The 492,708-nt window shown below is 41.1% G+C and overlaps 1 protein-coding gene across 1 annotated transcript; it reads right to left on the bottom strand.

Moving 5' to 3' along the window:
* Window positions 1-69,110: 69,110 nt before the first annotated feature.
* Window positions 69,111-395,683, bottom strand: ABCA12 (ATP binding cassette subfamily A member 12). The gene is made up of 54 exons (XM_070956774.1): window positions 395,615-395,683; window positions 377,918-378,011; window positions 350,776-350,920; window positions 346,502-346,590; window positions 314,209-314,315; window positions 312,413-312,592; window positions 284,041-284,219; window positions 282,030-282,112; window positions 276,128-276,221; window positions 270,353-274,216; window positions 268,890-269,005; window positions 266,713-266,810; window positions 265,409-265,662; window positions 265,216-265,328; window positions 260,842-260,966; window positions 250,153-250,326; window positions 248,409-248,573; window positions 247,182-247,386; window positions 244,117-244,256; window positions 242,360-242,479; window positions 242,062-242,152; window positions 237,381-237,560; window positions 236,598-236,910; window positions 234,753-234,867; window positions 219,900-220,229; window positions 218,422-218,491; window positions 218,173-218,307; window positions 214,940-215,095; window positions 208,844-209,030; window positions 192,554-192,772; window positions 189,964-190,160; window positions 189,006-189,166; window positions 173,500-173,736; window positions 163,750-163,882; window positions 162,269-162,521; window positions 157,658-157,744; window positions 155,904-155,997; window positions 145,961-146,088; window positions 140,296-140,383; window positions 139,013-139,118; window positions 133,951-134,005; window positions 128,672-128,849; window positions 121,970-122,085; window positions 118,651-118,810; window positions 117,854-118,122; window positions 112,877-113,093; window positions 112,174-112,283; window positions 111,284-111,428; window positions 109,373-109,507; window positions 99,513-99,616; window positions 79,142-79,234; window positions 74,528-74,633; window positions 73,588-73,725; window positions 69,111-69,188 (listed from the first exon to the last, which is right to left on the bottom strand). The coding sequence occupies exons 1-54, from the start codon at window positions 395,681-395,683 to the stop codon at window positions 69,111-69,113; spliced, it is 11,598 nt and encodes a 3,865-aa protein (XP_070812875.1).
* Window positions 395,684-492,708: the final 97,025 nt, after the last annotated feature.

Here is a 492,708-nt window from a genome sequence, read left to right as displayed (position 1 = left end):
ATGTCCGTTTCTTTTCAGCTATTCTTAGCCAACCTAGGTATCCACCATGCCCAGGTTGCCCCATTTCATCCGGCCAGTAATGGCCTGGCTGAATGGGCAGTGAGGTCAGCCAAAGAAGCACTGGCCAGGTTAGGGCCCGAGGGGTGGCAAGAGAGATTGTCCACTCATCTTCTTTCGCAGCATACGATCCCTTGCTCGACCACTAACCAAAGCCCCGCGGAATTGGTGATGGGCTGTTGTCTGCAGACTACTCTAGACCGGCTGCACCCTACTTATGTGCCAAAAAGCCATAGAGATGATGGTGGGGCCCCCAGGACGTTTAATAAGGGAGATCTGGTTTTTGCTTGAAATTACAGGGGGAACCACGTTGGCTACCAGGGGGAGTGACCCAAGTAACGGTCTCTGCTCTTACAGGGTCCGACTTGACAATGGAAGAATCTTGCAGCGCCATGTGAACCAATTACGGGGACGACCTCCAACCACACCGCAGTTTATTGTAAGGGAACAATAAACCGCAAACGCATCAAGAGGTTCCCCCACTGAGCCCGACTCCAGTTAACTATCCTCTGACCACCCTTGGAACAAATAAACCACCGCTAGACTTACCGGTTGTAGCTGCACCTGTTGAACCCCTGGAAAAGCTGCCAGCAGACCCGCCGGTAGACTAGGGACCCGCTCCGTCGGCCGCCATTCCTGAACTGCAGCGATCGGGACAAGTGCGCAAGCGCCTGGCATACCTACAGGATTACGCATGCTCCATCCGGGAAGAGAGGGGTGTAGCGTCTGCACGCTGTCCTGACAACACAGACGCTGCTTCCTGATTGGCCAATACGTAGCTATTGTTTGCGCAGGAGTCTCCGCGCCTCCTGGTTGGTTAGAGGCGTCTGACAACCATGATAAATAGAGCTGTCAGACGCTATTGCCATGCCGGCACTGAGAGTGAGTGAGTGAGTTCTTGTTAATAAAGAGTTAATAAAATTAATAAAGAGTTAATAAAGAGTTGCCTTGCAGTCCGTGTCACCTCAGTCATTGCCTCCACTCGCAATATAATACTTTTAATTACATTTGGGGTTGCTCTTCTACCCTCTCTTTTCCCTCTTTTCACAACAAGCCGCCTTCTCCTTTCTTTCCCCTCCCTCTCCTCTTCTACTTTCTTCCTCCTCCTCTCCTCTCCTCTTCCCTACTTCTCCTTCCTCTCCCCTACTCCCCTACTCCTCCCCTCTTTTCCCCCTTCTAGCCTTCTCCCCTGCTCTTGTCCCCTATCCTTTCTTCCTCTCCTTCCCCTTTCTTCCATTCCTCTCTCTCCTTCTCCTCCTCTATCCCTTTCCTCCTCTCTCCTTTCTCCTTTTTTGTGCAATATTTCCCTTAGTTGGTATCCAAGCACTCCGATTTTCTAATAATATATACTTTCTTTTCAATTTCTTTCCCATTTTACCCAATCTATCATTTCATAATTGAACATTTATATTTATAATCTTCTTTCTTCCCCACCCCATCCCCCTTTCCATCTACTCTGGTGTCATCTGAGTTTCTATTTCTTTTTTGTCTTATCCCTCATTTAACTTTCTATTATCTATTTCATTTTTCTATCAACTTTTATTCATATTTCTTTTCTATCCATACATAGAATCTTTCCCATGTCTTGAAATACACCGATTCCTCTTTATCTTTTATTCTTAGCGTTAATCTGTTCATTTCCGCACAGTCTAAAATCTTTTTTATTACTTCACCTTCTGATGGGATTTTCTCGTGTCTTCCAATTTTGTGCAAATACAATTCTTGCTGCTGTCATTATATGTATAATTAAGTACACTACTTCTTTGCTATATCTTTCTGGGAAAATACCCAATAGAAAAATCATCTTGTATTTCTCAGTAGAATCCATTCTTTAACCCAAGTTAACATCGCCACTTGGTGATAAAGTTCCCAATTTGGTAGACCAAAACCTCCTCTAGTCCTAGCATCTTGAAGCAGTTTAATATTAATTCTTGCTTTCTTTCCTTGCCATATATATTTCCACATCATTTTATTCAAACTTTATCAGAATTGTTTGAAAAAAGAACAAAATTCTTGATAGTACATTAATTTTGATTAGTGCTATTCTTCCCATTAATGATAGTTGTAGATTTTTCCATTTTTCCAAGTCTATTTCATTTTTTTTTTTTTAATTTGATTTATATGCCGCCCTTCTCCGGAGACTCAGGGCGGCTTACAATGTGTTAAGCAATAGCCTTCATACTTTTGTACATTTTTTACAAAGTCAGCTTATTGCCCCCACAACTGGGTCCTCATTTCACCTACCTTAGAAAGGATGGAAGGCTGAGTCAACCTTGAGCCTTGGAGAGATTCGAACCAGCAGAAATTGCAGGCAGCTGGTGTTAATAACAGGGTGCGTAGACCACTGTACTATCAAGGCTCCTAAATTTGATTTCTCAGTTTATAGTAGTTATCTTCCTTCACTGTGATACATCTTGAGGTTAATTGGATGCCCAAGCATTTCACTTTCTTCACTATTTGAATATCTAACTTCTCTGTTAATTGCTTTTTTTGTTTTTCTCTCATATTTTTAACTATAATTTTTGTTTTATCTTTATTTATTTTCAATCCATCTACTTCTCCATACTCCTCTATTTGCTTCATTAGCTTTGGACCCGTTTCTATTGGTTCCTCCATAATAAATACTAAGTCATCTGCAAATGCTTGTAGCTTGTATTTTCCTCTTTTAATTTTCATTCTTTTTATTTCTTTATCTTGCCTGATTGTTCTGTTTAAAATTTCTAGCATCAAGATAAATAACAAGGGAGATAACAGACATCCTTGTCTAGTTCCTTTTCTGATATCTACTTTTTTTGTCATTTCATCATTTATTATTACCTTTGCCAATTGGTCTTTATATATAGTCTTAACCATATTAATGAATCTATCACCAAAGTCCATCTTTTGTAATTGTATAGTCATGAATTGCCAATTCACATTATCAAATGCTTTCTGCGCATCTAAAAATAACAATGCCATTTGTTTCTCTGAATGTACCTCATAATATTCCAATGTATCCAATATAATTTGTATATTGTCTCTAATTTGTCTTTTAGGCAAAAAACCATTTTGGTCTGAATGTATGAGTTCATTTAGTAACCTTTTCAATCTTTCTGCCATAGTTGATGCAAAAATTTTGTAATCTGCATTTAATAGTGAAATTAGTCTATAATTCTTTATTTGTTGTAAATCTGTTCCTTCTTTTGGTATAAGAGTTATATATACCTCCATCCATGAGTTCGGTGCCTTGGCTTCTATTAATAAATCATTAAATACTTGTAACATTGTATCACTTAGTACATCTTGCAATTTTTTATATAGCTCTGCTGGTAGTCCATATGGTCCTGGGGGTTTTCCATTCTTCTGCCTTTTTTTTTTTAAAAAAATTTGATTTATATGCCGCCCTTCTCCAGAGACTCAGGGCGGCTTACAATGCGCTAAGCAATAGCCTTCATTCTTTTGTATATTTATACAAAGTCAGCTTATTGCCCCCACAACTGGGTCCTCAATTTACCTACCTTAGAAAGGATGGAAGGCTGAGTCAACCTTGAGCCTTGGCAAGATTCGAACCTGCAGTAATTGCAGGCAGCTGGTCTTAATAACCAGCTTAATAACAGGGTGCCTTAGACCACTGTACCACCAAGACTCTTTTAATTCCCTCCTCCAATTCCATCATTCTAGTGCTTTTTAAAAGTTTTCTGGTATTTTGTCATTGCTTTTTCCAAATATTGTTCTATTTTCTCTTCTGATATCTGTTCTTGTTGATATAATTTCTTATATCTGATCCAGATAGCAGCTGACACAGGCAACAGCAAGGGGATGTATGATGGCATCAAGCAGGCCTTAGGTCCAACACAGAAGAAATCTGCCCCTCTGAAATCTGCTACAGGTGAGTTATCCAGGACTGAGCACAGCAGATGGCACGCTGGGTGCAGCACTACTCTGAGTTATATTCCAGAGAAAATGTGGTAACTGAAGAAGCATTAAATAACATTGAGTGCCTGCCTGTCTTGAAAGAGCTTGACAGTGAACCAACTTTAGAAGAACTAAGAGAAGACGAAGATAATGACCAAAAATATGTTAAAAAAACAAAAAGAACTGAGGGAGATCTCTAAGATGCAGGTCACAAATAAGGTAAAATACTTGGGGATTCAATTAACAGCAAGATGTAGTTCTCTTAAAGAAAATAATTATAATAAACTCAAGCAACAGATAGGACAGGATTTGGTGAAATGGGGAAACTTGCAGTTATCTTTGATTGGTAGAATTGCAACTATTAAGATGAATATTTTACCTAGAATCTTGTATCTTTTTCAGACAATTCCTGTAAAGCTGGGTAAGGAATTTTTTGCAGACTTAAATAAAATGGTTTTGAAATATGTTTGGCAGGGAAAGAAGGCAAGGATAAAACTCAAACTGTTACAAGATGCTAAAATGAGGGGTGGTTTTGGATTACCGAATTTTGAATTATACTATCAAGCGGTTTGTTTAATGTGGATTAAAGAATGGGTAACATTGAAAAACACTAGATTATTAAATTTGGAGGGACATGATTTGCTGATGGGATGGCATGCTTTCTTATGGTATAAAGGAACTAAAATTCAGGGGTATTTTAGAAGACATCAGATACGTGAAGCTTTGGTTTTGACACGGGAGAAGATCAAAAAATACCATTATTTGAAGATTCCAGTCTGGGTATCTACAATTGAAGCTTTTTCTTATCCAGTGGTATTTAGAGGGGAGCAAATTGCTAGATATAATGAATTATTGGATGAAAAGGGTGAACTTAAATTGAAACAAAACTTAGAAGATCAGGGAATTAAGATAGATTGGTTTTTATACATGCAAATACTTTCCAGATATCGAGAAGACTTTAAACAAGAAGGTATTTATAGTGTTTCGACTGGTTTAGACAAGATATTAATGGGTTTGGATGACCATGTAATTATAAAGTTATATGGATATTTACTTGAAGTAAAATTGGAAGAAGAACAAGTCAAAGAATCAATGATAGCATGGGGAAAAATTTTGGTTATAGTATTGATTTAGAGAAATGGCAAAAATTGTGGTCACATAATTATAAAATGACAATGTCGATAGCATATAAAGAGAATTTGTATAAGATGTTTTACAGGTGGCATTTACCCCCGATGAGGATAGCCAGAATGTTTAAGAATAAATCGGAGAAATGTTGGAAGTGTCATCAAACTCCAGGATCGTACTACCATATGTGGTGGACATGCGTGTAAGCAAGGAGATTTTGGACTAAAATACATACGTGGTTAGAAAAAATGACAAAGAGACATATTGACTTTAAACCAGAAATATTTTTATTAGGAATTTTACTAGAGACATTTAATAAAGAATTACAATACTTCATTGTGAACATTTTAACAGCGGCCAGAATTGTATTTGCCAAAAACTGGAAAGGAGAGAAGATAATTACTGATGAAGAAATTATTATGAAAATGTTGGACTGTGCTGAAATGAGTAGATTGACATTTGAAATAAAAGAACAGGAAGATAAACAATATTATTTGATATGGGAGATATTTTATCAATGGTTTGACAAAAAAGTATGGAGATGAGATAGCATATATGAAATGTTTAAATATTTATCTTCAGTTTAAGTAAAGAATAATTGTTATATGATGAGATCTGGGAAATTGTAAGCACGAAATGATTTTAACCGATTGAAATGCTGTCTATAATTGTTTGTAAGGATGATATTTTTATGTTGTTGTTGTTTTATTTGTGTTGTTTTTATATTTTAATCTAAAATAAAACTTTTTTTCAAAAAAAAAAAAAAAAAGCAGGCCTTAGGTCCAACACAGAAGAAATCTGCCCCTCTGAAATCTGCTACAGGTGAGGTTATCCAGGACTGAGCACAGCAGATGGCACGCTGGGTGCAGCACTACTCTGAGTTATATTCCAGAGAAAATGTGGTAACTGAAGAAGCATTAAATAACATTGAGTGCCTGCCTGTCTTGGAGGAGCTTGACAGTGAACCAACTTTAGAAGAACTAAATGCGACCCTGGATTCCCTTGCCTCTGGCAAGGCACCCTGGAAAGATTCCCTTGCCTCTGGCAGAACACCCTGCCAAAGTTCTGAAGTGCTGCAAAGAGAACATCCCCACTGAACTGCATGAAATCTTCTGTCTTTGTTGGAGGGAAGGTGGAGTACCACAGGACATGAAGGATGCAAGTATCATCACACTATACAAGAACAAAGGTGACAGGGGTGACTGTAACAACTACCGCGGCATCTCTCTTCTTGGTGTTGTAGGGAATCTGCTTGCCCGTGTCATACTGAAGAGGCTCCAAGTGCTTGCAGAGAGAGTCTATCCAGAATCACAGTGTGGATTTCGAGCCAACAGGTCCACTACTGATATGGTATTTTCCTTTAGAGAGCTGCAGGAGAAATGCGGGAAAGAAAGACAGCCACTTTTCGTAGCCTTCATAGATCTTACGAAGGCTTTTGACTTGGCTAGCAAGGACGGCCTTTATAAAATTCTCCCCAAGATTGGATGTCCACCTCAGCTCCTCAACATCATCAGGTCCTTTCATGAGGAAATGAAGGGCACTGTAGTTTTTGATGGCTTAACATCAGATTCCTTTGATATTCGAAGTGGAGTGAAGCAGGATTGTGACCTCGTGCCAACTTTATTCGGGATCTTTTTTGCTGTCATGCTGAAACATGCTTTTGGAACTGCAACAGATGGTATTTACCTCCAGAGCAGATCAGACGGAAAACTCTTTAATCTCTCTAGATTGAGAGCAATCTAGAGCAATCTAGAATCCAGCTGAAATGCTTACAGGATTTCCTGTTCGCTGATGATGCTGCCATCACTGCTCACTCTGCTGAAGACCTTCAACAACTTATGGACAGTTTTAGAAAGGCCTGCCAAGACTTTGCACTAACAATCAACCTGAAAAAAACACAAGTCATGGGTCAGGACGTGGATTCACCTCTCTGTATTACAATCTCTGCACAAGAACTGGAGGTCGTCCATGACTTTGTGTACCTCGGCTCAACAATCTCTGACACTCTCTCTTTAGATACTGAGCTGAATAAATGTATTGGTAAAGCAGCCACTACATTTTCCAGACTTACAAAGAGAGTATGGCTTAATAAGAAGCTGACGGAACATACAAAGATCCAGGTCTATAGAGCCTGCGTCCTGAACACACTCTTGTACTGCAGTGAGTCTTGGATCCTTTATGCATGGCAGGAGAGAAAGTTGAATACCTTTTATATGTGCTGTCTCCGACATATTCTTGGCATCACCTGGCAGGACAAAGTTCCAAATAGCGCAGTCTTGGAACGTGCTGGAATTTCTAGTATGCATACACTATTGAAACAGTGACGTCTACACTGGCTTGGGCATGTCATGAGAATGGCTGATGGTCAGATTCCGAAAGATCTCCTGTATGGAGAATTAGTGCAGGGAAAGCGCCTCAGAGGGAGACCACAGCTTGCGATATAAGGATATCTGCAAGAGGGACCTAAAGGCCCTGGGAATGGACATTAAGAACTGGGAAACCTTGACCTCCGATCGTTCAGCTTGGAGGCTAAAGATGCAGCATGGCATTCTCCAATTCAAAGAGACACTTGTTCAACAGGCTGAGGCAAAGAGGCAGTCCCGGAACCAGCGAAATCTGGGGGCTGGGCATGGGACAGAATGTATCTGCCCTCAATGTGGAAGGGATTGCCACTCTCAAATTGGCCTTTTTAGTCACACTAGATGTTGTTTTAGGACCTCTTTCCAGAGCACGATACCATAGTTTTTTGAGACTGAAGGATGCCAGTGATGCAATGAATTTCTTATAATATTCCTCAATTATTATTTTTCTTTTCCTCATTTCGATAACATACCTTCCCATCTTGATCTAGTAATTGAGTTATCAGTTTCCTTTCTTTTTCCTTTTTCCTTTTATATGCCAGCCAACTTCCTGGTTTATTTGCATTTTCAAAAATAAATTGTTTAGTTGATTTTATTTTCCTTGCCAAGTCTTCATTCTCAATTAAGTTCAGTTTATGTTTTTAGATTTTAGATTTAGTTTAAGTCCATTAGATTTTTTCTCCAAGCATCTTGTAGACTTAGTTCATCTACCATTGTATAAAATGCTTTCGGAAGTGTCTTCCTTGGTTTTTTATTCATTTTTGTAGAGTTATAGTTTAACTCATTAACAACAATAGCATTAAAGTCTCCTATTATGCAGATATCCTCATATTCATATTCTAGTATTTTCCTGTGTAGTTTCACATAAAATTCTTCTTGATTTTCATTCAGAGTGTATATACACACAAGTAATATTTTTTTGTAGTTCATTACAATTTCTACCATTAATACTCTTCCTTCCTCACCCTCAAATATTTGTTTGGATTGGATTGTCTGTTTGATGTAAAATACTACTCCTCTTTTGCTTTGAGACGCAAATGTTGTGTACAATGTCCCCAATTTTATTCGCTCCAAAAGCTTTTTATGTTGATTATTATTATTATTATTATTATTATTATTATTATTATTATTATTATTTTATTTCTATACCGCCCTTCTCCCGAAGGACTCAGGGCGGTGTACAGCCAATTTAAAAACACAAGACACAACAATGATTAAAAAGTAAAATAATTAAATAGATTTGGCCGGTTTAAAACCCCAAAAATTTAAAATACCCCAATTTAAAATTATTATGTTGATAGCCCGGCCTGGCAGAACAACAGGGTCTTCAAAGCGCAATGAAACACCTAGAGGTCGGAGATCTTACGTATTTCCGGGGGCAGTTCATTCCATAGGTCTGGGGCTCCCACAGAGAAGGCCCTCCCCCTGGGTGTCGCCAGCCGACATAACTTGGCCGATGGCACCCTGAGGAGACCCTCTCTGTGGAAGCGGACTGGCCGGTGGGAGGCTACTGGTGGCAGAAGTCGGTCTCGAAGGTACCCGGGTCCTCTGCCATGGAGCGCTTTAAAGGTGGTAACCAGCACCTTGAATCGCACCCGGAAGACCACTGGGAGCCAGTGCAGCTCGCACAGGAGGGGTGTCACACGGGCACAATGAGTTGCGCCCATAACCACCCGCGCGGCCGCATTCTGGATCAGTTGGAGCCTCCGAGTGCTCTTCAAGGGGAGCCCCATGTAGAGAGCATTACAATAGTCCAGCCGGGAGGTGACAAGGGCATGAGTGACCATGCGCAAGGCGTCCCGGTCCAGAAAGGGCTGCAACTGGCGGATCAGGCAAACCTGATAAAAGGCCCCCCCTGGCCACGGCCGTCATATGCTCTTCTAAAGACAGCTGTGCATCCAGGAGGACACCCAGATTGCGAGCCCTCTCTGTGGGGGGCAAAGATTCACCCCCAATAGTCAGCGATGGCACCTGCTGACTATATCGGGACGCCGGCAGCCACAGCCACTCGGTCTTGGACGGGTTGAGTCTGAGCCTGTTCCTCCCCATCCAGACCCCCACGGCCTCCAGGCAGCGAGACATCACATCAAGGGCATCATTAGGGTGGTCTGGGGTGGAGATGTACAGATGACACTTCACCCCAAAACCATAGATGATCTCACCCAGTGGCTTCACATAAATGTTGAACAGAAGGGGCAAGAGGACCGACCCTTGTGGCACTCCCCATGCGAGATGCCTCGAGGTCGACCTCTGCCCCCCTGCCAACACAAATTGCGAGCGGTCGGAAAGGAAGGAGGAGAACCACCGCAGAACGGTGCCCCCTATTCCTAACCCTCTCAACCGCTGCAGCATGATACCATGTTCGATGGTATCAAAAGCCGCTGAGAGATCTAATAGGACCAGGACAGAGGAGCAACCCCTGTCCCGAGCCCTCCAGAGATCATCCACCAATGCGACCAATGCCATTTCTGTGCTGTGCCCTGCCTGAAGCCCGACTGGAACGGGTCTAGATAGATAGCTTCATCCAGGTGCCTGGGCAGTTGTCGTGCCACCACACTCTCAACAACCTTCGCCACAAAACGAAGGTTGGAGACCGGACGGTAGTTAGCTAATTCAGCTGGGTCCAGGGAAGGCTTCTTGAGGAGGGGCCTCACCACCGCCTCTTTCAAGGCGGCGGAAAAGGCACCCTCACTCAGAGAAGCAGTTATAATCCCCTGGAGCCAGCCTCGTGTAACCTCCCGGGAGGCCAGTACCAACCAGGAGGGACAAGGGCCCAATCAACATGTAGCAGCACTAATCCTACCCAGAACCCTGTCCACATCCTCGGGAGCCACAGGATCAAACTCCTCCCAGATAATATTCTCAAGACCTGCCCTTGTCTCCTCCCCTGGACTCATCCAATTGGAGTCCAAGCCATCCCGAATCCGAGCGACTTTATCATGCAGGAATTGCACAAAATCCTCAGCGCGGCCCTGCAAGGGATCTTCCCGCACTCCCCCCTGAAGAAGGGAGTGGGTCACCCTAAACAGGGCGGCTGGGCGGTTCTCTGCAGATGCGATAAGAGCGGAAAAATGGTTAGATTTCGCCGCTTTTATCGCCACTAGGTAGGTCTTGATATAAGACCTCACCTGTGTCTGGTCGGAATCGGATTGACTAGTCCTCCAAATGCTCTCTAGGCGTCTTTTCCGATGCTTCATCTCTCTCAGCTCCTCAGAGAACCAAGGAGCCAATTGAGATCGGCATCGGGTCAGAGGCCGCAAAGGCACGACGCGGTCCAAAGCTCCGGCGGCCGCACTCTCCCAGGCGGCCACCAGCTCTTCAGTCGAGTCGTGTGCCAGGGTCTCAGGAAATGGCCCAAGCTCTGTCAGGAACCTTTCGGGGTCTATCAGGTGCCTGGGACGGAACCATTTGATCGGTTCCGTCTCCCTGCGGCGGGGGAAAGTGGTAGGAAAGTCTAAGTGAAGGAGCGAATGATCTGTCCATGACAAAGGTTTGATGTCTAGGTCCCCTCTACCAAGATCATTCAACCACTGACCAGAGACAAAAATCAGGTCCAGAGTGTGTCCCCCTATGTGAGTTGGGCCTTGAACTAACTGGGTCAGGTCCATGGCCGTCATGGAAGCCATGAACTCCCGAGCCACCTCTGACGCCTCACCCGCAGACGGAAGGTTGAAATCCCCCATGACAATAAGACTGGGGGTGTCAACCGCCACCCCGGCAATGATGTCGAGTAGCTCGGGCAGGGTCGCTGCCACGTGGCAGGGAGCCAGGTACGTAGTCAGCAAACCCATCTGCACCCCAAGGCCCCACTTCACAAAGAGGGACTCACATCCGGCTATCTGAGGAACAGTGGTCTCCCTCGGACAAAGACTCTCCCTAATAATCACCACCACTCCCCTGGGCCCTTGGCTGATGAAATGCACGGAAACCTGGTGGGCACATTTCAACGAGGGGAAGTTGTACTTCTTGTAAGCATATAATTTAGTTTATTGAATATTTTTCTTCTTTTTATTGCCGGATTTAGTCCATTTATATTCAAATATATTATTTTAATTTCTTCTTCCATTTGTTATTTATTTACTTGTTTTGACGATCTAGTCGTTCTTATCTCCCTTTGTTCTTTAACTTCTTTCGCTCTTGCTCTTTCTCTTATCACTCTTTCTTCTTGTTCTTTAGTCATCTCCCTTGGTTGCTCTTTCTTCTCCTGTTGTCCATCTCCTTTTTAATCTTTCAGTCTTTCTTCCTCTTGAAAACCTATGTGTTGTTCATAAAATAGTTCTGCTTTTTCTATTGAATCTAATTATATCTTTGCTCTTGCCAAATCACCAATATTTCTTCTGGAATCTAAATTTTATTCCTCTTTTTTAATAAACATTTTGTGAGAAATTGATATTCTTTTCTCAGGTCTCTCACTCTTCTTGGAATTTGTTTCAGTGCCACTACTTCTCTCCTTTTGTGCTTTATCGTCGCGTTTCTCATCATTTGCAATATCTCTGTTCTCAATGTTTTCTTGGTAAATCTGACGTGAATTTCTCTAGGCAAATTATTTCTCATCCCATATCTTGTGTGCACTCTATATATCTCGTCGATCCCATTTAATATCTTTTCCTTACTTTCTTCCATTGTATCTGCTAATATCTCTGCAATTTTCTCTGCTAGATTTTCTCCCTTTTCTTCGATATTTTGGAATCTTAAATAATAACCAGTTTTATCTATTTCCAGGGTTATAATTGTTTTTTCCTGATTTTTATCAGTAATTGTAAATCTATAATCCATTTCGTCAACATTTTTCTCTGTTGCTTCTGCAATTTCTTCCATTTGCTGTAATCGTTGTTCATTTTTCCCTATCATCTCTTTGACTTCTTTCAATTCTCCTTCTATTTTTTCCATGTTTCCTTCCATTTTTTCTATTCTCCCATCTACCTTGTCTAATCTTGTTTTAAGATCTTCATATATAGTCTGTAGCATATTTTTTAATTCCGTGTTGATTTTCTCTTGCTATGATGCAGTTTCTGTTGTCTTTTGCCCTGTGGCCCCTGACACTGTTGATATTGATGGCGATGATAAATGTTGTGTTGTTTTCTTCATCTTGTCTCTTCAAATAATACCACCCAATTTATAATCCAGATAATCCAATTCTTAGGTTCCAGCTGTTCCTTTATTTAAATTCCAAATTCAAATTCCAGATCTGCTCCCAAATTAATCAGCTTCTTCAGGTTCTTGATACCCTAATCCACATAAGTTTTATCCATATAAAAAGTAAAGGTAGAAAGGCTATGAAAAACCATCCAAAAAGCCAAAAATGAAGAGAGGGGGGGAGGAGAAGCCAAGTCAGAACCAAAAATAAAAAAATCTACCAATAAAAAATTCCAAAACCAAGATATTCACTCAAAATGTCCAACCAAACAATAAAAAAATAGAAAAAGTATAAAATATAATCTCGCAAAAAGAATTTAAATCCAGGAAGCAAAGACTTCTACAAAAAAAAAAAAAAAAAGGTAAACAGCAAAAGAATAGGAAAAAAAGGGCAAATCGGAGAAGGAAAAATAATATTCCAAATATTCCAAATAACACTATTGCAAAGTCTTCCAAAATTTATAAATCCAGCAGGCAAGAGGGGGAGGGGGGAAAGAACAGACAGCTCAGCTTTTCCTTCTTCTGTTACAAAATCACAAGACCACTTCTTATCAAAAACTTCTTGCCAATTTCCAAAACATTTTCCAAGGTCATTCCACTCTCATCTTCTCCTTTTTCAATACATCTATTTAGTTTTCTCTGTCACCACTAGATGGCACTGCAATACACTTAAAATAGTCTTTAAAATCTTAAAAATATCAATTTACTTTCCTTCTTTCTGTTTTGGACTCCCAGTCACAAAACTCAAATTTTCAAAGTACAGTTCATTCACCTCTTTGTCCAATTCGCTTTCAATTCATTTAATTTAGTTTTTCAGCTTTCATTTATCAGTCTTTCTTAATGGCTTCCGCTCCTTCGCCGCTATTCCAGAAGTGGGAAAGTAGCCTTATTCCGCTCCCTCCCCTCTCCTCTTTGCCAATTCTCTCAAGTAAAATGGTTTTAAAAGTTCAGGAGTTAAATATATAAAGGAATCTTGTTTCCAAGACCACAGTTTCTCACCCAGATGATCATCTCACTCTTTTTTCTTTCTCTTCTTGCGTGTGGCCGCCCTGGCTTTTGACAGCTCTTAATGATTGTCTTCCCTTGGCTGAGTCAGAGGCTAATGCCGGCACTTCAGGGAACTTGCAACTTCCCTGTTCATACCAGCCTGTGCCTCCGTTCTTCACTGTCTTGTGGAGGTTTTGTGGCTCCCAGTGTTTTTTTCCCGTGGGAAACGGGTCCAAATGGCTCTTTGAATGTTTAAGGTTGTAGACCCCTGTTCTAGCTTACCAAGATGTAGGTTTTGGTCTACTTTGTTGTATGCCTTGCTGAAGTCTAAGTATATTATGTCCCCAGTATTTCGCTGGTCTACTAAGTTAGTTACTATGTTGAAGAATGAATTTTTTTTTGTATATTAAGTTTTTTATTTTTTCCAATATAAACATACATGTTTTGTGGATTGTACATTGATTGGGTCAGGTCTTTTTTATACAACATTAACAATAATAATACAAATAGTATGTAGAATTCTAATCTTCCAACTTCAAACAATACTAGTCTCATTTCATATTCATTTTACATTTTCCCTTTAATTCATTTAAGCATAAATAACATTTCTTCACGCCCTGTGTTTATTATCCCTTAGTAAATGTTGTCATTTAATATTTTTAAAAATCACTCATTATTCTACCATAACATCAATATTCCAAATGTATAGGATTACAAATAACACCAATTATTAACAATATTAAATCCATCACGGGAGTATATCTCAAAGTCCCCACCATTTCTAATCCTTAATATTTTAAAATCACAATATCTTTTAACACACTGTTAATATTAGTACTTCTCTTAAATTGTCTAGTCTTAAATTACCATCTACTAACCTAAAACATATTGGGGTTTGGGGGTTTTCCCATTTTATTAATATATTTTCTCATTATCCATCATCCCTTAGTCGTTCTAAAATTCCATCATTTATTGATTTTTTTGGTCAGTCTTTCATCTCTATCTCTTGGAATCTTATATCTGTCTTTAATTCTTTTGTATCTACTAAACTTTCTCTTCTGAGTGCCTTTTGCTTCTTTTTGCTGCGTTTTTTTGAACACCCATCCACAAAACTTTCTTTTGTTTTTTTTTAAAGGGGTTTTTCTCTCTTCTCTCTGTACCCTTATAAATTATGACGTTATATATTTGTCTTCCACTTATTAGTCTCTTCTCCTCTTTGTTCCTAACTTCTTGCTTCTCATTTTTATTCTCCCCTTCCCCTGCTTTTTCTAGTTTTTCATCTACTTCTTGAATATCGTATTCCCCTTTTCCCCCCAATTGTTGAGTAGTTTCTACATTCATTTCTGTATCTTTAAACAATTCCTTTGTCTCTTTGTCATTTCTTAAGAATTCACACACTTTTTAACATGCACAATATTTCTTCATACATCTCTAGATCCATTTTATAGTGATTTAATACAGCTTATAAAAAGTATATTTCTATTATTCCAATATTTCAATATTTAAGAAACTTCTATTTAATCAAGTTACATCAGTCCCATAGTTATACCTCCAAATCCCCACATTTTATTTCATAATAGTTTACAGCCTTATAGTTCCCCAATTGTCCAAATTTTTATTTTCTTCTTCTCTCTTTTCTTCTGACCTTTTCTTCTTTTGCCTCTTAGAATATTCTAACATTAATAGTCCAAGTCCAAATTTGTCCAGGTTAGTCCACTAAATTCTTCCAGTCTTTTCAATCCATAATCCAATAGTCAATTTTAGTAAGATTTAGTTATTTGCAAATTAGTTCCTTTTAGTTCCTTTTGGAAAGAAAAAACCCCCACTGTTGAATGTTCTTGAATTTTCACAATTGTCTTCTAACAACAGAGTCAAGGTCAGGCCATTCACCAGATGTTGTGTATTAGACTTTGTGTGTATTAGATTAGCTTTCATTAAATATACTGCAACTATAGTGTTGTAGTACTTGTCTTTCTCCAATAGATGGCTCTCTTATGCCCTGATCCAAAATAAGCAATCTGTCAAAAACAGTTGATTGTCGGATAAATCCAAGAGGTTTAGAAATTCAAATAAACAAATAATTTCTCCCTAAAGTCACTTTCAGATTATTTGGACTTTTTTCCATGCTATCTATGTTTTATAGCTTTTTTTGGGCTATAGCTATAATTTTATAGCTTCTCTTCGGCTTTTTTTCGCCTTTTCATTTCCGGTTGTTGTTTTTTTTTTCTCCATGTGTCAATTCACCACTATTTTAAGCTTAGGAGTTTTCTTTTCATAATCTTTTTGTTATTGCAAGTCATTAAAGTAAAAATTGGTAAATATCTCACCCAATTTCAGTGTTCTGTCCATACACCACTCCTCCACAATCTTGGTTCCTGATTGTCACGGCTTCATGGCTGTCAGCAATAGCGGCTGTGCCTGCTGCCATTCGGGGAGAGCTTGCTTTGGACCTAACGAGGAATTTGCAAATACCTCGTGATTAGTGAAGCGCCTCTCCTTTCTTCACCATCCCAGCGGTTACCAGCTGGATTTTCACAGGACTCAGCAGAGCCCGCTATTTTCCAGCTGTTCTCGCCAGGGTTGCAACTGGAAGTTTCTGGGTTTTTTCCCTTTTTTGAAGATGGGAACCACATCAGCTCTTTTCCAGTCCTCTGGTAGTTCCCTGGTGCTCCAGGATTTTTGAAAGATGTGGTACAGTGGTTCTGAAATGACAACTGCCAGCTCCTTTAGAACTCGGGGATGTAATCCATCAGGTCCCAGTGATTTGTATTCATCAAGATCAGACAGGTGTTCTCTTACTATTTTTTGCTTATTTTAATTTTTATTTCTAGTCTGTCGCTTACCTTTGGGATCAACTTCTGCCTGACACCCCTTCAAACACCACCCCCTCCCTGGTCAAAGTGAGGGCCTGGAGCTCGTCTCCTCTCCCCTGGCCCTTTTGGACTGGAACATCCCAATGCCAGCGCTACCCCCCTTGGCAACGGGGCAGGATGTTGCACCTGGCAGGATGGCTTTCTGGGAGGGCAAGGGGAAAGGAGGACCTTGCCCCTCTCATCCCCAAAGCTCCCCAGTGACAGACCACCCCTTCCTCTGCCCCCCAGCACACCTGAAGTCCAGAAAAGTTCCTGGCTGGGGCGATGGGGCCAGAGCCGCACATGCTCCTCTGCTCACCAGCTCTCCAGGGGAACCCAATGAAGCCAAAGTGCCAGTGGCCAAGGCAGATCTGCACCAGCCTGGGAGGGGGCAACACCTCCCCACATCATCCTCCCCCCAGGTAGGGCTGTTTCCCCTGGCTTGAAAAAGCTTCTCCCCCAGCTTGGAAAGTTGCTTTTGGTGGTGCACAATCCTTTAAAAGAGGAGGGGGACAAGGGGGAGGCCAGGCTGCTTGGAGGAGAACCTGGTCCCTCCTCTTTTAAAGAAGAAGCTTCCTCCCCACCAGAGGCCTGGGGCTGTGCAAGAAGCCCACTCAAGCAGGGAGACAGGGAAGCCCAGTCCCACTTGTCCTTGCCACTGCCACCTTGCCTTGCTGTAAACCTTGGGGTTTGCTTTACGGGGGAGGGGGGGAGAAAGGTCTTGGGCGGGGGGAACATCCATGGTGCCATCAACTGCAGCCATGCTCTGGAGAAGCCCTGTTGGAGTGCCGATCAGCTGTGTGCATGGTGGCAGCCAGTGCATGAGAAACAGGATGCCAGACGCTCAGCTCTGCAGTCCCGTGGAGCTGGTCAGGCGATTTCCAGCATGGCCTGCGCCAGCGGGGCACGGAGCTTGCCTACATAACTTTGCTGGCACCACTGCCTCTGCAAAGGCAGGTTTACAACGAGACTGGCAGGAGGAGGAGGAGCCGTTGCTGCCTCAAAGAGGTAGCAGTGCAGGCAAAGAGACAGTGCTGCTTTGCCGGCGCAAACGGCCTCCAATGTGGATCCCAGGCAGCAGGTGTCAATGGTATGGTTGGTGTGCATGCGTGCAAGAGGAGCTGCCCAGTGGGTATGCATGCTCCGGGAAATAAACTTCCAGTTTCTGGCATAGCCGTATGCATGAAGGCCTGCTGATCGTCGTGTGCGCATGCGCGCCAGTAACCAGAAGACTAGCTGGCCGGTGTACATGCGTGTGCCAGAAACCCAGAAGAGAAATGGGCACCACTGCACATGCCAGGCAACATGACTCATGGCGACATGACTATGGCGGCATGCGTGCCATAGGTTCATCACCACGGGTATAGAGTGTGTATAGTGTTCTGTCCCCGTCTCACACACGCACCCCCACAGACAGTCAATAGTGAAATAAACCAGCCAACAAAGGTTTCTCTAAGAGCAGAATTGGCAGCAACCCAGTGGCTGGCTGCCAAGAGTCTTTTACTTACAAAGGTAGTGTTTTTCAAAGCCAACACACAACAGATAAGAGAATATTCAAAAAGTCCAGCAATGCAGAGAGGTTTGTTCAATATCAGTTTTTGCTCGTCACAGAGCTTGAACAGCCACCACACCCCCTTTTATACCCTGTGGGGTGTGGTCCAGTGACTCAGCCTAATCCCTGGCATGCCTCTTCCTCTGCTGCACGCGCTTATCTCTGCGACGCTGTCGAGGGTCCAGCCAAGACTCATCATCATCATCATTACTGTCCACCTGCGGCTGCGTGGAAGTGCTTGGCCCCAGGCCTATCCCTTGGCCTTCGGAGGACACCGGAGGCATTGCCAGAGAGGAGGGTCCTGGAGAGGGAGGCCTTGCCAACTCCTCTCCTTCACTCTCGGAGTCCTCTCCTGCTGATAACACAGGCTCGGTGATCGGAGCCACAACATATAGGCACACAAAAAGATACATTATCTACTATATATACTATATATTCTGTAGATGTATGTACACATGCACACGTGCACACACACACACACAGAGCTCTTCTAAAACTATACACATTCAACCTCACTTACTGAATTTGGAAAAATACACCCAGAATCCACTTTCTGCACACATTTAACTATAACTTCTGTACATTAGAACATTACACATGCCTTCAGATGTTCTTCCCTAGCCTGTACAGAACTGTTAGAGCCCTGAGATGTCATGGATTGGGTAAAATGTGGTAAAACTCATTTAACAATGCTCTTGCTTAGCAACCAAAATTTTGGGCTCAATTGTGGTCATAAGTCAAGGACTATCTCCATCTTCCTCTGCATGGCAGCCTTGTCCTAATAAACTACTTCTCCTTTCTGGCAATTTTCCTTTCTGTTAGAGGCACCAAAATAATCCAGATGATATAAGGTTTCCTGCTGGAGCAGGGAGTTGGACTAGATGGTCTCCAAGGTCCCTTCTAATTCTGCTATTCTGTGATTCTGTAAGGATGTCCTGCTTTCCCTCCCTCCCTCCCTCCCTCTTTCTCTTTCTTTCTTTCTTTCTTTCTTTCTTTCTTTCTTTCTTTTCTTTTCTTTTTTTTTTCTTTTCTTTTCTTTTCTTTCTTTTTCTTTCTTTGTCTTTTATTTATTTATTTATTTATTTATTTATTTATTTATTTATTTATTTATTTATTTATTTTTAGTTTCTCCAAAATCAGTTTTAAGTCCAGTTATAAAATTTCCTTTCTTGGGCTTTAATATTTTAACTTCCTCTTTATTCTTCCTTCAAGTGTCAAAACTGTCAAAAATATTTCAAATCCACATAAAAAATACTTTCCCTTGGGTTTCTTTTTCTTGTGTTAATTTTAATTTCTCCAAATCCAATTTTAAATCCAGTTCTAAAGTTTTCTTTCTTGGGCTTTAGTACTTTAACCTCCTCTTTGTTCTTCTCCCTCCATTAAAATTCCAAAGTGCCAATTAGCTACTCATTTCTGCTCTGGGACACCTTTAAAGTTTTTTTCTTTTTTTCCCGAGGGCGGAGCTGGCATCGCAATGGTACGACGGGCGATCTTGAAGCTCCAAGATCACCATCGATATCTTCGTCACTGGACGGTCCATTTTCGGACCTCACCATCCCGTAGAGACGGTGATAGTGGAGGGCACATTCTGTTAATCCCAGGGACAATGCAAAGTCCCTGGTTGAAAGGAGAAGCCCCTTTTTCCGGCGACGAAGAAGCAGCCATAGATGCTGCTGAAGTTGGGACAGCTCCGGAATGGAAGAGATTGAGTGAAAGTGTGTCGGCTTGGTGAGAGAACTTTTAAATAGATTATTTGAGAGAACACCCTGAGGTTTTAAGGAAGTTAAAATTGAAGACAGAAGAAGAGGAAGTGGCGGAATTAAGCTTGAGTCAAAGGTAGTTTTTCTTATTTTTCGATTTATTTCTACTTGTGGATGCTTAAGGACAATTTTACTTTGTAACTCGGACTGGATTGGATTGGAGATTTCTGCTCTATCTATTTAAGTACTAATTTTTTAGTGCCTTTTTAGTATAAATCTTTTATTTGTTTTCTTTTTATCTATTTTTTCTTTCTCTCCATTTTTATTTTATGGTGTATTAAATAACAAGAAGGCAGGGAAGGTGGAGAAAATAAGTAGCACTGCCATCTAGTGGATTGGAAACATTGCTTTTTTTTGGCTTAAGAAAGTAACAACTGTGTTATTTTTCAAGGTCTCTGAGCCTAGTCATAGATAAGATAGTGGGAAGAGCATCAAAGACTGTCTGCAGGATTGTTTACTCAGGTGCTCTTCTGGGAAACTGTCAGCGGCAGGAGTCTGAGATTGAAAAGAAGATTACAGTGACTCTGGAAAGAGAGCTGTAAATATATATTTGAGATTTAACAAAAGAATTTGTGGTTATTATACAGTGGTGGATTTTCCCTTCAGACAGAAATACTATATTTTTTTTCCTTTTCTTTTCTCATTTTTTTTCTTTTTCTGGTGCTACTTCTCCACTCTCCCTTTATTAAATTACTTTTAACTGGACTGTGATTTTTTTTTTGAAGGACTTCTAATTTTTCACATACACATAGATTTTTTCCTAATGTTTTTGATCTTTTCTTTTTTGGCGTTTTTGTGTTCTTGTTTAATTGGATTAAGGCATACAAGAGCTTGAAGACTTCTTTTACTTCCTTCCCCCCCTTTTTTAATGTTTTTTTTTGGGGGGGTTGGTTTTGTTTTGTTTTCCTTTTGCTTACTGGTACCTGGGATAGTATTTGTCCTATATATAAGTGGATTAAGGTATAGAAGAACCTGAAGATTTTCTATTTGTTTGAACTCTTCACAAGCATCTTACAGAAATGAGTAGAAAGGCAACAGCTATTGGTTCATCTACATCGACTCCTTCCTCTTCACCGTCTGGAGGACAATGATCAATACAGATGATGTTACAACAGGAGAAGGAGAAAGAACGAGAGAAGGAAAAGGAAGTGACACTGCAGATGATTTGGCAAGGAATTCAAAAAATACATATAAGAGTAGAGAATATTGAACAGAGAACAGAAAAAACAGATGAAAAGGTGGAGAACATACAGCAAATGATGAAGAAATATGAGGATAGACTCCAAAAAATTGAGGAAAAAGAAGAACAAAGAGATAAAAAAATTAGTGACATTGATCGTAGATTGGACAAGGTTGAACGAGATAAAAGTGGAATATTGGGATGGGAGATATATAGAGCAGAATTTTATCTCAGATTTCAAAATATAGAAGAAGAAAAGGGTGAAAATTTGGCAGAAATAATGATAGAAATTCTAGCAGAAGCATTAGAAATTACTAAAGAAAAGATGATGGATGGTATAGATGAGATATTTCGAGTCTATACAAGATATGCAATGAGAAACAGATTGGGAGTGGGCAGGGTAAGCGAACGGCGATCCAACAGAGGCAGAGGGTGAGGGTGAGTGAAGGCATGGGGGGGGCGAGAGAGGGCTTTGGCGACCCCTGTGAAATGGGCGTTCGACCCCCAAAGGGGTCGCGACCCCAGGTTGAGAACTGCTGATGTAGAGTGACATAGAGCTGTATTACAACTGCCGTGGTGGCACAGTGGTTAGAATGCAGTACTGCAGGCTGCTTCTGCAGACTGCCAACTGCCAGAAGTTCCGCACTTCGATTCTCACCAGCTCTAGATTGATTCAACCTTCCATCCTTCTGAGGCCGATAAAATAAGGACTCAGATAGTTGGGGCCAATATGCTGACTTAGAGAGGGCTGTAAAGCACTGTGAAGAGGTATATAAGTCTAAGTGCTATTGCTATTGCTATAAATTTCAAAAAAGCTGTTATTTCAGCAGTTGTTGGGATCTAATTAATGGCTTGATGATCTTAATGCCTATCCTACTGGTGGACAATTCTGAAAAGTTCAATCTCTTTTTTAAAATTTATTTATATGCCGCCCTTCTCCGGAGACTCAGGGCGGCTTACAATGCATTAAGCAATAGCCTTCATACTTTTGTATATTTATACAAAGTCAGCTTATTGCCCCCACAAACTGGGTCCTCATTTCACCTACCTTAGAAAGGATGGAAGGCTGAGTCAACCTTGAGCCTTGGAGAGATTCGAACTAGCAGTAAATTGCAGGCAGCTGTGTTAATAACAGGGTGCTTAGACCACTGTACTATCAAGGCAATTAACTGATTGAATGAACTATTTTTTTAAAAAAAACTTTTTCTACTTTTCCCATGTGAAAATAAACTGCAGTGCCATCTAGAGGCACTAGTGAAACGACAATGAACTGAATATATTAAATGAACAAGAACAAGAATGACCTTGATAATGTTTGCTGGACTGATAAGAAATTGTTTTGTCTATTAGACAAAAAGAGTGTGGTACACTGAGAGCATTGTTTTTAATACAAGCTAGAAGAGTGTACTTTTTGAAGTTGGTAAAAAAAAAATAGGAAAGATTATTGACATCTTCCATCTAGTTTTTTCTTTTGGGATATTTCTCTTTTTTGCTTCTTTTGGATAACAGAGTTTAGATTTTACTTGTTAAATTTTAGTTATTTGTCTTTTTTCTTCACTTTTTTTGTATATCATCTTTTTCTTTGTGTTCTCTCCCCCCCCCCCATATATAGACACCTTTTCTCATTTCTAATCACCCCAATGGGGTGGATTAAATATTTGGATTACAAATAGTATTTGGATTATAAACCTGGTAGATTACAATATCAAGACATCACAAGATGAAGAAAACAACAACACATCTGCCTACAACAGCTTCCTCTACAACTTCTAGTCCTGCAGCTCAGAGAACATTGGACACTATGGCCATGCAATTGGAATTAAAAAATATGATACAGGCATTTCATGAAGACTTCAAAGAAAGAATAGGCAAATGAAATGAGAGAATGGAAAAAGTAGAAGGGGAGTTAAAAGATGTTAAGGGGATGATTGAAAAAAATGAACAACGAATACAAAAGGTAGAAGAAAAAGCAGAATTGACAGAAAAAAGAGTGGGAAAACTGGATGACAGACTTACAACAACCGATAAAAACCAGGAAAAAACAATTATTTCTTTAGAAATGGATCGTGCCGATTTTTATCTAAGATTCCAAAACAGAAGAAGAGAAGGGGGAAAACCTAGCTGAAATAATGGCAGAGTTGTTGGTGGAAGCAATGGAAGATACTAAAGAAAATATATTAAATGAGATTGATGAGCTATTTAGAGTACACACTGGATATACATTGAGAAACAAATTACCTAGAAAGGTGCATGTAAGATTCACCAAAAAAGCAATAAAAACAGAGATATTACAGACAGCAAGGAATAACCCAATAAAATATAAAGTAGAGAGATAGTGGTGTTGAAACAAATACCTAGAAGAGTCAGAGATTTGAGAAAAGAGTATCAATTTCTGACAAAATGCTTAATTAAAAACAGAGTGAGCTTTAGGTGGTTAATACCAGAAGGAATATTGGTGAATTGGCAGGAACAAAGACACAGATTAGATTTGTTAGAGAAAGCGGAATTATTTTATGATCAATACTTGGGGTTACAAGAGGAGGAAAAACTGAGAGAGGAAAGAAAAATTAGATATCAGGAAGAAACTGTGAAAGAAAAAGAAGAACAAACAAGAGAGATGGCAAAGGAACGAGAAGAAAGAGCAATAAGAGAAGGGGTAAGGTTAAAGATCAAAGAGAGACAAGAATGACAAGATCAGCAAAAGCTATTAACAAGTAAACTTAAAAAGTAAAAAGTAAAAGTAAAGAAGAAATAAAAGCAATATTGATAAATATAAATGGACTAAATTCGGCAATAAAAAGGAAAATAACTCTTAATAAATTGGACAAATTAAAAATGGATATAATATGTTTACAAGAAGTGCATTTGGAAAACAACATAAAAATCTTTTGGAATACCCAAAATTGGGAGAATTATTTACTGCACTGATGCATCAAAGTAAAAGAGGTGTAGTATTATATATTAAAAAGACATTAGAACCTAAACAAATATTTGCTGACGAAGAAAGGAGGATTCTTATGGTGGAAGTAACAATAAACAAATACTTTTAGTGGCAATATACGCCCCAAATGATAATCAAGAAGACTTTTATGGAAAATTACACAGGAAAATAATAGAATTTGAGTATGAAAATATCTGCATGATGGGTGATTTTAATGCAATAGTAGATGTTGATTTGGATTACAAAACTAGAAAGATAAATAAGAAGCCCAAGAAAACTCTTCCAAAAACCTCCTTTACAATGGTGGAGGAATTAAGTATTCAAGATGCTTGGAGAGGAAGATATCCGAAGGGAAAACAATATACTTTTTACTCAAACAGGCACATGTCATGGTCTAGAATAGATATGATGTGAATGTCAATCGATTTATTACCTAATGTACAAGATATAAATATTGAAGCAAGCACATGGGCAAATCATAACCCAATTACAATTATATGGAAGGGATAAATTATATGGAAGAGATCAAGATGGACATTAAATCAAACAATATTAAATGAAAAAGAGTTTTGACAATTTATGGAGAAAGAACTGGTTTTCTTTTTCAGAGAAAATGAAAAAGAAGATACGTCATTACAAAGTGTGTGGGATACAGCGAAAGCATGCATTCGAGGATTGGCAATCACTTATTTGGGAAAAAGGAACAAAAAGAAAAGACAAACTCAAAAAAAGTTGGAAGAGGAGTATAAGAAATTAGAGATGGAACTGTAGAAAGATACACAAAATAGGAGGATTACAAATCAAATGGACTTGAAAAAACATGAATTGGATTTCATTGAAAAAGAGGACCTGGCACTTAAAATAAAGGCTTCTAAACAAAATTTCTTTGAAAATGCAAACAAGCCAAGAAGATGGTTGGCATATAAAATGAAAAAGGAGAGAGAGAAAAAAGTTAATTAATCAGCTAATGGATGAGGAAAGAACTGTATGTTATCGAAATGCGGAAAAGAAAAAATAGTACAGAACTATTATGAGAAACTCTATAAACAAGAGACAATATCAGGAGAAAAGATAAAGCAATACCTCGAAAAATCTGAATTACCAAAATACCAGAAAAATACAAAAAGGCATTAGAAGAAAGGATAACGATGATGGAACTAACAGAGGGGATTAAAAAACAAAAGAATGGTAAAACGTCGGGCCCAGATGGATTGCCTGCAGGGCTATATAAAACATTACAGGATGTAATAAGCAATACAAAGCAAAGGTTATCAAAGAGTATCAAAATTGTAAGTTATTCTTTATTACTCAGCCTCTGATCTTCTCCAAGCTTCTTTTTTCACCAAGTTCATTTAATCAAAGTCAGCACTCTATAGTATTTCTCGCTGCTAGACTGTCCGTGAGTCAGCCATTTCAATTGTTCCTCGATCAAGTCTCTATAATGGCTGCACTTCCTGCTTCCTGGAACAATCAAGATCCATCTAGCTTCATCCTCCAATAGTTCTATTGCTATAGTCAACAAAAGGAAAAGAAATTTTTTCTGAGTTCTTATTTCTTCTCGCCGATCTTCTCTTTGCACAGGTAATTTCGACACATCAGCTCTTTTATTTTCCTCACTGGCTTGTCGGGCTCTATATCTTTCCAATCTGCTCTCTGCTTACAGTCGCCGCTCTTTTCCTCTCCGAGCCTTTCACTCCCGACTCCACCGACCCCTCCTTCTGATGTCAAATTTTACATAGGCAGGGAAGGTGTGTTAGTCCGATTTCAACACTGCAGCCTCCGATCTTCCTTGCTTCCTATCTGGTTGCTGGTTACCGCAGCTTCAGGTCCACCATTTATTGGCTGACTCACACGTGTTGGTTTGACAGAGCCGCCCGGTCTTGCGATCAGCGTTTGCGCTCCGCTTTCACGCTCACCTGGCTCACTCTCTTGTCCGCGAGGCTCTCCAGGCTCCATGCCCCCAAAAGGTTCCCCAAAACACGGTGACTAGCGGTGTTGAGGAGCAGCAGTCACTCACTCAACGCCATGTCGCCACAGATCGCCAACCGGAAGTCCTCGCCAACAGGAATGAATGATCTAAAATTAATATCAGTAAATGTCAATGGACTAAACAATTATAAAAAGAGGAAACTAACACTTACAAAATTAGCTAGACAAAATGTAGATATAATCTGTCTACAGGAGGTGCACATAAAAAAGGATGAGGGTAAATGTTTAGAATACAAAAAATATGGCAAAACATTCACTTCACTAGCAGAAAAAAAGAAGAGGGGGTGGTAATCTACATTAAGAAAGGAATTGAAACAGAGCTAAAGTTTAATGATACAAAGGGAAGAACTCTTATGATTGAGATTAGGAGAGGGAACAAAATATTGTTAGTGGGCATATATGTACCAAATAAAAAGCAGGGAGAATATTTCAAGAAACTTCACGAGCAATTAGGAAAAATGGAATACAATGAAATTTGCATAATAGGTGATTTTAATGGTATTGTAGATTTAGATAAAGATTATAAAAGCAATAAAACTAAGATCTACCAAATCTACCGAGAGCTTTCTTTGATTTAGCGGACGAACTGAATTTAATTGATATATGGCGAACTCTACACCCAAATGACAGACAATATACGTTTTATTCAAACCCACAAAAGTTGTGGTCTAGAATAGATATGGCATGGGTCAACAGGAAGCTTGGATTAGAAATAGGAATGGCAGAAATCAACCCAAACACCTGGGCAGATCATAACCCCTTAGAAATAAGGTGGAAGAGTGTAAAGAGAAAGAAACAACAGAGATGGAGGTTTAATGCCAAATTATTGAGTGATAAAGAATATGTAAAAAAACTTAAAGAAGAAGTAAAGTCCTTTTTCAAGGAAAATGAAAATCAAGGAACACCTCATGCAATAGTATGGGATGCAATGAAGGCCTACTTAAGAGGGGTTGTGATATCATGCAGCGCATATAAAAGTAAAGAAAAAAGAAAGTCCCTGGAAGATTATTTAAACCACTTAGGAAAAGCGGAAAGAAAACTCCAAGAAAACCTGGGAGATGAAACAGCAAAAGAAAGTTGGCTGATGTGGAGACACAAACTGAACATCATGGATCAAGAGGATTTAGCACAAAAAATAAAAAGAACGAAACAATATTATTTTGAGAATGCCAACAAGTCGGGCAGGTGGCTAGCCTATAAATTAAAAAAGGAAAACGAAAAAGGGACAATTCATATATTAGAAGACTCCAAGGGCAAGTTGTTGAACAAAGAAGAGGACAAACTAGAAAGAGCTAGGGAGTTTTATGAGACTCTATATAAAGAAGAGGAGGTCCAAGAAGGAAAAATAGAGCAATATTTGGCAAACGCAGAGCTTCCGCGAATAACAGAGGAAGAGAGAGAAATGCTTAATGGAAAGATAACAGCTGAAGAACTAAAAACAGCTCTCTCTAAACTTAAAAACAACAAATTGCCAGGCCCGGACGGATTCCCAGGGGAAATATATAAAAAATTAGAAGAAATATTACAACCAAAATTAGTGGAAATTTTCAACGATGCATTGACGGGTTCTAAAATCCCAGAATCGTGGAAGGAAGCGCATGTCACACTAGTGCCGAAAGAAGGTGCCAACCTAAAACAAATTCAGAATTATAGACTAATTTCCCTTCTAAACACTGATTATAAGCTATTTATTTATGAGCATAATGGCGGAAAGAACCAAAAAAATACTAAACACTTGGATACACAAAGATCAAAATGGATTCCTCCTGGGGAGGCAAATTAGAGACAATTTGAGAACTGTGTTGGATATCCTAGAATATTATGAAGAACACCCTGAAAAACAGATGGCCTTAGTTTTTGTAGATGCCCAAAAGGCATTCGATAATTTAAATTAGAAATTTATGATTAAACAAATTGAGGTAATGGAATTCGGAACAAATTTTGAAAAGATGATAAAAACTATCTATGATAATCAAAAGGCAAGTATTTTAGTAAACGGAGACAGGACAAAAACATTCCAGATTAGAAAGGGGATAAGGCAAGGATGCCCCCTGTCACCATTATTGTTTATTTTGGCCCTAGAAGTCTTGCTACAGAAAATCAGAAATAACGAAGAAATAAAAGCTTTAAAGATTAGGAAAGAGGTTTACAAAACGCAAGCATTTGCGGACGATGTAGCCTTAATCCTAGAAGACCCTATAGAATCGGGACAAAAAGTGCTAGAGGAATTGGGCAAATATGGAGAGGTGGCAGGCTTTAAATTGAACAAAACTAAAACCAAAATATTGACCAAGAATGTAACCGAGGTACGGAAGAAAGAGATAGAAGAATTGTTGGGATTACAGGTTGTTAAAAAAATAAAATATCTAGGAATTTGGATAACCACAAGGTGTTCGTCCTTAAAAGATGATAATTATACCCCTTTAATTAGGAAAATGAAACAAGACCTGGATAGATGGAAGAAAATAAAATTGTCACTTTTGGGTAAAATAGCTGCGATTAAGATGAACATCCTCCCCAAAGTACTATTTCTATATCAAAATATACCGGTGAACCTAGATAAAAATTTTTTTTTAGAACTAAACAAAATTATTAGGAAATTTGTATGGGAGGGGAAAAAGCCGAGGTTCTCTCTTAAAATTTTAAAGGGTAAAAGAGTTATAGGAGGATTTGGACTTCCCGATTGAGAAACATATTATAGGGCAGCTAAACTAATTTGGATAAGAGACTGGGCCACCCTGGAAAATAAGAGGATTTTAATCCTAGAAGGCCACGATCTGCAAAGAGGGTGGCACACATATCTATGGGACACAGAGAAGAATAAGAAAACATATTTCCATAGACATAAAATTAGAGATTCATTGATACAAACATGGACTGGAATTAGGCAGAGATATTATAAAAAAAGTCCCAACATGGCTCTCCACGATGGAGGCCCTGATCTATCCCAATAGATGGGGAATGGAGAAAATGTGTAGGTATAAAGACATTTTAGATGAAGGAGGAAATCTTAAATCTAACGATGCCTTGAGAGGGCAAGGAATAAATTTAGATTGGTGGACCTATCTACAAATAAAATCCAGGTATCAGAAAGACAAAGAACAATGCGGCTTAGACCTAGGATATAATGGGCTGGATAAAGTCCTGATGGGAACAGGTAAAAAGATTCTGGCTAAATTATACAATTATTTATTAGATGAAGATAGAGCTGAGGATATAACAAAGAACCAAATGAGTGCATGGGAGAAAAATATTGGACATGACATAAATTTTAATGAATGGGAAGAGGCATGGAATAAGAACTTTAAATTGACCAGAGCCGTGACATATAAGGAAAACCATTATAAAATGCTCCACAGGTGGTATTTAGCCCCGGCTAGGCTAGCAAAGATGTATCCTAACATACACCCAAACTGCTGGAAATGTGGCTATGGTCAAGGCACCTTCTTTCACACGTGGTGGACATGCCCTGAAGCGAAAGGATATTGGAGTAAGATTAGGGGATGGCTACAAGAAATAATTGGGAAGACATTGAATTGACACCGGAAATATTTCTCCTGGGAATAGTAAAGAAGCCATATGGAAAGGAAAAGAATCATTTAACAATACATATAATTACAGCTGCTAGATTGGCCTACGCACAATATTGGAAAGAGAAAACCCAGCCACCAGAAGAGCTTATAATTAGGAAAATACTGGAGTGCGCAGAGATGACCAAACTAACCCATGAAATAAACGATGATGAGAATTCAGAATACTATACCATGTGGGGAAGGTGGTATGAATGGATGAATGATAAAATGAAAGGAAGAGAAAAAGGTGTGTTAAATAAAAGCAAAAAGTAGCCTAAATGACACCAGGTATATATTTTGTACATATGTATAAACACTGCACATCCGATATTAATGGAAATGTTAATCTATATGTTATAAATTCAATAAAATTTTGAAAAAAAAATTGTATAGTTACTTGCTTTCTTTAAATTAGAAGAAGAACAAGTAAAAGAAACAATGATAGCATGGGCAAAAAAGTTTGAATACGCCGCAATAGTTAGATAAATGGCAGCAACTATGGGAAAGAAACTATAAGTTAACAATGGCAACAGCATATAAAGAGAATTTGTATAAAATGTTTTATAGATGGCATATGTCACTGGAAAGATTGGCAAAAAATGTTTAAAGATAAATCAACTAAATGTTGGAAATGCCATCAGACACCGGAATCGTATTATCATATGTGGTGGACATGTGCAGAAGCGAGAAACTATTGGGCAAAAATTTGATTATGGTTAGAGAAGATGATGCAACAACATATTCATTTAAAACCAGAGCTGTTTTTGTTGGGTATTTTCATTCACTTTCCCTCCCTCCCTCCCTCCCTCCCTCCCTCTTTCTTTTTCTTTCTTTCTTTCTTCTTTCTTTCTCTTTCTCTCTCTCTCTCTCTCTCTCTCTCTTTCTCTCTTTCCCTCCCTCTCATCTCTCTCTCTCTATCTGCCTGACTACAGCAGGAATTGGTGGCTGGCCACTTCTGGCTTTGTTGGTGCTGGATGTGCGACCTGCCCTCTGCCCCAAGAGAGAGAGTTGCCAGGGGTAAGTGAGGCAGGGAATGGGCTCAAGTCTCCCCCATTGTGAAGCGCGCTAGCTTTCACTGTGCTGCGCAAGGTGCTGTGAGACCAGTGGGCAGGCCATGGAGGGGATATTGGGTCTTTCCCAGGGGTGGGTTCTAAATTTTTTTACTACCGGTTCTGTGGGTGTGGCTTATTTTGTGGGTGTGGCTTGGAGGTCATGTGACTGGGTCCTTGCACTTTTGACTAGTCCTCACACTTATGACCATCCTCACATTTATGCCCGTGCAGCATTCTTAACAACCATGTCACTCATTTCACAACTGCTTCTCTTCACCATGGTGACAAGATAGGGCAAAAAACGTAAAATGTGAGGACAGTCATAAGTTTGAGGACTAGTCAAAAGTGGGAGGACCAGTCAAAAATAATTTTTTCAGCCCTCTGAGTAGTCCATATGCACAAAAGGACTACCCAGAGGGCTGAAAAAAATGATTTCTGACAGGTCTTTGCACTTTTGACCGGTCCTCGCACTTATGACTGGTCATCATATATGCCCATTGTAGCATTCTTAACAACCGTGTCACTCATTTCACAACTGCTTCTCTTCACCATGGTGACAAGATAGGGTGAAAAACGTAAAATGTGAGGACAGTCGTAAGTTCGAGGACTGGTCAAAAGTGCAAGGACCAGTCAAAAATAACTTTTTCAGCCCTCTGAGTAATCCATATGCACAAAAGGATACAGCAATAAAGAGGGATGAAGGAAGGAGAAGAGAGGGAAGGAAGAGAAGGGAGGAAGGAAGGGAAGGGAACTTAGAGTAGGAGTGAGGGTAAGAGAGGGAAGAAGAGAGGAGGAGAAGGAGAAAGGAAGAGGAAGTAGGGAGGAGAAGAAGGGGGGGAAGAGAAAGTAAGAAGGAAAGAAAAGAGATGGTAGGTTTGAGGAGAAAGATTGCTGTACAATAAAAAAGATGAAAGGGAAGAAAGCCAACCCCAAACAAATATAAAGATAAAGAATGAATTGTTAAACTTTAAAGAATAAAAGAGAACAAATATGAATAAATAGCAATAATTAGAAACACACATACAAACATACAATGTATTTTCTTTGAACAGAGTATTTGGCTGGTTCACAAATTTAAACAGTGTTTAGTCATTCTCCCTTGAGGGTGGAGACAGCAGCCAGATGTGGGTTGTGCTCATTGGTCAGAGGATGGACTGAGCCTGGAATTCTTTTAAAATCCGCCCCCTGTTGCTAGGGCTCCCAGCTTTTTGCTCAGTCATCAGACTGGACAGTTGTGTGGATTGTGGCTCTAGTGACCTTTGGTTTTTAGAGCTATTCCTTTCTATTTGATTCTCAGGTTTGACTATTGGACTGATTTGACTATTCTAGGCATTCTGATTCGGATCTGATACTCCAGGCCTCTCAGAGGTTTTTCCTCAAATTCTGAGGTTTCTTTCCTCTCTCCTCTTATTTCATTCCATCTCCAACATTTATACGGTCAGTAATTATTTTTCCTTATTTGGTGGAGCTTAACACTCCCGTGGGTGGGGGTGTTACCTGCCCTTCAGCCGTCCGGTTTGGCCTTTCGTTTAAAATTAAAACAGTGGAGCTTCGCGCCCCCTCCATTTGCTGTCTGGCGGTCATTTTGTCTCCCATTGAGTGTGAGCCTATTTCTGTCCCTAAGAGAGTCTTGTACTCACCAATATAGCCGCTTGTCGGCTCTGTGGCTTCTCCGGCTGCTGATTATCCCAATCAGACCGGAGCAAGGTTTGGAGGTCTCTGTCAGCTCTATATATTATCAAGAGCCTCGCCACGCTAGCCTCGCCATGCTAACAAGCCTTATAATTAAGACTGACAGGGCAGAGGAGCCTCGCGCTTCCTTGCTGTTCTCAGCGCCCAGCGTTAATTGGTTTCAGCTGCTGGGCGCTTCCCTCCGGTGCTTTTCGCCAACGCGTGGCTTCAGCTGCTCACCCCATTTCCTCTTCCAGCTGGGGGTTTTATTTACGAGGCTCTCGGGCGCTGCAAAATTTTAACAGGGAAGAGCTACAACAGGCACAGAGGAGTGTTGTTTCTCTTATTGCTCCCTTCGCGCCCTCATCTATTGAGGCGCCAAAAATTGCCTGCGCTTCCTCAGGGCCTCCAGTCTGACCAACTGTGCCCTTCCTCCCCTTACAGCCATTTTGCCAGCCAAGACAAAATATCTGATACCCCTGAGCTATCTGCCTTAAATAATTACCTTGTAATCTAATCAGACTCATTATGCCCAAATCTTTGGCCAAATCTAGACATGGCCGTAGGGCCACAGTGCAGGCGCAATCTATGGCCACGACTAAAGAAGGCCACGCACCGGCTCACAAGGCGCTTGCCCCGGCCACGGGCTCTAGGGGTTCAACCAAGACTCCCACTAAAGGGGTTGGGCAGGACAAGCCCCCTACCAACCAACGTAGGGAAGCTTCGGCATTAGACCTGGCGCACCCCAAGGGGCCCATGTCTACTTCTAGCGGACCCAAACGGGTGTCCTCTGCCACTTCTGATCAGGTGTCTCTCCAGGATTTCCAATTGTCTGCTGAATCCACTGATATTTGGGGTTCTTTTTCAACCAAAGTCATGGTTCCTCCTGTGGAGTCTTACGCTCCCTCTACTTTGGGGCTTCAGGCTCCTCCAATTTCTGTTCCGGTCCGTACCTCTACAGAGGTCGGGCTGGCTGGCGACCAAGCCCAGGCTTCTTGGCACCCTGAGGACATTCAGTGCATGATTTCTGTGGCTGTGCAACAATCCTTGGCAGAGCAGGGGTTTCCCACTCCTAATCCTCCCCCCACCCAGTCCGTCCTTGAGGCCGATGAGGAGCCTGAGGACGATTTTAATATGGAGGATGCAATTTCTCTAACGGGATCAGATTCCCCTGCCATTTCCTGTGTCAGCGACCACTCCCTTCAGGTTGGTGCGGCAGGCCTAGAACCAGACTTATCGGAGGATGAGGATTTACCTCCAGATCAACCCGCCTTTACAGGCTTGTTCCCTCAGAATTTATTTAAGTCTCTATTGTTCAAGGCGGTGAATGCGGCCCAATTGGGCCCCTCTAACCCCCCGGAACCTACCTCCTTGGCAGGCTCCTTGAACCCGTTGTTTGCTGAGCAACCTAAACCGATAACAGCAATCCCTACGCCTCCTCTCTTTTTGGAGGTCATACATAAACAATGGTCTGCGCCATCTTCAACTCCTATGCCATCCTCCACAGACAAGAAAAATTTCATTGTATCCCCCGACCTTGAGTCCCTGTGGCAGATACCTTCTATTGACGCCCCTGTGGCAGCTTTGCTTACAGCGTCTTCTCTGCCAGGGGATCCGGAGGAAGGTCTAAGGCCGGAAGAACGCAGAGCTGAACAGGTCCTGCAGAGGGCCCACCTAGGGGGAGCATGGGCCATTAAATCGGCAGCCACGGCCTCTTTCTTCAATCGCACCACGCTCCTCTGGCTTCGCCAACTGCAAGAAAAGATGGCCTCTGAGGACTCGAGATTGAAACAGGACCTCAACAAGATTGTTGCTGCGGTGCAATTTTCCGCGGATGCCACTTTAAACGCTACGAGGTTTGCGGCTAAATCCATGGCCTCTGCTGTTGCCGCTCATCGCCTGGTCTGGCTTCGCCACTGGCAGGTGGATGCCAGACACAAGTGGCGCCTAGCCTCTGTTCCCTTTTCGGGCACGAAGTTGTTCGGTGATGCCTTGGACAAGTTTCTTGTTGAAACCAAGGACAAACGAAAGATCTTGCCTGCTGTTTTTCGGAGAGGGGAACCCCGCTTCTCTCCATATGGTCCTCGCCTCCCGATGAGGTCTTCGGAGGGTGGTTTGGGCTCCTCCCATTCCATGGGTAACTTCCAGATGGGGTATTTAGGCCCTAGACAGAGGAATTTTCAGGACAGACCTTCCAGGGGGAGGGCTTTTGGTGCCCGGCGGACCTTTCGAGGGTGAGGAGGTCGTTCCATCTATTGCCGTCGTTAGTAGTGCCTGCAATCCTCCCATTGGCGGAAGATTGGGCCTCTTCACCAACATTTGGGAGAGTACTACTTCGGATTGCTGGGTCCTGGCCTCCATTTCATCGGGCTTGGCCATTGAATTTGTTTCCACCCCACCCCTTTGTCTTTTACTCGCTGTCCCCTGTCCCAGATAGCCGAGCGTAGATCCCTCATGGAGGGGGCTATCAACCATCTACTGACCATCAGGGCCATTCAACGGGTGCCTTGTGATCAGGCGGGACAGGGGTTTTACTCTCGGGTCTTCTTAGTCCCTAAGTCATCGGGTGGGTGGAGACCTATTCTGAACCTTAAACGTTTGAACTAGTTTGTAATCTATAGAAGGTTCAAAATGCAATCCTTACGTTCTATCCTAGATGGTGTTCGGAGGGGCGATCTCCTCTGCTCAATAGATCTCACGGAGGCTTACCTCCATGTCCCCATTCGCCCTTCCCATAGGAAGTTCCTCTGTTTTTGTTATGCTGGGGTTCACTACCAGTACATGGCCTTACCTTTTGGCCTTTCTTCTGCTCCCCGTAGCTTCACCAAGATTTTGGCGGCCTTGGCGGCTCACCTCCGGCTTCAAGCCGTTCGTCTCCAGTGTTACCTGGATGACATCCTCCTTATGTCATCTTCCTATCAGCAGGCCATGTCTGATCTCCGCCTTACAATTCAAACTCTAGCAGCGCACGGCTTCTCTGTTAATGTAGAGAAAAGCCACCTAAATCCCTCGACTAGGATACTTCATTTGGGAGCTATTATTGATTCGGAGCAAGGGAGAGTTTTTCTCTCCCCGGATTGGCAGGCCGCGTTGAGATCCATGGTAGCTAAGGTCCTGAAGGATAAGAGGGCTTCCCCTTTATTTCTTTCCAAACTCCTAGGCAAGATGGTCTCGGCCATCTCGATTGTTCCCTGGGCCAGGTTACACCTTAGAGACCTCCAATGGTTTCTCTTGCCTTTTCAGAGAATGGGCAGGGGATCCTCTCTTGCCAAGGTGGCAGTTCCAAGGGAGGTGCTCTCCTCCCTTCGCTGGTGGCTCTCTCCAACGCTCTCCAAGGGCTGCCTGTTCCTGGACCCTCAGTGGGTAACAGTGACCACCGATGCCAGCACATTCGGATGGGGAGCCCATTGTGGAACTCAGATCGCGCAAGGTACGTGGTCCAACGTGGAAACTACCCGCAGCATCAATTGGCTGGAGCTGCGAGCAATTTACCTGGTGCTTCGAGCATTCCAACTTCTGGTTGCCGGTGAGCACATGTTGATCCTCACCGACAACACCTCTGCCAAGGCGCACGTCAATTGCCAGGGGGGCACCAGGTCCCTTTCACTGATGCGGGAAGCAAAAAGACTAGGCCTTTGGGTGGAGAAACATCTGGCCTCCTTGAAGGCGGACCATATCTCGGGGGTCTCGAACGTGACAGCAGACTGGTTGAGCTGCCAACAGGTAGACCATGGAGAATGGAGCCTGCATCCTCTCCTTTTCCAGAGGATAACTGCTCGCTTCGGGAGTCCGCAGGTAGATCTGTTTGCATCCCACCAGAACAACAAGTTACCTTGCTTCTTTTCCCGCTTTCCCTCCAATCAAGCGGAAGCGGTGGATGCTCTGCGCTCTCCTTGGCCACAGGGCCTACTTTACGCCTTTACGCCTTTTCCCCTCATCCCGAGGGTAATTTGGAAACTACTGTTGGAACAGGCAGAGATCATCCTGGTGGCTCCACACTGGCCAAGGAGGTCGTGGTTTGCGGACCTCATGCATCTCTCTGTGTCCCCTCCTTGGAGGATTCCTTGTACTCCAGATTGCCTCAGCCAAGGGGCGATTCTACATCCGGACCCTCAGTGGCTTCAGATGACCGCCTGGCAGTTGAGTGGGAAGCTCTACAGCGGGACCTCATCCCTTCTGACATAATTCATACCATCCAGGCATCTCGGAGGTCATCTACCCAACGGATTTATTCCGCTACTTGGCGTTCTTTTGCTTCTTGGTGTAAGACTCAGGGGTTTTCCCCTCTCCAGGCTTCCATCTTACAGGTCCTTCGTTTTCTACAGTCGGGTTTGGACAAAGGGCTGTCTCCAAACACTCTCCGGAGACATGTGGCTGCTATTTCTTCTATTTTGACATATAATTCGGTTCATTCGTTGTCCCAGCAGCCTCTGATCCGACAATTTCTCCGTGGAGCAACCAACCTCTGTCCTCCTGTACTACATCAATATCCTTCCTGGGATCTCGCCCTGGTGCTGGATTCCCTTATGGAATCATCATACGAACCTCTTACTTCTGTCAGCTTACGTCTGTTATCCGGCAAAGTAGCCTTTTTGGTGGCTATCACTTCAGCGCGCAGAATTTCCAAACTAGCAGCGCTCTCCACTAGGGAGGATTTATGTGTTTTCCATGGGGATCGTGTGGTCCTCAGATTGGATCCTACATTTGTGACTAAGATTAACTCTCCTTTTCATCGTTTGCAGGAACTGGTTCTTCCAGATTTCTATCCATGTCCTTCCAATCCATTGGAGAGCCGGTTACACACCCTGGATGTCCGCCGGGCGCTCGAACTCTACATCCAGAGGACTGCGGCTATTCGACGAACAGAATCACTGTTTGTTTCATTTCTACCATCTTCTTTAGGTCAACGGGTTACTTCTTCCACGGTGGGGCGTTGGATCAGAACAACGATTGCGACTGTATACGAACTTCAGTCTTTGCCTCTTCCTTCCAAGGTCACAGCCCATTCTACCAGGAGTGCGGCGACCACGGCGGCTTGGTCTTCGAACGCCTCTTTGGACGAGATCTGCAGGGCGGCGACTTGGACATCTCCTTCCCCGTTTATCAGACACTATAAACTGGATAGGTTCGCCACTGCGGAGGCTGATTTTGGGAGAAGGGTGTTACACCGTGTTGATGCCCGGGAGGGGTGTTCTGCCCAGACTGTTCCCGCCCGTGATATGGGACAGTGATCTTTGGTATGTCCCACGTCTGGCTGCTGTCTCCACCCTCAAGGGAGAAGGGGCGTTGGTCCTACCTGATACGCCCCTTCTCGTTGAGTGGAGACAGCAGCCAGCCCCACCCTGAATTCAGTCTGGTCATCTATGTTTTTTTGTATTATTGATTTGTTGTTACTGTTTTTCTTTCCACACACCGAGTCTGGATTTTCCTTCGACAAAAGCTGGGAGCCCTAGCAACAGGGGGCGGATTTTAAAAGAATTCCAGGCTCAGTCCATCCTCTGACCAATGAGCACAACCCACGTCTGGCTGCTGTCTCCACTCAACAAGAAGGGGCGTATCAGGTAGGACCAACGCCCCTTTCAATTAAATTTACAATTTCTATATTTCCTTTTTGCCATATTTATTCCTCATCTATTTTTTAAAAAAAACCAATATTACCCTTCATCCTCATCTCTAATCTTAATCAAATTCAATTTTTCCCTTCTATTCTATATTATACCCCTTCCCATTGTCATCTATTTTTATATCCATCCTCACATTGGTTAATTATGTAATATTATAGTTGTTTAATACAAATTCAACATTTTAATATAAATCAATTAGTTATATAACTATCTGTTTTGTATATTAATCAATATGAACATGAATATTCCAATTATTTCCATGCAATCCAATTTCTTACAAATCAATTAATTATATTTGCCAATAATAATAAACCAAATAAATTCCCCCATATATTCCTCCAAACCACAACTTAACCATTTCTGCTTTCAACACAATATACAATTAATAGTATCTCAATTATTACAGTTCCCTAGTTAAATAGAGCTTTTTTTCTTTTGTGTTTTAAAATCTTGAACTCTCCTCTTTTGCCCTAAATTTCCCATTGTTTGCACCTACCTTTTTTGGTGAGCAAAAAGAAAAAGAAATCTCTCCCTGCCTCATTTTGTCACATTGCAGCAGAGCCTGCTTTACTGTCAGTTTCGTTTTTTCCCTAGCATAGCTACTCATTTGTTTTCTGATCAGCTGTAGGGTGGCCCTTTGAAGCCCCGCGGCAAGAGTTTAAACAGTTTTTTTCCCTCTAGCCATCAGCTGGGACTCAGGAGGCAGCAATAGATTGGGAGTGGGGCCAAATAAAAGGTAAGAATAACATGGGGGTGTGTGTGGAGGGGCGGGGGGGGGAAGAACCGGTTCAGTGATGTCATATCGTCACCGCTACCGGCTCATGGGAACCGGTGCAAACCGGGAACAACCCACCACTGGTCTTCCCCCCACCCCATATCAAAAGGAAAGCCAGCCGGCTTCTCCTCTAGAATCAGTTCCAGAGATGTTAGCAAAAAAGTAGGCAAAACTGGCTTGGGCATCCTTGCTTTTGAGGGCCTTCTATGCATGCAAAAAGTCCAGCTGTCAGGGGTTGCGATCTATCTCCGGGAATCCTGGCAACCATTCACGCACATGCCACGGATGGAAGAAAAAACACAGCAAGGATGGGAGGCAGGGGTGGTGGATGGAAGAGGAAAAGCTGTGACCATGGAACTTCCCCAACACACGTGTTCAGCCACTGCTTCTCCTTTGGTGTCACGCCTGGGCATAGGAAGCCTCCCTACCTTCCCCCTGCTCTCTGCTCCCTTCCCCCTACTTAATCCCACTTCAGGACAGAGTAGCACGGGCTGGAAATGCGTGTTGGGAGGATGTGAGAGTGTGCCTCCTGACCCTCTGGCACTTGGCTTCACAACTCTCCATCCTCCTCCAAGCCCAGCTTGCTGAGGAGGGTGTGGAGCAGCCCTGATGCCTCTGCTGTCCCCAGCCATCGCCCCAGCCATTGCTGCCTGGCTTCCTCAAAGATGCACAGCATTTCACTTTGAGAGCTGGGCCAGGGCTCTCCATTGTCTGACTTGCCAATGCAGGCACTTCTGTCAGGCAAGCCTCCCCCCGGCTGGGTTTTGGTGCTCAGTGCTCAGCCAGGAGAAGGGAGCGCTTCCCCATGCTGCCCCCTTCTTTCTCTTGGCCTCACCGATGAGGGAGGAGGAAGGCCAGGCTTGGAGATGGCCCCCAACCCACAAGATCCGCCCCCGCTGTTCTCTCTCAGCCCTCTTTGCTGGCAGCAACAGCAAATGTACCACAACGAAGGCAGAATCCTGTTGCCACGCAAAGGCAAGTACAGGGATGCTTCGCTCCCACACTAAAGCTCCACCCTTTCATCCCGACAGCTCTTTCATCCCTCTTCCGTGACAGGGAGCCGCAGCAGAGGGGTGAAAGAGTCGCATGTGGCTCTGGAGCCACAGGTTGCTGACACCTGGGCTAAACCAACCTGCTAAATCCTGGATGGGAAGAACAAGACTTCTTTCTTCATGGCTTTCCATGCCAAGTGGGCCCAAATTGTTTTATGATCCAGATTTCCATCTCTCTAGCTCTTCTCTCCAGCTCATTTACTCCGCTCATTAGAATATCAATTAGTTTTATGACTTAGAAGATTTATCTCTCTTCAAGTCAACTAATGAATTTTCTTTCTCTTGCTCACTAGAAACTGAAAGAAAAGTAAATAAATCAACACTCACCAAATTTCTTTTGAATAAACTTCATCTGGATGAACACCTTCATCTGGATGATCTTTCTTTTAGTGCCCCTTTATAATGATCTTCCTTAAAAAGGTCTTTTGCATCTCCCACAGCAGTCTCCTGAACTTCAGATAAAAATCAATGTCAAAAGAAATTCTTTTGAAGCACACTTATGTAGCCCGAGAAAGAACTGGCTGAGATAGAGACCTGGTTGCTCGCCATTTGATAGCCAAATCTGTCCCTAAATTCTGCATCTGTTTATCTTCCCAATAAGCAACTGGGTCAGAAAATAATTTAAAAGCAGTTTATTGAGGTACCCTAATAAAGTGGGATCTCCCTATGAAAAGGGAGAACCTCGAGACCCATCTTACATTCCTTTTATACCTAACACAACAAAGAAAATGCAAGTGGAAAGTTGATTGGACAGGATAAAAATAACCTCCCCTTTGCATAGGAACTCAGTTACATGTAGTCAAATGTGTTACATATTTACATCCCATAAAATCACACATGTTCGTTATAATGAGATCTGACATCAGAAGGCATGTAAATTATAAGTCAAAAGATTGTTTAGAGTTCATGAAAGAGATAAACCAGACCCCAATTTGTACTAACAAACTTTTTCTTATCTGGAGCTAGTCTCCAGCCATTTTATCTTTTCAGTTTAGGAATGTTAAAAGACATTCCAGTCTGTAATGAGCCTGACTATTATTTTAAAAGAGAGAAAATAAGTCAAATTAAAATACAAAGTAACTGTGTCAGTTGACAAATTACAAATTCCATATCATGTGCCCCTCAGGACCCCTGATTTAAGAACCAAACTAAGAACTCATATCTAGGGACCAGGCCAGCAGTTGTGGTAATGTGTTCAACTAAAGCAGTGTGTTTTATATATGAAAACATTTATTATTGATGGGGGCAGATGGTAATTGAAGATACCGAATATACTGTTGGAATTAGGATGTGATGTTACCCTAACATGGGTAATGGAATTCACAATCCAGTTGAGAGACATTACAGAAGATATCATATGGATTACAAATTTAAAGCCAATTGAGGATTTTATATCTATATGTAAATAATTTTTTTTAGTGGAATGGGCAGAAGAATAAAGATATTGAAAATATTATGTATGTAGACCTGTAGGAAAGTGGGTCGAGATAGGTTAGCTTACTGATTGTTTAGCTTAGGAAAAGGGATGTTATGTTATATCAATATACGTAAAAGATTTGAATTAAGAGATATATGTATGGGGGAGGAGGAAATGGATAGATTATGAGCTGAAATTGCTAAATTAGGATTTATTATATAGTCTTCCAGCTGAATGTTGCTTTGAATGTTGCTTTGAAATGTATAGTATAAGGGGGACATAATGATATTGTTAGAAGGGTGGAGATAGGTTAGCTTAAGAGACATATGCATGGGGGAGGTGGTAATGGACAGATTATGAGTTGAATAGATGAAATTGCTAAATTAGAATTTATTATATAATTTTACAGTTGAATGTTGCTTTGAAATGTATAGTATAAGGGGGATATAATAATATTGTTAGAAAGAAAGGGTCAGTATATGGGGGTGGAATAAAAGGATGGTAAAGTATTATATAATCTGTTATTAACTTGGGTTTTATTTTGGAGAAGCCACAGGGGGAGGGGAGGGGGAGGGGGGGTTAGGGAGGAGGGGGGGAAAGGGGGAAAAATTTGTATTTGAAAAACTTTTTCAATAATAATAATAAAAAAAAACTAAAGCAGTGTGTCAGCAACTTGCCTGTACAATGCCATGGAGGATTTGCAAGAATTTTTCTATGAGATATGTGATTTAATCAAGGGAAAAAGCACCCTGTTCAGTTATAAATATTTATGCAAGCATAAAAGTGCCCACACAAAACAAAGAAAAATACATTTCTACTGCTTCTAAGATTGATTTGCATTTTCAGACATATGCAATTATGTCCTCAATGACTCTTTTATCAGAAATGGAAACAGATTCAAAATCTGTTTCAGCCGCACAGAATAGCTATTAACATGCAATTTTCATTCTGAACTAAACCGGGTACCCTATTCTTGTTCTGCTACAGCTGTCATGATGCAGATACAATGAGTTTCTTCCATCTTTGACCTTGCACTTCAAATGCAAAGTGGCTTATTTCACTACTGGCACAATGTATTGATAAATTCTTACTGGTTTAGATGAATCAGTTTCAAAGAGGGGGACAGGTCTCAATGACAGAATGTAAAATATTTGGGAATGATGGGTTCTGAGATGAAATGGAGACTGGGTTTTTCTCCTGAGGAGCAGATCTTTACAGGCTCTCACAATACCAAGGTAGCCCAAGGGAATGATGGAGGCTACAGCTGCCCCAGGAGTTGCTTCTGGCATCCTTTCACTGCTTTCGTTGGCTAGTTAGCTTCTGGACATCCTCTTGTGTCCCAGTTCTTCAAATTTTTTATCTGTACAATATGAATTTAGAGCTCTATCTTTATGGATATTTTTCTCAGATAGATAATCTACAGCAGATAGATTAGTATGCCAGCACATCTGTCACACTGTCCCCAGCTTTACTCCTACGAAAGAACGACCCTTGACTCCATAGATCAGGAGTCTGCAACCTTAAACAAAGAGCCATTTGGACCCATTTCCCACAGAAAACAAAACACCGGGAGCCACAAAATCTGGGTGGGCAAGGCCAACTCGACATCACTCACTTCTACCCAGTCACATGACACACCCCCAGCCATGCCTACCCAGGTTTTGTGGCTCCAGGGGTGTTCTTTTCTATGGGAAACAGGTATATCTCTCTCCCCCCTCCTATCTCTCCCTCTCCCATCTCTCTTTCTCCCTCCTTCTTTCTCTCTCTTTCTCTATCTCCCTCTCCCTCCTCCCATCTCTTTCTCTCTCGCTCCCTCTCTTCCATCTCTCAGGGACAGATGGAATTCCAGTGGAAGTATATAAAAAATTTCAGGAAGTTTTGGAAGAAATTATGTTGGATATATATAACGAGGTATTAGAGAAAGCCAAAATGCCAAATTCATGGATGGAGGCATATATAGCATTAATTCCAAAGGAAAGTACAGACAATCAATTCATTCCAAACTATAGGCCAATCTCGCTGTAAAATGCCGACTATAAAATCCTGGCAACAATAATAGCAGAAAGACTAAAAAAGATATTAAATAAAATAATTCATTCGGACCAAAATGGGTTTTTACCTAAACAACAAATTAAGAACAATAATTAAGGATTATCACAGGGGTGAAATGCTCCTGGTTCGGACCGGATTGCCTGATCCGGTAGTGATAGAGGCGGGTGGTTCGGAGATCCCTGCCCCCTTCCCCCATGCCCAGCTGAGCCACGCGATCATCCGAGGCTTTTTTTCTTTTAAATGCCTCTGATGATCCAACTGAGTTGCCTGATTGTCAGAGGCTTTTTTTTTTAAAAAAAGAAAGGCTTTTTAAAAGAAAAAAAATCCTTTTTTCTTTTAAATGCCTCTGACGATCCAAGCTGAGTTCCCTGATCAGCAGAGGCTTTTTTTCTTTTAAATGCCTCTGATGATCCAAGCTGGGATCGTCAGAGCCTTTTGAAAGCATTTTTTACAACCTCTTCACCGAAGAGGTTGTGAAAAAAATGGTTTTAAAAGTAAAAAAAAAAATGGCCACACCCACCCAGTCACATTACCACCACCACCAAGTCATGCCCACAGAACCGGTAGTAATAAATTTTAGATTTCACCACTGGATTATCATGAATATTGGTTTTCCTATCTGCAAATACATTCTAGATACGATAAAGATTTTAAGACAGAAGTTTTTATGATAATTTGACTAATTTAGATAAAATTTTAACAGGTACTGATGAAAATGTAATTAAAAAACTATATGGATATTTATTGGAGGTTAAATTGGAAGAAGAACAAGTTAAAGAAACAATGATTGCTTGGGGGGAAAATTTTGGACACGGGATTGATTTAGAGAAATGGCAAAAATTGTGGTTGCAAAATTATAAAATGACAATGTCAACTGCATATAAAGAAAATTTGTATAAGATGTTTTATAGGTGGCATTTACCCCCGACGAGAATAGCCAGAATGTTCAAGAATAAATCTGAAAAATGTTGGAAATGTTATCAGATATCGGGTTCATATTACCATATGTGGTGGACGTGTGCAGAAGCCAAAAGATACTGGACTAAAATCCACACATGGTTGGAAAAATGATTAAAAAAACACATAAATTTTAAACCAGAGATCTTTTTATTGGGGATTGTACCTGAAATATATAATAGAGAATTGAGATATCTGATTGTGAATGTATTAACAGTGGCTAGAATTGTGTTTGCTAAAAATTGGAAAAATTAGAAAATACCAACGCAAAATGAAGTTATTAAGAAAATAATGGAATGTGCTGAAATGAGTAAATTGACATTTGAAATTAGAGAACAAGAAGATAAACAATATTATAAGATATGGGATTTATTTTATCAATGGTTAGATAAAAAAATATGGAAATGAAATATGATAGAGATTTTTATAATACAAGAATTGTAGAACTATATAAAATATAACATAAAGGCGTATTATTATTATTGGATCGATTTAGGATGATGAAATAAATGTTATATTAATGGTTTAAATGCTCCTAATAAACGTAGTAGGATTTTGAATAAATTAAGAAAGGCTAAGTATGATATTGTCTGCATGCAGGAGACTCATATAAAAAAAGATCAAAACCATTTGTTAGAATGCCGGGCATTGGGTAAAACTTATACCTCATTAGCAGGTCAAAAAAAAAGAGGGATAGTGGTATATGTACGACATCATTTGAAATCCCAACAGGTTTTTGCTGACCAGGAAGGCCGGGTTCTCATGCTCGAAATAGAAATTGCCCAGTGGAAGTCTTTATTGGTTTGTATTTATGCCCCTAATGATAATCAGAGGACTTTTTATCAAAACTTATATGTTAAATTGGGGGAACTGGAATATGAACATGTCTGTCTAGTGGGGGATTTCAATGCTGTAATGGGTAGAATGCAGGATTATGTCCCGGGAAACATACAAGGACGGTTAAAGGATATTAAGAGAACATTACCAAAAATATGTAATGATTTAAGGGAGGAATTTGGATTACAGGATATATGGAGGTTGAGAAATCCCAATAAAAATCAATATACTTATTTCTCTCCCAGACACCACTCATGGACCCGAATAGATATGATATGGATGTCTCTTGAGTTGAGGGGGCTGGTCTCGGAAGTGGAAATAGGGCCCAATCAGTGGGCGGATCATAACCCGCTAATGGTAACTTGGAAGATCCCACATTGTAGGAAGAGTAGATGGAGAATGAATATAGGTATCCTGAAAGATGAAGAATTCATGAGTAAATTTAAGAAGGAGTTATATCTTTTTTTCAAGGAAAATAAGAAAGAGGATACTTCAATATACAATACATGGGATACGGTTAAGGCAGTGATGAGGGGATGGTTAATCAAATATATGATTGACAAACGTAGGGCGGGTAAGAAACACCGAGACAACCTCTTGAATAAATTACAACGGGTGGAAGAAAGGATGCAAAATGGATTAACCCAGACAACATTGATAGAGGAAAGGGAGTACTGGCAACACCAGATTAAATTATTAGATCAAGAGGAATTAGCAAATAAACTAAAGTGGACTAAACAAAATTTTTTTGAAAGGGCGAATAAAACAGGAAAATGGTTGGCTTACCGGCTTAGAAAGGAGCAGGAACAACGGAGAATAGACGGGCTGAAAGATGTAATTGGGAATTTCCATTGTACTAAGGAAGGCAAGAGAATGGTAGCTCAGGATTTTTTCACACAGCTTTATCAGAAAGGAGAGGAAAATATCTGTGAAATTCGGAAATATTTGGAAAAGACAGACTTGCCTAAAGTCTCGGAAACAATGAAGGAAATTCTTAATGCGGAATTTACGATGGAGGAAGTAGAAACAGTTATGAAAGCACAGGCAAATGGCAAAACCCCGGGTAGAGATGGCCTTCCAGTTGAATTATACAAAATAGTGTTTGACGTGATAGGAAGACACATGACGGATTTATTCAATGCGGTTATGAAAGAGGCTCAGGTTCCAGTATCTTGGACTGAGGCTTATATTTCTATTATCCCAAAAGAAGGAACTGATCTATCTCTTATTAAGAACTATAGACCAATATCATTACTAAACTCCGATTATAAGATATTTGCGGGGGTTCTTGCAGCTAGGCTTAGCTGCTTCCTTAACCAATTCATTCACTCAGATCAAAACGGCTTCCTTCCTAATAGATATCTACGAGATAATCTTAGAATTATCATGAATACATTAGAATTTTTCGAAAATCACCCGGATAAACAATTAGCTTTAATTTTTGTTGACGCCCAAAAGGAGTTTGACAGAATCAGTTGGGAATTTATGATTTCTCAATTGGAATATATGGAGTTTGGTGGGAATTTTATTTGGGCAATTCGAGCTATCTACCGGGAGCAGACTGCAAGAGTTCTCATAGATGGAGAGGAGACGGAGAGAATTCAAATTCGTAGAGGTACAAGACAGGGATGTCCCCTTTCCCCATTGCTATTTGTATTAACTTTAGAGCCCCTGCTTAGAGCAGTGAGAGGAAACACGGAAGTAAGAGGAATGAAGATTAGGCAGGAGGAAGTTAAAGTTCAGGCTTATGCAGACGATCTTGTATTTATCTTGGATCAACCACTGGACTCGGGCCTGAAATTATTATGCTTGATTAGAGAGTATGGGAAGGTAGCGGGGTTAAAGATGAATGAAGAAAAAATTAAAATCCTAGTGAAAAATATGACTCAGATGCAAAGGCAACAGCTGGAGCAGTTAATGGGCTTAAGAATAACAAATAAAATTAAGTATCTGGGTATATGGTTGACCGCCAGATGTTCCTCCATAAAGGAGGATAACTATCTTCCTCTTTACAGCCAGATGCTCAGAGACTTAGAAAGATGGAAAAATCTCCAGCTATCAATTTTGGGAAGGGTGGCAACCATTAAGATGTGCGTGTTACCCAAATGGTTATTTCTATTCCAAACAGCCCCGGTAAGGTTGAATAAAGAGTTTTTTACAAATTTGGATAGGAGTATATCTAAATTTATCTGGCAGGGAAAGAGGCCGCGGATTAGACTTAAAATGTTACAAGAACCCAAAAATAGAGGAGGATTTGGACTCCCAAATTGGGAGCTCTATCACCAAGCAGCGAACTTGATTTGGGTGAAAGAATGGATGGTCCTACAAAAGAGACGATTTTTGACATTTGAGGGAGCCGGTCTTCAACATGGCTGGCACTATTTTCTATGGCCAGGAGCATCCGGCCGTCCTAGACACTTTGATGATCACTATTTACGTAGGACGCTTGGGTACACTTGGGAAAAGGTTAGAAGAAGAGTATATACAAAAGTTCCATGTTGGATTTCGGCGCAGGAAGCTCAGGTTTACCCGACATTGTATAAAGGGGAGAAAACCTTGACGTATGAAGGTTTCTTGGATGTTCAGGGTAATCCGAAATCACGAGAATTATTAACTCTTCAAGGATATAAGATAGACTGGTGGTCTTATTCGCAAGTGCACTCCAGGTATAAAAAAGATTTACATAGTGAAGGAATCTACCGTAAAAGACAAGAATTGGATAAGATCTTATTAGAAGGAGGGAAAGGGATATTATCTAAATGTTATGCATATTTATTGTCTCTGCAGATAGGACAGGATGTAGTGAAGGATTGTATGATACCATGGGGGCGAAATTTTGGATATCCCCTTGACTTCCAGCAATGGGAACAGATTTGGTTGAAAAATATGAAATTAACCATGGCCTCCTCATATAAAGAAAACATATATAAAATGATCTACCGGTGGCATCTACCCCCGGTGAGATAAGCTAAAATGTTTCCCGGCACATCTGCCTGCTGTTGGAAGTGTGGTTACAGCAATGGAACCTATTTTCACCAATGGTGGACCTGCCCGCAGGTGGTTAAATATTGGAAAAAAAATACGGCAATGGATTTTGGAAATTACACAGATTAATTTGGAATTAAGACCTGAGATTTTCCTATTGGGGGCAAAACCTTTAAATGTTAAATCAGATATATGGTTCTGGTTGATTCACATTATCACTGCAGCAAGATTAGCGTATGCGCAGGAGTGGAAAAATCAATACTTACCGATAGATTTGAAAATAATATATAAAATTAATGAGTGTGCGGAATCAGATAGACTAACTAGATTGATCAATGGTAAAAAAGATTCAGAATTTTATAACAGTTGGAAAGTATGGTACGATTGGGTCCAGAAAAGGTGGGATAGAATAGATATATGATGATGTATATATATGATGGCAAATATGTATGTATAAAGGAATGATTTTATACTTATGGACAATGTAATCATATTATACCATGGTGGCAGGATTGTATATTTTATTTGTGTAAAAAAAAAAAGAAAAAAGAAATAAATGTTATAATATAAATTAACTTAAATCCTAGAATATTTTGTACAAAATGAGGGAAGAATAGCTATAGTGTCAGCCTCTGCTTTTTCCTGCTTTGGCTGCCATGGTAATGGGGGAGGGGGGAGCTGGCAATGAGTTATAAGCATGCTGGACAGAGAAACGAAAGTGAATCCTAAGATATAGTGTTGCATCTTTGAAGCTGCTATCGTGTCAACGGCCACAGCATTCCTGATTGATGACCCTGCCAGATGTGTGCTTCCACCTAACCTCTGGGAGACCTTTGGGTTGGATGATTTACGTTGGACAGTGGGAGGGGATGCTTTCTATTTGTAATTTTCACACTCTTGCCTCAGATTCTGCTTTTCTTTGGTTGCGATCACTTCATTTTCCAGTAAAAGTATCTGCTTCTATAAACAATGGAGTTTGGGTTATTCTTTCTTGGACTTTGAAGGAAGCATACCTGACATTAAGCAGAATCTCTTTCTCAGCCATCCCGGATAACTACCGAGGGGGCTGAAGCCCACAGGATGTCTGATCAAGAAAGTAATTTAGATCAGATGGGAGTTCTGGCTCTATGATGACTTCACTTCAAGCAGAAAAAGAAGCCGCAGAGTGGATGGAAAAAATTCGGCTGAGAGAGGAGCCAGAGGAAGCCAGATGGTCGTGGGGAGTAGGGAGATTGCCGGACCTGGCGAGGACCCCCCAAGGAGTAACCAGCTCCAGACCCCGTAAGGGAGAGGCAGTGTGGTTGCAAGAGCAAAAGGAGAGCCTTATGATTGCTCAGGCTATGCAACTCCTCCGCGATGCCGAAGAAAGCCGGAAAAACCGTGCGTCTTATATATTCCCTGTGGGGAAGGGAGAAGACTACCCCAGAGTGGATCCAGAGGAGACTGCTTGTGGGGGAGAGGAAGAGGAAGCTAGGGAAGAAACATCTCAGGCTTCTGGTGCCCAAGCGAGGGATGCAGCAGCCCAGGGACCCCCAGCCTTGCAGGCCCCACCCCGCAGATGCAAAAAACCAAAAATTCCCCCCCTAACCGAAAAGTATGGAGGGAATCCAAAGACCTTGGGGCTTTTCTTGACCCAAGTGTGGAACCACATGCAGGACTGGGGGGAGGACTACTTATCAGATGCAGCACAAGTGGGATGCGTCACGAATGCTCTAGAAGGAGTGGCAGCTGAATGGATGGTGGTCTTCCACAATAACAACTCCCCCTTGCTGAGAAACTACAACCTGTTCATGGGGGCTCTTAGGAGACAGTTTGAAGACCACTTAGCTGAGTGGAAGGCGAGACTCTGAATGAAGGGAATCCAGCAGGGCCGGAGTTTGGTGGCAGAATACACCCAAGAGTTTCGCGAGCTGGCACCTTTTATGACAGGGTGGTCAGAAGCGGCCCTACTGGAGAGCTTTAAGGATGGGTTGAATGAAGATGTCTTCAAAGATTGTAGAGCATGGGGGGGTTCCTGAAGATTTGCAGAGTTGGTACATAGTAGCTGAGGACATGGAGATCGATCCAGCCCGAAGCTGACTCCAAGGGGGCTGTACAAGGGACCTGTCATCCTCCTACTACCGCAAAGGAGCACCAAAGACGGCCTGGGGGAGAGCGGAGTTCAAACCCAAGTTGAAGCCCTTCACGTGCTTCAAGTGTGGCAAGGAAGGTCACCGGGCCGCTGAGTGTTTCTCCAAGCCAGTGCCAAAATCTACCGGCTCGGGGCCAAAGAAGGCTGACAAAGCACCACAAAAGCCCGCGAAATTGCCCTGAAAGGGGAAGTTGTTGAGTTTGCTCCCCGAAACCAGGGTGAGTTGGGAACTCCGACCACCGTGAGACGGACTCCGACTCCAACTCCGATGATCTGGTGAGTCACACTGAGGGCCCCATGCTCATTCCTGTAGAAATAAGGATGCCGTCCACAGGGGCACATGCACAGATGCTAGCCCTATTAGACTCTGGGTGCACCAGGTGCATAATCAGCCTGAAAGTGGTGGAGAAAATGGGCCTTGAGGCTAAAAACGTTAAGAAGGCACATTGCATTCTATCAGCTGGACAGATTGATAGCAGGAGGGGGCCCAGCCAGTTTTGTGACTGAACCCATTGAAATGCAATTGGGGGATCACATAGAGATTCTCAGTTTTATTGTGGCCCCTGGCATGGAACGACCCCTCATACTTGGACTGCCCTGGCTCCGTAGATGGAACCCGCGTGTTAACTGGAAGATGGGAGTTTTGTGCATCTGCACCAGAAACCCAAGACTAGAAAGGGAAGAACCCCCCCTTGAGGACAGAGTAGAACACGAAGGGGTGGAGGTGGCAATAGGTCATATTGAAGGGGAGGAGAAGATTCCAAAGGAGTATTGGGATCTCCGAGAAGTTTTTAGTGAAAGGGCCTTGGATGTGCTGCCCCCCCACAGAGCTACGGACTGTACCATTGAAATACTCCCTGGGGTAAAGCTCCCTAAGCCAAAGACCCTATGACCCCTCGAGAACTGGGGGAGTTATGAAAGTTCATTGACAAAAACCTAGAACGGGGTTTTATCCAACCAGCCAGACCAAGGGTGGCGGCGCTGGTACTGTTCCAGGAAAAGAAAGATGGCTCTTTTCATCTGGTAGTTGATTATAGGAACCTGAACACCATTTGCGTGGAAAATGTCTACCCCCTGCCGCTCATGAAGGACATGCTAGCCCACCTAGGAAAGGGGAAGATTTTCACCAAACTCGACTTACGAGAGGCATACTACAGAGTGTGAATTAAGGAAGGGGATGAATGGAAAACAGCATTTAACTGCCCACTGGGATGTTTCCAGTTTCGAGTGCTCCCTTTTGGACTACAAGGAGCCCCTGCTGTGTTCATGCAATGCACGAGCACCTGTATAAGGGGGTGCTGGTCTATTTGGATGACATTCTTATCTACTCTGAGAACATGGACGACCATGTGAAATTGGTGTGGACTGTCCTGAAAAAACTCAGGGCTGCTGAACTGTATGCCAAGCTCTCCAAGTGCAAATTCCACCAAAGCAAAATTGACTATCTTGGATATCGCATATCGCATGAAGGAATAGAGATGGATCCTGGAAAAGTCCGGGCTGTATTAGAATGGGCCGCGCCACGCACCCGCAAACAACTACAGAGTTTCTTGGGATTTGCTAACTTCTATAGACAGTTCATCCCCTCATTCGCAAAATCGTGCTACCAATAACAAATCTCCTGAAAACAAAAGGTGAAGTAAAACCAAAGCCCTCCCGGGCCCTTGAGTAGACTATGGACTGTTTGGCGGCATTCAAAAAGCTAAAACGTTTGTTTGCTGCTGAACCAGTCCTCAAACATCAAGACATGGAAGAGCTTTTTGTAGTACAGGCTGATGCGAGCGACATGGCAGTAGAAGCAGTACTTCTGCAAAAGAATGCAGAAGAGAAATTACAACCCTGTGCCTATACATCCTGTAAATTGTCGGAGACTGAAAGGAGATGGGCCATATGGGAGAAGGAAGCTTTTGCAGTACGCTGGGCATTGTTAATGTGGAGACAATTTCTTGAAGGAGCTAAACGTCTTTTTGAAGTTTGGACTGACCCATAAAAACCTGGAGGCGTTGAAAACACTGCTTAAGCTGTCACCAAAGCAAGTTTGCTGGGCTTAGCACTTCAACCGTTTTAATTTCACTCTACGCTACCTTCCTGGTGGAAAGAACTTCATGGCTGATGCACTTTCCAGATTGCCTCAATACAACAGTACCAAGGAGGAAGTGGTTCGCCTGATCATCCCTTCGACCTAACTGGTGGCACCAGTGACTACCAGAGCGCAAGCGAGGGGCGATCCAGCCCTCTCGGGCAATTTGTGTCAGAAACTACAAGAAGCTCTGAAAACTGATGAGTGGTTTCAAACCCACTCGAATGAATGTACACTTCGTGATGGAGTAGCTTGGGTTGGAGCCAAATTGTGTGTTCCTGCCAGTTTGAGAGTAACAGTATTGTAGCACGCTCATGATGCCAAGGTGGTGGGACACTTTGGGTTTGTTAAAACTCTCCATCTCATTAAAAGACAATTCTGGTGGCCCGCACTCAAAAAGGACATAGAGGCATATGTAGCTAGTTGCCCAGTGTGTGCCTCAGCTAAGAGACCTCCGGGGAAGCCACCTGGTCTACTTCAGAGTGTGGCAAGGCCAAATGCTCCTTGGAAAGAGATATCAATGGATTTTATTGTACACCTGCTGGATAGTGGGGGGTGCACAGTCATATGGGCAGTAACTGATTTGTTTTCCAAACAAGTGCATTTCATCCCATGTCCTAAGATCCCTTCAGCTAAAACCCTTGCCAAAATGTTTATTCAACATGTTTATAGGTTACATGGTGCTCTGAAATGTATAATCTCCGACAGGGGTGTGCAATTTACATCCAACTTTTGGAAGGAATTTCCAAAAGTGATAGGCTCCGCCCAGGGGTTAAGCTCCGCCCATCACCCCCAGACAAATGGGGCTTGTGAGAGAACCAATTCCGTGTTAGAACAGTATCTGAGATGTTACATAAATTATCAGCAAGATAACTGGGTGGACTTATTGCCATTTGCGGAGGTGGCGTATAATAACTCCATACATAGCAGCACAGGATTCACTCCGTTCAAGGTGGCTTCTGGCCAAGAGTTTGTACCAATCCCAGAGCTACCTCAAAATGACCCACAGAACCTCTCTTTGATTGATTGGATCGACCAGTTATGAGGGACTTGGGCAGTAACTCGAAAAGCTCTAGATGAAGCGCATTGAGCACATAAAGCCCAAGCCGATAAAAAGAGGTGCCCGGCACATGCTTATAAAGTGGGGGACATGGTTTACCTCTCTACCAAGTATCTCTACCAAGTCTAAGAAGCTTGGACCAAGTATGTGGGCTCTTTTCCAATTACTCGAGTCATTAATCCAGTCGCGGTTGAATTGGAATTGCCAAAAAAATTGCAATGAATTCACCCCATGTTTCATGTTAGCTTGCTGAAACCGGAACATTCGTCCCCTTTATGTCCGGACCAACAACCTCCTCCTGTCCCCATACTGATTGAAGGGGAACAACATTTGGATCTTGGATTCCAGGAAGCATCATGGTAAAGTGCAACATCTGGTGGCCTGGAAATATTTCCCATTGTCTAAAGCTGAATGGGTGAACAAACGTGATGTCGGGGCACCGAAGAAAGTACAGTTTTTTCACACCAAATATCCTGATAAACCCTGATTTCTATATATGTATATTGTATTGTGTTGTTACCTCCTTTCCCCTCTCTTTCAGGCATGAGGGTTTCCTTTCTTCTGAAGGGGGGGTGAATGTCAGCCTCCACTTTTTCCTGCTTTGGCTGCCATTGTAATGGGGGAGGGGGGAGCTGGCAATGAGTTATAAGCATGCTGGACAGAGAAACAAAAGTGAATCCTAGGATATAGTGTTGCATCTTTGAAGCTGCTATCGGATCAATGGCCACGGCATTCCTGATTGATGACACCGCCAGACGTGTGCTTCCACCTGACAGACTTTTGGATTGGATGATTTACGTTGGACAGTGGGAGGGGATGCTTTCTATCTGTAATTTTCACGCTCTTGCCTCAGATTCTGCTTTTCTTTGGTTGTGATCACTTCATTTTCCACTAAAAGTACCTGCTTCTATAAACAATGGAGTTTGGGTCATTCTTTCTTGGACTTTGAAGGAAGCATACCTGACATATAGTCAAATAAATGATTAATGATTACATAGAGATATATTAGATCGATAATATAAGAATTTAGGTAAATTGTAAGCTATGAATATGGTGAAGACGCACAAAAGACTTGTAACCAACCAACACACTGTGTGTAATTGAAGATGTTTTTATGTTTTTATGTATGTTTGTTTAAAAATAAAAATAAAATTTTTCAAAAAAAAAAAAAGAAGAAGAAGAAGCAATGGATAGAAAATAACCAAGGAGAGAAACATCCTAAAACTACGGACAAATTTCCTGACAGTGAAAACAATCAAACAGTGGAATGGCTTGCCTTCAGGGGTTATGGATGCTCCATTACTGGAGGCTTTTAAAAAGAGACTGGACAGCCATTTGCCTGACATGGTTCAAGTTCCCCTGCTTGAACAGGGAATTGGACTAGAAGACTTCAAGCTCCCTTCCAATTCTGTTATTCTGTTATTCTGAACAGTTAAGGGAACTAGATATGTAATTGTCCAGCCTAACAAAGAAAAAAACATGATTGCTATCTTCTGGTTCTTGGGAGCTGTCAAAGAGAGATGAAGGTCAACTTATTCTCCAAAACTCCTGAGGATAGGACAAGAATCTCTTATAAAGAGAGATTCAACATTGAACTAAGAAGAAATTTCCTGACAGTGAGAATAATTAACCAATGGAACACCTTGCCTCCTGGAGTTGTGGGTACAGTATTGCTGGAAATTTTCAAAAAAAAGATTGGACAACTATTTGTTTGGGATAATATAATATAGTCCAACCCCCTTGGGCAGGGGATTGGACTAGAAGATTTCAAAGGTCTCTTCTAGCCCTTTGTTCTTTGACTTTCTAAGGATTTCTTTAAATACTGTATGTCAAGAATCAGAGTAGGACAAGGTGGGTTAATTGCTCACTTCAAATGGAGAAATCTGAACAGATGATTAAGAGGAAACATAGGAATCCAATTCTTATTTTGCTTCTGTTTTTACTTCAAAAGGAAATGATGATTTAAGTGACATGGAATGGAAGAGCTTACAGGTCAGAATAGATGTAGCAAAAAATCCTCTTTTGAATGCCTTTAAGTCCATAGGCCTTGATGAAATTCACCTTAGAATACTGAAGGTATTCTGAAAGCAGTCAGGATTTTTGTCAACTACCTTTGAGGAATCCTGCAAACTTGGGGAGTCCCAGAGAACTGGAGAACGGGAGGGAGAAAAAAGGATCCCAGTAAGTATCAACCAGTAATAACATCTGTTCCTGAAACCATGTTAAACAGATAATAAAGTAGGCTGTGGTGTTGTTGGATTGCTGCTATGAAACGGTTTTACGACTGGCTAGCTAACCACTCTCAGAGAGTCAGCAATTAATGGTTCTATATTGAACTGAACAGCAGTAATCAGTAAGGTCCTTCAGGGATCTGTCTTGGAGCCAGTATTATTCAATATTTTATTAATTATCTAGGTAACAGGGTAGATGGATTGTTGAACAAATATATGGATAATTCAATACCCAGGAGGATAAAATGAAACTGCAATTTAATTCAGATAGTGTGGAAGGCTGGACTAAGAGCAAGATGATGTTAAAAATGAAAAATCCCATTTTGGCAGGAAAATAGAACACATTCAAGATGGGGTATTCATAGCTTGGAGCAGAGGTGGGATTCTACCAGTTTGCACCTATTCACTAGAACCGGTAGTTGATTTTCTAAGCAGTTTGGAGAACCGGTTGTTAAGAAGAAATCTCCTTTTGTTTTTTTCCACTTTACACGGTTAATTTGTAAAGAATTACAACATTCTGGTATTGTTTCTAGCCTAATCTTTACGCACGGTCACTCAGGCCCTCGTCACTTCCCGCCTGGACTACTGCAACACTCTCTACATGGGGCTCCCCTTGAGGAGCACCCGGAGGCTCCAACTGGCGCAGAGTGTGGCCGCGTGGGTGGTTATGGGAGCGACATGGCGACCTCTCCTGCGCGAGCTGCACTGGCTCCCGGTGGTCTTCCATGTGCGCTTCAAGGTCCTGGTTACCACCTTTAGAGCGCTCCATGGCTTAGGATCTGGTTATCTACGGGGCCGCCTGCTGCCACCAGTAGCCTCCCACCAGCCGGTACGCTCTCATAGAGAGCGGCTCCTCCGGGTGCCGTCGGCCAAACAATGTCGACTGGCGGCTCCCAGGGGGAGAGCCTTCTCTGTGGGGGCACCTACTGTCTGGAACGAGCTCCCCCCGGAGATACAGAGGATCCCGGATCTACGTACCTTCCGCCGCGCTCTCAAGACCTTTTTATTCCATCAGGCTGGCCTGGCCTAATTTTTCCCTTTTTCCCTTTTTAAAATGCAAATTTTAATTCGTTTTTAATTTATTGGGGTGTTTTAAATCTGTCTTCAGCCAAATTGTTTAATTTGGTTTTATTCTGTTTTTAAATTTTGTATTTATGTGTTTTTATCTTGTGGCTGTTCACCGCCCTGAGTACTTCGGGAGTAGGGCAGTATATCAATCAAATAAACTAAACTAAACTAAACTAAACTAAACTAAACTAAACTAAACTAAACTAAACTAAACTAAACTAAACTAAACTAAACTAAACTATTGCCCTGCCTCTTCATTAACCCTTATTACATTCTTGGCAGTACACCTAGATTTACTGTTGCCTGAGCTTCTCCAGAGTTTTTTTCTTTTCTTTGCTGGTACTTTTTTTTTCTTTGCTGGTACTTTGCTTGACTTTCTTAAAGTGGAAGGGTTGTTTTAAGCTTTGTACACTGCTGTTGGGAGGAAATACTCCCCTGTTGGAGTTCTTCCAACTGGGATGCAACAATCAGCACTTTGAAGAAATAATTGAATAATGAAGCAGAAGCTTTTAATGACAAGGAACCAAGATGAGTGACATTCACAAGGCTTCTTGGCTAGCTAGAAAGATTGACATTCAAACATGAGTTTACATACCCTGACTTTTGGTCTAAAACTGGTTTTTGGTGAAGTTTAATTCTGTGCTTGGTGATGTTTAATCCTGTATTTATTGATGGGATAATTTTCCCTATTCAGCTTTGTTTGGAAGGGAAAATGTTAATCTCTGTTCCTGAAAAGAAGCAGCTTCAGAAATCCGGCTAGTTCCTGTGTCTATTTGTTCTGGTAATTGGTTTAACAAGCAACAGCTATTGTGTTTGCTCCTTTGTCCCTTCATTCTAGTGTTAATTGCTTTCTTTGTAGTTAGGCTTATCTCAAGTGCTTTTTCTATCTGGGGAGGAGTTCTTCCTTCACTGCTTTAGACCACTAAAGAACCATCTTGGCACTGTCCTTTTGGGGTATACTTCCAAGAGGCAGGATGCAAGCTTGGCACTGATTTTTTTACTGCCTTTCTGGGGGGCATGTGATTTTTCCTTAAATCTGAATGATTTTCTTAGGATATTTTATGAGGTGAGTGAGACCAGCTGGTATTTTTAAGTGGTGCAAATGGATCTAAGGATTGCTTCTCCTGGGTGTGCTCTTTCTGGAGAGCTAAAATGACCTCTCTGCTAAACGGTTTCACTTTATGAGTAAGAGTTGGCTGTTGATAGTTATCATTGCATTTTAACTATTTTAATTCCTCAAGGTGCTCTGGCACCCTACCTGATTTGTAACTCCAGGTATTTCTAATCTAATGATTGGTATTTAGGGCATCTTTTTGCAAGCAAAGAAGCTTTTTGTATTTTTGTACAGGTAATCTTTGATTTACAACAGTTCATTTAGTGACCATTCAAAGTTACAATGGCACTGAAAAAAGTGACTTACGTTTTTCACACTTACAACCATTGTAGCATCTCCATGGACATGAGAGGCCAGGCGAGGTGAAGGGCTCCTCAACATGAGTGATATCAAGTTGGCCACACCCACCCACGCCCACCAAGCCACGCCCACAGAACCGGTAGTAAAAAAAATTTGAATCCCACCACTGGCTTGGAGGCACTACACTGGAGTAGGGCTTGAGAGGAGTCATTAATGAACAAGCATAATATGACATATAAGTGTGTTACAATTGCTAGAATACCTAACAGACCTCTGAGCTGCATTAGAAAAAGTGTATAATCTGTAATTTTCCTCTGTTTTACATTGGCGGGATCATACCTGGAGACTCTAGGATTCTGGATATCACATTTCAAGAACATTTTGAAACATTATTAATCCATTAGGTATTTTATTCAAAAAGGTTTTTAAAAATGCATTTATGCTTTGAAGTCCTGAAATTTAATACAGATGAAAAGCAGAGGGCAAAAGCAAATTGCTGGAGGAAAAAAAGGACATCTAATTACAATTGTTTTGATTGGTGTTATCTAGGATGAATTCTCCTTCTGTGAATGCTAAATTTGAATGCCAATTTTAGATATTTCTTAAATAACTTTGATAAGCAGCAATTATAAATAGATTTTTACATGTTATCTTTAAGGGAGCCATATTACATTGATTTTATTTATTTTACATTTTAAAGAGGAAAGAATGAAAAGAACCCAAAAAATGCAGGAGAAAGAATATTAAGGTTAAAGAAATAAATAAAATTTAAGCCATTTAAGTCACTAAGTGCTATCCTTTGCTCAATGTAAAATAAAGCATCCATGACAAATTGTGGAGAGGAGCCAAATAATTGATTCAGTCAAGAATTTCTCTAGGTGGTAAGAAATTTTTCTAACATTCTAACATTTTTAACATTCCAGCTGATGTTGTGGCAATATTGGATGTGAGGAGCAAGTCTCCATGCTCCCACGCAGAGTTCTCCATGTTAGACGGCTCCGAAAGAAGCTAAAGCCACCCTGGAGGAATGGTGAAGAAAAGAAGGATGCCTTGCAGGTCACGGAGAGCCTCAATCTCTCCTGCTTGACCCAGGGTTCTTTTCCCTCTCTGTCATGATGAGGAGATGGCTGCCGTGAAGCCGGGAAAGCCGAGGCAACAAAGAAAGCATAGGAGCAGTATAAAGGAACAGTGACTGGAACTGGGTGAGATAATTTCTTTTTACTCAAAACCTAACCTTAAAAAGAAAAGAGGGGAAAAATCTGAAAGAGACTCTTAACTATTTATTAAAGTGGCGAATAAAAACATAGAGAAAACCACAGACCCGAAAGAAAAGAACTAAGAGAGGAAAGTTTAAAACTTCAAAGCACAGAAAATTGGATGGCTAAATTGGGCAGGCATTATTTTGGAAAGGCATTTCATAATGTTGGATTTATCTACTTTAATAATTGATTTTGCTCTTATAAATCAAATTTAAATTGGATTTAATAGTTGTTAGAACTGAAACAATGAACCTAAGCTGAGAGCACCCTTTACTGATGAAGGAAAATATACCATACTTTACAACCCTGGGAACATTTTTGATTAGAAAAATAAACAACATTTATTTGGAGAACTGTGGTGATATTTACTGTTCTATACTTATCTACCTTATGACTATGGGAGGTTCAACGGTGAGAACAAGGAAAATACCTAAGTAAAGCAATTTTTGAATGCTATTAAACTTATAGAGGGGACATAAGGAGATATTTGGAGAGTTTCCTGGACTACTTGAATGTCTGATTGAATAACCCTGAAAGAACTGTGACTATAGTATTCTTTGAGGAGCTACATTAGGCCTGAACTCATTAGGTTGTTGAACTACTGAGTAAAAATAAGACAAGATGCTCCATATTGGGGAAATGAAGTTGAAAGGAAATGTTGTTGATGTTCAAAAGCATTAAGGACTCTATGACAAAGAACGTTAGGGAGATAAAAAATTTAATGCAAAGTGTTAACTGTTATTATCCACAATCATTCTCAGTCACTTTCATGCGTAAACTCAAAGGGTACTCTGCTCAAAAACCCATAATTTAATAATTGTTAAAACGCTATAATATGGAACTATGTAAGCCAGTGAAAACTCCTATGAGTCAGGATTTCAAACATGGAGATAAACAAAGTCCTGTATTCAGCAAGGAGATTTATCAGTCCTTGATTGGTAGTCTATTTTATATTAGTAATTGGACTAGGCCAGATATTTCCTATTGTGTTAATCAACTAGCTAGGTATAATGCAGAACCAACTGAGATGCATTGGCAAGCTGCAAAGTGAATATTAAGATATTTAAAACAAACAATGCATTATGCGTTATATTTAGAACCTAACTATTATCTTGTACTAACTGCATATGCTGATGCTAGCTTTGCTACTGATTTATCTACAAGAAAATCGACATCAGGTATTGCAATAATGTTAGGAAATTCATTAATTGGATGGAAATCAATCAGGCAAAAACACATAAGTTTATCAACGATGGAGGCTGAATTTTCCTGTCTGTCTTTAATGTGTACAGAACTAATATATTATAAACAGCTGATGATAGATATTGGTTTAACTGTAAATGATCCAATTGTAGTATTTGAGGATAACCAAGCTGCTATTAAAATGGCAACAAATTTGGCTGTGAAAACAAGATCTAAACATACTGATATTAGGTACTTAAATGTAAGGCAAAGTATACAGAGTAAGATAATACAATTGGAATATTGTATGTTGGAGAATAATATTGCTGATAATTTTACTAAATCTCAGGGTGCTATTAAACATAGAACATGTTGTGAAAGTTATGGACTAAGATTGTAAGCCATTATACAGTATAGTGTCCTGTCCAAAGGGGAGTATGTTAGGAAATTGTTATTACCCAACTGGTGGGTCAGGAAATATATAAACCAACATTGTGTGTTTGTAGCTAAAAGTATTATGTAGCTTTAAAAACTGTGTTGCATCATCATACATCCTGATTATACATCCTGACATCATACAATGATCATTGCTTGATCATGCAGAGAGATCAAATATAGAGTTACAGCATATCAGCAGGTGTAGTGTCCACACAAACCATAATTCAGCTTTCCTTAAATACATTGGCTACAGAGCTTAGCCAATCACGATGTATGATGATGAAACACAGTTTTTAAAGCTACATAATACTTTTAGCTACAAACACACAATGTTGGTTTATATATTTCCTGGTCAACCAGTTGAGTAATAACAATTTCCTAACACAAAGCATAGATGGGAAAATAGAAAATATTCTACAAGGGACAATGAATAAAGACCAAAATGCTCAGGAGAGGGAGGAGACAATGGAAAGAATGGAGGAAAAGACAGATAAATCAACAAGCAAAACAAGAAGATAAGATAATAAAGACTATAATGATTAATGAAACAAATCAGGGAAAAAGTATCTTAAAGAGATTTAAAAATGGAATGGGAAGATACCATTGAAAAAGAGATATGGGTTTGGGCAGATACCCTAAGGCTTGGTAGTATAAGAGGATAGAGATGGGAAGAATACTTATACTAAACAGTAAAAATGCTGGGTTAGATAGAGACAAAGATCCAAGAGAGGAGTATGGGAGGTATGCCAAAAAACAAATAGGAATTGAAATATTAAAACGGACAAGAGATGATGGATAGAAAGGAAATGTTATTTCTTATGTTTTTTCCTTCTTTCTTTAATATAATGGGTGCCTGATTAAAAGTTAGAATAGAATTAGAAATAAAGATACACGTATTATAAAAGTAATAAACAGATGGAAGATTAGAGGGTGAAAGATGGATTTAATATGTATGTTTAAATAATATGATGATTGTTGTCAGGATGGAGTAAGGGGATTAGATTTTAATACAATATGTGTACTATACTAGGATTAGTAAGGATGGCCTGATTAAATAGAATAAATTAAAGAATTAAATGGAAAGATTAGAGGTTGAAAGATAGCATTATTATGCATGCTTAAACAATGCTGTAATTGGCATTAGAATGATACATTGAAATATTGAATAATTAAATAATGAAGGTTTATAGCTTAATACAAATAGGCGTATTAATACTAATATATAAGCTTAATTAATGTAACAAATATTATAGATATTAGTATTGTTATTTGTATCAAAATGAATGATACCCAGATGCCGCACTATTCATGTATTGATGTTGATGTACATATAAAAAAATAAAAAACATATAACAAAAAAAAAGTCAGATAGAATAAGTTTTTGTATAAAAACACTAATTTGACACCTCCATTGTAGAACAATAGAAAAAGGGTTGTGATATTCTTCTTGTGACATCCATTCAAGTATTTCAAGAGTGCAGTAGTGCCAAAGTCTTCTCTTCTAAAAGATGAACATGGTCAAACTCCTTCGGTCTCTTTGTATAGGATTTTCTTTCTAATCCTTAGATCATCCTTGTAACCTTCACTGAACTAGTTCCAATTTCTCTAAATACTTCTTGAAGTGCTGAGCCTAGAATTATACTTAGCACTTGAGTTGGGTTCTGACAAATATAGAGTAAGGGAAAGACTTAGACTTAGAATAATTGATGAACGTATCTTTTCTTTTATGTCCACTGAGAGCATATGCATCAAGACAAATTCCTTGTGAGTCCAATCACACTTGGCCAATTTAAAAAAGTCTATTTTATTGACACTTTGAATGTACACTAATCAGCATACATTAAAATGAAATTTCTTTGCATACAGCTCTCAAAGGGCCTCCACCTCCAATATATACTACATAAACACGACTACTGTAAATACAAAATTAGGCATATTCGGTGTTAAGCACCGAACTATTCCATCCCTGGTTTAGATTAATTTAAACAACATGAAATTGAGGGAGCACTAATTTTAGTTTTATTCTCCATTCAGGATATAAGATCTGGAACTGAATCAAAAAATCTTATTCTCAAGGGGTGATCTTGACAGATCCAGAAATCTTATATAGCAATGGCACTTAGACTTATATACCGCTTCACAGTGCTTTACAGCCCTCTCTAAGCAGTTTACAGAGTCAGCATATTGCCCCCAACAATCTGGGTCCTTATTTTACCCACCTTGGAAGAATGGAAGGCTGAGTTAACCTTGAGCATGGTGAGATTTGATCTGCCAAACTGCTGGCAGCAAGTGATCAGCAGAAGTAGCCTGCACTCTAACCACTGCGCCACTGCAGCTCTTATATGGTACCTTCTGCTTATTTCCAGGCTGCCACCCAATGCATATGTAAATTTTAAAAACAGTTACTAAAGTTAGAAATGGTAACAAATGTAATAATGCCACCCCATATTCCAGGGTCTTAATGTAATGAAATTTACAGTATCCTGGGATAGAAAGATGGAATCATAGGGCTGGAAGGGACCTTGGAGGTCTTCTAGTCCAACCCCCTGCCAAGCCAGGAGACCTTATACTATAAATGGACTTGATTTCATGTAAGTGATAACGTAATGCTAAAGTTTGTTAAACTGTATCAATAGATTATTTTGTCAAAGGATGGCTTTCTCATTTCACCTCTCTCAATCAAACATAAAATAGCACAGGATAAATCAGAATGAAGAAGAGTCCTCTTCTACCCAGCATTATGCCACTGGCATCATAAAGAGAAGTGCTGCCTAGAATTAGATAGTTGTTTTAAAGCATTAGCATTCAATCCCTAAATTCTTTGTAGCTACAGCAATTTTATCATTAAAGAAACGGGTAATTTGATGCTGTGTGTCATGCAGTCAAATGCAAGATGGGAACAGCAATAATATTGAAAAGCAGAAAAAGAGCTAGGAAGCACTTGGAAATGCATTATGTTCTTTTCCGTAAGTAGCTTGTTGTAATTCTGGTCACATTATTTATAGTTTTAGGGCTATAATAATTCAGTCCTCTGCAGAATTTGAGGAACTGAATATAGCTTTATAATGTTTTTGTTTGGCGTTTGGTTTCAGCATAACAAAATAATAAGATTTAAGAATAAAATAGCATTTGGGAGAAACAACATGAGCATAAACAATTTTTTAAAAGAAAATATTTTGGATAAAAAAATTGAAGCACCAAAATAATTTAGAAAATACAGTTCTTTATAAGAAAGAACTTGAGGGCAACATGTAAGCAGTTTTGGAATCTAAATGAATGAAAATAAAATATTTCATTGGTTGTTAGGTTGATGATTCTCCAGCAGCAGCTAAAATCTCAGGAGTATTGTGCTTTCTCATGATGTAGCCCCTTCTAAAAGAGATGGGAGGAAAACTTGCATTGAAAGGAAAAAGGAAGAGCAAAGGCGGGTAGTTCTATAATTGTAAAACATTTGTAAAACTTTTTAGAATTTCTAAAGATAACTCTCTAAAAGATTTCTAATTTTTAAAAGATATTTTTCTGAGTTTCAAAACATCAAAAAGTAATAACACTTTTATTGTGCTTAGAGTTTGTTGACTCCTGGTGACTGTCTGCAGTGTTGTGGTCCGCCGGCAGCCTGCGGAGCTGGCAGGAGAGTCCGACAGTGAGGAGGCTGGGAAAGAACATGGGCCAGTCCTGGAGTCTGGGGAAGGCTCGGATGAGGGCTCTGCGTCGGAGGCAGAGATGGGGCCAGGGCCATCTGGGAGTTATGTGCTGACTCCAGACCCTCCAGAGTCTGATGTCAGCAAGGCAGAGGAACAGGGGGAGCCTGTTCCCAGTGCGCACATGCACAGAGCTGCCAGAAGGCAAGAACAGTTAAGACAAAAGGGGTGACTCGGGAGTAAGGCTTGGAGATGATTGGCCCCTCCCATAAGACATAAAGGAGGAGCAAAAGCACGTGAGCCTTTGCAGGAAGCAACTTTGTTCATGCTGGTCGATTTAAATTCTGAAGCTCCATTTTGACTCTGTGCTCCATGTGGCCTTGCAAAGCTAATTGCCAATTAGGTCTTTGGCAGCGTGTCAAGGGAGATAAAGGTGGGTGCTTATCAGCCTTATCCCAAAGGACTGTGGCAGACTTCTGTCAGACTCTTTACCAACTATTTGTGACTCATTACGAGCTGTGAATGAGCAGAATTCACAGCCGTTGAAATAAAAAGAGGGTTTTTGGGACTAATTGTGTGCTTTTTACTGTCTCAGGAAGCTTAGGTCAGAACATGCAGAGAGTTTCTTCAGTTTTTTACATGTTCCAAAAACCATGGTATTATTTCTTCTGTCTCCCGAAGCTATGCAGGGAGGGAGTAGAAAGAGGTCTTCCAAGCTACAAAAGGCAGGCAGAAATGGGCTACCAAGGCAGTATCATACTATAACTAAGTCAAAACATGGAAAGGCATAAACCTAGGCAAAATCAGGTAGAAGCCACAACATCACTCCAAAGATTCAGGGCAGGATTGCTAGTTGTTCTTAACGCTGGGTCACCTCTAAGTATTTTTTTTTTAATTTGATTTATATGCCGCCCTTCTCCGGAGACTCAGGGCGGCTTACAATGCGCTAAGTAATAGCCTTCATTCTTTTGTATATTTGTACAAAGTCAGCTTATTGCCCCCACAACTGGGTCCTCAATTTACCTACCTTAAAAAGGATGGAAGGCTGAGTCAACCTTGAGCCTTGGCGAGATTCGAACCTGCAGTAATTGCAGGCAGCTGGTCTTAATAACCAGCTTAATAACAGGGTGCCTTAGACCACTGTACTACCAAGGCTCTTAAGATCCTAGTACAGTGAATCTTAATCTATTAAGATTCATAGTGCAGTTTCCAAGCATCCATCCACCCAGTCTTTGTAGTTATACTGTATTTGCCGAACAGACTATTTGCTTTATTTAGGAGCATTGAATTTCCCCCCACAGCCTTGGGCTTTTCTTCCTCTCAGCCTTCAGATTCTCAACCCAATGTCACCATGGATTTGGGGTCGTGCTTTGAGGAGTCCAGACTAGATTCTCGGGGCATCCTATTGTAGGAAGTTAGCACCCAACCTTCTCCTAGAATGAAATATTCTAGGAAATATTAAAAAGGAAGAATGGATGAGAAAAAGAGGTACATGCTCTTGGAAAGCAGCCCTGACCTTTCTTAATAGCCCCAGAAAGACTGGGCCATCCTATCTACAAGACAAAAGACTGGGCCAGCTTATCTACAACACAAAAGACCTTCACCCTCAGGACATAATAGGATTAGCCCTCTACCCATCTCACCACATGGCACCTGGGAAGATTACATCACCCAGCAAGATTCAACCAAGCCTGAGACTCAAGACAACCTACAAAGTTACCCCTGCATGGCCCCATGGGAGTCTGACAACCAATCAGGATACCTGTCCTTACACAGGAACAGGAAGCTCTAAGGTTGGGCCTAAGAGAGGGTATAAATAGATCTCACTCTCCACTCCATGTGGTCAGCTACCCAGGACTTCAAACCATGTGGCCCTGTCCACCATTAAACCATCTTTCCAAACAGCTTCCATGTTTCCAGTGTCTTTCTCTCCACTTGGAACTGAACCCAGATGGACATTTCTTCCAATACTATTAAGAGATGCCACTCCTGCTGAATCAGAATTCATGACAGTAAATAGCTACCTGTTCTGCTTCCTCCTTCTCCTCTTCCTTGGTGACTGAGATAATATATTATGCTAGCAAAGTGCTAGCTCTTTGCTATTATGCTCTTTTTCTTCTTTTCTTTTTTTCTTTTGGAGAGACGAATTAGAAAACACATACACTTGACACAAACACACACACGCACACACTCCTCCTATTGCTATTCTTGTCTATCAATCGCCTATATCACTGCAAGTGATTTTAAGATGCATTAAAGAATGATGTGAAATATATGGCATATTTATATGTGTACTATATCTATATCTACAATGTTGTTCAATAGATTGTAACCCAGTTGGTATTGTCTGGACTCAGAAGCTCAACATCAACACACCTAGTTTTAGAAGTCGAAAACATCCCAGAAGACAATCACTAACTTGTTTTATTTTCTTAGCAAGATAATCACATGAACATGATTTTGAAGTCATTAGGAAACAAGCACGAAGGAAGTTTGACTAAATGCAACTGTAACTTTTAGGGCAATTCCACTCTACATTTCCTCTCCATTGCTGATTGATTTATTTTATTGGCTGCCCATCTTACCACAGGGTAACTCTAAATTTAACAGTGATTTCTGACTGCTTTCCCTTCCATTGATCTTGAAATATGCAAAACAGGCAAAGACCATTTTGAGCAAATCACTACCCTCTCTCCAGCTCACCAATAGAATGTGCAATGTAATTCACAGTTCCCTGTTCTTTGTCAAACTTCTTGCAAATCCTGTTGCAATAAAAGTCCTCTTATTCTCCAGTGATGCACAGGAAATAAAACAATTTGTTAGTACTCATGAATGTTTACCGAGTATAATGTATGATTTTGTTTATTTCCAAAGAAAAAAACTACTTACTACAAAGAAACATATATGAAATAGTGAGGCCATAATTAATATAATACAACATTGCCCAAACTTCCAAGTAGAATATATTATAGGTGGCCAAATTTTGGGCATTGTGATGGAAATATCTTTTGCCACACTTTCATACATCCCTAACCGTCATCTTGCTATTCCTTTTTAGTAGAGTAGAGTAGAGTAGAGTAGCGTAGCGTAGCGTAGCATAGCATAGAATAGAATAGAATAGAATAGAATAGAATAGAATAGAATAGAATAGAATAGAATAGAATAGAATAGAATAGTTGGAAGAGGCCTTGGAGGTCTTCTAGTCCAACCCCCTGCTTAGGCAGGAAACTCTACACCACTTCAGACAAAATGGTTATCCAGCATCTTCTTAAAAATTTCCAGTGTTGGGGCATTCACAACTTCTGCAGGCAAATTGTTCCGCTGATTAATTGTTCTAACTGTCAAGAAATTTCTCCTTAGTTTTAAGTTGCTTCTCTCCTTGATTAGTTTCTACCCTCAGGTGCTTTGGAGAATAGTTTGACTCCCTCTTCTTTGTGGCAACCCCTGAGATATTGGAACACTGCTATCATGTCTCCCCTACTCCTTCTTTTCATTAAACTAGACATACCCAGTTCCTGCAACCATTCTTCATATGTTTTAGCCTCCAGTTCCCTAATCATCTTTGTTGCTCTTCTCTGCACTCTTTCTAGAGTCTCAACATCTTTTTTACATCGTGGCGACCAAAAGTGTGGCCTTACCAAGTGGTAAAAAAGTGGTATTAACACTTCAAGTGATCTTGATTCTATCCCTCTGTTTATGCAGCCTAGAACTGTGTTGGCTTTTTTGGCAGCTGCTGCAAACTGCTAGTTCATATCTAAATGGTTGTCCACTAGGACTCCAAGATCCCTCTCACAGTTACTACTATTGAGCAAGGTACCACATATACTGTACCTGTGCATTTTGTTTTTCTTGCCTAAATGTAGAACTTATTTTTTTCACTGTTGAATTTCATTTTGTTAGATAGTGCTCAATGTTCAAGTCTGTCAAGATCCTTCTGTATCTTGAGCCTATCTTCTGGAATGTTGGCTATTCCTGCCAGCTTGGTGTCATCTGCAAATTTGATGAGTTCCCCATCTATCCCCTCGTCCAAGTCATTGATGAAGATGTTGAAGAATACCTTGGGGTACTCCACTGCATACTTCCCTCCATGTAGATGCAGTTCCATTGAGGACTACATATTGAGTACAGTTGGTCAGCCAGTTACGAATCCATCTGGTGGTGATGCTGTCTAACCCACATTTTTCTACTTTATCTAGTAGTTGGTTATGATCTACTTTATCAAATGCAACATTTGTAAGCAACATTGTGCAAAGATAAGGAGCAACGAAAAGACATTTAAAACGTTTAAAGAAAAGGAAAGAAAATATTCCTAAAACTAGTTTTTATCCACACTATTTGCTATATATCTCCATACATTTCTATCCTTACAAACATTTCCTTTTGCCAAGGGCTAAACAAAGATTAGAAATTAACAGATTATACAGTCATTTAAAATATTTTTACTTAACATTGTCATAATCTCTCTATATATCAATCTTTTGGTTTATATTCCTTAACACAAAGCAGCTCTTCTTTTTCACTCAATACATTTCTTGGGAACTGGATCATGGAAAGAATTTTATAAATACATGATGAGAAATATATTTGTATCTGCTATGTATACTTAGGTATGAAAAAAAACTTGAGAAAGAAGTAAAAGACCAATCTGATATAAAGGGAAGTGCCTAGGTTCATGGTCTAGAATACAATATGCATAAAATAACTTGCAATGAAAAGCTTTAATACAGTAGTCAAGAAGTTTTGGCATAAAGCTTAGTATAGCAGTTAAGCGTTCCCTTAAGCTTCTGAACTTGTATAAGTGATTGCATTTGAAATATCAGGGCTAGCCTGCGCTTTAGCAAAGTTGATGAAAACCTAAAATGAAACAAAAACATATTACATGAAATTAAATATATTCTGTTTTCAGAGATTTTCTAAATAGACTTATTACACCTAATTTAAGTATGAAATTAAAGCATTCATGTTGTAGTTACTAAACTAAAACAGATGCTTATCAAAAATGAAGAAATCAGCAGGTACGGCTAAGACATCTTTTATCTGACAGCTCTTACTTTACCAAATTTGTTACATTCAGCCTAAATGAATTTTAGACAAAGCCAATTACTGGACCTCATTTGTCTCTTGTTGGTATTAATAGCTGATTCCCCTCTTCTTTGGGGCAGCTTCTCAAATATTGGACTATTGCTATTATGGCACCCCTAGTTCTTTTCTCTAGGCTAGCCAAACCCAAATCCTGCACCCGTTCTTCATATATTTTAGTCTCCAGGCCATTGATCATCTTAGTTGCTCTTCTCTTACATTTTTCCAAAGTCTCAACACTTTGTCATGTGATGACTAAAATTGGTTGCGGTATTCCAGGTGTGGCCTTACTAAGGCTTTATAAAGTGGTACTAATACTTCACATGATTTTGATTCTATACCTCTTTTTATACAACCAAGGATTGTATTCGTTTTTTTGGCTGCTGCCGCATACTGCTGGCTCATGTTCAATGATCATCTACTTTGACTCCAAGGTCCCTCTCACAGTTACTGTTTTTGAGCCAGGTCTTGCCTAATCTGTACTTATACCCTTGATTTTTTCCTCCCTAAATATCTGTGGAGATTCTCAGTCATCCAGGTCATGGTTGTCCCAAAGGTGCTTTTTTCAAGAGGCAACTGGACTTTTTGGTTTTTCATTGAAGATGTTTTGCTTCTCATCCAAGAAGCTTCTTCAGCTCTGACTGGATGGTGGGAAATGGAAGGATTTATACTCCTTGCAGACAGCTGGTCATTTGCATTCTTTTAGTGAGTTGCTAAGACCACCTGGAGGTTTATCTGTGTTGTCAGGGTCACCTGAGTGTTGCAAATGGGTGTGTAGATAGATGATGTCGTATCCTCCCCCTCTGTTGAGAGAGGTCTGTTCAATTTGACATAGATGGCCTCTTTAACCCCTCTCTCAAAGCAGCGATCCTCTCTGCCCAAAATATGGACTTTATTGTCTTCAAAAGAGTAGCCTGTGTCTTTTAAATGCAGATGGATTGCTGAATCTAGTCCTGATGTGTTTGTTCTATATTGTGCCATGCGTTTATGAAGTGGTTGTTTTGTTTCCCCATTGTACAGATCTGCACATGGCATTGTACTGCATATATGACGTTGCTCAGCTTGTCTCTGGGTATTTTATCCTTGGGATGGACAAGCTTCTGCCTTAGTGTATTCTTGGGTTTGAAGTGTGTACATAAGTTAATGTTGGCTGAAGATCCTCCAGAGCTTTTCCAATATGTCTGCAACGTACAGAATGACAACGTTGCTTCGTTTATTGTTCTTGTCATTGTCTGTTACAGAGGAGCTCCTGTAGGGTCTTTTTTGAGATTTGATGAAGGCCCACTTGGGATAGCCACACATTCTCAGGGCTTCCTTGATGTGTTTACATTCTTTTTCTTTCCCATCTTTACTGGTAGGCAGGCCTTCAGCTTGGTGATGTAAGGTTCTGATGATTCCCATTTTGTGCTCCAGTGGGTGGTGGGAATCAAAATGTAAATATTGATCTGTGTGAGTGGGTTTTCTGTAAACTACAATGTTAAGGCTTCTGCTTTCCTTAATGTGTACTGCACAGTCCAGGAAGGCTAGACTATTTTCCTTAACATCTTCCTGTGTGAATTTGATGTATCTGTATCTGTGGACAGACCCTACAGGAGCTCCTCTGTAACAGGCAATGACGAGAACAATAAAGGAAGCAATGTTGTCATTCTGTACATTGCAGCCATATCAGAAAAGCTCAGGAGGCTCTTCAGCCAACATAATATACATGCACACTTCAAACCCAAGAATACACTAAGGCAGAAGCTTTTCCACCCCAAGGATAAAACACCCAGACACAAACCGAGCAATGTTATATATACAGTAGAATGCAGTGAGCCATGTGCAGATCTGTAAATTGGGGAAATGAAACAACCACTTCATAAATGCATGGCACAACATAGGAGAACAAACACATCAGGACTAGATTCAGCAGTCCATCTACATTTAAAAGACACAGGCCACTCTTTTGAAGACAATGAAATCCGTATTTTGGGCAGAGAAGATTGCTGCTTTGAGAGAGGGGTTAAAGGGGCCATCTATGTCAAAATTGAACAGCTCTCTCTCAACAGAAGAGGAGGGATATGACATCATCTATCTCCAATCTATATCACAGTCCTTTCAACAGTTCCAAGAAGGCTCCACACCAATTTGCACCACTCAGCTGACCTTGATGACACAGATAAACCTCCAGGTGACCTTAATGACCCGCTAAAAGAATGCAAATGACCAACTGTCTGCAAGGAGTATAAATCCTTCTATTTCCATTTAGAGCTGAAGAAGCTTCTTGGATGAGAAGTGAAAACTAGAAAGTCCAGTTGCCTCTTGAAAAAAGCACCTTTGGGACATCCTCCCTAAATGTAAAACTTTGCTTTCTCAACATTAAAATTCATTTTGTTGGATAGAGCCCATTGTCCAAGTTTGTAGAGATTTTTTTGGAATCTGAGTTTGTCTTCTGGGGTGTTGACTATTCCTGCCAGCTTAGTCTCATCTGCAGATTTGATGAGTTCCCCTTATATTCCCTCATCTAAGCCATTTATGAAGATATTGAAAAGTACTGGGCCTAAGACGGAACCTTGTGGTATCCCACTGCTTATTTCCCTCCATGTACATGTAGTACCATTAAGGACTACTCATTGAGTAGTTTGTCAACCAGCTACTAATCCATCTGGTGGTGATATTGTTTATTCCATATTTTTCTAGGTTACCAAGAAGTAGGCTGTGGTCTACTTTGTCAAATGCCTTACTGAAATCTAAGTATAGTATGTCCACAGATTTCCCTGGTCTACTAATTTAGTCACTTTATCAAAGAATGAAATAAGATTGGTTTGGCATGATCTGTTTTTAACAAACCTGTACTGGCTACTAGTTATAACGTTACTTGTTTTTAGATGTTCGCAGATCTGTTTTTTTATTATCTTTTCCAGGATTTTTCCAGGTATTAATGTTAGACTGGTTGGTCTATACTTTCCTAGGACAGTATTTTTTTTTCTTTCTTGAGGATGGGAACCACATCAGATCTTTTCCAATCCTTAGGTACTTTCCCAGTGCTCCAGGACTTTTGAAAGATATTGTACAATGGTTCTGAGATAACATTTGCCAGCTGCTTCAGAGATGTACTGTAATCTATCAGGTCCCAGTGATATATATTCATCAAGATCAGATAGGTGTCTCTTACCATTTTCTTTCTTATTTTAATTTTTATTTCTAGTCTGTTTTTTACAGCAGGGTGGGTTTTTTTTGTATGTTGGGCTATAGTTTCTTTTTGCGTGAAGACTGATGCAAAGAATGAGTTAAGCAGCTCTGCTTTCTCCCTACTGCCTGTTACTTCCTTGCCATCTTCTCTCTTTAGTGGACCAACTGTTTCCTTGACTTTTTTCTTGTTATTAATACATTGAAAGAAACTTTTAAAATTATCTTTGACTTTTGTTGCAAGTCTTTGTTCATTCTGAGCCTTTGCTTTCCTGACTTCATCTTTGTAAGTTCTGGCTATCTGTTGATATTTTGCCTTAATTATATGTCCCTCTTTCCATTTTTTTGTACTTGTCCTTTTTATCTTTCAGTTTATCAGAGAGATCTTTGTGCAGCCATGCTGGTTTCTTCTTGAAATCCTTGTTTTTCTTTTTCAGTCGTATTGTGCTGAACTGGGCTTTTATAATCACATTTTTCAAAGTTTCCCACACTTCTTGAGTTGTTTTCCCGTTTAGGATTTTCATCTATGGAATCTTTCCTAGGCTTTTCCTGAGATTTTTGGTTCCTTTTTTTTTCAGTAAGAAAGTTTTCTACTTCATTTTGCATTTCTTCTTTCATTTTCATATACGTGTTTTCAATAAAGAGTTAGGGTTAGGCTAATTCCTAACCCTGACCCTTTTCATGAGTCTTTTTTCATATTTTACCTAAATAATTCTTAATATTCTGCATAATGCCTAAGCGTTATATATAATGGAGGGAAAGTATATAACATATTAAAATAACACAGACATTTCATACTTTGCCTAACAATATCACACATTCTATAGATTCCTAAGCATTCTATGCAAGGCTTGTTTTTCACATATTGCTGATAACAGTTATAAGTTATCTTGACTCAACCTGGGAAAAGAGGTCCAATGTCCCAGGAGCGGCAATCCAGAAGTCTGTGTTTCTTACAGTTTAATTCTATTATGTCAACAAAAAATGAGACAAGTTTATTGCTTACCTCTTCCAGTGTTGTTTGACTCACAGAGAAGTGTTTAATTTCAAAAACTGCTTTGTTCATTTCTAGAAGTTGAAATATGTTTGCCACTCCTCCTGCAGACACTGGGATATGATATTCCACCATGTTCAGTTGATGGTCCTGTATGAATAAGATTTAATGCAGACAAATGCAGATTTTTTAAATCAAATACCATCTGACAACATATTTCCAATCTTGATTCATTTGTAGCTGGCATTTTTATAGGATTGTGCCAGTTCTTTCATTACATTCCGTGAAGTTATTCTTACAGGGCCTTCTCTATTATCCTGGATGATTTTTACAAACTACTCTACAAGGAGCTTGAGAATCAACTATGAGAGTCATTATGTGCTTATAAATTTGATAAATAAAAAATCTCCAGTGTTAGTAGGTCCTATTAATCAGGAACTACTTTGGCCTTTGCTTCTTTTATGCTGCCAGGATCTTAGAACCAGGCGCAACCAAATTTCCAAAAATTTCTGAAAGTGTTATTTTTCTGTACAAGAATGTGGTGACATCCTTAAAAGTGAATGAGGAAAAAACCTGTAAAACACACCGTGTACTCTAATTTTATAGAACAAATGTGATAACTTTTGGCTGGTAATATTTGTGAATGCTACAGTTAATTCAGGATGCTACAATTTCTATCAGAGCATTAATCAAGAATAATTTGCCTCTTTTTAGTTTGTGGCTGGACTGAACAACAGGCACTCACATTATTACATTCTCTTCTATGAAAAAATTCATTGCACTTTTTTTGCACTTTAGCTTAGCCTTATTGATATTCTGCTTATTTAAGTGCATGAAAGAATATTCCATCATGTTAGAAATCTCCCTGAAGCCTAAAGAAATGTAACCAGATTTCTAAATTGTTAATGTGACATCCAGGCATTTCACAGTATAGATATGTAAAAATATGTACCCTTAAATATGTATTTGGAAAGTTTGTTTGTAAAAATAGAGTCAGCTTCTCAGTGCTGTCCGCACTGTTATTCAAATGCATCTTCACAGTGAATCCTTTTCCAAATCTAGAGGAAAATATGAAAAGTATAATTTATTAAATTCAAAATGCAATAAAAATTCTAATAATCCCAAGCAGTACTTCTAGAAAACCAAATGGTCTCTTGTGTCTTGATGGCTTTTGCCTGCATTTTGATCCTTGACGCCTTTGTTTGGGACCCGTGCTACGCCTTGGATTGATAGCCGCATGCCCAATTTCCATCGTTGGGGATGAGGTGGTCTAATAGACCAGTAAGAACTTGGCCGGATCACCTGTACCCCACAGGTTTTGGGAGCTCTTACCCCACTTGGATCATCCTGGGGATTGTGCCTGAAGACCATTGTGCCTGGACCTCAATGACCTGGAGGTTGTGGATCTCCCTTTTTCCTCCTTGGACTGGCCTATCTCCTGGGGCGATGACTCCCGCCACCATGAGAAGGTGGTTGGGGTTTTTTCCAGCTGAACCCGGCCGGGCTGCGGTGAGAGGGCAGCAATGACCAAGAGTTTCACCCCAAGAGATTTCCCAGCGAATACGGGGACTTCGCCGCAGTGAGAGGGCGGCGATGTTTGTCATCTCATGTCCCTCCCTGGTGCTGTGAGGGGGCATCAGGGGGAGGGGATATTCCTGATTGCTGAGGAAACTTGGGCCTGTTCTGTTGTTCCATCGTTCCTGATTCACCATTGTCGTACCCATACCCATGGCTGATGATGGCTGTACAGACTTATGCAAGAACGGACTTGTATGCTCTGAGGAATGCCCCCCATTCCTGGAGGTGGCCCACCGGCTTAGCCAAGAAGTACCTTAATGACCGATCTTGGGATCCCGAGAGGTGGCATAAGGGTTTTGGGGTTTTTAAAAGGAGTGTCTTACACTCTTTTTTAATTAGGTTTTTAAGGAGAATAGGGAGGGGGAGGGGTTATGATACCCAGAGGGTGGCTGGGGGGGCTCCCCCGGGTTGTTGTCAGTCCAGGTCAGGGGAGGGTCGCGGTGAGGTTGGAGCGGGTTTGGGGTCCCCTGAGACTCCGGGGGAGGGGGGAGGGGCACAGATCCCTGTTGTGATGGGGAATGGCCGCAGATGGAGGAACGGAGGGCCGTATCGGAGGTTGGGAGCGCGCTCCCGCTATTTTCGAGCAGTGGCCCACTCCGGCCTTCCTGGTTCTGCCTGCCTTCCTGGGGGTTTGAGAGATAGGGCCTCTGGGCTCAAGCTGGTTTATTTTAACGCCAGGTCCATGGTTAACAAAGCTCCCCTCATCAGTGAGCTGATCGAGGAGGAAAATGCGGACCTGGCTTGCATTACGGAGACCTGGCTAGGCTTGGAGGGAGGTGCCCACCTGACTGAACTTTGCCCACCAGGTTTTCGGGTGCTACACCAGCTGAGGACCCAGGGGAGGGGTGGGGAAGTGGTGATTGTTATTAGGGAGACCCATAGTCCGCGGGAGGTCACTGCTCCCCAGATGGATGGGTGTGAGTCCCTACTCATGAGATGGGGTCCTCGAGGGCAGTGGGGCCTGTTGATTACGTACCTATCTCCCAGCTGCGTACCAACGGCCCTGCCCGGGCTGCTGGACGCCCTATCGGGGCTGGTGGTTGAGTTTCCCAGACTCATTGTTCTGGGGGACTTTAACCTGCCTTCCCTGGGTGAGGCGTTGGTGGCGGCCCGGGAGTCCATGGCTTCCATGGCAACCATGGACCTGACTCAGTAATTCAGGGCCTGACTCATGTGGGGGGACATACGCATGATCTCGTTTTTATCTCGGAGCAGTGGCGTAGTGAGTTCGGTGGGGGTATACCAATCATGGACCGATCATTATCTCCTTCAGCTGGACTTCCATTATCCACCCCCTGCCGCTGGGATGTGGGACCGACCACCTGGTTTCACCCCAGGCGCCTGATGGACCCTGAGCGGTTCCAGACAGAGCTTGGGACTATACCTGTCTCTCTTTCCCATGCTCCAGTCGAGACTCTGGTGGATGCCTGGGAAAAGGTGACCGCTGGGGCTCTCGACCAGGTCATGCCTTTGCGGCCTCTGACCTGACGCAGATCCTGGCTGGCCCCTTGGTTTACTGAGGAGCTCTGGGAGATGAAGCGGCAGAGGAGAGGCCTAGAGAGTTGTTGGAGATCCAGCCGTTCCGAGTCTGACCGAGCACAGTTAAGATCCTTTACGCGATCTTATCTAGTGGAGATGGAGGCGGTGAAGCGTCTTTACTTCTCTGCCCTCATCGCGTCCGCAGATAATCGCCCGGCCGCCTGTTTAGGGTGTCCTGCTCCCTTTTGAATCAGATAGTGGGGGATGACCCTATGTGGGGGAGGGCCGAGGAGTATAGCCAACATCTGCTGGACAAGATCGCTCAGATTCGGGACGGGCTGGACTCTGACTGGGCAGGGTCAGTTGAGGGGGGTGACGACGGGTCTGGTTATCTGGGACGAGTTCGATCCTGTTACTCCCGAGAAAGTGGACAGGATCATGGAGAAGCTGAGTACCACCATGTGTTTGTTGGACCCGTGTCCCTCCTGGCTTGTTTATTCGGCTTGGGAGGTTACACGTGACTGGATCCAGGCAGTGATTACTGCTTCCTTGGGTGAGAGGAGCTTCCCTGCTGCTTTGAAGGAGGCGGTGGTGAGACCCCTCCTCAAGAAACCTGCCTTGGATCAGGCTATATTGAACAACTTTCGTCCTGTCTCCAACCTTTGCTTTATTACGAAGGTTGTTGAGAGCGTGGTGGCACATCATCTCCCGTTGGCCCTGGAGGAAGCAATATACCTGGACCCGTACCAGTCGGGTTTCAGGCCCAGGTACAGCACGGAGACAGCATTGGTCGCGCCTGTTGATGATCTCTGGAGGGTTCGGGACAGGGGACATTCCTCTGTCCTGGTCCTGTTAGATCTCTTGGCGGCTTTTGATACCATCGACCATGGTATCCTACTGCAACGCCTCAAGGGGTTAGGGGTGGGAGGCACTGTTTTACGGTGGTTCTCATCCTACCTCACGGGGCGTTCACAAGCGGTGTTGGCAGGGGGACAGAGGTCGGCCCCGAGGCCCCTTACGTGCAGGGTGCCCCAGGGGTCGGTCCTCTCTCCCCTTTTGTTCAACATCTATATGAAGCCGCTGGGGGAGATCATCCGTGGTTTTGGGGTGGGGTGTCATCAGTATGCTGATGATACCCAACTTTTTTTATCCACCCCAAATCAGCCCAGCGATGCCCTCGATGTGATGTCCCGGTGCCTGGAAGTGGTGTGGCTCTGGATGGGGAGGAACAGGCTTCGGCTCAACCCTGCCAAGATGGAGTGGCTGTGGGTACCAGCATCTCGGTTCCATGGGGATGCTCCACCACTGGTTATAGGGGGTGAGGTGTCGCCCCCTGTTGACAGGGCGCGCAACTTAGGCGTCCTCCTGGATTCACAGTTGTCTCTGGAAGATCATGTTACGACCGTGATCAGGGGGGCATTTGCCCAGATTCATCTGGTGCGCCAGTTGCGCCCCTACCTGGACCGAGATGGTCACTCATGCGCTGGTCACCTCCCGGATTGACTACTGCAATGCTCTCTACATGGGCCTGCCCCTGAAGACCACTCGGAGGCTTCAGCTGGTGCAGAATGCAGCCGCACGGGTAGTGATGGGAGTGTCCCAATGCTCTCATGTTACACCCCTCCTGCACGACCTGCATTGGTTACCGGTTGCCCTCCGGGTGAGATTCAAGGTGCTGATGATTACCTATAAAGCCCTACATGGCTTAGGACCGGGGTATTTGGCGGACCTTCTGCGGCCAGCAACAGCTCCCCATTGCCCGGTGCGTTCCCACAGAGAGGGCCTACTTGGGGTGCTGTCGGCCAAACAGTGTCGGCTGGTGACCCCTAGGGAGCGGGCCTTCTCTGTGGGCACACCTACCCTCTGGAATCAGCTCCCCCTGGAGCTCCGGATGGCCCTGACCTTTGCTCTTTCCACCACGAACTAAAAACGTGGCTATTTTGCCTGGCCGGCCTGGACTGATGGGGGTTTTAAAATGGATTTTAATTGATTTTAGGGATTTTATGTGTAACTTTTAACCCGGAGTTTTTGTTTTATTTTTCTGTTTTATTGTTGTGAGCCGCCCTGAGTCCTCTCAGTGAAAGGGCGGCATATAAATCTAAACAAACAAACAAACAAACAAACAAATAAATAAATGAAGCATATTTCCTAGTACAACCACAAGCACATTAAGGATCTGGGTCAGCTTGAAATTTCAGAAGGTTAGAATGATCTAAGTGCTGCAGCATCAGTGGTTTGTGTAGGTAGAGTTCCTATCTATGCTGTGTCTTATGTTTATCCTTTGATACTTGAATGTGACAAATCTTGCTCTGAATATCTAAGTTATGATACAAAGATGTGATAGAATGCAATAACTTTATTATATCATCTTGGTTCACTTATCCACAAAGCTTGTTTGGTAATTTTGTACCATTTCCCCCCTTAGAGCAAAAATTGCTCTTATACACTTTACTTCTTGCTCAATTGGACAGCAAAGTAAGAGTTGTCACAAAAGAAATATTTTACCAACCTGCTTTTTATATGCTGTAATGAACCCAAGCACTGGAAATGTCCATTTACCATGATAGCCAGGCGTGTGCAGAGAGCCTCACATTCTTCCATGCTGAAAACCAAAAGGTATTGCATTTTCAATTCAATTTCAACTAGAATGCCTGAACACATCTTGTTCTTTGCAATTTTTTCAAAAAATACCCAATTTATATATCAATAAATAACCAGCAAGATGGGACTGAAAAGTATGCAGGATAGGTGTACAATTCAGTTATAATCAGAAACATTATTTTCTCCTGGAGAAGAAAGTAGAAATTATATTCCACAAGATTTGGAAGAAGTATTGGAATTGCTTGATAGGCTAATCAAATATTAAGAGGAAAATTCTCTCAGGATGAAAATATCAGAAATAGGTAGATGTTTACCTATAGGAGTTTTCTATTAATTTAATAGCAATTACTCAAAATTAGTGCTCTTTCTACTCAATAATGGAACCTATTGTCAACCATCCCACTGCATTAAACAGCAAAAGAAACTCCCAGGACATTTTTTTCTCCAACAGTATAAAAGCCATTATGGGTACAGAAGTAGAAAAGCCAGGTGTGACATTTTCACATGCAAACAGCATAGGAATTTTTTTTCTTTCCCCTGCCCCCTGGACCTCCCTTTGTCCATTGTCCACCAATTGGTTGCACTTGCTTTATTTTGGAAACAGCTTGTCTATCTTGGACGTTCCCAGGCAATGACCTTGGGGTTTGCGTCTGTCTCACGCTTCCAGGCGGCACACTTGCATTCCAGAGGTCCCTCCCAAACCTCACTTACATTTCAATGCCTTCCCTCCCCCATCACATTACTGTTGTCTGTTTGCGAGTAGGGATGTGTAGCGAGTCAATCATGACACCTATTTTTCAAGGTAAGTTCCCCTGCCAGATGTGTTTAAGTACAGCCTAAGTAGCTCTCTGTCTGGGATCAATTTGGATTCTTGCATAAATCGGGAGTTTGACTCAATTAAATGGTCCATTCTCTCTGATTCTAATCTCATGCTCCAACTGTTTTTTTCAACTTGTCACATTTGGTTTATCCCACTCCTGCAGGGTAGATTCCACTAAGGGCAAGGGTCCTATACATCTATATTGCACTTGGCCAAACAATGAATCTGCTGTGCACCAGTTGTATGGACCTAAGAATGGAGTTGAACTTATAGATTTTAAAGAAAAGAACAGTCTTCCCATCTTCTATTGTGATGAAGATCAATTAGCTAGATCAGATAATGAATTATTTCTGTCCAAAGGCATCAAATAACTAAAAATATGCAACTTCACGATAAAGTTCATTTAAAGACAATAGGGGCTATTCATTAATTAATCTACCACATATGTTCAATCATGGTTTTTTCTTGCCTTTTTTTTAACATGCAATTTTATAAAGACTGTTTCTTTGTGTCTTCTGAAGATCCATAGGATTCATTGGATTTCAAAGTTGGAAGGGGACATTAAAGTTGCTGAGTTCAATTTATTTAGTAGAGACATTCACTCAGAAGAACTGCAGAGTGGGGCAGTCAAGTCTTCCTCCACTCCAGCCTAGCCTTTTGCTTATCCCAGAGAGAAACCTCTTTAAAGCATTTGAGGTCAAGGACTCGAGCCGATTCAATGTTCCATGATCCCAAGTGGGCAGAGGCCTATCAAAGTTCTCTGAGTTAGACTTGCCATTACAGTTGTAAGGCGATTGCTAGATTTTAAAGAAGCTGAACTAAATTCCTCAAACACATTGCCTTCTTTGAACTTTTGCATGATAATCTTGCTTGATTTCCACTTGGAAATGAAGACAGCTGAAGACATTCCTTTCCAGATTTTATTACTTTCTCCACTTTGGCTGCAGTACTCAATGAGTAGTTCTTAATGGTACTACATCTGTACGGAGGGAAGTAAGCAGTTGGGTACCACAAGAATCCATCTTAGGCCCAGTACTCTTCAATATCTTCATAAATGACTTCAATAAGGGAATAGAAGGGGAACTCATCAAATCTGAGATGACACTAAGCTGGTAGAAATAGCCAATATCCCAAAAGACAAGCTCAGGATCCAAAAAGATCTTGACAAACTTGAATAATGGGCCAACAACATCCATAAAATCCAAGATGGCGGCAACCAGGTAGAGTGTTGAGGCTCTTGCTCTGATGTCCACCACACACTACCAACCCACTGCATCCCTACCTTTGTGATCTGAATCTGAAACCGAATTGCTTGAAAATTGACAGTGATCGACACTGGCTCCATGATTTGCTTCCCCAAATCACCAAGAAAGCTCCATGAGGATCCCCTGAAGCACAGTGAAGGCTCTGTGAGGTTTCCCCGAAGCACTTTGAATGCTCCGCATCGAGAAGGCTCTGTTAGAGGGATTCCTCAAAGCACCAGGAGAGGGATTCCCTGAAGCACAGTGAGAGGAATCTCCCAAAGCGCCGAGAAGGCTCAGTGAGAGAGATTCCCCGAAGTGCCTAGAAGGCTCTGTGAGGATTCCTCTCAGAGAAGGCTGATTTCCTGAAATGCAGCAAAGGCTCCGTGAGAGGGATTCCCTGTGAGAGAGATTCTCCGTGAGAGGGATTCCACAAAGCACCGAGAAAGCTCCGTGAGGATTCCCCCCAGAGAAGACTACGTGAGGATTCCCCCAAGAGAAGGCTATGTGAGGATTCAAAACGCCGTGATAGGGATTCCCTGAACAGCCTGCTCATTTAAGAATGTGATCCTCCTTGATTCTCCTTAGCTCTGACTCCGTGAGGATTTTGATTACCTTAAAACGCTCCTCCAAACTTCCACATAAATTTAAACTACCATCGAAATTTCCTCCACCATTTTAAACTTGATTTGATTTGAATCTACCACCATTTTAAAAATCTTCCCACCGGAAGACTATAACACAACACAAAGGACAGCAACAAAAAATCACTCCACAAGGGACATTAGTGTTAATGTTTAGTTGATTAGGGTGACATTGTTTACTGACCTTTTATTAACTGATTGAATAGAGCATATATTACATCTATTAATTAGTTTTATTGATCATTGATTAGTTAGTTTTATTGATCAGTCACAAATCTACCATGCCAAGAAAAAACAACCAAACAACCAAACAAACAACCAAACAAAAAGATAGATATCTCTACTAATGGCTCAATTAAAAATAAAGACATCTCTACCAATGTCACAAATGACTCATACAAATGCTTTCTATGTACAGATCCCTCCAAGGAGAATGAGATTACCATAAAATGCTACATGTGCAATACATACGCCCATCAATCATGCTTGGGATATACCAAAGACAATCCAATTTCTACAAAAATCCACAAATTTCATGTCCGATAAGATCAACACCATGGAAACACAACTATCATCCTTTAACAAGATAGAAACACATTTATTATCATCCCTTACCAACATTACCAACATAGAATCATGCTTAGTATCTCTTGAAAACAAAAATACAACACAGAAAAACGAACATCCAGTAAATCAAAATTCTATCCCAATTCAACAACCTCAACCACAACAGCAACAACAACCACAACAACAACTTCTACCACAACCAGCCACCTACCCAACAAATGACATTTCTTTACTCATCAAAGATGCCATTGAACGAGAACAAAAACATCACAATGCCATTTTATTTGGTCTTGATGGCACCAATAACTCTAATGATATTACAAAAATATGCGACTTCATCAGCAATTGTAAGACACCATCCATCTCCCCAGAAGAAATCATTGATGTTTCCCGAGATAGCCCTGAGTTTAAATACGGTGATGGCTCAGTGGCCCCATGTTTCTGCAGAGTAATTTGCAAAAATGAGACCAGCAAAAGGAAATTCATTCATATCATCAACTCAATTGCAAGAAACAACTCAAACTATAACAAACTTCGCTCAAGGCCAGACCTATCTACACTTCAAAGAATCCGCTCCCGTTAACTACGTGCTGAACTCAAAATACGCCAAAACTGGGGAGAAACGGACTTATATATTGATTACCGTGCCGACTGTATTAAAAGTAAGAACAACGGTTGGCACCCCAATAACCACCACCCCAACAACCAACACTAGGTATGTACACCCCTAACTTCCTCAAAATCCACCGCCACAGACCTTAAATGCAAATTACTTAATTCACGAAGCCTCTTAAACAAAATACCAGAATTCTTCCTCCTACTAAATATGACTATTTTCGACATTATATTTGTATGTGAGACATCGCTGAATTCATCATTACCAGACTCACAGTAAGAGACCACAGTAAGAGACTATCACGTGTACAGGTCTGACCGTGAAATCCGCAGAAGGGGTGGTGTTGCTGTCTTCTATAAATAATTCCTAAATCTAAAAAATATTCAAGTTCCCCAGGAGTTAGCTCTTCCTGAGACCATCATATGCGACCTTTCCTTAAACACCACAATTCGCTTCATACTCTGTTACAGAGCCCCTGATTAAGACCTTGTACATGCGAACAAACTAACATCACTACTAACATGGGCAGCCTCCTGCCCACACCCTCTTATCTTTCTTGGTGACCTAAATCTACCTCTTATTAATTGGACCCTAAACGAATGTACAACTGAACCCATACATGCAACCTTGTACAATGCTATAACTAATCTGGGACTAGATCAACTAGTAACTAATAGCACTAGACTTAACAACTGCCTTGATCTCATCTTCTGCAACAGTTTAAATTCAACTTATGGACTACAAATAAAAGAACCCTTTTCCAACAGTGACCATAGCATGATAGACTTTTATCTTAACTTACGTCCTCACATAGACAATCAAAATGACGGAATCCCAAAGTATAACTTTAGAAAAGCCAACTATGATCTCATAACTGATGACCTTTCATCTCTTGATTGTCAAACTCTATTCCTTGGTTGCATCACTGCTGAAGACCATTATAACATTTTTTTTTGCAAGAAGTCAAAAGAATCATCAAACTATACGTACCACTAATAAACCCCAAAACCAGGAAAAATAAATTACCCATAACAATAAGGAAGCTTCAGACCAAAAAACCCTCTTTGGCACAAAAACAAAACTGGCTACGTAGTTAACTTCAAAAGTTGCTACAAAACCGTATGCCAACAGATAAAGGCAGAATGCATCAGTTACCACAGCAAACAAGAGGAAAACCTAATACGCACTAAATCCACCCAGGCCTTCTACAATTTCATAAACAACAAACTTAAAGACTCAAGATCCATCCCACCACTAAAAGGACCAAACGAGAAAGACTGTAATGATGAAACTGTTAAGGGCAACTTCTTCAACACATTCTTCAGTTCAGTCTTTGTAAACAGCAATGGCTCATACCCCTCATTTCCCAATCGTACCACAACTACTCACAACGATCTACTACATGTCGATTTCACAGAAGATGCTGTTGAAAAGCCACTACGCAACCTAAAACCATCTCTATCGATTGCCCCTGATGGATTATGTGCCTACTTCCTAAAGAAGCTCTCAACCACCATAGCAGAATCACTTAGCATAATCTACGAAATATCTTTCAGAACCAGCTCCTTAACTAACTTATGGTCACGAGCCACGGTCATCCCCATCTTCAAAAAGAGTGATCCCAGCCTAGTTGATAATTACAGACCAATCTCATTATGTTGTGTCACCTGCAAAGTCATGGAATCAATCATAAACCAATCCATTACCTTCTACTTAGAGACTAACAACCTACTCTTTAACAAGCAATTTGGCTTTAGAAAAAAATTGTCCTGCAATCTGCAACTATTACACTGCATAATCAAATGGACTTCAAAACTTGACCAGGGTAAATCAATAGATGCAATTTATATAGACTTCTATAAAGCCTTCATTTCAGTGGTACATGACAAGCTACTTCTAAAACTAAAATCTTATGGCATTTCCGGATTCTTGCATAAGTGCACAGCTGCATTCCTATCAAACAGGCAGCAAGTAGTCAAAATAGGGAACGCCTTATCTAACCCTGCACCTGTTAACAGCGGTGTCCCCCAAGGCAGAGTTTTAGGACCCAGACTCTTTATACTTTATATAAATGACCTTTGCAATTATATTATAAGCAACTGCGTTCTCTTTGCGGATGATGTAAAACTATTCAACACCACTGACAATGCTGCTACTCTACAAAAAGACCTTGACTATGTGTCAGAATGGTCAAACAATTGGCAACTCCAAATCTCAACCAACAAATGCTCTGTCTTACACATTAGCAAAGAAAATCAGAACACAAAATACAAGCTGGACAGATATGACCTAACAGACAACCCTTACACTGTCAAAAACCTTGGAGTAGTCATCTCAAATGATTTAACTGCCAGAGCTCACTGTAACAGCATTGCTAAAAAAGCATTAAGAGTTGTTAACCTAATCTTGCATAGTTTCTTCTCTGGTAATATTGTACTGCAAACTAGGGCATACAAAACTTTTGCCAGACTAATTCTTGAATACAGCTCATCTATCTGGAACCCGCACTGCATATCGGACATTAATACAATTGAACGAGTCCAGAGATATTTCACAAGAAGAGTCCTCCGCTCCTCGGCTTGCAACAAAATACCTTATGCCACCAGGCTCGAAATTTTGGGCTTAGACAACTTAGAACTTTGCTGTCTTCAGTCTGACCTAAGCATATTACATAAAATCATCTGCTACAATGTCCTACCAGCCAATGAATACTTAACCAAAACAATACAAGAATACACAATAGATACAAACTCATGGTAAACCGATCCAAACTAGACTGCAGAAAAAACGACTTCAATGCCTGGAACGCACTACCTGACTCTGGTTTCTTCCCCAAATCCCCAAAACTTTAACCTTAGACTCTCTACTGTAGACCTCACCCCATTCCTAAGAGGTCTGTAAGGGGCGTGCATAAGCCCACCAGTGTGCCTACCATCCCTGTCCTAATGTTTTCTTTTATTCATATCCTTTTCATGTATTTATAATTATGTTTACACTTGTATCTGTCATAAAACACATGCTTGACAAAATAAATAAATAAAAATAAAATTCAGCTTAGGTGAAACCTGGCTCAAAAACAATAACTGTGAGAGGGACTGTGGAGTCATAGTGGACAATCACTTAAACATGAGTCAGCAATGCGTTGTAGCAGCCAAAAAAGCTAATACAATCCTTGGTTGTATAAACAGCGGCATAGAATCAAAGTCATGTGATATATTAGTACTGCTTTATAAATCCTTAGTAAGACCACACCTGAAATACTACATCCAGTTTTGGCTACCACATTACAAAAAAGATACTGAGACTTTGGGAAAAGTGCAAAGAAGAGCAACTAAGATTATTAAGGGCCTGGAGACAAAAACGTATGAAGAACGGTTGCAGGAATTGGGTATGGCCAGTTTAGAGAAAAGGACTAGGGGGACATGATAGCAGTATTCCAGTATTTGAGGGACTGCCACAAAGAAAGGGTCAACTTATTTTCCAAAGCACCAGAAGGCAAGACAAGAAACAATGGAAGGAAACTAATCAAGGAGAGAAGCAATCTGGAATTAAGGAGAAACTTCCTAACAGTGAGAACAATTAATCAGTGAAACAGTTTGCCTTCAGAAGTTATAGTGCTTCATTGCTGGAGGTTTTTAAGAAATGACTACACAGCCACCTATCTGAAATGGTACAGGGTCTCCTGTTTGAGCAGGGGGTTGGACTAGAAGATCTCCAAGGTTCCTTCCAGCTCTATTCTGATTGATTGATTGTTGGCTTAGTGTTCTTGCCATACTATACTTACAACAACACCTGGTGGATCCCCCCATTTCTTTACCTTTAGACTTGGAAGGACAATCATGCTGGGTCCCTGAATTAGTCATATAAATTTGGGTTCCACAGTCTGGAAGAACTGACTTAATCTGTTAGAGATTCAAAATCAGACAAGGGGGCAAGTCCTTAGAACTGTTCCCAAATCTAGGAGAACCATGGCTTCAGATGATCATTGAACAGACTTAGTTAGAGAACACTGGCAAGCAGCTATTGATGGGAATCCATTATCTAGTTCAGGGGTGTCAAACTGGCGGTCCATGGGCCAGATGTGTCATGTGCAGGTCATGGCTACCCCAGCTCCGCGAAGGGAAAAAATGTCATGAAATATCACATGATGGCAACATGACACAGCGAGTTTGACACTTGTGATCTAGTTGTTTAAACTGTGCAATATGTTGGATTACCCCAGGAAGTGGTGCATTGGAGTTTTTGCAACACAAATGCAGAACCAATCTGTGATTTATTAAATCAGCTGCTTCTGTTTCCACAATCACACAGCTGTTTTAGTGAGTCACAGATAGCTGCTGCATTCAGGCTGAACATTCCAAAGCTTGAAAAATTGTTGTAGACTTTGCATTTAAACTCCCCCATTGAGCTATCTCTTAATTGAACTTGTTCACTTCTCTTACTGCCTGAAAACTGGTTACCTAAATTCCTCTGCAACAGCAGAAAGCAGGAAGACTCATTCAGTTATCCCAAATGGGAAATCATCAGCAACACTTATGAGGATTGAGAAGGCACAATCAGAATATTAGTCATCTTCTGGCAAATTCAACTTTTGGAAGCTCACTTTTCTTACGACATAGCTTGTTAAAATGGTTTAGAAACATATTTATGTTGGCTTGGTTAATTTGATTAGATATGCTTTCATAATTGGGGTTTGGTTTTGCACGTTGTGAAATACTTATTACTGTTTTACTGTTATTATGTACTTCAATGGTGGAGAATGTAGTATGGAAACATTATATACAGGTGGCAGCAATTTAAAAAGCTAAGGCTAAAGGTTTCCCCTGTCCAGTTGTGTCATCTCTGGGGGCAGTGTTCATCTCTGTTTCCTAGCTGAGGGAGCCAATGTTATCATAGAACACTTCTGTGGTCATGTGGCCAGCATGACTATACCCGAGGCTCACAGAATGTTTTTACCTTCCCACCAAAATAGTACCTACTACTCATATTTGCATGCTTTTAAACTGCTAGGTTGGCAGGAGCTGGGGCAAGAACATGAGCTCACCCTGTCATGCTTGGGTCTTGAATCCAGGCTATCAGTTTTCCAGCTGACAAATCTGTCTTTAACCGCTGAGCATTGTGCCCCTTAACAGCAATATAGGTTTGGATTAACTTTGGAATCTGTCTAAGGAGTTGCTGTCTGAAAGGCTCCTCTATTTAGACAGTTACCAAAGGAATATTATCAAAGAAAATGTGACTTTTGGAGTTCACCTAACAAATCTTGGCTCTAAAAGATTTGCTGAACTGGTGAAAGCAAGAAAAGTAAAATCCAGTGGATAATTAAAACTTATTAAAAAATGGCGACCCAACAATCTTTAGAAATGCAACAAGTTGCTGTGGCCTTAACTAAAATTAGTGAAAAGATATCAGGACTGTCAGATAGTATGGATAATATGACATTGGAAATTAAAAGAATGAAGCAAGAAATGAATGAACATTTTGCAAAGCAAACAGCAGAAATGACAATAATTAAAGATGAAATTGAGCAGATTCATACACATGATGCAAAGATAGATTGGCAAATTGGAGAAATCTTTTTTAAAAATGAACAAGATAAAAAAATTTGTCTTTTGGAAGAAGAAGCGAGGAAATATAATCTGATTATTCGAGGAATTCAAGAAGAAAAAGTGGACAATTTGAAACAACGAGTTTTAAAATGGCTCAATGATCTGGATACACAAATCACATTTACAGCAACAAATCTGGCAAGTGTTTTTAGAATTGGGTTTAAAAGACAAAACGGCTTAAATAGAAATGTACTTGTCAGATTTGCAAATCTTAGTGACAAATTGGAAGTGATGGTGAAAGTGAGAGAGATGGGTGAAGCTTTGAAATTTGAGGAGAAAATTATTCAAGTCTTTCCGGATATATCAAGAGAAGAAAGGGCGTGGAGATTTTTTTTGAAGCCAATTACAAAGGTTCTGAGAGACAATGGAATTAAATATAACTGGAGACCGCCACAGCAACTAAAATTTTTTTATAAAGGAAGAATGCAAATAATTACTTTGGAAACAGATGCAGTGTTATACTTACATGAACTTGGATTGATTGTAAAGTATGAGGACGTAACAGAGATAAAAGATCAAATGCTCAAGATGGGTGGAACATATGTAAAAACATCAACACCAGAAGAAAAAGGGGCTGCTGGAGGACAAGATCCTAAAGGATTAAAGCGGAAGGAAATCTCACCTGCGATGGTTGAACAAAAGAAAAGTCGTGATGATATAATGGGAGATGGAGCGGAAAAGAAATTCAAGGATCTTGAAAAAGAATTGCAGGAAGCTGAGTGCGGGGAGAAGTTACCACTCTTTTCTTTGAGAGATGAATTTAAGTAGATTACCCGAAAGAAGTGACCCGACCATTAGCACGTCCCCTCTCCCCCACTCTCTTTATAGAGGCGGAAACCAATTGAGGATGTGGGGGAGGAAGAATGTTTGTTATTCAATGTTTGATGTGTCTTTTGTCCTTTTTTATTTTTTTTTATTTTTTTTCTTCTATGTTGAATGTTGTTTGGAATGTGGGAGATTGGTGCGTGGATTTGGGCACAGAAAGGAAGAGGAGGGGAAAGGATTAAAAAAGTTACAGTTTAAATGGGTTTAATAAAAATAATGACATGGAATGTGAAGGGTACAGGGAATCAGATCAAGAGAAGACGATTGGAACTTAAAATTAAAAGAGATCTACCAGATATATTATTTTTGCAAGAAACCCATCAGAAATAAAATGTATATAAAAGGTATGCAAATTTATGAAAAATCTTTTGGAACTTCAAAAGCTAGAGGAGTTGCTACACTGATATCAGATAGGGTATATTTTGAAAAAGAACAAGTAACTGTGGATGAAGAAGGAAGATATGTAATAATTGTGGGAAATATTAATGAGGAAAAAGTGACACTGGTTAATTTATATTTACCAAATGGGAAGCAAAAAGAATTTCTTGAAAAAATAACTAAAATTTTGGAAATTGAAAGTGTAGGGAAAGTAATTGTGGCTGGGGATTTTAATTTAATTAGAGATAAAATAGATAGTACTAACCCCACTCGTTGTGGAGGAGCAAATAAAATGGGGACCTTAAATAAATGGATGTTTCAAAACGGCATGGTGGATGTCTGGAGAGAAGTGAAAGGAACTGAAAGAGTGTACACTTTTTACTCTAAGATACATAATACATATTCAAGAATTGACTATATCTTAGTTTCTAAAGATTTGTTGAATAGTGTGGATAAGATAGATGTGGGAATTTTTAAGGATTCTGATCATGCAGAAGTTACGATGGAAATAGATTTTAATTTTGAGAAAAAAGGAAGTTGTTGGAGATATGATGAAAAACTGTATAAAAATGAGGAGGATAAAAAATGGATATTTAAAAAATGGGAAGAATGTTGGAGATTGAATGATAATGGAGAGGTTAAATTTGAAATTGTTTGGGATGCGATGAAAGCAGTGTTTAGAGGGGAAAGTATCAAGTTATCAAGCAGAAAATATAAAAATTATAAAAACAAAATTGAAAAAGATAAAAGCCAGATTAAGGAATTGGAAAATCAATTTTTGCTTACTAAAGAAAATTTTTTTTTGGAGGAATTAAATTTGCTAAAAAATAAATTGATAGAAGAAGATATAGAATTGGTAAAAAAGAATATGAGATATTTAAATAGGATTTTTTTTGAATTTAGCAATAAAAACTCTAAGTTATTGGCAAGGATGGCGAAAAATAAAAGAGAGAAGAGAGAAATTGGAGCCTTGATAGATGATAAGGGTATAAGATGATATAAAAAATTAGAAAAATGTGAAGTGGTCAGGAACTTTTTTCAAAATTTATATTCGAAAAAATTAATTGATCGGGGAAAATTGAGAAGTTATTTAGAAAAACATGTTGTGAAAATTGACCAAACATATAAAGATTTAATGGAAGAAGATATAACACAAGATGAGATTAATGGAGTAATACAAAAAATAAAATTAGGGAAAGCTCCAGGTGAAGATGGATTACCTGCTGAGTTTTATAAAGAATTTAAGGAAATAATAATACCAAAATTGCAAAAACTATTTAATGGAATTTTACATGGTGGAGAAGTTCCGTTGTCATGGAACAGAACGGTGATATCTATAATCCCTAAACCAGATAAAGACTTAGAAAGGATTGAGTCCTATCGGCCCATCTCCTTAATTAATCAAGATGCAAAGATATTTACTGCCATTATAAGTAATAGATTAAGTAGATTTATAGATAGATATATAAGTTATAACCAAGTAGGTTTTGTGAAGGATAGATACATGAGTGATATTGCCAGAAGAGTATTAAATATTATAGATGTTGCTGAATATAATGCTGATAAAATAGGTATAATATCATTAGATATTTTTAAAGCTTTTGACTCTGTACAATGGGAAACTATTAAAACAATTGTTGAGGTACTAGGTTTTGGTAATAAGTTTATACATGTTATTTCAAAACTGTATCAAAAAAGTAGTGCAAGAGTGAAGGTGAACGGAAGGCTGACAAAAGAGATAAGATTGGAAGCGGGTACGAGACAAGGATGTCCCCTGTCTCCAACATTATTTTTATTAGTTATGGAAATTTTGACTAAAATGATAGAAAAAGATGAAGAATTGGAAGGGTATAAGGGATATAAGATAAATCTGTATGCGGATGATACTTTGATTATTTTGAAAGATATAGAGAAAGATTTGAAAAAGATACATAAGCATTTGGAAGAATTTGAGGAAATGACAGGTTTGAAAATAAATTGGTCAAAATCTGAACTATTAATGAATAATAATGGTAAGGAGTGGAAGAATATGCAAGAACAACTTGGGATAAGGATTAAAAAAACATTGAAATATTTGGGCATAACACTTTCACTCAAAGTTAAAGAAATGAAAAAACTAAATTATGATGTGGTGATGAATGAAATTGAGAAAAAGATAGATAAATATAAAATGATAAAGTTGTCTTGGTTTGGTAGAATTGCAATGTGTAAGATGATGTTGTTGCCAAAGTTTAATTTTTTATTTGAGATGTTACCGTTAAACTTGACAGAGAAAGATATTGAAGGATATCAGAAGAAATTGGATAAATTTTGCAATGGTGGGAAAAGACCTAGATTAGTGAAGAAAATGTGGTATCAAAATCAAAAGGAAGGTGGATTAGGAATCCCCAAACTACTCAATTATTATTGGGCTTATGCTATTCGGACTGTGGTAAAAATATTTAAAGGTGAAGATAGTCATTGGAGAGATTTAGAATTAAAGGACATCAAGAGATTTGGCTCAACATGGTTTTTAGATAAAGCAAAATCAAAATGTGTAATTAATAGCTATTGGTTACTGAGTAAAATTTGGAACAAATTTGTTAAAATTTTAATTCCAGATATAATTTTCTTAGGGAAGACAACTGAAAATTGGCCGATTAAAACTAATATAAGTCGTGATAGGGTAATGGAAGATGAAAATATACAAACTATAATAGATTGGTTAAAAACTTCAGAAAATGAAAGGAGGAAAAAAGAAATCATTGAAAAATTGGGTTTAGGCTGGTTTGAAAAAATACAGATAGAAAAATGGACTAAGAAGGTAAGGGACAATTGTTCGATAAGTAGAAGTAAAACTGAATTTGAATATTTAGTATTCCAAATTATGAAAGATGAAATTGGGCTAAAGGGACTCGTTAGTAAGATATATAAGATTATAAATTTTGATGGAAAACCACAAAGGGTGATGAAGATGAATTGGGAAAAAGAACAATATTAAAATATCAGATTTAGATCGGAATGTGAATTGGAAGAGTAGAATTATGAAGACTTTATCTGTAAGGATTAAAGAGCATAATTATAAGGTTGTTTGGAAATGGTATTTGACTCCATTAAGATTGTCATTGATGGATAAAAAAATTAGTAAACAATGTTGGAGATGTGATATGGAATTAGGGACTTATGAACATATGTGGTACAAATGTGATAAAGTTAAAAAGTTTTGGCAACAATTGGAGGAAATGATATTTGAAATGATGGGGAAAGCAATAATAATGAGACCAGAAACTATATTACTGTTGATAATTAAGGAAATAGAACCAACAAATATGAGAAAGAATTGATTAGAATTATGATTATAATGGGTAGAATTATAATAGCCAGATATTGGAAATTAGATGTGAATTTTAAAATAGAAGAATGGTATTGTGAAATGTGGAAATTAGCTTTAAACGATAAAATGACATGTGATATTAAATTTAGAAATGGTGACTATAAAGAAGATATTTTCTGGAAAATTTGGAAACCATTTGTGGACTATGCGCTGGGAAAATTGGATGCTTCGGTACCTGTACCCCGAGAACGTGGATTTTGGCGATCATTTTTTATTTATTTATTTATTTATTCGATTTGTATACCGCCCTACTCCCGAAGGACTCAGGGCGGTGAACAGCCAAACAATAAAATAACATAGACATAAAAAATTTAAAAACCAGATAAAATCAAATTAAATTATTTTGGCCCAGACAGATTAAAACACCCCAATAATTTAAAAACAGATTAAAATTTACATATTTAAAAGGGAAGAGATTAGGCCAAGCCCGCCTGCTGGAATAAAAAGGTCTTCACAGCGCGGCGGAAGGTGCGCAGATCCGGGATCCTCCGTATCTCCGGGGGGAGCTCATTCCAGACGGTAGGTGCCCCCACAGAGAAGGCTCTCCCCCTAGGGGTCGCCAGCCGACATTGTTTGGCTGACGGCACCCGGAGGAGTCCCTCTCTATGAGAGCGAACTGGCCGGTGGGAGGCTATTGGTGGTAGTAGGCGGTCCCGTAGATAACCAGGTCCTAAGCCATGGAGCGCTTTAAAGGTGGTAACCAAAACCTTGAAGCGCACCCGGAAGACCACCGGGAGCCAGTGCAGCTCGCGCAGGAGAGGTGTCACATGGGAGCGCCACGTCGCTCCCATTACCACCCGCGCGGCCGCACTCTGCGCCAGTTGGAGCCTCCGGGTGCTCCTCAAGGGGAGCCCCATGTAGAGAGCATTGCAATAGTCCAGGCGGGAGGTGACGAGGGCATGAGTGACCGTGCGTAACGAGTCCCGATCCAGAAAGGGACGCAACTGGCGAATCAGGCGAACCTGATGAAAAATCCTCCCAGTCACGGCCGTCAAGTGCTCTTCTAAAGACAGCCGTGAATCCAGGAGGACGCCCAAGTTGCGAGCCCTCTCCGTGGGGGCCAATGATTCGCCCCCAATAGTCAGTGATGGCGTCAACTGCCTATATCGGGACGTCGGAAACCACAGCCACTCGGTCTTGGATGGGTTGAGCCTGAGCCTGTTCCTCCCCATCCAGATCCGTACGGCCTCCAGGCACCGGGACATCACTTCAAGGGCATCGTTGGGGTGATCCGGGGTGGAGATGTACAGCTGGGTGTCGTCAGCGTACTGATGGTACTCCACCCCGAAACCACGGATGATCTCGCCCAGCGGCTTCACATAAATGTTGAACAGGAGAGGCGAGAGGACCGACCCTTGCGGCACCCCACATATGAGGGGCCTCGGGGTCGACCTCTGTCCCCCTGTCAACACAGACTGCGACCGGTCAGAGAGAAAGGAGGAGAACCACCGCAACACAGTGCCTCCCACCCCCAACTCTTCCAACCGGTGCAGCATGATACCATGGTCGATGGTATCAAAAGCCGCTGAGAGATCTAACAGGACCAGGACAGAGGAGCACCCCCTGCCCCGAGCCCTCCAGAGATCATCAACCAACGTGACCAATGCCGTTTCCGTGCTGTACCCGGGCCTGAAGCCCGACTGGAACGGATCCAGATACGTCGTTTCATCCAGGTGCTGGGGGAGCTGTTGCGCAACCACACTCTCAACAACCTTCGCCACAAAACGAAGGTTGGAGACCGGACGATAATTTACCAACATTGCCGGGTCCAGGGAAGGCTTCTTGAGGAGAGGCCTCACCACCGCCTCTTTCAAGGCGGCAGGAAAGACACCCTCACCCAATGAAGCATTTATAATCCCCTGGAACCAGCCTCGTGTCACCTCCCGAGAAGCCAGCACTAACCAGGAGGGACACGGGTCCAATAAACAGGTGGTCGCGTTCAGTCTACCCAGAATCCTGTCCACGTCCTCAGGGGTCACAGGATCAAACTCATCCCAGATAACATTCTCAAGACCTGCCCCAGTCCCTCCCCCTGAGACTACCCAGTCGGAGTCCAGATCTTCCCGAATCTGAGTTATTTTGTCATACAGATACTGAACAAAGTCCTCGGCTCTACCCTCCAAGGGGTCCTCCCGCGCTTCCTGGTGGAGCAGGGAGCGGGTCACCCTAAACAGGGCGGCCGGGCGATTATCTGATGACGCAATAAGAGCAGCAAAATAGTTACATTTCGCTGCTTTTATTGCCACTAGGTAATTCCTAATATGAGATCTTACCAGTGTCCGGTCAGATTCAGAAAGACTGGCCCTCCAACTGCTCTCTAGGCATCTTTTCCGGCGCTTCAACTCCCTCAGCTCCTCAGTGAACCAAGGAGCTAAATGAGATCGGCGCCGGGTCAGAGGCCGCAAAGGCACGACTCGGTCCAGAGCTCCAGCGGCCGCCCTATCCCAGGCGGCCACTAGGTCTCCAGTCGAGGCATGTGCCAGAGCCTCAGGGAATGGCCCAAGCTCCATCTGGAACCTATCAGGTTCCATCAGGCGCCTGGGGCGGAACCATCTTACCGGCTCCGCCTCCCTGCGGCGGGGTGTAGCGGTTCGAAGGTCGAGACAAAGGAGAGAGTGATCAGACCATGACAAGGGCTTGATGACTATATCCCCTATCTCGAGATCACTCAACCACTGTCCAGAGACAAAAACCAGATCCAGCGTGTTTCCCCCCGTGTGGGTAGGGTCATGAATTAACTGGGTCAGGTCCATGGCTGTCATGGAAGCCATGAACTCCTGAGCCACCTCTGACGCCTCACCCACGGACGGCAGGTTGAAATCCCCCATGACCATAAGCCTAGGGGTATCAACCGCCACCGCGGCGATGACGTTGAGTAGCTCAGGCAGGGCTGCTGCCACGTGGCAGGGAGCCAGGTACGTGATCAGCAAACCCCTCTGAACCCCGTGACCCCATTTCACAAGGAGGGATTCACAGCCGGCCGTCTGAGGAACAGTGGCCTCCCTCGGTCTCAGACCTTCTTTAATGATAACCGCTACCCCCCCGCCCCTCCCCTGTGACCTTGGCTGATGGAATGCGTGGAAACCTGGTGGGCACATTTCAACGAGGGGAACCCCCCCCTCCTGGCCCAACCAGGTCTCCGTAATACCTGCCAGGTCCGCACCCCCCTCCTGAATAAGATCACAAATGAGGGGGGCTTTATTTACTACGGACCTGGCATTGCACAGCATCAGCCGAAGGCCTGGGCCCTGAGGGTCTATGCAACCTGGAGAACGGGTGGAGCCTAGGGGGCCGGAGCATGCCACCGCTCGTAGACAGCGGGTGCGCGCTCCCCTAACATGATATGGCCCCCTGCTCCCGCCATATCTACCCCTCCCACTCACAGTACTGATGTTTGAAACACTATCCGGATGAGCTCTAACACCCCCCTCGACCCCAGGTCCCCCACCCCCCCCGCCGCACTTCGAGGCCAGACCGAACCCTCCCCCTTGTGGGTTTTCCCCCAAACCCACAACCCGAGTTCTAATTCGACCCTCCCCCTCCCTGGGACCCCTTAAAAGTTTAATTAAAAAATTTGATAAAAAACCCCACAACCCCCTGGTTTTCACATGCCACCTCTCTGGGTCCCAAAACCCATCCTTGAGGTAGGCTCTTGATAATGTGGAGGGCCAGATCTGCGAGAGGGGGGAATCTCGCAGCGCAAGAAGTTCATAGGTAGTATACATCTTAGGTTACAGCGAGGGAGGCGGAGATCATAATCAGGGGTCCATTTGGTAATCCCAAAATCAGATGTAACACACAGCCATGCGGCTCCACCGGTAAATACACTGTCCTCTCACGACAGTTTGAGGGGTCTTTCACAGTTTCAGCCAACGGAGAATGACATCCAGCCCGCCCTCTCACGGCGGGAGGCCCTTAAATAGCCCAAGAGATAGAAATGCTCCATCCATCCGGTGGTGAATTCATCATGAGGATATATCCGAAAAACCAAATCTTCCTTTCTTATGTATAGCACAGGATGAAATATTATATATGTTGTTTGTAATGTTAGTAATTTAAACTATAAAATGTTTAAAAAAATAAAAATTAAAAAAAAAAGAAAAGTCAAATCCAGATCTTCTCAATATTTGTTTTTCTATTTTCTATTGTTGTGACTTTCCTTAGATATTAGTTTCCATAGTAGAGATACATAATAAAAGTTAAAGTAAGTAGCAATTATTCTAAATATAAGCCATAATATTTATATTGAACTGGTAATCAGGCATCAAGAAGAGAAAGTTATGATAGCTATTTCATAGGCTATTTATCAAAAGTATACATTTTAAATCTGTTTTCTTGTTAGTCATAGCTTTAAATCTCAGCCCTCCAGTGCCATAATCACTAACAGTTAATAACATAGTTGTGTCCCAGACTTGGCACAAATATGTAAACTGAAATTGTACAGAAGTCATATTTACTGCAGAATACAGGAGTCAAATTCTAAATATGTTATTCCCAGTTTTTAAATCCTAGGCTTTCCTCCTGCCTTTTCAAGTCAATAGCTCTTTGTCCATTGTTTTCCCAGCCTTGAGAGTTGGAGATGTCTCACTAAGAAATCCTTGAGGTTGAGAAATCCTTGAGAAAAAGAGAAGCTTATAATTACTTGACAAACATTCCAGAGAAAATAAAGACTTTACTTCATGAAGACAAGCTGGAATAGGGATGGATTTTTATCAATTTGATATCTGTAATTGAAAGAAAGTCTTAATCTAAAGTTTTAAACTGTATTTTTCCTTTATACTGCATATACTGCTTAAGTAATTCCTTAAGTTTGCAAAGTATTATTGAAAGTGTTAAGAGAAAGTTAAAAAAAAGATGTATTAGTTTAAAGAAACATTTGGAGTTTTAAAAAGGATGTATACAAGAAGAAAAACTTATTCTATGAGCCCAGTGATGCCCTCGATGTGATGTCCCGGTGCCTGGAAGCGGTACGGACCTGGATGGGGAGAAACAGGCTGCGGCTCAACCCTGCCAAGACCGAGTGGCTGTGGGTACCGGCATCTCGGCTCAAACAAGATATTCCATCTCTGACTATAGTGGGTGAAGTGTTATCCCCTGTAGATAGGGCGCCTAACCTGGGCGTCCTCCTGGATTCACGGTTAAACTTGGAAGATCATGTTATTTAATGGGGTTTTATTGGATTTCTTTGTCAATTTTATTATGGACTTTGTTTTTAACGGTTTGTTTGTTTTTGTTTATTGTTGTGAGCCGCCCTGAGTCCTGTGGAGATAGGGCGGCATATAAGTCCAAATAAATAAATAAATAAATAAATAAATAAATTTGGAGAAAGTAATCTAAATTTAGTAGTGAACTTTATGCAATGTTAAGAGGAAGTTAAAAAACATGTATTAGAAAGTTTTGATTGAAATGTTTTAAAGAAAGGTTTAGTGCTTTAAAATGAATGAAAAAAAGTATTTTTCCCTTTAAGGTTAAAGAATCTGAAAGAATACAGTGAATTTTGTTAATATAAATGGTAATAGTTTACAAAGATTATTAAGTACAAATAGAAATACATATTATTTCCCCAGCAAGGAAGATAAAGCAGAAATGGTTAAATTGATTGTTTTACTCAAAGAGAATATATTTAATTATGTTATTTATTTGGATATCATTTCCAGATTTTTTGCTTATGATGAAAAAAATGATATGTTGTCCTTGGTTTTGCCAATTAGATACATTTGTTGTTATGGTTAGTTATGTACTAATGTGTAAAAGTAAAAAGTTAAGGCTGGAATGGTGTTATCTTGTACCGTCAAAAAAGTGTCGGTAGTCAATGCTTTTTTTCTTTCTTTCCTTGTAACTCATATTTTCTCCCCCCCCCTTCTTTTTCCTTTCCTTAATTTCCTACTTTAAATTTTAGTTGTATTTTATATATTGATAAAAGAGTAAAAGTCATTAAATGAGAGAGTTGGAGATGTCTCACTTTATATGACTCTGCCTGGTCAGAGACTCATTGTTTCCTATGTAGTTGGCCTCATATTCTATTCTGCTAGTTTAACTTGAATAAATATAACAAAGCCAAAACACCTAATAAGCAAGCAGAAAGAAATGATTATATACTGTATGTTATTATTTAACATATTTATTATTTAAATATTTTTATAACTATTATATACAATACTGTATGTAGGTCTGAACATTTTCATTATGCCTCAGATAATATATTATACCTGTGTGAAGTAAGTATCACTGAACACTGGTTCTGTACTTCCTCGGTGATGATTTTCCATAAGTGCCTCTTTGCATTAGGATCCATACCAGAACTTGGCTCATCCTAAATTTAAAACATTTGACAACGAATATAACAAGTTAAGAAAAACATTTTTTAACATTTTTAAAAGCACTACTAGCCTTCCTTTTAGTTCATCCTGCATTTTTACTAAACATTATTTCAAAAGTTTACAACATAATTGCCACTATATTATGGTAAACAGTGAAATTCTTCACTTGCTTGTGAATAAGGCCATCTTAGGAGGGCTTCCTATCGAGTAAAAAGTCACAGGATTTCATTGTTAAGCAACAAAAATGTCTAGATATTGCACAAAAGGAAGAAATAAAAAACAGTTCTTAGCTAGGAAAGCTGAGCTTCTGATTTAATTATGGATGAACTGAATTTATTACATCTGAAATATAACTGGTTATTTTTATCTTTTTCTTTTATTGATTGAAAACAAAGAAAATAAGAATGAAGTTTCCTCTTTTTCTGAATTCTCCTCAAAAACTCAGGAGAGACCGTATTGCGCTATTGTAATTTCAAATACAGATATAGTGCTGTGAGGCTAGAGATCATATCGTATAGACAAGCACTTGTTTTTTATGGGAATATGTGATAGATATTGTAGTATAACATAAACATAAAATGTAGCAACCAATATTGAGCAAATACCTTTTATACTAATCCCTCTGAATATGCTTTGAAGGTTCTCCCCACATACAAAAACAGATATGGGAAATGGAGAGCATACCAAAGAGAGAAGGAATTCATAATGCCAACAAGCTTATCCACTGCCTAATAAGTAATATTATGTCACGTGCATATTTATCTTTTATCACTCAGTGTGACTTGTTCCCTATTTAAATATACAGACTGAAAGGAAACAACTTATACTATTAAGATGCAGAATTATTGGATAAAAAATGTTTGCGAATGTGTGATTTCTGTGTTGCTGCAGGCATAGAATAACTGTGAGTAAGGGGAGTAATATAGAAAGCCATTTCAACATATAGATCTTGAGAGGAAATGGGATGTTTTGTTATATTTTTGCACTTAGTTTACGTTGCCTATCTGTTGTTAATGCACCAATGTTTGCTAATTTAAATACTATGGTTCTCCATAGCTTTGATGTGCTCAGGAGAGGAATTGAAACAACCTGGATGAATGTAGGAGTTTCTAGGAAGGGGTGTGATCCACAATTTCATCTAAATAGGAGCGATCCCTGGAGATTTAACATAGACCTTTGTATTAATCCTGGATAGTATAGAAGATTCAGGGTTTATATCAAAACCAGCAGTAAAATAATGATGTCAAAAAACCTCAACGGCTAACCATGTGAAATTAATGTTGGGTAAAAGCACTTAATATTATAAATGAAATCAGGTTTGAAAGTAAATGTAGTAGTACAAATACATAAAAATGGAAACTTGTGATACAGATAAAAATATTTGCTGATAGTTTCCAAATAGAGAAATTATGGTTTGATAGCCAGAAAGTAGACTAAATGCTGTTGCCCTAGGAAGGCAATTGTTCCCTAATTCATTACAGAAACTTTCCTCATTGACGCTTGGGTCAGGTTCTTTTCTAATCACTGTTCTGCTATTTATATGGCACCCACTTCTCAGGAATTTATTTGCAATATAATCTTTTTGACTAGGGTAAGTGCTCATTTCCACATTGCTGTCCTCTATGCCAACATAAAACATTGAGTTGCTTTGTGAGATGAGCAGTCTCTAAATTTGATAAATAAATAAAAATAAAAAGAATAGCATAATTTTGTTTTTTCAGCTCAAACTGTAGAATGGGTAGCATATACATTTGATAAATAAAACTATGCCACTCCCATTACCAATCTGTATCCTGTCTGTTTTGCCCTCTTATAATCCTATTGAATCATGTCCTGATCGGTGAGCATGCCCTTCATTATAAGTAATGTGATTGGTTTTATTCTCTGGCTTTGCTCCCATTTTACTATTGGGGATAATAAATTAATATGAACTCAAGAAACAGATAGGAACAAAACAGGACAGAAATAGCATCAGAGTACAGAGAGGTCCTATTCTCTCCTTGTGGAACTACCTAGATCAGTGATGGCTAATCTTTTTGCCATCGTGTGCCAAAAGTGGGGGAAGCACGGGGGGAGGGGGTTTTGCACAGTGGTGAAATTAAAAAATTTCCCCTACCGATTCTGTGGGCGTGGCTTGTTGGGGGGAGGTCATGTGACTGAGTGGGCGTGGCCAACTTGACATCATTCACATTGAGGGGCTCCTCACTGGCCCCTCCCCTCCCAGCCACTCCTTGTTATGAATGGCAGAAAAATGGGGAGGGGAATATTCCTGCCTACCATCCTGTCTGTGCTGAGATTGAGGAATGGATGACAGGCAGGAAAATCCCCTTCCCCATTTCCCTGCCTTTCACAAAAACGGCTCCATTCCAGCTGCTCCTCCCCGTCTCTCTCCCTCCTGAGGACTACCTTAAAAGGGGCAGGCTGCAGCAGCTCCATTCTGAATGGAGGGAGAAAAGTTAGCATTCTGTCTGCTGCATTTAACATTGAATTCTGTGGCAAAGAGAATGCTAACTTTTCTCCCTCCATTCAGAATGGAGCTGCTGCTCCCTTTATGGTTCCTTCCCATCCCATTCATTTAACACTGAATTCTGTGGAATATCAAGTGGCCAGAAGACGTGAGCGGAGACCGGCCGGGCATGGGTGGGGCCAATGAGGGGTGATTACTACCGGTTCAGTGAACTGATGCCAGTAATCCCTAGCGGTTCACCCGAACCGGTCTGAACTAGTCAGATTTCACCCCTGGGTTGCGCACGCACATGCCAACACCCATAATTCAATGTCCCCCTATGCCCCACACCCCTGCACATGCGCACATCATCCTCTGCGGTCCCTCGCGCATGCGTGCATAACCCCCCTGCGCCCCATTTTGGGCCTAACAGGCCTCCCTGAAACCTCCGAAGGCTGGAAACAGCCCATTCCCAGACTTCCAGTAGGCCTGGAAGGCCTGTTTTTCACCCTCCCCGGGCTCCAGAGGCTTTCTTGGAGCCTGAGGAGGGTGAAAACGGCCTCCCCCACCCTGTGGAGGCCCTCGGGAGGCTGAAAACGCCCTCCCAGAGCCTCCACATGAGCCCTGTACTTACCTGGCATCCAAAACAGGCCGTGTGGAGACTCCTGGGAGGGGAGGCGCAGGGCTATCTGAAGATCAGCTGGCCGGCACGTGCATGCGTGCTGGAGCTGAACTAGGACAACAGCTCACATGCCCGCAGATATGGCTCCCCGTGCCACCTGTGGCACGTGTGCCATAGGTTCACCATCACGGACCTAGATTCAATATACTAGAATAACTGTATAAGTAGTTCAGTAGCTAATGGGTCACCACATGATCTGGCTTTGAGAGAATGGGAGAAGTGACTGAAACCAATAAACAAACAAAAGGCTTCTTCCACTTGGAGGTCTTCCATTATTATCCAGACCTTGCAATGAGAAAAAGTGAGGCAGCTTGTTTGAAGGTTGAAGAGAAAGCAGTTTCAAAAATGCTGAGGGAAGAAGTGAAGGTGATAGTTATGGGAAAAACTCAGAAACAGTGGTAATAGATGAAATGCTGGCAAGTGTCCAAAATGGAGGGAGCAAAGTAACTCACCACAAGTAGGTTCACAATCTACTTGCCTCCAAAATCATGGGTAGCAAATTGTTACAGATTATACACACCTTGCAGTTGTGGTGGAGTATAGGCTTAATAGTTTATTCTGTAAAACTGGTAAGCAAGTGTGGCAACATAATTTTTATTCAAAATTGTGCAACCAAAAGGAAAAGGTGGCATTGTCAGATTGTATGGACTAGATCCATATCTCTCTCAAGTATCTCTACTAACATTAAGTATCCGCACATGCTGAGCACAATGTCTGGCTTTAACAAATAGTTTTCTCAGAAGGGGGGGAGGCATGGCCAGCATTGTGGCGACATGACAAACTTCGGGGCTCCGGAGAAGCGTTGATATTCCAGCCATTTTGGGGGTCCACAGAGGATCATAGCCATCTCATAGGGACGGTGTAGAATGGAGGCACGGGCTGGTGTGAACAGGGAAACCATAAATTCCCTGAAGCGCTGGCGAATAGCCTCCAACCCAGCAATTGGAAGGACAGCCATTGGGAGCTGTCTCAAAGCTGGGGTGGCCACACAGAAAGAGAGAAGAAAAAAGTGAGGTGGATTGTCTGGGTGAGATTGAATGTATTATCTTGAAAACAAGATTCCTATTTTTACTTTACTCCCTGGTTTTTAAAAGTTATAACTGAAGAAGAATGGCAAAAGTGGAAAGGGGAGGGAGCAGATGTAAGGCTGCCTCCCCACTTCCGGCAACAGCAGCGAAAAAGCAGTGGCCATAAAATAAAGACAATTTTAAAGAAGTTTGAAAATGGATTTGAAAAATAGAAAGCAGATTGGGCAGAGTGGCTTTTTGCCAAAACTAAAATACGTATGAACTATAAAATCTTGAGATTTATATTGGAAAGGTCTTGTGGATTAATTATACTTCTGATTAGGGGGAGTAAACTGCAGTGCCATCTAGTGGTGTAAAAGGAATTATTGGAAAATTAACTGAAAGAAGAATAAAGAAATTATGAAATGGAATGACCTTGGACAATGTTTTTAAACTTGGCAACAGAGTTCTGACAATAATTGTCCTGTGACTTGGGGGGGGGAGAAAGAAAAAGAAAAAGAACCACTGTATAATAGACTAAATATCCAATTGCTTTCCCTCTATTTTCTGGATCTATAATTTTGGATTTTTGGATTTCTTTTGACATTTGGAAATTTTGGAATTAAATTTTTGGATATTTTTTTTTTTTAAAAATTCCCTTTCTCTGTTTTTTGCTTTTCCTTTTTTATCCTGGGCAGACATTCTTTCTCTTTTTGTTTTTGTGGGATATAATTTTTTTGCTCCTTTTCTATTTCTTTCAAATTTATGTGGATTAAGGTAACAAGAACCTGAAGATTTTGGATTGAATTTTAATTTTGATCTTAAATTTGGATTTAATTTGAAAGCAGAATTTGATTGCTTGGTGGTGGAACAGAGTGGAAGTTGATCGATTTCAAGCTAACAAATGTGGATTACAATTAAATTTGATATTTGGATTATAAATTTTGTAGTTTGAAAACAAAAAACAAGATGAAGAAAATAACAGCATATTTATCATCACCATCAATAACAACAGTGTCCAGCTCCATGGTACAAAAGGTAGTAGATGCTACAACAAAACAAAAGAAAGCTAATATGGAATTAAAAAATATGTTACAGGCAACACATGAAGATCTTAAAGAATGAATAAGCAAAGTAGAAGAAGAAGTAAAAGAAGTCAAAGAGATGATGGGGAAAAATGAACAACGACTGAAGATAGTGGAAGAGAAAGCAGGATCAACAGAGAAAAAAGTGGAAGAGATGGATTTATAGACTTATAACAACAGACAAAAATCAGGAAAAGACAATTATATCATTGGAAATAGACAAGGCTGATTATTATCTACAATTCCAAAATATTGAAGAAGAAAAGGAGAGAATCTACCTGAAAAAATTGCGGAGATATTAGTGGAAGCAATGGAAGAGAATACAGAAAAGATATTAAATGGGATTGATGAGATTTTCAGAGTACATACAAGATATGCAATGAGAAATAATTTGCCTAGAGAGATACACGTCAGATTTACCAAGAAAACATTGAGAACAGAGATTTTGCAGATTATGAGAAATACAACGATAAAACACAAGGGTAGAGAGATAGTGGCATTGAAACAAATTCCAAGAAGGGTTAGAGACTAAAGAAAAGAATACCAGTTCCTGACAAAATGTTTGATTAAAAGAGGAGTGAGTTTTAGAAGTTTGGTTCCAGAAGGAATCTTGGTGAACTGGCAGGAACAAAGACATTGATTGGATACAATAGAGAAGGCGGAACTATTTTATGAACAATATATAGGATTCCAAGAAGAAGAGAGCCCCTCAAAGAAAGAGGGGCTGGGTAGGAAGAGAAAAAGGAACAACCAACAGAGATAGCTAAAGAACAAGAAGAGCGAGCAATAAGAGAAGGAGCAGGAGTGAAAGAAGCAAAAGAATAGAGGGAGATAAGAATGATTAGATCTACTAAGCAAGTAAATGTAACATATGGAAGAAGAAATAAAAAGGATATCAATAAACATAAATGGACTAAATTCAGCAATAAAAAGAAGAAGAATATTTAATAAATCAGAGAAGTTAAAATTAGAGATAATATGCTTACAAGAAGTCCATATTCGAAAACAACATAAATTTTTGGAGCAGATTAAATTGGGGACATTATATACAACACTTGCTTGTCAGAGTAAAAGAGGAGTAGCACTATATATTAAAAGGACAATTCAATCCAAACAAATTTTTGAGGATGAGGAAGGAAGAGTATTAATGGTAGAAATAGTAATGAACCATAAAAAAATATTGTTAGTAGCGATATATGCTCCAAATGAAAATCAAGAAGAATTTTATGCGAAATTACATAGAAACATAATAGAAGATGAAGATGAAGATATATGTATAATAGGAGATTTTAATGCGATTGTAAATAATGAATTGCATCACAAATCCACAAAAATGAATAAGAAGTTAAGAAAGACTTCCTAGAGCATTTTTTACAATGACAGATCAATTGAGCTTGCAGGATGCTTGGAGAAGAAGATATCCGAAAGGAAAGCAGTACACATTTTACTCAAACAGACACATGTCGTGGTCAAGAATAGATATGATGTGGATGTCAACAGAATTAATATCTAAAATACACAAGATTGATATAGAAACAAAGTACATGGGTAGACCACAACCCAATAATAATGACATGAAAAGAATAAGATGGACATTGAATCAAAAACTATTAAATGAAAAGAATTTTCAGCAGTATATGGAAAAAGAATTGACCTATTTCTTTAAAGAAAATAAAAGAGGATACGTCATTACAAAATGTGTGGGATACTAGCAAAGTGTATATTAGAGGACTGACAATGACTTATTTAGGAAAACAGAACAAACAGAATAGACAAACAGAAAAGAAACTGGAGGAAGAGTATAAGAAGTTAGAGATGGAACTACAGAAAAATCCACATGATAAAAAGATTAAGAATTTGATGGACTTGCAAAAACATAAAATGAATTTAATGGAAAACGAAGATTTGGTGAATAAAATAAAATCAACAAAGCAAAACTTTTTTGAAAATGCAAATAAACCAGGATGATGGTTGGCATATAAAATGAAAAAAGAGTAAAAAAGAAGTTAATAAACCAACTAGTAGATCAAGATGGGAATATATGCTACCAAAATGAGGAAAAGAAAAAAGTAATTGAGAAATATTACAAATGACTATACCAGCAAGAGACAGTTGCAGAGGGAAAGATAGTACAATATCTAGAAAAAGCTGGAATACCCAAGATTCCAGAAAAATTTAAAAAGTTATTTGAAGAAAGAATATCAATGATGGAATTAAGAGACAAATGAATGGTAAAACACCAGGACCGAATGGATTACCAGCAGAGTTATGCAAAATGTTGCAAGATGTATTAAGTAATGTAATGTTGCACGTTTTTAAAACTTATTACTAGAAGCTAAGATCCTGGACTTGTGAGTGGAGGCATACATAACTCTTATACCAAAAGAAGAATCAGATCTTCAAGAAATAAAGAATTATAGACCAATTTCCCTATTATATGCGGATTACAAAATTTTTGCATCAATCATGGCTGAAAAACTGAAGAGAATGCTAAATGAAATTATACACACAGATCAGAATGGGTTTTTTACCTAAAAGGCAGATTAGAGACAATATGTGAATTATATTGAATACATTGGAATACTATGAAGCGCATCCAGAGAAGCAAATGGCATTGTTATTTTTGGATGCACAGAAAGTGTTTGACAATGTGAATTGGCAATTTATGATAACACAATTGCAAATGATGGACTTTGGGGATAGGTTTATAAATATGGTCAAAACTATATACAAAGGACAATCGGCAAAGGTAATTGTAAATGGCGAAATGACAGAAAAAGTGGATATTAAAAAAGGAACCAGACAAGGATGTCTGTTATCTCCATTATTATTTATATTGACATTAGAGATTTTAAACAGAAGGGTAAGACAAGATAAAGAAATAAAAAGAATGAAATTTTTTTAAAAATAAAATAAATTGCAAGCATTTGCAGATGATTTAGTGTTTATTATGAAAGATCCTATAGAAACAAGCCCAAAGTCACTGGAACAAATAAAGGAATATGGAGCAGTAGCGGGACTGAAAATTAATAAAGATAAGACAAAAATTTTAGTTAAAAATATGATAGAAAAACAAAAAAAAAGGAAATAATGGAGAAACTAAACATTCAAATAGTGAAGAAAGTGAAATATTTGGACATTCAGGTAACATCAAGATGTGTAACCATCAAAGAAGATAGTTACTATAAATTGAGAAATCAAATTGAATAAGACTTGGAGAAATGGAGAAATTTGCAATTATCATTAATGGGAAGGATAGCATTAATTAAGATGAACATATTACCAAGAATTCTATTTCTTTTCCAAATGATACCAATAAAGATTGAGGAAAAGTACTTTGAGAATTTGAATAGGACAATATGGAAATATATATGGCAAGGGAAAAAAGCAAGAATTAATATAAAAATATTACAAGATTTAGAGGCGGGTTTGGACTTCCAAATTGGGAACTGTATTACCAAGTGGCAGTGGTAACGTGGATTAAAGAATGGATCTTATTGAGAAATACAAGACTATTGACTTTTGGAGGGACATGATTTGCAACTAGATTGGCACGCTTATGGTATAGGAAAAACAGGATACATGGATACTTCCAGAGACATTATGTAAGAAATGGTTTATTAATAGTGTGGGAGAGAGTGAAAGAAAAACATTACATGGAAATATCAATGTGGCTTTTGACAATGGAAGCTTTGATACATCCAAATATTATTAATATGAAAAATATTATTAGATATAAGGATATTTTAACAGAAAGGAGAGAACTAAAACAAAAACAAGAGTTGGAAAAGCAAGGGATTGAGACAGATTGGTATACGCGATTGCAAATACAATCAGGATATGAAAAAGATCTTAAACAGTATGGTTTTAATATCGGAAAATCAGAATTGGATGAGATATTGATGGGAACAGATGAAAAAATGATTAAGAAATTATATAATTATCTACTGCAAATTAGATTAGAAGATGAAGAAGTAAAAGAAACAATGATAGCATGGGCAAAAAATTTTGGCTATACGATTGAATTAGAGAAATGTCAACAACTATGGGAAAGGAATTATAAATTAACAATGGTAACAGTATATAAAGAAAAGTTATATAAAATGTTTTATAGATGGCATATGCCACCAGAAAGGTTAGAAAAAATGCGTAAAGACAAATCAGCTAAATGTTGGAAATGTCATCAGTCGCCGGGATCATATTATCATATGTGGTGCGCGGCCCAGTTGCAAACTGGTAGTAAAGGTGAGTAGAACCCACACCTGTATGGAATGGTAGAAGAGCAACTCCGAATGTATTTTTAAGTTTTAGGATGAAGAATGAACCAATATGGAAACCAAAAGATAATATGTGTGATAAGAATGGTTAAAGAGATTGCACATTTATATATGTTTTATGAGAACTAAAAATAAAAACTTTAAAAAAAATAGTTTTCTCTCATCTTGTTGTAGCTATTACTTTACAAGACTATGAGACAGAATATGGAAAATCATAATAATACCCCACAAAATAAAGTTTGTATTTCATACCAATAGTAAAACTGATGGTTTCCCCAGAAGGGCTAGAGCAGTCGATAACTTTCTGTTGGTGCCATAGCTGCACATAGAGGCAATTCTACATCGGTAAAGCATGAGATTAAGTCGATAAAGAAGGTGAAATACAATCTGTGGGGAAAAGAGATTCAGAAAAATGATCATTCTTCAACAATTATGGCATGACAATGTAATTAGTATCTGAATTTTAGGAAGAAATATTATTTTGACAGTTTTATAATTAACAATTTTTAAACTTCCTGTTCAGCATTAATTTACCAGCAGTTTTAAGCAAACATATTAAAATGAAGAATAGATAATAAATCTATAGCAAGCATTTTGGAGTTAGAAAAGAAGTTATAGTTGTGTGCACAAGACTCTCCTGCTAATTTTGTTTTGTAAGGCTATATTTTTGCAGATCTGTTCCTGTGCCACTTGAACTCTAAATCCTTTGTAAAATGTGATACCTAGAACTGAACATAATATCCTGAGTCAGTATTTTTTAAAGCATGGTTCTAGGAACCTGGTGATGACCTATAAAGCCCTACATGGCTTAGGCCCAGGATATCTGTTAGACCATCTGCAACCAGCAACAGCTTCCCATCGCCCGGTGCGTTCTCACAGGGAGGGCCTACTCAGGGCACTGTCGGCTAGACAATGTTGGCTGGCAACCCCCAGAGGTAGAGCTTTCTTTGTGGGCGTACCTACCCTTTGGAATCAACTCCCCCTGGGGCTCTGGTTGGCCCCTGACCTTCGCACTTTCCGCTGTGAACTAAAAACATGGTTGTTTAAATTGCCCAGCTTGGACTGATGGGGTTTTGATTATTTTTAATGTGTTTTAATATGCGTTTAATATGTATTTTTAATATGTTTTTATTTGGATTGAGATTGTATTTCTTAATTGTTGTGAGCCGCCCTGAGTCCTATGGAGATAGGGTGGCATACAAATCAAATTAAATAAATAAATAAAATAAACCTGAAGATCTGTGAAATCAAAATTATTTGAGCATATTGATAGTATTTGCCAAAACTATGTCACTTTTCTCATTTTTTGGTAAAAATATGGGTTTTATTTATACTAATATTTAATGGATTTAGTATTTTTTTACATGATTCTTTAAATATTCTATAAATGTGTATAAACCATGTAAACAAAAGCTCTTTTGGATTTCTCCATAATTATAAAAGTGGGAAGGGGTCCTGAAAGAAAAAAAAACTTTAAGAAACACTTTGATTGATTCGTCTTTGATTAATGCCAAATTAAATGGAACAATTCCTTCCTGTGGTTTAGTAGAAGAGTAGTGTTAGTCTATCAGAAATCAGAAGGAGTTTGGTAAACTGATGGATAGAGTGGCTATCTGATGAAGTGAGCTATAGCATAGGGCACACTAGGTATATTATTTGCTGCTTAAGAAGGATTTGATTTTCACATAGTCTAGAATAAATTACATAGTCTAGAATAAGTTACAAGTGGTGAAGAGAGCCCTAATGTTAATTTTGTCAACACTGATCATTTCCATGAAAAATGAAGATGGTGGGAAAAAATCATGATGGGAACAGGTCCTTTGGAAAAAAATGATAATCAAATATTAAATATATACAGCCAAATTCTGGCCTCTTTTTCCATCAAACCAGCTTCCAAATGCAGACTAGCATTTGAAATACACCTGAAACCTGATATGTTCTTGAAAATTCAGCCTAGACAAACCCCAAAAATCAAAACGAAGAAAGAGACAAATTGAACCCATTGAGAAGTTGCACCAAGTAGTCAGAGGGCTTTCAATCCAAAATATGTATTTAGCTACATTCAGTTTTAAACTACTGGTATGTTAAAAGCAAAACTCCAGCATTACTTGGTAGTTTTCCAGAAAACCTCTGATATTTCTACTTAATCTTAATTTTACATACCCCTTTAATATCTTCCTCTGGGATGCCATGTAATCGTGCATAGTAATACATATGTTCTTCAACAGTCAACAAATCATCTAGAGCATCTTCTTGAGGACAGTATCCAAATTGTGAACGGTGTGCATCATCAATTTCACTCAAGGATCTGAGTTGCAAAAATTCTTTGTTAAGTCTGGAAAGATTCTTAAAAGTGCTTAAAAGAAGGAAGCCATGTGAAACACTTGTACAAACATATCTATAAACATATAGAAAGAGAAACATAGTCCCTGACATTGCTGTCTCATTGTTCTATACATCTGAGATTGCATTTGGATAAAGCCACATTTATGGATAATCTTCTATTGACAGATTTACAAAGCATGATTTTATGTTGGCTTCAGTCAATTTATTGCATGAGTTTCATCATTTTAATCATTTAACACATCCAGTCTGTATGTAAAATGCCAGTCTTCTTACTGGGTTTTATTGGGGCATGGTCCAAGGCCACATTTTGATGTCCATTTTGCATTTCCGTTTTAAGGCCTCATTTTCAAGAGTGGCATAAGAACACTAGGGAAGTCACTTGTGGCTAAGCATTTCTCACATAATTATTCAGATGAGGTGGGAGACAGGCAACTGTGATTTGCAGTTCTTGTGAATTTATTAAAAACAATATTGTTGAATGAATTACTCTGAAATGCTATAATTTAACAAAACTTTGATTTAAGCTTCACATGGCCTCAATCTCTATACTACGGATAAAAATGCATTACAGAAATTAGTATCACTAAAGTATTGAAAAATTCTATTTGGATTTCTTTTTAACATAAATTATTTTGTTCCATATCGGATTTATTTTCTCAGCTAAGTTACTCCACTTTCATTGTGGAGAATAAATCCATCCTCCATACCCAGTTTCATCTTGCATCAGTAGCCTTCCATCAGTTGGACTAATGTCACCTGTCAGCATTTTAAAAATGGTGGTTTTCCCAGCACCATTCACACCAAGCAAGCCAAAGCACTGGAGGAAAAAGATCACATTATTTTTAAGGTATTTGTAGTTTCCTTGACTTACAATAGATTTGAAAAACAAATATTCTTTCATATTATCCATAATATTTGCAATTTTAATAAAAGATGTTTAAAACAAACAAAATAGAAAGCCCAAGAGATATAGAAAACAGCATGTTTATATGCATTCATAATTTAAATAACTAGTAAAATATCAGTTTCAAAGGAGTGGGCAGCAGAAACATTCAGATGAATGCTTCATCTTTTTTGCAGTCCTCCCATCTAATCTCTGAAATGATTGAGTTCTGTGCAGGATCAACCTCCCTGATACAGAGTAAGATATATGCCTTATGCAGCAGATTTTGATTCACATGAAACATGTGCAAAATATTATTTAAATGGTTATGTTTATATATTTTTGCTACTGCTGAACCTAAGTAGGGCAAAGAGAGAAATGAGCAGGCGGTGTATGCCTGATATGTCCAGGTGAATGCCTGAAGATGCCTCTTAAGCTGTGCACAATTTTTTGTGACTAGCTATACACATAATAAGAGTGTTTACTTCTCATAATTTTCATTTTGTACTTTTGGTTTAATGACTTACCTCTCCTGCTGGGATTCCAATGTTGACATTTCTTACTGCTACAATCCTTCGGTAGGGAAGATGATAGATTTTGGAAAGATTTTGGAGCTGCAACACATCACAGTCTGACAAGCCCAGTGTCACTCGCTCTCTTTCTGCTCGGACATCCTTGTCTTCCTCCTCAACAATGCCTTCAAGGTAGAGTGGAGACTTACCATGCAGTTTATTAAATAAGAATCTACCAAAAATTAAAATCAAGTATATTAGTATCACCTTATTTTTAAATGTTGTTTTATGAAATATTTTGTTGATATGAGTTTTTTGCAGAAGCTTTTTAAAAATTAAATTATTTATTACCAATCAATATACAGAATGGAAATGGAAATGGAAATGGAAATGGAAATGGAAATGGAAAGGAATGGAATGGAATGGAATGGAATGGAATAGAATAGAATAGAATAGAATAGAATAGAATAGAATAGAATAGAATAGAATAGAATAGAATAGAATAGAATAGAATAGAATATTGGCCAAGGGTGATTGGACACACAAGGAATTTATCTCTGGTGTTTGCATAAACTCTCAGAATAGATAGAAGCCACAAAGCGATAAAGCATGCATCATAAGATACAATCATAAATATAAGGTACAACCAACAAAGTGATAGTCATAAGATACCAATAGGAGTAGATAATAGGAAAGATGAGAAGGATAATAGTAATACAGTCCTACTACATGCTTAATTATCCTTAGGCATAAGACAGTGCTGTGGGAATTATATGTTTAGCAGAGTGATGACAATGGGGGAAACAACTATCTTTGTGTCTAGTTGTTTTCGCATGCAATGCCCTATAGCGACGTTCTGAAGGGAGAAGTTGAAACAGTTTATGTCCAAGATGTGAGGGGTCTGTAGATATTTTCTCAGCCCTCTTTCTAGCTCGTGAAGTATACAATGGAACTTGGAAAGCAAGCTGGTTGCAATTGTTTTTTATGCAGTCCTAACTATCTGTTGAAGTCTGTACCTGTCTTGTTTAGTTGCTGTACCAAACCAAAAACTTATAGAAAGTACAGAATACAGACTCTATCATTCCTCTGAGGAACTGTATCAGCAGCTCCTTGAGCAATCTGAATCAGCACAGAAAAAACATTCCTTTTTAATGACGGTTCTAATGTTAGGTGTCCATTTCAACTCCTGGGAGATTATAGAATCCAGAAACCTGAAGGTCTCTAATTGTTCTGGCTGTACCACAGGGCCAGTTGTTCAACCTCCTGTCTCTATGCAGATTCATCACCATCTCAAATGAGACCAATGATTATTGTATCATCTGTAAATTTCAATACTTTAACAGAGGGATCCTTTGAGTAAGGTGACCAGATTTTAACATTGGTAAAGAGGGACACCATTGACTGGGGGGGGGGTGTTCTAAATTTTTTTACTAGCGGTTCTGTGGGCGTGGCTTATTTTGTGGGCGTGGCTTGGAGGTCATGTGACTGGGTGGGCGTGGCTAGTTGGTCATGTGACCAGGTGGCCATGGCTATGTGTATACTATAGGGACTACTCAGAGGGCTGAAAAAAGGAATTTCTGACAGGTCCTCACACTTTTGACTGGTCCTCACACTTATGACCATCCTCACATTTATGCCCGTGCAGCATTCTTAACAACCATGTCACTCATTTCACAACTGCTTCTCTTCACCATGGTGATAAGATAGGGCAAAAAACGTAAAATGTGAGGACAGTCGTAAATTCGAGGACTGGTCAAAAGTGCGAGGACCAGTCAAAAATAACTTTTTCAGCCCTCTGAGTAGTCCACATGCATAAAAGCAATAGAGAGGGATGAAGGAAGGGAAGGGAACTTAGAGTAGGAGTGAGGGTAAGAGAGGGAGGAAAAGAGGAGGAGAAGGAGAAAGGAAGAGGAAGTAGGGAGGAGAAGAAGAGGGGAGGAAGAGAAAGTAAGAAGGAAAGAAAAGAGAGAGGTGGTAGGTTTGAGGAGAAAGATTGCTGTACAATAAAAAAGATGAAAGGGAAGAAAACCAACCCCAAACAAATATAAAGATATTAAGAGCCTTGGTAGTACAGTGGTCTAAGGCACCCTGTTATTAAGCTGGTTATTAAGACCAGCTGCCTGCAATTACTGCAGGTTCGAATCTCGCCAAGGCTCAAGGTTGACTCAGCCTTCCATCCTTTCTAAGGTAGGTAAATTGAGGACCCAGTTGTGGGGGCAATAAGCTGACTTTGTATAAATATACAAAAGGATGAAGGCTATTGCTGAGCACATTGTAAGCCGCCCTGAGTCTCCGGAGAAGGGCGGCATATAAATCAAATTAAAAAAAAAAGATAAAGAATGAATTGTTAAACTTTAAAGAATAAAAGAGAACAAATATGAATAAATAGCAATAATTAGAAACACACATACAAACATACAATGTATTTTCTTTGAACAGAGTATTTAGCCAGTTCACAAATTTAAACAGTGTTTAGTCATTTCAATTAAATTTACAATTTCTATATTTCCTTTTTGCCATATTTATTCCTCATCTATTTTTTTAAAAAACCAATATTACCCTTCATCCTCATCTCTAATCTTAATCAAATTCAATTTTTTCCTTCTATTCTATATTATACCCCTTCCCATTGTCATCTATTCTTATATCCATTCTCACATTGGTTAATTATGTAATTATGTAATACAGTTGTTTAATACAAATTCAACATTTTAATATAAATCAATTAGTTATATAACTATCTTTTTTGTATATTAATCAATATGAACATGAATATTCCAATTATTTTCATGCCATCCAATTTCTTACAAATCAATTAATTATATTTACCAATAATAATAAACCAAATAATTTCCTCCATATATTCCTCCAAACTACAACTTAACCATTTCTGCTTTCAATACAATATACAATTAGGAGTATCTCAATTATTACAATTCCCTAGTTAAATAGAGCTTTTTTTCTTTTGTGTTTTAAAATCTTGAACCTCCTCTTTTGCCCTAAATTTCCCATTGTTTGCAGTTTTGCACCTACCTTTTTTTGGTGAGGAAAAAGAAAAAGAAATCTCTCTCTGCCTCATTTTGTCACGTTGCAGCAAAGACCCTGCTTTATTTTCAGTTTCGCTTTTTCAGCATAGCTAGGGGGGGGAAAAAAACTGCTCCAGCTCTCTTTGCAGCTACAGAGGTCTGAGCAAAACAGCTGAGAGCAAATCAGCTGAGAGTCGGGAGGCTGATCCAATCAACTTATGGTAATTAACCTATGCTGAAGCTGAAAGGGGCTGTTTTTTCTATTTTTGCAGGCACCAGTCTACTCTTTTGTTTCCTTTTAACACTGATCAGCTGTAGGGCGGCCCTTTGAAGCCCCGCAGCAAGAATTTAAATAGTTTTTTTCCCTCTAGCCATCAGCTGGGACTCAGCAATAGATTGGGAGTGGGTGGGGTAAGCGAACGGGGACCAGCGATCCAACAGAGACAGAGGGTGAGGGTGAGGGTGAGTGAAAACCATATATTCCCTTCCCGTTCTCCCGCCGTTCCCTAGCTTGTCCTGCATTCTTTCCAAAAATCGGGACTTTTTTAAAATGCCGCGGGACGCAGGACAAATTGCTAAAAATCGGGACTGTCCCGCCAAAAGCGGGACTTCTGGTCACCATACCTTTGAGATGCAGTCTTTGGTACAGAGACAAAAGAGAAAGCACACAGCCCTGGGAGATGGCTATGCTAATTGAACAGGTATTCGACATGATTTACCTAGCTTCACCTGCTGCTTCCTATCTGTTAGAAAGCTTATACTCCATAAATATTATGTATTTTATTATTAAGTATTCTAGGAAGTATCTCAATTGAGAGGCAGTTTGGTGTAGCAGTTAAAGTATCATGTAGAAACCAGGACACCGTGAGAGTTCTAATCCTACCCTAAGCACAAAGTTAGTTGGGTGACCCCGTATCACTTTCTCCTAATCCTAGGAAGGAAACAAGGGCAAACCATGTCTGAAAATAATCTTGCCAAGAAAATTGCAGGGACTTGTCCAGGCAGTCTCATAGAATTGGACACATGTAAATAGAAGACAAAAAGACTATTGCAAAGACTATAGACACAGTTCAATCAAAATAATTCTGTGGATTTAAGTGGGAAACCCATGCTTCTCTTTTGAAAATTATGAGAGCCAGTTTGGTCAAATGATTAAGGCACCAGGCTAGAAATTGAATTGAAGACTTGAATTCAAGTTCTGCCTTAGCCATGAAAGCCAGCAGGGTGATATTAGGCCAGTCACTTTCTTGCAGCCCTACCCACCTCTCAGGATTGTTACTGTGAGGAAAATGAGGAGGAGGAAGGTGTGTTGAATTTATTTGCCCCCTTGAGTTATTTGTAAAAATAATAAAGGTGAGGTACAAGCAAAGAAACAAACAAACATATTGCTACATTTTGTTTAACTTCAGCTGAAGGTATGATCTAAGATCATTTAGCCTATGGCCTATAATTTTCCATCCTAACAATCTGACCATTTATAGTATCAGGTGAAAGAAATTAGTTCAAGTGAAAGAAATCAGATGCTTCCATCTATTGCTGAAACTTGGTAGGGCCTATGCTTAGACTGAATAGATATGAGGATTATTCTAATCTGAAGCCTAGATGAGATTAAACCAAATACAACAACTATTTAGTTAAACTGCTTTGTAGATCAAGAGCTGATTAATTTCCCTGTTCTTTCTGGCATTTTGGCACTGTAATAAAGCAACTCCTTAATCATATTTATTTGATGCAAAAAAGAGAGATTATAACCCCTGCAAAATAGACCAACATATACTTGACAGTTCCTGTTACTACATAATCTTAATTTAATAATAAACCTAACCAGTTTAATTTAACAAAGCATTTTATAAAAGCCTGTTAAAGCAATAAATTACAGCAAGTTTATATTCTGCAACTTACTTTTTATCAATCCCTCATTTTATTTGCAATTTTGGAATTTCCACATATATTTATGGTTACTTACTGTAATATTTTATGCCATATTTTCTGAATTGTTCCATCATCGAGCAAGAGGCGGACTGTAAAAAACAGAGTTCCTTGAATGAACATCCCAAGCAGTTTGGATGTTGTCCTGTCCAATTCAAATGTTTTATCAGGGTAAACCACTCCATAGGCTTTCAAAAAACCCATTAGGGCATGATACTGAGATAATTCGATTAACCCATAACCAAAACAGAATTGTGGGAATATCAGGAAAATATGTCTCAATGTTTCAGCAAGATCATGCAGGTCCTGAAAGAAATAAAAATTATTTCGTCATTGTACTTTTGTAGTTACAAAATTACCTTATCATTTAAAAAAAACACCTTTATAACAGATTGTGTTATAGCACATTGCTGACTCATATTTATATGTGATGCTACATTTATCCTTTTCATGCAAATCATTAGCAAGCCACATATGGGGTATACCTGGTCATCTCTGTCAGTTCCATTTAGTCTGAATGTTTCTTAAAGATTGAAACAAAACACATATTTGAGAAGGAATCTGACCAAGATAGAACTTTTGGCTCCTTGGATTTTAAAACTTTATTTTTCTTGATACTACTTCAAATATAATTTATCTTTACTGCATATCACATTGTGATACATATTCATATATGAAGCTATATTTATCTAAAATCCTTTTTGTGCAAATCATTATCAAGCCACATAATTGTTTCTGTCCTCTGGATATTACTATTGGTATTCTATCCTATTTTATAAAATCTGGAACATTAATGAAAAAGTTGTGCCAATTACATGTTTTCAAGCTTATTACCTTATCAGTAGCTTTTTCTTGGGAAAGTAAAAAAACAACTGAATGGGTGATGATTGTGTTGACGCCAAAGAATAAATTGATACAGACATAAACAATAAAGGCCATCCCAGTTTCCTTGAAGATTCCAGCCAGTAAGTACATCCATGAAAATGTTGAATATCTGCAGATCATTAAAAATCACAAGCAGAATAAAGCGAGCAATCCAGAATAGCAAAATACTTAATTGACTTCTAGTCCAATTTGTCTGTGAACTATTCTGTACAGCTAGAAATAAAAGGGGTCTGTTTTATTCATCTTGACAATATTTTAAGATTTATAAATTGTTTCCTGATGTCATGAATTTTAATGTAGTTAGAAAAGATAAATAATTTTATTTTGGATCTAATTTAATTGCCAAGGATCTACATTAATTCTGACAACCATAATTTATTATTTTATTCATATATTTGTACCTTCCTACCCCTTCCTACTCAGATAAGCATGCAAGGCAATATATACTTATTATTCAAGACAAAAACAAAACATTTGCTTCTCTCTATTTTTCCTTTAAGCTGAGGTCAACAACTTGTGACTTCTTTGGTATTCCTATACTTTTTCTTGACCACAATATTAAATAAATAAATAATTTTATTTCTATACTGCCCTTCTCCCGAAGGACTCAGGGCAGTGTACAGCCTATTAAAAGCACAAAACAAACATCAATTAAAATAATTTAAAATTATTAAATAATTCGGCTCAATTTAAAACCCCAGAAATTAAAACACCCAATTTAAAATTATTATGTTGATAGCCCAGCCTGGCGGAACAACAGGGTCTTGAGTGCACAGCGAAATACTCGGAGGTCGGAGATCTTATGCATTTCCGGGGGCAGTTCATTCCACAGGGCTGGGGCTCCCACAGAGAAGGCCCTCCCCCTGGGTGTCGCCAGCCGACATAACTTGGCCAATGGCACCCTGAGGAGACCCTCTCTGTGAGAGCGAACTGGCCGGTGGGAGGCTATTGGTGGCAGAAGTCGGTCTCGAAGGTACCCGGGTCCTATGCCATGGAGCACTTTAAAGGTGGTGACCAACACCTTGAATCGCACTCGGAAGACCACTGGGAGCCAGTGCAGCTCGCGCAGGAGGGGTGTCACATGGGCACAACGAGTTGCGCCCATAACCACCCGTGTGGCCGCATTCTGGACCAGTTGGAGCCTCCGAGTGCTCTTCAAGGGGAGCCCCATGTAGAGAGCATTACAATAGTCCAGCCGGGAGGTGACAAGGGCATGAGTGACCGTGCGCAAGGCGTCCCGGTCCAGAAAGGGCTGCAACTGGCGAATCAGGCGAACCTGATAAAAGGCCCCCCTGGCCACGGCCGTCATATGCTCTTCTAAAAACAGCCGTGCGTCCAGGAGGACACCCAGATTGCGAGCCCTCTCTGTGGGGGGCAAAGAATCACCCCCAATAGTCAGCGATGGCACCTGCTGACTATATCGGGACGCCAGAAGCCACAGCCACTCGGTCTTGGAAGGGTTGAGTCTGAGCCTGTTCCTCCCCATCCAGACCCACACGGCCTCCAGGCAGCGAGACATCACATCAAGGGCATCGTTGGGGTGGTCTGGGGTGGAGATGTATCATCAGCGTACAGATGACACTTCACCCCAAAACCACGGATGATCTCACCATTAACAAGGTTTATCAGCATATTTTTTCAATAGTTTATCTTTCAGCTGTTATATTTCTCAGTGATCTCCCATCCAGTAATACCCAGTTCTGAATCAATCAGAATAGAGCTGGAAGGGACCTTGGAGGTCTTCTAGTCCAACACTCCCCCCACCCATTCAAGCAAGAGACACTATACCATTTCAGATAGGTGGCTGTCCAGTCTTATCTTAAAAACCTCCAGCAATGAAGCACCTACAACTTCTGAAGGCAAGCTGTTCCACAGGTTAATTGTTCTCACTGTTAGGAAGTTTCTCCTTAATTCCAGGTTGTCTCTCTCCTTGATTAGTTTCCATTCATTATTTCTTGTTCTGCCATTGTAGCAGCCCCTCAAATACTGGAATACTGCTATCATGTCACTCCTAGTCCTTCTTTTCTCTAGACTAGCCATACCCAAATCCTGCAACTGTTCCTCATATGTTTTTGTCTCCAGGTCCTTAATCATCTTAGTTGCTCGTCTTTGCACTTTCTCCAAAGTCTCAACATCTTTTTTGTAACATGGTGACCAAAAATGGACACAGTATTCCAGGTGTAGTCTTACTAAGGATTTATAAAGCGATATTAATACTTCACATGATTTTGATTCTATGCCTGTATTTACACAACCAAGGATTGTATTAGCTTTTTTGGGTGCTGCCGTACACTACTGAGTGTTTTGAAATCCATGAAGCTCATCCAGGTACTGTTTCCTTGCTAGGTATAGTCATGCATTTAGGTAGATAAAGAATGTTAATAGCTAGAATAGGCACACATGAAGAAAAAAAAGAAAAGCAAGAAAAACACTCCATTAATTATAACTTTCTACCTTAAAATTAAAAACAAAATAAAGAAAAGAAAAAGAAAATGCAGATCAACATGAGAACAAAATTTACTTCTCAGAGCCTAATGGGGCCACATTTTGCCTAGCAATTTCATAGTTTGTAATTTTTAATTATTTTTTAGTTATGCATCCATTTTATCATGAAACTTTTTATTTGTTCTATTTCTATGTTATATCAGAGCAACAGTGTATATGGGTGCCTTAGTATACCATCTTGATTCTGTACAAGCATTTCAAATCCTGACATTTTTCTTAGAGGCCCTCCATTATTTCTGAGGTCAGTTTTTATTCTTCTAGCAATAGTTGTTGGTACATCAACTATTGTATGTTCTGGCCTTTTGAAGTAGTTGTTGCTGTATTTAATCTATTTATGAGGTGTAAATTGATCATATCTGCATATGTAATTATACTTTTCCTATATAGTTATCTCTTGACATGAAAAGCATTTAAAGAAGTGCTAGTGGTGAGATTGTTGAATTTATTTTTCTCATAGACTTCCATATTTTATCAAGTTTTGTCTTGTAATACAGCTTTTCATTTTTTGTGCTCTTTCATAATCCTATATCATTAAGTATTTATGAAACCCATTAGGTAGATTAGCTTCTTTTTAATGTACATACCTTATTTCTAGAGTTGGTTGATTTATTTTTATATACCCTCTTTATGCTTTGTTTATGACTAGTTACTTAAAAAACTGACTTTTTAAAATTACTTTTCAAAATAAGTAATTTAAATAGCTCTGTTCAAAACTATAATTGGAGATTCCATTCAAATTTAATCAAGCTATCCAAATCCTTACCCAAATAAAAGAAGAAGCAGGAATACAGCCAACAGGTTATTGTCATTGAAGAAAGCTGGTATCTGAAAAGCTGAAATAACGCCCACTGAGAGTATAACAGGCACCAGAAAATAAACCTGTAGAATGTTCATAAATACAACTGATTAACAGAGACCAAATACTAAGCTTAAACTGGATTTTCTTCTAACTATGGAAAAATTGCTAACAAAGGAAGCAAGCATTATTTACAGAGGTCCTAAAAAGAAATGGCTATAGAAAGCTTTAATCTGGAGACAAACATTTCTAACATAGCTCAAAGCAATTTGAAAGAAGTAGTGTATTTCAGAAGGATGAAGGCTATTTGTGACTGCTAGTTGAACTTATTTTGAAATAATACAAAAATCTGCCAACCAGAAAAAAATATATATTAATTAATATAAACCATAGTCCCTTCTCAAATGTTTTTTTAATTACTCATACATTATTGGTGTGTCAGCTCTTCCAAGTTTTGTTATTAATTATTTTTACATGTCCAGTCTAGAAAAAAGCATAATAATATAAAGTACATTTTAAATTGTAGAGCTGTAAGTCAGTTAGGTGTGAAATGGTAGCAATAACAGGAAGAGAGAAAAGGTGTGAGAAGATTATTATAAACAATTAAGTTTACATTTAAAAATAATGACATTGTGAAAAGCTAAAGTCTGTAAAGCCTTTGAATTTATTAGGGTTGCCAGGTCTGCTTCCAAAAAATAGCGGACAAGTGGGGGGAGGGGGGGTTAAGTAGTAAAAAAAAAAATTACAATTAAATTATATATTTTCTTACAAACATTTTAACACGTATTAAAATAATCACTTCAAAACTTTACTTAAAATTCAAAACATCAAATATATAATAATAATATGTAAAATATTAAATTACATTTTACTTTGTTGTCATGTGTATTTTTTATTTGACTGCGCAGCTTTGATCAATTCTTTGTGTTTAAGGAATAATTCTTTAATTTCAGTACAACATTGAGAAATATTAAAAAATATACAAAGTTTACTTCGAACTGATGGTACAAGCAGTCGGTTACATTCGTCAGTCCACAAATTTCCCATGACACTGAAAATTCGTTCAACGTTTGCATTTGATACCGGAATTGATGCACAATACTGGAACAGTTTCAGTAAACTCGGAGCTGGCTCTTTCTTGAAAAAGTACGTCCACTTATCAAGGGATGAATTGCCCTGCAGATGAACATAAGCTTCTTCTAAGGCAGAAATTTCATCGAAGAGAGTGTTGGGTGGAAGTTCTTCTCGCCATGGTGATAATAACCAGATGTTCGTCATTTCTTCTAAAGTTGGAGGATTATTGCGATCAATTAGATTGAAACAATTTAGCGTCTCATATACTGAATCAGTGAAATTATACCACTTTTCTAGGTACGCAATGGCTCTTTGATACACGTTGATGGCTTCTTTCTTGAACTTTTCCACGGCATTCTCAGGCAAATGTTTTTTATGTAAGGCAAATAAAACTTTCATTCCAAAAACCTGCTCATCGTATTGTTTTTGCAAAGAATCACACAGCTTACACATGATAATGTGAAGATCACATGCAAGAATTTTCTTGCTTTCCAGCTTCAGTAGGGTGTCTTGCATTATTAACATGAAGAAGTGCGTGAAATATAAATACAATTCTGAAATTGTTGGTTCCTCGTCCTTTGCGAGTTCATTTTCCTGATCCGAAATAAGGTTCCAGATAACCTTATGGCACTCATCAGATACAAGAGAAATAAAATACGATTTTAGAGGTATCCAGTTTAAAAGAAGTCTTTCGACCGCTTTAAACAAACTTAACCAACGTGTTGGAACATGGCGCAAAACTTCATGGAATTCTGGCTCGCAAAACTCAAAAAATGATTTCAACTCTTCTCGTTTCTTCGCAGAATTCGAAAATTCGGCAAAAACCTTCAGCACTACATTTTCGATATCAAAAGATAACTGCTTTAACGCATTTTTTGCGCTGTTGTGTAAAATGTGATTATTGCAATGAGCAGCTACAATATTGTCATTTTCCAGCAATAATTTTTGGTAAACAGATTTGTTCACTCCATAATTGACCGATGCATTATCTGCTGAGTAAGCTGAAACATTATTTATTTCCAATTCATTATCACTAAGAACTCGACACAGCTGATTTTTTATTGATGTAGAATCTTCGAAAGAATCCTCATAAAAGTCTAAAATTTTCACACAATCCTTCTTCACAAGTAAAATATTGTGCAACAACGGGATACATTTTGCGATTTCCCTTGTTTTTTTTTTATTGAAAAAGTTTTTCAAATACAAATTTTCCCCCTTTTTCCCCCCCTCCTCCCTAACCCCCCTCCCCTCCCCTCCCCCTGTAACTTCTTCATAATAAAACCCAAATTCATAACAGATTATATAATACTTTACCATCCCCTTACTCCATCCCCATATACTGACCCTTTATTTCTAATAAAATTATCATATCCCCCTTATACTATACATTTCAAAATGACATTCTACTATAACATTATATAATAACTCCTAATTTAGCATAATAATAAATCAAATCTTTTATGTATATTAATCTAACATTTCAAAACAACCTTCCGCTATAAAACTATATAATAAATCCTAATTTAACATTTATTCAGTTCATAGTCTATCCATTTCCTTCACCCTCATCGTTATATCTCTTAACTCAAATCTTTTACATATATTCATATCTAAACATAATATCCCTTTTCTTAAACTAAACAATCAATAAACTAACCTGTCTCCACCCACTTTCCTACAAGACTACCATACTTAATAAATCTTAATATCTTTATTCTTCTGCCCACTCCCCTAAAAAATATTCCCTTATGTAAATAAAATCCTCTTAAAAAGACTTTAGGCTTGTAATCCATATAATATCTTCTGTAATGTCTTTCAGATGGATTATAAACTCCATCACCCATGTTAGGGTAACATCACATCCTAATTCCAACAGTATGTTCGTTATCTTCAATTACTATCTGCCCCCATCAATAGCAAATATCTTCATATTAAAAAAAACAACAACAACCACCCGAGTGACTTTATATTTGTATTCCATATAGTATCTGTAGAGGTGTCTTTTATCCAAATTATTAATTCCAACCACCGTAATAGGGTAACAACCAGATCTTCTGTGTGCCCCAATCCCATAACTCTCTTGCCTTGTAACTCAGCATAAACGTAATATATTTATCAAAGAATCCGAAAAAAAAAAGATAGTTCCAATCCAATCAATTTAAGGCCCTTTTCACATCCCAAAAGTACAGCACTGCAGAGGTCTGTCACTCTCCTCAGGATAAAATAAACCAATACTTTGCCAATTATCTTTTCATATATTCAATCATCTCTTAAATAACTGGCATTACACTGTTGTTTAGTTTAAAAGTTTTTGTTTTTGTGAGACCTGCTTCTTCTTTTCTTGACTTTTTGTGGGTTGGATCTCCATCCTGAATTCCTTTCTGTAAATTGTATATCGACTATTTGGTTTTCATGCTGATCTATAACTTGATCTTGTTGGTTTTGCTTTTGTGGCTTAAATCTTTCTGGTTCTATAAATTGTATATCAACTGATTGATTTCCATGCTGGTTTGTGACTTGATAAGTCGTTACATTAGAATCCAGAACCGCCTCTCTTGTATTAAATAGTCCAGCTGAGACCTCTGAAAGAGAATCCAAAAGCGGCTCATCTGTAGAGACCTCTGTAACTTGTTTTTTCTTCATTACTTCCATCTCCTTTTGCTTTTCTTGAATTTCTATCTCTTGTTGATTTTGCTTTTTAAGGACCTTGTAGTAAAATTCTTCCGCTTTTTCAACAGTATTTAACTGATATCTTTCTCCTTGATATCTCAATATTATACCCACTGGAACATCCCACCTGAATAAAATATTTTGTTTTTTTAGCTCAGTCACCAAAAGTCCAAATTTCTTTCTATCTTTTAACATCTTAGGCGGCAATTCTTTATATATCCAGATTTTTCTCCCATACAGTTGTGGAGTAGAATTAAAGGATTTTTGCACAATATCATTTCTTATTTCTTTATCTGTGAAATAAATCACCAGATCTCTAGGCAGTTGCCTTTGCTTTGTAATCCAAGAATTTACTCTATAGGCCTTGTCAATTTTACAAGATACCTCCTCAGGATGAACCTTTAAAATCCCAGCCAGAATTTGAGCAGATATTTTTCTTAGATCATCTCTGTTATTTTCCTGTAACCCTCTCATTCTGACCGCAAATTCTGTGAGCCTGTATTGCATCATTACAACTTCTCTTTCAATCCCTTGCTTTATATCTTCTGCATTGTAAATCTCGTGACCAGCTTCCTTTTTAGACTTTACTTCTAAACTATTGTCTTGAATATTTATCAAATCATTTTCAATTCTTTGTATTTTATTGTCCAAATTATAAATCTTATCATCAACTTCCTCCATTTTAGACTCTAATAATTTGATATTTGTATCCATCTTTATAACAACTTCTGAAAAAGCATTAGTCACTGTTACAATCTTTCGTTGCAGATTATCATACTTTAGTTGTATCATTTCTTTAATTTCCTGCCTTAATTTTTCAAATTTCTGGTTCACAGTCTCATGATATTTTGCCATTTCCTCCTGAAGAAATTATTTTAAATTAAAACCATTCTGCAAAGTCTGTAGGCTCAGAGCTTGTTCATATAATTGTGGAGGGGGAGCACCCCCCCCCCACTGCTTGTCTGTCAGGCTTCATTAACTTTAACGCCATCCTACCAGACAAAAAAGCTCTTTTTTTAAAAAGAAAACTTTTCCCCAAACAAGATCAAATACAGATCTCCAAGAAAAAAGAAACTTAAAATGGATATTTTCCTTCTAGTCTAGCCGGCACTGTATATTTCGCTACTGTGTAGCTTATTACGGAAGGACTTTCACTTTCGGCTTTCTTCTCAAGCCTCAGCAGTCGCCATTTTAAACTTATTTTTTCCGTTCAAATAGAAACACTTGTAAAATCATTAAAAATACTTGTGATTAGGGTCCCAGGTACAAATCTCGCTCTCTTCTATTAATCCATCTGTTATTTTATTAATTGATCCAGTCCCGGTGCCTAGCTCTGCAAAAAAAAGCAGAGTCCTCCCGAAGCCCGGAGCATCGGCGAGGGAAAATAGGGAGCCCCGCTCTGCTCGTCCCCAAGAGCAAAAAAAAAACTCTGGGGACTTCGCAGAGGGCTCTACCTACCCTCGCCTGCTCTGACTCACATTTCCACCAGGAAATGGAGTTTTTCGAGCCGCCTTTCAGATGTAAAGGCGGCTCTTTACAGGCAACGGGGCTGGCGGTCACAGAGGACCGTCTGGCGGCGACGGAAGCCAGACAGGAAGTCGCGATTTCCCTTGTTTGATGCGTCAGTGGAGAGAGAAAATGGAATTCCAGTTTTAAGATCATTGAGAACCAACTCAATAGAAAAAGGATACAAAACCTCATTGACAATAGCTGATGATTTGGTTCTTCCACAAGACATCTATTTTACAATTTCTGAATCATCAAAAATTTGCTTCATTAACTTAATACCGCAATCTTGAGACAGGAAAGAAATATGGTGTTTGATCCCATGGTAAGTTTCAGCCATTTGAGCTACAGTCACTTTCTCACTGAAAGAGGAGTCTTTAACAATGAAAAACGAATTGATTCGCTTGTTGCTGGAAGCTATTTTCTCCTTATCTAAATGATTTTTTGTGCTTGCATGCTGTGTGACAGCTTTTATACCATTATATTCAATTGTGAACGATTTCTGACACAATTTACAGTAGGCCGTTGTATTTGTTCTGTCAGTTTCGTTGTTGGTAATCCATGTAAAAGTAGCTTCCCAGTCTTTGGTGTATTTGCACACTCCTCTCTTTTGTTTTAAAGAATTCGAAATCTCACCGCTATCACTCTCATCACTCGAAGCCATTTTAGGTCAGTCGACACAAGCTACAATACATTTTAAAAATGTGAACCGTACATAATTTTATAATATATTTTTATTTTAATCTCATCATTAATTTTTTCGGAGAATCGAGTTCAATGGATATTCGATCTTTGTCTCATTCTAACTTATGAAAAAAAAGACAAAACGCGATTCTCCTATCCTTATTCTCTTAGACTGTACAGCTTTAGATTACATACCATTTCATCATAAAGCTTTTGAATAAAAAAAATGTCCACTATTTTGTGAAAAAAAATAGTGAACATAATGTGAAAAAAGTGGACTGTCCACTCAAATAGTGGACATCTGGCAACCCTAGAATTTATGTTGATATTTATTTGAAAATATTTATAAATTACCCCATATACAAGATGGAATAGAATCAATCAAAATAATGAAATAGCTAAACTACTAAGAATATTTTGTGTGTGACACGTTTTACAACCTTCTTTCTTTGAATTCTAAAAATTTGATTTCCTGAAATAAACTGCCTCCTAGGTGTTCCTAGGTTAGAAGTCCTAAATTTTAATTATAGCATGGAGTTTTATGAGTCAGAATATAGCATGGAGTTTTATGAGTCAGAATAAGTAAGTGACTCCTGCATTTTTAATATAGCAATAGCACTTAGCACTTAGGCAGTACATTCTAACCACTGCACCACCAAATATAGTTATTATTTTTTTTGCTTCATTTCATCATGTGGTATTTTCCATATTATATTTAAGAGATAAGCTACTCACCATGTCATAAATGAAGTTAGTCACCCAGTAGCTGGTCACACCAAGGCCAGAGATATGCTGTAGCTGTTTTGCCTTTGTTTGATGTTCCTTGACCACGTAAAGCACAAAGCTAGCTGTTGTGATGGAGTATCCAATCAAGACTGACATGGACACAATGATATCTAGTAAACTACTAAGCCTGAGGAGACGAAAAAGAAATGAAAACATTTTTTTAAAAGATGAACAGACCAGCCATGGCCAGCTCCAGCTTTTAAGATGTTCTATACAAAGAATCTTCTAATGGGTCTGACTATGGCTGGAGTTCTCTGGAGAACTGGCTTAATTTTCTGCATTGTCCAGAGTAAAGTTAGGCTGGAAGCATTGTAAGAAATTCAAAATTGTCTGAGTTAAGTTATTGTTCCTAGGAAAGTTGATCAGGAAATAAAAAAGAAAGTGTACAATGTTAGCGCCCACCCCTTTCCTAGAAGAATGAAATATTTTGAGAAATATTAAAAAAGGCAGAATATTATATTTCCCTAAAGGAGAAACATGCTCTTGGAAAGCAGCCCCCACTTTTCTTAATAGCCCCAGCAGGACTGGGCAAGCCTATCTACAAGACAAAAGACCTTCAGCTCCAGGGTGATGGGATTAAGACATGACCCTCCAGGACATAATAGGATTATCTACTGTGTTTCCCCAAAAATATGATCTACTCCAAAAGTAAGTAAGTCCTAGCTTGATTTTTACAGATACGCCCAATATAAGCCCTACCCCCAAAATAAGCCGTAATTAAGACCCTGCCCACTCCAGGGTGCACGGGTAAAAATTAAGCTAGGGTGGGGATCAGTGGTGGGTTGCCTCCGGTTCCCACCGATTCTATAGAACCAGTAGTAACCGGCGGGAGGCCCCACCCACTGACTCTGACATCATGAAAACACTTCTGTGCATGCGCAGAAGCTTCTGCGCTTACGCAGAAGAGTGCATGCACACGCAAAGCGCACACACACGCACGGCCCCATTGCGAACCGGTAGTAAAGGTAAGTAGAACCAACCCCTGGTGGGGATGGGAGAGAGCTGCCCTACAATTTACCTTTGGACAGCTCAGCCCATTTCTTCTGCAGCCCATAAGGCTTTCCTGAAGGCCTCTGTAGCCGATAACAGAGCTCCAGATCTGGAGCTATAGTATCGGCTATAGAGGCCCTCAGGAAAGCCTTGCTGGCCTTGCCAGCCGAAGAAGTTCCTGAAGGCCACAGGCAAGTGAGGTGAGTCAGTGGATGACATCTCCCTCCCCCCCCCCAAAAAAAGACCTGGTATTAGACAGGGTCTTATTTTGGGGGAAACATGGTAGCAGCAGAGCTCACCACATTGCAAAATCACCTGGGGACATTGCATCACCCTCCAGGATTCAACCAAACTTCTCAGTCATAGCTACAGGGTTAGCTATGACCCCTACAACAGCCAATAGAATACATGTTCCTGCACAGGAACAGGACGTTCAAATGCAAAGCCCAAGAGAAGGTATAAAAGCCACCCTCTCTCAACTCCATGTGGTCAGCTGCCCAGAACCTTGCACCACCATATGGTTCTGCTTCATCAATAAATGGACACTCTTTCCAATCAGCCTCCAGCCTCCATTTTGTCTCCAGTGTCTTTCTCCAAGCTTGGAACTGAACCAGATGGATATTTCTTCCAACAAAAGGAAGAAAGTTAAGCACTGACTATGAGCCCCAAATGTTAATGACCAGCATGCAGATATGTTTTATTTCAGAGATGTAAAATAATAAAATATAAACCTTTATTTTTATTCCATAATCTTTTTTCAAAACTGAACTGACACTTGCTATCAAAAATAATTCAGGATCAATTAATATGTCAGAACAATTATAGTTAAATATGACAACTACTAAGATTAGTAAGCCTGAAAGAGTTTATGTCATATGAAGAGCCTTGGTAGTACAGTGGTCTACGCACCCTGTTATTAACACAGCTGCCTGCAATTTACTGCTGGTTCGAATCTCTCCAAGGCTCAAGGTTGACTCAGCCTTCCATCCTTTCTAAGGTAGGTGAAATGAGGACCCAGTTTGTGGGGGCAATAAGCTGACTTTGTATAAATATACAAAAGTATGAAGGCTATTGCTTAACGCATTGTAAGCCGCCCTGAGTCTCCGGAGAAGGGTGGCATATAAATCAAATTTTTAAAAAAAATTGATTTGGTGCCAAAACATTCCTTCCACATTCCTAAATATCACAGAGAAGTGTTCTCTTTGTAATGGAGAACCTGCAACATGAAGGGTTACTGCCCAAAAATAAATTGGAAAGCTAGGCACACAAGGGTTTTTACACATGGTACTACTTCCACTCCTAGTCCTTCCAACAGATTTTGATGGCAGCTGTGTAATCCTTTTCACTCCCAGAAACTTTGGCATGCAGGGAAAGGGATTTCATCAGTGCTTTCTCTAGCTGACCAGTAAATGGGTATTAAAAATCAGTGCTTTACCCCCAAGTGTTGCAGGCCCTGAAGAAACAAAAATCCTCTTGTTTCTCCACTCATTGCAAAAGGAAATAAAATCATTTGCTATCCTTCTCCTATTTATGTTTCCAAAACTTGTGCATGCCAACCTGCCCCAAAACACTAAGCTACTGCTATAAAAGTGCAGCTGTGAATCTGTGAATGTGGAGAGTAAGATATTAGAATAACAAAGTTCTGTTACCCCTCACACTCCACACAAAAGGCAAAGAAAAAAAGATTCAATCACCACCCCCCACCATCCACCACCCCCACTTTGTAAAGTACCTAAGAGAAGAAAAACAGAATTCTGGTTCAGTTTTAATCCTGTTTGCTTTGCTAGTGATAGTAAATATCACAATATGGTAGTGATGGCGAGTGGTGGTTCGGAGAACCGGTAGCAAAAATCCCTGCCCCCCCAACATGCCCAGCTGAGCCGCACGATCATCAAAGGCTTTTTTTTTTTTACTTTTAAAAGCATTTTTTCTACAACCTCTTTGCCCGAAAAAATGCTTTTAAAAGTAAAAAAAAAAAGCCTTTGATGATCGCACGGCTCAGCTGGGATTGTCAGAGGCTTTTAAAAGCATTTTTTTCTCCACCCTCTTAAGGTTGTAGAAAAAATGCTTTTAAAAGTAAAAAAAAAAAAAAGTTGGCCACGTCCACCCAATCACATTACCACCACCACCAAGCCACACCCACAGAACTGGTAGTAACAAATTTTACATTTCACCACTGATTCCTACCCAAATATTACTTAGAAAACATATTATAGTCACAGGCTAGAAATACGCTTGCTATATATGTAACCATTAGTAGTGATGATGTTTAAACCTTTACATAGTTGGAGATATACTGTATTTTTCAGACTATAAGACACACTTTCCTCCCCCCCAAAAAAGAGGGTGAAAATCTGGGTGTGTTTTATAATCTGAATGTAGCCCCACCCACCCACCGGCCTCCACCCTTTGGCCTCTGCCTCCCAGCAATTTACCTCCTTGCAGCAAGCAGCAAACAGCTCATTTCAGCTTCAGCACAGCCTAATTAGCAGAAGCAGTTGATTGTCCATTGGATCGGCCTCCTGACCCTCAGCTGTTTCAGGCTGCAGGGATTGCTATTGCCTATTGCCACCCGGGCCTCCTGCAAACAGGCAAATTGCTGGGAGGCAGATTTTTTTTTTCTTGTGCTAATCAGGCTGAAAACGAAACTAAAGCAGGCTGTTTGCGTGTTTGCTGTTTGCTGCAAGGCAAATTGCTGGAAGGCAGAGTTATTTTGAGTGTTTTATGAGTCTTATTTTCTTCTTTGTGTCCTTTTGTTGTAAAATTTCTGTCTAGAATTAACAATTAGCTGGAATTTAAAAAGCATTTCACTAACTTAATTAAAATGTTAACTGAAGGAAAATAAAGAGAGGGGGAAAAAGCTTTACATCTAACAGATTGCGTGCTGAATAACTTACTGATTCTGATTACAATACCAATCTATGCAAAGAAAAAAACTTAAAACAGTTCCAAACTGGTAAAATTTCTTATTATTTCCCATATCCATGCACTGGCATATATCTTGTTTTCCTCCCCAAAAAAGGTAGGTGCGTCTTATAGTCCGGAACATTTTATACTCCGAAAAATATGGTAGATTATTTGAGGGAGCATCTCTCTTGGATACCACGCTTGATAAACCTCTGCCCACCCAGGTACTAAGGTCTGCTGATAGGGATGTCTTTTAACAATATTCCATCAATTCTCATTGTTTGTGGATTCTATATTTGTGAATTTACCTATTCATTCAAATTTATTTGTAACCACCAAATCAGTCCTCATGGTCATTCATGGATATGTAGAGCAAAAAAAAAAAAAATTGAGTTACCTGGTGCACAGGTTTCCAGCTGAAATATCAGTATTGCTAATTCAGTGTTTGTGAAATGTAGCTGCTGCTACATTCATGTTGAAAGCATCTACCAAGATGCTTCCGGGTTGAAAGGATTAGCCAGTGACATCACCGTTGCCCAGGGCACACCCACAGGGACTCTTTTTATGTCCCTATTATTAGCCCATTGAATAGGGGTACCTATTTATCTACTTGAATTTGCATGCTTTCAAACTGCTAGGTGGGCAGGATTTAGGATAAATTGATGGGAGCTAATTCTGTCATGCAGCTCGCTCTCGGGTTTTGAACTGCTGAGCTGTTGATCTCTCATTGGTCTTCTGACTCTCAATGGTTTTGAGAGTCTCTCAATGGTTTTCTGATTCAGCATCCTAACTACATGAGACACTATGTGTTCAGTGTTTGTGGTGTCTTTACAGAATGTAACATAAAGTTGGCTATATGTGGATATGCAATAATGGGCTTTCATGGCTATGACATTTTGGTTATAGAATTTCTTCCTCCCTAGAGGCCAGGCTACTAACTAAAGTCAGGTTAACAAACTATGCTTTTGGTTGCAGCTATAATAACTCAGTTCCTATTCTATTTTTAATCAAATAATTTTACTTACTTTTTGTTGAATTGTTTATCTTGATTTTAATGAATAGATGGATAGATAATAAAATTACAGAAGTTCATAAATATTTAAATATATACATATTCTCCAGCGCTATGCAATTTCTTGTTCTACTATTTGGGATAATATTTATGATAAATTCAAAACATACTGTATAAAACATAAACAGTCCCTATTCACAATGACTGACATGCATATAATATAATCTAGATTATACTTCAAAGTAAATGTAATGCAAAAGATCAGGCTATTTTTCTTACAATTATATTAAGGAGAAAAATGATAAAATTAACATCTTACATGGCTTGCTCTTGACTCTCTCCACCAGGATAAGGATGAGCAATAACAGAAATGCCTACAATAGTAATGAAACACATTTAGGGACTTTATTTCATTATTGAATATAGGTGCTAGTTTAAAAACTGAAAGATTTAACAGTTTTATATTTCTGCTATTAAGGTAAAAGGCAATTTAAATGATCTATAGCAAAGGTGTCAAACTCAAGTCCCGGGGGCCAGATCCAGCCCACAGGGTGCTTAGATCTGGCCCATGGGGCTGCCCTGGAAACAGTAAAGGACCGGCCCATAGTGCCTCTGCCAGTGAAAATGGAGCTCTGTTTTCAGAGGGTTGCAGGAGGCCATCACAGTTGAAAATGGAGCTCGGGAGCCTGTTTTCACTAGCAGAGTGCTTGGGCCATCACAGGTGCCCCTGACATGAGTGACATTGAGCTGGCCATGCCCACTCTGACTCCCCCAAGGTCAAACACAACCCTGATGAGGCCCTCAATGAAATAGAGTTTGACACCCCTGATCTATAGCTTTACTGCGAGAAAAATATTTGAGAACTAGTTTAGAAAAAAAAGATGAATGAGTGGGATCAAGATGTATAAAATAATCTTGATTGTGAAAGTGGAAAGAGGAATTATCAGGGTTATCCAATTCAGTTGATTGGAGAAAGATTTAGAATAGAATAAAGAAAGTTATTCATATATTGCATAATTAATCCATGCAAAATGTTCCTCCTATCCTTTTGAATCAAAGGGCATTCTTTCTCAGTTTTGAGAGCTGACGTCTGTTTTATGTTTACACAGTGACTACTGTGTAGCTTGAGAACTGTTGATTTCCACCTCATTAACCTGAGTGGTGGAGCAGCATTCCTCCAAACATCAGTTACAAGGGAACAACAGTGGCAAAGTATGTCTCCATCTAGGCATATACTCATAATGCCACAATTATGTGTAAACTATTTCTGAATTTTATTTTGTCTAATGAAAATTCACTGGCAATTTTACATAAATCAATCTGAACTTCCAAAAGCATGGGTAAATTGGGTATTAAACATATTTATTTATTTATTCATTTGTCAGATAAATGCCTCCAGAAGTTGTGAATGCTCCATCGCTAGAGGTTTTTAAGAAGAAATTGGACAGTCATTTGTCTGCAATGATATATGTATAGGATTGAGCAGCGGGTTGGACTAGAAGACCTCTAAAGTCCCTTTCTACTCTGTTACTGTTATTCTGTAAATTTTGAAATCACCTCTCTCTCTCTCAGAGAATAACTAGGAGTCACTTTGTAAACATAAAAGACCATGAAAATGTGGCAGTATTGTGCTAAACAACTATGGCTGATATTTTAAAAAAATATTTAGTGATTAAAATTAAAGGGAAACATAAGAATGATATTAATAAAAATGTGCACATTGGTGCCAGAACTTGTAGAACTGAAGAAGATGGTATGTGTAGATGCTGAAGGAGGCAATATATGGAAAATCAAAGATACAAAAAATAATAAAAATCAGTCAGGTATTATCTACAGTGGCAGCAAATAATATTTTTATAAGAAAAAAATTATATGGGGTTAAATTTAAATAAAAAAAATAAATTTAAATTTGATAAATGGGATGTATAACAAAATTCATTTTGAGTGGAGCCAGGATACCATTATTATACATATGGGATTTTTTAGAATTTGTTGGTTTATGTTGCTAGGAGTTGTGGTGGCGCAATGGTTAGAATGCAGCATTGCAAGCTAACTCTGCCCACAGCCTGGAGTGCGATCCTGACAGTGTCATGGGTGCTGTTCCCCAAGCCAAGGTTCGCAAAGTCAACAGCCTGACATTAGCAAAGGGGGAAGAGTATTGGAATGCAGGGAGGAGATGGGGAAGGGGAAGGGAAACCAAAGTATGCCAGCCCAGGAATGCCAATACCAATAGCACTTAGACTTATATACCTTTTCACAGTGCTTTATTGCCCTCTCTAAGTGGTTTACAGAGTCAGCATATTGCCCCTGAATGAGGAACATCTGCTATCGAAGGTCACCCATCCAAGTGCAAAGGAGAAAAGCCCATGAAACTGAAGGCTCATTACCTGAACAATATACCAGCACCTAGTTGGACATTTGTTGATAACCATGGAGATGGCGTGGCCAGGGAAAAGGGAAAGTTAATTACTTTGTCTGCATGTGGAAAATGTCAGAACCAGCTTTACCATTCTTCTGTAACCATTTACGCTCCAATAAAGTATACTCTTGGCAAAACAATAGCCCAGGAGTCTTTCTTCATTGGGCAAATGAATGAGATGGTTAACAGATGGGCTCAAGGCTGACTCAACTTTCCATCCTTCTGAGGTTGGTAAAAGGAGGAGCCAGATTGTTGGAAGCAATATGCTGACACTGTGAACCACTCAGAAAGTGCTATAAAGCATTCACAACTTCTGGAGGCACTACAGTATATAAGCCCAAATCAGTGGTGGGATTCTACCGGTTCTACCCGGTTCGGGCGAACTGGCAGCAGTGGCAGGATGCTCTGCCCACCCACTTGATTATTATTTGGTGCATATATTGTGGTAAGAAGCATTTGTTTTTGCTCTGTTTCTATCTCTATCATTAGAATTCTTCCCTCCTCATCTGCATATATTTGTTTTGATTTTAGTCTTTCCTTGATATATATTGCAATTCCTCTTTTTTCCCCGTTGTGCTAGTGTGACATAGAGTTTCACTATCTTTGGGTTTTCCAGTAGTTTACTATACTGTTTCTTGATGTGTACTTCCTGCAAACATATAATGTCTTCATTATTTCTTTTTGTCTCTCGATTTGCTATCACTTCCTGTGTTTTTGTCATTGCTTCTTGTATCATTAATAATGTTGTTTGCATGCTCTGGATGTTCAGTGTTGAGCTTGCTGTCTCTATTCCAAACATACTCTCTATTAAGCATTGGTTTGAAGGCATTGAAGTTATAGATGCAGGATTTGAAGCTGCTTTCTTGCTTATCTTGGTAATAGTTGTTGTGCTCATCATTTTCCCCGGTCGAAAGAGATTTTTCCAAAATAACATGCAATAGTTTAGCTATTCAAGTTCCCTCTTTAAAGCCTCCACACTCATATATTTGTTAAACAGTGGTCCTATAATAATAGTAGTAATACCTACAATATGCCTTTAAATATATAAATATAAATATGTAAATATATATAAGTATATAATTTGTTATAAATATAGAATCCTTATACTTTAAGACCGATTTATGTAGATATGTATAAGTATGCAAGTCTATAAAGATTATATACTACTATTAGCTAAGTATAAGATATAAGATATAAGAATTAATGTGATTATTCTAATTATAATATCCCAAATTTTTGACAGTTTAGGACAAATTTATGTAAGTTTATAAATATAAATAAGTATATATAAAAATGTATACAGACTATGTAGATATATTAATTTGAAAGTCCACCAGTCCTAGCTTAGATACTTAAGTTTTAAACAGTTGTTTCACGTATTTCAGTTAATTCTATTTCCTATATTTCTTGTAAAAGTTTATATATATATATATATATATATATATATATATATATATATATACCCCCTTTTTATTTTATTGTCCTCCCATGTCCTTCAGCAAAGTTTCTCTTTTTCTCTTCCTCTTCTTGTATTGCTTCCCCAAAACAGTTCAATATCACCTCAATCTTGCATCATTTCTTTATGGGACCTACTTTGTTGGTTCTATCATTCCTCTGGCCCCCAGATGGCACTCTCATTCTCCTTGCACAGTACAATTTTTTCTCGTTGTTAAGGTCCAGAATTATACAGTTCTAAAGTCTCTGCAGTTTATAGAATTATAAAGGTTATAGAGTTATCCGATTGTAAGTTTTATAGTCACCAAAGTTCTATTGAATTCCACTTCTAATCAGTAGTGAACTATGTATGGCCAGTCTGTCACTGTTTAATATACACAATCCACTATTCCAGTCTCTTACTCATCAAAACTGTAACAAATTATCAAGTAGTAGAATTTATAGTCACCAATCCTGTAGAGTTCTGCTTCTAATCTGTCTCAAAATATATTGGTCCAGAGTTTCTTCCTCTTCTCGTCTGTGTTCGCCTCTTTGTCATTGTTTAAAGTTTGCTGTCAACTACTCCGCTCTCCTGATTGCCGCTGCTTTTGGAACGGAAATCCTGCCCAACACTTCGAAGTCTCGATATTACAGCTCCACCATTTGACAATCCAGCTTTACCACCTTTTAGGGATCTCTTCTCATACCGATCATGTTATGCTGTATTTCAATTTTCTCTTCCTGCTCTGCAGCTGTCATGGTTCTGAACCGGCCAAGATGGCCGATTTCTTTCCTGCTGGAGAAAGGGGTTTCTCCTCTCCGTTCAAGGCAATTGCCCTTCACCCAGAAGTCATCGGAATTTCCCCTTTATCTTGTCAGTCTATCCGGGATTGACTGTGCCCTTTTTAGGGCCTCCCGCCAGAAAATTTCGGGCTTCGGGAATAGAGCCCCATTCCCTCGCTCCACTCACCCTGTCGTCACCGCCAGAAGTCCTAAATCTTGGTTTCTATCCTAATTCTAATCTTAAAATTGCACTGGGGATTAAAATTAGGAAATGCAATGATAGGGTCTTGATTGTTACTACCTATTTTAAAAACAATAACATAATCATAGTTAACTTTTATCTGGACATTTCAAGATTTTCTGAGCAGTCTTTTTGTCAAAGCACATATATGCTATTGGCTACTTTAAATGGCTGATGGAAAAACAATCCCTTCAGAGAACCTTTCTGTTTCATATTTATTATATTCAGCATTCTTTATTAGTTGAGTATATTTAAGATTTTTTAAAAAAACAAAAATGCTCCATTGTAGGATTTTCATTTTAATGCAATGCCAACCAATTTGTATTTTATTCAATAACCTATACAGTAGCAGAATTCAGAAAGGAATAAATTATACCCTGGAAAGCCTAAAACTTGGAGGAACTATTCTGCAATTTTGCAGGTTCATTTTTAGAAGAGATGAACAGGTGGAAAACAAAAGCTTTCATCTTGAAATAGAAAACTATGTGGCAAGTGGATACCTACCATATCCAGAGGTGTTTCCATGTGGTAAGTAAGCATGGAGAATGAAGTTATTCAAGCTGTTAAGATAAGCTGGGAGGCTATGATATCCTTCTGGATTATACCAGACCTATATTTAAATTTCAGACACAAAAATAACAGGCAATATATATGTATTTGTAATTTTGTGAATAACTTTGTAACCAGTGAAGGTTAGAACTCAAGTGAACAATGAGACAGAATATACCTGCAAGCCCACTCCATAAAACAACATTAAGAATAATAAAGTAAAGTATTTGTTTGTTTGTTTGTTTGTTTATTCATGTCAAAGGGGATTTTGAAAAATTTCAGGCCTCTAGATTGTGAATCCTTGGAGAACTAATGTAAGAGAAGAGTAACTTTTCTAAGCTCAGTTAGTTAACTTCATGAGTTGTGTGATAATAGTTCCAATCCACAGTTCCATTGTTAGGATCTGTTTGTTTGTTTTTGTAGAAGCAAAATAAAATTTATATTGGCCAAAAAATATTTGCAAAATCAAAACAGTTTTTCTCAAAACTCAAAGAAGCAAGAAAGCAGGTCCTCAAAGTGCTAATCCAGTTTTAGTAGAACTAGAGCTTTTATCCATAGAACCTGAGGACAGAAAATGTATTTAAAAATAACTCTGCTGAGAAAGCTCAGATAAGAGTCACTGTCCAGTTCCACTAGAAGCAATTACTGTCAGATGAATTTTCTAGCCTTGACAGGCTTTCTCAGCACATTAGGAACTGACAAACAAAAGTTCCTTTACTAAATAAATGCTGATATGACCCAAAATTAGATATTCCTGCTACAGCAGCATATATGTTTCTTGAAAATTATGAGAACAATACTGTAGAAAGAAACAAAAACTGCAGTTGACACATTTGCTAGAATGGTCCCTCCCAATATGGACCATTATCTCCTAGACCACAGAGTTAAGGGAAACATTTTATGCATATGCTATACAGATGTAAAATATAATCTATTAATACAAAATTACAGGAGAGTTGATAAAATATAGTGACTGTGAATCTGAGTATGAATCATGAAATTGTTTGCATCTCATGCCTTTCAAGAACTTGACAAGTTGCCTTAAAAGAGCCCATTTCTCCAAGTCCCAATTTTTCTGTCTACAACACTTAAATAGTAATACTAATCTACCTGAGAAATCTACAATAAGATACATGTAAAATAGTGAATTTTAACAAGATATATTACATGTATACTAAATTTAAGAAATCAGTTATTGGTTTGATATATTTCATGACAACTAAATGCTTGTAGTTTACCTTTGTTACTGTTCTGTTAGCAGGTACTGGGCTTATATCAAATTGGAGATTACTAGTCAAAGGCAGCCCAAAACTCCAGCCACCATATCTAGATGTGGGAGGGGAAAAAAGAACATCTTAGAAAATAAAGTTCTTATGTTTTAGACATCTTAGATCTCACGTAATTAAATTCCATGGAAGTTATATAAGCCATAAAGTGTACATCACTTCTGACAGCTTGACATATTTGGGCAATGATTGATGGCACCATCACGTTTTCTTTCTTTAAGCATGATTTCTACATTCTTGGACTATCTGGATATGCTAATCTCATACATTCCATCCCCGTCCTATTCATATTGGAGGCACTTCTGGGTTGAAAGGATTAGCCCATGACATCACCATTGTCCAGTGGATGCCCATGGGGGTTTCTTCCATGACCTGTCAAAGAGGCTGGGGTGAGTGATGGGAGCTCACTCCACCACACAGCAGCACTTGGGTCTCAAACATAGGCTTGCTAACCTCCAACCCAGCATCCTAACCATGTGAGTCACCATGCTCCTAATACGCCCCATTAAGGACTTCTTGTACAGAGAAGAGAAAGAAAAGAAGTTGACAAGGGAGCTGCAGGCTCAGGATTCAAATATAAAAAAATCCAGGCAATTCTCAGGTCCTATGGAAATAAGTGTTCGGCTGTACCAACATGTTCTTTTCTCCATACTGAAAAAGCTACCAAGAACTGTATAATCTTAAGAGTTTAATTAAAATTAATGTATGTTTTCATTATTATCTTTCAAGATTTATGGACTAGAATTTAAAAAAAATAAAAAAATAATAATTTTAGAATCCTAATTTCTAATTGGTGCCTCCTGACTTTTAAAAATCAAAATTAAAGATTATGGCGACAAGAATAATCTAAGCAATCTAAATCCCTTTTGTTCAGTGAATTGGTGACTAAGAAATTATGAAAAAGTGTTAACCACCATAGGTAGGACCTGCTATCTCTTTCTCTCCCTTAACTGGTACCACAGAGGTGGTGATAACTAGAGGCATCAGGAGAGGTGGTGGGGATCTCAAAGGGACCACAATGAAATTAGTGTTACATTGTTGCAATACATGTTCTGCCCTTCTGCAGAGTCATCATGATATTGTATGTATGTGGGTTCTAAATTTTTTTACTACCGGTTCTGTGGGCGTGGCTTATTTTGTGGACGTGGCTTGATGGTCATGTGACAATTCTTTAGGATTTAGCAGAGGCACTGGACTACCAGGCTTTTAACTGCTTGCAGAGCTGTACCCGTGTACTCATTTGTTTTTGGAGTCACCGGTATACTCATTTGTTTTTGGAGGCACTGGTCTACCCATTTGTTTTTGCAGACACCGGTCTAGTCATTTGTTTTTGCAGGCACCGGTCTACCACCACACTACCTTTTAACACTGATCAGCTGTAGGGTGGCCCTTTGAAGCCCCGTGGCAAGAGATTGGGGGTGGGGCCAAATAAAACGTACCTGCCTCCCAGCTACGTTATAACATCCCTACCTGGGCTACTAGAGGCAGTAGCCGGGTTGGCGGTGGAGTTTCCCAGGCTCATGGTGCTGGGGAACTTTAACCTGCCGTCACTTGGCGAACCCTCAGATGTGGCTCAGGAGGTTTTTTGTTTTTTTTTTTAAATTTGATTTATATGCCGCCCTTCTCCGGAGACTCAGGGCAGCTTACAATGCACTTCCATGACAACCATGGACCTGACCCCCCAATAGGGGAGGGACACACGCTCAACTTGGTGTTTCTCTCGGGGCAGTGGAGACGTGATCTGGAATTAAGGGATATAGATGTTCCTCCTTTGTCGTGGTCAGATCATTTCCTGCTGAGGTTGGACTTTAGGACGCCACTCGCCCATCGCAGGGAGGCGGAGCCGATTAAGTGGTCCCGCCCCAGGTGCCTAATGGACCCTGCAGGGTTCCAGAAGGAGCTTGGGGAGATACCTGACTCCCTTGTCCACAGCCCGGCAGAGACCCTGGTTGTTGCCTGGAATAAGGCAGCGTCTGGGGCACTGGACCGGACTGTGCCTTTGCGACCTCTCAAGAGCAGTGGATCCAGGAAAGCTCCCTGGTTTACCAAGGAGCTCCGGGAGATGAAGCGCCAGAAGAGACATCTAAAGGACCAGTAAATTTGAATCTGATCGAACACTTTTAAGAGCCTTTATTAGGACTTATTTAGTGGCGATACGGTCAGCAAAATGTTCACATTTTTCCACACTTATTGCACCCGCTGATTCTCGCCCAGCCGCATTGTTTAGGGTGACTCGCTCTCTCCTTAATGTAGGGGGAGCGGAGGAGCCCTCACAGGGTAGAGCTGAGGAATTTGTGCAGTTTCTCTCGGATCAAGTCGCTCAGTTTCGGATGGACCTGGACTCTGATTGGGCAATTCCGACCAAGATGACCAGGGCAGGTCTTAGTCATATTGTGTGGGATGAGTTTGAGCCTGTGACTCCTGAGGAAGTGGACAAGGCTGTGGGTGCGATGAGTTCCTCCACTTGTTTGTTGGACCCGTGCCTCTCCTGGCTGGTTTTGGCCAGCAGGGAGGTGACACAAGGCTGGCTCCTGACTTTAGTTAACACATCCTTAAGGGAGGGGTCTTTTCCGCAACCATTAAAGGAAGCGGTTGTAAGGCCCCTCCTCAAGAAGCCTTCCTTGGACCCAGCAGAATTAAAGAACTTTCGTCCAGTCTCCAATTTACCCTTTGTGGGGAAGGTTGTAAAGAAAGTGGTGGAACTTCAGCTCCTATGGACATTGGATGAAACGGATTATCTGGACCCTTTTCAATCTGGCTTTAGACCTGGCTACAGCACGGAAACTGCTTTGGTCGCGCTGATGGACGATCTCTGGCGTGCCCGTTATGGGGGTCATTCCTCTATCGTGGTGTTACTTGACCTCTCAGCAGCTTTCGACACCATCGACCATGGTATCCTACTAGGCCGACTAAGGGAGTTGGGAGTGGGAGGCACCGTGTTACAGTGGTTCTCTTCTTATCTCTCTGGTTGGTCTCAGTCGGTGTTGATAGGAGGACAGAAGTTGACCCCTAGGCTCCTCGTTTGTGGGGTGCCTCAGGGCTTGGTCCTCTCTCCCCTTCTATTCAACATCTACATGAAACCGCTGGGGGAGATCATTCGACGATACAGGGTGGGATATCAGCAGTATGCCGATGATACCCAGCTGTATATCTCCACCCCGCATCATTTCAGTGAAGCAGTGGATGTGATGTGCCAGTTGTCAAGTGGTCATCCCAAGGCCTCAGCTCAGCGTTTCACCCGAGCACCAATGGGGGGGGCAGAGAGACTGAACGCCATGGTAGAGCAGTACCTGAGGTGCTACGTGAACTATCAGCGGACCTCCTGTCTTTCGCTGAGGTTGCGTATAATAATGCTGTTCACAGTAGCACGGGGCTAACCCTGTTTAAGGTAGTGAGCAGCATGGACTTTGTCCCAATGCCTGAGTACCCAAGGGAGCCTCCCTCCTCAGTCAGCTTGACTGATTAGATGGCGACACTGAAAGCAACCTAGGAGAATGTCAAGAAAGCGCTAGCTAAAGCAGCACAAACCTATAAGAAACAGGCAGACAAACACCGAGCTCCCCAAAGGCCATTTCAATTGGGGGAGAAAGTTTACCTCTCCACAAAATATTTGAGGTTAAAACTTCCTAGCAAGAAATTGGGACCAAAATTTATAGGACCATTCCCCATAGTAAAGATAATCAACCCAGTCACAGTGCAATTGAAGTTGCCCCGATTGCTAGGGAAGATACACCCGGTATTCCATAGTAGCCTCTTAAAACCCATGGTCGGATCGACCCTGAGGCCACTACCCCGTGAGCCCCCAGACCCTGTGGTCATAGGGGGCCAGACCCATTATGAGGTGCAGCAAATCCTCAATTCGAGGTGGCACAGGAGGCAACTCCAATATTTAATCAAGTGGAAGGGTTACCCCTTATCAGAGGCATCTTGGGTAAAGAGTCGAAACATCCAGGCTGATCGCCTTATAGCCAAATTTCATGCAGAAAATCCAAACAAGCCTGGTGGGGGGGTCACACCCCTAAACTCTGCATCTGTACTCAAATTGTTTTGCTTTGTGCAGGTCGCCCTTGGGAAGTAAGGGGAGCCGAATGTCAACTTGCAAAGCTTTCAAGTTGCCATGAGCAGGAGGGAGGGAGAACTGAAGTGAATTTCATACATTCTTTCTGACCGCAATCAGAAGGAGGGTGTTAGGTTTCACAGCCAGCCAAAGTGGTTAATTGGAGAATGTGATTTATGACATGGCCAGAGAGGAGGGGAGAGACAGGGTCATAGGGGAACGTAAATCTACATAGGATCAGTCCTAACTGCATCTGAGTATTGCCGGAATGTTGCTCCTAATAAATGAATATATTTCCTTTGAAGTTTGGATCATGGCTCATGAATTAATTAGGGCATCTTTCGGAAACTTGACACCAGTGCCTAGAGGCTATGAGAGTCTGGATGGGAATCAACAGGCTCAGACTTAACCCAGACAAGATCGAGTGGCTGTGGGTATTGCCTCCCAAGGACCATGTTGATTGTCCATCCTTAGCCCTGTGGGGGGGGGGGGAAGCTGTCCCCCTCAGAATGGGTTCACAATTTTGGTGTCCTCTTTGATCCACAGCTGAGATTAGAGCAACACCTGGCAGCTGTGGCTAAGGGGACCTTTGTACAGGTTCTCCTTGTTCACCAATTGCAACCCTACCTGGATCGGGAGGCTCTTCTCACAGTCACTCATGCCCTTGTCACCTCACGGTTGGATTATTGCAATGCACTCTACATGGGGCTACCCCTGAAAAGTGTTCGGAGACTACAGTTGGTCCAGAATGCAGCCGCTCGAGTGGTTGTGGGTGCACCTAGGTACTCCCACATTACCCCAATCCTCCGTGAGCTGCACTGGCTTCTTATCGATCTTCAGTCACAATTCAAGGTGTTGGTTATTACCTTTAAAGCCCTATATGGCTTAGGGCCAGGCTATCTTCGAGACCGTCTTCTACCGCATAGTTCCCAGCGACCGGTAAGATCCCACAGGGTTGGCCTCCTCCAGGTCTTGTCAGCTAAACAATGTCAGCTGGCAGGTCCGCGGAGGAGGGCCTTCTCTGTGGCTGCCCCGGCTCTCTGGAATTAGCTACCTCCTGAGGCCCAGACCGCTCCCACCCTACTGGCCTTCCGGAAAATGGTGAAAACCTGGCTTTTCTGGCAGGCTTGGGGCCGTTGATCTCGCCGCTGCGATCTTGCGAGATCCGGCCATGAGCGGTGTGTATGGGTTTTCTAATGTCTCTTATTATATATTGTTCATTTTGTCTTTGTTGTAAGCCACCCAGAGTCCTCGGAGAGTTGGGCAGCATAGAAATACGAATAATAAATAAATAAATACATACATAAAAAAGGTAAGAATAATGCGGGGGGGTGGGGGGCGGGGGGGCAGAACCGGTTCGGTGACATCATATCGTCACCGCAACCGGCTCGGCAGAACCGGGAGGAACCAGGAGGAACCCACCACTGATGTGTATGTGTGTGTTTGTGTATATATAAAACAGGATTTACATATCAGTGGTACAATGCTGCTTTGGCAATAACACTTTCTGTTAAAGTTAAATAGAGCTAGCAAGGGACAGCAATAAGATAAATAGAATACCTCTTTTGAATAAAATCTCTGGCAGTAACTAGAAGATAAGTTTCAACATCATGCCCAGTAAGGTTATATATTGTTCGGGAAGAGAATGTTCTCTTGTGAGGCGGTGAAAAGTTTAGCTTTGGACAAGTCTAGAAAGAAAAGGAATTTATGAACACAAAAGATTTTTACACTGGAAATTATATTATTTTGACAAACAATAAATATTAATATAAAATATTCTTTATGCAATATTATTTTAACAAATAAAATTTGAAGCAAATAAAAAAGGGAAAGGTTTTTAAATTAGAATTTTTAAAAAATAAAAAAAATAAAACCATGTATACAAACTAATTTTCAGGTGGGCAGATATACTTTCTATACTGTAAAGCAATTATTAACTACATTTATTTGTTAATCTACTAGTTCACCTTTGAAACAAATCTAAAATTTTAAAAAACCCTATAAGTACTATCTATATACATAATCTCAAGAACCATGGTGTTTCAAGCAAATAATTCTTTTTACTTTTCTGCACATTTGTTTTCCTTCCATGTGCAGTATGGCTAAAACTAACTTTAACTGTGCAACTGCAATCAAATGCACATAAAAGGCATCTCTGATCAAGATTAATGGCTCTGGCCATGTAGTTGTCTTAGCAGCAGCAGAGAAGTAAAAGCAGTTTGCTAGAATATTTTTTCAGCTTCTCAGTCTTGTCTATGACCCTGGGTTTTCTGATCCAGCTCTGCTTGAGATCAATCAAAGTCAGTGAGGAGCTAACACATTATAGTTAAAGCGGAAAGGCAATTCCACATTGCAACCTAAGATGATTGCTTGCCTCTCTACATGTTGTTTCCAATTCTTTTTAAAGTAAATGCCAGAACTTCCAGGCCAGATTGTATTGCAAGACTAGATTGGCCACTCTTTTGCTTCCTGCTCTTTTCAGAAGGGCAGAGAAGACAAAGCTCACTGATTGGCTCCTGCATGGACTGATCTATCCATGCCTGCTTTTTCTTCTTTTAGGGATTGTTTCCTCCTTCTTAGTCCCCAACTCCACCCTCAGAGGAGAATGACACTGTTTTAGTGTCAAACAGACTTCTCTTGGTTATTATTTTTCCCTTTATGGTTCCATTGTTGTGATGCTACAATGTAACAGTAATCAAACAATTAAGAACAGCTTGTTCTTTTATTCATATGTTCCTCTGTAGCTCAAAGAAAAATTGTAGAAAGGAAGAACTGATAATTTGCTTCTCTGAGCTTGATTATTTTCTTGCAGATATTTCATTACCCAACTAGGTAATATCATCATTCATATTTTCATTCATCTTTTCTTTTAACTTTCATTTTTCATTTTTACTTTTTCGGGACTGCTCTTTTAACCTTTACCTTTACTCCAACCTTTCTTCTTCTCCTCCCCTTCTCTTCCTTCCTCTTTCTCCTCCTACTTCCTTCGTTCTTCCTCTCCTTCTCTTTCCTACTTCCCTTTCTCTTCCCCCACTCCTTCCCTCCTTCTAACCTTCTCCTCTGTTCCTCTTTCCCCTCCCTTTTCTTCCTTTCCTTTTCCTTTTCCTTTTCCTTTTCCCCTCTCCTCTCCTCTCCTCTCCTCTCCTCTCCTCTCCCTTCCCCTCTTTCTACTCCTTCCCCTCTCTCCTGTTGTTTCCCTTTTCAGTTCAATCTAAAGTGGTATTTGAGCAGCCCCGATTTTCTAATTATCTTTATTCTCATTTCAATTTCTTATTCAATTATTATTTATTTTTATTTCATCATTTGCGTACATTTTTATAATATCTCACTTTTTTCCCTTTTACCCCCCCTCCCCTTTCTCCTTTTACATGATATCATCTGGGTATCTATTTTTCTAATTGTTTCCTCCCATCTATTCTCTATCTATTTTATCTCTATATCCTTATTCATATTTCTTTTCTAACCAATCATAAAATTTATCCCATGTCTTAAAATACATTGACTCCTCTTTATCTTCTATTCTCAGTGATAATCTATTCATTTCTGCACATTCTAAAGTTTTCTTTATAATTTCTCCTTCCAACGGGATTTTATCTGCTTTCCAGTGTTGTGCAAATACAATTCTAGCCGCTGTTATTATATAAATAATCAAATATGTATCTTCTTTACTATAATTCTCTGGTAAAATTCCCAATAAGAATATCTCTGGTTTTAACTCTATATGTTGCTGCAACATTCCCCCTAACCATGTTTGTATTTTCACCCAATATTGTTTTGCTTCTTTACACAACCACCACATATGAGTATGATCCCGGCAACTGGTGACATTTCCAACACTTAGCTGATTTATCTTTAAACATCTTAGCTAATCTTTCTGGTGGCATATGCCATCTATAAAACATCTTATACAAGTTTTCTTTATAGGTTGTTGCCATTGTTAATTTATAGTTTCTTTCCCAAAGTTGTTGCCATTTCTCCAATTCTATGGTGTATCCAAAATTCCTTGCCCATGCTACCATTGTTTCTTTTACTACTTCATCCTCTAGTCTAATATAATATAAATAATTATATAATTTCTTAATCATTTTCTCATCTGTTCCTGTCAATATTTCATCCAGTTTTGATTTCCCCAAGTTAAAGCCATATTATCTACGATCTGCTTCATATCTTGATTGTATTTGCAGTCTTGTATACCAATCTATCTCAATCCCTTGACTCTCTAGTTCTTGTTTTTGTTTCAGTTCTCCCCAATCTGTCAAAATGTCTTTATATCTAACAATATTCCCCATGTTCACAATATTTGGGTATGTCACCGCTTCTATTGTAGAAAGCCACATTAGAATATTCAAATAATGTTTTTCTTTCACTCTCTCCCACACTGATAACAAACCATTTCTTACATAATGTCTTTGGAAATATTCATGTAACCTTTGTTTCCCGTACCATAAAAAGGCATGCCAACCCAGTTGTAAATCATGACCCTCCAATGTCAATAGTCTTGTATTTCTTAATAAAACCCATTCTTTAATCCATGTTAACGCTGCCACTTGATAATACAATTCCCAATTCGGAAGGCCAAATCCACTTCTAATTCTTGCATCTTGTAGCATTTTTATGTTGATCCTTGCTCTCTTTCCTTGCCACACATATTTCCACGTTATTTTCTTCAACTCTTCAAAATATTTTTTCTCCAGTTTTATTGGTATAGTTTGAAATAAAAATAATATTTTTGGTAATACATTCAGTTTTATTAATGCTATTCTTCCCATTAGTGATAATTGCAAGTTTCTCCATTTCTCCAGGTCTGTTTCAATTTGTTTTTTTCGTTTATGATAATTGTCTTCCTTGAGCATTGCACATCTTGATGTCAGATAAATGCCCAAATATTTCACTTTCTTCACAATTTGGATGTCCAGTTTCTCCATCATCTCCTTCTTTTGCTTTTCTCTCATATTTTTAACTAGTATTTTTGTCTTATCTTTATTGATTTTCAGACCTACTACTTTCCCATATTTTTCTATTTGCTCTAATAGTTTTGGTGCTGTATCCATTGGGTCTTCCATGATAAACACCAAATCATCCACAAATGCTTGTAGTTTATATTCTTCTTTTTTGATTCTCATTCCTTTTATTTCCTTTTCCTGTCTCACTTTTCTATTTAAAATCTTTAATGTCAATATAAATAATAATGGAGATAAAAGGGCATCTTTGTCTTGTTCCTTTTCTAATATCTATTTTCTTTGTCATTTCATCATTTACCATCACCTTTGCCGCTTGGTCTCTATATATAGTTTGGATCATATTTATAAATCTGTCTCCAAAATCCATCATTTTCAACTGTTTTATCATAAATTGCCAATTCACATTGTCAAACGCCTTTTGTGCATCTAAAAATAACAACGCTATTTGTTTCTCTGAGTGTAATTCATAATATTCTAATGTGTTTAATATAGTTTGCATATTATCTCTAATTTGTCTTTTTGGTAAGAAGCCATTTTGGTCCAAATGTATAAACTCATTTAATAATTTTTTAAATCCTTCAGCCATGATTGATGCAAAAATCTTACAATCCGCATTTAATAAAGATATCAGTCTATAATTCTTTATCTGTTGCAGATCTGCCTCTTCTTTTGGTATTAAAGTTATATATGCCTCCATCCATGAGTCAGGAATTTTAGCTTTAAGTAATAGTTCATTGAATACTTGCAGCATCACATTGCTTAGTACATCTTGTAGGGTTTTATATACCTCTATTGGTAGCCTTGGTAGTACAGTGGTCTTGGTAGTACAGTGGTCTAAGGCACCCTGTTATTAAGCTGGTTATTAAGACCAGCTGCCTGCAATTACTGCAGGTTCGAATCTCGCCAAGGCTCAAGGTTGACTCAGCCTTCCATCCTTTCTAAGGTAGGTAAATTGAGGACCCAGTTGTGGGAGCAATAAGCTGACTTTGTATAAATATACAAAAAGGATGAAGGCTATTGCTGAGCACATTGTAAGCCGCCCTGAGTCTCCGGAGAAGGGCGGCATATAAATCAAATTAAAAAAAAAATCCATCTGGGCCTGTTGTCTTCCCATTTTTCTGTCTTTTAATTCCCTCCATTAATTCCATCATAGATATTCTTTCTTCTAATAATTTTTTGAACTTTTCCAGGATTCTAGGCAGTTCCATTTTCTTCAAATATTGTTCTATCTCATCTTCTTCTATTATTTCTTGTTGATACAATCCCTTGTAGTATTTCTCAGTTATCCTCTTCTTTTCCTCACTTCTATAACGTATCTTTCCATCTTGATCTATTAATTGACTTATTAATTTCTTTTCTTTCTCTTTTTTCATTTTATATCCTAACCATCATCCTGGTTTATTTGCATTTTCAAATTCGCCAATTCTTCATTTTCCATTAAATTCATCTTATGTTTTTTCAAATCCAACAAGTTTTTAATCTTTTTGTTATGCGGTTTTTTTTCTAGTTCCATCTCTAATCTCTCATATTCTTCCTCTAAGTTCTTTTGCATTTGTCTGTTTTGTTTATTTCATTTTCCTAACTGTGAGAGGGATGTTAGGACTCCAAGATCCCTCTCACAGTTACTACTATTGAGCAAGGTACCACATATACTGTACCTGTGCATTTTGTTTTTCTTCCCTAAATGTAGAACCTTGCTTTTTTCACTGTTAAATTTCATTTTGTTAGATAGCGCCCAATGTTAAAGTCTGTCAAGATCCTTCTGTATCTGGAGCCTATCTTCTGGAGTGTTGGCTATTCCTGCCAGCTTGGTGTCATCTGCAAATTTGATGAGTTCCCCATCTATCCCCTCGTCCAAGTCATTGATGAAGATGTTGAAGATCACTGGGCCTAAAACAGAGCCCTGGGGTACTCCACTGCATACTTCCCTCCATGTAGATGCAGTTCCATTGAGGACTACACTTTGAGTGCGGTTAGTCAGCCAGTTACGAATCCCTCTGGTGGTGATGCTGTCCACATTTTTCTACTTTATCTAGTAGTAGGTTATGGTCTACTTTATCAAATGCTTTACTGAAGTCCAAGTAAATTATATTGACAGCATTCCTCTGGTCCACTAATTTTGTCACTTTGTCAAAGAATGCAATAAGATTAGTCTGGCATGATCTGTTTTTGACAAACCCATGTTGGCTTTTGGTTATTACTTGGTTTTCTTCTAGGTGTTCAGTGATTCATTGTTTGATTATCTTTTCCAGAATCTTCCCTTGTATTGAGGTCAGGCTGATAGGTCTGTAGTTTCCTGGATCTATTTTTTTTTCTTTTTTTGAAGATGGGAACTACATCAGCTCTTTTCCAATCCTCTGGCAGTTCCCCTGTGCTCCAGGATCTTTGAAAGATATAGTTCAGTGGTTCTGAGATCTCATCTGCCAGTTCCTTCAGAACCTTGGGGTGTAATCCATCTGGTCCTGGTGATTTGAACTCGTCTAGGGTAGACAGGTGTTCACTTACCATTTTCTTCCCTATTTTAACTTATGTTCCTAATCTGTTTTTTGTGGTGCTGTTTTTGATAAGTTGGACTGTTTTTTCCCTTTGTGTAAAGACAGATGCAAAAAATGAGTTAAGTAGTTCTGCTTTCTCCCTGTTGCTTGTCACCTTCTTGCCACTTTCTCCCAGCAATGGGCCAATTGTTTCCTTGACTTTTTTCTTGTTTTTAATATGTTGGAAGAAGTTTTTTTTTTGTTATTTTTTACTTTTGTCACAAGCCTTTGTTCACTGTGAGCCTTAGCTTTCCTCACTTCATCTTTACAGGCTCAGGCTATTTGCTGATATTCTGCCTTAGTTAGTTGGCCCTCTTTCCACTTTTTATACTTGACCTTTTTGTCTTTCAATTTGTTAGAGAGTTCTTTATGCAGCCATGCTGGTTTCTTTTGAGATCTATTATTTTTCTTCTTCATTGGTATTGTGCTAGACTGGGCTTTTATAATCTCACTTTTCAAAATTTCCCAAGCTTCTTGAGTTGTTTTCCCCTTGAGGATTCTCATCCATGGAATCCTTCTCAAGTTCTATCTAAGTTTATTGAAATTAGCTCTCTTAAAGTCCAAGACTCTAGTTTGACTTTGTTCTACTACTTGTGTTTGCATAATGTTGAATTCCAATATTGTGTGATCACTTGTCATCCCCCCCCTTTAATATTGACCCAAATGCATTCAAGATAATTTTCATCATTGTTGTGCTCTGTTTCTGTAGATATGTCATTATTTCTTATATATAGTGCAACTCCACCTCCTCTTTTATTTGGTCTATTTCTTTTAAATAATTTATATCCCTCTAGCTGTATGTTTCATTTGTGGGTTTCATCTCACCAAGTTTACATAATGGCAACAATATCATATCTGCCCTCATTTACTTAAATTTCTAATTCACCCTGTTTATTCCTCATACTCTGTGCATTGGTGTAAAGAGATTTGAGTCCATTTTGATTGACCTGTCTACAGGTCAATTGACCTATTGACCTATGTTTACTGTCTACATAACCTGTGTTGTGCCTGACTGCCCCTGCTTTCTTGCCACCTGTTTGAGTAATGCACTCACTATTAAATGCTTTTGGTTGACAGCAGGGGTGATAATCTTACTCGCACAGACATCTATGTTACATAGATTTAGTCACTCTTGTTTCTCTTTGTTCTTTTATCTCTTTCGCTCTTGCCCCTCCTCTCAATGCTCTTTCCTCTTGTTCCTTGGTTGTCTCTATTAGTTGTTCTGTTTTCTCTTCCTGGCAGCTTGCCCCTTCTTCTTCTCTCACTTTAGCTTCTTCTTGTTGTTCTATATATTGCTGATAAAATAGCTCTGCCTTTTCTATTGTATCCAATCAGTGCCTTTGTTCTTGTAAGTTCACCAAGATTCCTTCTGGTATCAACCATCTAAAACTCACTCCTTTTTTAATCAAATGTTTCATCAAAAATTGGTATTCTTTTCTTAGATCTCTCACTCTTCTTAGAACTTGTTTCAATGCCACTATATCTTTACCTTTATATTATATCATTGTGTTCCTCATAAATTGCAAGATCTCTGTTCTCAACATTTTTTTGGTAAATCTAACATGTTTATCTCTAGGTAGATTATTCCTCATTGCGTATCTTGTATATATTCTGTAAATTTCATCTATCTCATTAATTATCTTTTCTGGACTTTCTTTCATAACTTCCGCTAATATTTCAGCACTTTTTTCTGGTAAATTCCCTCCTTTTTCTTCCTCTATGTTTTGGAATCTTAACTAGAAGTCTGCCTTGTCCATCTCAAGCTGTATAATTGTCTTTTCCTGGCTTTTATCTGTAGTTGTGAGCCTAAAGTCCATCTCCTCCACCTTTTTCTCTGTTGCTTCTGCTTTCTCTTCCACTGTTATCAATCTTTGTTCATTTCTTCCCATCATCTCTTTCATTTCCTTAAGATCGTCATGCATTGCCTGTATCATGCTTTTTAATTCCATGTTGGTTTTGCCTTGTTGTTTCTGCTGCTTTTTGTGCTGTGGAGCTTGGTGCTGCTGTTATTGATGGTGATGATAAATGTTGTGGTAGCTTCTTCATTTTAATCTTTACTTTCAAATCGCCCAATTTATAATCCAAATATTGTAAATCAATATTTATAAACCACATTTATCATCCTGGTCACCACAGATCTTCAGGTTCTTGATACCCTAATCCATACGTTTAAAAAATGATATTATTTTATTTATTTATTTATTTATTTATTTATTTATTTATTTATTTATCTTATTTTATTTTATTTTATTTTATTTATATACTGCCCTTCTCCCAAAGGACTCAGGGCAGTGAACAGCCATAATAAAAACAATGTACAAAAATAGAATTTAAGAGCAGATTAAAATAATTAAATCATAGGCCGAATTTAAAACTCTCATTTTAAACCCAATTTTAAAACCCCATTAAAACCAAATTAAAATCATTTATCCCATCAGAGCGGCTTGCTGGAATAACAGAACCAAAACCAAACACTAATGTTCCCCATAAAGGGAAACTAAAGTGAGAAAAAAGAAGAAAAAGAAAAGAAAAAGAAAATCCAGTCAGTGGAAGAAAAAAGAAAAAAAACACCAACTGCTAAAAAATTTTAATAATCAAGAAACAAAAGCAAGAAGTCCAAAGGTCAGCCAAAAAATATAAAAAACCCAACTATAAAAAAGAGAGTAAAGAAAAAAATATAGGCGAATAAAAAATAAAAATCTGGTTATTGAAATGCAATAAAAAAACAATAAATAGAAGAAAAAAGAGTAATTAAATGTCAAGAAATGCAAAATCCAAGAAAAAAAAGAAAGAAAGAAAAATACAATATCCACATTTTAGCTTTTCCATATTTCAGGTTTTAAATAGAAAAAAATATAGGAAAGGAAGAGAAAAGATCCAAAAATTTGCACTCGAGATAGTCAGCAAAAATAATATACCAGCAGATAATGTATAGACAGAAAAAAACAATTCCAACAAAGTAGTCTTTGAACTATTATTCAGTTGTTAATCTTTTTTCTTCTTCCCCTTCTCCTCTTTTACTCCCACTAAATCATAAAACAGTTTATCTCAAACATTACTCAAGGTCATTCTTTGTTCATTCCACACTTCCCCCCAAAAAAGAGAATTTTTTTCACCACTAGATGGCACTGTATACCTTCACAATTTATTTTCACTGATCTAAAGTCTATTCATTCCGACTTAGACCTTTCCGGTTTCTAATTTAAAGTCCAAAATTCACCCGTATTTCAATCTAAATTCACTTTGCCCAATCTGCTTTCCATTTATTATTCAAAATCAGTTCAGTTCATATTCTTTGAGAAAAGAATAATCGCTGCTAATCCGGAAAAGGGGAGGTAGCCAAATATCCACTTCCTCCCCTTTCGCTCTTGCAGTTCCTTTTTGTTCTAATTAATTTTTTTTTACAGTTCAGGTTATCTCTTAAAAAGTAGAAGTCTTATTTCCAAGACAGCAATTCCTTTCTCACCCAAATGTTATGTCTTGTTTCCTCTTTCTTCCCTTCACTCGTAACTGCTCCAGCTTTGTGACAGCTTTCAATGGCTGTCTTCCCAGCTGTAAAGAGCCCAGTTGAAGGCTCTTTGCTGGTGCTATAGGGAATTTGCAGATTCCCTGTCCACACCAGCCTGTGCCCCCTTTCTTCACTGACCCTATGGGTCGGCTATGGTCCCCCATGGACCCCCCAAACAGCTGAGATATCGGCACTCACTCCAGAGCCCCAGAGTTTGCGTCATTCCGCCAGTCGCAAGCCACGCCCTCTCCATAACCATAAATTACTATGCCATTCATATTGTTAAGTATTATTATTAAATGAAATATGGTCAAATTGGCAGCTTGGGAAATTAGCTTTTATAAATATAGATGTTAAAGATATTTCTTTTTCTTAAACTTGGGGTTTAGTCTTGGGGAAAAAAATCCACTTATTTAGTCTTTATTGGAACCCTTCAGTCATTTAAAAAAAAATTCTATCTTATAGTGACTTTATCGCATGAGATTCTAATTTGAATTTACCTCTCCACTGAGTCTGCAATTGCAGGCAGTATACTGATCACTCTGATTTCCACTGAATATCCACTTTTCAGCCACATCTTCCTTGAAACAGGTTCTGAAAGTAAGCAGATTTAATACTGACATTTCCTATAAATTTGTATACAGCATTGTGGGATTTTCCTAGGTAATGCAGAACACTAGGGAGGAATACCTCATTAATTTCCTAAAGCTTTTCCAAGGAAAGCTAAATTTGATCATCTTTGCTTGGTTCTTACTGGTTTAGCTATTTTTCTGCTCATCTATTTTTATTCAAAACTAAATTTGAGTAGAAAAATTTTAATAAGTCCATTTTAATAAGCAAACATTATCTACAGTAACATTAAATTAAAAAATTATATTTAAAGGGAATCTTGTGCCTGAGAGATTGTGATGCTTACCCATAAAATCCTGTTATACTGTATACTGTATGTATAGCCCATGCCACAATTATTTTAATGAAAAATAGACAAAAATAGTTACAGTATACCAGTATGTACAAATTAATAATAAAAGGGCCAATGTATCATTTTTTTGTAGTTTTTGTGAGCCCTGTCCAACAACTGCTGAAAATCAGAGCCCTAATTCTTGCCATTTTGTGTGGTGGAAAACAGACAAAAACTAGAGTGTGTGCTTTTAAAATAAATTTAGCAGAGTTTGAAAAAGATAAACAAAGCCTGACTCAATCCATTTTGCATCCTTGCCTTCACTCTTCCCCAAATGTCAAGAGCTACAGAGGCACACAAAAGTTGTCCATTCATGCTCTATTCAAAAACTCCCTGAAACAGCAAGGGTGACAACTTTTTAAGGCACTGGATGCCATTATGCGGTGTAAAATAATGAAGAAGACACTGAGAACCTATGTGTAAAAATGAACAAATATACCTGACATCCATTTCACCACTGAGATTTCATGCAAGAACATCAAAATTGCAATTTTCTTTTTGCACAAAACTCTTATAAGAGCTAATGAGAATGCCACAAATATCTCTTATTGTGTTGAAGAGAAGCTTTCAATCTTCTTTTTAATTAATAAGTAATTTAAATTTGGTAATGCATAGACACCATTAAAAACTTACTGACAAGAATCGTCACACCTCCCTATTTCAACCCTCCTCTTTCATCAGTGACTATAAATTGATAAAGCTGCACTCCTGTACGCCTATAAAGCCTCCTCTGTCAATCAAGCATAATTCAATGGGTTTTACTTCTGACTAGACTCTATAATAAGACTACATCTATGCTTACTTAACACCATAATGAGTTCAATTCGTTGGAAATAAATAAATATTTAAACATGCTTATTATGCATGTTAATTTAGGTATCAGCCTGTTTGAAGTTCTTGGGTTTACTTTTGAATTATTCTAGTTAATAATAATTTATATTGCATTACTGTTGAACCACAATGTTTAACAACAACAACAAATCTAAAATATCTTAATTTTGATAACACTTAACATCAGTGAGACCTATAAATCTAGATTTGGTATTTTAGTGAAGAATATTGCACATTTACTACTGGATATTTAATTGCATCAAATTTTGATAGAAATCACTATCTGATTGTTGCTAGAATATTTTCCAATGATTATAATGGGTACAATAGTGCTGCAGATTACTCTGATGACTCATAATTTTCAGTCATTTCTCTTGTTAGATGAGGAGTTGTTAAAAGTAGGAAGGAGGTTATTATTCTGTTATTCTGAGAGTTACTTACAAATGGAGAAGAGCTACTTACAAATTACTTCTGTTTAGGCAGGTATTATCTATTCCAGGAAAAGAAAACATTGAAGCAACCAAAGCATCTGTTGTTTGATTGTAATTCCTAAACACACAAACAAACCAAATGGTTAACTGTAATTTCAAGGCAACCATAAGTAATGAACAGGATAGTCAACGTTCTTTTGAATCCCTATATCTCATGTTAAAACTGAATGACAATGGAAACGGAAGAAAACTATCAAGTGTCAGAATACTAATACCTACACACACACTATTTAAATATTTTAACTTAATGTGATTTCTTTTGTTTTTTTATTTTGATGTTCCTCATTTTTGAAGGGAGTATGTATGTATGTATGTATGTATGTATTATGTATGTTTGTATTTATTTATTTATTTATTTATTTATTTATTTATTTATTTATTTATTTATTTATTTATTTATTTTGCCACCTATAGGGTAACTCTGGGTGGCTTACAGTTACATATACAATTAAAACATAAAAATTTAAAATCAAACATTAAAACCAAGGACACATGAGGAGGGTGGGGGCAGAATGGGAGGAGGTGAAATCTGTTATGGTACTAGTCAATCAACCACCTCCATTGCGCTGTTCCCCTACTGGACCTCCAGGCTGACTAGCAGAGCCTCGTCTTTAGGCCTTTATGAAAGAATAGGAGGACTGGTGCCAACCTCACACTGGGGGGCAAGATTTTCCAGAGGGCAGGAGCAACAGCAACAGCAACAGCAGAGAAGGCTCTCATCCTGGACCTCGCCAGCCAAAATACAGGCTGATGGGACCTGTAATATGCCTTCTCTGTTGGCATGAGTAGTATGGGCCAATCTCATACTATTCAAGTAACTGAACCCATGCCATGAAGGCAGGGGTGAAATCCAGCAGGTTCTGATAGGTTCTGGAGAACCGGTAGCAGAAATTTTGAATAGTTCGAAGAACTGGTAGCGGAAATTTTGAGTAGTTTGGCAAATACCACCTCTGGCTGGTCCCAGAGTGGGGTGGGAATGGAGATTTTGCAGTATCCTTCCCCTGAGTGGGGTGGAAATGGAGATTTTGCAGTATCCTTCCCCTGCCACACCCACCAAGCCATGCCCACAGAACTGATAGTAAAAAAATATTCAATTTCACCACTGCATGAAGGCAGGGGTAAAATCTAAATTTTTTTGCCACTGGTTCTGTGGGCATGGCTTGGTGGGCGTGGCTTGGTGGTTGTATGACTGGGTGGGTGGGGCCAACATGACATCACTCACATCACTCTTTCTTTCTTCTCTCTCTCTCCCTTCCTTTCTTTCTCTTTCTTTCTTTCTTCTCTCTGTTGCACCGAGGCTGTCATTCCAGCGGGGACGGCAGCCGATGGAGCCAACCGCCCCATATTCCAGCCGCCCAGGAAGCCTCACCCTGCCTCCACTTGGTAGCCCTGCGGCCTGTCGCTTGCTGGTGGCTTCCTCTCCTGCTCGCTGCTTCTGGGACTGCTGCCACAACCTCAGATCTCCTAGTCGCCGCCGGCCTGCTACTGCCTCTCAGCTGAAAGGCGGACAGGAAACAGCAGGCACTCAGGTCGGCACCGGCCGCTTCCATGCCTGCGCAGAGGCCCCAAGCCTGATCGGCAGCAACATCACCACCCAGGCTGCCCAGGATTAATTAAGGCTTGCTAGCCTGGACGAGGTGCAGCTGGAGCTGTGTGCCAGTTGCATGACTGGGAGTTGGAGTCAGGGGGGGACTAGCAGGGTGGGGCACGCTGGGCGCATCCGCCATTATTGGCTGTATGCAGGTGGTGGGACCCGAGGTGGAGGGGAAGGCAAGCGGGTGGCAGTCGCCCAAAGGCCCCATGGAAACTGAGCGCGCCAGGTCCAAAAGGCGAGCGAGCCTCGCCATGTTCCCCCAAGGCGGCTCTTCTTCAGCCGAGCGCAGCGGGTCCCCCTTCCCGACTCCCAGTGTTGGCCTTACATCTGCCCGCCCTCCCGAGACTGCCCATGCACACCCCAGCAGAGCGGCTCTCCCCACTGGCTGCTTCTGCGCCTCTCACATCGCTTCTTCACCGGCGGACCTTCTGCACATGCGCAAAAGGTAAAAAACCCCACATTACTTCCTGGTTAAAACCAGGAAGTAACGAAACCCGGACAGGTGGGCGGAGCTTTGCTCCGCCATTGCTACCAGATTGCCCCGGTTCAGCCAAACCAGTAGCAGTGGTAGTGGGAGGCTCCGCTCACCTGCCCAGACATCATCACGGACCTCTGTGCATGTGCAAAAGTGCTATGCGCGAGCAAAGCGAGCACACAGGCATGCTCACAGTTCCAAACCAGTAGCGAAGGTAAGTGAAACCCACTACTGGTATTTAGGGGTGCAGATAACTATTTGATTTGATCTCTTCATATGTTATCTTTAGTGAAGCATGCAAACAGTGTTTTTACTTCCTGTGTCGGATGAGGAGAGTAGATCTTTCTCCTTCTGTCCTGGTCACTTTTTATAGTGGTACAATTGAGAGCATTTTAACAAATAGCATCAGTTTATTTTGGTGGCAGCAGTGCCTCAGATAGGAGGTCTATACAGAGAGTGGTAAGGACAACTGAGAAGATTATAGGAAGCTCACTTCCCGTTATTGAGGATACTGCTTATAAGTGCTATGTGCTTAGAGCTTAAAGCATTGTTAGAGACCCCACACACCCATTTCCATGTCTGTTTCTGTTGCTCCTCTCTGGGAGGAGGTTTCGAAGTATTTATACCAGAACTACTAGATTTTGTAACAGCTTTGTTCCTTATGCCATCTGTCTTGTAAATTCGCAGGATTCTCTTTTTTTTTCCCATGTATATGTATACATTCTAACTAGACTGTGATGTTTTCTTGTGTTATATATGTTGTGTATATGCGTATATGCATAATGGTTATCTTTTGAGAGCTGAATGCAATAACATTTCATTTTAATGTATGCTGATTAGTGTACATTTAAAGTGACAATGAAGTTCTATTTTATTTCTATTCTATTTCTATTCTATTTCTATTCTGTTCTATTTTATTCTATTCTATTCTATTAAGATAACAAAATTTTAAAGAGGTTAAGAAATATTCATTGAAATGTTTCTAATAATGAATGCAACTTTTTTTAAAAAATACAAGGGCCTTAGAAATATTTATAACTTGAAATAAAATTTCAAATTTTAGATAATTATAAGATATTTAAAATACTCAAAATTCTTAGTAAAACCCCAATTCATAAATGGTTCCATGAACTTATAAGAAGTAGTAGTTCCTTTGTGATCTGAGGATCAGCATTTCAGAGGTATTTCTTACCAAACAATCATGCATCCCTTTGCATTCCTGTGCACCCTTCCTGATCCATGCCACACCCTGCATACACACACCCCAACCCAGGTGGCATCCCACACATCATCCCTGAATTGTGCAGCACTTCTTCTGCACTTCCAGGGAAGTTGTGTGAGGCTTGTGGTGTAGATCAGGAAGGTGTGCAGGATGTGTGAGAGGTTTTGTGCAGGTCAGAAAGGGCACAGAGTGGGTTGGGAAGGGTTTGCAATATGCATGAGAGGCACAACATAGGTCAGGGAGACTACCTGGGGATAAGGTAGAGGTTGGGAAAGGTGCACAGAGCTGTGCAAGTGGCTGATGTGGTATAAGCGCACAAGACTAGAGAAGTTGCACGGTTGGGGGAGGCTCATCTGGGCACCTTGCAACCTTCCCTGCTGGCTTCCTCATTGTTGACACTCCCTTCCAGTTTGCTTGTGGAAAGCTGGCAAGGAGCCTCAACAGTCACAATAAAATGTATGCTTCCTCCTGGCTTCCCCACTGACTTGTGGGAAGCAATCAGGGAGTGTTTGAAATGATAGTCATATGATAAATTTCTCGTATTTCATTCCCATAGGAATAATGTGATCTGGCATTCTGTAAATTAGATTGGAAATGTAATGTTTGGTTCAAAACTGGTTGCCCTATGACACACTATTTCACCCAACAAAAGGTTTTAACTGAAGGTTAAAAATGAATAAACACTAGAATTTTAGCAGCACACAGTGGCAAATATGAGATTTGCTCAAATTAATTGAATACCCTGATAGTTTACTGAATTGTTGGACTATACTGATAAATCTTATAAAAATGCAATAGAATGTGTGAATGACATTGAGGAACAAGAGGAAAAGATGCTGCCTAGGAAACAATTAGTCAAGACAGGCAGGAAACCCCAGTGGCATAACAGTCAGAGAAAGAATTTCAGGAAGTTCTCACCCTAATGGATCAAACAGTTAAACATGGCACTGGGAACTTTGTACTTTTACACTTGCAATATTCTAATAAAGTAGCCTTACAGGGAAAAAAAAGAATTAATTCATCTATCATGTTTCTTATCTGGTTTATCTGGGACATCTGACGTAAATTTATAATTTGCTTTATTCTCAAAACTCTAGAAAGTATAATACTGCTGAATTTAACAAAAAAGTATTTTTTCTGTCTCTTATCCTTCTTTTTCTTAGCATACAGTACCTCATACTACCATACAAAGAACTATAATGATTCTAGTCACACTGGTGACAATTTGGTCAGCCCTCTTACACTTGGTAACTGAAGCTAACTGAATAACTGAATAAAAATGAATAGTCACCCAAAGAAGTCTGACTGGCTGGAAGAACCATACAAGGCTGGTGAGAGATGAAGAGCTGGGTATTCTGCCACCTTTGTTCTCAAGGTGCCAAGGCCCATAGCAGCTGTCACAAAGAGCACAGGAAGGATAACTTGAGCAATAAAACCTTTCACATCCCGTCGAGTGTGATGGAAACGTTTAATGAACAATGCTGTCGCCTTCCTCAGCAGGAGAGAAAGATTGCTTGGCTTTCCCATGTTAATCAGGACTTGATCTATTCATCAAAAAGAAAGAGAAAAGAAATATGCATTTCTTTTACGCATAAATACTCAGTTTTGTTTCCTTATTATATTTAGTTTTACCTAATTCATCCCACCAGTACACGTAAACCAATTCGAAAAACATTATTTCTCTTTTTAAAATCCTAGACAATCCTAAATGCTGGCTGCTGCCTTATTAGTAGTGATTGATGTTAGGACTCACACTAACTTTCTTCTTTTCCAAATGCACTTCCGGAAGCGGCTGTGTTTTGCTTTTGGTAAGCCAACCTATCCAACCTCCTCATCCTAGGTCATCAACATTCTCCCCTCAGGCCTACATTGTGCTTATAATGGAAAGAATGAAAAGCTACATGATCAGCAGTTTAAACAGTCTGAGAGATCATGGTGTTTCAATAAGGCTGTTCCTAAAATTATGATGAGGTGAGGTGCTACTGCCAGATATACAGGTAATTGAATATCTTCTCCACAGCCAGGGAGCTTTAGCATTAGAGGTCTGGTTTCCTGAATCATTTATGGTTGTTTGCATCACAAGGTATACTTATGAGGATGGGACAATTTTTGACAAAAACAAGACGTATGAAGTTAGTGATAGTCCAAGTCATTCATTGTTCTTGTTTCATATGATAAATAGGGGAAAAAGGTGATTTTAGAGTTTGTGAATTGCTGCTGAGTAGCAGCCCTGAACGTAATGAAAACTCAGCCTATGTCTCAATAACTGAACAATCTTTAAGGAGCTATGGCAATTTTTAAAATAATTATATGAAATTTAAGTAGCGAATTATCCCTTAGCCTAGGCATAGGGTCCTATTAGTTTACGTCACCATTTCCTACCTTCTCACCAAAATCTAAGATGGAATTAGCTTTTCTTGGTAAGCTAATTTCTGAAGGACAAAACAGATCTAGGATGAAATGGCATGGAATAACTGCCCATTATATTTCTAGTCATAACAATGCCTGATTTCAGGTTTCAGAGTTACTGGAGTTCCCATAAACCTGTCTTATCTCTAATTGTAACCTGGAATTGCTTCATCACCAGCCATACTTGGTGATTTGTCCTGTCCCCCTAATTTATGATCAATCCAGTTTACATTTTTGTGAAGTTAACCTGATATTTCACAACCTTGCTAAAAAATGCCATCTTCACTGTACACTCTTCTAGACACTACAGGCTTTTCCTTTGGTAAAAGCTTCAGCCAGTGAAAAATTACACTATTTTAATACCATCTGGTTCAAAGAGATTGTTAGAGTTCATGGACAAGCCATCATTATCCACAGCAAAACTGGGCCCTTCTTGAGATAACTCTGCATTGGTTTGTTCATCTTTTGCAAAATCTTTGGTCAAATTAAGAAACACCTGCAAAACAGTAATATTAAAAATATTTTAATTTCAGTTCTCACAATTCCTAAAGCAAAATTTTTGATCTTGCTATTAAAAGTTTCTACTTGGATACAAGACTGAAAACACATGCAACTTCACCTATGCTCTATGTTTAAGTTAGACTGATTGCTTCCAGTTTGTGTGCAGAATCTTATGCCAGTTCATAGTTCTGTAAATAACTTTTATCCATACTGTTTCCACTTTGTAAATAGCCATCCTTGTAAGAAGCCATTGCATAGATATAACACACAGACATAATAGGAAGAGAATATTAATTTCCTCTATATCAACAGACAAGAATGTACTACTAGACAAAGAACCCCCTACAATTAGAGAAGGTATCATTGTTGTTTCCCTTCTTAAGTTTATTTTTTCATTTCCTGATCCAGATCAGTTTGCAACTTTAAAAAATGTTCATATGAACTTGAGTTTGCATTTGGTGCAATTCTAAATATTTATATTTTTTTTAAATGGGTTTGCATATAATCTTAATATATTACTGAATCCTGTAATGCAAACTAAGTGCAATTTTAAGTATCTATTTTAGTATACAAATTATATAGGAGCTCCCATATACATTTGAGACACATTAAAATGAAGTCTCAACAAATTTTCCTATCTTTATATGTAATTAAATATTCAGTGAATAATAATAACTGAAGTTGAATCACCAATGCAATAACTAAAAGCATAATTCTATGAGATGGCATCCTCCTGAATCAGCTCATTCTGTCCTTTCCCTCTGGATGAAAGAGGTAGAAATTAATGGAATGACTAAATTCTAGAGGCCCCTGGCCATGTCTCTAAGCATGGCAACTTTTTTATTTGTCATCTTCAGATTCTAGCTGCCACTCTGTTTCATATTTCCTAGTTTCAGGTTCTTCTCCTCATACTATGTCATGAATTATACAATATCAAAAAAGGCTGTCCTGTGTGCTTCTATGTATTCCTACCATAATTTTACATGGATGCCAATGGACTGATAAATCAACTCAATATATACTCATATTTAATTTTCTTCATTGTGATCATAACCTTTTCATTCTGAGAAGATTTGTTTCATAATGTCCTTTCATTCAAACATTCATCTGCCACCCTTTAGGCCACTTACAAAATTTAAAGCATAAAATAAAAAATAAAAAATTGAAATGAAATAATAAAACAAAAAATCAAATAAAACTAATAGCAACACTGGTGCATTGGAATAGCTGCAAGAAATGCCATTTGCCTGCAAGCATGAGCTGGTGGACCACCAATTACACAGAGTAATACAGATAGTCCTCAACTTACGACTACAATTGAGCCCAAAATTTACATTGCTAAACAAAATAGTTGTTAAATGAGTTTTGTCCCATTTTATAACCTTTCTTGCCACAATTGTTAAGTGAAGGACTGTCAAGGACTACCTGAATGAAAAAGCTAAAGTACTCTGGGACTTTACAATTCAAACTAATGAGCACCTGCCACATAATACCCCAGCCTTAACCATTGTCAAAAAGAAGACAAAAAAGGCTGTAGAATCTGGAGACCAGTAGAAAAGAAGGGAAATATCTGAAAAAAATCCATAAAATACAAAGATCTGCAAATAAAAGTAGAACAACTGTGGCAAAAGATAGCAAAGATAGTACCAAGAGTAATAAGACCCTAGGCCGGGGGTCGGCAACTCTTTGGGCCCTCTCCTGCAGCTCCCTCTCGGATGATCCCACCACTGGGTGGCCCCTCCCCTCCCCTCCCCCTCACTCCTCACCTGCCCTGAGAAGAGAAGGGTGATTGTGGCGGATGGAGACTCGCTCCGTATTCCAGAGCGGGAGCGAAGCACCCCTCTACTTGCCTCTTTTTCCGGCCCTTGTTGGGAAAAGGTGTGCTGTGCGCACCTCGCCCACTGGGGGAGACAGGTGACTTTGCTCTGCGCCGAGACATTGGCTGGGCCGACTGGCTGCAGCCAATGCTCCACGTCGTAATGAGCTCCAGGAGGAGGAGGAGGCCATCTCCCCCATTGTACAGCATGCTAAGTTTAAGTGCAAGAGCAGTAAGCAGCCATGGAGACGGCAAGAGGAATATGGGGAGACATGCCCCAGCCGATGTCTCAGTGCTGAGAAAGTTGCGCGTCTCCCTACATTCCTCTCGCTGCCTCCATGGCTGCTTGCTGCTCTTGCATTTAAACTTAGCACACTGCACAATGGGGGAGATGGCGTTCCATCCTCCTCCTCCTCCTGGAGCCCATTACGAAAAGGCGCATCGGCTGGGACAGCCCAGTTGGTATCTCAGGGTGGAAAAAGTTGCATGTCTCCAGTGGTGGGATTCAATTTTTTAACAACCGGTTCTATGGGTGTGGCTTAGTTGGGGGTGTGGCTTGGTGGTCATGTGACCGGGTGGGCGTGGCTAGCTGGTCATGTGACCGGTGGGCGTGGCTATCTGCATAGGGTCTACAGAGGGCTGAAAAAAGTCATTTCTGACTGGTCCTCGCACTTTTGACCGGTCCTCGCACTTATGACCATCCTCACATTTATGCCCGTTGCGGCATTCTTGTATATTCCCCCCCTTTCCCCCTCCCACCTTCCCCCCAACCCCACTCCCTAGACTTCCCAGAACAGGCACAGGGTATAGCATTCACAAACATAAAGCTAAAATATGCTAACAAATTATTGCATTCATATTCTCCCTAGGTCTTTAACTCCTTATAGCTCAAAAACTATAAACATAAACTACTTAAAAATATTTCATTCATAAGCTATATGAATCTTCTTGTTCAGGTACTATTTTTGCATATAGTCAATCCATCTTCTCCATTCTGATATGTATCTTTTATTTGAATGATCTTTAAGATATGATGAAATTTTTGCCATCTCAGCCAGATGCACAACTTTTAATGTCCATTCCTCAATGGTAGGTGGATCTTCCTTCTTCCAGTACTGTGCCACCAGTAACCTGGCAGCTGTTATTAAATTCAAAACCAACTTAGTCTCTATTACAGTACAATCCGTGACTATTCCCAACAAAAAAAACCTGTGGTGTAAATTTAATTTTTTTCCTTAAAATATTTTGAATAATCCACCATATTTTAATCCAAAAGGCCTTAATTTTTTTACATGTCCACCATATATGAAAATATGTAGCATTTTCACACTCTCATCGCCAACACTTGGGTTGTAAATTTGGATACATGCAAGCTAGTTTTTTTGGGTCTAAATGCCATCTATAAAACATTTTGTAAAAGTTCTCTCTTAAGTTTTGAGCTTGTGTGAATCTTACATTTCTAACCCATATCTTTTCCCATGTATCCAACATTATTGGTTCACCTATGTTTTGTGCCCATTTTATCATACAATCCTTGACCAGCTCTGTTTCCGAATCTATTTCCACTAATACATTATACAACCTTTTAATATGCATTTGACCTTAATCTCTTATTTGCTTTATCAAATTCTCATCCTGCTGCATAATACCAATTTTTTTGATCCTCTCTCCATCTGGCCTGCAGCTGACCATACTGAAACCAAATCCTAATAATTCCTTCTTCTCTTAATTGCTCCATACATTTTAATTGTAATCTAACTCCTTCCTTATAAAGGAGTTCCTTATATGTAAACTTATCTTGCTTTTGCTCCAAATTTATATTCTCTATCGCGTGTCTGGGTACTGTCCATATTGGTAACCTATCCTTTAGTTTATATTTATACTTTTTCCAGACACGCAGTAGAGCATTTCTTAATATATGACTTTTAAAAGTCTTATCTACTTTCTTGTCATACAATAGGTAAGCATGCCAGCCGTAGACCAGACCATATCCTTCAATATTCAGTATCTCTTTCTCCCTTAAATTTATCCAATCTGTAATTGCTGAGAGGGTAGCAGCTTCATAATACAGTCTTAAATTGGGCATTTTAAGACCACGTCTTTCTTGGGTGTCTTGCATTATCTTTTGATTAACTCGTGGTTTCTTCCCTGCCCACACAAACTTGTTTATGCCCTTCTGCCATTCCTTCAAATTTTCATCTTTTTTAAGTATAGGTATCATTTGAAAAAGAAATAAGAATCTTGGTAAGATATTCATTTTTACAGCAGCTATCCTACCCAGCAAAGACAGTTGCAATTTCTTCCAATTTTCCATCTCTTTCTGTATTTTTTGCCATAACGGTTCATAATTATGTTGATATAATTTCATATTTGCAGTCATAATATAAACCCCTAAATATTTAACCTTCTTAACTATTTCAAATCCTGTTAGCCTTTCTATCTCTTCTTTCTGGCTTCTGTCCATGTTTTTAGCTATTATCTTTGTTTTAGCTGTATTTATTTTAAAACCAGATACTTGTCCATATGAGCAGATTATATCCATCAAGGCTGTAATTGATTGTACCGGTTGGGCTAAGGTAACCACCAGGTCATCCGCAAATGCTCGTAACTTATATTCATGCCGTCTAATTCTGATTCCCTTTATTATATCAGTCCCACGTATTTTATTTAATAAAATTTCCAGCGTCAAAATAAACAATAACGGAGACAAGGGACAGCCTTGCCTTGTTCCTTTTTCTATATTAAAATAATCATCATTGATTATTATTTGTGCTGTTTGTTTTTGATATATTGCCTTAATAGATTGTATAAAATGTTCTCCAAATTGCATCCTTTCTATTAGTTTTAATAAGAATTGCCAGTTCAATCTGTCAAAAGCTTTTTCAGCATCCAGAAAAACTAGCACTGCGGGGACCTGGTTGTTCCTTCCCAAATACTCTAATAAGTTAACAATTTGTCTTACATTACTTTTCATTTGTCTTCCATTTATAAAACCAGTTTGATCATGATGAATCATTTGCTGCATAACTGTCATTAATCTGTTTGCTAAAATTTTAGCAAAAATCTTATAGTCTATATTTAAAACTATAGTTTTTAGGGTCTGTATAGTCTTGCCCATCTTTTGGGATCAGCGATATAAATGCTGTCTTCCAAGTTGGAGTTACCTCTCCTCCCTGTCGTATATTATTGAATAATTCCTTCAGTGGTTCCACCATTTCCTCCTGTAAACTTTTATAATAAATAGCTGTCAAACCATCCGTTCCAGGAGCTTTACCCACTTTCAACTGCTTAATTGCAAACATAATTTCCTCGGAAGTTATCAATTGATTTAAGCTATCCCTCTGCTCTTTTGAAGTTATACAAATATTCTCTTTTTGCAGATATCTATCTATATCTATATCTTGAATTTTATCACCAGTATACAGCCTTGAATAAAACTCTAAAAAGGCTTTTTTAATCAATTCTTGCTCATAAACCTCCTTACCCTTGTATTTTATTTTCTCTATTGTCCTTGCTTTCTGCTTTTTCCTTAGCAAATATCCAACCACCTACCTGGTTTATTGGCATTACAAAAAGTATTATTATGTTTTGCATATTGTAAGTTGGTTGCCACTTGATCTACTATTAACATATTAAACTGACCCTTCAGTAAATTAATTGCCTCTTTAATTTTCTTATCTGTTGGGTTGGCTATTAAAGCCTGTTCCTGTTTATTAATCTCCTCTTCTAATTCTTTTCTTTTTGCCCCCTGTTTCTTTCTATGTTTATTATTCAAATATATCAAAATTCCTCGCATGTAGGCTTTACTTGCGTCCCATACCATTTCCATAGATGTACCCTTTTGCATATTCATAACAAAAAACTCTTTCATAAATTTTTTACACTCTTTTACATTTTCTTCGTATCTAAACAGATTATCATTTAACCCCCAGGACCTCCTAGGCCCTTTCCCATACTCCAATTCCATCCAGACTGGACTATGGTCTGTCAATGTTCTTGAACAGATCTTCCTGTTCTTCACCCTAGATAATAAATCATTAATTGCGTTGCGGCATTCTTAACAACCGTGTCACTCATTTCACAACTGCTTCTCTTCACCATGGTGACAAGATAGGGCAAAAACGTAAATTGTGAGGACAGTCGTAAGTTTGAGGACTGGTCAAAAGTGCGAGGACCAGTCAAAAATAACTTTTTCAGCCCTCTGAGTAGTCCATATGCACAAAAGGACCACCCAGAGGGCTGAAAAAAGTGATTTCTGACAGGTCCTCGCACTTTTGACTGGTCCTCGCACTTATGACTGGTCATCATTTATGCCCATTGTAGCATTCTTAACAACCATGTCACTCATTTCACAACTGCTTCTCTTCACCATGGTGACAAGATAGGGCAAAAACGTAAAATGTGAGGACAGTCTAAGTTCGAGGACTGGTCAAAAGTGCGAGGACCAGTCAGAAATAACTTTTTCAGCCCTCTGAGTAGTCCATATGCATAAAAGGATACAGCAATAGAGAGGAATGAAGGAAGGGAAGGGAAATTAGAGTAGGAGTGAGGGTAAGAGAGGGAGGAAGAGAGGAGGAGAAGGAGAAAGGAAGAGGAAGTAGGGAGGAGGAGAAGAGGGGGAGGAAGAGAAAATAAGAAGGAAAGAAAGGAGAGAGGTGGTAGGTTTGAGGAGAAAGATTGCTGTACAATAGAAAAGATGAAGGGAAGAAAGCCAACCCCAAACAAATATAAAGATAATAAGATAAAGAATGAATTGTTAAACTTTAAAGAATAAAAGAGAACAAATATGAATAAATAACAATAATTAGAAACACACATACAAACATACAATGTATTTTCTTTGAACAGAGTATTTGGCCGGTTCACAAATTTAAACAGTGTTTAGTCATTTCAATTAAATTTATAATTTCTATATTTCCTTTTTGCCATATTTATTCCTCATCTATTTTTGTAAAAAACCAATATTACCCTTTATCCTCATCTCTAATCTTAATCAAATTCAATTTTTCCCTTCTATTCTATATTATACCCCTTCCCATTGTCATCTATTTTTATATCCATCCTCACATTGGTTAATTATGTAATATTACAGTTGTTTAATATAAATTCAACATTTTAATATAAATCAATTAGTTATATAACTACCTTTGTTGTATATTAATCAATATGAACATGAATATTCCAATTATTTCCATGCCATCCAATTTCTTACAAATCAATTAATTATATTTACCAATAATAATAAACCAAATAATTTCCCCATATATTCCTTCAAACCACAATTTAACCATATCCTCTTTTTCCCTAAATTTCCCATTGTTTGCACCTACCTTTTTTGGTGAGGAAAAAGAAAAGAAATCTGCCTGCCTAATTTTCCAACGTTGCAGCAACAGCAAAGCCAACAGCCTGCTTTACTTTCAGTTTTGTTTTTCAGCATAGCTAGGGGAAAAAAAATCTGCTCCAGCAAGCAGCAGAGCCCTGAGCAAAACAGCTGAGAGCAAATCAGCTGAGAGTCAGGAGCCGATCTAATCAAGGGCTAATTAGCCTATGCTGAAGCTCCGCGGGCCAATAAAATTACAAAAAAACACTGAACCGTTTGTTAAATTGCTGGCTCGCCCGCCCCTCGCCCACCACTATTTATTGGCAATAAATAGTGGTGCGGAGGGGCGGGGCAAGGGGCGAGGCGAGCCAGCAATTTAACAAACGGTTCTGCCGAACCCTCTAGAACTGGCAGAATCCCACCACTGCATGTCTCCCAATAAGGGCCAGAAAAAGAGGCAAGTAGAGGGGCACTTCGCTTCCACCCTGAAATATGCAGCGAGTCTCCATCCCCCTTCTCTTCTCAGGGCAGGCGAGGAGTGAGGAGGAGGGGAGGGCAAATGGCAGGGAGGGGCAGCCAGCTGACAAGGAGCCACAGCAGGGGGACAACGAGTTTCATTAATCTGGGAACCTGAAATGACTCTTGATTTAAAATTAAATCATATGATAAAAAGCACCCAAAGAAGAAAGAACAACATCAGGGAAAAAAATCTCAACCCTTGCCTGTTTTTGGAAATGGTTCAAGAGGGAACCCATGCGCACGTACACAGACACACACACACACAAGAGGGAGAGAGGGAGAGGGAGAAAGAGAGATAGAGAGATGAGAGACAGAGAGATGAGAAAGAGAGAGGGAAAAAAGAAAAAGAGATGAGAGGGAGGGAGGGAGGAAGATGCAAAGAGAGGGAGAGGGATGAGAAAGAGAGGGAGAGGAAGAAAGATGAGAGAGAGAAAGAGGGAAAGGGAGAAAGATGAGAGAGAGAGATGAGGTAGAAAAATGAGAAAGAGAGAGAGAGAGAAACAGAAAGAGAGATGAGGGAGAAAGATGAGAGGGAGGGAGAAAGAGAGAGAGATGGACCTGTTTAAAAGAAAATACCTGGAACCACAAAACCTGGGTAGGCATGGCTGGGGGTGTCGTGTGACTGGGTGGGAGTGAGTGATGTTGCGTTGGCCATGCCCACCCAGGTTTTGTGGCTCCTGGTGTTTGGTTTTCTGTGGGAAATAGGCCCAAGTGGCTCTTTGAGTGTTTAAGGTTGCAGACCCCTGCCCTAGACCCTAGAGCAGTGATGGCTAACCTTTTTGCCATCACATGCCAGGAAGGGGGGTGAGGGAGTTGTGCGTGCACCTGCCCACACCCGTAATTCTATGCGCCCTGCCCCCGCACATGCGTGTGCAACACCCCCCCCCGCTCCCCCCGCTCCTGGCACACAATGGTGCAGGTGCAATGCAAACCAGTAGTAAAGGTAAGTAGAACTCACCCCTGCTCCAGACCCTCTCTAGGAGTCTGGGGAGGGTGAAAACTGCCTCCCCCCCCCGGAGGCCCTCCAGAGGCCAGAAACAACCCGTTTGCCAACTTCCAGTGGGACTGGAAGTTGGCAAACGGGCTGTTTTCAGCCTCCTGAGGACCTCCGGGGGCGTGGGGAAGGCTGTTTTTTGCCCTTCCCAGACTCCTAGAGAGGCTCTGGAGGCTGGGGACAGCAAAAAACGGGCCTTCCAGTCCCACCGGAAGTTGGCAAATGGGCTGTTTCTGGCCTCTGAAGGGCCTCCACGGGGGTGGGGAAGGCCATTTTCACCCTCCCCAGACTCCTAGAAAGGCTCTGGAGCCAAGTGAGAGAGAAAAATGGGCCTCCCCCCGAGGCCCTCCAGAGGCAGGAAACAATCTGTTTCCCTACTTCTGGTGGACCCAGAAGGCCCAAAAATCAGCTGAGCTCGCGTGCCCATTAATATGGCTACGCATGCCACCTGTGGCATGCATGCCATAGGTTCGCCACCACGGTCCTAGGGTATAGTCCCAAAACAATTAAAGCATCACTTGAATATCATCAGCATTCATAAAATCACCACCAGTCAATTGCAAAGGGCAGCTTTACTTGGAACAATTTACATCCTGTGATAATAATTTAACACCATAAAACAATCTGCCTATCCCAGGTCCTTGGGGAGGATCTCAATAGATGGATAAAAATCAGTGGTGGGTTGCTCCCAGTACTATCCAGTTCTTGCGAACAGGTAGTAAAAGCGGCGGGAGGCTCTGCCCACCTGCCCGGATGTCATAATGGATGATTTGCACATGCGTAAAAGCTTTTGCGTGCACGCTTCTGTTACGAACCAGTAGTAAAGATAAGTAGAACCCACCCCTGATAAAAATGCCAAATCCAGTTTAAACATCTGGCTCACAGCACAGCACAACAAAATAAAATAATAAAACTAAATAAAATATTAACAAATCTGATTGTTTAAAACTGCTAGGTGCTTACTTCTTCTACAGTGCTGTCTGAAATTCCGTAGCAGCCAATATGGAGATCACTTAAATTACTATCCAGGTTTCTCAGAAGAGACTGATAGGATGAAGAAACTTTATTGTTAAATGGAGGAAGTACATAGATAAGTTCTCCACCAATATCTTCTTTGAGATAAGCTTCTGGAAGATGAGCCTGTATTGTGGCTGTCACAGTAGAGGTATTGCATTCCTCTGATACATTCAGAATTGAGCTCTAAGGAAACATAAGGGGATAATAAAACACCACACAGCGAAATTTTAATTTTCACAATATATCATAAAACATGATATATGAGAAGGAAATTAAGTTTGAAACAACTGAATAAAACTATATTCAGGTATCCTGAGTACATCAGTAAACAATATCTACTAGTTGGTGGATATAGGCAACAGTAAATTGGCTTGCAATTTAAGTCTTTAGATTTGATATCCTAATTTGCATAGGCTTTGGCCCAAAACATTCAAATGTTTTGGGAAATAAGTGAGCTTCTTTATGGAGGACATTTGGTTATGGAGCATAACAGCAAAGAAGCAGATAGTCTTGAATGATATTTTCTCATAACGAGCCTTTCAAAAAGAGTCTTGGTAAAAGATTTGAGCAGTTTGCTTTGGGCAACATTGGACTTTAAATATTAGTATTCAACAAAGTCCAAAATTAAATAGGTCTCAAATGAAATTCTTTTAAAATATGCAAAATATGTACAAACCTGGTCATGCCAAATCTGATATATTTAATAATTTTGATAATATTTTCCATTAATTCTCTGTTTTAAAAGGCCATACAATGCACATATTTAAATATATGCAGTGGTGGGATTCAGCCAGTTCGCACCACTTCGGGAGAACCGGTTGTTAACTTTCTGAGCAGTTTGGTGAACTGGTTGTTGGAAGGAATCATTAGGGCAGAGAATCAGTTGTTAAATTACTTGAATCCCATCACTGAACATATGTACTTCATTTTAAATACATATTTAAAAGATACTCTGGTAAGTTTAAATTGCACCACAAAATTTGGAAAAGCGAAAACTTTGGTGAATATTTAAATTCCCATCCACAGAGCCGAAGTGAACAGAGAACAGCCAGAGACAGCAGACCTTGCAGAAGCACCGCTCTCCTGAATAATCTAATTAAAAGCCTTTAAAAAATCCTGCAACCACAAGAAAAAACAGTGAATGGAGGAAAAGACTGGATTGGGAGAGAAGAGAAATCTTGGAAATCAAACATTTCTTTGGATACAATGTTTATTCTGGTGAGTTCTGCTGTGTGCGTGGTCTGTCTGCATTTTCCTTTGTTCTACTATGACAAAACACAGCACAGCATCCCATTGAGAAAATATTCTTTATATAAAGTGAACCGTTTTTCTTCAATATGTACTGCCATTTTACCATTAACAGAACATACTTATATAGACATAATTGCAAAATGAATTAGGTATTGTTAGGTACTGTTTGCATGAGTGATCTTTCCCCCCCTCTGTCTAATGAATTAAGTGCAGTTGTCTCTTACTCTGTTATTCTAGAAGACTAACTTTTAAGAATAGAAACTTCAGCTTAAATTTTCTTTTTTAAAAAAATATTATAAATTTTGGGAATTTTGAAAATAAACTTGTAGAATTTTTTAAATTTTTAAAATCCTTTTAACAAGGTGGCCCAATGGCCCAATTAAGAGGCAACCCAGAAACCCAACTGAGAGGCCAGCGGAGAGGTGGCTCAGCTGAGAGATGAAGAGCAGCCCAGCTGAGAGGCAAAGAGGCGACACAGCTGAGAGGCAGAGAGGCAGTCCAGTGACCAAGCCTGGCAGGTAGGCAGAGGTGAGCAGCAGTGAAACAGCAGTGAAATGGCAGCAGACCAGCAACTGGGAGCACACAGCAGATCTTGAGCAGCAGCGGTGCAGAACTATGTAAGTGGCAGAAGAGTGGAGTGTCCACAGCAGCAGCTGAGAGCATCATGGCAGACCAGCAACAGCTGAGAGCAGCACAGTGGACCAACTGAGCAGTGGCTAAGTGGAGCAGAGCACCCAGATCAACACATCGTATCTGAAACCCCAGCAGTGACCAGGCAATTGAAGGGCGAAAAGGCAGGGAAGAAAATAATAAGTACAAAATCATTGTGGACAGAGAGGAAAAGGATAAACTTTCAAGGCAGGGAGTAGAGGGTTAAGAGCAAAGTTCCTCCTTGAAAACAGCCTGAGAATTCTAACAAAAAGAAGTGTTTATTACTTCATAAAGGACCAAGAACTTTTGTAAATTCTTAAATATTTAAATCTCTGAATTTTTAATTTTTTTAAAAAAATCAGTTTCTTTTTTCAATTTTTAATTCCCCTCGATTTTTTATCTTTCAACTCTTAAATATCATTTTTAATTTTAAATTCTTTTTTCAATTTTTAAATCTTTTTCAATTTTATAAAAAAAATCTGTTTTCAATTTTTTCAATTTGTTTCAATTTTCAATTTCATTTTCAATTAATTTTTTTAAAAAACAGTTTACTTATTTTAATTCTTTAGAAATTTTTAAATCCTTAACAATCTAAGAGGGGAAAAATAATAAATTAAGGAAAAAGAGACAGACACTTCAAAACAGGGAAGATACTGATGAATTTTTTAACACAGAACAAAAGGCCAAAACTATTGTAAACTGACACTTCTCAACAGAGAAAATATTTAATTTTTACAAATGTTTAATTTTTTAACAAACAAACAAACAAGTCTTGGAAATAGAGACTGACACAATAGTGATTTGCAAAATGTGTCGCATCTTTAAGCTTATGCCCACAGAAGACCCAAACTATGTATCTATCAAATGTAAACTATATGAATTACTAGAAAAAAAAATAAAAGGTCTAGAGTCAACTCTAGCCATTTTGAAACGTAATGAACAAACAAGAAATCCTAACCTAAACAAGAAGACTACACCAAACTAAAACCCAATAGGGAGCAAACAGCTTTTTTTAAAAATGACTCCATATATGAACACAAAGAAGAAAACCGATTCACCCAAATTGAACACACTAGGGAACAAACAGCTTCTGTAAAAAACAACCCTATGAACCTAAAGAGGAAGATTGATGGAAACATGTCACTTTTTGAAGAAAACAACCACGAACAAAGCCCTTACTATCTACCGTAGCCCACTCCAATGAAGCTCCTCTGGAACTGAACAATCACTTTCATAGCCTCCCCCTGGAAGAAAATACACAGACACCCACAGCAGAATATTCATTAATAGTTTCTAAAAAAGAGGCACAACCCAGCATTCCTGCAACAGGAAGAAAAGTATCCCAGACTTCCCTAAGGAAAGAAAGGCGAATATTGGTGTTAGGAGATTCAATTCTTAGGGGAACAGAAATGATAGTCTGTAGACCAGGCAGTCAATCTAGGGAGGTATATAGTCTCCCTAGAGCAAAAATCAAAGATATAACTGAATACCTTACTAATCCCATATAGTAGTAACCCCACAGATTACTATCCCTTTCTTCTCTTACATGTGGTGACCAATGACACAACAATGAATCTAAAAACAATAACGAGATTACAAACAGCTAGGGGAAAAGTTAACGAATTGGATGCACAAGTGGGGTTTTCCTCTATACTTCCAACAAAAAGCCAGCACCCAATGAGTGCACAAAGGATTTTAAAAATGAACCACTGGCTTAAAAATTAGTGTTGTCAACAGAACTTCAGCTTCATAGACCATGGTCTGCATTACCTACATGAAAGGCTACTGGCAAGGGATGGACTGGACCAGTATTCACTTACCTTCTCTACCGGTTCGCAAATAGAAGTGCACGCTCCCTTCTGCACATTTGCAGACCATAAAAAACCGGGACATGATGACATCTGGGCAGGTGGGCAGAGCCTCCCGCAGCTGCTGCTACCAGTTCACCCAAACCGGATAGAACCGGCTGAATAGCACCACTGGACTGACCCCACAGGAACTGGAAAGAATATATTTGCAAAACAACTGGCTCATCTTATCAAAAGGGCTTGAAACTAAAATTGAGGGGGGAGGGGGCAATTCTCACAACCTTTAGAACCTAATTCCAAGCAAAAACCACTGGATAACCAATCATATAAAGAGGTAGGGAGTAAAGAGAAAGAAGAAAGAAAAAACCATAATGAAGTAGCGAGTGACGGGAAGTTACAAAGGAGGAGATATAAGAAACATACCCAAGACCAGGGGTGAAATGCTACCGGTTTGGAGCAGTTTAGCCAAACTGGTAGCGACGGCAGTGCGAGGCTCTGCCCATCCACCCGGTCGTTGTTACTTCTTGGTTTTTTACCCTCTGTGCATGCGCAGAAGGGTTTGCACATGCGCAGAGGGTCTGCACATGCACGTGACGTGCACACGTGCATGAGGCACGTGCACTTCCAAACTGGTAGGGAAGGTAAGTAGATTTCACCCCTGCCCAAGACCCATAAAGGACTTAGATGCCTATACACTAACGCTCAAAGTTTAGGAAACAAACAGGGTGAACTTGAAGTATTAGTACATGAAGGCAGATATGATATAGTTGCCATTACTGAAACTTGGTGGAATGAAACTCATGACTGGAGTGTATTGATGCAATGATACAAACTATTCAAAAGAAACAGATCTAACACCAAACTTCTTAGGGAAGTTTTTGAGAAAAGGTTTTCTATGTTACATGACACAATAAAAAAGATGAATGAAAAATCCGATAACATTTTTGAATTATTAGTATCAGAGTTAAAATAAACTAAAGGAGATGTTAAAAACTATACAGATTATATAAATACAAGGTTATATCTTCTTAACCAAAATTTATTATTATTGGATTTAAAACAGAAGGAAATTTTTTGAGAATTTCTGAACAAATTTGCAACTTAAATGATGTAATTGTAATAGAAATGACTAAATGGTTTAATGTTGAGAAAGTAGACTTCTCTAAAGAAATAGACAAAATTTACAGAATAAATTCATATGCAGCCAGAATTTATAAGAAAATCTATTAAAGAGCAAGTAATTCAGAAACATTACCATCAGAGATTTAACATTTCTGGAAAAGAGGTGCAAATATTCAGAGAAACTTCAATTACAATATTAAGGAAGCACAAAGAATATTTTCTCTGACAGATTTTCTGAAACAAAATAATATTCCCTTTCTCTGAGATAAGGTGGAAGAGATTATCTTTACCTTTAGAAATGGTATAGACTAAACTCAGCACAAGACTTTTTGGAAAAATATGGATCAGAACTACACTATTTTTCAAAAGATAAAGATTGGAAACAAAAAGATAAAAAAAAGTCTGGTGCTTATCAAGGACAGGCTGTGGAGATGGGAACCTCAGCTGGAATCCCTGGAACTTCCTCTTCATAACAGATGGATTGCAAGATTCTGACATGGAATGTTAATGGGGTAGATTCCCCATAAAAGAGAAAAATAAGTTATTTCATTATTTGAAAAAAGTGAACCATGATATAATATGTTTTCAAGAAACTCATATTAAAGAGACTGACAAAAAGTATTTAACAAATAACACTGTGGGTCTGGGATTTATTTTTGTTAGTTCAAAGAAAAAAAACTACCGTATTTTCCGGCGTATAAGACGACTTTTTAACCCAGGAAAATCATCTCAAAAGTCGGGGGTCGTCTTATACGCCGGGTACCCGAATCTGAGTTGCTGGCGCTGACCGATGACACTTTGGGAGCGCCGGCAACATTGAGGGGAAGCTGTACTCCGAATTAGTTCCAACCTACAAGAGGTGCCAGGCAGTGCGGGGCCCACGAGAAAGGAACGCGTCCCCACTCTACCCCGGAATTCGGATCACCTTCCTTCCTTTCCCAGCAGTCCACGGTGAAAGCGGCGCCGCGGTCGACCTGGGCCAGCGCCTTGCACACCTGGCTCTGCGTCTCCATTATGAGAAGCCCCATGCGACTTCGCATGTCTCCGCCCCAGTCGCGCAGCTCTCGCAATCCGCTCACCGGAGGAGCCATGAAGTGCTCGCACCGCCTTGCCAGATCTTCCTCGTCCTCCTTTCCCCACAGCTTTTCCCGTTGTAATTGCTGCTGCTGCTACCGCCGAGGCTGCTCCTTCATCTCCGCCCACCGCACCAGACCCAGCCCGGCCAGCACCGCCGTGGCTCCCGCAGTCCAAGCGGATCGGCGCCCGGGCTCGCAGGCGAAGGGAGGGAGTGCGCAGCGCACTTTCCTGGCTTGGCGCCGATCCGGACGGCTGCAGAAAGAACTGGGCACCGGCTGTCATGTCTTTTCTGCTGTGCAGGGTTCGGCACCTGGGCTCCTGGGGTTTAAGCCTTTGGGCCGGGCCCGTGCTGCTCCAGGATGTTCGCTTCGGGCTCCTTGGAATTGCTGCTGGGCGCTTCTTCCCGTTGGGGCGATGGTGAGTGGACTGCGGGAGCCACGGCGGACTCCTTCCCCACGAGGTATTGCTCTGCATTTCACCACCTCTTCCAGGCTCGCAGCCACCCACCATCGCCCCAACGGGAAGAAGCGCCCAGCAGCAATTCCAAGGAGCCCGAAGCGAACATCCTGGAGCAGCACGGGCTGGCCCAGAGGCTTAAACCCCGGGAGCCCAGGTGCCGAACCCCGCACAGCAGAAAAGACATGACAGCCAGTGCCCAGTTCGTTCTGCAGCCGTCCGGATCAGCGTCCGGGCTCGCAGGCAAAGGGTGGGAGTGCGCAGCGCATTTTCCTGGCTTGCTTACCTTAGCTCAGTGGTTGGGGGGTCAAACAACCCTTTCACAGGGGTTTTGATGGTGGTGCAATACAGAAAAACGAGCGCAGCCCTCGCCATCCGGAATGAATGGTGCTGTTGTGGCGGTGGGGGAGGGGGCGGCAGAAGCGGGAAGAAGTGGTGTTTGCGATGGCTGGAAGCTGTGGGAGTGAAGCACTACTTTCATTTGTACGGCAGCAGCATTCCGCCTTGGTATATTTGTGTCAGGAGTGGCGCAAGGCAGCCTTTGTTTCCTGCTGCCTGGGACTCAGAGTGGTAAATGGCGTCTGATCCGGAGAGTTGCTGGATTTTGCTCTCTAATCCGGCTGCCAAATCGGCCCCCTGCAAACTCTCGTCTCTCAAGGAGCGCTCCCTGAAGCGGGGCTGGAAACTTTGGTTGGACTGCTTGAGAGAGGAGAGCTTGCAGGGGGGCGATCTGGTGTCTGCAATGGAGAGCGGCATCCAGCTTTTTCTCTCCGCTATAAGAGCGCTGTAAGAGCGGCAGCCCTCATCTCCTAATGTTTGGGACTCGGAGCGGTAAATGGTGACTGGTCCGGGGAGCAGCTGGATTTTGCAGTCCCAAGCATTAGGAGATGAGGGCTGCCGCTCTTACAGCGCTCTTACAGCGGAGAGAAAAAGCCGGATGCCGCTCTCCGTTGCAGACACCAGATCGCCCCCCTGCAAGCTCTCCTCTCTCAAGCAGTCCAACCAAAGTTTCCAGCCCCGCTTCAGGGAGCGCTCCTCGAGAGACGAGAGTTTGCAGGGGGCCGATCTGGCATCCAGATTAGAGAGCAAAATCCAGCTGCTCTCCGGATCAGACGCTATTTACCGCTCTGAGTCCCAAGCAGCAGGAAACAAAGGCTGCCTTGCGCCGCAAATATAGCAAGGCAGAATCCTGATGCTGCACTTTCAGCAGACAGATGAGGGCTGCCTTGGCCATCAGCTGGCGCAAATATACCAAGGCGAATGCTCATGCCGCACAAGTTCAAGTAGTGCTTCGCTCCCACACTTCTTCCGGCCCTCAGTCTCTCAGGGAGATGCTTGACTTCCTCTCAGCCCCAAGACACTGGCTGGCCCATGAGATGAGAGAGAGAGAGAATGAGAGAGAAAGAGAGAATCAGAATGAGACAGAGAGAGAAAGAGACAAAGAATGAAAGAGAGAGAAAGACAGAATGAAAGAGAATGAGAGAAAGAGACAGAGAGAATCAGAGAGAGAGAGTGAGAGAGAGAGAATGAGAGACAGAGAAAGAGACAGAATCAAAGAGAACCAAAGAATCAGAGAGAGAATGAGAGAGAGGGAGAGAAAATGAAAGAGAATCAGAATGAGAGAATCAGAATGAGAGGGAGAGAGTGGGGAGAGAGAGAAAGAGGGGGAGAGAGAGAAAGAGAAAGAGCGGGAGGGAGAAAGAGAAAGTGGGGGGGAGAGAAAGGGGGACAGAGAGAAAGAGAGAATGAGAGAGAGTGGGGGGAGAGAAAGAGAGTGGGAGAAAGAGAGAGAAAGGGGGGAGAAAGAGAATGAGAGAGAAAGAGTGGGAGAGAGAGAAAGAATGAGAAAGAGGGGAGAGAAAGGGAAAGAGTGGGGGAAAGAAAGAATGAGAAAGAGAGGGGGAGAGAGAAAGAGAATGAGAGAGGGGGAGAGAGAAAGAGAGAATGAGAAAGAGTGGGAGAGAAAGAAAGAGAGGGAGAGAGAGAGAAAGCGAAAATGAGAGAGAGAGAAAGAGAGAATGAGAGAGAAAGAGTGGGAGACAGAGAGAGAGAGAGACAGAGAGGATGGAGAGTGCCTGAAGGACCCCATCCCGTACTGGGAGTCCAGGTGCTTCAGCAAGCGGGGCACTGGATTCGTATTAGTGGTCTGCGAAATTTAAAAATATGAAGTTGGTGGTCCCTGAGGTCCAAAAGGTTGGGGACCCCTGGCCTAAGACCATCGGAAAACACATATTTTTGATGGTTTTAGGAATAACTTTATCGTTGGGGGTCACCACAACATGAGGAACTGTATTAAAGGGTCGCGGCATTAGGAAGGTTGAGAACCACTGCCTTAGCTGCTTGCCTTGCTTCGCTTGCCTGAATCCATTCCATCAGCAAGCAATTAAGCAGGCAGGGAGTTGTGGACTTCAACTCCCAGAATTCCTCAGCCAGCAAAACAAAGCTGGCTGAGGAATTGTGGGAGTTGAAGTCTACAAGTCTTAAAGTTGCCAAGGTTGGAGACCCCTGTTCTATTGGGTACGTAAGTTTTTTTCCCCTTTGGGATCTTTAAAAAAAAATAGTTAATTGGGGTTTTTTTTAGTTCTTTTTTAGACCTAGCCATTTAAAGTTTAGGAAGTTTTAAATTTAGCTTTCATATAAAAATAAAAATAAAATAAAATAAAATAATATTTGTGTAGCTTTCTGAGATTTAGTGTGTTTCTGTAGTGTTTCACTCTAACTACACAAACACACAAAATCTCACAAAGCTGTATGTGGAATTTTGTGTGTGTGAAGTGTGAAAGTTGGGTTTTTGGGCTTTTTGTGGCTGTGTGAAGTTCCTGCTTGTTGCAGGGGCCATTTTGGGTCTAGCACAGCTACTTTTACATTGTGGATGAGCCAGTTGTGTTGTGTTGTGTTGTGTTGTGTTGTGTTGTGTTGTGTTGTGTGTGTGTAAAGCGTGAAAGTTGTTTTTTGGGGCTTTTTGGGGCTGTGTGAGGTTCCTGCTTGTTTCAGGGGCCATTTTGGGTCTAGCACAGCTGCTTTTACATTGTGGGTGAGCCAGTTGATGTTTTTTTAATTTTTATTTGGTGTGCGTTGGAAGAGGGGTAGTCTTATACGGCGAGTATAGCCCAAACCCTATATTTTAACAGGAAAAGTAGGGGGTCGTCTTATACGCCCAGTCGTCTTATACGCCGGAAAATACGGTAATTGGGTAGTTTTGTGTGTAATTGGAGATTACAATGGGGTAGGTAACCCCACAGTTGGACATATCAGCTGATAAAGGAATTAAAGAAACACAAGGAAAACTGCTCCAAACATTTTTCAAGCTAACCAATAAGTTTGATCGATATTTGGAGGTATAAAAATAGACTAACAAAAGACATTATTTTCTTTTCAGAGAGAGACAAATCCTTTCTAGAATTGATATGATTTGGATTACAAAAAATCTATTTCACAAAGCAACTAAAATAATTATTATTATTATTATTATTATTATTATTATTATTATTATTATTATTCCAAAAACTTCTTCTGACCATAATCTAGTGACTTTACATCTTAAATTTGGCCCTCAGGCTTTTAAATTGAGATTAAATGCATCTATTTTGCAGAGACCACAGATTGTTAAAGAATGTAAACAGGTACTTTAAGACTATTTTAACAATAATTTACGTAAGGGAATCAATTCGACAACAGTTTGGGATGCTTGAAAGGCTGTGATATGAGGACATTTTCTTACAGACCAATTTATAGATTAACAGAGTTGGAAGGGACCTTGTAGGTTGTTAAGGATATTGGTGTTGTGTTACCAACCAGCAGAGTAAATGCACAAGGAAACGTTGCTGAGAGCAATGAATAAGAGATATGCAAACTGGTTTATCAAAAGCTTACTTTATAGTAGAAAAACAGTCTCATAGTCTTTAAACAAAGTCCAAGTCTTTGCCAGTAAATCAGTCCAGTAGTTACAGATTCTTCTTACCAAACAAACTTTAGTTGGTTAGAATAACAAACTCACTCTGGTTCACAAGCCACGATGGTTGCAGATCCATCCATCCAACGATGATTAGCAGATAACAACTCCTCTCAATGGTAGCTTATCATAGCAGCTTCATCATCTCATCATCTTCATACACAATGGCAGCATAGCATAGCAGCAACTGAACATGTTACAATACCTTGCTTAAATACTCTCACAACCAGTCATTATCTAATTACAGCATGACTCAGCATTAAAGTCACATAATACATTTTCAGATTAAAGTTACAGTACACATATATTGCCTGGACAACTAGTATGTAACTAGTATAAACTAGCCAGTATGCGGGACCATGGTGTCTTAGGGCTTTCCCAATCGTGTGTGGCTGCTGTATGTGGTGTTGGGCAAGATTCTTGGCAGGGTGTGCATGTCGCTACCCATTTCTCTATTTCCAAATCCATTCCTGGCCACCAGACATAACTTCTTGCTAACTCCTTCATTTTAACTATCCCTGGGTGTCCCTCGTGTAACTTTTCCAGAATATCATTTCTTAATATTTTTGGAATGATTACTCTATTCCCCCCACAACAAACACCCTCTCAGTCCCGATAGTTCAGTCTGTCGTGTCTTGAACGGTTTGAATTCCTCGTCCACTCCCATCTCTGCCCACCCTTTCCATACCCAATTCAAAACCCGCACCAAGGTCCTGTCTTTTCCTGTTGTTCTTGCGATGTCTGCGCCTGTGATCTGTGTGTTTGTGAGAGTCTCTATCAGCAACGTGATTCTGGATAGCGCTGGGTCTTCCACCGGTTCCGGCAGCAGGCATCTGCTGAGGGCATCTGTGTGGTCAATTATCTTTCCCAGTCTGTATAGCAGCTGTTAATTATAAGCAGCGAGGAATTCTGTCCATATCATAGCATTCATAGAGATAACACGTGGGGTGTAGGTCTATCTCCCATGATGATTCCGAGGAGTGGTTTATGGTCTGTTATCAGCTGAAACTTCCTCCTGTAGAGGTATTCGTGGAATCTTTTGATTCCAGCCATGGCAGCTAGTGCTTCTTTGTCAAGCTGACTGTAGTTTCTTTCCAGTTTGGACAGGGTCCAAGAGTAGAAAGCAATGGGGGCTTCTCTTCCATTGGGCATGCAATGGTTTAAGTTTGCCCCTATTCCAAACAGCGATGTGTCACAGGTCAGTCTCAGTGGTAATGTTTCACTATACTGTACTAGGATGCTGTCTGATGTTAGCAGTCTTTTTATTTGTTCGAAGGCATTCGCTTCCTTATTCCCCATGTCCAGTCTGTCTTTTTGTCCAGTAGATGGTGTAAAGGTTCAGCAATCGTGGCTTTCTGCGGCAGGAAAATGTTGTAGAAATTTAGTAACCCCAGGAATGCCTGCAGTTCTGTTCTATTGGTTGGGGTTGGGGCTTCTCGAATTGCTTTTAGCTTGCCCATGGTGGGTTGTATTCCGGAATCATCAATCAGGTATCCCAAAAATCCAACCTTTTCCACTGCTAACTGGCATTTGTCCCTTTTTACTTTCAACCTCACTTCTTGGAATCGGGTCAATACTGCCCTTAGTCGTTTCTGCAGTTGTTCCTGGCTAATGGCTGATATTAAGACATCATCAAAATAGGGTACAACTTCTTCAATTCCCAGCGCTCCATGAGGCTCTGGAACAGTCCTGGGGCCATGCTTACCCCAAACTGTAATCGCCTGCATTTGAATGCTCCCCTATGTGTAACTATCGTTTGGGCTTCTGCTGTGGCATCATCAACTGGCAGCTGTTGGTACACCTGAGCCAAATTGAGTTTTGCGAATATTTTCCCACTACCCAGGGAATGCAACAGATGTTGCACGACTGGCACGGGATATGCGCTTTGCTGTAAAGCCTTATTCAGGGTACTTTTATAGTCATCACACAAACGCAATGACCTATATGGCTTCGTGTGTCTCCCACTTGGCATGGTCTGTCAGCTCTAGAATCCTTTGGGCAACAAATTTATCCAGTTGCTCATCAATCTTGAGCCGTAGAGCAAAAGGAACCCTTCTAGGCTTTATTCAGAAAGGGGTGACTTGGGGATCTAGGTTAAATGAGATGGGGGTCCCCGTGTACTTGCCTAGCTTCCCGTCAAAGACGTCTGCAAAATCCCTTAGGAGTTCTTCTTCCCAGCTGTTGTCTTTGACTTGGTTGATCCCCGTCATTGCCAGCCCCAGAGACTCGAACCATTCCAGCCCCAGTAGGCTAGGCCTGTCCCAGTCTACTATGGTTAAGGGTTGTTGTCCTCTGAAGTCTTTGAACTCTATATTGAAATAACTGATTCCCATTATTGGAATTCGGTTTCCTTGGTAGTCCTTAAGCGTGAGTCTCTGCGGCTTGAGTGCGGCTGTGATTCTGGGTATTAGTTGTTTGATGGTTGTCCAGGAGACCATGGAAAGGTAGGATCCTGAGTCGACCTCCATCTTGCATAGTCTCCCTTTGATGTAAACGGTTGCTGCCATCTTTTTTGCTTTTCCTGCGCTCGACTATTATGGTCTGGTGGGTTTCACCTCTCTCTGAACTGTGGTCCTCATTTCAGTGGTTTCTTCCAAGCGGTTGTTTCCTGTTGCTTGTTTGGAAGTTTCTGGCTCATGACGGAGGGCTGGATTGTCTGGTTCTGCAGGAAACTGGTTGTGATGCTCTGCAGGCTCTTGCAATGTGTCCTTTCTGGTTGCAGCGCTGGCAGATCACATCTCGGAATCTGCACTCCGTCCATGGGTGGTTTCTGTCATATCCAGCACACCAAAATTCCTTTTTTCCTTGGTGTCTCCCTTTCCGTTCCGAACGGAGATGCTGTACTTCATCTTTGTCTCCGTCCTTGGATTCGGTCTCCACATCCTCATAGTGGACGGAGGACTCTTCCTTTGCTTGCGGCCTCTTATTCATCTTTTTCATCGCGGCTGTGAACTTTTGTGATGCTTCGGTCAAAGTCGCTTCCTCTATGGCTTCTTGGAAGGTTATTCTTGGCTTTGCAAGCAATCGGCTTTGTAGGGTGAGGTCTCTCAGTCCCAATACCAACTGGTCTCTCATTGCTTCATCCAGGTTGGAAAATTCGCAGGTGGTGGCTGTCTCGCACAGGGTCACAACAAACTCGCTAATGGACTCTCCCTCCTTTTGGTCTCTCCTGTAGAATTCGTGTTGTTTCATGAAGGATGAGGCTTGGGGAGCATAGTGTGCCCTCAGGATTCCTTGTAGTACCAGCCAGGTCATAGTTCTCAATTCTGCCAGGGATGCTAGGGCTTTTGCCATTTTAAAAATGGCAACCCCGCAGTGCATGAGGAACAATGCTCTTTTCCTTTGCTCGGAGAGACTCAAAAGGTTCCTGGCTTCCAGGAACGTTCCATATAGGACTCCCAGTCTTCTCCCGCCGGGTTAAATGGCGTGGGTGGAATTATTGAAGACATCTTGTCTTGGTCGGTTGTAGTTTCGATGGCTGTTGATTGCCACGTGGAGGATCTGTGCAGCCTAGTCCTATTGTCCTTTTGTGTATCCCACCTTCGTCGCCAGTGTTGAATAGTGGACGCAGACAGAGGATACAGGACACGTTCGGCAGTTCAACAGCTTTATTCAGCTCCTGTACAGCAATGGCAATGCGAGCCGTGGCAGCCCTTTTTAAACCGGAGCTGTCCACAGCTTCAGCCACTGATGCACACTTAATTTTCCCGCTCTAGCTACTGGCTCCTGATTTGTCCCTGTGCCCGTCTATTCAATACATAACACCAGGTGTGGTCTTACTAAGGCTTTATTGAATGGTATTAGTACCTCATTTGATCTTGATTGTATCCCTCTGTTAATGCAATTTAGGATTGCATTGGCTTTTTTGGCTGCTGCTGCACACTGCTGGCTCATATTTACCTGGTTGTCCAGTAAGACTCCAAGATCCCTCTCACAGTTACTGCTATTAAGCTTGGTTTCACCCAGTCTATATGTATACTTTTGGTTTTTCTTGCCTAAGTATAGGACTTTACTTTTCTCTACATTGAATTTCATTTTGTTAGATAGGCCCCGTGTTCAAGTCTGTCAAGATCCATCTGGATCTTGAGCCTATTTTCTAGGGTGTTAGCTATTCCTGCCAGCTTAGTATCATCTGCAAATTTGGTAAGTTCCCCTTCTATACCCTCATCTAAGTCATTTATGAAGATATTGAAGAGTAGTGGGCCTAAGACGGAACCTTGTGGTACCCCGCTGCTTACTTCCCTCCATTTTATACAATACAATACAGCAATTAAGAGGAAGATTGATGAAAAAAATCCAATATGTGTTACAAGAAATTAAACGGAAGGAAAGGGAACTCCAGAATTCACGAGAAGATTGTAACATACTTAATCAACTAAAATTATTGCAACAACAAATATCTTTGTTGACTGTTTCAAATATTGAAAAGAAACCTAAATATATGAAACAACACTTTTTTGAACAGGCAAATAACCAGGGAGGTGGTTGGCATACAAACTAAGAAAACAGACAGAAAAGAAGATGATAACCAAGCTTCAAGAGAGAGTAAAATTGACATGAATAATAAAAACATTCAAAGACTTTTTTGGAATTATTATACCAATTTATACAAAGAACAAGAAATCTCTTTAGATACTATGGAGGAGTATATAATGATTAAAAATCTTCCTAAACTATCTGGAAATTACAAGCAAATTTTGAAAAGACCAATAACAACTTTTGAAATAATAGAAGTAATTAAAATAAGTAATTAAATTGTCATCAACTGACAATATTTATCATTACTGTACTATATCTATAGTCTTGTATTTAAAATAATATTAGCCAAGTTCAGTCCTGTCTTAAATTATTAAATCAATATCTACTGATGGCTAGGAGAATGTCAGAACATTCTACATGCTCCTCAATACTGGAATATTTGTTCAAAAATTTACAGAATATCATGAAAAGCAATGATTATACTCTCTGTCTCCAGATTTTATCATGTCTGTCATTAAAACCTATAAATTGATTAAAGCCATTTTCAGTATCATTTTCATTAAGATACTTTTTTCACCAGCGGTTACTTTGGTTTTGAGATTACTATTAGAATTTCCTACTTTATTAAATCTTGAGAGTAATTTACTGCTCCAAACCTTTTCTTTAGTAAGTGTCAGGTGGTATCCACTACCATAAGTTTCCTTGAGGTAGAATGGGGACCCACAGCATTTGAGACCTCCATGTTCCAAGAATGCAATCCTGTCACTTAAGACCTCTGCTTCATCCAAGTGATGTGTAGAAAGGATGATGGTTCTGCCTGAAAACATATAAAAGAGGCAATTACACTACAATTTCCATACAGATTCTTGTGGCAGCAGAAAAATTGCCAAGTGAAAAATGAATCAGCTCAGCTCAGAATCAGAATCAGCTCAGACTCAAGAGCTCATTGGGTGCAGAGGCCAGAAAAGGATTGTACCTCTCCTTCAAACCAATGGGAGGAATGAAATAACCACTGGCAGTTTTCTTTCTTCTCTCATGGAAAAGAGCCACTCAGCATATAACAAAAGCTGTTTAATCCAATTTTCTTTCTTTTCTTAGTAATGCTGGAGATCGTTTATCAGAAATCCCATTTTGAGATCTCCACACATTTTACCATATATCTACAAGTCTATTTATCAGCTTCAACTGCCATCCAATCTTATAGTCATTGAGAGCCATGAGCTGCTGGTTCTCCATCTATGGCGGTAGGTGGTCTTTTCCCCCATAATAAAGAGCCCTGATGCTTGGCTAAAGCTAGCCTTTTCTGTTATGATGCCTCTCCTGCTAGAGCCCAGCCAGCCATCTGCATCTCATGGAGCAAGAAAAGGTAAAGCCTGCAGGTGCTCTTGGCTTTTCCGACTGCCCTTCTGCAGGAGGGCAGCTCCACAGATCTCTCTTCATATCAAAGAGAAAGCTTAAAGTTTGAAAGCTTCTCTTAAATGTATGTTTGTGGTTCCATAATTGTGATTATATTTGTAATAGTCATTCATGCTTAATCTGTTATTCTGTTAATATTACAGTAATAGTTGTTGTTGCCCTGAAAAGCTAGAATAACAATATACCTGCCCATATTACCTTTTCTGTTCTTTGATATGATTTCCCAAATGCCTCTCCTAGAACAGGGATCAACTCCAGTGGTTGGTTCGTCCAAAATTACAACTTTTGAACCTCCCAGTAGAGCAATTGAAATAGATAGCTTCCTCTTCATCCCTCCTGATAAAGAGCCTGTCAATTTATGACGATGGTTGTATAATCCAGTTTCCTTCAAAATCCTTCAAAACAGCACCCGGAAAGAACATTATTTTGTAAATAAATAGAAAAAAGAATGATAAATTTTTAGTTTAAAAAAATTAGAAAAAAAAACAATTAGTTTAAATTACAAGGACATGGATTTTGGTAGCACACCAGGAAATAGTAGAGTTCAGTGATTCAACGAAGGTATTACATTCATAGTTTACTTGTTCACAGTGGGATTTTAACTCTCCTTCCCTGGAGATGTTTGAACAAAAGTTGGAAAGCCACTTGTCAGGATGCTGTAGGACTGTGCAGGAGGTTGAACTAGAGGATCTTCAATATTTTTTCCATCCTGAACATTCTATGATTCTTTAAAATCAGAGGGGGGGGCTTGCATGAGGCACCACATGATTCAGTCATAACAGAGTAGCATAACATGGAGAAATAAGGAGTTTTAAAGCAAAACAGAGCTCCTGAAATAAAACTTAAACTACAAGCACTTTCCTTTGTTTAGTACAACCTTTTTTAAATCTTAATTTCAGCATAAAACTTCCTAGTTACAGAAGAAGTGGAAAATATTATGCATGGAAGTGGAAAATATCACCCTGCTGGTTTTGAGTGAGAATCAGCCAAGTACTATCAAGTATTTCATTAAGACACATTACTAAAAATTGGCAGCAATAAAGGACTTCAATGCCCACCTGTGCAGTGGACAAATGCTAACAAACTCATCATGATATAAGAACATTGTAAAGCTTCCATCAAGTGTTTCCCAACTAACAATAAGCTAGATCTTGGTCAACAGAGCAAGAATTTTAGTGGCTTGAAATTATATTCCTTGTTTTTAAAAAAAGGCTGTTCTACTTCTGTTGTCACTTCTTAGAATATGATATGTGATTGTAGGTGAATAAAGATAAAGGGGGGTTGCAAACATTCACAATCACTTTCCTATATTAATTATTGACTTGAATATGGAGGTGAAGGCATTGCTTATCAAATCTGCAGAGTGAAAAATAGAAAAAAATATGAAAGCAATCTTGAAGAATTTCCATGCCTTGGGAACTTTCAGATGTATGGACCTCTTGGATTATCAGCAATGGCCATGCTAATGAGGAAATTCTGAGACTGAAGACCAGAATTTGTTAAGGCTGGGTTAGACAAATGGGCAGCAAGAAATGAAGATAATTAAATGCATTGTAAGCCGCCTTGAGTCTTTGGAGAAAGGTGGCATACAAGTTGAATAAATAAATAAATAAATAAATAAATAAATAAATAAATAAATAAATAAATAAATAAATAAATTAAGAAAAAGATATTGTATAATATGTAGAAAAAGTAAACAAATAAATGGGATTTGAAGGAAAAAAAGAACATATCTGTACAGAAGGTATATGTTGATTTTGGTCATACAGAAAGACTGAATGAGATCTGAACAGCAAAACAAATATATGAAGGAATAGTGAATATGTTGAAAGGAAACAAAGAATGTGATACTTGTGAGAAAGTTGTGAGACAATAGAATTGATGAGTCCTTAAAAACAGAAAGATTAGATTAAAAGATAAAAAAGGAATGTATGTGTCAGATCCCTAAGAGCCCCTTCGGGAGGCTGTCATTCTGGCAGGGAGGGGCCCCTGGATGCTCATTTACAACCTCTTTCCTGTTTCTTTTCGTCTTTGATGTACCTGCTTGGGAAAAGGAGGGGGAGGAAACTGCCTGGGACATGTGTTTTGTCTCAGCTCTGAAGGAATGGGCAAAGTGGCGCCTGAGAGCAGCTTCTTATCACCTTCTCAGCTTGAGCTCACAACAGCTTTGCACCTGTGGACTGGCTCACATCAGACTGGACATAGGGGAGGGGTTTTCTGCAACATTTAATCTAACGGCTCTGAGTGGGAACTTCAGATCCTGTCTTGCTTTCCTTGCTATCACTTTCTCTCAATAAAAGTTTCTTTTTCAAATAATGCCTATTTCAAGAGTTCTGCTTTCTTGAGGAGAGAGGAGAACAAGTCCTTACAGTATGAAGTTGTGCCTGGAGATAGTAAAAATAAGAATGGTTTGCAAAAATGAAAACTGTGGAGAGATATTGCATAGTGAATGGGGCTAGTGTAGACTAGATTTACTTTTATTTTATTTTATTCGTATGCCTTTGGTTTCTTTTCTTTATGGATTCTTAAAAAATAAGAAGTCTTATATAATAAGTCTTTGCTTCCTTTCAACACATCCACTATTCCTTCATCTAAATAAATAAATATAACTGAGGACTGAATTTTGGGGTATATAAGCATTCTCCCCAAATTTATTTTCCACATGAGAGTGATGTTAATGCTACTAAATAATTGCACTATTACATAATTTTTGCAAAAAGAAAAGGAGAAATATCTAACAAACATAAAAGGAAGACTCTTTTATACTGTTAAAAATACTATGACATACCTGTCTATTTCTTCCTGTAACTCTTCTTTGCTCCAGTGAGGCACCTTGATATAGCCATACAAAAGCAGGTGCTCCTTTGTGGTGAGGTAATCAAATAACACATTGTGCTGCATGCAAATTCCCATATTTTTCCTGATGAAATCTTGGTCAGTTCTGATATCTTTGCCATAAACAAATATAGTGCCAGATGAAGCAGGAAACAAACCTGTCAGTATAGATCTATATGGGGGAAAGAAAAGTTGAGAAAAATTATCAATAGAAGTTAGTATTAAAACTGAAGGGGAAAAAGAAGACTAATTCTAAGTTGGATGAGGGTAAAGCTGAGATTCCCATTAACTCTTTGTAATCACAAATCACTCACTGCTGACTTCCGGTTGACGTCACGGCGAGATCAGACAGAGAAAGTGGCTCTCCGCATCTCCGTGCCGAGTTCTCTCCATTGGTGGGCTCAGAAAGGAGCCAAAGCTGCCTTGGAGGAGCAGTGAAGCAAAGAGGGATGCTCTGCGAGGTCTCAGAAAGTTGCAGCTCTCCTGCCTGACCAGGGGCTTACTTTCCCTCTCAGCCACATTGAGGAGAAGAGACAGCTTAAGAGACAACCTAAGATGACCATCTAAGCTTTGAGCTGGAGCAGACTTTGGTGAACAGTGTGTTTGTTTTGTTTATGTTTTATTAAATTTGTATACCGCCCTACTCCTGAAGGACTCAGGGTGGTGAACAGGCACAGGATAAAATACAGAAATACAAAAGTTAGAAACAATTTAAAACCAAGTTAAATAATTTAGCCCACGACAATTAAAATCTCAATAATTTAAAACAAATTAAAATTTCAGTTTAAAAAATTTAAAAGATTTAAAAGAAAGGGGAGAAAAATTAGGCCAGGCCGGCTTGCTGGAATAAGAGGGTCTTAAGAGCACGGCGGAAAGTGCGCAGATCCGGGATCCTCTGTATCTCCGGGGGGAGCTCGTTCCAGATAGTGGGTGCCCCCACAGAGAAGGCCCTCCCCCTGGGGGCTGCCAGTTGACACTGCTTGGCTGACAGCACCCGGAGGAGCCCCTCTCTATGACAGCGTACCGGCCGGTGGGAGGCTGTTTGTGGTAGTAGGCGGTCCCATAAATAACCAGGTCCTAAGCAATGGAGCGCTCTAAAGGTGGTAACCAAAACCTTGAAGCGCACACGGAAGACCACTGGGAGCCAGTGCAGCTCGCGCAGGAGAGGTGTCATACGGGAGTGCCATGTTGCTCCCATAACCACCTGCGCGGCCGCACTCTGTGCGAGTTGGAGCCTCCGGGTGCTCCTCAAGGGGAGCCCCATGTAGAGAGCATTACAATAGTCCAGGCGGGAGATGACAAGGGCATGAGTGACTGTGTGTAGGGAGTCCCGATCCAGAAAGGGATGCAACTGGCGAATCAGGTGAACCTGATGAAAAATCCTCCCGGTCACGGCCATCAAGTGCTCTTCTAAAGACAGCTGTGAATCCAGGAGGACGCCCACGTTGCGAGCCCTCTCCGTGGGGGCCAGTGATTCACCCCCAATAGTCAGCGATGGTGTCAACTGACTATATCAGGACGTCGGAAACCACAGCCACTCGGTCTTGGATGGGTTGAGCCTGAGCCTGTTCCTCCCCATCCAGATCCTCACGGCCTCCAGACACCAGGACATCACTTCAAGGGCATCGTTGGGGTGGTCTGGGGTGGAGATGTACAACTGAGTATCATCAGTGTACTGGTGGTACTTCACCCCAAGACCACGGATGATCTCGCCCAGCGGCTTTACATAAATGTTGAATAAAAGGGGCGAGAGGACCGACCCTTGTGGCACCCCACATATGAAGGGCCTCGGGTCGAGCTCTGCCCCCCTGCCAACACAGACTGCAACCGATCAGAGAGAAAGGAGGAGAACCACCGTAGTACAGTGCCCCCCACCCCTAACTCTTCCAACTGGTGCAGCATGATACCATGGTCGATGGTATCAAAAGCAGCTGAGAGATCTAATAGGACCAGGACAGAGGAGCAACCCCTGTCCCGAGCCCTCCAGAGATCATCAACCAACGCGACCAATGCCGTTTCCGTGCTGTACCCAGGCCCGAAGCCTGACTGGAATGGATCCAGATATGTCGTTATATCTGTCGTTATATGTCGATATATCGCGCAACCACACTCTCAACAACCTTCGCCACAAAACGAAGGTTGGAGACCGGACGATAATTAGCCAACACTGCTGGGTCCAGGGAAGGCTTCTTGAGGAGAGGCCTCACCACTGCCTCTTTCAAGGCGGCGGGGAAGTCACCCTCACCCAATGAAGCATTTATAATCCCCTGGAGCCAGCTTTACGTCACCTCCCAGGAAGCCAGCACTAACCAGGAGGGGCACGGGTCCAATAAACAAGTGGTCGCGTTCAGTCTACCCAGAATCCTGTCCACGTCCTCAGGGGTCACAGGTTCAAACTCATCCCAGATAACATTCTCAAGACCTGCCCCAGTCCCTCCCCCTGAGACTACCCAGTCAGAGTCCAAATCTTCCCAAATCTGAGTGATTTTGTCATACAGATACTGAACAAAATCCTCGGCTCTACCCTCCAAGGGGTCCTCCCGCGCTTCCTGGTGGAGCAGGGAGCGGGTCACCCTAAACAGGGCGGCCGGGCGGTTATCTGATGATGCAATAAGAGCTGCAAAATAGCTACATTTCGCTGCTTTTATCGCCACTAGGTAATTCCTAATACGAGATCTTACCAGTGTCCGGTCCGATTCTGAAAGACTGACCCTCCAACTACTCTCTAGGCGACTTTTCCGGCTCTTCAACTCCCTCAGCTCCTCAGTGAACCAAGGAGCCAAATGAGATCGGCGCCAGGTCAGAGGCTGCAAAGGCACGACCCGATCCAGAGCTCCAGCGGCCACCCTATCCCAGGCGGCCACTAGGTCTCCAGCCGAGGCATGTGCCAGAGCCTCAGGAAATGGCCCAAGCTCCATCTGGAACCTATCGGGTTCCATCAGGCGCCTGGGGCGGAACCATCTTACCGGCTCCGCCTCCCTGCGGCGGGGTGCAGCGGTTCGAAGGTTGAGACGAAGGAGAGCGTGATCTGACCATGACAAGGGCTCGGTAACAATATCCCCTATCTCAAGATCACTCAACCACTGTCCAGAGACAAAAACCAGATCCAGCGTGTTTCCCCCCATGTGGGTAGGGCCATGAATTAACTGGGTCAGGTCCATGGCTGTCATGGAAGCCATGAACTCCCGAGTCACCTCAGACGCCTCACCCACGGACGGCAAGTTGAAATCCCCCATGACCATAAGCCTAGGAGTCTCAACCGCCACCGCGGCGATGACGTTGAGTAGCTCGGGCAGGACTGCTGCCACATGGCAGGGAGCCAGGTACGTGATCAGCAAACCCATCTGAACCCCATGACCCCATTTCACAAGGAGGGATTCATAGCCGGCCGTCTGAGGAACAGTGGCCTCCCTCGGTCTCAGACCTTCTTTAATAATAACCGCTACCCCCCCCGCCCCTACCCTGCAACCTTGGCCGATGGAATGCGCAGAAACCTGGTGGGCACATTTCAACAAGAGGGACCCCCCCTCTTGGCCCAACCAGGTTTCCGTAATACCTGCCAGGTCCGCTCCCCCTCCTGAACAAGATCACAAATGAGGGGGGCTTTATTTACTACAGACCTGGCATTGCATAACATCAGATGAAGGCCAGGGCCCTGAGGAACTGCGCAACCTGGAGAACCAGTGGAGCTTTGGGGGCCGGAGCGCGCCACCACTCGAAGACAGCGAGCGCGCACTCCCACAACATGATATGGCCCCCTACTCCCACCATATCTACCCCTCCCACCCACAGTACTGATGGTAAAAACTTTATCTGGATGAACTTTAGCCCCCCCCCCCTCACCCCAGTGTGGAACTGGGTGACAGGATATTTTTTTTTACCCAAAAGTTAACCCCAAAAGGATTTACTCAGAACTATCTGTTAAAGCGGCGATCAAACACTTTGAGAAAACTACCAGACTGGAAGGAAAGGATTAAAGAGAGAGAAAAATTCTTCAAAAACATAGGAAATTGGACTCTCAAATTGGGAAGACGTGACATTGGGAAGGCAATTTAAAATGCTGGAATTACGGATTTAAAAAATTAACACTGCTTCTATCATTGAATTACAATTTAAAATAATTAAAACCAGATGTTTAGTAACAATATTGAAAATTAACCTGAGAGTGCCACCTGCTGGTGAAAGGAAAATATACAAGCCTGGGAATACCCATTTAAAGGACTGTGAAAATATTTACTGGACTATATACATCTACCCTATGACCACTGGAGATTTAAATGTGAGAACAAGGAAGACACTTAATTAAAGTGATCCCTGAATGTTAAATTATATTTTCATTTCATTTTTCATTTATTAGATTTGTATACCGCCCTACTTCCGAAGGACTCAGGGTGGTGAACAGGCACAGAATAAAACACATAAATACAAAAGTTAAAAAACATAATTAAAATCAAATTAAATAATTTTGCCCGAGACAATTAAAATTCCCAATAATTTAAAAACAAATTAAAATTTCAGTTTAAAAAATTTAAAAGAAAGGGGAGAAAATTAGGCCAGGCTGGCCTGCTGGAATAGGAGGGTCTTAAGAGCACAGCGGAAAGTGCGCAGATCTGGGATCCTCCATATCTCCGGGGGGAGCTCGTTCCAGATAGTAGGTGCCCCCACAGAGAAGGCTCTCCCCCTGGGGGCCGCCAGTTGACATTGTTCGGCTGATGGCACCTGGAGGAGCCCCTCTCTATGAGAGTGTACCGGCCGGTGGGACGCTGTTTGTGGTAGTAGGCGGTCCCGTAAATAACCAGGTCCTAAGCCATGGAGCGCTCTAAAGGTGGTAACCAAAACCTTGAAGCGCACCCGGAAGACCACCAGGAGCCAGTGCAGCTCGCGCAGGAGAGGTGTCACACGGGAGCACCATGTTGCTCCCATAACCACCCGCGCGGCCACATTCTGTGCCAGTTGGAGCCTCTGGGTGCTCCTCAAGGGGAGCCCCATGTAGAGAGCATTACAATAGTCCAGGCGGAAGGTGACGAGGGCATGAGTGACTGTGTGTAGGGAGTCCCGATCCAGAAAGGGACGCAACTGGCGAATCAGGCGAACCTGATGAAAGATCCTCCCGGTCACGGCCGTCAAGTGCTCTTCTAAAGACAGCCGTGAATCCAGGTGGACGCCCAAGTTGCGAGCCCTCTCCGTGGGGACCAGAGATTCGCCCCCAATAGTCAGCGAAGCATCAACTGACTATATCGGGACGTCAGAAACTACAGCCACTTGGTCTTGGATGGGTTGAGCCTGAGCCTGTTCCTCCCATCCAGATCCGCATGGCCTCCAGACACCGGGACATCACTTCAAGGGCATCGTTGGGGTGGTCCGGGGTGGAGATGTACAGCTGGGTGTCATCAGCGTACTGGTGGTACTTCACCCCGAAACCACGAATGATCTCGCCCAGCGGCTTTACATAAATGTTGAACAAAAGGGGCGAGAGGACCGACCCTTGTGGCACCCCACATATGAGGGGCCTTGGGGTCGAGCTCTGCCCCCCTGCCAACACAGACTGCAACCGGTCAGAGAGAAAGGAGGAGAACCACCGTAGTACAGTGCCCCCCACCCCTAACTCTTCCAACCGGTGCAGCTGTTGTGGCCCCGCCCTCTGAGCCTGTCCCATCGGAGGAAGAAAGCTCCGAGCATGAAGAAGAGGAGTCAGCCAGGCCTCCCTCTCCAGGCCCCTCCCCTCTGGCATTGTCTCAAGTGCCGGTCGAGGGAGAGGAGACAGCTGATTCGAATCAAAGTGATAATGAAACATCATTCCTGGACGCACGCCTCCGAAGGCGTGATAAACGTTTGCAGCAGCTTAGGAGGCGTGCTAGGGATTAGAACTGAGTCACTGGACCACACCCCAGAGACTATATAATAGAGGGTAGTGGTCAAAGGATCCTTGTGACGAACAAAGTAAACCTTGGACAGTCACTAAAGCCTCGTCCGGAACTGCTGGGAGGAATATTATTTCTGTTTGGACTTTCTTGAACGTTCGTATCTTATCTGTCTGTTTGTGAAAATAAAGTCCCTTGGCAGACGGTGTGTCTATCGCTGCCAAGAGGGAGATAAGAACTGGGTGCGTTCCAAAGTGTTTCCTTAACCCTCGGCTGGCTGTGTTGTGTGTGTGTGGGGACGGGGACAGATCAGCAGCATGATACCATGATGTTGATGGTATCAAAAGCCGCTGAGAGGTCTAACAGGACCAGGACAGAGGAGCACCCCCTGTCCTGAGCCCTCCAGAGATCATCTACCAACGTGACCAATGCCGTTTCCGTGCTGTACCCGGGCCTGAAGCCCAACTGGAACGGATCCAGATACATCATTTCATATATGACTGAATCTATAAAGTGACTTAAAGAGGCTTGGATAACTATGTAAATATAACTGACTACTTATGGAATATAAAGAGCTGTGATTAGTGTATACTTTGAAGAGTAACCTCAGGTCCCTTTCTGGATCAGGACTCGTTAAATACGGTCACTCATGCCCTCGTCACTTCCCGCCTGGACTACTGCAATGCTCTCTACATGGGGCTCCCCTTGAGGAGCACCCGGAGGCTCCAGCTGGTCCAGAATGCGGCCATGTGGGTGGTTATGGAATGACGGGGCACTCCCATGTGACCCCCTTCCTGCGCAAGCTGGACTGGCTCCCGGTGGTCTTCCGTGTGCACTTCAAGGTTTTGGTTACCACCTTTAGAGCGCTCCATGACCAGGGTATCTACGAGACCGCCTTCTGCCACCAGTAGCCTCTCACCGACCAGTATGCTTCCACAGAGAGGGGCTCCTCAGAGTGCCGTTGGCCAAACAGTGTTGACTGGTGGTCCCAAGGGGGAGAGCCTTCTTTGTGGGGGCACCCGCCATCTGGAATGAGCTCCCCCCCAGAGATACCGAGGATCCCGGACCTGCGCGCTTTCCGCCATGCCATCAAAACATTTCTTTTCCAGCAAGCCAGCCTGGCCTAACCTCTCTTTTAAACTGTTTTTTAAAATTTTTAAAATTTAAAATTTAAAATTTGTCTTATGAATTTGGGGTGTTTTAAATTTCATTTTCTGGGCCAATTACTTAATTGTATTTTAATGGTTTTTTAACATTTGTATTATATGTATTTTATTTGGCTGTTCACCACCCTGAGTCCTTCGGGAGTAGGGCGGTATACAAATTCAATAAATAATCATAATCAATCATAATCATAATCATAATCATAATCATAATCATAATCATAATCATAATCATATGGTAGTATGAACCCGGAGTCTGATGACACTTCCATCACTTCTCCGATTTGTTCTTGTACATTCTGGCTATTCTCGCCGGGGGTAGATGTAAAACATCTTATACAAATTCTCCTTATATGCTGTTGACATTGTCATTTTATAATTCTGCAACCACAATTTCTGCCATTTCTCTAAATCAATCCCATGACCAAAATTTTTCTCCCATGCAATCATTGTTTCTTTAACTTGTTCTTCTTCCAGTTTAACTTCTAATAGATAACCATATAATTTTTTGATAACATAGTCATCAGAACCTGTTAAAATTTTATCTAAATTTGTCAAATTACTGTAAAAACCCTCATTCTTAGAATCTTCATCATATCTAGACTGTATTTGCATATATGAAAACCAATCCATTTCTATCACTTGTTCTTCTAATTCCTACTTCGATTTAAGTTCACCCTTTTCATTCAATAATTCACCATATCTAACAATTTGTTCCTTTCTAAATGTTATTGAGGGTGAGAATGCTTCAATAGAAGATAACCAGACTGAAATTTTTAAGTAATGGTATTTTTTGATCTTCTCCCAATTTAATAACAAAGATTCTCTTATAATATGTCTTCTGAAATAACCCTGTATTTTTATACTTTTATACCATAAAAAGCGTGCCAGCCCAACAACAAGTCATGACCTTCTAAAGTCAACAATCTAATATTTCTTAACATTAGCCATTCTTTAATCCACATCAAATTACATGCTTGGTAATATAGTTCCCAATCCAGCAGGCCAAAGCCTCCTCTTGATCTAACATCTTGCAACAATTTTAATTTAATCCTCGCCTTTTTACCCTGCCAAATATATTTTAACACAATTTTATTTAGATCTTCAAAATATTCTTTCCCCAACTTAATTGGAATTGTCTGGAACAAATATAAAATTCTAGGCAATATATTCATTTTTATAGTTGATATCCTCCCTATCAATGATAGTTGCAAATTCTCCCATTTTGCCAAATCTGTCACTATCTGTTGTTTAAGCTTATTATAATTATTCTCCTTAAGTGTACTGCATCTTGCTGTCAAATGTATCCCCAAGTACTTAACCTTGTTCGTGACCTGCATCCTTGATACTTCCGTCAACTCTTCTTTTTGTTTTTTTAACATATTTTTAGTCAAAATCTTGGTTTTATCTTTATTTATTTTCAGGCCTGCCACCTTACCAAATTCTCCTATTTTATCTATCAGTTTATTTATTGATTCAAGTGGATCTTCCAAAATAAACACCAGGTCATCCACAAATGCTTGCAATTTATATTCTTGGTTTTGAATTTTCATTCCTTTTATTTCTTTTTCTTCTCTAATATTTCTATTTAGTACTTCTAGTGTTAACACAAACAACAGTGGTGACAGTGGGCAACCTTGTCTCATTCCTTTTTGTATTTCAATAAATTCTGTCAATTCTCCGTTTATCATTACTTTTGCTATTTGTTTATGATATATAGCTTCTATGGCTTGAGTAAATTTCTCCCCAAAGCCCATCTGTTTCAATTGTAATATCATAAATCACCAGTTCACATTGTCAAATGTGAAACATCAAAGCCATTTGCTTTTCCGGGTGTGCCTCATAGTATTCCAAAGTGTCCAGTATTATCCTCAAATTGTCTCTAATCTGTCTTTTTGGCAGAAATCCATTTTGATCCAAATGGATAAAGTTATTTAAATATCTTTTAAGTCTTTCTGCTAATATTGTAGCAAAGATTTTATAGTCTGAATTTAGCAGGGATATAGGCCTATAATTCTTGACTTGTTGTGGGTCAGTATCCTTCTTTGGAATAAGTGTAATATATGCTTCTAACCAGTGGTGGGATTCAAGTAATTTAACAACCAGTTCTCTGCCCTAATGATTTCTTCCAACAATCAGTTTGCCAAACTGCTCAGAAAGTCAACAACCGGTTCTCCCAAATTGGTGCAAACTGGCTGAATCCCACCACTGCTTCTAACCATGATTTGGGTATTTCCTTCTTTAACATTACTTCATTCATAACTTCTAACAGTGGGAGACTCAGTGATTCCTGTAAAGTCTTATAGTATTCTGCTGGCAGTCCGTCTGGGCCTGGCACCTTCCCAATCTTTTGTTTTTTAAGAGCTTCAGTCAATTCCATCATCATTATGTTTCCTTCTAGCATCATCTCAGTATTTTTTGAAATCTGAGGTAAATTCACCTTGTGTAGATATTGTTTAACTCTTTCCTCTTCTATATTTTTTCATATAGTTTTTTTTATAGTAATCTTGTATAATGTTTTTCTTCTCCTCATTTCCAAATCTAATTTGTCCTTGCTCATCTAGTAATTGTGTTATTTTCTTTGATTCTGTCTCTTTTTTCAGTTTATATGCTAGCCATCTGCCTGGTTTATTAGCATCTTCAAAGTAGTTCTGTTTAGCATTCCTAATTTTTTGTGCTAAATCTTCTTTTTCTATTAATCCCATTTTATGTTTAATTGTATCCATTTTCATTTTAATATCCTTTTTTTGTGGGAACTTCTGTAGTTCTTTTTCAAATTTCTTATAATCATCCTCTAAGTTTTATATGCTTGCCTTTTCTTAATATTCCTCTTTCTCGTATAGTCAATAATCAGGCCTCTGGCATAAGCTTTCATAGTATTTTTTTTAAAATTTGATTTATATGCCGCCCTTCTCCGGAGACTCAGGGCGGTTTACAATGTGTTAAGCAATAGCCTTCATACTTTTGTATATTTATACAAAGTCAGCTTATTGCCCCCACAAACTGGGTCCTCAATTTACCTACCTTAGAAAGGATGGAAGGCTGAGTCAACCTTGAGCCTGGTGAGATTCGAACTTACAGTAATTGCAGACAGCTGGTGTTAATCACAATGCTATCAGTCTGCTGAGCCACCAGGCCCTTTTCACACAGATTCTACATTGATGTATCTTCTTTTCTATTTTCTTTGAAAAAGAAAGCCAATTCTTTCTCCATTTTCTGTACAAAGTCCTTTTCTTTTAATACTGTAGTATTTAAAGTCCATCTAGACCTTCTCCTTTGTCCTTTCCATCTCACCGTCATTGGGTTGTGGTCTGCCCAAGTATTAGCTTCTATGGCAATTTCTTCTATATTCGAGGTCAATTCCTGCCTGCAATTACTGCGAGTTCAATTCTCACCAGGCTCAAGGTCGACTCAAGGCCTTCCATCCTTTCTAAGGCCTTCCATCCTTTCTAAGGTGGGTAAATTGAGGACCCAGTTTGTGGGGGCAATAAGCTGACTTTGTATAAACATACAAAAGTATGAAGGCTATTGCTTAACACATTGTAAGCCGCCCTGAGTCTCCGGAGAAGGGCGGCATATAAATCAAATTCAAAAAAAAAAAAAATTCCATTGTCATCCATATCATATCTATTCTAGACCATGATAAATGTCTATTAGAATAAAACGTATATTGCCTATTTTTTCCATTTCTTTCTCTCCATGCATCTTTTAAGTTTATTTCCTCTATCATCTTAAAGAAAGATTTCGGCAGAATTCTTCTACTTTGTTTTATTGTCTTTTCTGTGTTATAGTCCATTTTCCCATCCACTATTCCATTAAAGTCTCCCATCATACAAATATTGTCATAATCCAACTCAATTAATTTCATGTGTAGTTTTTTATGAAAATCATCTTGGTTGTCACTTGGAACATATATCACTATTTGTCAGCCTCCGCTTTTGCTGCTTTGGCTGCCATAGGAACCAGGAGGGGGGAGAGCTAGAGAGTTTGGGAGGGAAGCGTGCTGGAGGAGGGGCGTGGCTTCGGAAGAAACGAAACTGAATCCTTGGAGTGGCTATCGGGTAACCGTCGTGGCATTTCTGATTGATGACGCTGCCAGACATGCTTCCACCTGACCCTGGGAGACCTTTGGATTGGATGATTTACGATGGACAGTGGGAGGGGATGCTTTCTATATGCACTTTTCATGCCTATTGCTTTAATTTCAGCTTAGCCATGGTTGCGTTCACTTCATTTCTAGTAAAAGTACCTGTCTCTACAAATCAAGGAGTTTGGGTCATTCTTTCCTGGATTTTGAAGAAAGCACACCTGACACTATTAACAATATTTTCCTGTTCCTATCTGTAATTTCCACTATCAAAATTCTTCCCTCGTCATCTGCGTAAATTTTTTCTGCTGGTATTGTATCTTTAATATACAAAGCCACTCCTCTTTTCTTACATTGTGGCAGTGAGGCAAATAATTTCCTTAGTTTAGGCTGTACCAAAAGTAGTTCATGTTGTTTTTTAATATGTACTTCTTGTAAACAAATTATGTCCAATTTTAATTTCTCCAATTTATGAAATACTTTCCTTCTTTTAGTTGCTATGTTAAGTCCATTTATATTCATTGTAATCAATTTTTTATCTTCTATATTTATACTTTACTAGCTGTACCCGGCCACATGTTGCCGTGGCTCAGTCTTGTGGGTATACAATATTTTTTGACCGAGTGCCAATAATTTCCCTCTGTACCTCAGGTCATGCCTACTTTGCCTCCGTCCCACCAGTCTTTTCACTCGGTCGATTGGATTCAGACCTGAGTTGCCTTTCTCTACGTTTCTTTTTGGACTTTAACGTCACTTAATCAATTGCTTTCTTGGACTTTTACCTATTTGGTGCTTTTATTGGGAGAGCTGCGCATCATGGGAGTGGCGGAGGGTTCCAGCCGGGCTTCGCGGTGGTTGACATTTCCCGCCATTTTGCTTGTGGGTTTGGCAGCAGTGGCGCTGAGGGGAAAAGACCCAGTTCGCGCCTGCCATTGTGATGCTGCGACGTTAAAGTCCAAAAAGAAACGTAGAGAAAGGCAACTGAGGTCTGAATCCAATCGACCAAGTGAAAAGACTGGTGGGCTCTGCGTATAGCATGTGTTGCTTTTACATCCAACAGATGGCACTGTTTTTCAAAAAACCATGTTTTTACCTGTCACAGGTGTGACATCTATATAATATAGGTATATAAAAACACGCACGTATTCGAATGCAACGTTGTGTCAAAATTTCACAGCAATCGGTGAAGAACTTTCAGAGATTTAAGATTTTGAACAAACGAACATTTACATTTTTATTTATATAGATAGATATATAGGCTTTGCTGCTCAAGTGGATCTCAATTCACGCTGTTCTTTGTGTTCTACAATAACTCCTACTGCACCTTTTAGTGCGCCCTCCGCCTTTTCAATCATCACTAAATCCTCTTCTTGTAGTTGAAGCAATGCCTCTTTCCTTCTTGATTCTACATCCTTTTCTTTTAAATATTCTGCATAAAATGCTTTGGCTTTATCAATTGAATCTATTTTAAATCTTTGCAATTGCCATGTGAACACCAAACCTTCTGGTATCAGCCATCTGTAATTCACTCTTTTCTGGAGCAATATTTTTGTCAAAAATTGATATTCTCTTCTTATCTCTCTCACACTTCTGGGTATTTGCTTCAGCACCACAATTTCCTTGCTCTTGTATTGCAATGTTTTCTCTTTTGTAGTCTGCAATATTTGTGTTTTAATTGATTTCTTAATAAACCTTATATGGACTTCTCTTGGTAATTTGTTTCTCATTGCATATCTAGTATATACTCAATACATCTCATCAACGCCCTCCAACATTTTTTCTTTAGTAATTTCCAGTGCTGCTGCAAGAATTTCTATCATTTTTTTCTGGCAAATTTTCTCCTTTTTCTTCTTCCACATTCTGGAATCTTAAATAGAATTCTGATGTATCCATCTCCCATCCTAAACCACTTTTGTTGCGTTCAACTTCTTCTAATCTACTATCCATATCACTAATTTTTTATCTCTTTGTTTCTCCTTTTCTTCAATTTTTTCAAGTCTGTCCTCATATTTCTTCATCATCTGTTGTATATTCTCTACTTTTTCATCTGTTGTCTCTATTTTTAATTTTATGTCTTGTATTCCTTGTAGAATCATCTGCATTGTCAAGTCTTTTTCTTTCTCCCATTCTCTATCTTTCTCCTGCTGTAACATTGCCTGTATTGATCGTTGTCCTCCCACTGGTGATGAAGAAGGGGTCAATCCAGCAGAGCTAACAACTGCCCCTTTTTTACTCATTTCTATAGAAAATCCAAATCAAAACAGAAAATAAAATATCTTCAGGTTCTTCTCAACCCTAATCCGTTTTTATGAATGGCAAAAAGAAAAACAATTTTCAGGCTCTTGTGTGCCCTAATCCAATCAAATAACAAGGTAAAAAAACAAATTTAAATAACAGCCTCCAATCAGTAGGGGAAAAAGAAAAAGGAATATAAAAAGAAAAAATTAAAGAGAAAAAAAAGAATGATAAATAAAAAAGGAAGAAAAAAAAGTCCAAAATATAGTTTTTTCAGGCTCTTGTAAGCCTTAATCCAACTGAAGAGTCACTTGTTGTGGAAGAGTAGAAGGAGAAAACAAAAAGAAAAAAGAAAAAGAAAAAAAAGAAAAAGAATTTCTGTTCCAAAAATTTAAAAATAAAAATAATTAAATCATGAAGAAGTGGAAATAGAAAAAGGAAAACTTTCTATCCTACTTAAAAGTCCACAACTGTGTCGCATTCAATGGCTCTTTCATATACCTCTCTCAATTTTACAGCTCTATTTCCAGAGTCGCTGTTTTCTTCTTCTTTCAAGTTTTAGCCGCCTATCAGCAATATTTTCTCCAAAGAGCACCTGTATAAACAACTGCAAAAACTCTTTGATGCTCTTCTAAATTTTATCTATAGACATGCATCTTGATCTTGAAAAAAGGGACACAGTTGCTACTTTTTTAATCAGTGAAAAAAAAGAGAAAAAAAATACAATGTTTCAATCCACTAGGTGGCAATATTTCTTGTTTATTCCACTTCTTCTATCTCTGATTTACAATAAAGCCAATGTAAAAGGAAATTAAAATGTAAAAATCAACCAAAAAGAGGGAATAACAAAGCCAATCCAAAAACTTATAAACTCAAGAAGCACCAAAAATTTAATATTTAAACAAGTAAAAAAAGAAAATCTCCTTTCCAATCCAGTCCAGTCAGATTTAAAAATAAAACTTTCCACAAGCATCCACAGATGAAAATAGTTTATGTTTTAGGAAAATTAATTCAGGCTCAATTCTGCCGCTAAATTATTTCTAGCTTCAATTCTAATTGTATTTGCACTTCAGAATGTTCTTAAAGTCCAAATAAAAAGCCTCTCACCAGATCGTAACACTTTCACTCATTCTCTTCCATTCGGGGCTGTCCCAACTTCAGCAGCTTAAAGGCTGCCTTTTCAGCGCCGGAAAAAAAAACTTCTCCTGGATTAACCAGGGACTTTGTGGTGTCCCTGGGATCAGCAGGATGTGCCCTCCTCTATCACTGTCTCTACAGGACAGTGAGGTCCAATTTGGACCATCTAGCAGTGAAGATATAGGCGGTGGTTTCGGAGCTCCGAAACTTCCCATCGTCTTGTCAGCAACGTCAGCCCCGCCTCCCTCATGTTTAAATAATATTGTGATTGGTATTAGATTTAAATACATTTAAATATTGAACAATAAAATAATGAAGGATATTTTTGTAATACAAAGGGAACGTCTTTTAATATAATGGTGACATCAATAAAAGTTAGAATGAAGACAGAAATAAGAGAAAGGGGGAATATTAGTAGACACATTTTTATAAAATAAGACAAGTGCAATGATAAGAGGGAGATTTGGAAACTGAACGGCGGTAGTATTATGTATGTTTAAACAATATGAAATAATGAAAGATTATAATTTGATATAAATGTGTATTACTACTAGAAATATATAAGGTGGATGAATGTGATAACTATGATCAATAATATTATTTTATCTGTACTGAAATGTATGGCGCCCAGGTGTCACACTGCTCACGCATTGATATGTATATGTCAGTGATGGCTAACCTTTTCCGGACCAAGTGCCCAAAGCACGTGCCCAAAGCAAATGTGTGCACGTGCATGCCCGAACACTCAAAGTGTAATGCTTGCGCACACCCTGCACATGCCCATGCACACATGGGCCCCCCCACGTGCCCCCCCACACATGCATGCACAGCCCCCCGAACACGCTCTGCCTCCCACACATGCACGGCAGAGACCCAATGTCCAGGTGGCTGGCGGAAGGCGCACACACATGCGCGGCAGAGCTGAACTGGGGCAATGGCTCGTGTGCCCACAGAGAGGGAGCTGCGTGCCACCTGTAGCACACATGCCATAGGTTCACCATCACGAGTATATGCAATATAAAATAAAAAACTTGATAAAAAAAAAACAAATCACTCACTGCCAATGACAGCATAAGAGCCGAATCCTGGGACTGGGATATATAATCTGTCTACCTGGAATAACCATCTAGTGCAGGGGTGTCAAACTCACGTCATCACAGCGATGTCACGTGATGTTTCGGGATTTTTTTCCCCCTTTGCTAAACCGGGCATGGGCGTGGCCAGTGCGTGACACATTTTGCCTACGGGCTGCGAGTTTGACAACCCTGATCTAGTGGAATAAGGCATTTTTGTCCCTAGCAAATTGGAAAGCAGTTCTACCCAGCCTTTGGAGTCAGAAAAGACTGAAATACAATCAATACCAAAACATTCATCCAAAATGGCACTTCTGAGTTCTCTAGAACTCATTTCCTAGAATGGGGAAAGAAATGGGGAAAGTCCAGAAATAAAATCAAACGCTTCAATTAGTTTTCAACTCTCATCATGGAGATTGTAGACTGGAACCATTAGGTTACAGAATTCAGAAATAAAGGGGGAAAACAATTGTTTCCCACCATTCTCAACCCAGCTCTGAAAACAAAAAGATACTCTGATCCAGGAAATGTACTGGTTCCCAACCTGGCAGATAACAGAACTCAAGAAACATTACATTAGTAATGTAATGTAATGTAATGTAATGTAATGTAATGTAATGTAATGTAATGTTATTAATCAATAAACTTTGTTAGTCATTCTCAGGCATTTTTTTTCTAAGAACTTACATTGTGGTAGTTTTTCCAGCTCCATTATGACCCAGCAATGAGGTGATATTTCCTTCATAAAAATTCAGATTGAGATTCTTAACAGCAGCTTTGGATTCATAAATCTTTGTTATGCCTTGGAGAGAAACTCCCACTTTGAGATGAGTGGGTTCAGGTTCAATGTTAGAGGATAAAGCACTGTGAACATCTGGAAAAAAAAAGAAGATGCCAAATTTATAAAGACCCCTATATAGCATCTTCCCTCTGTCCACATCTCTTTCTGCTACTCAATTCATTCAGGGATTCTAGATGAAATGTCTTGTCAGATTTTATAGAGATTTTGAAAACGCAAGAAGCTGTGTATATACTGTGCATGTTTCTTAATATCTGATTTAATTGAACTGAAATAGTTTATGTTGATTTACAAGCTTTCCTGCAGTTAAATCAATATGTCCAAATGAGACCCATGGCTCTATTGACAACATTTTAACTCTCCTTTCCCTACTTGTTGTCATTTCCTCTCCCCTTTAACTCATTTTTTATAAAATGTGTGTAGATTGAGCAGCAAGGAGGGAGAAAGCTACTTTTGAACCATGTTTGACGTTTGAATCATGTCTAGCTTTTGATTCCAGCCTTTCTCTGATAAATTCAAGTTGAAAGGATCATGGTCTTGTTTTGCATCTGCTGTACCTTTTTCCTTCCTTCCTTCCTTCCTTCTTTCTTTCTTTCCTTCCTGCCTGCCTGCCTGCTTGCCTTACTGTTAGAATTTGCTGCACTGTGCAAGAACTGTTCAGAAAAGAGATTCTGAATAAGGAAAAATCTGTTTAGCAAACTCAAAACAAAAGAAGAGTTACCCTCACAGATTGCTGAATTTTTAATTTTTGTCCGGTCACCTGTTCTTCTCTCTTTCTTTCCTTTCGAATAAAAATATATATTCACCTAAATCTTTTTTCTTGGTCATTTACTAAATGTGAGTGCACAAAAGCATGGTTACATAGTCAACAGGCTGTATGTAGATGTTTTAAATAAATTAATATGAATACTAGGATAACTCTGGCTTTAATAAGCACTACATTTAACAGCAAATTCAAGCATTATTTTAACTATAAAAATATATAGGTACATATAAAAGTTAAAATGTAAACAATTGCTTTTCCAAATGTCTGTGAGAATGTCTTCCCCCACAACCAGAGTTCAGATTTAAATTGACTTTTACATTTCCTGATGAGATTAGTAGATTTATTTGTGAAGTAGAATAATGTACAAATGTAAGCAATCTTATGTTAAATACAAACTGTTTTAGAATAGAATAGAATACCAGAGTTGGAAGGGACCTTGGAGGTCTTCTAGTCCAATCCCCTGCTTAGGCAGGAAACCCTATACCATTTCAGACAAATGGTTGTCCAATCTCTTCCTAAAAACTTCCAGTTTTGGAGCATTCACAATTTCTGGAGACAAGTTGTTCCACTGATTAATTGTTCTAACTGTCAGGAAATTTCTTCTTAGTTCTAGGTTGCTTCTCCCCTAGATTAGTTTCCATCCATTGCTTCTTGTCCTGCCCTCAGGTGGTTTGAAGAATAAGTTGATTCCCTCTTCTTTGTGGCAACCCCTGAGATATCAGAATACTGCTATCATGTCACCCTAGTCATTCTTATCATTAAACTAGACATACCCAATTTTTGTAGAATAAGAATTACAATTTGCTCTTAAAGTTTATTCTTCCATATCCTCATGCTTTAAATATTTTGAGTTGTAACTAATTATCTTTCTTTTTTTTAAAGCAAGGTTGCTAACCCCATCATCCAAAAAATCATGCATTGTAAAAGAAGGCTGTTCTATAGTAAATTAATCAGCTCTCCTACATCGTCTCATCAAAGTAATTACTATTATTAGGTTGAGATAGGGCACAAGAAGTAACCAAACTGGATCTGGCATACAGAGTCACAAAATAACAAGTTGAATGTCAAAGGCTGGCAGATACACTGGGGAATCCAATAGCCTATTTATTTCCACTCATCTCTCACAAGAGAGCTAGTTTGATGTTGTGGTTAACACACACCGGATTAAAAAAATGGAAGACTGTGAGCTCTAGTCCTGCTTTAGGCACAAAGCCAGCTGGGTGATTTTAGGCCAATCACTCTCTCTCAGCCCTAGGAAAGAGGCAATGGCAAACTACTAAAATCTTGCCAAAACTGCAGGAACTCAACCAATCAAAAAAGTCACTCAAAGGCACATACGCATACACATGATCTATCTCAAGTATCAATGGTTATTTTCTAGAGTTCCTCTCAATGTTATTTTCTAAAGTTCCTCCTAATGTCTCCTTTCTCGCATGAGTGCTCTCGGCCCCACTTGTGTGAGCATTGCAGGTGCTCTCAGTCCCATTCGCGCAAGCAGCAGGTGCTTGTCTGCCATGCTCCTAACCCTTGCACAAAACTATCCCCTTTCCCCCCTCCCCTTTAGGATACCAACTCGGAAATGTTGGGGAATTCTGCTTTAGAGAGTATATACTAGACATCCAGGAAAAGGAGGACGAAAAGATGTTCATGACTTTCATCTGGCAGGCATAGCAGGGGTGGGTTCTAATTTCTTTTACTACCACTTCTGTGGGCGTGGCTTATTTTGTGGGCATGGCTTGATGGTCATGTGACAATTCTTTAGGATTTAGCAGAGGTACTGGTCTACCACGCTTTTAACTGCTTGCAGAGCTGGTCTTCTCATTTGTTTTTGGAGGCACTGGTCTACACATTTGTTTTTGGAGGCACCGGTCTACTCATTTGTTTTTGGAGGCACTGGTCTACCCATTTATTTTTGCAGGCACTGGTCTACTCATTTATTTTTGCAGGCACTGGTCTACCCATTTATTTTTGCAGGCACCAGTCTACTCATTTGTTTTCTTTTAACACTGATCAGCTGTAGGGCAGCCCTTTGAAGCCCCACGGCAAGAGTTTAAACAGTTTTTTTTCCTCTAGCCGATCAGCTGGGACTCAGGAGGCAACAATAGATTGGGGGTGGGGCCAAATAAAAGGTAAGAATAATGCAGGGGGGGAAGAACCGGTTTGATGACGTCATATTGTACCGCTACCGGCTTGGCAGAACCGGGCTGAACCGGGAGGAACCCACCACTGAGGCATAGCCTTAAAATCAAATACTGTATGGCTTTTTGAATGTTTTGTTTTGTTTTTAAAAAATGTTTGACTGTTTCCACAATAGTAGTCATTAAAGCTTTTCTGTAGTATGATCTTGTAAATTGTCTGCTTCTTTCTTTCCCTTATCTGTCAATATGCTGAGTACCCTAGATTAATTTAACATTTTTAATTTCATCTTTGGTTTTAATTTATTTTTTATGATTGTAAGCTTCCCAGAGAACCTTATTGGTAAGATGGGTGGCCAATAAATAAATAAATAATTTATTCCTTTTTTCCAGCAATTAGATTCAATCCAGCTCCTTCAAATCTATGATCACTATAGTCTGTAGATCACAAAATTTGAAAAGCATGTTGTCAATTCTATATGATCACTAGCATAAGTTCTTGAAAATAAAGTTTTTGGGGACATTGTGAATGAAAAAACACAATACTGGAAAAGGTAATTTCATGTGCATATAGTCCTAAGTACATTTTTGCAGCTTTTCACCGTGATTTTTATAGTGGATGTCAAGTAGTTAAACAGTAGTTAAACTCCTTTTCTCCCCATTTGACCTCCTTTCCAATTGTCTGTGTCCTCCTTTGCCTGTTCAGATATCTGATAATTATAGACTATAGATACCCTATAGACTCTATCTGTGTAAATCAAAGGAGACTGAGATAATTGCACAGACTCCTCACTGTGAAAATTTTTATCCTGACCCTTGGCAAAGGCGAAACAACCATTGTTAAATAAATTTTCCAGACCACCCAGATAAATTTTACATTCAATATCTATTCAGAGACAAAGAGGTCAAAAGTTACATATTCATTTGCAAAATGTTGACATATAGCTACAAGGCCTTGTAACCTCGGGGCTGAAATAATTTTGTAAATAATTTAGGACAAAATTATAGATTTCTTATTATTTTCTACTGGTTCCAGTGGTGGGATTCTGCTGGTTCTAGGCAGTTCGGCTGAATCGTTTGTTAAATTGCTGGCTCGCCCCGCCCCTTGCCCCATCCCTCTGCACCACTATTTATTGCCAATAAATAGTGGTGGGAGGGGCGGGGCGAGGGGCAGGTGAGCCAGCAATTTAACAAACGGTTCAGTGTTTTTCTGTAATTTATTGGCCTCGCGGCACACCGAACCGTTTGTTAAATTGCTGGCTCGCCCGCCCCTCGCCCCACCCCGCCTCCCACCTGTGCGGTGCCAGCCTACCCTAGCCAGGGGTGGGCAATTGTGGCTCTTTTACAACCTGTGGACTTCAACTCCACAGTTGAAGTCCACAGGTTGTAAAAGAGCCACAATTGCCCACCCTTTCCCTAGCCCATCCAGTTGCTGGGGGAGATGTGCGACTTTTCTCCGCCCTGGAACACTGGCTGCCCAGGCTGCAGCCGAAGCTCCACATCATAATGGGCTTCAGGAGGAGGAGGGGCGCCGTCTGCCCCATTGCGAAGCTCAGTAAGAGCAACAAGAGCTGGCTGCAGTGGAGTGCAGGCTTAAGGTGCTGCCTCCAAGCCGAGGGGCGACCTGATGGTGCGGTAGGTTCGCTGCCACCACTGCTCAGACAGGAGAGGAGAAAGAGATGGAGAGAAAGAGAAATGAAGGAGAGAAATGGGGGGAGAAAGAGATGAAGGAGAGAACGGGGGAAAGAGATATGAAGAAGAGAAAGGGGGAGGGAGAAAAAGATGGAGAGAAAAAGAAATGAAGGAGAGAAAGGGGGGAGAAAGAGAGATGAAGGAGAGAAGGGGGGAAAGAGATGAAGGGGAGAAAGGGGGAGGGAGAAAGAGATGGAGAGAAAGAGAGATGAAGGAGAGAAAGGGGGAGAAAGAGAGATGAAGAAGGGGGAAAGAGATGAAGGGAAGAAAGGGGGAGGGAGAAAGAGATGGAGAGAAAGAGAAATGAAGGAGAGAAAGGGGGAAGAAAGAGAGATGAAGGAGAGAAATGGGGGAGAAAGAGAGATGAAGGGGAGAAAGAAAGATGAGAGAGATGAAAGAGACACCCAGCAATACCTGTTTAAAAGAAAATACTGGGAGCCACAAAACCTGGGTGGGAGTAAGTGATATGGAGTTGGCAATGCCCACCCACGTTTAAGGTTGTGTTTAAGTGTTTACATGTATTTAAGGTTGAGTGTTTAAAGTTGCAGACCCCTGACCTACCCCATCCGATCGCTTCACCCTGCAGCCAGCCCTGTAGGCCTTCACATGCCTCCCACCTGGGCAGCAGCAGCCTACCTACCCCGGTTGTATCACCTTGCCCTGCAGCCGGCCCAAACACCCGCCTCGGACTGTCTCCGACTGCTCCAGCAGGTCATTTTTATTTAATTAATTTAATTAAGAATGCTGCAATGGGCATAAATGATGACCAGTCAAAAGTGTGAGGACCTGTCAGAAATCACTTTTTTCAGCCCTCTGGGTAGTCCCTAAGTGCATATGGACTACTCAGAGGGCTGAAAAAGTTATTTTTGACCAGTCCTCGCACTTTTGACCAGTCCTTGAACTTACGACTGTCCTCACATTTTACATTTTGCGCCCTATCTTGTCACCGTGGTGAAGAGAAGTAATGGTGAAATGACTGACACGGTTGTTAAGAATGCCACAACGGGCATAAATGTGAGGCTGGTCATAAGTGCAAGAACCGGTCAAAAATGCAAGGACCAGTCAGAAATAACATTTTTCAGCCCTCTGAGTAGTCCCTATGCACATAGCCACACCCACCCGGTCACATGACCAGCTAGCCACGTCTACCCAGTCGCATGACCAGCTAGACACACCCATCCAGTCACATGACCACCAAGTCACACCCCCAACTAAGCCACGCCCACAAAACCGGTTGTTTAAAAAATTGAATCCTACCACTGACTGGTTCTACCTATTAATTTGTGGTTTATACTTATTTCACTTTAGCTGCTGTCTCATCTTAGACAGTAATAAAATTTTCATTATCCAATCTATCAAAAGATTTTCTTTATACTTAAAAGAAAACATACAAATCTTTTCAGGGAAAGTAGGTTGTTTTCTCAAGAAGAAATTGGTGAAAAGATAGCCTGTTAACTTCTCACTCAACAAAGGAAAATAACCATAGCGCTCAGTCCAGTAAGATGGAAGGAGTGGAAAATACCATGGAGCTGCCATCCCATATTTCCCTGTAACGAGAATAGTAACAAAAATAGGAGAGAGATTGAAAGGTTCTGTAGTAACATTTTGATATTATCTCAACAATATCAGGCCTAAAGAAAGTAATAGATTAGCTTTGTGTGATTTCATCATTTCAAAGTATGAGAATACTGTTCTCTTCCCAAACAATAAACATCTACATTATTTCAACTGAACATTTGACTGCTAAATATTCATGTGAGGCAGGCATTTCTGAATTTATCTGAAATGAAATCTATGAAAATAGAGCAGGAAACAGTATGCTGCAGAATTCATTTGAATATTTTCCTGTGTGAGATCATTGACACTTCCACATAGCAGTTATTACAACAAGAAGCACCCTGCTTTGAAGAATTAATTCCTTCTATTTCTGTTTAAAAAGCCTCTGCTAACTATGAAGCTAAAAGAATAGCATGGTAGCAGTTTTGCAGCTAGGCTGCTATAGACAAATCTTTACAAGTGGGGAAATGGATGGGATGGAGAATAACAGCTTTTTTTTTTTCTGGGATTCTTGGGAATAACCAGAAGAATTAAAGTCACATTTGTTGATTAAACTACTTGTTCTCATTTCCCAGATAATTTCAGCAGCCTCTGAACAAGGAAGAACAAAATCTGTTGAAGGGCAATCCAATTCAATCCAACCAAGAACCAATATAACAAAATAAACTTGGCTCTGGCTTCAGATTAATCAGTGCAGAATGAGAAAAATATTAATTCTTTATCACAAGAACTGACTATCCAAAATCAATCTGAAGTGGCACGCAGAGACGTTTGAAGGAGCCTTATTTCTTCAAATTAGAGCTCAAATTATGTCACTCTTTTTTTAAAAAAAATTTGATTTATATGCCGCCCTTCTCCGGAGACTCAGGGCGGCTTACAATGCGTTAAGCAATACTCTTGAAATGCTTCAAAAACTATTTCTCGTTGTCATCAGTCATTATTCTGTATATAAGTAGTAATACAATGATGTTACCTTAAACTCCATTAAAATCTATCCTTTTCCCATATCCAGAATCACCAAATATAGATATTAGTCTGAAAGATACATGCCATTTGAAGAAAGACAATATCACACAGTGGATGGTTTTAGTGATTTCCCAGAAATAATGACAGCATTGATATTATAGGATAATTTGCCCTAACTTTATATTTTTAATTGTCAAATCGTATCCATCAAAATATAACATTTTGTTGGTCAGAAGCCAGAAAGAAGAGATAGAAAGGTTAACAGGATTTGAAATAGTTAAGAAGGTTAAATATTTAGGGGTTTATATTATGACTGCAAATATGAAATTATATCAGCATAATTATGAACCGTTATGGCAAAAAATACAGAAAGAGATGGAAAATTGGAAAAAATTACAACTGTCTTTGCTGGGTAGGATAGCCGCTGTAAAAATGAATATCTTACCAAAATTTTTATTTCTTTTTCAAATGATACCTATACTCAAAAAAGATGAAAATTTGAAGGAATGGCAGAAGGGCATAAACAAGTTTGTGTGGGCAGGGAAGAAACCGCGAGTTAATCAAAAGATAATGCAAGACACCTGAGAAAGAGGTGGTCTTAAAATGCCTAATTTAAGATTGTATTATGAAGCCGCTACCCTCTCAGCAATTACAGATTGGATAAATTTAACGGAGGAAAAGATATTGAATATTGAAGGATATGGACTGGTCTACGGCTGGCATGCTTACCTATTGTATGACAAGAAAGTAGATAAGACTTTTAAAAGTCACATATTAAGAAATGCTCTATTGCGTGTCTGGAAAAAGTATAAATATAAATTAAATGATAAGTTACCAATATGGACAGTACCCAGACATGCGATAGAGAATATAAATTTGGAGCAAAAGCAAGATAAGATTACATATAAGGAACTCCTTTATAAGGAAGGAGTCAGATTACAACTAAAATCTATGGAGCAATTAAGAGAAGAAGGAATTATTAGGATTTGGTTTCAGTATGGTCAGCTGCAGGCCAGATGGAGAGAAGATCAAAAAACTGGTATTTTGCAGCAGGATGAGAATTTGATAAAGCAAATAAGAGATAAAGGTAAAATGCATATAAAAAGGTTGTATAATGTATTAGTGGAAATAGATTCGGAAACAGAGCTAGTAAGGATTGTATGATAAAATGGGCACAAAACATAGGTGAAGCAATAATGATGGAAACATGGGAAAAGATATGGGTTAGAAATGTAAGATTTACACAAGCTCAAAATTTAAGAGAGAACTTTTATAAAATGTTTTATAGATGGCATTTAGACCCAAAAAAAACTAGCCTGTATGTATCCAAATTTACAACCTAAGTGTTGGCGATGTGAGTGTGAAGATGCTACATATTTTCATACATGGTGGACATGTAAAAAAATTAAGGCTTTTTGGATAAAAATATGGTGGATTATTCAAAATATTTTAAGGAAAAAAATTAAATTTACACCACAGTTTTTTCTGTTGGGAATAGTTACGGATTGTACTGTAATAGAGACTAAGTTGGTTTTGAACTTAATAACAGCTGCCAGGTTACTGGTGGCACAGTATTGGAAGAAGGAAGATCCACCCACCATTGAGGAATGGACACTAAAAGTTGTGCATTTGGCAGAGATGGCAAAAATTTCATCATACCTTAAAGACCATTCAAATGAAAGATACATATCAGAATGGAGAAGATGGATTGACTATATACAAAAAAAGTATCCGAACAAGAAGATTCATATAGCTTATGAATGAAATATTTTTAAGTAGTTCATGTTTATAGTTTTTTGAGTTATAAGGAGTTAAAGACTTAGGGAGAATATGAATGCAATAATTTGTTAGCATATTTTAGCTTTATGTTTGTGAATGCTATACCCTGTGCTTGTTCTGGGAAGTCTAGGGAGGGGGGTGGGGGGGGGAAAGAGGGGAAGGGGGGTAGGAGGGAGGGGGGTGGGAGGGGTGGAGGGGGGAAGGGTGGGGGGGAGAAAATGTTTGTATTTCCTATAAAACTTTTCAATAAAATAAAATACAATATTTTGTATTTTATATAAATACAATAACAAATACAAATACAATAACCACTGTTACATACCTGGAAAAACATTCCTGATGTACCAGCCCAGAATGAAATAAATAAAAGAATCTATCAGAATTAACCAGCACATCCAGCTAAAATTAGTATTGTCCCCTGACATTGGTGAGTCATGCATATTATCCCACTGCAGACCTATAAAAAAGATGGGGGATACACAGAATAACCTGCATTAGCAAATGAACACACAGTATTTAATTTATGCTATTAAGATTTTTTTTTTATAAAAATGTATATATAGATATATACCAATGCCTTGTTCTTCGTAACGGGCAATATACTGGCTTGCATAGCTGAATGCAGTTGGAGATAAAAGGCTCTGGAAAAAAACAGGAAGAAAGGTAACTAACTGAAATATTTGCAAACATGTGGAACACACACACACACAGTTAGTCTTGAACAATAGAAAACATAGCAGTAATAGAACACAAGGATGATTTGGCTCTAGTTGTGGTGATTTGATTATTTAAACACATCTCCAAACTCATTAGTAGTAGTTATGTCCCATCTTTCCAACAAGAATCATGTTCACAACTATTCTTTAGGTAACTGAGTTAGAGGCAATGACTTATTTTAAGCTTTGTTATTTAAGCTTATTTATTTTTATTTTAACTTATTTTAATAAGCTTCATCATCCAGCCCAATTTTAACCAGAATAATATATCTAAACTCATTATTATTCTACTGTACAGTACATTTTGAAAGTAAACATTTGTTGAAAACCAAATTTTAATTTGATTTAGAACAGATGCATTCGATATTCAATTCAAACAATTTGTGGAAGGAATGCTAATACCTTATTCAGAACTCTCACTAAATAGCTTGCCTATTCACAAAATTGTTGTTTGGCTGATAATACAAAATTGAGAGGTTATCATTCCCACCATTTCTATGTGTTGAAGACTCTTTTTTAAAAAAGAAAAAACTCCAAGGGCTGGAAGGGACCTTGGAGATTTTCTAGTCTAACCTCTGCCCAAGGCAGGAGTTCTTGTTTCATCCTGGACAAATATTTTTTTTCAAATATTGTGTATGAAGAGGGTTTGGCAGGGACTTTGTTAATAATATATTATCACTTTCTTTTTAATTTGATGGCTATGTTTTTTCCCCTTTTTACTACTCTCAAAACCAGTAGAAAACAACAATAACAATCCTATTTGGTTGATCTGTGAAATAATTTTTTAAACATTTCCATATTAGGTGCCCAGTGAGTAAGGATTACAGTTGTGATGGGGCAGCACCAGTGGTGGGTTGCCCCCAGTTTGGACCGATTCTCAAGAACTGGTAGTAAAACTGGCGGGAGGCTCCGCCCACTGACCCAGACATCATCAGAAGTGATCTGTGCATGTGCAGAAGAACGCGCACATGTGCGAGCAAAGCAAGTGTGCACGCGTGGGCACAATGCGAACCGGTAGTAAAGGTAAGTAGAACCCACCCCTGGGCAGCACCATCACAGGAGATATGTTTTGTGCAATAAAGGACCCAGATTCAGTACTTGGCAAGTCAAATGGATACTTCAGGCATCCTAACAATTTCCATCTCAAGCAGTGAAGTGCCATATTCAATTAAAATGGGGCGTTACTTGACATACCAAAAACCAGTTTCTAATGTTCATGCTACTATTGTCTGTGGCTGCAAGACAAAGCAAACCCAAATCTATAGGTAGATTGCTTCCCTCACAAAAGACCAATTGTAAACTCTTTTTTTCTAGAAAACAAAGACAGATTTACCAGTAGGCTCTTGATGGTAAAGCTCATCTGATTTTCAACAACTAGGAGGACAATGAAGGGGAAAAAGGCCAGGATGTAGACCAGGCAGCCAACCAAAGCAGCAATGTTTGTATTGTTGAAGAATACACTGATGAGATAGCACATGGCTATGATGGAGAAGCTGTAGTCCAGAATGTACAGGAACAAGATCACAACATTTATTTTTGGAAGGATATTCCCAAATTTGAGAATAAAAATAAGAAATATGTTAGTAAGCAGGAGAAATGTGATGCATTCGATGAACCAAGCAAAGAAGTGACTGCTGGAATTTACACCCATCATCTTCATATACTATGGAAAAGAAAAAAAAATGAAAACTTCTTAATGAGTAAAATGCATAATCTATAGTTCAATTGTAATCCTTAAATATCGAGTCATTAAGACACATTTTATCAACTTGTCTTCTAAAACAGAAAGGTTCAGTAGTAGTATGCATTATTACAGTAGCTTCATTTCTATAGCCTTGGAAAAGCTAGTTTATAGGTCACATGCAAATGTCAACCCACTACAGCTCACACTTCATGAATTGTGGATTAAATCCTTTTCCATCCCAGTTCCTATTGTTGAATCTCAGACCAAGAGACAAGCTAGAACACCTATTATAAATAGGGAAGTGGGAATCTCTATCTTGTAATGGACTATTTAAAAAAAAACTCAGCCAAATAATTAAATAGCAAATAGTTTACCTCCTCTCTCAAAAAACAAAAACAAAACCAGTCCCTCAATCTAGTGGAAGCCAATCCATTGAACAAATCATATAGTTCTTTTTGAAATATGGCCAACTTAAAATTCTAGGGTATTTTTTTTTTCTTCTCTATTGCAAATATTCATAACACAATTGTTAGTTGGTAGAGAAGATTTAAATCTGAGTTAGTGAAAAGTACAAGGAATCTAAGAAACAGTTTTCCCCTCATGCTGTATTTGTAGTGCAGAGTACTCAGACTCTCTTAGAGAGTAATCAAATTCTCCTAGCTGTAATACAAAATAATATGAAAAATCCCGAGAATGAAGCTTAGGGTGTGATCACTTCTTTTTTTTTAAAAAAAATATTTTATTAAGTTTGTAAAATGCATTAAGTATCATTTCTATTTACATCGGAAGTGCAGTGTTTATACATATATACATATACACAAGATATGCACCTGGTATTTCTTAAGCTACTTATTCCTTTTATTAGGCACATCTTTTTCTCCTTTTTTTATTTTATCGTTCATCCATTCATACCACCTTCCCCAAACAGTATGGTATTCTGAGTTTTCATCCTCATTTATTTCATGTGTTAGTTTGCTCATCTCTGCGCACTCCAGTATTTTCCTAATTATATGTTCTTCTGTTGGCAGATCTTTCTCTTTCCAGTATTGTGCGTATGCCAGTCTCGCAGCAGTGGTGATATGTATAATTAAATAAATCTTTTTCTTTCCATAATTCCTCTTTACTATTCCCAGGAGAAATATTTCAGGTGTCAATTCAATATCTTCTCCAATTATTTCTTGTAACCATCTCCAAATCTTGCTCCAATACCTTTTCGCATCAGGGCATGTCCACCACATGTAGAAGAAGGTGCCCTGCCCATGACCACATTTCCAACAGTTTGGGTGAATATTTGGATACATCTTTGCTAGCCTAGCAGGGGCTAGATGCCACCTGTGTAACATTTTATACTGGTTTTCCTTATAAGTCACTGCTCTGGTCAATTTATAATTCCTATTCCATGCCTCTTCCCACTCATTAAAATTTATACTGCATCCAATATTCTTCTCCCATGCTCCCATGCGGTTTTTAATTGTGTCCTCTGTTCTATCTTCATCTAGTACAGTGGTTCTCAACCTTCCTAATGCCGCGACCCTTTAATACAGTTCCTCATGTTGTGGTGACCCCCAACCAGGGGTGGGTTCTAAATTTTTTTACTACCGGTTCTGTGGGCGTGGCTTATTTTGTGGGCGTAGCTTGGAGGTCATGTGACTGGGTGGGTGTGGCTATCTGGTCATGTGACTGGGTGGCCATGGCTATGTGTATAGGGACTACTCAGAGGGCTGAAAAAAGTCATTTCTGACAGGTCCTCGCACTTTTGACTGGTCCTCACACTTATGACCATCCTCACATTTATGCCCGTGCAGCATTCTTAACAACCATGTCACTCATTTCACAACTGCTTCTCTTCACCATGGTGACAAGATAGGGCAAAAACGTAAAATGTGAGGACAGTCGTAAGTTCGAGGACTGGTCAAAAGTGCGAGGACCAGTCAAAAATAACTTTTTCAGCCCTCTGAGTAGTCCATATGCACAAAAGGACTACGCAGAGGGCTGAAAAAAGTGATTTCTGACAGGTCCTCGCACTTTTGACCGGTCTTCGCACTTATGACGGGTCATCATTTATGCCCATTGTAGCATTCTTAACAATGTGTCACTCATTTCACAACTGCTTCTCTGCACCATGGTGACAAGATAGGGCAAAAACGTAAAATGTGAGGACAGTCGTAAGTTCGAAGACTGGTCAAAAGTGTGAGGACCAGTCAGAAATAACTTTTTCAGCCCTCTGAGTAGTCCATATGCATAAAAGGATACAGCAATAGAGAGGGATGAAGGAAGGGAAGGGAAATTAGAGTAGGAGTGAGGGTAAGAGAGGGAGGAAGAGAGGAGGAGAAGGAGAAAGGAAGAGGAAGTAGGGAGGAGAAGAAGAGGGTGAGGAAGAGAAAGTAAGAAGGAAAGAAAAGAGAGAGGTGGTAGGTTTGAGGAGAAAGATTGCTGTACAATAAAAAAGATGAAAGGGAAGAAAGGCAACCCCAAACAAATATAAAGATATTAAGATAAAGAATGAATTGTTAAACTTTAAAGAATAAAAGAGAACAAATATGAATAAATAACAATAATTAGAAACACACATACAAACATACAATGTATTTTCTTTGAACAGAGTATTTGGCCGGTTCATAAATTTAAACAGTGTTTAGTCATTTCAATTAAATTTACAATTTCTATATTTCCTTTTTGCCATATTTATTCCTCATCTATTTTTGTAAAAAACCAATATTACCCTTCATCCTTATCTCTAATCTTAATCAAATTCAATTTTTCCCTTCTATTCTATATTATACCCCTTCCCATTGTCATCTATTTTTATATCCATCCTCACATTGGTTAATTATGTAATATTACAGTTGTTTAATATGAATTCAACATTTTAATATAAATCTATTAGTTATATAACTCTTTTTTGTATATTAATCAATATGAACATGAATATTCCAATTATTTCCATGCAATCTAATTTCTTACAAATCAATTAATTATATTTACCAATAATAATAAACCAAATAATTTCCCCCATATATTCCTCTAAACCACAACTTAACCATTTCTGCTTTCAACACAATATACAATTAATAGTATCTCAATTATTACAATTCCCTAGTTAAATAGAGCTTTTTTTCTTTTGTGTTTTAAAATCTCCTCTTTTTCCCTAAATTTCCCGTTGTTTGCACCTACCTTTTTTGGTGAGGAAAAAGAAAAGAAATCTGCCTGCCTAATTTTCCAACGTGCAAAGCCAACAGCCTGCTTTACTTTCTCTTTCGTTTTTCAGTATAGCTAGGGGAAAAAAATCAGCACTCTTTGCAAGCAAGGAGCAGAGCCCTGAGCAAAACAGCTGAGAGCAAGGGCTAATTAGCCTCTGCTGAAGCTCCAGGGGCCAATAAAATTACAAAAAAACACCCAACCATTTGTTAAATTGCTGGCTCCCCCGCCCCTCGCCCACCACTATTTATTGGCAATGAATAGTGGTGCGGAGGGACGGGGCAAGCCAGCAATTTAACAAATGGTTCGGCTGCAGCACTGGCTATAGGGCGGCCCTTTGAAGCCCCGTGGCAAAAATTTAAAGTTTTTTTTCCTCTAGCCATCGGAGGCAGCAATAGATTGGGAGTGGGTGGGGTAAACGAACGGCCGGCGATCCAACAGAGCAGAGAGTGAGGGTGAGTGAAGGCGTGGGGGGGGGGCGAGAGAGGGCTTTGGCGACCCCTGTGAAATGGCCGTTCGACCCCCAAAGGGGTCGTGACCCCCAGGTTGAGAACCGCTGATCTAGTAGGTAGTTATATAGTTTGGCCAAAATATTTTTTTCTGTTCCCATCAAAACCTTATCGAATCCACTAGATCCTAGTTCTAAGCCACATTCTTCCTTGTCTTTCTGGTATCTAGACTTTATTTGTAGATAAGTCCACCAGTCTAAATTGATACCTTGATCTCTCAAGGCATCGCTAGACTTAAGATTTCCTCCTTCATCTAGTATGTCTTTGTATCTACACATTTTCTTCTTTCCCCATCTATTAGGATAAATCAGGGCCTCCATCGTGGAGAGCCACTTTGGGACTTTTTTATAATATCGCTGTTTAATTGCAGTCCATGTTTGTATTAAAGTATCTCTAATTTTATGCCTATGAAAATATGTTTTCTTTTTCTTCTCTGTGTCCCATAAATATGTGTGCCACCCTTTCTGTAGGTCGTGGCCTTCCAACGTTAGAATCCTTTCATTTTCCAGAGTGGCCCACTCCCTTATCCATACTAGCTTGGCTGCCCTGTAATATCTTTCCAAATCCGGGAGTCCAAATCCTCCTAAATCCCTTTTTCCTTGTAAGATTTTAAGTGAAATCCTTGGTCTTTTCCCACCCCATATAAATTTCCTAATGTTTTTGTTAAGATCTAAAAAGAATTTCTTATCCAGATTTACAGGTATCGTTTGATACAAATACAATAATTTTGGGAGGATGTTCATCTCAATCGAGGCTATTTTGCCTAGAAGTGACAATTGTATTTTCTTCCATCTATCCAAATCTTGTTTTATTTTCTTAGTTAAGGGGATATAGTTGTCTTCCTTTAGAGATGAACACCTTGAAGTTATCCAGATTCCTAGATACTTTATTTTTTTAACAACCTGTAATCCCAAATTGAATATCATAGATCAAGATGACCTGGCACAAAAAATAAAAAGAACAAAACAATACTATTTTGAGAATGCCAACAAGTCAATGGCTGGCTTATAAATTAAAAAAGGAAAATGAAAAAGGGACAATCCATATATTAGAAGACTCTAAGGGTAATTAGTTGAACAAAGAAGAGGATAAATTAGAGATAGCTAGGGAATACTATGAAGCTCTTTATAAAGAAGAGGAGATCCCAGAAGAAAAAATAGAGAATTATTTGGCAAGTGAAGAGCTTCCACAGATAACAGAGGAAGAAAGGGAAATGCTCAATGGAAAGATAACGGTTGAAGAATTAAAAACAGCGCTCTCCAAACTCAAAAACAACAAATCGCCAGGCCCGGACGGATTCCCAGGAGAAATATATAAAAATCTAGAAGAAATATTACAACCAAAATTAGTGGAAATTTACAATGAGGCATTGATGGGCTCTAAAATCCCAGATTCGTGGAGGGAAGCCCATGTCACACTACTGCCAAAAGAGGGTGCCGACTTAAAACAAATTCAAAACTATAGACCAATTTCTCTCCTAAACTCCGACTACAAATTATTCATGAGTATAATGGCGGAAAGAACAAAAAAAATATTGAACACTTGGATACACAAGGATCAAAATGGATTTCTCCCAGGGAGGCAGATTAGGAATAATCTGAGAATTGTGTTGGATGTTCTAGAATATTATGAAGAACACCCAGGAAAGCAGATGGCCTTAGTCTTTGTAGATGCCCAGAGGGCATTTGACAATTTAAATTGGAATTTCATGATTAAACAAATTAAGATAATGGGATTTGGAGCAAATTTTGAAAAGATGATAAAAACTATTTATGACAACCAAAGGGCGAACATCTTATTAAATGGAAACAGGACCAAAACATTCCAGATCAGGAAGGGGGTACGACAAGGTTGCCCCCTATCACCACTATTATTTATTTTGGCCTTAGAAGTTCTGCTACGGAAAATCAGGAATAATGAGGAAATTAAAGGATTAACAATCAGGAAAGAGGTATATAAAACGCAAGCATTTGCAGATGATGTGGCCTTGATTTTGGAAAACCCATTAGAATCCGGACAAAAAATTTTAGAGTGGTTGGTAAATACGGAGAAGTAGCAGGATTCAAATTGAATGAAACTAAAACCAAAATACTAACTAAGAATGTGACTGAGGTACAGAAGAAAGAGATAGAAGATGTGATCACTTCTTATGCCATAACACTTACAGTAGATTATGAACTAAAATAATCCTAATTGGGAAGATATTAGGTAATTTATTTTTTTTAAAAAGCCCCACTCTAGTGGAAAATAGGGCTGCCCTTGAAGACCACTCAGAAACTACAATGTCCGGAATGCAGTAGTTCAGGGAGTTACGTATGAGAATCAATTTAATCACATAGCACAACTACTCTGAGAGTTACCAGTTTGGTTTGGTTACCAGTTTGCTTTTGGGTATACATGTAGTCAGTGGTGCGATTCAAGGGATTTAACAATCGGTTCTCTGCCCTAATGATTTCTTCCAACAACCAGTTTGCCAAACTGCTCAGAAAGTTAACAACCAGTTCTCCCAAAGTGGTGCGAACTGGCTGAATCCCACCACTGCAAGTAGTCCTGGAAAAATGGCAGGCCACTTAACAAATATTCAAAATTACACAGATTGGGGGGAGGGGGTGTTATGACAGCAATAGTACCTCCACAGTTATTTGCCCTTATGACAGATCATGGGGATGCTGCAGAACCCCCCACCTCTCTTCCTCCCCCCCCCCATTCCTGCCCCGACGGGATCCCACAGCACTTGGGCTTGCTCCCCATGCTGTATGGAAGCAGTCACCATTTTCAGGGCCTTGATAATTCCTTGCAGAAATGTCTGGCTTGCCAAAGCCTAGCAACAGTCGGGAGATTTTTGCAGCTGCCTGAGGACCAGCTGATCAGCAGCCAAAAAGCTCTGAAAGGTTAGGGAACTGGTTCTCTTTTTTTGCCACCAAAAGCAGGGCACCTTGGTAATAGGAAGAGGAGGAAAGAAACAGGAAAGGCAGGCATTCATAGTGTTTTCCTTCCCCATTGTTTCTCACTGCCAAAACAGTCAGCTGTGTGGTGGTCTGACTCTCAGGGTGAGGGGAGCCTTGGGAGGCCTGGGATACTAGGCCTCCCAGTATCTCCCCCATGCCTGAAAGGGAGAGCAGGGATGGCTGGTCATTACTTGAGGCTTTAACGTTTGTTGTGATTTCCAATCCTAATGGACAGGCTCCACTAGGGTCATAATTTGAGGACTATCTGTAATTCATAATGCTGATGTCCCCTGTTGTGGCTCCGTTACCTGAGCCTGTGTCATCGGCAGGAGAGGACTCTGAGAGTGAAGGAGAGGAGTTGGCAAGGCCTCCCTCTCCAGGACCCTCCTCTCTGGCAATGCCTTCAGTGTCCGCCAAAGGGCAAGAGATAGGGCCAGGGCCAAACACGTCCACGCAGCCACAGATGGACAGTGATGAGGGTAATGAGTCTTGGCTGGATCCACGCCAGCGTCGCAGAGATAAGCGCGCGCAACAGAAGAAAAGGCGTGCCCGAGATTAGGCTGAGTCATTGGACCACACCCCACAGAATATAAAAGGGAGCGTGGTGGCCAGTCAAACCTTGTGACGAACAAAGCTGAAAGCTTCCACGCCATTCTGCATTGCCGGACTTTTTGCTATAGACTTTGCTGGATTATCTCTGGACTTGATTGACTCCGTAATTATTGAGCTGTTTCTTTTGATGTACCGGGAGTGGGGAGAAGTTATCTCTCCTCTTCGTAAATAATACGAAGAGCAGGCAGCCACTAGGTTGTTGCCAAGTTCCGTTATCATAAGGAAAAGGATTTTGCCGGCTGGTTTGGTCTTTAACGCTTGAACGTCTGTTGGTGTGTGCGCGTGTGGTTTATTTTATTTATTTTATTATTATTTTATTAATTTTATTTCTATACCGCCCTTCTCCCGAAGGACTCAGGACGGTGTACAGCCTAATTAAAAACACAAAGACAGACAATATTTAAAAATAATTAAAATTATTAAATATTAGGCCCAATTTATCAAACCCCGAATTTAAAAACCCAATTTAAAACCAATTAAAATCTTTATATTGATAGCCCAGCCTGGCGGAACAACATGGTTTTGAGGGCACAGCGAAATACACGGAGATCAGAGATTTTGCGAATTTTTGGGGGGAGTTCATTCCAAAGGGCAGGGGCTCCCACAGAGAAGGCCCTTCCCCTGCCATGGAGCGCTTTAAAGGTGGTGACCAACACCTTGAATCGCACCCGGAAGACTACTGGGAGCCAGTGCAGCTCACGCAGGAGGGGTGTCACGTGGGCACAATGAGTTGCGCCCATAACCACCCGTGCGGCCGCATTCTGGACCAGCTGGAGCCTCCGGGTGCTTTTCAAGGGGAGCCCCATGTAGAGAGCATTGCAGTAGTCCAGTCGGGAGGTGACAAGGGCGTGAGTGACTGTGTGCAAGGCGTCGCAGTCCAGAAAGGGCCACAACTGGCGGATCAGGCGAACCTGATAAAAAGCCGCCCTGGCCACGGCCGTCATATACATGTTACATGTAAAGCCGCTGGGTGAGATCATCCGTGGTTTCGGGGTGAAGTACCACCAATACGCTGATGACACCCAGCTGTACATCTCCACCCCAGACCACCCCAACGATGCCCTTGAAGTGATGTCCCGGTGTCTGGAGGCTGTGCGGATCTGGATGGGGAGGAACAGGCTCAGACTCAACCCATCCAAGACCGAGTGGCTGTGGTTTCCGATGTCCCGATATAGTCAGTTGACGCCATCGCTGACTATTGGGGGCAAATCGCTGGCCCCCACGGAGAGGGCTCGCAACTTGGGCGTCCTCCTGGATTCACGGCTGTCATTAGAAGAGCATTTGACGGCCGTGACCGGGAGGATTTTTAATCAGGCTCGCCTGATTTGCCAGTTGTGTCCCTTTCTGGATCGGGACTCCCTACACACAGTCACTCATGCCCTCGTCACTTCCCGCCTGGACTATTGTAACGCTCTCTACATGGGGCTCCCCTTGAGGAGCACCAGGAGGCTCCAACTGGCACAGAGTGCGGCCGCACGGGTGGTTATGGGAGCAACATGGCGCTCCCATGTGACACCTCTCCTGCGCGAGGTGCACTGGCTCCCGGTGGTCTTCCGGGTGCACTTCAAGGTTTTGGTCACCACCTTTAGAGCGCTCCATGGCTTAGGACCTGGTTATTTATGGGACTGCCTACTATCACAAACAGCCTCCCACCGGCCGGTACGCTCTCATAGAGAGGGACTCCTCCGGGTGCCGTCAGCCAAACAATGTTGACTGGCGGCCCCTAGGGGGAGGGCCTTCTCTGTGGGGGCACCTACTGTCTGGAATGAGCTCCCCCCGGAGATACGAAGGATCCCAGACCTGCGCACCTTCCGCCACGCTGTGAAGACCTTTTTATTCCACCAGGTGGGCTTGGCCTAATCCTTTCCCTCTTTTTTAATATGTAAATTTTAATCTGTTTTAAATTATTGGGGTGTTTTAATTTGTCAGGGCCAAAATTATTTAATTCGATTTTATCTGGTTTTTTAAATTTTTTGTATCTATGTATTTTATTGTTTGGCTGTTCACTGCCCTGAGTCCTTCGGGAGTAGGGCGGTATACAAATCAAATAAATAATAATAATAATAATAATAATAATAATAATAATAATAATAATAATAATAATAATAATAATAATAATAATAATAATAATTTCTTCTAAAGACAGCCGTGCGTCCAGGAGGACGCCCAGATTGTGGGCCCTCTCTGTGGGGGGTAAAGACTCACCCCCAATAGTCAGCGATGGTACCAGCTGACTATATCGTGGCACCGGAAACCACAGCCACTCGGTCTTGGAGGGGTTGAGTCTGAGCCTATTTCTCCCCATCCAGACCCGCACGGCCTCCAGGCAGCGAGACATCACATCAAGGGCATCGTTGGGGTGGTCTGGGGTGGAGATGTACAGCTGAGTATCATCAGCGTACAGATGGACTCTCACCCCAAAACCACGGATGATCTCACCCAGCGGCTTCACATAAATGTTGAACAGAAGGGGCGAGAGGACCGACCCTGCGGCACTCCCCATGCAAGGCGCCTCAATGTTCTGGTTGGGGACAGAACATCCCCTTTAAAACCCTTCATCGCAGTGGTGGGTTCGCACTGGTTTGGGCAAACTGGTAGCGGTAATTTGGCCTGGGTCGCCGAACCGGTAGTGACCACTGGCTGGCCATGCCCCCGAACCAGTAGCTCTGTCACCACTCGCTTGCCCCTCCCCACAACTTCCGGGAGCAGCTGACAAGGAGGCAGCCACTGGGAGGCTTCTCGCAGTTGCATCAAAAAAAGAAAAAGCCTCCCAGCCGTTGTCTCTTTGAGAGCTGCTTTGTGGCTGTGGTGGCTGGCTGTAGGCTGCTGAAAACTACTGGAGGTCGCTGAAAAAGCTGCTGCCGTCACATCCCATTGCCTGCTGTACTGCGCTCAGATTGACGCATCCGATTGCCTGCTGCTTCAGTCCGAGAGCAACGCAGCAGGCAATGGGATGCACGTGCATGGCTGGCGCGAAGAACAGGGGGCGACAGCAGTGGCTTTTTCGGCGACCTCTGGTAGTTTTCGGTGGCCTGTGGCCAGCTGCCACAGCCACAAAGCGGCTCTCAAAGAGGCAGCAGCTGGGAGGCTTTTTCTTTTTCGATGCAACTGCGAGAAGCTTCCCAGCCGTCCCCTCTTTGCCAGCTGCTTCCCAGCAGCAGAGGCTTTCTGGAGGCCACTGAAAACTACCGGAGGTCAGCTTGCTTTCTGGACTCTGGACCAGCCACCACAGGAGAAAGGTAAGCAGCCAAAAAAAAGAGGCGGTGGTGGGGGAGGAAGCAGGGCTAGGGCCAGGGCTGCTGAAGGAGGGGAAACAGGGTTACGTGTGTGATTGGTGAAGGGAGGGCGGGGCGGCATACAGGAGGAGGCCTTTGATAGATTAGGCCAGGCCTGGGCAGAAAATAAGTAGATAGGTAGAAATAAAAAAAAATTCCTACCTTTGTCTATGGGTGTGGGTAGGTGGGTGGGGGGGTCATGTGACTGAGTGGCTGTGGCTGTGAATGACATCAAGTTGGCCATGTCCACAGTTACATGACCACCAAGCCATGCCCACAGAACCGGTAGTAAAAACATTTGAGACCCACCACTGCTTCATCGGCTACGACTTATGTATCTTTACAGTTGTCTGTTCCTAGTAGTTTCTGTCCATCCATTAAACCCAGAAAGAGAGGAGTTTATACAAATACTCTTCTCTGACATAGTGACATCTGCTGGATCTCTGGAGGTTAGATTTCTATGTTGCTTCCCCTGATCTCTGGAACAAGGTTCCCCCAAATACTTGATCAATGATTATGTTCCTAAATTTTTTGAAAAGATCTATCTGTCTCCTTCTCTTTCTTAGTTCTTTCAGTATGTCTTTGAAACTTGGTATGTTATAGAATCATAGAATTATAAGGTTGGAAGGGACCTTGAAGGTCTTCTAGTCAGACCCCCTGCCCAAGGCAGGTGACCTTATATCCTCCTGAAAAAATGATTCTACAATCTCTTCTTTAAAATGTCCAGTGATGGAGCACCCACAAGGCAAGCTGTTCCATTGATTAATTGTTTTGTCAGGAAATTTCTCCTTAGTTCCAGTTTAAATTTCTCTTTAACAAGCTTCCACACATTGCTCCTTGTTTTGCCCTCAGGTGCTTTGAATAATAAGTCTACCTCCTCTTCTCTGTGACAGCCCCTTAAGTACTAGATGACAGACAGCTATCATCGATCCCTTCATTAGGCTAGAGTCTAGACCAGGGGTCTGCAACCTTAAAAACTCAAAGAGCCATTTGGACCCATTTCCCACAGGAAAAAAAAAACACACCAGGAGCCACAAAACCTGGGTGGGTTTGGCCAACTCGATGTAACGCATTCCCACCCTGTCACATGACCCCCCAGCCACAAAACCATTCTCTCTCTATGTCTCTCTCTCCCCCTCTCCCTATCTTCCCCTCTTTTTCCTTCTCTCTCCCCCCTCCCCCATTCTGAATCTCTCTGTCCCTCTCCCTATCTTCCCATCTCTCCCCCCTCTCTATCTCTCCCCCCTCTCCTCTCTCCCCCATGTCTCTCTCTCCCACTATATATCTCTCTCCCCCTCTCCATCTCTTCTCCCCTCTCTCCCCCTCTCTCTGTCTATCACTGTGTGCATGTCTCTCTATGTCTCTCTCCCCCTCTCTGTGTATCACTCTGTATGTCTCTCTCCCCTCTCTGTGTATCACTCTTTATGTCTCTCTCTCTCTCTCTCTCTCTCTCTCTCTCTCTCTCTCTCTCTCTCTCTCTCCTCCTTTTATTTCTTCTTTTTGGAAATCCGGTCTGGCTGAGGAAAGATCGCCAGCAGCGACTGTCCTCCTCCTTCCACCCTCCTTCTCCTCTTGTGACCCCATGGCCGGCTGTGGCTGAGCCGGGAGTGTGTGCATGCATGGGGAGACCCTCCACGACCAAGCACCAAAGCGTAGCAAAGGCATACAGGCTTAAGGAGGGTCTTAACAGGATGCAACAGGATGAGGCTTCTCTCCTGCACTGAGGCTCCAGCCATCGCCTTGTCATGTTGTCTCCCACCCTCGGCCAAGCGCAAAGGGCATGAACTCCAGGCTGAAGCGGCAGGAAGTGAAGGCTGCCTTATGAGCAAATGTGGCGGTAAGGCAGGTACAGGGCCGCTTTGCTCCTGTACTCTTCGGCGACCCTCCTCCCCCTCCTCTTGTAACCCCCTGGCTTGCTGTGGCTGAGCAAGGAGTGTGCACATGTGGGGGAGACCCTCTTTAAGCGAGCGGCCGCCCACCCCGTGTGTGCCTTGTTAGATCAGGCGCAGGAACAGAAGACGTGACCAGCTCGATACATGTAACAGCTTTATTTACAATGTAACAAGTAAAAGAAGACTGCTGGCGCGCTGCCAGAGCTCTCCTTAGTTCGCTCCCGGCAGACGCACCGCCCCTAGACAGGGATTCAAATCTCCCGCCCGATGGCTGGCAGCCAATCAGGGCGGATGTCCTTATAAGGACATAACATGCCTTTCCTGTGCTTTGGTGCTTCCTGGAGGAGGGTCTCCCCATCCGTACACACACTCCCAGCTCAGCCACAGCCTGCCAGGGGTTCAGAAGAGAAGGAGGGGGAGGATGGTCACCTGAAGGGAAGCCTCCGCTATGGCTGGCGATCGTTTCTCAGCCAGCCCAGATTTCCAAAAATATCCAAAAAAATAAAAGTGGCGAGGGGTGGGACAGTGGGACAGTGGCAGGGATGGGTTCTAAAATTTTTTACTATCGGTTCTGTGGGCGTGGCTTATTTTGTGGGCGTGGTTTGATGGTCATGTAACAATTCTTTAGGATTTAGCAGAGGTACTGGTCTACCAGGCTTTTAACTGCTTGCAGAGCCATACTGGTCTACCCATTTGATTTTGGAGCATTCCGGTCTACCTACTTGTTTTTGGAGCACACTGGACTACCACCACACTGCCTTTTACTGCTGATCAGCTGTAGAGCAGCCCTCTGAAGCACCGCGGCAAGAGTTTAAACAGTTTTTTTCCTTCTAGCCGATCAGCTGGGACTCGGGAGGCAGCGAATAGATTGGTGGCGGGGCCAGGTAGAGGTGGTATTTACCGGTTCTCCGAACTACTCAAAATTTCCACTACTGGTTCGCAAGAACCTGGGAGAACCGGTAGCAACCCACCGCTAGACAGGGGGCCACAGCAGGGGGCCCAAAGAGCCGCATGCAGCTCTGGAGCCGTGGGTTGCCAACACCCGGTCTAGACATTAACCGTTCATCGTACAGTTTGGCTTATCCATACCCCTTATCATTTTGTTGCTTTTCTGTGCCTCTAGGGCCTCAGCATTTATTTATTTTTTTTGCATTGTGGTGACCAGAAATGAACTCAGTATTGCAAGTGAGGACTCACTAGTGCAGTGTAGAGCAGTAGTATCACTTCTCATGATCTTAATGCTATCCCTCTGTTGATGCAGCCTAGGACAGCATTGGCTTTTGGGGAAGTTGCAACACATTGCTGGCTCATACTTAAGTGGTGATCCATTAGGACACCAACATCCCACTCACAAGTTATTACAGTTGAGCCAGTTATCGGTTATTCTATACATTTGCATTTGGTTTTTCCTGCCTAAGTTCAGGACCTTACTTTTCTTACCATTGAACTGCTTCTTTTGGATATTTTGTTCTTCTTTGCAGCAAAAAAAAAATGTACATGAATTGTTTGCTAACCATGCTTGGAGTATCTATATATTAATCCAAAATATTAATTCTTATATATTGTTTGACTGCTGTATTAAGTATATATATTGCTCAGACTCTACTATAATTGGAACAATCTCTAAGCCAAGTAATAACTAAAGCATATACTGCAGGTAAGATATGTGCTAAATGTGTATACCCAATACCAAAGAAGCATTGAGAGAGAAAGCCCAAATGTACTAGACATCAACCAGCAACACAATATTCACATATGTGCCTCTTTGCATTTGCAGAATACTAACTCTATTATTCCCATATTGAAACTCTATGAGCAGCCTAGCTAAGCAATATTTAATGTTAATGTTCTCAGGACAATATCTACCCCACAGCCATGCCTCTAATAGCAATTCCCAGTGAATTTGTTTGCATTGTTTGGAGAGAAGATTGGATTTTTATTATCCTGTGAACAAGTCAAGAGGAAAATACTATGGTTGGATTCCCTCTACATGCAGGCAGTCTAATTTTGCAGGATTAATTTGCAAGTAAAGTTCAGGATCTGGCAAGTATTCAAAGCTTCAGCCTACCTCATAAAGTCTCAGGTCTTTTTCTTGAACAAGCTTTTTCACAAAAGCTGCAATGAAAAGTGTCCAAGCAGCCATTAATGTAAATGGAAGAGAGTAGGTCACACTAGTCAGAAACCTGTAAAAAGTGAAGTAATTAATTAGATAAATCCAAAGTAGTTTCCCTTTGTGAATTATAATTAAGATAATTTTTAAAATACTATAAAAGCCTTTGAACAGTAAAAATATTTTCTCTCACACAGTCTATAATTAAAAAGTATTTGATCATTTTAAGAACAGGAATATATTTTGCTGGACGCAACTTCAGCCTTCTTTGACAAATATCTTGTCTTTCCTCAATCTCTAATCACGCTGGTACAGAGATATGAACTTTTGCACTGCAAAACATTGCACAATACAATATGTATAGCTACTTTGCATGACTCCTGATCAGTGGTGAAATATGAACTGGTTTGCTACTAGTTCGCTGGCCGCGCATGCACAGTTCGGACCAAATGCACATGTGCATGCACATTACATACCAAAAAGAGTCTTGGGAAGGTAAGTAGAACAGTGAGGGGGGGAAATTAGCTGTGGTGTGCAGTCTTGGGAACCTTTTTAAAAACTTTTTTAAAGCATTTTTTACTACCGGTTCGGGCAAATAGGTAGTAAAAAATGCTTTTAAAAAGTAAAAAAAAAGAGGTTCCGATGATCACAGCTGTGCCGCGCGATCATCCGAACCTTTTTTTTTTACTTTTTTAAAGCATTTTTTTATTACCTATTTGCCCGAACCAGTAGTAAAAAAATGCTTTAAAAAAGTTTTTAAAAAAGCTTCCGATGATCACGTGACACAACTGTGATCTTGGGAAACTTTTTTAAACCTTTTTAAAGCATTTTTTTACTACCTATTCACCCGAACCAGTAGTAAAAAAATGCTTAAAAAGTTTTTAAAAAAGTTAATATCAGCATATTAATGCTCACATAGCATTTTACAACTTTGCATGTCATTAAAAATTCCAGAGCAATGCACAATGAAACCATCAAGCTACAGTGATGTAATACAGTAATATACAGTAAATTCAATCAAGAAAAATATTAAACCTAGGTCAAATCAATGATTATTACATATAGCTGGCACTGATGGAATAATGGAAATAACCAGATAGAACTCTTCCATTTTTGGCTGAATCACTTCACTTTGTAATATTTCTCATCATAATGGAGAGATCATTCCATATACTGGACTTTTGCAACAACACATGTTCTCATTTACTTATGCAAAGCATCCTATGCAGAACATAATAACTCAATAGATCTTACATGAAAGATAAGTGAGGAGGCATTATGAAAACACTCTGCAAATACCTGAAGAAGTCCCTCACAAAAAATGCTATATCCTGCTCTCTGCTGACACAAACTGCAAGGTATGGAATAGTGGATTTAAATTAGAAGAAGGAAAAAATCATAAAAGTAAAGATTAATTTTAGCAATAGAGACAAATATTAAATGGGTGATGAGCTGTATTCAATCAAGCTAGATGACCATCTGTCAAAAATTCATGCAACTAAGCATAAGGTCACATTCACAGGCCTAAATTCAGTGGTGAGTAAAAAATAATTTATCATAATCACTGTTAATGGATCATAAAAAACTTTAACCCAACTCTCATTTGATACTTTCTTATGCATTATTGTACATCACAGTTTGGAAATCTCACATATTCATAATTTACAAGTTCAGCTGTAATAGAGTTTTGATTAAAAAAACAAATCAACATATATTCTGTTACTGGAATATCATACAATTAATAAGTTTTAGCTATTTCCCCCACTAAGATATTAAATATCCTGCCAATTCACATAGACTTACATGTCTTTATTATAACAAGGATATGGTGTAGCCTGAACTTGGACAGCTATTTCTTCTGCACTTTTCCCAGTCTGTAGTTCAATTATTGCTCTATCAATGCTATCTTGGATGTAGACAAATGCTCGACTGTAGATTTGGCTTTGAGAGGCTGAATTATGTGGCCCCACTGTCCAAATTTTTTCTCGTATTCTTTTTGTTGTTTGAGAAATCTTGCTGCTCATTCGAATGGTATAATTGACTAATGGTGGAAGGGAAAGTCCACTAGGTGTTATGTGTTTTCTTGTCCCACTTGAAGGTAACTTGAAAATGACACCTTTAAAAAAGGAAGAGAAACATTTGCAATTACCAAATAACTAGTATATGATAAAGATGTATGTGGCCAACAGAGGCTGCACCCTGATCTATCAATTGGGAGAATAATAAAATAAAAATGAATAATATCAGCTATGTTGGTGTAATTTACACCTTCTGTAATTACTATTGAGGTTACATTCAATCCAAATCCTTTACCTGTTCTTATGAAACAGAAGTATTTCCAGAGGGCTGCAGTGAAATGATATAGTCTGCTGGGTTTTGCCTTATACAGTACGCATTCCAGGATAGTTTACTTGTTGATAAAATAATTTAATTCATTGAAAATGAAAAACATGTCACATGTGCATTAGTTTGATCATATGAGTACTTTGAAATTATAGGTTATGGCAGGTTAGCTCAAATAATATGTCTAATCTTGATACTTTTTAAAAAGTTCCAGTGGGAAAAAATCCATACCACTTTACTTACTTGCCAAAAGTTCATTTCTCAGAAACAGATCTTTTGCCATCATCTCCATTTCCTCTACAGTTTTGCCTGGCTGAATGCGATCAAGCAGCACACATGAAGAGGCATTTATTGATAGTCTTGCTAAAATAATAAGTTGATTTATTATGTCAGTGCTATTCTGTAGTTCCAAACGTATATCATCTGTATGAGTTAAAAAGATAGGTAGTATTAAAAAAGAAAGAGAAAGCCACTTTGTGCAGTAATTAAGACATCAGAAGAGCAGGAGTCAGTGAGTTCTAGGCACAAAGCCATCTGAGTGACCTTGGACCAGTCATATTCTTTCAGCCCTAGGAAGGAGACAATGGCAAAGCACTTCTGAAAAACCTTGCTAAGAAAACTGCAGGGATTACTCAGGCAGTTGCCAGAAGACAACATTGACTCAAATATTAAATTAAATTAAATTCCTCATCAAATCAGAATGTATTGTCTGAGGCTCATGGGAAATAGTCCTCTTCAACATCATGAATAGGATGAGGAAAATTTTGGAAAAGAATGATAAGCATTCTCTCCATTTCCTCATCGGATTTTCAATATTCTAGAATACGGGTGTCAAACTCGGCACATCATGTTGCTGTCATGTGACGTTTCACAATGTTTTTCCCATTCACAAAGCTGAAGTGGGCATGGCTTGAGTGCAGAGGTGATATTTTGGAGAACTGATAATGGAAATTTTGAGTAGTTCAGAGAACTAGTAAATACCACCTCTGACTGGCCCCATCCCCATCTATTCTCTGCCTCCCGAGTCCCAGCTGATCGGGAGGAAATGGGGATTTTGCAGTAACCTTCCCCTGGAGTAGGGAGGGAATGAAGATTTTACAGTATCCTTCCCCTGCCACACCCACCAAGCCATGTACACAGAACCGGTAGTAAAATTTTTTGAATCCCATCATTGCTTGAGCGTGATGGTCTGCAGGCCGCCAGTTTGACACCCCTGTTCTAGAAGATTGAAATACATTTTCAAAAAAAATGATTACAAAAAATGACTGAAATAATAGAATGAAATTTAATGGAGATAAATGCAGTGTTCCTCACTCAGTAAACAGAACTAAAATGCTCAGCTTTAACATTTGGTTCATCCAGTTTGGCAATAGTGAAAAACATATTGGAATAGAAATCTCTTTTATATCCATTGTCTGCTGTTGATGCATGGACATACTCATACTCCTTTCTTGATAGTGTCATGCCCCAGCATATAATTTATATACTGTTGTTACTCTTAGCCCCATCTAGTGGCCGAAGGAGCAAATACCAATCTATATTGTTTTGAAGCTGACCCAATCCCTTTACCTATCAGCTTGCACTCTCAAAACAAGTGCATGCTGGGAAGCCACACTCCATTCTTCCTTTAGCATTTGAAGGAGACAGAAGCACAAGGAAGAATCCAGCTGATAGCCCTGGAGACATTTTCCCCTGGCACCTTCAGGGCTGCCACAGCAGAAATGAGTTGAGCTGTGGGAATGGGAGGGGGGAGGTAGAGATAGCTGGGTTTAGATTCAGGTTTCCCCACATGTGCCAATATGACATGCCTAATAAATCTATACTTTGAGGAATATGCCTGCCTTGGAGTTTTGATTCTGTTGGGTGTGTTACTTGGAATCCTGACACCAGCCTAATCTGTGGCACATGTTCATCCAAGGACAAACCCACATCTCACGCACACAGCATCGCTGTTTCACCACATCCTGTTCTTTAATAAAGCATCCAGATCTATGCACACAATTGTTATATTGGAGAATAGGTGGGTTAGCTGCATGTCAAGCTGCAGGCAGAGTAATGTGTAGTGAGGACAGAACAGTGAAACAGCGGCTACCCAGCAAGTGAGATCCAGGATACATGACTATACAGAAACCTGCTACTCTGCCAATGCAGCTACCTGCATACGGCCATACAGCAGTCTCTAAAGAGTCAAGCACATCCAGAAGACACCATGTCACAGAGCTGGGCATCTTCATACAAGACAAGGTCTCAAGTCTCTAATTCTTCCAAATGGTCATCAGCAAGTAATACATTGGCCATTGCCAGTGCAAAGGCTAGAGTAGCAAAAGCATGAGCAGCCTTTGCTGAACAAGAAATGGAGATGAAAAAAGAGAAAGCACAGTTAGAGACTGAAAGAATGCAGCAAGAGGCATCCCTGGAAATGCAGAAAGTCCTGTTAGAAGCGAACCTAGAGAGGCTTGCCATAGAGAAAGAAGTAGAAGCTGCCACAACTGAAGTCAAAACCCTAGAAAAAGCTGTATATTCTGACAATAAATGCAGTAAATGCAGCAACATGCTTGGGCCAGAAGCTGAACCCAAGATTCTCAGCAACACACTTCAGAGTACATCTATCAGCACTCCAGGCCAAGCAGCAATGCTCACCTTGATGGAAAAGACAATCTTCAAGTAGCAAGCCAAAGATGTTACTCAGAACCACTACAGGCTAGCCACAAGCCACAAGCCTATAAACGAAATAGCTTCAAGCAAAGCTGCACCTCTAATAGCAGACTCCCCACACCCAAGGTACTTGAGCCTGCAAATTATCCTACAGGATCAGCCTTCACACCAGAGCAGCATGGAAAGCACCAGCTGAAACTAGAGACTCCTAAAAGGTCTCTCACAACACCTTTTCACCACAGCAATGCACAGTCGGCTAATCAAGCCATCATAGACCTTGTCAAGTTCTTGGCATGACATGAGCTAGCTGCTAGTCACACAAGGATTTGAAAAGTGTAATGATCATCCTGAAAGCCATAGTGCCTGGTGATCTTCCTTCCAAAATGCCATTAGAGGTTTTGTCATGTAGTGAAGAGATAGATTTAATAGTTAAATTGCTTGGAATTGAATCTGCTGAGCATGCAAAATAAATCAGGACAATAAACTTAAACCACCCTGAAACAGATCTTAAAACAATCTGGGACAGTATTGATGAGTGCTATGGCTCAACAGAAGCAGTGGAAAATGCTCCTGAGTTAGGGAAAGTCCTAGAATCATCCCACAAGATCCTCCAATACAGCAACAGTCTGAAAGTAGTTTCAGGAGCTGTGCTTCAAAGCAGTTGGTGAGCCAAAGTTGAGGGGCAGGGCTGCAATCATTTTGTTGTTGGATAAAACAGCAATTTTGGAATTTATTTTTCAAAAGGACAATAAGTCATGCCTTTCATTTCTTAACCAATTTAGGAGACTATTATCTTTATTAGCTAAAAGAGGCTCTCTTTAGTCGCAGCCTGTTACTCCTTTTTGAAGCTCTACGCCATTTTTGAGACTTCTTTATTGTTAAATGATAAGGAAGAGGGTTGCTGGAGGCAGCTAAAAAGGAAGTGTGGAGTATTTTTTAAATTTTAATGGAGAAACATAAGAATAAAGGGATAAAAATTTTACTATTTTTAAAATAATCTGTAGTTGTGGGGGGTTGAAATTTTCTGATTTTTCTGATGAACTCTGATTGGCCAAAAAAAGGAAACAAACAAGCAAATAAATATATTTGTTTACCACTAGGGGGAGCTACAAAGATGCTTAATCCTGATCTTGAGACTGTCATCAGGAAAATCTTTGAAAGCTCCTTACAGATATACCATACCATACAGATATACCTATACCATAAATCGGCTAGGGACTAAAAAATACATTCTCCAGAGATCTGTCAAGGCAAAAGTTGGATTTGGTGGAAACTGCTTCCTGAAAACTTTCTCCTCTGCGCTTCCACACGAAGCAGTGTCGTCTTCCATCTCCTGCTTTGTTGGGAGCAGACACCAGAAAGGGAAATGCCAACGATGTCTGGGATTGGGAGAAGAATGTCTCCTTTGACATGCACACGTACACTCACTCACACACACACACACACACACACACACACAATCACCATTCTAATCATGGAGACTTTAATCCACATCTGAGCTTGCAAACTGCCAGTCTTGCCTGAGTTTCGGGAGAAGGCCCTCTCCTTCCTCTGTGGATAAAAGTCCCGAAACTTGGAATGTGTATGTGTGTGTATGTGTGTGTCTGTGTCTGTGTCTGTGTGTGTATGTATGCATACCAAAGGAGATATTCTTCTCCCAATCCCAGATGGGAGAAGGCACACATGCACAGGCACACACGCTTGGATGCCAGCAGTTTGGGGAGGCACGGTGGGGCACTGAATTATTCCCACATTGAGTTAGGCAGTGCGACTTGTTCCATCCCGGCCCAGCTGTCCCAAGTCAGCCAACCATGCCCACTCAGCCACACCCACCTGATTTCAGCAACCTGTCTGTGACCACCCAGTCACAGTCACCTGACCATTGTGAGTTATCATAGTCTTACATGCAACTGACCCTTTGAGGGCAACCATGATGCTGATGTGGCCCTCAATGAAATTGAATTTGACACCCCTGCTCTAGCAAATTGAATGAATAGGATGTAACAATAGTGTTGTAGTTTGAGATTGGTAGAAACTTCACACCAGATCTAATCACTAATCTTAGAATCCCCAGGTTAGTCACTTAAGAAAAACCACTCTACTCATTTGTCCTAAATATATTTTCAATCTTTCAAGTTTTATGAAGAATATATCTTATATGCTCACACTCCTCATTTTTCCCTTTCATCCTATACTACAGTACCATCACTATTCAGTCAAGAACCTATACTGTATCTGATTGGTAAAATGAAGATATGCAATAACTTACCCAGTTCATTAATTTGGTTTAACAATTCAACAGCATCCAGCTTCACCATGAGTTTGATGAAAACTTGTACAAAAGGATTCTGCAATGTGTTCTGCCAAATGACATGATGAGTATTTAATATTCAACTATGAAAAGTTTGTCTGAAGAGATAATTATTTTCATGTATCTCAATATTTCACCATATAATTTATTGTAGTTTCTGGATATGATCTGCACACTGAGTATGTAGAATAATAATTAAACCAAACTATTGTTATACAAGTTAACAACAGTCAAAATACGAAATGACGTTTCATACCTTCAACATTGGAAGAGTGTCATTTAATATAGCTAGTGAATCCATGAGCAACGGTGAACGGTCCAACCACTCCTGGGCTTTTTGTGTTAAATCAGCCATCAGTTTCAATGTTGAATTGGACTTACAGAATTGAAACAAACAAATCAAACATTAATGTATTCTGTAGGTAGGCAAAGAAGTGATTTTAAAGATTAATGCTTTTAGCACAAAGTTTTGCTTTCATGCTATCAAAAAACCAAGGACTATAGATAACTAGCTGAATACCCGTGCTCCGCTACAAAACTATGTAATTGGACTTGATAAATCAACACTTACAGCTTGAAAATTAATGAGTAGTTATGATTGGCCTCTCCTCTCCCCTTCTTTCCCTCAGCCTTGCCCCATAGAAACATCTCCTATCCTATTCCCTTCTCTCCCTCAGGCTTGCCCCACAGACGCCTCTTCTATGCTATCCCCTTCTCTCCCTCAGGCTTGCCGCACAGAGACCTCTCCTATCAGAGGTGGTATTCAGCAGGTTCTGACCAGTTCTGGAGAATCGGTAGCGGAAATTTTGAGTAGTTTGGCGAACCAGTAAATACCACCTATGACTGGCCCTGCCCCCATCTTTTCTCTGCCTCCCAAGTCCCAACTGATCAGGAGGAAATGGAGTTTTTGCAGTAACCTTCCCCTGGAGTGGGGAAGGAATTGAAACTTTACAGTATCCTTTCCCTGCTATGCCCACCAAGCCATACCTACCAAGCCATGCCCACAGAACTGGTAATAATTTTTTTTAATCCCACCACTGTCTCCTATCTTATCCCCTTCTTTCCCTCAGCCTTCCCCACAGAAGCCTCTCCTATCCTATCCCCTTCTCTCCCTCAGCCTTGCCCCACAGAAGCCTCCCCTATCCTATCCCCTTCTCTCCCTCAGCCTTGCCTCACAGAAGCCTATCCTATCCTATCCCGCTTCTCTCCCTCAGGCTTGCCCCACAGAAGCCTCCACTCCCCTGCTTGCTGCTGCGAAAGTAAAACTGAAACTGAAACTCTTCGCCTCTGCTTGTGTTGTGTTGTGTTGTGTTGTGTTATGCTTGGAACAGATTTCTTTTCAGGTGGGGAGGGCTGAACTCCTTAGCATCAGAGGACTGTTTGGAAAGTGAAACAGTATTTGCTGTGTGAGCAGGAAGGAGACAGGAAGAAGCCTGGCCAGGGCTTAGCTCAACTGTTCTGTAGTAAAGCTGCTTGCTGCTGTGAATAAAACTGAAACTGAAACTCCTCTGCTTGTGTTTTGCGTTTGGAACAGACTTCTTTTCAGGTGGGGAGGGGGAGTAGAACTCCTTAGCATCAGAGCATGTTAATAATAATATAGGAAATAATAATGCTGTGATGGTCGTTTCGAAAAATCCTTTCTAAGTAAGCACCTAGAAGCCAAGAGGAACATACGTGGCAAATTTCAAGTTTGTAGGCTTTATGGTTCTAGAGATTTTGTGATGATGCATATATATAGATAGGATAACAATAGCTCTGAAGACAAATATGCTAGTAACAATGGTCAGAATTTGAAGCTTAGAAAATTTAGTTTATTAACCAATTAAGTTCCTCTCTTATTTAATTTAAAAGAATCTTTGTGTTGCTGCTTTTGTAAAACCCACCAAATTACATATTCTAGAAACTGACTAATAGAATTTTTCATGAATCAGGTCTTTAAATTCAGTTTCTGCTGATTTATCAAGAATATTCTAATAATAGTGAACTGTTATTTTTTTTAAAAAATGGCATTACCTTTTCCATGATTGCACGTGTTTCGGGAGTATCTGGAGAATACAGAATCCGCCCACGCAACATGGGCTTTAAGAAAGACCAAATTAAAGCTCCAGAAGGTGTCTTAACCAAGTCCAGAAACAATGATACACAGAAAGGTGCTATGGAAGAGACAAGAAAAATATTGGACCAACCAACCAAAGCGCACCTAAATCAGCCAAATACACTAGTCTGTTAGGATCCTGATGGATCCTCTCATAACCTTGTGGTCACATACTAATGTAATACTTTTGCCAAAACTACCGTCCCCAAAGATCTCCATTTGCTTAATTCAGTCAGAAAGAATGTTTAACAAAATTCTTTCTGTTAAGATTAAATGAAAATTTAGAAGGACTACCTGCCAGTACATTGTCAGTTTTCCCTGTATCTAAATAGGATTTTGCTCTGCCAAAGATTGCTCTCACAGTCATTCAAAACTATTACAATGAGTGAGACTATTAGCTCATCAAGGCCAGTGTCTGACAGCAAAGCTCTCCATGACCGTAGTGATAGATTTAATTCTGCTTCCTACTTGAAGCCCTTTTCCATTCCACTTGACATATCCAAGTAGGACTAAGCCACAAAACAAGGGCTATTTTTTATTTCAGTATGCCTAGTGAAATCTTGTCCACATATTTTTTAAAAAGAAAAAACAGCACAATTTCAATATTAATTATAAAGTTAGAATAAGATTTGTAATCCCACATTGTAGTTTAGAAAATGGTAGGAAGTTAAAAAGTATTTGAAAGTTAATTATATTGAACAAAAGAATTCCCTTATGTCTTTGCTGTACAGGTAGTCCTTGACTTACAACACTTGATTTAGTGACTGTTCAAAGTTACAATAGCACTGAAAAAAGTGACTTATGACCATTTTTCATAGTTACAACCTTTGCAGCATCCCCATAATCATGTGATCAGAATCTGGATGCTTGGCAACTGACTCATAGTTATGACGATTGCAGTGTCCCAGGAACATGTGATCAGTTTTTGCAACCTTCTGACAAACAAAGTCAATGGGGAAGCCAGATTCACTTAACAACCCTGTTACTATTGCACAACTGCGGTGATTCACTGGCCTCCGGGGAGGTTACACGAGGCTGGCTCCAGAGGATTATTAACGCTTCCTTGAGCGAGGGTATCCTACCGGCCGCCTTGAAAGAAGCGGTGGTGAGGCCCCTCCTCAAGAAGCCCTCTCTGGATCCGGCTGTTTTAGCTAACTATCGTCCAGTCTCCAACCTTCGTTTTATTGCGAAGGTTGTTGAGAGTGTGGTGGCGCAGCAGCTTCCACAGTACCTGGATGAAGCTGTCTATCTAGATCCACTCCAGTCCGGCTTCAGGCCTGGGTACAGCATGGAAACAGCATTGGTCGCATTGGTGGATGATCTGTGGAGGGCTCGGGATAGGGGATGCTCCTCTATCCTGGTCCTGTTAGATCTCTCAGTGGCTTTTGATACCATCGACCATGGTATCATGTTGCACCGGTTGGAGGGGTTGGGGGTGGGGGGCACCGTTTTACGGTGGTTCTCCTCCTACCTCTCTGACCGGTCGCAATCTGTGTTGGCAGGGGGGCAGCGGTCGACCCCAAGGCGCCTTGTTTGTGGGGTGCCGCAAGGGTCGGTCCTCTCGCCCCTTCTGTTCAACATTTATGTAAAGCCGCTGGGTGAGATCATCCGTGGCTTTGGGGTGGAGTTCCATCAGTATGCTGATGACACTCAGCTGTACATCTCCACCCCAGGCCACCCCAACGATGCCCTTGAAGTGATGTCCCGGTGCCTGGAGGCCGTGCGGGCCTGGATGGGGAGAAACAGGCTCTAACTCAACCCTTCCAAGACCGAGTGGCTGTGGCTTCCAGCATCCCGATATAGCCAGCTGGTGCCATCGCTGGTTATTGGGGGCGAATCATTGGCCCCCACGGAAAGGGCTCGCAACTTGGGCGTCCTCCTGGATACACGGCTGTCTTTAGAAGAGCATATGACAGCCGTGGCCAGGGAGGCTTTTTATCAGGTCCACCTGATACGCCAGTTGCGTCCGTTTCTAGATCGGGACTCCCTACGCACGGTCACTCAGGCACTCGTCACTTCCTGCCTAGACTACTGCAATGCTCTCTACATGAGGCTCCCCTTGGGGTGCACCCGGAAGCTCCAGTTGGTCCAGAATGCGGCCGCACGGGGGATTATGGGAGCGACGGGGCGCTCCCATGTGACACCTCTCCTGCGCGAGCTGCACTGGCTTCCTGTGGTCTTCCGGGTGCGCTTCAAGGTGTTGGTGACCACCTTTAAAGCACTCCATGGCTTAGGGCCGGGATATTTACGAGACCGCCTTCTGCTGCCAATAGCCTCCCACCGGCCAGTTCGCTCACACAGAGAGGGCCTCCCCAGGGTGCCGTCGGCGGCACCTGCCCTCTGGAACAACCTACCCCCAGAGATACGGTCGATACCAGACCTCCAGACTTTTCGTCGGGCCCTGAAAACACATCTATTCCATCAAGCTGGGCTGGCTTGACCCCATCCTTATGGTTTTAAATTTATAATTGGTTTTAATTGGGTTATTTTAAATTGACGGCCAAAAGTATTTAATGTTTTTTAAATTGTTTTTAAATTTTATATGTTGTGTTTTTACCGTGGCTGTTCACCGCCCTGAGTCATGTTGGAGAAGGACAGTATACAAATTAAATAAATAAATAAATAAATAAATAAATAAATAAATAAATAAATCAAATATGGCAAGAAAAATTGTAAAATGGGGCAAAACTCACAACAAATTTCTCACTCAGCAACATAAATTTTGGGCTCAATTGTGCTCGTAAGTCAAGAACTACCTGTATTTTACAGGCTATACATAGATTTCTACAATCCACAGAATGACCAGATCTAATAAATAAGAACAGAACTTGGTTTGTGTAGTTTTAATTGTGCTGATTATATTATGCTGTTGAAAACAATATAATGAAATAAAAAAGGATTATCCCACACTCTCACTAACTTTATTTGTGCTTGGTTATACTGAAAGGATACCATTAGATGTTACTTCAACTGCCAAACTTACTAGTATCAGATGGAATACTATATTTCTTCATAATATGTTGAACATGTTCATCTTCATCTGCAGAAGAATGGTGAACATTCTGCTCCTCAAAATCAGGTAGCAGAGATTCAAAAAACAAGGGAGTGATTTCATGGTTGCAGAAAGTTTTTGATATAGTTTTCAACATTCTGCTATTTATTGTTAGATTGCTAGCCTCAAATAAAGCCTGTGAAAATAAACAGAAGACACAATGACAGAAAAGAAAGTAAATCAAAGAAGATAATTAATTAATTGTACCTTGGAATGGTTGTCTCATTTAGATCCAGAGAGCTCCCACCGTAACATCATTCAGGAAGGCCTTATAATCTGGCTGTTTTTCCCCAGGCTCCTTAGTGTAGGATGGATGGAATCCCTTGTTAGATGTTGACTCAGCCCTCCATTGGGTAAAATGAGAACCCAAATTGTTGGGAGCAATATGCTGAGTCTGTAAACTGCTAAGAGAGGGGTGTAAAGCACTGTAAAGCATATCTAAGTCTAAGTGCTATTGCTATTGCTATTGCTATTGCTATCATAGGACAACAATTTTACAGAATGCATCCAAATTTTGGAACCTATTTTATTCCCATGGAATTAAAATTTGGCAAATTTTTGGTTGCTTCAGGGCTGCCACAGAGGAATTTATGTTTAGTAGACCAGTCCTGCTCTAGCCTTCCTGAGTAGTTGGCCCTCCATTAGCTGCTGGTCCGATCCTAGTCATCCATAGGTCAAGTGAAGTCATCATACTATCAGCTGCCAGAGGATGACATCAGACCCCAAGACCCGAAAGAGAGATGTGGAGTTACTTCTGAATACTTTTTTTATTTTTCCTCACTTAGGGACAAAAATCTTGCCAAACTAAAACAATTATTTATTTATTTATTTATTATATTTAGATGCTGCCCATCTTGCTTAGAAGTGACTCTAGGTGGTTTAGAGACAGAGTAATAAGTAATAAATAAGACAGTGTAAAATAAAATGCAAATAAAAAGAAGCAGAAATTGACAATATTTCTTCTCTCAAATGCTGAAATCTTTCTCTCTTTCAGTGTAACATTGTGGCTTCTAGTCTCATAATAAGAATCCTTCCTATAATATGTTGGAACTGATAATTTGACTTCTATGCAAATTAAACACTGTCTAGACTTCTGATATTTTTCATTATTTTTTTATAATTCCAGCTTCTAAAAATTAACACATTTTAAAAGCAAACCTTAGAAAGTGGTGCATGTCTTGTCATCCTCAGCTTTTTCAGGGAATGAATTGCATCTAAGAGTGGATAAACATCTGATACAAGCTGCATCCTCAAGTGATCCAAGTCTTTCAGAAGTTCTAATGTCTTATCCACAGGAATTTGAAATTCCTTAGGGAAAAGCATCTAGAGAAGCCCACAAAAAGCAACATTATAATCCAAACTAAACATGTTTTTAAAAGATATACATGTGATATATTTCATTCAACTGATACCAAATAAAGCTTTTAAGTTTAATTAATTCTCTTGTCCAAATTACAATATTTTTAGACCTTTTTGGACTGAATTGGGCTTAAAAAATTATATAACTAGAAGCCACATTCTCAAAAGATCAAAATTCCTATATTTGAGGGAGAGAATGGAACTATAGAAAGCAGTCTATTTTCTGCTTAGTTCAATAAGAATTGTTATTATTCCTGTATTCTCCAGTCCATGCAAAGTTCATCATGCTTCATTCTGCTGCATCGTTAAAAATTAAAATTAATTTATTAAAAAAAAATTACTGCTTCAGTATTTCAGTATCAATATCATTTGTTAGCCCCACAACTTACCATTCCTGGTTCTACCCCTTGCCAATAAGTCAATAATTACAGTATAGTATTCATGATTTCAAGGTTCTACCTGCTGAATTTAAGGACATGAACTTTGGGGATTTTACTAGTCTATTACTATATGGAGGCACATAGTTGTAACATTAAGTTACAACTGAACAAATGAATAATGTATTTTCAGATTTCTTATCTGCTAAGTAATAATATCCTTTTTGAATAAATCCACCCTGTCTGTGAAACACAGTAAGTTTAGATTTTGCATTGAGATTTAGGGGTGTTAATTTGAGCATTGCATACTCCTGGATAAATACAATCTCTACTTCAATTTTAAATTTAAATATTCACATAATTCCAAATATTTCAATGAATTCTACAGAATCACACATTTAAATATCTTCTACAAAGGAGTACATACACTGTTCAACTATAGTCTTGGAAGCACAGCAATAATTAATAGTGGCAATAGTAACACTAAGACTTTGAGCAAACTCATATTTTTTCAACTTCCCAGTCTAGCTAATAGCTCTGAGATTTCCCAATGACCTCTCAGGGAAGTCTTCATCAGATTTAAATCAGCTTAGTTTTTTTTGTAATTAGTCAAAGTCCACTAGGTGTTGCCACCTGCAATTGCATAAATTCAGTCTTAAATCTAATAGAACCCCTTTAAAGCAAAATGCAGTTGTATGTGTGTAGGGTGTGACATTTAGGCCACTTTATGTATTTCATAAATACAGTATAAATAGTCTGTTTTCATCCCTCTGCTACTCTATGCGAAACATATGTATTTTGCTAATGATCATATAAAGAAATACTGTGTATGTTCATGTATTATAAATGCTACTACTTATTAACACCTTACTTTTCACATGCAGCTTTTATGAAGTTACCGGTGCTCTATAATTGTATCTACAGTATGTATTGGAAAGTATCGCTGTCTATGCCAGTTCCTTCCTTCCAAATAAAGCTGCTAAAGAGTCATCTCTAATCATACTCATATTTTAGTTTCAATCATGTTGGAGCACAGAGTTGCCCAACTCACATCTGGTCCCATTGAATTGATATATACACCACCCATTAAAACTTACTGTTGATCTTGTGGATCTCTTTCCCATTGTGCATAGAATGGCAAACAAAACCAAATACATGAAACAAACCTTATAGATGAATTTGTAGACATCTAAGTAACGCAGAAATGTGATCCCCAAAAGATAAGACTTGTAAGCCCTTTCTGCAAGGGACAAGTTGCAGAATTGTTTTGCTATAATTTCCAGTTTAGCATCACCGGTATCAGCATTACAGGACTCTAGCTGCAGTATTTGAAATATCAGCTGTATTGGCAGTGAAAAAAAACAGAGTGGTAAATACTAGGGTCTCTCTAACAAGGTTAAATTAAGCAGCTCTCTTTAAAACCACTGACCTAGACCACTTAAAAAGCAGCATGAAGGGACATAATAATAATAGAACCGGTAGAATTGGTGGGACATAATAGTGGAGTCAGTAGAATTGGTTTGACTTGCTGTTTTGTTTCTGTAAGAATTGCTTTGCTAAGAATTAGAACTGCCTCTGCCATTTGTTTCTACCAGTGATCTCACTTCTATGGTATGTTTTTCGGTATCATTCCGTACTTGGTGGATAGCTCAAGAAGCAGGGTTACTAAGCACCCACCCACCTCCCTTCCTTGCTGCACTGCCAAAGTCCCATCTGGAGTGCCATAAATGTAAGGTCCCAAAATATACTTGAGTCACCAGAATGCCAAAGGGAGAGACTCAAGACGAGGCTTGCAAAAAGAAGCACATTTTATTTATGGCCAAAATTAAAATACTGGGTAGAACTATATCCAGAACATACAGATTCTTTCCACCCAGGGTTTAGCAGGTAATAAAAAACATAAAGCCTGTCTAAATGGGAAGACTCAGATAATTCGACTTGATCAATTTGGTGTAACTCCTGTTAAAAATTCTTAGATGTGCATCTATAATGATAGTGTGTAGAATTGAATGGGATTGAATTGATTGTGATATGTGTGGCCAGCCTGCAAATTAAGTAAACTTCTCAGGATGGAGCTGTGGGAAATGGAAAGTAGTTAGGGGCTACAATCACATTTATGATTTAAACTGCTCTCTGAGTTTTCCCATTGCTTTAAGAATGAGCTATAGGTTGCCCAAGGAAATAAAAAGTGAGGATTTAAAGGGACAAAAAAAAAAAAAAACCCTCCACAGTTCTGGAAATGTTGTGTCTATGTGTAATCATTTCCAGACCTGGATGGAGGATGAAATCCTCTAATAATAGTACACAAAATCATTTACAAAATGGAGCTCATTGGCTTGTGAAAAAGCTCCCTGAAATAATTATAATGATTAGTTTGCATGGAGGAAGCATTAAATGAAATTTTTGTATGTGAAATTGGTTTATACAAAAAATCTGATTGCAGTACAAATGTAAATGTGTGTATGAGATGCCCCGAAGTTTATAAGGAGTGATAAGGCGAAGTGATCCTGAGATCTGTGAATGCCTCTGTATTGACCTCCCCCCCCTTAGAGAGATTCCCTTTCCTATAAACAGTAAGTTGCAAGGTTTTGTTGTTGTTGTTGTTGTTGTTGTTATGATCTAAGTAAAGATCCCATGGAGGATGTGGGGGAGAAATTTGTGGAAAATGTCTGTGAGTTGTTGATGCTAGAGAAATGCAAAGTGGATTGTTTTGTTGAAAAGACGCTGAGAGGCAAAAAGGAGGTGAGAATTCTGTGTAGTTTAAACATTTTTTTCCCTGTAAATCCCCCCTCCCCATCAAAAACCCTGCGGGTTTTTGTTCTTTTCACCATTTTTTTTCTCTGCTGAGCCAGCCTGAGAAAGGTGGGGTAAAGGGTGACATCTGCTTCCTGCCTTTGCAGTTGCACTGTTTTTGGCTCTGAATACAATTTTGATTTTCTTTTTCCTTCTGGAAATTTTGAGGTTTCAAATGCTTAATTACCCAATTATATTTCAGCATATTGACTCAAAATACCTCATTTAGATTGTTTGTTTTATTTTTGAAGCTGTTTTCTTACTCTTTTGTGGCTGCATGCATTTTGAATACTTAGCAGACAAAGGTACTCCATCCTATGGCATGTTTGTTTGTTTGTTTGCTTGCTTGCTTGCTTGTTAGCAGCACAAGTTGTTGCTCTTTTAGGAATTGTTACAGAGATGAGTTAGAAATTACAATATGTAGAAAGAGAGAGTCAGTGGCATTTTTGTCTAAAGTGTTAGATCCTGTCTGTTAAGGACTGCCAGATTGTGTTCAAGCAGTGGCAGCTATGGCAGCGTTAGTGAGGGAAAGCAGAGAGTTGACTTTTGGAGGAGCCCTAGTGCCCTTCCTGGATTCTCTTAAACATAAGAGTATGCTTATGTTCGTTTGAATCCAGCTCAGTTTTAAGAGGAGACTTAGAAGGACAATCGGATATTGGTGCTGAGAAGGGGTTAATTTCTTTATAGATGGGAAGAGAAAGTGGTAGAAGGTTAGAGAAGTTTTTGGTACAAAGTAGAAAGTTACATTGGTCTGAATTGTATGCCTTAAATCAAGCTTTGAATTTCTTTGAAGCTTGAGGCACTACTTGGAAGCCAGGATGGCAGGGGCAGAAAGAACTGAATTTTTAATGTTAGGTGAGAAGAACAAGTTAAAGAAAATGTGAGCAGTAGAAAGTGGGGAGGTAAGTGGGTAGTACCTGATGGTAGGCAAATGTTGATTTTAGACATCAGGGTAGTCATTGGGGTGCGTGATGTGATTTGTTTATTTTGGAAGTTTCTGGATGCTGTGGATTGTGACAAATATGTAAAAATGTATAGTATATGTTAGATTAGGCGCAGGGAAAGAAGACGTGACCAGCTGGATACATTTAGCAACTTTATTGGAACAGTAACAGACTGGCGCTGCGCTGCCCGAGCTCTCCTTATATTCGCTCCGGCAGACGCACCGCCCCTATGACAGCTATTCAAAACTCCTGCCGGAGGATTCCAACCAATCCCGGACGGATGTCCTTATAAGGACATAACACTCCTCCCCCCTAGTTCTTAGTCTGTCCATCAAGTACGTAGTTGCGCAGGTACGCGGGACGTCGAGAAGTCCTGGATGACCTGCGCAGTCCCATTCTAGTTTGGTAGCCTTCTTGGACGGATGGAGTTCCTGCATCTCCCGGTTCCCTCCCTGGAACCGGACAGGATTCGGCCGTCGAGTGTGTGGGCTGGGTCCCCGCGCCTCCGGCCGGGTCTCAGATCTCCGCCCACTGGCGATGCTGGTCTTCTTCCCTGCCTGGGTTGTGAAGTACCTGCCGCTGACCGTCGTCGCTGACCGGTATGGAACTACTGAATCCCGGTAAGTCTCTGGTGTCCCTTTTGGCTTTTACCGGTTCGGTGGTGGCCAGTTCCGGCCGGGGGTTCGGGTCTCGCGGCTTCGTCTGGTTCTGATCCCGGTGTCCCTTGGTCGAGACCGATGCCTTCCCAGGGTGACTGCCAGAACGTGGTGGTTCTTGTCTGACCTTGCCGGGGTGGTGCTGGCCTCCTTCGCAGGGGTGGTGTAGGCCCTCTCTGCTGGAATGGCGTTGCCCGGGTGATCGATGATTTCTGCTGCCATCGTGCTGGAGTTGATCGTCCCTGTCGGGTTGGTGCAGGCCTCCCTCGCTGGGGTGGTGGAGGCCCTCCTTACAGGGTTGGTTTGCGTCTTGGCTAGGGTGTTGTCGATTTGCCTGGTGAGGTCGCTGGAGGTCTTCCTTCCCGGTCGGTTGGGTGCTGACCTTGCTGGGCCGTTGTGGATTTCCCGCTGTGGCAGGGTACCGGTCTACTGGCTCTTTTCGGTGGAGGTCTCCCCTCCCTGGGTGTTGTTGTGGGGTGCGGTTTACCTCTGGGTCCCGGTATACTGTCCCACGGTTGCAGATTGGTTGGTCTCTGGGCCCGGGGTGCCGTCGGCCGCCCTCACTGGGGTGTTGTGGGGTGCCCCCCATGGATGGTCCCCGGTCTACTCGCGTTGCCAAAGACGTAAGTTGGGGCCCGTTGTCAGAAACCAATACGTCAGGCAGCCCATGGGTAACAAAGAGTCAGCGGAGAGCCCGGATCGTCGCTTCGGTTGTGGTAGATGCCATGGGTACCACCTCAAGCCACTTGGAGAACGCATCAACGACGATGAGTAGGTGGCGCCCCTGCATCGGACCCACGAAGTCGATGTGGATCCTTGACTAGGGGCTGCTGGGGGTCTCCCATTGCGACGGTTTGGCTTGGGGTGGCGCAGAACGTACTTCTTGGCACGGGTCACATTTGGATACCCATTCCTCGATGTCTTTGTCCAGTGATGGCCACCAGACGTAACTCCGTGCCAGGGCTTTCATGCGGACGATGCCGGGGTGCCCATTGTGCAACGTTTCTAGCGTCTTTCTTTGCAGTGTGCTGGGAATCAGCACTCTGTCTCCCCATAGTAAACAGCCTCTCATGGTGGACATCTCCTTTCGCTTTCTGGTGAAAGGGCTGAATTTCTCCGCTGTCTTCTCCGTCGGCCACCCCCTGAGGATTCAAGACTTGACTTGGTGGAGTGTGGGGTCCTTCTGTGTATGGACGGCCACGTCTGCAGATGTGACTGGGCAGCTGTTATCGCTGTCGATGTGGAAGAGTTCGAGCGTGGGGGCTGGGTCTTCCACTGGGACTCTGGATGGGCATCTGCTCAGTGTGTCGGCATTCCCGATGGACTTGCCTGGTTGGTGCAGAAGTCTGTACGAGTAGCCGGCTAGGAAGATGACCCATCTTGTCATCCGCGGGGACATGAAGGTCGGGGTTGGTTGGTCGCCTGCGAGGAGCCCCAGCAGCGGCTTGTGGTCGGTCACTATGGTGAAGCTCCTCCCGTAGATGTATTCATGAAATTGCTTGACTCCTGAGATGATAGCCAAAGCCTCCTTGTCCAGCTGGCTGTAGTTGCGTTCAGCGCTGGACATCGTCTTAGAGAAGTATGCAATAGGAGCTTCTGAGCTATGTGGTAGTTCATGGCTGAGCACTGCTCCAACCCCGTATGGCAATGCGTCGCAGGTGAGCTTGATTGGGAGCGTCTCATTGTATTGTATGAGGACGCTTTTGGATGTTAATAGTCCTTTGATGGCCCGGAATGCTGCTTCCTCCTCTTTGTCCCATTTCCAGGAAGCCACTTTCCCCAGTAGGCGGTGAAGTGGCTCAGCAATCGTGGCTTTCTGTTTGAGGAATATAGCATAAAAGTTAAGCAATCCAAGGAATGCCTGAAGTTCCGCTTTGTTTTTGGGGCTGGGAGCTTCATGGATAGCTTTAACTTTTGATTTGGTGGGGTGGATGCCTGTGCCGTCTATGAGATAGCCCAAGAACTCGACCTCCTGGACTCCTAAGATGCATTTATCTCTCCTGACTCTCAAGCCCTTGGCCTTGAAGCACTGCAGGACAAGCCTGAGCTGTTCAATGAGTTGTGCTTTGGAATCTCCGGAGATTAGTACATCATCAAAGTACGGCACCACCCCTGGAACGCCTTGAAGAAGGCGTTCCATCATTGATTGAAAAATTCCTGGGGCAGCGCTGACTCCAAATTGGAGACGGTTACATTTGAATGCTCCCCTATGAGTAACGATTGTTTCAGCCTCCGCCATTTTTTCGTCCACTGGCAGCTGCTGGTAAGCCTGGGCCAGGTCCAGTTTAGCAAAAATTGAGTCAGTTCCTAGGGAATGCAGCAGATGCTGCACCAGAGGTACTGGGTATGCGCTCTGCGGCAATGCCTTATTGATGGTACACTTATAGTCAGCGCAGATGCGCGCAGATCCATTATGCTTCATTGGGGTCACAATGGGGGTTTCCCATGAAGCATGATCGATAGGTTCCAGAACGCCTTGGGCGATCAGCTGACTAGCTGAGCGTCTACCTTGGGCCGCAAGGCAAATGGAACCCGGCGGGGCTTCAGCCTAATTGGGGTGATTCCCTTGTCCAGATTAAAGGACTTCCTTCCTTGTCCTTCCCACTTCCTTGAACTCTTCGATGAGGTTGTCGAGTTCGTCCCTCTGAATCTGGTGGATGCCTCCGATTGATAACCCTAGTGGTTTGAACTACTCCACTCCCAGCAGGTTTGGCCGGCTGTGTTCCATGACGGTGATGGGAAGTTTGCCTTGGAATTGCTTGAAGGAGATGTGGAGCGTGGTTCTGCCCAGGACACCGATGGGGTTTCCGCTAAAGTCCACTAGCCTCAACCGCAGGGGCTTCAACTGGTTCTTCTCACAGGCTGGCTTCAGGCGTTTCAAATGCTGCCAGTCCATAATGGAGTGGATGGAGCCTGAATCTACTTCCATTGTGCACGGTGACCCCTCTGCCAGCAGTGTCACATTAAATTTTGTGGCATTGTCGTCGCTTGTGTGGGTGATTGTGGTTTGGTGCACCGCTCCGCTGCGAGGATATTCATCATCTCCACGCCTGGACTGATACGAGGACCGTTTGGATGTCCTCTGGGTATCCTTGCGATTTTCGCGGAATCTTGGCCTGGGTGGTTCGGGGGCTGGATCTGCTGCTCTGCAGGCCTTGGCTATGTGTCCCCTCTTCAGGCAACGACAGCAGATCGCGTCCCTCCATCTGCAGTTTGCTCTGCGGTGGTCACCCTTGCAGCTGTCGCAGCGTTCCCCCCGGTCGCCATTTTGGGAACTTTCCCACCTTGGGTGGCGGGAAACCTTGTGCATGGCCATTTCCTCATCAGACTCAGATTGCGTGGCGGAGTCATCTGAGGAATTTTGGCCTGACTTGTGGATCTTGTGGATCCCCCTCGCCTTCACCATCGCGGCAGCCGCTTTCTCGGATGTCTCAGCAGCTGTCGCTTCCTCAAGGACTTCCTTGAGTGGGATCCTCTTGCGGCTCAGGAATTTCTTCTGGAGACCTACATCCCGCATCCCGAAGACGATGCGGTCTCGGATGGCATTATCCACATTGTCAAACTCGCAGTTTGCGGTGATTTGACAAAGTGCGGCCATGAACTCTTTGATGGATTCACCTTCCCGTTGATTCCTCTGTTGGAAGGTGAATCTGTTTACAATCGGGGTTCCTGTGCGTGTATAGTGTTCCTGCAGGACTTCCTGCAGGTCACTCCAGGACATCTCTTCTATATCTCTGGGCGCCACGAGGTCGATGGCCATCTCTAAGACGTCAGAACCGCAGTGGGCCAGGAAAAGGGCTCTCTTGCAATTGTCATCGAGGTTTTGGTAGCCGTTCCCTCGGAGAAATTGTCGGAATCTGATCATGTACGACCTTCATTTCTCTCTTGCCAGATCGAATGGGTTCAGCAAAGCGATCGGTGCTTGCGGGGTTGCCATTCTGTAGGATGCCGCGGTTGAGTGACTTCAGCTCAGTTAGGCGATCGTGCCACGCGGTCTTGCTCTGGTTCTCTTCTCTAGTCCTTCGTTGCCAGTGTTAGATTAGGCACAGGGAAAGAAGACGTGACCAGCTGGATACATTTAGCAACTTTATTGGAACAGTAACAGACTGGCACTGCGCTGCCGGAGCTCTCCTTATATTCGCTCCGGCAGACGCACCGCCCCTATGACAGCTATTCAAAACTCCCGCCGGAGGATTCAAGCCAATCCCGGACGGATGTCCTTATAAGGACATAACAGTATATAAAACAGTAAACAAGTTCTACACATAAAGAAAAGGGAGGGCTACTTTAGCATGAGATCATTTCTATGCATTTGAGTTGATTTTATTAGACTACCTTAAGTGGGGAGACTTAGATATTTATTGGTGATAGTGGGTCACTTGACTGGATGGGTTGAGGCTTATTCAGCCATGAGAGCCACTCAGCAGTAGTCACCAAAATTATATTGGACAGATAATACCTAAATATGGGGTAGTAGAAGCTATAGACAGCAATCAAGAGGCTCATTTTACTGCAAAAGTGCTTCAATTAATCATGGAGGCAGTGGGAATGTCATGTTCCGTGGAATGCAAAATCGTCTCTGCCGTGAATCAAATATTTACCCTTGGCCTTGCCTTCTGAACTGAAGTTTGGATTACCACACTTGGATAGAATGGGGGAAATTCCACAATTTGAAACTAAAGATATGTTTGTAAAGAACTGTATACTTGGCCTCTCCTCTTCTTTATCTTACCTCAGAAAAAAAAGGACTACTAAATCAAACCCTACCTCTCAATTTTGCTGTTCATAAGTTCCAGACTGGTGATTGGGTCCTGATAAAACCTGATGTGTGGAAAAACTTAGCCAAGCCTGGGACAGCTCCTATCAAGTCCTGCTGACCACTGAAACAGCAGTCCAGACTAAAGACAAAGGGTGGACCACTACACCTGTGTAAAAGGACCAGTGGGAGAACTTAAAGAGTGGCAAGTGATTCCTGGAGAAGACCCGCTGAGAATAAACCTTTCCAAAAACTGATGTGGTCATTGTGGTATGAATGGATTTTGTTTGTGATTTTTCTCGATGCAGGAGTAGCAACTTTTTGGTCTTTCCGGCCTGAGTGGTGGCCTCTCTTATTCCATCTGAAGATCCCAAAAGAAGCTGTGCAACTTCACACTCTCCAGATTGTGTTGGTTCTGTGATTGTAACTGTATCACTGAATGTTGTTATTCTTGTTGTAATTATGAACTTATACACGCCTATGGGGAATAATGGGACACTGTGCTTGTGTAAATTGTAAATTGTGTAAATTGCTGTGAGCCGCCCCGAGTCCTTCGGGAGAAGGGCGGCATATAAATATTATCAAATAAATAAATAAATAAATAAATGTGCAAGGGATTGCTCCCCATAGTAACTCTATTCACATATATATATATATATATATATGGGGCATTGAATCAGATCAACCTGACTTGAACAGAGTAGTCCTAGGAGATAGTAATATCATACTCCCTGAAGATATAGAATGGATTGATATAATGCAATGGTTCAATATTTGGGATTAATTTTCTTATGCATAGGACTAATATGAGGGGAATATCATGCAATGATAAGTGTGAAAAATCATATTACATGTAAGGGTGTTTTCTTCGCTGTCACTTTTCAGTCTGGAATTAACCTGATACAACCTAGTAACCCATTTGAAAATATAATTAGACTGAGTGGGTTATGGACGGATGTGATAACTCTTAATTGGCATGTTCCAGATGGCTTATATTGGATAAATGGAAAGTTTGCCTATGTGCAATTGCCTAGCCGATGGTATGAAGCATGTGTACTAGGAACTGTGAAACCTATTTTTCTTCCTTTTTCTACTGCCCATACAACAAGGTGAAAGACTGGGTGTACCTATTTATGAGGAAGTAGGCCACAAACAGATGACTGGCCTCCAGAAAGAATAATTTGGGTATACGGACCAGCCAGAAGTTGGTATAGAACTCCCATTTATATGATGAATACAATTATAAGGTTACAGCCAATGATTGCAATGATAACTAATGCAATTGCTAGTGCTCTAAATTTTTTAGCTAAACAACATACTCTGTTGAAAACAGCAATATCCCAGAATAGACTTGCTTTACACTATTTGTTAGCAAATAGTGTCCACTCCTCGTAATATGCCTGCAAATATTATGATTCTTTAAACGATCCCCACTAAATATGCACCCCTCATTCACCACAATGGAATGCATCCCATCGTTTAAATAAAAGGGAAGAATGAAGGGGCATAATAATAATAGAACAGGTAGAATTGGTGGGAATCAGTAGAATTGGTTTGACTTGCTGTTTTGCTTCTGTAAGAATTGCTTTGCTAAGAATTAGAACTGCCTCTGCCATTTGTTTCTACCAGTGATCTCACTTCTGTGTTATGTTTTTCGGTATCATTCCGTATCTGGTGGATAGCTCAAGAAGTGGGGTTGCCATCCACCCACCCCCTTCCTTGCTGCACTGCCAAAGGAAGGGATGGGCCAGGGGGCCAGAACTGGGTACTAAGCTAATGTCTCTGAGGGTGTAAAAAGGACGCCATACCTTCCCCAAGGTGTGGCTATCTCTTCACATTCATTGTATCTGTATGTTCTGGATATAGTTCCTCCCATTATTTTGTTTTTGGCCATAAATAAAATCTGCTTCTTTTTGCAAGCCTCGTCTTGAGTCTCTCTCTTTGGTATTCTGGTGACTCAAGTATATTTTGGGACCTTACAAGCAGATAGATACCAGTTGTTATATCAGGCAGTTTGTAAGCAAAAACAGGAATCAAAGCACTCAGGTTCTTAGGGCTTTAACTATTAATACATTCATTTTTGTATCTTGCTATTTTATGATCAAAAACAAGAATTTATTGATGAAGTGCAACCATATGATATTTTCATGTTTCCAATATTGTTGCCTGGCCTAACACTTCCTTAGTTGAGTATGGCTTAACGTAGACTTTCTTTCCTCTGGTGAATACATCTATTATTATATATGTGTTTACCAATGCAAAAACTTGCCCTGTATACTTTCCAAAAGTAAAATCCAAAACATACAGCATGATTTATTATTCAACCCACATTTAAGGTAGCATTTTTATAAACCTTATTCAAACAGATATATAAAAAATATGAAAAGCAGAATTAAACCTTCTGGAAGGCCTCTGCTTTTTCTCTATGTGTAGCTGTCATTTTGGGATATTATCTGAAATTCAGCCAGTTTATTTTTAATGACCCTTTCAATTATTATCTTTATATCAGTAGCATCATAGGCTGAAATATTATGATTTGATTTAGAAGGGAACCTACATTATTAAACAGATACATCAGTGAAAAAGATGAGTTACCCACTGATATCAATCATTCAGTCACACCTGATTTTTTACACAGATGAACGTGTATGATATAATCTCTGAAAAGTCATCTAAATTTATAGTTATTATTCCCAAGATACTTGCCTGTGTTTTGTTTTCTGAAAGAGGCATTTCTGTGAAAGCACTGATACTTTTGGTAGACAATCCTACAATATTTCCGAGATCATTCTTGAGGCCATCAACATTTCGGAACAGATCTATGATCATATCTTTAAAACATCACAGAACAAAAGTTTAAAATTAAAAAGTCTGTTTTGCTCCAGCTTTCAGAAAATACTATAAACAGAACACTTAAAAGATGATTTGCAAAATAAAAGTGCTTATGCTACAAAGTAATAAAGTGAATAAGAAAATATTCAAAACATTTATTTCCCTATTTAAAATTAATTTGTATTTTTATTTAAAAGAGAAACTTGATCCACATACATTTTCAATTATTTGGTACTCACATTTAGGTAGTATTTTTTTAAAATAAATAATATCTGTTTATTTTTAAAAAAGACTATTTTCATACTTCTTCAACTTCATCTGACTCTTTCATTTCAGAAGCCTAAGATATACATTTTTTAAAAAATGAATTTTAATTTCCCTTCTTGATTAAATCGTATCAACTGAATATGTTTGGTGATCAATATGTTCTATTTATTTATTTATTTACCAGTATTGCTGTAATTAATTAAAATTCAAAACTTTAAAAAAGTTTCTCATCAACAAGTTGAGCAATCCCTATTAATGCAGATAATATTATTAGTCAGTTACTGTATTTTCTGAATAGATATGGACAGCTCATTTAAATCTCTTTAGAACAGCAATTGATTTCCTTTGGGGGTTTTTTTGGTGGGGGGGGGTTGCCCTCAAGTCAGCCTTGACTCCTGGTGACTACACTGACAAGTCCATGCAGGTTTTTGGGCAACATTTTAGTACTGTAAATGGTTTGCCTTCTTCCTATGACTGAGAGAATGACTGGCCCAAAGTCATCTAACCAACTTTGTGTTTAAGACAGGACTAGTCCCACAGTTTCAGTTGGTTGCAAAATGAATATGTCAGCAGTTTGTTATGACTTCAAAAATGCAAGTATAGTTGCATCAATAAGTAAAATTTCCAGTTTTGGAGAATGAAGCATTTTGAATCTGATTCAGTTAGATGTCACCTGGACTTTGGTGTCCAGTTTGAAGTATGACAATTTAAGAAGGATTCAGAGAAATTAGAGCAGGTTCAAAGAAGGGTATTCACATGCCCACATTCACATACAGATTGAAGGAACTTCATATGGCCAGCTTTGGGAAAAGACAGTTTGAGATAGCCATACCATCCATTGTGTGTAGAATTTGTTGGAACACTGTGGCTATTTACACAGTAGATTGTTAGCTCAGTTATTTGTTTGATCTTATTTCTGAGTGGCCTTAAGAGTATCGTGTTATGTTCATCAGATTTGTAAGCATTTCATAGAAAAACGGGATTGGAAGGGACTTTCTACTACGACCTTCTGCTCAATCAGGAGACCTTATACCATTCCTGACAAATGGTTACCCCAATCTTGAAAACTTCCAGTAACAAAGCACCCACAACACTGGCTAATTGTTCTCATTATCAAGAAATATATCTTTAATTCTATGTTGGATCTCTCTTTGAGAGATCTCTCATTACTTTTTGTCCTGCCTCTGATGCTTTGGAGAAGAGGTTAACCTCCTCTTCTCTGTGATAGCCCCTCAAGTATGGGAAGACTGCTATCATGTCACACCCTAGTCCTTCACTTCACTAGACTAGACATACCTAGTTCCCTTAACCATTCATCGTACCATTCAGCCTCCAGACTTGTTATCATCTTTGTTGCTTTTCTTTGTACCTTTTTTAAGGACCTCAGCATCTTTTTTATATTGTGATGACAAGAACTGGGCACAGTATTCCACGTGTAGCCTCACTAATGCTGTATTAAAGAGATACTATCCCTCTGTTGATACCTCCTAGAACTGCATTGGGTTACCAGCAGCACATTGTTGCCTCATACTTAAATGGTGATCCATTAGGACAGCTAAATCCCTCTCGGTTACTACTGTTGAACCAGGTACCACCCATACTATACTTGTGCATTTGATTTTTCCTGCTTAGGTGCAAGACCTTACTTTTCTCACCACTGACCTGCATCTTATTGGGCGGGGCCCAATGCTCCAGTCTGTCGAGATCCTTCTGAATATTGAATCTGTCTTCTAAAGTGTTGGCTATTCCTCCTTGCTAGGTATCATCTGCAAATTTCATGGATTCCCCTTCTGTCTCTTTGTCTAAATCATTTACAAAGATGTTGAAGAGTACTGGGCCTAAGATAGAATCCTGAGGTACCCCACTGCATACTTGTAGATGTAGTTCCATTGACGACTGCATGTTGAATGCTGTTGGTCTGCCAGTTGCAACTCCATCTATTGGTGATGTGGTCTAACCCACATTTTTCTATCTTATAAAGAAGTAGGTTGTGATCTGATTTTCTGAATGCTTTTCTGAAGTTTAAGTAAATTATGTAAGTAAACAACATTTTCAGAGTGTTGCTTACTTTGTCTGTTTTTAACTTTCCACAAATGACTTAAATGGCTCAATTGCACTCTTCAGTTTGAGTCTGTGTGTTCTGACTTAGGCTTCCTGAGACAGTAACCAGCACATGCTTAGTCCCAAAAACCCTCTTTTTATTTCAATGGCTGTGAATTATGTTCATTCACTGCATGTAATGAGTCACAAATAGTTTGTAAAGAGTCTGACAGAAGTCTGCCACAGTCTTTTGGGATAAAGCTGATAAGTACTCGCCTTTATCTCCCTTGACCAGCTGCCAAAGACCTAATTGGCAATTAGCTTTGCAAGGCCACATGGAGCACAGAGTCAAAACAGAGCTTCAGAATTCAAACCGACCAGGACGGACAAAGTTGCTTCCTGCAAAGGCTCACATGCCTTTGCTCCTCCTTTATGTCTTATGGGAGGGGGTTCATGTGCCTTTGCTCCTCCTTATGTCTTATGGGAGGGGACAATCATCTCCAAGCCCTATTCCTTTTGTTTTAACTATTCTTGCCTTCTGGCAGCTCTGCGCATGCGCGCAGTGGGAACAGGCTCCCCCTGTTCCTCGGCCTTGCTGATGTCCAACTCTGGAGGCAGCACATAACTCCCAGATGGTCCTGGCCCCCTCTCTGCCTTCAACGCAGAGCCCTCGTCTGAGCCTTCCCCAGACTCCAGGACTGGCCCATGTTCCTCCCCAACCTCCTCACTGTCCGATTCTGCTGCCAGCTCTGCAGGCCATCACAACACTGTGATTCCAAATTGAAATAAGGATGTGGTTTTATATCTCTGAAAAGGAGACTTTTTTTTCTCCCAACAAAAATGTTGAAACATATCCACATTTACAAATAGAGAAAATATGGAAGTAGAACTTCCTGTAGGTAGTTTGGGCCTAACCCATGTATGATTTTACTGGGGATTTTTACCTCTCAATCACCCCTCTCCCCAAATACCCCAGCTCAGTAAACATCCAAGAATAATGCTAGAAATTTGGAGAAACACCACTAACCACCTGGGATACTGCATCTGGTATACCCCAGCTGTACTTCCTGGATCACGTTCTTGGACAGCCTCTAAAAAACCTGACATTGTAGCAACTTCCTTCTCCTCATCACTCATTATTCTGGCATTTGCAACAGGGCTTTTGGTCCATTGTAATCCTTAGCTCTGTTGCAGTACGTTGGTGTTTAGGGAACTAAGGATTGCAAAGGACCAAAAGCCCTATTGTGTTATGGCTGGCATTTGGGGAGCTAAGGATTCCTAGGATGCCTTAGTTCCCCAAATGCCGGTGTAATGCAACAGGTTTTTTGGTCCATTGTAATCTTTACTTCCATGAATGCCAGTTTAGCACTCTATCCTATGAAAGAAAGAAGCTGCTTTGCTGATTTACTCCACAAAGCACAAACATTTCCTTCTCATGCTGAATAAAAAGGTTGTGCTGACACTGAGAACAATGAAACTACTTTGCCCAGAACAGCAGCTCAGGTTTTTAGCCCCCACTTTACAATTTTTCACCTCTGATTGGAGATTGGTAACCCAAGGCACTTCCAGGCCTATTCTCTTTGTCCTCTCAGCAAACGCTGGCAATTTTTGGTGATAGAGTTTGTGGCATTTCACCCATACTAAATTAAACCTACCATTTACAACCCCACCAAATTTTTAAAAAAACTATATTTCAAATGCTGTCATCCTGTTACTGATCCACCACCACCACCACCACCACAGCCATTCAAGATAATAAAAAAAGTAGGATATGTTTCTGGTTATAAATCAACAAACAAAATTCATAATCCATCTGCCGATCTTATCACATTTATTTCAATCTAAGTTCTCCAAAAACATTATTTTAAAATGTTAAAGAAAATAGGCAGAAAATGTAATAAAAAAATGTATCCATACATAATTGCTGAAAGCAAAGATTACCTCGTTTTTTGGAATGTGGTGTAATCTTAGTGATATTCATTATAGAAGTCAAGGAAGAAATATGCTTAGAGTTATCACGGAAGTATTTAAGTTGAGGGACATTTTCTTGTAACCTTTTTAAAGAAAAGAAAAGGAGTAAGTATTGGCCCTCTCAAATAGATACTTGCTACAGATTATATGCAAAGAATCTTACCACTTAATTTGTTGCAGAAGCTTTTGGGGATTCCCAACAATTATTTCCTGAAATTGTTGGGAGAGTCTTCTGTGGCTAATTAAATTGGACAGTGCACGATCACTTTGGTTTCTACTGTGAAGAAGCTTCTTGTGGAATTCACTTTGACTGCACAACTCAGCAAAACTAACATCAGGGAGCTGGCATGTTTGCTGCAACCATCTAATGCTCTCGAAATCACAAAGGAGTGATATTAAGTTTTGCAGATGGGTTAGCTTTAAACAATCAAAATAGAGACAAAATTAATCACAAATGAATAATAAAAGGCAATGAAAGAAATCTAGCCAATATTGAAGGGAAATACTATTTTTTTAAAAAAATTGATTTATATGCCGCCCTTCTCCGGAGACTCAGGGCAGCTTACAATGCGTTAAGCAATAGCCTTCATACTTTTGTATATTTATACAAAGTCAGCTTATTGCCCCCAAAAACTGGGTCCTCAATTTACCTACCTTAGAAAGGATGGAAGGCTGAGTCAACTATTTCATGACAATGATGGAAGCTTTTGCATATAATCAGGATTGGTTTCTAGGTCTAGGCAAATAAGGCAGTTGCCCAAAGTGCCAAATTTTAGGGGACACTAAAATTGAAAAGACTTCCAAAATACACAATATGAGTATAAAATATAATAAGCTTTCTTTGTTGCTTTAGAACTTTTTTTCCCTGCACTTTTTGATATACTTATTCATAAAGTCACTGGAGTGGTAGTGAGCAACAAATGTTGCAAGTTATGAAAAAAATATTACTATAGCTATGGACCTCAGAAAGTTGATAATATTACTGGAGCAAGACAAAGGTCTGGCAGGAAAATACTAAGCATACTGTAAACCAGTAAACTTACACAAGGCGATCTATATATCCTACACAAGGATGCTTTTAAAATTCCTAACAAAATTGAAACATGAACGAAAAAGTAGGGGGCACCAAAATATGATTTTATCTAGCTCCTTATGACTAGAGATGATCCTGATAAAATATAGGGTGAAAAACTGCTTTCTTCTAGCTCTGAACAGTAAGTTCAGCTCCTTTTCAGTTCTGCTCCAAACTGCACTCAGTACAGGACTTCAGATGCATAGCTGAAGAAACAAGGGGATGGAAAAATTTGGAGCAGAAAAGTAGCAGGTAGGGTACACTTCTCTGTCCATTTCCCTAGCAATGCTATTCTACAAAAAGCAGCCAGCTGAGCTTCAAAAACTTGTTACAGTAAACGTGCACTTTCATATTATCATTGGTATTTTTCATATCCAAATGATACACTTACTTACTTTTAACATCAGAATCTCTGGAACTGTGGCAAAAGAATTTTGAGAATTAAAAAGAATTCCTTTTAGCTTTCTTATTTTTGGAGGAAGAGTACAATTTTCTGTAAGAAACAACACCATTTGTCTTTTGTAATACATTTTTTATAGATTTCCACTTTCATTAATAAACTCTGCAAGCACTTTGAAAACCAATGAAAGCAATATTGTTCCAGCAAGTGTTTGTCTCTTAGATCAGTTTACTGAATGGCAACTGAGATATATTTGATTTCTATAGTTTAAAATAGTTGTGAAAGAATTCTTCCCAGAATTCGGGGGGAAAATATACTTAACCATCATGAGCTGAATCAAGCTTTAAAAGAAAGATGTAGGAATCAAACCCTCACACACACTAAAAAATACTGCAGACCACTCTTTTCTTTATTACTCCATTTCATGTTTCAGCTGTTTTCAAGCACAAATAAAAACAATGTTTATATTGACTATATTATATTCCAAAGAACATTCTAAGGTTCATCCAGGGAATAAACTTTCCAAACGAGTACTCCATCAAATGTTTTTATCAATTTTAGAATATTATTTGTTTCATCAAATAGCTTTTCCTTTGAATGAACATCAGAACATACTTTCTTTTTTTAGGTTTAAGCTAGAACCATTATCACAAAATAAAATGCCTGAATGTAAAGCATTGCAAATCCATCTGTTTTTCTCTGTAACTTTTCAATTCATCAACTTCTAGTGGCACTGCCGTTCTTCTCTCAAGACAAGTACCCAATAATTTTTATGAAATTATTTATATCTATTATTATATTTTATATTTTTATAACATACTTTATTCATTAAACATGAAACTCAGTCAACTGAACATTCAAAAATAAAAATATTTATTATTATTATTATTATTATTATTATTATTATTATTATTATTATCTCTTTTATTCATTAAACATGAATCTCAGTCAACTGAACATTTAAAAATGTATCACAAGTATCATTGACTGGTGCTGATAGTTTATATGGTTTGCTTCCAGCATCCTAGGTATCAACCAAGTATCTTCTTAAAATGTATAATGTTCTCAGTAGTGCAGTTTTTTGCAGTTCCACTGATGTTATTGCAGGAAGCTGCAATTTCTTGATGTATTTTGTAAAATTCTTGGACATGGTACCAAGTGCCAAGATGACAATGGGTATCACTGTTACATGTTTAATCCATAATCACATAATTTCGATGGCCAGGTTTCGTGATTTTTTTCAGTTCTTTTTCTTCGACTCTGGCTTCTCCTGGTACAGCAATATCAATAAATTGTACGCTTCAGTTTTCAACAACTGTGATATCTGGCTTGTTGTGTTCCAAATGACAATCCATCTGTATTCGAAAGTCCCACAAGACCTTCACCTTCTCATTTTCGATGACTTTTGCCACATATGAGGCTTATGTTCCCATGACTTTTCGGATACAGGTAAATCGTATTTTTTACATAATGACTCGGTCATGTCTAGCTTTGTAATCAGTTTGCACAATTTTGCTGCACCCACATATTAAATGTGAAACAGCTTTCAACTTTGTCATTGCAAAGTCAGCAGTTTGGATTGTCAGTGGATTTTTGTATCTTCACTTTCATGACATTAGTTTGTAGTGCTTGTTCTTGAGCAGCCAGTATTAAACCTTCTGTTCTTTCTTGATGGTTTCCGTCTTAAGCCATGCCTATGTCAAGTTGTTATCACATTTTCCTTCAATGTTTTTCAAGTGCTGTCTATGCAAAACTTTGGTTTTCCATCCATTTAATCATCCAGCTGTTTTATTATTTTTATATTATTATTATTGTTGTTGTTGTTGTTATATGATCTGTCACTATTACTGTATGTACAATGAGAGCTTATGCACTGGCAATAAATTCCTTGTGTGTCTAATCACACTTGGCCAATAAAGAATTCTAATTCTAATATACTACAGTTACATTAAGCCTTGTGTTACTATTGGTTTTGAAGTGTAAACAGCAGATGCATGTTTATTAAATGTGGGGGGAACAGACCCAGTAGTATTCCTCTTCATCAGGCTTCCTGGCTTTTATCTGGGTATGAACTGTCATCAATATCACCATAGAGCACCCAGTTGCTATTAAACTCTTTCACAAGGGGAAGATTTAAAAACAAATGTATGCTATTATGGAAGTAAGTGTTACCTGATAATTCATCTTCTGACTCTTGAAACATGTTCATTATGCAAATGAAATATGATGAGACGTTACTATTATGAGATGATTTTAGGAAGACATTTTCAAATTCTGAAAACAGAAACCTGGGACAAAACAGAACAAAACAGTCTTATGTGAAGTCACACACATTAAAGAATGGTTTGCAATTAAAAGAAAGTCTTCAATTTACCTACAGTTTAATTCAGAAAATGTACCAAGAGAATAAATAATGGTTGGAAACTAACCAAGGAGAGAAGCAACCTGGAACTAAGGAGAAACTTCTTAACAGTGAGGACAATTAACCAATGGAACAACTTACCATCAGAAGTTGTAGGTGCTCCATCACTGGAGACTTTCAAAAAGAGACTGGACAACCATTTGTCTGAATTCAATTCAGTAGTGAGAAAAGTAAGGCTTTACACTTAAGCAAGAAAAACCAAATGCACAAATATAAAATCAGTGGCTCAACAACAGTAACAGTGCAAGGGATCTAGGTGACTTAATGGACAACCACTTAGTTATGAGCCAGCAATGTGTGCTGCAGCTGCCAAAAAAAGCAAATGCAATCCTAACATGCATCAACAGAAGAATAGTATCAAGATCATGTGAAGTGTTAGTACTGCTTTACACTGCATAATAAGACCACACTTGGAATACTGTGTCCAGTTCTGGTCACTACAATACAAAAAAGATGCTGAAGCCCTAGAAAGAATGCAAAATAATTAGGGGTCTGGAGCTAAACCATACACTGAATTGAGTATGTCTAGTCTAATAAAGAGAAGAATTAGGAGTGCATGAAAGCAGTCTTCCAATACTTGAGGGGCTGTCACAAAGAAGACAAGGTCAACTATTTCCCAAAGCAGTTGAAGGCACGACAAGAAGTACTGGGGGAAGATCCTTAAAGAAAGATCCAACCTAAAACTAAGGAGAAATTTCCTGATGGTGAGAAAAATTAATCAGTGCAAGGGCTTGCCTTCAGAAATTGTGAGTGTTTCATCACTGGAAGTTTTCAAGAAGAGATTGGACAATAATTTAGACAGAATAGTATAAGGTCTCCTGCTTGAACAGAGTGTTAGTCTAGAATTCTTCCAAGGTCCCTTCCAACTCTGTTATTCTATGCTCTAACTCAACACAAAGAGGAAATAAGAATAATTTCTATTTGATCAGAAAATGGATTTTGGTAATCATGTGAGGTTACCAAAAGATACTCAAGTGTACCAGTATATATGAATGCTCTCTCTGCTCTGTAGTGAAGTCATCCTGTCAATTATGCATAAATATACATTTTTAACAATGTATATGAACCAGACATCAGTAATTCTGCATCATTCTGAACATTTTATACAATATTATTTCTTATGTTAACCTCATCTCAAAAAGCATTTCTTTTCTGCTGAGAAGAAGATAATAAATTTCTCTTCATTTAACTAATTATGAAACACATTACTTACTGTGCAATCAAATTGCTTGGAGATTGTGCTTGTTCCCATTCCTTCCAAAACGTCTTGTTTAGAAGTGTTTCTGCAATCATCAGAAAAGGATGCCTAATATGATCAAATTTATATTGCAGCTCAGTTCTTTTTGACAGCAAATTTGGATCTGGATTTGCTTTAAGCTCCTTTAGCAAATCCAAATGATTTAAAATAGAAATACTGACATTAAATATTTCTGGAACTGATTTGTTGTTATCCGGAACTTTCCCCATCATTTCCAAGCCATATCTTGCATTCTCAGTTTCTGTGTGGTACCATTTGGACAACATAGTCCAAATTTGTGAAAAATTACTTTCAGATGGAATGGAGATTTCATCTTCATTTCTTTGTGGGGCATCATTCACAGGAATGTTCATATATGCATAATCTTGAAGCTGCTTAAAGAATATTGCTAACTCACTCCAGTCTATTAATTTGTCAATGAAATTTTGTATATAATGTTCTGTTTCATTACCTGAAAACAGCACGGGGATTTTTGAAGGGTTATAAGTAACATCATTTATATCATCAAGAACTCGGATGAAACAAGTTGAATTAATTGATGGTAATTGTTTAGAAATTTTTGCTAAAGTTGCATACATCTCCTGTATCCAAGGATGTTGGAAATCAAAGAGTATATCCATTTTCAAAAGCAAACCAGAAGAAATTTGTAGTGATTTGATGATGCATAACAAGTCATTTGAAAAATGCACATTATTTTTTTGGTAAAGATTTATTAATTTTGTCTGCTGGAAATTTTTTATGGAGAAAAGTAAGAAGTCAATAAATGTTTGATTTGTTTTCTTTTCAAAATCCATGGAGGAGAAAAGCCGTTCACAATCATTTTGGTTATATACTTCAGAGAGAGAGATATTTTTAAACAGCATTTGAAAAATTATGTGAATTATATCTTGAGCATTGCAATTATGTGGCACTCCCATTTTATTGGTCCAGCTATGTAATAATGGACTTAGAGTTAAATATAAGATATCAACTGTTTTTGTTTCAACTAAATTTCTATTCCCTAAGATTGATTCACTGAATTCCTTTTGAAACAGAAATTGTGAAAAACCATACAAGATGGCAATTTTTCTTTGATTAGTTTCTTCCAATTTGCTGTCAGAAAGTATAATTGCTCCTTCATTCAGTATGTCATAAATATTTTCAAAGGTTTTGTGACTATTATTACCCAGTGGGAGGATGGTTTCTAATTGACTAATGTTAAATTGATGCCTAAACCTTTGCTGAAATAACAGCTTCCTAACAACAATATTAATTCGTTCTGAAGTGTTAATATGTGGGTTTTCTTCATTATATTTTGGTAATACATAGGATAAAAGTTGAGTTAACCCTTGCAGTTCTGAGTTAAAATGAAAGTCAGAAGCATTATTCAGTAAAGAAAGATGTTTATGTAACGTACTTAAAAAAAGTGAGCGATGCATTACAGGTTGTAGTTCTGTATAAATATTTACAAAGGCCTTCAACTCATTTGACCAGGATTTTTTAGCAGTATTTTGGATTCTTTGTAGTAATTGTGAAAGATAAGTAATCAGATTTACATTTGTTTTACTATGATAGTTATTATGAGAGGTCAAGAATGGTTTCAGAATGGCTTTTATTACTGAAGATTTAAGAAAAAAATCTGTCAAAGGAATTTCTTCTCTTGAATCAAAAGTCCATGGTATTTCCATTGGAAATTGGGTAGTTGTTACAGACATCATCTTCTGGATAGTTTTCCATATCATTGTAAGTTTTAAGTTGATCCTATTTAAAAACAATTCATTTGATATTCTTATAGTTTTGTTTAATATGTATTTGATTTGTTCTGGAGAAGGATCAATGTAGAAAAGTCTTTGAAAAAGAGCATTAAAAGGTGATAAAAAAGTATTAATATTTGTTCTAAAATAAATGTTGTAATCTATGTCAGAACTGGAATTTAGGAACAATCTTAACATATCTAATATGTCTTCTAAAGAGGAAACTCTTATGCCCCAGTTTAAAGTTTCAAGAAGTTTGCATGTTTCTTTTTCCTTGTTGGCTAATCCAATGCCAACAAGAATTAGTGCTTTTCTGGACATTTCTAGCAGTTGAATATACTGCTTTGTATTTGTCACATTCTGTTTTGAGTGCAATATTTCTACAGTCTCACTCAAGATTTCTGAAAAATTATTCCATTTTGATTGATGAACAACATTTTTGCTCATTTGTAAAAACTTTGCTACAATCTTTTGGTGTTTATTATGTAGCAAAAAAGAAGACACAAATGTTTGATTCCAAAATGATGGGTTATCCAGGATATTTTGAATATCTGCTACTGTTCCTTTAAAAATAAAAGGATTCTGAATGTGTAAAGCAGAAATTTTGTCAATGATATTGCTAAGCAATGGTTCTCTGCAAGTCAGATTATGTTGAGACAGATCAAGAGAAAAGGCACTTAGATTTTTATCAATCCTTTCTATCCAGGAATTCTGTAATTTATGGATCCCAATTAATTTAGACAGAAAACTGGATGAAACTTCTAATAATTTGATGAGACATTGAAATTCACCTGATAAGTGTTTCCTTTTGTTTCCCTGGATTATTTCAAAAAGCGATGCCGATTTGAGACTTTTTGTTGTAAACAATTGGGTAAACATATAGTCATAGGTTGTTTGGTTTTCAAAATCCAGAGAAGAGAAGAGAAAATTACATTTTCTTTCTCTTAAGGCTTCCTTTAGTGTGGAATTATTGACAAACACTTCAAATGCAATGAGATGGAAATCTTTGACAGTGCAGTCTGCGAATCTGTTGTCAGCCTGAATGTTTCCCATTTGAAGAAGGCTTGGTGCTAAATACAACAGTTGCAACGTTTTTGCTTGTATTGAAGAATTATGCCACACTGGAGTCATATATAAATCCAGCAAAGGTAATGATTGTGAAAATCTGAGGAGGGTATCACTTTTGTTAATATTAAATGATTCTATCTGACTGGGATCAGAAAGTATCTCTATACCCTTCTTAATTATCCGAAATAATTTCTGTACAGTTTCATTGTTGGTATTCATTAGTGGATTAACAATAAAAAATTCGCTGATGTACTTTTCCTCCAGGTCCTCTAACACTTGTAAACTTTTCAAAATAGTATTTAAAACCATTGAAACATTTGCTCCCTTGATGCTCCCTGCATCATGCTTTTCCAATAAATGGTTTACAAATTTAATCATTTGCTCAAGTTCTATTTTCAAAGGAAGTCCAAAGTTATCATGGTTGACGTACAGATTGTCATGTAATATATCTAAAATCTGTTTATACATAAGGATGTCTATATCACTCCATTTTGCAGACCTCAATTTTTCAACAATATGCCAATAAGTGTTGAATTCATTCCACTGAGATTCATTAATGGAATTTTGGATTTTCTGCATCAGGTTGGTCAGAGAAGAGATCAATAGGTAGTTATGATTAGTCTTGATATTTGTTATGATACTAAATATTTTCTGAAGTACCAGGAGCTTCTCAGGAAAATTGTCAGCTGTTGCAGGTTTAAGCAGAAAGTTTACTAACAATGATGGCAATTCTTCCACTGAAGTTAAGTATTTTCTATATTTTTCAGGAAGGAAAGATAATTTGAGGACAGTGCTCATTTTAACACTTTGCCATGCCTTTCTGGCTTTAAAAATAATACTATTTAAAAATGTGATATCCCCAATGCTCCCATTTAAATTGTGGATATTTTGAGTTTCTTTTAAGTCAAATAATGGCATTTTCTTCAAGCTATTCTGGGAGTTTGTATTTCTTTTGAAATCCTTTAAAAAATAGTCAGTCTTAAAATCTTCATCAGCAAAATCAAGAGCTAAAAGATTCCTGTAATAAAAAGATAGAGAGTGCATCATTTATAACAGAACAAAGAAAATGAAAATGCCATGAAATACCATGAAATTTGTTTCCCCTTTCTAATACTGTTTTTATAACCAGTCTTCCCATTCACCTCCTCCTTACACCTTGCTTGCTTCTATTTTTAACAAATCATATTTTGCTATTAAACATAAGGCTTATGCTTATGACTGGTCTTAAATAAGATTCCAATCAAACATTAAAAATGCCAGATATGGTCTTTCATGGTTCCTGACTCAGTTTTTTGTCTTTTTCCAAGACACTCCCACCTTTTTAGTTCCCAGATTCCTCTTTTCTAGTCAACCCTCTCTTTTAACTATAAACATTTAAAAACTCTGTTAATAACTTTTATTAATGTCAGTGGATGTTTCTGAAACGGTTACAGTGCTGTACTGCAAAAGACATGATTGCTGATCTATGGGAGAGAATTAATCTGTTCCTTTACTGCTTCAATCAGGGTGAAAATAGTAGCTCTTACTGACACATGGGAACATTTTCAACAGAGGTAGCTACCCTTGAAGCAGCTCCTTATTCAATTGAAATGTGGCAGTTCCAATTTCATGCATATACCATTGAATTATATTTTTATAAAGTGTATTGTCACATGCTAAAGTCATACATATATTTAATTTATAAATAAAAAAATACATTAAAAACAATGGCACTCGTTTTTGGGTAGACATTTATAGTTGTTCTGTTGATCTTGTGTGAATACTAGCTTTTACATGTGTATACAGGTAATTCTTAAGGTACAATAGATCATTTATTGTCCATTCAAAGTTACAACAGACACCACCAACCACCAAAAAAAAAATCTATATACAACCCTATTTCAAAGTTACAAATTCTACAGAACCAACCTGGTCATTCACCTTATGAATGACTGGGTTGTGTAGAATTCTAACCTTGCAGAGACACTGCAGCACACCCACATATCTATTCCCCCCTCCATCCTGCCCTACTGGATCTCCATAGACCCAGTTTTGTTTCCTCACCAAATTCCAAACAGCTCTCTTCCACCCCTCACAATCCCACACTTACCTTCTGAAGATTAGCAGAACTCAGGAGGTTGAGAAGGAGGAGGTCACATGGGAGGATTCTAGCAATCTCCTTTTCAACCTGTTGTGAAACCTGAGCTGTTGTACGCAAAGTAGCTGCATTGTTCTCAGCCAGATAAGGTTACAAAATGTAGTCTTTTCTATCCAGCACGAGGAAGAAATGTTTGTGCTTTCTTGAGTAACTCAGCAAAGCAGCTTCTTTCTTTCAAAGGGGTAAAATGTTACACTGGTGTTCAGGGAGCTAAGGAATTCTAGGAACTCCTAGCTCCTTAAGCAACAGCATCCTTCTCTACTCCAACTTCCTGAATTCTGGATATCTTCAAAAAGTAAGTGTGCAATAGTGGTGGGGTGGGGTATGGAGGAAGCCCTTAGGGTTTTGGGGAGCCCAGGGGACAGGGGGAGAGCATGGGATATCTCAGTGGGAGGCAGAGGTATCCTTGGTATGCTTGTGTCTGGACTAAGCCTCCCATTGTTTCCCCCATCCTTGAGTCACATTATGTTCTATCTAATGGCCCATGCATTTGTTTAACGAATGCATTGGGGAAAGCAGGGACAGAGAGGTGGTTAATTATGTACTTTGTTTAATGTAATCCTTGATTTCCAATATGAATGGCCAGGCTCCATTACTATCGTAAATTGAGGATTACCTGTATTTCAGTCAAATACTGATACATTTTTATACCTGCTGTCTTAACAATATAAGAGGAACTAGAGAAATACTCACATAATTGGAAGAAAACAGAGTAGTTTCTGGAAAATTCTTCATTCCTTTTGAAGTAACATTTTATAGCAGGAGAAAGAATAACTTTAACTCAGAACTCACCTTAAAACTTCTTTCATTTTAGCAAATAAAATCAGAATCTTTTTTGAGGAAATGGGTTGTTCACAAATGTAATTTACTGCCAAATTATTTTTATCTACAAAAACAAGCCAACAAATAAATAAGTTAAATTACTAATTTCAATTATTATCTTTCAACTGTGAGAGGGTACTATTATTTTATTACATAAAATGTATGTTATATCTCTCTGCCTGTGGAATAATAGAATTGGAGTAAACCTCATAAATGCCTTGCTGGGATTTTTTTATGGTTTTCTAGAGAATGCAAAGCATGTTTTCCACCTAAAGCTGGCTAATATTTGTCTTCAGGGTTGTTTCAGATCATTATGTGGTATCTGTTTGCTTATTGAGAAATCTAGTTATATAAATTGGGGCTGACATATCACTGCCAGTGTTCATCAGAAAGAATGAATGCTTTCAAATTTAATAGAGTAATATTTAAAATTAGAATATTATACATTGGCTGCAATATTGTATAGCAATGTCAGCATTTCTTTTGCTGAATAATGTATTGGGGGAGAATATTCACCATATTCAATTAACTATGTAAAAGACCTGAAGCAAGAACATGGTTTATTACCAGCCTGTAATACAAGGATTTGGATCTACCTACTGGAGTTTCCATTTCATTTCACCAACTCATCCCACCTATATAAGCAGGGAAGTTATGCTGTGGATCCCGTCACTTAAAGAAATTCAGCTAGTGGGGTCTAAGAAGAGACCCTTCTCTGCCATTGTTCCCTGTCCTGTGGAACACCTTGCCCCAGAGACTAGATAGGGCCCCACTCTCCTAGCCTTTTAGAAGAGCTTCAAGGCTTGGCTCTGCCAATTGGCATGGGGTTTATCATGCAAGCATTGGTGGGGAGAGTTGGTGGGCTGAAGGTACTTTTTTTTTTTTTTACAGAATTTATATGCCACCCTTCTCCCAAAGGACTCAGGGCGGTGAACACAGATTAAAAACATACAATAATAAAACCCCACTAAAACCAGATTAAAATAATAAATAATAAAAACCCAAGGTTCAGAATCAGCCCATTCGTTGGAATTACCAAGTCTTCAGGCCTCGACGGAAGGAGCGGAGATCCGGGGCTGTCCAGAGCTCGATGGGTAGTTCGTTCCACAGAGAACGCCCTACCCCTGGGCGTCGCTAGACGGCATTGCCTGGTCGACGGTACCCTGAGGAGAGCAACCCTATGGGAGCGGACAGGACGGTGGGAAGCAGGCAGGAGATGGTCCTGCAAATACCCCGGACCTAAGCCATGTAGGGCTTTATAAGTCAATACCAGCACCTTGAAGCGGATCCGGATGACCACCGGTAGCCAGTGCAGCTCGTGCAGGAGAGGTGTTACACGGGAGTAACGAGGAGCTCCCGTAATAACCTGCGCGGCCACATTCTGGACCAGCTGGAGCCTCCGGGTGCACCTCAAGGGCAGCCCCATGCAGCCGGGTGCACCTCAAGGGCAGCCCCATGCAGTCCCAGGGAGTTGCAGTAATCCAAGTGGGAGGTAACCAGGGCATGAGTGACTGTGCAAAGGGCATCATGGTCTAGAAAAGGGCGCAACTGGCGCACCAGGTGCACCTGTGTGAAATCCCCCCCGGTCACGGCTGTCAAATGGTCTTCTAGGGACAGCCGGGAATCCAGGAGGACACCCAAGTTGCGGGCCCTTTCAACGGGGGCGAGTACCTCTCCCCCCCCATCAAAAGTGACGGGACCTCTAGAACACGGGATGCCAGCATCCACAGCCACTCAGTCTTGGAAGGGTTGAGTCTGAGTCTGTTCCTGCCCATCCAGGCCCGCATCGCCTCCAGGCATCGGGACATCACGGAAAGGGCATCCCCGGGGTGGCCCAGGGTGGAGATATATAATTGAGTATCATCAGCATATTGATGATACCTCACCCCGAAACCACGAATGATCTTGAGGATGGGTTTTGGAACCCCAAGAGGTGGTTTGCAAAAAACCGACGGCTTTGGGGTTTTTTAGATAAATTTTTAACTTCTATTTTAAGGGGTTCTGGGAGGGATTGTGGGAATGGATCTGGGGGGATCCATAAATCCACTGAATGGGGTAATGGATCTGATGATCACGGCGGGGAGGACTGGGACAGAAATTTGACAAGGATGCAGAGGGACAAAACGATGGGCATTAGTATAATAAGTGGGAGGGGCAGATATGATGGTAGCAGGGGGCCATATTATGTTTCGGGAGTGCACACTCACTGCTTGCGAGCGATTGCGCACTCCGACCCCCAAAGCATTGCTCGTTTCCCAGGTTGTTCAGAGTCTCAGGCCCTGAGTCTACAGCTGATGTTGTGTAATGCCAGCTCAGTGGTAAATAAAGCCCCCCTCATTCACGATCTTATTTCGGAGAGGGGTGCTGACCTGGCAGGGATTACGGAGACCTGGTTAGGCCAGGAGGGAGGAGTTCCCCTTGTGGAAATGTGCCCGCCAGGTTTCCGTGCATTCCATCAGCCAAGGGCTCAGGGAAGGGGTGGGGGAGTGGCAGCAATTATTAGAGAAAGTCTTTGCCCGAGGGAGGCCACTGTTCCTCAGATAGCCGGATGTGAGTCCCTCCTTGTGAAGTGGGGTCGGGGAATACAGATGGGCCTACTGATTACGTACCTGGCTCCCTGCCATGTGACGGCAGTCCTGCCTGAGCTGCTTGACGTTATAGCCGGGGTGGCAGTGGAAACCCCCAGACTTATTGTTATGGGGGATTTTAACCTGCCATCTGCTGGTGAGATATTGGAGGCAGCTCGGGAGTTCATGGCTTCCATGACGGCCATGGACCTGACCCAGGTAGTTCAAGGCCCCACCCACTTGGGGAATCACACTCTGGACTTGATTTTTGTCTTGGATCAGTGGCTGAATGATCTAAGAATAGGGGATCTAGACATCAAGCCCTTGTCATGGTCTGATCATTCTCTCCTTCACATGGACTTTCAGGTCACTTCCACCCACCGCAGGGAGACGGAACCAACCAAGTGGTTCCGTCCCAGGTGCCTGATGGACCCCGAGAGGTTCCTGACAGAGCTTGGGCCATTTCCTGAGACTCTGGCTCACGACTCGACTGAGGACCTGGTGGTGGCCTGGGACAGGGCGGTTACTGGGGCCTTGGACCGTGTTGTACCTTTGCGGCCTCTGACCCGATGCCGATCTCGACTAGTTCCTTGGTTTTCTGAGGAGCTGAGAGAGATGAAGCATCGGAAAAGATGCCTGGAGAGCGATTGGAGGACAAGCTGATCTGAATCTGACCGAACACAGGTGAGATCTTATATTATGACCTACCTAGTGGCGATAAAAGCGGTGAAGTCTAGCTACTTCTCCGCTCTTATTGCATCTGCAGAGAACCGCCCAGCTGCGCTGTTTAGGGTGAACCGCTCCCTACTTCAGGTGGGGGTGCGGGAAGACCCCTTACAGGGTCAAGCTGAGGATTTTGTGCAATTCCTGCATGATAAAGTCGCTCAGATTCGGGAAGGCCTGGACTCCGATTGGGTAGATCCAGGGGAGGAGACGGGGGTAGGTCCTGAGAGTGTTATATGGGAAGAGTTTGACTCTGTGGCTCCTGAGGATGTGGACAGGATTCTGGGCAAGCTTAGCGCTGCCACATGTTTATTGGACCCGTGTCCCTCCTGGTTGGTACTGGCCTCCCGGGAGGTTACACGAGGCTGGCTCCAGGGGATTATAAATGCTTCTCTGAGTGAGGGTGTCTTTCCCACTGCCTTGAAAGAGGCAGTTGTGAAGCCCCTCCTCAAGAAGCCTTCCCTGGACCTGGCTATATTATCAAATTATCGTCCAGTCTCCAATCTTCGCTTCGTTACGAAGGTTGTTGAGAGTGTGGTGGCTGGTACCTGGATGAAGTTGTCTATCTGGATCCATACCAGTCGGGCTTCAGGCCACGATACAGCACAGAAACGGCATTGGTTGCATTGGTTGATGATCTCTGGAGGGCTCGGGACAGAGGTGGTTCCTCTGTCCTGGTCCTATTAGATCTCTCAGTGGCTTTTGATACCATCGACCATGGTATCTCACTGCACCGGCTGGAGGGGTTAGGAATAGGGGGCACCGTGCTTCGGTGGTTCTCCTCCTTCCTCTCTGACCGTTTGCAGTTTGTGTTGGCAGGGGGGCAGAGGTTGACCTTGAGGCACCTTATTTGTGGGGTGCCGCAAGGGTCAGTCCTCTCACCCCTTCTGTTCAACATTTATGTAAAACCGCTAGGCGAGATAAATCCGTGGTTTCGGGGTGAGTGTTCATCAGTATGCTGATGACACACAGCTATACATCTCCACCCCAGACCACCCCAATGATGCCCTTACTGTGATGTCCCGTTGCCTGGAGGCCGTGTGGATCTGGATGGGGAGAAACAAGCTCAGACTCAACCCCTCCAAGACCGAGTGGCTGTGGCTTCCGGCATCCCAGTATAGTTAGCTGGTACCATCACTGACAATTGGGGATGAGACCTTACTCCCCACAGAGAGGGCTCGCAACTTGGGTGTCCTCCTGGATTCACAGCTATCTTTAGAAGAGCACATTACGGCCGTGGCCAGGGGGGCCTTTTATCAGGTTTGCCTGATCCGCCAGTTGCGTCCCTTTCTGGATCGGGACACCTTGCGCACAGTCACTCATGCCCTAGTTACCTCCCGTATGGACTACTGTAATGCTGGTCCAGAATGTAGCCGCGCGGGTGATTATGGGTGCAGCTAGTTGTGCCCATGTAACACCTCTCCTGGGCGAGCTGCACTGGCTCCCAGTGGTCTTCCGGGTGCGATTCAAGGTGTTAGTCATCACCTTTAAAGCGCTCCATGCTTAGGACCTGGGTACCTATGAGACCATCTTTTGCCACCAATAGCCTCCCACCGACCAGTTCGTTCTCATAGGGAGGGACTACTCAGGGTACCGTCAGTCAAATTATGCCAACTGGCGACTCCCAGGGGGAGGGCCTTCTCTGTGAGGGCTCCAACCCTTTGGAATGAACCGCCCCCAGTGATACGGAATATCCCTGATCTCCGTGCTTTCCGCCATGCCCTCAAGACTCTGATGTTCCAACAGGCGGGGCTAAACATATGAACATGTGAATGATTTTTTAAAATGTTATCTAATTCTGGGTTTTATTTAATTGGCCAAACTAAGTAATAATTTTAATTAGCAATTTTATGATGTTTGTGTGTCTATATTTTTCTTGGCTATACACCGCCTTGAGTCCTACGGGAGAAAGGCGGTATAGAAATATAATAAATAAATAAATAAATAAATAAATAAATAAATAAATAAATAAATAAATAAATAAATAAATCTCACCCAGTGGCTTCATATAGATGTTAAAGAGTAGGGGGGAGAGAACCGATCCCTGAGTTAGGGGCCTCGGGGTGGACCTCTGTTCCCCCACCCATACAAACTGCGAGCGACCTGAGAGGTAGTAGGAGAACCACTGTAAAACAGTGCCTCCTACCCCCGACCCCCCAAGTCGCTGCAGTAGGATACCATGATCGATGGTATCAAAGACCGCTGAAAGTTCAAGTAGGATCAGGATGGAGGAACAACCTCCATCCTGGGCCCGCCAGAGATCATTCACCAGGGCGACCAATGCCGTTTCCGTGCTGTGCCCGTGCCGGAAACCTGATTGGTATGGGTCTAGATACTCCGTTTCCTCAGAGGAATAGATACTTCCTCTATCTATTAACATTTCAATAGTTCCATTTAACTCTGTTTCAATTTGATTTTTAATTTTGTTCTTAACTATGGCTTTTATATGATTTTGTTTTACTTGCAAACCATCCAGAGTCAACCAAGTGTGATGTGTGATATGGAAATTTGATAACTAAATAAATAAATAAATTAACATTACTTAGGTCTTTGATCAGGTACAACAAATGGACTAGTCTTACCTAGTTCTGAACAGTTCAAAGTAGATAGCCAGCTAGTCATATTTAGACTCATTTGAGGACTATTATCCCTCTTCATAAATAACCTTTAAAACAAGAAAAGAAAAGTCCTAAGCATGATGATGCAATGAAATCAGGCATGAGCCAATCCTAGCTCATAGCAGTTTTCCATATAAGGGACGCTCCTCTATGATATGCACTTTTTAAAAGGGTTTAAACATTGTCTCTGAAAAAAATCCTGAAAGAACTAGAATTAACAGCTGTGGGGGGGTGGGGGGGACCCACTCACATTAAATTAACAGCCAGTCCCTTGCTCCACTTCTAATCTTTTTCAGCTGTAAATAAAATGCTACTATAACATGAAAGACCCAAAAAGGGATTGGTTTAAAAGCAGCTTTCTCACCGATGGCTTTTTCATATAATGCAACACCAGTGAAATTGTATATGAAGAGGCCTTTGGGAAAATGTTGCAGAATGTATTAATTTGTTTGTCATATTTATTTCAGTGATTCTCTTCCACATACTTCTTTCTTCTTTTCCCCACTATAGGGAGGGGGGGCATGTTTCCTGACTTCAGGGACTTCTTCAGGCAATTGCAGGAGTCAATACTGACTTGAACACACACACAATAAAAAGAATTTGACAGTATGGGAGTTGTCGAAGAAATGAATTTCTTCTAGCCATTGCCTAAGGCATTTTAGGAAAAGAAAATGGCAGCTGCCAAGAGACAGCCACTAGTGAAACCATGCCACCAAAAGCTAACAGCCTCCATAAAAAAATGGGATAATGAAAACAAAGTCAACTGCAATCATTTGATTCAATGTTCCATTCATTATAAACCAGAGGCATATTTCTTCATAAATATAATAATGCAGACCTTTTTTGCTGCCAAATTTAATTTCACCATGGATAAAAATCATAGTGCTGGTCTATAAATTCACTATAAAATGATCAAATTTTACCACCTTATTTTAATTTCATATGGAAGTAATCACCATCCACTGTGGAATAATTGAACACAAATTGATGTTTAGAAAAGAAAGCCCTTAAATTATCTCAGTTCATCAAACTTGGGTTCATTTGTGTAACAGTCAAAAAGTACTGTAAGTTTAATTTAACTTGGTTACAGTATAATCAACTTCAACTGAGATGGAGAGAAGATCAAAAAACTGGTTTAATGTTGCATGAAGAAGAATTGGTTAGACAGATAAAAGAGAAAGGCCCAATGCATATCAAGAGGGTTTATAATGTTTTGTTAGAAAGAGACTCCGAAAATGAACTGGTTAAAGATTCTTTGATAAAGTGGGCACAAAATTTTGCAGAACCAGTTATGATGGAAACGTGGGAAAAAAATGGGTTCAGAATGTTAAATTTACGCAGTCACAGAACTTGAGGGAAAATTTTTATAAAATGTTTTATAGATGGCATTTAGATCCTAAGAAATTGTCATACATGTATCCTAATGTTCAACCAAAATGTTGGAGATGTGATTGTTTGGATGCTACATATTATCATATATGGTGGACTTGTAAGAAAGTGAAGGCTTTCTGGATAAAAATTTGGTGGGTTATGCAAAATGTTTTGAAGAAAAAACTCCAATTTTCTCCCCAATTGTTTTTATTGGGTATAGTTAAGGGTTTTTCAATGGGTGAAACAAAATTGATATTGTACATGGTGACAGCAGCTAGGTTATTGATTGGTCAATATTGGAAAAGGGGTGTTTTGCCTACTATTGAAGAATGGACTTTGAAGGTGGCCAATTTTGCAGAAATGGTGAAGATATCAGCATACTTAAAAGATTTATGCTTGGGAGTGGAAGAAATGGATAGATTATGTGCAGAATAAATACCAAACTAGGAAGTATCAGATAGCTTTTAGTTGAATGTTGTGTAGAAATGTATAGTATATAGGGAGTAGAATAGTTCAATGTTATGTAGAAATGTATATTACACAGGGGGGAGATTAGAGGGGTGGTAAAGTATGCATAACAGTTTCTACCTTCCATCTCTTTTACCTTTTCCTGCTGTGAAGAGTATCAACCATGTCTCTCACTGTGGTGGCACCATGAATGATATCTGGAGTCATCAGGAAGAGGTTCCATATAGAAGTTTCATTCTGCACTTGGGAGATGAATGATAAAAATGATCCAGCTTCCTGGACAAAAGCCATCTGATAAGAAGGGTGCTTCTGTAACTAGAAAGAGAAGCAAAAGAACATCTTTTAAAATATGATTATAAGTAGTTCTCAAGTTATGACTGGTCACTTAATTACCATTTGATGGACCTCCCCCTCACCACAGATACTTACAATGTTTTTGGATAACCACACAACTGCACAACCCCCATCACATGATCGCACTTTAGGCATTTGGTAAACGGTTCATCTTTACAATGATTTGTACATCCCATGGTCACCTGACTGCAATGTGTTACATTTTTTGAAAGTGGTGTTTATTTCCAGTTTCCAGCAAAAAATGCCGATTGGGGGAAATGACTTCACTTAATGGTCCTGACATTCACATACTGTCCAACACATAGATCGTTCTTAGGTTACATTCATCCATTCATTCATTCAAAGCTACCTCAGTGCTGAACAAGAGGGACTTAAAACCCATTCTCAAAGTTGCAGCCATTGCAGCAGCCCCAATCATGTGATTCATGTGGGTATAGTTAAGGGTTTTACACGGGGTGAAATAAAACTAATATTGTATATGATAACAGCAGCAAGATTGTTGATAGGTAAATACTGGAAGAATGAAGCTTTGCCTACTATCGAGGAATGGACTTTGAAGATGGCCAGTTTTGCAGAGATGGCGAAGATTTCAGCGTATTTAAAAGATTGTTCACAAGAGACTTATGAATGGGAATGGAAAAGGTGGATAGAATATGTTCAGAACAAATACCAAACTAGAAAGTATCAAATAGCTTTTATTTGAAAATAATGTATTAGAAATATTTTAATGTAAAGAGACAAAGAGGAAAAATTATATAGGGGGAGGGATGGGTTCAGGTTTATATATTAGTGTTATTAGTTATGAGTATGTAATAGGGAAGTCTGGGGGGGAGGGTTAGGGAGGATGGGAAGTTTGGGGAGGGTGGTGGGGGGGTGAAAAAAGGGGTGAAAATGTAATTGTAAAACTTTTGCAATAAAAAAAACACTGTTTGATCGACGGCACCCTGAGGAGTCCCTCTCTGTGGGAGCGTACTGGCCGGTGAGAGGCTACTGGTGGCAGAAGGCAGTCTCGTAGGTACCCAGGTCCTAAGCCATGGTCCTAAAGGTGGTAACCAGGACCTTGAAGCGCACCCGGGAGACCACGGGGAGCCAGTGCAGCTTGCGCAGGAGAGGTGTTACATGAGAACGCCAAGTCGTTCCCATAACCACCCACGCGGCTGCATTCTGGACCAGTTGGAGCCTCCGGGTGCTCCTCAAGGGGAGCCCCATGTAAAGAGCATTACAGTAGTCCATACAGGAAGTGACGAGGGCATGAGTGACTGTGCATAAGGAGTCCCGATCCAGAAAGGGACGCAACTGGCGAATCAGGGGGACCTGATAGAAAGCCCTCCCGGCCACAGCCGTTAGATGCTCTTCTAAAGACAGCCGTGTATCCAGGAGGACACCCAAGTTGCAAGCCCTCTCTGTGGGGGCCAACGATTCACCCCCAATAGTCAGTGTGTCAAGCCCCGGCTGGGACTCGCCATCGCTGGGGGGATGGAGAGGTCGAAGTGATGACCGTCCGGATGCTTGGCCCAATGGAGGGAGGACTGTTCGGACGATGGTGTGCCCTAATGATACACAGCAGGCAGCCTTGGCGAGCTTGGCGCATCACCCAGAAACCGAGACGACATCGCCTCCTTATGATGTCATGAAAGCGCCAACCTTCCTACCGCCGAACAGCTGATGGGGGGGTATAGTTATAGTTTAAGTGCCGGATGGTGGTTATTATGGCAAGGGAGCAATAAATAGCGCTGCACGGCGTGTAGCGCTGACTTTGATTCCGTGATCTGCCATGTTCTGTTCTTCTGGCTGTGTTGCTGATTGACTGACATTAAAACGTTGCACACTTTCTTCATTGTTTGGTACTTTTTGACGCCATACAGACCGGATGAGAGACAGAGCTGAGAGAAAGTCAGCGCTACCTCTAATTTCATCTGTCTTTGTTCCTGCTGAGCCGGCGGTATTGGTGACTGAAGGTTTGGAGAATGGCAGAGGGGACAGTGCCAGGAGGGATTGAGCCGGAGCTGGTGACTGAGACAGCTGTGGAGGAGGTGCTTGTGGAGGTGGAGGCGCAGGAGTCCGCTGAGCAACCAGCGGTTAGACCTAAGATACAACAGCCCCGGGAGGCTGACTGTCACGAGGAGGAGGGTGTCCAGGGCCAGAGGGGCCACACTGGACAGCCAGCTGCTGGGGAGTGGTGGCATAGCTCTACCCGAGCTGGACCAAAGTTGCCAACCCCTCCTCCTTTGGGGCCATCCTTCAGGGGTTGGAGGGAAAGACGCTGGACAGACGAAGAAGAGGGGGAGTGGGGCTATGCTACTACTGGCCCTGGTCCTAACACCATGGATACCCTTCAGGACTGCTTTGGGGAGGCTAGCTTTCATGACACCCCCTCTTGACAACCATGGGCTACTGGACTGGAACCGTCGCAGGGGCTGTCTTGGCAGGACCCTGGGATGTCAAGTTTGGAGGTCCGGTTCCGCATTGCTAGTCCTAAATTACGGAGGGAGCAGGAACTGAGTCGGTTGGGTGACCATGGGGTGTCCTGGGACCAGGGGTCTTCTCTGGGAGAAACTGTTGTACGGGGAGCTGAGCACCAAACACAGAGGAAGAAGACAGGGTCTGCGAAAAGAACCCAGCGATCGATGATGGACCGACCACGTACTGAGAGGAGGGGTGTGGGAGAGAGGAGAGGCGCTGCAGTGAATAGAACACCTGATCCGCTGCAGGCATGGGCTCCAGTTCCGGGGATGTGGGTCCCTCAAACCACCTGGGGCCCTCCCGCATTGCAAGCCACGTCCGATGGGAGCCCAGATCGTGTGGCGTTATTTTTAAGCCAGGTGATAAGCCATTTAGACCAATATGGCCATTGGTACCCATCCCAGTGGGCCATGGTTGTGGCCATCACGGCAGTTCTGACTGGAGACTCTGCTGAATTGGGTGGCCAGCCTGCATAGTAATCACGCTAAGGAACTGGTAGATGTAGGGAAGTTTTTGGAGGCCCTTCGATCCACCTTTGAGGATGAGTCTAGTGTGCAGGTGGCAGAGGGTGATCTAGTTACGCTCAAACAAAGAGGCGGCCCTGTGAAGGACTATTTACGGAACTTTCGAAAGATCGCTAGTCACCTGGTGGACTGGCCAGAATGAATGCTAGTCCAACAGTTTCACATGAGGTTGGACCGGGAGCTGCGGCAGGCATGCGTTTACAGGGGCCTGGCTCCGTGGTTGGCTGTTTGGTTCAGGGCAGCAATAGAGCTAGATGTGAGTCTCAGAGAATTCCGGCCCCCACCAGACATAAACCCTGCACAGAGGAAATCCACAGGGGAAAAACCAACAGAGAAACCCCAACCTGTACAAGATGCTAGTCCAGGGATGGGTGTGGGCCCAATTGACAGGCCTCAAAGGCCGGTGTTTTGCTGTTTCAGGTGCAATCAAATGGGCCATAGGGTGGCTGAATGCCCCATGCCATCACCACGAACACAACCCCAGAGACAGGGCTCTGTAGTTCCCATGAGAGGACGAGCAAAGCAGCCACCAGAGCAGACACAGGCAGCTCAAGGCCCCAAGGTGGCCACAGATACCCAGACCAGAGAAGCCATATCGACACCGGTTGCGGGGAAATATCCGGTGGTGTCCGGGGACAGTGACGATCAGGACCCAGAAGACCCAATGGTGAGCGACCCCATTTGTCTGTTCGTGATACCAGTGGTATTGAGAAACCCTCGCTCTACTGCCGGTATCCAGTATGGGGCTTTGGTAGATTCCGAGTGCACCCGGTGTCTCATCCGTAAAGCTGTAATGGACGCTCTAGGGCTGCAGGTACGATGGCTAAAAACGCCGGTTACGTTCGAACAGATGGATGGCTCGTTGTTGGGGGGAGCGCCAGCCACCCACGTGACGGAGAGGTTGTACCTGGAGATAGGAGACCATCGAGAGGCTATCCGTTTTATTGTGATTGAAAAGATGATTGAACCAATAATATTGGGGTTAGCCTGGCTGGATAAATGGCAGCCGAACATCTGGTGGGAGGGGGGATACCGGAAACTAAGGTTAACAATTGGTCCGGATCCGCCTGCTTCAGAGAATGCCCTACCTACAAAGATAAAGGAAGGGGGTGAGGAAAGTAGTTGTGCCTCAGTAGCTCCTCATCCGTCACAGGACTTCCCCAGTGTTTATGACGATCTCGCAGCCATTTTCAGTGAGGAGGAATGTGAGGTGTTACCCCCCCCCATCGGCCTATGGACTGTGCCATCGAATTGGTGCCAGGGGCTAAACTGCCAAAGCCATGGATGTATTCCATGACGCAAATGGAGTTAGCCTAATTAAGACACTATATCGATAAGAACTTAGCGAGAGGTTTTATCACACCTAGTAGGTCTCGAATGGCAGCCCCTGTGCTTTTCAGAGAGAAGAAGTACGGTGGGCACAATATTTCCATAGGTTCTCATTCCGTCTGAAATACGTCCCAGCTGGGAAAAATTTCCTCGCTGACACCCTATCCCGTATGCCGCAATACAACAGCAAACGGGAGGAGGTGGTAGAAGCTCTTATACCACCCAGTCAGGTGTCACAGAATGTATCAGCAGTCATCCGATCAGATGCCTTCTTCATGGCCGAACTACAGACAGCTGTACAACGTGATCAATGGGTGGCACAGAACCAGGCTTTGGTACCTGTCCAGGACAGGTTAGCTTGGAAAGGGGATAAATTGTACATTCCGGAATGCCTTCGAACAACTGTTTTACAACGGTGTCACGATGCCAAGCCAGCGGGTCATTTCGGCTTCCTGAAAACTCTTCATCTGATTAGACGACAGTTTTGGTGGCCATGGATGCGTGGGGATATCAAGCGATATGTGAAACGATGTTCAATATGTGCGGCATCGAAACCATGGTCAGGAAGGCCCATAGGATTATTACAACCGGTAGCTGATCCTAGCACACCTTGGGAGGAGATCGCTATGGATTTCATAGTTGATCTCCCCGCCAGTAATGGATACACAGCAATATGGACGGTGGTGGATTTGTTCTCGAAGCAAGCCCATTTTGTGCCCTGCCAAGGTTTATCATCTGCACGACGATTGACCGATATGTTCCTCCACCACATCTACCGCCTCCATGGGTTACATAGGCGGATTATATCGGACCAGGGAGTTCAATTTACCACCAAATTTTGGAAGTACTTTCTACACCGAATAGGATCTACCCAGGGTTTGAGTTCTGCTTTCAAACCCAGTACCAACGGGGCAGCGGAATGAGCCAACGCCGCTGTAGAACTATACCTCCGTTGCTATATTTCTTATCAACAAACCAATTGGTCTGACCTCCTTCCATTTGCGGAGGTCGCCTACAACAACATAACCCACGGAAGAGTCTTTCCCCCTTCCAAATAGTATATGGTAGGGAATTCCCAGCTATACCAGAAGTAGAACCTCCATCAACGAGCTAAGACACCCCAGCTGGTTGGGCAGACAAGATCCGCCGTTCATGGCCAAGGGTCAAAATAGCCCTACAAAAAGTAAAAATACAAGATGTATATTGATAAAAAGATAAAAATAAAAATACAAAAAATACAAAAAGCAAAAATACAAGACATATATTGATAAAAAGAGGGCAGACCCAAAACTGTTTGTGGTGGGGGATCAAGTTTATTTATCGACCAAATATCTAAAGCTGAAACTACCAAGTAGAAAGTTAGGCCAAAGTACATAGGTCCTTTCCCAATAACCCATGTAATTAATCCTGTGACTGTGGCCCTTAAATTACCCTCTTTACTGGGTAAAATACATCCTGTGTTTCACAGTAGCTTGTTGAAACCGGTCACTGTAGATAGCCCTAGCGACTCATCTGGCCCGCCAGACCCGGTACATACAGATCAGTACGAAATAGACAAAATATTAGACTCCAGGCTTCGTAGGGGCAGGCTTCAATACTTAGTGCACTGGAAAGGATATCCATTAGCGTAGGCCTCCTGGGTGGCAGCAACAGATGTACATGCTGCCCGGCTGATACACCAGTATCATCGCAAGTATCCGGATAAACCGGGGCCTCTAGGAACTATATCTGCTGTGACTAATATCTCTACTTTCCCTCCCACAGGTGGACCCCTGGTAGAGGGGAGCCATCTGTCGAACCCCGGCTGGGACTCACCATCGCTGGGGGGATGGAGAGGTCGGAGAGATGACCATCCGGACGCTTGGCCCGATGGAGGGAGGTCTGTTCGGATGATGGCGTGCCCTGATGATACACAGCAGGCAGCCTTGGCGAGCTCGGTGCATCACCCAGAAGCCGAGACGACGTCGCCTCCTTATGACATCATGAAAGCGCCGAACTTCCTACCGCCGAACAGCTGGTGGGGGGGTTATAGTTACATTTTAAGTGCCGGATGGTGATTATTACGGCAAGGAAGCAATAAATAGCACTGCACGGCGGCTGCGTGTAGCGCTGACTTTGATTCTGTGATCCGGCTTGTTCTGTTCTTCTGGCTGTGTTGCTGATTGACTGACATTAAAACGTTGCACACTTTCTTCGTTGTTTGGTACTTTTTGACGCCATACAGACCGGATGAGAGACAGAGCCGAGACAGTGATGGCACCAACTGACTATATCGGGACGTCGGAAACCACAGCCACTCAGTCTTGGACGGGTTGAGCATGAGTCTGTTTTTCCCCATCTAGGTCCGCATGGTCTCCAGGCACCGGGACATCACTTCAAGGGCATCATTGGGGTGGCCCAGGGTGGAGATGTACAGCTGAGTGTCATCAGCATACTGGTGGTACTTCACCCCGAAACCACGGATGATCTCACCCAGTGGCTTCACATAAATGTTAAACAGAACATTTCTGTTCTGTTCAACATTCCATATGTGGGGTGCCACAAGGGGCAAGAGGACTGACCCTTGTGGCACCCCACATACAAGGCGCCTCTGCCCCCCTGCCAACACAGACTGCGACCGGTCAGAGAGAAAGGAGGAGAACCACCACAACACGGTGCCCCCCACCCCCAACTCTTCCAACTGGTGCAGCATGATACCATGGTCGATGGTATCAAAAGCCACTGAGAGGTCTAATAGGACCAGGACAGAGGAACAACCCCTGTCCCGAGCCCTCCAGAGATCATCAACCAACGCGACCAATGCCATTTCTGTGCTGTACCCAGGCCTCCAGCCCGACTGGAACGGATCTAGATAAACCGTTTCATCCAGGTACTGGGAAAGCTGTTGCGCCACCACACTCTCAACAACCTTCACCACAAAGCGAAGGTTGGAGACTGGACGATAATTTGCTAACACTGCCGGGTCCAGAGAAGGCTTCTTAAGGAGAGGCCTCACCACCGCCTCTTTCAAGGCGGAGGGAAAGTCACCCTCACTCAATGAAGCATTAATAATCCCCTGGAGCCAGCCTCGTGTAACCTCCTGAGAAGCCAGCACCAGCCAGGAGGGACACGGGTCCAATAAACATGTGGCCGCGCTAAGCCTACCCAGAATCCTGTCCACGTCTTCCGGGGTCACAGGGTCAAACTCTTCCCAGATAACATTCTCAAGACCTGCCTCCATCACCCCTCCTGAATCTACCCAGTCAGAGTCCAAGTCTTCCTGAATCTGAGCGATTTTGTCATACAGATACTGCACAAAGTCCTTGGCCCTACCCTCCAAGGGGTCCTCCCACACTCCCTGATGGAGCAGGGAGTGGGTCACCCTATACAGGGCGGCCGGGCGGTTATCTCATGATGCAATAAGAGCGGAAAAATAATTACATTTTGCTGCTTTTATCGCCACTAGGTAGGGCTTAATATGAGACCTTACCAGTGTTCGGTCAGATTCGGAAAGGCTGGCCCTCCAACCGTTCTCCAGGCGTCTTTTTCGGTGCTTCATCTCCCTCAGCTCCTCGGTAAACCAAGGAGCCAAGTGAGATCGGTGCCAGGTCAGAGGCCGCAAAGGCACGACCCGGTCCAAAGCTCCAGCAGCCGCCCTATCCCAGGCGGCCACCAGGTCTTCAGTCGAGTCGTGAGCCAGAGCCTCAGGGAATGGCCCAAGCTCCACCTGGAACCTATCCGGATCCATCAGGCGCCTGGGGAAGAACCACCTCATCGGTTCTGCCTCCCTGTGGTGGGGTGTAGCAGTTCGAAGGTCAAAGGGAAGGAGAGAATGATCCGACCATGACAAGGGCTCAATCACTATGTCCCCTATCTCAAGATCACTCAGCCACTGAGCAGAGACAAAAACCAAGTCCAGAGTGTTTCCCCCCGTGTGAATAGGGCCATGAACTCACTGGGTCAGGTCCATAGCTGTCATGGAAGCCATGAACTCCCAGGCTGTCTCAGACACTTCATCGACGGATGGCAGGTTAAAATACCCCATGACCATAAACCTGGGGGTGTCAACCGCCACCCTGGTTATAATGTTGAGCAGTTCGAGCAGGGCCACCGCCACGTGGCAGGGAGCCAGGTACGTAATCAGCAAGCCCATCTGTACCCCATGACCCCACTTCACAAGGAGGGACTCACACTTGGCAATCTGAGGAACAGTGGCCTCCCTCGAACCAAGACCTTCTTTTATGACAACCGCCACCCCACCCGCCCCTACCCTGTAACCTCAGCTGATGAAATGTGTGGAAACCAGGTGGGCACATTTCAATGAGGGGGACCCCCCCTCCTGGCCCAACCAGGTCTCGGTGATACCCATCAAGTCCTCTCCCCTCTCCTGAACAAGATCACAAATGAGGGGGGCTTTATTTACCACGGACCTGGTGTTGCATAACATCAGCCGGAGGCCAGGGCCCTGAGGATCTGTGCAACCTGGGGAACGAGAGGAGCATTGGGGGCCGGAGCGCGCCACCACTCGAAGACAGCGAGCGTGCACTCCCACAACATGATATGGCCCCCTGCTCCCACCATATCTGCCCCTCCCACCCACAGTCCTGATGGAGTAGCCATCATCGGTACAAACTCTAACCCCCTCCTTGACCCCAAGCCCTGCACCTCCCATGCCGTGTTCCCCAGCCAGACCAGCCCCCCCAGTGGGTTTTACCCCAGACCCACAATCCTAGTTCCAATCCAAACCCCCCCGAACCCCTTAAAAAATCGCTAAAAATTTAAATATAAAACCCCTCAACCTCCTCTTCGCCGCATGCCACCTCTCGGGGTTCCAAAACCCATCATCAAGGTAGGCCATCGATAGTGTGGAGGGCCAGGCCTGTGAGAGGTTGGGAATCTCGCAGTGCAAGTAGCTCCACCACCGAATACATCGAATGAATCAAATAAGATGGATAAGACAGATAAATTAAATAAATAAAACCAGGATGGGAATAGTAATTGGGAAGGGTCTAAAAGAGAGTCCTGGCACAGAGAGAATCTCAATGTAGGTAGAAGCTGGATTCCACTGCCCTCTTACAGCAGTGGGAGGAGTCCAAAATTAATTCAGGAACGTTCAAATTGTCCAGGCCACCCTCTCATGGTTGCCGGCCCAGCTGGACATAGGGATAAAGGATCGGTAGTTCCTCTCCTCTAATGATAGATGGTTCCTGAAAAATAGCACCTCCCTGGACTTGAGGTGAAGGGTGAGCGGGTGGCATGCTTACCTTTGGTGAGCAGAGTGGGTGAGGCACAGGCGATTAGCTGGGCTGTGTGGTGAAGGCAACATATATAGGGCAGGGTGGGGCAGGGCTGGGTAAGGTGGATGGGGTGAGCGGAGACAGGGCGGGCAAGAGTGGGGCCAGCCAGAGGTGGTATTTGCCAGTTTGGTGAACCAGTTAAAATTTCCACTACCATTTGCCCGAACCGGTCCGAACTGGCTGAATACCACCTCTGACTCTGCTGTTGTAATACAGCAGCACTGTGCTATGGGCCCAAAATTGTGCATAGTGCTAAATTGCTTGTCTATTAATATTGTAAATTCTAGGGTGTAGCATAAGGCTTAACTAGTGAAACAGTGGAGTTATGGGATCAAAATCCCATTTCACCACTGACTTTTATTCAAGTCAAATATGCACAATGGAATGGTGTACAGAAGGAGGGGCATAGAAAAGAATGTAAGAATGATGGATGGGCAGAGCCCTGCAGCCAGCCCAACCCCAGTCTAGCTGATGCCCTATAATTGATAAGTGTTTTTTTCTACAAGCTGGTTAGAATAGAATAGAGTAGAGTAGGGTAGGGTAGAGTAGGGTAGAGTAGAGTAGAGTAGAGTAGAGTAGAGTAGAGTAGAGTAGAGTAGAGTAGAATAGAATAGAATAGAATAGAATAGAATAGAATAGAATAGAATAGAATAGAATAGAATAGAATAGAATAGAATTCTTTATTGGCCAAGTGTGACTGGACACATAAGGAATTTGTCTTGGTGCATACACTCTTGGTGTACATAAAAGAAGATACATTCACCAAGAATCATAAGGTACAACACTTAATGATAGTCATAGGGACAGTTACATGTGAAGGAGGAAGATGGTTAAACTTGAGGAATGGTTTTAGCACCTTGCTTATCATCCTTCTCAAGATTGAATCACTTTATTTCTTCTGAGCTTCTTCAAGCAGGAGGAGGGAGGGGGGAAATGGAATGCTAAGCTTTCATCTATGAACCATGAGAGCCTGAACCTCACCAAGGTCACTACTGCAGGTGTTAGACAGGGACAGGGACTGTTCCCATAAAAAAAAGGGAATTTTATAATTGGACCATGTGAACACCCAGGGGTGAGGAGAAAGGGAATCTATTGTTTAACTAAGTGAGCATTTGCCTGGGAAAACCAGAGCTGCTTTTACTTCTGCAGTACTGATGTGGTATATCCAATAGTTATACTTTTGGGAATTCAAAGCTCCTCAGAGTGTTTACTTCTTTTCAGTTCACTAATCAGACCATTGACATTAAATCAGCTCTCTGAAAGAGCAGTAGCCTAATGATGTCCGGGACTGAGAAGAAAGTCAATGCCGCAGTGAAGCCAGGGGCTGCTTCTCTGTGGGAAGCACCGGTAGCAGCCCAGGTGGACTCCAGGGTGCAAGCAGTGGTGACGTGGTCCAAGCTAAGGGCAGAGAAGGTGGAGCAACTACTGGTGTGGAATGAAGGAGCCATGGCAGGATCCCTCTACCCCAACCCAATGGCTGGCTGGAGTGGAGAAGACAACCAAGGCATTACGGGATCCCCTTGATCCCACAGGGGGTTGCTGTGACTCAGGGGAATAAGTGGAAGGCCATGAGGGCTGCAGAATGGGAAGAACCGGCAGAGTGGAAGTTCCTGACCTCATGCCACAGCTCTTCAGTACAGCAACTATGAGAGACATTTGTCAGAATGGAAGTGCATGGATCGGCATCAATGGAGCCATAGGTTCTGGGAGCAGGGCTTGGGATTGGCCAGGCATCGACAACCCCATCCCCTTCTTCACCCCAACCACAGGGTTGAGGAGCATGGGGCAAGGAGCTGTGGGGCCCTGAGGGGTGGTTGCCCTCCACCTCCAGCAGCTGCAGGGCAAGCCCAGGGGTTCCTGCAGTGGTAGGAGCTCAGACACAAGCAGCCCACCACTGGTGGGATTGCCACCAGGCTATGTGCTGGTCCAAGATGACCAAGAACCCCCACCCCCAAAGGCACATTTGATGGGTGACAGGACAAGCTTGCCTATTTCCTTAAACAGGTTTAGAATTACTTGGAGCAATACGGGACAGCCTACTCTGATGAGGTTGCTTGTGTAAATACCATTACTTTGAACCTGGAAGGGGAGGCTGTGGAGTGGGTGGTGTTTCTCCACAATGAAGAGGCTCCAGAATTGGGAAATGTTGACACCTTCATGGAGGAGCTGTGAGGTAGATTTGGGGACTCCCCTCAAGTCCACCAGGTGGAATTCAGAATCCGCTCAATAAGGAACCCACCAGTAGCAGAGTACATTTAGGAGTTCCACAGCCTGGCTGGGAAGCTGAGAGGCTGGTGAGAACACTTACAGTCTATCACTTCCGAGATGAGTTAAACAAGGAACTGTACCAAAACTCCTATCCTGGGGGATCCTAGATGACCTCCAAGCGTGAAATCAGCTGGCCACCACAATGGAACTAGATCTATTGGAGTATGGGCAACACACAGCACATGAGAGCCACCCCCACCAGAATTAGGAGAAACGCCCATTGGAGCTCCTCTCATAACTCCTTGGAAGGGTCCATATTGTCTTGCTGGAGCCTGCTTCCAAAGTGGGGAAGAGGCCAACAGAATGCCAACTTCCCAGCCCCACAGCCTGTGCCAGTGCAGAGAATCCAAGCCAACCGAAGGCCAAGAAAACTCCAAGGAAGGCAAAGGAAAAGATGTAAGTGATGCAGCAAGTCATGGAGGTCTCTCCCCAATCCAGTGAGGGGAAAGGAACTTCAACCCCCAGCAAACCTAACTTGGTCTTTTATGAGAATGACAGCAAGGGGGAGGACAACCCAATGGCAACTGGAGCCATTGCCCCTTTGACTGCCCAGATGGAGATTTTAGTGCCCCACTCAGGAGCAAGGGGGGGATCTTTACTGCCCTGTTAGATTCAGATTGCACCTAAAAAATTGAGTGAGCCCATGAAATCTGAGCAAGTGGATTGCTTGATCATGGGGGGGGGGGATGTCCGCAAATCATCTAATGGAGCCAGTGAGCCTGAGGACAGGGAGCCACAAAGTGACTATTCTGTTCATAGTGCCCCCAAAGATGACAGAGACTAGGATACTGGGCAGTGGTGAAATTCAAAAATTTTCCCTACCGGTTCTGTGGGCATGGCTTGGTGAGAGTGGCTTCGTGGTCATTGACTGGGTGGGTGTGGCTTGGTGGTCATGTGACTGGGTGGGCATGGCTTTGTAGTCATGTGATTGGGAAAATCAACTATCACACTTTACACAAAAATAACACAAAAGCTACACAACTGACTCACACACAATGCAAAAGCAGCTGGACTTCACACAAAATGGCCCCTGCAACAAGCAGGAAACTCACAGAGAGCTCAAAAACAAACTGTCACACTTTACACTGAAATACCGGTTCAGGCAATAGGTTAAAAAAAATGCTTTAAAAAGTAAAAAAAAAAAAGTTCTGAGGATCGCGTGGCACAGCTTATTGTCGGAACCTTTTTTTTACTTTTTTAAAGCATTTTTTTACTACCTATCCACCCGAACCAGTAGGAAAAAATGCTTTAAAAAAGTAAAAAACAAAGTTCAGATGATCAGCTGTACCGCGCGATCGTGGCAACTTTTTTTTTTTACTTTTTAAAGCATTTTTTTACTACCGGTTCAGGCGAACCAGTAGCATTTTCACTACCAGTTCAGGCGAACTGCCCCGAACCGCTAGCATTTCACCCCTGATACTGGGATTGTTGTGGCTGAAAAAGTGGAACTCTTCAGTTGAGCAATGAATGGCGCTTGTGAAGCAGGGGTGAAATGTAAAATTTGTTACTACCGGTTCTGTGGGCGTGGCTTGGTTGGGGGGGTAATGTGACTGGGTGGGTGTGCCAATTTTTTTTTTTTAATTTTTCAAAGCATTTTTTCTAATGCTTTGAAAAGCCTCTGCCGATCAGGCAACTCAGCTGGGATCGTCAGAGAGGCTTTTTAAAAAATGCCTCTCTGCCGATCAGGCAACTCAGCTGGGATCGTCAGAGAGGCTTTTTAAAAAATGCTTTGAAAAGCCTCTCTGACGATCAGGCAACTCATCAGAGACTTTTCAAAGTATTTTTTTTACCACCTCTTTGGCCAAGAGGTTGCAGAAAAAAATGCTTTGAAAAGCCTCTGATGATCCCAGCTGAGCAGCGTGATCATCAGAGGTGGAAGAGGTTGTAGAAAAAATGCTTTTAAAAGTAAAAAAAAAAACCTCTGATGATCGTGCGGCCCAGCTGGGCATGGTGGGGGGAGGGGCGCAGGGATTTTTGCTACCGGTTCTCCGAACCACCCGCCACCATCGTTACTGGATCGGGTGATCCGGTCCAAACCGGGATCATTTCACCCCTGTTGTGAAGTAAAGCCAGATCACAGGGGGTGGAGAAGGCACATGAAGGTGGGTGAACACCGCTGGTGGGGAAAGTGAAAGCAAAGCCAGTTAATGTACTAGCTGAGGGCAAGCAAGTGGAGCCAAGCATCCCAAAAGAATACCATGATTTAGCGAAAATATTTAGCAAGCAAGACTCACTGCCCCATAGACCACACAATTGAAATACTGCTTGAGCCAAACTGGCCAAGCCAAAGATGTACTTGATAACCCCGAGGGAGATGGAGGAGCTCAGGAACTTTGTGGATAAGAATCTAGCTAAGGGCTTCATCCAGCCAGCTAGGGGCTTCATCCAGCCATTGGGGTGGCAGCCCCAATGCTCTTCAAAGAGAGGAAAGATGGCTCTCTGAGATTATGCATGGATTTTTGGGGAATTAATGGGGTCTATGTAGAAAATAGGAGCTTGGATAGCTCAGCAGACTAATGCATTGTAATTTAACTCCAGCTGTCTGCAATTGGTAAGTTCGAATCTTGCCAGGCTCAAAGTTGACTCAGCCTTCCATCCTTTCTAAGGTAGGTAAATTGAGGACCCAGTTTGTGGGGGCAATAATAATAACTATGGAGTGAGGATTAAGGAGGGAGATGACTGGAAGACAGCCTTCAATTCCCTTTAGGGTGTTACCAATTCTGGGTGATGTCCTGTGGTGACCCGGGGCATGGCACAGAGATAACACAGGCAGCTAGCAGTTCAAACCACCTTTTTATTGTTCCAAATTTCCCCAAACGCTCCCATGTTTCTGGCAAGTCCCAGAGCAAAGTGATGACAAACCCCCCTACACACCTCAAGCAGCCTCTGGCTGCAAATAGTCCAGCCCAGTGCTGTGTACACCAAGTTTGCACAGCAAAAATTCCAGCAGGGCGTCAGCTTTGGAAGCCATATTAGGCTGGAAGCTTCCAAGTTGCCACCTTCTCATGTATGGGAAAGTAGGAGGGGGGATTTATTTGAGGGTTTATATTTAGACAAGATAGCATAGCATTCTTCCCGTTGGTCAAGGTCAGGATGAGCCTGCATCTGGAGAAGGAGTGGTTGGAGTGCTGTCTCGAGATGGAACCAGATGGTGATTGGAGCATGTGATCGACTGATGAGTGAGGGGATGGTTTGGGGGGTTTTGATTTACTGAGGGAAAACCTGGAACTCTCAGATTCAGATTTTCCAAGATGTGCCAGTATACCTACTCTAATAAATGGAACTTTGAGAAAATGTTTGCCTCAGAGTTTTTAATTGGAGCAGGGGTTTTTCTGGAATGCTGACACAGGGCAAATGAAGATGTTCAGGAAGCAAAGGATATTTGGAGTGGATTGGAGAAATGTCTCTTTGGGAGTTTACACCTTTGAAAGTTAATGAGGTTAATGAAGAAAGACAGATGGATGGCTACATAATTGCCATGGAGTCTGCGGTGACTAAGCAGGAGAATGGATTGAAGAGATTTCCCTTTCCGTTTGGAAAAGAAACATTTTAAATGGTTTTCTACCTTGGATTATTTTGAAATTAACATTAGATCTATGGATTTTGGAGATCCCTATTCTGTCCTGGATGATTTCAAGAAGAAAGAAGGAATATTTTGGACATTTTACAATGGAAATTAACAAGCCTAGCAAGAAAATTGGGTGTGGCGTAGGAATAAAAGACAGGAAGTTGATGCATCACACACGGAATAGACATTATAAAAGCATTAAAGGAACATAAAGAATTTTTTAATTTGAACAGATGAACTTTGAAATGGAACATTTATGGACAGATAGGAAAAGGAAGAAAAGGAAGAAATAAAGTAGATTAATTTAAATGTAACTAAACTGAAATGTAAAGTTTAAAAACCTAAAGTTATATATGATTTTTGGATAAAAACAGGAGGGTTTTTGGAGTAATAAAAATAGAAAATAAGAGATGGCAACTAAAATAGAGAATGATATATAGGTGGTTAAAAATAATAAAGAAGAGTATATATTAATGTGAGACAACTTTAAGAAAATTTACTGCTTGAAGTAATATGTTTTAATTTTAATTTGTAAACAAATGCTAGATTGGTGATTAAGTTTGACTAAGGTTTTATTGAACAAACTATAAGACACACAGATTTTAGCAACAAATTGTGATTTAACTTAATATATGTTGGAAATGATGATTATTATGAAATATATTGAGAATTAATTTGAAAGAGCATGCTGGGAAACTGATATAAAATAGATAATTATATTGCAAGGGAAAGTTAAAATAAGAGGGATGGATATCAACTAGATAAGAGTTTGAGACTCGGAGGAAATACATTGGAAAATAGTTAAAATGCTGGAAATCAGCCAAACAATTCCAGGAGAGTTGGAGGAGACTATGCTGGAAATCAGCCAAACAATGGAGAGAGTTTAGGAGGAGATTATGCTGGAAATCAGCCAAACATAATATGATGGAAATCAGCCAACAATGGTGGGAGGTTCTATACTGGAAATTAGCCAAAAATAGTTGGTGTTCTGGAGGAGACTATGCTGGGAATCAGCCAAACATAATATGCTGGAAAACAGCCAAACAATAGAGGGAGGTATGGAAGAAAATATGCTGGAATAAACATGTTTAAATAAAACATGTTTTTGTGATAAATCTGTGTAATATGAAATGTGTAATAGATGATAAGTGGGATAAAATCAAAGATAAATGGATAAAGTTTAAGATATTAAGATTCAAGGAAAAGGGTCAAGAGATTAAAACTTAGATAGAACTTTGTTTTATAAAGTGTAATAAAAATTTCAAATCTTAATTTGAAATTAAGATTTGTGGTGATAAAATTGTAAGGTAAATAATTAGAATAAGAGGTTAGAATATTGTTAAAAATTACTTTGACACTGATGGTAAAAGATACAAAGTGAAGAAGAACAAGATATAATCAGGATTGATATACAGATATAAAAATGAGCGAAAGTTAATTTGAAATTAAAATTATATTATATAATGGATTTATTTAGATGAAGATGCTAGAATTTATGTTAAAATTTGTTCTTTTATGTTTTGAATTTTTATTCTTAAAAGATATAATGGGAACTTGTGAATGGAGCTTGTTAAAGGAATGTAAGCATGGTAACCATCTATGACTGGATCGAGATTCTGTTCTTGAAAGTTATATTTTATGTCTATGTTTGAAAAAATAAAAAAAAATATTTACAAAAAAAAAAGCTCAAATGATTCTTTGAGCAGGGGAACCAACCCTTAAGCATTCATACTCCTCTGAGCCCTTCATAATACAAGCCAATGCTAGTGATATGGGGGTGGATGCCGTCCTGCTCCAAAGGAATGCAAAGGGAACGCTCCAGCCTTGTGTCTACATTTCCTGAAAACTGACTGACACTGAAAGATGTTGGGCAGTGTGGGAAAAAGAGGCAATGATGGGCACTGATGACCTGAAGGCAGTTTCTGGAAGGTAGCAAAATCCCCTTTGAAGTGTGGACAGAATACAAGAACTTAGAGGTCCTGAAAACTCCAAGGAAACTTTCCCCCAAACAAGTATGATGTGCTCAGTACTTCAATAGGTTCAGTTTTACTCTTTGGTATTTGTCGGGGGGGGGATTTCCTCACAGATGCACTCTCCCAAATGCCCCAATATTAAAGCACTCAGGAGGAGATAGTTAACTCCATCATCCCCACCTGGCAACCGGTGGCACAGGTCTCAGCAAAGCGACAGCCGCTAGTCACTCCTTAGCTGACTGATGACGCTTTGACCCAGCACCTGAGGGAAGCCCTGGAGGAAGATGAGTAGCTCAGGGACCACAAGAAAGAGCTGATGATAAAGGAAGACCTAGCCTGGAAGGCAGATAAACTTTATGTCCCATCCAATCAGAGGGGCCTGATCCTGCAAAGAAGCCATGATAGGAAGCTGGCAGGCCACTTCAAGTTTGTAAAGACCCTTCACTTGGCTAGGAGTCAGTTTTGGTGGCCTAAGAGGAAGAAAAACATCAAAAGCTATGTGAGAAGCTGCTCGTATGTGAAACGGCTGCCAAGGAAGACTCCTGGGCTGCTGCAGCCGGTGGGTAATCCTAACCAGCCAAGAGAAGAGATCGCCATGGACTTTATTGTGGATTTGCCAGAGAGCACTAGGAATACCATGATTTGGACAGTGGTTGACCTGTTTTTGAAGCAAGCACACTTCATTGCATATCTGAAGCTCCCTACAGCCCAGAACCTTCCTAAGATGTTTGTGCAGCATGTTTATAAGCTGCATGGAGTTCCAAACTGCATCATTTCAGATTGGGGGATGCAGTTCACAGTGAAGTTCTGGCAGAAGTTCACTAAGCCAATAGGTTCCTCTCAGCGGTTTAGCTTGGTTCCATCCAAGCACTAATGGTGGAGGGGCATAGAAGACTAATGCAATGATAAAACAATATTCACATTGCTATGTGAACTACCAGCAGACTAATTGGGCAGAGCTCCTGCTTTTGCAGGTGGCTTATAATAATTTGGTAATAGTAGCACTAGGCTTACCCCATTCAAAGTAGCCATGGGAGTTGAGTTCGTACTGATGCCAAAATTTCTGAGGAAGCTCCCTTTTTCAGTAACACTAGCTGAATGCATGCACACTCTAACATCACAGTTTGTGTTGGCAGGGGGGCAGAGGTCAACATCGAGGCGCCTCACTTGGGGGGGTGCCACAGGGATCAGTCCTCTTGCCCCTTCTGTTCAACATTTATGTGAAGCCGCTGGGTGAGATCATCCGTGGTTTTGGGGTGTCCCGGTATAGTCAGCTGGTGCCATCACTACATGGGGCTCCCCTTGAAGAGCACTCGGAGGCTCCAACTGGTCCAGAATGTGGCCACACGGGTGGTTATGGATGCACCTTGTTATGCCCATGTAACACCTCTCCTGCACGAGCTGCACTGGCTCCCAGTGGTCTTCCGAGTGCAATTCAAGGTGTTGGTTACCACCTTTAAAGCGCTCCATGGCATAGAACCAGGATATCTACGGGACCGCCTTCTGCCACCAACAGCCTCCTACCGACCAGTTCGCTCCCACAGAGAAGGACTCCTCAGGGTGCTGTCGGCCAATTTATGCCGGCTGGCGACACCCAGGAGGAGAGCCTTCTCTGTCGGAGCCCTTGCCCTTTGGAATGAATTGCCCCCGGTGTCAGCATTCTGATGCTGCCATAAAAAGACGAGGCTTGACTTTTCACCTACTTATTTTCTCTGTAGATAATATCACCTAAGAGATGGGATGGGGGGGAACATTCCTGTGGGGTGAGGTCAGAAGCTGGGGAGACTGACTTGGAAGATGGCCAATGAGAAGATGAGAATTGGGGAACAGAAAGGGAAGGGTTTGGGGGTCAGAGGGTTAGTATCGGCTACGACGAAGTCGGGGCCAGATCTGTCGTACTCAATAAATGGAATATTTCAGCAAAGATTAATTGTTTGGGAGTGCAATTTATTTGAGATGACATCGAAACCTGACAGATAGCCGATACTCCTTTCCAAGCCAAGCTGGCTGACCTCCAATCCTCCAGTTCCCTCCCAGACGTATGGAGTGAATGGAGATATTCAACTGACGCCATGGCTGAACAAAGTTTAATTCAGGCAACTGGAAAAGAGCCAGCCTTGATTCCAGCCATCTTGGAAGCCACGAAATCTCAACCCTGCCTGTCTCCCCCGGCAAAGTTGCAAGATAGCCAAGGTCAGACGATCATGCTGCAAGCCAAGAAGAAGGCAGATAAGTACTCGGGGGTTTTGCCAAAAGCCGCAGAGGTTGAGTTTCCCTTCCCGAACGTGCAGGAGAAGGGGAAACCCCTAAGTGAATTGGGGAGGGCAGACTGGCTATGGGACTGGCAGCAGGCCAGGCACCAAGAAATTTCAAGGAAGCCACTCAATAGCCCCATAGATGAATTGAAGGAGAAATTTGACTGTGCCATCCTTCGGAAGGAGGGGCCATCATGCAGACCAAAGGAAAAGAGAGAACCAGTTTGGGCTGCTGAACCGAGAGGCTGTAGGCTGAAGCGTAGCCCTTCCCCCCTCCCTAGCAGAAGGAGAAGGAGCCCAAAAATGCATCCATGGGTTCCCCCCTGGCCCAGCAAGCAGAGCAGCCTAGATGGGACAGCACCTCCCTACCCTAGAATGAGAGATGAGGAAGAGGACCATCAGCACCGAGGCCAGACTTACACAGCCCCACACTGGGAGGAGAGGGCAGCGAGGGAGGAGCCACCCCAGTTCAGAGGGAAGTTCGATGGCGACCCAGACCACCTAGCCCAATTCCTCATTACCGCTGAGATCTACATAGAGCGTTATGGACACCTCTACCCATTCCCCAGAGCCCTAGTGAGTGCCATTTCAGAAGGGTTGGAGGGAGAAGCAAGGAGGTGGTCAGCAGCCCTCTACAAGAACAGGGCCCCCAACTGCAAGACACAGACGGGTTCTTACAACTACTACGAGCCCGGTTCGAGGAGGCAGAGGAGGACCCCTATGTGGAGGACGAGCTCAGAAACCTAATGCAGAAGGGTAAGCCCATCAGAGAGCATATCCGTGAATTCAGGAGAGTTATTGGGACCCTGCCCCCACTACCAGAGCGACTGCTGGTGTACTTCTTTAGGACAAGCCTAGACAAGAGAATTGCCCAAGTGACCGCTTATCGAGACATCCCGAACCGACTCTCCGAATGGTTCTGGATAGCGATAAAAGTCAACAGAGGGCTGCGGGCCAACGGCATGTCGAAGCAACCAGATAGCGAGGAGCAAGGCCAACTGGACCAGGGGCCACCCAGTAGACGAGGAGCTGCAGCACCACAGCCCACCCATTGGCCAGTCGTCCCACGGAGCCCGCTGAGGTGCTACAGATGTGGGAGGATTGGTCACCTGGCAGCAATGTGTGGAACCCCTAGACCGAGACCAGATCCACCGCCCAAGGCACGACCGGAACGAGGGCCCAAACGCGCTACCCACATGCCACGGAAAGCTCCCCAGGCCCCGGAGGTCTTCGCTCACCTGACCGAAACAAGAGGAATCCCAGATGAGGGAGATCAATTCCCTGAATCTTATGACAGCGAGGACGAGGGTGAAAACGACCCGATGGTGAGTGGACCCATCCATCCTTTTCTTTTCCCCATACGCTTAACAGCCCTGAAAACAGGGACCCAAGGGACTTTCCAAGCCCTAATAGACTCTGGCAGTACAAGGTGCCTGATCAACCTACCCACAGTCCTAAAATTGGGGATCCAAGCTAAAAAGCTCAAACACCCAATTCGATTTGAGCAAGTTGATGGATCCTTAGTAGGGGGAACTTACGCCATACACTTGACCGAACCAGTGAGGTTGGAGCTAGCAGATCACTGGAAAATGATTCAGTTCATAATAGTCCCAAAGATGACAGACCCAGTCATACTGGGACTCTCGTGGCTGGACAAATGGGGTCCAATCATCTGGTGGCAAGAGGGGACCCACAGGTTGAGGATATCAAAGGGCCCCCAATCCCTGCCGCCCCAAACAGGGGAGATGCCCCCCACGCAGGAACCCCAATCCCTCCCACCTCAGCAAAAGAAGACACCGCCAACACAAGGGCCCCTCCCTGAGGGTACAGCGGAGCAACTGTCGGCTGCATCCGACAGCTCTTATGACACAGATCAGATCCCAGGGGAGTACCAAGACCTTGCAGAGGTATTCAGCGAGGCCGAGTGTGACGTTCTACCCCCCCACCGCGAAGTCGATTGTGCTATCGAGATCATCCCTGGAGCAAAACTGCCTAAACCTAAATTGTATGCCATGACGCCCCGTGAAATACAGGAAATGCGGAACTACATAGACAAGAACTTACAAAGGGGTTTCATTGAGCCAGCTAAACCACGGGTCGCGGCACCGGTCCTTTTCAAAGAGAAGAAAGACGGCTCTATGCGCCTGGTGGTTGATTTTAGAAGTATCAACGCAGTTTGCGTACACAACTTATATCCCCTTCCCCTCATGAAGGACATGCTAGCCCACCTGGCCAAAGGAAAAGTTTTCACCAAACTAGACCTTCGAGAAACTTACTACCAAATACGCATCAGGGAAGGAGATGAGTGGAAAACGGCATTCAACTGCCCCCTGGGGAGTTTCCAGTTCAAGGTAATGCCCTTTGGACTGCAAGGAGCCCCGGCGGTGTTTATGCAGCTGATAAATGAAGTCCTACATGAGCACCTTTACAAAGGGGTCCTCGTCTACCTGGACGATATCCTCATTTACACGGAGACTATAGACGAACACATACGCCTCGTCCGCCAAGTGCTGGAAAGACTGCTGAGGGTGAACCTGTATGTCAAACTGTCAAAATGCGAGTTCCACCAATCACGACTAGACTACCTAGGCTACCAAGTATCAACCGAAGGAATAGAGATGGACTCAGCCAAAGTCCAATCAGTTCTACAGTGGCAGCCCCCTCGCACCCGCAGACAACTGCAAAGCTTCCTAGGGTTCACGAACTTCTACAGACAATTCATCCCCTCGTTCGCAAGAATTGCCAAACCTCTGACAGACCTCCTAAAGACAGGGAGTCTGGTGACGAAACCCCGCCCAGGACAACCCCTACAGTGGGACCTGACCTGCCAACGGGCATTCGGGACACTAAAAGAGATGTTTGCAAAAGAACCTGTCTTAAAGCATCCTGACCCTAAACAGCCCTTCGTCATCCAATCAGATGCAAGCGATGTGGCAGTGGGGACCATGCTGCTCCAAAAGAACAGCCAAGGTAATCTACAACCTTGTGCCTACACCTCCCGCAAGCTCACCGACACAGAGAGGCGATGGGCGGCGTGGGAGAAGGAAGCGTTTGTGGTGAGATGGGCATTGTTGACCTGACGGCACCTACTAGAGGGAAGCCAGAAACCGTTCGAAGTTTGGACTGATCATAAGAATCTGGAGGCCCTCAGAACCCCACAGAAATTGTCGCCCAGGCAGGTCCGGTGGGCTCAATACTTCAATCGCTTCAACTTCAAGCTCAAGCACATCCCAGGGGGGAAGAACTTTCTGGCTGATGCCCTCTGCCGGATGCCCCAATACAACAGTGAGCGGGAGCAGGTAGTGAATGCCATCATCCCCTCCACCCAAGCAGTGGGTCAGGTGGTCACCAGACAGCAACAACGCAACCAGCAGGGCCAACCTGCAAGTGACTTAACTACAAGACTAAAAACTGAAATGGCAGCGGACCCCTGGTTTCGAGACAATCAACACCTCTTGACAAAAAGGGATGACCTAGCATGGAAGGGGACAAAACTCTATGTCCCACAGACTCTACGCACCCTGATCCTCAAGAGGAGCCACGATGTTAAACCAGCGGGACATTTTGGCTTCCTAAAGACTCTGCACTTAGCACGGAGACAGTTCTGGTGGCCCCACATGAGAAAGGACGTAGACAGTTACGTAAAAAGTTGTACCATCTGCGCCACAATGAAGAGACGACCAGGATGCCCTCCCGGGCTGCTGCAACTAGTAGCTGAACCAACGAGACCATGGGAGGAGATTGCGATGGATTTCATAGTAGAATTGCCGAGAAGTGGTGGCAACACAGTGATCTGGACTGTAATAAACTTATTCTCCAAACAGGCACACCTTATACCCTGCAGTGGGCTGCCCTCAGCCCGCCAATTATCCAAACTGTTCCTGAAATACATCTACCACCTGCATGGAGTACCCAGAAGAATCATCTCCGACTGAGGGGTCCAGTTCACAGCAAAATTTTGGAGGGAGTTCCTACCATAGGTTCATCCCAAGGCCTCAGCTCAGCGTTTCAACCGAGCACCAATGGGGGGGGCAGAGAGACTGAATGCCATGATAGAGCAGTATTTAAGATGCTACGTCAACTACCAACAGTCCAATTGGGCAGACCTCCTATTGTTTGCGGAGGTCGCGTATAATAACGCTGTCCACAGTAGCACGGGATTAACCCCGTTTAAAATAGTGAGTGGTATGGATTTCATCCCCATGCCAGAGTACCCAAGGGAGCCCCCTTCCTCAGTCAGCTTGACCGATTGTATGGATATGTTGAGGGAAACCTGGGAGAACGTTAAGAGGGCGTTGGCCAAGGCGGCACAATCCTATAAGAAACAAGCAGACAAGCACCGAACTCCCCAAAGACCATTCCGAGGATGGTGGGGGAGAAGGTTTATCTCTTCACCAAGTATTTGAGACTTAGACTTTTGAGCAAGAAATTGGGCCCGAAATTTATACGACCTTTCCCTATAGAAAAAATAATCAACCCGGTTACAGTACAACTGCGGTTGCCCCGGCTACTAGGGAAGATACACCCCGTTTTCCACAGCAGCCTCCTGAAGCCTGTGGTGGGGTCAACTTTAAGGCCGGTGCCACGTGACCCTCCCGGGCCCCTGGTTATTGGGGGCCATACTCACTATGAGGTACAACGAATTCTCGATTCGAGGTGGTATAGGGGGCGCCTCCAATACTTAATTAAGTGGAAGGGTTACCCCTTGTCAGAGGCTTCCTGGGTGAAGAGCACAAATATACAAACTGATCGCCTTATAGCCAGATTCCATGCAGATCACCCGGGCAAGGCGGGAAGGGGTGGGACACACCCTCGGACGGGGTAACGGTACTTAATTTGTTTTTTTTCTTGAAACAGGCCTCCCTGGAAAAATGAAGGGAGAGGGGCCGGATGTCAGCATTCTGATGCTGCCATAAAAAGACGAGGCTTGACTTTTCACCTACTTATTTTCTCTGTAGATAATATCCCCTAGGAGATGGGATGGGGGGGGGAACATTCCTGTGGGGTGAGGTCAGAAGCTGGGGAGACTGACTTGGAAGATGGCCAATGAGAAGATGAGAATTGGGGAACAGAAAGGGAAGGGTTTGGGGGTCAGAGGGTTAGTATCGGCTACGACGAAGTTGGGGCCAGATCTGTCGTACTCAATAAATGGAATATTTCAGCAAAGATTAATTGTTTGGGAGTGCAATTTATTTGAGATGACATCGAAACCTGACACCCGGATATTCGTAACATCTCTGATCTCCGGGTCTTTCGCTGTGCCCTCAAGACCCTACTGTTCCGACAGGCGGGACTGTCTAATTGAATGATTTTAAATTGGGTTTTAACTTTGGGTTTTAAAATTCGGCCAAAACTATTTAATGATTTTAATTAATTTTAACTATGATATTGTATATTTATGTTTTCAATTTTGGCTGTACACCGCCCCGAGTCCTTCGGGAGGAGGGCGGTATATAAATAAAATTATTATTATTATTATTATTATTATTATTATTATTATTATTATTATTATTATTATTATTATTATTATTATTATTATTATTAATCCACTGGGAGAAATGTGCAAAAAGCACTAAATAAAGCCAGAGAGATGCAAAAGAAACAAGTCGATTGGAGGAGGATCTCCCAGAGGGAATTCAGAATTAGGGATAAAGTATATTCATTTACCAAATACTTAAAGTTGAGGCAACCATATAAGAAGCTGGATCCCAAGTATATGGGGTATTTCCCAATCATTTGGATCATAAACCCAGTCATGGGGAAATTATAGTAGCCAAAGCTTCCAAGGCGAGTCCCTGCAGTGTTCCACTGTAGTTTAGTAAAACCCTTTTAAGACTCTAACTTAAGACAAATTGAAAGGGAACCTCCACCTCCTGTTATATTGGGAGGTGAGGAACACTGAAATTAAAAAAAAAACCATTGGACTTAAGATATTTTAAGGGAAGACTACAATACTTAGTGCACTGAAAAGAATATCTCTCAGCCAATAATGCTGATAATGTTAGTGCAGACAAACTTGTCAGAAGGTTCCATACTAGATACCCACAATGTCCAAAAGGAAATTTGAAGAGCTAACGGTTCTTGAGTAATGAAGTTAATCTGTGTTTCATATTTTCTAGATCTACCCTTCCTCCAGGAAACCAAATCTCTTTATTTCTTCTGAGTTTCAGACCTGGAAGCCATCTTTTATGTTTGGGCCTTCAGGCCTGTGGAAAAATAGGAGGGGGGATTGCATGGAGTGTAGATGATATGTAGTCAAAATAACATTCCTTTCTCAGAGAGTCAAGGATATAAAGCCCTGGCACCTGGAGTCGGATGACTGGGGAGTGTCTTCAGTTTGGACAGTGGATGATTGAACCATGTGATGAACATGAGGGTGCTGGGCAGGGACTTGAACTTTCACTTGGGTGGAGAAAACCTGGAACCTTTCAGATTCGGGTTCTCCCAGATGTGCCAATATGACATCTCCAATGAATTGTAGCTTTGAGGAAATCCAAGTCTCAGAGTTTCTTTTCATTGGGGGTATTACTTGGAGCCCTGACACTGAGCTTCTATCACTCTTCCACTTGCCATTCAAGCAGGAGGAGGGAGGGGGGAAATAGAATGCTAAGCTTTCATCTATGGACAATGAGAGCCTGAACCTCACCAAGGTCACTACTACAGGTGCTAGATGAAGACATGGACTGTTCCCATAACAAAAGGGAGTTTTATTATTGGACCATGTAAACACCCATAGTGGGGAGAAAGGGAATCTATTGTTTAACTAGTAATTGAGCATTTGCACAAGAAAATGCTCACTTAGTTTTCTCCCCCTTTTTCTAAATGAGCATTTGCGTAAGTACTATCAGAGTTGGTTTTGCTTCTGCAGTACCAAGATGGTGTATCCAATAAAGTTATACTTTTGGGAATTCAAAACTCCCAAGAGTGTTTACTTCTTTTGGGTTCGCTTGACCATTGACAATTCTCTGCATAAGTACTATCAGGACAGTATTACTCATCAGTGAATCAGAACACAGGCAGTGGAGAACAGGGATTGCAGTAAGGGCAGCAGATTTCACTCAGCATAGTTTTCTGTTGACCTAAGAATGACTCCCGAATAGGAGATGGCCCTTACTAAAATATTTCTCAAGAATACAAAACTTTCTCTCCTTTGAATTTTTTCCTGTCTGCTGAGGATCTTTTACTGGTCTAAAGATATGTATGAACCAAGAGACACATACAGAGATGACAAAAGCAGTTTTAAAGAAAAGGACCATCCAGGTGAGGAGAATTGAACTCTTCCTTACTTGTCTTCCTTTCTTCCTGTGAATTGTTACCCTGAAATTTAATCAGTGAACAAAATGGCCCCTTCCAGCTCTCTTGATTCTATGATTTTGACTCAGCTCATATTGATTATCATAAATCAACTGAATTTCAGGTAAGCTAATCATAGGAAAAGGAAAACTCAGTATCTCTTGTTTATGTAATTTGCTAGGTAACATAGTGGGTTTCTCCCACCCACCCACCCACCCCTTTTTTCTCAATGTCCGAGAAGGACAGTATTTAAATACCCATATCTACTGGCATCATATGGGCGGGCTTCTATTTAACAACTACTTCCAATATTTTTCATTGTCTGCCTTTATGGGTGCAACTCGTTGCGCCCATGTAACACCTCTTCTGCGCGAGCTGCACTGGCTCCCAGTGGTCTTCCGGGTGCAATTCAAGGTGTTGGTTACCACCTTTAAAGCACTCCATGGCTCAGGACCTGGGTACCTACGAGACCGCCTTCTGCCACCGATAGCCTCCCACCGACCAGTCCGCTCCCACAGAGAGGGACTCCTCAGGGTGCTGTCGGCCAAATTATGTCAGCTGGCAACACCCAGGGGGAGAGCCTTCTCTGTGGGAGCCCCTGCCCTTTGGAATGAACTGCCCCCGGACATACGCAAGATCTTTGACCTCCGAGTTTTCCGCTGTGCTCTTAAGACCCTGCTCTTCCGACAGGCAGGGCTAGCTTCATAATTGAGTTTTAAATTCGGAGTTCTTAAATTTTTGCGTTTTTTAGTTAATTGGCCTTAAATGTAATACTTTTAATAATTTTTAAATTTAAATTGTGATATTTGTATTGTGTTTTTACCTGGCTGTACACCGCCCCGAGTCCTTTGGGAGAGGGGCGGTATAGAAATAAAATTATCCTTATCCTTATCCTTATCCTTATCCTTATCCTTATCCTTATCCTTATCCTTATCCTTGAGCTGAAGAAGTTCTGTTCTTGTTTTCAGTCACATAATTGCGACTCATCCATGACTCTAATTTTTTTTTCTTTTACAAAATAACCAGCTTCAAGTTTGTATGTGCAGGGTAACCCAACAGAGCGTGGAAAAGCTGTTAGATTTTTAAAAAATGGATGAAGGGAGCTCTTTTCTAAGCAGTTTATGAAAGTTATATGTAGTAAACTATATTTTCCTCACAAAGGGAGCAGGGAGCAGAAAAGGAATGAGAGATGGATGAATACTTACTTTCGAAATATGAGTTCTGAGTTCTTGAAAAAATGACTCCAGAAGAGACATATTGTTGAGGCAGAATGGCTGATAGATGTTTATTCCAAGATTTTCTGAAAGAAGACTTTGCAAAGATGCATTCACTGATAGAACCTCACAGAGAGCAACTTTAAGGTTTGCTTGAGAAGAGTCTTGTTTCTGCATCCAAATAGTAAAATTGCATACAAAAGTAATGAATTAAAATTATTTTGTTCAGTCTGACTAGATACAGATGTTCTAAAATGAGTTGATCAAATATTTGGAAGAACATGATACAGGTAGTCCTTGACGTACAACAGTTAATTTAGTGACCGTTCAAATTTACAACAGCACTGAAAAAAAATGACTTATGACTGTTTTTCACACTTACAATCATTGCAGCATCCCCATAGTCATATGATCAAAATTAAGATATTTGGCAACTGACTCTTTATGATGGTTGCAGTGTTCCAGGGTTATTTGATCGCTTTTGCGACCTTCTGACAAGGAAAGTCAATGGGGAAGCCAGATTCACTTAACCGTGTCATAATATACTTTCCAGAGTACTGTTCCTTTCTCCAAGATGGAAAATAATTCAGTGTTCCTCCCACTCAGCAGGTCTGTGAATCAGATTTTTTTCATCCCTTTTTATGAAAATGAAGGAAGCTACTTTCTAGAATCTGTCCCACAACCCAAAAAGTCCACAGACACTCCCTGTGCTTGTTTATACGTAGTTATGCATTCCTGTGTTCAAGGAAAGCTCATTTGAACAAAATTAAAATACTGTATTTAGAAGTCTCAAAAGTCTTACGATCATTACTTCTGTGTACACCTCTGATAACCATAAAATTTCATAAAATGACTAGAATTTCATCCAGTGGAAAACAGGCCACACTTTGCAACTAGGGAATTTTTTTAAAATAACAACTACTTGGCATTGGAATGATCCCTTGCTAAAAATATTTAATAATTTTTTTTAAAGCAAGGGTCTATTCGTTGTGACTTCAACAATGCTGGAAAGATATGGAAATTTAAAGCAAAGATGGAGCACTATATAATGCCGCCATGAGCTTCTGCACAAAAGGCTGATTATAAATCCAATCCAATCAGTCGTTTCTATTATTGGAAGAGAGGGAGGTAATAAATAGCTCTACCAGTTGCATTATCAGTAAACCAGCAGGTGATGAGCTTTCCTGGTGGATGAACACAACTGATACTTCTACTACCATGTTTCCCCGAAAATAAGACCCTGTCTTATATTTTTTTGAACCCTGAAATAAGTGCTTGGCCTTATTGCCATGCGCTCAAAAGCTTGATTGGGCTTATTAACAGAGGATGTCTTATTTTGGGGAAAACAGGGTATATAGAATACTCGATTCAGTCATCTAACATTTCAGGTGCTGTGGCTTCCAGGTGCATATAGCCTTTTAGAAATATACATTTTTTTCTTATTTTATGTTTGACTTGAAAACCAGCCTGAAGCATGAAGTTTGAAGCTGAGCTACAAGATGAGATACCCTAGCTTTCTTCAGGATGGTTTTAGTTATTTTAAGTTTAAATACAAATAAATTTGTTTCATGCTGTACTATTTGCAACACTAATATAAATTATTTTGTTATTTGATGATCAGAATTATCATTTTTGCTATATTCAGCACATATGGGAGTATACTCATAGCATAAGCAAATGAAATTTGGGTGCTTTTTAAAACTAAAATATTTATTTCCTCATAAAAATATTAAAATGTATATACCTACATTAACTTTAAAGATGACCCTTTATATATAGACAATTACCTCTGCTAAAGTGAGAATCTTGTTAAGCAAGTATATTTTGTCATAGTTGGTTGATGATGAAATATTTTCAATAAAAACTTTCAGACTGAATGTTGAATCAAGCATCTCTGTAAGTGAAAGAAGAAAATGTTTTACCTCAACATTAAAATATAAAGCCTGAGATGAATTATAAAGAATCATAAAGAGGAAGAACCCAAATTGTTCAAGCTGACTGAATATTTGAGAAAAATATATCCCATGAATTTTACTGTAGCAAAAAGTAATTCATGGCCCAGAGAGGAAATGGAATAACTTATAGAATAAATATATAGAATAACATTATAATTCCTGAGTAAATCAGATGTATTGCTACAGACTCAAAACAAATTATTATTGCATACAATATATGTAAAGAAAATATCTAAGTTTGTGCAATAATTTTAATAACTATCATGTCATCCTCCTATGTGATAAATGTATACATAATGGCACTTTACTTTATTACTTTATACAGTATATTATACTATTAAATATACTATTCTTATGTAATATTACAAGTAAAAGGACTATTTACTTCAGTATGTTAAAATGAGAAATAAAAGATAGAAATTTTAAATTATGACATAATTTTGAAAACTTAAATATATTGATCATAAAACAAGTTACATACATATTTTAATTATAATAAGGAGTGAAACCAGGTGAACATATATGAAGAACAATAACCTGCTTTGTTTCTTGTAGCTGCCCTGAGTCTTCGGAGAGGGGCGGCATACAAATTGAATTAATAAATAAATAATAAAAATAGTAGAGGTAACATTGATAAAAAAAATAACTTTTTAAAAAATTGGATGAACTTTGAAGAAAAATAACTTTCTATGAGACCTGAAATTGTTTTCTTTGCAGTTTGTTCAGAGCCAAACCTCCAATTCAGCAAGATGGTGTCACCTTTAATGTGGTATTCTATCTGCTTTTCCACCCTTTCCTCTATTTCCTTTTTTCTCTGTTTCCTATTATGTTGTTTATTCTCTCCAATTTCAATAACTTCAATAAAGAAAGAGATAGTTGTACAGGGGAATCTAAACGTAAACTTAAATTCCATTCCATTAATTGAAAGCTGTTTTTTTCCTTTTTCTAAAAGCTCAGCAGAAATAAATGGAAAAGAAACATTTCCATTTTCAGAAGCTACCTTTTGAAAAAAAGCATCTTTGAGAGATTCCCACTTCCCTTCTTTATTTTCATATCAAAAAACATGAAGTTCATATATGTCCAACATAATATACTTTCCAGAGTACTGTTTTCTAATATGTATATCTCTGATATATAATTTATCAGGAGAAGGAAATATGTTTTGAAAGCAATGAGATTCAAATACTTAAGTGGAGGTGTCAAGGCTCCAACTAATGAACCCAAGAAAATCAGAACTCTGAGACTGGAATCCTTCTCAAAGAACTTCTTTATTGAGTATATCATATCAGCACAGCTCTTAAGGAAAACCAATTCTAAATCTTTCCCATGGTTTCAGTATAATTAAAATAGGAAATATCCCCATCCCCAAGTGTCACAGTTCACATTGGCCAACTGGGTTAACTGGCAGGTTCTCCAGGCACTCCTTCCCCGACTTTAGCTATTGCCAGTAGAGATGACCTTGGTTATCATGAGAAAGCTCTCTGTTGACTTCTGGTTGATGTTGCAGTGCTCTCAGACACAGTGAATGGGTCTCTGCATTCCCTGTGCTGACTTCTCCCTGCTTGTGGGCCCCAAAAGGAGCCAAAGCCACACTGTAGGGGTGGTGAAGCAAAGAGGGGCACCCTGTGAGGTTGAGGAGAGTTGCACCGCTCCTGTCTGACCTGGGGTTTCTTTTCCCTCTCAGCCATGTCAAGAAGAGGCAGCTAAAGATGGCTGCCACAAAGCTGGGACAACCAATGAACATCTAAGACTGGTGCTGGAGCAAAGTAGGTGAACAGTGACTGGAACTGGGAGTGAGGATTTCCTTTTGCTTTAAATTCAACCCCAAGGAACAATTTAGAACTATTTGCTCAGAATTATCTGTAAAAGCAACATCTAAGCATTGTGAAAAACTACCAGACCAGAAGTGAGGGGCGTAGGAGAGAAAAATAATAACTGTTGAAATATACAGAAAATTGAACTCCCCAATGATGACCACCCAATGATGCCCTTGAAGTGATGTCCCGGTGCCTGGAGGCCGTGCGGATCTGGATGGGGAGAAACAGACTCAGGCTCAACCCATCCAAGACCGAGTGGCTGTGGTTTCCGACATCCCGATATAGTCAGTTGGTGCTCTCGTTACTTCCCGCCTGGACTACTGCAATGCTTTCTACATGGCTCCCCTTGAGGAGCACCCGGAGGCTCCAGCTGGTCCAGAATGCGGCCACGCGGGTGTTTATGGGAGCGACGTGGCCCCATCCTGCGCGAGCTGCACTGGCTCCCGGTGGTCTTCCGGGTGCGCTTCAAGGTTTTAGTTACCACCTTTAGAGCGCTCCATGGCATCGGACCGGGGTATTTACAAGACCGCCTTCTGCTACCAATAGCCTCTCACCAACCAGTACGCTCCCATAGAGAGGGCTACTCAGGGTGCCGTCGGCCAAACAGTGTTTGGGAGGAGAGCCTTCTCTGTGGGGGCACCTACCATCTGGAACGAGCTCTCCCCAGAGATACGGAGGATCCCGGACCTGCGCAAGTTTCGTTGTGCTCTCAAAACTTTTTTACTTCAGCAGGGTGGCCTGGCCTAACTCTCCTCTTTTAAATTTTTAATTTGTGATTTTATAAATTGGGTGTTTTAATCTGTGTTTCGGCCAAAATATTTAATAATTTTAAGGGATTTTTAATATTTGTATTATCTGTATTTTATCTTGGCTGTTCACCACCCTGAGTCCTTCGGGAGTAGGGCAGTATAGAAATTTGATTAATAAATAAATAATAAATAATAAATTGGAAAGACCTGGTACTGGGAAGGCATTTTAAAATGCTGGAATCATTTACTTACAAAACTTATTCTGCTTTTATAATTGTTCTATGACTAAATGAACGCTTGATTAATGGCAATACTGAAATTTAAGCTGAAAGTGTCACCTGCTGACGAAAGGAAAAATTACAAGTCTGGGAATCAGGGGTGCTCAAGCTTTTTAAAAAGGGGGCCAATTCAAACTTTTTAAACAGGGGCCTCTCAGACTGTTGGGGGGGTGGATCGGCTGAGTAGGCATGGCTAGGTGGTCATGTGACTGGGTGGGTGTGGCTAGGTGGCCATATGACTGGGTGGGCATGGCCAATTTAGCAGTCCGTTTTGCCTTTGTCCTTCTTAAGCTATACTTGCTGAACCCAAGGCATCTATATATTTAATAAGACACACCCCCAAGGAAAAAGAGCACACACTTTCTTGCCACTTGCCTAATTTCAGTACAACAGCAGCTTCAGGCTTCTTAAAATAGGCAATTAAAAAAAGAATAAAACAAACAGGATTTCCTTCAAAATAACTCCTGATTATATGTTTCAGAAGACCACACAATAAACCAGACTGAGAAATGTACCAATTAAGACTGCAACTAAACCCCCCAAGATTTGGGAAAGAGAATCACTCTAAAATCCATTAGCATTGCATTTCTCTGAATGCACTATATATCTTTATCTTATGTATTGTAAATTGATTTCTGATGCATTTAACTTATGGAATTATCTTTTGTTACTACTTCCAGCAATATTAATCTTCATTTCTTACTTTATTTAAAATGAACAGATTTCAAATTATATAAACCCCATTGAGATTGTCTGTAGCCAAACACAACCCCCACCGATTTGCTCTCTCTCTCACACACACACACACACACACCTATCTGCTTTAAAAGGTAAATTGCTGACTAAACTAAGGTGACCAGATTTTAACATTGGTAAAGCGGGATACCCACCATTTTGTGGGCGTGGCTTGGAGGTCATGTGACTGGGTGGGCGTGGCTAGCTGGTCATGTGACCGGGTGGCCATGGCTATGTGTATAGAAAAAAGTCATTTCTGACAGGTCCTCGCACTTTTGACTGGTCCTCACACTTATGACCATCCTCACATTTATGCCCATGCAGCATTCTTAACAACCATGTCATTCATTTCACAACTGCTTCTCTTCACCATGGTGATAAGATAGGGCAAAAAACGTAAAATGTGAGGACAGTCGTAAGTTTGAGGATTGGTCAAAAGTGCGAGGACCAGTCAAAAATAACTTTTTCAGCCCTCTGAGTAGTCCATATGCACAAAAGGACCACCCAGAGGGCTGAAAAAAGTGATTTCTGACAGGTCCTCGCACTTTTGACCGGTCCTCGCACTTATGACGGGTCATCATTTATGCCCATTGTAGCATTCTTAACAACCGTGTCACTCATTTCACAACTGCTTCTCTTCACCATGGTGACAAGATAGAGCAAAAAACGTAAAATGTGAGGACAGTCGTAAGTTTGAGGATTGGTCAAAAGTGCGAGGACCAGTCAAAAATAACTTTTTCAGCCCTCTGAGTAGTCCATATGCACAAAAGGACCACCCAGAGGGCTGAAAAAAGTGATTTCTGACAGGTCCTCGCACTTTTGACCGGTCCTCGCATTTATGACGGGTCATCATTTATGCCCATTGTAGCATTCTTAACAACCGTGTCACTCATTTCACAACTGCTTCTCTTCACCATGGTGACAAGATAGAGCAAAAAACGTAAAATGTGAGGACAGTTGTAAGTTCGAGGATTGGTCAAAAGTGTAACGACCAGTCAAAAATAACTTTTTCAGCCATCTGAGTAGTCCATATGCTTAAAAGGATACAGCAATAGAGAGGGATGAAGGAAGGGAAGGGAAATTAGAGTAGGAGTGAGGGTAAGAGAGGGAGGAAGAGAGCCAAAAGCGGGACGTCTGGTCACCTTAGACTAAACAGACTAAAGTGCTGTTAAGTAGCACCAGCTGCCTGCAATTACCGCAAGTTCAAATCTCACCAGGCTCAAGGTTGACTCAGCCTTCCATCCTTTCGAAGTAGGTAAAATTAGGACCCGGATTGTGGGGGCAATAAGCTGACTTTGTATAGAAAGAACACTGCTTGGGGGGGCCGAAAGCCCTACTAAGCAGGTATATACAAAAGTATGAAGGCTATTGCTTAATGCATTGTAAGCTGCCCTGAGTCTCCAGAGAAGGGCGGCATATAAATTGAACCAATAAATAAATAAATAAACAATAAATAAATATTATATATAAAGTAAATGTTACAGGCAATACCTTAATGCTGATTAAATCTAAAAGAGGCCAAATCAGGAGGACTGATTAGAAAGTGACTCCCTGATAACTAAGGACAGGTCCACCTCAAGTTTCATTTAGAATTGGAGGGGTGACAGAGAAAGAAAAGAAAAGCTTTTAAGTTAAATAGGCTTACTCTGGTAATTACACATCTAAACAATTTAGGTCCTGGAACACAGGCAATGAAACAACAACAAAAAACCCCTCCCCCACATTGCTGCTTCTGAACAGAAGCAATTGAGTAGGGAAGCCAAAGAGGGAAAGATCCTTAGCAAAATGTTCACCTTAGCAACCTACACACAGAGGAGACAAATCCAAAGTCAGAGAAGGGACCCTTACAAGCCCCAGTCACTGCGTTCTCCACTTCCACCCCCTTTTCTTCCGAATCCAAGGGAAAAAGCTCCCAGCCCAGAAACAATGCTCCCAGAGCTGGAGAGCTGCACTTGCAGTAGAATAGGAAGAAAAGCTTCAGGACTTTAAAAACTGAGGGAGAAACCCCCCCCTCTTCTTCCATGTGACTGTTTCTGAACTAAAGAAAGCTACCAATTGAGCAGGGAAGCTAGAGTGGGAGAGATCAAATGCCAGCCAGTCGATGACAGTCCCAGGGATTTAAGCTTTGGGCTCCCCTTTTTCTTCCTTCCTTTCCAGCGAGCGGCAGTTTGCAGGGTCTGAAATTTACTTTCCCTTTCAGCCTTTGCCCACTTCCCAGCCAAGGAATGCTGCTTCTTTTGCTGCCTCCCCACAAAAAGAACCTCTCTTTCTTTCTCCTTCCTTCCTTCTCATCTTCCTTCCTATCTTCTCTGCTTTCCTCCTTTTCATTCCCATCTCATTTCAGAGTTTGGCAAAGCTGCTGGTGGCTGTGCTTACCGTGGCTGTGGCTTTCCCACATGGGGTGGGGTGGGGGTGGTCCCAGTAAAGGGAAAGCCATCCAGGCCTTTTTGGCCTTCCTGGTCCCCAGAAGCCTTCTGCCAGCCAAAAACAATTGCATTTTTGGCCTCCCCCCACCTTCAGTGGCTGCCTTACCTTCCACTTCCAGCTTGCGAAGGTAAATCCTGCACTCAGCTGAAGTGTAGGGGCCAGTGGGTGGGCAGAGCAATGTGGGCAGGGCAGCCTTATGGTCCCATGCAGCCTGGATTAATGGCTTCAGCGGGCCGTATCTGGCCCACAGGCCATAGTTTGAGGACCCATGACCTACATGAAGGACTGTAAAAATATCTATTGGATTACTTTTAACTACCCTATGATTACTGGAGACCCAAATATGAAAATAAGAAAGTTTTCTTAACTAAAAGGACCCTGAATGTTATGTTAGAAGATTGAATCTGTAAAGGGGATGTAAAGAGGCTTTGGATAACTTTTGGGAATATTTAAATGGAATTGACTGTTTATCTATGGGATATAAAGAACTGGGACTAGTGCACTCCCTAAAGGGCAATTTAAGGACTGAATAAATAGTTCTTGGATTGTTGGACAAAAGATGCATTTTTAAAAAATAAAACAAGATGCTTTATGAGGCAGAAATGGGTGGAATTTTCGAAGGTGTTACTCTTTCAAAACACAAAAGACACCATGAAGAAAGGATTTAAGGAGATTATGGAAAAAATGGAAAATACCACACAAGGGATGATGAGTAAAGAACAAGACGCCCAGGAAAGGGAGGAGTCAGCAGAAGAAATGAAGGAAGAAGAAGACAAAGAGGAGACAACAATGGAAATAACAGTGATTGATGAATTAAACCAGAGTTGGAAGATACATTTCAAAGGAAGATAGGGGCCTGGGCAGAAATTTGGAAGTGGAAGAGGGTAGAGGTGGGAGAAATACTTAGATTGAATAGCCAAGAAGCAGATTCTGACAGAGATAAAGATCCAAGAGAGGAATTTGGGAGGCAAGTAAAAAAAAAAAAAGCATAGCAATTAAAGTATTGAAGCGGGCAAGAGACGATGGATAGATGATTTTTCTTTTCTGTTGTTATTTTGATTTGCTTTTGCTTTTCTCTCTATTTTTTTTTTTTTTTTTTGACTAGAAGTTAGTTAGGATAGAAAGAAAATGTTTTTTAGTACAAGGTGATACGATTAAAAGTTAGAATAAGTGATAGAAATAAGAGAAGGGGGAATGTTAGTGTATACACTTTTATATAATAAAACAAAAGTAACAATAAGAGAAAACATGGAATATTTGAATAATGACAGATTGCAACTTATTATAATTATGTATCATTATTAGAAATATATAAGTTGATTGAATGTAATAATTATGATTAATTTTACTAATTTTATTTGTATTAGAATGTATGACACCAAGATGCCACACTGTTCACGCATTGATTTGATATGTTTGTAAAAAATAAAAAATTAAAAAACTTTTTTTTAAAAAAAGCTCTCTGTTGTGTCTAGTAAGGCATTCCAACCTCCTTCCCCCCTTCCCCCTCTATGTGGCAACTGAGGAACAGAAAAATGGCTGCTGCCAGGTTCGGTTCAAAGCTGACAGTTGGCTCTCCCCCCTAGTGAGTGAGAAGTATCTTGAAAATATCAAGTACAGACAGGTTACATTTTTCCTAGCCACCCCTGCCATCACCTGGCTGTCCCTTTGGCTTATGGGGATTTTTCTCATGGAATTTTCTGATCAACGTATCTACTCTTTTGTTCTGACTTTTCACCCAAATGGCTTCAGAGAGGGGGTAACCCTTCCACTGTACTAAGTACTGTAACCTCCCCTTATACAGCCTAGAGCCCAGGATTCTTTTCACTTCATAATGGGTTTCTCCTTGAACTGCGATGGGACCTGGAGCTGTCCAAGCTACTGGCCTTAGCTCCGAACCTATTACCAGTTTCAGTAAACTGCTGTGGAAGACAGGATGTACTTTCCCCAACAGGCATGGGAGTTTCAACTCCACCCTGACTGGGTTGATGATCTTTACAATGGGAAAAGATCCTATAAACTTAGGACCCAGCTTTTTACAGGGCAATTTCAGTTTTAGGTATTTGGTGGAGAGGTCAACCTTCTTCCCTATATGAAACAGCTTCTGGGGGGATCATTTTTATCTGCCTGCTCCTTTTGTGTCTCTGTGACTTTCCTAAGTACCCGTTTTACATTCCCCCAAGCATCCTTTAAGGCAGTGGTTCTCAACCTTCCTAATGCCGCGACCCTTTAATACAGTTCCTCATGTTGGAGTGACCCCCAACCAGGGGTGGGTTCTAAATTTTTTTACTACTGGTTCTGTGGGCGTGGCTTATTTTGTGGGTGTGGCTTGGAGGTCATGTGACTGGGTGGGCGTGGCTAGTTGGTCATGTGACCGGGTGGCCATGGCTATGTGTATAGGGACTACTCAGAGGGCTGAAAAAAGTCATTTCTGACAGGTCCTCGCACTTTTGACTGGTCCTCACACTTATGACCATCCTCATATTTATGCCCGTGCAGCATTCTTAACAACCATGTCACTCATTTCACAACTGCTTCTTTTCACCATGGTGATAAGATAGGGCAAAAAACGTAAAATGTGAGGATAGTCGTAAATTCAAGTACTGGTCAAAAGTGCGAGGACCAGTCAGAAATAACTTTTTCAGCCCTCTGAGTAGTCCATATGCATAAAAGGATACAGCAATAGAGAGGGATGAAGGAAGGGAAGGGAAATTAGAGTAGGAGTGAGGGTAAGAGAGGGAGGAAGAGAAGAGGAGAAGGAGAAAGGAAGAGGAAATAGGGAGGAGAAGAAGAGGGGGAGGAAGAGAAAGTAAGAAGGAAAGAAAAGAGGGAGGTGGTAGGTTTGAGGAGAAAGATTGCTGTACAATAAAAAAGATGAAAGGGAAGAAAGCCAACCCCAAACAAATATAAAGATATTAAGATAAAGAATGAATTGTTAAACTTTAAAGAATAAAAGAGAACAAATATGAATAAATAACAATAATTAGAAACACACATACAAACATACAATGTATTTTCTTTGAACAGAGTATTTGGCCGGTTCACAGATTTAAACAGTGTTAAACTGTTGAAGTGTTAAACATTTCAATTAAATTTACAATTTCTATATTTCCTTTTTGCCATATTTATTCCTCATCTATTTTTGTAAAAAACCAATATTACCCTTCATCCTCATCTCTAATCTTAATCAAATTCAATTTTTCCCTTCTATTCTATATTATACCCCTTCCCATTGTCATCTATTTTTATATCCATCCTCACATTGGTTAATTATGTAATATTACAGTTTAATATAAATTCAACATTTTAATATAAATAAATTAGTTATATAACTACCTTTTTGTATATTAATCAATATGAACATGAATATTCCAATTATTTCCATGCAATCCAATTTCTTACAAATCAATTAATTATATGTACCAATAATAATAAACCAAATAATTTCCCCCATATATTCCTCCAAACCACAACTTAACCATTTCTGCTTTCAACACAATACACAATTAATAGTATCTCAATTATTACAATTCCCTAGTTAAATAGAGCTTTTTTTCTTTTGTGTTTTAAAATCTTGAACTCTCCTCTTTTGCCCTAAATTTCCCATTGTTTGCACCTACCTTTTTTGGTGAGGAAAAAGAAAAGAAATCTGCCTAGCTAATTTTCCAACGTTGCAGCAACAGCAAAGCCAACAGCCTGCTTTACTTTCAGTTTCATTTTTCAGCATAGCTAGGGGGAAAAAAATCTCTCCAGTAAGCAGCAGAGCCCTGAGCAAAACAGCTGAGAGCAAATCAGCTGAGAGTCAGGAGCCGATCTAATCAAGGGCTAATTAGCCTATGCTGAAGCTCCGCAGGCCAATAAAATTACAAAAAAAACACTGAACCATTTGTTAAATTGCTGGCTCGCCCGCCCCTCGCCCACCACTATTTATTGGCAATAAACAGTGGTGCGGAGGGGCGGTGCGAGCCAGCAATTTAACAAAGCCCCGCGGCAAGAATTTAAACAGTTTTTTTTCCTCTAGCCATCAGCTGGGACTCAGGAGGCAGCAATAGATTGGGAGTGGGTGGGGTAAGCGAACGGCCGGCAATCCAACAGAGCAGAGAGTGAGGGTGAGTGAAGGCATGGGGGGGCGAGAGAGGGCTTTGGCGACCCCTGTGAAATGGCCGTTCAACCCCCAAAGGGGTCGCGACCCCCAGGTTGAGAACTGCTGCTTTAAGGAGTCTACCCATTTGGTCAGGCTTAGTGAGGAAGGGGGCTCCTGAGGATACTCAAGCATTGGGATGAACTCCACCCCTGCAGCCACTTTAGAAGGCATAAAACCCCTGCTGCTATGTACAGCATTGTATGCCATCTCAGTGAAAGGCAATAGGTTTATTGGTAATTGACATAGCAGCGCAAGTACTGCTCTATCATTGCGTTAGCTCATTCTGCAGCCCCATTGGTACTCAGATGGAAAGCTGAACTAACCCCTGGAAAGACCCAATTAGCTTTATGAACTCCCTCCAGAATTTGGCCATGAAGTGGATCCCCCGATCAGATATGATTCTCTTTGGGACTCCATAAAGTCGGTAGATGTGTTTCAGAAACAGCTTCACCAGTTTGTGGGCTGAAAGGAGGCCAGAGCAAGCAATGAAGTGAGCCTGCTTGGAAAAGAGATTAATCACTGTCCAAATGATGGTGTTTCTCCCACTTTCTGGGAGTTCCATGATAAAGTCCATTGCTATTTCCTCCCAGGGTTGTGACAGCTCAGCTACTTGCTGTAACAGTCCCAAGGGCTTTCCAGGCATTTTTTTCATCACTGCAGATATCACGCAACTTTTTACATAGCTTTCAATGTCCTTTTTCACTGCTGGCCACCAAAATTGTCTTCTTACCAGATGCCATATTTTTAGAAATCCAAAGTGGCCGGCTTGCTTGGCATCATGACTTCTTTCCAGGACTTGGTCCTGGAGGGTGCTTGGGATGTATAATTTGGGACCTTTCCATGCCAACCTGTACTTGGAGCTTAGGAGTTGTTGGTTGTCTCTGAACTAGGGGTCAGTTTGCAGTTCAACTCTGAGTTTCTGGGTTAGCTCTCCTCCTAGTTCACTTGATCGTCTCTGAGTCTGATGCCTCGTAGTGACTTGCACTGCCTTTTGAGGGAGGGAAATGATAGTGTTGACCAGTTCTTCGTGCTTGCTCTTGTAATGGGGCATTTGGGATTGGGCATCCGCTAGGAAATTCTTCCCTCTGGGGATGTATTTTAGAGTGAAGTTGAACCAGTTTATTTTATTTTATTTTATTTTATTTTGAATTTGTATACCGCCCTTCTCCCTGGGGACTCAGGGCGGTGAACAGCCAAGTAAAAACATCAAATACAAATATTAAAATACAGTTAAAAATATATATATAAATTTGGCCCCATTAATTAAAACGATAAACAAAACAATTAAAAACACTTTAAAAATTAGGCCAGCCCGGCTTGCTGGAAAAAGAAGGTTTTAAGGGCACGGCGGAAGGCACTGAGGTCATGGATTCTCCTTATCTCTGGGGGCAACTGATTCCAGAGGGTAGGTGCCCCCACAGAGAAGGCCCTCCCCCTGGGGGTCACCAGCCTGCACAGTTTGGCTGATGGCACCCCGAGGAGGCCCTCTCTGTGGGAGCGCATGGGTCGATGGGAGGTTGTCGGTTACAGCAGGCGGTCTCGAAGATAGCTAGGCCCTATGCCATGGAGCGCTTTAAAGGTGATAACCAACACCTTGAAGCGCACCCGGAAGACCACCGGGAGCCAGTGCAGCTCATGCAGGAGCGGTGTTACATGGGAGCGCCATGCTGCTCCCGTCACTACCCGCGCTGCTGCGTTCTGGACCAGTTGGAGCCTCCGGGTGCTCTTCAAGGGGAGCCCCATGTAGAGAGCGTTGCAGTAGTCAAGGCGAGAGGTGACGAGGGCATGAGTGACTGTGCACAGGGAATCCCGATCAAGAAAGGGCCGCAACTGGCGAATCAGGCGAACCTGACAAAAGGTCCCCCTGGTTACAGCCGTCAGATGTTCCTCCAAGGACAGCTGCATATCCAGGAGGACTCCCAGATTGCGAGCCCTCTCTGTGGGGGCCAAAGACTCACCCCCAATAGTCAGTGATGGAGTCAACTGACTATATCGGGATGCCGGGAACCACAGCCACTCAGTCTTGGAAGGGTTGAGCTTGAGCCTGTTCCTCCTCATCCAGATCCGTACAGCCTCCAGGCACTGGGACATCACTTCAAGGGCAGTTAAAGTACTGTGCCCATTGGACTTGTTTGGGAGAAAGTTTCCAAGGGGTCCTAAGGGATTCCAGATTTTTGTGATCATTCTATACTTCAAACAGCACTTAGCTCCCTTCCAGGAGGTGCTGCCAGGTTAATAATGCGAAGGACTACAAAGGTCTCCTTCTTTTCTACATCACCCACCTTTGTTTGGGGTTCTGTGAGTTTTCTGGAGATATAGGCACATGGTTGGAGATTCCCCTTTGTTCTTCTAGAGGAGGATGGCCCCCATAGCTACATCACTGGCATCTGCCTGAATGACAAATGGCTCTTTGGGGTTAGGGTGTTTTAGGGTTTTTGATCCTCACTCTATAGTATGCCTCTCTCAGGTCTTGCTTGGTGAAGATTTCCTCCTTTGCTAAGAGGGCCAGTATGTCCTTCATTAGGGGAAGGGGGTACATGTTCTACACACATATGCCATTTATCCCCGTAAAATCAATGCATAATCTCATTGTCCCATCCTTTTTCTCCTTGAATAGCACAGGAGTGGCCACCAGGGATTTTGCCAGTTGGATGAAGCATCTGGCTAGTTTTTTGTTGATGTACTCCCTTAGATCCTTCATTTCCTTTGGAGTCATGAAGTACATTTTTGGTTTGGGGAGTTTCACATCTGGCAGCATCACGATCGCAGTTAGTGAGGTGAGGTGGGGGTAGCACATCACGTTCTTTCTCACTAAACACCCCTGCTAGGTCCCAGTATTTCTTGGGGATTAGCTGGGTCCCTGGAGGTTGCTCTGATGTGGCTTTCAGGCACTTGCTTCCTTCAGTTCCCACTCGGTGCTGGACAGCTCCTCCCGCCAGGCTGCTTTGAGGAGAGAGAGGGCCTCTTCCTAGCCTCATTTTTCTCTCTTTCTCTTCCCATCAGATTGTCAGGCCCCACTTGTCTAGCCAGGACAGTCCCAGAATTATGGCTTTGGTGATTTTCGGGACAATCACAAATTGCATAATCTCTCAGTGTTGGCCTATCTCTAGCCACACCGGCTCAGTGAGGGGCACCTCCTATCAGCGATCCGTTGACCTGCTCAAACCTCATGGCTTGGGGCAGTCTCTTCACTCAGATCCCTAACTTCAGCACTGTTGTTAGGCTAATTAGGCACTGGGTACAGCCTGACTCTATTAAGGTGTCCACCTCTCCCTGAACTCCTGACTTTGGCACCATGATTTTTGCGGGGATGGCAAAAGGGCAGGTGGCTTCACTTACCAGCGGGTCACATTCACCTTCATCTTTGCTGTCATAGGAGTCGGGCTGCTGGTCTCTTTTGGCCTGAGTTCCCTCTCCCTCACTTGGTGGGGAGGAGACCTTGATGGCCTGGTGTGTCAAGTTTGATTTCTCTCAACCCTTGTGCAACTTTTTTGGCTTGGATGATGTGGTCAGGGTTTCCCTTAGCTGGGGTGTGGGTGCTAGGCACTCAGTGGCTGAATGACCCTGCTGGCCGCATTTGAAGCAATTGATGGGGGCTCCAGCCAGAGCAGATGGAGGACCAGTGGGTGGAGCAGTGACGGGTTGGTGACCAAATCAGCAGCCTTCTTGGCTTTCTTAGCTCTGCTTGGGCTTTAGTTAGGGCATGCTGTGCTTCTTATACTGCTTTAACTCGAGCCAGTGCTATGGCCATCTGGTACCAGTCATGGGTCCACTCGGGGATTCCCCAGTAAATGCAAACCTGTAGTAACTCTCGGTCCCGGCCTTCCTTGAAACGGTAGACCAGCAGTCAGTCTGGCCACTGTCTCAGCTTGCCAGCCACTTTGCGGAATTCCCAGACATATTCCTTCACTGGTTGGCCCCTCTGCTTTAGGTCTCAGATTTCTGCTTCGGCCCTCAGTGCTTGGGATTCATCTTCAAATCTGCCTCTAAACTCCCATAGGAAGGCATCGATGTTCCCCATTCTGGCACATCCTCATTGTGGAGTCTCATCACCCACTCTGCGGCTTCCCCTTCTAGGTTGCAGCCACAGCATTCACCATCACCATGTCCAATTGGTAGACTGGGGTGTGGCAATCTAGATGAGCCCATACCTGATTGTGGAAGAACACCAACTTCTCTGGGTCTCCATCAAATGTGGCCTTTATTTGTGATGGATCTGCTGGTGGCAGAGGAAAGGGGGTGCCCATGGTCCTGGGAACCAGCCAGGCCCCAGATTGTAAGGCCACGACAGCTGCCCATGTCATCCCAGGGGAGGCTGAGGTTGCCCCACTGTACTCCTTACTCACTGCTGCAATGGAGGGGCCTATCTTCAGCTCAGGCTCACTGCCCCCACTGGCTGCTCAGGTTGCCATGGTTGGGCTCAGGTTCCGGTGGGCTAGAAGTGGCTGAGCTGCCCATGTTGCTGTCACCACAAGTGGCCTGAATTGGCATACTGGCTCCATTCCTTGGATCGCCATGTGGTTGGATCTCTCTTTCCATCACTCTATAGATGGGCTATGAAGGACGGTTCCATTCCCTGTGCTCATCCCACTCAGTGGCCCTTTTTGCCTTCCATCTCAGGACAACAGCAGCCAGAAATTGGGGAGACCTCAAGAGAAACTCCGCTTTGGAAGCCTTCAGCACACCCCTGTACCAGGTCTCTCTATCCAATGGTAGAGTTCTTCGGTGGCTAAGGCGCCCTCTCACATCACTGGCCTTTCAATCCTTTCCATGCAGACCTTCAGCTTGGTTGCCAGTGGGAGTATTGCCTCTACAATCTGACCTGTTGACTGCACAGACCCGGCAAGGGCAGCTCTAGGGTTAGTGCTGCTTCCCTAGTCTTCTCTATCTCTGATTTTTCCTGAGTCTTTTCCATCCTTCCGGTGTCAGGTGGGCAGCCAGGGCTCAGGACTACAGGGATAGAATTAAGAGAATTGGTTTAAGGTCAAGGCTCTGACTAATGAACCCAAGCAAATCAGAATTCTGACACTGGAATCCTCCTCAAAGATCTTCTTTATTGAGTACATCATATTGGCACAGCTCTCAAGGAAAACCAATTCTAAACCTTTCCTGTAGTCTCAGTATAATTAAAATAAGAAATAACCCCATCCCCAAGTGTCATGGGTCATGTTGGGCAATTGGGTTAACTGATGGGCTCTCCAGGCACTCCGTCCTTGATCTTATCCATTGCTAGTAGAGATGACCTTGGTTCTCACAAGAAAGCTTTCTGTTGTGTCTAGCAAGGCATTCTGAACTTCTTGCCCACTTCCCCCTCTGTATGGCAACTGAGGAACAGAAAAATTGCTGTTTTCAGGTTTGGTTCAAAGTTGGCAGAAGGTTTAAATGCTTCAAACAAACTGTTTTATTTTTTTATTTATTAAATTTGTGTCAACTTCAAAATGAACCTCGCAAGGGCCATTTTCCTGTTTCACAGTTGCCACACAGTGTGGGGAGGGGGGAAGGGGGATGGAATGCATTACTAGACACAACACAGAGCTTTCTCATCAGAACCAAGATCATTTCCACAAATGATGGATAAAATTGGGGAGGAGTGCCTGGAGAACCTACCAATTAACCTAATTGGCCAATGTGACCTGTGACAATTGGGGAGGGAATTATTTCCTATTTTAATTATACTGACACTGCGGGAAAGATTTAGAGTTGGTTTTACATTTGACCGTGCCAATATGATGTATCCAATAAAGAAGTCCTTTGAGAAAGATTCCAGTCTCAGAGTTCTGATTTGCTTGGGTTCATTAGTTGTAACCTTGACATTAAACCAACACTCTCAACTTCTGCCCTGAAGAAGGGGCAAACCTCCAGGGCCCTGAGCCTCGGCCACCTACCCAGGTGCTTGGGAAGTCAGAGAAGGCTCAGGGAAAATTCTGAGATGGAGAAGAAGGGGGAAGCCCCTGCAAGATCTAGTGTGGCCACAGCTGCTGGAGCACAGCCAGCAAGCCAAGCCAAGCCAAAGAGGGAGCCCTTCCCACGGTGGTCTGACCTAAAGTCTGTGTGGAGAGGACTGAGAGGCAGATGACACGGGAGGAAGCCCTGGCCACCAAGGACCTCTATCAAGAGGGGGGGAAGCCTGGCATAGGAGGGTGCCAGAAGCCACTGAAGCTGAGTTCCCCTTGATATCTCCTCAAGAGCCAGCTGCCCTCCTCCTGAGATGGCAAGCAAAAAGGATGGCTGAGTGGAATGAGTGGGGAGAATGGAGGTACCTGACCACCACACACAGCTCATCAGTCTAGTGGCTGAGAGAGAGCGTGGTTTGATCGTATGATGATCTGAGAAGGAGAATCAGTGCACCAGTTTGAGGTGCTGGTGGACATCATGGCCTGGATGGCCCAACCATCCCCAGCCCGCTGGAGCCCCAGCCCAGCCATGGCAGCTCAATGGCTAGCTCCCCTGCCTGGTGAGTGGCAGCAGCAAGTCCGGGGGCAAGGCAAATCTCCCTGCAGCAGCAACGACCAGAGAGCCTCGCCTGGCAGCCTCAATTCCTGCCTAGATGGCCTGGATACCAACCATGATCCTACTACCAGGGCCAGGTTGGCTCCCCGGCTGATGGGCACATTCTCCTCCACCACTGCCTGTGGATCCCCCACTGATGAAAGCAACTTTTGAAGGAGACTTCCAGTTGCAACCTCAGTGAGAACAGTTCGAAAATAGCGAGCTCTATTGAGCCCCGCAAAAAATCCAGCTGGTAACCGCTGCCAAGAGACCCTTCAGGGTCACAGCCATCTTGTAGGGACGGTGAGGGAAGGAGAGGCACTTCACTGACCACGAGGAATCTGCAAATTCCTCGTTAGGTCCAAAGCAAGCTCTCCCCAAATGGCAGCAGGCATGGCTGCCATTGCTGGCAGTCATGAAGCCAGGACAATCAAGAACCAAGATTGTGCAGGAGCGGTGTATGGACAGAACATTGAAATCGGGTGAGATATTTACTAATGTTTACTTTAATGACTTGCAATAACAAAAAGATTATGAAAAGAAAACTCCTAAGCTTAAAACAGCTGTGAATTGACACACGGAGAGGGAGGGAAACCGGAAATGAAAAGGCAAAAAAAAAAAAAATGCCCAAGAGAAGCTATAAAACTATAGTTATAGCCCAAGAGAAACTATAAAACACTGACAGAGTGGGAAAAAGCCCAAATAATCTGAAAGTGACTTTAGGGAGAAATTGTTTATTTGAATTTCTAAACCCCTGGGATTTGTCTGACAATCAGCTGTTTTTGACAAATTGCTTACATTGGATTGGGGCATAAGAGAGCCATCTACTGGAGAAAGAGAAGTACTACAATACTATAGCCGCAGTATATTTAATGAAAGCTAATCTAATACACACAAAATCTAATACATAGAACAGAAGTAACAACATCTGGTGAATGGCCTGATCTTGACTCTGTTGTTAGAAGATGACTGGGAAAATTTGAGAACATTTAATAGTGTGGGGGGGTGTTCTTTCCTTTTGAAGAGTTAACAAAGGAACTAATTTGCAAATAACTAAATCTTACTAAAATTAACTATGGATTGGAAAGACTGGAAGAACTTAGTGGACTAGCCTGGACAAACTTAGACTTGGACTATTAATGTTATTTAATAGAATATTCTAAGAGTCAAAAGAAAAAAAGGTCAGAAGAAAAGAGAGAAGAAGGAAATAAGACTTTAAAATTTGAACAATTGGGGAACTATAAGGCTGTAAACTATTATGAAATGAAATGTGGGGTTTTGGAGGTATAACTATGGTTGATGTAACTTGATTAAATAGAAGCTTCTTAAATATTGAGATATTGGAATAATAGAAATATACTTTTTATAAGCTGTATTAATTCAGTATAAAATGGATCTAGAGATGTATGAAAAAATATTGTGCATATTGTGCAACTTATTGGAATACTTGGAAAAAACAACCAAGTCCCTGCAGCGTTTATATTTTTGGACGCAGAGAAGGCATTTGATCGTTTGAACTGGCAATTTTTGTTCAAAATAATAGAAAAAATGCATTTTGGGGAGTATTTCACACAATCAATTAGAGCGATATACCAGCAGCAAACAGCACAAATAATAGTTAATGGAGGTCTAACAGAGGTTTTTAGAATTGAGAAAGGAACAAGGCAGGGATGTCCCCTGTCCCCATTGTTATTTATCTTGACTTTGGAAGTGCTATTGAATAAGATACGTGACTCAGAAAAATTGAAGGGTATTGTAATCAGACATCAAGATTATAGATTAAGAGCATTCGCAGATGACTTGGTTGTTACTTTATCTCAACCCATAGAGTCGGTTCCATATATATTGGATATAATTGATCAATATGGGAAAGTATCAGGATTTAAAGTCAATTCATATAAGACAAAGATGATAACCAAAAACATGTCTGTACTTGAAAGAGATGAACTAGGAAGAATAACGGGGTTTGAAATAGTTAAAAAGGTTAAATATTTAGGAGTGTATATAGCAGCTTCAAATACAAAATTATATAAAAATAATTATGAAGATCTCTGGCAGAAGGAACAGAAGGATATGGAGAATTGGAAAAAATTACAGTTGTCTTTATTGGGAAGAATTGCAGCAATTAAAATGAATGTGTTACCCAGATTTTTATTCTTGTTCCAAATGATACCAGTGCTTAAGAAAGATGAAAATTTGAGAGAATGGCAGAAAGGTGTTAATACTTTTATTTGGGCTGGGAAAAAACCCAGAATAAAGATGAAAATTATACAAGATACACGTGAAAGGGGTGGTCTTAAAATGCCTAACTTAAGACTATATTATGAAGCAGCGGTTTTATCGCTAATTAGTGATTGGTTTAATTTAACTGAGGGGAGAATGTTGAATTTGGAAGGTTATGATTTACTATATGGATGGCATGCTTATTTGTTATATGATAAAAAAGTGGATAAAGTATTTAAGGCCCATATACTTAGAAATGCTTTGTTGAGGGTTTGGAAAAAATATCAATATAAGTTAAATTATAAGATACCTGTATGGGCAAACCCTAGACATGCAATAGAAAATATAAGTATAGAACAAAAACAGGAGGTGATTACCTATAAAGAGCTTCTTGTTATGGAAAGGGGTGTATTATATTTGAAATCTTTAGATTTAGACATTGAGAGAAGAAGGTATAATTTATACATGGTTTCAGTATGGTCAGCTTCAAGCTAGATCAGCGGTTCTCAACCTGGGGGTCACGACCCCTTTGGGGGTCGAACGGCCATTTCACAGGGGTCACCAAAGCCCTCTCTCGCCCCCCCACGCCTTCACTCACCCTCACTCTCTGCTCTGTTGGATCGCCGGCCGTTCGCTTACCCCACCCACTCCCAATCTATTGCTGCCTCCTGAGTCCCAGCTGATGGCTAGAGGAAAAAAAAACTGTTTAAATTCTTGCCGCGGGGCTTCAAAGGGCCGCCCTATAGCCAGTGGTGGGATTCTGCCGGTTCTAGGGGGAACCGTTTGTTAAATTGCTGGCTTGCCCCGCCCCTCCACACCACTATTTATTGCCAATAAATAGTGGTGGGCGAGGGACGGGCGAGCCAGCAATTTAACAAATGGTTCGGTGTTTTTTTGTAATTTTATTGGCCCGCGGAGCTTCAGCATAGGCTAATTAGCCCTTGATTAGATCGGTTCCCGACTCTCAGCTGATTTGCTCTCAGCTGTTTTGCTCAGGGCTCTGCTGCTTGCTAGAGCAGATTTTTTTCCCCCTAGCTATGCTGAAAAACGAAACTGAAAGTAAAGCAGGCTGTTGGCTTTGCTGTTGCTGCAACGTTGGAAAATTAGGCAGGCAGATTTCTTTTCTTTTTCCTCACCAAAAAAGGTAGGTGCAAACAATGGGAAATTTAGGGAAAAAGAGGAGAGTTCAAGATTTTAAAACACAAAAGAAAAAAAGCTCTATTTAACTAGGAAATTGTAATAATTGAGATACTATTAATTGTGTATTGTGTTGAACGCAGAAATGGTTAAGTTGTGGTTTGGAGGAATATATGGGGGAAATTATTTGGTTTATTATTATTGGTAAATATAATTAATTGATTTATAAGAAATTGGATTGCGTGGAAATAATTGGAATATTCATGTTCATATTGATTAATATACAAAAAAGATAGTTATATAACTAATTTATTTATATTAAAATGTTGAATTTATATTAAACAACTGTAATATTACATAATTAACCAATGTGAGGATGGATATAAAAATAGATGACACTGGGAAGGGGTATAATATAGAATAGAAGGGAAAAATTGAATTTGATTAAGTTTAGAGATGAGGATGAAGGGTAATATTGGTTTTTTACAAAAATAGATGAGGAATAAATATGGCAAAAAGGAAATATAGAAATTGTAAATTTAATTGAAATGACTAAACACTGTTTAAATTTGTGAACCGGCCAAATACTCTGTTCAAAGAAAATACATTGTATGTTTGTATGTGTGTTTCTAATTATTGTTATTTATTCATATTTGTTCTCTTTTATTCTTTAAAGTTTAACAATTCATTCTTTATCTTAATATCTTTATATTTGTTTGGGGTTGGCTTTCTTCCCTTTCATCTTTTTTATTGTACAGCAATCTTTCTCCTCAAACCTACCACCTCCCTCTTTTCTTTTCTTTCCTTCTTACTTTCTCTTCCTCCCCCTCTTCTTCTCCTCCCTACTTCCTCTTCCTTTCTCCTTCTCCTCCTCTCTTCCTCCCTCTCTTACCCTCACTCCTACTCTAATTTCCCTTCCCTTCCTTCATCCCTCTCTATTGCTGTATCCTTTTATGCATATGGACTACTCAGAGGGCTGAAAAAGTTATTTTTGACTGGTCCTCGCACTTTTGACCAGTCCTCGAACTTACGACTGTCCTCACATTTTATGTTTTTGCCCTATCTTATCACCATGGTGAAGAGAAGCAGTTGTGAAATGAGTGACACGGTTGTTAAGAATGCTACAATGGGCATAAATGATGACCAGTCATAAGTGCGAAGACCGGTCAAAAGTGCGAGGACCTGTCAGAAATCACTTTTTTCAGCCCTCTGGGTAGTCCTTTTGTGCACATGGACTACTCAGAGGGCTGAAAAAGTTATTTTTGACTGGTCCTCGCACTTTTGACCAGATCTCGAATTTACAACTTTCCTCACATTTTACGTTTTTTGCCCTATCTTATCACCATGGTGAAAAGAAGCAGTTGTGAAATGAGTGACATGGTTGTTAAGAATGCTGCACGGGCATAAATGTGAGGATGGTCATAAGTGTGAGGACCAGTCAAAAGTGCGAGGACCTGTCAGAAATGACTTTTTTCAGCCCTCTGAGTAGTCCCTATACACATAGCCATGGCCACCCGGTCACATGACCAGCTAGCCATGCCCACCCAGTCACATGACCTCCAAGCCACACCCACAAAATAAGCTATGCCCACAGAACCGGGAGTAAAAAAATTTAGAACCCACCCCTGGTTGGGGGTCACCACAACATGAGGAACTGTATTAAAGGGTCGCGGCATTAGGAAGGTTGAGAACCACTGAGCTAGATGGAAGGAAGATCAAAAAACTGGTTTTGTGCAAAATGAGGAAAATTTGGTAAAACAAATTAGAGATCAAAAACAAATGCATATCAAAAGGTTGTAATGCTTTATTGGAAATAGATTCAGAGATGGAATTGGTTAAAGATTGCATGATTAAATGGGCACAAAACTTTCAAGAGCCAGTGATGATGGAGACTTGGGAAAAGATTTGGATTAGAAATGTGAAATTTACACAAGCACAAAATTTAAGAGAAAACTTTTATAAAATGTTTTATAGATGGCACTTAGATCCCAAAAAACTATCATGTATGTATCCTAATGTGCAAGCTAAATGTTGGAGATGTGATTGTGATGATGCAACTTATTATCATATATGGTGGACTTGTAAAAAAATCAAAGCATTTTGGATAAAGATTTGGTGGGTGATGCAGAATATTTAAAAAAAAAGATTGAAATTTACTCCGCACTTGTTTCTACTGGGTATAACTATGGACTGTACAGTTGTAGAGACTAAACTGATCCTGAATTTAATAACAGCAGCAAGATTGTTGATAGCACAACACTGGAAGAAGGACTTTTTGCCTACTATTGATGCTTGGATACTGAAAGTAACTAACTTAGCTGAAATGGCTAAAATCTCAGCATACTTGAAGGATCATACACAAGAAAGATATATATTGGATTGGAGAAGATGGATTGATTATATTCAAAATAAGTATCAGACTAAAAAATATCAAATAGCTTATGAATGAATCTTTAATGGTATAAGCGTTATATAAGTGATTTTAGAAGTATTATATCCAAGAAGCATGATTTTATCTATGGGGGCGTTAAGAATTTTTTTTTAAGAGGGGATCTTAGTTTAATGGATAGTTAAGCAATTTAGTTTATTGTTAAAAGTTAACTGAAATACCTTGTGTCCTGCTCTGGGAAGTCGGGGAGGGGGATGGTGGATGGTGGGGGGGTTGTGGGAAAATTGTGTTTTTTTCTTGATTAAAACTTTTTCAATAAAAAAAAAAGAAATATTGTGCATTTTAAAAAGTCTGCGTGAATCCTTAAGAAATGACAAAGAGACAAGAGGACTTAAACATAAAGAGGGAAAAAAAGCTACAGAAGAAAGCATAAAGGAGCAGGAAGAAAGAGCACTAAGAAAAGGTGCAAGATCAAAGGATCCAAAAGAACAAAGAGGGACAAGAGCGATGAAACTTAAAACTACTAACAAGTAAAGTAAAATATGGAAGAAGAAATAAAAGCAATATCAATAAATGTAAATGGACTGAATTCAGCAACAAAAAGAAACAGAATTTTTAACAGATTAAATAGACTAAAGATGGACATTATATGCTTACAAGAAGTACATATTAGAAAACAACATACAAAATTATTAGAGCATTCAAAATTAGGAGTTGCATTTACCTCATTGATACAACAAAGTAAGAGGGGAGTAGTTTTATATGTCAAAGAAAAACTAGAGCCTAAATTAATATTTGAGGATGAAGAAGGCAGGATTTTAATGGTGGAAATGAAAATGAATTTTAAACAAATACTTTTGATAGCGTTATACGCTCCAAATGACAAACAAGAAGAATTTTATAAGAAGCTGCCCAGGAAAAACATAGAATTGGACTATGAATATATATGTATAATGGGTGATTTTAACGCTGTAATGGATGTGGAGTTGGACTTTAAAACAACAAAGACAAATAAGAAACCCAGAAAAACTCTCCCAAAATCTTTCTTCACAATGATTGAAGAATTAAGTACTCAAGGTATTTGGAGACAAAGACATTTGAAAGAAAAACAATACACTTTTATTCAAATAGACATTTGTCGTGGTCAAGGATAGATATGATATGGATTTCAACAGAACTTATAGATAATATACAAGAAGTAAACATTGAAACAAGTATTTGGGCAGACCACAATCCAATAATAATAACTTGGAAAGGACAGAAGAAAAAGACAAGCTGGATATTGAATCAAGTAATATTAAATGAAAAAGAATTCCAACAGACAATGGAAAAGGAATTAGAGTTTTTCTTCAAAATAAACAAAAAGGAGGATACATCACTTCATAATGTATGGGACACAATGAAAGCATATATTAGGGACTTGGCAATAATATATCTGGGAAAGAAAAATAAAATGAAAAGACAAATACAGAAGAAATTGGAAAAGGAGTATAAGAAACTAGAGGAAGATTTACAAAAGGACACACAAAACAACAAAATTAAGAAACAAATGGAAATGAAAAAACATGAAATAAATTTGAACGAGCAAGAATTTTTGGCAAATAAGAGCATCTAAACAAAAAAAAATTGAAAATGCGAATAAACTGGGAAGATGGTTAGCATACAAAATAAAGAAAGAAAAAGAGAAGAAAGTAATAAAATACTTACAAGATGAAAAGGGGAAATACATTATAGAAGTGAAGAAAAGAAGAGAATAATTCAAAATTATTATGAAAAGCTCTATTATCAAGAGAAGATATCTGAAGAGAAGATAATACAATTTTTAGAAAAATCAGACCCACCTAAAATACCCGAACAATACAAAGGGATGTTAGAAGAGAGAATAACAATGATGGAGCTAACAGAAGTGATTAAAAAACAAAAAAATGGAAAAGCACCAGGTCCGGATGGACTACCAGCAGAACTATATAAGACATTTCAAGAGGTGTTAAGCAATGTAATGCTGGAATTATTTAATGAATTTTTATTAAAAGCAAAAATGCCAGATTCCTGGATAGATGCCTATGTAACACTTATACCTAAAGAAGATACAGATTTGCAATTTATAAAAAACTATAGATCAATTTCATTGTTAAATGTGGATATTTTCGCTTCAATAATGGCGAATAGGCTAAAGAGACTATTAAATGAATTCATTCACATGGATCAAAATGGGTTTCTACCTAAAAGTCAAATTAGAGACAATATGAGGATAAATTTGAATATGTTGGAGTATTATGAGACACATCCAGAAAAACAAATGGCGATAATATTTCTAGATGCACAGAAAGCTTTTGATAATGTGAATTGGCAGTTTATGATAAAGCAACTACAGGTAATGGACTTTGGGGAGAGATTTATGAATACTATAAAAACAATATATGATAAACAATCAGCTAAAATAGTGATGAATGGAGAGATGACAGAAAAAGTTAAGATAACAAAAGGAACAAGGCAAGGATGCCATTATCCCCATTGTTATTTGTATTGACTCTAGGAGTGCTAAATAGAAATATAAGACGAAATGAAGAAATAAAACGGATGAAAATTTAAAAAGAGGAATATAAACTACAAGCCTTCGCGGATGATTTAGTATTTATTTTGCAACTTCCCCATCATTTATGGGGAAAATAGCAATAATCAAGATGGATATATTACCGAGGTTATTTTTTATTCCAGACAATTCCTATAAAAATTGAAAAGACTTATTTTCAATACCTAAGCAAGATAATGAGGAAGTTTATATGGCAGGGGGGAAAGGTAATAATTAATATAAAGATGGTACAAGATGCAAGAAATCTATATAATTCTGATAGTAATACATATGTTTATATTAAAGTATATTCTTTCATTATTTAATTGCTCAGTGTTTCAATATATTATTACAATGCCAATCATAATATTATTCAAACATACTTAATAATACCAGACAATATTCCAGACAATTCCTATAAAAATTGAAAAGACTTATTTTCAATACTTAAACAAGATAATGAGGAAGTTTATATGGCAGGGAAAAAAGGCAAGAATTAATATAAAGATGCTACAAGATGCAAGAATAAGGGGAGGATTTGGACTGCCGAATTGGAAATTACATTACCAGACATCAGCATTGACATGGATGAAAGAATGGATCGAATTAAGAAATATAAGATTACTATCTTTGGAAGGACATGATTTGCAGTTGAGATGGCATGCTTTTTTATGGTATGGTAGAAGTAAGATACATACATATTTTCATAGACACTATGTAAGAAATGCATTGTTATTAGTGTGGGAGAAGGTTAGAGATAAATATTATGTGAAAATTCCAATATGGTTATCAACAATAGAAGCATTGATACACCCAAATATGGTTAATTTTAGAAATATTTTTAGATATAAAGACTTACTTACAGACAACAGGGAATTGAAAGGGAAACAAGAAATGTGATAGACTGGTACAAGCATATGCAAATACAAGCAAGGTATGAAAAAGATGCAAAATTATATGGTTTTTATTTAGAAATGACAGATTTGGATAAGATACTCATGGGAACAGAGGATAAAATAATTTTAAAAATCTATAGCTTCCTGCTTAGTATGGAATTAGAGGAAGAACAAGTAAAGAAAACAATGATTGCTTGGGCAAAAAATTGTGGATATTCAGTTGAGCTCTATAGATGGCAACAGTTATGGGAAAGGAACTATAAACTAACAATGTCCACTGCGTATAAAGAGAATCAATATAAAATGTTTTATAGATGGCATATGCCTCTGGAAAAATTGGCAAAAATGTTTAAAGACAAGAAATGACAAAGAGACAAAGGAATTGTTTAAAAATACAGAAATGAATTTAGAAGCTACTCAACAACTGGGGGGAAAAGAGGAACACAATACTCAAGAAGTAGATGAGAAACTAGAAAAAGCAGGGGAAGGGGAGAATAAAAATAAGAAGCAAGAAGTTAGGCACGAAGAGGAGAAGAGACTAATAAGTAGAAAACATATAACATCATGATTTATAAGGGTACAGAGAGAAGAGAGAAAAACCCCTTTAAAAAATAAAAACAAAGGGAAGTTTTGTGGATGGGTGCTCAAAAAACGCAACAGAAAGAGGCAAAAGACACCCAGGTGGGAAAGTTTAGTAGACACAAAAAAATTAAAAAGAGATACAAGATTCCAAGAGAGAGATATAAAAGAGTGACCAAAAAATCAATAAACGATGGAATTTTAGAAAGACTAAGAGATGATGGATAATGAGAACAAATATTAATAAAATGAGAAAACCCCAAAGCCCCAATATGTTTTAGGTTAGTAGATGGTAATTTAAGACTACACAATTTAACTGAAGTTTAATACTAATATTGTATTAAAAGTGTATTAAAAGATATTGTGAATTTAAAATATTAAGGATTAGAAATGGTGAGGACTTTGAGATATACTCCCATGATGGATTGAATATTGTTAATAATTGGTGTTATTTGTAATCCTATACACTTGGAATATTGATGTTATGGTGGAATAATGAGTGATTTTTAAAATATTTACTAAGGGATAATAAACACAGGATGCGAAGGAATGTTATTTATGCTTAAATAATACTATTTGTATGATTACTGTTAATGTTGTATTAAAAAAGACCTGACCCAATCAATGTACATACAAAACATGTATGTTTATGTTGGAAAAATAAAAAAACTTAAAATATATATATGAAAGAAAGCCACTTTTGATGGGGACCTGGAAAATCTGGCATTCTTCCTCAACAGGCCTGAACTACTATGCGCTGGCCTACCTGTCAGATGTGGTGATGATGAACACAATGGCCACTAACATAGAGGGGGAAGCCAAGAAGTGGGTGACGAGACTCCATGATGAGGATGCACTGGAGCTGGAACATTGATGCCTTCCTGGAGGAGCTGAGACCCAGGCTCAAGGGTGAATCCCAGTCCATACAAGCTGAGGTGGAAATCTGAGACCTGAAGCAGAAGGTCCGGGCAGCAAAAGAGTTCATCTGGGAATTCTGCTGCATTGAGGCAATGGCCAGAGTGGCTACTGGTCTACCATTTCAAGGAGAGCCTAGACTGGGAGCTGCTCCAGGCCTGCATCCACCAGGGAGTCCCTGAATAATTTCATGAATGGTACCGGATGGCCATAGCACTAGTCCTTGAGCTGAAGCAGTACAAGAAGTGCAGCATGCCGGAATCCGGATCCAAGCGGAGCCAAGAGGGGCACCGGTTTGGCCAACGGCCTGTTGTCGCGCCACCCACTGGCTCTCCCACTGACCTAGTCAGAGCCTCCATCAAATACTTCAGATGTGGACAGCAGGGCCATTGGGCCTCCGAATGCCTAGCACCCACTTCCAAGCCAAAGGCAACCCCTGGCTCATGGACAAGCAACTCCTGACCTTGCATGATAGATTAGCATGGAAAGGCCCCAAACTGTACATCCCCAGTACCCTCCGGGTCCAGGTTTTGCAGTGGAACCATGATGCCAAGCAAGCCAGCCACTTTTGATTCTTAAAAACGTGGCACCTGGCAAGGAGACAATTTTGGTGGCCAGGAATGAAAAAGAACATTGAAAGCTATGTAAAAGCTGTGTGGTATGTGCCACAATGAAGAAAAGGCCAGGGAAGCCTCCTGGGCTGCTACAACAAGTAGCCAAGCCATCTCAACCTTGGGAGGAGATAGCAATGGACTTTATACCATAGTAGAACTCCCAGACAGTGGGGAAAACACCATGATTTGGATGGTGATTAATTTTTTCTCCAAGCAGGCTCATTTTATAGCCTGTCCTGGCCCACAAACTGGCAAAGCTGTTCCTGAAACATATTTACCGACTGCACAGAGTCCCAAAGAGAATCATATATGACCAAGGGGTTCAATTTATGGCCAAATTCTGGAAGGAATTCATGAAGCTAATTGAGTCCTCCCAGGCCCTTGGTTCAGCTTTTCAGCAAAGGGGTGGCAGAACGCACAAACACCATGATAGAGCAGTACTTGCAATGCTATGTCAACTACCAACAAACTAACTGGTGAGACCTACTGCCTTTTGCTGAAGTGGCGTACAACAACGCCATGCACAGGGCTTCCAGTTTGGCTTCCGTCACCGTTAGACGGTCTTTTGGGACCACCACCCCCGACGCCCATAAAGAGCCGCCTTTACAGCTGAAAGGCGGCTTGAAAAACTCTGTTTCCTTAAGGAAACGTGAGATAGAACCGGCGAGAGCAGGTAGAGCCCTCTGCGAAGTCCCCAGAGTTTTTTTTTTTACTCTTGGGGAGGAAGCAGGATGAGGCTCCCTATTCAGCTCACCGCTGCTCCGGGCTTTGGGAGAACTCTGCGCTTTGCAGAGCCAGGCGATGGGACCAACCCAATCAACGAAAACTAACAGATTGTCTGAACAAGCAGGATGAAATCCGGATTTGGGACTCTAAATTGCAAGTATTTCTAACAACCCTATGACTGATTTTAAAAGTGAAGAAAGAGTGAAGGGGGAAAAAAGTTTAAAATGGCGACTGGCTGAGGCTTGAGAAGAAAGCTGAAAGCGAAAGTCCTTCCGTTTGAATAGTTTAATATGTTACAAAGTATCTGATACAATAGCGCTGGCTAGAAGTGAAGAGAAAAAATTCTTATTTCATGCTTCTTCCTTCTTAGAGACTTGATATTGATATTGTCTGGAGAGAAGTCTTTTTTTAAAAAAAAGAAAAAAAAGAGTCTGTTTGTGTGGCAGGATGGCGTTGAAACTGACAAAGCCAGACAACCAAACTGTGGGGGGGGGGGCTCCCCCATTTACAAATCACATGAACAAGTTTTGAGCTTGCAGATGCAGAAGAATGGCTTTAAAGACCTAAAGGAATTTGTTTTGGAGGAGATGGCAAGACATGATGAGATTGTGAACCAGAATCTTGAAAAATTTAGACAGGAAATTAAAGAGTTGGTACAACAAAAGTATGATAACCTGCAACGATATATTGTAACAGCTTTGAAAAGCTTTTCAGAAATAATTATAAAGATGGATAAAGATATCAACTTAGAAATAGAGTCTAAAATGAAGGAAGCTGATTATAAGATTCATAATCTGGATAATAAAATACAAAGAATTGAAAATGATTTGATAAATATTCAAGAAAATAGCTCAGAAGTAGAGTCTAAAATAAAGGAAGCTGATCACAAGACTTACAATGCAGATAATATAAAACAAAGGATTGAAAATGAAGACACAATGATGCAATTCAGATCCATGGAATTTGCAGTCAGAATAAGGGGAATACTGGAAAATAACAGAGATGATCTGAGAAAGATGTCTGCTGAAGTTCTGGCTGTGATTTTAAAGGTTAGTCCTGAAGATGTATCCTGTAAGATTGATAAGGCCTACAGAGTAAATTCTTGGGTGGCAAAGCAAAGGCAGTTGCCTAGAGATGTGGTGATTTACTTTACTGATAAAGGAATAAGAAACGATATTGTGCAAAAGTCTTTTAACTCCACTCTAGAAATGAATGGAAGGAAGATTTGGATATATAAAGAGCTGCTGTCCAAGATGTTAAAAGATAGAAAGGACTTTGGATTTTTGGTGACTGAGCTAAAGAAACAAAACATCCCATTTAGGTGGGATGCTGCAGTTGGTATAATATTGAGATATCAAGGAGAAAGATATCAACTAAATACTGTTGAAAAAGCGGAAGAATTTTACTACAAGGTTTTTTAAATGGACCTAACATCTCCACGTATGTCATCAGTGTTAGGAACACAGGAGGGGGATAAAGAAAAGCAAAATGAACAATAGATTGAAACTCAGGCTAAGTAGATGGAGATGGAGGTAATGGAAAAACAACAAGTTATAGAGGCCTTTTTGGATGAGCCGCTTCTGGATTCTCCTTCAGAGGCTATAACTGGATCACCTATAAATATAAGAGAGGCGGCTTTGGATTTCGATTTGATGTCTTATCAAGTTACAGACCAGCATGTAATTCAATCAGCTGATATACCAGTCCAAGAAAGGCAGCCAGGATGGAGATCTAAACCACAAGATTTGAATTAAGAGATATATGATGGGGGTGGAGGAAATGGGTAGATTATGAGTTGAATAAATGCCAAATTAGGATTTATTATATGATTTTACAGCTGAATGTTGTTCTGAAATGTATAGTATAGGGGGGGATATAATAATAATGTTAGAAAGAAATGGTTAGCATATGGGGGGTGGTGTAAAAGGATCGTAAAGTATTATATAATGTGATATCAATTTGGATTTTATTTTGGAGAAGCCATGGGGGGAGGGGCGGGGGAGGGGGGGGTTAGGGAGGAGGGGAGAAAAAAGGGGGAAAAATCTGTATTTGAAAAACTTTTTCAATTAAAAAAAAACAACAACAACGCCATGCACAGCAGCACGGGGCTTATCCCCTTCAAGGTAGCCACAGGAGTAGAATTCGTCCCTATGCCTGAGTACCCTTAGGCACCCTCTTCCTTGGTAAGCCTGACTGAATGGGTGGACTCACTGCAGGATGCTTGGGGAAATGTGAAATGAGCACTAACAAAAGCCACAGAGAGACAAAAAAAAAACCCAAACAGACAAAAAGTGATCCTCCCCCAAAGGCAATTTCACATAGGAGAAAAAGACTACCTTTCTACCAAATACCTGAAACTGAAATTACCTTGTAAAAAATTGGGCCTTATAGGACCTTTCCCCATCGTAAAGGTCATCAACCCAGTCACAATAGAGCTGAAGCTCCCATGCTTGTTGGGGAAAGTACATCCAGTCTTTCACAGTAATTTATTGAAGCCAATAATAGGGTCGGAGTTGAGACCAATAGCCTGGATAGCCCCAGGCCCTATTGTAATGGAAGGGGAAACCCATTATAAAGTACAAAAAATACTAGACTTTAAGCTATATAATGGGAAACTGCAATAAGTGCAATGGGAGGGTTACCTCTTGTCAGAAGCTACCTGGGTGAAGACTAGGGACCAGAGAGATTAATTAGATTCTTCTATGAGAAGAATCCCCAGAAGCCAAAGGAACTGCCGGGTGATGGGAGGGTTGGTTAATAGAAAGTTAATCTGTATTTGATATCTTCCAGGTATTTCTCACTCACCAGGGGAGAGCTGACTGTCAACTTCGAAATGAATCTGTCAGGAGGCATTTTCCTGTTCCTCAGTTGCCACACAGTGTGGGGAGGGGGGAAGGTGGATGGAATGCATTGCTAGACACAACACAGAGCTTTTTCATGAGAACCAAGGTCATCTCCACAGATGACGGATAAAATTGGGGAGGAGTCCCTGGAGAACCTGCCAATTAACCTAATTGGCCAATGTGACCTGTGACAATTGGGGAGGGAATATTTCCTATTTTAATTATACTGAAACCGCGGGAAAGATTTAGAGTTGGTTGTACATTTGACTGTGCCAATATGATGTATCCAATAAAGAAGTCCTTTGAGAAAGATTCCAATCTCAGAGTTCTGATTTGCTTGGGTTCATAAGTCGGAACCTTGATATTTGTTTTGCCACCCATCTCATCACATCACTCTGTCTCCCTGGATTTCCCTGTTGCTAAATTGCCATTTATTAAATGAAGTTTTTACACACGATCTAATCTATTATTTTGCTGATATAATTATTAAAATCAACTGCTCTTGTTTTATTACAGAAACTTACAAAATTTTACCTACACAGAACTCTTCATCCATTATCATTTATTAATGATAGTGAATTAAATAACTTACGCAACAGACTATTCCTATTTTGGAGGACATCAGTACTTTGGGATGATGGGCTGCTCTCCTCTGCCTGGTTAGTAGACCTTCTCTGTCTTCTGTTAAGAAAAGAAGCAGGGAGAAACTTATATTGTACTTTGTATTTAATTTCCTATTGATTTTATATATAAATTGAGTATATTAATAATAAACTGAGTTTAGGTCAGACATGAAATCAATATAGTTTGAAATACAAAGTATATTGATGAGTTAGATGATAGATAGATAGATAGATAGATAGATAGATAGATAGATAGATAGATAGATAGATATGATAGACAGACAAACAGACAGACAGACAGATAGATAATGTGCCATCAAATTGGTGTTGACTCTTAGTGACCTCATAGACGTATATTTAGGCTGTCTGCAAGAATTATTTTAGCGATTTTAATAGAATTAACAAATTGCAAATGTGCATATTCTACAATCTTTTCTAATATTTCATATAATGATAAGCTTCAAGTAACAAATAATATTTTAAACATGAATATGAAAAAATATAACATTCAACATAGTATTTGTGTTTCCCCAAAAATAAGATCGGGTCTTATTTTCTTTTGGGCCCCAAAATAAGTACTAGGGCTTATTTTCAGGGGTATCTTTTTCCCCCATGTACAGGAGGCCCACTTCTTCTGCTTGCTCGCTGTGAGGCAGGAGGCCATGCAGCATGCCAGTGCCGCCACCATGAGGCAGGGGGTGAAGCTGCCCCATGCTCCCCACACCAGCTTACTTCAGGGCCCTGTAACCAAGCCACCCATGCCCCAACACCTGCCTCACCTTGCAGCAGTGGCTCTGGCAGCCCCATCCAGCAGGACCCCGGATGGCCACCAGCCCACTTCTGCTTATTCACAGATGCAATGGAGCAGGAGGCCAAGTGATGTTCCAGTGCTGCGGCCATGAGGTGAGATGGGAGGGTGGAGTTGCCCCAAACATGGCTTACCTCAGGGCCCTGCAGCCAGCCCATCCACTCCCGAACACCTGCCTCACCTTGCAGCTACAGCACCAGCAAACTACTTGGCCTCCTGCTCCATTGTTGCCACAAGCAAGCAGAAGTGGGCCGGCAGTCATGTGGGCTCCTGCTGCACATGGGTGCTGTTGTCACCGCCACAATGTAGCTATTGGGGTGTGGATGGCATGACTGTGGGGGCCCTGAGGCAAGCCAGTGTGGGGCCTTTGCCTTGTAGCTGTGGCATCATGAGTAACCAGACAGAATAGGCAGCCAGGTGGCTGCGCAGGGCACATGTGGAAACTTCATCACCACCCCAATTTGCCTTGTAGCTGCAGCACCATGAGTAACCAGACGGAATAGGTGACTGGCTGGCTGCACAGGCTCTTAAGTAGGGCTTATTTGGGGCGGGGAGAGTTTATATTAGGCGCACACATAAAAACATGCTAGGGCTTATTTTTTGGATAGGGCTTATTTTCAGGGAAACAGGGTATATATTGCTGTAAGGAAAATGAACATGTCAAGGGTTAGATGCCTGTTGGTAAAAATGATATCCAGCTCTATAACAAATGAGAAATAAACAGAGGAAGCACATCTGGGATACAAAGAGACTAGAAGTACTGGATTAATTTTCCTGAGGTGGACCAGGAGAGAAGCTCTCTTTTTACTGGCCCACCAATGACCATTCAAGGTCCTGAGTGGTTTCTGGCTCCCCACAATATTCCATGCAACCACAAAAAAGCTTGCAGAACACAAATCATGTTCAAGGCCAGAAGAGGAACAATTCTCCATCTCATTGCTCCATATGTTACCCAGGATTAAATGCAAAGGAATCTCCAGTTAGTGGGGATTAAGATTCTTATCTAATTTTGCAGCATTTTTAAAAAGACATGATAGAAATTAATAAGCTTTAGTAAGACCATGCTTAGAATACTGCATCCAGTTTTGGTCACCATATTATAAAAAAGATGTTGAGTCTCTGGAAAGAATGCAGAAAAGAGCAACTAAGATGATTAGAGGGCTGGAGGCTAAAACGTATGAATGGTTGCAGGAATTTGGTAAGTCTAATCTAATGAAAAGAAGGACTAGGAGTGATAGCACTGTTCCAATATTTGAAGGGCTGCCACAAAGAAGGGGGGGGTCAACCTATTTTCCACAGCACCAGAAGGTAAGACAAGAAACAAGAGAAGCAACCTAGAACTAAGGAGAAATTTCCTAACAGTGACATCAATTAATCAGTGTAACGGCTTGCCTTCAGAAATTGTGGGTGCTCTATCACTGGAGGCTTTTAAGAAGAGACTGGACAGCCACTTGTCTGGAATTGTATAAGAGCCAGCGGTTGGACTAGAAGACCCTCAAGGTCCTTTCCAACTCTAGTATTCTGTTATTCTGAATTTCCCAATATTCCATCTCAAGGAATATTGGGAATAAGCCCCTTTTGCATCAGAATGCACCCATACACACAACTATGTGCTCGGTCAGTATTGTCTTTGCTATGCACAAGCAACAATATTCCATACTTCACTACTTTGGAAGAGTGGTCCATATTAACATATTTCAAATCTCAACAAAGTTTTAAAGGGATCAAATCCTTACTGGGATTCCCTTCTGCCTGGTTTCAAGATGCTCTGTGCTTTCAAGAGAATATAGACCTCAAAAATCATGGTCCAGATTTCTTTGATAGAGGCCACTTCTGAAAGAGCTCATGTAACTGAATTGAGTTTCTCCTCTTAGAAAAGAGCGTGTGAATCAGAGGTGGTATTCAGCCGGTTCGCACTGGTTCAGGCAAACCAGTAGTGAAAATTTTGAGCAGTTTGGAGAACCAGCAAATCCCTCCACTGGCTGGCCCTGCCCCTGCCTACCCACCACTTGCTCCTGCCCATCTGTTCACCTGTTCACCCCACCTACCCGCTCACCCACCCAGCTCTCCCCAACCTGCCCAGTTACTTCTCATCTCGCCTCCCCGGTATAGCTGTTGCTTCCGTTTGGCTCCTCATGTGCCATTGACCACATGGTCTCTGCGGGACAGCCAGCTGGCCTGCCTTCCAACACGGTGCCCGTGGCCCAACTGAGCAGCCCTGATTATCCTGGGTAAGCCTGCAAGTCATGGCTTAGCTAGCTGCCTCCCACCATCCCACGTGGTGCCACCAGCTTGCCTGCCTTCATCGCGGCCTACCACGCTGGCCACGTGGCCCAGCTGATATCCAGGCCTCACCTATTCTGGTCACTGCAGCTGCCTGCAAAGGTAAGGTGCTGGGCCAAAGGGCGGCCTTGGGGTGGAGAAGGTGAGGCTCGGCTGCCTTTCAGGTCTGGCTCTCATCAATCACCATCCTTCTGCCCGCATATCACCTGCTCTCCCTTCACCTCGACTCCGGCCTTGCCCTGGAGCCTCCACCCAATCGCCATTCACCTCGGCCAGGTTGGGAAATGTGCCATTCCCCCATGCCAGCCTTGCCCCGGGCCTCTGCCCACATGCTGCCCCCCCGCCTCAAACTATGACCCCCCTCCAGGCTGAAGCAATTTATTTGGCCTGCAGGCTGCCATGCTAAGTGAAGGGCCACAGGGGGTGGTGTGGGCACAGGAGGGCCGAAGTGGTTTGGGAATGGACCAGACAGTTCTTCTAATCTGTAAGAAGTCCCATCCGGAAAGCACTGCAGTGGAGATCTTGTAGCAGCTTCTTCCGTCCCTTGTTGAGCCTCAGTTGCTCACAGAGATGCTCCTTGTGCTCTCCTGGTCAGCAGCTGCTTCTCTCTGCTGCTGCTCTTTCTGGCAGACCGTCTTGTGCAATTTAGCAGCTGTGAGCTGCCACTTTCCTCTAAATTCCATCCGGAAAGCGCTGCAGCACAGCAAAGCAGCAGCCATGTTGAATTGCACTGGTAAATTGCACAAGATGCTCTCCTAGCAGTGTGGAGAGAAGCAGCTGCTGCCCCGGGGAGCAGAGATGGAGGGGAGCAGGCCCCAATAGGCTGCTCGGTTGACCCTCGCTGCGTGACGGAAGTCGTGCTCATGCATGTGCGTAGAAGCTACACATGTATGTGAAAGCTGTGTGTGCGCACGTGCACAGAAGCTGCATACACACATACATACACACACACACACACACACTCACATTTTTGTTGAACCAGTGGTGAAATTATTTGAAACCCACCACTGATGTGAATCTGAGGTTAAACATGCAAGAGATGATTATTCTCTCAATAGGGACTAGGCCAGTGGTCTCCATGCTTCATCATTTTAATTAGCATGATTATATACAATACAGCACACATATAGAAAGCCAAGCAACTTTTTTTACCTGCTTTTGAGTGAAATATTCAATTTGGGCAAAAGATCTTCAGGAGTATATGGTGCACTTTTGCATGTGGCATCAGAACTGCAAAGCACAGTTTGGAGAAATGGCAAGAAACCTGTGCTGGGAAGATTCCTAGGGGCCAGGTAACCTAAAAAGAATGAAATAAAATGATACAGCAATAGGAATTAGTGAAAAAGTATTTATCTGTGTTTTGTTTTTGTTTGTTTGTTTTTTTTAAATATGGTAAGGTTTCTGGCAAAAAGAAATAGAACCATACACAAAAAGAAATGGTACAAATGAAGAAAACTTTTTTTTAAAGCAACAACTTGTTCAGTGTAGAAATGAAATTTACATGAAAACTGACCTGCTGGTGCAAAGGTACTTCTTACCTTGGATTCCTACCACAAATAATTCTAGTGCAAACATGGACTATTAGGTGCACATACATAATCAATAATGCTATTAGTTTATATTGATTAAATTAATTCGGTTAAAATTAATCCAACTGCATTAAAATCCATAGGTTTCCTCCAGTATTTACAATGGATCCCCTGAAATATAGGGACCAGCAACTCAGTTGTTAATAAAGTGGTTGCTAAGTGAAACTGCTACTGTGCTTATGATCTTTCTTCAGCTTTCATTTGCTTTACAGATCTGTAAAAGTCATAAACATGGGGATTGATTGTAAAGTTACTTTTTCTTCACTGTTGTAACTGTGAACAGTCAGTAAACAAGGCAGTGGCTAAATGAGTACTACCTACAACTGTTTGCTAAACCAGATATTATTTCAGTGAATCTGCTCTAAACCCAGAATCCTCTTATCACTATTATTAAGCATTTATTGATCTAAAGCATACATATGTCAAGATACAGTGATATAATTTAAATACAATAATGAGTATGGAAACAAATATTGACTCTATTTCTCCTCCCCCCTCCCTTTTTTTTTTCTGCCATCCATGTTTGTTTTCCATACCTGGTTTAATAGAAGAAAAATAGGGAATGGATGAGTTCACCACACTTACCTCAGTGATCATGCAGTTTAAACGTGTGAAATAGACTTACATTTTAAAAAGCTATAGCAACAACCATTTTATTACTAAGTTTCAAATGCTTAAATACATTCCAGTTTTAATCTTTGGATATCTATTTAAAAACAGATGACATAGAATTTGCAACAGTAATAATATGGAAAACAGCAGTTAATCTAAAATATACATAATAGTTAAAAGAACATTATATTCAATAGGCAAAAGAGGTAGGGACAACTAGAGATGAACTGAAGTAAAACAGGGGACTCAAGTAAAATAGAGAAGTCCAACCCACCAAAAACATAACCATAAAAGACAGACTAGGAATACAAAGCAAGAAAATGGTAAGAGAACACCTGTCTGCTCTAGATGAGTTCAAATCACCAGCACCCAGTGGTGGGTTGTTACCAGTTCGCCCCGGATTGGGTGAAGCAGTAGCGGTGGCAGTAGGAGGCTCCACCCTCCCACCTGGATGTCTTTGTGCATGCGCAGAAGCTTCTGTGCATGCACAGAAGTGTTGCACGCACAGAAGCTTGCACGCATATGAGTGAACTGGTAGCGACGGGATTTGAAACTCATTACTGCCAGCACCTGACAGATTACATCCCAGACTTCTGAAAGAGCTGGCAGACATAATCTTGGAACTATTGAACCAGTGGTGGCTTTCAAAAATTTTTACTACCAGTTCTGTGGGTGTGGCTTGGTGGGCGTGGCAGGGGAAGGATACTGTAAAATCTCCATTCCATCCCCAATCCAGGGGAAGGTTACTGCAAAATCCTCACTTCCTCCCGATCAGCTGGGACTTGGGAGGCAGAGAATAGATGGGGGCGGGGCCAGTCAGAATTTTTACTACCGGTTCTCTGAACTACTCAAAATTTCCGCTACCGGTTCTCCAGAACTGGTCAGAACCTGCTAAAACCCACCTCTGGTCAGAACCTGCTGAAACCCACCACCTATCTTTCAAAGATCCTGGAGCACCAGGGAACTACCAGAGAACTAGAAAAAAGTTAATGTGGTTCCCATCTTAAAAAAAGGAGGGGGCAGGGAGACAACCAAATCCAGGAAACTACAGCCCAATCAGCCTGATTTCTTTCCTGAGAAGGTCCTGGAAAAGATAGTTAAGCAACAGATTTGCAAATACCTAGGGCCCATTGTTCAAGTCTGTCAGGATCTTTTTGGATCTTCTGGGATGTTGGCTATTCCTGCCAGTTTAGCATCATCTGCAGATTTATGAGTTCTCCTTCTATTCCCTCATCTAATTAGAATGAATTTATGAAGTTATTGAAGAGTACTGGGCCTAAGATGGAACCTTGTGATACCCCATTGCTTACTTCCCTCCATACCATTGAGGACTACTCATTGAGTATGGTTTGTCAGCCAGTTACAAATCCATCTGGTGGTGATGTTCTCTATCCCACATTTTTCTAACTTACAATGAGGTAGGTTGGGGCCTACTTTGTCGAATGTAAGCCCAGTACTCTTTAACTTTGTCAAATTCAGGGGTGAAATGTAAAATTTGTTACTACCGGTTCTGTGGGCGTGGCTTGGTGGTGGTGGGGTAATGTGACTGGGTGGGCATGGCCAACTTTTTTTTTTTAACTTTTCAAAGCATTTTTTCTAATGCTTCTAATGCGTCAGAGAGGCTTTTTAAAAAATGCTTTGAAAAGCCTCTCTGACGATCAGGCAACTCAGCTGGGATCGTCAGAGACTTTTCAAAGCATTTTTTTTACCACCTCTTCGGCCAAGAGGTTGCAGAAAAAAATGCTTTGAAAAGCCTCTGATGATCCCAGCTGAGCCACGTGATCATCAGAAGTTTTTTTTTTTTTACTTTTAAAAGCATTTTTTCTTTGGAAGAGGTTGTAGAAAAAATGCTTTTAAAAGTAAAAAAAAAAAGCCTCTGATGATCGTGTGGCTCAGCTGGGCATGGTGGGGGGGGGGTGTGTGCAGGGATTTTTGCTACCAGTTCTCTGAACCACCCGCCACCATCGCTACCGGATCGGGCGATCCGGTCCGAACCGGGAGCATTTCACCCCTGGTCAAATTCTACTTTTTTCTACCAAATTCTACTTTGTTGAATTTAGGCCCAGTATTCTTCAACAACTTCATAAACAATTTAGATGAGGGAATAGAAGGGGAACTTATCAAATTTGCAGATGACACTAAACTGGCAGGAATAGCTAACCTCCCAGAAGATAGGCTCAAGATTGAGATGGATCTCAGCAGACTTGAACACTGAGGCTTAGCTAACAAAATGAAATTCAATGTAGAGAAAGGGAAAGTTTTACACTTAGGCAAGAAAAATCAAATGTACAAGTACAAATTAGATGAAACTTGGCTCACATTTGTGAGAGGGATCTTGGAGTCCTGGTGGACAATCACTTAAATATGAACCAGCAGTGTGTAGCAGCAATCCAAAAAGCCAATGCAATCCTAGGTTGCATTAACAGAGGAATACAAGCAAGATCACGTGAAATATTAGTACCACTTTATAAAGGCTTAGTAAGACCACTGTCAAGTCCCCATAGATCCCTATCGGGACACTGCCATTCCTGTGGGGAGGACCCCACAGGTTTACAACCTTTCCTTGTCTCTGGACTTTCTTTTACTTTGATGTCCCTTCTTGGGAATGGGAGGGGGGAGGGAATAGCCTGGGGCCATCTGCTTTGTCTCAGCTCCAAGGGAACAAGCAAATGGCGCCTGACAACAGCCCTCTTAGCTTCTTTTTAGCTCGAGGTTTTCACAACTTCATGCCCGTGGATTGGCTCTCCTTCAGACTGGACAGAGGAGAGGGGTTTCTACAACTTTTAACCTAATGATGTTGAGTGGAAATTTCAGATCCTGCCTTGCTTTTCTTGCTATCACTATCTCCCAATAAAAGTTCCTTTTGAAGTGATGCTGGTTTTAAGAGTTCTTCTTTCCTGAGGAGAGAAGAGAGGCAAGTCTTTACATTAGGCAGGATCTGCAATAGTGGTCAACCCAAAGAAGCTTTACTCTACTAAGGGGATCTTGCAAACTATGTCTGACCAGGGGAGTGGGCATGGAGAAGCAGAGTGCTGGGGGGAAACCTCCACCATGACCCAAGCTGATGCTCAGTGGAGGAACCGGCTGCACTGGAAGTCCCCGTAAAGCCAAGATGGTCTGTCGGTATGGGGACCACTGGAAAGGAAGAACCAAAGGGGTCAGCAGCAATGCTGGAGGCACAAACTGAAAGCCCTGTCAGATCACAATGACCTGAATGAGGAACCGGAATGAGAGGATTGCCTCAAGAACCATGTCATGCTGGAGGCTTTCCAGGAGCTTAGGGCACAAGGTGCCCTGGACCACAAAAACGGAGGCGATGATAAACAAGGGGAAACTGATTGGGGAAGAGCAGATTCTCCCATTCTGGGAGCATCTGGAAATGCTGCCAGGACAGATGGGGCAGCTGCCACCCCACCAAATCTCCGCACTAAAATCCAGGTCCAGTGAATGTCCCTGGAGTGGCAGCCAGGAAAGCTGCCAGCCAGAATAAAAAGCACCACCCCCAGCATCAAGTTCGATGGAGATCCCCAACAACTGGGATTCTTCCCCATCCAGGTCCTCACCTACATGATGGAGTATGGCTGAGACTTCCCAAACCAGGGAGCCCCAGTCCAGGTCATCACTCTAGCCCTAGAAGGAGCTGCTGCAAGGTGGATGGTGATCCTCCATAATGTGAATACTCCGGAGTTCCGGAACTTTGATCGCTTCATGATTGTCCTCCAGCAGAAGTTCAAGGGCTCTTTAGCCGACCGCAAGGCCGGAGATTGCATTAAGATCATGAGACAAGGCTACAGCCAGTGGCCAAATACACTGAGGAGTTCTGAGACCTGGCCTGTCATGTGGACTGACTGGAGGACATTCTAGTGAACTGCTTCAAGGACAAGCTAAATGCCTGCATCACCCACAGGCCACCGAATCATCTTCACAACTGGTACATCATGGCAGAAGAGGCCAAAATCGACCAAGCAAAGAACCAATACCGGTCTGGCCACATCTGGAAGAGATCACCACCCGAGAGGAAGTGAGAGCCTTTCAAACCACAAGCAGCGGTGCCATGCTCAACAACCTGTTTCAAGTGCAGAAAAGAAGGCCACCAGGCTGCCGAATACTGATCAAAGACACCAACCAAAAAAAGTGATTGTTTGCCTACAAGAAAACCAGCCAAGGATACCCCACATACCAAAGACACCAGCCTGAAAAGCAGCGAGGTTGTAGAGTTCTGCCCATCCCCAAAATCTGGAGGGAGAAGTACGACCCCATCCAAAGAAGGCCCCGGCCAATCTGACAGCAATCTGGAGGATGACCCTTTGGTAAATGGACCAATCAAGCCTTGCCTCTAGAACTGTTAATCCCTAGCCTGGAAAGAAGAGTAAAACTAAGAGCTCTACTAGACTCGGGGTGCACCAGGTGCTTAATCAGCCCAACCCTAATGAGGAAACTGGGTGTCAACTTGAAAAAAATTAAACCCAATTGCATTTTGCCAACTTGATGGGTTGGACATGGGTGGAGTCCCAGCTACATTCACCACCAAGCCACTAGAACTCACCATGGGGAGCCACTGTGAGACTCTAATCTTTATAGTGGCATCTGGAATGGAATGTCCCTTGTTTTGAGGCTTACATGGCTGAAGCGCTGGAACCGACAAGTGGACTGGAAAAAATGGATTTTGAGGCTTCCCTGGGGTGTAACAGCCCCTGATGATGGCAGCCAGCAGCAGGGAGGTGGCCCAAAGAAGGAAGCAGCTGCCACTCTGAAAGACGGGCTGTGGCGAGGCATCCCTCAAGAATACAGGAACCTAGCCAAAGTGAAGAGGGCTCAGATGAACTTCCACCCCATTGACCCACAGACTGTGCCATTGAAATCCTCCCTGGGGCTAAGTTGCCAAAACCAAAACTGTATTCTATGACCCCTAGGGAGCTGGAGGAACTACATGCTTTCATAGACAAAAACTTGGCTCAGGGTTTCATCCAACTGGCCAGACTCAAAGTGACTGCTCCTGTTCTGTTCTGGGAGAAAAAAGATGGATCTCTTCCCTTATGCATTGAGTATCGTGGTCTGAACACAATGTGTGTGGGCAATGTTTACTCCCTCCCCCTCATGAATGACATGCTGGCCCATTTAGCTAATGGGAAGATTTTTTTCTCAGTTGGACTTGTACGAAGCCTATTACAGGGACAGGATTAAAGAGGGGGATGAGTGGAAAACAAGTGAAAGGGGACCCCCCTCAAGACAATGCCACTACCTAGGCTTTTAAGCAGGCATTAACTGAAGAGTGGTTCTTGAACCACAAGGACTCCTGCTCCATGAAAGGTGGCTGTTGTGGTCCGCTGGTGGCCTGTGGAGCTGGCAGCAGAGTCAGACAGTGAGGAGGTTGGGGAGGAACATGGGCCAGTCCTGGAGTCTGGGGAAGGCTCATTCAAGGGCTCTGTGTTGGAGACAGAGAGGGGGCCAGGGCTATCTGAGAGTTATGTGCTGCCTCCGGAGCCTCAAGAGTTGGACATCAGTGAGGCAGAGGAACAGGGGGACCTGTTTCCAGTGTGCGCATACGCAGAGCTGCCAGAAGGCAAAAACAGTTAAGACAAAAGGGATGACTCGGGACTAGGGCTTGGAGATGATTGGCCCCTCCCATAAGACATAAAGAAAGAGCAAAGGCACATGAGCCTTTGCAGGAAGCAACTTTGTTTGTTCTGGTCGGTTTAAATTCTGAAGCTCCATTTTGACTCTGTGCTCCGTGTGGCCTTGCAAAGCTAATTGCCAATTAGGTCTTTGGCAGCGTGTCAAGGGAGATAAGGGTGGGTGCTTATCAGCTTATCCCAGAGGACTATGGCAGACTTCTGTCGGACTCTTTACAAACTATTTGTGACTCATTACGGGCAGTGAATGAATATAATTCACAGCCATTGAAATAAAAAGAGGATTTTGGGTGCTTTTTACTGTCTCAGGAAGCCAACGTCAGAACAATGGCTTACCCTGGATGGGGAGGAAACTATATGTTCCTGCGAGCCAGAGACTTAAAGTTATACAGACCTGCCATGACTCAAAAGCTTCAGGATACTTTGGATTCATAAAAACACTACACCCAGTAAAAAGGCAGTTTTGGTGGCCTTCTCTTAAAAAGGACATTGAAAGCTACATTGCCTATTTGTATGACCGCAAAAAGATGACAAGGAAGAATACCTGACTTTTTACAGTCTGTGGCTGAACCTTCAGCATCCTGGAGAGAGATTGTCATGGATTTTATTGTAGAATTGCCCAAAAGTGCGGGAAATACTGTCATTTGGACAGTGACAGACCTGTTTTCAAAACAGGTCAACTTCATATCTTGTCAGAAAATCCCCACAGCCAAAATCTTAGCCAAAATGTTTCTGGAGCATATCTACCATTTGCATGGTGCCCCACAGAGGATAATTTTGGACTACAGGGTCCAATTCACCTCAAAGTTCTAGAGGGAGTTCTTAGCCCTCCTGAGGACTGATCAGGGGCTGAATTCTAGTCACCATCCCGAAACGAATGGTGGATTGGAAAATATTTACTGAGAATGGAACAACTACTCAAGTAGTTCAAATGGTGACCATTACAAAGCCGGTCTTTCAAAAGATGGAAAGTGCATGTGATTATAGGCTCCAAAGAATCTTAGACATAAGGCTCCATGTTGGAATGGGAGGAGTGGTATATCTGGTTCAGTGATTTCAGTCTTTCAAAAAATGCCTGAGCAACAGGTCAGAAAAATATGAATTGGTATTTTTATTCTTATCCTACCTTTTTTCATTTTTTTTTCATATACAACTCAAGGAATATATAAACATAGATGCAAACATATCAATATACCTATTTTCTCCACAACAAGAATCCTATGAGGTGGAATGATCTGAGAGAGAAGGATTGGTACAAAGTCACCCAGTGGTTTCTTTATGCCTAAGGCAGGACTAGAACTCATCTTTTCCTGGTTTTATGTCTTTATACAAGTGGCTGCAATGATTTTGGCAAGGGTACTGGGGTGAATCTGGACTTTGATTTGTTTTTTCACAGAGAAGGCCCCTATGAATTTATTATTCTTCCCAGAATGGGAGGTAGTGATATTGGCAAGCACTTGAGAAAAGGTTTCTGCCACATGAAACAAACCATATGACCTTTGGAGTGAAAAGGCTTGCTTTCTGCAACGGGCCTGGAAGCAGTAGATGTTCACTTATTGGGATCTGCTTTCTGAGAAAAAAGAAAAGAAAAAACAGATTGTGTCACTAAAAGAAAACTGAAGAGATAATAGGATTCATGTCCAGGATATTCAGTGATGGAAAACAGGCTCGCACCAAAATTAAAGCTCTGGAGGCTGTAATGTTCTGGTGCAGGACACCAGAAGAGGGCTGGAGTGATGTGCTGCTGCCCCACTCTCTTGCTGAAACAGCAGAGTCACCAAGATTGCATTGGGTTTCAGGAGAGAAAAAGGGAAGAGACAGATTGAATCATAGCAACAACAGCAATGGAGAAGCTAGTTACTAGGACCAAAGGCAGTGATTCTCTCGCTGATGAAAAGTGTTATTTTTAAATTGTGCTTTTATAAGTATCAGAGTTGCAATACAGTTAGCACAAGGAAAAACTGACTAAGGAAAGGTTCTAGCATCAAGAAAAGCCTTTGTCTTCTGAGATTAAAGGAAGCAAGTAAAAAAAAAACCAGGGTATTTAAGTGTTTTTCCCCCCATCTATTTCTTGGTATGATGTTAGCTCTTTGGTAATTTATGTTTTTCAACTGTATGAAACATTCCACATCCACTACCACTCTGAGGCCTCTCTGTCCACAGTGTCTACATACAGGTAGCCCTTGTTTAGTGAGTATAATTGGTTCTGGAAAAATGATTGCTAAGTAACACAATCGCTAAGCCTACTGAAAGAGGGAGACAGAGAGACAGATGGACGCTGCAAAGGTCACTGGTTGCTGTCATCTCATTCAGATAAAGTTCTCTCATACACTGTCCTGCGTCATCAGATGCTTGGGGCAGATGATTTGAATAGGTCCTGCCTAGAAATGAGAACTTTTCTGACAGTAAGAACAATCAACCAATGGAACAGCTTGCCTTCAGAAGTTGTGGGACTTCATCACTGGAGGCTTTCAAGAAAAGACTGGACTGCTATCTGTCAGAAATGGTGTAGGGCAGGAGTGTCAAATTCAAGGCCCACGACCTGCATCTGTGGTCAGATCCATTCCACTCCCCAAACTGCTGGCATGTTTTCTCTTCGCATTGCGTAGACCGCGCCAAAGCTACGCTGGCCCGATCTTTCCTCTTTGCATTGGGTAGATCAGGACGGCCCCACAGGCTTGATCTGACCATATAATGGGCCTTGAGTTTGACACCCCTGTTCTAGAGTCTCAATATCTTTTTTATAGTATGGTGACCAAAACTGTATGCAGTATTCTAGGTGTGGTCTTACTAAGGGTTTATAGAGTGGTGTTATTACCTTACTTGATCTTGATTGAATCCTTCTGTTAATGCAATTTAGGATTGCATTGGCTTTTTTGGCTGCTGCCACACACTGTTGGCTCATATTTAATTGGTTGTCCACTAAGACTCCAAAATCCCTCTCACAGTTACTGCTATTAAGCCTGGTTTAACCCAATCTATATGTATATTTTTGGTTTTTCTTGCCTAAGTGCAAGATTTTACTTTTCTCTACATTGAATTTCATTTTGTTAGATAAGGCCCAGTGTTCAAGTCTGTCAAGATCCATTTGGATTTTGAGCCTATCATCTAGGGTGTTGGCTATTCCTGCCAGCTTAGTATCATCCACAAATTTGATAAATTTCCCTTTATTCCTTTTATACCTATCTAAGTCGTTTATGAAGGTATTGAAGAGTACTGGGCCTAAAATGGAACCTTGTGGTACCCCACTGCTTACTTTCCTCCATGTAGATGTAGCACTGTTAAGGACTATTCATTGAATACAGTTTGTCCGCCAGTTACAAATCCATCTGATGATGATCTATCCTACTTTTTTCTAGCTTACCAAGAAGTAGGTTGTGGTCGACTTTGTTGAATACCTTGCTGAAGTCTAAGTATATTATGTCCACAGTATTTTGCTGGTCCACCAGTTTAGTCCCTATATTGAAGAATGAAATAAGATTGGTTTGGCATGATCTGTTTTTAACAAACCCATACTGACTTCTAGTTATTACTTTACTCATTTCTAGATGAACACCCTCTGCGCATGCCCAAGATGGTGGCTCCTCGCTGAGTTCACGATCTTGTGGGGTGATGTTTTGGCCTTGGGGGGGCCAGACTGAACATCTATGGCCCCTGCCCAGTTAAAAGGAGTTTTTACCAGTCATTTTGAGAGTTTTCTCACTCTCCGGGATGTCCTGGCCGGGAAAAGGTTGGCGCTTGCAGGGACGGCGCAGGATGGTGGGATTGGCCTGAATGACGGCGGTGATTGGCTCTACCTCCATTGGCGGCTGCCAGAGCGCCGACAACAGTGATTCGGCGGTGGCGTTGCTGGGGCACCCTCGTCGGGATTCTCTTCATGACCCTGGACGCCTCAGGAATTGTCTGTAGGGGCTAGGGGAGGACAACAACGACAAGGAGGAGGCTGGCGGTGGCGGCGGCAGCGGTGGTGGTCGCAATGGCGGCCGCTGGGACAGAGGTTGGATTCTGGGGCAGCAGCCTGAAGGCCTTGAGCGAGATGGCGGGGGATATTCTCGACAGCTTGCTTTCCATCTGGAATTGCCTGGGCGACCGAAGGGTGTCTGGCCCACCTTGGAGGGCCAGCCCCCAGGTGGACCCAGAGTCCTCTGTAGTGAGCTGGAGGAGGCAGAGTTTGGGGACATTGTTGACTGACAGAAGACCTGAGGGTGGGTTAGGGGGCCAAAAGATGACTGTGGGGTTTTTCGCCCCTGGTGCCTTGCTGCCTATGTCCCCCCATCCCCCTTTCTTTTGGCCTGGTTCAGGCTTTATTATGGTCACTGCCACCCCTGCCTATTCCTGGCCTGCTGAACGGTATCTCCCTTCTTTTGGGTTCATCGTGGCCTCTTTGGACACTGCCGCTGCGCGGTTCCCTGTTTCTGAGCCTGAGGTCTGGTTAATTCTATCTTTCTCCTTATCCATATGGAGAGCTGCAACTTGGGATACAAGGTCTGAGGGAGTCGGTTTATGGCTGCCGTTTCACTACCGGCTTCACCAACACTTTGGACTATTCTTGTCGGCCAACCACCATGAGAGGGTGATTTGGTCAACTATTCCTGGGTGTCGAAAGGCGCGTGTCTCCTCCCATTGCTGTGAGAGAGCAGTGGAGTCTGGTTTACTTGTACCTAAGACTGGCATTTTCTCTCCTCTGGACTTTAAATCACCGAAGTGGTCCCCCTGGCCATAGACTATTTTTCATCCCCCAGTGACCGGATGTATTCGGCGACTGAACTCCTTGTACTGCGAGACTTCCCTCTGTCGCAGGTCTGGCCCTTTACTCTATCAAGGGCCTACCTTGATGACAGGTTTTGGAACCCTGAGAGGTGGCATGTGGCAAAGAGGAGGCTGCGGGGTTTTTTGGCCAAATCATTAGTTAAAATTTTAAGGGGTTCTGGGAGAGGGGTGGTTGGTTATATGAATGGACCTGGGGGGGTCCGTATAGATACAGATCAGCATAGCCTGTCTGATGGTCGTGGCGTGAGGGATGGGGATGGGAGCCTGGATGGGGTACAGGGGAATGAGGGTCACTTTGTCACCGTGGTGGTGGGGAGGGGCAGAGGTAGTGGGTGTAGAGGGCCTTATGACTTCAGAGGGATGCGCCCCCACCATTTGCAGGCAGTGGTGCGCTCTGGCCCTCTTAGCTCTTCCTGCTCCCCCGGGGGGTTGGATGTGCGGAATCCGGGACTCCGGCTGGTGTATGTTAATGCCAGGTCCGTTGCAAATAAGGCCCCCCTCATGCGAGATATAATTGATGAGGTGGGCACGGACCTGGCTTGTATTACGGAGACCTGGTTGGGACTGGAGGGAGGGGTTCCCCTCTCCGATTTATCCCCGCCGGGTTTCCATGTGCGATACCAGCCGCAACTCCATGGAAGGGGTGGGAGAGTGGCGGTTGTTATTAGGGAAAGTCTTAGTCCTAAGGAGGTCACTGTCCCTCAGATTGGCGAGTGTGAATCCCTATTGTTGAAATGGAACCCTGGAGTAGTCGGGTCTGTTGATTACGTACCTCTCTCCCAGCTGCGTATCTTCGGCCCTGCCCACACTACTCAAAGTCATTGCCAAACTGACGGTTGAGTTCCCCAACCTTATAGTTGTGGGAGATTTTAATCTCCCGTCAGCCGGTGAGACATCTGAGTGGTTCGGGAGTTCATGACCTCCATAGCGACCATGGACCTGACTCAAGTTATACAGGGCCCAACTCACAATGGTGGACACACACTTGACCTGATTTTTATCTCTGGGCAGTAGATTAATGCTCGGGGTAGGGGGATATTATCAATTCAGCCCCTGTCATGGATCAACCATTCCCTTCTTATGCTAGACTTTCCATCCACCAACACTCACCACTGGGAGGTAGAACCAATGCGTTGATTCCGCCCCAGGTGCCTGATGGACAGGTTCCTGACGGAGCTTGGGACATTTCCTACATCCTTATCCCGCGATTCTCCAGAGGCCCTGGTTGATGCCTGGGAACAGGCTGTTACCGGGGCACTGGATCGAATCGCCCCATTGCAGCCTCTCCTCCGACAGGGATCCCGAGTAGCTCCATGGTTCTCCGAGGAGCTCAGAGAGATGAAGTATCAGAAGAGATGCCTAGAGAGCTGTTGGAGATCTTCCCGTTCCGAATCTGATCGAACACAGTTAAGAACCTACATTAGGTCTTACCTTGTGGCGATGGAAGTGGCGAAACGTAATTATTTCGCTGCTCTCATTGCGTCGGCAGAGAATCGCCCAGCAGCCTTGTTCCGAGTGACCCCCTCCCTCCTTAATCAGGGAGTGAGGGAGGACCCTTGCAGGGCACTGCTGAGGATTTTGTTCAATTCCTGCAAGACAAAATCACTCAGATCCGGACGGGTTTAGACTCTAACTGGGCAGGGTCTGACGAGGAGATGGGAGCAAGTCTTGGAGGTAACATCTGGGTTGACTTTGACTCTGTATCCTCGGATGAAGTGGACAGGATTGTGGGTAGATTGAGTGCCACGACGTGTTTGTTGGACCTGTGTCCCTCCTGGCTTGTTGCGGCAACCAGGGAGGTGACCGGAGACTGGATCCAGGCGATTGTTAACGCTTCATTGAGGGATGGAGTCTTCCCCACCATCCTTAAAGAGGCGGTGGTTCAACCCCTCCTCAAGAAGCCTGGCCTGGATCTGGCCTCTTTAAACAACTTTTGTTCTGTCTCCAACCTTCGCTTTATAGCGAAGGTTGTTGAGTCTGTTGTGGCATGTCAACTTCCACAATTTCTGGAGGAAGCGGACTATCTAGACCCCTACCAATTGGGCTTCAGGCGCGGACACAGCACGTAAACGGCATTGGTCGCCTGGTGAATGATCTCTGGCGGGTCCAGGACAGGGGTTATTCCTCTGCTCTGGTCCTACTTGACCTCTCAGCGGCTTTTGATATCATCGACCATGGTATCTTACTGCGACGACTCGAGGGGTTGGGAGTGAGGGGCACTGTCTTACAGTGGTTCTCCTCCTACCTCTCGGGCCGTATGCAGTTTGTCTGGGCAGGGGGGCAGAGATCCTCCTCAAGGCCCCTTACTTGCGGGGTTCCTCAGGGTTCGGTTCTCTCCCCCTTGCTCTTTAACATCTATATGAAGCTGCTGGGTGAGATCATTCAGAGTTTCGGGGTGAGTTACCATCAATATGCTGATGATACTCAGCTTTACATCTCCACCCCGGACCAATCCAGGGATGCCCTTTCCGTGATGTCTAAGTGCCTGGAGGCGGTAGGGGTTTGGATGAGCAGGAACAGGCTCAGACTCAACCCCTCCAAGACGGAGTGGCTGTGGATGCCGGCATCCCAGGATCTAGTGGCCCCATCACTTTTGATGGGAGGGGAGTTGTTGACTCCCTCTGATAGAGTTCACAACCTTGGTGTCCTCCTGGATTTGCGGCTGTCCTTAGTGGATCATCTAATGGCCGTGTCCAGGGGGGCTTTTTCACAGGTTCGCCTGATGCACCAGTTGCGACCCTTCCTAGATAGGGATGCCCTCCATACAGTCACTCATGCTCTCGTTTGGACTACTGCAACGTTCTCTACATGGGGCTGCCCTTGGGGTGCACCCGGAGGCTCCAACTGGTCCAGAATGCAGCCGCACGGGTTGTTACAGGAGCTTCCTGTTACTCCCGGGTAACACCTCTCCTGCGCGAGCTGCACAGGTTGCCGGTGGTCCTTTGGGTCTGCTTCAAGGTGCTGGTACTTACCTATAAAGCCCTTCATGGCATGGGCCCGGGGTATTTGCAGGAGCACCTCCTACCGGCCTCCCACCGCCCAGTGCGCTCACATAGGACTGCCCTCCTCCGGGTGCCGTCTGCTAGACAATGTTGGCTGATGGTGCCCAGGATGAGGACGTTCTCTGTGGCCGCACAACCCTCTGGAACGAGTTACTCACTGGGCTCCGGACAGCCCCTGACCTCCGTTCTTTCTGCAAAGACCTGAAGACATGGCTTTTTGAACAAATTGTCTGATCTGTTGGGAGTTTTTAGTTAATTGTGGGATTTTAATTGTATTTTTTAAAACTTTATTTATTGTTATTGTTATTGTTTTTACTTTACGTGATGGTTGTGAGCCGCCCCGAGTCCTCCGGGAGAAGGGCAGCATATAAATTTTAAGAAATAAATAGATAGATAGATAGATAGATAGATAGATAGATAGATAGATAGATAGATAGATAGATGCTGGCAGATCTGTTTTTTATTATCTCTTTCAGTATCTTCCCAGGTATTGATTTTAGGATGATTGGTCTGTAGTTTTTTGGGTCTGTTTTTCCCCCTCTTTTTGAAGATGGCACCACATCAGTTCTTTTCCAGTCCTCTGGTAGTTCCCCGGTGCTCCAGGATTTTTGAAAGATATGATACAGAGGTTCTGAGATGACATCTGCCAGCTCTTTCAGAACACTGGGATGTAATCCATCAGGTTCCCAGTGATTTATATTCATCAAGATCAGTCAGATGTTCTCTTACCATTTATTTATTTTTTTTGCTTATTTTAACTTTTATTTCTAGTTTGTCTTTTATGGTTATGTTTTTGATAAGTTGGACTATAGTTTCTTTTTGCATGAAGACCAATGCAAAAAACGAGTTAAGCAGCTCTGCTTTCTCTCTGCTGCCTGTTACTTCCTTGCCATCTTATTTATTTATTTATTTATTTATTTATTTATTTATTTATTTATTTATTTGTTTATTTATTTGTTTATTTATTAGTTCAATTTATATGCTGCCCTCCTCCAAAGACTCAGGGCAGCTTACAATGCACTTATAGCAATAGCCTTCATTCTTTTGTATATACCTGCTTATTAGGGCTTTTGGCCCCCCATAAGCGGTGTTTCTACAAAGTCAGCTTATTGCCCCCACAATCTGGGTCCACAATCCAGGTCCTAAAGATCTTCTCTCTTTAGTGGATCAACTGTTTCATTGTTTTTTTTTTCTTTTTATATGTTGGAAGAAACTTTATTATCTTTGACTTTTGTTGCAAGTCTTTGTTCATTTTGAGCCTTTGCTTTTCTGACTTCATCTTTACAGATCCTGGCTATTTGCTGATATTCTGCCTTAGTTATGTGCCCCTCTTTCCATTTTTTGTACTTGTCCTTTTTGTCTTTCAATTTATCAGAGAGATCTTTGTGCAACCATGCCTGTTTCTTCTTGGATTTCTTGTTTTTCTTTTTCAGTGGTACTGTGCTGGACTGGGCTTTAATGATCATATTTTTCAGTTTCCCAAGCTTCTTGAATTATTTTTCCGTTTAGGATTTTCATTCAAGGAATCTTTCCCAAGTTCTCTTCAAGTTTGTTAAAATTGGCTCTTTCAAAATCTAAGACTCTGGTATCATTATGTTCTATTGCTTGTGTTTGCATTATATTGAATTCCAATATGACATGGTTACTCTCACCCAAATTTCCTGCAGTTTCAACTCCCTCTATCACTTCTTCTCTGTTCCTAAGAATTACCGTATTTTTTGGAGCATAAGACACACCTTCCCCCCCCCTTAAAAGAGGGTGAAAATGTTGATGCATCTTATACACTGAATACAGCTATTTTTTGCCTCTCAAAGCCCCGCCCTGCTTGTTCCATTTTTGCAAAAAACAGGTCCATTTTACAAAATTTTCATTTTCACAAAAATAAGGGCATTTTTGCCCTCCCCCAGCCCCCAGTTTTCACAAAAATGGGGTGCACAGAGGGTTTGGGACTGGAACTGGATCATTGGGAAGGAACCCCACTTAGGCCCATAGTCAGCTCCATAGGCTCACCTCTACAAAACCTAGCCAAATTTCTCGCCAAACAACTACAGCCCTATGCAGAATCCATCAACTCACATGTAAAAAACTCATTCCAGTTCATAGAGATCATAAAGAAACAAAACTTACAGCCCAGCGACCTACTCGTGAGCTTCGATGTCATATCCCTCTTCACCCAAGTGCCAATCAAAGAAGCCTTGACAGCTATCCAAAACAAATATAACCCCCCCAAGCACATCCTAGATCTGACCAACCACTGCCTATCCAACACATACTTCATCTATAACGGACAAAAATACAAACAAATAGAAGGAGCACCCATGGGATCACCCCTCTCACCTGTCATTGCTAACCTCTACGTGGAACACTTTGAAACCCAAGCTCTAGAAAAATCTGATCACAAACCCAAACTCTGGCTCAGACATGTAGACAACACCTTCATAATCTGGCCACTCGGGAAAGAAAAACTGGACAACTTCCTCACACACCTCAACAGCCTACAGTTCACCATGGAAACAGAAGCGAACAACCAACTTCCCTTCCTGGATGTCTTAGTCTACAAAAAATCCAATGGCTCCCTAGGGCACACCATCTACCAGAAGAAAACACACACAAACCGCTATCTGCATGCACTCTCATACCACCACCCAGCACAGATCAACTCCATAGCCAAGACACTCATCTCCAGAACAAAACGCTTAGCTGACGAACAACATCTAAAAACCGAACTACACACTCTCACTAACGTACTAACATCCAATGGATTCCAAAGAAATAAGATTACCAACCTAATCCAAAAAGAAACCCCCACTAAAATCCAAGACAGAGAACAAGAAAACGGCAAAGCCCTCCTCCCATACATAAAAGGCACCACAGACAGAATCAGCAAGATCCTCCACAAACACAACATCAAGACAGCATTCTGCACAAACCGAAAAATATCCACCATCCTAAGAAACCCCAAAGACAAAATTGAGTTAGAAAATCAAGGAGTATATGAAATCCCATGCACCGCCTGCCCCACCACATACATCGGACAAACCAACAGAAAAATAAGTGCACGCATTGAAGAACACAAGAACTCAGTCAGAAAAGTGGAACCAACTTCTTCCCTGGTCCAATACCTCAAAGCCACAGGACATGATATTGACTTTAAAAAGACCAGAACTATCGCCAAAACTGAACACTTTAACAACAGAATAATCAGAGAAGCCATCGAGATAGAAAAACGTCCACACAGCATGAATAAATGAGATGATACCTCCCGCCTACCAGCCATTTGGAAACCCACCCTTATTGACAAACGAGTCCCTAACACAAAGAATGACATCAGACCCACACTCACGAGAGCCACACAGGATGTAACCACCACACATCCACGCAGAAAGCAGACTCAAACCCACACTGATGATGAGGCACGACCACGGACCAGAAGCCAGACCATAGCTGCATCATTAGCCACTTTAAACCCCTCCAATCCATACATGAAGCAAACTGACACCCACCATGAAGAGGTGGCACGGCCACGAACACGAAGCCAAATAACAGCAACACAGCTCACCAGCTCAAATCCCCCTGCTACTCAAACCAACCCGAGCACAACCAAGCCCCCACCTAAACAGAACACACATCCAGCCAATCAAAGCACAGCCAACCCCCCATCCAGTCAGAGCACAGCCAAACCCCCAACCCAATCAGTTCACACCCTCACTGGCAGTTAAAAGGAAGAAACAGCTGCGATCACACACATTGCTCCTAGAAGCACGAAGCCGAAAACACCAGCCTGAAGATGACGAATGAGACTTCGTCAAAACATTGCCAAGACACCTCCAATTTTACGTGGGAGAAAACCTGAATAACCAAAGACCTACATACAAACACCCGTGAAAACCTCAGAAAACATATATATATATATTCTTACTTTTCGTAGGTTTTATGTGTGTTTTTCTTTTAGCCAGGTTTTTCCTACGTAACCAAGATTTTTCTACAGCCCTAGCTCAGTGGAGTCACATCCACTCGATTCTGGGCTTTTTTTTCTTCTGGCAGCCAGCAGGCCCTATGCTGCCCTAAGCTGCCAAGTGAAAGAAGTGAAGTCTCTCACTTGGCAGCATAGGGCAGCATAGGGCCTGCTGGCTGCCAGAAGGAAAAAAAAAAAAAAGCCCAGAATTGAGTGGATGTGACTCCACTGAGCTAGGGCTGTAGAAAAATCTTGGTTAAGTAGGAAAAACCTGGCTAAAAGAAAAACATATATACATATGCATTCTAGGAGTTTTTCGTCTTTGGTTTCATGTATTTCTGTAGCAACATAGTGGTGGTTTACATATGGTACAGTGCAACTCCACCTCCTCTTTTGGAAAAACTTTGGAAAAAGTTCAGAGAAGAGCAACTAAGATGATCAAAAGCCTGGAGACTAAAACATAGGAAGAATGGCTACAGGATCTGGGTTTGGCTAGCCTAAAGAAAATAAGAATTAGGGGTGATATGATAGCAGTATTCCAGTATCTGAGGGGCTGCCACAAAGAAGAAGGGGTCAGATTATTCTCCAAAGCACCATAGGGCAGGACAAGAAATAATGGTTGAAAACAAATCAAAGAGAGAAGCAACCTGGAATTAAGGAAAAACTTCCTAACAGTGAGATCAATTAACCAATGGAAGAGCTTGTCTTCAGAAATCGTGGGTGCTCCGTCACTGGAGGTTTGTAAGAAGAGACTAGACCCGTGATGGCAAACCTATGGCACATGTGCCAGAGGTGGCATGCAGAGCCCTCTTTGTGGGTGTGTGCACCGTTGCCAGCTGCTCTTCTGGTTTCCTGTTTCTTGGCCGGTTTTGGCCATTTTTGGGAACACGTCGGCCAGCTGGTTTTTGCGGGCGCCGGAGCACCAAAAACCAGCCCAAAAAATGGCCAAAAAACAAGAAACCAGAAGAGCAGCTGGTGAGAAAAGGACTGTTTTTTGGCCAGTTTTCGGATCATTTTCAGGCCGGTTTTCAGATCGTTTTTTGGGCACTTTTGGGGGCACTTTTGGCCCCCAAAAACGACCTGAAAATGGCCAAAAAAATGCCCAAAAAACAGGCATGCGCGCGCCAACCAGCTGTTCTTTGGGTTTCCGGCATTCCGGCGTGCGCACATGCACGTACGTTCCAGTTTGGGCACTCGGTGCTGAAAAGGTTTACCATCACTGGACTAGACTGGACTGGACTGGACTGAAATGGTATGGGTTCTCTTGCTTGAGCAGGGGGCTGGACTTGAAGACCTCCAAGATCCCTTCCAGCTCTATTCTATTCTATTTTATGGGGTTTGGTTTTTTGAACAGTTTATATCCTTCTATCAGTATGTTCCAGTCAAGGGTTTCATCCCACCAAGTTTCTGTAATTCCAACTATATCACATCTACCTTCATGTATTAATAATTCAAGTTCATCCTGTTTGCTCCCTAAACTTTGTGCATTTCTATATAGGCACTTGAGATATTTATGTCTGACTCTGGGGATGCTTCCAATGTCTCCTATTTGGTATTTGAGTTTGTCTTCCTTCTCATCCATCCTTATCTCATTATTTGACTTGTTTTCTAGGGGTTTTTGCTTGGAATTAGGTCCTGGAAATCCTAAAGTTTGGTCACCCCCCCCCTTGATTTTAGTTTAAAGCCCTTGTGATAGTCATTTCCAAAAACATTCTTCCCAGTCTTTGTGAGGTGCAGCCCACAAAAACAATATATTTTATTCAAAATAAAGGTGAAAGTATGAGTGTGAGTGAGAGGCAAACAATTGCTATTTCTACTCTTATTGCATCTGAACTCCCTAAAACTAACCTGAAAACTGCACTGCCGATGTGTGAAAACAGTTATGTTATCAGTATGGATTTGGAACATTCCTAGTGCAGGAAGGGATGCTTTGGTGTAGCCCTAGAATTCTTCTCATATTTCTACTTTAAAAGTCCCAACTCTGAAAATTCCATGACATCACACTATTCAATAAATATCAGATGTAGTCCTTCAGGTGATCATGTTTGTGGGTCAAGATCAGACCCTCAGAAATTCCCCATGTCTGTAAAGTAAGAGCAAGTCTTAATGATTGCACCAGCAGAGATGCATTGACTGGAACCTAAAAAGAGTAATAACCAAAGTGCAACTAGTCTAGAACTATATATATATTCTATAATTTCTACAACAGATTACTTGCAGCTAACTGCAATTTAAGCAGCAACAGTTTTATAGCCCAAGACTTCTTAAAAGGTAAAATATTAATTTACCAAATTCATTACATTTAACAAGCTATAGTGCAACTTTCTAAACAAAAATGTGTACAATCATAATTAGTTAGATGATATTGTGGGTTAATTATTTCTCAGTTCTGTCCTCTCCTTTATAACATGTACATGAGGCAGTGACTGAGGTGATATGACAGTTCAGGGAGAGGTATCATCAAATTGCTAATGATACCCAGTTTTATATCTCCATCTCAAGCTGTCTGAGTGTTCTGTGGATGTTTTGTTCAAGTGTCTGGAAGCTGTAAGTGTCTGGATGGAATGCAAAGGGTTTTGATCAAACCCTAGCAAGTCTGAGTAGCTCTAGGTATTTGGATCTTCTAAGGGTCAAGGTATTTCTACCATTGTAAATGGGGCAGTACTGCCCCAGATGGACCCAGTGCACAATCTGGAAGTCATCTTGCACTCATGTCTCCTACTAAAAGAGGACCAGTATTGTGCACCAGTTGCACCTGTTTCTGGATCAAGAAACTTTGCTTGCAGTCACTTGTGCCCTTGTGACCTCTCATGTGGATTACTGTAGTGCACTTTACAAGGAGTTGCCTTTAAAAAGCACTTGGAAGTTTTAATTGGTGCAGAATGTGGCTTCATGGGTAGTAAATAGGGTTAAATATTACTTGTAACATTACTGTTACCTGAGCTACATCGCTGCCAATTTGTTTGAGTGCAATTCAACATGGGGGCTGTCACCTTTAAAGGTCTTCATGGCTTCAAACCAAGTTACCTGAGAGACCATCTTCTGTCATTTGTTTCTATCCACCTAATTCAGTCTGGAACATTGGCATGTTATGGGTTCCATCAGCCAAGTAATGTCAGCTGGCGGAGACTAGGAGACATGCCTATGCTGAAGTACAGTTATTAAAATAATAACTAATATTTAAAAATGATAAAGCAATTGGAGGCCAAATCATATGATGAACAATTGAGGGAGTTAGGTAGAGACATGTCAAACTCAAGGCCCGTGGGCTACATCTGGCCCATGATGTGGTTAGATCTGGCCCACGGGGCTGCCCTGGAAACAGTGAAGGACTGGCCTGTAGTGCCTCGGGCCCAGGCCACTGGGTGCTGATCTACAACCTGGTGGTGGCCACAGGGCCACCCTGGAGCCAGCAAGGGGCCACCCCCGCTCCGCCCCTGGGCGGATTTTTTTTTTTATTATTTATATGCCGCCCTTCTCCGGAGACTCAGGGCGGTTTACAATGCGTTAAGCAATAGCCTTCATACTTTTGTATATTTATACAAAGTCAGCTTATTGCCCCCACAAACTGGGTCCTTAATTTACCTACCTTAGAAAGGATGGAAGGCTGAGTCAACCTTGAGCCTGGTGAGATTCGAACTTACAGTAATTGCAGACAGCTGGTGTTAATCACAATGCTATCAGACTGCTGAGCCACCAGGCCCGGTAATGAGGTGATGAGTGCATGAGGCCTGGCATCCCTGGGGACTATCTTGCTCTGCAGGTTGACTGCTGTCAATTCTCAAAACGACTCTAGCTGAAGCTATGTTTTTCTTGATTCGTTTCTTAGTTGCCATACTTATGGGGGGGAGGGGGACCTATGGAATGTAGGATGATTTTTTCCAATGTGCCAGACATAACAATGATAAGGTTCCTGAGAACCAAGACCAGATCAATGTGTCCTAGCAATGGCAGGAGGGAGTGCTGAGAAGTTCACCTGCTTGGTTGGCTAATGTGACCTGTGACACAAGGGGTGTGAACAGTATCTATTCTTTAAATATAGCAAAAATGTGGGAATTATTCAGTGTTGGTTTCCGATTTGACTGTGCCGACATGATGTACCCAATAAACAGGATTTTTGAGGAAGCCAAGGCCTCAGAGTCTTGAATTGGTTGGGAGCATTACTTGGAACCATGACAACTGTGTTCTGAGTGCCTTCCTTTCACCCAGGTTGCCAGCACTTGCTGCCTCCTGTGCGCAGGCCCAAGGGACAGGGACAAGGCAGTGGGGCGGCCCCTCACTGGCTCCAGGGTGGTCATGCAAGTCAGATCAATCAAGTTACTTCTCCTTCCTTCCTCTTTCCCTCCCTGCCTCCCTCCCTGCCTCCCTCCTTCTCATTTACTTCTCCTTCCTTCTTTCCTTCCTTCTCATTCCTGTCTTCTTCCTTCCTCCATGCTCAGAAAGGGATGAGGGGAGGCACAGAGATTGGGAGCGCTGCGGGTAGCTGTGCTGCAGGGGTGGGTGAAAGGGAAACATCATGGACTGCAACACCATGTCAGTGAGTGGGCCCTGGAGGTGCTGGTGGTGGGTGCGGCACTGATCTTCAACCATGGTAGCCATCAAGGCCAGAACGCAGTCAGCCTTTGATCTGGAGCTAAGTGAGGGGTTGCACCACCCCCTGGGTGCACGCACAGGAGGTGAGCGCACGGAGCCTGGCATCCCTGGGGACCATGTTGCCCTGCAGTCTGATTGCAGCAGCCCTGCCCGAGCTACTCAACGTTATCGCCGCGGTGGCGGTTGATACCCCCAGACTTATGGTCATGGGGGATTTCAACCTGCCGTCCGTGGGTGAGACGTCTGAGGTGGTCCATGGCTTCCATGACGGCTATGGATCTGACCCAGCTAATTCATGGCCCTACGCACATGGGGGGAAACACACTGGACTTGATTTTTGTCTCTGGACAGTGGCTGAGTGATCTCGAGATAGGGGACATAGTCATCGAGCCCTTGTCATGGTCGGATCACTCTCTCCTTCGCCTTGATCTTCGAACCGCTGCTCCCCGATAGGTTCCAGACGGAGCTTGGGCCAATGCCTGAGGTCCTGGCTCACGCCTCGACTGGAGACTTAGTGGCCGCCTGGGATAGGGCGGCCGCTGGAGCTCTGGATCGAGTCGTGCCTTTGCGGCCTCTGACCCGGCGCCGATCTCACCTGGCTCCTTGGTTTACTGAGGAGCTGAGGGAGATGAAGCGCCAGAAAAGACGCCTAGAGAGTAGTTGGAGGGCCAGTCGCACTGAATCTGACCGGACACTGGTAAGATCTCATATTAAGAATTACCTAGTGGCGATAAAAGCAGCAAAATGTAATTATTTTTCCGCTCTTATTGCATCATCAGATAACCGCCCGGCCGCCCTGTTTAGGGTGACCCGCTCCCTGCTCCACCAGGAAGCGAGGGAGGACCCCTTGGAGGGAAGAGCCGAGGACTTTGTTCAGTATCTGTATGACAAAATCACTCAGATTCGGGAAGATCTGGACTCTGACTGGGTAGATCCAGTGGGGATGACGGAGGCAGGTCCTGAGAATGTTATCTGGGATGAGTTTGACTCTGTGACCCCTGAGGACGTGGACAGGATTCTGGGTAGACTGAATGCGACCACATGTTTGTTGGACCCGTGCCCCTCCTGGTTAGTGCTGGCTTCCCGGGAGGTGATGCGAGGCTGGCTCCAGAGGATTATAAATGCTTCATTGAGTGAGGGTGTCTTTCCCGCCACCTTGAAAGAGGCGGTGGTGAGACCTCTCCTCAAGAAGCCTTCCCTGGACCCGGCAATATTGGCTAATTATCGTCCAGTCTCCAACCTTCGCTTTGTGGCGAAGGTTGTTGAGAGTGTGGTGGCACGACAGTTTCCCCGGTACCTGGATGAAACGACGTATCTAGATCCGTTCCAGTCGGGCTTCAGGCCTGGGTACAGCACGGAAACGGCATTGGTCGCGTTGGTGGATGATCTCTGGAGGGCTCGGGACAGAGGTTGTTCCTCTATCCTGGTCCTATTAGATCTCTCAGCGGCTTTTGATACCATCGACCATGGTATCATGCTGCACCGGTTGGAAGGGTTGGGGGTGGGAGGCACCGTATTACGGTGGTTCTCCTCCTTTCTCTCTGACCGGTCGCAGTCTGTGTTGACAGGGGGGCAGAGGTCGACCCCGAGGCCCCTTATATGTGGGGTGCCACAAGGATCGGTCCTCTCGCCCCTTTTGTTCAACATTTATGTGAAGCCGTTGGGCGAGATCATCCGTGGTTTCGGGGTGGAGTACCATCAGTACGCTGACGACACCCAGCTGTACATCTCCACCCCAGACCACCCCAACGATGCCCTTGAAGTAATGTCCCGGTGCCTGGAGGCCGTACGGATCTGGATGGGGAGAAACAGGCTCAGACTCAACCCATCCAAGACCGAGTGGCTGTGGTTTCCGACGTCCCGATATAGTCAGCTGGTGCCATCGCTGACTATTGGGGGCGAAGCATTGGCCCCCACGGAGAGGGCTCGCAACTTGGGTGTCCTCCTGGATTCACGGCTGTCTTTAGAAGAGCACTTGACAGCCGTGACCGGGAGGATTTTTCATCAGGTTCGCCTGATCCGCCAGTTGCGTCCCTTTCTGGATCGGGACTCGTTACGCATGGTCACTCATGCCCTCGTCACCTCCCGTCTGGACTATTGTAACGCTCTCTACATGGGGCTCCCCTTGAGGAGCACTCGGAGGCTCCAACTGGCGCAGAGTGTGGCCGCGCGGGTGATGATGGGAGCGACGTGGCGCTCCCATGTAACGCCTCTCCTGCGCGAGCTGCACTGGCTCCCGGTGGTCTTCCGAGTGCGCTTCAAGGTTTTGGTCATCACCTTTAGAGCGCTCCATGGCTTAGGACCTGGTTATTTACGGGACCGCCTGCTACCACCAATAGCCTCCCACCGACCAGTACGCTCCCATAGAGAGGGGCTCCTCCGGGTGCCGTCGGCCAAACAATGTCGACTGGCGGCCCCCAGGGGGAGAGCGTTCTCTGTGGGGGCACCTACTATCTGGAACGAGCTCCCCCCCGAGATACGGAGGATTCCGGATCTGCGTACCTTCCGTCGCACGCTTAACACGTTCCTATTCCAGCAAGCCGGCCTGACCTAAACTTTTCCTCTTTTAAATGGGAATTTTAAATTTGGTTTTAAATTATTGGGGTTTTAAAACGGTTCAGCCAAACTTATTTAATTTGTTTTATCTCTATTTTAAATTTTGTATTTATATGTTTTATTTTATGGCTGTTCACCGCCCTGAGTCCTTCGGGAGTAGGGCGGTATACAAATTTAATAAAATGAAATGAAATGAAAATGAATTGCATTCTGAGCGCTTCCTTTTCACCCAGGATGCAGCACTCACCACCTCCTATGCACATGCCCAGAGGGTGGGGCCAAGGCAGTGGGTCAGCTCCTCGCTAGCTCCAGGGTGGCCCCACAGATCTAAGGCTGACTGCGTTTTGGCCTTTATGAAGTTGTAGACCAGCACTGCACCTGCCACCAGCACCTCCATGGCCTGTTCACCAGCATGGCCTGGAAGCATACAAGGCTTCCCTTTCCCCAGGACCGCCCCTGCCTCCGCAGCATGACCACTGGCAGCACTGCCAATCTCTCTCTCTCCTCTCATCACTTCTTGAGCATGGAGGAAGGAGGAGATTGAAATGAGAAGGAAGGAGGGAGGGAGGGAAAGAGGAAGTAAGGAAGGAGAGGCAAGTTGGTTGGAGATGCCCCAATTCACATAGTTCTGCATCAATCCTGGATCCATTGAGACTTGGGCTCAAAGGAGAAAGCAATTTTATGTTCTGCTTTGTCACAGACAGGACTTTGTTGGCAGTCCAAGTTAACATTGGTATTCCTGAATTGTGAGTTTTTAAGAAAGTATCCTTCCTTGTGTGTTGCAAACAGCCATTTCCAGTGGGGAAAACAGGACAAAGCAGAGGGGAGAAAAATATTTTCCTTTGCTATATTTCCAGTGTGAATTAGACCATGCAGGGTCCCTACAAGACAGCCCTTTTAAGGATTATGTATTCATAGAAAAGCAGCTAACTTACCTCTGTTCCTAAACACTAAAGCTGTTGCACATAAAAAACAGAGGAGCTCTAATCAACTATCACGACCACCATTTTGACAGTTTTGCTGTACTGTTGTCTGTGGATGTCCCCACTAAATGGAAGCACGGAATAAACTGCCATAATGGAATTTCATATTACAATTCATCTCATGCTATCATTACTTGGAAATTTAAAGATGGATAGTGACTAAGAAAAATGTGCCTCATCTGAGGACTCCCTTTCCATGGGCTCATACTTGGCATTTACAAAACTAGAACAAATATTTGTTAAAATCAGTGGTGAAATCCAATTTTTTTTTACTACCAGTTCTGTGGGTGTGGCTTGTTGGGCGTGGCTTGTTGGGTGTGGCAGGGGAAGGATACTGCAAAATCTCCATTCCCACCACACTCCAGGGAAAGGATACTGCAAAATCCCCTTTCCCTCCCCACTCTGGGGCCAGCCAGAGGTGGTATTTGCCGGTTCTCCGAACTACTCAAAATTTCTGCTACCAGTTCTCTGAACTACTCATAATTTCTGCTACCGGTTCTCCAGAACCTGTCAGAACCTGCTGGATTTCACCCCTGGTTAAAACATGTAAGGAATAAAAAGAATAGATTCATTGTTATAATACCTATCAACAATTACTTACAGTTTGATTGGGCTTCTGGAGGAAATTGGATTCGAATGACAGCCATAAGAATGAATGAAAATACAGGCAAAGAAATTAATGTGAAAGACCAAAGCTGTGAAAAAAAGAACAAATTATATTCAAGTTTGATATATTTGGAAAATTTTAACAATAGTAATCATACAAAAAGAACATCTGCTTAACAAGAAGTATAAAGTAATAAAGGTAGGAAAAATTAACAAATAAAGTCAATTTTCATTTTAGCATAAAGAACAAACTTTGTTATGGAAGGTCCCAACTTTTGCTAATTAGAAAAAATTAGTATTGAAAACTCTGCCAGAGAAGGCAGATTCATCCCGTAAGTTATTATGGGGTAATGATCTTATGACATGGTTAGAGAAGCAAGGCTGGACAGTTGCTTCCTTGTTTGCTTCCTTGGAAAAGATTTCTTTTTATGGCTTATACATGCTTTAAGAACTTTGGAGGCTTTTGTTTTATTTGACAATTAAAAGTATCTGGAAATCAGTGACATTATTGGGTGATTTGTTGCAGGATTTCAAGGATATGGCCTTATGTAGCTCTTTAGGGTTAAAAGCCTATGTGAAGAGTCATAAAAATTTTTTTTAATGTAAATACTCTGTAATCTTGCTAAACAACATGGATATACTTTTAATTTAATTTACTGTATATCATTGCATTATAATTCTCCAACTAGCGCTAACATTTGATCATTTGAGTATCCTGCTTCCTACCCACAAAAAAGTAGTAATATATAATGTTGATATTTTTTGTTAAAAGCCCTTGGTTAAAGGACTTTTGCATGCAGTGAGCCTTTGAGATTGGTCTAGGTTAGATGAGTGACATACAAGTCAAATAAATAAAAATAAATAAATGTGTCTCTGGCTATACTGAGTGGGACTTCTTGGAGTTTTTAAAAAGATTGTAGCATAGGGCCTCGTAGCAATTCCCTCCCGTTATAGTTTATGCCAGGCTGGCATCTAGCAAACGAAGTTGAAGCTGAAGCTCAAGATAGCAGCTCTGATATTCTGTCCCATCCCTCCCCCCAAAGGATTAAACCTAGGAAAAGGAAAGAGATAAAAAGAAAAGATTAGGGTTTAGTGGGATTTATCAGGGTATCGGTTATGGAATTTGCGAAGGAGCCATGGAAACTGTACATGTTGGGCATCAAACCACTCAGTTTTGAATGGGGGAAAATCTTTCCAGAGGGTTAGGTATTGAAGTTTGCCTCTGTGCTTACGTGAGTCAAGGATTTCCTTGACCTTAAAATGCTGTTCTCCTTCAATAAGGATGAGAGGTGGTGGTAGATTTGTTGTGGCACACAAAAGCAGTGTGGCTGCAGGTTTTAATAGGCTGCTGTGGAAATCAGAATGGATTGGATTTAAAAGATTTTGGTAGTTTTAGCTGCGCTGTCATGGGGTTGATGCATTTAATAATGGGGAAAAACCAATGAATTTCAGTCCCAATTTCTTCAAGGATTGCCTGGACTGCAGGAATTTTGTGGAAAGCAAAGCTTCATTTCCAACTTTAACTTCCCTTTGTTGCACTTCTGTCAGCATATTTTTTGTGGGAATCTCTCATGAGCTCCTTGCGAGCAACTGGCCATGTGAGTTGCAGGGATTTCATCCATTCAGCTAGTGACGTACTTTGGGGAGGTTATTGAGATAGCTCCAGCATAGCAATGAAATTTGAGCAATTGTCCTGTTGATAATTAACATACCAGTGGAGATATGCTCTAGTATGCCGTTCTCTCCATTGATCTGGAGGTGGTGAGAAGAACTGAGCCTAAAAGCTTAAGGAATTCCATCCAAACTCGGGAATGAATTGAACTCCTCAGTCTGATATGATTCTGGTCGGAGCTCCATGGATCAGTAGATATGCGGTACAAAAAGTTTTGCTAGGGTCTAGGGGGATTTTTGGGCACACCATGAAGTATTACCAGAGCTATCAGGTAACTCTACAATAAAGTTCATAGAAATCTTCCATGGGGCCAAGGGATTAGCCATGGGTTGAAGTAGGCAGTTTTCCTGGATGGCCCTTTGCAGAGGCACACAAAGGGCAATTGGTGACATAGCTTTCTATGACCAATTTCATGCTTGGCCACCGGAATTGGTGCCTTACCAAGTATAAGGGGTTTTTTTTTGTTTTTTATTATAAATTTTTTATTTTATTTTACATATACATATCAATGTGTTGTGACTCCGGCTCCCGAGCCTGTCCTCACGGAGGAAGATGACTTTGAAAGTGATGGGGAGGAACTGACAAGGCCTCCCTCTCCAAGACCCTCCTTTCTGGCAACGCCTCAGGTTCCAGCTAAAAGCCAGGAGGAAGGCATGTTGGAGCACCCACTAATAGGGAGTGATGAAGATCAATCTTGGATTGATCCCAGGCAGCGTCGGAGGGAGAGGCGTGCACAGCAAAGGAAGAGGTGTGGAAGGGCCAGAGATTGCTGAGTCACTGAGCCATGCCCCACAGGAGATAAAAGTGGGTGGGGTTGCTCTCCATGTTTTTATACATTGAACTAATGCCACTCACCATGTTATTTGATCGTATATAATAATACCACCATTCAATTTCTAAGTCAGACCTGGAAGCCATATTTCTACCTTTGCCTTCAGGCTTCAGGCCTGCCACAAATCCTACTGTGGGAAATTGGGAGGGGGGATTGCATAGAGAGAAGAAGATACATATTTGCAATAACATTCTTTATAGAAAGTCAAGGCCATGGGGCCCTGCAGCTGTGTGGAGAAGAAGGAGGAGGTGATTGCTGAGATGCTGGTAGAAGCTATAGAAGAACCCAAGGAGAAGATTTTAAATGAGATTGACGAGGTTTTTAGAGTACATACAAGATATGCAATGAGAAACAAATTACCAAGAGAAGTACATGTAAGATTTACAAAGAAAGCACTCAAATCAGAGATATTTCAAATAACAAGAAGTACAGGATTGAAGTACAAAGACAAAGAAATAAGGGCACTGAGGCAAATACCTAAAAGAGTTAGAGATTTGAGAAGAGAATATCAATTTTTAACAAATTTTTTTAAAACAAAAGGAGTGAGTTTTAGATGGTTCATACCAGAAGGAATCTTGGTGATATGGCAAAAACAAAGACATAGATTGGATTCAATTGAAAAAGAGAGGTTATTTTATGAACAATTTTGTGGTCCATTAGAAGATGAATTGGGAGCAACAAGATGACTTAAACATAAAGAGGGGGGGAAAGCTACAGAAGAAAGCATAAAGGAGCAAGAAGAAAGAGCACTAAGAGAAGGTGCAAGATCTAAGGATCCAAAAGAACAAAGAGGGACAAGAGCGATGAAACTTAAAATTACTAACAAGTAAAGTAAAATATGGAAGAAGAAATAAAAGCAATATCAATAAATGTAAATGGACTGAATTCGGCAACAAAAAGAAACAGAATTTTTAACAGATTAAATAGACTAAAGATGGACATTATATGCTTACAAGAAGTACATATTAGAAAACAACATACAAAATTATTAGAGCATTCAAAATTAGGAGTTGTATTTACCTCATTGATACAACAAAGTAAGAGGGGAGTAGTTTTATATGTCAAAGAAAAACTAGAGCCTAAATTAATATTTGAAGATGAAGAAAGCAGGATTTTAATGGTGGAAATGAAAATGAATTTTAAACTAATACTTTTGATAGCATTATACGATTTAAATGACAAACAAGAAGAATTTTATAAGAAGCTACCCAGGAAAAACATAGAATTGGACTATGAATATATATGTATAATGGGTGATTTTAGTGCTTTTTGATAATGTGAATTGGTAGTTTATGATAAAGGAACTACAGATAATGGACTTTGGGGAGAGATTTATGAATACTGTAAAAACAATATATGATAAACAATCAGCTAAGATAATGATGAATGGAGAGATGACAGAAAAAGTTAAGATAACAAAAGGAACAAGGCAAGGATGCCCATTATCCCCATTGTTATTTGTATTGATTCTAGAAATGCTAAATAGAAATATAAGATGAAATGAAGAAATAAAAGGGATGAAAATTTAAAAAGAGGAATATAAACTACAAGCCTTCATGGATGATTTAGTATTTATTTTGGAGGAACCCCAAAAAACAGGACCCAAATTATTAGAACAAATAGAGGAATATGGAGAGGTAGCAGGTTTAGAAATAAATAAAGAAAAAACAAAAATATTGGTAAAAATATTACAGAAAAACAAAAAAGAAAATTAGAGAATTAAGGGAGAAATTGGATATACAAATTGTGAAAAAAGTGAGATACTTAGGAATACAATTAACTTCAAGATGTGTAACAATAAAAGAGGATAATTATTATAAATGAAAAAGACAAATTTGAAAAATTTGCAACAATCATTTATGGGAAAAATAGCAATAATCAAGATGGATATATTACCGAGGTTATTGTTTTTATTCCAGACAATTCCTATAAAAATTGAAAAGACTTATTTTCAATACCTAAGCAAGATAATGAGGAAGTTTATATGGCAGGGGGGAAAGGTAATAATTAATATAAAGATGGTACAAGATGCAAGAAATCTATATAATTCTGATAGTAATACATATGTTTATATTAAAGTATATTCTTTCATTATTTAATTGCTCAGTGTTTCAATATATTATTACAATGCCAATCATAATATTATTCAAACATACTTAATAATACCATCTTTCAATCTCTAGTTTCCCCATTTGATTGTTACTTTTATTCCACTATATAAAGGTATGTGTATACAAATATTTCCCCCTTCTCTTATTTCTACCTAACTTCTAATCATGCCACCATTCTAAAAAAAAAGAAGGGAAAGAAAGAGAAAAAGAAAAGCAAATCAAAATCTCAAAGAAAAAAGAGAAACCCTTTCCTTTCTAACCATTGTCTCTTGCCCGCTTCAGTACTTTAGTTGCTATGCTTTTTTTGGACTTGCCTCCCATATTCCTTTCTTGGATCTTTATCTCTGTCTGCATCTACTTCTTGACTATACAATCTAAGTATTTCTCCCATCTCTACCCTCTTCCGCTGCCTAACTTCCAAAGTATCTGCCCAAACCCCTCTCTCCCATTCAAGAGTATCTTCCTGTATTTCCAATTATCTTTTCAACTCTCTTAAAATATTTTCCCCCTGGTTTAATTCATCAATCACTTTATTTTTATTATTATCTCCTCCTTGTCTTCTTCTTTTGTTCGCTGATTCTTCGGTTCTATCTTTTCCTTCATTATTATTAGCCCTTTTCTGAGCATCTAGATCAGCGGTTCTCAACCTGGGGGTCACGACCCCTTTGGGGGTCGAACGGCCATTTCACAGGGGTCACCAAAGCCCTCTCTCGCCCCCCCACGCCTTCACTCACCCTCACTCTCTGCTCTGTTGGATCGCCGGCCGTTCGCTTACCCCACCCACTCCCAATCTATTGCTGCCTCCTGAGTCCCAGCTGATGGCTAGAGGAAAAAAAAACTGTTTAAATTCTTGCCGCGGGGCTTCAAAGGGCCGCCCTATAGCCAGTGGTGGGATTCTGCCGGTTCTAGGGGGAACCGTTTGTTAAATTGCTGGCTTGCCCCGCCCCTCCACACCACTATTTATTGCCAATAAATAGTGGTGGGCGAGGGACGGGCGAGCCAGCAATTTAACAAATGGTTCGGTGTTTTTTTGTAATTTTATTGGCCCGCGGAGCTTCAGCATAGGCTAATTAGCCCTTGATTAGATCGGTTCCCGACTCTCAGCTGATTTGCTCTCAGCTGTTTTGCTCAGGGCTCTGCTGCTTGCTAGAGCAGACTTTTTTTCCCCTAGCTATGCTGAAAAACGAAACTGAAAGTAAAGCAGGCTGTTGGCTTTGCTGTTGCTGCAACGTTGGAAAATTAGGCAGGCAGATTTCTTTTCTTTTTCCTCACCAAAAAAGGTAGGTGCAAACAATGGGAAATTTAGGGAAAAAGAGGAGAGTTCAAGATTTTAAAACACAAAAGAAAAAAAGCTCTATTTAACTAGGAAATTGTAATAATTGAGATACTATTAATTGTGTATTGTGTTGAACGCAGAAATGGTTAAGTTGTGGTTTGGAGGAATATATGGGGGAAATTATTTGGTTTATTATTATTGGTAAATATAATTAATTGATTTATAAGAAATTGGATTGCGTGGAAATAATTGGAATATTCATGTTCATATTGATTAATATACAAAAAAGATAGTTATATAACTAATTTATTTATATTAAAATGTTGAATTTATATTAAACAACTGTAATATTACATAATTAACCAATGTGAGGATGGATATAAAAATAGATGACAATGGGAAGGGGTATAATATAGAATAGAAAGGAAAAATTGAATTTGATTAAGTTTAGAGATGAGGATGAAGGGTAATATTGGTTTTTTACAAAAATAGATGAGGAATAAATATGGCAAAAAGGAAATATAGAAATTGTAAATTTAATTGAAATGACTAAACACTGTTTAAATTTGTGAACCGGCCAAATACTCTGTTCAAAGAAAATACATTGTATGTTTGTATGTGTGTTTCTAATTATTGTTATTTATTCATATTTGTTCTCTTTTATTCTTTAAAGTTTAACAATTCATTCTTTATCTTAATATCTTTATATTTGTTTGGGGTTGGCTTTCTTCCCTTTCATCTTTTTTATTGTACAGCAATCTTTCTCCTCAAACCTACCACCTCCCTCTTTTCTTTTCTTTCCTTCTTACTTTCTCTTCCTCCCCCTCTTCTTCTCCTCCCTACTTCCTCTTCCTTTCTCCTTCTCCTCCTCTCTTCTTCCCTCTCTTACCCTCACTCCTACTCTAATTTCCCTTCCCTTCCTTCATCCCTCTCTATTGCTGTATCCTTTTATGCATATGGACTACTCAGAGGGCTGAAAAAGTTATTTTTGACTGGTCCTCGCACTTTTGACCAGTCCTCGAACTTACGACTGTCCTCACATTTTATGTTTTTGCCCTATCTTATCACCATGGTGAAGAGAAGCAGTTGTGAAATGAGTGACACGGTTGTTAAGAATGCTACAATGGGCATAAATGATGACCAGTCATAAGTGCGAAGACCGGTCAAAAGTGCGAGGACCTGTCAGAAATCACTTTTTTCAGCCCTCTGGGTAGTCCTTTTGTGCACATGGACTACTCAGAGGGCTGAAAAAGTTATTTTTGACTGGTCCTCGCACTTTTGACCAGATCTCGAATTTACAACTTTCCTCACATTTTACGTTTTTTGCCCTATCTTATCACCATGGTGAAAAGAAGCAGTTGTGAAATGAGTGACATGGTTGTTAAGAATGCTGCACGGGCATGAATGTGAGGATGGTCATAAGTGTGAGGACCAGTCAAAAGTGCGAGGACCTGTCAGAAATGACTTTTTTCAGCCCTCTGAGTAGTCCCTATACACATAGCCATGGCCACCCGGTCACATGACCAGCTAGCCATGCCCACCCAGTCACATGACCTCCAAGCCACACCCACAAAATAAGCTATGCCCACAGAACCGGGAGTAAAAAAATTTAGAACCCACCCCTGGTTGGGGGTCACCACAACATGAGGAACTGTATTAAAGGGTCGCGTAGGAAGGTTGAGAACCACTGGTTTAGATCTTTACTCAACATCCCTTGTATAGCATTTTCCATTTTTTCCGTAATCTCCTTAAATCCTTTCTCCATGATGTCCTTTGTGCTTTGGAAAATCAAAGCCATATCCTTCAAAGTTCCACTCATTTCTTCCTTATGAAGCGTCTTATTTTGTTTTTGTTTTTTTAAAAAATCTCACTTTTATCCAGTAGTTCAAGAACCATTTATTCAGACCTAAAGAAGTACACTGATCACAGTTCTTTGTATCCCATAGGAAATCAATCCATTCCATTTAAATTGTCCCAGGAGTTATCAAAAGCCACTTTACCTCTCCTTCAATCTTCTAGCATAACATTCAGGGGTCACTTTAAGTAAATAAGTTCCTTGTTCTCATATTTGAGTCTCCAGTAGTCGTGGGGTAGTTAGATATAACCCAGTAAATATTTTCACAATCCTTCATATAAGTATTCCCAGACTTGTATATTTTCCTTTCGTCAGCAGGTGGTGCTCTCACCTTAAATTTCAATGATGCCACTAGTCAATCTAATTTTAGTTATTTTGATTGTAATTTCAATTGTAATTCAATTATAGAAGCAGGATAAGTTTTTCGAGTAAAAATTTCCAGCATTTTAAAATGCCTTCACATTACCACGTCTTCCCAGTTTAAGAGTCCAATCTTCTGTATTTTTAGAAATTTATTGTTTCCTCTCTTTAGGTCTTTTCCTTCCAGTATAAAATCTTCTTTATTACTTCACCTTCTGACAGGATTTTTTCTACCTTCCAATTTTGTGCAAATACAATTCTTGCTGCTGTTATTATGTGTATAATTAAATACGTATCTTTTTTACTATACCTCTCTGGTAAAATACCCAATAGAAAAATCTTTGGTTTTAATTCAATACGTTGGTGTATCATTTCCTCTAACTATGTATGTATTCTAATCCAATAATTTTTTGCTTCTGTACATGACCACCACATATGATAGTATGATCCTGGCAAGTGCAAACATTTCCAACATTTAGCTGATTTATCCTTAAACATTTTTGCTAACCTTTCTGGTGACATATGCCATCTATAAAATATTTTATATAGGTTTTCTTTATATGCAGTTGCCATTGTTAATTTATAATTCCTTTCCCATAGTTGTTGCCATCTCTCTAATTCAGTGGTAGGATTCAATATTTTAACAACCGGTTCTGTGGGTATGGCTTATTTGGGGGTGTGGCTTGGTGGTCATGTGACTGGATGGGCGTGGCTAGTTGGTCATGTTTCCAAAGCACAAAGGACATCATGGAGAAAGGATTTAAGGAGATTACGGAAAAAATGGAAAATGCTATACGAGGGATGTTGAGTAAAGATCTAGACCAGTGGTTCTCAACCTTCCTAATGCCGCGACCCTTTAATACAGTTCCTCATGTTGTGGTGACCCCCAACCAGGGGTGGGTTCTAAATTTTTTTACTACCGGTTCTGTGGGTGTGGCTTGTTTTGTGGGTGTGGCTTGGAGGTCATGTGACTGGGTGGGCGTGGCTAGCTGGTCATGTGACCGGGTGGGCATGGCTAGCTGGTCATGTGACTGGGTGGCTGTCCATTCTCACATTTACACCCATTGCAGCATTCTTAACCACCGTGTCACTCATTTCACAACTGCTTCTCTTTATCATGGTGACAAAATAGGGTGCAAAACCTAAAATGTGAGGACAGTCGTAAGTGCGAGGACCAGTCAAAAGTGCGAGGACCAGTCAAAAATAATTTTTTCAGCCCTCTGAGTAGTTCCTATGCACATAAGGACTACCCAGAGGGCTGAAAAAAGTGGTTTCGGGCAGGTCCTTGCACTTTTGACTGGTCCTCACACTTATGACCTCTCATCATTTATGCCCATTGCAGCATTCTTAACAATCGTGTCATTCATTTCACAACTGCAGTGCTTCATGTGACCGGGTGGGTGTGGCCAGGTGGTCATGTGGCATCGCTTCTTTGCCCTAATGACAGTTTGCTGCAATGGTCGTAAGTGTGAAAAACAGTCATAAGTCACTTTTTTCAGTGCCATTGTAACTGTTGTAAGTCAAGCATTACCTGTACAAAAATACAAAAAGCTTCTTTGCTTGCAAAAAGCTGCCCAAAATACTAATCATTAGATTAGAAATACCTGCAAACTGGAGTTACAAATCAGGCAGGGTGCCAGAGCACCTTGAGGAATTAAAATAGTTAAAATGCAATGATAACTATCAGCAGCCAATACTTGCTCATAAAGTGAAACTCTTTAGCAGAGAGGTCATTTAAGCTCTCCAGAATGAAGCAAAGGAGCAAACAGAGTATCTGTTGCTTGTTAAACCAATTACCAGAACAAATAGACACAGGAATTAGTTAGATTTCCAAAGCTGCTTCTTTTCTGGAACAGAGATTAACATTTTTCCTTCCAAACAAAGCTGAATAGGGAAAATTATCTCATCACTAAACACAGGATTAAACATCACCAAGCACAGAATTAAACTTCACCAAAAACCAGTTTTAGACCAAAAGTCAGAAAGGGTATGTAAACTCATGTTTGAATGTCAATCTTTCTAGCTAGCCAATAAGTCTTGTTGAATGTCACTTATCTTGGTTCCTTGTCATTAAAAGCTTCTGCTTCATCATTCAATTATTTCTGCAAAGTGCTGATCATTGCATCCTGGCTGGAAGAACTCCAACAGAGGAGTATTTCCTCCCAACAGTGGTGTAAAAAGCTTAAAACAACCCTTCCCCTTTAAGAAAGTCAAGTAAACAAACAAACAAACAAACAAAAAAAAAACCCAAGAAACTCCTGAACTGGAAGCGACAGTAAATCTAGGTGTACTGCCAAGAATGTAATAAGGATTAATGGAGAGGCAGTTTCTGTAAGCAGGGCAATAAAGATTAGGCTAGGAAACAAAAATTCTTTAGAGGATTAACCCTGTAAAGTGGAAAAAACAAAAGGAGATTTTTTTCTAACAACCGGTTCTCCAAATTGCTTAACTACTTAACAACCAGTTCTACCGAACCGGTGTGAACCGGTAGAATCCCACCATTGCTCTAATTCTATTGTATAACCAAAATTTTTTGCCCAAATTATCATTGTCTCTTTTACTTCTTCGTCTTCTAATCCAATTTGCAATAAGTAATTATACAATTTCTTAATCATTTTTTCATCTGTTCCAGTCATTATTTCATCCAATTCTGATTTTCTCAAATTAAAACCATACTGTTTCAAGTCTTTATCATATCTTGATTGTATCTGCAATTGCGTATACCAGCCTGTCTCAATTCCTTGTTTTTCTAGTTCTTGTTTCTGTTTTAATTCTCCCTTCTCTGTTAAAATGTCCTTATATCTTACAATATTTCCCATGTTAATCATATTTGGATGTGTCAATGCTTCTATTGTTGAAAGCCACATTGGTATTTTCATATAATGTTTTTCTTTCACTCTCTCCCATACTGTTAACAAACCATTCTTTACACAATGTCTCTGGAAGTATCCGGGTATCCTGTTTTTTCCTTACCATAGAAAAGCGTCCCAACCTAGTTGCAAATCATGTCCTTCCAAAGTCAATAATCTTGTATTTCTCAATAAAATCCATTCTTTAACCCAAGTTAACATCGCCGCTTGATGATAGAGTTTCCAGTTTGGTAAGCTGAACCCTCCTCTAGTTCTAGAGTCTTGGAGCAGTTTAAGATTAATTCTTGGTTTTTTTCCTTGCCATATGTATTTCCACATCACTTTATTCAAATTTTCAAAATATTTTTTCGCCAACTTTATTGGAATCTTTTGAAAGAGAAACAAAATTCTTGGTAATATACTCATTTTAATTAATGCTATTCTTCCCGTTAGTGATAATTGCAAATTTTTCCATTTTTCCAAATCTATCTTAATTTGATTTCTCAATTTACAGTAATTATCTTCCTTGACCATAATACACCTTGAAGTTAATTGGATGCCCAAATATTTCACTTTCTTCACTACTTGTGTAGTGAAGACTTGAATGTCTAACTTCTCTATTAGTTGCCTCTCATGTTTTTAACTATAATTTTTGTCTTATCTTTATTGATTTTCAGTCCCGCTATTTCTCCATAGTCCTCTATTTGCTCAATTAACTTTGGACCCATTTCTGTTGGTTCTTCCATAATAAATATTAGATCATCTGCAAATGCTTGTAGTTTATATTCTTCTTTTTGAATTTCCATTCCTTTTATTTCTTTATCTTGTCTTATTTTTCTGTTTAAAATTTCTAGAGTCAAAATAAATAATAACGGACATAGCGGACATTCCTGTGTGGTTCCTTTTCTAATGTCTACTTTTTCTGTCATTTCACCATTTACAATTACCTTTCCCAATTGATCTTAGTTTTAATCATATTAATAAACCTATCCCCAAAGTCCGTCTTTTGTAGTTGTATAGTCATAAATTGACAATTCACATTATCAAACGCTTTCTGTGCATCTAAAAATAACAATGCCATTTGTTTCTCTGAATGTGCTTCATAATATTCCAATGTATCCAATATGATTCGTATATTATCTCTAATCTGTCTTTTCAGTAGAAAACCATTCTGATCTGAATGTATAAACTCATTTAACAGCCTCTTCAATCTTTCCACCATAATTGATGCAAATATTTTATAGTCGGCATTTACTAGTGAAATTGGTCTATAATTCTTTATTTGTTGTAAATCTGATTCTTCTTTTGGTATAAGGTATATGCTTTGGTATATGGTATATTTGGTATATGCTTCCATCCACGAGTTCGAGACCTTGGCTTCTATTAATAAGTCATTAAATACTTGTAACCTTGTATTACTTAATACATCTTGCAACCTTTTATATAGTTCTGCTGGTAATCCATCTGGTCCTGGGGTTTTGCTATTCTTGTTTTTTAATTCCCTCCATCAATTCCATCATCAATATTCTTTCTTCTAATGCCTTTTTAAATTTTTCTGGAATTTTAGGGATCATTGCAAGTATTGTTCTATTTTCCCTTCTGGCACCTTCTCTTGTTGATATAAACTCTTATAATATTTCTCAATTATTTTTTTCTTCTCCTCATTTTGATAGCATATCTTTCCATCTTGATCTAGTAATTGGTTTATCAGTTTCTTTTCTTTTTCCTTCTTCATTTTGTATGCCAGCCATCTTCCTGGCTTATTTGCATTTTCAAAGAAGTTTTGCTTTGTTGATTTTATTTTATTTGACAGATCTTCATTTTCTATTAAATTCAATTTATGTTTTTGCAAGTCCATCAAATTTTTGATTTTTTTGTCCGGTGGATTTTTTTGTAGATCTTTCTCTAATTTCTTACACTCGTCCTCCAATTTCTTTTGAGTTTGTCTATTCTGTTTGTTCCTTTTTCCTATGTATGTCATTGCCAATCCTCTTATGTATGCCTTACTGCTGTCCCATACATTTTGCAGTGATGTATCTTCTTTTCTGTTTTCTTTAAAGAAAAAGGTCAGTTCTTTTTCCATACATTGTAAAAAATCGTTTTCATTTAATAAATTTTGATTTAATGTCTATCTCCTTCTTTTTCTCTGCCCCTTCCATGTCATCATTATTGGGCTGTGGTCTGCCCATGTATTTGTTTCTGTATCAATCTTGCCTATCTTAGATATTAAATCTCTTGACATCTACATCATATCTATTCTTGACCACAACATGTGCCTATTCAAGTAAAATGTATATTGCTTCTCCTTTAGGTTTCTTTTTCTCCATGCATCTTGTAAACTTAATTCCTCTGTCATTATATGGTTGTTGTGAAGGTTGTTGAGACTGTGGTGGTGCAACAGCTCCCACAGTTCCTGGAGGAAATGGAATACCTAGACCCGTACCAATCGGGCTTCCGACGCGGGCACAGCACGGAAACGGCATTGGTCACTCTGGTGAATGATCTCTGGTGGGCTCGGGATGGTGGTTGTTCCTCCATCCTGATCCTACTTGACCTCTCAGCAGCTTTTGATACCATCGACCATGGTATCCTACTGCAGCGACTTGTGGGGTTGGGGGTGGGAGGCACTGTTTTACATATCTATTAACTAATATCAAAAACTATAGCTATATATAGAAACAAAATCTTGTATACAAAACAGAAACTAAACTCCAAGAAGGATTAATCAGACATTTTAAATGACAGACTGATTTTACTATTGAATTATGATATTAAAATATTTAATATTGGCTAATAAATTAAACTGAGGGGTTACATTATTTTGGATCAATACGAATTCATTAAAGGCAAACTAGGTTCATTGGAACAAAAGAGAAAAATAGTTTTATTCCTTCATAATAATGTTCAACAATTGAGGTATTTGTAAAAATAATAAAGGCGGAATACAAATAAACAAATACAATAATGACAAGGTACCTGATATTATTTCTCCTCAAGACATTGTAAAAATGTAAATTAGGAATAAATTCCTGTATGTGATCCAGAAGCAATACTTTACAAAAGCAATTGTAAATCTCATTCATCGTTTATATAAAGAGCAACAAAACAAGGTTGCCCACCCTCTTACTTAATTTCTACAGTATAATGTCACTGAAGCCTTTTTATGAAAACTACAGAACAATTCAGATATTGGAGAAATATTTGCTCCATAATTTTTTTTAAAAGCATAATTGCAGGTACACTACGTTTGATGATGACTGCTTTGATGACACTGCCTGAGCCAAACAAGGATTTGCTTTTGATTACTGAGGACATATAAAAATATTGTTAAGTGGTGGGATTTAAAATAATTTTTAAAAGACCTGTGTTCTGTTCATCAGTGTTGGCCCCAAATTATACAAAACAGGAAAAAAAATATTTTAATTAGTCATGAACACATAAACATCTTGGGATTTTAATTAAATTAGTTTTAAATTGCAAACATAATACTATTAGTATAAAATATGAAAATCTATCTATAAATTAAAGTTAAATTTAAGCATGGAACTCATTAAGTCTATTTTGGGAACATTGTATCTTTAAAAATACAGAAGAGCCTGTAGTACAGTGGACTAAAGCACTGTTATTAACAGATTAAAATCTGCTGCTTGCAATTACTGCAAGTTCAAATCTCCCCAGGCTCAAGGTTGACTCAGCCTTCCATTCTTTCAAAGGTAGGTGAAATGAGGACCCAGATTGTGGGGGCAATAAACTGACTTTGTATAAATATACAAAAGTATGAAGGCTATTGCTTAACGCATTGTAAACCGCCCTGAGTCTCCGGAGAAGGGCGGCATATAAATTAAAGCAAAAAAAAAAAAAATGATTATTACTTTTTAAAATATTATCAATTTTTCAAATGTTGCCATTCGCCTCAATTAGGAATGATCCAGCATCATGGCAAAATATATTTATAAAATCTGCATTCAAAAGGAAAAGCCATACAAAAATAGAACAATCTATAAAAACTTGAAAAATAGATAGGGTTTTCCTAATACAAAGTTATAACATTCTCTACTGTAATGGAAGGCACAATGTTTTAAGTTTAATAGTGTGATAGCTTGGGACATCACATTTGCTGTACATGACCTATATATTATTTAACAAGACCTGTATTATTTAACAAGAGACCAGATTTCAATTGGCAGGATAAAAAATCTGCAAAATGCTTTCCTGGAGTACATAACTGAAATCTGGTAGTACCAAATACCAAAATTGAGCACCCTGTCACTCCCCATTAATGCCTGTTGCAGGACATTAATCATCCTGGTAAATTTTAAGGTACACCAGATAAAAAGCAAAACAGGTAGATCTGTATAAGATAAAAGAAAATGTCTTTATAAATAGAGGAACAATATTTAAGATAAGAGCTAATACTTTATGGCTAAATTGGATACAACTTTCCCAAGGTCTATTTTCACAAAATATAGGGGGGGGGAGGGAAATAATGTGATATTTTCTGTCTTTGAAATAATGGCAAGAATGGGCATTTACCAACTTCTAAAACTTTCTTTAAAATGTTAAAATTGTTTTCAAGCATATAATAATAATTTTTTAACAGTTTTGTCATATTTTTTGAGTCTCCTCTCGCCGTGAATGAATTGTATGTTTAACATTTTAGAATAGTATCAGTAAAACCTTGGGCTTTACTTCCATAAATGTGACACACAGGAGAAATATACTTGTAGAAAAATTATACTGAAAGTATATTAATAAATGCATGCTTAGATGAACAATATTTAACAGAGGAAATGGACCTTAAAAATCTCCAGAATTTTCTATTTTGTTAGCAAGCCATGAGAGCAGCTATGTTAATAAAAGTTTGTCACCATTTCTTCATTCAGCCCCCCTGTTGCTCCTGTTTGGCCTTCACTGGGACTATTGCTTATTTTATTCAGTTAATTAGTTAGTTATATCCTGTCTTTATTATTATTATAAAAAACTCAAGGTGGTGAACACACAATATTTTTCCTCCTCCTATTTTTCCCACAACAGTAATCCTGTGTGGGAGGTTGGGCTGAGACAGAGTGACTGGCCAAAGTCATCCAGCTGGCTTTCATGCCAAATGCAGGGCTAGAACTCAGAGTCTCCTGATTTCTAGGACAACACCTTCATCACGATACCAAACTGTTCCTCTCCTTTTCCTCTCTGTCAGTACTGTTATAGTCAGAAGCTGCTATGTTGAGTGGAGCTGCTTTATTTTATGATGCATTGCTCATATGCCATTTCTCAAATTGGTTTATTGCACTTTAGCACTTAACAAAACAGAAAATGCATTGCTAAAAGTGAGGGGTTAAATGCCTCAAAGGCAAATCTAGAGAAAGTGGCTTACAAAGGGGAGCAAGACCATTAGTAGAGCAGCAGAATAATGGTTGAAAGCTAAGTGAAATTGTTACAAATACTGCCATCTCCTATCAGCAATTATCATGTGATTGTTTAGAATGCAGGGGGGAACCCTTCAAAATATGGAAATACCAAAAATCAGCCTTGATGGGATATAGATGGGATATACCAAGATATATGGAAAATACCAAGAATCAGCCTTGATGGGATATAGAACAAAATATTATAGTTAAAAATAATTAATGAAAGGCTCTTACATGAAGAATTCACATCATAAAGGAGAGAGAATCCAACACAGAGAAGGTTAAAAAATAAATGACTATAATCCATCAGCATCTCTGCTACAGTACATAAAATATATACAATTACAGGCTGCTACCTTTAATAAGTTACTTGTTGCATAAATGCTTCCTTGTGCAGATTCTAATTTAATCTAAACCAGCCTTCCCCAATTTAGTAAGCTTCCATAATTTGCAGCCAGGATAGCATTTTTTTTACTAGTCATATTGATGTATTTTCTTTGTTTTCTTTTTCCTTGTTTCCTTGTTCTATTATTTTCACTTTGTTTAAACTTCCTTTCGATTTCTTTTTTTTTTTTTTTTTTTTTGGTTGTGAGCTGCCTACAATAGCCCATGGCAAGATAGGCAGCAAATAAATGTAATAATAATATAATTCACATCTACCTATCCCAGGTCCTTGAAAGGACTCAATAGGTAGAAAAATGTCAATTCCAGTGTGAATATCTCGCTGACTGTGCAATGAACCATAATGGATATAGATGAACATCCTCTAATTAGTGAAATAGCAAAATACTCTCTACTGTAAGTTGCCAACTCTTGAGGTACATAATTAAAGATATAAGCAGCTCAGTAGAAATATTGAATATTGAAATAATACTTAGAATACAAGGACATGTTTATTTACTATTCCATCAAAACAAAAATGGAAAAAATTAGCAATGGAGAAAAGATTCTAACCCAAATGTTGCTTGCTAGCTGACTTTCTGCTTGGTTAACATAACATTTAAAAATACTCCCTCACTTCACCTGTAGGTACCATCCAATGTGGCACACTTGAACAAGAAAAGAAATTAATATTTCCACAAATACAGCAGCATCTTGGATTGATCAAGTAAGAACTCATAGATACATATATCTATAAAATATACAGTTATGATTCTTATTCTTATCGATCAGACATGAAATAGCACCATTTTTGCAATCAAATTTCACTAAAGAAAATATTTTTCACACTCATCATTTTCAAAAAGTGTATTACTACCTTTCCTTAAATAATATTTTCTCTCAAATCCCCTGATGCTTAAAATTCTCTTGCTTTTTAATTTCTATACTTACCGGTTGCCTTTTGACACTCAGCCAGTTCTTCCATAGCAACACCCACAGGTGTCGGAAGAGTGAAGCCATCCTCAGAAGAGCTTCGGCAAAAGAAGAAAGTTTTTGTCTTCTCTCTGATCCAGGCTTAGGTTGCTAAAAATGTATGCTGTGATGAAGATTCGTATTGCTTTGCCTATGCACTTTTTCTATACAACCCAGATGGCCAGTTCAGCCCTTTGTCTCTGCTCTGTGCACATCATTGACTGTCCTACTGCACATGCAACAGATTGATTCATCCAATGAGAATCAAAGAGTGCTTAATTATAATATTATACTACTCTCTCAGCTTTCTTCAGTCCTGGTGTGAGAAGGCTGGTGTCATTTCAAGAAGATGCTTCTGCTGAAATTAAAGAAGTGCATCTTTTCTCCCACAAGGAACTCCCTACCACCTACACATATAGCCTACAGAAGAATTGACAAAGAAGCTAGCAGCCAAGCGGCTTGCCAAGCCAGTAGGACCTGTTTTATTTCTTTTTCCTGATTTAATGCACACAAATTGGCTGGGAGTAATAAAAAGTAGGTACATGACAGACATTCATTGTACTCCATTTAAATAAAATTAATGTTAATGTTTGTTTAAAGGACATTATTTTCCATGAGAGCATTTAAAAAATTCTAGACCATGAGTTCATGATAAATAGTTTAGATTGATGCTTAATGCATAAATTAACATTATGTCACACATAGGGTCTTTTCTCACTGTAAGTTTCAATATATTCCACCCTTGAGCTGGCATAAAATTATATCAGCATGGAATTTACTGTGCCAATGGCTGATTTCTATCCTGCCTCCACTGTCTCTCTTTCAAGTCACTGAAAATATATCACTTTCTTCCAAAATGAAATCCTAAGCGAGATTGTATTACTACTATCCTTCTCTTCTTTCCTATTACCTATTCCTATTGATATTTTACGACTATCACTTTGTTAGTTGTATCTTATGATTTATGATTATATCTTATGATTTATGATTATATCTTATGATTTATGATTTATCACTTTGTTGCTTGTATGTATACTGAGAGCTTAGACACCTGAGACAAATTCCTTGTGTGTCCAATCACACTTGGCCAACAAAGAATATCCTATCCTATCCTATCCTATCCTATCCTTTCCTATCCTATCCTATCCTATCCTATCCTATCCTATCTTATTCATCTGGAGTCTGCCTTTGGATATTGTCAGAAAATATTGCACTAAGGACAAACTTAATCCAGTTTCTTTCATGAGCTGGGGATGAGATAAAGGCAGAAACAATATAGGGTTTTGTTCTGTTGTTAGATGCAACTAAGGAAAAGTATTCGTTCATGATGACTTTGTTCTGTTGTTAGATGTAATTGAGGAAAGGCCTACAGTTAGGTCTTAAATCAAATGAATTGTAGTCCTGTTAGAGATAATAAATAAAGTTCTGGGGAGATAATTAACTCCCACTATAATAGAAAATTGAACATAACAACAAATGAAACCTTCCTTCAAAACTATGCTCATCAGCACACAATATTGTTATGAATTAGTTGGGACAGTTACATGAGCGCCATCTTTGTGAGAAAAAGCTAGTGGGAAAACTCAGTTTGGCAGCGAGAATCAAGTTGGTCTATGAGTTTAGTGGAAGTGAGGAATGGAAGTATGTGCAAAAAAGTATAACACAAATTTATTTATTTATTTATTAGTTTGATTTATATGACACGCTTCTCCGGAGACTCAGGGCGGCTTACAATGCTTTTAAGCAATAGCCTTCATACTTTTGTATATACCTCCTGAGTAGGGCTTTTGGCTCCCCCCTAAGCGGTGTTCTATTTTATACAAAGTCATCTTATTGCCCCCACAAACAGGGTCAAATCATTTGTGGCCCCCAAAATATAACTTCCTCACCTGTTTGAACGGTTGGGAGAGTTGTATATATTAAAAAAAATGCTGGCCACAGGGCTTCAAAAGACAAAGATTTTTGGAATATACCATATTTTTCAGAGTATAAGACGCACCTTTTCCCCCAAAAAATAGGGACCTCTGGTGGCTCAGCAGACTAATTAACATCCACTTACATCTGCTGCCTGCAATTACTGCAAGTTCAAATCTCACCAGGCTCAAGGTTGACTCAGCCTTCCATCCTTTCTAAGGTAGGTAAAATGAGGACCCAGATTATGGGGGCAATAAACTGACTTTGTATAAATATACAAAAGTATGAAGGCTATTGCTTAACGCATTGTAAGCCGCCCTGAGTCTCCGGAGAAGGGCGGCATATAAATCAATTTTTTTAAAAAAATGAGGGTGAAAATCTGGGTGTGTCTTATACTCCGAATGTAGCCCCGCCCAGCTTCTCAAACGGAGGTTTCAGAGGCTGAAAAAAGCATCAGAAACAAAGCTTCAGAAAAGAAGCCCCCAAACACAGCTTCAGAGGCTTTTTTTCTGAAGCTCTTGTTTTGGAGGCTTTCAGAGGCAGAAAAGAAAGTTTTTTCTGAAACAGAGTTTCAGAAGTTTCAGAGGCAGAAAAAAAAGCAAAAAAAAAAAAAAAAAAAGCAAGGCACAGAGCTCACAACCAGGGAACCTGTTGCTAAAATTCACCTCTGGGAACAGCTGATTGGGGGTATTCCAGGAGGCCAATCCACCTGCCAATCAGCTTTTTTCTTATTTTCTTCCCCAAAAACTAAGGTGTGTTTTATACTCCGGTGCATCTTATACTCCGAAAAATACAGTAAGTAATCCTTATCAAATGTTCCCTCTAAATAAGCAGTGTGCACTTAGCTGACCTGTGGAATTTAGAAACTATAACAAGAATTAAGACATCATTGGGCTTCCGGTTTGCTCTTCGTAGCCACCAGACGGTCCCTCGGGACCGCCAGCCCCTTCGCCTGTAAAGAGCCGCCTGTACAGCGCAAAGGCGGCTCGAAAAACCCCATTTCCAGGAGGAAATGTGGGATAGAGCAGGTGAGTGTAGGTAGAGCTCTCCGTAGCCCCCAGAGTTTTTTTTTTTTACTCTTGGGGGCGGGCGGAGGAAGCTCCCTATAGCACTCGCCGCCCGCTCCGGGCGTTGGGAGACCTCTGCCTTTTTGCAGAGCAAGGCTACGAAGACAAGCTTTTTAAGATATTTAACAGATTAACTAAAGATGATGAGATTTGGATCTGGACCTGTGACCCTAAATTGCAAGTATTAATACTTATTTCGCAAAGGATATTCAACAAAGTAAAAAAGACCTTTTAAAATGGCGATTGCCGAAACTGGAGCAGGGAAGCTGAAAAGAGAAAGTCCTTCCGTTTCTTATTAAGCCACAAAGTAGCAGAATAAATGCTCCTGGCTACATTTGAAGGGATATGAGCTGGACCTGTGACCCTGAATCGCAAGTATCTCACTTATTTTATAACAATTATTGAAGAAGGAAAAGGAAAAGGAAAAAAGAATCTTTAAAAAGGGCGATTGCCGAGGCTTGAGAAGGGGCTGAAAGGGAGAGTCCTTCCGTTTCCTATTGAGATACAAAGTAGCTGAATACTTCAAGTTGGCTACACTTGAAAATAAAGCTCTACTTTTGTGTTTTTTCTCTTCCTGGAGATCTGATATTGATCTTGGTTGGAAAGAAGTTTTTTTTCTCTGCTGCCTCTCTTTTCTTTTTTTTAAAAAATAGTTTGTCTGTGTTGAAATATGGCATTAAAGCCGGACAAACAAGCAATGGGGGGGGATTCCCCCATTAACAAATTACGTGACCAAGTTTTAAAGCTCCAGTCTCAGAAAACTGATTTTAATATAATTGAATTTCTTTTGGAGGAGATTGTAAGAAGGGATGAGATTGTGAATCAGAACTTTGAAAAATTTAAGCAGGAAATTAAAGAGTTAGTGCAATTAAAGTTTGATATTCTGGATCGAAAGATTATAAAAATGGCTAATGGCTTTGCAGAATTTATGATTAAGTTGGATGAAAATACTAACTTATTAGAGTCTAAAGTGGAAGAAATTGAGGACAATTTGGACAATAAAATACAAAAAATTGAAAATGATTTGACAAACATTCAAGACAATAGCTCAGAAGAAAAACCTAAAATGGAGGTTGAACAAAAGTCTTGTAATGCAGAAAATTTACAACAACGGATTGAAAGAGAGGTTCTAATGGTGCATTACAATTTTACAGAATATGCGATCAGACTGAGAGGTTTGCAGGAAAATAACAGAGATGATTTAAGGAAAATATCTTCTGAAATTCTGGCTGGGATTTTAAAGGTTCAACCTGAGGAAGTGTTTTGTAGGATTGACAGAGGTTTTTTTTTTTTTTTTTTTTTTAAATTTGATTTATATGCCGCCCTTCTCCGGAGACTCAGGGCGGCTTACAATGCTTTAAGCAATAGCCTTCATTCTTTTGTATATTTTATACAAAGTCAGCTTATTGCCCCCACAAACTGGGTCCTCATTTCACCTACCTTAGAAAGGATGGAAGGCTGAGTCAACCTTGAGCCTTGGAGAGATTCGAACCAGCAGAAATTGCAGGCAGCTGTGTTAATAACAGGGTGCACTAAACCCTTGTACTATCAAGGCTCTTAGGTGTTTACAGAATAAACTCCTGGATTGCAAAGCAAAGGCAATTGCCTAGAGATGTGGTGATTTATTTTACAGATAAAGAAATTAGGAATAATATTGTGCAAAATTCCTTCAATTCTACTTTGCAATTGTATGGAAGAAAGATATGGATCTACAAAGAGCTCCCCCCCAAGATGTTAACGGAAAGGAAGAAATTTGGTTTTCTGGTGACTGAGTTAAAAAACAGAAATATTTCATTTAGGTGGGATGCCCCAGTTGGCATAATATTGAGATATCAAGGAGAAAGATACCAATTAGATACTGTTGAAAAAGCGGAAGAATTTTATCAAAAATTTTTGAAAATGAACTTAACATCTATAGGCACAATACAGGATAAGCAGAAGGAGTTGGAAATAAAGGGAAAACATCGAATTACAGAGGTTGCGGTAGACAAATTGCCTTTGGATTCTCTCGATACCCCAGCTGGATTATCTACAAATATGAGAGAAGCGGCATCTGATTTCAACGTGATGATTCACCAAGTCAAAGACAAGTATGGAAATCAATTAGCTGACATACAATTGGCAAAAAAGAAATATGAGATACAAAAACAAAACCAACAAGATCAACTTATAAAGCAGAATGAAAACCGATCAGTTGATATACAACTTGTAGAAAGGAAAACAGGATGGAAATTAAACCCACAAAAAGAAAAGAAAAAAAGAAATAGGTCTCACAAAAACAGAAATTTCTAAATTAAGCAACGGTGAAGCCAGTGATTTTAAAAAAATGAATGAATATGTGAAAAGATAGTGGAGGCGAAGTATTGGTTAATATCATCCTGAGGACAGTGACAGACCTCTGCAATGCCGTAATTTTGGGATGTGAAAAGAGCCTTAAACTGTTGGATTTGAATTATCTATTTTGGATTTCTTTCTTGTATTGATAAATATATCATAACTATTCTGAGCTACAAGGCAAGAGAGCTACGTTGGGGCATGCAGAAGATCTGGTTGTTACCCATTAGGATGATGGGAATTAATAATCCTGATGAAAGCCACAATTACAACTATATGGAATATAATTATAATGTCACTCGGGTGGTTGTTTTTACTTTTATATATATATGAGGATATTCATTACTGATGGGGGCAGATGATGACTGAAGACTTTGAACAAACTGTTGCACCAGGATGCTACGTTACCCAATTATGGATGAGGGACTCAACAATCCAGTGGAAAGACATCAAAGAAGATATTATATGGATTATAAAATTTAAAGTTATTGTCTTTTTTTTTAAATAACGGAATATATACATATATATATATATATATATATATATATATATATATATATATATATATATATATGTGTGTGTGTGTGTGTGTGTGTGTGTGTGTGTGTGTGTGTGTGTGTGTGTGTGTGTATAGTTAATATTTCGGGTTTCTTCCCGTGTAATTGTGGATATATCCCTAAAAGGGTAGAAGCGACGTTTCGGCAGAATCCCATCTGCCATCATCAGGCTAGCCTGATGATGGCAGATGGGATTCTGCCGAAACGTCGCTTCTACCCTTTTAGGGATATATCCACAATTACACGGGAAGAAACCCGAAATATTAACTATACACACATACATACCCGTGAAAACTTACATAAACATATATATATATATATATATATATATATATATATATATATATATATATATATATATATATATATATATTTTAGCAAAGTGGGCAGTGGATTAAAGATATTAAGAATTGTTGTGCATGGTAATTTTGTAGGAAAGTGGGTGGAAATATGTTAGTTTACTGATTGATTAGTTTAAGAAAAGGGATGTTTAAGTGATATATTTAGGGCAGTGGAGGAAATGGATAGAGTTGAATAAATGTTAAATTAGGATTTATGGGGAAGGCTGCTTTGAAATGTTATATTAATATACACAAAGAATAAATGTTAAAGTAGGATTTATTATATAGTCTTAAAGTGGAAGGTTGCTTTGAAATGTTGTAATAATATATAGATATAAGTTTTGGGGAGGAGAAAAAGGGCAGATTATTGCTAAATTGGGAGTTATAATAATATTATGCTAAATTAGAAGTTATCATACAATGTTATAGTAGACTGCTTTTTTTTTTGAAATGTATGGTAAAAGGGGAAAGTAACAATATCAATAATATTTTTAGTAAGTAAGGGTCAGTATATAGAGGAGGGAGTAAGGAGATGGTAAAATATTATGTAATCTGTTATGAATTAGGTTTTTGGTGTGAAGAAGTCACAGGGGGGATGGGTGGCGAGGGGGGGTTAGGGAGGAGGGGGGAAGGAAAAAAGGGGGAAAATTTGTATTTGAAAACTTTTTCTTTTTTTTTCTTCTTTTTTTTTAAAATTTTTTATTGTAAACAAATATACACATATAGACATAGACGTTAAAACAAACTAGACATAAACTAACTATACAATGAAATCAAGTCATATAACTTGCACTTTGAAAGTAGAGTTACTTCGGTAATTATATATCAATATATCTATATATACTATCTTTCATCTTGTATCAATGTTTATATAACGATATTTCCTTTTATTTGCTTATTTTTGTGTCCTTGGGTGGTATTCTCTTTTTTCGTGTCTTTTTTATCTAACCATTTGTACCATTCTTGCCAAATTAAGTAAAAGTCTGTATCTTCTTTTCCTTGTATTTCTTTGGTCAATTTATCCATTTCTGCACATTCCATAATTTTTTGTATTATTTTCTCTTCTGGTGGCGTGTTTTCCAATTTCCACATTTGTGCGAAAACGATTCTAGCTGCGGTTAAGATATGTATTATCAAGTATTGTGTCTCTTTTTTATAGTCCTTTGTCAATATACCTAGTAGGTAGGTTTCCGGTCTGAGGGGTACTTTTTGGGCGGTAATTTCTTCCAGCTGACTTTGAATTGTTTTCCAAAATTTTTTGACTTTAGGGCATGACCACCACATGTGGTAGTAGGTCCTCTTCTGTATTTTACACTTCCAACAGTTCTGATTAGTATTGGGAAACATCCTTGCCAACCGTGCAGGGGGGAGATGCCACCTATAAAACATCTTGTATGTATTTTCTTTGTAGGGCACGGACATTGTCAGCTTAGTATTTACTTTCCATATTTTTTCCCAATTCTCTAGGTTAATATTATATTCAAAATTTTTAGCCCAAATAATCATATTTTCCTTCACCACTTCTTCTTCCAATTTGTATTTTAATACATAATTATATATTTTAGTTATTAATTTATCATCTGATTGCATTATAATTTTATCTAATTCATTTCTTTCTTTTTGGATTCCAAATTTTTCCGTATCACTTTTATATCTTGATTTTATCTGTAAATACGGCCACCAATCAATATCCGTGCCCTGTTGTCTCAGCTCTTCTCTTGTTTTCATATCTCCCTCTGTGTTCAACAATTCGTCATAGGTTTTCATCCTGTCTGTGTCCATTGTGTTCGGGTAGATTTGGGCCTCCATGGTTGATAGCCATCTTGGGATTTTGTCGTAGTGCTTTCTCCTTATTTCAATCCAAATTTTTGCCAGTGCTCCTCTGATATAATGTCTCCTGAAGTGTTCATGTTGTCTGGGTTTTTCCTCCCATAGAAATGCGTGCCAGCCTTTTGACAAATCAAATCCTTCTAATGCTAGTGTTCGTTTATCTTTGAGTGTCATCCAATCCTTAATCCAGGTTAAGGCTGTTGCAGTGTAATAGGTTTGCCAATCTGGTAGTCCCATGCCTCCCCTTTCTTTAGTGTCCTGTAGGTGTTTCAGTTTAATCCTGGCTCTTTTTCCTTGCCATAAATACTTTAATATCATTTTGTCAAGGTCTCTGAAGTATGATTTTCCTGGGTTTATCGGAATTGTTCTAAATAGATATAGTATTTTTGGTAAAATTGTCATTTTAATTGAAACAATTTTGCCTAGTAGTGATAATTTCAATTTACTCCATACCTCTAAGTCCTTCTGGATTTGTTTGGCCAATTTGATGTAATTATCCTCTTTGAGGGATGATACCTTATTGGTGAGCCAGATTCCTAAATATTTTATTTTTGTTGTTGTTTGTATTCCTAATGTCTCTTCCAACTCTTTCTCCTGGGTTTTTGTCAAATTTTTGGTTAGTAGTTTTGTTTTTTGTCTATTAATTCTCAATCCTGCCACTTCGCCATATTGATCTATCTTCCTTAGTAAATTCAGTCCTGATTGTTTTGGTCGTTCTAGAATGAATACTACATCGTCCGTGAATGCTTGTAATTTATACTCCTGGTTTTTTGTTTTTAATCCTTTTATTTCATTGTCGTTCCTAATTTCATTCAACAGTGGTTCCAATGCTAATATATATAATATAGGAGAGAGAGGACATCCCTGTCTCACTCCCTTAGATATTTTGAATTGGTCTGTCGTCTCTCCGTTTATCCATATTTTTGCTATTTGGTCTGAGTATATTGTTTTAATCATATTTAAGAATTTGTCGCCTATTCCCATTTTTTCTAATTGCAATATTAAAAAACCCCAATTAAGATTGTCGAATGCCTTTTGTGCGTCAAGAAAGAGTAGAGCCATCTTTTCATTTGATTTTTGCTCATAATATTCCAGTATATTAATTATTGTTCTTGTATTCTTATTAATTTGCCTATTTGGAATAAATCCATTTTGATCAGGATGGATGTAATTCACGATAATTTTCTTCATTCTCTGGGCCATGATTGATGTAAATAGTTTATAATCTACGTTTAGAAGTGATATAGGTCTGTAGTTTTTGGTTTGGGTGAGGTCTGAGTCTTCTTTGGGTATCAGAGTGATAATTGTTTCGATCCATGATTTAGGAATTTTGGCTTCTAAGATTGCTTCATTTAGGACTTGTAATAAAATGTCATCTATTGGCTGGTATTCGATTTTGTAAAATTCCGCTGGAATGCCGTCTGGACCTGGTGTTTTATTGTTATTCAACTTCTTCTTTGCTTCCATTAATTCTGACATCGATATTGGTTTGTTCAAGAGTTCTCTTTGAGTTTCCTTTATTTCTTGAATGTTGGATTTATTTATATATTCTTTCACTTTTCCCAATTGAATTTCTTCCTGTGCATATAGTTCCTGATAAAAATTTCTTACGATTCACTTTTTTTCTTCGTCCATGTGTTGTAATTGCCCTTGTTCATCTTGTAGTTGGTGTATTATTTTTTTTTTCCTTTTCTTTCTTTAGTTTATAAGCCAACCAACGTCCTGTTTTATTTGCGAATTCGAATTGGTTTTGCTTTGCCATTTTGATTTTCCTAGCTATTTCTGTTGTTGTTATTAGATTTATTTCATGTTTGATGAGATTTATTCTCCCCTTGATCTCTTTCTTGTCGGGTCTATTCTGTAATTCTGCTTCCTGTATTTGAAAACTTTTTCAATAAAAAAAAAAAAAGAATTAAGACATCATTCTAACATTACAAATGACTAGGGCCTTCAACAATGATCTGCAATGCAGTGAGGCCAGTTTGGCTTTTAAGCAAGAATATCACCTGACATGCATTTGCAAATGCAAAGTTCTAGTAATTTTTAAAGGAAAAAGTCAAATGATTGGGCCACACCACAACTGGGCCAAGATTTATCAGATCAAAGAAAGAATGCGCTGAAACATGTCCTGACATGGGAAGCAACTCTCCATAAGGAAGATGATCAAAGAAACAGACCCAGTAGTAATAACCAGAAGCAAGACTCATAGCAAATATTTTGTACCATATATTTCAATCGGCTTTCAAGTCTCTGCAGAAGAATCTGGTTCTGAATCTTCAGAAAGATTAAAAGAGCCACTAAGAAATAAAAGACAAGATACAGCATGCAATTACCGTATTTTCCGACGTATAAGACAACTGGGCGTATAAGACGACCCCCGAATTTTCCTGTTAAAATATAGGGTTTGGGCTATCCTCGACGTATAAGACTACCCCTCTTCCAACGCACACCAAATAAAAATTAAAAAAACATCAACTGGCTCACCCACAATGTAAAAGCAGCTGTGCTAGACCCAAAATGGCCCCTGAAACAAGCAGGAACCTCACACAGCCACAAAAAACCCCAAAAAACAACTTTCACACTTTACACACACACAACACAACACAACACAACACAACACAACACAACTGGCTCACCCACAATGTAAAAGCAGCTGTGCTAGACCCAAAATGGCCCCTGAAACAAGCAGGAACCTCACACAGCCACAAAAAGCCCCAAAACCCAACTTTCACACTTTACACACACAAAATTCCACATACAGCTTTGTGAGATTTTGTGTGTTTGTGTAGTTAGAATGAAACACTACAAAAACACACTAAATCTCAGAAAGCTGCACAAATATTATTTTATTTTATTTTTATTTTTATATGAAAGCTAAATTTAAAACTTCCTAAACTTTAAATGGCTAGGTCTAAAAAAGAACAACTAAAAAAAACCCCAATTAACTATTTTTTTTAAAGATCCCAAAGTCCACAACTCCCTGCCTGCTTGATTGCAGGCAGGGAGTTGCTTGCTGATGGAATGGATTCAGGCAAGCGAAGCAAGGCAAGCGAAGCAAGGCAAGCAGCTAAGGCAGTGGTTCTCAACCTTCCTAATGCCGCGACCCTTTAATACAGTTCCTCATGTTGTGGTGACCCCCAACGATAAAGTTATTCCTAAAACCATCAAAAATATGTGTTTTCCGATGATCTTAGGCCAGGGGTCCCCAACCTTTTGGACCTCAGGGACCACCAACTTCATAATTTTAAATTTCGCGGTTCAGACAATAATGATTTTACCCAGCCAACAAAGCACACTGTACTTATATCCTTCCTCATCCATTTTCTTTAAAAAGAGGGGGGAAAAACACTTTTAAGGTTTTACTAAAAACAGTTTCCAATTACATAGTATTGGCATAAAGCCTGGTTAAAGCAAACATGCTTAGTCATAAAGATTTGAGGCAAGCCATTCTGCTTAAGGTTTAAATTGAACTTAAGTGCATTATCCGGTATAATGCAGATTACTTCTGGCTGAAATACCATAAATTGGGCATCTTAACCATAAACCAGGGATATGAATTTTTTTTTGTATGGGTGCTGAAGGCTATAGTAAGTACAACATGTTGGAGCCTGCACTGCAATAGGGGACGGAAACATATAAAAGCTTTAAAAATACAGGAAGATTAAATATTGTTACTGTTAATGTAATCATCTGGACTCCCAGTACAGAATGGGGTCCTTCAGGCACTCTCCCTCCTCTCTCTCTCTCTCTCTCTCTGTCTCCCACTCTTTCTCTCTCATTTTCGCTTTCTCTCTCTCCCTCTCTTTCTTTCTCTCCCACTCTTTCTCATTCTCTCTTTCTCTCTCCCCCTCTCTCTCCCCCACTCTCTCATTCTCTTTCTCTCTTCCACTCTTTCTCTCATTCTTTCTCCACCCTCTTTCTCTCTTTCTCCCTCTCTTTCTCTCTCCCCTTCTCTCTCCCCCCTCTCTCATTCTCTCTTTCTCTCTGTCCCCCTTTCTCTCTCCCCCCACTTTCTCTCTCTCATTCTGATTCTCTTTCATTTTGTCTCTCTCTCTCTCATTCTTTGATTCTCTCTCTTTCATTCTCTGTCTCTTTCTCTGTCTCTCATTCTCTCTCTCTCACTCTCTGATTCTCTGATTCTCTCTGTCTCTTTCTCTGATTCTCTTTCATTCTGTCTTTCTCTCTCTTTCATTCTTTGTCTCTTTCTCTCTCTGTCTCATTCTGATTCTCTCTCTTTCTCTCTCTTTCTCTCTCTCTCTCATCTCAATGGCCAGCCAGTGTCTTGGGGCTGAGAGGAAGTCAAGCATCTCCCTGAGAGACTGAGGGCCGGAAGAAGTGTGGGAGCGAAGCACTACTTGAACTTGTGTGGCATGAGCATTCGCCTTGGTATATTTGCACCAGCCGATGGCCAAGGCAGTCCTCATCTCTCTGCTGAAAGTGCAGCATCAGGATTCTGCCTTGGTATATTTGCGGTGCAAGGCAGCCTTCGTTTCCTGATGCTTGAGACTAGGAGCGGTAAATGGTGACTGGTCCGGGGAGCAGTTGGATTTTGCTCTCCATTGCGGACGCCAGATCAGCCCCCTGCAAGATCTCATCTTTCGAGGAGCGCTCCCTGAAGTGGCACTGGAAACTTTGGTCGGGCTCCTCCAGAGACGAGAGCTTGCAGGGGGCCGATCTGGTGTCTGCAATGGAAAGCAAAATCCAGCTTCTTCTCTCTGCTGTGAAACTCCACGCAGAAACCAGCTGGTTCCAGCATTGAGCGGCATGCAGCCTTGATGAGATCGGCACAGATTCCCGAATCTGAGTTGCTGGCACTGACCAATGACGCTACGGGAGTGCTGACAACATTGAGGGGAAGCTGTGCCGATCTCATCAAGGCTGCATGCCTCTGAATGCTGGAACCAGCTGGTTGCTACGGGAGCTTCCCCCGCCGTCCCAGGCATCCAGGGGGATATTACCGATGCTCCGACTTCCCCAGCTGACCCCCAGTGATGGCGAGCCCCACCTGTCTGGGGAAGTTGGAGCATCGGTAATATCCCCCTGGATGCCTGGGGGAAGCTCCGCTCAGCAACTCAGCGCGGAGTTTCACAGCAGAGAGAAGAAGCTGGATGCCTGGGACGGCGGGGGAAGCTCCGTGTAGCAGCCAGCTGGTTCCAGCATTGAGTGGCATGCAGGCTTGACGAGATTGGCACAGCTTCCTGAATCTGAGTTGCTGGCGCTGACTGATGATGCTACGGGAGCACCGACAACATTGAGGGAAAGCTGTGCCGATCTCGTCAAGCCTGCATGCCATTCAATTCTGGAACCAGCTGGTTTCTGCGCAGAGCTTCCCCCAGGCATCCAGCTTTGAAGCACGAATATAAGCTACGAGCATTTGCGAATGACCTGGTGGTTACCTTAGCCCAACCGGTACAATCGATTACAGCCTTGATGGATATAATCTGCTCATATGGACAAGTATCTGGTTTTAAAATAAATACAGCTAAAACAAAGATAATAGCTAAAAACATGGACAGAAGCCAGAAAGAAGAGATAGAAAGGTTAACAGGATTTGAAATAGTTAAGAAGGTTAAATATTTAGGGGTTTATATTATGACTGCAAATACGAAATTATATCAACATAATTATGAACTGTTATGGCAAAAAATACAGAAAGAGATGGAAAATTGGAAGAAATTGCAACTGTCTTTGCTGGGTAGGATAGCCGCTGTGAAAATGAATATCTTACCAAGATTTTTATTTCTTTTTCAAATGATACTGTTGCAATATTTTCAGGATCAGACTCAATAATAATAATAAAAGTTAAAGGTTTAAATATATTTCTCTTTAATTGTAACAGGCATTCTATATTCACTGAATATTCACAGATAGAAGCAAAGAAAATGGTGAAGGTGGCTCCTTATATATACAAAGGGTGGAGCCAATAGTGGGAGTGGTGAATTATGAATACATTAAGAATCAAAGAATAAGTTAACCCCTGACATCCCATTTATACACTATTTACACATTAGGGAATAAGGCATTTACATCTGACAAATCCCCCTCTAAATGCCGATTTGCTATACAACACCAATTACATTCAGATTCAGGACAATATAAGACATATAATTTAGAAGTTAAATATTTGTGCTGTTTAGAAGGTAAAGGCTTCGTCAATATGTCAGCTAATTGTTCAGAAGTATCACAATGTACTGCTTTGATAAATCCATCTTGAGACAATTGTCTCACATGCTTAAATTTTATATCTATATGCCTGGACCTTTGTCCAATGGCATCGGATCTAGATATTTCAATGGCTGCTTTATTGTCTTCATGCATAACAAAAGGCAAAGCAGGTTTTTTCCAAACATCTGAAATTAAATCATTAAACCATACAAGGTTATTTGCAGCTTTGGATAAACAAACATATTCCGCTTCTGTGGTTGAAGTGGCCACTAACTCTTGTTTACCAGTGTACCAGTAAACTGGACAGTCATTTAAAAGAAAAATATAACCAGAAGTACTTTTTCTGCATGATACGTCTCCAGCCCAATCCGCATCTGCGTAACATGTAAGCTTTGGTTCTTTATTGCCATTAGGTTCTAATACTAAGCAAAAATCTAATGTACTTTTCAGATATCTTAAAATTCTTTTGACAGCTTCCCAGTGATACATTGTTGGTTTGCTGACGTGTCTTGATAATAAATTGAGTGGTAATGCGATATCTGGCCTAGTCCAATTAGATATATAAAGAAGTGAACCTATTATTGATCTGTAAAATGTATTATCCTTAAACTCAGGAGAAGATTCATCAGTATTTCTAAGGAAATCAGTTTGCATAGGAGTGTCACAGGGTTTGGCATTGTTTAAATTGCATTTGTTTAGAAGTTCAATAATCTTATCCCTCTGAGTAAGTTTAAATCCCCTTCTAGTTTTATTAATTTGTACACCAAGGTATTTGTTTACTTTACCTAGAGATTTCAATGAGAAATGTTCATTTAGCTTGTTTACAAAGGTTTCTCTTCTCTCTTTGTGTTTTCCTATATATAAAATATCATCTACATAAATCAATACAAATTCAATGTAATCATCACCCTTTTTGACAAAGAAACAGTTATCAGCGGTGGTAGCGTTGAAATCCATGGTCTTAAGTACTTTTACCAAGCAATCGTACCATCTTTTACCAGATTGCTTTAATCCGTATAAACTCTTGTTCAATAGCCAAATTTCATTTTTATTAGTGTATTGACTGTGAGGTGCTCTTACATATATTTCCTTATCTAGTTTTGCATGTAGATACGCAGTCTGTATGTCATATTGAAATACATCAAGATTGAGTGCAGATGCTACTACTAGAGCTGTTTTGACACTCTCTGTTCTTACTGTGGGGGAGTATGTGTCAGTATAGTCCTCCGGATATTTTTGTGCATAACCTTGTGCAACTAATCTAGCTTTGTATAGAGTATTGCCTCCTTCTAGGTTCTTAATTTTATAAATCCACCTGGTACCAATAATTGTTTTATCCTTAGGTGCAATTGCAGGTGTAAATACATTTAATCCTTGCAAACTTTCCATCTCCTTTTTCATAGCTAGTTCCCATTTTTCTTTTTCTTCACGAGGGAGTTTTAATACTTCCTCATATGTATTAGGTGTTATTTGTTCACCATCCATATGCATTATGTAATCTCTGTATTTATTTGGTATTTGATTTCTGTTGTTTCTAATGGCTCTTTCAGGTTTGCTATGGTTGTCATGCAAATATCTTGCTTCTTTTTTTGTTAGTGTGTCTGTCTTTATTTTGTGTTGACTATTTGTCCAAGTTTTGGTTTTGTTTTTATATTTGTTGATATTTTGATTTTCTATGGTCCCTTCCTCATGAGATTTTGTATCTTTGCATTTATTTGGAAATATTTCATTAAGATGTAATTTAGACCAGTTGGCCTGTTCATGGAACACAGCTGTTCTGGAAACTATAAATTTGTTATTATTATCAATGAATCTGTACCCTTTGGTGCCAGTTTCATATCCCATAAATCTTAGTCTTCTGGATACGTTTTCTCCCTTTCTTCTCAACTGTTTAGGTATGTGTACGTCTGCAGTGACTCCAAATATGTGCATGTGTGCTAATTTTGGTTTCCTATTATACATCACTTCATATGGTGTCTTATTCACAATACTGGACCAGGTTCTATTTTGAGTGTAATTTGAATAATGTAAGGCTTCTGACCAAAATTGTTTGCTTAAGCCAGCATCCTCTAATGTGCACCTAATCATGGTTTGTAATGTGGAATTTTTTCTCTCTGCAATCCCGTTCTGGAACGCAGAAAATGGACTAGACGTGTAATGTAGCATTCCTCTATCCTTTAACCATTGGGAGAATTCTTTAGACATGAATTCACATCCCCTATCTGTCATAATTTGTTTTATTCTGATATTATGTTGTGTTTCTATGCGTTTGTAAAATTCCTTGAAAATTTTGGGACAATCTCTTCTATTGTGTTCCCTAGACCCACAATTGTGGCATTTAAAAGTTTCATTATATTTTTCTTGGAAAGCTACTTTCCTAAAAGATTTGTGCTCTGTGTGATTGCTATAACGATTTTTTCTTGAATTGTCTTCTGCTATCAGTTTGTTTGATAGACTTTCTATGGATAAATATCCTAGATTGATGGTGTCTAAATGTGACATAAAACTATCCCATGATGAATCAAGTGAATTGATAATAACACTTTTCATTGTTTGATCTGAAATCACTTCCCCCCTCAAATGCAGCTCAGCTCTTATTTTGTTTAGAGATATTAAATGCTCACTTATGGAAACCCCTGGTTTTACTCTAGAAGAAAAGAAATCTTTAGACATTCTTGTGGTGGTAGCTACACTATCGCTGTGAAACAGATTAAACATGCATTGAATTATTTCTGAAACAGTTAGATTTGGTTTGATGCTATGATACATTGCAGGAGACACACTAGATATTATTAGGAAAAATGCTCTATGGTGTAAACAATCTATTTTTAAAGTCCAAGGTCTTCTTGGGGGACTAGTGATAAAAAATAGTAAATTTTCTTTCATAAAGACAACCTGGAGCTGTTGATACCATTCTTGCAAATTAATGCCATCAACCCTTAGTTTTGGGAAGTCACTGGGTAAGTTTCCCACATTATTTTGTCCATTACTTACAACCTGAGGTAGTCCGTGGTCTCGCAAGTGTAGGAAATTGCAAAACGGCATGGGGATGCTCGCAACGAGTCTGCGCGGTTCTCTGGCTAGTTCAAGTCTTTCCGGACCATCTGCGTAGTTTCGCACATGCGCGTTGTTCATTTCTTCTTTGGCGTCGTCGTGGAAGGTTCTCTCCATTGCGGCTCGCTCGCTCTGCTCTTCTTCAGACGAGTCGGTCTCTGGTTCGGTCTTAGGAGTTTTGATGGCGGCGATTGCTCTTCTTTTTCTTTTGGGTGCGTTGACACTTGCTTCGGTCTGTGGTGTAGGACGGAATCGACATGGCTCTCTGGGTTCGGGCGTCGTCGCTCTCGAAGTCAGGATGGGAGCGTGCAGTTCTTGAGGTATCGGCTTGTTCGCTTGCTTCTTCGTTGGCGCTTTGGAAATTTTTAATTTTGGCCCAAATGCAGCAAAAAGCGTCTTCATAGCTGACTTTACTTGAGATTTCGTTGAGTCGTCTTCATTTTCTGATTCTGGCTCTTCCGAAGAGTTTGAATCTTCCTTTTCACTTTCGTTGTCTGATAACGTTTTTCGCGCCAGAAATTTTGAACTGAGCATTTTGATTGGCTCTGCTTCGTTCACTTTGGAGGCTTGTTGAAACCAAGATGGCTGCCATTCAAAATTTCGCGCGGGATTACATTTTTTCTTTTTCATAATGACTTTCTCTGTAGTCATATCACTCACAATTTTTTGGTCTTTGGGTTTCTCTTTAGCGATGTTTTTCTCTCTCGCTGCTCCGCTGTTCTTCAGCATTTCTTGGAGGTTCGCGATGAGGCTTTCATCATTCTTCTGGCTTTTTAATAGTTTTAATATCTCTGACCTGAGTTCGTTATTTTCTATTTCGATTTCCTCCTGGTCATCATTTTCATTTATTAATTCTTCTTCTTCAGTGGTGTATTCTTCGGATTCTCTCGAAATCGCGTTTGTGGATTCGTTGATTATTTCTTGTTCAGTTTCTATTTCTTTGCTGTAGGCCCTGGTGTTGGGCCTATCTTTCTTAGACATGTTTAAGTAGTTATTGAGTCAATTAACCATCCTCTGCTACCAGCTTGTTGCAATATTTTCAGGATCAGACTCAATAATAATAATAAAAGTTAAAGGTTTAAATATATTTCTCTTTAATTGTAACAGGCATTCTATATTCACTGAATATTCACAGATAGAAGCAAAGAAAATGGTGAAGGTGGCTCCTTATATATACAAAGGGTGGAGCCAATAGTGGGAGTGGTGAATTATGAATACATTAAGAATCAAAGAATAAGTTAACCCCTGACATCCCATTTATACACTATTTACACATTAGGGAATAAGGCATTTACATCTGACAGATACCTATACTTAAAAAAGATGAAAATTTGAAGGAATGGCAGAAGGGCATAAACAAGTTTATGTGGGCAGGGAAGAAACCACGAGTTAATCAAAAGATAATGCAAGACACCCGAGAAAGAGGTGGTCTTAAAATGCCCAATTTAAGATTGTATTATGAAGCTGCTACCCTCTCAGCAATTACAGATTGGATAAATTTAACGGAGGAAAAGATACTGAATATTGAAGGATATGGTCTGGTCTACGACTGGCATGCTTATCTATTGTATGACAAGAAAGTAGATAAGACTTTTAAAAGTCACATATTAAGAAATGCTCTACTGTGTGTCTGGAAAAAGTATAAATATAAACTAAAGGATAAGTTACCAATATGGACAGTACCCAGACACGCGATAGAGAATATAAATTTGGAGCAAAAGCAAGATAAGTTTACATATAAGGAACTCCTTTATAAAGAAGGAGTTAGATTACAATTAAAATCTATGGAGCAATTAAGAGAAGAAGGAATTATTAAGACTTGGTTTCAATATGGTCAGCTGCAGGCCAGATGGAGAGAGGATCAAAAAACTGGTATTTTGCAGCAGAATGGAAATTTGATAAAGCAAATAAGAGATAAAGATCAAATGCATATTAAAAGGTTGTATAATAGATTCAGAAACAGAGCTAGTCAAGGATTGTATGATAAAATGGGCACAAAATATTGGTGAACCAATAATGCTGGATACATGGGAAAAGATATGGGTTAGAAATGTAAGATTCACACAAGCTCAAAACTTAAGAGAGAATTTTTACAAAATGTTTTATAGATGGCATTTAGACCCAAAAAAACTAGCCTGCATGTATCCAAATTTACAACCCAAGTGTTGACGATGTGAGTGTGAAGATGCTACATATTTTCATATATGGTGGACATGTAAAAAAATTAAGGCTTTTTGGATAAAAATATGGTGGATTATTCAAAATATTTTAAGGAAAAAAATTAAATTTACACCACAGCTTTTTTTGTTGGGAATAGTTACGGATTGTACTGTAATAGAGACTAAGTAGGTTTTGAATTTAATAACAGCTGCCAGGTTACTGGTGGCACAGTACTGGAAGAAGGAAGATCTACCTACCATTGAGGAATGGACATTAAAAGTGGTGCAACTGGCAGAGATGGCAAAAATTTCATCATATCTTAAAGATCATTCAAATGAAAGATATATATCAGAATGGAGAAGACGGATTGACTATATGCAAAAAAAAATATCCGAACAAGAAGATTCATATAGCTTATGAATGAAATATTTTTAAGTAGTTTATGTTTATAGTTTTTGAGTTATAAGGAGTTAAAGACTTAGGGAGAATATGAATGCAATAATTTGTTAGCATATTTTAGCTTTATGTTTGTGAATGCTATACCCTGTGCCTGTTCTAGGAAGTCTAGGGAGGGGGGTGGGGGGAAGGAGGGGAGAGGGAAAGGGTGGGGGGGGAGAAAATCTTTGTATTTCTTATAAAACTTTTCAATAAAAAAAAAAAGATGTGGCTTTTCCACCAAATGGGCTGAATCTGTAGGTATGATTTTTAATAATTTTAATTAAATTTTTAATTAATTTTAACTAATTTTAAACTGACTTGATGTTCTTGATGTTCTTGTAAGCTGCCCTGAGTCCTTCGGGAGAAGGGCGGCATATAAATTAAATAAATAAATAAATTAAATAAATAAATAAATAATTTTCCCCCCAATCCTAATAAAATTTTATCTATATCCAATTGTTCTCTTTATATGCCATATTGCTCCTGATCCTTTCTGAATCTGGTTTTTATTTGTAAATACGGCCACCATTCCATATTTAATCCTTGTTGTTTCAAAACTTGAATTGATTTTAATTCCCCTTTCTCATCAAGTAATTCTGCATATCTTATCATTTTACTCAAGTCCGTGGTGTTTGGGTGTAATATTGTTTCCATAGTTGATAGCCAGATTGGGACTTTTGTATAATGATCCTTCTTAACTTTCTTCCAGACTTGTAAAAGGGCATTTCTTAATAAATGTCTTTGGAAATATGTATGATATTTATTTTTCCCATCCCAGAGAAAACTGTGCCAGCCAATCTGGAGATCATGACCTTCTATCATTAGTACTTGTTTGTTTTGTAGCTGAATCCATTCTTTAAGCCATGTTGGTGCTGTGGCCTGATAATAGAGCTCCCAATTTGGGAGACCAAAGCCGCCTCTACTTCTACTATCTTGCAATATTTTAAATTTGATGTGAGGTTTCTTCCCTGACCAGACAAATTTTAATGTAATTTTATTTAATTGTTCGAAGAAATTTTTCTCTAATTTGATTGGTATAGTTTGAAACAAGCATAGCAGTATGGGTAGTATATTCATCTTTATCGTTGAAATTCTACCAAACAACGATATTTGCAATTTAGACCAAATTTCTAGATCCTTTTGGATTTTTTTTTTATAAAAAAAGTTTTTTTATTTTATAAACAAACAAACAATACATAATCATTATATCTTCTGAATACATCTTTTAAGTCTTCTTTTTGCTCCTCCAATATTTATCATATCTAAATATTAAACAAACAAACAAATAATACATAATCCATCATTCAATATATCTTCTGAGTACATCTTTTAAATCTTCTTTTTACTCCTCCAATATTTATCATATCTTAATATTGTCATTCCCTTTATTATAACATTTCCCCCATTTTTCTTACTTCTCTATTAATACCTTAATCTATCTTTTAATTATATTAAAAATTAGACAACCATTTTATCCCCACACAACCTTCAACCCCCCTCCCCACCCCCACCCCTGACTTCCCAGAGCAAAAACAGGGTATAGCATTAAACTAAACATAAGCTAAAATATACTAACTTGCTACAAGATTCAAAACTCCCTCACCCTCTTTAACTCCTCTTTTAAAAATTGTTCATCAGCCTCCCCTTTTAAAATTCTAATTTAAACATTTTAAAACTTTCTTTAAAGCATATCTCTTTAAGAAAAAGAAAAAAAAGAAAATATTATTTTGCATCCATTCAATTTTAAATTAACCATTTTAGTACTTCATTAAGTTCTTTTTTCTTTCTCTCTCAAAAAAAATACTTCAATAAAATATTCTTCAGAATATAACCTTAAAGATACTATTAATCCATTGAGTTTAGTTATTTCTAAGTCTTAAATTCATTCTTCAAAATATCAATTTCAAAACTTTCAGAAAACTATCCATTAACTTTAAAGTTAACCATTTTAATACCACAGTCATTTTTTAAAAAAGCTATCCATTTTTAGTTAAACATTTTTACTTAAACTTAAAAAAGTGCTAATTTCAATAGACTTTTCAAATTTATTAAGATCCTCCCCAAAAGAAATTAATCTTCAGTTCTTCCTTTCTTTCTATATTTTTTCCAATCCTTATTCTTCAATAATACTTTCTCCTTCAACATTGCTCTTCCCCCTGCTTTTATTTTCGAAAATTTTTGAATGTAGATTTGAGACTGATGCATCTTTGAAAATCGCTCTCTCCTTAAAGTTATCTCCTTCATTTTGAAAGCTCCATTTCTACTCTTCCTGCTATAATCAGTCACTTCCTCCCTTAAAAATTGATTCTGTCTATAAAACCAAGAATTGTCACGATAAAGTTTATCAGTCTGCAGGAAAGAGTCTATTTGCTGCTTTTCAGTTAACTGCATAGAAGCTTCTGCCAAAACCTCTGATTTCAATGTGCTAACTTCCATCATGTTCCTGACAGCCTCTTTTCCCTGCTCCAAAGACAAATTAGTTTGATTTTCTTGCTCTTTTCCAGCCAGCAAATCATTTTTGTTCTCCAGATTATAATTTTGAATAGTCCTTTCAATTGATTCCAGTATAGCAGAAGTATAGAAATTTAAAAATTCTTGTAAAACCTCTACAGTCACAACTTGTGAATTTGTTGGCTCATATAGTAATGATCCTCCATCCTTGATGTCAGCCATATTTCAATTCCCAGTTTAAGTTTATTCAGCTATCAGGTCAATAAATCCAATTTTTCCACACAATTTAGAAGTATAAAATAGTTGCGGTCAATACCATAGTCTTTTTCATTTCACTAGCACTTTAAATCTTTTTCTTGCCGCGTAATCCGGTAGCTTTTACAATGTTGCAGCTTTAACTATCACTTTCACTTGTTCATTCTATGGCCCCATTCGTTTGCAGATGATGACTAGAACTAAGTCCCTGTTTGGTTCTGAGTAGATCCAAAAAACCTTTCCAGAACTTGGATGTGAATTGGACCCCTCTGTGTGAAATAATACATTGTGGGGCCCCATGCAAGAGGTATATGTGGACCAAAAACAGCTTAACCAAGGCTTTGGCCATAGGGATCTTTTGGCATGGGATGAAGTGAACCTGCTTTGAGAAAAGGTCTGTGACAACCCAGATCACTGTGTTTCCAGAAATCTCTGGCAATTCTACAATGAAATCCATGGAGATCTCATAGTGGGACCATAGACTGCAATAGACTGGAGGTTTTCCCCTGCCTGCATTTAACGGCAGTGCAAATGGGGCAACTCGCTACATAGCTTTCTATGTCTTTTTTTAATGAGGGCCACCAGAATTGAAAATGTAACATTTTTACAAAACCATATATATATATATATACATACATACTACTATTTTCCCTACTTGTATTTTCCCATTTTATTAATATATTTTCTCATTATCCATCATCTCTTAACCTTTTTAAAATTCCATCATCTATAGATTTTTTAATCAGCCTTTTATCTCTCTCTCTTGGAATCTTACAGCTCTTTTTGATATTTTTGTGCCTACTGAACATTCCCTTTGTCTCTTTCTGCGGTATTATTTGAATACCCATCAACAAGACTTTCCCTTTTTTAAAAAAAGAAATTTTTCTCTTTTTTCTCTAAATCTTTCTTTTTCTCTCTCTGTTCTATTATATGCTTTTGAAGAGTTATCTAATTGATTCCTTTCTCTTCTATTAATTATTAGAAGATTCCTTTCACTAATTAATTCTATTAATTAGAGTTATCTAATTAATCCTTTCTCTTCTGTATTTTTAGCTTTTTGCATCTCATTTTGATTTTTCCCTTCCACTGCTTCTTCTAATTTCTCATCTATTTCTTGAATATTGTGTTCCTCTCCCCCCCCATTGTTGAGTGACTTCTACATTCATTTCTGTGTCTTTAAACCATCCCCTTGTCTCCTTATTATTCTTTATAGATTCACACACACTTTTAACATCAAAAATATTTCTTCATATATCTCATATACCTCTATCATCCCCTGTAACTCCATTTTATAACAATTTAATAAAAATTACTCATTATATTTCTATTATTCCAATGTCCCAATATTTAAAAACTCTTGCTTAATAAAATTTCATCAATCCCATAATTATATCTCCAAGACCTCTAAATTTATAACCTTTAAAATGCTTTAGTAATTTACAACCTTATATTTTTCCAATTATATATCTTCCCAATTGTCCAACTTTGAAAGTCTTATTTAACTTTACTTCTTTTCTCTTTTCTTCTATCACTTCTTCTTTTGTCTCGTGGAATGTTCTGTTGAACGTTAATAGTCCAAATCCAAGTTAATCCATTAGATTCCTCCAATCTGTCAAATCCACAACCCAATAACCAATTTTAATAAAGTTTAGTTATTTGCAAGTTAGTTCCTTTTAAAAATCTTTAGAAGGAACAAAAAACCTCTTTGAATATTCTCAAATTATATTCTAACATAGAGTCAAGGTCAGGCCATCTTCCAGATGTTTTAACTTCTATTCTGTGTATCAGACTTTATGTGTTTTAGGTTCACTTTCACTGTGTATGCTGCAGCTATAGTGCTGTAGTACTTCACTTCTTCCAGTAGATGGCTCTCTTATTCCCAAATCCAACGTTAAACAATCTGTCAAAAACAGCTGATTATCTGATAAATCCAGGGGATTTAAAAATACAAATAAACAAAACAGTTTCTCCCAAAATGTGTCAAACACATTTCCAATTGTTTGAGCTTTTTAAAAGCTTTTTGTGTTTTAAAGCTTTCCTTGGGCTTCTTTCGCCTCTTAATTTTCAGTTGTTTTTTTCCCCTCCATGTACTTAGTCACCGCTTTCTTAGGCTTGGAGATTATCTTTTAAGCTTCTTGTACGTGAATCAAGTTTTTAGAATAAAGATTGGTAGTTTATCTTACCTAGTTTCAATGCTCTGTCCACAAACTGCTCCAACACAAATCTTGTGGTTCTGTTGTCCCAGCTTTGTGACTTCCAAAAAATGGCCATTGCTGCTGCCTTTCGGGAGAGCTTGCTTCGGACCTAACAAGGAATTTGTGAGTTCCTCATGGACAACAAAGCACTTCTCCTTCCTTCACCGCCCGTACAAGGCAGCTATGACCCCATAGGGTCTCCCGACAGTGGTTACTGGCTAGATTTCGTAAGGCTCGGTGGAGCCCGCTATTTTCCAGCAGTTCTCACCGTGACGTCAACCGGAAGTTATTTCAGCAATTTTTTTAGTGCAAACCAGAACATAAGAATGGAAGCCCTTAAAGCCTGTTTGCTTTTTGAAGAAAACAAACATCATTTTAGAAAAAGCCACGAGAAGGAATTTCTGAGGTGGCGGCCCAAGGAGCAGAGTGAGAAAAGCAACAGACAAGATGTCAGCAAAGACCAGAGAGCCCATCAAAGATTTTCTATGAAGAAAGACTGTTTGCAAGGAAGAAAAACATATGGACAAGCTGCTGTTGCAAAAGTTAGCTATTGCAATAGCAGAGTCAAATGGTTAATTGACAGTGGGGCTAGTCAAGCAATTATTAATTCAAAACTGTTTTACAGAATGGATACCCAAACTATTATATGTTATTTTGCAAAAATGTTTTTTGAGCGGTGAAGATGAGCACAACAAGTATCACTAAGATAAGTGAGAAAGTGTCTTCAAACCCTGCATCCACGACATCATCACCTTCAAATCAGCGTTCAATAGAAAGCATGTTCGGAACGGAGAAATCAAGTTCAATATTGAACATACAGAGCATGCAAGTGACATTACTCATGAAACAAGCAGCAATGACAAGGACACAGGAGACGATAGCAAAGAACCATGAAGAGATAAAAAGAAATCATGAATAGATTAAGAACGACATGGGAGAAATGAAAGAAGACATTAGAAGAATGGATGATAAAATAGGAAACAAGCCATCACTAAGAATGAACAGAGAATACAAACAGTAGAGATAAAAATGGAACAAACAGGGGAAAAAATGGAAACAATGAAACAGAAATATATACTTGCCAGTAGGAGAGGAAACGACTGTCTTCTTAGAGATGGAAAAAGCATCTTTTTTTCTAAGGTTCCAGAATGTAGTGGAAGAAAAGGAGGAAGACCTAGGTGAGACCATGGCAGAAATACTTGCAGATACATTACAGAAAAGCAAACAGGATATACGGAGAGACATAGATGAAGTGTACAGAGTACACAAAAACTACACAAGGAGACATAGATTATCAAAAGAAGTACATGTGAGGTTCACAAAAAAGGAAATAAGGGATGAAATATACAAAAAAAACAACAACAAGGGAAGAACTTATAATATATAAAGGAAAAGAAATACAAATCTTGAGACAAATTTCTAAGAGAATGAGAAACCAGAGAAGACACTACCAATGTTTAACTACACAATTAATTATATATAACATGATGTTCAGATGGCTTGCTTCGGAAGAAGAAATTCAAAATGGATACAAGTTCTTCGAGCACCATTTCACAGCCGAGTAAGAACAAGAGAGTAAAGAAGAGGTAGAGAGCAGGAGTCAGGAGGAACACCAAGCAGGGGACAATGAGGTAGAAAGAGAAGAAAAAAGGAAACAAGAAAAAGAACGAGTAGAACAAGAGGGTACAAGAGAAAAAATGCAGAGAGAGACAAGAATACAAGAAAATTAAGAACGGTATATAAGTAACGAAATGGAGGAAGAAATTAAGATGCTTTCAATAAACATAAATGGACTAAACTCACCTGTGAAAAGAACACAAACTCTCACAAAACTACAAAGATTGGACATGGACATTGCTTGTTTGCAGGAAGTACACATCAACAAACAATATGGCAAACTTCTAGAAAATCCAAAAAATAGGGAAACTTTACGTAACATTATCACACAAAAAAAGAGAAATTATATATTATTTCTCAATATATATTAAGGAAATCTAAACAAATATATGCAGATGCGGAGGGAAGAATTTTAATGATAGAGATAGAAACAGATCAAAAACAAATACTGCTTACCACAATATACGCACCAAACAATAATCAAAATGAATTCTACAGAAAAGTACACAATAAAATAATGGAAACAGAATATGAAAATATATGGTTAATAGCAGTGGTGGGATTCAATTTTTTTAACAACCAGTTCTGTGGGCATGGCTTAGTTGGGGGTGTGGCTTGGTGGTCATGTGATTGGGTGGGCGTGGCTAGCTGGTCATGTGACCGGGTGGCGTGGCTAGCTGATCATGTGACCGGTGGGCGTGGCTATCTGCATAGGGACTACAGAGGGCTGAAAAAAGTCGTTTCTGACTGGTCCTCGCACTTTTGACTGGTCCTCGCACTTATGACCATCCTCACATTTATGCCCATTGCGGCATTCTTAACAACCATGTCACTCATTTCACAACTGCTTCTCTTCCCCATGGTGACAAGATAGGGCAAAAACGTAAAATGTGAGGACAGTCGTAAGTTCGAGGACTGGTCAAAAGTGCGAGGACCAGTCAGAAATAACTTTTTCAGCCCTCTGAGTAGTCCATATGCATAAAAGGATACAGCAATAGAGAGGGATGAAGGAAGGGAAGGGAAATTAGAGTAGGAGGGAGGGTAAGAGAGGGAGGAAGAGAGGAGGAGAAGGAGAAAGGAAGAGGAAGTAGGGAGGAGAAGAAGAGGGGGAGGAAGAGAAAGTAAGAAGGAAAGAAAAGAGAGAGGTGGTAGGTTTGAGGAGAAAGATTGCTGTACAATAAAAAAGATGGAAGGGAAGAAAGCCAACCCCAAACAAATATAAAGATATTAAGATAAAGAATGAATTGTTAAACTTTAAAGAATAAAAGAGAACAAATATGAATAAATAACAATAATTAGAAACACACATACAAACATACAATGTATTTTCTTTGAACAGAGTATTTGGCCGGTTCACAAATTTAAACAGTGTTAAACTGTTGAAGTGTTAAACATTTCAATTAAATTTACAATTTCTATATTTCCTTTTTGCCATATTTATTCCTCATCTATTTTTGTAAAAAACCAATATTACCCTTCATCCTCATCTCTAATCTTAATCAAATTCAATTTTTCCTTTCTATTCTATATTATACCCCTTCCCATTGTCATCTATTTTTATATCCATCCTCACATTGGTTAATTATGTAATATTACAGTAGTTTAATATAAATTTAACATTTTAATATAAATCAATTAGTTATATAACTACCTTTTTTGTATATTAATCAATATGAACATGAATATTCCAATTATTTCCATGCAATCCAATTTCTTACAAATCAATTAATTATATTTACCAATAATAATAAACCAAATAATTTCCCCCATATATTCCTCCAAACTACAACTTAACCATTTCTGCTTTCAACACAATATACAATTAATAGTATCTCAATTATTACAATTCCCTAGTTAAATAGAGCTTTTTTTCTTTTGTGTTTTAAAATCTTGAACTCTCCTCTTTTTCCCTAAATTTCCCATTGTTTGCACCTACCTTTTTTGGTGAGGAAAAAGAAAAGAAATCTGCCTGCCAACGTTGCAGCAACAGCAAAGCCAACAGCCTGCTTTACTTTCAGTTTCATTTTTCAGCATAGCTAGGGGAAAAAAAATCTGCTTCAGCAAACAGCAGAGCCCCGAGCAAAACAGCTGAGAGCAAATCAGCTGAGAGTCAGGAGCCGATCTAATCAAGGGCTAATTAGCCTATGCTGAAGCTCCGCGGGCCAATAAAATTACAAAAAAACACTGAACCGTTTGTTAAATTGCTGGCTCGCCCGCCCCTCGCCCACCACTATTTATTGGCAATAAATAGTGGTGTGGAGGGGCGGGGCAAGGGGTGGGGCGAGCCAGCAATTTAACAAACGGTTCGGCTGAACCCCCTAGAACCGGCAGAATCCCACCACTGGTTAATAGGTGACTTCAATGCATTAGTGGATATCAAAAAGGATTATAAAAGCAATAAAAGAAATAAGAAAAAGAAAAGAATGTTACCAAATTCATTCTTTGAGATGACACAAGAATTGAATTTACAAGACACATGGAGAGAAATAATGTACTGAACCACTGTACCACATTTTTCAAAAATCTTGGGGCACGGGGAACTACCAGAGGACTGGAAAAGAGCTGATGTGGTTCCCATCTTCAAAAAAGAGGAAAAAACAGATCCAGGAAACAAGATACTGGAAAAAATAATAAAAAAACAGATCTGCCAACATCTAGAAATGAGTAAAGTAATAATTAGAAGTCAGCATGGGTTTGTTAAAAATAGAGCACTCCAAACCAATCTTATTTCATTCTTCAACATAGTGACTAAATGAATAGACCAGCTAAATACTCTGGACGTAATATACTGTGTTTCCCTGAAAATATGACCTACTCTGAAAATAAGCCCTAGCCTGATTTTTGGGGATGGGCCTAATATAAGCCCTACCCCACAAATAAGCCCTAGTGAAGGGAGTGACATGGCCAACACAGGAGGCAGCCCTTCCCTTCTCCGGTCACCTCATGGAGGCTGAGTTGATATGTTTGGTGAATGCTTCTAATTCCTGTGTTTTGATCTTGACCCAAGAATTGTCCACATAGCTATACCAGTGAGTGGGTGGAATTCCTGTGAGGGAGTTTAGAGCTTTACTACATCATCTATCTCCAATCCAATCAAACACTGTCCTTTCAGTAGTTCCAAGAAGGCTCCATACCCATTTGCACTACTCAGATGACCACAAGGACACAGATAAACCTCCAAGTGGCCTCAATGACTCTCTAAAAGAATGCAAATGACCAGCTGTCTGCAAGGAATATAAATCCTTCCATTCCCCACCATCCAGTCAGAGCCAAAGAAGCTTCTTGGATGAGAAGCAAAATATCTTCAAAGAAAAACAAGAAAGTCCAGTTGCCTCTTGAAGAAAATACCATTGAGATAACCATGACCTGGATGATTGAGAATCTCCATAGATATTTCCCATTAGAAGTTAAGAAATAAATACCCTGTTTCTCTGAAAATAAGACATGCCCTGAAAATAAGCCCAATCGGGCTTTTGAGTGCATGTGCTAAAATAAGCCCCCCCAAAAAATAAGCCCTCCCCAAAAATATTTAAATGCATGCACAGCCATTTCCTCTGGTTAGGGTTAGGGAGACAGAGCTGGAAATCAGGTAAGACAGCAAGAGGAGCCCCGTCTTGTTCAACATGCCCCAAAATAATAAGACCTTCCCGAAAATAAGGCCAAGCGCTTATTTCAGGGTTCAAAAAAATAAAAGACAGGATCTTATCTTTGGGGAAACACATTTTTGGGGAAACTCTGTGTATCAGAGGGTATCAGAGTTTAGAAAGAGAAAGAGAAAAAATTCAAGATCTAGCCGCCAATCAGCTGCTCGTGCTAAATCAGGCTCTGCTGAAGCTGACCAGGTTGTTTGCTATTTGCTGCAAGGAGGCAAATTGCTGGGAGGCAGAGGCATAATTTTTTTTCTTGTTTTCCACCCCAAAAGCTAGGTGCATCTTATAGTCCGAAAAATACGGTAGGTGTTTTCTTAGCATTCTTCATGCAGGAATTATATTAAAAATACTTGTATGTTTATTGCTCTCTTATATTAAACAGTATCCTTGATTACAAATGCAAATATTTTATAATAATCCTTATCATACCACTGAGTGAAATCCTTGGCCACTAGACTGATTTATGGCACCTTGAAAACTGACTTCATTATGGCTAACTTGGGAAGTTTTCATGTGACATTCTTATGGAGCCTCCAATTGCTTCCTCTGAAGTCTTTGTCTTAAGTGTCTGACATCCTTTCAATGTTCTTCAATATGAATGTTAAGAATCTTATAAGGTTTATGACATTAAGACAAATTAATTCCATAAAGGATCTTTTTTGTATTTATTGGACCTCAGAGAAGGGGTGGTTGTCAATATCATTATAGTGGAAATGTAAAATGATTGAGGCTGATGGGGTGGGGTGTCAAGGCTCAGAGTTCTGCTTTTCAGCAGTGGCACTGGTTCTTTGAAATATCTTACCAAGGGATATCAGGTTGACTTTCAGCCTGACTGCCTTCTGGAAGTTGTTCATAAGAATGCTCTTCCAGAGGGCATTTAGGTCTTGACTACAACTTGGTTGGGTTACTTTGACTAGTTTAATTTTATTCTGTGTTTTTATTTGTTTATGGACATTTTATTTGTATATATTTTGTTTCTTAGGTATCTGTGAACACTGAGAATTATTAATAATAATAATAATTACTCCAGGTTTTGAAGGACATGATAGGTAGACAAAAATGCCAAATCTGGTCTAAACATCTGGCTGACTATGCAACAAACCATAATAATATTTTCAACACATTGTTTATGATTGAATTATTTTTTTACAAATTTTATCTTTCTATTTGTATTAAGCCAAAATATTTATCCAAAGCATTTGGAAGTCTCCACTCAGTAGAAGTAATCCAGTTGCAAGGTGATATAATCCAGCTGATGTGAGAGTGCAGTTTGAAATTTGATTGTGCCAATTCTTTCAAGACTTGAAAATTTTAAACTTAATATTCTGTCTTCTATTGATCTTATAAAAATAATCATTTGTTGTTTCTGTTATTGCTGCTATTTTTCTAGTCAGGTTGGTTTTAACTTCCTCCATCTTAAAATATCTGCCATTTTTATACTCATTATTCTTAAATAATTTTCATTGTTTTCTGTTAAATAAATTTCTGTGAACTTAATCAGTTTAAGAGCAATATTGAACTCTATTACGATTGCAGATGCTGCTTTTCTTCTTCAGGTAAATTTCATGTAGTCCTGTGAGCCTTGCTGTGTACATTATGTTATTGAGTCTTTAAAAAAATCACTTGAATGAGTAACTCTATGAACAACATCATGAGCATGCATATAATTTTAATTTGTGTTCTTCATTTGCCTGTACAATTCCTGAAAAAAATATTTTCTTGTCCTAAATTCCTTGCAAAATGTTTTAATGCCAGTAGAAATGAGAAAAGAGGATAACCTTGCCTTATCCCCCTCATTGTAATCCATTTTTGTGGTAAAAGTCCATTAGCTTCTTATTCTTTATCAATTGTGTTTGATAAATCTTATAAATTTATATAACATTGCATTATAGTCTCTATATCCATGTAAAACTATTCAAACTGTAGTTCCTGATCTTCAACATTGTGAACAAAAAGCCATTCCAAATTATTAAAGGCTTTCTCTGTATCAAGAAAAATCATGCCACTTTCTTGTAAAAGTTTTTGTTTGTATGGCATTCAGGAGATATTTTGTATTGTTCCTCATGTCCAGTTAAATCAGTCTGATCAGAAAGTACTAATTCAATTAAAAAGTCTTGTTGTAAATAGTTATAATCCACATACAACAGAGAGATAGATCTATATAACTTTGGATGAGCTGAGTCATTCTCTTTGTAAATCAAAGAAATAAAGGCTTTTTGCCATGAGGAAGAAAATACCTATGTTGATATCTCATTTATTACATCAAGGTTTAACTTAAACATTTTGGAAACTCGTATTATATTATGCAAAAAAAATATATCTGGAGGTTTCTTCCCTTTTGATTTCTGAATTGCTTCTTTTGCTTCTTCTTTTGTACTGGCTGGCCACGCCCCCAAACCGGTTGCCCAATTGCCGTTTGCTCGCCCCGCCCACCCAGTTGCTGCTCGCTCGCTTGCTCGTCCCGCCCACCTGCTCGACGTTCGCTCACCCCACTGACCCGCATGATGCATGCTCACCCCCACCCACCCGCATGATGCTCACTCAGCGCTCACTCATCCGCCCCGCCCAGTCACTCCTCACTTCTACTGTGTTGGTCCTCACTTGCGCAGTCTCTGCTCTGCAGCTTGCCTGCCTGAAGCACTGTGCCCCAACTGAGCAGCCCTGATCTACCTGCCAGGTAAGCCTGCAAGTCGCAGCCTAGCTAGCTGTCCCTGCCCCCCCACCATCCCAGCCTGCCTCCTCTGCTCCCTTCCCTATGACCCACAGCTCTGCCATGCGTCCCTGCCTTTCACGCGACCTTCCCGGTGGTCCCCATGGCCAGGCCCGCTTGTGAAGGCCTCCCCTACTCCCTTCCCAGCAGCCCGCAGCCAGGCAGCCCAAACATGCTTGCCTGCCTTCCACGCGGCCTTCCCAGCATCTCCATGGCCAGTTTGCGAAGGCAGGCAAGCGGGCCTGGCCACTGGGACCGCAGGAAAGGCCATGTGGAAGGCAGGCAAACATGACAGGGCCACCCAGCTTCAGGGAAGGGAGTTAGCAGCATACTCCCTTCCACGCGGCCCTGCCATGCTTGCCTGCCTTCCACGCAGCCTTCCAGGAGGTCCCCCATGCCTGCTTGCCTTCCGAGGTCAGGTCACACATCTAGCCTGTGACAGGATATGTACTGCTTCTGGCCTGGACCGTGGTGGGTGGGGGGCCAGCCCTTGAGAGAGACGCAGCCACTGCGCTGGGCTGAGAGGGGCGGTGGTACTCCAGGAGGGTGGGCAGATGTCCCGAGGCTGCACATGTGGTGCACATGTGCAGCAGTCCCAGGATAGCCATCTATCCTCCCAGAGCACTGCCACCACTTGCTTTCTTCCTTCTCCTGTGTCTGCTGCCCCTGGGGCCGAGACTGCTGCTCCGCTGCAAAGTGCATCAGCAGTCCCGGGAGAGTGGGCAAATGTCCCAGGGCTGCACCGCAGTGAAGCAGCAGTCTTGGCTCCAGCGCGGCATCTCCCCCAAGGTCTGCCCGCCGTCAGCCTTACCTTCATGGGCAGCCGTGCACTTGGGATCCATTGGGATCTGAAAGGCATGGTATTCAGACCAATGGAGGCGCATGGAAGATCTAGAAGGTAAGGCCAATGCTGGCGGCAGGGGAGACCAACTGCACTTGGCCGAAGAGCTGCCTTGGGGGGACATGGCGAGGCTCGCTCACTTCTTGGGCCTCACTTTCTTCCTTCTTACCCTGCTGCCGCTGGGGCCAACACTGCTGCTCTGCTGCGGTGCACATGGGCAGCCCCGGGGCATCTGCCCGCCCTCCTGGAGTACTGCCACTGTCACTTTCTTCCTTCTCCCACCGCCGTTGCTGCTCTGGAGCTCAGAGTTTGTTGAACCCATGCTTTGCTCCCCGGGAAGAGCTCCGTCATGAAGAGCTATGTGCCCAGACCAGGGGTGTTTGTGTCTGTGAGTGAGAGAGAGAGAGAGAAGAAAGAAAGAAAGAAAGAAAGAAAGAAAGAAAGAAAGAAAGAAAGAAAGAAAGAAAGAAAGAAAGAAAGAAAGAAAGAAAGAAAGGGGAGGGAGGGAGGAAGGGAGAGAGAGAGAGAAAAGAGAGAGAGACAAGAAAGAAAGAAAGAAAGAAAGAAAGAAAGAAAGAAAGAAAGAAAGAAAGAAAGAAAGAAAGAAAGAAAGAAAGAGAAAGGAAGGAAGGAAGGGGAAGGAAGAGAGACAAGAAAGAAAGAGAGAGAGAGAGAAACGGACAAAGAAAGAAAGAAAAAGAAAAAGAAAGAAAGAAAGAAAGAAAGAAAGAAAGAAAGAAAGAAAGGGGAGAGAGAGACAAGAAAGGAAAGAAGGAAGGAAGGGGAAGGAAGAGAGACAAAAAGAAAGAGAGAGAGAGAAAGAAAGAGAGAGAGAGAAAGAAAGAAAGAAAGAAAGAAAGAAAGAAAGAAAGAAAGAAAGAAAGAAGAGACAAAGAGAGAGAAAGAAAAAGAAAGAAAGGAAGGGAAGGAGAAAGACAAGAAAGAAAGAAAGAGAAAGAAAGAAAGAAAGAAAGAAAGAGGAAGGAAAAGAGAGAGAGAGAGATAAAGAAGAGGAAGGAAGCACCACAAACCCTGGCACTAGGCATGGCCTCAGAAGATGCTTTGAAACAGCACAGCAATCTAGCACTGGAAGGGATCTCGGAGGTCATCTAGTCCAACCCCCTGCTATAGCAAGAAACCGTACATCATCTGGATAATTTTGGTGCCTTTAACAGAGAGGAAAATTGCCAGAAAGGAGAAGGAGTTTACTAGGACAAGGCTGCCATGCAGAGGAAGACAGAGATAGTCCTTGACTTATGACCACAATTGAGCCCAAAATTTTGGTTGCTAAACAAGAGCATTGTTAAGTGAGTTTCACCACATTTTACTCAATCCATGATATCTGGCTCTAACAGTCATGTGCAGGCTAGGGAACATCTGAAGGCGTGTGTAATGTTCTAATGCACAGAAGTTATAGTTAAATGTGTGGCAGAAAGGGGACTCTGGGTGTATTTTTCCAAATGAAGTAAGTGAGGTTGAATGTGTATAGTTTTAGAAGAGGGGTGTGTGTATGTGTGTGTGTGTGTGTGTATGTACAAACCCATACAGTATAAACAGTAATGTATCTTTTTGTGTGCCTATACACACTCTATACTATATAATATGTATGTACACATATGGCATATATACATAGGATTAAATAGTATATTTGGGGTGTTCAGTAGTAGTAAATAAATAGACAGGGAAATTGTATCTCATTGAGGCCTTTGAGGCGAGGCCAGGCAAGGCCCCTTGATGTGAGTGACATCAAGTTGGCCACGCTCACCCAGTCACATGACCACAGAGCCATGCCCATCCAGTCACATGACCATCAATCGTGCCCACCCAGTCACATGACTACCCAGTCATGCCCACCAAGTAAGCCATGCCCACAGAACCGGTAGTAAACATTTTTGAATCCCACCACTGATTTAGACATTCTATTTTCTTTGACTTTGATGTCTGTTTTCTGTATAACAGAGAGTAATATTTAAAAAATTGTTCATTGTGACTCTGGCTGAAACATGAGTCTTTTCATCCCAAATAAAAGTAATCTTTTTTCTCCTCTTTTTGCATCGTTGCTAGACCATCAGTTTTTCTGGTTTATTATTGTTTTCAAAATATTTCTGTTAGCAAAACTCATTTTGTAAATTGCTTTTGCTTCCATTAGGTCCAACAAATTACAAATCACCTTGGTGCTTATGTCTTGATTCCATTTTCTGTCAGTAATACAAAGTGGATGTTTGACTAGGGCAAGGATATGTGTCAGGTCTGCCTCCATTCAAACCAGTGGTGGGTTTCAAAATTTTTTACTACCGGTTCTGTGGGTGTGGCTTGGTGGACGTGGCATGGCTTGGTGGGTGTGGCTTGGTGGGCATGAGAGGGAAAGGATACTGTAAAATCTCCATTCCCACCCCACTCCAAGGGAAGGATACTGCAAAATCCCCATTTCCTCCCGATCAGTTGGGATTTGGGAGGCAGAGAATAGATGGGGGCAGGGCCAGTCAGAATTTTTACTACCGGTTCTCGGAACTACTCAAAATTTCCACTACTGGTTCTCCAGAACTGGTCAGAACCTGCTGAAACCCACCTCTGATTCAAACCCTAAGAAAGAAAACTCCCAACTCCATTGATTTAAAGAAAAGGTACTTTTACTAAGAATGAACTGATAGTAACAAAAGCAAGGCAAGATCTGAGAAAAATCTGCACGAAAGTTACACATTGGAAGTCACCCCAGATCTTTCTCCCCAGGGTCCAACCCAGACAGACCAATCACTATCCAATATGGTGTTATGAGAAAGCTTCTTCAGCAGTTGTTGTGGGCCTCTGGAGGACCAGGATGGTTGGCCTTGGTAAAGTCCAAACAACTCCACTCGTTTTTTTTTATAAAAATTTTTTTCTCTTCTCATCATTGATCAATCAGTGCATCATCAGGGTACAAATTTTTTGTGTCATCATATTTAACGCTTACCACCATTTTCTTAATATCTTTATCTTTACTTTTACATTTCAATATATTATATCTCCTGTTAAAGCATTTTCCTTCCAAATTTATTTAATTTTATACCACTTTTTGTCCATATTCACTTTCCATCAGATGATAAAATTGCCCCCATATATTATAATACTCCGATTCTTCCTTCCCTTTAATTACCAATGTTAATCTATTCATTTCTGCACATTCTAATATTTTCTTAATTACCTTTCCTCCTGTAGGGATTTTTTCCGTTTTCCAATTTTGTGCAAATCTCGCTGCAGTTATTACATGAATAATCAAATATACATTTTCTTTACTAAATTTCTCAGATAAAATACCCAACAAAAACAGCTCCAGTTTTAAATCAATATGTTGTTGTGTCATCTTCTCTAACCATAATTAAATATTTGCCCAATAGTTTCTCGCTTCTGCACATGTCTACCACATATGATATTATGATACCGGTATCTGGTGGCATTTCCAACATTTAGTTGATTTATCTTTAAACATTTTTGCCAAACTTTCCAGTGACATATGCCATCTATAAAACATTTTATACAAATTCTCTTTATATGCTGTTGCCATTGTTAACTTATAGTTTCTTTCCCATAGTTGCTACCATTTATCTAACTCTATTGCATGTCCAAAAATTTTTGCCCATGCTATCATTGTTTCTTTTACTTGTTCTTCTTCTAATTTACTTACTTACAAAGTAAGTAACTATACAATTTTTTAATCATTCTCTCAACTGTTCCTGTGAGTATTTCATCCAATTCTGTCATCTCCAAGTAGAAACCATATAACTTAGTATCTTTTTCATATTTCGATTGTATTTGCAATTGTGTGTACCAAACCATATCAATCCTTTGTTCTTCTAATTCTTGTTTCATTTTCAATTCCCCCTTTTCTGATAAAATATCTGTATATCTAGTAATATTTTCCATATTGATAATATCTGGATGTATTAACGCTTCCATTGTTGAAAGCCACATTGGTATTTTCAAATAATGTTTTTCTCTAACTTTCTCCCCTACTAATAATAAAGCATTTCTTACATAATGTCTTTGAAAATTACTATGTATCATATTCTTCCCATACCATAAGAAAGCATGCCAACCCAGTTGTAAATCATGTCCCTCCAATGTCAATAACCTTGTATTTCTTAGTACAATCCATTATTTCATCCATGATAATGTTGCTGCCTGGTAATATAATTCCCAGTTTGGTAGTCAAAACCCTCCTCTAAGTCTTGCATCTTGTAACATTTTTATGTTAATTCTCGCTTTTTTCCCTTGCCATATAAATTTCATTATTTTTTTATTAAGATTTTCAAAATATTTTTTTCTAATTTTATCGGTATTGTTTGAAATAAAAACAACAATCTATTCATCTTAATTATTGCTATTCTTCCCATTAATGATAATTGTAAATTCTTCCATCTCTCCAAATACATCTCAATTTGTTTTTTCAATTTATAGTAATTATCTTCCTTAATTGTTATACATCTTGCTATTAATTGAATTCCTAAATATCTTACCTGTTTAGCAATCTGAATATCTAATTTTTCCATTAACTCTCTTTTCTGCTTCTCTATGATGGTTTTCATCAATATTTTCATTTTGTCTTTATTAATTTTCAGCCCTGCTACTTCTCCGTATTCTTTTATTTGTTCTATTAATTTTTGCCCTACTTCTTGCGGGTCCTCTAAAATAAACACTAAATCGACTGCAAATGCCTGTAGTTTATATTCTTCTTTCTTAATTCTCATACTTTTTATATCTTCATTTTGTCTTATATTTCTATTTAATACCTCTAGTGTTAACACAAATAATCATGGGGATAGAGGACATCCCTGCCTTGTACTCTTCATAATGTTAACCTTCTCTGTCATATCTCCATTTACCATCACCTTTGCTGATTGCTTATAGTAAATTGTTTTGATCATATTTATAAATCTCCCTCCAAAGTCCATAGTCTGTAATTGCTTTATCATAAATTGCCAATTCACATTGTCAAACACCTTCTGTGCATCAAGAAACATCAACACCATTTGTTTTTCTGGATGTGCTTTATAATATTCCAAAGTATTCAAAATTATTCTCATGTTGTCTCTAATCTGTCTCTTAGGTAAAAAACCATTTTGATCTGTGTGTATAAATTCATTTAAGAGTCTCTTTAGTCTATCAGCCATTATTGATGCAAATATCTTATAATCCGTGTTTAACAGGGAAATCGGTCTATAATTTTTTATTTGTTGCAAGTCTGTATCTTCTTTCGGTATAAGAGTAATATATGCGAGTAATATATCATTGATAGGTAGCAAACCTCCCTTCCACTTCTCATGGGAACACTTCACAGCAGCTTACTTCCCCAGTTCACTCCCCCCTTCCCGTTTCTATGGCAGCCGAAGGCAAGCAAGCTGTAAAGCGCATTCTGGAGATCCTGCTGACAATATGAATCCCACAAATCCATGGTCATCCTGAACTTTCACATCTACTTTGTCAATAACTGAAAACCAGCCTTCTGGTTAGTCGGGGTAGACATATTGTGTGAACATACTGTAAATGACTTCTATTGCCCTTTTAACCAATATTAGGAAAATTTATAAATCACCATTCCCCAACATAGAAACTATTTTTGTATCGCTTAGTAAACACCCTTAAATTAATTTTTCATGCAAAGTGTGTTCACTGATGAATGAAAATGCAGACAAACCTCTTTTGAAATCAAATCTAAAAGAGCAAATACAAAAAGATTAACTGTCATCCTGACTCTCCTGAAGACAAGTCTCAGCATGCTTGGAATCCAGCTAGCAGCAGATCATACCAACTACCTACCTGCAGTGTAGTTGCAAAATTACCTAGTCTGCAAAGAAGATTATTGAAGTTATATTAATGAGACAAGGGAAATGAGGCTGAACACAATCAACACTTTTAGAAAAATATTTTTCTATATTATTTATTTTGTTCTGTGCTGTAATATTATAGGCAACTTAGCAAAAAGCAAGCAATGGTAAGGGTGCCTGACTGATGGTAATCATGAAGATATGGCATAATAAAATGATTTTCTTCCCTTCTCCAACAGCAACAAATTCACTTGTACAGAGGAATATCATACAGTATTCTCCTTCCAGCAGAAAAAACAATAACAAAACATTAAATCAAATGAGTCTACAGGTGCGTCTGTGGGTCAAACAAGTACTAACTAGATTCTTGGCATGAATGAAGTATCCTCATTACTAATCAAGTTATCTTAGGATCAAACAAAGTCCACTACTGAGCTGATAAGTATCAGGTTTTTATAGTCTACATCAATACCTGAACTGTATGATGGTATACAGTTATCCTACGAAGTAAAATAATGCCATAGAGCTGCCACCAAACTTCAGAATTGTAGGCAGCAAAGTCTCATGTGACTCTGAAGATCTCAGCAGCTGAAAAAGAAGCACATTGGGGAACTCTCAAGAGGGCTTCTAGACAGGGGCAGTTTCAGAAGGACTTAGATTATAACAATAACAAATTTCACTATAGCCACTAAAACGTAATGAATGCCAGAGATGTCACAGAACACCATTCAAGAGTCTGTGGTGTAGGGTTGTGACAACCCTACGTGGTTTTTCCCAAATAGCTGTTGTTTAAAAAGAAGAACCCATATAATTTAAATGCAATAATTTAGTCAACACTAAAGCCATTAGGGTTGTTTTTTTTTGTTTTTTTTTGGGGGGGGAAAGAAGACCTTTAGTTTAGACAGAGTGATGGCTATTGTTTTAATATTCACTTTTGTAAAACAAATCCCTCTAATAAGTAAAACTAAGCCATTAGAGATAATTGTCCTTGCCCAATCTACAAACTCATTTTCTAATTGTACAGAACTTTTCATATTCAGGAATGCATTCAAACTATGATCCTCCCCTGCAGTTCCAAGTGATGAAATTCCTTTTGTATATATCAGAATTGTGCCATCTTGTTCCCATCTTATCCTGTTGCAGCCAGTATCCCAGCCACCCTCACCTCTTTTAATCAACAGTAGCAAGAAATGTTTCAGGAAAGGGTGGAATCAGGAGATGTTTAAACAGAGGCTGGATGGTGAGATGTTCTAATAGGGGTTTCTTCTAGGGTGGTGGGGGAGGGTTAAACTAGATGAACTACAGGATTCTTCCAATTCTTCAATTCTTTGATTCTTACAGTGCTGACTAACTGACTTCTTTTTCACCAGAGTCATATGCAAAGGGAGATAGTGACTGAGGCCAGAAGCCATCGATACCCTTGTTTTTCCTATAACTAGGCATAGTACAAAATGATGAAAAATTACACTGCATGTAATTTTTTCCATAGCCTCATTTCTTCATTAAAAGGGTGAGGGAGCAGTATTCAACCAAGGTAGTAGCAGTGAAGATGCTGTAGCAGGAATAATTCTAGTTTTCAATATTTGAATGTATGACTGAAGCCTGGAGGCAAAAGGAAAATCAAACAGTGTTTATTATTTTCTCTGGTTTCATATAATCAACTAATTACAAGCCATAGTTCTAAATTGTAATTAATATAAATAGTCTTAACCACAATTCAACTCTCTTTTAACCACAATCTTAGTGCTATAAGTGACTCAAATATTCTGCTAATCTAACTTTGGTATTCCTTAATACAACCTTATCCAGGATGGGCTCTTTTCCAATATGTGGATTTCAATTCCCAGAATTCCCCAGGGTGGACATTTCTGAGAATTCTGGGACTTTGTTCACTCATATGGAGATGCCCAAGATAGGAAAAGCCAGTTCATCTATTGTAGGATATATGATTAAACCAGCATAGTGTAATATCATGTAAACACTTTCTCTCTTTGGTCTGCCATTTATTGTCCCATTACTAATATTTAGTTGCTACTTGTATATGGAAGCTTCCCCTTCTTGGTTTACTGAGTCAGAAAAAAAAACACCTCTCAAAAGCACAATAAGTAATAGTGTCATTTTGATAAGGAACAAAGAGAAATGGTCAGTCAAATTGCAGATGAGCTATTTATACTGCTGGGTAATAAATCCTTTATCGTTTGATCACGTAAAGAAGGATTCTTCTGATTGTTGCATATTGGTCACAATATTTTACTGTTTCTAGAAGCCACATTTATAAATGTCTTCCTCTTTGTTTAAGATTGTTTTATGACAATCTTAAAAATAAAACAATCTTAAACAAATCCATTGTAAACCAAATTAAGGAGAAATTTTGTGACAGTGAAGAACAATTAATCAGAGGAATGGTTTGCCTCCAGAAGTTCCATCAATGAAAGTTTTCAAGAAGAGATGGGACAACAATTTGTCCGGAATGATATAAGCTCTCCTGCTTGAGCAGGGGATTGAACTAGAAGACCGTAGTGGTGGGATTCAGCCAGTTCGGGTTGGTTCAGGCAAACTGGTTGTTAAATTGCTGGCCGGCCTTGCCCCACCCCACCTGGCCACTATTGGCCTCGCACGCTTTGGCTGGTGCCTTAGAGTCACATCGTAGCATAGCTGCAGCTGCTCTTTGGCTCCCTTGCCTCGACCATGTGGCCACGCAGCCCAGGCTTCTTGCCTGCCTTTGCCACAGCGTACATTGCGGCAGCCTCCCACTTGTCTTGGCCTGCTCCCAAATGCCTGCCTTGGGCTGCGACTGCTCCAGGAGCAGAACAGATAAGCACAGCCGGATGCCCCTTCAGGGAAGCAGGGCTGGGAAGGGTGGTCAACCTGCGCCTGCCCAGCCACCGGCTGCAGCCTATCCCCATCCAATCACCTCATCCTGCACCCGCCTCCTGCCTGGGCAGCAGCTGCCTACCCCCAACGGATTGCATTGCCCTGCAGCCAGCCATATCCAGGTACAACTTCATCCTGAGGGCGATCCTAGCACTAGTCCGGTGGCCACCACTGCCTCGTGAGCCAGCCAGCCTGCCTAGCCCGAGCCCAACAGACTCCTGGCCAGTCTGCTGGGAACCGGGCGATTCTCCGCAGCTGCTGGGTCTTACCTGCCAATGGGCTGGGGGCAATCAGGGAGCACAAGGCTATGTCGCCCACATCTCTCCTCTGCCAGCCATCCCTCCCTCACCTACCGAGGTCTTCAGCCCAGCGCGGACTGCCACTGTGAGAATGGTGCAAGCCCCATGGGCCAGAAGGTAAGGGTGACAGCGGGGAAGGAACATCCACTCTGGGCTTGCTGTGCTCAGCCAAAGGGCCACCTGGAGGGGGGACACGGTGAGGCTCAGCCGCCTTTTGGGCCCAGCTTCGCTTCCATGGGGCCTCTGGGTAGGAGGCCTGAGAGACAATGCCTCCCCTGAGGGCCGCCCACTTGCCCATCCACCAACCGAGCTGGCCTGGAAGCAGCATGTCCCCTTGTCACAGGCTGGATGTGGGACCTGAGGTGGAATGGAGATCAAACAGGCAGCAGCCCAGAGGAGGGCCCAAAAGGGGGCCGAGCCTTGTCCCCCCACCACAGAGGCAGCCTTTTGGCTGAGCACAGCAAGCCCGGAGCAGATTTTCCTTCCCACCATCAGGCTTACCTTCCAGCCCATGGGGCTTGCACCATTTTCACAGCGATGGCCTGCGCTTGGCTGAAGCACTCAGGCCAGTGGGCAGGCAAGGGAGGGGTGCTGGCAAAGGGGTGATGCAGATGGCATAGCCTCATGCTCCCTGTTCGCCCCCACCCTGCGCCTGCTCGCAGGCGAGGCCCAGCAGCTGTGGAGAATCTGGGCGGAGGGCGAGATGTGGGCTGGCAGGGAGCCAAGAGGTGACAGCTCATCCCTGGCTCTCTTTCCCCTCTGCCACCAGCTGTGGGAGGAAGGTAAGGTTGCAGCCAGCTGGGAAAGCCAAGCCACTGCCCAGCCCAGAGCAGCCGGTGGGGGTGGGCAGGCTGCAGCACACGCCTTGGTTGAAGTTCCCAACCCTTTGTTGAAAATCTCCTGAAAAGAGGGAGGGGAGGAAGTCCCGCCCCTGGCCCCTTTTTTGGACCCGGAAGCCTTCCCTTCCAGCCTTTCCGGGCAATGTGGGGCCAGGCACGATCATCCCTTGGCACCTGGTTCCTGGGAGACTGGCTTGGAGTCTGTCAGGCTTGGGCTAGGCAGGCTGGCTCGTGAGGTAGTGGTGGCCACCGGAACGGTGCTGGGATTACCACTTGGGATGAAGCCAGGCCTGGATACGGCGAGATGCTTCCTTTTCTTGCAAGTACATTCAAACATCATTAAAAGGTGAAATGATGAGTGAAGAAGAAGGGAAGTTCTGTAACCAGAAAAACTGAGAATGAAAACAATGTATTCCAGTTAAATTAGAAGTGGTTCTTTGTGAAGGATCTGTGAAAGTTTTGGAATATTGCAATAAGGCCCAAGAAAAAAAAATAAAGTAGAAAGATTTAATTAAAAGAGAAGAGAAAGAATGGTAAGGCATCCACTGACTACTTTGAAAATGTCTTTCAAATTTGTTTTCATTTACAATGGATTGGAAATATTTGCTTTAATGTTCAAAAAGAATAATCTTTATCAGTATAAGCAGAGATGTATTCTTCAAGCTTTAGTGCATTTTGCAAAAATCATTGTAGTAAACTGAATGCCATTTGGTCATTTCTCACAAAAAAAAACAATTTAATGGCGAGTATAGTAAGATTTTACACTTGGGCAAGAAAAAAACCAAATGCACAGGTATAGAATAGGTGGTGCCTGGCTCAACTGGAAGTAATTGTGAGATGGATCTGTGAGATGGAAACGTATCAAACAGATCCAACATAGAAATAAGAAGAAATTTCCTGACAGTGAGAGGAATGGGATGCCTTCAGAAGTTGTGGGTGTTCCATCACTGGAGGTTTTTAAGAAGAAATTTGTCCATAATAGGGTCTCATGCTTGAGCAGTGGTTGGATTAGAAAACCTCCAAGGTCCCTTCTAACTCTGTTATTCTTTATAAATCTCTCCATTCAGTCTTACCAAGAGAATGGTGATAAGTAATACTTGGAAATGTACATCAGGTCTTCAGATAGCAAGATGTCATCTTATTGGCTACTATCAAGGGGAAGATGACTTTGAAAAAGCTTCTTCTCTCACCATAACATGCAAGACAAGGCGAGGACTGGCTGGGAAGGGAGGGGCGAGGAGACGAGAGGAGAGGAGAGGAAAAGAGAGGCCAGGTGAGGTGCCCCTCGATGTGAATGACATCGAGTTGGCCATGCCCATCTAGTCACATGCCCACCCAGTCATGCCCACCCAGCCACACCCACCCAGTTACATGACCACCCAGCCACAACCACCTAGCCATGCCCACCTAGCCACACCCACAGAACCTGTTGTTAAATTATTTGAATCCCACCACTGGAAGACTTCCAAGATCCCATCCAACTCTGTTATTCTATGTTCTATGTTCCATTCCAATAATAATTTTTCAAATGCATTTATACAAAAATAAATACAAAAATGAAATATCAACAATTTTGTTCATTCAACAAAAAAAGAAAGTCAATAGGCAGTCTAAAATGCCTGGTTCTAAATACAGTGAAACTGAAGCAGATTCAGAGAGGACCTATCAGGATATAAGAAGTCTGGAAACTACAGTAAGTCCTACAAGCAACAATTAAAAGATGTAGGCAAGTTTAACTTGTAAAAGAGAATACTGAGGGAGCTATGATTGCTGTCTACAAATACTCAAAAAGTTGTCATGTGCAAGTGAGACAAACCTGTTCTGCACTAAAACTGAAGACAACAAAGAGACTAACATTTTGAAATGAAAAAAAAAAAGATTCAAAAAATTCAGTTACTTCAGACAGTAAGATCTGTTTAATCTGTTCAATAGTTTTATATTTTAGAATAGGATAGATTCCCTTTTGCTGGTGGGGTCCAAACAGGAATGGATGACCACTTGGTTTAGATCTTCCCTTCCAATTCTTACATTATATGGATTTCTAAATAATTTTTATTGCAAGTCCCCATGAAGATATTGTATTCTATAGATATTACCTCAGAACAGGACTCAATTATATAAGCCTTGCTACAGAACCAGTTTTCTAAGTAATGGTACACTGTATACATGTCCCCTAAATCTCCTATGCCCCCAAGTCTTGTCTTTTATTACTTTCTTGTTAAACTAACAAGACGACATGAGAAAGGGACAGAATTTCATGAGGACCACACATGTAATACATGAAAGATCCCTTTGTCTGGTTGCATTACTCACATGAAATAAGATACATCTGAGTTTCCTGTGTAAGTGTGTTAGTGGTAGTTTATTGTGCCACCAAAAGTAACCAAGCTTCCAGCTGAATTTGTCTTTATGAAAGCAGTTGGATATCTCTCATTTTTGTCCAGCAGAGTTAATACAATTAAACAAAAATATATTAATAACAGAATAACAGAGTTTTATTTATTTATTTATTTATTTTCAATTTATATACCGCCCTTCTCCCTGAGGACTCAGGGCGGTGCACAGCCAGAATTAAAAACATGAGGACTTCCGGTTTGCAAGCTTCGGCGACGGCGGTGTTTTTTTAAAGACCACCAGCCCCGCCGCCTGTAGAGCCGCCCCGCGAACGAGGAGCGGCTCGAAAACTCCGAAATCTTGAAGATTGTAGGAGAAGAGACAGCAGGGCACAGGTTGAGCCCCTGTAACCCCCCAGGGAATTGTTTCTGGGGAGAAAACAGGCGCGGCTCCCTCCCAACCTGCGGAGACTCCGGGCGGCGTGGGACGATTCTGCTTTCAGCAGAACAAGCCGGCAGCAGCAAACTTTTAAAGTGAAAGGAACCAACCTTAACAAGCAGCGGAAATACTAACTTGAATCTAGAAACTTGAAAATTGCAAGTATTAGTGCTTTGTTGACTTTATAATTCAAAAGAGAAAGCGAGTGAGTGAAAGTGATTTGAAAAAATATGGCGCCCAGCATTTGAGTTAACGAGCTAGTGAAAGTGGATTTGTGAAGTCATCCTGCTTTGCTATAAAGTTACAAAGCTGCTACAAAGTTGCTCTATTTAAAGAAAAAATTCCTTTTTCTAAAATCTGACTTTGCTTTAGTTCAGTTTCATTTGATTAAATCTGGGGGACTTTTTTAGAAGTTTCTGTGGAGGAGGGAAAGGAAAAGGAACTTCCCTCTTCAGAAAAACTAGCCTATGTGGCAGGATGGCTTCAAAGAAGCAGGAAGGGAAGGCAACAGGGGGGGGATCCCCCACACATAAACATGAAACGCAGCCTCCCCCTGCTCAACAGCTACAGACTCAGAAAAAAGAGTTGGATGTGGGAGATTTAAAAGAATTTATTTCTAAAATTTTGGATGATAAATTTCAAAAATCCCAACAGGAAATAGATGACAAAATTCAAAAGTCTCATCAGGAAATTATGCAGGAAATTAATGAAGTTAAAGATATGGTGAAACAGAATCAAAATAAGGTGACCAAAAAAATATCAGAAGTTGCGTCTGGCCTGGCAGAATTTATTATCAAAGTTGATTCTAAAGTGGAAGAATTTAAATCAGAAGTTAATGTCAAGATGAAAGATAATGACTATAAGATTTCTGATGTGGATGATAAAATGCAGAAAGTCGAGAACGAAATTGTTATGATGCAATTCAGGGCAATGGAATTCGCTATACGGCTTCGAGGAATTCGAGAAGATGATAGACAGGATTTGAGACAGGTCTGCTCTGAGGCCTTGGCTGTGATTTTAAAAATTAATCCTGATGTGGTTTTTTACAAAATAGATAAAATTTACAGAGTGAATTCCTGGGTGGCCAGACAAAGACAACTGCCTAGAGATGTGGTCATATATTTTACAGATAGAGCAATAAGGAATGACATCCTGCAAAAATCCTTTCATACTTCTATACAAGTGGGGGGCTCACAAATTGGAGTCTATAAAGAGTTACCACCTAAAATGTTGAAAACCAGAAAGGACTTTGGTTTTCTTGTTAAAGAACTGCAAAACCAACAGATACCATTTCGGTGGGATGCCCCAACTGGTATAATTTTGAGATACAAGGGAGAAAGATATCGCTTGAACACTGTGGAGAAGGCGGAGCATTTTTACACTACTATTTTTAAAGAAAGAACACCATCTCCGCGTACATCCACAGTTCTGGAGATTAAGGAGAGTGATAAGAAGCAACTTCAACAAGAACTTCAAGAACAGTCTAAGCAGCAACCAGAGGAAACGCAGGGCGCTGAAGGAGGTTTTCTGGATGAGCCTTTGCTGGAATCTTCTCCAATTTTGGACCCGGTTCAGATGGCTGAATTTAAGGATCAGAGTATAACTCGAGCTAAGTCTAAGCAACTTAAAGAAAAGCAACAACAGGAAAGACAAGATAAAAAGGGAGCTAAGAGTACTACACAAGAGACTGGAGCCATGGGGGGAGCAGGACCAAAGATTTTGGAAGACATTCGGTTATTCTGCTCTTTGCTCCAGAAAGATAAAGATGACGATTAAGTGTTTATCTTGGAATGTGAATGGGTTGAATTCAGCACAGAAAAGGAGGAAATTATTTGCATATTTGAAACAATTTAATAATGATATAATTTGTCTACAAGAAACGCATATTACAGTTCAAGATCAAAAATATTTGATAAACTCCAAATTAGGAATGCATTTTATATCTTCAACTTTGCAAAAAAAGAATGGTGTGGTTATTTATGTAAATAAAAAATTTTCGGCTAAAGTTATAGAAGCAGATGAAGATGGTAGGTTTGTAGCAATTGAATTATTTACAACAAACGGCCAAATTCTTCTGATTGGAATTTATGCTCCCAATCAACAACAGGATCATTTCTATAAAATGTTACATACTAAAATACTGCAATGGGATTATAGATCTATTTTAATCATGGGAGACTGGAATGGAGTAATTGACTCCAAATTAGATAAAAAGAGTTTGGCGAAGTCTAGGATTAGGCTACCACAGACCTTTTTTGATATGAAAGAAGATTTGGAATTAAAAGATATTTGGAGAATACACAATCCAAAAGAATTGGACTATACTTTTTTTTCAGATAAACATAGATCCTTCTCTAGGATTGATTTCATTTTGTTGTCAGATGATTTACTTGTTAAGACAAAAAGAACAAAGATTTTTCCAAGAACTTTGACTGACCATAGCCCAGTATGGATAGAAATTGAGATAGGCAAGACTGAGAGACGCTCTTGGAGATTAAATGAGAACTTGTTCAGATATGAAAAAAATATAATAGAACTTAAAAAGCACTTGAAAGAATTTTTTGAAATAAATTTGAATAAAGGCACCCCAATAGAAATTGTCTGGGATGCAAGTAAAGCTTACATGAGAGGGGTGCTTATCTATATGAACTCTAAACATAGACTGATTCGACAAAAGAAAAGATCTGAATTGGAAGCAGAAATAAAGAATAAAGAACAGTTACTTATTAAAAATCCAACAGATGAAAGAATATGTGGTGCTATAAAACTTCTGAAAGACCAATTTCAAATGCTTATGGTGGAACAAGTTGCAACAAACTTACAATATGCGAAGCATAATACATTTTGTAACGCTAATAAACCGGGCAGATGGTTGGCCTATACATTGAGGAAAAAACAGAGTATACGGACTATTGATAGTATTGATATTGGAGGGAAAGAAATGTTTCAACAAAAATTAATTAAAGAAGCTTTTGTGGATTATTATACTAACTTATATGCTAAAGAGGATGTGCAGAATGGACTTATAGAAAAATATCTAGATGATAAAAGAGTTATAAAAATTACTGACCAACAAAAGGAAAGAATGAATTATCCTATAACAGTGGAAGAGATAATAGTAGCAATTAAACAATTAAAAACAGCTAAAGCTCCTGGTACGGATGGCTTGACTGCAGTGTATTATAAAACTCTGCAAGTCGAAATGGTGGAACAACTTAGAGATTTATTTTGCAATATTCAACAAGGGGGTAAAATACCCCCATCATGGACAACAGCTTACATATCTTTGATACCAAAAGAGCAAGCCGGTCCTAAAAAACTGGAGAATTATAGACCAATATCTCTTTTGAACTCCGACTATAAAATTTATGCGAAAGTATTAGCCAACAGGTTGATGCCAGTAATTCAAAAGGTGATTCATGACGACCAAGCGGGATTTATCGAGGGTAGATACATGAAGGACAATGTAAGGCAAGTAATAGATCTATTGGAATATCTTGAGAAGAACAAACAGATCCCTGCAGTGCTGGTTTTCTTGGATGCAGAGAAGGCCTTTGATAGAGTGGATTGGAATTTTCTACTAAAGACTTTAAAAAAGATGAACTTTGGGGATCAATTTGTACAGGCGATTTCAGCAATTTATCAAGAGCAAAAGGCACAGATTATTATTAACGGAAGCTTGACAACAGAGTTTAAAATTGAAAAAGGAACAAGACAGGGATGTCCGCTGTCCCCACTTTTATTTATTTTAACACTAGAAGTCTTGTTAAATACAATACGGGACTCTAATATCTTGAAAGGTATAATGATAAGGCAAGAGGATTACAGAATAAAGGCATTTGCAGACGATCTAGTTGTTACCCTAACACAGCCAATGGAATCAATAATCCTGATGAAGGACATTATACAAGACTATGGTAAAGTTTCAGGTTTTAGACTGAATCACAAAAAGACTAAGATGATAGTTAAAAATATGACACAAGATCGTAAACACGAGCTTGAAAGGAGGGCAGGTTTTGAGGTTGTACCAAGGGTAAAATATCTAGGAGTCCAGGTTGCAGAATCAAATATGAAATTGTTTCAAAATAATTATGAGGTGTTGTGGCGAGAGGTGCAGAAAGATATGGAGACTTGGAAAAAACTGCAACTGTCTCTACTTGGAAGAATAGCAGCAGTTAAGATGAACATTTTGCCAAGATTTCTCTTTTTGTTTCAAATGATTCCGGTGCTTAAAAGTGATAAACAATTGAAGGTGTGGCAAGCTGGAGTGAATAAGTTTGTCTGGAACGAGAAAAAGCCGAGAGTGAAATTGAAAATTATGCAAGATGTTCCAGAAAGGGGAGGTCTTAAACTACCAAACCTACAGCTATATTATGATGCAGCAGCTTTGACTCTAACAAGTGATTGGTTTGGAAGGAAAAAGACTGGAATATTGAATGTAGAAAGTTTTGATCTTGAATTTGGATGGCATGCCTACTTATTTTATGATAACAAAGTCGACAAAGTATTTAAAAGCCATATACTTAGAGACTCTTTGATGAGAGTTTGGAAGAAGCACCGATTCAAATGGGATTATAAAATACCGCTATGGCTGGATCTTGGTCATACTTTGTGGAATACAAATATAATGTCACTCGGGGGGTTTTTATATAAAGAGGTTCTTTTTACAGATGCGGGCAGATGGCAGCTGAAGACACTACAGACACTGTTGGCTGAAGGGATTAATATAACCTGGCTACAATATAACCAATTGCAATTGAGATGGAAAGAGGACCAAAAAACTGGTATTATGTTGCACGAGGAAGAATTGGTTAGACACATAAAAGAGAAAGGTCCAATGCATATTAAAAGGCTTTATAATGTTTTGTTAGAAAGGGATTCAGAAACCGAACTAGTTAAAGATTGTATGATTAAGTGGGCTCAAAATTTTGAAGAACCAGTGATGTTGGAAACATGGGAAAAAATTTGGGTTCAGAACGTTAAATTTACACAGTCGCAGAATTTGAGGGAAAATTTCTATAAAATGTTTTATAGATGGCACTTAGACCCCAAAAAGTTATCATGTATGTACCCTAATGTTCAGCCAAAATGTTGGAGATGTGAATGTTTGGATGCTACATATTATCATGTTTGGTGGACCTGTAGGAAAGTTAAGGCTTTTTGGATAAAAATTTGGTGGGTCATGCAGAATGTTTTGAAGAAAAAAATTCAATTCTCTCCACAATTGTTTTTATTGGGTATAGTTAAGGGTTTTACATTGGGTGAAACAAAATTGATATTGTATATGATAACAGCAGCAAGATTGTTGATAGGTAAATACTGAAGCTTTGAAGAATGAAGCTTTGCCCACTATTGAGGAATGGACTTTGAAGATGGCCAGTTTTGCAGAGATGGCGAAGATTTCAGCATACTTAAAAGATTGTTCACAAGAGACTTATGAATGGGAATGGAAAAAGTGGATAGAATATGTTCAGAACAAATATCAAACTAGGAAGTATCAAATAGCTTTTACTTGAAAATAATGTATTAGAAATTTTTTAATGTAATGAAGATAAAAAGAGAAATTATAAGGGGGAGGGAGGGGTTCAAGTTTTATACAAGTTTTATACTAAGGGGGGTTTTGTATCGGATATGAGTATATTGTGTGGAAGTCTGGGGGGAGGGGCGGGTCAGGGAGGGTTAGGGAGGTTTGGAAGTTTGGGGTGGGTGGTGGGGGGGGAAAAGGGGAGAAAATGTAATTGTAAAACTTTTGCAATAAAAAAAAAAACATGAAATACAAATATTAAAAACAATTAAAATCTATATAAATTTGGCCCAAAAATTTAAAAAACCACAAACCAATTAAACATTTAAAAAATTTAAAAAATTTCTTCCTAAGCCAGCCTGGCTTGCTGGAAAAAGTGGGTTTTAAGGGCACGGCGGAAGGCACTGAGGTCTTGGATTCTCCTTATCTCTGGGGGCAACTGATTCCAGAGGGTAGGAACCCCCACAGAGAAGGCTCTCCCCCTGGGGGTCACCAGCCTACATTGTTTGGCTGATGACACCCTGAGGAGGCCCTCTCTGTGGGAGCGCACGGATCGCTGGGAGGTCGTCGGTAGCAGCAGGCGGTCTCGAAGATAGCTAGGCCCTATGCCATGGAGCGCTTTAAAGGTGATAACCAACACCTTGAAGTGCACCCGGAAGACCACCGGGAGCCAGTGCAGCTCGCGCAGGAGCGGTGTTACATGGGAGCGCCATTCTGCTCCCATCACTACCCGCGCTGCTGCGTTCTGGACCAGCTGGAGCCTCCAGGTGCCCTCCAGGAGCCCCATGTAGAGAGCATTGCAGTAGTCAAGGCAAGAGGTGACGAGGGCGTGAGTGACTGTGCACAGGGAATCTCAATCAAGAAAGGGCCGCAACTGGCAAATCAGGTGAACCTGATAAAAGGTCCCCCTGGTTACAGCCGTCAGATGTTCCTCCAAGGACAGCTGCATATCCAGGAGGACTCCCAGATTGCGAGCCCTTTCTGTGGGGGCCAAGGACTCGCCCCCAATAGTCAGTGATGGAGTCAACTAACTATATCGGGATGCCGGGAGCCACAGCCACTCAGTCTTGGAAGGGTTGAGCTTGAGCCTGTTCCTCCCCATCCAGATCCGCACAGCCTCCAGGCACTGAGACATCACTTCAAGGGCATCGTTGGGGTGGCCTGGGGTGGAGATGTATAGCTGGGTGTCATCAGCGTACTGGTGGTATCTCACCCCGAAGCCACGGATGATCTCGCCCAGCGGCTTCACATAAATGTTGAACAGAAGGGGCGAGAGGACCGATCCCTGCGGCACTCCACAGACGAGAGGCCTCGAGGTCGACCTCTGCCCCCCTGCCAACACAAACTGCGACCGGTCGGAGAAAAAGGAGGAGAACCACCGCAATACGGTGCCTCCCACCCCCAACTCTTCCATCCGGTGCAGCATGATACCATGGTCGATGGTATCAAAAGCCGCTGAGAGGTCTAACAGGACCAGAACAGAGGAGCAACCCCTGTCCCGAGCCCTCCAGAGATCATCAACCAACGCGACCAATGCCGTTTCTGTGCTGTGCCCAGACCTGAAACCTGACTGGAACGGATCTAGATAAGATGTTTCCTCCAGGAATTGTGGAAACTGTCGCGCGACCACACTCTCAACAACCTTCGCCATAAAGCGAAGGTTGGAGACAGGACGATAGTTTGCCAATATTGCCGGATCCAGGGACGGCTTCTTGAGGAGAGGCCTCAAGGGATCTTGAAGGTCTTCTAGTCCAACCTCCTGTTCAAGCAAGAAACCCTATACCAGGGATGGCTAACCTTTTTGCCAACGCGTGCCAGTTGGGGGGGGGGTGCCCACACCCATAATTGTATGCACCCTGCACATGCATGTGCAACACCCCCCCCGCTCCCCCCACTCCTGGCACATGATGGCCCGGTAGGCTGCTCCAGAGCCTTTCTAGGAGTCTGGGGAGGGTGAAAATTGCCCATTTGCAAACTTCTGGTGGGACCGGAAGACCCATTTTTTGCTGTCCCCAGCCTCCAGAGCCTCTCTATGAGTCTGGGGAGGCCGAAAACAGCCTCCCCACCCGAGGTCCTCCGGCGGCTGAAAATGGCCCGTTTAACCGGAAGTTGGCAAATGGGCCATTTTTGGCCTCCGGAGGACCTCCAGGGGTTGGGGAAGGCCGTTTTTTCCCCTCCCCAGCTCCTAGAGAGGCTCTGGAGCCAGGTGAGAGAGAAAAACAGGCGTTCCACACCACCCCCCAAGGCCCTCCAGAGGCAGGAAACAGCCTGTTTCCCTACTTCTGGTAGGCCCAGAAGGCCTGAAAATCAGCTGGCTGGCACGCGCATCACAGCCATGCCAGACAAATGGCTGTCCAATCACTTCTTAAAAACCTCCAGTGTTTGAGCACCCACAACGTCTGTTGCATTGGTTCATAGATCTCACTGTCATGAAATTTCTCCTCAGTTCTAGATTGGTTCTCTCCTTGATTAGTTTCCATCCATGGCTTCTTGTCCTGCTTTCAGGTGCTTTGGAAAATAGGTTGACCTCCTTTTTTGTTGCAGCCCCTCAAATATCTGCTATCATATCATAAATCGGATGTTGACTTACCTGAACGTCCCTTCTCGGTGCGCTGCTGGAGAATCCAAATGTTGGGTTGTTCCTCAGCTTGATAGCCAGACTGGGTGAATGTTTCTTTAAGAGTCCTTTGGAGGACTAGTCAATCCGATTCCGACCGGACACTCGTGAGGTCTTATATCAAGACTTACCTAGTGGCGATAAAAGCGGCAAAATCTAACTATTTTTCCGCTCTTATCGCATCTGCAGAGAACCGCCCAGCCGCCCTGTTTAGGGTGACCCACTCCCTTCTTCGGGGGGGAGTGCGGGAAGATCCTTTGCAGGGTCGAGCTGAGGATTTTGTGCAATTCCTGCAAGATAAAGTCGCTCGGATTTGGGAAGGCTTGGACCCCGATTGGGTGAGTCCGGGGGAGGAGACGAGGGCAGGTCTTGAGAACACTATCTGGGAGGAGTTTGATCCTGTGGCTCCTGAGGATGTGGACAGGGTTCTGGGTAGGATTAGTGCCGCCAGATGTTTATTGGACCCGTGTCCCTCCTGGTTGGTACTGGCCTCACGGGAGGTTACACGAGGCTGGCTCCAGGGATTATAAGTGCTTCTCTGAGTGAGGGTGTGTTTCCCACTGCCTTGAAAGAGGCGGTGGTGAGGCCCCTCCTCAAGAAGCCTTCCCTGGACCCGGCTGAATTAGCGAACTACCGTCCGGTCTCCAACCTTCGTTTTGTGGCGAAGGTTGTTGAGAGTGTGGTGGCACAACAACTGCCTGGGCACCTGGATGAAGCTATCTATCTGGACCCATACCAGTCGGGCTTCAGGCAGGGGTACAGCACTGAAACGGCATTGGTCGCGTTGGTGGATGATCTCTGGAGGGCTCGGGACAGGGTTGCTCCTCTGTCCTGGTCCTGTTAAATCTCTCAGCGGCTTTTGATACCATCGACCATGGTATCATGCTGCAGCGGTTGAGGGGTTAGGAATAGGGGGCACAGTTTTGCGGTGGTTCTCCTCCTTTCTCTCCGACCGCTCGCAGTTCGTGTTGACAGGGGGGCAGAGGTCGACTTCGAGGCACCTTGCATGGGGAGTGCCGCAGGGGTCGGTCCTCTCGCCCCTTCTGTTCAACATTTATGTGAAGCCGCTGGGTGAGATCATCCGTGGTTTTGGGGTGAGAGTCCATCTGTACGCTGATGATACTCAGCTGTACATCTCCACCCCAGACCACCCCAACAATGCCCTTGATGTGATGTCCCACTGCCTGGAGGCCGTGCGGGTCTGGATGGGGAGAAATAGGCTCAGACTCAACCCCTCCAAGACTGAGTGGCTATGGTTCCCGGCGTCGCGATATAGCCAGCTAGCGCCATCGCTGACTATTGGGGGTGAGTCTTTACCCCTCACAGAGAGGGCTCGCGATCTGGGTGTCCTCCTGGACGCACAGCTGTCTTTAGAAGAACATATGACGGCCGTGGCCAGGGGGGCTTTTTATCAGGTTCGCCTGATCCGCCAGTTGCAGCCCTTTCTGGATTGTGATGCCTTGCGCACAGTCACTCACGCCCTTGTCACCTCCCGACTGGACTACTGCAATGCTCTCTACATGGGGCTCCCCTTGAAAAGCACCCGGAGGCTCCAACTGGTCCAGAATGCGGCCGCACGGGTGGTTATGGGCGCAACTCATTGTGCCCACGTGACACCCCTCCTGCGCGAGCTGCACTGGCTTCCAGTGGTCTTCCAGGTGCGATTCAAAGTGTTGGTCACCACCTTTAAAGCACTCCATGGCATTGGACCTGGATACCTTCAAGACCGTCTTCTGCCACCAGTAGCCTCCCACCGGCCAGTCTGCTCCTACAGAGAGGGTCTCCTCAGGGTGCCATCGGCCAAATTATGTCGGCTGGCGACACCCAGGGGGAGGGCCTTCTCTGTGGGAGCCCCTGCCCTTTGGAATGAGCTGCCCCAGAAATTCGTAAAATCTCTGATCTCCGTGTATTTCGCTGTGCCCTCAAAACCTTGTTGTTCCGCCAGGCTGGGCTATCAAGGTAAAGATTTTAATTGGGTTTTAAAAATGGGATTTTAAATTTGGGGTTTTAAATTGAGCCTATCATTTAATAATTTTAATAATTTTAAATTTTGTCTGTCTTTGTGCTTTTAATCAGGCTGTACACCGCCCTGAGTCCTCCGGGAGAAGGGCGGTATAGAAATAAAATAAATAAATAAATAAATAAATAAATAAATAAATAAATAAATAAATAAATAAAGAAAGAAAGAAAGAAAGAAAGAAAGAAAGAAAGAAAGAAACGTCCTTGGCAAGAAAGAAAGAAAGAAAGAAAGAAAGAAAGAAAGAAAGAAAGAAAGAAAGAAGAGAAGGAAGGAAGGAAGGAAGGAAGGAAGGAAGGAAGGAAGGAAGGAAGGAAGGAAGGAAGGAAAGAAAGAAAGAAAGAAAGAAAGAAAGAAAGAAAGAAAGAAAGAAAGAAAGAAAGAAAGAAAGAAAGAAAGGTCCTTGGCCACTCCTCCCTCGCTTGGCTGAGCTCCAGTTCATTCACGAAGGCAAAAGAAGGATGGTGCTGCCAAAACAAACAAAGGAGTGAAACAACCACCTGGTCCCACAGAATGCAGCCGAAGGGCGGGTTGGATTCTCCAGCAGTGCGCCGAGAAGGGACGTTCAGGTAAGTCAATGTCCGTTCTCCAGCGCGCTGCTTGGAGAATCCAAATGTTGGGATATACCCAAGCTAGTCAGATGACAGGAGGGCGGCTGCGTGATCCTGGGTGGAATAAGAAAGAACAGACTGCAGCACATGCTGACCAAAGGATGCCTCAGCCGAGGCAAAGGAGTCTATTTTGTAGTGTCTAATAAATGGTGTTAAGGAAGTCCACGTCGCAGCTCTACAAATGTCTGAGATGGATGTCTGGGTAGCCCAAGCCGCTGATGTAGCCGCACTTCTGGTGGGATGAGGCAAGATTCTCCCCAGAAGGGGTTTCTTTTGGCGCTATACGCCGTTGCGATGCAGGCCTTAAGCCAACGACCAATCGTGGACGACAAAACCTTCATGCCCAACGTAGATGGATTGAAGGACAGGAACAAGGCTTCAGACTTCCGCACGGAAGAAGTCCGCTTGATGTAACGACATAGGGCCCTCCTAACATCTAAGATATGCCACTGTAATTCGATTTGGCGGCTAGGTTCTAGGCAAAAGTCAGGCAACACCAACTCCTGGGCACGGTGATACTGAGAATTTACCTTGGGCATAAAGGAGGGATCCGTTTGGAGAACCACCTTGTTGGGGTGGAAGATGCAAAGGTCTGCCCACACTGACAACGCTGCAAGTTCCGAGACCCTCCTCACTGAGGTAATCGCAACAAGAAAGGCGACCTTGAGCGTCAGGAACCGAAGAGAAATTGACGCCAGAGGTTCAAATGGAGGTGACATTAGAGCGTTAAGGACCAACGAAAGAGCCCATGTTGGATATCGGTGAATTATAGCGGGCCGAAGGTTGGACGCCCCTCTCAAGAAGGTCCGAATGCGGGGGTGTTGAGTCAAAGGCCGGTCGTCGTCCAGAGACAAGACCATGTTCAAGGCTGCCACCTGTTGCCGCAGGGTATTAGGGGCGAGTCCCCTGTCCAAACTGTCCTGCAAAAACACGAGGACATCAGAGGCAGACGCTGTCGTAGGGTCCCGATGAGTCCTGGAGCACCAGGAACAGAAAGAGCGCCAGGTGGCATCATAGACATGATTTGTAGAAGGGTGTCTGGCGGATTGCATAGTGTGAATCACACGAGCTGGGATGTCGTCCTTTCTGAGATGGATCCTCTCAAACGCCAGACGGTCATCTGCAACCATTGCAGATCTGGGTGCAGTATGACCCCCTGACTGAGAGATATCTTGTTCTTGGGAATGTGCCAGGGACGCTCCACCGACAAGTTCAAGAGATCTGCGTACCAGGGATGACGCGGCCAATTGAGAGCGACGAGGACAAGATCTGCTTCCTCCGCCAATAGTTTGTGAATTACTCGTGGAATGAGCGGTAGAGGGGGAAATGCATAAAGGTGTCCCAGTGGCCATGTGCTTCTAAGCGCGTCGCAACTTTCTGCTCCGGGGCAAGGAAATCGGGAGAAGAACGGGGCAGTTGTGCATTTGTCGGGTGAGCAAAGTGGTCTACAGTCGGGAGACCGAATCTCATTGACAGTTCCTGGAACAGCGACGGATGAAGGCGCCACTCCGCCTGACCTATTTGGGTCCGGCTGAGCCAGTCCACCCGGAGATTGTCCACGCCAGGTATGTGTTCCGCTGTCAGTGACAGAACACGTTTCTCCGCCGAAGTCAACATTCTTGTCACCTCGTCCATTAGGAGCCTGGAACAGGTCCCGCCTTCCCTGTTCACGTGTGCTTTCGCTGTGATATTGTCCGTGAGGACTAGCACATGATGACCCGACACCGAGGCCTGGAAGCGGCGAAGGGTGAGGTGGATAGCCCGGAGCTCCAACCAATTTATGTTGTGTTGTAACTCCCAAGCTGACCAGTGACCCTGGGCGATGGCCGATCCCAGGTGAGCGCCCCAGCCGAACATGCTCGCATCCATCGTGATGGAGATCTGAACTGGTTCCTGAAAGTAACACCCGTTCTTTATGGCTGGCGAGAGCCACCCCCTCAGGGACAAGCGGACAGCAGCCGGGAGGATCACCCTGGCATTCGAACTGGCCCGGCGGGATCTCTGGAAAGGCAGAAGGAACCACTGAAGAGGGCGGCTGTGTAGACGGGCCCACGGAACAATTGCGATGCAAGATATTAGTTTGCCGAGCAATTAAGACCACGTGATCAGGGGAACAGACCTGAGCGACAACACCTGAAGCACCAATGATTGTATACTGTGAATCCTGTCGGGGGACAGGAACACATGCCCGCTGACGGAGTCTATGACGGCTCCAAGGTGGAGAATGCGGGTGATGGGCAGGAGCTGGCTCTTGTCCAGATTGAGGGAAAAACCGTGCTGTTGGAAGAGACAGGACACGGTTCGCAGCTCGACCTTCACCAGCCTCCATGTGGATGATAGTATGATGATGTCGTCCAAGTAGCACATCACTCTGATCGGAATCTGCCCTAGGGAGGCCGCCACTGTCGCTAAGAGTTTCGTGAAGATCCGAGGGGTGGACGATAGGCCCGATATTGGAAGTGCCAGTTTGAATAAGCGAACCTCAGGAACCAGTGATGAGAGGGGGGAATGGGGACATGCAGGTATGCCTCTTTGAGGTCGATGGATGTCATAAAGTCCCCCCGACGGATGCCCTGTAGAATTGACTTGAGGGACTGCATTTTGAAATAGCGATGCCTGATGAATTTGTTTAAGGCCTTTAGATCTAAGATCCCCCTCCAGCCCCCGGAAGACTTTGGCACGAGAAAAAGGCGCGAGTAGAACCCGGAGCCCTGTTGTTCTACCGGCACAGGTTCGATAGCACAGATGTCGAGGAGATGTTGAACCTCTGTGTCCATGAGACGTCTCTTCTCTGGGTTGCCTGACCCTGGGCAGGGAATAAAGCGGTTCGGAGGGCTGGAGAAGAATTCCAACGTGAGGCCAAACCTCACCGTTTGGAGCACCCAAGCGTCGGTCATGGAGAAGTCCCATTGGGGCAGGAAATGGATGAGATGACCACCGATGGGAAGATTCCTGTGGTAGTCACTTGCCCCTTCTGAAGGATCGGCTGGCAGTTCCACGAAACTGGCGCCTGGCGTTATGCTGACCTCTGCCTCGATCCTGGTAGACAGGTCTATCAGCCGACCAGTCGAAACCTTGGGAGTATTGCCTAGGAAAATAGGACCCGCTGGGTCCAGACTCAGTCTGAAAGGGCCGTCTCTGGGAATAAGGTGCAAACCTCCGCTCCTGTCACCTGAAAGAGGAAGGCATCACCTTACGTTTAACCTTGTCCTCTACTAATATTGGGTCCAGAGCATCTCCAAAGAGAAAGGAACCCTTGTAGGGAGCAGATGCCAGCTTCCACTTTGATTTGAAATCGGCCCTCCAATGTCGAAGCCAAAGGAGGCGCCGAGAAGTGACAGTAGAGACAAGAGCTCTTGACGCAAATTTGGCCGCATTCAAGGATGCGTCTGCTGAATATTCAGTGGCTGCCACTATTTTATTTATATCCTGGTGGAGCCTACTGTAGTCGGGTGGCAATCGCTCTTGCAGTTGGCGCAACCAAATAAGAGATGCGCGAGCAAAGAAGGACGTAGAGATAGCCACTCTGATTGCCCAGGCTGCCGCCTGATGTGTCTTATGGAACGACATTTCAGCCTTCCTGTCTTCTGTTCTGAGACCGTCTAAGACATCATTGGAGATGACTGAAGAGGACGTCAGTTGAGCTACAGGACCATCCACTGTAGGCAGTTGGACCAGATTTTGCAAGGCAGGGTCCGAACAATACAACTTTTTATCCAAGCCGGTCGGAGGGGAGATGTAAGCTGGTTGGGTCCAAGACCTTTGAACCACCTCCGAGAACAATTCAGGACACGGGATAAAGTCCTGTTCAGGCTTGGGTAGTTGAAACAAGTTGCCATGGGGCTGAGAGTCCCCTTGTTGTGATGTCTGTGTGCTCAAAAGGCCCATATTCATGGTAAGTTTAGCCTTGTGGAGCAAGGATTTGAACATGGAGGGCCGGAAAAGGCCTGTGAAGGCGGGTCTATCAGGGGCAAGGTCCTCGTCCTCAGACAGTTCCATCTCGCCAGGATCCTCCTCATCCCACACAGAGTGAAGAGAGTCTGCCTAGTATAAATAACCACGATGCGGGTTGCAGTATGCTTGAGGTAACAAAGAATGCATAGCTGACATAGGAGCAGCATGGAGACCCTGTTGAGGACCTGAAATCAAGATCCTGGAGATTGTCTGAGATACTAAGTCTTGGATTTCTCGAGATCATGCCAGTTGTAGGCCTTCAACTGGATGGAGGCCAGCCGCGGTCGGAGTGAAGGTAGCCTCAGGAGCAAGACGGCCCTGATGATGAGCAGTCGGAGCACTGGGAGTAGAGGAAGCATGTGGAAAGGCACACTCCCAAAGAGCATCAACGTCAGAGGAAGTATGGGTGGCAACAGGAGGGGGCTCCTGTGACTCCTGTGAAGCTTGTCTGGAGACATCTGACGGTTGAAGGAATGAGCCCTCTGCTGGGCGAGAATGTACTGTTTTTCGAATGCTTTATGCCTTCTCTCTTCAGCCCTGTCAGCTGCAGCTGATCGTTTGATAGGATGAGGGCTGGTAACACGATCCTTGGAGCCCTTGGCAGGAGGCTTGGCACGAGACTTAGCCTCAGGTGGGCTGTAGGCCTGCTCCAGGTCGGAGGATAGATCAGACTCTGCCATTGGAATGAGGAAGTCAAAGGTAAGTCTATAATGAAGAATTGATTTCAACAGTAGAGAAAACAGCAATTATTAACTGAGGTTTTTTTTTGTTTTTTTTTTTAACAGAGCAAACAGTCAAAAATGGCAGACAGCAACCAGCAAGTCTGTTGAAGTAAGTCAGAAGCCAGTACAAAACAAGGTAAGTGATGCAGCAACAAAGGCTGAGCAGATGTGAAAACACCTCCAAAAGCCACTTCGCAGGGCTCCTCAACAAGGCAGTGAAGGGTCTGAGCCTCACTGATGCAAATCCACAGGAGTACAAAGGAGCAAGACAATCTAAGGGTGCGCCCCATCAGCCGCGGCCAGCAGTGACAGTTCAAAATGGCGGGCAGCTGTCTTTTTTTTTTTCCTCAGACATTGGTGTGTGGCTCGAATTTAGCCGCCTAGCACCTCCGCGGCAAGAAGAGCCCAAGAAAGGAAGCGCGAGGTTGCAAAAAACAAACCTCTCAGCGCAGCGAAGTTTATAATAGAAGGAGTTTGCTGCTCTTGACAGGCAGGGACTCCTGGCCCCCTCGACTTCGTAGGAGTGGTGTGGATGGCGGGGGAGTCTTAACCGGCAATCTGGGAGCCAACGCACCCGCCGGCGGCTGTAATCAACACTCGGAGATGCCTCAACAGGTATCGCTCCGAGGAAAAGCTGCAATTGAAAGGGGAAGGCGGGGAGCCCGCCTGGAGGCTCAGGAAGACTTACCCACCGCCTGCAGCTGAGATAATAACAGCTGATAGTTGTTTGAAAGCAATCCACACCACTCGTAAAAAAGAAATAGCTTGGAAAATCCAAAAAAAGGTTAATCTTCAGCCTGATAGCTAGAGCCAAGGAAAAAAACCAGTCTCTCGCTCGACTGAGTGAATGAACTGGAGCTCAGCCGAGCGAGGCAGGAGTGGCCGAGGACATTTCTTAAAGAAACATTCACCCAGTCTGGCTATCAAGCTGAGGAACAACCCAACCTTTGGATTCTCCAAGCAGCGCGGTGGAGAATAAGAAAAAGTCTTAGGATTTGGAAACAAATAAGGCATTAGAAACACAAAGGAGCATGGGAAATTTACAAGTAGTTGCAAAAAAACATTGTCCATCATTCTGTATATATCAAGGGAATGGGTGGGTTGTGAGGTATAATCCTTGTCTCCTGCTGATTTCATGGATGTGTTTCATTTGTTTTCTTGGCCAAAAGCAGAAGCACTTTGCCACTTTTAACTTTACATATTTGTCTGATTCTCTGATGTGACACCATTTAGTTTCCAGAGGTTGGCAGAGGTCAATTCTATGTTGCCATCTGCGATAGGCTAGCTCAACCCTGACTAGTGGCTTAGTGGCTAAGACACTGATCTTGTGCCGACAGTTTGGCAGTTCGAATCCCTAGTACAGGTCTCCTGCGTGAGCAGGGGATTGGACTAGATGACCTCCAAGGTCCCTTTCAACTCTGTTACTGTTATTTATTTATTTATCAACCCTGTCAATACATCATGAGGGAATTATCCAGATCTTGTATATGGCATTATTTATTGATTTGATTTTGATTTGATTTGATTTTTATTTCACCTCAATCTCAGGGAGTTACATCACAGTAAAAACCTCTATGGAATTAAGACAACCCAAATTATAGACAGAACCAAAGTTGGAAGGAAAAATGACAATAAGAGAGCAGAAGATGTGACTAGAAGTCCTCATTATTGAATTTAGTTTATTGAGAATATTTTATATTCTAAATTAACTATTTTAATTTTAATATTTTATTAAAATTAAAATAAATTTTAATATTTTAATAATTTAGAATATTGCCTGTTTCATCACAGCTGATTGCCTAAATCAGCTGTATATTCATCATGACTGATGGTTGTCAGCACACAGCTGCTTGTGTAATATGACTGGGTGGGAAGGCTTCCCTGACAGGTCTGTTGACGCTGTTTCCCTGCCAGCTTATTTTGTTGCAAAACAACCATGTTTGTTGAGTAACAGGAGATAGGAAATGCAATCTTCCTGTCAAAGCAAAGGGAGAGAGTTGAAAGCATTGTATAATTGATACTGCATCTAATTTACATTCTTAAACGCTGTATTCCAAGCTTCCTCTTTTGGAGTTTTAATAGTGGGAATGAAATACATTGTACTGTAAGAGGAGATCCATATGGGATAAAAATTAGGAGTCCAGCAACAGCCTTTCCAACATTTAATTAACAGTAATATACTTTTGTGAACTGAAGTAAGCTGCAGCTTAGAAAGGTTTATACCTTTTAATTAAATAAGGTGTTTTTTTTATTATGAAAGAACAAACTTAACATTTCAGCGTATCTACATCTGTCAAGTGTGTCTCAAATGGCTCAACTAGGCAAATTTCGAAGTGTGAAAAATGTGAAGCACTCTTGTTAAATAGCAATTGTTTTTCCAATAAAGTGTGAGAAATGAGATCTGAATGAATCCTTGAAGATTTGCTTGGAGCCTGAATGATATTAGGAATACACAAGGATTGCCTAACCTGCTTTGTGGCTGAATTCTGGCTCTGAAAGGAGTTAAACTGGCTTTGTATCATCTGAGGAGCAGAGCCCAGCCCAGCTCCAAATTCTAGAACATGAATGGGAAGAAAAAGTATCCTGCCCTCTTATTATCAAGCCTGGGAAACATGGCAAAGAAAATAATATTACAGAGTGAAATTGTAATAATAGAGAAATGTAACAATGCTGGTTGAATTTTTTTTTTAAAGTTAACACGCTCCAAGTAGATAAAGTGCCCCAAATTACATATACTTTTTTTATAAAAGTTTTTTATTTTTTTCAAACACCCATACAAACAAACAAACAATGCATTTTTTCTGAACAGAGTATTGGCAGAGTCAAAATTTGTACCGCTTTTAGTTTCTCGAACACCATATATATATTTCAGAGGCCGTAGACATCCCTTCCCCCCCCCCAGCAGAAGGAGAAGAAGCCCAAAGATGCATCCATGCCCTTACACAGCAAGCAGAGCAGTCTGGATAGGACATCACCTCCCCACCCTAGAATGAGAGATGAGGAAGAGGACCAGTGGCACCGAGGCCAGGCTTACAGAGCCCCGCGCTGGGAGGAGAGGGCAGCGAGGGAGGACCCACCCTGTTTCAGAGGGAAGTTCGATGGTGATCCAGACCAGCTAGCCCAATTCCTTGACACAGCTGAGATCTACATTGAGCGCTATGGACACCTCTATCCATTTCCCAGAGCCCTAGTGAGTGCCATTTCAGAAGGGTTGGAGGGAGAAGCAAGAAGGTGGTCAGCAGCCCTCTACAAGAACAGGGCCCCCCAACTGCAAGACGCAGATGGGTTCTTACAACTACTACGAGCCCAGTTTGAGGAGGCAGAGGAGGACCCCTATGTGGAGGATGAGCTCAGGAACCTAATGGAGAAGGGGAGGCTCATCAGAGAGCATATCCGTGAATTCAGGAGAGTCATTGGGACCTTACCTCCCTTACCAGAGCGACTACTGGTGTATTTTCTGATAGTAGTAGATATGGGGAGAGTGATTTGGCGGCTGAGCCTGCCGGAGCGTATAAAAAGAGCCCCGGCAGCACAGCCGCTTGTTCTATTTCTGAGCTGAATAAAAGGTTCTGAAGGAATCACTGCTGGTCGCGTCTTTCTTTCCCTGCACCGATCTAACACTGGCAACGAAGGATTCAAAGAACCAAGCAACGAACCTCGTGGCACAGAGCCAACTAAGAAGAGCTGATCACTAGAGCTGAAGTCACACTTCGATCCACCAGAACATGGCATCACAAGAGACCGCGCTGCTGACCCTCACCCCTTTCCGGCCAGGAAGGGAGAAGTGGTCATCCTACATGATCTGATTTTGGCAGTTCCTGAGAGGCAACAACATCAAGGATGTAGACAATGACCGGAGAAGAGGGCTATTCCTAGCCCACTGCGGCACCGAAGTCCTGGAGATGGCCGTTGACCTCGTATCGCCAAGGGACATCGAGGAGATGCCGTGGCCTGACCTGCAACAAATCCTGCAGGACCACTACGCACCGACGGGAACACCGGTTGCAAATCGTTTCACCTTCCACCAGAGAGATCAGAAAGAAGGTGAATCGATCAAAGAATTTGTGGCCGCCCTACGCCAAATAGCTGCCAACTGCGAGTTCGACAATGTGGACAACGCAATCAGCGACCGCATTGTTTTTGGCATGAGGGACAGGGCCCTACAGAAGAAATTTTTGAGCAGAAAGAAGTTGGTGTTCAAAGATGTCGTGGAGGAAGCCACAGCTGCCGAAACGTCCGAGAAAGTGGCAGCAACGATGTTGAGAGCCAAAGGGATCCACAAGATCCACAGACCACCCCTATCCTCCACAGAAGAATCGGCAGCAGGATTGGAGTCGGAGGAGGAGATGGCTGTGCACAAAGTATCCAGACCCCCGAGGCGAGAAACCGCTCAGCATGGCGACCGGGGGGAGAACTGTGCCAGCTGCAGAGGAAACCATGCCAGGGCCAAATGCAGATGGAGGGATGCGACCTGCAGACGCTGCAACAAGAGGAGTCACATCGCCGAAGCCTGCAGAGCCGAGGACCCTGCCCCAGAACCATCCAGCCATCGGCCATGAGAAAATCGCGAAGACTGCGCGAGGCCATCTAGACGGTCCTCCTACCAACCCAGACGCGGAGAAAGCGATGGGAACCGGAGGAGAGCAGTCCACCAAACCACCATCGACTTCTCCGATGACGACGACACCACCACCAAGTGCCACGTGACCGTGCATGTGGAAGGGACACCATGCTCCATGGAGCTAGACTCGGGCTCGATCTACTTCATCATGGACTGTCAACAGCTAAAGCGCCTCAAGCCCGAGATCAGGAAAAAGGACCTGAAGCCTCTTCGATCAAGACTGGTCGACTTTGGAGGAAACCCGATCGGAGTCCTGGGGAGAACGTCACTGCAGATTGCCTACCACGAATTCCAAGGCATCCTTCCCACCACCATTGTGGAGCACAGCCTCCCGAACCTACTAGGCATGGAATGGTTCAAGCCACTAGGGCTTGAAATCAAAGGGGTCAATCAAATCAGGAAGGACGAACTCGACACCCTCCTCGAAGAGTTCAAGGAAGTCTTTGACGGTAAGCTGGGGAAATTTGTGGGAAAACCCATTTCCTTCAATTTAGATAAATCAATTACACCAATTAGGCTTAAGCCCCGCAGAGTTCCGTTTGCCTTGAGGCCAAAAGTAGATGCTCAGCTAGATAAGCTGATAGCCCAAGGCGTACTGGAGCCAATCGATCATGTGACATGGGAGACCCCCATTGTGACCCCCATGAAGCATGATGGATCTGCGCACATCTGTGCCGACTATAAATGTTCAATCAACAAGGCTTTGCAACAGAGACTCTGGTCACCCCGGATCGGGGGCCGGAGAGGACAGAAGCCCCACCTGCCCAGGTCGGCGGCGAAGCTCAGTGTGAACTGTGCAGGTCATCCAGAACCACCAGGCGTCTCGCCTACCTGCGTGACTACGTATTGCTGATTGACTGTGATGGACGTTTTTCGGACTAGGAGGGGAGGAGTGTTATGTCCTTATAAGGACATCCGCCGGGGGATTGGCTGGTCCACTGGCGGGAGATTTAAACAGCTGTCATTGGGCGGCTGAGCCTGCCGGAGCGTATAACATGAGCCCCGGCAGCACAGCCGCTTGTTCTATTTCTGAGCTGAATAAAAGGTTCTGAAGGAACCACTGCTGGTCGCATCTTTCTTTCCCTGCGCCGATCTAACATATCCGGCATTTTAGCTGATGTTAATACCTCATTAACCATTATTGGTCCTACTTGTTCTTCTATTATCTTATAAAATTCTGATGGAAAACCATCGGGGCCCGGTGTTTTGTTACTTTTCTGGGATCTAATTGCTTGATTTAATTCCATCATAGTTATATCCTTAGTCAGAGTTTCTTTCAGTTCGTCTTTTATTTCTCGGGTTCTTTTTTCTCTTAGATACTCCCTAATCTGATCCTCATCTACTCTTTCTTTCTTATAGAGATCCTCAAAATATTTATGTGCAATCTCTTTTTTCTTTTCTATTGTGTGTTGGTAATCTTCATTTTCATCTTGTAGTTGGTAGATGGTTCTTTTCTCTCTCTCTTTTTTAAGTTTATGAGATAGCCATCTTCCTGGCTTATTTGCTTGTTCGAAGTATACTTGTTTGGTTGCCTTCAAGTTTCTAACCAATTCTTCCCGATCAACTAAATTGAGTTTGTGTTTATGAAAAATCAATTGTTCTTGTAATTGGGAATTTTGTGGGCTGTTCTGTAATTTAGTCTCTAATTTTTTGATTGCTTGAAGTAGATTGTTTTGTTGGGCATATTTTTCTTTGTTCTTTTTTGCAACATAGGATATTATAATTCCCCGTATAACAGCTTTCATAGTATTCCATAAGTTTTGGGTCGTTGTATATTGGTCATTATTTTCTTTAAAATAAAAATTTAGTTCTTCCTTAATTTTCTTAATCAATTCCTCATCTTTCAATAATTGAGAATCTGGCATCCATCTTCTCCTTGGTTTTTTTTTTACCCTTCCAATTGATTCTGAGTGGGTTGTGATCTGCCCACGAGTTCGGTAAAATTTCTACTTCTGTCACTTCTTCTGCTAATTCTCCACTTATCCACGCCATGTTGATGTGTGACCATGACTGATGGGGGTTCGAATAGAAAGTAAATTGTCTCTTTTCTGGATTTAGTGTTCTCCATATATCTATTAAATTTAATTCTTTAGTCATTTCTACATATATTTTGGGTAGTTCTCTTCCCCCCCCCTTTTCTTCTTTCCCCCATTTTACTCTTTTTGATAATCTGTTATCGCATTATAATCTCCTATGATGCAAATATTTTTTCTTTCTAATTCAATAATTTTATCATATAAGGTTTTGTAAAATTCTTTTTGATTGTCATTGGGGGCATAAATTACCACTAATAAAATGTTTTTAAAATTTATCTGTATTTTAAGAGATGTATTTTAAGTGTTATGTTGGAAAAAATAAAAAATATTTTGAAAAAAAAATTTATCTGTATTTCTATTGCCAGAATTCTTCCTTTGGGGTCTGCAAATATTAAGTTTGCCTTTATCTCTTCTTTAATGTAGACAGCTATTCCTTTCTTTTTCTCCTGATCTGCAGAAGCCGTAAACAGAGTCCCTAATTTGGGGCAATCTAAATATTTTTTGTCTGTTTTTAAGATGTGTGTTTCCTGTAAACATATAATATCTGCATTTTGTTTTATTAAGTTTGCCAAAATCCTTTTCTTTTTGTCGTTGAGTTTAGTCCATTTATGTTAATAAATAAGAGTTTCACCTCTTTTTCCATAGCCCTAATTGTAACTCGTTTTTTGTCTTCTGTTTGCTCTTATTTCCCTTTCTGTTCTGATCACTGTCTTAGGCTCTTCTCTTTCTTGTTGTTGTTGATTGGTATCTTTTACTTCCTGTTCTTCGTCTTTATTTTTTGGTTGGTCTTGTTCTTCTTGACAGTTTGAATCTAGATCTTCTCTGCTGCTTTGGTCTTCCGATCCTGCCAGTTGCTCATAAAGTTCCTGTACTCCTCGGCCGAAGAGGTTGTAGAAAAAAATGCTTTTAAAAGCCTCTGATGATCCCAGCTGAGCTGTGCGAAAAAATGCTTTTAAAAGTAAAAAAAAACAGCCTATGATCGCACGGCTCAGCTGGGCTTGGGGGGGGGGGGCACACGGATTTTTGCTATCAGTTTTCCGAACCACCCGCCGCCATCGCTACCGATCAGGTGATCCAGTCTGAACCAGGAGCATTTCACCCCTGAGTATCCCAAGGCTCTGTTTTAAGCCCTTCATCTTCATCAATGATTTGGACGAGGGGATAGATGGGGAATTCATAAAATTTGCAGATGACACCAAGCTAGCAGGAATAGCCAACACTCCAGAAGATAGACTTAAGATACAGAAGGATCATGACAGACTTGAACATTGGGCGCTATCTAACAAAATGAAATTCAATGGTGAAAAAAGTAAGGTTCTACATTTAGGCAAGAAAAACAAAATGCACAGGTACAGTATATGTGGTACCTCACTCAATAGTAGTAATTGTGAGAGGGATCTTGAAGTCCTAGTGGACAGTCATTTAAATATGAGCCAGCAGTGTGCTGCAGCTGCCAAAAAAGCCAACACAGTTCTAGGCTGCATAAACAGAGGGATAGAATCAAGATTACATGAAATGTTAATATCACTTATAATGCCTTGGTAAGGCTACACTCGGAATACTGCATCCAGTTTTGGTTGCCACGATGTAAAAAAGATGTTGAGACTCTAGAAAGAGTGCAGAGGAGAGCAACAAAGTTTATTAGGGAATTGGAGGCTAAAACATATAAAGAACGGTTGCTGCAACTGAGTATGACTTGTCTGATGAAAAGAAGGACTAGGGGTGACACGATAGCAGTGTTCCAATATCTCAGGGCTGCTACAAAGAAGAGGGAGTCAAGCTATTCTCCAATGCACCTGAGGGCAGGACAAGAAGCAATGGGTAGAAACTAATCAAGGAGAGAACTAATTTAGAACTAAGGAGAAATTTCCTGACAGTTAGAACAATTAATCAGTGGAACAACGTGCCTCCAGAGATTGTGAATGCTCCAACACTGGAAGTTTTTAAGAAAAGATTGGATAAAGTGGTATAGAGTTTCTTGCTTAAGCAGGGGGTTGGACTAGAAGACCTCCAAGGTCCCTTCCAACTCTGTTATTCTATCTTCTATTCTAAAATAGCAGTGGACATTAAGGAGTGTCTCATTATAAATGTCACACAAATCAAATCAGTTTTTAAAATCTGAGACTTTCTGTATAAGTTAGGAAAGAATTCACTGCTTTGGTAGAGGAATAGAAGAATTTATTTATTTATCTATCTATTAAATTTATAGTCCACCCATCTTGCTGTCAAGTAGTTTCTTATATAAATTATAACATGATTGTAATGTAATAAATTACTCTAACTTTATAGGTGGCTTTCCTAATAAGTTCTTAGACTTTATGTTGATTCTTATTTAATAATTTTAATTCTTGGGAATATAGGCAAAATAAAAATTAGTTTAACATGTAACAAGAAAAAAATCCTAATCCAAACCAATGTACAGGGATCTATAACAAGCTGCACATACAGTAGCTCTTCTCTCCAAAGGTGCCCACCATATACCTGCAGCAATTAAAGTCTTCTTAGGTAAGACTTGAGCCCAGCTCCCAGCTCAGTTGGGCCCTTGTAGGTCATTCATTCCCTTGGAAAGAGTTCAGTTTAAATTTCTGAGAACCAGTTTTCAAGTACTTCCCTGTGTTTCAAATATCGTCTTTCACCATGAACCTGGCCTTCTCAAAATTGAAACATCTGCCTGGATTTACATCTACTTTCACCAGTTAAGACCCTCTTTTTTCCAGTCAATCTGACTCCTCTAATAATGGAAGAGCCAGGCAATACAAGTCAAATTACAACTCTTATGGCTATTCATGGCCAACTAACACCGCAACTGACTATGAACATGCTCTAACTGTTCTTAGACAGCAGGTCATTGATTTAGAGCTGCAAACTGACTTTTCAGCCCTACCCTGAAATATCTTCTTGAGCCACCCTGCACACCCTCTCTAACCAGCCAGATATTTTAGTTGCATAACTATCCCAAAATTCTGAAAAGCCCTTTCTTCAGCCAAATTCAACGTCCTTCCAAGAGCCATTACTGAAGGAAAATACAAAAAAATTCTCTTTGAACAAAAACTGTGCCTGTGCAGCAGTGGAATAATTGAATTGATGGAACACACTATGCTCTATTGTCCCCTTTATGCAGGAGCACACCAAGAGTTATTATTTCCACTGTTTATTGAATAACCTGGTTATTCTGATTTATCTTAAAATGCTAGTATTAAAAAAAATCTGACTCCATCTCTCTGTCAACTCCACAGCCAAGTACTGCTCTGTAATCTTCATTTTATTCTGTAGGATTGTGTCAGACCTGCTCCAATCCGATCCCTCAGGAAAGAAAAGAGTTCGACTCCATTTGGTTAAAGCAAAGGGTTCTTTTACTAAGAGTGTTGGTTGCAGTAAAGTCAAGCCAGCTCTGAAAGTATCTCACTTCCTGGGTACAAAAATAAGATGTAGGTTTGCCCCCAGCTCATCCCTCTCCCCGTGACCAATACATTTTCAGTCAACCAGAGTTCGCCAAGACATTTTGAGAACTGTGAAATGTTTGGGGGTAATTCATATATTTCTTAGGGGGCCTGGTTGTGGGATACTGGTATAAACAGGATCTGGCTGCTCTGGTCCTTCTCACCTATCATTCCCCCTTCTCTATTTCCTATCACTTACACACAAAAATGTATTGCCTTTTCAACTTTCCCCCTCTTCTTTCTCCTTTCATCCCCCCCCTACTTTCTTCTGGCAGGATGCCCTACACAGAGACATTAGTCCTGCAAAAGAAAAGAGAGAGGGGAGGGAGAGATAAAAAAAAATTCTCAATTAGCCAACAGTTCAGTGCTGCTTATCTGGGTGTCCGTCATGAAATTTTTAAAAGCAGTTTGGAGGCTTTAATATGTTGACAGTCGACCCATTCGGTTTCTGAGGGGGGAAAGTCTTTCCAGGCTACCAAATACTGAGTCCATCCATCTGTTCCCGTCCCATTTCCCCCCCCCCCCGGCATGTATCTGAGTGTCCCAAATGTCTTTGACTTCCCTTGATCATAATGGGGTCAGGAGGTGGTTGAGATTTGGGACTCAGGGAAAGTGTGATTTTTGGTTTCAGTAGGCTATAATAAAATACACGCCTGAGCATTTTATGCAGTTCAAATTCTATAGTTACTGAGTTAATAATCTTCTTGATATTTTGGCTCCATTGGCCCATCCACACACCCCACTAATAACTGGATGATATGAGAAGCTAAGGTGCTGAGTGGTCCCAAAAAGTTCCTTAATGTACAGATTTGACTCCAAATATTCATGGTTTAAATCTGGCTAGGCAAAACAATTACATGCAGGCTGAAAAAAACTTGAGATACTCCAAAGACCATGTGGTAGAGTTGCCCATCCACCATGTACCAAGCTGATTCCAGATGTGCTGGAATCGAACCAGTTAAATAAGTCTTGTAAGAGGAAGTCCTCAATCTATGACTCCTCGCTTAGTGACCATTCCAAGTTATAACCTACATGCGGAGGTGGGCTTCAGCTGGTTTGGACGGGTTCAGGCAAACCGGTTTTTCAGATTCTGCGCTGTTCTGCAAATCAACAAATCCCACCACTGGGTGGCCCCATCCGCCCTGCCCCACCCTATCTTGCCTCACCCGCCTTGGCCGGTGGCTAGAGTCACACCCATGCCCAGCTACTCTCTTGCTAGAGCAGGGGTCTGCAACCTTAAACACTCAAAGAGCCATTTGGACCTGTTTCCCACAGGAAAAAAACCACTGGGAGCCACAAAAACTGAGTGGGTGTGGCCACTCCACATCACTCACTACCACCCAGTCACATGACCCCCTCCAGCCACACCTACCCAGCAGTTCATTAGGGCAGAAAACCGGTTATTAAAAAACACCACACCTGCAACCACAACACCCTTCTCTCTCTCTCTTTTTCCCTCTCTCTTCCTTCCTCTCCCTCCCTCTCCCCCCTCTATCTCCCCCCTCTTCCCCCTCTCTCTGTATCTCTCTGTGTGTGTCCATGTCTCCCTCTCTCCTCTCTATCTCCCCCCTCTCTCTCCCTCTCAATCTCTCTATGTCTTTCTTTCCCACTCTCTCTCCCCCCTCTCTCTATGTATCTCCCCTCTGTATCTCTCTATAGCTCTCTCTCCCCCTCCCTCTCTCTGTCTCTCTCTGTCTCTCTCCCCCTCTCTTCTTCTCTCTTCCCCCTCTCTGTCTCTCTCTCTCTCTCCCCTCAGTATCTCTTTTTGTTTCTCTCTCCCTCTCTCTCTCTGTATCTCACACTCCCCCTCTCCCTATCTTCCCCTCTCCTCCCTCTGTATCTCTCTGTGTCTCTCTCTCTATGTCTCTCTCTCCCGCCTCTATGTGTGTGTCTCTGTCTCTGTGTTTGTGTGTGTGTATCTGTGTGTGTGTGTGTGTGTGTGTGTGTGTGTGTGTGTGTGTGTGTGTGTGTGTGAGAGAGAGAGAGAGAGAGAGAGAGAGAGAGAGAGAGAGAGAGAGAGAGAGAGAGAGAGAGAGAGAGAGAGAAATAAAAGGAATAGCAAAGAGCCCCAAGGAGAGCTTGCTGGGTTTTCTGAGAGAGTGAGAAGCTCCTTTTCTTTCTTCTTGGCAACTTTTTGGAAATCCGGAGTGGAGGCTTCCCTCCTCTTCCCCCTCCTTCTCCTCTTGGCTGGCTGTGGTGAGGCCAGGAGCGTGTGCATGAATGGGGAGGCTCTCCTGAAGTGAGCGGCCGCCTGCTTTGGTCAAGCCTGGCGACTCACTTGAGGAGGGTTTTCCCGCTCATATTCATGCTCCCAGCCCCACCACAGCCCCATGGCTGGTCGTGGGAGGAGGAGGAGGAGGGAAGCCTCTGCCATGGCTTGCGCTTGTTCCTCAGCCAGCCCAGATTTCCAAAAAGTTGCCAAGAAGAAAGAAAAGGAGTAGTGAAGAGCCCCAAGGAGAGCTCACTGGGCTTTCCAAGTGAGAGAGAACAGACACACAGGGAGAGAGACAGGGAGGGAGGGGGGGAGAGGGAGAGAGAGAGAGAGAGAGAGAGGGAGGGAGAGGAAGAGGGAGAGAGAGAGGCAGAGAGAGATACAGAGAGAGAGATACAGAGAGAGGGGGAGACTGGGTGATGGGTGAGCATCTTTGGTGAGGGCACTCCGGCTTTCTCCGAACCTGACCCCTGGGGTGGGTGTGCGAGGTTCAGCGGGGCCAAGCCCCCTTTTCCCAACAAAGAGCGGTGGTTGCAGGCTTCTTGCACCGAAAAACACCGGCAGCTGGAGGCTTCTTGTGCCAGAAAGAATGCTGGCTGCAGGCTTCTCTCGCTGAAAAAGAGCCAGCGGCTGCAGGCTTCTCACACTGAGAAAGAGGCGGTGGCGGCAGACCAGTGTCTTGGGGTGGGGTCATGTGCCCAACAAAGGCCAAAAGTAGCCGCCTGCCATTTCCTGCTGCAAAAATCTTTTTAAAAACCCTGACTGTCAGGCAGCGAGATCCAGCAAGAGATGAGGCGTCGGAGAATCACCGTTGCTGTTGCTGTACAAAGGTAAGTCTAAGCCTCTGGCCACCACCACTTTGGCTTGCCTGCGCGAGCACAATTGAGCCCCTGTGAGACATTGCTTAAGTGAGTTTTGCCTTCTTTGACGAGCTTTCCTACCACCATTGTTAAGCAAATCAATGTAATTGTTAAATTAGAGCAATGTTGTTAAGCGAATCCAGATTCCCCGTTGACTTGGCAGAAGGTCACAAAAGGGGATCCCATGACCCTGGAATGCTGCAGCCGTTATAAATATGAGTCAGTTGTTAAACATCTGAATTGTGATCACGTGACCACAGAAAACTGATTTTAGGTCACTTTCTTTGTTGTACCTTTCAATGGTCACTAAATGAACTGAATGGATAATCCTCAATTTACAACCATTTCCTTAGTGAGCATTGGAACTTAAAACAATACCAAAAAAAGGGACAGGACCCTATTTCACACTTATGACCGTTGCAGCAAAATCAGACACTTGGCACCTGACTCATATTTTATGATAGTCACTGTGTCCCAAGGTCATGGGATCCCCTTTTGCGACTTTCCAATAAGCAGGAAGCCAGGGTTCACTTAACAACCAGGTGACTAAGTTAACACTGGCAGGGATTCACTTAACAACTGCGGCAAGAAAGATCATAACATGGGGCCAAACTCATTTAATAAGTGTCTTGCTTAGAGACAGAAATGTTGGGCTCAACTGTGGTTGTAAGTCAAGGAGTAGCTGAAAAAGAAATAAATTTTCTGCCTGATAGAACCTTTAGCAACATAAATTTGGGGTTCTGTTGCAGTTGTAAATTGAGGACTATCTGAAATTTCTTCCAAGCAGGTATCCTGCACTTCAAGGTTTTGGTTACCACCTTTAGAGCGCTCCATGGCATCGGACCGGGGTATTTACAAGACCGCCTTCTGCTACCAATAGCCTCTCACTGACCAGTACGCTCCCATAGAGAGGGGCTTCTCAGGGTGCCGTTGGCCAAACAGTGTCGACTGGCAGCCCCCAGGGGGAGAGCCTTCTCTGTGGGGGCATCTACCATCTGGAACGAGCTCCCCCCAGAGATACGGAGGATCCCGGACTTGCGCACGTTTCGTTGTGCTCTCAAAACTTTTTTATTTCAGCAGGCTGGCCTGGCCTAACTCTCCTCTTTTAAATTTTTAATTCATTTGATTGTATAAATTGGGTGTTTTAATCTGTGTTTCAGCCAAAATATTTAATAATTTTAAGGGACTTTTAATATTTGTATTATCTGTATTTTATCTTGGCTGTTCACCGCCCTGAGTCCTCCGGGAGTAGGGCGGTATAGAAATTTGATAAATAAATAAATAAATAAATAAATAAATAAATAAATAAATAAATAAATAAATAAATAAATAAATCCTTGGATCCTACATAAATCGTCATTTTCATCCCAGTTTAGCACAGGTTAATCCAGGTGGCTCCCTCCTCCCCTTCCCTTTCCCCTCCGACTACATTCCACAGCCCAGATGAGCCTATGCGTTCTTTCCAAATGCATGCCTCAAATTCGAAAGGCAACTTTGTGCCAGATTCCACGTCAGTTGCAAACAAGCTTTCAACTGAACCCGGGGCCAAAGAAAGGGGGGGGGGTTAGCACCCTCCAAGCAAATCAGGGTTTGCATTTAAACAATTAATCTTGGCCTGTTACAAACTTTTGGATCAGGAAGTTTGGAATTCCTGCAGATTTCACAGGGAACAGGGAAGTCACTGCAGTTGTGAATATTGTTCTTGGTTAAATGAGTTTGGCTCCATTGTATGACCTTTCTGGCCCCTGTTGTTAAGTGAATCAGTGCAGTTGTTAAGGTTGTTGGTTGTTAAATCAGTTTTGCCCTATTCTACGATTGCCCTTACAGTCACCGTTAAGTGAATTGCTGGAATCGTAAAGGTTGCTGGTTGTTAAGTGAGTTTTGCCCCATTTTATGACCTTTCTGGCCACCATCATTAAGTGAATCACTGCAGCTGTTCAGTGGAATCACTGAATCTGGCTTCCCCATTGATTTTGTTCATCAGAAGGTTGTAAAAGGGGATCCTGGGACACTGCAACCGTCATAAATACAAGTCAGCTGCCAAGCATCCGAATTTTGATCATGTGACTGCGGGGATGCTGCAATGGTCGTAAGTGTGAAAAACAGTCCTAAGTCCCTTTTGTCAGTGTCATTGTAACTTTGAACAGTCACTAAATGTATGGTTGTAAATCAAGGACTACATGTATCCCAAGACCAGCCATGTCAGATGTCTCCCCAAGGATCAGAAGTAAGAAAGAATGATGCTAGTCCCTAAGAATTAGAAGACATCTTTAAAAAAAAAAATTATGCCTCAGGACTCACACATCAAGTCAAACTATTTTTGGCTTCACCATGGTTACTGAAGTTACCACAATGATTGCGTTCAGACAGCAGGCTAAGCCATAATTAAACAAACCACTTCTATTTTTTTAGAAAACATTCTTAGGTTTGAACAGAACAGAATCTTTGTAGGAAGGGTTGAACTGTGGTGCTCCTTGGTGCTCTGAACTGTGGGATCCTTGGAGCTGGGTGGGTTTTTTTGCAGACACTTTCCCCCCGCACCTGAGGCCATGAGCCTCTGCTGTTCGGCTGCCATGCCCCCCCCCAATCAATGCCAGAAGCTGCTTTCTTCTGTGCCTGAGGCTGTGAAGCTCTGCCCCTGCCTATTGCCAGTGGTGGGTTTCTACTGGTTCACACCAGTTCGGGAGAACTGGTAGCGGTAATTTGGCCTGGGTTGCCGAACCGGTAGTGACGGCTGGCTGAAAGTACCGTACTTCAACCTGTCTGTTTCTCTGTGCCTGGCTTTCCAAATGGGTCCCCAAAGTGTGATGCTGTGAAAGACACTCCCCCAGCAAGAGAGTGGTGGAGAGAAGAAGCAACTGCTGATCAAATGGAGCGTTTTACTCCGGTGACCTGTTTTATCTCCCCCGCTCCCTTGCTGGGGGAGCGTCTTTCATAGCACAGTGCTTTGGGTCCTGTAAGTGTAAGTCCCATAAGGATTTGAATCCTGTTTCTGGTGCAGTGCTTTCCAGACTTTCCAGACTTTCCAGGACCCAAAGTGCAGTGCTGCGAAAAACTCTCTCTCTCTCCCAGCAAGAGAGTGGGAGAGAGAAAACAGGTCACCAGAGAACACGTGGAGGGCTCCATCATGTGCTCTCCAGGTCAGCAGCTGCTGCTTCTCCCCCCTGCTACTCTTGTCTGGGAGAGAGTTTCACATCACTGCACTTTGGGAATCAGACTCCTGTAAGTCCCATCCAGAAAGTCTGCACTTTTCCAAGGCCCCATGGGGAGTCATCTCCTTCTCGGCCTCGTATCACAGAGCAAACATGCACACACACCTCATAGCGCACACACCTCATGGTGTGCGTGTTTGTTCACACACGTTAAGGCCGAGAAGACTTGGCCGAACATTGAAGAACTTTGCCCAAGACTTCTCATATATTCAGGGGCTAGCCTACACCTCTCCCAACAATGGGTTTGGTGGCAATCTAAGGAAATGTCTTCCAGTTCTTCAAGAGCAACTTGAAGAGCGCTGAGAAGCTGAGAACAAAAGTAGTGGCAGCAGGGGCAACAGGGGCATGTGTGTGTGTCCCTCCACAAGGAGTGTGAAGGCAGGCAGACACCGCACCTATGAAGAAACGAGGCACTGGCAATCGATTTTAAGAGCACCGAGAAGCCAAGAGCAAAAGTAGCGGCAGCAAGGGTGACAGGGGCATGTGTGTGTGTGTGTCCCCGCAGTCCCCTCTGAGGTGACAGCCAGGGCTTTGCCACCTCCTCTTTTCCTCAGAGGTGTGGGGTTTGCCTCCGAGTCCTTGTGAAGGGGGATACACACACACACGCCTCTGCCGCCCCCACTGCTGCTACTTTTGCTCTCGGCTTCTTGGTGCTCTTAAAGTTGATCACCAGCACCTCCTCTTTTCCTCAGAGGTGCAGGGTCTGCCTCCCTTCACATGTGGTGCACATGTGCAGCAGCCCAAGACATCCACCTGCCCTCCCAAAGCACTGTCACCACTGCCCCACTCAATCCCAGTGCAGTGGCTGCGTTACCCCAAAGGGTTGCTCGCCTACCCACTGGCTGGGCCAGGCCAGAAGCAGGGCGTCTCCCATCATGGACTGGATGTGTGACCTGACCTCGGAAGGCAAGGGTGTGGGGAGTTGCCGGGAACGCCACGTGAAAGGCAGGCAAGCATGGCAGGGCCATGGGAAAGGGAGTAGGCTGATAGTTCCCTTCCCCATGGCCGGGTGGCCCCGACATGCTTGCCTGCCTTCCACGCAGCCTTCCCAGCAGTCCCCGTGGCCAGGCCCACTTGCCTGCCTCCACAAGCTGGCCATGGAGACACCAGGAAGGCTGTGTAAAAAGCATGTCAGGGCTGCCGGGCTGCGGGCCATGGGGAAAGGAGTAAGGGAAGCCTTTGCAAGCGGGCCTGTCCATGGGGACCACCATGTGGAAAGCAGGGAAGCATGGCAGGGCCACAGGGGAGGCCAGCTGGGACGGTGGGGGAGGCAGGGGCAGCTAGCTAGACCGCAACTCACAGGCTTACCTGGCAGGCAGATCAGGGCCGCTCAGCTGGGGCACAGCGCTTCAGGCAGGCAAGCTGCAAGTGAGGACCGACACAGTAGAAGTAAGGAGTGACTGGGCGGGGTGAGCGGGGACAGGGCAAGTGAGCTTCGGGCGGGCAGGGTGAGTGAGAGCAACTGGCCAACCAGTTTGGGGTCACGGCCAGCCAGCAGTCGTTACCAGTTCAGTGATCCAGGCCAAATTACCGCTACTGATTCTTGTGAACCGGTGTGAACCGGTAGAAACCCACCACTGATCTGAAGCAGGGGTGAAATGCTCCCGGTTCGGACCGGAACTCCCAATCTGGTAACAATGGCAGGTGGTGGTTTGGAGAACCAGTAGCAAACATCCCTGCCCCACCCCCTATGCCCAGCTGAGCCACACAATCATCAGAGGCTTTTTTTTATTTTTAAAAGCATTTTTTCTACAATCTCTTTGGCCGAAAAAATGCTTTTAAAAGTAAAAAAAAAAAAAACCTCTGACGATCCCGCGGCTCATCAAGAAAATAACAGAGAACAACTATTCGGGGCAGTGGTGAAATGTAAAATTTGTTACTACTGGTTCTGTGGGAGTGGCTTGCTGGGGGGTAATGTGACTGGATGGGCGTGACCAACTTTTTTTTTTTTTACTTTTAAAAGCATTTTTTCTACAACCTCTGCAGCCGAAAAAAATGCTTTTAAAAAAATGCTTTTAAAAGGCTCTGACAATCCCAGCTGAGCCGCACGATCATCAGAGGCGCTTTTTTTTTTTACTTTAAAAGCATTTTTTCTACAACCTCTTCGGCCAAAGAGGTTTTAGAAAAAATGCTTTTAAAAGTAAAAAAGAAAGCCTCTGATGATCACGTGGTTCAGCTGGGCATGGTGGGGGGGGGGGATTTTTGCTACTGGTTCTCTCAACCACCTGCCGCCATTGCTACCAGATCTGATAATCTGGTCCGAACTGGGAGCATTTCATCCTTGATTTGGGGTCAAGCAGCTTTTATATTAATTAAATCAATCAATCTAAAAACAATTTAACTCTTCAGCTAAAGCAAATCATGAGCAACTCTGAATGCACAAACATGAATCAGAATTAGAATGGAACTGGAAGGGACCTTGGAGGTCTTCTAGTCCAGCCATCTGCTCAAGCAGGATGGAGACCCTAGACTTTCCAGTCTCTTCTTAAAAACCTCCAGTAATGAATCACCTACAACTTCTGAAGGCAAGCTGTTCCATTGGTTAATTGTTCTCACTGTTAGGAAGTTTTTCTTTAATTCCAGATTGCTTCTCTCCTTGATTAGTTTCCAGCCATTGTTTCTTGTCCTACCCTTTAGTGCTTTCAAAAATAAATTGATCCCCTCCTCTTTGTAGCAGCCTCTCAAATGCTGGAATACTGCTATCATGTCCCCCTGGTATCTTGTGAGAAGGAGATACTCCTTTTTAATATTGTTTAATTGGCTGTTGTGAGCCACCAAGAATCAGTGTGCAAGATACATAGGCATATAAATTCTTTAAATGAATAAATAAAATATCTCCTGGTTTTGTGCCATCCATATATTAAAAGGTATTGACCAGATACTTCTTGGGTCATATAAAATTTACAAGTAGAAAAGAACTACAACCATCATTTCAATATAATACATCAAAATGATTTTGCTTATTTGTTTATTTATATTCCACTTATATTAATTTTACAAATAATTTAAGGCAGTGAACATATTCAACACACCTTGAAGAACAACAATAGGAACTGACAGCTGAGAAGTTCTCCACAACTTTACTTTAATCTCATCCATAACCTGCAACTGAAACTGGTTAAAGCTATCTTTAGTGGTTACAGTTTTATAGTACAGGTAGTCCTTGAGTTATGAATGGAATGGGCAGGCTTCATTCCATTTGTAACCTGGGGATTCATGGGAGTAATCTTGTACCTTGAACAAGATCACTCCTTCCTTTTACCCATGCATTTGCTAATCGAATACAAGGCTCATTAAGTGCACATGAGGTATTTCAGGGTGGGGAAAGCCATGTGGGGGGACCTACTGATGGAACAGGCCACCTGCCTAACACCACCCAAGGCCAGACCCACTGAAATATCTCATCCCGGTCCAAATTGCTCTCCCCCAAAACCTGCCACACCGGGTAACTTACCTTGTGAAGATCTAGAAATCAGTCTCTTCTCCAGCCTTGTGCACCCAGTTCAGGCCTCAAGAGACCTCCCCAAGCCTGTTGTAGACTGAAATGGAGTCTCTGGGACCTGGATCTGGCCCTCCGCGGGCCTCCCCTGACTCATTACAATCTGAAATGGAGCCTCTGGGGGCTGGATCTGAGTCTCTGGGGGTCGGATCCAACCCTCTGAGGCTCTGTTCGGCCCTCCATGGGCCTCCCGCAGAAGCTTCATTTCAGCCTGTAACATAAGGTGACCAGATTTTAACATTGGTAAAGTGGGACACCCACCATTTTGTGGGCGTGGCTTGGAGGTCATATGATTGGGTGGGCGTGGCTAGCTGGTCATGTGACCGGGTGGCCATGGCTATGTGTATAGAAAAAAGTCATTTCTGACAGGTCCTCGCACTTTTGACTGGTCCTCACACTTATGACCATCCTCACATTTATGCCCGTGCAGCATTCTTAACAACCATGTCACTCATTTCACAACTGCTTCTCTTCATCATGGTGATAAGATAGGGCAAAAAACGTAAAATGTGAGGACAGTCATAAGTTTGAGGACTGGTCAAAAGTGCGAGGACCAGTCAAAAATAACTTTTTCAGCCCTCTGAGTAGTCCATATGCACAAAAGGACTACCCAGAGGGCTGAAAAAAGTCATTTCTGACAGGTCCTCGCACTTTTGACTGGTCCTCATACTTATGACCATCCTCACATTTATGCCCGTGCAGCATTCTTAACAACCATGTCACTCATTTCACAATTGCTTCTCTTCACCATGATGACAAGATAGGGCAAAAATGTAAAATGTGAGGACAGTCGTAAGTTTGAGGACTGGTCAAAAGTGTGAGGACCAGACCAGTCAAAAATAACTTTTTCAGCCCTCCGAGTAGTCCATATGCACAAAAGGATACAGCAATAGAGAGGGATGAAGGAAGGGAAGGGAAATTAGAGTAGGAGTGAGGGTAAGAGAGGGAGGAAGAGAGGAGGAGAAGGATAAAGGAAGAGGAAGTAGGGAGGAGAAGAAGAGGGGGGGAAGAGAAAGTAAGAAGGAAAGAAAAGAGAGAGGTGGTAGGTTTGAGGAGAAAGATTGCTGTACAAAAAAAAAAGATGAAAGGGAAGAAAACCAACCTCAAACAAATATAAAGATACTAAGATAAAGAATGAATTGTTAAACTTTAAAGAATAAAAGAGAACAAATATGAATAAATAGCAATAATTAGAAACACACATACAAACATACAATGTATTTTCTTTGAACAGAGCATTTGGTCGGTTCACAAATTTAAACAGTGTTTAGTCATTTCAATTAAATTTACAATTTCTATATTTCCTTTTTGCCATATTTATTCCTCATCTATCTTTTTTAAAAACCAATATTACCCTTCATCCTCATCTCTAATCTTAATCAAATTCAATTTTTCCCTTCTATTCTATATTATACCCCTTCCCATTGTCATCTATTTTTATATCCATCCTCACATTGGTTAATTATGTAATTATGTAATACAGTTGTTTAATACAAACTCAACATTTTAATATAAATCAATTAGTTATATAACTATCTTTTTTGTATATTAATCAATATGAACATGAATATTCCAATTATTTCCATACAATCCAATCTTACAAATCAATTAATTATATTTACCAATAATAATAAACCAAATAATTTCCCCCATATATTCCTCCAAACCACAACTTAACCATTTCTGCTTTCAACACAATATACAATTAATAGTATCTCAATTATTACAATTCCCTAGTTAAATAGAGCTTTTTTTCTTTTGTGTTTTAAAATCTTGAACCCTCCTCTTTTGCCCTAAATTTCCCATTGTTTGCAGTTTTGCACCTACCTTTTTTGGTGAGGAAAAAGAAAAAGAAATCTCTCTCTGCCTCATTTTGCCACGTTGGAACAAAGACCCTGCTTTACTTTCAGTTTTGCTTTTAAAGCATAATTAGGGGGAAAAAATCTCCAGCACTCTGCAACTAGCAACTAAAGAGCCCTGAGCAAAACAGCTGAGTGCAAATCAGCTGAGAGTCGGGAAGCCGATGTAATCAACTTGTGCTAATTAACTATGCTGAAGCTTTAAGGGGCTGTTTTTTTCTATTTTTGCAGGCATCGATCTACTCATTTGTTTTCTTTTAACACTGATCAGCTGTAGGGACTCAGGAGGCAACCGGGAGCAACCCACCACTGCACCGTGCATTCTTTCCAAAAATCGGGACTTTTTTACAACGCTGCGGGACGCGGGACAAATTGTTCAAAAGCGGGACTGTCCCGCCAAAAGCGGGACGTCTGGTCACCTTACTGTAACAGGCTGGGGGACTCATTTGGGCCTGCAATGGGTCTCGGGAGGCCCTGGACCACTGAATGGGGCTTCTGAGAGGTGGCTCCTCCCCTCAGAAGCTCCATTTCGGCCAGCAATGGGCCAAGCGAATGTTGCAGAGCATCTGCGGTTGTTCATAAGGGCAAGATTGTGCTGCAAAATTCGTGGTTTCGGGCCTTGTTCGGAAATGCTAGGGGGCGTAACTTCGAACATTTGCTAAGGGATCGCTCATAACCTGGGGATTACCTGTAGTGTATTCTTTCTTCTCCCCACATATATTTTGTCCTGAATATATTTCACCCTGGTTAACTGACCTTGGAACTGATTACAGAGTCAGAACTGGGAAGCCCCTAGCTCCTATTTGCCACTTTGGGCTACTGTAGGGATCAATCAGAATAGAGCTGGAAGGAACCTTGGAGGTCTTCTAGTTCAACCCCTTGGTCAAGCAGGAGACCCTATACCCGTGATAGTGAATCTATGGGACGCATGGCAGAGGTGGCATGCAGCGCCCTCTCTGTGGTCATGCGAGCCGTCGCCCCAGTTCAGCTCAGCCGGCACATACGCATACACCTCCCACCAGCCAGCTGGTGGTCAGGTCTCTGCCACACACATATGGGGGTGGGATCCATGTGGGGGGCCCACTTGCACATGCATGGTGGGCAGGGCATGTGCAGGGCCCCATGTGCAGGGTGTGGGCGCATGCGTGGGGGCCAGAGCGTGTGTAGGGGCATGCGCGCATGTGCGGGGGGCTGGGGTGCATGCAGGGGGCTGTGTGCACATGTGTGGGGGCCAGAGCGCATGCGGGGGCATGTGCATGTGCGGGGGAGGCTGGGGCGCATGTGGGGGGCATATCGCATTCACGGGGATGGAGTGCTTCCGGCAGGCTGTGTACGCATGTGTGGGGGGGGGCACATTCAGGGGGTCATGTGCGCATGTGGGGGTTGAAGTGCAGGAACAGGAGCTGTGCACACATTGCATTTTGGGGGTTCAAGTGTGCACATGCGCATTCGCACGCATGCACATTCGGCACTCGTTCCAGAAAAGGTTCGCCATGGTCCTATACCCGTGATGGCGAACCTATGGCACACATGCCACAGGTGGCACGCAGAGCCCTTTCTGCCGGCACGCCAGCCGTCGCCCCAGCCCAGGTCCACCGCACATGCGCGCACCTCCCATCAGCCAGATGGTCTTCCAGTCTCTGCTGCGCATGCACGGAGGCAGAGCGTTCCCTGATCTCTGCAGGTTCAACCCTCTGCAGATGCCTCTCAGTGGCAGGAAAGCAAGAGAAAGCTAACACACGATGGGGGGGAGAAACTGCATAGATCTAGGAGTACTGGAAGGCAGGAGGCAGTCAATGGGGGAGGAACTTTGGAGATCGTGGAAGGCAGAAAAAAGCTTTGATTCAATGGGGGAGGAACTTTGGAGATTGTGGAAGGCAGAAGAAAGCTATGATTCGATGCGGGGGACTTTGGAGATCGTGGAAGGCAGAAGAAAGCTATGATTCGATGGGGGGACTTTGGAGATCGTGGAAGGCAGAAGAAAGCTATGATTCGATGGGGGAGGAACTTTGGAGATCGTGGAAGGCAGGAGAAAGCTATGATTCGATGGGGGAGGAACTTTGGAGATCGTGGAAGGCAGGAGAAAGCTATGATTCGATGGGGGAGGAACTTTGGAGATAAATATAGCAAATAAGGTAAATATAGGGTGAGGTAAATATAGCAAATAAGAAATAATGTGAGTAAAAGAAATAATCATACCAAAGTCAGATACATAAAATCAAATCCATGAACTCTGAGAGAACCTCTCTATTCACATTATTATAAAAGAGGAAAGTGCTTGTTGGAAATTACATTAACAAACAGTTAAACCCCATTAAGTGGTAATATATCTTCTGAGACCTAGATGTCACAAAAGGACTGCCATATGGAAAACATCTGAGTGACCTCACTATGAATGACACAAAGACCTATATGTTACAAAGAATTACTTAATCCAATAAACTTACCCAAGGACAGTAGTAACTCTCCCATTAGCAACTCCGAGCACTTAAGGAAAAGTTGTGTGGCTAAGATAATTTTGTAAACTAAAATTAATGCTTTAAGTAATTAGATAAACTTATTATCCAGTGTATGTAACCATATAGCGAAAATTGGATGTATGATCTCATGATTAACCATATATGGAAAATGTATAATCTCACTGAATCCTTTGTCTTAGAAATGTATAAAACCAGTTGTATCAGGGTTCATCCCTTGTTAAAAGCTCCAGGCACAAAACTGGCTCTGAACCTTGCGCAATAAAACTGTCTCTGGCTGACCTAGGAATGTTGCTTGGTCCTTCCTTTCCACAACATTTATGGCACCCCAGATGGGACTAAGGAACAAAGAACTTTTGTTCTGCCAGACAGCCTGCCCCAGCGGGAACCAACGCCTCCCCAAGGAAAATCCACTGGCCGGCCATTAGGACTCCTTTGAAGTCCACGGAATCTTTCGGTGGGGGGGTGCCGTGAAATCGCTGGCAAACAGACTAGTCAAGGATCCTCAAAGGTTAGCCAGACACAGAGACCTCAACAAAAAAAAAAAAAAGAAAGAAAGAAAGAAAAAGAAAAAGAAAAAGAAAAAGAAAAAGAAAAAGAAGGAAAACAGGTAAGTATAAGTCAGGGAGTTCAAGTCTCTCTCTTAAGAAGTACCCACCAATTTAGTGGTGGAAGAGGGGGCCTGATCAGCCCCCTAGGAGACAAGGCGTCGTCCTAAAGTCTCTGGAATTAAGTATTTAAGTATTGGAATTAAGGAATTAAGTATTGTGGAATTAAGTTTTGTGTGGATGGTTAAACCCTTGCAGTTCTCATTGACGACTGTCGGAACGTCCAGCATCGTGAGCCAGGGGTAGTATTGTTAGGATGGGTGGTACTAAAGAAAGGGGAGAAAGAAAACCTTATGCAATAAAAGTTAAAAAAAAATGTGTGTGACCATTCTTAAAAAGCCAGAGAACTCTGAAAGAACTAAGAATTAAGAAGAAATTGTTTACTGTTCTTCCCACCCGGGGTTTAGCAGGCAGTAAAAAGGTAAAGCCTGTCTAAATGGGAAGACTCAGATAATTTGACTTGATCAATTTGGTGTGATTTCTGTTAAAATTAAAACAAAGAAAACAACCTCCACAGGTCTGGAAATGTTTGATGATATGTGTGCATGTGTATGTATGTAATTATTTCCAAACCTGCAGGGAAGATGAAATCCTCTAATAATAGTGGCTTGTGAAAAAGCTCACTGAAATAATTGTAATGATTGGTTTGCATGAAGTGGGATTTTTGCATGTGAGATTGGTGTACGCAAGCAGTTTGATTGCAGCGCGAATGTGAGTGTGTTGAGAGTAAAAGTTGGTGTGAATGTACTTTGATTCCCTTTCATATAAAGAAACTGTAAGTTGCAAGGTTTTGTTGTTGCTATTGTGAAGTAAGTAGAAATTTGTGGAAAATGACTGTGAGGATGTGGGAGACTAGAGAAATGCAAAAAATGTTGCTTTGTTGGAAGAATGCTGAGTGAAGGGGAGTGAGGCTTGTCTGCTTGCTGTAAAACATTTTTTTTCTCTCCCTCCCCCCCCTTCCTTTGGAGGAGAGAAGCAGGAAAAGGGTGGGCTCCTGGGCTTTTCATCATCTGTCTCTCTCTCTCTGCTGAATAAGCCTGAGAAAGGAGGGGGAGTGGGTGATCGGCTCATGCAGCTGTTTCGGTCCCTTTAATTTGCATATGAAAGCTTTTCTGCTCTGAATACAATTTTGATTTTATTTTTTCTGGAAATTTTTGAGGTTTAAAACGCTTAATTAAACCTATATAAAAGAAATGATTTTGTAAGATTTTTTTGAATCTGACTTGCATTTTACTAAAGGCAGAGAACTGATGCTAAAGTTTGATCCAAATATATTTCAGATTTGTTTGTTTGCTTGTTTGTTTGTTAGCAGCATAAGTGGTTGCCCTTTAAGAATTTGTTACAGAGATGGGTTACAATAGTAGAAGAGTGAGAGGAAGTTTTAGTGAAAGCCAGGAAGTTGCCTTTAAGTGGGTCTGCACAGTCTTGTGCTGACTTGGAAATCAGGAGGGCAGTGATAGGAGGAATTGAATGTTTTATAAGAAGAAGGAGTTAGAGAAAGTAGAATTGATGGAAGGGAGAAGATATGTGATGTGTTTTTGGAAGGTTATGGATGTTGTATAACCTTTGGACAGGGAAGGAAGAAAGGAATGTGAGAGCGGAACCCAGTGATAATGGGAAGAAGTAGTGATATGGGCAGGGAAGACAGCGTTAAAGATTGCCCGATCCAAAGAAGAGGAAGTGGTGTTTTTAATTGACAGAGATCAGATTAAGTGGACAAAGCATTAGAATACACTTAATTAGTGAAGGGAGTGTTGGAAGATATGAGAAGCTCAATATTAAAAGAGCAGGGAAATTTCCCTAAAGAAAATAAGCAGAAACTCAGGCAGAGTTTCAGCCCCCACCTTTACCAATGGGCCATTAAGAAGCTGAAGCCACCTTATTTTCCACAACAAAGGAAGAAAGAGAATTACAGGGGCCTGCAACATCCAAACAGATGCGGGACACAGGAAAGAAAAACAAACACCCAAAAAGGAAAAGAAATCAAGCCAAAGTAATTTAAACACATGAGGAGAAAAAAAAAGAGAGAGATTCACTAAAACACAGAAATAGCAAACTGAATAATTATAGGGAACGAACAACTACAAAGGGCTAGAAAAAACAGAGAGTGGACTATAAAACAATTACTTATTTGCCAGATCCAGGACAGAAGAACCTAATCACAAACAAAAACAGGATTTAAACACCATAAAACAATCACACACACAAATAAAAGAATTCACACACCAAATCAAAAGATCTTAAAGGGTCACATAGAAAATCAAAAGATGTTTTAGTATTAAAAAAAAGGTTACTCTTACAGTTAAGACAGGCTAGCCTCGGAACGTTGTGCTTGTATTTGTTTCTTGACTGCCTTCCTAGAAACAATAAACTGATTCTACTCTCAAGCAGCTAACCTCCAATCATTTCAAAGTAATCTCCCAGCCGGGAGTTTTGAATTCAGGAAGGGGAAGCTCAGCCTTTCAACAATCCTTAAAGGGAAAGGCTTCTTTTTCCTTCCAACAGGAGTAAGAAAATCACTCCTGATAGAATAGAAGGGGTGGGGTCTCAGCCTCTATCTATAAACAAGCAAGAATTAAGGTAATTCTATGCAAAATTAATTGAATCTGGACCTTGGAGTTTGAAATGGGAGGGACACGAAAGAGGAAGCCTTGAAAATTTGAAACAAGCTTTAACTGAGGCTCCTGTATTAAGTTTACCAAATTTGGAAAAGCTATTCAATCTCTTTGTAAACACAGAAAATTGAATTGCACAAGGGGTGTTGGCTCAGAAAGTAGGAAATTGACCTTTGGGGGGAGCCTTTATTGTAAGCACCCCACATCAAGTCAGAACCATCCTTCAGCAAAAAGCGGGGCGGTGGTTAACTGATTCCAGAATTCTAAACAAAAATGAAACAATTTTAATGCAGCAGACAGACGTGATTTTAACTACAGATCACAATTTGAATCAAGCACAGTTCTTAGCCAACACCAGATCAATGGATCAGTTTGGATTTGAACATTATTGTACTGAAGTAATTGATTTACATACAAAAATAAGATCTGATTTGGAGGAACACCCCCTGGAGAAAGGAGAAGCAATTTGTATAAATGGTTCCTCTAGGGTGGAGAAGGGAGTATGGAAAAATGGATATGCTATTATAAAAGGACACCCTAAAGAGATCCTGGAAACAAGGGGTTTGCCTCGAAATTGGTCTGCTCAAACCTTTGAATTGTATTCATTAAATTAAGCTCTATGGATAGGGAGCCTGGATAGCTCAGTAGACAAATGCATTGTAATTTAACTCCAGCTGTCTGTAATTAGTAAGTTCGAATCTCACCAGGCTCAAGGTTGACTCAGCCTTCCATTCTTTCTAAGGTAGGTAAATTGAGGACCCAGTTTGTGGGGGCAATAAGATGACTTTGTAAAACATACAACAGTATGAAGGCTATTGCTTAACGCATTGTAACCCTGAGTCTCCGGAGAAGGGCGGCACTTAAATAAAAAAAAGGGGGGGTTGCTCTATGCATCTTAGAAGGAAAAATAGGCAGATTCCACATGCATTTGGGATAGTGCATTCATTTGGAAAAATATGGGTGGAGTCATTGGGGAATTCAAGCTATTGTAGATGAACTTTTAAAAAGCTATGGTTGTATTGGGATATATCCTTTAGTAACATCAATTATAAACAAATGTTTGATTTGTAAAAAGGTGAATGAACAAGCTGTCAGGAAACAACAGATGGGTGGGAGACCACCAGCTTTAAGACCATTTCAATGTATTCAGGTCGATTTTACAGAATTACCAAAAGTGGGGAGAGTAAAATATTTATTGGTCATAGTGGACCACCTCACAGGGTGGGTTGAAGCTTTTCCCTGCAGTAATGCTACAGCAACAGTGGTGTCAAGAGTTTTATTATACCCAACCTAGAAAGATTATCATCATATGAACTGTTGTTTGGAGTAGTTTTCACTTCAGGAAGCATATACATTGATTCCCTGGAAACCAGAGACAAAGTATTGAAACAATATGTGTATAAACTGTCCAGATATTTTAAAGTTTTTAGGAAACAAGGACTATTAGCCCAAACACCACCTTTGAAGTTTCCAGTCCACAAATTCCACCACGATGATTGGATGTTGATCCGGAGCTGGAAGAAAGTTAAACCCCAAGTGAAAGGGCCCGTGCCAGCCCCAAAGGAGTGGAAGGTGGAATCTCACCAAGGAGATCCATTGAAGTTGACGATCCAAAGAACCCAATGGACTGGTGGGCAGTAACCAGTGGGAATAGCATTCTTCATCATCTGGACTATTTTTGTATTTTTTTCTTTCTTAGGATTGAGTGGTTGCCTATGTTGTTTCCCAACTGAAGAGGACTACAACTGATCAGATTCCTTTTGCGCACTCTCCCAGATGTATTGGTTTTGTAATTGTGCTTTTAAGACCTTAGAAGGAAGATCCTGGATCCACTGGATGAGACTGAAGCCTGCAGACCAGAGTGATCCGGTCACATACCAGATAACAAAAACTGACAGGCCATTGGTGCTGAAGTTCAAGAAGAATACACCCTGCTGAGTCCTACCGGCAACAGACTCTCAACACACGGTGGTGATCGTCAGCCTTGCTGAACCACCCCGGAAGCTGGTTCCCAGCGCATGGCTGAAGCTTGGAACAGAGGAAGACAACATTCCATGACTGTAGTTTGTAATGTAAAATCCATTAACTGTAATAGAATCCAGTGTGCACTACTTAAAGACACTCATGCTAGAGGAAGATTGGGTGGGGGGACTCTGGGCAACAGCTACTTTAGCCCTTCTGTTGGTATTGTTTTAATACGATTGATATTGCCCTATCCCAAGTTACGCATATCCCTAACCCTCTTCTTGACGTGGTGAATTTGTAAACTATGGGTCTTGCGCTCTTAAGGCCTTGTGGGTGTTCAAGAAATCCCCCTTGTCTCTGCGGAAGGATTTGAAGATGTCAAGAATCCCAGGGGACCTAGCAGCATCAGGACACTGAATGGAGACACTTTGGGTCAAGTCCACTCCCGCCAACAACGTGGTACTAGAAGGTGGGGGAAAGCCTTAGACCTAAACCAACTCCTAGACCTGGGGTCAAGAGTTTAACAATCCCGGTACAGGGGGGAATAGAAAAGGAGAATGGGCCCCTACAACAATTGAAAAGAGGAGATTGCATATCAGGGATACTGGAATTGGGTTGAAACCTTGTTAAATCATAGGGTGACCTTCCCTGTGTATAAAGAGACATCAGAAACCTGGTAGGCCTATAGGATCCCTGACAAAAGAACAATGTCCATCAGAAGTGTACCTTGGTCCTAAAATGAACCTTAGGGATGTAAAACTAACCAAAGATCTTTTTCCTTCTGCACACCACTCACTTTCTCCTCACCACCAACTGCCATCATCACAAGATGGGGAGGATGGAAGAGGTCCTGGAATGTATCCAAGGAAAGGTGCCCCAGTCTGTTCCAGCCCCCTCGCTTCACTATCTGGCTCTCCATTAGGTTCAACACAGGTTTATGTGTCTTCTTTCCCCCTGGAATATTACCTCCCGGTATCTTTTTGAAGGTCCAATCCTCAGAGATAAGTAAAAGGACCATTCACTAGAAGTCCCATTACGGCCGCTTGCTGGAATGTTTGTGGTGGGGACTTTGGGGGTCTGGACTAATGAAAAGAACCATCGGACCCATGCTTTCTCCATGAACATAGGCGTATGTGTAAGGGAAAGAGGAGTTTTCTTCTTCTGAGGGAAGGATGTATATTTATGTTTGCCAACAAATAGGACTGGAACATGCACACTAGTACACCTTTTTCCTAAAATAGGTGTTGTCCGTGGAGAACATACCATACCTGTTCCTCTCATGGGGCATGTTCAGAAACAGGCACCAATCCTAGTCCCACTATTAATAATCATGGGGATAGGAACTGCAGTGGAACAGGTGTAGGTAGAGTGACACACTCAGTAATACAATTTCAACAATTATTTCTTGAGCTCCAAGAAAGCCTGAACCAAATTGCTGGAACCCTGGTGCAAGTCCAAGACCAGATAGATTCATTGGCAGCAGTGGTCCTACAAAATCAACGTGCCTTAGACCTCCTAACCGCAGAGAGAGGAGGTATGTGAAGACTGTTGTTTCTATATGAATAAATCAGGTGTGGTCAGAGAAATTGCCAAGGAATTGCAGGATAGGGCATCCAAGATAAGTCAGAGGTTACAAACAACTGACAGGTGGTTTTCTTGGTTGCCTGGATCCGGCTGGATTAAACAAATGTTATTCTTGTTGAATTGTGGCGGGCCTAGCTTTTATTCCTTGTGCAATCCCTGTGCTGAAACAGTTATCAATCAGAGCAGTGAAAGAGATACAGAATGAAAAGGCGTTCGTTTTGACAGAGCGCTTTCTTGAAGAAAAAGTTTATGAAACAGACACATACGTCAAAATGAGGTCTGGGAAAGGCTGCCTCCCAATCTCGGAGCCAGTTCCCTCCTAAAGTTTCAAGGGCCACCACATGATTTCCATGAACTTGAGCTGAGCAGAATTGTGGGGCAGAGTGAATGTGGCGGCTCCTGTTTTTCCCAGCTGCCGAGTGCTCATTTAGAGAAGAGGAGCTGGGGAAACAGGCAAGGCGTGGAAGCGCTGAGGGCAGCATATGCATCTTTGGGCTTTCCACTTAGGTGGCGATAGATGCAGCCTGTCCCCGTCCACCACCTGCTCGACCTGCAGCTCCCAGTGTGAAGGAGCCCAGGCAAGCCTCGCGTTCGGAGCTTCCTGGGGGCAGTCTCAGCCCCGCCATCTTGGCAGCGCCATGCGCCAGGTGGGGAACAGCTGTCTCACCAGGGAACGGGCCAGTACCTAGTTGTCCTCTGGTAAGAGGTATGCCGGCCCACTTGGAAAAAGTGGGGGGGGCGCATGGGGGGCACACATGCTCAGTGTGGGCGCATGTGTAGAGGGAGCATGGGGGGTGTCATGCACGCATGCATAAATGGGAGCGTGCATTGCATTATGGGTTCCGGCACGCGGGAGCGCAACTCAGACTTTTGGCACGCAATGCCAAAAAGGTTCGCCATCACTGTCCTATACCATGTCAGACAGCTGGCTGTCCAGTTTTTTCTTAAAAACCTCCAGTGATGAAGCACCTACAATTTCTAAAGGCAAGCTGTTCCACTGGTTAATTGTTCTTACTATTAAGAAGTTTCTCCTAATTCCAAGTTGCTTCTCTTCTTGATTAGTTTACATCCATTCTTTCTTGTCTTGCCTTCTGGTGCTTTGGAAAATAAGTTGACCCCCCTTTTCTTTGGGGAATGGGACCTTCAGGCTTCCACCTTTGGCTGCACCTCCTTTGACTCCAGCCTCCCATCTCAGCCCTTTTACAGCCAGTTTTCCTGGCTCCACTGGCCCTCCTGTGGTCATTCGCCCTGACCAATGGGCAGTGGTGGGTTTCAACTGGTGTTATCACTTCACGCAAGTGCATTGAATTTCATAACAGCTGAAGCATGGCAATCCGCTCTGCTGCACCTATCAGCTGGACTAAAACTGAATGAATATAGGTAGGTATAGCACAGGAGGGCTCAACTGACAGTCGGAGCGAACCAATTCGCTCCCACCTCACCATCTCCACTGCTGGCTCACCTGAACTGGGGAGAACCGGTAATAACCCACCACTGCCAATGGGCCACTGGCCCTCCACCCTGCACCCTTCAGCCTGGTCCATTCGTCCGAGACACTGTTTGTTCCAGACTTTTGGCTGCATGAGACAATAAGCCGCCACCCAATTGGGTGGCAGGTAGAAGCCATGGTGCTTTGCCTGCCAGTGTGCGATGGGTAATAGGCAGTAGTGGGTTTCAAAAAAATTTACTACCAGTTCTGTGGGTGTGGCTTGCTTGGTGGGCATGGCTTGGTTGTCATGTGACTGGGTGGGCGTGGCCAACTTGACATCACTCATGTCAAGGGTTAGGGTTAGGGTGCCTGGTCTTTCCTCGCTCAAAGAGATACAATTTCCCTGTCTATTTATATACTACTACTGAACATCCAAAATATACTATTTAATCCTATGTATATATGCCATATGTGTACATACATATTACATAGTATAGAGTGTGTATAGGCATACAAAAAGATACATTAACTACTATATATGGTGTATGTGTTTGTATACACACACACACACACACACACACACACACACAGAGCTCTTCTAAAACTATACAAATTCAACCTCACTTACTACATTTGGAAAAACACACCCAGAGTCCACACATTTAACTATAACTTCTGTACATTAGAAAATTACACACGCCTTCAGATCAGTGGCGAAAGGTAAAATTTGTATCTACCAGTTCTGTGGGCATGGCTTGGTGGGGGTGGGGGTGGGGGTAATGTAACTGGGTGGGCGTGGCCAACTTTTTTTTTTTTTAGCTTTTAAAACCATTTTTTCTACAACCTCTTTGGCCGAAGAGGTTGTAAAAAAATGTTTTTAACAGCCTCTGACAATCAGGCAACTCAGCTGGGATCATCAGAGGCTTTTAAAAGCATTTTTTCTACAATCTCTTTGGCCGAAGAGGTTGTAGAAAAAATGCCTTTAATGTAACAAAAAAAGCCTCTGATGATCGTGCGGCTCAGCTGGGGTCAGAGCCTTTTAAAAGCATTTTTAAAGCATTTTTTTCAGCCGCAGAGGTTGTAGAAAAAATGCTTTTAAAAGAAAAAAAAAAAGTTGGCCACGCCCACCCAGTCACATTACCCCCCAGCAAGCCATGCCCATAGAACCAGTAGTAACAAATTTTACATTTCACCACTGCCCCAAATAGTTGTTTTCTGTTGTTTTCTTTGGTTTTTGTCCTCTTCTGGACATCTATGCTCTTTTCCTTATTTTTATTTGCTTTTTAAAATGTAAGCCACCCAACCTCAAGGCTTTGAAGAACAGCCATGTTTTCAAAGATTTTTGGAACATCGTTATGCTGGGAATGTATAAAGTTCCAGAAGAAAAGGAAACGATATACCAAATATGCAAAATAAATGATATGCATGCAAAAAAGACATAGACCACAACTGGAATAATATGTAGTTTTGGATATTACATTTTAAGAAGTACAGAGAAAAATTGGAACAGGTTCAAGAAAGGACATTAAAGATGACCAAAAGTTTAGAAACTAAGACCAGCAAAGAAAAATAAAATGTTGTATTCAACCTTGAGACGGGGTAAAATCTGGCTGGTTCTATCTGGCTTGGGTGAACCCAAGGCTCCACTCCCCATGCAGATGTCATGACATCACTTTTTGCGACATTTTAAGCCTCTGAGTATGCACAGAAGGCTTTGCGCATGCACAGACGATGGCATGAGCAAGCAGAGCGAGTGCATGGCGTGCACACATTGGCGAACTGGTAGGGAAGGTAAGTGAATTTCACCACTGCCTTGAGAACATGTTGTGTGGGATGTATATAACTTCCCTTTGTTTTTCCTAGACTCACCAAATGCTCTACTTTGCTGTTTGGTCTGGATGCATCAGCAATGTCTAAAACTTTGAAGTATTGTTAGCAAACAAATACATTTTGGATGAGAACAAATCAGAAATATTACTAAGGAAAATATTTATTATTTGCATGAACTTATTCCAAAGAGTTAGAATAACTTGTATTAGCAAGTCAATGGTTAAGACTCTTAAAAATATTAATGTTTTTATATAAATCCAAAATTATTTTTATTCATGTGCATTGAATACCTCTGAGAATATTTAGGAAATACTGGCTGTCAGTTTCAGTATTCTACAAGTATGAAATGCTAGAAGAAATACTAAAACATATATAGCAATAGCAATAGCTTTGCAGCCCTCTCTAAGTGGTTTATAGAGTCAGTATCAAGATTGAACCAATTTTGACACTTTCAAGTCTTATCGCTGTTCAATTTGCCAAACAACTGGGGGGAGGGAAGGGTGAGAAAGAATGCAGACACTCCAGGGATAGACCATGAGAATCAAGAACCCACCAAGGTGGCCAACAAAGAAGTGAACTGTTCTCAAAACAAAAGGATGATTCATAATTGGACACTGTGAACCTCCATGGGTGGGGAGAAGGCGAAGTTATTGTTTAACCATGAAATGGTATGTCCAATAAAGTTTTGCTTTTGGGATTACAAAGTTCCTGAGAGTGCCTACTTTTTTGGGGTTTGCTAGTTAGATTGTTGAAAATCAGCATATTGCTCCCAATAATCTGGGTTCTCATTAGTCTGACCTTGGAAGGATGGAAGGCTGAGTCAATCTTGAGCCAGTGAGAATTGAACTGGCGAACTGCTGGCAGCTGGCAATCAGCAGAAGTAATAATAATAATAATAATAATAATAATAATAATAATAATAATAATAATAATAATAATAATAATAATAATAATTTTATTTCTATACCGCCCTTCTCCCGAAGGACTCAGGGCGGTGTACAGCCAATTTAAAAACACAAGACACAACAATGATTAAAAATTAAAATAATTAAATAGATTTGGCTGATTTAAAACCCCAAAAATTTAAAATACCCCAATTTAAAATTATTATGTTGATAGCCCAGCCTGGAGGAACAACAGGGTCTTCAATGTGCAGCGAAACACCCGGAGGTCGGAGATCTTACGTATTTCCGGGGGCAGTTCATTCCACAGGGCTG

The sequence above is a fragment of the Pituophis catenifer genome, unplaced genomic scaffold, assembly GCF_029215685.1.
Source record: "Pituophis catenifer annectens isolate HBS135680 unplaced genomic scaffold, rPitCat1.0.hap2 SCAF_1, whole genome shotgun sequence".
NCBI lineage: Eukaryota > Metazoa > Chordata > Lepidosauria > Squamata > Colubridae > Pituophis > Pituophis catenifer.
Note: the sequence above shows the minus strand (reverse complement) of the source record. Positions and strands in the feature narration are given on the sequence as shown.

Excerpts from the sequence above, each read along its gene's own strand:
- ABCA12 (XM_070956774.1), bottom strand. The coding sequence starts at position 395,683 with ATGGCTTCACTCTTCCGACACCTGTGGGTGTTGCTATGGAAGAACTGG. Across the intron at positions 269,006-270,352 it reads CCAAGCAATTTGATTGCACA|GTTTCTGTTTTCAGAATTTG; the intron begins GTAAGTAATGTG and ends GTTTTGTCCCAG. Across the intron at positions 69,189-73,587 it reads GTCAAACAACACTGGAAGAG|GTTTTCATCAACTTTGCTAA; the intron begins GTAAGCAATAAA and ends GTTTCATTTTAG.